Source organism: Mustela erminea, chromosome 1, assembly GCF_009829155.1.
Source record: "Mustela erminea isolate mMusErm1 chromosome 1, mMusErm1.Pri, whole genome shotgun sequence".
NCBI classification, from domain to species: Eukaryota; Metazoa; Chordata; class Mammalia; order Carnivora; family Mustelidae; genus Mustela; species Mustela erminea.
Window position 1 is genome coordinate 165,322,508 of NC_045614.1, and position 576,716 is coordinate 165,899,223.

The following is a 576,716-nucleotide window of genomic DNA, read 5'->3' on the forward strand; positions in this document are numbered from 1 at the left end:
GACAGATCGCTGTAAATCCATTCCCATCCGTGCTCGCAGCGGGGTGGAGGGAGGTCGCAGCTATTTACAGCAACAATTGCCTGAGCAAGGACTGAGTAATGCAGGCCCTCTAGGCAGCGGGGCTGGAAACCTTTTTCAAGGGGCCCGTCAAACCCTGTAAGGCTGTAAGGTGTAAGCGGCCGGTGTGCGCTCTGCGTCGACAGGAGAGCCCCTGATGATTGTTTGCGTTTGGGGCCGCCTGTGTTTAAACACCAAGGAGCCCATAGAGGTAAAGACCGGGCGGGAGCGAGCCTTTGGGGGGCAGGCCGGGGAAGGAGTCCTGGAGAGAGCGGGGGGCGGGGGGAGCCCCGAGTCGGGAGGTGTCCTCCCGCTCCCCACCTCGTGCGGATCGCAGGCTGGATGACGCCGCCGCCAGCCCGCGGGGCTGAGATGTGGCCGGCGGCCGCTCCCGGCAGCATCCGCTCCCCCGCCGCGCGCAGTAATGGATCTGTGCGTCCTAAAAGAGGAAGATAATGCCGGGTTTAGCTTATAAATAGCTGGTTGTACGCTCGCCCTGCGAAGCATTGATTGAGAGAGCCGTGCTGACTATTGATCTAATTTTAACTTACATTTTAGCACGCACCCTCTCCGCCTCCCCGCCGCGGTTCCGGGAGGTGGAGCTCGGGCCGCCACTGCCCCCGGCCACCGCCAGGGGGCGGGCCACTCACGTCCCCCGCCGCCCTGTCCGTCTGGCCTCTGTTTACGCAGACACACAATGCCGGCCTTTATTGGGTCTGAAAAATAGGAGTTTGATTTTCCTGCGCCGGGATGACCTCACCACTTATGAAAGTCGGAGGAAAACGGGGAATTGGAGGACAGGCAGTCAGGAAGAGAAAGGTTGCATTTCACCCCCGCCCACGTCACCACCTACACAGAGCAGGGTTTCAAAAACCACTTTGAGGAAGTCGAGGCGCGGGGGAGGGAAGCAGGGAGGCAGGGGGCCGCGGAGTGTTCAGTCCCTCTGGGTGCCCTGGCACGGGCCTGTGCTGCGCCTTCTGTTCCGAAGGTTAATATCGCCTGCTCCCTGCCTCCAAGGGCTCTGTACCGAACTGTCCCCAAATGCCGGGGCTCCAACCCTCTCTAGGAAAGAGTGATTGACTTTCAAATATTCTTAGTTATTCCGAAACGTGATTCCTCTTGCCAAGGTGTGAATAGTGGTCATCGGCGATTTTATACTGCTAGCTGGGACATGCGTTTGGCTTCACATGATTAGTGTGGGAAGGGGAAGCTTGTCACATTTTTGTTGTCACCTTTACGGGACCACGAAGTATAGTAGGGTCAACTGTATGGGAAAACAGAAGACCAAGAAAGATGCCCCCCCCACCCCACTTCAGTTTTTTCCCCCCGAGACCTAGAACTCAGCGTTTGGACTTTTCCTTCCGGGCTTATGTGAAACATACTGATAGAAGCTAATGTTTATCAAGTACTTGTTATGTGTCCGGCATCCTACTGGTCATATTACATGTGTTGCCTCATTAAATCCTTAAGGGAACCTATCATTTATGTTCTATTGTTATCCCCATTCTATACTTGAAGACATTGAGGGGAAGTTACTCGCCCAAAGGCAGGTAGCAAGAGCAAAGGCTGCTGTCCACCCAGATGGGAAGGAGACTTCAAAAGGAACTTTGGTTGGTTTGTCATTTTCTCATGGCACTGACCTTTTTGCTGATACCTCCACAGTCAAAAAGGTAAGCATTAGTACTGTTGTGAGTAAAATGGAACGAGAAAACAAGGAGACAGCAACATATTTTTTTCTTGTTATAAAACAGGGAGTGTGTGAGCTCCAAGCAGCAATAGCTTTTGGCTGAAATAGGGTTCGCAGGGTTACCCAGCAGCCCTGTGGTTTCCAGCCCCACATAGGAAGAGAATCACAGAGCTTCAGAGTTGGAAAGGATCGCATTACACCTGTTAGGAAACTAAAGATCCAGAGAGATGAAGTGAATTGTCCAAGATCACACACAGCGAATCTGCAAAGGAACAGGGAAAAAAATAGATCTTCTGGTTCTTTCCTGTGCTATGCTTCCTCCTGGAGGTTAAGGCATTCTCTCAGACACAAGCTTTTCATAAGGAGCAATTACTGGACTACCGTTACACTTTCCTCTAAATTCCATGAGAGGTGCACACCTCTAGAGTCTTCCTACCATTCTGGAATTCTCCAGATCAAGAGCTACAAGATCCCACCTCATAGTCTGGCGTCTGGCCAGGCAGCACTGTCCTAAATACCAGCTCTTGGCAACAGATCATTCTTTCCTGAGTCAGAGGTGGGGGATGGATTATTTATTTCCTTCCAGGGCCCCTGTAGGATGCAGTCTTGCCTTTGTGGGAGGCTCCCTATTATAAAGGAGGAATGGATCACGGGCTATGCCCAGACCCTTTCCCTACAGAGATCTGCTAAGTTAATGAAGTAGACACTAGCTGCTGCTCTCCTTCCTCATTCTATTTTCTTGTCTTCTTTTCTTGGAAAATTTTAAAATAAGACTGGAACTGAAAATCATTATGTTATGCCAAAGAAGCACTTCTGCTTTAGAGTCATGGAAGTGTGGTGTTTTCCCTAATGTATGTGGAAATGGGAGATGCAACCGACTGACCAACCACTTTCACTTATCAAGAGTAGAACTATGACTCAAGTTTGCTACTACCAAAGCAAAGCAAGAAAGGTGAAAATGGTTGGAATTCATTTCTCTATCACACCATTTTGAAATCAAGTTTCTCACAGTTATGATTAGCAGGGATATTGAATAATTAGGACTCTAGGTTTTAGGTATAAACAGTCCTAAGTGCTGAGATTCACTAATCCCTTTTTTTTTTCTTTACTATATTTTTATTATGGTGAAATTCACATAACATAAAATTAACCATTTTCAAGTATACAATCCAGTGATACTGAGTTCCACTACCTCGTCTATCTATATCCCAAACATTTTCACCACCCTCAAAGGAAACCGTGTTCACTACTCATGAACTACCAAAGCAGAGAGCCCTGAAGTCTCATCTGAGGGCTATAGTTAATTCACTCAGATTTGACCCTGGACATGTCACCAATCATTTCTGGACCTCAGTTCCACCATTTAGAAAATAGAAGAGTTGGATTAAGATAACCAATTCCTTTTAATCTCTTCACGTGGTAAATATTTATGTATGTAGAAATCTTTTTCCCCCAGTTTTATTGAGATAAAATGACACACAACACTGTGTAAGTCTAAGGTGTATAGCATAATGATTTCGAGTGGTAACTATTATTGGTTTTATTTACACAACATTCTTCTGAAATATTTGTTTTATTATTTATTTATTTATTTTAGAGAAAGGGAGAGAATGGGGCAGGGTAGTGGCAAGCGGCAGAGGCAGAGGAAGAGAGAGGATCTCAAGCAGGCTCCACGCACATTGCAGAGCCCAACATGGGGCTCCATCTCATGACCCTGAGATCACGACCTGAGCTGAAACCAAGAGTCAGATGCTCAACTGACTGAGCCACCCAGGTGCCCTGAAATGTTGCATTTCCAGAATTATCACAGTCTCTTTCTGTTACAAGGCCAGTAATATTTAATGTTGATAATTTTTTTAAATTTCTTTACAGTGTTCCAGAATTCCTTGTTTATACACCACACGCAGTGCTCCATGCAATATGTGCCCTCCATTATCCCACCACCGGGCTCACCCAACCCCCTACCCTCCTCCCCTCTAAAACCCTCAGTTTGTTTCTTTGAGTCCACAGTCTCTCATGGTTCATCTCTCCCTCCAGTTTCCCCCATCTCACTTCTCCTCTCCATCTCCCAATGTCCTCGGTGTTATTCCTTATGCTTCACAAATAAGTGAAACCATATGATAATTGTATCAGAGTCTCTGCTTGACTTATTTCACTCAGCATAATCTCCTCCAGTCCCATACATGTTGATACAAAAGTTGGGTATTCATCCTTTCTGATGGACACATAATACTCCATAATCTATATGGACCATATCTTCTTTATCCATTCATCCGTTGAAGGGCATATTGGTTCTTTCACAGTTTGGTGACTGTGACTATTGCTGCTATGAACTGGTACATACGGCCCTTGTTTTCACTACATCTGTATCTTTGTGGTAAATACCCAATAGTGCAATTGCAGGGTCATAGGATAGCTCTATTTTTAATTTCTTGAGGAGTCTCCACACTGTTTTCCAAAGTGGCTGCACCAACTTTCATTCCCACCAACAGTGTAAGAGGGTTCCCCTTTCTCCACATCCTCCCCAACACTTGTTGTTTACTGTCTTGTTAATTTTGAACATTCTAACTGGTGTAAGGTGGTATATCAATATGGTTTTGATTTGAATCTCCCTGATGGCTAGTGATGATGAACATTGTTAAAATGTCTATACTGCCTAGAGCAATCTATACTTTTAGTGCCATCCCAACCAAAATTTCACCAGAATTTTTCAAAGAGCTGAAGCAAACAATCCTAAAATTTGTATGGAATCAGAAGAGACCTCACATTGCTAAGGAAATGTTGAGAAAGAAAAACAAAACTGCCTTATTTCAAGCTTTACTACAAGGCTGTGATTACCAGGACAGGATGGTACTGGCACAAAAACAGACACATTGACCAGTGGAACAGAGTAGAGAGCCCAGATATGGATCCTCAACTCTATGATCAAATAATCTTCAACAAAGCAGGAAAACATATCCAGTGGAAAAAAGACAGTCTCTTCAATCAATGGTGCTGGGAAAATTAGACAGCTATGTGTAGAAGAATGAAACTCGACCATTCTCTTACACCATATGCAAAGATAAACTTGAAATGGATAAAAGACCTCAATGTAAGGCAGGAATCCATCAGAATCCTAGAGGAGAACACAGGCAGTAACCTCTTTGACATCAGCCACAGCAACTTCTTTCAAGATATGGCTCCAAAGACAAGGGAAACAAAAGCAAAAGCGAAAATTTGGGACTTCATCAAGATCAAAAGCTTCTGCACAACAAAGGAAACAGTCAACAAAACAAAGAAGCAACCCATGAAATGAGAGAAGATATTTGCAAATGACAGTACAGACAAAGGGCTGATATCCAAGATCTATAAAGAACTCCTCAAACTCAACACACACAAAACAGATAATCACGTCAAAAAATGGGCAGAAGACATGAACAGACACTTATCCAAAGAAGACATATGAATGGCTAACAGACACATGAAAAAATGTTCATCATCACTAGCCATCAGGGAGATTCAAATTAATGTCGGTAATTTTCTAAAGAAGAATACACTCCAAACTATGATTTGCAGAAAAGCATCTGATGGCATTTCTCAGCAGAGATTGACATTTATGCAAGAGAAAACAGCCATCATGATTTTTCAAATAAACAGCTAGGTGAAAACAATGGCATGAGGAGATGGTTATGAACCATTCCTACGATATAATGTTTAATCAGAGGACTACCCATAATTTAATCAAATCACTTAAATGCTAAAAACTGCTTTGGTATTCAGTGATAGTTCCTTTAAACAGTTCTTCCCACGTTGACTCAAGGAGGTTTAATTTTAAAATTTACACTTTTCTTCATTTTTTATTATTTCTACAGTGCATATATGTGACTTTCATTAAAAGAGGGGGGAGCAAAAGCACTAAAGAAAATTCATTCCGCATAAAAAACACTGCCTGGAAACCAGAGGATTGTTGTATCACGGGTGGACGCTCTTTTGATATTAATCTCCAACAAAAGCCATCTGGGGGCAAGATGCATGTAAGAACGGGGAGGGCCAGCCATGTAAACAATAAGAGAAGCTTGAGAGTTAGGAATGCTTTAATCAGGCTGCCCTTAAATAGGAAAAAAAGGATTTTTTTTCTTTGAAAAATAACAGTGATTTGGGATTTGTCCATCAAGATATACACTGAAATGACACTGCCTCGAGTTGTTTTCTCCAGCAGAAGCTGGGCTTTTGCTGAACATAAGCATTACACTGAGAGATGTTTAGCACGGAGAAGGCATCCAGTTTGTAACTAAGAAATAACGATGACTTAACCGTCTAATTAGGTGTATAGTCCATGGCCTTGACCTCGTTAAGAAACAGTGACTGTAACTGCTCACCAGAAAGCAAGAATACTGATAACCCAGTCTGTGAGAGCAGACCTCTCCCACCAGACAGGGGCCAGGGATGGTAATTTCCTTTGGGAAGTTATAAGCAAATGAATTATTAAGAACAACTCTCTCAATAAACAAATAGAAGCCTTCTTCCCCTCCCCCCTCCCCTTTCATGCTGCTTATCTGGCCTTGGCAAGCTGTTCATTGATGAGAAAATGTGTCTTGAACAACAAGGTTTTCAGGAGGTCCTATTCTTTTCATGGCCATCTTGATGGCCTCTGACGTGCTCAAGCATAAACATGGTACTTTCACCATCTCTGCCTGCTGTCTTGTCTCTTTTTGGTAGGGAATTGAATTTGGCTTCTTGATACTAATTAAGGAAAGAATACTGGACCTGAAAATGCTTGAAAGCTTTTTTCTATTGTATTCAGAAAAAAAAAAAAAAAAAACACCTTTCCCACCCTTCTGTCATCTGATTTCCCATTCCATTTTATTCCTTTGGTTTGGAGCTGTGGTTCCTGATGCTTTTCCTCTAGAAAGCTGCTTAGGCATGGACCACCCACTCCCCGGATCCAGAGGTAAGACAAGCTGCAGATGGCTTGTCTTCCTCCTCCTCTCCTGCTTCTGCCCCTCTTTGAAAGCACACTAGAATGGTTGGGAGCGAGGGTGACCTCCACACCAGGATAATCTTAGATCCACTCCAGTTGACCTGAGACGTACCCCATGTGCAAACCATAGAATTTTCTTGCTGTGGCAAACTTCACAACTGACTGGGACAGTGTGTCACAACACTGTGCTTGGGAATTAGAGCTGTAATCTCTTCCCATTTTAAAGGTGAAGTGAGGGACCATCAACAGAATGTTGCTGCAGTGGGCTCGGAGACCACAAGCACAATATTTCACATTCAGAGCAGAGAGTGGGATGAAGAAGAGAGACTTAGTGGCTTACCCAGGGCTACAACCCAAATCTTCATTCCTGTGGGGATCCGAGACCCAGACCCTCATACCTTCCTCAACCAGGCTGCGGCATGTGCCCATTCACCATTAAGGGAGAAGAAGCCCCTGTGGTCACCTGTGCCCTCCAAACACCCCTTGCCCCCTCCCCACTGTGTAACAGCAGCCCCACCAAGAAGGGCTCCTTCTGGGCTGGCTGAGCACCAGGAGCCCACTGGCCCAGCAGCAGCCTGACATAACAGTTCAGTGGGTCCCATGAGTCAGTGTTTAATCTGTCGTAGGGAAAATAAACTCAGTAAGATGTCATGCAAATTAACAGAAATACAACATGCAGAGATACTAAGACAGTCCAGGCTATGCTGACACATATTAATACAAAGAAAATGCATTCATCAAGGCACTTACCCTTCTGATGACAGAATTTCCTCTTTTTTGAAATGGAAAGAATAGGGGCACCTGGGTGGCTCAGTAGGTTGAACTCTTGGATAGTTCAATGTCAAACTCTTGGCTTCAGCTCAGGGTCATGCTCTAAGGGTCGTGAGATGGAGCCCCGAGTAGAACCCTGTTGAAGGGCTCTATGCTCAGGGCAGAGTCAGCTCGGGATTCTCTTCCATCTCCCTCTGCCTCTGGCCTTCCCAGAGTTCACATGCGGGTGCTCTCTATAACAAATAAACAAACATACAAATAAATAAATAAAATCTTTAAAAAATAAAATAAAATGGAAAGAATAATAGTACTTATTATCTCATAGGACTGTAAATACCAGTAAAATACTGTACATGCTGCCTGTGGCATAATAACGTCACAGTAAAGTTAATGTCATTGCTGTTACTATTATGTGGACATGGCCATTTTTGTGTTAAACTAAGGATAAACTCCGACACTACTAATGTTACTTGTTCTACTAGTGCAGAATTCACCCTATGCCGTAATAATGAAATGGAAATAGGTTTATGACCATTTCTTTTCTCTTCTCTTAAGTAGGCTCCACATTTGGTACGGAACCCCACACAGGGCCTGAATTCACCACCCTGAGATCAAGACCTGAGCTGAAATCAAGAATCAGATGTTTCACCGACTAAGCCACCGAGGCGCCCCTTATGACCTTTTCTTTTAGCCCTTCTGAATCATAACTGAACAAGAATAGAGGTACAGATAGATAGAAAAATAGCTTTTAAAGATGGTTGATTTCTAATAGAAGTGTAAATTGGTATGAACTTTCTAAAGGCTGTTAAAAGCCTTAAAATGTGAATATCCTATGTCCAAGCAATTCCTTAACTGTGAATTTATCTCATAGAAATAATTAAAGACGTGTGAAAAGATACATGTGCAAGACTGTTCATCAAATTTATTTATAACACCCAAAAATTGGAAGAGCCTTCATGTCCAACAATAAGCTACTAGTTAGGTAAATTATGTACATTTATATGAAGGAACACTACATCGACATTAGAAAGTATGTAGTAGAAGACTATATATTGACAGGGACAAATGTCCCTGTGAAAATAGCAGGTTACAAAACAGTATATTATAAAAATACTATTCGTCTGTAAATATAACATTTGGACCGAAGTGTACCAATGCAAATATTTTTAAAATGAAGCTTACTGTGTTCTCAGAACTCTGAATGTTCCCATCTACCCAGAGCATGCATCTTACTTTTCTCCTATTCTTGTTTAAACCTTAGTCTAGTCTGCTGATTGGTCTAATCTACTCTGGTGGTTAAAGCCTTAGACCTTCTCAGTTGACTCCTCTGTCAAAATTCAGTATTATTAGCTATCATTGTTCGTAGTTCCAAGATTCCTGTCTATGAACACTGTCTGCCCTACCATCTCCAACTTTGAACATAGCAGGGGAGAAAGAGAAATCCTGGGGTGCCTGGGTTGCTCAGTGGGTTAAAGCCTCTGTCTTTGGCTCAGGTCATGATCCCAGGGTCCTGGGATCAAGACCTGCATTGGGCTTTCTGCTCAGCAGGGAGACTGCTTCCCTTCCTCTCTCTCTGCCTGCCTCTCTGCCTACTTGTGATCCCTATCTATCAAATAAAGAAAAAAAAATTAAAAAAAAAAATAAAAAGAAAGAGAAATCCTCTTTTTGTGCCTGCCTGAGAGTTTCCATTGTGGGTGCATGACTGGGTCCTGATCTGATGCCACTTTATTTTTGTGGCATCTGCTGCTCTAGAGTCTCCGTGGAAACTATATGTGTGGTTTCCTGAGGACACGTTTGTGTCTCACTCATCTCCTCATGGAGCACTCCTTTACCACAGAGGGGCGGCTTCGTGTCCCTGTGGCCCCCACCCAGGAGACTCTACCCCTCCCGTCTGCTAGTGTATGCTCCCATCAGGCACTGGGGTCTTTCTTTGCGCCTTCTGAAAGTCATGGAAGCTGAGAAATGTGTGCCTCCTTCCTCCTCTGTCTTCCATGAACACTACAAAATCTCTTTAAGCCCTACTGGCAAAGGTGACTCCATAGAGCTTCTGCCTTCCAAAATCACCTGAGGAGGAACCCTCAGTCTTAAAGGAGGACATATGAAGCAGCTCCCTTGCTCCCTGGGGTGCTGGTGAGTGTGCTGGAATGGGATGGGCTGGGGGGAGGGTCATGGAGTAGAACAAGTTGACCTGTCATCCCTAAAGGGCCTCAGAAGACCATTCTCAGAATTCCTGCCGCGACTCCCTCTAATTAAAAAAAAAATCATTGAAGTCTATGTAAATAAGACAATTGCTTCATTGTAAATACAAGGTTCAATGCATCCCCTCATGGGATCACCACATGCAAGATATAGAACATTTTCATCTGTCCCAAGTCTCCTCTTGCCTCTTCGAAGTCAATTCCTGCTCCCCATTTCAGCAACTGCTGATTTGCTCTTTATTCCTTGAGATTTGTTAGAATGTCGTATTCGTGGCATAAGGCAGCACGTACTTTCTCGTGTCTGGCTAAGCCCGCTGTGTCTGAGATTCATCCCTGGTGTCACGGTGGCTTGTTTCTTTTCACCGGTGAATAGCATTCTGTTACATGGATATCTCACTACTTCCTCGTCCATTCACTTGGGTTATTTCCATTTTTGACTTATTACAAATATCATGGCTACAAACACCCATGTACAAGTCTTTATGTGGATCTATATCCTAATTTCTCTGTGGAAAATACCCGAGAGTGAAGTGACTGGATCATATGATAGTGTACCTGTAATGGTAAACTACACCCAAACTCTTTTCCAAAGTCATTACACAATTGTTTATTCCCGCCAGAAGTGTATAAAAATTCCGATTCCTTCACTGCTGCCAGTCTTTATCATTTTAACCTCTCTAGGGAAAGCATAGTGATATCCCACTGTGGTTTTAATTTGCATTTGCTGAGAAATGATGATGCCGGGGATCTTTTGTGTGCTTATTAGCCACGTGTATGTCTTCTTTGACAAAGTATCTCTTCAAATCTATTTCTCATTTTTAAAAAATAAACATTTTATTTTATAAATTTTTTTTAATTTGCAGAAATACTGCCAACATAGTACACAGAATTCCTATACTCCACACACCCAGTTTCCTCTACTTAACACCTTACTTAGCATCATACATTTGTCACAACCAATAGTGATATGTAATTATTAGCTAAAGTTCGCGCCGTATTCCGATTTCCTTTCTTTTTCCCTAACGTCCTCCCCACTCCGCCCCCTCTCCCACCCAGGTACCCCATTAAACGTAGTCTTCATGTCTCCTTAGGCTTATCTAGACTGGGTCTGTTTTGATGATCTTGACAGTTTGTTTAGCTATTTTATGGAATGTCTCTCAATTTGAGTTTGGTGTCTTTCACTTGATGAGACCTGAGTTGTGGGTTTTGGGGGGGAAAAGACCACAAAAGTAAAGCATCATTCTCATCACATCGTATCAAGGGTACATGTTACCAACATGACTGATAACCGTTTGTGTTAACCTTGATCACATGGCTAAGGTTGTGTTTGCCGGCCTTCTCCACTGGACAAGTTACTCTTTTTTCCTTCTTCCTATAATGTCTTCTTTGGGAGGAAGTCCCATGCACAGCTCACACTTAAAAGATGGGGGGATAAGATGGGGGGAGGGGTGGGGGGTACTCACCTCCCTGAAGTAAAACATCTGAATAAATAACTTAGAATACTTCTATATGAGAAATTTGCCTATCTGCCTTATTTATTTATTTATTTACTTCTTCAATCATTTACTTTTACCAATATGGACTCATTAGTATTTATTTGATAATTTGGATTATAACCTGATACTACATGATACATTTTGGTGCTCAGATCGATCCAGCTTTGTCCCCTGGGAGTTCTTCCAGTCAGCCCCTGGGTTCCTCTGACATTTCCCCATCATTGTGGTTTTATTTCAAGCACTTCCTTTCCAGAGCTGTAAGATGGTATCTAGGAGAAAGGATCCGACAGGTTAAATAAATTTGCATTTTCTCCTACCTCATGCTTGCAAGGCTCCCATCCTCCCGCACTCCATGGTTGCCTTGTCCTTCACACTTGACCCTCCCACAGATGCTGGTCTTTGTTTAGAGGACGGAGGGCAGGATATGTGGAGCAAAGAAGCTGACCGAAACTGGGAGCCCTGTGATAGCGCTCAGTGTAAGATCATTTGAGTCGAGGCACCAATGGGTCCTATAAGAACTATGTCAAGGGCACGGTGTGCACGGTTCCCTAAAGCAAAGTGTAAGCGGTGGTTTACCAAATGGAGGAATTAACACATAAAAGTCAACCCAAACAAGAGCCTGCCTACTGTGTTTTTAAAAACCTCCTGAGAGGGAACACCTCAGCCAACTCTTCCATTGTCTAGATAACTTTTCTGTCTGGTGGCTCTGTGTCACTGGTCAGAGGACTAGAGCCCCCAGGCTGAACCCCGCCCACCGATTGTTTTTGTCAGTACCATTTTAATGGACACAGCCACTCATTCATTTGGGTATGATTTATGGCTACTTTCACGCTCAAATGGCAGACTTGAGAACATGTAGTTGCAAAGGCTAAGAAATATTTCAGACTCTTTAGAGAGAAAGTTTCCTGACCACTGCTCTATTTCATGACTAGCTGGAATTGTACACAACCACAGAGGGCCATTTTCCTGAGTTATCACCTCTGGGGAGACAGAGAGCCACCCGTCAGAGCCATCTCTCCTAGTAAAGTTCATATGAGAAGTCTTAACTACCCACTGTAAAATTAAATAACACTGTTTATCTAATCCCCTTGATTTAACCTTCTCTCTGTTATCTGGAACCAAAATTTACAATTCTTGCACATGCTTAATTGCTAAGCAGGCTCACAAGTTACGAATACATATGCAAAAGCCTAAAGTGTTGATCAAATATTTTTTTAGAAATTCAGAAGCAAGACAAACTTTCTCCTTCGCCAGATGCCCTCACAGATGGAGAGAAGTGAGATGCACCTGGATGCCTCAGGGGGCTCAGGTCATCTCCACCTTTCTGCTCCCCTAAATTTACAACACTGTGTTGATCTGTGAAAATGATTTGGGCCGTCTATATGGACACCAGGGGCTTCCAAAATAAAATGTAATTGGGTTTTGATGAAATACAACTATCACAAAATCATGAAGGGATCGGGGAAATTTTCTGGTGTTTTTGCTTGACCTGGGAGAGCTTTAACTCATTTGCTTTATTTTTTGTTTAAGTACATATTTCTAAAGAAGAAAAGGAAGGAAGGAAGGATTTAAGGAAGGAGGGAAGCAACAAATTAAGAAAGGAAGGAAGGGAAATAAAAGAAAAAAGAAAAAAAGACAAGACTACTAAAAATGGCTACAAGCACTTTAAAGAAAGGGCTAAGCCTCCAGGTAGCTCTCCTAACTCGAGGACAAAGTGATTGCCAGAGAATTCTGAAGGTGTGAAGGTGTGCTTGTCTTTGTGGACAGGTGGTGCCTTCTAGTGGAAAGACGGTCTCTCCTGGCCTTGATTACTGGCTCAGAACTGGAGCAAATTCTGTAGTCTCTCTGAGCCTAACCTGTAAAACAGGGGTTGCGTCTGCCTTGCAGAGTTACCGTAAGGATATAAAATCATAGGTGTACAATGTGTGGCAATTGATAAATGGTGGTTTTCGTGAACTATTATTCTTTCCAAGACATTGTACAGCTACCGACTTCAAGAGTCAGAGTGTCAGAGAGTGAAGTGAGATGAGACAGACCACAGGCGTTCTGGAATAATCACTGTGATCCTCTTCTCCAAGAACCCTTTTAATGTTTATCGCTTGCTTGGACCTGGAGAAGGTTAGAGAGAGCCCTGCCGCCATCTCGCCCCTCTCCCCTTCCTTTTCTGCCTCCGCACGGAAAGCCAGTGACCTCTGTGACAAATTGCACACATCTCAGAGGAAATGCAGACCTCACTGTAATGAAGGCTCAGACCACAGAGAATTCTCGGGCATGGGACACCCCGGCAGGGCTCTGCTGGAGGCAAAAAGTCCATTTTCTCTAGCTACAAAGAAACAGACGATTGAGGATGAAAGTCAGACCTTCGCTTGGTTTCTTTTCTGATTTCCTTCCCAGCCAGTGGACGTTTGGTTTAATCCTAAAAGTACCCAAGGAGGTCCACATTCTATTCATCTCCCTCTGCAAGGTCAGGAAGGAGCCCAAGGTCATGGATTCCAGGCTGTGCCAGAGGCCAGTTCAGGGAATGAGGCAGCCAGCAAGATAGATCACCAGGCTGACTACCCCGCCAGGCTGTCATCAGGCAGGCATGGAAGAGGTGATGGGAGAGGGGAGAGTGGGCTTGGGGAGAGTGCATTCGTTTCCCAGGGCAGCTGTGACCAAGAAACCACAAACTGGGTGGCTTAAAACAATAGAAATGTATTGTCTCGCAGTTCTGGAGGCTCGAAGTCTCAAATCAAGTTGTGGGCAGGACCACCCTCTCTCTGAAAACCCACCTTCCTTGTAGAGGAGAATCCCACCCTGCCCCCGTGCCTTCTAGCTCCGGGTGTCTGTGGGCCGTCTGGGACATTCTGGGCTTGTAGACACATCACTCCCATCTCTGCCTCTGCCTCCCGGGGCGCTCTGCGCTCTGCCTGAGCTTCTTCTTAGTATCCCTCTGTACAATCTCTGCCAGCTTCTCCTCTTTCTAGACCCACCGGTCATGTTGGGCAGGGCTTACCCTACTCCATTATGATCTACTGTTAACTGGGTTACATCTGCAGAGATGCAATTCCCCAATAGTCAGATCTGCCACCCCAGAATCTGCCCCCTTGAGCCAGCCTGAGCGTTGCAGCCTTCAGTAAAAAAAATAAAATAAATAAATAAAAATTTTTTAAAAAAGAACAAAAACAAAAAGCAAGAGCTTTGCCCTATTACCAGCCACTTTCACTAGATGGTGAATGTAGATTCTAGATGTTTTTTGGAGTTCAGGTATGGATAAAGTAAAGGGAAAAGAGAAGGCTTGAGGGACTTGATGTGGGAAAAGAGAAAAGGGGCTTGGAAGAGGATGCTGGGAATCTCAGGTTGGAAAGCCTTCCCTCTACTCTGGCCAACAACTGGCCCCACACACAAGCCTTCATATGTAGAAGCCAAGAGAAACCTCAGTCCACTGTGTAATTTGAAGTCAGACTGTAGCGTTGCCTCTGTCCTCACACCTGTCAGGAAGTTTGGGTGGTGGGTCCTGCGGGCCGGGCTCGGACCCTCCATTCCTCCAAGACTTGCAGGGCACAAAGAGGTCCCCTGAGTTAGACCACCATCCCCTGCATTAGTCCTGACGATTGCTCACTGATGTGGAAATGTGAAAGGGGCTCCCCACAAGTAAGATGGTCTGACCTGCCCTAGTGTTTATCAAGGAGAGTTAGCAGCAGATGCTCCGGGCATCAAACTAAGAATGCGCCTTGCTTAGATACCACTCCGGGGAGGGAATGCTACAGCTCAAGCTCCCTGCACACCCTAGGCCCCAGGATTTAATTGTCAGAGGGGGGCAGCAGTGGGGGAAAGGGTAGTCAATCCAGCTCAGATACCTCACCTTTGTAATATCTGAAGACACTCTCTTCCCTGGCACTCTGAAAACAATAAAAAGGAAAACTAAGAGTTATTGAACCAGAGCAAAGAAATGAAATTATCCATGCTCCTCTAAATGCACAACAAGCTACCAATAACACAGAGTTGTACCCTTGATGTATCTCTGATGCTTCCTGATAGAAAGGTCCTGGCCTTCCATATATTTGAAGGAGCCCCTAGGCCCCTCTTCATCAGCCTCTTGTCAACATCGCTTAAGGATTTAACTTCCTGGATGGCTACTGGCCCTTTTATAGAGAAATATATAGGAATGTATTCAAGAGATGAGTCACTAGTTTCGAGCAAAGCAGAGACCAGAGGCTTTCCCAGGAGGAGGTAATGAAAGGACTAAAGAGATTTTGCATTCCCAGGAGCAATAGCAACATTAAAGTTTTATGTAAATGGACAAAGGAAATGGGACAAGGAGGAAATACGTGACCACTCACAGGAGGGGCTGGGCGGGTGTGTAGATGTCTGTGTCCCTCCAGCAAAGAGACTTCTAGGGAGGAGGGAAGGGAGTGTGTAATCAGTCCTCTATTTCTTTGTTTTGGGCTTAGGACACTGGGGTACGGTTTCGTTTTCCACAGCTGCTAAATTGATGTATGGAATATGAGTTGAACTTGGACAAGCAGGATTATAAAATTTTGGATTGGCTTTGCTTCCAAGCTGGCCCACAGCGGTGGGACGTCTCCAATCGGAAGTGCATTAACATCACACGGCCGTGAAGCCCCAGCCCTGGACCTCAGACTCCCTGGGTTTGAATCCTCGCTCTGCCACTGGCTAGCCACATAAAACCAGTCCAATTTAAGGATCTTATCTATTCCTTAGTCACAAAAGATTTCCCTCTAAAATGGGGATAAGAATAATACCGACCTCAAAGCGTCATCAAATGGAATTAATTACTTAAACAGCATAGTGCCTGGAACTTAGTGAAGACTTGGGAAGTACCACTAAAAAGAAAAAGCAATTAGCAAAAATTGCCTTCCGGTTCTGACTCCATTCTGGCTTCAGCCGGAGGTCTCATCTCCTCATCCTTTTCTAAATGCTGTACTGGTCCATATGCTCCAATGTTCCATCACAACTGCTGAACGAGTCAGGTCTCTATAAAAGGGATGAGTTAAATTTCAAAGAATGTACCTGCATTTGTTCACAGTTCAGAATTTTCAAGTTTGGTTTGTATATTTTTCAGCTGTGTTCCCCTGTGTCCAGCTATTTCTGTCTCTTTGTGCTACTGCATCGATCTTGGCAAGTTTTATGTCTTCAGGAGAAAGGTCTTTTCTTAAGTTATTCAAAATGTCTGCTTATAGCTTTCTGGAAATGCCTTTTCCCACTTTCCCTGTTTCGGCAGAATGGGTTTTTGGTGGGGAAAGAAAAACTTTCAGGGTGAATTCAAATGCCCCTCCCCCCCCCACTACTTAAAGATCATTTCCTCCCTGTGTACTTCTGGTCTTGTACTATTTTTGTTAATATTCTTTTCCTCTCTTTCTTTTCCCACTCTACCTTATCCTTTCCCACTCTGCCTTATCCATCTCCCAGCTCTTTCACTGTAAAAAAAAATGTCCATAGACAGCAGTGCCAAAAGTGTTACAGTTTAAAGAGTTGGTGTCCCCTTTTCTGTGCTCAGTGTGGTTTGATGCGTGCATGAGACTGCGTCAAACATCACCTCTTTTAGCCTTTCCCAGAGTCAGAAATTTCCATGATTAAAACCCTTCCTCTAGTTTAAGGTATCTGCTCCCCAAGGCTCCTATAAAAATGCAAATATATTCCTGGGAAAGGTAACTCAGTGGCAACTTCCCCATGGTTTGTCAGATTCCCACTTGATATAGTGGGACAGCAGGGTCCCTGGAGCACCAAATTAGTCTCTGAAGGAAGGAGAGGTATGAAGCTATAAGAAGAAAAATCCTTCCTCCCGCCAGTCTCCATCCCGCTGAGGGAGTGGGCTACAGACGGGCTGGCCGCAGATAGTCCTACAAGTCTGGGACAGTGGCAGTATTCTGCCGTCAGACGGGAAAATGGGGCAGACGGCCCCAAAGGGCAAACTGGAAAACACCAAAGATACACTTCAGTTTTTTGGCAGAGAGCCCTCTATGAGAAATACTGTTTGGTTTTAGTTGTAATTTCTAAAAGGCATGCTTTATGTTTTAGGGCCTTTCTAATTTTTTACAACTTGGAAGAACATGTTTTCATTAAGTAACACTATGCCAAAGATGACATTACTCAGGATGTTCAAGTTGATGTGCAGACATTTCTTTGAAACGGATACACTTTATTCCTTTCCTTTGCTTGCTTGTTCAAGCCCTGAGTCAGGCACAGCCCTGGAATTCCAATGTTTCCTTTCTTGCTGGGGTTTATAATTCGCTTCTTATTCTTATTCTTATTCTTATTCTTATTCTTATTCTTATTCTTATTCTTAGATACTCTCCCTGGTCCTTCTGCAGAGAACATGGTTGGTTCTCTGTATCCTTCCAAAGAAAACCTTTTAACCCCAAATTGCATTATTGAACATTGTGACTTCCACTTTGATTAGAATGAAGCCGGTGACAAATGAGCAAGTTGATAGGGCTGATGTGAAATTCACCTGGGACACAAAATAATTAAGCAAATACAGCCCAATCCCTTTTGAAATCCTCCGTAAGATTTTGCATATCTCCACTTCAGGGTAAGTTGAGAGGTCCTTTTCCCTCTTTTCTTTTAAAAAGAAAGCAGTAGGGTCAGAGTGGGAAAACCCTGAACTTTGGACTTGGACAGACTTGAGTTGGAACCAGCTCTGCCTCTTCCTTGGAGTGTGGCGGGACAACTTTTATCAACTCTCTCAGGGGCCCCCAGTCAGCATGGGTAGAAATTGCTATGTTTCAGAGTCGTAGGGATCAGAAGTAATTACAAAATTCTAAGGCTTTTTTGAGGACTAAATAAATTAACACACATCAAATAATTAGCGAAGTGCCTAAAAAAAGCAAAAGCTTTATGAATGCCATGTATTCTTACTAATATTTTTTAAAGGTGTTTGTTTATTTACTTATTTATTTGAGAGAGAGAATGAGAAAGAGAGCGTGAGAGGGGGAGAATCAGAGGGAGACACAGACTCCCTGCTGAGCAGGGAGCCCAACTTGGGACTTGATCCTGACTCCAGGATCATGACCTGTGCAGAAGGCAGTCGCTTAACCAACTGAGCCACCTAAGTGCCCCTCTTATTAATATTATTTACTAAAAATTGTAAGATATAAGAAAGAAAACCAGAGATGACAAAAAATTAAGCTAAACAATGGAGTATTATTCAGCACTAAGAAGGAAGTTTTTGGTGAAAAGACATGAAGGAAACTTGAATGCAAGAAGCCAATAGGAAAAGGCTATATTCTGTATGATGCCAACTCCATGACAGGCCAGGAAAGACAAAACTGTGGAAGCAGTGAAAAGACCAGTGGTTGCTAGAGGTTGAGGACGGTGGGGGGCAGGGAGTGGTGTGGGCAGAGGGATGAAAAGGAAAAGCACAAAAGATTTTTAGGGCAGTGAAAATACGCTCAATGGTACTGCAGTGACCATGTTTGGAAAGGGAAGATCTTAGGCTACTCTTTAAGATTCTTTTAACAGATTTAAGAATTAAATTGACATAGGGCAGATTAACAGGAGAAAATAAAATTTAATTACGTACCTACCAGGACCCCTAAGAATATTGAGGCCCACAAATTGTCAGGCAATTGAGGCTTATGTGTTGTTCAGGCCTAAGGAGAAGGGGGTGGGGTCTGGGACTTCGAAGGAAAAGAAGATAACTCACAGGAAGATGGAAGGGTTAATGTCTGGTAAACGCATGTTGGCTGGGTCAGACAGAAAATATGGGACCCAGAGAGGACGGGTTCATGTTATACTGTACATATCTATGGTGATAGCTCCCTTCCTGGAGAAGTTCCTCTACCTAAATTCTTTTAGGCACTTAGGGGAAGGTCAGAATTTCTTCGTGAGCATTCTCTTTCTTGAAAATAGCCTACAATCATTTACATGCCAAAGAAAAACATTTTGGGGTAGAAAATTTTGTTCCTGTTTAAAAAAAATAATCCAACTGAGTTAATTTGAAGACCTAATTAGCTTTATTAAGCCATGCATGAATCAGACAACATCCCATCTAACATGTAGAGAAGTGCTTCAAAGGGCTATAGAAAAAGGAAAATTTTTACAGGAAGAAGAAGGAAGCCATAAACAAGAAAATAAAAAGAATTAATTCAGAGAAGGTCACCTTTCTCTGGGGACAAAAGGGACTTATGAGGTGGATTACCTCATCTTCTTCTGAGAGATAGAGAAGACCCATGTGACCAATGTTGGGAAGGAAGGATTCCTGTCCCTTCCAGATCCTTCTAATCAGACTAACAATCATATTGACACAAGAAAGATTAACAGGGTAAAATCCAATTAATTTTGTACATAAGAGGAATGCACACAGACATGGAAATTCCAAAAAGTCAGAACACATGTTGGCTGAGCCAGTCAGAAACAATGGGGCCCGAAGGACTTGGATGAAACAGACTTTTTGCCAGGTTCCTCCCCATCTACCACCCCTAGTTCACATCATAATGTTGACCTCTGTGGTGATCGCTCTCTTCCCGGAGCAGCTCCCCTATCTAAATTCTTTTAGGCAGTTGTGAGGAGAGGTAAAGTGCTTTTCCTGAATCTGCTGGGTTTTCATTGCTGTTGACATCAAAATAATCTTCATGCCGAAGTGGCCCATCATGGAGCAACCTGCCCTTGTTCCTTACACAGATTACTTTATTAGTGTTGACCAGAAAGTTCCTGACTGATTAGTTTAGACTACATTTTTGAGAGAGGTTGGAACTATAATTAGGTTAGGTATTAAGCCCTGGTTTGGTCACTTCACCTAAATGATGCCATCTTGGGGCTGGGCTTTTCTTTTTAATATTTCTCTATATTGTTCCTGTTAAAAAAACAAAATCCAACTGAGTTAATTTGAAGATCTAATTGGCTTTATTAAGCCATGCATGAATCAGACAACATATATATGTGTAGTATATATATGTATAGTGGATACATGCCATTAGGCTTTCTAACAAGTTTACAGAATAGACAACACCAAGAGTGAACCCTAAGACTAACCATGGACTTTGGGTGGTGATGACGTATACTGTCAATGAGGTTCATCAGTTGTAATGAATGTACCACGCAGATGGGGGATGTCGATCATGGGGAGTCTGTGTGCATGGGGCAGGAGGGGTATGGGTAGTCTCTATACCTCCCTCTCAATCTTACTATGAACCTAAAATTACTCTAAAAAACAAACAAACAAACATAGAATCTTAAAAAAGAAAAAAGCCAGAAAAGAAACAAAAAACAGTAAGCAGGGAGAAGTTGGGTTGCATCCTGTCCCACTTTGAGCAAAGGTCTTAACTCTCATGACTCTGGACAGTTAGCAGCGGAAGAAAGATGGGGGCTGCCCAAGGCAGGGAAGACACAACTTGAAGGAAAATGACAGGTAGCAAGGAGAAAGCACAGGCTTCCAGGCAGCTGCAGTGTACAGCACTGGGGAATAGCTTGAAAGTGGGAGACGCTATTATCATAAAAGCGTATAAACAGGAAGTGGTGAAGGATTCATTGTTTTAAAGTCACTTAGTCAATAACATGTATCTTCTTGTCTGATTAAGAAAGTAATATACGTTCATGTTGAAAAATTAGAATACACAGGAAAGCATAAAGACTAAAATGAAAATCTATAACAGAGAGGCCATTCATCATTTAGGGTAAAAGCTTGAAGTTTAAGGACATATATATACATATTTTTAAACTTTTTTTCTTCTACAAATGTAGGCTTACTTTACATAAGTAGCAAACCTAACTTTTCACTTAGCTATATAATGTGAACATTGTCCCATGTCTTTAAATATAAGTGTATCTTTTTTGAAGTATTATTAAAAATTTCAAACATAGATAAAAATGTACAGGGAGTAGAATAATGAATGTCCAGGTACCCATCACTCAGATTCAACACCTAACAACTCATGGTGTTGTTTTCTCTGTCATGGCCAGTTTTCTCTCATCTACTCTTCCCACCCAACACTTGGACTCTTCTGAAGCAAATTCCAGATACCATGGAATTTTACCTATAAAGATTTCTGAATGTATGCCTCCTTAGAAGACATGGGATTTTTTAGAAATATAATTATAATAATATTATCTCATCTAAATAACAAGTAATAATTCCTTAATAACCATCAAATTATATTCAGTGTTTACTTTTCTTTGTCATATTATATTTTAACTCTTTTAATCAGATTTAAGATATGTAAGAGATTAGGTACAAACCCTGAGTTTAATTTGAAGGACTGAAGTGAATTCATGATATATTTTTATCTAAAACCATTGAGATATCTAAATTTCTATAAACTCTGTACACTGAAAGGATTCAAAAACAATGACTGACCCAGAAACAAAGAACACTTCTAATGCCAGGATTCAGATAGTCCTGAATCCTGAATACCACTTTCCACTAAAAGAAACTAGAGTTTCTTGGAGAAATGTCAGATTTCAGGTCCAGGGAAGAAAGTAAACAAGATGAGCCTGAAACTTCATACACGAGAAAGCAAAAATGTGTGCAAATACAGCAGGGCCATGTCTGAAGGCTCAGGAACTGGGACAGGCTCCCATCAACAGCGTGATCATTTAACAAGGATAACATTCATAAGGACAATTTTACTACATTGTAATGCATCAAATATGTGTAAATCCATGAGTTCAAAGTGACACCGCTCCAATGGCAGAGTAGTTATAGGTTACTTTGAAAGATACTAGGAAACAAACTTTATTTGGGTGATAAGCATTTTAAAAGAAAGTATCAAGTATTCATCTGGTCTTTCCCTCAAAAATTATATTCTAAGATAAATAGTTCATGAGGGGAAGTTTCTCACAAAGAAGCTCATAAAAGTAGAAAAATGGTAGATTTAGAATAGCACCATTTTGTAGCCCTAATGATTTAATGACTCTAAAATCTTCAAAGAACGAAGGAAATCAAACAAAACAAACTATATATAACATTTATTTGTATGTAATTATTCATTTTTCCTCCAAGCTTGCTGTGATTTCCTGGCATACCACACAGACTTTGAACTTGGCCATGAGACTGCCTTTGAATAGTAGAATGTGAGCAAACCTGACATATGCTATCTCCAAACAGAAGCCGTGGCATCTGCATGGTTTGGCTCCGCCCTTCTCGAGCTTCTGTCCTTAACCATGGAAACAGTGAGCATCAGGTAGCAGCTGCTTCCTCACCCTGAATGCCAGGGTGAGAAGACATGACAGGAAAACCTGGACTAGCCCACCGCCTGGAGGAGAGAAAAGCTGATCTACAAACCCAGGCAGCAAGAAATAGTATTAATATTAATATTAATATTAATATTAATATTTATTAATAGCATTAGTCATAGTAAACCACTAAGATTTGGGGAGTTTGGTAGAGAAAGTACTTTTGCCAAAAATATCAAACCTGACTCAGAGCAAGTCTCCATACTCAGGAATGACAGGAAATACACGGGACACAACAACATGGTAAATGACATCATGGGGTTCACTCAGCTACATCCTAACTATGAGAAACCCTATGTGACAAAAATCCTATGAGATATATAGATAGATATAGATATCTATATCTATATATATATAGATAGATATCACTGAAAAAAAGAGAGAGAGAGAGAGAGAGAGAGATGGAAGAGGAAATTACGGATGAAAGGGACTTAAAAGACATTCAGCCAACTGCACTGTATATGGCAATTTAATCAATGGCATTTGATGGACACCCCTAGATCCAAGAGTGACCAAGAGGTGACTCCTTGCTGGTGGAGGATGGAGGGTTATGGACAGAATTTGATCGCAGGCTGGGTGCCCACACCCACGCCTCCTCGGCCCCTTGTGGTGGCATCGGGGCTGAGGGTAAGCCAGAGATCTCGTCTGTACACTTATTCCAGTCCTACAATATTGGGGGTTTGCCAGATTGATGTGAAGTGTTTTCAGGGTGGTCTTCTACAGGCAATGGGAGTCAGGGGAGAGCTTCTGAGCATGCGCGCGCCATGACGCGGTTGAGGAAGATGACGTCAGCAGCGCAGAAGAGCCTGGATCGATGTGGCGGGAGGGGACGCGAGCAGCTGGGCTCGGAGGCCCTCGCGACGTGAGCCGTCCGCAGTGGTGAGACAGCGGCGCTGGAGATGGAAACGGAAAGACAGGAAAACCCAAACCCCCTTGAATTACAGGGTGACAGAACCTTCACTTGTGAAAAAGTGCAGTATTGCTCACACAGGTCCAGGTCACGAAATGATGACGGTAGCTGGAGTCAAGGATCAACTTAAAAATGTTGGATTTCGTACCCACCTCTGCCTTCCAGGAGAAAAGTCGGGGCAGGAGTGGAAGGGTGGCCTCAGGAGAGCGGCCCCAGCGAGGTGGCGCTGTCCCGGGGCGCTTTCAGAGCTGGACGGGCAGCCTGGCAAGAGAGGGCTAACTGTGCAATTACGGTCATGGAGACAAAGAAGGTTCCAGCGAAGGAGCTGGAAGGCAAACGGGGGTGCGGCGGAATGAAGGAAGGAAGCAGCTCTTCGTAGCTATTCTCCTGTTACAGCTCCGAAATATGAGTGCTTGAAGACTGAATAGAAGGTCACTGATCTGAAATAGAAAAACATTATAGCTCAGAAATATGGAAACATGAGAAATGACCCTGAATTAGGTGTGTTTAAAATGGTTTTTAGGGCTTTCTTTGGTCCATATAAGTCACCTTAACAAAACATTTCAATAAAACATTGTGGGAAAGTAGCCATTGGACTTTTGGGAGGGAAATAGTCCTACAGATTCAAGGCAAACCGTATGACTGAAAATTGTTGCAGAACTCCAAAAAGCAACCCTTACCTCAGTGTGGGAGCTGAATTCTGACCGTTGGAGGGTAATGAGGAGCTCCCTACCTGTCCCAAGTCAGCTTTGCAGGATGCAGACCCTGAGGTGACTAAAGGCAGTTCTCTGGAGAAGTGGACAGCCAGCAGGGGTCCTTAGCCCACACTGCAGCATCCAGGGGACAGGTGTGCCAGCCGCTAGGGCAGGCATGAAATGGGCATGGAAGGATCCTCTATACCACCTAATCTCTTTCCAGCTAGAGACACAGCACACAGCAGCAAATGAGGTGCTTCCAGCGAAACCAAATTGGAAACCAGTGAAGCAGCTAGTATGGAGAAGAGAAGCCCTGAGGGGGAGGTAGCATACCAGACAAAGGTTTCTCTCCCACCAGAGCCGGGAGATCTGTAGCAAGTGACTGGCACACACACACACACACACACACACACCCGCCTTTTTAAAGATTTTATTTATTTGAGAGAGAGGAAGCATTAGCAGGGTGAGTGAGAAGGGTGAGGCAGGCAGGGAGAGGGAGAAGCAAGTTCCCCACTGAGCAAGGAGCCTGATGTGGGGCTGGATCCCAAGACCCTGGGATCATGACCTGAGCCGAAAGCATCCACTTATCCAACTGAGCCACCCAGGCACCCCATGACTCAGCCCCTTCAAGCTTGTTTTCTCAATTCATAAGATTGGAAAAAATAAAAATGCCCATTTTGAGTCCCATTAGAAAATAAATATGATATACATAGAAGATATATTTAAATATGATATACTAGTAAATCATACATTTTTTATATTAATAGAAAGAGGTCTGGGATACTGTCCACCAAGGTTAACTATAAGTTATCCACAAGGGAAGGGTATTGTGGGTAGTTACAGAGGCGGGTACAAAGGGTGGCAAAGAGCAGAGACTTTGGAGGCAGATTGTTTTTGGACACAGAGAAAGTTGCTTAACCTCTTTGTGCCTCAGTTTCCTGTAGAATGGGAGAAGTAAAAACAGACCTGAGAGGGTTGCTTGGGATATTAAAGGAGCTAACGTGGGAAATGATTTATAACAGTGCTTAGCGCACGGTTATGACAGTGTAAGTATTAGTTATTTATATTGTTTTATCTCGCTTGTTCCTACTTTATAATTTTTCTACAATGATTACATATTGATTTTACAATAAGAAAAATGTATAAAACCTAAAAAAAAAAAAAACCCAACAGGTTCTTTGGAACATATGAACTGTTAATAACTGTCAGGCATTTTAATTAATTTCCATTCTAAGTGGAATTAAAAGAATGAAAACTGTTAAAACAACACATCAAACAGAGAACGAGGGCCATGAGCTGTCTACTGCTCCACTTTAAAAAGGGGGGGGGGTCTTAGGGGTGAGGTTTGTGTGTTTGCTTGCATTTCTGAGCTACTGCCTTTCTCCAGCCTCTGCACAGCGGCGGTCACCTGAGGTCCCGTGTCTGCTTTGTTCACAGCCCAATCTCTGTAGAGGCAACATCAATACTTCAGCCGTCAGTGGTGGGGGTAACATTGCTTTGTTGTCCAAGCTGGGCAGGACTTCTTTTTTTCTTTTTTAAGAGTGCAAAAAGGTAACAGCTGCTACCTCATTCACTGTGGACCAATGAATACCAGATGGGTGACTCAGCGGCAGCTTCTGACAGAGGCTGAGCTCCGTGAACAACAAAGCCCCCCTGATCCCAGACACCCCCGTGCCGGCTTCTCCTGCCACGGCCGCGGGCAAGCTCAGTGCCTTCCCCACCTACTGGGTGGATCCCACATGGGGTGGGGCGGGGGGTGGGGGGAGTGGGTTCAGGATTACCCATGGCTGCTTCACCAGGAATATTCAGGGGACTGAGAAAGGCCAATATTGAAGAAATGTATTATCTGAATTGTTCAGTTTCCTGGGAAGTTTCCTCTTACTGCTTAGGAAGAACGAGGAAATGGCTGTGCACCACACACAAACACACACACACGCACATGCACATGCACGCGCGCGTGTTGAAGGTCAAATTACCATCAAGGAGCCAGCAGGACACCTTTTAAAATGGGCTGCTGCAATCACGCTTTCCATCCAGTCCCTACACTTTGCAGGTAATTGCAAGCCAGGGGCAAGCCCCAAATACCATTAAACACAGGCATTATCGCTCCTGACGCCCACAAGCGCCATTATAATAATGAACTACCAGTATACTCAGATTCCTTGATCACACGGACTATATACATTTCACAAGAACTTTTAAAGTCCACTCGTTGAGGAATTCTCCACACCGTGAGATTTCTTTGGAGACTAGAGGAATTCAGAGGAATGAAGTTAATTGAGGTAAAACAAAAAATAGTAATGGATTTACTCTAAATTTAGAGAGCAGGAAGCTTTTTTCCTTTTTGGTTCAGCTATCTTCCTCCTCCTTTCTGTTTCTTTCCAATGAGTCTGTTCGCCTGACTCCCTTAGACCTAATTGGCAAATGGAAAAAAAAAAAAAAAATTGTAGGCACCCACCCAAGCATTTTGAGATAATTTATAGCTGGAATGTGTACATATTGATCAAAAAGGGCATCCTGCCATTGTTGATGAGGGTCCTAGCAGAGGGACTTTGGAAAACGGAGCAAAAATATACCATAAACTGTAGGATAGCCAAACATTTCAGTGCGTATCACAAATAAAGCAATACAGTTTCTATCAGAGGAGATCGTTCCTGGCAAAGCCGCCAAACTGCTGTAAGGTATTAGGCATGAAAATGTGAGATGATAGAAAATTTGCTTTATTTCCATATTTTAAAAAACTTCAACAAGACTTTATATGAAAGGTCATTTAAAACAATACAGCCTGGGGCACCTGGGTGGCTCAGTGGGTTGAGCCTCTGCCTTCAGCTCGGGTCATGATCCTAGGGTCCTGGGATCGAGCCCCGCGTCGGGCTCTCTGCTCAGCAGGGCGTCTGCTTCCTCCTCTCTCTCTGCCTGCCTCTCTGCCTACTTGTGATCGCTCTCTCTATCAAATAAATAAATTAAAAAATCTTAAAAACAATACAGCCTGAGTTGGAGTGGGGACCCATTAGGGCAAATGTTTTGCTAAGAAATAGATTTTGAGACAGAAATCGAGGTAGGGGGACAAACCATGTTTCTCTGAATAAAGCATATGTGGCAGAGTCTCCAGGAAAAAGTGCTACTTATCATATTTTATAAATGCTCAGCAAGAGAGAGTGCAGCAGAAAGAATTCCTTCAAGGATATGAAGACAAAGGCAGGTAGTTTAATGGTACAGTAAAGCAAACAACTGAGTCGGTAGGGGACATAATGTGACATTTCAGCTTCAGGATAGGTAACTCAAGAGGAAAGACCTTTAAGGAAAAAGAAGAATAAAAATTTTTTACACAATTACAGACTCTCACATGATCTGTCCAAATAATGAATATTCAGCATCTTTTATGTGCAGAGTACATGCACGTGTGTTCTGGAAGGGAAGGAAGTTGCATTATAAAGTAACCCAAGGATGTGGGTCCATATTGTTGTTGAAATCAGAAAGGAAAATAAGTCCTAGCTGTCCCTAGAGTGAGAATTAGAAACAAAACGGAAAATATTCTTCAACCTTTGCACAAAATCAAGTTGTATACACATCTGACAAACTGCTTCAGTTTTGGACACGCGAGAATGTAGAGAAGCACCTGAAGAGGGAGAATCCAGTGGGAAGAAGAGGGCATCTTCACACCTGTGGTTATACCTGCACTTAAACATCCAGCTTAGAGGGAGGGACACTCATTCAACGAAATCCCAAGGCATATGAAAGAGTTCACATGGACTTCATCTCTAGCCTTCCTTTCTTGTCAAACTTCTTATAACGTCTATATTTCACATGTCCAATTTTGATTTTTCCCCCATTTCATTCTTCAATCATTTAATCAAGCATCAGCACTCATTGCTCCAGAAAATTAACCTTTTGAAAGGAATCAACAATTTCCTACTTCCAAATCAAAGAGAAATTTTTTTTCTTTTCGTTTACTTGATCTCTTCTCCCTTGGCCCTTGCCTTCTTGAAATTCTCTCCTCCCACAGCTCCTGGGATACCCCTCTTCCTGGCTTTCTTTCTTTCTCTCTGATTACTTTTTATTCCACTAAGTCCTCTCCTCTATTTGCCCCTTCAGTTGAGTTAGCCTTACCTCCAGGATATCCTCAAGCTACATGGCTCCCCATGATCTGAACCATGCCAAGACTTTAAAGACGACCTATTCTGTGCTCACGTCCAAAACTCTGCCCTCCCCATCATCTCTACCCTGAGCTCTAGATCCATATTTTTGGTCTACACTAGGTCATCCCAGTTGTTTGTCCCTTACAAATAAAGACAACTCACCTAAAATCAAACTCAAGGTTCTTCCTGCACCCCTAAGGTACTCTTCCTTGATCTCCGTCCCAATGAATGGAACCACTACCAGAGCTCTTACTGACACACACTGGGACTTGGGTGAATTGCAATAAGGCACCCTTCCCTGGACTGGTTCCGAACGATGCCAGACTGGGCCATAGTACTCAGGGAAGACTTTAACTCTCACTCACATATGTCTTTGTGGAGTGTGCACATTGCATGCCAGTCAGTAGTCCTAACATCATCTCCTGACTGTTCAAATTTGGACTCTCAGAGTCATCATCTCTGTAAATGCTCGCACATAGAGTTCTGTTTATTTTATTTCAGAAATAACCATACTGTATGAAAAAAAAGCTTTTGCCTAACAGACCAGTGTCTCCATTTATACAGTATATATTAAGAATGCTTAATTTCTTTCTCCTTTGTTGAAATAAATAATCATCAATAGAAGTTTTAATATTTTTGTCTTTGTCTGCTTTGAATGCTATAATAAATTATCAGAAACTGGAGGCCTTAACTAACAAATAATAATTTCTTATAGCTCTAGAGTCAAGATCGGGGTCAGTATGTTCAAGTTCATGGGGAGGCCCCTCTTCCAGGTTGCTAACTGCTGCTTTCCTGTTGTATCCTCACATGGCACACAGAGAGCAGAAGAAAGCTCTCCCATTACTCTTGTAAAGGCACTAATGCCCTTCATGAAGGCTTTACCCTGATCTAATGACCTCATCTCATCCTTCTTACCTCCCAAAGCCCCCACCTCCTGATATAATCACACTATGGTTAAGGTTTCAACATGTGGACTTTAGGGCAACACAAACATTCAGTCCACAACATTTTTCTTCCCTTCATACAGTAGATCACTCACCAGGGTAGACTTATACCACTTTGAAGACTACTGATAATAGGATTCAAACTCTACAACATAATGTATAAGAAATTTAACAACTGGCTACAGAACACCTTCCTGGCCCCATGGTTCATTCCTCCATGGTTGCTCCCTCCACCCAGAGCACAGTACTTGGTGTGTCTTGGTTGACTCCATGTGGCTTTCTGCCTCTGTACATATGTCCATGTCATGGTTGTATCTGGAATCTCCTTACCCTTCCTCTCGCTAGTCCATTTTTCCCTGTCTTTCAAGACTTCACTGAAAGATTACTTACTTTGTCAACTTTTCTTCATCCTTCTCCCACTGTCTTCAACCCCAGCCACCACCCAGGAAAAAGTTACTACCTCCCTCTGCGATGACTCCCTTGTTCCTTTTACATGAGATATGTACAAAAAGCCTCCCATGCTAGTTGGTTAGTTATTTTTTTAAATGACTTTCTCTTCCATTAGATTTTATTCTCTCTGAAATAGATGTCTTATTCAGCTTTGTGTACTAAAGGCTTAGGATGGTTTGACACATTGTAGGTGTTTTGTGAAGACTGCATGAATGAATAAAATGAATGAATATGACTAATTAAATTTCTCTTCAAATATACTGGGCTTCCCCAGGAAGCAGAATGTTTTCTTTCCCTGGTCCAGGCAGAGGCTCATAGAATGAATTCAGACAGAGACTAGATGTGTGGTCTAGATATGCTTTAACACACTTGAGCGAAGTGTGTGCACCAACAAGTTGCTTCCACCTTCAAAATATCATGTCATCCTCCCTCACCCCAGTAGGACACCTTCAGTGTCTGCAGGAACTATTGAGGTCTTATACATTTGCAGCTTAATTTTGCCAAACACTAAATATGCTAAAAGCACCTCTGTCCCTTAATTCTATTGTTCACTGCAGTGGTTTTGAAATATGTCCACAGATTCTGCAAAGACAGAGCCTAATTCTCCTCTCCCTGAATATGGGCTGGACTTTTTGACTCACTTCTAAGAAATGAAAACAGGTAGAGGGGGATGGGGTAAGACTTCAGAATCTGGAATTTTAGATTACAAAAGGCATTATGGCTTTTTCCTCATTGGCTTGCACTCTCTTGGATTATTTGCTCTGGGGAAGTTAGCTGCCATGTCAGAACATTCCAGTGCCTTACAGAGATGTAGTGTGAAACTTCAGAATCCTGCCAACAGCCATGCGAAGAACTATCTTGGAAACAGATCCTCCAGCCACGGTCAAGCCTTCAGATGACTGCAGCCCTAGAATGTCTTGACTGAAACTTGATGAGAAACCCTGAGCTAAAGCTGTACCTCAGAAACTCTGTGAGATAAGTGTTTGTTTGCTGCTTTAAGCCGATAAACTTGGGAGGCAACTTTTTTTTACAACAATATATAACAAATACATGCATCGAGATTTTTTGAACAACTCCCAGAACATTATAAGTAGGCTCTCCTTCCTCTCTACAATCCTCTGGAAAACATACTATTAAGCAGGGGAAAGAAAAGAATATTTTCCAAGACAGAAAGTAAATTTATGGAACTCATTAACCCATGAGGTGTAATAGTGTGAACGTATTCCTGCATTCAAGAAGGGCTTAACTCTATTTATGAATGATATTCTTGTATTTGTTTACTCCTGAGTTACTTGAGAGCCCCTATTCTGTGTCAGTCATTGTGCCTGATGATGCTAGAATCCTCCTTGGTTATTAAGGAAAATGATTTTTGCTCGGAGGAGGCCATCTGTAGTCCTCTGAACTTGATGTGATGGCAGACATCCACACCCTCCTTCAAACCCCACCAGAATGGCCCTCTGGGGGAGGAACTGGGATGTGAAGTACGGAACTCGGAGAGGATTAATTATGCCCTCCTAGTTAAGGTTTTTGAGCTGATCACTCACTGATTTCTTTTTTTTTTTTTCCTAATGATAAACCCATCATTTTTATCTCTGCAGCATCAAGTGGGGTTCTTTTCATTTTCAGAGATGAAGTGTGCCCTCTCCACAGAGAGCTACAGACATGAAAAGGAAAGGTGCATATCATAGAAAATCAGTAGAGTTGAAAACCTAGAGTCTCATCATGTTTTCCCAGCCAGAAATTTTCAGACACTTTAACAGGAAACTTGTGGCACAGATGGAAAATGAATTTCGTCTAAGTTAAGCAAAGTAAATGAGAAAAAAAAAAAAAACCTTCAAAGATCAAAAAGCTGTGTAAGAGATACTCAAAGGACCCAGATTATATAAATGCTTATAAGCTCTGGGTGTTTTCATACAGTGCTATTAAGGAACCTGTAATTAAGGTGTTGGAGGTTTTCTTAAACACACACACACACACACACACACACGCAGAAAAATCAATCCCCTCTTATAAAAACCAGTTAGGTATGTGGAGCAGTTTCCTTGCCCCAGGAAGGAACCGTGCTTCACATGGAAATGCAACCCCCCTCAAATGAAGTCAGTGCAACCTGTGGAAAGATATAATTTGCTGTACCACCAAGAGCTCAAAGGCAGCAACAACTCCCTGGGAGCCCGCCACCTCTCCTACAAACTTCATCCAAAGATGTATGAGAAACCCTGCCACTGAGCTGAGGAAATGTGTTTTTTTATCCAGAGCTGTGGAGGATATCTGTGTGACGCTTCTGTCACCATTCAAGGGGGTACGTGTGCATGCGGCCTTCCTGCAACCTTTCTGGAGTGAAGCTGCCATGCCTCACCTGGGCAGGGTCTCACGCAGGGCACTAATGCAAACTTGATGTTTTTTAGCACAGCCAGGGCCAAACTGCCAGAGCTCTTTTCCCAGTGCTGACTCATGATTAAAGTGTGTGGCTAATTTAGACCTGCTGTCTTCAGAAAAAGCAGTTCAGACCATGATAAACGTTTATAACTCAGACTCAAACAAAATCGTGTCATATGGGGAGACCCAGAATTCCCTATCATTTCTTTAGGAAATGACTCTCAGAGTGTGGCCCCTGACCCCTAGCAGCATCTGGAACTCGATACAAATGAAAATTCTAGACCTCTTGAAGCAAAACTCTGGGAATGGGCCCAGCATTCTGTGTTTTCACCAGCCTTCCAGGATTCTCATGTACGTTGAAGTGTGAGAACCGCTGCCTTAGAAGTATGAGTCATGATCCCGTTCTGTGGCTATTTACAGAATAATACAAGGAGGAGAACCTACTCAGTTGTTTCCTAAGGTTATAAAGTAATTTGATTTTCACACTTTCAGGGGAGAACTTATGGCTTCTTGTCTTCCCTAACTAGCTTCAGGAGCCATGGTGAAAAGCTGAGGGTATTGCTCCTGACTTGTTAGGCTGACAGCTCCTGTGATGTTTGTGAGACCTGGGTCAGTTCATTGCAAACCTTCTACAGACGCCTTATGAGTCTAGTGGATCACATTTCACATTGGAGTAATGCTTACCTAGAGGTGAGGGACAATCAGGCAGAGCTGCTGGCATGTGGAAATTGTGTCACTGTGTTTTGATGTGAAAGTCACTCCCTAATATGGCAAAGGGAACCACACAAAGGAAAATTCTGTCCGGCAACGAGCAGTCCCTTCCAGGCATCACAGAACGACACTGATTTTGGGGTAGAGACAGGAAGAGGATCACGATATCACAACATCATTCCTTCCTGTCACTCAAATGTCATTTAGAAAATGTGACCTTCCTTCAGAATTAAAAAGGAGGAGGACCCACACCTTCCACTTATAAAAATAGCCTCTCAGTTCAAGGCTCTCACAGCTATGAAGCTAATGCTAGTACAGGCTTCTTGACTTACAACTTCTAAGAGCTAAATAACAGCCTGTGTACAATCGTGATAAGCAACAGGAAGTAAAAATGCCAGCACACACAAAAACTGCAAATCAAATATGTCATTGTTATCTTTGACATGTTTACTCTGTTCCACAGAGGTCATAGGCCCAGGAAACTGACCTGTAATTTCTTGAATCATAACCATCCAGTGACACAGCTCTGAAGGTGAGACTGTTTTTTTCCTCCCAATGTTTAGGAAAAGGGATTTCTACAATCATGTTTCTTCTATAATGGTAATCAGAAATGACTAAAAACATGGTTTGGAGATCTTTTGAGATTCCATAGAATGTAATACATAACTATCATTCTGGTTTTTAATGGGTTATTTTTCTAAAAGAAGATTCCAGAATGTCTTATAGTGGTACTTCCTAGGAAAACATGGGAAGATTTGTTCCTCCCTAAAGGTAAGGAAGCAGTAGAGAACTCCAGACTAGAAGAGAAATGCCCAGGGACACTCTCCAGCCCTGGTTCTACAAAAAGGTTCTCAATCAAAGAGATCATCATCTTATGATTCCTAGAACAGACCTGAAGAAAAAATAATATTTAAAACTCCTGGCTTGACTTTTCTCAATAACATTATGATTTTGATAAATGCTGTCACCATGATGCCCCAAACTGCATCAGGAAATCCTCTATTTCAGCCCCCATGTCTACACGGATAGATGTCAAGCAGTTTCAAAAAGCATCTCAATTTCTGTCCTGTTTTCATACAGTGGGTAACATTACTATTTGATTAATGCAATAGTAATTCTCAGCAACCTCCCCATCCCTTATAGTCATCCACCTTCCATCATAGGAGGTGAAAAAGTGAGATGATTTGCCTTTCTAGATTCCCTTTCTGCCAAGAGTGAGTAATCACGTGACCAGATCCAGCTAGTGAGCCAAAAAGAGGCTTTTGGAAAAGCTTGTGGAATAAAGATAAAAAGCCTTTGGTTCTGCCCATTCCTTCTGGCTTACAATGCTGGTGTCAGAACATTATGTCCCAGCTCTGGTGGCAATCATATGGCCATGAGGAGGCAACACGAGAATAAAAGCAATTTCAGTGAGAATAGTCAAGGAACAGGATGGAAAAGGACCTGAATCTCTAGAGATGTCACTGAGTCACAGGATTGCCCCTGGAACTACCTACCTTGAGCTCACTGAGACGTAAAATAATCAGATGCATCCACTGATTAAGATGTCATCAAGTGGGTTAGCTATTCTTGGCAACCCAAGTCATTGCTATTTCAAAAAATACACCATGGATCAAAAATTGTGTTTTAGTTTTAGAAATATATCTATGGGTTTAGAAAGATAGTTGTGTACATGGCTAATCAATAAGTTATATCAAATATTTAACCTCATTTTTTATATACATATAGGTATTTTTTTTAATTTGGGGATACAATTTCTTCTAATAGATCAAAATACACCCTTAATCTAGTGCATGGCTTTGTTCTAGTCTCCAGCCTGATCACATTCTCTCTTCTTTTTTTTTTCTTTTTCCAACCAACTCCTTATCTATTTCTTTTTAAGAATCTTTTTAATTTTCATCTTTACAGTCATATTACATCCCTTCATCATGTTTATCCTTACTTTTATATATGTATAAGTTTTCTTTCTTTAAAATTTGGGGAGGTAGTTTCTTCTAAGAGACCAGAATACACCCAAAATCAAGTGGTGGCTGTGTTCTCAACAGTCTAATATATATATTTTATTTTTTATTTTTTATCTTTTTATTTTCCCCCCTTTCTTCTCCCACTGGTTTTGGATCTCCTCTGATTTGTTTAGTGTATATTTTTCTGGGGTCTTTGCCACCCTTTTAGTATTTTGTTCGCTCATTCATCTGTTCTTATCTGGATAAAATGAAAAGGCAGAAAAACTCACCACCAAAAAAAAAAAGAACAAGAGGCAGTACTGATGGTTAGGGACCTAATCAATATAGACATTAGTAATACCTCAAAATGAGTTCAGAATGACAATTATCAAGGTGCTTGCTGGGCTCAAAAAAGCATGGAAGACATTGGAGAATCCTTTTCTGAAGAAATAAAATCCCTTTCTGGAGAAATAAAAGAACTAAAATCTAACCAAGTTGAAATAAAAAAAGTGATTAATGAGGTACAATCCAAAAGGGAGGTTCTTACTGCTAGGATGAATGAGGCAGAAGAGAGAATTAGTGATATAGAAGACCAAATGACAGAGAATAAAGAAGCTGAGCAAAAGAGAGACAAAGAACTACTGCATGACGAGGGGAGAATTCCAGAGATAAGTAATACCATAAGATGAAACAATATTAGAATAATTGGGATCCCAGAAGAAGAAGAAAGAGAAAGAAGGGCAGAAGGCATATTGGAGCAAATTATAGTAGAGAATTTCCCTAATATGGCAAAGGGAACAAGCATCAAAACCCAGGAGACACAGAGAACCCCCCTCAAAATCAATAAAAATAGGTCCATACCCTGTTATCTAATAGTAAAACTTACAAGTCTTAATGACAAAGAGAAAATTCTGAAAGCAGCTCAGGAAAACAGGTCTGTAACATACAATGGTAAAAATATTAGATTGGCAACAGACCTATCCACAAAAGCCCTGGCAGGCCAGAAAGGAATGGCATTATATATTCAGACTACTAAACAAGAAAAATATGCCGCCAAGAATACTATATCTAGCTAGGCTGTCATTGAAAATAGAAGGAGAGATAAGAAGCTTCCAGGACAAACAAAAATTAAAAGAATTTGCAAATATCAAACCAGCCCTACAGGAAACATTGAAAGGGGTCCTCTAAGCAAAGAGAGAGCCTAAAAGTAACAGACCAGAAAGGAACAGAGACAATATATATAATAACAGTCACCTTACAGGCAATACAATGGCACTAAATTAATACCTTTCAATAGTTACTGTGAATGTAAATGGGCTAAATGCCCCAATCAAAAGACACAGGGTATCAGAATGGATAAAAAAAACAAGACCCATCGATATGCTATCTACAAGAAACTCATTTTAGACCCAAAGACACCTCCAGATTTAAAGTAAGGGGGTGGAAAACAATTTACCATGCCAATGGACATCAAAAGAAAGCTGGGGTGGCAATCCCTATATCAGATAAATTAGATTTTAAGCCAAAGACTATAATAAGAGATGAGGAAGGACACTATATTATACTTAAATGGTCTGTTCAACAAGAAGATCTAACAATTTTAAATATCTATGCCCTTAACATGGGAGCCTCCCATTCTATAAACAAATTAATAACAAAATTAAAGAAACACATTGACAATAATGCAATAATAGTAGGGGACCTTAACACCCCTTCACTGAAATGGAGAGATCACCTAAGCAAAAGATCAACAAGGAAATAAAGCCTTTAAGTGACACGATGGACCAGATGGATATCACAGATATATTCAGAACATTCCATCCCAAAGCAACAGAATACACATTCTTCACTAGTGCACATGGAACATTCTCCAGAATAAATCACATCCTGGGTCACAAATCAGGTCTCAACTGGTACCAAAAGATGGGGATCATTTCGAGTATCTTCAGACCACATTCCCTGTGTATTTTCAGACCACAGTGCTCTGAAACTAGAACTCAATCATAAGAGGAAAGTTGGGAAGAACTGAAATATGTAGAGACTAAAGAGCATCCTACTAAAGAATGCATGAATCAACCAGGAAATTAAAGAAGAATGTTAGGGGCACCTGGGTCGCCCAGTTGGTTAATTGACTGCCTTCAGCTCAGGTCATGGTCCCGGAGTCCTGGGATTGAGTCCCACATGGGGCTCTCAGCTCTGTGGGGAGTCCAATTCTCCCTCTGACCTTCTCCCCTTTCGTGCTGTCTCTCTCAATTTCTCTCTCTCAAATAAATAAATTTTAAAAATCTTTAAAAAAATAAAGAAGAATTTTAAAAATTCATGGAAACAAATGAAAATGAAAACACAACTGTTCAAAATCTTTAGGACATAACAAAGGTGGTCCTGAGAGGAAAGTATATAGCCACACAAGCCTTTCTCAAGAAACAAGAAAGGTCTCAAGTACACAACCTAAACCTACACCTAAAGGAGCTGGAGAAAGAACAGCAAGGAAAGCCTAAACACAGCAGAAGAGAAATAATAAAGATTATAGAAGAAATCAATGAAATAGAAACCAAAAGAACAGTAGAACAAACAAATGAAACTAGGAGCTAGTTCTTTGAAGGAATTCATAAAATTGATAAACCCCTGGCCAGACTTATCAAAAAGAAAAGAGAAAGAAACCAAACTAATAAAATCATGAATGAAGGAAGAGAGATCCCAACCAACACCACAGAAATACAAACAATGATAGGAACATATTATGAGCAACTATATGCCAGAAAATTCAGCCATCTGGAAGAAATGGATGCATTCCTTGAGACATATAAACTACCAAAACTGTACCAGGAAGAAATAGAAAATTTGAACAGACCCATAACAAGTAAGGAGATTGAAAGAGTCATCAAAAATCTCCCAACAAACAAGAGCCCAGGGCCAAATGGCTTCCCAGGGGAATTCTAACAAACATTTAAAGAAAAATTAATATGTGTTCTCCTGAAACTGTTCCAAAAATAGAAATGGAAGGAAAGCTTCCGAACTCATTTTATGAGGCCAGCATTACCTTGATCCCAAAACCAGGCAAAGACCCTATCAAAAAGGAGAATTACAGACCAATATCCTTGATGAACAGAGACACAAAAATTCTCACCAAAATATTAGCCAATAGGATCCACCAGTACATCGAATGGATTATTCACCATAACTAAGTGGGATTTATTCCTGGGCTGCAAGATTGGTTCAACATCCACAAATCAATCAATGTGATACAATACATTAATGATATGTATGTATCATATGATACTCTCAATAGATGCTGAAAAAGCATTTGACAAAGTACAGCATCCTTTCTTGATCAAAACTCTTCAAATGTAGGGATAGAGGGTACATACCTCAATATCATCAAAGCCATCTACGAAAATCCCACAGTGAATATCATTCTCTGGGGGAAAACTGAGAACTTTTCCCCTAAGATCAGGAAGAGGACAAAGCTGTCCACTATCACCACTGCTATTCAACATAATACTAGAAGTTCTACCCTCAGCAGTCAGACAACAAAATGAAACAAAAACATCTGAATCAGCAAAGGTGTTTTCTAACTCTCACTCTTTGCAGATGATACGATACTTTATATGGAAAACCCAAAAGACTCCACTCCAAATCTGCTAGAACTCATAGAGGAATTCAGCAAAGTGTCAGGATATAAAATCAATGCACAGAAATCAGTTGCATTTCTATACACCAACAGCAAGACAGAAGAAAGAAAGATTGAGTCAATTCCATTTACAATTGTACCCAAATTCATAAGATATCTAGGAATAAACCTAACCAAAGAGGTAAAGAATCTGTACTCAGAAAACTATGAAGTTCTCATGAAAAAATCGAGGAATACACAAAGAAAAGAGAAATCATTCCATGCTCATGGATTGGAAGAACAAATATTGTGAAAATGTTTATGCTCCTAAAGCAATCTAGACATTTAATGCAATCCCTATCAAAATCCCATCCACTTTTTTAAAGAAATGGAAAAAATAATTCTAAAATTTATATGGAACCAGAAAAGACCCTGAATAAGCAGAGAAATGTTGAAAAGGAAAACCAAAGTTGGCAGCATCACAATTCCAGACTTCAAATCTCTATTACAAAGCTGTAATAATCAAGAGAGTATGGTACCGGCACAAAAACAGACACATATATCAATGGAACAGAATAGAGGGCCCAGAAATGGACCCTCAACTCTATGGTCAACTAATCTTCAACAAAGCAAGAAAGAATGTCCAATGGAAAATTCTCTTCAACAAATGATTTTGGGAAAATTGGACAGCTACATGCAGAAGAATGAAACTGGACCACTTCCTTACACCACACACAAAAATAGATGAAGGACCTCAATGTGAGAAAGGAATCCATCAAAATCCTTGAGGAGAACACAGACAGCAACCTTTTGGACCTCAGCCACAACTTCTTCCTAGAAACATCACCAAAGGCAAGGGAAGCAAAGGCAAAAATGAACTATTAGAACTTCATCAAGATCAAAAGCTTTTGCACAACAAAAGAAACAGTCAATTAAATCAAAAGACAACTGACAGAATGGGAGAAGATATTTGCAAATGATGTATCAGATAAAGGGCTAGTATCCAATATCTATAAAGAACTTATCAAACTCAACACCCAGAGAACAAATAATCCAATCAAGAAATGGGCAGAGGACATGAACAGACATTTCTGCAAAGAAGACATCCAGATGGCCAACAGACACATGAAAAAATGCTCAATATCACTCAGCATCAGAGAAATGCAAATCAAAACCATAGTGAGATACCACTTCATGCCAGTCAGAATGGCTAAAATCAACTGTTCAAGAAATGACAGATGTTGGCAAGGATGCAGAGAAAGGGGAACACTCCTACACTGTTGGTGGGAATACAAGTTTGTGCAGCCACTCTGGAAAACAGCATGGAGGTTCCTCAAAAAGTTGAAAATAGAGCTAACTTGTGACTCAGCAATCACACTACTGGGTAGTTACCCAAAAGATACAAATGGAGTGATCCGAAGGGGCACATGCACCCAATGTTTATATCAGCAATGTCCACAATAACCAAACTATGGAAGGCATCTAGATGTCCATCAACAGATGAATGGATAAAGAAGATGTGGTGTATATATACAATGGAATACTATGCAGTCATCAAAAGAAACAGAATCTTGCCATTTGCAACCACGTGTATGGAACTAGAGGGTACTATGCTGAGCAAAATAAGTCAATCAGAGAAAGAAAATTATCATATGATCTCTCTGATATGAGGAATTTGAGAGGCAGGGCATTGGGTTGTCAGGGGTAGGGAAGGAAAAAATGAAATAAGATGGGATCAGGATGGAGACAAGCCATAAGAGATTCTTAATCTCATGAAACAAACTGAGGGTTGCTGGGGCATGGTGGGGTAGGGATAGGGTGGCTAGGCTATGGACATTGGGGAGGGTATGTGCTATGGTGAGTGCTGTGAAATGTGTAAGCCTGTTGATTCACAGACCTGTACCCCTGGGGCAAATAATTGATTATATGTTAATTTAAAAAATAAGTTATATCAAAATTTCTCCTGGAAGAGCTTCCATATGCATTCCTTTTTTTCCATTCATCCTGCCACCTTACTTGATATGGGGATCAAAACTTGTCATTAGGGATTGATTGTTTATGTACCCTCAAGATTTATATGCTGAATCCCCAGCCCTAAATATGATAGGTGGGGCCTTTGGGAGGGAATCAGTGTTAGAAGAGCTAATAAGGGTGGGGCCTCTGTCCCAAGGGATTAGTGCCCCTATCAGACAGACACCAGAGAGCTTGCTCTTTCCACCATGTGAAGACACAGCAAGCAGGCATACATCTACAAGCCAGGAAGGGACACTTCATCAGACATCAGCCATGCTGACACCCTGATCTCTGACTTCTAGCTTCCAGTACTGTGAGAAAATAAATGTTTATTGTTCAAGCCTCCCCATCCATGATAGTTTGTTTTGGCAGTCTGAGCAGAGCCATACACATGCTTTGGCCTATGAATCTTTATATAAGTAAGTTTAGTATTAATTTTTCTTTCAGAGACATTACAGACAATAAATTATGAAAAAAATAAAATAATATTTTTTATCAGTTTGTATACATCAGGAGCCTTAATTCTTAACTCCCTTATACATAATAACAATTATTGTTGCTGACACTGCTGTTATAGATGAGGAAACCAAAATCTGGAAAAGTTAAGTAATAATATGTCCAAGGTCTCTCTGATAAGGGTCAGAGGGGGCTCAACCCCACCATCTGTCTTATGGCAATGACTATTTTTTAATGCGGAAAGGATGCCGTATTTTGTCAGATGCTATTTCTGCATCAGTTGAGAGGATCATGTGTTTCTTGTCTTTTCCTTTATTAATGTACCCTATCACATTATTAATTTCTGAGTTTTGATCCACCCTTGCATTCCAGGAATAAATCCCACCTGGTTGTGGTGGATAAATCTCCTAATGTACTGTTGGACTCTATTGGTTAGGATCTTGTTGAATATTTTGGCATCCATGTTCATCAGGGAAATTGGTCTATGATTCTCCTTTCAGATGGGTCTTTGTCTGGTTTGGGGGTCAGAGTAATGCTGGCCTCATAAAATGAGTTTGTAAGTTTTCATTCTATTTCTATTTTTTGAAACAGCTTCAGTAGTATAGGTATTGTTTTTTCTTTAAATGTTTGGTAGAATTCTGCTGAAAAGCTGTCTGGCCCTGGGGTCTTGTTTGTTGGGAGGTTTTTGATGACTGCTTCAATTTCCTTGCTGGTTATGGGTCTGTTCAGGTTTTCTATTTCTTTCTGTTTCAGTTTTGGTAGTTTATATGTCTCTAGGAATCCATCCATTTCTTCCAGATCACTGAATTTGTTGGCATATGGTTGCTGGTAATAATTTCTAATTATTGTTTCTATTTTCCTCCTCATGTAAAATATTTTTCTCCTACATTCTTTGAGAACTTGGCTTGTTCCACTCATGAAACTCTTTAAATGATCATTTAGTATCAGTATTTGTATATAAGAAAGGTGTGTACATAATCATTGGCAACGTAATGAATACAGAGTCAAAAGTTCACTGCTTTACATTCCTTGTTCCTTTTCACAATTGGAGCCCCCGAGGCCAAGGACTCTGAACCTGAGATATGAGGTCTGAACACTGAGGTGCCAACAGCTGAAGTACCCAGTGCTTGATGAGGAACTTACGCTCCTGTTATAAAAAGGGTACATTTGTAATCATTACTCTGTAAGGGTTTTTATTTTTTTATTATTTTTTAAAGATTTTATTTATTTATTTGATGGAGAGGGAGATCGAGTGAGGGAAGCAGGCTCCCCACTCATCAGTGAGCCCACAGGGCTCGATCCCAGGACCCCAAGATCATGACCTGAGCTGAAGGCTGAGGCTTAACCCAATGAGCCATCCAGGTGCCCCTGTTAGGGTTTTTATAACAAAAACTATATTTAAGTAAAGAGTGATGAAACATTTAATTAAAATTACAAAATAACACATTAGTGGGCAACTAAGGTAAAAAGTTGGGAATGAAATATTTTATAATATTGAGTCATTTTCTCACCATTTAAAATGATAGGGTATAGAATAAGTCCTTGAATAAGATTATGAGTAGAAATTTGCCATGTCAGAAATTCTGTAAAACTCTTAGTGCACTAAGGACATTTCACAGATGTTAATTGTTATTATCACTTATAAAAACACGAGTGATGAGATTATTAGACATACTGTCCAATCTAAATCCTAGTTAAAAAAAAATAACGAATGTAAAAACAATCTATTGGGAAAGTACCTTAAAATTATATTATCTGCTAAGCTAGTCTAGAAGGCTTAATTAATGCTTAACTATATACTTATTTATATTTATCATTTAATAATAATTGGACTTAAATAAGATAAAGCTCAAAATATCTTTTGTCTCGTTTCTTTATAAACCATTGGTGTGATTTTAGGTAGGGAAACCTAAGAAAGGAATTAAAAAAAAACAACACCTTCAACTCAAACACTCTGGTACTTTTTAAAAACCACCTCTCCCTTGTTCTGACTGCCTAAAAATAAAAATGATTTAGAAGCAAGAAGGTTTGAAACAATCTTTAAGTCAAGTAGTATATAAAAGAAATTATAGGGGGTAACATGTTCTATGCTATGTGGGAACAAGTGTATAAAAATGTCAAAATAATAGCAATAAAAAGACTATAAACTTCATCCTCATGTCCAGTCAGGAAATGAAAGATCTTTGTACAGCCTGTGCTTTGAAAAAGTTAAAGTGCCTTCTGTGTTAAAGACATTGTAGGAGCTGGTCATTATTACATCTCAGAAAGGATAAGGGGAGAAATACAGATGACATTAAAGTGGTTGTTTTAGAACTTTCTTTCTTTTCCTTTGTACTTGGGCTTTCATGGGGAAAATAAAAGGCAGACGGGTTTTTGCTCTTGTGTATTTGGGTGTGGGAAAGCTCTGGGCAAAAGGCCAGTGGACTTACACATCCTCCTTCGTTATGTTTCTTGTACCTTTCCTTCTCTTTGCCGCTGTGCCCCTCCCTCTGCATGATTCCAAGGCAGAGGGCCGCTCCGTGTACACCCCACCTGTACCACCCCCCAGCCAGAAGCATCCCTATGTCCTCATCTTCTCTCTCCCTGTCCTTCCCTTCCAGCATTTACCTTCCCTGAACTCCATTCTCAAGAGTCTTGCTAGATAACTTGCTGACTGGATAACAATATACATGAAAATGTTTCTCACTGATAAATGCCCGACCTAGAAGACATCTCTTTTGAATGCTTCATGCCATCAAGAAAACAGCATAGACATTTCTGGCAAAGGTGCTGAGAGAGGAAAACTCTGTGTGCCTTTGGGATTTTTCCTGTTGAACATTTTTATCCATATTCCTAAACTCTCTCTAAATCAAGCAAGACTTCATGTTCCTAGGCTTAGTTTCACTTCCTGATTCCAACAGGAAAGCCCACAAAACCTAGGTTTTATATTCGAAGATCTCCCTACCTTAAAGACACCTTCATTTATAGTCCATGTATATATACATACCTATACATATATGTCATTTATACATAAATAATATATGCATTAACTACAAGTTTAATAAATTGAGTCTTTGGGCTTCGGTAGAAATTTTATCCATGTGATGGTATTTATTTTCTACTGCAGCACAGCAGAGTGACTTTAAAGCAATAGCCACTTACTAGCCCCTAGTCCTATAGGTTAGAAGTCTGGGCAGGCTTAGCTGAGCTCTCTGCTTAGGTTCTCACAGGGCTGAAATCAAGGTGTCAGTCCAGTCTTGGCTTTTTTTTTTTTTTTTTTTTTTTTGGAGCCTCTGGGGATGAATCGCTTCTAAAGTCATTGAGACAGTTGTCTGAATTTAGTTTCTTCTGGTTATAGGATTGGGCTTTCTACTTCCTTGGTGGCTGTCACACAGGAGAGTGTCACACACTCTCAACTTCTTAGAGGTCACTCTCAGGTCCTTGTGATGAGGATCCTTCCTTCTTGACAACAGCTTCCTTCACGTTCATTTCCTAGCTTCTAAGATCCCTGATTACTTCTGTCAGCCACCAGAGAAAACTCCCTTCTTTCATGGGGCTAATGTGATTAGGTTGGCTCATTTGGATAACCTTCTTATCTTAAGGTCAACTGATTAGTTACCGTAGTTACATCTGGAATATCCTTCTTGCTACAGAAGTTAACATAACAACACAAGTAATACGGAGGCAAAGTTCATTGGGACCATCTTAGAATTCTGCCAACCACAGTGATCTACTAGAAATGTGTAATGTAATGCTTTAACAGTCATCTTTGTTTTGGCCCCTTTTTATAGGTGATTTAGGTACATGTCTTAGCTCTCTCCAATAAAAGGGTAACTCCTTAGGGCAGAGAAGTTCGTTTTTTCTCAGTAAATTACACTGGAAGAGAGGTAGCTGAAACAAACAAAGAGTAAAATGTAAGGAGGGTGCTGAATTTTTTTATACCTAGTCAGACAGCAAAGAGGTAAGTTGCAATTGAGGAAGGAGATTTAGAATTTTGTCCATGGAAATTAAATAATAAAAAGTTGAAAATGTGGGTGAGGATGAAACTTGAAAGACAAACCAAAGACCACATAAGATAGGTTGGGTATTAAACTACATTTTATCCTGGCTGAAAACTGTAAGCTTGAAGTCTGCCGGGGATAAAGCCACTCAAGTCGGATTGTAAGAAGGGACACAGATGGCATGACCCTGAGGCTCAGGTAGCACTCTCCTTGAAGCAATGTCTGGGTGCTGATCCCCAGCCATGTTCCCTATCCTGTCCTGAACCAGCAACCTCCATGGGCCTAAGTTTTTAATATGCAAGCACAGCAGACTCTCTCTCTCTCTCAATCTCTCTCTCTCTCTCTCTCCCTCCCCCCCACCTTCTTTTATTCCAGTTTTACTGACTAAAATTGAGAAATAAAACTTTATATATTTAAAGTATGCAATATGAAGATTTGAAATACGTAGGTCTGCCTGGATGGTTCAGTGGGCTAAGTGTGTCTGCCTTGGGCTTAGGTCATGATCCCAGGGTCCTGGGATCGAGCCCCGCATCAGGCTCTCTGCTCGGCTGGGAGCCTGCTTCCCTTCCTCTCTCTCTGCCTGCCTCTCTGTCTACTTGTGATCTCTATCTGTCAAATAAATTAATTTAAAAATCTTAAAAAAAAAAAAAAAGAAAACCTAGCTAATAAAGTTTCTCAGTAGTGCTAATATTTGAGGGATTCAAGGCATCGAATCTACAATGCTTTAATTGAGCATTCGTTAAATAACAAAGTGTTTAAAATTGTAACACAGTATTAGATTTGCCAAGATAGTAACAAGATTTGTGAGTTCAAAGGAAAGTCTTATAAAACTAGGGAACACAATTTATACATTTTATGAACTGAATACTAACACAAACATAAGAAACTATAAATATTTTTATGCAAAAAACACCTTTTGAGACTAAAAACTCAGTTACCGTTATTAAACACTGCAGAGCGATAAAACTGTAATGAAGATCTGTCATAGCAGCTACTATCTATTAGGCACCAGCTGCATGTCAGTTCTGTGATATACGCGGAGTCTGTTCATTTATTTGTTTTTGAAGATGAGAGATAATATAAATAAGGTACCTCGCTCCTTAAGAGCATGTTGAACTGAGCGGGAAATGTTTTTAAATGTAAAAATATTACCTTACATACTAGTTGGAATTCCATTGATCACAAGTGACAGAAAACTGAAGTCAAAGTGTTTTTAATAGTAATAAAAATAATAATACCAACAAGAAGAAGAAGAAAGGGATTCAGTGGTTCAAGTCATTTAAGGAATCCAAAGATGAAAGAAGTACACCACTCAGGTCTCCCTTCCAAAAAGAATAAGCTGCCTACCTATGAGGCATGCAGGCAACTGATAGCCACGGGCGTGCAGGGTCCTGCACGGTCTTGAGCTGAGACCATACTCTTTCTGGACAGCCCCAGGAATAAGCACAGCAGGGGAGTCAGGGCCTGGGCATTTCTGTCCAATGTGGGAAGCTCCCACAAGCAATCTTTATTCCAAAGCTCCCTGTTGTACTGACCAAGACTTGGTAAAATCTGCACCCTGGCATAGGTTCATCTGCCCAATCCCAGCCCCCTCACCCCTGCTTTCATAGGCGGCAGACCTAAATCAAAGGGCTAAAGGCTTTCACGGCCCAGTATAATTCCTCCCCCTTTACCTTCCCCCAGGATTACCCCCAATGCCCCCAATAAGTCTTAGGTGCTGGTAATCGTCCCATCTGCTTCCTGGAGGACCTAAATGGTCCGCAATTTAATGATACCATGGGGCTGCTTTCTTTCTGTCTCTCTGCCCTGCCTCCCTCACTGGCAGATCAGCCCTAAGGCTGCCACTGTTCACGAGAGCACCGTGGTCACAAGCATCACCTACGTCTAACTGCTTCCTCGTTCACGAACAGTGGAAGAAGGGAGCATCTTTCTTTGTAACGTTCAGGAAAGAGAGAATCATTTTCTTCTCCAGATGCCCCCCAATTAACATCTCCTTTCTGTCCCTTTGAAGCCCTTTTAATGGTAATCTTATCCCCACACCATGACTAGAGCCCATCCCTAGAGCTGCTGTGAGATCAATTCCAGCCAACCTGCAAGGCTGGAGAGCCCTGGGTCCCATCGGAAAGGGGACACAGAGAAAAAAATGCCAGAGAGGCAACCACAATATTTTCCTGTGATGCTTATTTTAATGTTGTTTCTCCTAGGAAGAAGAAATAATTCATATTACCCAAACCAGTAAACTTTGGAAATTTACTCTTACCTAGTCCACCAGTTCATGCAACTGACTTAACGTGAGAACAAAACGGAGGTTGGCTGCACAAAATACTTCCACAACCACCACTTATGCGGGGTCCTTATCTTTTTTTTTTTTAATTAAATTTATTTATTTTCAGCATAACAGTATTCATTATTTTTTCCACCACATCCAGTGCTCCATGCAATCCGTGCCCTCTATAATACCCACCACCTGGTACCCCCAACCTCCCACATCCCCGCCACTTCAAACCCCTCATATTGTTTTTCAGAGTCCATAGTCTCTCATGATTCACCTCCCCTTCCAAATTCCCCCAACTCCCTTCTCCTCTCTAACTCCCCATGTCCTCCATGCTATTTGTTATGCCCCACAAATAAGTGAAACCATATGATAATTGACTCTCTCTGCTTGACTTATTTCACTCAGCATAATCTCTTCCAGTCCCATTCATGTTGCTACAAAAGTTGGGTATTCATCCTTTCTGATGGAGGCATAATACTCCATAGTGTATATGGACCACATCTTCCTTATCCATTTGTCCATTGAAGGGCATCTTGGTTCTTTCCACAATTTGGTGACCGTAGCCATTGATGCTATAAACATTGGGGTTCAGATGGCCCTTCTTTTCACTACATTTGTATCCTTGGGGTAAATACCCAGGAGTGCAATTGCAGGGTCATAGGGAAGTTCTATTTTTAATTTCTTGAGGAATCTCCACACTGTTTTCCAAAGAGGCTGCACCAACCTGCATTCCCACCAACAGTGTAAGAGGGTTCCCCTTTCTCCACATCCCCTCCAACACATGTTGTTTCCTGTCTTGTTAATTTTGGCCATTCTAACTGGTGTAAGGTGATATCTCAATGTGGTTTTAATTTGAATCTCCCTGAGGGCTAGTGATGATGAACATTTTTTCATGTGTCTGAGAGCCATTTGTATGTCTTCATTGGAGAAGTCTCTGTGCATATCTTCTGCTCATTTTTTTATATGATTGCCTGTTTTGTGTGTGTTGAGATTGAGGATTTCATTATAGATCCTGGATATCAACCTTTGTCTGTACTGTCATTTGCAAATATCTTCTTCCATTCCGTGGGTTGTCTCTTTGTTTTTTTGACTGTTTCCTTTGCTGTGCAAAAGCTTTTGATTTTGATGAAGTCCCAAAAGTTTATTTTCGCTTTTGTTTCCTTTGCCTTTGGAGACATATCTTGAAAGAAGTTGCTGTAGCTGATATCGAAGAGATTACTGCCTATGTTCTCCTCTAGGATTCTGATGGGTTCCTGTCTCATGTTGAGGTCTTTTATCCATTTTGAGTTTATCTTTGTGTATGGTGTAAGAGAATGGTTGAGTTTCATTCTTCTACATATAGCTGTCCAGTTTTCCCAGCACCATTTATTGAAGAGACTGTCACAGTTACCAGGGAAGCGACCCTTTTGCACTATTAACAAACTCTATTTTTTTTCACTATTTTGAGCCCCATTTCTGTTTTCCTCTGGAGTAAATAATATGCCCCCATTTAATTTACTCCTCAAAAATACTTTACGTGTTTCAGTTATTTGCAGCTGTTTTATAAAAACAGTTACATACCAGTTAGGTTCTTAGTTCCAGATTAAAAGGAAAGGATCCTTGAATACTACCTAATATCCCACCACAGAGTTAGTCACATGAGGACACTGCTGTGACAACTGACTGACAGTGGTCAGAGATACTGGAGCATAAATGTCATACCACACAGTAATAAAAAAGGGAATGGATTCTGTAGGGTTCTTTCTTCTTCGTGTCATTGGGTCCCCACTCAAATGGGGGCCAGTGTATCTGATTAGCAGAGCTCTGGCTGCACGGAAGTGGTAGGTGGAGAGCTCCTGTCAATTTCAGCTTCTAGAACGGGAGGTAGGCTCTGCCTCACAAGGTAGGAGATTCCAGATACAGGATTCTTTGTGTTTGTTTGTGTCTCATGTATGATCCTCAGAAGGATTTTGTAAGAGTTTTCCTTAGTATCTACCTTCTTTGAGAAGAGAACACACTAGTGCTCAAATGTCTCAGGCAAGCCAAGTGTCAGTCACAACTGTCAGCAATCTTGCTCAGTTTGGACGTCTTTGGGGAAGCTGGATGCCATATTAATGATAACTTCTGTATTTCCTTTTTGTACATTGGTAAGACAAAAACATATTGCCTTTATTAATGCTGAACCCATAGACTTTGACAGGGCACTTCCCATCATTTCTATAAACATTCATCTCAGAAAGATTAAATTCAACTCAGCAAATGTTTATTCAGCCCATAATAAATGTAAGCTCTTGTGCTAGGCACTGGGGAAGACAAATTTGTCTTAAATTGTCACTGTGGTGACTACTTAGTTGTTATTTTAATACCATCGTCATAGAAGAATTGGATATTAACTATTCATGATCTACTTTTATATTTCACTGTCAATTTCCCATTATTTCCAATTCTACAGAAGCGCTCCAGAATCTCCACAATACATTTTAAGAGGTTAATCTTCACTACAGTTTCTCTCTGATTCATATTATGAATATCATTTTGGAATCCAAACAATACATATGTATTTGAGTATAAGATGCAACTGTTAAAGATGTTAATTGTTTATATACCAAATTTATTATGTTATTATGTTGACACGAGAACATTAGAAATTCACAAATGTAAGTGTGTGTTGTGGGGATATACTGTTTATGCTTGCCTTCGCGCTAACGTGATATTGAGTAGGCGTGAACAGCGGAGGAGCCTTATGAGAAAACATTGATCAGAACTCTAGTCGATGCCGGAGCCCGCTACCATCCTGTACTATTTGAACTGGATAAAAAAGTAAAGATCATGACTCATCTTTAAATTGGGTTTTGAATTGACTCTCATTGTCATTTTCATGTATTTGTCACCGCGTGATTCATTCCCATTTCCCCCAAATCAATTCTAAGAATACTTCTCATGTCATGCCCTCCCATTGTTCTACCTGAAATCAAGTCTTTGTCGCACTTCATCACAGGGGTGATGAGGTCACCCTTTCTACTTTAATTTCCAGACCGGTTAGCTGTTAGCTGGAAATAAGTTAGTAGTCACTACAGAAGTAGTAGTTAAGACCTTGGTCTCTGCAGTCAAACAAACCTGAGTTTCTTCCTACTGACCATGTAATTTTAGGCAATTCTGTAACCCCCGTAAGCCTTAGCGTTCATGTCTATGGAGGAGCTAACAATAACACTTTCCATGAACGACAGCCGGTGAGGATGACGTGATATTTAAGACGCATGGCATACCACCTAGGAATCCCAATCCTAGATATTTACTCAAGAGTAATAAAGACATATGCTATCCCAAAAACCTGTACACAAATGGGTTTTTTTAAGCAGGTTTATTCATGAATATGATTGCCCAAACTGGAAAACACACTAATGTCTATCACCTGATGAACGGCTAAACAAAATAGGGTATATCTCTACTGCAGAATGCTATTCAGCAAAGAAAAGAGATGGACGGCAGAAACGACACGAGTGACACTCAAAAGTATCATGCTAAGTGGGCTCCTGGGTGGCTCAGTCATTAAGCGTCTGCCTTTGGCTCAGGTCATGATCCCAGGGTCCGGGGATCGAGCCCTGCATCAGGCTCCCTGCTCAGCACGAAGCCTGCTTCTCCCTCTCCCGCTCCCCCTGTTTGAGTTCCCTCTCTCACTGTGTCTCTCTCCATCAAAAGTATTATGCTAAGTGAAAGAAGACAAGATAAAAAATTATATACTGAAACTACTGCACAAATGTGCTATTCCTGGAATGGCAAAACTGTAAGGACCACAAACACTTCAATGGTTGCCAGAGTCTAGAGGTGGGGATAGGATCTGAACAAAAAGGGCATAAGTGAGCTTCTTGAAGTGATAAAAATGTTCTGTATTTTGATTGATTGGGTGGTGGTGGCACAATTGTATACATTTGTCAGAATTCAAAGAACTGTATACTTAAAAGGGTGAATTTTACTCTATGTAACTTATACCTCAATAACCTGATTTTTTATATCACTAACGATACCACTAAACATTGATTAAACTATTTTTTATACTCCTTCAACAATGAGCCTGGCACTAAGTAAGCCCTTAAGTTATTGTTGTCGTTACTACAATTATTAGTACTGTGGTCATTATTAGTGGCAATGGTAGGGGAAAACTAATAAAATGAGGGACAGTTTGATTTATTGTAGAAAAGAGATTAGGATTTGGTGTAGTTAAGAGCCCAGAATCTGTGCTGTTTCTATTGTGTCAATATTTTATGTCACTAAAGCAGAAGATCTTAGGTGCCACGTTTCCCAACATCATTGACCATCACAAACAGCAGTCTTGTTGGTCAGATATGAGCTGGACACTTCGAGTGTTCTGTCTAATGCCAACTCTGAGGAAGGCCAGAGAGAAAAGTCTTGGGGGAGTCACCAGGCCCCTTTCTGCCTGTCAGGTCCTCCCGTCTAGGGACTAATTCTTTCTCAGTTCACTCAGAGTTGACAAAGTTATAGGAGACTGATTTACATTAACTAATCTCCTCAAGCATTGGTGTATAAAGGCGACATCTTTCACCAACAGAGAATCATTACTGCCCCTTGTCCAGTCATCAGAGTTTCTCCCTATGGGGAGATCTGGAGGGAAGCCTGATACAAATCAGCTTCCTGTGTGGGCAGCGGGGTCCGCACAGGGTGAGCAGTTAGTCCTACAGGACATAGAATCCAGGGCATTTGTAAAAGCCTCATCAACCATTTCCATTGCCATAATTCACCAGACCCAATGTCTTTGATTTTTTGAATAGTCCAGGGGGTAGGGGGGACAAGAAAAATCTTGTCGGCAGCTCTCCTTTCCACAGATTCCACGATCCCTGCTTTTCAGTCTTCCTTCAGCTCTGGAGCATTACCCCCGACGGAAAGGAGCTTTCTTGATTACCATCACACCTGTTTCTTCCCCCTGAGATTTTTGCCTTCACTGACTTTGGTGTTCCCAGGTCACCTCGGCTCCAGAGAGGTATTACCTAATGTTACATGTAGCTGATCTCACCCTTTCTTGAATTGCTTTGACTAGTTTCACAATCAAAGAATGTTTGGGTTATCTACTGCCCCATAACAAACCACCCAAAAGCTTAGTGGTGTAAAATAACAGCATCTTGTTATTAGTTTGACTGGTTTGGGAAGTTGGCTGGGCTCAGTCAGGTGGTTTTGACACAGGATGTCTCCTGCAGTTGTAGAAACATGATGGCTGGTGCTGGAATATTCTGAATGCTCGCTCCTCACATGTCAGACTGGGGAAACTCAGACAGCTGGAGTCTGGAACTTCTAGAGGCCCCTAGATTGTTTCTATATCTCTCTGTGTCTCTCCACATGTGTCTTCTCCAGCAGCTTTGGGAAGCTGGACATTTCATGACATGGTTCAGGGCTCTGAAGGCTCATGTCCTAGGTGAGAGAGAGAGAGCCAGGAAGAAGCCGGAGACTGCCATTTATAGCCCTGACTCAGAGGTCGCGCAGGGTCACTTCCACTCCACCCCATTTGTCAAGACAATCACAAAAACAACCCCCCTTCCAAGTTCAAGGGGAGAGGACACAGACTCCCCGACTCTTGGTGAGGAGTGTAGCAAGATTCTGGAGGTGCATGTGGGATTTGAAAATACGATCACAGAGAGTTTTAGAAGATGCGATCTATCACAAAAGATAACTTTCATTTCTAGCTATCAGAGAACTGAGGATATTGTATTAGATCAACCAAATGCCTACCTTCAGAAGCACTGAATGCCAGACATAGGACCCCCATTCTGCAGCTTCTCTCCACAGCCTTGTGAGGTGGGCACTGCAAGGTATAGAGGACACCAAGACAGTACAAAAATTGATAAATTTCTCCCAAAATATAATACAGAAATATTTTGGGATCTTCCACTCTAACCTAAATTGTTGAAAGAAATCGGTGATTAAAAGAGAAGAGTACACTACAAATATTTCTTTTAAACAACCACTAGAGTCAGAGGTATGTCTCACATATGTGCCAGAAAGGGAATACACCTGTTTCTGCATCCTTAGGGCCTTCTTAGCAAATGTCGCTGGGAACTGGTTAAAGGACAGGCCACAGAAGTTATATGATAACTGGATAGACAGTAAGAAATTTATCTCCCAGGATTATGTGGTTACATGTCGGCGGTGGGCGTGGGTGCATGACCCAAAGCCTTGGAGACATTCCAGAGCTTATACATTCAGAGATGACTGCCTTCTCTCTTTCCCCTGTTGACATTTGTTTATATATCAATGGCTAGCAATTCAGGATCTTCTCCTTCTCTTCCCAAGGGAACTTTGCTTTCATTAGGGAGATTAACTTCATTTCTGGCCCATAGGAGGGAATATATTCTATAAGCTCCCAGATTTATATTTGGGGGGGATTGGAGTTTCCTCACCACAATATGATGGTTCCTCATCGTCATATGTGTAGAATGATGGTCTGCTCTCATCATATCCCTCCAAGGGGGAAAACTGACAGAGGGGAATCAATGAATAAGGAGTAATGATCTATCCCAGCCCAGGAAATCTCATGTCTGCATGAATATAGAAATTAAAAACCTATCAATGTAAAAAAAAAAAAAAGTACAAAATAATTAAATATATCAATTTAGGTACATTATTTCTGAATTTTCTTTGTTAATATATTAGCTATATATATATATATATATATATATATATATATATATATATATATATTTAGTGTTGCGTTCATTTTGGCCACAGAAAGAGTTAGAATTCACTGGGCTTTTTAAGTGATCTGTAGGGAAGGAAATATTCTCCTCTACCTTCTTTGGGCCTAAAGATTACATTGATATAAGACAGAGTAGCAGGAGAAAAATTTTATTGAATTTTTAAATGTCCATGGGGCCTTCATGAGGGGCTGACGTTTCAAAGAAGTGACCAGAGCAGGAAGCTTTTATACCCTTTAGAAAAAGAAACAACAAAATAAGTAAAAACAAAGAATAGGCAAGGCAAAGGTGTTTGGATCAGAAGCAGTAATTGGTACAGAAGTAACTAAAAAGATAAGAATTAGTTTTACAGGTTTATTTGTACAGATGATTGGCCCCCAATTTCCTGTCTCTTGATAGGAATGTCGTCCTTCTTCCTTGTACAGGGAGAACACCTTCCATATGGGAGGTTTATTTCAGTGTAGCATGTCCTGAACCCCATCGTTCTGGAAGTCTTAATCCATGGGTCTATGACTACAGGTGCCTAAGTCTTCTCAACTGGTCCTCCCATGAGGTGGAAAAGCCTTAAGTCCCAGAGAAAACAGGGGCAGACACAATAGGGATCCTAGGCAGCTCTTCTGTGTCAATATAGCATGAGATTAAAAGTTTGATAGAGGCAGGAATTTATTTTGTATTTGTCTCTTCCACAATGCCTCTTTTAATAAGTATGTGTCGAACTGAATGCTATTAATCCACAAAGATCCAATTTAAAGACAGTGAAATTTTCTAGCCTGTTTAATTCAGTTGGCACATTACCATTGATAGGAGCTATCTGTCCTAGAGACCACAGCTCAGAAATGGAAGATTTAACAGTATTGATGTCAATGGCCAAGAGCCGAGCGCTTGCTCCCCAACCCCCGGCTCCCATCCCCCCACATGCTCTAAGTGTAGACTTACAGCATGGCAGAAATCCCAAAGGTTTAAAATTTTTGCACATGGCCACTACATTTTCTCTAATCATTAAAACGAAGCCACTGAGATTGTGCCAATCCCACTTTTCCCGGGTTTTCACACACAGTGTGGACAGGCGCTGCAGACGTGCGGTGGCTTGAGTTCAGGCTGAACCGGGTTTGCATCATCGAGATAACGCATGAGGGCCACTTCGTTCAGTCCTGACACAGGGCCTCCTCCTGACACACACCCCAGACGAGAGACTGTCGGATCAACTGAAACTTGGCTACACTGGGAAGGCCGATGCTCTGCAAATTCTAAGCTAAAATGGAAGCTGCCCTCCAGCAAACAAGCAATTCTCAGAATGGCACTGATTCCCCAATCAATTACGGCGCCTCTTATGGGCACTTAGTTTTTTTCCCACTTAACTCAATTCCCACCTGCAGAGCTCTGCCTGGGGACGCTGCTGGGACGAGCTCCTGTAACGTGCCCGCCAACGTGCCAGCCGGACTCGGAGCAGAGTCCTCTGGCCATGGCCGAGGGGCAGGTGGTGCTGGTGGGAGAGCCAATGGGAACTGCACCATAACTGATCTCTAGTGTTTACCTTTACCATTACCTTTGATTAGGATATGTGCACAGCAAGAAGAGAGTCTGAAAGTCATCCCCCAAAGGAAGATATATATTATTCACACGTGTCTGAGAAGTTAAATATACTCGCAGAATTATTCACAACCCCATGTTCCAGCCAAGCTAGTTGTTCCCAGGATGGTAATCAGCAGTTATAATCTAAAGATGGCAAAGGAAACATCCACATTATAGCCCTATTTCAATGACCTCGGGATTTTCTCAAAGGTAGCATTTATCTACATTCCCATTTAGCCCTCGCCTAAGCCACTCATTAACAAATACAAGAAGAAAATTAAAAAGGAAGGAACAGAAGCCTTTTTATTTTTTCAGGGCAGCTGGAGACACTGTGCCCCCCTTAGGAGCCATGCTTAGTGAGGAAGCATTCTTAGCTCCTTTTTTCTCGTATTAATCTATTCAAAACTCATTTGTTGAACTCCCCTGTCTGTTGCTGCTGGAAATGGAAATTGGTACAACCACTTTGGAAAACTGTTTGATGTGTTCTATGAAAGGTCAAAAATGGGCAAAACCTATGATCCATCATTTTTTTTCTTATGTTAAAAAACAAAATTCAACCAAGTAGATCTGAAGATCTAATTAGCTTTAAATAATTCATGAGTGGAGCAGCTTCCCACCCAGCAAGTACCAGGAACTTTGCTGAGCTGCAGAAAAGGAAGTTTTTGATGGCAGAGAGAGGGCTCTTAGAAAAGGGAGAGATTTGTTAGCAAGGATTGTATTGTTTTTTTGGTCCTTTGGTTTTTTGGCCTGTTTTGTTTTACAAGGAATGCACTGTTTTTGGTGAGGACACCTTCCCAGGGAGGGAAGGGGTGTCTCAGGGATTACCTCAGGAAATTTTAGTGTAGCTGGGCAGAGGGTACCTTCCCAAGGAGTTTGAAAATGCAGTTAAGTTAGGTACCAAATCTCGGTGACGTGGGGCCTTAACATAAATGTCTCCATTTGTGGCTTGTAGTTTTCTTTTTAACTCTTAGAAATACAAGTACATATGCAACAAAACTCATATGTAAGAATGTTCGTATCAATTGTACTCATAATAGCCCCGAATTGGAGATCAACATTCCCAACAATGGTGGATTAGATAAATAATGATTTATTTACACAATGGAATACTATCAAGACAGGAGAACAAACCAACAACAGACATACACATGAAAATACTTGAATGGATCTACCAAACATAACGTTTTATGAAAGAAGCAATGCAAACGAATACAAATGGCACTGCTGCATTTAGATAAAGTTTAAAAATAGGCAAAACTAATGTGTGGTGTGAGAAGTCAGCCTAGCTGTCAGCTTTGGAGGAAGGGCAGCAACGGAGGAGCGCAGAAGGAGCTCAGCTGGGGTCCTGAAAAGCTTCTGTTCTCTGATCTGGGTGCTGGTTCTTGGATGGGTTCTGTTCACTCTCAGAAAATTAGCTGAGGGCTCTAGGTGAGATTCATGTCATTTTCTGCATTGTGTAATGCTTCATGAAAACGTTTATATTTAAAAAAAAAATGTGTTGTGGGACATCTGGTGACTCAGTCGTTCAAGCCTCTGCCATCAGCTCCGGTGGTTATCCCAGAGTCCTGGGATGCCACATCAGGCTCCCTGCTCAGCAGGGAGTACACTGCTCCCTCTCCCTCTACCCTGTCCCCCTGTTTATTCTCCCTCTCTCTCTCAATTAAATAAATAAAATCTCTTTTTTAAATTGTGTTGTGTTATGTTGTGTGTCAGATGCTGAGTAGCAGAAAAGAATACTACTCTAAGACAATTTTCACCTTCCAGAAGCTCACGAGCTTGAGGGAGGAGACAGACATTCAAGGAGATGATGCTCAGTGACAGCTAGCATGGGAATCCTCAGGGCAGGGGCCTCAAAGTGGACGATAGTAGTAGAAAAGAAATCGGGAGAGCTTCCTAAAGAAGGTGAATGTCACCTGATGCCAAAAGATTACTCAGAATCAGCCCATCATTAAAGAAGGCAAGGAGGCTTCACAGAGGAAAGGGAAGCAGGCACAGGCCCCAGGATGCCAGTGAAAAGCAAGCATACAAAAGAGCCTCTCCGGTTTCTTTTCTTTTCTTTTCTTTTCCTTTTTTCCCGATGCGGGGCTCGATCTCAGGACCCTGGGGTCGTGACCTGAGCCGAAGGCAGAGGCTTTAACCCACTGAGCCACCCACTCGCCCTGAGCCTATCTGGTTTCTTAAAAGAGGGGTAAAAAGTCCTACAAGTTCTCTGACTCACTGCAGCTTATAATGGAAGAAAATCCACCGGTTTCTGCCTGAGAAATGAGACCACATACATTAACACTACCGGTTTGTTTCATGAAATTCCTTTGCCCAGGAAGGTAAGACAGTCACTGGTCAGAAAATACAGTCTCCCTATCCTCTTGAGCACCTGGTTATAGTCAGTCTGTCTGGAAAGGTACAAAGAAGTGAGAGGCATCAGCAAGATGTTTGACTTGCAGCAGACACGAGAAAGGAGGACTGGAAACTTCCTGCTGTCAAAGGTCTAAAGGAGTGTTGATCTCTCAAGGCTTTAGTCAGTTTGAAAGGTTGACACTGTGAGCCTAAAACAGAGGAAAAACCATTCTCCTCTATCCTGCTAGCCTGAAACCACCTGTAGTAAGAGATAAATTAACAAGAGAAAAACAAATGTATTAATACAAATACCTCCTGTATACATGGGAGATGCCAGGGGAAAGTGAGCAACTCTCCAAGATGGCTGATGCCACCGCCTTGAATAACATCTTTAGCTAAAAGGCCAAAAGAAAGATGTTGGGGGAAGGGAAAGCCAGTTACGGGAAGTTACCAGGCAAAACACATAAACAAGGGTAAGATCATTGCGCAGATTTAAGGCCGTGCCTTCTCCGCTGACGAGAGTTTCTGGTGACTAGGTCATGTACCCCTTCCTGGTACAGAAGGAGACACCCTTACAAATGGAGGTTTCCTTTATTTTTTTTTTTTTAATTTTTAAAAGATTTTATTTATTTATTTGAGAGAGAGAGAGAGAGAGCATGAGAGGAGAGAGGTTAGCAGGAGAAGGAGACTCCCTGCCGAGCAGAGAGCCGGATGTGGGACTTGATCCTGCGACTCCAGGATCATGACCTGAGCTGAAGGCAGTCACTCAACCAAATGAGCCACCCAGGTGCCCTGGAGATTTCCTTTAAGTAGAAATTTTCCTTACAGTAGTGTGACTTCTACTCTATTTTCAAAGCTTCTCTGTGCCTATTTCTTAGAATAATCCTTATACCAAAGAGGCATATTTTGGATGGCATATTTTTCTCCCTTTCAAGCCTCTAAGGGATATAACACCATATCTAAAAGTTCTTCCCCTTTCCTTATTGTTAAAGTAACCAGTGAGACTCAAAATGGAGGCACACATGCTAAGCCCCATAGCAGCAAACCAAAACTTGACTGAGTTCCTGTTAGGCTCTCCCAGAAAAGGAAGGCCTATGTCAACCAATCAGCACTTGCCTGCTCGGCATAAGTTACCTGACCTGGTTCCAAGATTTCCCTTGGCTCCGTGGAGGAAAAGTAAGCTTGCTTTAACTAAACATCAAATGCCCAGTATAACTTCCTTGTTCCTACTCACTTTGATTACAGACATCTCTTGCCCTCTACAGCTTTGTAGAGCTTCTCTCTATCCTCTAGATTGGATGTTACCTGATTCATGAATGACTGGATGAAAGCCTCCTAGATCGGTAAGTTGGCTGCGGGAAATTTTCTTTTAACATGACTAAGAAATTGCCTTTCTTCTTATCGCTAACTGATCCCCCATGTTTACCCAGAAATAGGCACCTAAGGACTTGAGGTTTGCAGGATTTCTTTAAAGTCAACCAGCTTAAGCCTTTCTAAAAAGAAAAGGCATTCTTCATTAGGAACATCTTGGGCCCTTGCAGCAAATTGCTGTCTCTTTGCTGTTTGATTTATACTTGAATTAACCAACCTTTTGCATGGGTGACCCTGGCTTGTTCTCTAGAGCCAGCGCTTGCTGATTCTGTTTCAGAAGACTGTTGGATGAGCAGCTCGTTGTGAGGGACCCAGAACCTCCTACCCACTGTGCTTGTTAAAGGACTTTAACTCAAAGCCTGGAAATTGAGGTTTTAACGTTCTTCACTCAAGAAAAAGGAAGTATTTTAAAATAATTTATAACAAAGTGCTCTGTTAAAATACTCACATACAGGCTCTGTACTTCAACGTAATCAGGTTTCTTTCTTGCAAGCTGCAGAGTCATGCCCCTCAACTCCTTCTTTCAGTGACTTAACTCAAGAAACTAGCATATTTGACAAAATCCTTTAATTCTTTGCACGTGTCTCCTCCCACCATAAGCCTTGAGGCACTGAGGCAAATTAAGTCCCAGGATCGATGGCTTGGGTATCCCATAGTTCTCCAAAGTAGTTGTGCCATATGTTCCTGGGTCAGAGCCAAATATTAAAAGGAACTAACACCCAGAAGGAGACAAGAGTTGCAGAATCCTTTCTCTAGAAGAGAGGTCATAAATTGGAATCCTGGGATATGGCAGAGGGAGGGGTGACAGATGGAAAAAACAAATTTGGGTCAGGTGCTAAAATCCAGCCCACTAGGACCTAAGATGGAGCAAGCTCAGAAGAAACTCAGAAGTGAAAAGTTATGGTGCTCGAGAACAAAAGCATACCAGCGCCACAAGCAGGAGACACTGAGAGACCTACTGAGTCCGGGAAAATTCACCGGAAGTACTCCGCCACGGTTGTCTTCCCCCTGGGCCCGTACCTTGAGTGGTGCTGAGAGACATCTCACATTCATCACGACATGGTCGTTGAGGGCAGAAGAACATGCAGGGTCTGGTCATTGGGACTCCCTGCCCGGACCTTTTCCCGATCAGTGAGGTGTTTGGTGTCCTAGGGGCCCACCAGCTGCACAAATATTTGATTAGAAAAACTGGTTAGGGGGCACCTGGGTGGCTCAGTTGGTTAAACAACTGCCTTCGGCTCAGGTCATGGTCCCGGAGTCCTGGGATCAAGTCCCACATTGGGCTCCCAGCTCCATGGGGAGTCTGCTTCACCCTCTGACCTCCCCTCTCATGCTCTCTCTCACTTTGTCTCTCTCTCTCTCAAAATAAATAAATAAAAATCTTAAAAAAAAAAAAAAAGAAAAGAAAAACTGGTTAGATGCTCGTTTCAGCAACATTATAGACTGAATAAAATGAATCCTCCATCTACTAAACACCTTCAAACACTAGATAAAATAAATAAACATCCTTATAAATTTTTTATCTGAGAATACTAAAAGTAAAGGAAATTCCCTATGGCCACAAACAAGGAGAAACAACTGGAAACCAGGGTAGTAAGTACATGAGTTGGTGCTGGCCACTGTGGAGAGGAACCGACACCTGTTTGCATTACCTAAGGGCTTGGGTACGAAGGGGAGGAAAAGTGATTTTCCCTCTACACTTCTGAGTTCTTAGCTGAGATCCCCACAATAAAAGACAAATTAACAAGGGAAAAAAACCCACAGAAGTTTATAAAAATGTACTCATGAAGACACCCAGGGGAAAATGGGTAAGTCAAAGAAGTGGCTTTGATTTCAGGATTAACACCTTCTTGGTAGAAAAAAGTGAAGGGGCATACGTTCAGGAGAACAAACGATCTTGAGGAAAGATGGATGGGCCCTTGCAAGAAGAGATGAGAAAGAGGAGAGTTTGTGACAAAGTTCTTCTGGATATGACATCAACCTTTCCTCTCCCGTGATGAGTCCGTCCTCTCTGTCCGAGTGAGCTCCCGCGGAAGAAATCTGGGACTACTGGGCTCTTTTCAGAAGATCTGTCTTTAGGCAGATAAGGAGAGTTCAGAGAAAGCCTCTCCTTGCATTTAGCGTTTTTCAAAAGCCTGCAGGAGAAAGGGAGGGAGCGATGGAGAGAAGAAGGCAGGCAGGCAGGCAGGCAGGCAGGCAGGCAGGGAGAAAGAGAGGAAGGAATGGGATTCTATTCTGAGTCACACATTCCAATGTTGTATATCTCCTGTCCAGAACAGAATATCGTACGAGGTTATCGTGTTCACCTGGTGCTTATTTACCAAATTTGTAGCGACTTAACTAGAAAGTGGTAAGAAAAAGGCCCTGGCATACTGACCTTGTTAACTTGATCTTGGTGATGGCAGAGACCCAGCTCAGAGCACATGGCATCTAGTAGTAGTATGGATGTTTACACACATTGTAACAGTTAAGCAGAAGAATGCCTGGGTTGCTATTGTGGTAGTAGTCACTCCGTGTGAACCTAACGTGCACAAGGCTCAATAATAGGTTCAATTTCCCTATAAAAAATTACACCTGTGGGGCACCTGGGTGGCTCAGTGGGTTAAAGCCTCTGCCATCGGCTCAGGTCATGATCCCAGGGTGCTAGGATCGAGCCCCACATCGGGCTTTCTGCTCCACAGGGAGCCTGCTTCCTCTTCTCTCTCTCTCTGCCTGCCTCTCTGCCTACTTGTGATCTCTGTCTGTCAAATAAATAAATAAAATCTTAAAAAAAAAAAAATTACACCTGTAAGGCAAAATACACTCTAACAACTGTTTTAGCCATCTCGACACTAACATTTATATATGGGCACTTACAGATATACAAAAATAGAGCATCGTAATGGAATGAAACGCACCTCTTCCTGATAACGATATAAATCAGTAGAGTTAACTGGTGAAGGGGAATGGTTCGAGAGTCCCAGCACTTCTTCTTGCTAGGTGTGAAGGTGGGAATGTTGATTTACGTTAAGAATATGGGAAGAAAGAATAAAGTAGTTTCCATAAACATTAATTATCCTGGGCAGAACTCTATTCTCTGGCAGAAAAAAAAAAAAAAAAAGACATAGTTCCTACTCACTTCTACTGAAAAAGAGATCAGTGCAATTGAACTAAAAAGTAGTTCTCAGCCCTGGCTGCAAGTTAAAATCGTCTGGGGCAATTTTTTTTAAATGTCAGGGTCCCCAGCAAATTCATTAAATCAGAATACGTGGGGGTAGAATCTGGCATTGAGAGTCGAGAACTACAGGACTTAAGTGAACAGAAAATTCAGAATTACCTAATTAAGTGATTTTCAAAATAATTATTTTTAAGTTGTTGGAGACTTTTCTTCAAAGCCAATTAAAGAAAACTAATTAAGTACATAAATTTCAGCTGTGCTTGCTCAATCACGATTGGAAAGACAGTGTTGGAGTTGGGAAGAGGGTGTCCCAACTCATGTCTGCTGATACATTCTATCCTTCTTCTGGTCCTCCAAGACCCTTAGTGGTTCTTACCTCCCTGGAGTGAAGTTTAAAAACTTCTCAGATGAAAGATTAAAATGTTTCCCATGACACATTAGGAAGATGCTGCTTTTTGGTACCTGGGGACAGAGTAATAGTCTTCTTAGATATCTATAAAGAAAAATACCACAATGAGTACAGGCCTATAAAAGATTATAAAATGTCTTTAAAAAGACATTGGTTTCAGTACAAAGTCAGTAGAATGGATGAGATGAATTCACATGATTCTATTTTCACATCGCAATTTCTACCCATCAGCTTGTCTTTTAGCCAACTTTTCCAGCAGAGGAACACTTGAGGCTACCACTGAAAAAGATTTAAAAAAAAATATATAGTAGCTAAGCTGTTAATTATGTTGCTGCGTAATGATTCATTTATGATAATTAATGTACTAATGCTTTGAACTTGTGCCCTCAAACAATTCTGTGAATGGCGCAATTTTAAAAAATTCAACAAATATAAATAACAGGCAGTAACTGTCCAACCAGTACCATTTTAGTGTTATTTCATGAATTACAGTATTTCAGTTCCATTCACTTAAAAGGATTAGCCTCCAAGGTATGCTTCTATTCTGATCCTGTTTCGTATTAATTACTCTTGCAATACCAATAGCATCTGAGTTAGTACAGTGTCTCACAGGATCTTTCTTTGTAGTGAAAACAAGAGTGTGAAAAAGAGAGATAGGGAGTGCTCTGGTTCTTTGGCTTTTTTTGTTTTGTTTTGTTTTTGTTTTTTTAAGAGAGGGAGACTGGGGGGGAGGGGCAGAGGGAGGAAGAGAGAGAATCTTAAGCAGGCTCCGCACCCAGTGTGAGCTCAACGGGGGCTTGACCCACAACTCTGAGATCATGACCTGAGCCAACATCCACAGTCAACGCTTAACCAACTAAGGCAGGCAAGTGCCCCTGAAGTACTCCCCTTCAATTAAACTCAGGAACTATTTATGGAATGACCACCTGTGTGCTGGAATGTAACAGCTCCAATTTGTCAAGTACATATGGCGGACCAGATTCACGTATCTTACCTTGAATTTTCCTGATGGTGGTGCAGGGTAGGAATTATCATTTCTATTTTACAGATAAGGAAAGATTAAGAAGTACCCATAGCTACCCCACTAGTATTTAGCAGAGCTAGAATTTGAACCCAGGAGTGAGTTGCTAGAAAATTCTGCTTTTCCCTCATAGAATACATAATCAAGAGACTCCCAGCAAAATTGCAAAGTAGGCAATGTTTGCCTTTTGTTTCCTTGCCACACCTGTGTTTTATGATCTCCTTTCTCCATTGGAGTCTTTCCCCCTCCCCTACCTGTTTCCCAGTACTTTCTTCATCGTTTTTGGGATTCTAAGCACAACATAGACACAGTCCATTTAGACATGCCCTCTCCACTAAGTCTCTTCTACCCCAGACCAGAGTTGTCTAATAAAACGTTCTGTAATAGAAAAATGATTTTTTAAAAAATTCCGTAATAACAGAAATGTTCTATATCTGCACTGTCCAATATGGTAGCCACATGCAGCTACTTAGTCCTTGAAATATGGCTGATGTGACTGGAAACTGAATTGTTGATTTTATTTTAATTAATTTAAGTTTGAATTTAAGTTTAAGCAGCCACACATAGCCAGTGTCTATCACAGCTGACAACACAGCTCGAAAACCTCCTAGGCTCTCTCTGTGAGAGAGACACATTCCTTATCTGTGTTTGCCTTTTTTCAGAGCCTGTTCATCTAGGACACGGTGTCACTCACCACGTCTCACACATTAATGGTGACTCATTTGTGTGAGTACTTCCCCCCCAAATGGTTGCATTTGAACAAAGTCCTTCTGGATATGAAAATGTGAATTTTCAGATGCAATGACAAGACTCGAAGGATGTGTTGTTTTGTTTTGTTTTGTTTTGTTTTGTTTTGTTTTTATCAAAAGGACCTTTAAGTTTCATTAATAGCCAGATATTAATAGCCACATATTTCTGGTCACATTCAGCCTTAATGATAATCAAGCAATTTTTATCACATACATTGACCCAGAACTCAGATGATTTCAACTATTTTTCCGAAGGACTTCAATTGGTGTACATTTTGTTCTGTTTTCTGCTTCCTTCCCATACTGGAACCTGAAAAGTTAACAGCACCTGGGGTCCCCAGTTTTATGAAAAATACTGCTGCCAGGAGCCCAAAAGCAAAAGTCGCAACCCGTCCCACCCCCATAGCAGGTGTCTGGGAGGTGCTCGAAAGGCTACAATAGGCTCTCCACCCCAGTTATTGCATTTTTCCCCAGAGTTACAAAATTGAAGGTTTTCAGAGTAGAAAATTGAGAAGGAGCCAAGAGTGTAGCTGAGACACAAAAGCAGAGAATAAGGGCTGACCTTATCTAATCAAGGGACTTTGGGAAAAGAGAAAAATGCATAGAGCTGGGGGAAGGTGGATCACAAATCAGAGCAGAAGCTAAAACCCAAGCACCAAATAGGACAACCCCAGATCACACTCCAGGTGGGAGGGGGCCAGCTCAATGGGGCTTAGAAAATAATACAAGCTCTGGAAGTTGAGTCTGAGGGTCCTTTGCTTTCTGGAAGGTTTTCCCATGTGACATCCACATGGTCACCCAGCCTTACCTAATCTTGGAGCAAAATGGCAGGAGGATATGTGAGGATATATGTGAGGATTTGCCTCGCCCTAATACACCCCTTCTTTCATGTGTATGAATTTAGTGCCAAACTCTGAATAGACCATATGCTCTTGGCCTTTATCTTCGGGAAACTGACATGGCAGATGTGAAACAATAAGAAATGTATGTATTTGTTTCTCCCCCAATTCCTGCTCATCTTCGGTCTTTGTTCCCAGTTCCTGATGCAGAACTCTTAACTGTCTTGGAATTCTTTTGTTCCAATAAGGTGACTCTTGGTGGGCCCCTGGATGGGGTTGGGGGTGGTCACCAGAAAGACTAAATCATGGTCGAAGCTTGAAACTTTCAACTCCACCCCTAATTCTCCAGAAAGGGGAGGAAGCTAGAGATTGAGTTAAGATTGATTATGCTTAGGTGATGAAGCCGCCACAAAATCCTGAAAGTATGGGGTTCTGAGAGCTTCTGGGTTGCTGATATATTCACACACTGGCAGGGTGGTCCACCCCAACTCCACCGGGACAGAAGCTCTTGCACTTAAGGGATGCTTGGGTAGCTCAGTTAGTTAGGCATCTGCCTTCTTCTCGGGTCATGATCCCAAGGTCCGGGACTGAGTCTCACATCAGGCTCCTTGCTCAGCAGGGAGCCTGCTTCTTCTTCTGCCTGCTTCTCCCTCTACTCAAGTTTGCTCTCTTTCTCTGACAGATAAATAAATAAAATCCCTTTTAAAAAAAGAATGAAAAGAGATTCTTGCATGTGGGACCCTTCCACACCTCAACTTATGTATCTCTTTATCTGGCTGTTCAACTGTATCCTTTATTGGACTCTGTGTAATAAACAGGTAAGTATAAGGACATGTTTTCCTGAATTCTCCAAGGAGAAGCTTGTGGGAACCTCTATTTGTGGCCAGTTGGTCAGAAATACAGGTGATTATCTCAGGCTTGCGGTGGGTGTCGCAGGGGCCACCCTGTGAGCCTGAGCTCTTCATGCATGGGAGCCCGACGACCTGCTGGTAGATAGTGTCAGAACTGACTTGGACTGTAGGACACTCAGCTGGTCTCAGAGAATCATGGGTGTGGGGAAATAACCCACACATCTGTGACGTGAGAGGAAAGGAAAGCATAGGAATATCGGCCAGACAGCGAGTCAAGCAAGGCGGGCACCCACAGAAAACAGCCCAACAGATTCTCGAAACAAATACTTCTGAATTTTTACTGAAAGCAACCTAGGGAACAACCACACTTGGAGGTCTCATCAGTGTTCACTCTCAGAAAGGTGCCAACTCTCCGATTCATGACCCGCGCACCTGCTCTCTGGGTTACTCACAGAAAGAACACGCTGTCTCTCGATTCTTCCTGAACTTAGAGGACTGCCCTCCGAGAAGAGCGCGGGAATCTGTGTGTCCATCAGCGATGGCTCTTCTCCTCGGGAGCCCAGAGCCTCTCCCTCTGGCATCGCAGCTTCCAGTCTGCAGGGGTGAGGGAGCATCATTTCATGACGGAAACGACGCTCATTTCCGTCAAGGTAAGTCAAGGAAAGGTAAGTCAAGGAAAATCTCTTTTTAGTGGGTTTGCAACCATTCGTGTTTTCGGAAGATGACTCTCTTCCGTGCTCGGGCGGGCAACCCAGGCTTTGGCGTCAGGACCAGGGACGAGAGGGGACTGGACATTTCCTCCGCGGAGGCCGTTTCTTGCCAGGGGCCCTCAGGCAGCCTCTGGAGAGGGTGATTCTGTCGGGCTGGGCTCACTGCTCTAACCCCTCCGGTTTCTTTCTGCATACATATGAAAGGGAGCTTATTCTCCCTGACAGAGCCTTTCTGATTTGACAGAAGGATGTAAGATATATTCACTCAAGTGAAAAAAAAAAGGAAATTGAGGTCTGTTTGTATTTCCTTTAGGCCATAAGCTTCTGAAGCGGAGACCATCACGTTTTTACTCCTTAGTGGACTGTAACCATAGCATAATATTCTGCAACTAATTAGTCCTTTCATTAACTTTATTGGAGCCATGATGGTGACCACTGGCCTAATTCGAGGAAATCGCCCCAAGCACGTAGGCTTAGAGATAAGCCTGGGTAGTCTGGAGGGGGCAACACAGTTCCCCAAAGATGACTGTCCTATTCTCAGCTCCGCACTGATGTCCCTGCTTTGCATTTCTCATTTCCTCCAACAACCAGGCCCCTCCGAGGCCCCAGAGGCCCCTGCATGGGACCATCAGCATGACGGGTGCCACGAGCAGAGGGAGGGGGTTGGTGAAGTTTCCACCCTGCTCATTTATTGCTTCAGGATATGGGGGGATGGGCAGCTTTATCAATGGATCACTATTTTTTAAATTAGGACATAATTTGAATACACATATACAAATATGTCTGTGTGCATGTGTGTGTGCATTTTTGCTCAAAAGACATCATTCTTGGAAAGGTCACAATTGTTTAAGAATCCTCCCCAGATTTATAATCTACTTAACAGTGAATCTTCAAACTAACTTCCCCGGCTTTTAACTAATTTTCCAAGCTCTTTCAAGGGGGCTCATGATAAGCTTCTGTCAACACCTGGGGGAGTGCTCCTGCTGGCTAGGCCCACCCCAACTGCAAGGCCCAAAGCGGCAGGAGATGTAATTGTCACACCTCAGAGAGTTTATTTCCTGTTTTCAGAAACCAGGCTCCTGCCCCCGGTTTTCTCAGAACAGCTCATTATATAAAAAGTGACTTCAGGAACAAATGGTTAAGCAGGAAGATTAGTTGTCCTCATGTTTACACGGTTTTATGGCCACCGCTTAATTTTTCTGGTACAAAGTACAACGAACATTTGAATTTGTCTCACCATGAAGAAATAGAGATTACTGTTATTACTGAAAATAATTCACTGTGGTGTCTTTCCATAGCCAGGTGGTCTCATCCATCCAAGCTCATCTAAGGACCCGCCCCCCACCCCACCATGACAACCCTGCCAAGGTGGCTTTCTCCCTGCCCTGGTGTTTTATTACATATAAGTGAAGACTCATTTGCATGATGCTTGATATATTTTTGCCAAGAGGAGGAAAAAAAAAAATACAGACATGTTGAGGACAGAGACTGAATTGTATACAGTATTCCTTTAGTTCACTCACCATCTAAAACAGCGAGAGGTGTGAGGGGGGGACCTCCATAAATACTTGCTAAGAGGAAACTAGAAGCAAATGTTTAGTCATGAATCCCATGAATCACTGTGGGTATTGATCATCTTTTACAAAGAATTCAAAGAATTTCACAACTATCGCCTTCCGTCACTGAGACTTGCCATTTTTCCGATTTTTGCCCCTTCCATTCACCCACTATTTCTCAAAGAGGCTTTTCACCAGTAAGTCTGGGCTTGGAAGGAAATCATACAGTATACTTCTAGATCAGTTCAGCGGTAGATTTTTTCAAGGACAATGTCCAAATTTTTCCCACTTAGAAACAATGAGGTACTTCTCCAGTGTACAAATCTGCTTGTGACCATAAAGAGTGAAAAGAGTGGCTGCTCGCTGATCATTTTGGAAGAGACAACTGTCATTTTTCTGTGTTATGTTTAGTGGCAGTTTCCGGTCAACTCAATAGCCTTCTCCTGGTACCATCTTGTGCCTTCTGCACTGTGACCAAGAAGAAGGACATTCCTGGGTTTACCTCCTCATTAAATCCAAACATACTGAGCTACATGACCCTCCTGAGGGCAAGGACTGGGTCTCTCATCCTGTGTTTGAGGGTCTTATTATTAACATGCTTTATCTCAGTTCTCGCCACAATCTAATGAGTAGTTGTATTTCCGTCACTTTTGACTCAAAGTTCTAAAGATATGTACACATGAAGATGAACAATTTTTCTTCCCTTGCTCCTGATCTACTCAATTCCTCTCTCCCAGCCCCCAGACCACTTGGTGTTGGTTTCTGTGTGTCCTTCCAGAGTTCATTCATGCATAAAAAGCAAAGTGTGAATGAAGAGCTTTACCCCCCTTGTTTATAAAAAGAGAAAGAAAGAATGAAAGAATGAAAGAAAGGAAGAAAGAAAGGAAGAAAGGAAGGAAAAGAAAGAAAAACGAACGTCAGGACGCCTGGGTAGCTCAGTCTGTTAAGTGTCCAACTCTTGATTTTGGCTCAGGTCATGATCTCAGGGTCATGAGATCGAGTCCTGCATTGGGCTCTGCACTGGATGTGCGGCCTGCTTAAGATTCTCTCTCTCCCTCTGTCCTTCCGCCACTTCCAAAAAATAAAAAATGAATAAAAAGTGAAAAACAAGAAAGAAAAGTGTCATTATGCTACCATGCAGTTTGTGCCTTCGTAGGAGGAATTTGAACCCAGTTCTATCAGACTTCAAAGCTCAAGATTTCTTCACACTGCAAGACCACTTTCTTAAGGGAGGACAGCAAGAAAAACATCTTGGATTCCTCCCCAGCTCTACTAAGTCCTCAGGCTCTAGGGCTGATGATAAGTGCTGAGGCGGTCCTGTGAAATTTTTTAAACTCTTAGCTTGTCAGCTTCAAGGTTTACATTAGGTAGGATAAAGGCAGGAGAAGAAAAAGAAAAGATCTATAAACCAGAATATTTTCTGACCGTGAGATCTTCTAGCCAGCTTGCATTCCAGTTCAAAATATTTCTTTATATCACGGATAGCATATTTTACGGGTGGTAGAATGTCTAGGGTGAGTATGACAGGCCTGGCCCAGGATTCCACTGGGAGTTGGGTTTAGGGGATAGGAGAGAAAGAGATTCAATTCTTACCAAGCCCCTAGAAGACAGGGAGCCCAAAGGAGTTTAAAATCCCATTTAAAATGCAAATGGGATCATATCACTCTGTTTCTTCCAATCACTCACTGGCTCCCTTCACCTTTACAAGATAAAGCCAAACTGCTCCTTATGGTAGCACCCAAAGCTCATCCGATTTTCTTCTTGATTTCTTTCAGGCTTCCTGTCTCGTGGCTAGCGCACACACCACAGCCCAGGCACAGTATTAAATTTGCCCTCTTGGCTGGCATTGCCCTTCAAGATTTATTCTTCAAGACCCAGATCAGGCCTCAACTTCTCCAGAAAACCTTTTTAGACACCCCTATTCCAGACTTGTTGTCCATGCTGGGTGTGCCTACCGAAACTTTGCTAAGTATGTCAGCTGTTTCCGCTACCAGCCCGGGAGTTAAGTCCTAGCATTTACTGGGTGGTTTTGATAAAGTTGTAGAATGAGCCCCGCAGTGAGATTGCCTGGGGTAGTGTTTCATCCGTCACTCCTAGGCTGAGAGAGCTTGGGAAGAGTTATTTATGCCTTCTGTCCTTCATTTTGCTCATTTGTAACATTAAATGAATAGTAGTACCCACATGGCTTGTTCTGATAATTAAATGATATGGTACAATTAAGTGCTTAGCACAGCATAGAAAGAAAGTCATTAGCTTGTTCATTTATTTGCTTGCATTTTTTTTGTCTTCCTCATCCCCCACCACACTGGAATGTAAGCTCTAGCAATGTAAGGAGTCTGTCTGCTCTGTTCACTGCTCTATCCCCAGCACCTAGAACAACAGCTGAAAACCCAGTGCTTCCTTGTAGACTATATGTTGAATGGCCGTATCAGTGAATGACACGGGAGTTAGTCGTGGAGTGTTCAAGCCACAGCAGGCCAGCCAGTGTCCTGCAGAAGTGGAAAATATCAATCCCCCAGCATGGTCTTTAAATATATTAGATACTCAACAAATATTGGTGCCTTGTCCTTTCCATTGTCAGCCACAGCCTTTTGCATGAGAATGAGACCCTTTGGCAATATCCGCTGTGGAGCCAGGTGACAGTGACAAATCTGAGTACAAATATCAGTAACGGCAATCTCTCTCTCAGCCGTGCACATATACAGCCTTGCTGTAAACAATGACAGTCATAACAACGCTTTCAAAACAACCCACGCAAAGCGACTTCCTAGTTATCACTCTTATCTCTGCAGATATTGGAATCCAAGTCTTTGTAGAGTTTATATCCAACCAGAAATTCATATTTTGTAGTCCCTGACATCATCGTTTAACAAACAGGAACTTGACATTTTCAATATGAGAAATTTATTGTGACTTCTTTTTTCTCTGTGGAAGAAATGTTTAATGCTTCTCAAGTAAGGAGAACACTGCGTACTAAAAAATTCCAGAGGGAGGTGGTTTGAGGGCTTTTTTAAATATATAAATGGAGTTTAGGGGGTATTGCTAAATTCATCAAGATTTGAATTTATTTTTGCTCAAGTGAGCTGTCAGTGCAGTGTAGAGAGAATAAGGAAACCAGGCATTTTTACTACTTGTTGTGCCCCTATCTGGCTAGGTGACCTTGAACATTCACTACATTTCTCACCACACATGCAAGGGGTTGTTGAGTGGGTGATCCCAAAATCTTCCCAGCTCTAGCCTTCTGGGTATTTTCAGCTGATGTCCTCCTAAAAAATCTGTAAGAGCTGAACCAATCAGGGGATGACTTCCTGATCCGACTCCATGCAAAACACACAAAGGTTAATAAGAAGGGGTCTTTTCCCTCAAAAACTGGAACACACTCCAGTTTGATGATATTTAAGAATGATGGGGTTAGATGGGACAGATTTGAAAACAAAGCAAGTTCCTTCCCCATTGCCTTGATTTTCTTTTAAATACACAATTTAATTTGCTTTAAAAGATTGTAAAAAAAAAAAATCATGCTAAAGAAGACTTGAAACTTTTTATGGTAATTATAGGGAAGGGGAACAGTAGTGGTGGTGGAAAAGCATGGTGGTTGGAGGGGTTGAAAAGATTGATGGGGGACCCCTGGGTGGCTCCATCGGTTTAGCGTTTGCCTTCGTCTCAGGTCATGATCCCAGGGTCCTGGAATCGAGTCTTGTGTCAGGCTCCTTGCTCATCAGGGAGTCTGTTTCTCCCTCCACCTGCCGTATCCCTGCTTGTGCGTGCTCTCGCGCGCGCTCTCTCTCTGACAAATAAGTAAATAAAATCTCTAGAGAAAGAAAAGGCTTGGTGGTCAGCTCTGTGATGCCGAGTGCCTTCCTTACTTTCACTCACCCTGTTTTCCAGAGTCTTCCTCAGTGATATGAGCATCATTCCCTTCCTGACACCTCAATACACTTTGGAGGAAGATCACATCTTAAACAAGTTCATAGAAATGCTTTGAAATGGTAAAATCTACAACCATACGTTTAGTCACTCTAACATCTATGCAACAGACTAAGGATGAATAACACCATAGGCGACATGAACCTTGTTCGTAATTCAGATGTACTAAAACATGGTTTATTTCCTACCACGAAATTTAATGTCTATTTCAAGCCTAGAAACCCTGTCTCAGTCACTCCTGCGCTTTCTTCCTCCAGAGATGAGTGTAAATTCTGGGGGTTCACAGAGAACCAAGGTGTGAGTTTCATAAGGGTGGATGGCACCTGGCTTCAAGAGTCTCCACACAGATGTCTGCTGGGGTGTGCCCTTGTCCTCAGTTGCTGACCCCCACAAGTTACCGGTGACATATCCTTTCTGTCCAACTGGCACCTTTAGACCCCATGACAATCCCCGCTGTCTCTGCACCTACTTGGAGGTGTGGGAATTTTTCTGTGAGGCTGTGTAAAGACCCTCTTCCTTTCACTGAAGTCCCTCTCTGCGGTCCTCTTGTCCCTAGGCTCAATCCGCTATTTGTATCCGTCACCCAGTTCTAAGATTGCTTCTCAGTCTCCTAGTTATTAACAAGAAGGAAACATCTGTCTTCTTCTTTCTGGTCTCTTTACAGGGGCTGAGGAAACCCCTCCCAGTTCCCAGAGAAGCCTTCTTCCCTTAGCACCCTTTATAATATTCTCCTTCCTAAGGATTTTGTTTTTCCTCGAAGTGCTCATCATACCCCAAGGGCTTAGGTGTGACCTGCTGACCCTCCCTCCCCTGCTCTCCACGGAGTCACATTGTCCTTTGAAATAATGAGCAGAATTTCCTGGATACCCGAAGGGTTGGAGACAGCAGCGGAAGATATACTGACAGAGTGGTGGAAATGCCAGTTAATATGAAACTTAAAATATTTTGTAAAGGTTAATATCCCACTAGTGCTACCAACAATAATAATGGAGGTGTAGAAATACATCTGGATTAGTGTGAGTGCGAGACAGGCCACAGAAAACAAAAAGAAGAAAGGAAGGGAGGGAGCAGAGATAGGGAAGATTTCAGGTAGTAAGGACAGGAAAAACAACACACGGTGTACAGCGAGGCTGATTCTGAGCCGTATTACATTGTCCGGGAGCAGCGTCGTTTTGTCACGTGACTTTCCTGCCTCTCTTCCGGGACTGAGGCTTCCTCTGGGACTGGTCAGTAGCAGGAAGGAAGCACCTGCCTCACTCTCCACTCTCCCCTTTAGGTCATCGCAGGCCAGTGCCCTGGGCTGATGAGCCAGTGGTTCACCTCCTCTGCTCCACCCCTGCCTCCCAGGTTGCCCTCCGGTCCCACCCCTCCTGCTGACCTGCCAGGCTGCGTTTTAAATGACCGTCTTTGACAAACGTCTACAGGGCTCTATAAAATCAACAAACGTGATGAGCTAAGCACAAGGCAATGGCAATTCTATGGCCTCCCTTGGGATAATTGGTGACACCATGCGGTGGTGGGAATCTAAGCCTGAAAATCATTGCTTTGGAGGGAGGGAGGACAACTGAACCATTTCTTCCATTAAAGTATATAAAATTTAAATAATGTCCCTTTTCTCCGTGCCCTTTTTTATGTGCTGAAAAGTCTAAATATTTATTAACTTCTATTTACAGAATTCATTATAACTGCATTCAGCCAGGGCTCTCATATATTTTAAAAACATGTGGCACTTTATAAATAGCATCATATAAAAATAATTAGGAAATAATTGTGTTTTCATTTTCAAGAAACAAGGTACTAGCAAGCTTAGTAAAATAACCAAAAAAGGAGTGGCTGGGTGACTCAGTTGGTTAAGCATCTGCCTTTGGCTCAGGTCATGATCCCAGGGTCCTGGGATGGAGCCCCACATCAGGGTCTCAGCTCATTGGGGAGCCTGCTTCTCCTTCTCCTTCTGCAGCTCCCCCTGCCTGTGTTCTCTTTGTCTCTTTTCTCTCTCTTCTTCTGTCAAATAAATAAATAAAATCTTTAAAAAAGAAAAAAAAAATAGCTGGTTCTTGCATGAGGGCCCATGATCAACAGGTTTACATTAGTTAGACAAGCAAGCTACAGCTGGCATTATGTCACATGGGAAAACAAGAGTTCTTCACAATTGGGCTGTCACTAGCTAGATCACCTTAACTGGCCAGTGTTGTTGGAGGCTGGCAGAGAAAGGCTCCTCAAAAGTCTGCTTCTAACCATGTTCCAGCCTTTTCCGTGAAGTCAGTCATGGAGATAGGTGAGATCCCCATCTAGACTCTCGTGACCAGGAGAGTCAGCTTCTAAGGTGCCTCAAAGAGTTTTCAAGGACTGGTAGAAGTGGGGGAGGGGAAACTGGCCAGACTCTCTAGAAGTTACTCTCCTTCATTTTTGCCATAGGGACAGCTGGAAGTGATACTGTCTCTGTCTTATCTAGAGTGCTATGAAACACAGCTTCAGCCTCTTCCTCCCAACGCATTCCTACAGAGATGCTCTGGAACCACCCCTCCCTCTGTGTGTTTATTCATGGCCATTTCCCACAAAAACCTAAAGTGACGGACAAGATGCTCTATCTTTCCTCCCCACCCCTTCATCATCATGCTCTGCTTCTCATCGAACACAATTCTTGAGGATGTGTGAGAAAAAAGCCAACGAAGGACTCTAATTTGAGATTCCACCATGCAGAGAAAACCGTTTTTCCTAGGGAATGTGGGTCTCTACTAATGTATGCAATCATTTAGTTTTCCAAGGTCTTGAGGAAATCACATTTTGCATACATTGAAATGTTTTAGATTTGCTTCTGCTGCTTTTGCATTAGCACTAACAGTCTTACCAGTCCCTTTTAATATGATTTTAAAAAAGAAAAAAGATGAGATCTTTAAAACGAACCACCCGTGACTAGCCACACGCTTTGTACTATGGATGTTGTATTTTCCCTTTCATGCCTTCGAATAGACTGCTAGCCCCTCCCTGCCTTATCACCACTTTGCAGAAGCCGTTCAAGGACAGGGAAGGGGTAGGAGGCCAGCAACGTGGAACCACATAGCTGACGCCCAGAGATCCCACCGCGAAACAGAAGGAGCCAGGGTGAGCAGGTGGGGAGGCTGCTGTGGCTGTCACCTGCCCTTCCCCCCACCCCCACCCCATCCCCCCCTACCAACCTTACCCTTGCGCTGGTTACTTTGTGTTGCAGACGGAATGTGAAAACGTCCACGTCTCTAAAATTAAATTACAGACTTTATGGAGCGATCGGCATACCTTTGTGTCCATTCTGTGTCCTAGAACGTGGGAAACATCTGTATGTTTATCGTTTGTTTGTTTGTTTGTTTGTTTTTTAATAAAAGTAAATGATTAGTTTATATGCCACGTTGTAACTTGCTTTTTTGGTTGTTGGTGAATGCCTCTTCAGGTCGGTAAATAGACATCATAATGATTGGTGACTGCAAAATATTTCACTGGATGGATCTATAACGTTGTACTGAAGGAGTCTCCAACTCGTGAAAGCTTGGGATGTTTGCGCGCTGGGCTGTAGGGATGCCTCTCGTTCCCAGGCTCAGGTTCCTTGGCCCACCTCTGGTTTCAGTCACAACTACAACAGAGAGGGTCAGAAAATCTCAGACTCACCTGCTGCTCACGACCCGGGGTCAAGTCAGCATAGGAGTTTTTCCAACACTAAAGGAGCCGGAAGTGAGAGAGAAAGAGAAGAGAGAGAGAGAGAGTGTGTGTGTGTGTGTGTGTGTGTGTGTGTATTGTCACCCTGCCCCCAGGCAACATTCAACCAACTGCAGACGGAATGGACTAATAAACACTCCAGCCTCCTGCCCTGCTAAGTGATGCCCCTGAGGGCATAGGAGGGTTGAGCCCCTGTAGCCGGGATGTCCACCCCCCTCTATTTGTTTATTCCTTCTTCCCTAGCTCTCTCACTCCTGCTTCTCGGGGTTAACTTGTAAATCAACTTTCTGGATCCATGCAAGTCCTGCTTTCAGACTCCAAACCCAAACAGGGACTGTGATAAACGGCAACACACAGGATGTCTTTGAATGCACGTCTCTGCCATCGGTCTAATTATTTCCATAGGATAAACTCCTAGAACGTACACTGCTGACTCAAAGGGCATGGACATTCTAAAACAAGCTCAAGGTAGGGCTCTGTCTAACAGAGTTCCTAACTGTAAGGGGATTGATTTTATTTTATTTGCCTGTGCCTGTTAATCCCAGAGCTATCATGAAGCTGACTCTTCCATCAAGAAGTGAGGGGCTGATTCTAACTTCCTATAGTCTTTTAAGCCACCCTCTCCAGAGGCTCTGGAAATTCCTTTAGGATAGCCTTTTGCTATCCTAAAATCATGATGAATGGAATAATTGGAAAGCACACCCACTGTTTTCCAAATACATATCTCACCTTATTGCTTCGTAGTTATTAAGAATGAGTAGTAATTTCTCTGCTGAAAAGACAATGTATGGGGAGAGTAAGAAACAAGAAAAACATTCACTCATCATTTAAGCCACAAGGAAATAAAACCAACCACCAGATAAAATGTCTGTTTCTCAAACAACTCAATCTTGATATCACTAGCAGCAATGAAACTCTTAATTATAGGTAATAAAGTCTCCGGATTTTATTTTTCACCCAGCATGGATGGTAAAATGTTGTGAGAAATGCTTACAGGAGGACAAAAGGAACCCTTTTGTGGGGCGGGGGGCACTGTGGTGGGACAGCAGTGTGCTCTCGCTAGAGAGGGGACCGAGGAAAGACTGTCAGCACCAAATTTGGTCGAGCCACAGCCTTTCCACGAGGGGGACTGGTGAGCATATGCTTGCATGTATAATCTATATAAACACATATGTGATTATTTTTAAAAATAAGTGAACTATTCATAAATCATTTAAAGAGGCAAGATACCTTTGTGTCATCCTTTGGGCCGTCCATTTTGTGTATTTTTCCTTTTTTTGAACAGAAGAAAGCTTGATTTGACTTTTGAAGGCAAGTAGGACATCCCACGGCAGATTCTAACGTCTACTCTGCTCATCCTTTCTTCTCCATCTGCACTTCAAAACCCCCAGCTCTTCAGGAAGTCTATTTTTAAACGGCATATAGAATCTTTCTCTTGGCAAACACTTGCAGGTTCTGCCCTCTTGGATGGCTTCCCTAAAAAGAAAAAGGGGTGGGGGGAACCCTTCCTTGGCTGTGTTTGCACCAACATCAACAACGGCAGCAAGGCGTCCTGACTGCTATTTATTTTGTCATAATTACTATCACCAAACTTACATGATTACAGCGTTAGTAATTCTGTTGATTATAAATAGCGCTAATGCTCTAATCCATCAGCAAAGACTGGCAGCGTTATGGAGACATGGTCCATACACACACGGAGAGTTGGACCTCTGAGGATTATAATTTAAACATTTCCCAGAAAGCGTTATCCCCCATGGCCTCTCTTTCCAATCTGCCCGATAAAGGCTTCTTTGAAACACTCCTACCTTTCTCCCTGCTCGATGTCTCTGTGGCCTTCTCGAATGTCCTTCATGCCGTCTAGGCTGCGTTTTGTATTCCAACGATAATCCCTTGAAAGTGTATGGACCTGGTAATGTCCTGGTTTCTTGAATTTGCTAAAAGCAGGGGCACTGGATTGTGAAAGCCCACTAGAGCCGATTCTATTACTATTTTCACAGTGATATATCTTCCTTTCGGCAAAGAGGCCTATTGAGTGAATTCCTATAGCGTTGGGTCCTTCTCTGTTGTTTGGCTTCCTTCTTCTTATTTTTTTAGGGAGGAGGGCAAAAGGTACAATAAAGTCGTTCCTCAAGGCACCCCAATACCATAGAGGCAATCTGCATTTACTGAGCCATTTTCGTTTCCCAAATGTATTGTGAAGGGTCACCTGTGTAAAGAGAATTTCCCTGCAGAACAGGGGGCCTCCACCCCTACCCAGAGCTCACTCCTCTCTGAGGAACAATCCTTTCGTGTAAAACGGTGTGTATTGAATAACTTGGACATATTTGCTGTTTTCAGCCGTCTGCCTGATTCTTGGGAACACTTTTTTTAAAAAAAAAACACAAGCCTTTATCGATTCAGAACTAGAAAAATGTTTAATGTGGTGGTAACATTTAGTAACAAAGCAGAGTGTGTTTTTAGCAATTCTTTGGTTCACAGCATGATATGTATGAGTCTGTCTGTATGTATAAAAACTTAATTGATTCATCCTAAGGTGGGCTTAAAAAGACCAAAAATAGGAGTATCTGGGTGGCTCAGTGGGTTAAGCCTCTGCCTTTGGCTCAGGTCATGATCTCAGGGTCCTGGGATTGAGCCCCGCATAGGGCTCTCTGCTCAGCGGGGAGCCTGCTTCCCCCTCTCTCTCTGCCTGTCTCTCTGCCTACTTGTGATCTCTCTCTCTCTCTCTATCAAATAAATAAATAAAATCTTTTTTAAAAAATTAATAAGTTAAAAAAATTTTTAAAAGACCAAAAATATATAAATTAGTACCCTGATCATTGAGACTACAGTGTGATATCTTATGAATTCATTTTCTACTCCCATTCAGATATGGTGGTCCCGCATCTTGAAGTTTTCAAGGATAATCAAAATTTCAAATATTCTGTTCAGTTGTTAGATCACTCATTCAGATTTGAGGGCACAGAACAGATGTCACCTGAGGTAAGGACTGAAGAGTGGAAACTCGTAAAATGTGATAAAAATACACGAAATGTAGGAAAGCCTTATTCCAACCTTCACTTCAAAATATGTATTTGTTATACCAGGAAGAGTCTTGAAGCAACTAAACCTTTCAGTTGGCTCCTAAATTTATTGCAAATTAAACTTGTGCTCTGCTTTATCTTCGTATCCCACTGCTGTCATAGGTAGACACCAAATGGATGCAAATAATGAAGCCCATTGGTATCTAGCTATCTTGCATAGTCCCAACCTAAAAGAAACAAAAAGTGATGGATAATCAGTATTGTAATTTTATTTTAAAGGATAAAGAAAAGTTAGCGTTATGTGGAGCTTATTTGTATGTGAATTAATCTTCAAAACAAATAAAAGCAATCTTCCTCTTTGTCTTGATTTTGCCCCAAACAGAATGGAGACCCTCCAAGGTTACTGCCCATTTCAGAATAGCAACAGACTTCAGATTCTTGAGCTAATTGTTACAAATCTCAAGTAGGAAGGTTCTGATTGCACTTTCTGGTAATTTCTATAACTATGAAAAGACTTTTCCTGGGGTTCAGAAATTTGGGTGCAAAGTAGAACACATCCGGTGGCTCAAATGGCAGCTTGGTTCTCCTGGAGACCAGGTCATGGCAGTAAGCTGGCTTTTGTTCCATGTTCACTCCACTTGAAGGTCTCATGATTTGAAAGAAGGATGAATTCAATGGATTCTAGAATGCTTGTGAGTCCCTGGACAGAAGAGGAAGGCTGTGGTCAAAAAGCCTTTGGTGAGAGTCGCGTTACTTACTTCTTTTTATAATTTGAGGTCTTATCTGTGTGTGGGCTTATCTTCAAATCTGAACGGCCATGAGGAGATTTTATTATAAATGTAAACACCCCAGAAGGCACAGCTCGCCCAGAAGGCAGGCAGGTCAGGCTGTTTTTCGTCACTGATTTGATTCAATCCTCTGGCGGCTCAGATATAACTTAAGCATGATTAAACTTTAGAACAAGCTGCCAGGAGGACTGTGAAATCTTCATCCCTAAAATTAGGAGAGACAACCGCTTGGCTCAGATGGTTTACCCAGGCAAAGGTTTGGGCTGGATTAGTAATTTCTAAATGCCGGTCCCCAGGCCAGAGCATCATGCTAACAACACTCCTAAGCAAAATGAGAAAAATATAAGTGATGTATCATGTTTTTTCTTAAGTCAAATTTATTCCATTTTAATTATAGGTTTTATCTATAATATGATCCCCTTTGTTTTCAATGCCATATTTTTGCTAGTAGCTGGAAATTAATTTTCTCATGCCTTAGCTTAGAAAAATAAGTAAGCAGCCCTCTATCCATCCCCATTTCTTTTTTAAAGTTTTAATGGGCCTTGAAATTCAAAATTCTGGGAACCACTGGTCTAGATAATCTTCATTCAACAAATGTTCATTCATCTGCCTGTTCTTATGTCATACAAAAAAAAAAAAAATAACAACTTTGTCCCACAGGAGCATGAAAAATAATAAAATCAACTAACACTCATTGCACATGACACCATGCTAAGTGCTTTGTTTTATGTACACTATTTTATTTAATTCTTGCAATACCCCTCCAACAAAGATACCCAACTAACAGCAGCGGGGGTTTGCCCCCTGGCCATCCCAGGCATAGGATTTCATAACTGACCTGCTTTTTCACCCTCCCTAGAAAAAAGACTATTCCTGGTAGTCCCAGGAAGGTGGCGTGATGCCAAAGAAACACTTTAAGCTTTGTTTTTTTATTGTTATTTTTTTGAAACACTTTCAGCTTTAAATGTACTGTTTTTTCATGAAACTGAAGCTTGAGGGGTGGGGTGGATAAGGGCGCGGCAACAAAAACAAACGAGAAACACAAGGCCACACAAGGTCGATGCTGGAAGCACCGGTGGAGCTTCTGATGTAGAGAACGTGTCCAATCAGTCAGTTTTGAGGTAATCAGAGACCATTTGTCCAAAGGGCCCAATCTTCCCATCCCACCGTCCAGTCACATCTCCCTCCGTCTGGGGCTCTGCGATTCGCGAGCACTTCTGCATATGTGCAAGCACTAAACACGGTGTGCATAGGCATTGGCATCTAGTTAATGATGACGGCTAATTACAGAATGGAAGAAATAATACTTGCTTTTGATTGAGCCACTTTAATCTTAATTCTGAATTCAAAAATCAAGTGTGGGAACATGGGTCTAAGCCAAGGCCACTTGGAACCAGAGTCCAATCCTTGAGTCACTGAGTCTTAAACTGGTAACTTAAGTCATCATTTTGATGCAGTTTTCACAGGTAGAGAGTTAAGAGATTTGGATTTTTTTTCTTTTTCCGCAGAAAGAGGGGAGTGTTTAGGAAGTCACCGTGACTGGGGCACAATCCGTGAGTAAATCACCTTTAGGTTCCCCGACTTCATTGTTCCCTATGGGAGGGGGTGGGATACAAGTTCCTTAGAAAAGAATCAGCCTTTGTCATTGCATTGAATTGGGACCACCCGCCCCTTAAATTCATATGTTGAAGCCTTAATCTCCAATGTGAGAATGTTTGGAGATGGACCCTTAGGGAGGGAATAAGGTTTAAATGAGGTTACGGGGGGCAGGGGGTGCCTCATAGTGGGATTAGTGCTTTGATAAGAAGAGGAGGAGACACCAGAACTCTCTCTTCACCCTGTGAGGACACAGTGAGAAGGCAGCTGTCTGCAAGCTGGGAAGGGAGCCCTCACCAGCACACAACCATCCATCTCGGACCTCCAGAACTGGGAGGAAGTAAATGTCTGCGTTGAAGCCCCGCCTCCGGTATCTTATTGTGGTAATGGAGCTAAGACCACTGTCCTTAGGACTGTGCACGGATAACTCCAGTGTGGTGGAAGAGCGTTGTAATCAGCACTTTTTTTTTCTTTTTTTTCTTTTTTTTTTTTTTTGAGGAAAAGCAACCTGACCCCGAGATATATGAGTCTTTATGGAGGCAAAGGGAGAAAGGTTTGTATGCACAGGGGCAGATGCCTGACACGATTCTGACCCAGTGGAAAGAGAGCTGTGACTCCAGGAAGTCAAAAAAGGAGTGTCATCTCTGGTTATCCCTGCCACTGAGAGCGTCTGGTCCATCTCAGAAAGTGAAGGGCAGGCCAGTGATGGCTCAGCCACTCCGATAGGTCAGCCTGTAAGGCCAGCTCTCATTGGAGCCAATGCGCAATAGCACAAAGCAATGGCAGTAATGGTGGCAGAGGACTTCCAGAATGCTCTCCCATAACCGTGCTGAGTCCTCCTGTGTCCTGTGTAGCTTGCCGCCTGGGACAAGAAAGTGAGGGGGGAATACTCAAAAGGGAGGGAACAGATTTGCTGACCATCTGGCATAGGGTGTCCTAAGCTGATATATATATATATTTTTTTTTTTTTTTAATTAGAGAAATAGAAAAAATATCCACCTATATTTGTACCCTTAGTTTGTGCTGTTAAGATAAAAATAAAGAAAAAAATGGCTTCTTTTCGTAGGAGAATCATGAATTCTGCACTTTGGAAGGGTTCTGAGTGAAGTAGTATCACATGGAGATTAGCTCATCACCTGTGTTGGAACCCCAATCCCACCAATTTACCAGCTGCTTAACCGTAAGGAAACTGCTTTATGTCCTTGGGTCTCCTCTATTAAATGGATGAAATGATAATGTCTTCCTTCAGGAGTTATGGTGAGAATTAAGCATAAAACATTTAGGACTGTACCTTGTACAAAATAATTTCTTATTATTCTCAATTCCAAACTTAACATTTTGTAGAATGGCTTCCCAAGACTCAGAAGTAAATTCCCCAAGGTCACAAAGCATATTCAGATCATTAGTATTTGATAGCGTATGTTAGGGTGACCAACCAGCCCAGTTTTCCCAGATCTATCCCAATTTTAGCCTGGAAAGTCCTCCATTCACGGCAAACTGGGATGATGGGTCGCTCACTCTTCAGTGAGGAGGATAAAATCACATGAAGAGGAATCAGCTGAATGAGGTCATAATCATGGAAGAGATTTTCTTCTGGAAGGAGCAACGTTACTACTGCAGCTGTAACTCCAAATGCGAGTGCCTGGTGTGAGACTCTGATAACTATTAAGAGAGAATCCGTTGAGTTGTACATGACTACATAAGGCAGAGGTTGTCTAGTGATGTGTTAGTTTGGTGGACAGGAATTTTCCAGACAGGCTTTCTATGCTCTGGGGAAATTCCAGCAGTGCAGATGTGGTCTGGTCTCATAAGTGGAAGTTCTGTCCTGATATTTACAGAATGGAGTTCTGAATAATAATCTAAGATTGCATTTGTAGAGCATTTATCTCAAAGGAGTTCAGTGTTCTTGGCAGTCATTATTTAATTAATCCTCAAACCGTCTCTGTGAGACACAGAGCAGGCAGGTGTAATTATCTCTGTTTTTCAGATTACATGACTTGGAGTTATGCCTGGTTATAAGGTGCGTTGGAAAGAGATGTTCCACTCTGATAACAGATTTGATTTGGTTCCCATTTTTTCCAGTGAGCTTTAGGCTTGATGGAACTCTAGGGAACCCTAAATGAACATCATAAGCAATGCAACGCTCTTTGTATGTCACATGCTGCATTTGGTCAACACATCAGACAACCAACAGGCAGGAAGCTCAGCCATTACACAATCAGCTGGCCAAGCCTCCAGAAGTTGGTCAACCCTCCATCCACTCCCTGCAGGAAAAATTTTCATGCTATGTCTTTGTGTAAATGGTAAGACCTTTAATGATTGGTTAAATGATGGGTTAAAAATCAGGAATTGCCGTACGACTCTGCCCACACCCTCACCTTGGAGCAGTTAAGTCCAAACAGGAAAGAAATAAAGGAGGAATGGAACTGATGTCCCCTTTGGAAGAAGTGGGCGGACAAATAATGACTAGCCACGGGCGCTGAATCGTTCAGGCATGCCCAGCTGCGCTCCGTGCAACAATGCTAGACTCAGGGCTGGTGACCTCCTCCAGGTCACACAATGCAGCCCAACCCCAGTGCGATAGTATCAAGAGGTGGTTGGGATGAGGGCCCGTACGAGTGGCCCCAAAGAGCTTTCTCGCCCCTTCCGCCATGTGAGGTCACAACAGGAACACACTCATCTGTGAACCAGGAAGAGGACCGTTCGGCTTCCAGAGCTGTGAGAGAGAAATGCTTGCTGTTTAGGCCACCCACAGTCTGTGGTATTTCGGTTGTAACGGCCGGAACTGACCAAGATGACCAATGCATTTGACCCTCACCAATGAGGCAGGAGTCAATTTCTCAGTTAGGGAAACTGAGGCCAGAGAAGTTAAAGGATTTGCTGAAGGTTACAGAACAATTGTCAGAGCTGGGATTCGAACCCAGGCAGGCAGCCTTCAGAGACTTTGGACTTAACCGTTTTGCTATAGGGAAGGCAGAGACGAAACATGAAAATAATCTCCTCAGGGAGGAAAACTTGCACCCTGTCTAAATGATAAACCTGGTGGCTGCTTGACCTTTGACCCATTGTCACCTCCTCTAATTGGGGGTGTGAGGAGCAGGGAAAAAGTTGTGACTATTGAACCTGAGACCAGGAGAAGTGACAATCATGGCCACAGCCGCGGGTCTGCCAGGAGGGAAGGCCTTTCTTGGCTTAACTACTTCCCCAAATCTGTCATTCTGGCTAATCAGAACTCAACATGACTCTTCAATGCCCAATGCCTCCACATTTACTAGGTTTGTCCAAAGGGGTGCAAGCCTATTACTGAGATCACGGCTGCCGCTTCAAGTCTGTCCATTGCGCATGTCATGGGGAGGCACAGGAGTGGTGGAAATCCAGAGATGGGGAAAGACTGGAGACGCTCAGATCAGAAGGCAAAAGGCCGGTGGAACATTTTGCAATAGTTCCAAGGGACTAGAGCTGTCCGCGTGGGTCCAAGGGGACACTCCAGAGTCATGCAGCCCCTGAAAGCATTTGGGGCCATGGGTACAGGGCCTCATTTGCAGACAATGAGAAGCACATTGACAAAAACTAATTTCCAGACGATCCTAAATCATTACAGGAGGACGTCATCGGCAGGTTCTCAAATCAAGCCCCATCAGCAAGTCCGATCAGTAATTTCTTCCGTGAAACTTTGGAAGTTGCCATCAATTTTCTGGGGTGAGAATAATTCAGGGAAGCTGGTTTCTGTGTCTGTTTTACTTCTAAAACACAAGCATATCACCTGCCAACTGGGAAATCACTGTTAGGCAGCCACAAAAATTCGAGTGTCAGCAACCTTCAATCTTACTTAAGCTGCCTTGTTAAAAAAAAAAAATTACTAAGTTTTGGGGTGCCTGGGTTGCTCAATTGGTTAAGCGTCTGACTCTTGATTTCCTGATTTCAGCTCAGGTCTTGATCTCAGGGTAGTAAGTTCAAGCCCCGCATTGGGCTCCACACTGGGAATGGAGCCTACTTAAAATAATAATTATTATAATAATTATAATAGTTATTATTGTAATTATAATTATAATAATGAAGATTACCAAGTTTGAAGACCATGAGAACAAAGCATTAAGCCAAGCTCAGGGCCCTGGACATCTGCACAGGCTGTTGGCCAATGAAGCCAGCCCCATCATAGCTTTATGCCTTTGGAGGGCCTGCCTTGTTTCCTGGTGAGCTCACCTCACCCATCAGGATGCCCTTCTGCTGCTGTTTCTTTTTTTTAAAAGATTTTATTTATTTATGACAGGCAGAGATAGCGAGAGAAGGAACACAAGCATCGGGGAGTGGGAGAGGAAGAAGCAGGCCTCCTGCTGAGGAGAGAGCTGGATGTGGGGTTCAATCCCAGACCCTGGGATCATGACCTGAGCCAAAGGCAGACGCTTACCGACTGAGCCACCCAGGCGTCCCTGCCCTTCTCCTTCTACTGCAATCCGAGGCCCTCCCTGTTTGCCGCTATATAACTAGGGTGTGCTTGGCCCCTGGAACCCCCACCCGGGGCCCCAGCTGCCCTCCCCTACTTCCCCAGCCTGCAAGAACTTCAACTGGCCACCAGGCCCTCTCCCAAAACTTGCTCTGTGGTAGAGGCAGGTCCGTTTCAGGTTCTCAGTGTTGTTAGCAGCAACAGAGTTAGATCCATGTACAAAATGGGTGTCGATGTCTGCCCTTGCTTTCAGAACCTCTGGGCACATTCCTCTAGGCACCATGTAAGGGGGCGCTCCAAGGATTCCCCACAAGGGGAACACGGCCGCAAGGAAGGAGCCAGCCTTGCCCATTCTCGAAGCAAGGGCTACTCCATTACCAAGATGGAGCCGTCACAAAGCTGCTGGTACGGGAATACCTAGTGGGCTCTTTAACCTCATGCAAAGGCATTTCAGTGCTCCGGTGTAAATGCCGCGTTCATCTGTCTCCGCTCCCGCGACTGCATGACACGAAGGGGAAGGTATAACTGAATATGTGTTTGTTGAATCAGCTTCTGTGAAAAGAGAGATAAAAATGTGAGTCAGAAAGTGAAAGGAATAGGTCTTGCAAATAGGAAGCAGCATCATCCTTTTTTCCGGGGACGGAGCAGGGAGCCGAGTCACATGGACAGGCTGGAGCTGGGTAAGCTGCTTTCGAGCAGAGGAATGAGGGCGATAAGGACTCACGCCTGGGACTCATTATTGTGTGTGTGTAAAAAGAAGGGAATTGATACCCTTTCCAGTTTGGTAATGAAGAGGATTAAGAACATGCTTTTGGAACTCTCTGAGCTCTCTCTTATTTTCTATGGCAATAGGAAAGGCTATAGATGAACCTGGCTCCATCTTCCTACCACACAGAGACGATGAGAAACAATAAGATTTCTTAATTTTATCAGATGTTATGACTTCAGCATATTCAGATAATCTGAGATGGGGGTCTATCATTTTGAGACAACACATGAAAGCATGTAATCGATTTCTACTAAAAAGAAACTGTTACCCACAGCACGGGGTTCACACATAAAATGGAGACAAGAGCCCATGGGAGAGTTACAGCCCAGCAGGGGGCGTGCATCCCAGCACACTGAGGAAGCTGCTGAGCAGGGTGTCAGCCATGGGAGTGCGGGGAGGAGCAGCACTGCCCCCTGCCCTGACTCGGAGCTCTCATCTCCGTCCTGGTTCCTTTTGCTTTGTTTGGATTTGGGGTTTTTTGGGGGGTGGGGCAGTTGGTGTTTTTGGGGGTGGGGCAGTTGTGGGTTTTTTTGGTTGTGGGTTTTTTTTTTTTTAGTTTTTGTTGTTGTTTGGGGTTTTGTTTGTTTGTTTGTTTGTTGTTTTTTGCATCTTGACCCACCTGGGGTTACATTGTCCTTGATCTTGAAACTCTTTCAAGTGTCTACTTTCATCCCTCCATCTCTAGACTCCTTTCGGGTGGATGACAGTGTCCTAATCCAGCCCTGGTTCTGCACTCACTTGGGTGGGGTCATCTGCAGCCTCCAGGTCCCACCAGCTCCGGACTTGAATGTCCTTGGACAACCTCACCCGGGACAGTGGGTTTCCACCTAAACCTTGTCTCCCATCAGCCCTCTCCCTTACCCACCCGCCATCCCACCCCCCACTAATCACTGCCAAGCTTTCCCTCCCCCTCCGGTTCAGCTGGTATCAAACACAGAGATCGTGGATAAATTACCATTGAACAAAAGCAGGAAAATTATTTTCTACTTCGCCTTCTTGGGATAGTTTTTCTCAAAAGTAATATTAATTTTTATGAATCCTGGATCCTATGAGCACTACACGGAGAAGTGCTTTGAACACTGTAAAGTGCTGTCCAAACATTAGCCATCATGTTCCATCTGAATGGCAAGTAGCTTTCACAAGGGACCTATTTGCTCGCTCTAGGTTTTTGGTTTTCAAAAACATTCTTAAAATTCAAACACCACTTTAATATTTGAAAGTTCCCTTTATCCTTATTTTAAATCATATTGATCTTAAAGAATTCCACACAGAGGACATCCCTACTGTATGAAATTACAAAGTAGTCACTCCAGAGTCCCAGTGATCCCTGACAGGCAACACTATATGCCAAATACACTGTTATAACTCTCTGGTAAAAGCCTCCCTAGGATGACTTCTAGCGGAGATCTTTGTGATACACAAAGCCAGCCCTGATGTGGGGTTCCCAGGACGTGTATGTGGAGAAACACACCCAAGGGCCCTTAAAGGTATCTATCCAATACTCTATTTCAGTGGCTTATCAATAAAAAGGCAACTTTTTTTCTCAAATCGTTTTTGCGTATGGTGTCCTTACTGATCCAGGGTGCTACACGATAACAGCAAAAGATCTCATTCTAAATCAAGATTTTAAAAGCTCTTTAGTGGGGCACCTGGGTGGCTCAGTGGGTTAAGCCGCTGCCTTCGGCTCAGGTCATGATCTCAGGGTCCTGGGATCGAGTCCCGCATCGGGCTCCCTGCTCAGCAGGGAGCCTGCTTCCCTCTCTCTCTCTCTGCCTGCCTCTCTGTCTACTGTGATCTCTCTCTGTCAAATAAATAAATAAAATCTTTAAAAAAAAAAAAAGCTCTTTAGTGATGGCACTGATTTCAAATGAGCCTGTTTCATCTGCAGTGTTTTATCATGCGCCCATGTTATAGGCAACAACACATTTGTTTGGGTAGCTCCCCGATGTTTGTTCAACACTATGTTAGCTTCTTACAAGGACCTTGGTGACGTCTGAGTAGAACAAATTGGAAAATATTTGGGAACGCCATTTCATGAGCTTGTTGTCTTTTTTAAGTACACTGTAAGAATTCTTTTACGAAGTTGCTCACAGCCTTACAAGTACTGTATGTGCTAACAACTAGAGCTGTCGCTGGCGTAATAGTTAAGTAAGAGCATTTTTAAATCTTTTTTCAAGTTTTTCCTTATTTATTTACTTTAGAGAGAATGAAAGAGAGAGAGAGAATTGAAGTGAAGGGAAGGGCAGAGGGGGAAGAAGAGGGAAAGAATCCCCAGCAGACTCCACACTGAGCGAAGAGTCCAACACAGGGCTTGGTCTCCAACTCCCTGATCACGACCTGAGCCAAAGCCATGAGTCAGAGGTTCTACCGCACGCCACCCAGGCGCCCCCAGTAAGAGCATTTAAAATAAGGTCACTCTAAACATCTGGCCATTGGCGTTACGCTACCTTTGTCTTTAGCATAAGATTTTCCACATCACACCTATCCTTGATATGAACATTTAAACGTACATGCTTCTAAGAAAGAGGTCTACCGGAATGAATAATTCTCAACCCTAATCGCATATTAGAATCACCTGGGGAGCTTTCAAAACTGTAAGTGCCCAGGCCCCATCAAAGACTGATTAACTCTTTATCTTTAGATCACAGTTCTTGAAGTGTGGTCTCTGAACCAAGAACTTGAGCATCACCTGGACACTTGTTAGAAAAGCACGTTCTCAGGCCTACAGCAAACCTACCAAATCAGAGCTCTGGAAATGAGCCATCTGGGTTTAACAAGCTCTCCCAGTGATTCCTATGCTGATGTTCAAGAACCACTATTTCAGGTACAAACATCTGTATTTTTCAAAAGCTTCCCGAGATAAAAATACATATGCAGGGTTGAGACTCAGGGGGATAGTAGTGTTATAGGACTTCATAGGCATTAAAATAAAAAGTTAAAAAAAAAAGGGGAGTGGGGGGCGCCTGGGTAGCTCAATGGGTTAAGGCCTCTGCCTTCGGCTCGGTTCATGGTCTGAGGGTTCTGGGATCGAGCTCCCCTCTGCCTTCAGTTCAGGTCATGGTCTCGGGGTCCTGGGATCGAGCCCCGAGTCGGGCTCTCTGCTCAGAGGGGAGCCTGCTTCCCCCTCCCTCTATGCCTACTTGTGATCTCTGTCGGATGAATAAATAAAATCTTAAAAAAAAAAAAAAAAAGGAAGGAGTGGGGAGGGGGGAAGAAGTGGCTTGTACAGAAAAACCCATAAGACTTCTATGTTTAGGGGAGCTGCCCTCTCCACTCCATTTCTCTGTGGAGAAATCTGGTCAGTGTAGCTTGCTGAGGTCATGCTTAGTGACTGGAATCAACATGGCCGTTTCCCTGGAGGGGACATCAGCCATGGCCCTGGCACACAGCCCTGCTGGTCAGGATGACGGTGACAGTGATAGAAGGACCGAGCAGGGATTCAGGACCCGACTGCAAGATCAGATAGAGTAAAGCCTTGCCTGGACACAGTATTTTAGAGCAGATGGCTGAATTTGGGATTCCAGGTGCAAAATATTTTATATGAACTTTTACCTAATAAATTTCATTGAAACGAGTATTTTAAGTGATGGTCTCAAAGGACATTTAGGTAAATACATAATTAAGACAAAGCAATAAATGCTTCCACTTCATCAGGCATTCAGATAGGACACAATACATCATTTTCAATAATCATTTCAAAACTCTCCTCAGGAATGGCTCTTTAAGAGGCTGATAATAGGCATGTGGAAAAATACTGATTTGAGTCAATTTGATAGCTTACGTGGCCTACAATTAATTCCCCCTACTAAATTAAATTCTTGGTAATTAGATGTCTCAAAAAGGAAGAGACATATTTAATTTTCCCTCTGGTTCAGTTAAACATATATATTCTCAAGAGCATGGATGGTTGAATACACCGTCGGCAGGCACGTTAGGGTTAAATAACTTCACTGAAATCACTTCCTTCAGAAAGAGAGGAAGCCTCCTATCTGCACCAAGTACAATATATTTTAAGAATTATTTAAAATAGATTTATCTCAGAAAAGAGTAAGAAAAAAAAGGTATTAGATTTAAAGTCAGTTCATTGCAGTAAAAACCTCCTAAATTGAAACCTTCTCATTAGTCTTCAACCAGAAGGCCGCCTCCTGCCTCGTACTCTCCTTGCATGTTGATGAGACTCATTTAGTGCCATTTTTAATTCTACATCGTGTCTGGAAAAGAGATCCTCCGATGCTTGAATCATTTCTGCTATGTCCCTCTCTAAACACCACTGGGGACACGAAACCCAGCCCTCCCGACGCCGAGAGTGCTTCCTATTTTTGTCGTGAAGGTAAGAAAGTGTCTTTCTCAGGCTGGCCCTTTTTCAACCTTTCTATTGCCTACATCTGTCTTGCTTCCGGCCCGGGGCACACAGACCATGTCTAATCCTTCCACAAATATACTGACCCTTCACATCTTTTGAAAATTGCTGCCAAGGTGAAATTCTACTAAGATAAATGAGAAGTTTTCTACCGGGACTTAAGGAATGAGCTGCATACGTACAAGATTGGAACAACAGGAGGCAACAGCCCAGACACTTCAGCTCCGACAAACAGAAGAGGAAGTTGAGGCTGACCACCAGGAATGAGCCCAGAGCTCACAATGCCAGTCACTGGTGGGACCAAGGCTCGACCCCGATCATTTTACACCAAGTTCTACTCCTTTTCCAACTTCTCCATGATGCCACCCTTGAGTCAGTTGCCATCTTTTGGAACTTCCAATATAATGGGCGCTTTTGTTGTCTTCACATCTGGAAATGTTCACCTGCCTTCCCTTGTCTCTCCTATTAGGCCATGGGTTTTTGGTTTTTTTTTTCTAAAAACAGGATAATATCTTTAATTTAGTCTAATACGTCCCATGGTATCACACACACTGAGATGCATAAAAAGTATTTCTTGATGTGAAATGAAAAGTCAAATATATTTTAACATTTGTCCATAGAAGCGACATTAGAAAGAAGAAATTATCTCAATGCAGCAATGTAAATCTTTTTTTTTTAAAAAAAAAAGTGTGGTCTTACATTCCATACAGTTGCCGGTGCCAAAGATATGTCTTAGTTATAAACTTGGATCACTTGTATTTCTTTTTCCTGAAGAGACGAATGCTTCAAGCACAATACTAACAAATGCCTAAATATTTTGCATTTTTCTACTCCCTTGATTAAACATGTGCCTGATCAGCTTCTCTGCCTCGGATTTTTTCCCTCTCTAGATCTGTCTATAAACTCCTTCCCCGCTACTCTTTCTACATAATAAAACGAGTCTCCTGGCCTCCAGAGTTAATTGCATACTGCCTGGCACGGTTTAGGGAGGCAAGATTCTGCTCATTTATGTCACTCGGCTCCCACACAGCGCTTGGCGCCTTCTCCAGCCCCTCCCAGTTCTCCTGCCCAGTGCTTGCCACACTCTCCCTGCAAAACTATGGTATTAGCGGTTAGTTATGTGACAAGATTTAAAGATAAAGTTTGGTTCAGCCAGGACTGTGATGACCTGAAAAACACGTTTTTTTAACTGAAGGCTCTATTTCTATTTGTTTTTGCAGTTCACTCTTTTGAGTAGGTTGGCTTTGTTTATTTTTGGTTCTCTTCCAACTGTTAAAAAATTTCCAAAAGACAATCTTCCAACAATAGATGAATCTGGCTCTTAATATGACTAGAAACCCTGAAAAGAACACATATTAATTTCTGGTTATTCTGTACACGGGACGGTATTGGCAGAAGAACTGTCATGGAGTCATTTCCGGTCGAGCAGATGGCTCCTGGGTGGGCGTGAGCATGGCTAGGCGCGATGCTTGATTTTATGTGTCAAGTTGACTAAGCAAAGGGTTGCCCAGGGAGCTGGGAAAACACATTTCAGGGTGTCTGTGAGAGTGTCTGCAGGAGAGTTCAGCATTCGAATCAGTAGACTGAGTGAAGGAGAGCCTCAACACCAAAACCATGAAGTCTCGATAAAACCAGAAGGCGGAAGAAGGGCAAGTTTGTTCTCTTTGCTCGAGCTGGCACATCCATATTCTCTTGCCCTCAGAAATGGGTGCTCCTGGTTCTCAGGCCTTCAGATTTGGGCTGATTTATTCCATCAGCTTTTCTGGTTCTCCAGTTTGCAGATGACAGACTGTGGGAATTCTCGGCTTCCACAATCATATCAGCCAATTCCTGTAATAAAGCTCTCCCTCTTTCCATACATACACATACACATCCTATTGGTTCTCTCTCTCGAGAATCCTGAAAATACACGAGGAGAAGTCTACTGCCGGGCTTCTTATGCACATTGTGTTCTAGCCTTGAACCCAATGGTAATGTTAAGGAGAATAATGAGGAAAAGAATGATAGCTATTTTTCAAAAGAAGATTTATGTGTTTATTTGAGAGAGAGAGAGAGTACGTGAGCAGGAGGGGCCGAGGGAGAGGGAGAGAGAATCTCAAGCGGAATCTGTGCTGAGTGTCAAGCTCGATCTCACAACCCTGAGATCATGACCCGAGGCAAAACCAAGAGTCAGATGCTCAACAACTGAGCCCCCTAGATGCCCTGAATGATAACTAATTTTTACTGAGCTTACTATACACCAGACACTACTCTCAGCCCTTTTCTTGTATCATCTTACCTCCCTCCCTCTACAGTTGTATGAAATTGGTGCAATCCGTATCAGAAGACTGAGGCTCAGAGTGAGTAAGTTGCTTTTCCAGGGTCACAGAGCTGGGAAATGGTAAAACAGCACTTAGATCCATACAGGTTGAGCCAAAGCCCTGGCTTTTAGCCACTGTGAAGCATTGCTGCCCCGGCTTCAAGGGTTTGTGAAAATCCACTTGGATAGATCACACATGACTTCCCATTCTTAGCAATCTGTCATCAGGACCGAAGGCTCTGGGCTGATTCTCTATACTTGACATGCACAGAAGCAAAACCAGATTCTGCTGTGGTTCTCTCCCTCGCTGTACCTGGGAAGCACGGGGCATGCTCTGCCAGGTGATTTCGCAAAACAAAGATGGTGGAGCACGGAGATTCTGATTAAGGTGGTCCACGGTAAAGTGCCAACGTCCGTAGTTTTTAAAGCTAGTGATTTTAATGAGAACTACTGTGGGTCCAGGATGCTACCAGTAAAGGCACAGACCAAGACTTGAATTTCACTGAGCAGTCTCTAGTCCCACTCCCAGGGTGCAGACTGCACTCTAGAAGCCAGAGCCCCAGGGCACCCTGCCCCCACTCCACTCTCCAGCCTCCATTTCACCACCAGGCCTTAACTCCTTTTTAGAGCCTGCGTTGCTGGCCAGAGGAGCAAAGAGAAGCGTGCAGGGTGCATCGAGCTTTCGGTCAGTGTCCCAGTCCCAGATGCACCCAAAGCTCTGGCAAGGGCCCAGTAGGCAGGTGTAATCAGAATGTCCCAGGGGATATTCAGAGCAGAGCCCTCAGCAAGCACCGCTTCTAAATTTGTCTTCGAGAATGATTAATCTGTTTAAGCAAATTCCTAGAGCATAATTAAGATGCTCTAATCAAGGAAGGAGATTGCTGTGCAGCAGCCTCGGGCACTGATTTGGTGGAAGGCACTCCTGACCGGAAGGCCTCAATAACCTAGTGGAAGCCGTGAAGGTGACGGCACAGGCTTCGCCGGCCAGGTGGTTTGAAAAGCAAGCGGCTAGGGGGCTGCCACTGCTGAAGGAGAGAAGTCTGGGAAGGCAGAGGGGTCAACCGATGGAATGCTGCTGAAGGTCAAGGGCAATGAGCTGTGAGGTCCCACCTCCAGATGTGGGGGTTCCGGTTATTAATGGCCTTGGGGGCAGCAGCTGTGTTTGTAGAAGTGGATGCTCTTCCAGAAGGAATAGCTCAAGGGAGGTGAGAATTGGCTACTGGGTCCCTGAGGGATCCAGGGCGGGGAATTCACGTGTTGGGGTCTCTTGTGGGGTGTTAAAGAAAGGGGGCCGCCTCTCCGGCATGCGTATGTCTCTGTGGGGAGTAGAGTTAGACGATGAGGGCCCCGATCATGTCTCTAGGTCCTGATGAGTGACAGAAGCATATCATCTCCCGAGTAGCCCCAGGTCCAGCCCCGCCCCGTGACATCTGCCTCATCCCTGCTTGGCCTGGGCATGGAGCTAGTGCTGCCTCACACGTGTTCTCAAAGGGACATGCCAACTCCCCACCAGTCCCAGGTCCCAAACTGCAGTGACAGGGGATTCTTCCCTCTCCTCTCCCCAAAGTAGAGAATAACATGGCCTGGAGAACGTGGACCCCATCCTTAGGCCCAGGCTTGGGTGGGGGAGGCACAGAAAAAGAGGACGGAAAGAAGCCTAGGAAAAGGCGGGGTGAGCAGAGTGAACTGTCAGCTCATCTCTGGACTGGCTTTGCCCGTCACAGCACCGGATCCCTCTTCCTTCCCATCCCCAGGGCTGTCACTCTGTCCCTCTGCACGGCACAGATGCCATCTTGCTAGCATCCTCCTTCAAGCCAGCTGCCCCAGCCGGCCCCAGGTCACTGAGGAAAACTTAGAGCTCTCAGTCGGTGCTCTAATTTCCTTCTTAACCCATGTGAGGCCCATTAAATTAAGCACTCTTGACATCAGGCTCTTAAAACAGCACCGGCTCAGAGGGCTACATGGTCCGAATAGAAAAGATCGTGAGGAGTTCCTCCAGTCCCCTTCCATGGCCCTCTCAGCCGTGGGCTGCAGCTGGCATGGAGGGTCCCTGGGGGGCAAGCAAGAGGTCAGGGGAGTGAAACGGGGATGCTCCTGATACAAAGGGCAGTATCACACAGGCACCTCGGTCACCTTGGCCACCGGCTCAATGGCTCAACTCGCCTCTGGTAGAATTACTCCCCCTGCCCCCTAACCACACCCTAGACATTAAGACATCGCTGCTGAAGTTAGAGACCTGGCTATGCAGAGGGAAGTGGAGTCAAGAGTGGAGGCCAGCATCAGCAGGCTAGAGATGAGTTTTCTAGGAATTCAAAGTGGATGCTGGCCTGGAAGGCACCAGGGGAGCTTCACTCCGGAGAGGAGGCCATCTTGCTTAGGAGGCTGGAGGCTGGAGGCTCCACACAGGACGCAGCTTGCCCTCCCGGGTGAGATCAGCAGGAGCAAGAATGGCGGCCAGCTCTGTAGGTCTCTAAGATTCCCAGCCTCCCTACCCTCCCCACGGCGGGCGGGAGTCAACTCTCTTCCCCATGCAAGGGCCCCTCTGAGTAACTGACACAGCCCTGATTCCTATTCAAATGTTTTCTAAGGTTTGTTGACTAATACTGAAGACGGATTCCAACTCCCTAAAGACTGCCACTGTGGAACAATGTCAACAGCATTAATGCTTGACAAACACAAGATATGTTTAACTCAAATATTTAAATACAAATGCTGTTTTGGTACCGAGTACAGAGGAAAGTGCTTTTATCCGCCGAGAGCTAGTGAGAGGTATCAACATTTTTAAATAATCATAACCATTTTCCCCCGGAAAAATCCATCGGGTGCCCTGTGCTGACCCCAATTTTTTTCTAAATTGGGTGTATGTTGACTCTGTGTTTTTCCCCCTCCAGTGGGACAGCTTGCTTCCTGAAGGATGCATCTCCCCATGACCGACAGGCCCCGGTGTGCCATCGTCACCAGACAGACGCCGAGTGCAGAGAGACAGGGTGTGTGTGTGGCCTGCCTGGTTCCAGCTCTGCCCTGCCCTTCAGGCTGACAGCCCAGCTTCTCACAAGGTCAGAGCCCAGTGCACTCAGCTGAGCAAAACATATGGTCACTCCTGGGGAGCCTTTGATTTTCTGGGCTGGAGCTGACTAAAAAGTACCACATTAGAACACCCTTCCTCTTCAGGCCAGACACACCAAATGGGGAGGCCCAAATGAGACTTTCAGAGGCCTAGAACATGGAAAAAAAAGTGAGGGTTTTTCCCCCACCCTATGTTTCAAAATAATATGCTATAATGTAAAATGCGTCAAGACTCCTTTGGTGCCATCAGTGAATCCATGATATCCCATGCCGGGTATCTTCTGTCAGCTGGCCTAGTCCACTCCCCCTCTCTCCACCCCGCTCTGTGTCCTGGGAGGCTACAGGAACTGACTTGCCCCCCAGGCCTTCTTGCTCTGGGCTCCAGATGGGTTTGGCTCATGGAAAACAGAGCAGGGGACTAGAGGGAGGAGGGAGAGTGAAGCCATTACCTCCATATCTGACAGCGGCTCTCTCTCACCTGCCCTCCCCACTTGTCTGGAAAGGTAACTTTCTGGGACCTGGACCCTTCAGGCCTGGGGGAACAGGGGGAGAAGAGTGACAGGGCCCACTGCTACCAGCCCAAGGACCCTTCTTCTGTGGTTTCCCTACACCTTGGTGAAGCGTCTCCTTCCTAAACTCAAATTTGCCCCATTTCCTGCTGGGACTTAACAAATACAATAGCAGGTGTCAACTTAGCATTTTACTAATTTTTTTTTAAATGTTACTTTTGGTACCCCAAATTTGTTGATGCCTTAAGAATAGGCCAAGTTTGTTTTTTGTTTTGTTTTGTTTTTAAGATTGTATTTATTTATTTATTATTTGAGAGAGAGAGAGCACCACCAGGGGGAGAGGCAGAGGGAGAAGGAGAGAGAGAAGCAGGCTCCCCACAGAGCAGAGTCTTGGGATTTGATCCCTGGGATCAAGACTTGAGCCGAAGACAGCCACTTAGCGGGCTGAGCCACCCAGGTGCACCAGAAGAGAACGAGCGGTTCAAGCGAGGGTCAGTCTGCCTTGCAAACAGGGCTCGAATCTCGCCGGCAAGAGCACCCGCCCCTCCCTCATCGCTGCACGGCCGACGCACCCAAGTCTGGGCAGCCCCGATGGCGGTGGCCGATCTGGAAGAACAGGATGGGAATGGTAAAAGGCAACAGTTCATACCTTTCCTACAACAACTCAAAAAGTGATTACGATTTCTAATTTAGTACTGCTGAAGGTCATAATTTTATTATGTAAACCCAATTAAATAAAAGTAATGGGGACTTTAGCATTGCCCACTGAACCATTATAAAGAGCCCAAAATGTAGTAAAGAAGTAGGATTAAATTACAGATTTTCTAACGGTTCTGCTCACTTAGAAATGCTTCTCTCTCCTCATGCCATGGTCTTCCTGCTTCCTACAGAAACAAAACAGAGGGTATTTATTCCTGGGTCTGCAATATGGCTTCTGATTGCAGCTATCCAACACAGGTCAGAAGGCTCTCCTCAGATTACAGGCTTCCTCAGTCCCCTCCTCCAGGAAGCTTTCCTAGCTCCCTCCAGGGTGCGCCTCAGGCATTAAAAGGATTATTTTAGGGGCGCCTGGGTGGCTCAGTGGATTAAGCCGCTGCCTTCGGCTCAGGTCATGATCTCAGTGTCCTGGGATCGAGCCCCGCATCGGGCTCTTTGCTCAGCGGGAGCCTGCTTCTCTCTCTCTCTCTCTGCCTGACTCTCCGCCAACTTGTGATCTCTCTGTCAAATAAATAAATAAAATCTTTAAAAAAAAAAAAAAATAAAAATAAAAAAAAAAAATAAAAGGATTATTTTATACTCTAATTCTCAGGTTTCTTGTCTCCGTCTCCGGAAACTCCCAACAGATTATGATTTTTGTTGAGGCAGAGAGGAGCCTTTTTCTCCCATTGTCCACACGCAGCTCAAGCCCCCAGTTTCAGGAGCCTTAGTAAATACTTGCTGAGTGGATGGGTAAATAAATTCATGAGAGAGTAAAGGTCTATCACTTCTCAAAATAGATTCATGCTTCTTAGACTTTTTTTCCCCAGGCCCTAATAAATGTTATATTACTTCCAAACCTGATGTGGAATGGAAGTCACAATAGTGGCAAAGCTGGTGAGTCATTTCTCCACATCAAAAGTATGAGAGTGGGTTAGACAAACAGGGCAAGGTGCTACCCTCCCTCGGAGAGGCATCAGGATTTTTTGATGATTATGCTTGTAAAATTATTCTTTTATACATGGAGCCATGCTGGGACACCTGTGTCAAATGGGGGAGCTGTCCTTCAGAGGAGAACTTTCTATTTTCATTTAGATGCAGAATTTCCCAGGTTTTTTTTTTTCTTCTTGTAGATGGGCCAATTCAGGAAAAGTTTATTAATGATTTATTTTTTCTATCCAAGATAGGGGAAAAAAAGAAACCCTCACTTTATTGAGTCCCAAAGGAAAAAAATTATAGGAAAAAAAAAAACCTTATTTTCCCCAGACAGTTTACCTACTTCATTAAACAGAAGAATGTTGATGAGGAAATTAATGTTTATTTTCAGCGACTAAACTGCTCCTCTTTGGTGATATTTGTGAAATAGACACATGGAGGAAACTTCCGATTTTTTTATTTAATAAATAGACTTTATTGTTTATACTAGTTTAAGGTTTGTAGAAAAACTGAGCAGGGGCTCCTGAGTGGCTCAGTTGGTTAAAATGTCTGCCTGGGTGGCTCCTGTTGGTTGGGCATCTACCTTCCGCTGGGGTCATGATCCCGGGGTCCTAGGATCGAGTCCCACATCGTTTCCATCCTCCGTGGGGAGCCTGGTTCTCCCTCTGCCTGCCCCTCCCCCTGCTACTTCTCGCTCTCTCTCTCCCTCCCTGACAAATGAAATTTTTGAAAAAAAATTTTTTTTAAAGATAAAAAATTAAAAAAAAAAAAGCATCTATCTTCTGCTCAGGTCATGATCTCTGGGTCCTGGGATTGAGTCCCATTCGATTTAGGTTCCCAGCTCAGTGGGGAGTCTGCTTCTCCCTCCCCTTCTGCCTGTCTCCCTGCTTGCGCTCTCTCTTTCTCAAATAAATGAACAAAACCTTAAAACAATAAAAGTGAGCAGAAGGCATAGAGAATACCCACATAACCTATTGCTTTCTCCCTCCTCCCCCCTCAGGTCCCTCTGTCATTCACTTTTGGCGGCAGAGTGGGGCACCTGCTACAGCGGTGGGCCAGTACTGACATAGCCTCATTCACCGAAGTTCATCCTTTGATTCAAAGCTCACTTTTTGTGGTATACGTTCAATAGGTTTTGACAAATGCGTGATGTCACATATCAGCCATTACAGCATCACACGGAATGGTTTCACCTTCACCACCTGAAATGCCCCCCGTTTCAACTCCTCGCCCCTCCCCCAACCACACATCCTTTCAGTCTGCACAGGTTTGCCTTTTCCAGAACGTCATTAGTGGGAATCCTACAGTATGTAGCCTCTTCCAACAGGCTTCTTTCCCTGAGCAATATGCATTTAAGCTTCCTCCAACGTCTTTTTCAGTCTTGAAAATTCTCTTTTTTTAAGCATGGAATAACACATTTCATCGCATGGTTATGCCACAGTTTGTTTATCCCTAGGCCTGTTGAGGGGCATCTTGGACGCTTCCAGTTCTGGGCGTTTACTTATTTATTTCTACGAACATTCACATGCAGCTCTTCATATGGACGTAAGTTCTCCACTCCTCTGGGTACATTTACCCAGGGAGACAACTGTAGGATTCTATGGTAAGCCTCTGTTTAGTTTCGTAAGGAACCGTCAAACTGTTCCAAAGCAGCGGTACCTTTTTGTATTCCCGCCAGCAATGAATGAGAGTTCTGGTTGCCCCACATCCCTGCCAGCATTTGGGATTGTTGGGATTTGGGATTTGGGCCACTCTAGTAGGCAGATAGCAGTACTTCGTGTTAATTTGCAAGTCCCTAAGGACATAGTATGGCAATCATCTTACCATATGCTTATTTGCCATCTGTATATCTTCTTTGGTGAGATGTCTGTTCAGGTCTTTTGCCTTCTTAATTGGATTATTTTCTCCTTAAGTTGTTCTTTTTTTTTTTTTTAAGGTTTTATTTATTTATTTGACAGGCAGAGATCACAAGCACGCAGAGAGGCAGGCAGAGAGAGAGAGAGGAGGAAGCAGGCTTCCCGCCAAGCAGAGAGCCCGATGCGGGGCTCGATCCTAGGACTCTGGGATCATGACCTGAGCCAAAGGCAGAGGCTTTAATCCACTGAGCCACCCAGGCACCCCTTTCTTCTTAAGTTTTAAGAGTTTTTTGTGTAAAAAAAAAAAAAAAGTTTTTTGTGTAGTTTGGATATGTATCCTTTATCAATATGTATTTGCAAATATTTTCTCCCAGTCTATGGCTTGCCTTAGTCCCGTAAAGCATTCTAATTTTTTAACCATTACATTTGTAAATTGCACTTTAAAGTTCATGACATTTGTTCAAATGTAGTATCTCATTGCATCCACAAAATGCCCACTGGGAAGTAGATGCTGTAATGCCCACATCAGAGATACGGAAATGAAGAGGTGAGGTAGTTTGATTCTGGTCATAGAGAGGTCCAGGGGTGTAGGGGATAAGGCCTGCCCCATCAGTGGGGATTTCTGGTTGTTTGTTGTGTATTGGCACTGAGCTAGCTAGGTGTCACAGAGCTGTGCAGAATGGCCCCCCTCCTCCCACCTTGGCTGTGATGGGAATGGCTGTTTTCTGGTTGTGCTGGGCTGAAGAGTTCTGTTAGAGAGGACCCGCATCTGGCAGTCCTCACCCCACATTCTTCACGTGGCGGTCCCCCTCTACGAGTTCTCAGCCCTCATCTTGGGGCACTTGTAGTCCAGGTTCCCTTGGGGAGCGCCTCCCTTGAGACAGGAAATTCCATTTTTTTTCTTTTTTTTTGTAGTCTAAGGTGATTGTCCTAGAGACTCGTTCTTGACTTCACTCACATGCCTTGACACAAAACAAGCAAACAGCAACAAATAATACCTGGACAAAAGCATGAAGGGAACTGACATGCTACATGTTGGCTCAGGGTTGCACACATTTGCTAGGGCCACTGACTGCCATCTTGCTCTACACCTCTCAGCTTCCTGGGAGGAGGGTAGCGCCCTTGGGGACACAAGGGCACAGTAGGCAGCCGTATACACTCTTACAATGAACTGCTGGTGTCATAAAGGAATCTTGATGATAACTCTGCGTCGTGATCATCCCCATGACGTCATCCCAGAACAGAGACTCACCTGCAAACTTCTACCCACCTGGAGGTCCAGGTCAAGCCTAAGGCCATATTGGGGCCTCTGAGCTTCTCACCTTCTGTGAGCCTCGCTATTTAAAGTCCCCCTTTCTTCCAGTTCTTGCTAAATCGGTTTGAATAGAGACAGCATTAACAATACAGAGAATTTAATGGCGTGGGTAATGGTGTGGGTGATGTCAACGGGAATTTGGCAGTATCTGTGAGGATAATCTGAGAGGAATAATCAAGAGTTGACAACCCTTCTTTCAGAAAGCAAAATTGCCTGGTTCTAGTTGTACCAGTTGTTAACGGCTTCCCTGCCTGCAAAAAAAAAAAAAAAAAAAAAAAAAAGTCACTGTAATTTCAATGGAGTTGTTTACACAAGTGGAAAAATCTGACTCCTTGATAACATGTTGCACTTGTAAACCCCCTTAGTGACACTCAACAGCCTTCCAGTAAGAGAGAAATTTCCCTGAAACTAAAGAGAAGTTATCTAGAAACAGGTGCCCTTCCTCCGTAAGGTTATTTATGTTCATTGGGCTAATGGTTTTTGTCCAGTAATACATTTAAATTGCTTTTCATTTTATAGTCATGCTTCACTATCACACTGAAGAAAGTCACTTCCCTTCCTCTCTGTACAGCCGGCAATTTCCTCAAGTAGGCGATGACAGCATTGTCCTTTCGAAGTCATTTGAAATAGACCCGATCTCATCCATCTCAGGAGAATATTCTCCGGCTGATAATCATAGCCAAGTGGAAAGTGCAAATGAACTCAGGCCGTCTGGTGGCTCTGTCCTCTCTCAGGTTCCCCGGAGGCCTCGTTGCTGGGCGGTGGTGCGCCTATCGATCTGGGAAGGAGCCAGACATTCTGTCTCCGACAGTACATGAGAAGTAGGTCCCCAACTTGGGTTTAGGAAGTGCAGGGAGGTTAGAGGAGATGATTTATAAACTGATGATTTATATACCGCGTTCCACTCACCTGGCATGGATGTCAGGGAAAAAATGGCTCCATAGAAATGAACATAATTAGGTTTAGATAACATTTGTTGCAGATTGCTCCATGAGACCGGCAGCTCCAGGGCAACTGGGAAAATTTGTACTTTCAAAACTAGAGAATGTGGATCAGGCTGTGCCGTGAATGTGAAGCACATATAAGCACTTTGGGCACAAGTGCCTCATAAGTGCCATAGAAATACTAGCTTTATTTTTACACACAGGTAAAGAGAGGAGAGGAGACCAGTTGGCTTTTATTTTGTGTTGCAGGGCCAGCCACAAGAAGGTCTTGTTTACATGTGCTGGGGGGCAAGGGCAGGCCATCCTGAAACTGAGCCATTGCGGCATGAGATTATTTTGAGATAGAAAGCAATCAACAGGGGGCAGCTGGGTGGCTGAGTGGGTTAAAGCCTCTGCCTTTGGCTCAGGTCATGATCTCAGGGTCCTGGGATCGAGCCCCACATCGGGCTCTCTGCTCCACGGCGAGCCTCCTTCCTCCTCTCTCTCTGCCTGTCTCTCTGCCTACTTGTGATCTCTGTCTGTCAAATAAATAAATAAAATCTTAAAAAAAAAAAAAAGAAGGCAATCAACAGGATGCCTGGGGGGCTCAGTTGGTTAAGTGTCTGCCTCCTGATTTTGGCTCAGGTTGTGATCTCAGGGTCATGAGATGGAGCCCCGAGTGGGGCTCCGCGCTCACCTGGGAGTCAGCCTGAGATTCTCTCCCTCCCTTTCCTTCTGCCCCTCCCTCACCCCACTCATGCTTGAATGCACGCATTCTCTTTCTCCAATAAATAAATAAATAAATAATAAATAAATCTACTTTTAAAAAGGCAATCAAAACCCAGGAGATCTAGGAAAAGCTCTTTACTCAATAATACCTAAAAAGAATTTCGATGGAGGACCTGCTCCAGGAAGAGAGCTATCACCATAGATACCTATGTTATGATACCAACTAGGTGTGGTAAATCAGGAGGAACCTGGCAAGGCCCGTTCCATCAAGTCCTCCTGGTCCCATTGTTTCTGAGTGGCCCAGCAAATATGTGTTTACCAAAACTTTGCTCTTTTTCAGCTTCCCTTGAATTGCTTTCCTCTCCTCTGAAGTCCCAGGCGCCTCCCCCGCTTCTCCCTAGTTCAGGATGACATCTAGACTGTACTTTGCCTGTCTTCGGATATTTCCAACTCTGTGTGGATTCCCCATATGTATGCTGTTGGTTCGGTGGCTCCGGGAATGCAGGAGAAACAACAGAAATGAACGCCGGGCCGCCATCTTCCAGCACCCCCCCCCGCCCCCGACCCTTGACTCTCCCGCCATAAGGATGTATGCCCAGGTCATGTCTCCACAAGTAACCCGATACCTATGCAAGAAACCGGAACATCAAGACTCCCCCAACCCTCCAATACCCAAATACCATACCTTATATGGCTGTGAACCTATTCCCTGTCTTAACCCAGATAAAAGACCCACTCGACCCCCTCCCAGTGCAACTTCCCCGACTTCCCTTTCCAGAGTCGTGGAACCTCGCCCGAGGGTGCCCACCTCCTCCCCGCGTAACTTTCCTGGCTCCCCTTCTCCTGAGCCCTGAAACTTCGCCAGAGAGCGCCTTTAATAAATCTTGCTTTGTGCCTACCTGGCCTGGTGTCGTGTTTATCTCGCCTGTAAAACCTCACATTTGGTGCCGAAACCCGGGAGGAGATTGAGCCCCCACCCTGGTGGGGAGGCTCTCTCCTCTCCCTATCTGGACCTGGACCTGCCTTTCCGAATGCCACTTCTGAAGCCGTGGTGAGTTTCCCCTGATTCTGCGCCTCCCTCTGGAAAGCCCTGCCTAACGGTGGCCGCGTCAGGGTGGACCCCTCTGGTCACCAGGTGACTGCCATGACTCCGAGAGGCTGGGAGACGTCCTAACCTCTACAGCAGTAGACACAGTTTTTCCGCAACCCAGTGGTGGATGAGGGGACGCCTTCCTCCAGCCCTCAGGTTGCCCGACAATGAATCATGGGGACCTCCCAATCCAAATTCGACCCTAAAACATCCCTGGGGTGTTTTAGGCCTGTTGGCCAATCTTAAAACCCTGGAACTGGACCAGGACCTTCAAGAGCAACGTTACTGTACTGTCGCTTGGCCACAATACCGATTAGACAATCAGTCCGAATGGCCTCTGGAAGGCACGTTTAATTATCAGATTCTCATGGACCTAAATAACCTCAGCAGACACCAAGGCAGATGGGCCAAGGTCCCTTATGTTCAGGCTTCCTGAACCGGCGCCCTCGTCTATCCCTCCCCCTCCCCACTCCTATCCCAACTCCTGACAAAGTTACCAGCAGTTGTGAAACTCCAAAGTTTACTGAAGGTCAAAGTGATGAGGGAGCAGAAGCCTGGCTGAAAACAAAGCAAAAGCTGGCACCTCACACCCCCCCCCATCTTGGTAACATGTGTGGCATTCCTCAGGCACCCCTGGCTGCCCTAAAAGAAAAACAAATGGTCAACTTGCAGAAATCACAATCCTGCAACACAGGAGTCTCCCTCAGTTTTCAAAGGTCCTACTGATTTACAACAAAAAAACTATCTTATTAATAGCCCAACTTCCAGAGACAAGTAACTCAGTTCCTCAAGCCCTAACATTGCCCTCCCCTCCATAAAACTGAAGGAGGCTGAGGGAAAGGAAGTGGAAATAAAGTTAAATTTCTTCTAAACCTAAAACTCACTGACAAGGATGTTTGATAGGAGGAATGTGACATTCCACCAGGAAACTCCCAACTGTCTTCATGTTAGTACCTCATTAGAGGGAAAGATGGCCTTGGCTTCAGAATAACCAGGCTTCCAATATCCTGACAGTCTTCTTTACCGTGACAGCCCTTCTTAACATCCCCTTTGTCCTCACCTACCCAACTCCTATGTATATAATCAGCCACTCCTCAGGATATCAGGGCAGCATCTCCTTCTACCCACATGTCCTGTCCCTGTGCTTTAAAGTTGTAGAAGGTTTGTGAAGGGAAATCATTCAGGAACTCAGTGAAAACTGGGCCATGTTGCTTAACTGACTTACTGAGGTGCGGAGTCAATACACTCACCTAGACCCGGCCTCTCTGGCAGGGGTGACTGTTTTAGCTACCCACTTTATTTCTCAGTCAGCCACCAATTCGGAAAAAATTTTAAAAAGCAGAGGAGGACCCTCAAACTCCCATTTCTGATCTGGTGAAAATGGCATTTGAAGTCTTTAACTCCCTAGAGGAGGCAGCAGAACTTAAGCACCAAGCCAGACTCCAACAGAAGGTCCAACAGCAGACCCGAGCCCTGGTAGCAGCCCTGAGGCCGGCAGGTTCTGGGGGCCAACAGAAGGGAGCACCTAAGCGCATCCCTCCGGGGGCCTGTTTCAAGTGCGGAGCTGAGGGACACTGGGTCCGTCAATGCCCCAATCCAAAAGCACCTAGTAGGCTGTGCCCTCAATGCCGCATGATGGGCCACTGGAAATCAGACTGCCCCAGCCTCGGGGGATTCCCAGCGCCTCCACGTGGGGGAGACCCTGAGACAGTAAGTCCTGCCTTCCAACTAACTTCTCAGATTGGAGGATGACTGACAGAGCCCAGACTCGGACACCCCTCTCACCCATGCCAAGCCCAGGGTCACACTCCAGGTAACGGGTAAGTCCATTTCCTTTCTGCTGGACACGGGGGCTACCTATTCCATCCTGCCTTCCTACTCGGATCCTACTCGTCCCTCACCAGTTGCAGTTATGGGAATTGATGGTACTTCCTCCACTCCAAAGGCCACCCCACCCCTTATGTGCAACCTGTTTGGTTTCCCCTTCTCACATTCCTTCCTCATCATCCCTTTCTGCTCTGTTCCCCTACTAGGCAGGGACATCCTCCACAAACTTCAGGTCACCGTTCCGCTCTCTCCCTCTCTCTCGACTTCTGCTCACCTCATCCTCCCTCTACTCCCCTTTGACTCGTCCTTTATCCCTGGACTGTCTCCCCTCCATAGACCCGCAGGTATGGGACATTTCCAGACCTATAGTAGCAACCCACCGGCAAGGACTTAAGCCTGTCATTGACCGCTTCCAGCAACAGGATCTTCTTATCCCCATTAACTCTCCAAGCAACTAGACATCACCGCCCAGGGATGGCAGCCGTACCTCAGGGCCCTAGCGGCAGCCGCTTCTCTTACAAAGGAGGCCCTCAAACTTACCTTAGGACAGCCCCTCATGGTCTTCTCCCCCCATTGACTGATGGACTTCGTCAGCCACAAATCCTTGGCACAACTCACTCCTTCCTGTCTCCAACTCTACCACCTGCTGTTCATAGAAACCCCCAGGTCACACTCTCTGTCTCCCCTCGCCTAAATCCCGCCACTCTCTTGCCAACACCTTCGTCTACCCCCACTCCTCTCCACTCCTGCTCTCAACTCCTGGAAGAACTTTCTCCCTCCCATCCAGGACTTTTCGGACCGGCCACTGCCTGACCCTGATCGCACTCTGTTCGTGGATGGGAGCTCCCTCATAGCGCCTGATGGACGGCGACACGCGGCCTATGCAGTGGTCACCCTGGATGCTGTCATAAAAGTGGCCCGCTTCCCATTGGGACTACTTCTCAAAAGGCAAAACTCGTGGCTTTCACCAGGACCCTTCACTTATCTGAGGGCCAACGGGTCACTATACTGACTCCAAATATGCTTTCCTTATTACCCACACTCACTCTGTTCTCTGGCGAGAAAGGGGATTTCTCACGACCAAGGGAACCCCCATAGTCAATGGGCCTCTCATTGCCAAACTCCTCGAGGCTCTCAATTACCTTAATGAGGTGGCTATTGTCCACTGCCATGGCCATCGGGCCTCCAAGGACCCCATCTCTTTGGGGAACAACAAGGCAACTACATTGCCCGACAGATGGCCTTAAACTCTTCCCCAGCCCCTCTCCATTTCTCAACACTCCCCACAGTCCCTCGTACACTGACGAGGAGACTTGGGCCCTCAAAACATTAGGTGGCAGTTTGGGTGACAAGGGATGGTATTATGTCCAGGATAAGATTGACCTCCTGAACAGCCTAATGCAAACCCTCACTACTGACATCCACCAGTCCCTCCACATTGGTCTAAAGGCCCTATACCAATTTCTCCAACGTCTCTTTCACCACCCCCTCCTCAAAAAAAAAAAAAAAAAAAAAAAAACCATTAAGGAGGTACACCAGGCCTGCAGAATCTGTTCTGTGGTCAACGCCCAGGGTGGCCTCCGCAGCTGGGGATCCACCCACCAGCTCTGTGGGCATCAGCCAGGCGAAGACTGGCAACTTGACTTCACTCACATGCCTTGACACAAAACCTTCAGATACCTGCTAACTCTCGTGGACACCTTCACAGGCTGGATCAAGGCATTCCCCACCGCTAGGGAAGCAGCAGACATGGTCGCCATGGTTCCCACTGACCACATCATCCTGAGATTTGGACTTCCTTGAACTCTACAATTGGACAACAGACCAGCCTTCATCTCCAGCATCACACAACAAACCTCCGAGAGCCTCAACATCACCTGGAAACTCCATATCCTCTACCACCCCCAATCCTCGGGTAAGGTCGTGAGGGCCAACGGCCTCCTGAAGGAACAACTCACCAAACACATTCTTGAATCCCGCCTCTCTTGGGCAACCCTTCTCCCACAAACACTCACCCACCTTAGGGCCTCTCCTCATGGCCCGTCAGGACTCAGTCCCTTTGAACTCCTGTATGGCAGGCCCTTCCTACTCAATCACAACCTGCCTACCTCTTCTCCACCCCTCCTACCTTATCTGCCCTATCTGAACCTCTTACAAGCCCTCCTAAGGGCTTATGCAGATGCAACCATCACCAACCCCGACAGCCCAGACTGAGACTTCCCCCAGGCCCTAAATCCCAGGGACCAAGTTGTCCTACGAGAACTTCACCCAAAGTCCTTACAGTCCAGGTGGACCGGCCCCAATACTGTTATTCTCACAACTCCCACAGCAGCAAAACTCCTAGGACACCACCCATGGGTACACATCTCCGATCTAAAACCAGCCCCACCATAGGATGGCTGGACTTCCCAAACCCTGGGGATTACATGGCTGTGGATTTCCCACACTTCCCCTCACTCTCTGCTTCCTCCTAACCCTCCCTAGCTCACTCATCCATTACACCGGGGCTCAGGTGGTGCTTCTTCCTAGTGGAAACTTGGACCCATGGGGACACCACATGGTCTAGTCATCTGGTCACCACAGATTACCAGCCTGGATGGTGCCAGCCCTAGCGGAAATGGCCGTCCTCTCCACCCCCTTCCCGTGACAGAAAAGAGCTATGTTTCTTCCTCTGGTTATTGGGGTCTCATTGGCTTCTTCCCTAGTGGCAATCGGGCTGGGCACGGGGCCCCTAGCTCACTCCATAGACGCTACCCGAGATTTATCCGAACAGCTCTGAACAGCCGTGGAGGCCTCAGCCACGTCCTTGACATCCCCACAATGACAGATTACCTCAGTGGCCCAGGTAGCCCTACAGAACCAATGAGCCCTGGACCTGCTCACCGCAGACAAGGGAGAAACCCATGTATTCCTCAATGAAGAATGCTGCTATTATATCAACAAATCCAGTATAGTCAAAACCAATATCGATGCCCTGGCAAAAATCCATGACTCCCTCCATGGCCAGCACTGCCCTGAAACAATCCCCTCTCAATGGTGGCTCTCCCCCTTAACGACCCGGCTCTTCCTGATCCTAAGTCCTCTCATTCTCCTTTGCCTCTCATTACTAACCGCCCCTTGTGTTCTTCACTTTATTCAGGATAGCATCCATGAGGTTTCCAGGGTCACTGTCAACCAACTCCTGCATCCCTATACCTGCCTACCCACATCCGAAGGACCCTCTAACGACACCCCTTCGCCAGCAGGAAGTAGCCAGATCTGAATCACTGCCCCTATTACACCAAAAAGGTCGGAATGTTGGGTCGGTGGCTCTGAGAATGCATGAGAAACAATAGAAATGACCGCCATTTCTTCCATCTTCTAGCCCCCCCTCCCCCTCCTAACCCTTGACTTTCCCGCCATAAGGATGTATGCCCAGGTCACATCTCCACAAGTAACCCTAACCCTATGCAAGAAACTGGAACATCAAGACTCCCCCAACCCTCCAATCCCCGAATACCATACCTTATATGGCTGTGAACCTATTCCATGTCTTAACCCAGATAAAAGACCCACTCAACCCCCTCCCAGTGCGACTTCTCCCACTCCCCTTTCCGGAGTCGTGGAACCTCGCCCGAGGGTGCCCACCTCCTCCTGGTGTAACTTTCCTGGCTCCCCTTCTCCTGAGCCCTGAAACTTCACCCGAGAGTGCCTTTAATAAATCTTGCTTTGTGCCTACCTCGCCCTGTCATGTTTATCTCGCCTGTAAAACCGTACATAGCTATCGTTCTTCTCCTGTTAATCTGTCTCGTGTCAGTTTGATTCTCAATCTGGCCAGGAAGGGGACAGGACGGTCTTGCTCCCCAACACATGAAATGGATCACTCTTCTGCATGATTTTCAAACTAAGAACCATGCACATGTATGGTCAGTTCTGAAGGGAAACGGCTCAAGCTAATAGGAGGGTAGGGTTCAAGTTCAAAAGTTTTAACCTTAATGTAAAATGGACTGGGAAGTAAAGGGACCAGGAAATGTGAATCGTGTTGCTAATCTGCAGCAGGTGAGTCTCAGAAACCTCATCTCCATTTCGAGACTTGGAGGATTGTCCCAGCAGCCAGCACTCCTCAGCAGGGTAAGGAGATCCATGGTGGGGGCGAAAATGGTTCCCTGCTCCACAACTGGGGCATCCTCCAGGGTCCCGCCCGCTGTGCCATCTTGCCACTTGGTTGGCTCTGCCTTGTTTTTGCTAGCGAAAGCCTGCTCTTTCCCCATGAAATAGTACTCATCGGCTAATTTATGATTCCGTTCACTTGCGCTACCAATTACTGATGCCGCTCTCTACAGTAGGCTAACGCTGGGACAGATTCTATCTAAAATAGATCTTGGGCTGAGGAGCAGGTGGCGGTGGCGGCGGGCTAGAATGTCACCCAAAGGCAACTCGGAAGAGAAAAGTGCACACCCGGACCAGAAAACCATTTGTTTCTTAAAAGAAGGCATATGGAATATTGGATGTGTGGGTAGGAGTGAAAGAGGAACCCAAAAAAAGTAATTCGCATGGATAAATGTTCACATATAAAAGAAAAGATGTTGGTCTCATTCGAGTTTGCACGGTGTCCTAGGGAGGATGGCGGCATGCCTCATAGGGGGCCTTCTGCAGCCCACTCTGGATTGCAGGTGCCCTATTGGGTGGGCTTGCGCAGGTGAAGACGGTCACCGTCCCTGCGCGTCAGCCAGGTCTTCCGCACAACTAGGTCCCTAAGAAATGTTGCTCCACAGTAACTCACTCATGGAAAGTCAAATCTTGGGGAAGTGGAGAGACAAGACCAGGAAAACCTTTTGGCAACACAGATCTCATTGACAGTCTTCAGGGGGCCATAGACAGATGCCTGATGAACTCCAAATTAAACTCTCGAAATTTCTAAAACTTTTCTGAATTCATGCATAAATTACAGTGCAGTTTGCAGACCTAAGAGAGATCATCTTGCTTTTTAAAGCAGACACTTTCGGGGTGGAAAGAATTCTTTTAACTATCAATCCCTAAAAAGGGGACGGGGGTTGATTTGGCCATACTGAGATGAATATTTAGTATAAAAAGTAGATCCACCGCCTTCAGCGAAGTACTCCCAAAGGGGAAGTAATCCTGAAGTCCTAGATAAGAATAGGTACTTCCTGTAGTAAAGTCCTTTTTATATTATATTTTATTTTAAGATTTATATGAGGGAGACACAGAGAGCATGAGCTGGGGGTGGGGGAGGTGGCAGAGGGAGAGAGAAGCCGACTCCCCACTGAGAAGGGAGGCTGCCTCAGGGCTCAATGACCCCAGGATCATGACCTGAGTCAAAGGAGAACACTTCACCGACAGCCACACAGGAGCCCCAGTAAAGTCCTTTTTAATGACCGAGGATTAGCAAATGAAGTCTCACATGCACAATTCAGACCCTTATTGAAATAGTGGCAACACATCAAAAACTAGAATCTTTCACAACAGTTCTTTCTTGCTTTAGGAATCCTCTTGGAGCAAAGGGGTTTGAGTCATTCACCCAGTCATGAAATCCTTAAATATGCTTCGTGGAGAAGAAAGAAAAGGGACACCTAGTACAGCTTTTGAGTGTGAAATGTGCAAAAGCAGGGCGGTGTGCCATTGCTGAAGAAAAATGCAACGACGGGAAATTTTTCATCTCAGCAATACGCAAGACCTGGGACTAAGGTTGAAGAAAGTCTATAGCCGAGGGAGAAGGAAGAGTCAGAGAATCACACACTCTGGTTATCAGAATTAACCTCCAGCTCCTCAGGCCACAAGCTGAAACCGTGCTGCTTGACCTTACCATTTCAAATATTCCTGGGCTGTGCCAAGGCTGAGCTGACGTGCTGTCTAATTGCTCAGGGGTCCTGGAGTCAACACAGCTGGGATGTTCATGCCCCAGCACACACCTAAAGGAAACACACTGCATCAGGGGTCTTCCCCGAAGACTGTTGTCTCATTCTTGTCACTCTCTGAGATCTGTGGCCTTGTCTTAGCAGCGATTTTTGTGCCAAGATCTCTTCTGTGTGAGAAAAGGCTTTCGGAAAATAAAAAATTTAAAGTAGAACAGTAACACATTCCCATTTTTTCGCTGAAAGTCTTCGAAATGCAGATTATCAAGTTTCCCATGAGTTTCTATGTCGCTTCCTCCTGACAGCCTTTGATTTTCATGCCCAACCTCGTCTGCACTGCATTTCAATTAAAGAATGATGCAGATCTCCAACCCCCACTAGGCTATCCACACCCCTGCTAGAATATACACCATGGAAGACTGCCTTGTTGGGACTTAGCCCGCATCCAAAAGCAGCCATCCACTGCAGTTCTGCTGAACGATTAGATTGTTATAGAAGCAGGACGTAATTGAATGGACATGAGGTGTGGGTCACAGAGAACTCTTCTGGAGTCAAAGCAAGCAAGCTGAAATAACGTTCAGGGGTTCTAAACAGGGAAGTGGAACAGAGCACTGTTTTTCAGCAATTTTATTCTAACAATACAGTTTTGATTTTGAGTGATACAAAGTAACAATGTTAATGCATCTGTGTGCTAAATACATCATATTCTATTTACAAGGGTTTAGATTTTCGAGGACTTAAGCAGCATATTGCTTTTGTATTTCTACCTAAGCTAAGATACAGTATGGGAGAAGTGACAATTAAAAATTCTAAAATGCCATCTGAATTTCTCCACTATTTATCTCAAGGATTATTTATCTTGGAGGAAGAATAATTTTAAATTGTTATCAATACTGCTTTCCTATTAAGGATAGTTCAAATACATGCTTCAAATTAGATGGCAAATTACCTACTTTTGCATCTACTGAGTATATTTCTATTGTTTGTATGTATCTTCTCAATACTTTCCTGCTTGTTTCTGGGATATATGAGTTGTAGTATCTATTCAATTTGCCTTTCCTAAGCACCACAGGTATGAATAGTAGAATAGTAGAAAAGGTCAGGAAAATGTAATCATTATACTGGAGCGTGTTTCTTGGAATCTTCTCATGCTGGGTTTAAAGCCATTTTGACTTTTAGACATCGAACTTGAAACATCTGTTCTTATGAACTTTCCCTCGTCCCTTTCATTCTCCATCACGCTCAAGAAAGTTTCAATCCTCGCATCTTTCTTTCCCGACTCTTCAATACACAACCTTGAGAAAAAAATGACCTTTTGTAAAGCTCCCTAGGGTGAGGGATCTCCAAGTGGGGTGAGGCTTCAAGTAGGAATTACCATTTTCTCTCTTCCAGGAGGGGTTTCCTTTTACGCTTTTAATTTCTGGCCTATTGACCTGGGATTTCGCATTTCTTTAATCTTTGGCCACCTGCCTTCCAGAGCTCATCTAAAAATTTTTCCTCTACTGCTTCCCTACAACTGACATCACTCTTGCGAGTCTGGGAGAGGAAAGCCTACATGGGACCAGGATTGGAGGGAAAAGTGTAGAGGACAGTTCTGAAAATTTTACATAAAATTATAAAAGTTTTAGCCCTCGGGCCTTTTTAAACATCGTCTGGGGGGAGAAAAATATCATAGGAAGCAAGACCAAAAATAAATTTAGACATGCCAAGAAAAGGGTCTCTCTGATGACCTCTTTGGAAAACTGTGGATCAAGAAAGGTAGTATACAGATATCCAACGTGAACAGCGTAACCTAATTCCAAATAATCTTCACTCCAGCACGACTCGTCTCGTGGCTCACAGACTTCTTTTGCTTTGGGCAGGAAACAAACATATTTTTGGAATAGTGAGGGGGCGATACATTAAAAAAAGCAAATTTGCGCATATCAAAATATTTGTTTTTAAAGGCTGTATCTGAAGTACTTATACACGAAATCACACTTCTGGGATATGCAGAGCTAGGGTTGGGAGGTGAAATGAAGGAAAATGGATGAAATACAAATGAAACTGGAACTGAGAACATGTTGGTATTTGTTGGAGCTGGTCCAGGGAGTTCAACATGCTGCTAGCCTCTTTTGCATATATTTGAAAATTTCCATCCTTTCACAGAAGATGAAAAGGTTTCTGAAAAATGATTAATAATTTTATTTTCAGTATGTACGGGAATGGATGGAGTCGGTGCTTTCCCTGTTAGCTCACTTATTGATAACCACTTTACTTTTCCTTGCAAGAGACTTTATGTTCTACCCCAAAGGACCGATGTACTGTAGAATCTATGTAGACCCATCAAACCACACACATGTAGAACCTGTCATCTTCTATCCTAGTAGAATTTACATTCTTTGGTATGGAACTCCCATCCCCAGATTTTATTCTCAGTAATTCAAAAAAGTGTGCTCAGAATTCAAAATGTAAATAATTCACCAGGCAGACTAATTTTATTGGAAAATCCTATAGCGCTACATATACAAGCGTGAGTTACCTACACGAAGTACTGTGTTCCGAGTTCTCCACAGCATCGTTATCTCCTGACAAGAGCTTCCTTCTAATGACCAGGCCCTTACAAGTTTATTTGAAAGAGGGAACTAGCTATACCTAGGGGTCTCTTTTGAATATACTTAAACATATCAACCTTTTGAATAAAAATAAGAAAATCAACAGTTATCATTGAATGGACATTTCCATTACAGGCCCTAGGCCAGCCTTCTCATATGGATTTCCTTTCCATCCTAGTAGAAGTGTGAGGAGGTATCGTCACCATCATTTGTAAGTGAAGAGGAGTTCCGGGAGGTTGAAAAAACCAGTAATACGTGGGTGGAACCAGTCTTTGAACCAAGTCTGTCTGAATGCAAACCCTGTGGTATCACACCTTGTATTTATTATGTGTGTGTGTGTGTGTGTGTGTGTTGTGTGTTGTGTGGGGCTCGATCCCAGGACCCTGAGATCATGACCTGAGCTGAAGGCAGAGGCTTAACTCACTGAGCCACCCAGGGGCTCCTCCATAGTTTTTGATTACAGTTCCGGCATATTTGGTATGTTCAGAATGGTCACACTTGTGCCAGGAGGCTCTCCTCCTAAGTCGCGGAATGAAACCTATCTTCTTTCTTCTAATCAGGCTGATTTCTACTCCACCCATTAGGCAAAAGCAACCCAGGCTGCTCAAATGTGGGGAGTATCAGGCAAAGAGTTTGGAGGAGACCAGCATTTGACATTCTGAATTCGCTGAAGTTAAAGCATTTCCCCTACTGTTTTTAGTAGACAGGGTCTACTGAAGGCACAGACTCTCTGAACAGGAGTATGGAGGTAAAGAAATGTATTTGAATAATCTCTTTAAAATATTTCAAATTTTTATTAAATATTTTTATTCAGTTTTAAGATCACAGTTAAAGTACTTTAGCATGTTATACACATGACTTACATGTGCAATTTTTAGAAATATCAAATTAAGTATAAGATTTTGAAGAAAGAAATTATATAAATGTGTATATTGACTTTTACTACACATACATCTAAGAAAGCAATAATTCTGTTGTACCATTAAGTGGAAATCATTTATTACATGGCATGTTTACACCAACTCTAAAGAGAACCAAGCCAATTTCTGAAAGCAAAAAAAAAAAAAAAAATGAGCGATTCAGTCATGCTGAAACTGTCAACAGACTTAAGACCCGGTGGTCAAATGAAGCTATGGTTAATTTACGACATGTAAGTAAGCAATTCAAACCTATGAGAAAAGTTCATAATCCGGTACATGGAATCTCAGGTGGTTTTTATTCTTTTTTTGGACAAATTCCTGAGAGCAAGAGACTGGTTTAGTGCGAAGGAAAGGAGAAGAACGTTGCTGAGCATGTGCTGAGCTCCAGGCCACAAACCCGCCCCACCCCGAGTTCTGCTGCTCTCACAGCCGAGGCACTAACGTGAGGCGTCAGGGGACATGAGCCAGCCCCTAGGGGCTGCGAAGGGACAGCAGTGTTAGTTTGAGAAACCCACGTGCCTCTGTGATTCAGGTTAGAGCCTGTGAGGTATGATTTGCCGTGCGAGTGGGAGGGTTTGGAGGCATCAAATTAGGTCCTTGTTACTTCAGTAACTGGTTCTGGCCCAAGGTGTCGGGCGATCTTTGGAAGGAGTAGTAATTCTCACGATAACTAGTTCTGTGCACGAAAATCGAGTTGAGGGTAGGATCAATTTTGACCACGGACTGCAACAAGGAAATAGTGGTCACAGATCTTAATACAAGGTTTCCTCTTTTAATTTATTAGCATAAATCCTACCACCACAAATAAAATTTGGCTAGGAGACAAGTTCTCTTTCGGGTGTGAAGAAAATGCATACTTCCATTTTTTAAGGAAAGCATAGCACAAACAGATGGAGGTGTATCAGGGAATCAAACAGATTTGTCTTGTTATTCACTACTTTGTCACTACTTTCATCTGAGATGTGAAGAAAATAATGTCCCCAGTGAAAAGGACAAGGTGATTTAATATGGACTATAATAAACTTAGCTATCACTTCCACACTAAAGCAAAGCAGTCCATCAAACCCTGAATACTTCACCAGACATATCTGGCAAGATAAACTGAACAACTGTTTCTTATTATAAGTGCGATGTTAGTCAACCTAAATAAGATAATTATAAAAAAAAATCCCAAAACTCAAATAAAAACAAAATCCGAATCTAGTTCTTTGGGAATGCTTGTATAAATAAAAGCAAAAGCTAATTAACAATTAGTACTCTCTTTGTAAGGTGCAAAACAAGGTCCTATGTGGGGAAAGCTAAAATTTAATTTCCGCCTAGCAGTCCCGTCACTCTGAATACTTTATAGGTCAGATATAGGAACGACATTTGCTTCTACTGCCCATTTTCAGCAATACATTATTCTCTCTGGAGAAGGCGGTCTGGGGAGTCACAACACTGCAGTGGGAAACAGTGGCACTGAAGGGAGGAGCAAGAAAGGACAAAGCTCGCTAACAGGCCTTACTGAAACGAACTTGTAAAGCCGAGGTAGCCCGTTAGGGTTGGCCTCATGTGAGGGCTCTAGGGAGCAGTGCAACAAAGGTGAGTCTTCCTCAACAGCATCGCGGACACCCCGACTCTCCCTTTACAGAGGGGCGGTTCCAGGCCTTGCAGGACTTCCTTCCTTCTCCCCAGCGAGGCGGTGGTGCTTCCTCTCCGCCATGCGGATGCCGGCCACCGGACTCCAGAACGCTTGGGATGCATACAGTAGTTCAGCAGGCAGCACGATCCCATTGCTTCACATTAATGCCAACGCCAAACGTGGGACAGAGTTACCGGATACCCTCCTTCCCTCCCGCCCCACCCCTACACTGTAGGAGCCAAACATGTCATTCCGTTTCCGGCTTACTCCTGGTTCTGTATCAATTTATAATTTGCTGGAGATTTTACAGAGGTGCAAACTTTTCCATACGATGAGCCCAAGACTGCGGAGTGCAAACAAAATTTTCTAGGACTGAGGCAGATTAGCATCTGACTGGATAAGAAAGTGATGGGGAATACACATGTCAGAATATAAATAACCAGACCAGTTCAGATGCTCCTTTTTGTTCAGAGTGTTCCACCGCTTCCCCCCACCCTCCGACCCCAGCAGTTTAATGGCCGGAACTAGAATCAGGGATAATGTGGGAATGATTTCAGCACATTGGTAGAAAGCTCATCTGACAGAATTCAGTGAACGCAGTTCTGGTATTTTGGGGGGGGGGGGGGGGGGAGGACTGTCAGAATTACAACAGTATGATTTATCCTTACAAAAGGGCTTTGATGAATTACATTTTGATCTAAAATCTGGGAACTAACCTAATTTGGGGATAAGAACTTGTATCAGCAATGTGGCTGTGGGACATTTTTCCTTTTCCTGATCTCATTACAGTTATCCAAACAAGTAAAAACTTCAGAAGGATGTCTTACAGTATTTTTTTCTTTCAGCTTCGTAGAGCTGCAGCTTCAGTTACTATAATATACTCTACACACTTCAAAATTACATAGGAAAATACCCAGAACAACTAAATAAATAAAAGGCTAAAGAAACTGGAACAGTACTGTGTCTCCATCTGAGACGAAATCATCCACTTCGGCATCACAGAGAAGGGCTAGGACGATTTTTTTCAAAAGATTTATATACAGGTTTGAATCCAGAAATTAAGGTTAAAAGCATAAATATCGATAATTTCAACTAGATTCAGAATGGTTTTTCAGAAAGATATGATACAACAATTTAGAATAAAACAAAGCAGAAAAGCATCATATTTTGGTTTGCTTGAGATATACATAAGGTGCAACAACTTTTTCTCTTGAGGATGCTTGTGGGACAAATGTTAGTGTCGATGGTGTTTGCTGGCAGATTAAGGTACACACCATAGCAATATGATTTTCCAAAATATAAAAGAGTGACAGAAATGAAATGAAAATGATAGATGGGTGGGGGGCACTACAGGTTGGTCTGAAATATTTGTGCTAACAAATGTTGTTACCTGAAAATACCAACACCCTTCTCCAGCGGATTCAGGGCATGAGAAAAGCACTATTATTGAAATCAAGACTTCACTCAGAGAACAACAAGGCGAGTGTCTAAAGGACTATAAAGCTTTGCAGGATTTCTGCTACTCTCAGTGCCTAACCGCTTAAAAATTAAGCATCTCTACAAAAAGGTTTTTTTTTTTTTTTTTTAAAGTATCTGAAAACAGTCATATCCAGTAGATTGCCCTCCCACCCCACCCCTGCCTAAGGGAAAAGCCACTGAGGTTTAGGAAAAGCAGATCAAGTAAGATATTAATCACATAGAAAAAAGTAATCTTTTGTTTTGCTTCTTTTTAAAAAAGGTCCCATGAATATACAGCAATCTCTTAAGGAAATCTAGTGAAATGTCATTGGAGGACTGAAGGAGGGTGCTCTGGCAAAAATAGATCTATTCTAACGTGTTCTATAGAATAACAAGTTAGTACCATTGTCAAGGTGCATGTTCTGCACCAAACAATTTTTGTTGTTGGTTTCTTTTACCTTTTTTTTTTTTTTGGATTTTTAGCTAATTATAATTTTTAAATCACTGCTAGCAAGTGGTCCAAAAACTCCAACAGCCACCAACACTGGGACCCAGCAATTTTCAAACATTCACTTTGTGTTTTGAAGTTTAGAAAATATTAATAAAACAGCATCATAGTAAAAATATTACACTAAAACCTGGGGCTGCTTACCTGATTTATTTCTATGTGAATGGGGTTAAGTTTTAACCTCTGACTAACCTAGATTACTAATTCCTTCTTCCTCCATTCCCACAATGATTATGCATTTTTGAGGACACCGTTCCAATGCTCTGCTGCCCTCTTTACCTGCTTTGAAGAAAAAAACCCAAAAAAACAACAAACCAAACAAATCCCTATATTCTTTTTCAATTCTGTTAGTATGTTGTACATATTTTCCAGCACCGAAACTGAAGTAATATCTACAACTATGAAAAGCTAAACCTAGTTGGTACTAATAGAGTCATTTTTTTGTATGGCTATTAGGTCAAATTACGATTAGGAAAAAAAAAGTCATCATTACAATTGAGTCAAGTATAAATAAGAAAGCTAGATAAAACCTTGTAAACTGTCACCATGTAGAGATCTAATTCAAAAGCTTCAAACTCGAACTAACGCTATCAAAATTCCGCCAGTTTGAAAACCAATAAAAATTATTGCTGGAATCCAATCATTAAAATTTGGTAGTTTGTGCTGCGATGCAAGAGTGGGGATACACTTTGTGCTATGGAACAAATACCCTGTAAAATCGGTAGCCTCCGACTAATTCTGATTTATCACTTTGCATGTGTTGCTAGGAAACAAGACACTGTGAATGTCAGGTGGTTAAGTCAATATGTCGAATGTTCTAATAAGCCAGGTAATCCGCTTGGCACTGGCATACACAAGGTTGGTTTTATGTTCAAAAGCAACAGAACACAAAAAGAAAACAAACTTGCAGGTGGCTCCATGACTAAGACTCCCACCCTGGTCAGGCATACCTCCCTCATCATTTACTCCATACCTCCTTCACACCACACAACTCAAAATGGCTCTAGAACCCCGCAGCGGCAATCAGGCTGTGCATAGCAGTTGCTACCCGTCCAGTCTGTCTGGGATGGATGGAAAAGGTCTGTAGCTCAAAGTCCACATGAAGTGAGTGTCTTCAATGTGTTCAGAATAGTGAAGTAATACTAAGGTCACTTCTGAATAATATTTTTCTTTTGTTTGTCTGAACGATCCGTTGGTCACTTAGACCCCTGTGTAAAAATAAAAGAATCCTCAAGGCATGAAAACATCGGTAATCTGTAATCTGCAGGACTCTTCCCCTGCCTGGGAAAATATTTGCCACAATGTGCCCCAAGCAAATGCTTCTTGGTCACTCAAGGCTAAGGAAAAAAATTCAGCTTGTAAGAATTCTAATTTTTTTTTCTCTCTCTCTTTCTTTTTTCTTGTTTTGCCAGCAAACTACCACTCTGGTGGCAAATATAAAAGTGCAGAATATATATGGACCACGAGGCCGAGCATACACCGCTAACAATGGTACATCCACCTGCCCGCGCTGCTTGGGGGTCTCTGGAGCAGGCTTTTTAATATTATTCTACAATATAAATGTAGGTATAACCTATTATATAAACCATCTTAGAACTTAAATCTCCATGTACAAAAAAGACTAAGAATATCTAATAATAACTAGTGCAGTGCGTCAGTTTTTGTTGTTTTTTTTTTTTGTTTTGTTTTGTTTTTTGTTTTTGTTTTGAAAGAATAACTAGATAAGATACGAAACTAGTTTCACACTCTCTGGTTGGTAAAAGAGATGCTGGATGAGCTACAGTAAAGGCAGCCTTTTACCAAGTTACCACCTATTACCGTCAAAAGCCTTCAATAGAAAGCAAAGCTCCAGGATCATCCCGTTTCTGCTCCTGACAAGACAGAGAACATCACCCTCAAAGACTCTGGGTTCCAAAAGAACACACAGCGGCCCAGGATGCTAACTTCCGCTTCAAGTGAATCTGGGCCGTGCAGGGCAACGCGCACTTGTTTGCAGTCTGTATTTCCCACCACACGGACTCACTGGCATCCCTCGGTACAGACAGGGCTAGGGTAGTAGGTAAAGCACAATGTTTTACAATTAAAGGCGCTTCACTGGTCAGCGCAGGAAATAAGTACAGGGGCCTGTGGCATTTCTTTTGGCTGTCCATCATGGGTGAGCGGAGTGGACCTCTGACCCCTGCAAAACAAGGAGAAGGACAAAAGAAGTCACCCACTGAGTACCTTATCAGAAAGAGAAGAGGATGATGAGTAAGCAGTAAGAGCTTTCCAGTATCTTTTACTCCCTAAGGCCGACTTGTTACTTATGCTATTCAATTAAAACCGTTTTTGTTCTCAGAGCTGCTTCGTTTTTGACATTTTCTTATATCGGTTCCCCTCGCATGACTTAACCATCTACTCTGCCCCCAAACAACCACCTCCATTTTGCAAAGGCAGGACCTCAAGTGCCACCAGATTTGGGGGCGACTCCCTAAGAAGTGGGGAACTTTTAATCAAGGGCCGTGGCTCTAAGATAAGTCGTCTTCTTGATCCACTGATATTAAAATATGAACCATGCCTTTCCTCGAGATGCCCAAGGGGAAAACTCTCCTGTACTAATTGATCACCTCCAGGCTCATTTCCCAAGATATATAATAATAAACCCAATTTAAAACGTAAGGCCAATTAAAGCAATGGCCCCTGACACCAGAGGCCTGTGACTCCAACACAAATGAATGAAAAGACGAAAGGTAAGTCTCACAGGCACATGGGCAGCACATGCACAGGGGAAGGCGGCAAGGGGGAACTGAGTTTAGAGTATGAGAACATCCAGGTGACTTGGGCCAAATAAACATATGCGGAGAGAGAACTCCAGAGAGGACTAGACAATTCACAGAAATACCCACTGTTTGGACTGGAACTACCACCAGACGGAGCTGATTTCTCATTCAGCTTTTGGTAAATGAGTAGGAAAAATTTACTTGATGGTTGTAAGGAAACCCTTCAATTTCTTGGTAATTTGAGCTTCTCACTCTAAAAAGATGGGATGGGGCACCTCTCTGACATTTCCCAACAGGCCCACCAAAGACCAGAAAGTGTCCACCCCCAGCTCTGGCCGCCAGTGGTCTGCACAGCATGAGGCTGGAAATTGCTGATGGAGCAGCCAGGCCTCTGGTGGCCTGACCTTTTCGACACAGTATCTTCACTTCAGATTACACAGAACAAAAGGAGCTGTTTAAAAATTCAAATTGTACTATTTGAAAATTCAAATTTTCATCACTATACCCAAATTTCTTTCTCTTGATGCACACACACAAAAACAGTGTAGATAAATTACAACGTTTGGGGATTTGAGAATCCAATAATCTCTTAGCCGAAGATATTAGGATTTTAGAAAAACAAAACATGTGTTATAATCAAACCTCTGGATTAATCTGTTCATTCATGTGGGGATGCTGCAAGCACCAACTGTTCAATACGCTCAACTCTTTGTTCAGGAAGATGACATTAAAATGCTGGTTTTCTTTAAGTTGGAATCTGTGACAGTATTACAACACTAAAAGAATTGTAGAAAGTAGTGAAAAAGGAAACACAAGAAGAAAGAGAAGTGAAAGATGGAGAAGTACAGTATCCAAAAAAGAGCAACAGGGACAGAAAGAAAATGGGGTGGAAGCCCAGCTGAGTCAAAGAAACGAGCAAAGGAGGGGGAACCTGAGATAGCTCCAGCTAATGGATGGGGCAGGTCCTGGGGGAAGGGGCAGCAAGATGTGTCATGACATCCTCAGACGTGACAGAAGCTTGCTCAAGCAGCAAGCTCGGTGGAGCAAAGGCAAAGACCCCGGAGTTCAAAGACCTTACTGCAAAGCTTAACTCAGCCTGGCTGTGTTTTCTTGGCAAGTTAACCGTCTGCAACATCGTTAAAAAGGAATCAAAAAGACCCACCTGGTAGGGCTGATTTTAGGACTAAATTTAATGAGCTTTCCCTTATGAAACCCCTAGTAAATAAACACGCTCTCAACGAAAGTTTATTCCAACTTCCCATTTCCTGCATCTTGCAAAATGGACTCTCTATGTTGGGTTTCTGAGCTTAATGTCAAAATTTCTCATGACAAGAATGCAGGTGATACATTTCTACTCCTAATTCTGATGATCACCCTCTAACATATAAACCTGGGTGATGCCTAAGCAGTCATCAGTTGCCCAGGTAAAGGGCAGTCTGGTAGCTCTGCTTTAACAGGGAAGGGCTGGAGGTGCCCTTTGACAGCTGTATGGATACTGAACATGTGGTCCACATACACAATGGCATATTGCTCAGCCATCAGAAAGGATGAACACCCACCATCTGCACCAACATGGATGGGGTTGGAGGAGACTGTTCAGTGAAATAAGTCAAGGAGAGAAAGACAATTATCGTACAGTTTCACGTACTCGTGGAATGTAAGGAATAGCATGGAGGACATTAAGAAGGGGAAAATGAAGTGGGTAGAAAGCAGAGTGGGAGACGAACCGTGAGATGTCGACGGACTCCGGGAAACAAAGTGAGGGAAGGGAGGGGTGTCAGGGGATGAGTGAGCCCAGTGATGGGTATGCAGGAGGGCCCCGACTGCGCGGAGCACTGGGTGCTATACGGGCCCGGACTGCGCGGAGCACTGGGTGCTATACGGGCCCGGACTGCGCAGAGCACTGGGTGCTATACGGGCCCGGACTGCGCGGAGCACTGGGTGCTATAAGGGCCCGGACTGCGCGGAGCACTGGGTGCTATAAGGGCCCGGACTGCGCGGAGCACTGGGTGCTATACGGGCCCGGACTGCGTATGGGTGCTATACGCAAACCATGATCATGGAACACTACACCAAAAACTCAGGATGTACAGTATGGTGTCCTAACATAATAAAAATGAAAAAAATCAAAATACTAAGAAAAAGAAACAGGTAAGGGCTAAAATTACAACCAAGATTCTTCAGGGGATCTGTTTTTCTAGAAATTAAGAACACTAACCATTTGTGTGACTGATAGTAAGATTTTAGTATGCAATAGTGTTCTTTCTAATGGGTGGTTTTAAAGACAAGAACCTTTGCTCACACCGTTTTCTCTATGCCTGCTGGTGAGCTTAGGCAGGCACACTTCAAGAACACATCATTTACTCATCTACCCAACCATTTTTCATTCATCCACTGTTATACCACGAGCTAAGGAAGCTGGGGACAGGAGGATTAAAACCAGTGCTGTGCTTTCAAAATATACCAGGAAGAGACAGATGTGTCCATGAATAATTACAACCCGGTGTGGCAGCTGGGCTGGGAGCGTATGCACAGAGAGGCCAGAGACTTCGGGAGGAAGACGGAGATCAGACAGCAGGACTAGAGATGGAAGGAGGGGCAGCAGTTTGCCCAAGAGGGGACTGTGTGAAGCCCAGAACCTGGCTGGGCTAGGCAGCAGCAAGTGATGCCACGTGATGGCAGGGTAGTGAGGACGGAGTGGTGGAGATAAGAGGCGAGGTCTGCGGAGGCTTCCTGCCATCACAAGCCGCCAGTCCTGGGAGGCTGCTGAGCGGAGCCAGGGTGGACCGCAGTTGTGTTCAGAGGGGATGCTGGCAGCAGCAAAGGGGGCTGTGTGATAGACTTTTCCAAGCCCTGAATTATGATCCCCTCTGACTTCTTACATTGCCTCTTATTTCCAAAATTTATGGGGGCACTTAGGAACAAGCAGGCATATAGTTCATCTTCTTGCATGCGGAGGAGTCTGTCCTCTGTACTCGACTGTAAAACCCCGTAAGTGGAGAACTGTGTGTTCCCTCCTTCGGAGACGTGAGCAGATTTTAACAGTGTCTGTCAGCATTCACTTGCTATTAGGCACTTGCAGTATACATGTGAAAAGGAATTTGACTTCTCTCATCTAGAGGTGATTTGTGAAAAAGCTCTAGAACTATATGACAAGGGAAAGAAGCAAACAAAGCTTATGTCAGGGCCTCCTAAACATGGATGTGGAAGAGGAGAGTGAAACCCAATGGGTGGGTGTGGAGGTTGTGTTAGATCTAACACTCTTGTGGTGAAGACTCGAAGTCTGGGAAATACCTGAATTTACAAATGGCTTTTCTGCCTTCCCAAAGGGTCCGTTTAAATAGCAGAATACCCAATTATATGCTCAGAACTTAATATACTTTCTGTGAGACTTGATTCAGATCTATGATCCCATGTGATCTTCACAATTCTGGGATTCTTGGGGGATACGGTCATGCTCACTGGAAGATGAGAAGATGAGAAAACTGAGGCCGAGAGAAATAAATGGCTTTTCAGTAAACAGACAAGGACAAATGCAAGCCCCCTGTCCTCTATGACACGAGTGACAAGACCTTCTTCCTGAGCATGGTTCCTTCCAGTAGCATGACCACTGCCACCAGCACCGTGCCCAAGGGTGCGTCTCCTGTGTGCCTGCCCTGGTGCACGGGCTCATCCCACGGAACATCCTCTGTGCAATGAGTGCCACCCACACCCATTTCACAGAAGAGAAACCGGAGGGTAGAGAGGGGAGTGATCCATCTTGCTCACGACCTTGCACTCTGCCGATGGTGGATGCAGGGCTCCAACCCAGGTCTGAGGCCTGACCTTGAAGCTCACACCTAACGACTAGATGATGTGGCTTCTTTGTTCTCCCACGCCTCTTATGGAAATGAAGTGCAGCCACAGAACAAGAGAGTCAAAATGCGATACTTGGCTGACTATTTTCCGGTATCTTCCCACACTGCTAATTAGGACGTGACTTACTCGTGAACCACAGCACATTGCGAAAAATACCACACATCCCGTCGGGAAGTAAGCCTCAGCTTCCATGTCGTTCTCCCTAACCCTGTTCCGCATGAGGGGGTAAGGCTGGCCAGGATCCCCAACATCCTGGTGACACACACCACTCACCTGTGCACATTTTCCATGGCGGCCACTTCGGCCAGCGCGGCGAGACTGAAGAATGCAGACACGGCTGGCATCTCTGGAGTGCTGCTCCGCGTCTCTGCGGCCTCAGGGTTCTGGGGGCCTTCGTCATGGCAGCCTGTCTCAGTCACTTTCGGGAGACTCCTCTGCAGTTGTTCCTTTGGTTTGTCATCTGTAACAAAAGGGAAATTTATCGCAGGAGGATCACCACGTCCTCTCCAGAGAAGCGACACAGAGAAAACTCTTCGCCAGACGATGTGAAATGAGCTAATATTCTTTGTTCACTTTTGTCATCCATGGAATACCAAGGCTTTATAGAGTCTCTTCTCCCATGGTAATAAAACTCTTTTATCAAGCTCAATTCCAACTATGGACAGTGTTATGCCCTGAAACTAAGTGGAAGAGAAGCTGTGTTTTATCCAAGGACAAAGAATAGGTCTGTCTCAGAGTAAGAGGGGAAAAAATAGGCTTTGACCAAAATAAAACTGATGGGACTTCGGCAAAGGGGCCTGTAGATGCTCTAGAAGGCCCCTAAAAACCCGACCAAGCAGACATTTCTGATGAAGCCGTGGATGCCCAGCTATGGTAACTTGGACATTGGGTCTGCTCTGACACCAACATTCAGGATGGCCTAAACTAATCCCAATGAGATTGATCAATCCCAGCGAGATTCCCAGCTGTTATTCTTGTTCTGAGGATTTACTAGAAGGAAGATGAAGGGACCTCTGGTATTCACAAAAACGTGCTAAACCTCTATGAAAATATACTGTTGGAAATGAGTACATTTTCTTTACTATGTAGCTGTTATAAGGGAGGAGGAATCTTTATCATGATTTTTAAAACATTTTGAATATAGAAAGCAATTGATAAAGGCTGTAAATGCCATATATCAGAACATGAGAGCGCTATGTGCTTTTCTAAATGAAGGGAATATTTCTAAGATCTTTCACTCTTTCTGTAACTGAAAATGAAGCTCTAATAATTTATGAAATCAAAATCACAGAACAGAACCCAGAGTGAAAATGGAAGGAGTGAGGGGTCTGCTGGACTACATATCAGGGAAACTAGATCTAGTTCTCTCCCTACTTCTACCTAGTAGGTCAATGTATTAAAAAATGAAATCCTACCAATTTGAGCTTGATCTCTTATATAACAGGGTAAAATGGAATATTTAATATGCTTTATTGTTCTAACAATGTACACATGCTAAACACAAACTGTGTCCACTAACTGTCTTCCTATTCTATCTCAGCAATGAATCTTTATTTGCAATGAGATTAACCTAAATCGGGTATTTATAAATACTACACTCAAAACACACTCATTTAAACATTGTTTTTATTTTATTAATTTATTTTTTCATTATGATAAGCGTATTAATACCCATCGGCTCTGTTAAGTCGTCCCCCAACTCAGCTCCCCTCTGGTAACTATCAGTTTGTTAGTTTACAGTTAAGAGTCTGTTTCTCAGTTTGTCTTTCACTCTTTTTGCCCCCTATGCTCTAAATGCTTTTTCTATTTATAGAAGCCACTGTGGACCTCTAACCTTTTTCTGGAAACTGGAATAGGGCAGAGGGAGGGACACTTCAGAGCTGAGGGACTGAGATGCCAGGGGTGCCGAAAGGTAGGAGGACAACCACAGCTAAGGCCCCTAATGCTTGGTTGATGGAACACCCCAAGATCTGAGGGGGGTGTGCTCAGAGTCACTCTCTGTCCCCACTCCTTAACTTGGGCCCCTCAGGTAATTCTGCCACAATGGAGGTCTCCAGGAACAGCCAACATACCACACGCCATGACTGAAAAATGGAGAAATTCAGTGTAAGTTAAGATTTGGTTAAAGATCAGCCCAGAGAACTCAAGAAATCCAGAAGCATTCTCAGGGTCTCTCATTGGTGAGAATCAACTTATTAGAAAGTGCTGGATGCTATCTAAGGTTCCTTAATCCACTGGTTTTAAATACTTGATAATATGGTTTGTAGTGACTTGAACAGTGAACCGTGAAGAAACACTGATTCATCTAGTATTTTTAAAAAAGTCTAGGATCTCTGGGAATTTACTTAATGAAGACCGCTTTTGTGCATGCTGAGAAAGAGAAGGAGAAACACGCAGTCCTAAAAATTACCTTTCCTTTCTAAGAATGCTCTCGGAAAAAGAGCTATGATTTTAACACGTATACATTTTGTACATTTGGGAGCTTGGGGAAAACTAGTTCTCAAGGAGATGCAGAGAAAGAATGTTCCTGCGGCCAAACCCACAGAACAGACCTAGTTTTCAATGAGGACCCACAGCTGGCTTAGAGCCATTTGCTGTCCAATGTGGCCCTGACAGTGACCACCTAGCTCTGGTTTCTCTCATCTAAAGCTCCCTCTTCTTACCCAAAGTACCTCCTGCTGGTGATACCCGGCCATCTGCTGTCCTGACAAGGTGGGTGATCTTGGTTTTCCTTGCTTTTCTCTTTTGGCTGCCCACCAAGGGTTCTTGCGTTGTTGTTGGCTCTGGAGTGTTGGGAATGGATAGGGCATTTTTAACCTTATGAGCAGGCTCTGTGGTGTTTTTGTCTTCTGAAAATATGGCTGAAATAGGACAGATCATATATAGTTACACACAAAAACATAAGAAATCAACATTACTTTTAGAAACATTTCTCAATGCCTAATCCATCCGAATGGAGAACTGAGATTTAGTTTGCAAAGTACTGATGGGAAAAAGAAAATGCTGCCCATGATTTTAACCAAATATACTTATTTATATTTGCTTTGATAAATTATGTACAGAGGATTCAGATGCCCTCTCTCTTTTCATAGCCTACTGAACCAAAAGGCCATCAGAGTAGCATTTTATTTTCTAAGTGTTTGGATCTTGCAGATTTGGAGGGAAATACAGTGTAAGTAAATCTGAGTGAACTGTGCTCCAACAGAACATAATTTCTACATGGGAGTCAGGGTTCCTATCCGAGATCCTCTTGGCCAACCTGGTCTGGGGAAGATGACAAGGGAAGTTTCTCTTCTTCTGAGGACACTGAGATTAAATATGTATGTGCTTCTAAATTTATAGTCATCACTGGGACACTTGCTTTCAGGCACCAGGTCAGAGTGGTCAGAAAAGAAATTATGAAGCCTGACCTCCTCCTTCTGTGCATACTGACTACTCAGCAAAGACCTAACTCACACTGGTGAAGCCTGCACATAAGGAAACACTCTCCCATTCACTGAACTCTAGGACCTGGTCAATGTGCTTATCAGTAAGAGAATTTAAAGAAGTACCACAGGCCATGACTGAAAATGGAGAAAGGTATTAGGTACCCTCATTCTAACTGAACACCAGTGAATCATTTCGCAGCACACACTTCTTTCTGAGGAGTCACTGTGTTGAGAGTAAGGAGTACGCATGTCATCCAAGTCCTTGCGTCCAGTTCAAACAGGCTGAGGATGCCTGTATCTTTTCATATATACTTATTTCCTCAGGAGTTCGTTCTCCCCACCCCACCCCCAATTTAAAAGTAAGACAAGTATATGTATATAGGAGTGTAGTACGCTTTTAAGAGTATATTCATGTAGTCAAGCTTAGTAACTGAGACTTTTTTTAAACTTTTTTTAAAATTTTATTCTAGTGGCCTAAGGTTTTTTTTTTTTTTTTTTTTTTTTTTAAAGATTTTTAAATTTATTTATTTGAGGGAGAATGAGTGAGAGAGAGCATGAGAAAGGACAAAGTCAGAGGGAGAAGCAGACTCCCAGCTGGGAGCCCGATGCGGGACTCGATCCTGAAAGTCCAGGATCACGACCTGAGCCGAAGGCAGTCGCTCAACCAACTGAGCCACCCAGGCGCCCCGGCCTAAGGGCTTTTAAGCAGGGAAAAGAGGCAAGGCATCTTTCCATTTTTAAATCACCCAATCCTTAAGAGAGGTGCAGAAACAGTTTCTGACAAAGAGGGGAGTGTGGCTCAGGAAATCAAGGTCTGAGTGGCCTATTCCATGCACAGAGCCAGGAGGTAACTGAAGGTGCTGATTGGAAGACAGAACTGAAGGGAGACGCTGGAAATGCAACAATGCGAATTGCACAGGAGGAAAGAAGGCTAAAATAAGAGGAAGAGAACAGAGCAAGAATAACTCAGGGTGTGAAAAAATGCACATGCTGGTATAAAACCCTGTATGGCCTTCACTTAAACATTTTAATCTGGGTTTTTAACGAGGTTAGGTACATCCTTGGGAAAGCAAGGCTATGAATTTGTTAAGATCTTTGCCCTTAAGAGACTGATTCCAGGATTCCCATTCCAAAACAAGTGAGAAATCATTTCAGTTACATCAAAAGAAAGGATGTAAAGCAGAAATCATACTGTGACTTGTGGCTTGGCCTTACCTCAACAGCATAAGAGAGGGCCGCGTGGGACAGGCTTAAGATAATAGTTATTTAAAAGAAACTACTTGGCAACACTCCCAAGTATCTTTTCAAACAAGTAATCAAAAATTAGGAAAAAAGGCTCCTTTTAAATTGTAGATCTGTACCCAGGAAACAGTCTTGGTGTATTTATACTTTGATATTTAGCCTAACATAGAGCAGTGCTGGTATGTATTTTAAGATTTTTTTTTTAGTTTAAACTTCAATAAAAGCTGCCAGTAAAATAAAGGATAATTTGGTTAAGAAACCCTCCAAAGAAGTTTCATGACTCTGCATTAGCCTTGAAATTCAAAGCTTCTGATAGCCATAAAGAAGTCAGAATATGAGTTTACACTGAGGATAAGAAACCTCTATTAGATATTCACAAGCTTCAGAATTTCTACTTTCTTAATTCAGATCCTTCAGTTATCCCTTCTGATTATAGGGGGTGAATCTTAATCACTTCTCCAATATGTATACAACTTTACAGATGGCTCTTCCAGAAAAAGCACTAACCTATTCTCTCTTCTCCTTCCATTTCCTAGAAAAATCTAGAACTTACAGAAATAAGGGTACAGCAGGGTTCCAAAGATGAAGGGTGAACAACATCAGAAGAATTGCTTAGAGAAAGAAAGAACCCAGGAGGTCAAAGAAAAGGCCACGTGGGTTAGGAAAAGATGACCTGATTTCTATACAAAGACCGTGAGATAACAGAAATGACAGTCACAGAGAGACCTAGATTCTACTCCTGACTTTTTAATTTATTAACTGCAGGACCACAGGTGTCTAGTTTCTTCATATAAAGATGGAGGCTGGACTAGATTGGCTCTAAAGGAGCCATGAGCCCCCAAATTCTTGTCATTTGTCACATAGCCCAAAATCAGGTTCCCAGCCAGCCTCCAGCCAGCTCCAGAGTCTCAGGGCAAGGGAAGAGTACTCCCTTGACAAGGACTGTTAGTTCTTCTGCCTTTGGTAAGCCTTCGAATGGTTTCATTTCAGTGGTTGCTCTGTTTCCTGTGTGTTCCAGATGCATTAGTAAAAACACAGTAAGAAGCCAAGGGGATGGCTGCAAAGGGGTTGCAAAAGGGAGGTAGAGTTAAGGCCTAAAAGCAGAGTGGGACTCAGAGAAGCTCAGAAGCCAGGAGACACGGAGCTGGGGTGGAAGGTAGGCTGGCCAACAGACACCAACCATCAGGTCCCAGAGTCTGGTGTACTGGGAGACAAAAAAGGAGCAAGTTAGGTTGCAGACCAAGTGGAAGAGGCATAATGTGAGAACACACTGAAGGTTCTCATAAATCACTGAAAAGGAGGCCATTCCACCTCTGTTGATGTCTCCTCCTCTAAACTTACTGCCAGATCACAAAGTATTCATGGGGCCTGGAGACTGTCCACATTTGAAAGAGGGATATAATGAGATCTTGCCAGAATTTGGAAAGTGGAGGTAAGCCTGAATCTGCCCCATGCTTTGACCCCGGAGCTATCCCCAGACCATCCTATGCTGTCTGGAGGCCAAGACCAATGACAGTCTTCAGGGTCAGCACTCAGAGAGAACCCTATCCTAAGACAGAAGAACTAGGAAAAACAGGTAAGGCCAAGAAGTGGTCATCTGGGATGCAACAGCAGATCTGAGTCCAGCAACGTAAGCAAAGCAAAGGAAGGCCTGGTGGTGAGAGACAGGAAATGGAAGAAGCTCAGAGAGAAAAAGTCTGAAGCTGAGCACCAAGAGAGCAAGCCAGTTCCTTTTTTCTTTTTTCCCTCCGTGCCAAACTAATGGAAATGTGAGAAAAGAAAGGCTTTTGTCCTCTAAAAACAAATTAGTCATTTCTCTTTCGGCTTGTAATTGAACACACAAACCTACCCAAGCACTGCGAAACAAGTCCACAGGGCTAGTTTTTATACTCCATGATAATCATAACACACTTGGAGCGTATCATCTGAGAGAGATAATGTGAGCTCACTCCTGGAGCAACATTAGGAATGTGGCAATAAGAGACTGTCTTGTTTTCCAAACCCTGCTCCCCAAATGTGGGGTGAATCTTTTGAAATAGCAGCACTGTGGTTGTACCAAACCCCGGGAGGCCACTAGAGTGCTCCAGAGTTACGAATTCACATTCCAACTAGGGGAATCAAACCTACACAGAAATTACTATAGCCAAATCTGGAATCTCACAGCCTTTGGTTGGTCTCTCTTGAGCTGAAAATGCAGTCAGATGCTGAATGGAACACAGGAAACAGAATCAAATGAATGAGCCTTATCTAAGATCCCAGGAGACCCTGCTGAAGTTACACAGCAGCTATTTTGAACTTGAGAAAAGAGATCAAGGTTAGTCTGAGCATTGTGGATCATGTTTGAAAATCCAACTATAAACCAGATTTTTCTCCCCATAATTAGATTTATATACTGCAAAGGAGTTAATCTTCTGGAGATTTTAAGTCTCAGGTTTGGGTTTTTTTTTTTTTTTTTTTTCTCTTAAGATACCATGTAAATTGCAACATCTGAGCCAAATAAGGGCTCAGATATGCCCGAAAAATTGAAACTGTAAGCAGCCCATGTGTTTCAGTGGAAAGAGTGCCGATTTCTTCTCCTCCTGCTTATGTTGGTCAGGCTTCAATTTCTTATGATGTACTTAGGGCTAAGAAGCCCTCCTGAATTCCCTGGGGCTCCTGCCAAGAGTCGTTTAAAAAAAAAATGTGAAAGCCCTCTAGAAACTATAAAGCAATATTAAGTATTAATTATCTTCATCGTTATTATTACAATTAGAAACCTCCAATTTAAGTGTGAACACAGGACACCAGAACTTGGTACACAGATAAACACAATGGCAGATATAAGTCATCTTGGTTTATCTGAAAATTTAACCTTTAATTCTAGGGTGATAAGCAATCCTTTTTTTTATGATCTGCAAAAGTGTCAAGAAATGGTTTAGCAATTTTAAATTTTAAAAGCATGGGGGAAAATGCTTAAATAGACTATAAGCTTAGCATTTAAGCTGCAGATGTGATTACTAAGCACCTAAAGATTTCTGATATTTGGGGGTGGGAGAATGAACTGCAAGCCAATTATACTCAGGATGGTACAAAAAAGAATAGTGAACTTGAAGTCATCCCCTTTAGCCCAAGTCAGGAAGAGCAAACTGAGCTGAACACCTCAGTGGAACCAACATTTCTCGTACAGACATCAGCTATAAACAACCCCTGTCTAACCTTTGCCCAAGATGGCTAACACATGTTAACATTATCCTGATTACGGTTTCATCTTCTATCCTTAGGTATGTATGCTCTCCAAGGTAGAGTTTAAATAAGCGATGGGGAAAGAGGGCCTAAATAATTCACCAAGTGCACCATCACCACCTGAACAAGGAAATATAGGGGAAGGTATGACAATCAATAGCCAAAAAGGTCACTTTAAATTATTGGTAATTCCTGATGCACAGATTCCTTTTACCCTGACCACATGACGTGAATATACACTCCACTCCACACCAGAAGACATGCAGTTTTCAGTGCATACTCTTTAAAATTTGTAATGCAGTCATAAATATTAGTAATAAATATAATTAATATCAGCGATAATAACTCTATTCCACTAAACCCTTGGTACTGCCTGAAATACTTGAAATGGATTTACTCTTCTGCCCCCTAAAGGGCAGAATTAGGGCTGCAGACTAAGGCCACCCCGAGCACCACACTACCCACTCAAGAAAACCAGGTAGTAACAGCAAGTATGAGAGGGAAAATGACATTTGAGGCTGACATGTTACCCCCTTCAGCAGTCACCCCACCCCTAAACGCACGCATCATACACATACTTAGTACACAAGTGGAGAGTGAACCTGGAGAGATTAAACACAATTCATGCCACTGAAAACTGCTCCTTAGCGGTAGATCGGAGACTGACACCCACGCTTCCTAATTCCAACCTTATTCATTCTTTCTGCCTCTCTGCCCATGCTATGAAACCACGCTCTGCACGATACGGGGTTACTGTTCAAAAAACAAAACATTTAGAACAGTATCATTTCAAGTAAGGAGTAAAGATGGTCTAAGAGCCTCTTCGATTCCTCTGATTGTTCATCACTGCCTTGCACGTATCAAGTCTGTGCAGAATATATCTTTAAAATTCACAAGAGCTAATACATATATACCGTATTTTGGATGTTGGCATTTAATGCTGAGAGCAGCACGACATTCCTATTTGGCTTTGCAGCTAAGAGCAGAAACAGTCCTCTGGAGAGGTTGTGCATGTGAAGTAGCAGGCCAGATAACAGATAAACTCTGGCATTTTTTTTTAATAAAAGTGCAGTGACATAAAGGCAGACATCTGGCTCGTGCGGACTGTGACTACCAAATAAAAACAATTCCATGTTTGCTATAAACTCAAGTTTGAATATTTTTTTGAGAAATACCTTTAACACATGAGGATTTCTGATAAATGGCTGAGGCCAAATGTGCATCTGAAATTTTTTTCTCCCTTTCAGGAAAGGAACGAGAGGTTATCTGGGAGTCATAAGACATGGTCTTCTTAAGTTCCCCTTTCTGGTTGTAAATAAATCAAAGGGCCTGGACCCAATGATCTTTAAGATTGCTTCCAGTTTTCAAATGAAGCGACTCCTAATTAAGGACTATAAAAAATGTTCAGCTTGGGGCGCCTGGGTGGCTCAGTCGGTTAAGCGTCTGACTCTTGGTTTTGGCTCCAGTCATGATCTCCCAGTTGTGGGATCAAGCCCCATGTGGGGCCCCAAGCTCAGTGCAGAGTCGGCTTCAGGTTCTCTCTCCCTCTCCCTCTGTCCCTAACCAGCTCACATGCGCAGGTGGGCATTCTCTAAAATAGATACATAAAATCTCTAAAAAACAAATAGTTGAGCTCCTTAAAAATAGCAACAATGGAAAAAAAAAGAATCAACTGTAAGAAGAGGACAGCCTGTTAACTGCCACAGAAATGAGTACTCACTGGAGGGTTCAATATTTAACAAAAATTAGGTAGACATCACAACTAAATAGGGCTGTGGGAAATTTTGAAGTAAAATCTGCACGTAGGAAGTTGTAATGTTATGCTAGTCAACATGGAACTTCTCCCTGGTTATCCATAAGCCTCTGGAACATTCCATCTGAACATATTTAGAGGTACTGGGAGGTGTGCTAGGGTGAAGTTCAGGATGGGAACACTGCTGGCGTGCCCAAGCCCGGCCGACTAGGAAAGCCCCACGCTGGCTCCACTCTACCCATAGACATCTGCCTGCAACATGAGTATTTTTAGTTACAGAAAACTTTAATTTCTGGTGAATGGGTTTCAAAGGTTTAAAGTGCCCCTTAGACAAATTAAGCTCCATCTGACACACTGCCTGACCCCCAGCAGGGTCAAAAAAACTGACAGTTTTGATTTGAAAATTAAAAACAACCCAATTACGAGCCCTCAGGTATTGGGCTCTCGGGTGAGCCTATATATATTATGCCTTTTAAAACCTTTCCAACACAGACTACCTAGAATGACAGAGAATACTGCCGTGTTTACCTTCTGTAGGGTGAATGGCATCCAAGAAGAGCTGCTTGTTGGACCATTTATCCCCACTTCCTAAAAACAATGACAGAGAAAGAAAGTGAAACTCCACTCCTAGGACAGACTCATAACACTGAAGAGAAGACAATACATAAAACAGCTTAAATAGGAACTTTATCACACAAAAGAAGCGGAGTTTTATTTTAACTAATTCTCAAAATGGCATTTGCCAACTAAAATAATCAGACGATACAGGAAATGGATTGAAAATAAATCTGCCTTCTATGAAATACACTGCTGGATAATTTCTTGGACTTCAATCAAGACAACTGAAGATCAGTTATAAGGAAATGATAAAAGCTGACATTTTACCTAAAGAGAGAGTTTTCTCTACTGGAAGCAGAGAAAAATATTAACATAAAAAACAAAACCAAGAGGCTGGAGTGGAGGTGAAAATAAAACCCAAATTAAGTAAAAGGTTACATACAGGAACACGTAGGTACATATGTCTACACATGGAAGACAGGTGCATTTAAAGCCTCATTCCAGAAACACAAAAGGCTTCACATCTGGCCATGCAAGGAGGATGCGAATGGGCCTCAGATGAGTAGGCTCACAGTAGTCACGACAGGAACATGCAGGGCGATGCTAAAGAAAGCCTCACTTCGGGACACGTGGCTGGACTGAACCAGATGGGGAGGTTTATCTTTTAGGTGGAGTAAGAATAGGAGTCCTGAACTATGAGAAGAAGGAAATCTTCAGATGAGCCCTGAAGAGGTTCAAGGGCCCATCAAAATCGTAACAATAAGACAGATGCTCAGAGTGAAGAGACGGTGGAGGGCAATGCATCTCTAGTGCCCTCTGGAAAGAAGCCATGTGACTGAAGGGGTTGGGAAGAGTTGGGCAAACGCAGTATTGTAGATTGGGGGGAAAAAAAGAGACGGGTTACAGCTGCGGAGTGGAATCCTCCCAGGCAAGAATCCTCAAGGGTCAGAGAAACTACAGAAATGGTGGCACTCTCATATGAATAGAAAACTCCTCAGGTTTCAGGAGGCAGGAAAACGTGGCCCTGGTCTGAAGGCTGCCGAACATGAGAGAAATGAGAACAGTCAAAGGAAATAAGTGAATAAGAGCTCAAGAAGACTAAGTTACAAAATGCACCAAATATGGATGAAAACAAAGCAATTTTAGGATTCATATGGAACGCTGAAAATAGAGACATTATGGGATTTGAGTAGGAATCCAAGTGAAGGAGATCTCTCTTTGCAATTAGCTGCGGAGTCTAGAAATCGTGAATACGCCTGCATTAGGAGCCAATGACACTGAAGCAAGCCAAGGGGAGGAAAAGGCAAAGGCGGTGCGCAGAAGCGTTACTCAAAGATGGATTCACAATGGAGGTGGCCAAGAAACCTTGATGGAGGATGGAAGGCACCAATACCTTTTTCCGGAACATTAGGCTTCTCCTTTTTGTGCTTATATTTGCTGACAATTTTGTGGAATAAGTTCTTTTTCTGAGACTGGAAAGGACCTACAGACAATATTAATATAAATATATTTTAAATTGACAATGTTTCATAAAACAATACTGTGTGTTCCTAAACAATTACACCCTCCTCCCCCCTGTGGTACAAGCAAACGGAGTCACAAGAAATGTCATCTTGCATATCTTTACTCCTCTTTAACTAGCGCTCAGCACCCTTCCTTGGGATTATTTAAAAGACAGTGATATTTTCCTTTGGAATGTATTGGGCAGAAGCCCCCACTGGGGCTGGGACTTCCTAAGCAGAAACTGCAGATTTAGTGACCAGAGACAGACCACAGACCCATCACTGCAGAGTAGTTACAGTTTTTAACAGACACAATTTTACTTTATTTTAGATACCTCAGTACGGTGAAGGAAAGGATGGTGGGGCATTTATTCTCTTCCAAGAAAATGGTTTTCCTAACAAGAACAGCACTTTCAGGACAATAATTGGCCTGGTAGAATCGGATAGCTTTCTGGCCTTTTCTGAGGTTATTCTGGGAAGAAAACATGCTTTAAAAATAGAAAAATATTTGCCCCAAAAATAGGGGTGGGAGGGGAGAGAAGTCTCAGATTGTATCTTTGTGTCCTCAGATAAAGGAAACAGAACTAAGATTTGTCAATTACCCAGTCAGAAATGCCAACAGCAGCACTGACCTCCCCAAAGCTGTTTCTTTCTATACTGTGCTGATACATTCCTGTGGGAAACGGACTCAAATCATTTTATGTTAACTTCTGTTCGTTCATCTGTTAATGGGGATAATGAAAGTGCCTAACTCGAAGAGTTGATGTGAGGATTTAAGGACTTAGAGACTCTATAAGCTGCCCCTGCCCACGGAGCAGCATCCACACCCACATGCCCTGCCCTCTTGCCAAAGGCAAACAACTTCTCCTGCCTGAAACAGACAACTCACTGGCTCTTAGGTACACCTATATCTGCAACTGTCACCAGTTTTAGAATATTTCCATCATCTTAAGAAATAAATCCCACATCCTTTAGCTATCACCCTTCCCTATCATTCCCTCTATCCCTGAGCAATCACTAATCTACTTTGTCTCTACACATCTGCCCATTCTGGAAATCTCATATAAATGCATCACGTAATACAGTCTTCGCTTTCTGGATTCTTTGATGTGCTATGATGTTTGCAAGGCTCATTCTTGTTGTAGCATGTATCAGCATATCACTCCTTTTTAAAGGCTGAATATTTTTCCACTATATAGTCACACATTTTATTTATTCACTCACCGGCTCATAGAAATGTTGCTGGTTTTCCACCTTCCAGCTATTATGAATAATCCTGCTATGATTACTCATATATAAGCTTTTTGTGGGAACATGCATGCTCATTTTTTGGGACACATACCGAGCAGTGGAACTTGCTAGGTCATACGGTAACTCCCTATTTATAAACCTTTGGCGGAATCGCCAGACTATTTAACATCCTCATCAACACTATCACCTGTCTTTGATTATGACCTTCAGAAGGATGTATTTCTCTCATTGTAATTTTGATTTGCATTTTCCTAGTGACTAATGATGCTAAGCATCTTTTCATGGATCCACTGGCCATTTGTATACTTCCTTTAGAGAAACATCGATTTTGATAATTTGTCCATTTTTTAAACTAAGCTTTCTTCTTACTGAGTTTTAAGAGTTCTTTATATATTCTAGTTAGAAGTCCTTTACCAGATATGTAGTTTGCAAATATTTCCTCCCATTCTGTGGATTGTCTCTTCACTTTATTAGTGTCATATGAAGCACAAAGTTTTAAATTTTGTTTAACAGTCCAATTTATTTACTTTGTATTCTGGTGTCACATCAAAGGATCCATTGCCAAATCGGAAGTCACTAAGATCTGACCCCTATGTTTTCTTTGAGAAGTTTTACAGCTTTAGCTTTTACACTGAGGTCTGTGTTCCATTTCAAGTTATTTCTGGTATATTTCCTGAGGCACGTAAGAGTCCAAAGTCATTCTTTTGCATGTTGTTATCCAATTGTCTCAGCACCATTCTGAAAAGACTAATCTTTTCCCCACTGAACAGTCTTACCTTCCTTGTTGAAAATCCATTAGCCAATGATGATATATATAGGTCTACTTCTGCGCCTCAATTCTATTCTATTAACCTATATAACTACATTAGTACCATACTGCCTTGCCTCCTGGTTTTTGTAGCTAGTTTTAAAACTGAAAAAATTATTTTGGCTGTTCCGAATCTCTCACATTTCCAAATTTTAGAATCTCTTAGTATTGGGGCACCTGGGTGGCTCAGTCGTTTAGCGTCTGCCTTCGGCTCAGGTCATGGTCCCAGGGTCCTGGAACTGAGCCCCACACTGGGTTCCCTGCTCGAGGGGAAGCCTGCTTCTCCCTTCCCACCTCTCCTGTTTGTGTTACTTCTCTTACAATGTCTCACTGCCAAATAAAATCTTAACAAAAAATAGACTCTCTTAGGATCTATAATAGAAACTGGAATTCTAATAGGGATTGGGTTCAATCTAAAGGAGTGTTTCCATCTTAACAATATTAAGTCCTCCAATCCACGAACAGGGATGTTTTCCCATTTATTTTGATTGTCTTTCTTTCAACAATACTTTGTAGTTTTCAATGTGTTGCACATCTTTTGTTAAATTTATTCCTATGTTTTATTCTTTTTGATGTTAAAAATGGAATTGTTTTCCTGATTTCATGTTCAGATTGTTCATCGAAACTATACAGAAACACAACTGATTTTTTTAAAAATTAAATTCTAGTTAGTTGACATACTGTTCAATATTGGTTTCAGGAGTAGAATTCAGTGATTCTCATTTACATATAACACCCAGTGCTAATCATAACAAATGCCCTCCTTAATACCCACCATTCATCTATCTCAACCCCCCATTCCTCCATGCCACCCTGTTTCTTCTCTATAATTAAGAATCTCTCATGACTTGTTTCCCTCTCTTTTTTCCCCCCAGCCCTAAATGTTCATCTATTTTGTTTCTTAAATTCCACATGAGTGGAATCATATGGTATTTGTCTTTCTCTGATTGATTTATTTCACAAAGCATAATACACTCCAGTTCCATCCACATTATTCTCAATAGCAAGATTTCATTCTTTTTGATGAATATCTTCTTTATCCATTCATCAGTTGATGGGCATCTGGGCTCTTTCCATGGTTTGGCTATTGCTGATAATGCTGCTATAAACATTGAGGTGCACGTATTCCTCTGAATGTGCAATTTTTTTTATCCTTTGGTTAAATAGTAGTTCAACTGCTGGATCGTAGGGTATTTCTATTTTTAGCTTTTTGAGGAATGACCACACTGTCCTCCAGAGTGGATGCACCAGTTTGCATTCCCACCAACAGCACAAGAGGGTTCCTCTTTCTTTGCATTACAACTGATTTCTGTGTCCTTCAAACCTGCTGAACTCATTCATTTATTAGCTAGAGTAGTTTTCTGGGGGCATTGCAGGTTTTCTATATAAAATGTCATTTGTGAATAGGAACAGTTTTACTTCTTCTTTTCCACAATACACATGTCTCTTGTTTCTTTTTCTTGCCTAATTGCCCTGGGTAGAACCTCAAATACACTGTTGAACAGAAGTGCTCAGAGTGGGCTTATCTTTTTCCCCAACTTAGGCGGAAGCATTGTCTGTCACTATTAAATAGGATGTTACGGGATTTTTGTAGATGCTCTTTATCAGGCTGAGAAAGTTTTCTTCCACTGAGTTCGTTGAGTATTCTCATGAAATATGTTGGATTTTGTCAAATGCTTTTTTTCTACAGCTATTAAGATGATCACATGGGTTTTCTGTTGTTGTTTTACTGATATAGTGTATTACACTGATTTTTGGATGTTAAACCAACCTTGTATTCTGGGAGTAAAATCGTGCTTGGTAACAGTATACAATTCTTATTATATATTGTTGGCCTTGGTTTGCTACTATTTTGATAAGGAATTTTATGTTCCTATTTTTAAGAGCTATAATCTGTAGTTTTTCTAGTGGTATCTTTGTCTAGTTTTGACATTTGGGTCATAATTGGCCTTACAGAATGAATTAGGAAATATTCCTTCTTCTAATTTTTGAATGAGTTTGTGAAAAATTGATTTTAACTCTTCTTTAAATGTTTGATAGAGTTTAGTAGTGAAGCCTGGGCCTGGTTCCCTCCCCCCTACCCCCCACACCTTGGTACTTTTGTGATTATTAAATTCAATCTCTGTAGTAGTTATTGTTCTATTTGGACTGTCTATTTCTTCTAATTATCAGTTATCTGGTAGTTTGTGCTTTTCAGGAATTGTCCATTTCATGTAGGTTATCTAATTAACTGATATATAACTGTTCGTGGTATTCCTGTATTAATCTGTTTCATTTCTGTAAGTCAGCAGTAATGTCCCCTATTAGACTTTTTATTGAAGTAACTTTAGTCTTTTCTCCTTTTTAATTGGTCTAGTTAAACACTTCTCCAATTTGTTGTTCTTTTCAAAGAACCAGCTTTTGGTTTTACTGACTCTTTATTGATTTTTTATTCTTTATTTAGTTTTATTAATTTCCTCTCTAATCTATCATTTCCTTTGTGTTTCATTTGCTCTTTTTCTTACCATGTTTAATGTAGGTCAGATTATTGATTTGAGATCTTTTTTCTTTCTTGACATATACATTTATAGCTATAAACTCTGTTCTAAGTACTGTCTTAGTTGTATCCCATAAATTTTGGCATGTTGTATTTTCATTTTTATTCATCTCAAATGTAATTTCTGATTTCCTTATTAATTTCTTCTTTCTTTTTATTAGTTTTTCTTCTTTGACTTATTGGTTATTGAGTATATGTGCTGCCAAAGTGACTTATTAGCTATTTGGAGTGTATTGCTTAATCGTCACATATTTGAGAGTTTCCCAAACATTTTCCTGTTGTTGATTTTTAATTTCATTCCACTGTAATCAGAAAATACCGTATGAATTACTTCAATCCTTTCGAATATATTGGTTTGTTTTATGGCCTAGTGGATAGTATATTCTAGAGACTATTCCAATGTGCACTTGAGAAGAACGCATATTCTACTATTGATGGAGGTTCTATATATAGGCAAAGCTTGGAGATACTGCAGGTTTGGTTCCAGACCATCACAATAAAGCAAATGTCGCAATAAAATGAATCAGATGAATGTTCTGGTGTCCCACTGCATATAAAAGTTATGTTTACAATATACCATAGTCTACTAAGTGTTCAACAGCATTAGGCCTACAAAAAAATGTACATACTTTAATGAAAAGAGACTTTATTGCTAAAAAGGCTAACCATGGGACACCTGGGTGGTTCAGTTGGTTAAGCACCCAACTCTTCATTTCGGCTCAGGTCATGATCTCAGGACCAAGCCCTACATCGGGTTCCACACTCAGTATAGAATCTGCTGGAGATTCTCTCTCTCCCTCTGGCCCTCCCCCCTTGCTCTCCCTCTGTCTCTCTAAATAATAAAAATAAAATCTTTAAAAAATGCTAACCATTACCTGAATTGTAATCTCTGATCACAGATCACCAAAGTATGACACAGAGACACCAAGTGAGTAAATGTTGGAATGCCCATAGACTTGCCTGACACAGCGCTGGCACAGACCTTCAATTTGTAAAACAACACTGTATCTAATAAAATGAAGTATACATGTATGTTTGTCAGGTCTATTTAATACAGAGTGTTTAAATCTTCTCTTTACTTGCTGATTTTTTGCCTAGTTGTTCCATCAAACCTATTCTTTTTTCCACAGTACTTCTCACCTAACACATTATATGCTTTGCGCACTGTGTAGGTTGGCTCCCCCGCCATAATGTAACCACCATGGCAGCAGAGTTCTTTGTTTTCATACACAAATATATTTTACACGCTGGAATGGTGTTTAGCAGATGACTAGTTCTGAATAGTATTTGCTGCATGAACAAACAAAGTTCTTAAACCACTGGTTGGCATAAAGTAAGAACTCAAGAAATTACCTCTGTCGCTATTATTACCAATAACAGTGAGTTGTGCAAGTGTTTTCTGATGACCACACCAAGTCACTCTTCTAAATAACCAAAAGCAAATACTTCTGGATTAGCTGATGGTGGTTTGAAACAGAGATACAAAATGGTTTGTTGACTTTTTTGGGGGGTGAGGGGGAGTGAGCAACAAGGGAAAGAAAATAAACAAATACAAAAATATACAGTATGTGTACATGCTACATTAATATTACTAGTATTACTAGTATTAATAGTATTCTCTATAATCCATTTGCAATCACTACCTCCTATGCATTTTATACAACCCAGGAAATCCAGGGCAGGTGCACCTGAATGATACACAGGCAATCACAGGAAAGAAAAGTGGGAGAATGCAGAAAAACAATTCTGAGACCTCTTAGGACCATAAGGATGGATGAAATGGGTTAGAAAGAAGCAAAGGATACATATTTTCAGACCCAACCACACTCAGCGAAATCTGAAAAGTACAATTTAAGGACAAAGCTAAAGATAGAGGTTGTCAATTTTAACATGAGAAAAGAACATCCAGAGTGATTTAGTACATAGAGAATCTTCTGTAGACTTTTATTTTTAAACTTCCTTGCTCCTAGTCATCCCCTAAACTATAGCTATAAAACAAAACTTCAGATAAAAAAGAAAGTGACAAACTTGAAGGAGTAATAGACAAGATATAATTACAGTCACTGAGAAGCAGCAATTTCAGAGTCAAGAAATGAATGATCTGACTTCTGCTCACCACTGTGGTACATATGTGTGATATTTTGTCTAAAGGAAAATAAAGTCAAAATTTATAACAGCACATACAAGGAAATTCGCTACCATTTTTTCCTTAATTATTTAACACAGAAACGTACATGGAGGGAAAAGAAAGTATGAAGTGAAAAGCAGAAAAGAGTTTTAGAAGGAATGGTTCAGGAAGCAAAAAATTGCAATGGAGGGTGCCTGGCTGGCTCAGTCAGTAGGGCACGCCACTCCTGATCCTGGGGTTGTGAGTTCCAGCCCCATGTCGTGGGTAGAGATTATCTTTAAAAATATGTAATAGTCTTTCACTAAACTACTAGGCCAAGTTCTGATCCTATCTCTTTCCCTCATCTCCCTACTAAATTTCTTGAAAGAGTGTTTGAATCAGCTTCTACTTCTTTATGACAAAAATCACTTGTTGCTGGCATGGAAACTAGCTTAGGAGTGGCTTTATTTTGGGGCTGGATGGCCTGTATTGTGATGCTATCCATCTTCTTTGCACCTAACTTCACAGCGGGGGAGGAAATTGAAAATCCCAATCTGAGCAGATAAGAGGACTGCCAGAGAGACATTAACAGTAACCTTTCTAAAACATTGATATTATTATTCACAGTTTGCTAAAAAAATGGACATTTTAGGGTAAGGAGCTGTAGTGACACAGGAGCCACTTCAGTATTAGCCTGGTGTGGTAATTTTTCAAGGTCTGCAGTTAAGGTGAATTAAGTGAACCTCGTTCTTTAGAACTGTTGTAGGGAATGAAGGTTATGTGTGACTCGAATAGTGGTGGCTTACACCCAGGTTCCACGGTTTCATCTTTCTAAGCTATAAAAAGAGCAAAAGTTTCATTCTAAAACTAGGCTGTCATTTTTGTAATAGACACATAAATAATAAATAACCAATGAAGCAATAAATTCCTTTGTCATAATTTATGGCAAAGTACTCCAAGCTGCTGGGCATGTGGATCTGCTGAGTTAAATAAGTCTGAGTAAACTCAGTCACAATCAAGTTGGGATTCAGTGAGGGGCAGGAACTATCTCACTGGGCTGGACAAGAATGACTACTTCAGGAGCTCAGGATTATATTTGGTGGTCTGCCTTTTACATCCACAAATGTGCTGTCACCACGTTCCTGAAAATGTTTGGTGGTGATGAAGATGCTCAAACAGTTTAAAAGGGCAAAACAGAGAGTTCTTCCTAAAATGGAAGCTATACCTTCCTGATACAAAGAGCCGGTTGGGCTGACATCAGCTCTCAGTCCTCAGTTTGGCTCAACCCCAAACAGGGGATTCTGTCCTCAACCTTTAATTTTGTAAACCTGGTTATTACCACTGTGATTTTTTTTTTTTTAATCTCAAATCCATAATCATTGGAAATTCCAGTCTTAAAATATAAGCATGGACTGGAAGAAAAATGAGGACCAACAGCATGTTTGATAATGGACTAAGGAACAATGTGAGAAGACTGAAGAGATACAGAAGGAGAAGTGAAGTCAAAGGTCAAGCTGGGACAAAATTTAAACACTCTAAATTAAACTCAATTAACTTTTTCTCCATGACCCTACTTTGTCTGCAAATTACTATTCTACAGAGCACTCTGACTTCTGATACTTTTGTAACAAGTGCTTCATACATTAATATACTTAAAATAATGTGTCAAAACCTATCTCTTAAGTTACAATGAAATTTAGACTTAGATTTTAAAGCCTTCATTTGAACATACACAAATAACTATGAGAGATAAACCGGAAAACATGGCAGGCTTGGGTTGCCTCAGCTGAACGGCACCAGAAGTTAGATGGATTACAATTTAGTAGGTCATTTGTTCTTAAAGGCAAAGGGAAATTCTCTTCCTAGGTCGTCGAATCTGCCCCCTATACAATAGCCTGAGCCCAGTCAGAGGAAGGTGGCATTTAGTGATTTTCATCCATTTTTATTGCAGAGCTTCTGACAAGACCCTTTACACAGACATAAGGGGCAGGGCAAAGATGGTGGAGGAACAATGGACAGGAGGAGACTCCCTGGAAACAGATATAAACAAAGAGGCCACTGGGAAAGCAGAAGTGTAAACCTCAGCAGATACTATGTTGTTGAGATCTAGAACTATATAAATGCATACATAACCATTTCCTCTCAACACCATTTCAGAAAAACTCTATACATTTTATATAACCTGGAGCAGCTAAAAGGAAGTTTATAGTACAAGGCAGGGGAAAAAAAAACAAATAATTGTTGAGTGACAAACACTAGAGAAACTATACACAAAATACCAAATTGTTGGAGAAGAAGTGAAATTTCCTATGGACACATGCTCTTTTGTTAATAAACTAATGATCTCATATACACAGCTTTTGCTTTGAACAATTCATTATGCAAAGGTGCAAAGAGTCTAGAATCTAAGGAAACAATTTTCCCTATCCTCTAAAGATCAGACAATTACAGCACAGCTGGTATGATAATTTCATTAATAACCTGTAGGATAGTACACTGGTGCTGCTACTGCCAAATTACAATTAGTTACAAATACTATTTCTTTAGTTTGCTAAACAGAGAATATATTAGTTTCTGCTTTATTGTAACTGCATTTTTCTCCATGAGTCAGAATGCAGAGCAAAATCTGGTCTTAAAACACTCTTACCTACGTGATTACTGATAGACTGTTAAGGACCCAGTGCCTTGGTGGTTTGAGAGGCGTTAGCAGAAGAGTTAAGATGATACTCTATGAGGTATAATCCAAAGCTCCAAAAAGCTATTTCACATCGAAAGAAATACTGTTAATCTCAGCTGGGAGAGGAAAAACATATAACAGATAACTAAGACCCAAGAGAAGGTCTCATGAAAATAGATCCTAACTCAGGGTTTTATAGCTTTACAAAAATAAATCTATTGTTACATTCCCTGATAGATAATTTGACCAACTTCAGGGCTCGAAAATTAATGTCTCAAACTACCAGGAGTGGAGGAAGAAAATATATCCTGTACATCAATCAATTAAGTTCCATTTTATTGGCGTGTCAGGTATTTATCAGCAACTTTAAATCCAAGAATTACAGGAGCTCAAGGCACCTGGCATCTTTGGGTTCGTGGACTCCTTTGCCTATTCCTAGATGTCTCCAGGACACAAAGACTGTCACTCCATTTGCTAATCCATTACAGTGCTCAGCTTCCTACCTGTCAACAAGGCTCCTTTATTTCTTTCCTACTTATCTTGGAAGATCTCGATACAACCATATTTTATTTTCCCAGATGAGCAAACTTGGTGATGCAACATTTCTTTTTTAGTTCTTTATTCACTAGACTTGTTTTTATTGACCACAGAGAAAAAACCAAGCTAATTCTGAAATCACTTTTACGTTCCTCTCTGCCTTAATCACAAAGGGGGAATCTTCTTTAGCCATACAGATCTACTTTGAGACACAGAACTCAAAGCGACCCTCCTCAGTTGTCAACTGCAGTGTGCAAAGGAAAGTTTTAGGTCTTGAGGGAGAAAGGTTTAAGTTTCTTCAAAGAAACCGTAATTTTTCCTAGACCTTATATGGTCCCTCTAAATCCATAAAATTGTGTCTGCTTATTAATATTCATCTCTGATCATTATCCACGAATGTTAGAATTTAGTAAGATTTATGCAAAGATATGTATCATATTATATCTATCGATCCATCCATCTATCTAAAATATACCAAAAGAGGGTCTGATTTGACATGAAACAGGCAACTGGCAGCCACTTTTGTAGGGTAAGTAAAAAAGTCTTCCATCAAATCCTGCACGCCAACAGAAACTTGGCCACATTGAGTTCATCATCTCTCTATTCACTGTCCTTATAAGAGATGAAGAGAATGAAGTCTTTCACACCTGTATGGAAAACTAGAGGTCCATTTCCCCACCAATCTTGAGACCTAAGTAAAATGAGAAGACAAGTTTCTCAATGAGAGCAGTGCCACCATTTTGGGCAGGACAGCCCTTTATCATGCTTGAAAGTTCTGAGCAGGCTACCGTGCTGAGAAGCCCAGTTCCTATCCCCCATATAATGGTGGTCTCACACTCTCCAAAACACCCCTCTGAGCTACAGCGTTGCCCTTGGTATTGCTTGATACCCACCCAAGTCATGCTGATCATTTTGAAAGCTTCCCTATCTCCACAGGGAAGAATCTGGTATTTTTCAAAATGAATATGCTTAAATAATATTTTTCTAAACTTAACAAAACCACTTTTAATGTACTGCTGGAGGAGGATTATTTGCTTTTGGCTTCATTTTCATTTGGTTCAGACTGTCAGTAAAGAATGGAGTGTTCTGATTAGGCACATGAAACCGTTTCACAGTCCCAGAATCGAACCTGTTACAGATACAGCCAATAGAGGAACTAGGCTCAGCCAGCAGTTTCTGCTCAAGAAAAGCTCTACATCTCCAAGTCAGAATTCTGGAGAGCAGGAAGTCGACGACCATATGTAACACTTTCAAAACAGCTACACCTTTCAGGGCAAATGTGAAGGCCGAGATGGCAGAGAACAGAGGCTGAGAAGATTAGGAGGGAAAGAAGAGAGCGAGAAGTGAGGCAGGAACCATACTAAGAATCCCGGAAAGCAAGCTTCAATTCCAACTGGTTACTACATCACTGCCTCAATCTAGATCCAATTACGTATCTAGAGGGAGCTGCAGAAGCACAGAAGAGCAGAGAGATGCCAGCCTCTCAGCAGGAGGCATAGCACACATCTAACCTTTGCTGGTTTTAGTCGGTTCTGAGGACATGTTTCCAGTCTTCTTCTTTTTCCTTGGGACAGGTACGCATTTCCGGTCAAATGTAACAGGACTATATTGAGGGAGGCTGTTGAATTTTTTTTCAAATTCTTCATCCAGCTTTGCTGAGCTAGTAAGAGAAGGGGGATTGCATCGATCAGCACACGACATAAGTATTTAAGCAGAAACTGATGTAAGATAGATTTTAAGATATTCCATTTTAAAACAGGGTCCCTGAGAATTAGGGCACTGTTGATAAATTCTGTGCAAGGACAAAAACATCTGTTCAGAAATGCCGGAGAAGAGTTATCAGCACAGCTTTCTCAGTCAATTCCCATGAAAGGTTATCTTATTGCCTTAGAAAAGCAGAAATGTAATTTAAAATATAAGAATATTTTTGAAATTCTCTCCATTGGCACGGACATTTTTCATTAAGTTCAGTACAATACATATTCCATCCAGACAAGTTTCTCATTCTAAAGGTTCGTATATATGTATCTACATTGGCAAGCTTATTGGTAATAGGGTATAGATCGCTACTTCTCTTTTTAAGAAAATATTATTGACTAGTACTTGATTAAAACATATCCAACACACAAAGAAAACAAACAAAAATTGTGAATATCAGAAACATTCCTGAGAGTGGACCAGAATGATGATGAAGCACTCAACAAGGAAAGCCAGTTTTCAATGAACACATTGGCAGAGAGGCAGCTGCACTTTAATGCAAACCAGGATGACTTCAGAAATGGCACCAGCAAAGTTGGGAAATCCCTGGGCTGCTTTTGACTCTCTAAGGCCCGCACCCAACCATGGCAGCATGCCTGCTGGATCCTTGCTGAGACTTATTAACTAAGATGAAACCTAAACAGACGGGAGAAGCTACAGCAGAACGGCTGTGCGTCCTGGATGCAAAATGGAAGGCATTCTGGGAAGAGAGCAGCCTTGAGTTAACTTACAAGAAGCTAACAGCTCATGTGTTAGGCTGCTACACAGGGGTTGTATTTGAGTTGTGAGGCCTAAAACTGTTCTGTCTGGAGGACTATACAAGAGTTGGGCTGCAGAGACAAGATAGTCCAAAGACCATCAGAACGGTCAATGGACAAGGCTGTTAACTCAGTTCTATCAAAGCAGGGAAGATGGTAGGTGGGAGTGACACTCGGTCTTCAAACAAAATTCTTTTCATCCAGTTCAAAGACATTTATGCTAATGGAGAATCAGACAGTAATGGAAAATTGGACAGTAACCGGATACTATCAGAAAGGGATCTATAATTTTGTGAATTTCTCAGATAATCTGAAAAACCAGAAGAATATTAGAAAAATGCAAGCTAGGACTCATTATGATCCCTTGGGGCTTTCTTTCCTTTTCTTTTTTCACCTAGAATACTCACCTATGTTTTACTTGGGTAGGTCTATAAGTTAGAACTGCCAATACTCAGTGAATTTTTCTTGGCTACAAACAGCACCTTTTCTGTGATAAAAGGGGTTAACATGCTCATTTAGGAATCTCAGAGAAGACTGATAAGAACTAGATTTTTCACTGTTCATCCACTATGTTGGTGTGTTCTAAACAAAGCAGACCCAGTCTAATTCTGACAGGCATATATAAAGGGGAAGAAACAGCAAAGACCAGAGATTTACTGTTGATGAAAGCCTGCAGAAAAACCAGTCTCAGTTACATACATGCGCCTTCCTTAGAAATTAATAAAATAAAAACAACCCCAAACCAATCTCTTTTCAAAGACAGATTTTCAAAAGTTTCAATTTCTTGTTCCCAAAGAAGACTGGCAGAAACACCTCTCTCACAGAGTCAGCTACGTCTAATAGAGGCATCAGAACCCTTCTACTGGAGAGTCTTAAAGCTTGCTTTATTCCCCCAAGACTTCATAATATCTGCAGTGAGACCTGCTCCTCTCTGCGACTAGACCCACAGGGCACTGGTAGTTCTGGAAGGTAAAGAGCACCAGTCCTGAACTCAGTGGTCCCATTTTTAGGAAATTCTGCATTTGAAAATACCATTTGACAATAATAAATATAAGAATTTTCAAGTAACTGTTTAAACACAGTGTAGGCAAAACTAACGAACTATTTTGGACATTTAAAATATTAGAAAGGAAATACATAATTATAAAAATATCACCTTAAAATAAATAATCCTGAGAATTTCACAACATGAGAAATAATTTCCACTCTCCTACTTTGTTAAGAGCCTTAGCATTAACCAGATTCTAAAGCACTGTAACTTCCAAGGGGGGAAATATTATTCCACTAACAGAAACGCAAATATTTATGAATAAACCAAATACAATACTCCCAATGCATGGAATTTGCATAACTTTAAACACACTTATGAAAAAATATGGAAAATATAAAGATGTACTTATTTCTATTCAATGTATTCTTTTTCAAATGGGGCTAATAAGAAGTCTCGAAGGATTTTTAAAATAGTACTACTGAATATGCAGATGCTTTCCACACCAATATAAAGCACTGAATCTCCTAACAAAATGTTTTATATTAAGAATCTGTGGAGTAACAATAAAACTGAAATAATTCTTAATGATTTTATCTTGATGTATGTTATTTGCTTGAGACTGCATTTCAACACATAATTAGTTACTGAATAGTCTCTGTAGCAGAATAGTCAACTTCACATTTTTATCTTACAGCAATAAAACATGGTTTAAACAAAAAAGGTTAGATAGAGGTAGAAACATAATTTTATTTACCTTACATTTTTGAGCTGTCATTTTATAAACACGGGTACATAACCTTTAGAAATATTAAATAAAATAAGTCCAGTAAGCAAAATGGACAAAATATAAACATGCTTATAGAATATCCACTGTAAACCTCAGATGGAAAAAGTGTGTCCTGGCAAAATTAAAGGATTTACAATATCACACCATTAAAACATGGTGGGCCTCAATTCAAACTCAGGCTTACATCCAAAATCGACACACTTCATACTAGACCTAAAATGAGAATGAGTGTCAGTCACAGAACCACGTTACCAGCAGGAACATGTGATCCGCTAGATTTCTGTTCTCTTACTGTGTTCCAAGACTAGAGGTGCTGAATGAATATGCAAGGATAAGCAGTTAGTGATTTATGTTTACACCTGGGGTCCAAGCAGTGTGCGGACTGTGCTCACAGGCACTTACCCAAGGAGAGAATCTTCCTTTGGCTTTGTCTTCTTGAACTTCTTGCTCCCACTGGTCCCACTCTGGTTAAACGTCCAGCTTTCTTCATTCCAACACCCTTCATGGTCAGAAGAGTTTCCTTTTCCTGAGCTACGTTTCCCTAAGGAAATTTAAGGGAAAGAATTCAGTTTGTATGTTGGGATGAGGTTGCCTCGCTGACCCCTCAGTATCATTTGCAGATACTATTGGTAACTGTTTCAATTTCAGAGTCCTCTAAGTGGTTCATGACTGAATATAACAGGCAAAAAAGTGTCCAGTCTCTGAGATCAGCTGGGCTGTCATAACTCAACAGACAGTGTGTGTACTGTGTGACTCCAGAGAGACTGCCACCAGTTTTTCCATTAGAGAATCAGACTAAGGTGCAGAAGCCCTTTGCTGGTAGGCATTATTAATTCTAATTTCCCCAAGACTTTATGGGAATGATATCCCTGGAGAACTCTGTACTCCCAGGGATCTTCATTCAGGCCTTGTTAGACCCATTACTCACAGATCTCTGAGCTAGAATTGAGCTTGGCAAGAGGTAATTCCCTAGCCAGATGCTGTATTTTAAAACAGATGAATTTATTTAAAAAACACTCTGTGAAATAAAGGTGTACACATGAAATGGTTTAGTGTTTTAAAGAGCCCTTCATGTCAATTTAAGTTTTGAGTGCCTAATGGAGAGGGTTAGATAAGTTACTTGCTTTGGGAGCCTATAGGTCAACATTCTGACAAATACACTTGCTTGATTCAGGAAATTCTTTCCATTGGTTTTAAAAACCAGACTAAGAGCTCCAAACATGCACTGCTGATCCTTCAAAACAAAAAGCCAACCCATACCAGTTAAAAAAAAAAAAAAAAAAAAAAGGCTTGAATTACTTTGAATACATATCCTAAGAACTACCCACAAAAAGAGTATAAAATCTCCACAATGGTGTAGGTAAAATGACAGATGTATGTGAACTACAAGCTGCAAAGAACTGTACAAACGTAAAATATTGTTTTGCTACCATACTGGTCTTCATGGTGGTGCTGCTCAATGAGTCTGAAGCAGAAATCGGCTAGGTTTTCATAGTCTTTTCATTTTTGCAGAAGTCACTTACCTCTGTCAACATTAGCTCGCAGAGAGGTGAGCATGCCTTCAGACACCAGGGTTTTATAAAGAGCACCTTTGCAAGACCGCTCAGATTTCCGGGAGCCACAAGTCTCTATTTTTCTGTGACAGTCACTGTCCTCAGGCTTGGCCTGTCCCGACAGGCTGGGTGGTAACACCTCCTCTGTGGGGGTCAACGGTTCTGCTTTTATACCCTCTGGCACCTCACCAGAAATGTTCTTGCTGGCAGAAATACTAATAAAATCTGGAGGTCTTGACTCTTTGGTGATGTCTGAGGATTTCTCCTTTGACATTTTCTTCTCTCTTGATTTCACTTTTTTCTTTGGTGGCTTGGCATCCAAAATGCTTCCCTTGCCACTTGAGGACGTGCGGACCTTCTTGCGAGGGGTTGCTCCAAGTTTCTCAATGCCCCAGTCTCCCTTTGCAACAGCTTCAATGGTATAGATGACACTCTCGATGTCAGACTCTGAAGACTGCCTCTTTTTGCAGGTCTTCTTGGGTGTGGATTTATCATTTCCATGGCGATCCATTTTGCTTTTCTTCTTTTTCTTTTTTAGCTTCTCTGGTTTGTTTAATGCTGTGGGATCTTCAATGATCATAATTCCATGTGGATGGCACATGTGATCCTTTCTACTGGGAACGTCGCTTATTATGATCTTGCTACTGGCAGAATAAGAAAAATCAGGGAAGTGACTACATTGTTGATCTTCCTCTAGTTCTTCCTTTTTAATTTCTTTGGGATCTTCCATTTTTATATCCATTATATCCTCCATCCGTAGCTCTTCAAAATTTCTTAGTTCCTTCGAATCTCTCATGTTTTCTTTAGCTGATTTTTCAAATTCTGCTTCCTTCTGTACCCTGGCTTCATCTGTTTTCTCCATTTTTATTTCTCTTTGTTCCTTTCCCTTCTCCAATTCTTTAATTCTTCCACCATCTGATTCTTTCGCCTTTATTAGTTTTGAGTCCTCCATTTTAACCCCCTCTGATGCCAGACACATCTAAACGGTTCAAACAAAAATGAGAGAATAGCAAAAAAATAGCCTTATTATGCTATATTTGAAACTAGATTGAACTTTTTAAGTCCATCCCTCTTAAAAAATAATCAAAACAAACTTTACAATGATCAGTCCACTTCTGCCAAACTAATTTAAATGACTCAAATTAATAAAAGGCTTTAGGCATTATGACATATTCATTAAACTCTAGACAAGCATATACCCAAATGCTCATTTTCCAGTTTCATCAAAGCTTTTTCTGTGAAAACACGATTTGGGAGAAGGAAGATGGGCTCCAGACTTGGATGGAAGACTGGAGGTTGAGTCTTAGTTTTGCTACTTGCTTAGTTTGTGGTCTAGAATGTTGTTGTCTTTGTTTTAAAAAAAAAGGATGGTAAGAATAGTTGTCTCAGAGGAGCCTATGAGGCTGGAGAAGACAATATACTGATGGCAATTCTGACTAAACAATCCCCAGACTGTTCAGATGTTTGCCTTTTCGTTTTCCTTGGGGAAATGAGAAAAACAGCAACATTTTTTTACCTACCCACTTGAAATAAAAAATGAAGAGATGACTCATTAAAAGACTACAGAAAGTTTTGGCTAATGAAAAAGACATGACAGTCCTCAGATGCTGACAGATACAAACCTGAGGATTGCAAAAGTGCTTAGAACTAAGTGGTGGTGTTTGTTGTTGTTGTTTTTTTTTGAAGAGTCATTGACTGGCCGACTTGACCTGCAACTTCTGACCAGAACTAATGTGAAATTGCTTAATGTCTTAATTCCTCACACGTAATGGGACTCTTCATATGCTTTGCTATCAGAATCTTCACGCATTTGCATTATGCCCCGAGGGAATTAACTGCATAGTGTAAAATGCAGATACTATATCATTTTCCTAAAATCTGAAAAATTCTGAATACCAAAACACATCTGGCAGCAATTTGGTTATGTTTTTAAACTCCCCAAATTTTACACATAGGACCTTAAAGAAAACTCTTGCCATCTTCCTAATCCAACTCCTAGGTACCTCAAAACTTTAATCTAAAGCTATTTGCTGAAATGGGAAACTGTAGCTTACTGTAAAATTTATTTTCAATACCCAGGTTTTCATTCATAAGCATTCCCTACAGGGCTCCCGAGTGCCCAGCACCATGCAGGACCCTAAAGATACAAAGATCACCCTCAGGGCTCAGACGTCCTTTGTGGGAATATGGTTAAATACACTGAGAAGCTTGGAATGATGGTAAATATGGGACCCGTTATTGTTGCCTCCCTTGGGAAAATAGTAAACAAAACTGAAATAAGCCAGCATGAACAGTACCCTTGCTCTTTCTGCAGCAAAATCAAGACGAAAAGATGAGAGGTGGCACCATGGTTCATGCATGCACCTGGTAGCTGATGTGCCTTGACCTACACAACCACTTCTGCCGTCAAAGTAACATCCGCCATCATTAGTCTGAAGGAACTGAAAGGCCAGCAGCAGAAGGTCCATCATGTCAAACACTGCTAGTCTTTAACAATGGGTTAATTTATGTAACAACAACAACAAAAATAATAATAATTCAAGTATCAGTAAGTTCCTCTCTCTGCCTTTGAGGACTCATCATGAGGCTGACGACGATGACTGGGCCAAGGGCAGCAAATATACTCTTAGCCATCACTAATTTTACCTATTTTGAATTAGAAACTTAGAAGAAAAAGAGTATTGGGATTTCTGAGCCCCCAAATCAAGCACATGAGTAAGAAACTGATACTTTTTTTTTTTTTTAAGATTTATTTGTTTACTTGACAGACAGAGATCACAAGTAGACAGAGAGGCAGGCAGAGAGAGAGAGAGAGAGAGGAAAGCAGGATCTCCGCTGAGCAGAGAGCCCGATGCAGGACTCGATCCCAGGACCCTGAGATCATGACCTGAGCTGAAGGCAGTGGCTTAACGCACTGAGCCACCCAGGCGCCCTAGAAATTGATACTTTTTAAGAAAAAAAATCACCAGTTTATCAAATGGCAAATTATCAGAAATGTTAAACCTATAAAACTCATTTTTGAAACAGGTTAGACATTCAATTAAATGTCCGATCCTCTTTTGCCTCATTTCCCCCCTTAGTACTTTCAATGCATCTCAAATCTTTCTGTGAGAATGACTGGTTAAGTCTGAAAAGAAAGTGGGGAAGGGGAAAAGGAGGCAGATCATGCAAGTTTAAAAAAAAAAAATGAACATTAAGAAGAGCACCCAGCCCTTCCTACAGGGAAGGAACCCACAGGGAAGATCCAAAATACTGTGGATTCATGACAGAGCTATCTTTTTTGGGAAATCAAACTTTTAGACCTTAGCAAATAACTATGAATACGGGGAACTTCCCTTTAGTAAACCTTACCAGACATAAGATCAAAGCAAAAATATTATTTTCATTATGAAACACTGGTACATTTAATTTTCCCTGCATGTTTTATTCTCACCAGAGAAATTTGCTATTTTGCATCAATTTTGAAATAATTTTTATTTCCCTTTCTCGATTATTTCTAGCCCTTCATGAATAACTATCCCACATGTAGACAGAGACTATGCTAGCTCTGGAAAGAAGACCTGAAAGGCGTCCTCAATGTGGATTTTATGGTTTTGCAGCCACTATCACTCTGGTGACCTTTAATAAGTCATTCCAAGAGCTGTGTCCCACACGGGCACTGGTTTTTATAGTGGTATGCCAACAGTTTGTATTTGCATAGGTTCATCTTAGCAAACCTAATAATACTTCGCAAACTCCATTCTCTGCTTCAATATATTTCAAAATGATTCTCCTCATCACCCATGATAGGATTCCACAGCTAGGAATGAAATGGAACAAATGCAGACATTCACTCTGGGGACATATTCCAGGAAATAGCATAGTATTTCTTGTGGAAGTAATTACACCAGGCACTAGTCATGCCTTACCTACCTTGTTTCGGGCTCTTAAAAGTACACCCCCCCATAGAGTATGTTAATCCTAAATTGTAAGAAAAACAATTATATTGCTGGAAGTAAAACTATTAAAATAAAACAAAAAACTGAGTCAAAAACTACAAGTCATAAATCTCACCAACCAAAAACCGAAACAAACACAAATCAGACTCTCAGAGTTGGGTGTCAGTCTAGGTTACCTAATTTAACATCCTTCCCCATGTAGAAATTCATTTTACTACAATATTTCCAAGACTTAATTTTCCAACTTTTTGCACAAAGACAGTGACCATGTTAGAGGGTAGTTCTCTTTGAAATCTAAAATTTTGAGGAAAAAACTATCATTCTGTCAGTACTCGTTGTTCCCCGAAGTCACATAAAGTAATCCACTCTTTCTCTCATGTGACAGACTTCCAAAACCTGGAAGACAGGTGTTATGTTCCCATAATAAGTCTTTTCTCCTGGCATAATGTCCCAGTTCCCTTAACTGTTCATCACACATAAAGGCTTCCTGACTTTCAAAAGTTGAGACCCTCTTATCTACACGCAGTCGTGGGGTCCTGAAGTGAGAACTGGACTTTATATAAGCTGGGTTCAGGACCAAGTACCACAGTGCTTGCCCAAGGCCCCACTTTGACTTGAATCCATATGAGGCAACAAAGGCTGAGAAATGGGCAACGGTATTTATTCCACTGAGTTGTGATGCCAAAAGTGTAAACATAAAACTTAACATAAAAAACTTCCTAAGGGCTGGGGAACATGGATCTTTCTCAGAGTAAGCTGCTAGTCTTCTGTAAGCCTTCAGATGAGAAGTGGAACGGCCAACTTGTCTACGGATAGAGACATACTTATGTTCTAATCGGGACCAAAGATGAATCTCTCCCCTTCCATTTAAAGAAAGAAAGAAAGAAAGGAAGGAAGGAAGGAAGGAAGGAAGAAAGGAAGAAAGAAATTAGGTCAGGGCTTCTAGGTGGCACAGTCGGTTCAGCGTTCAACTCTTGTTTTGGCTCAGGTCATGACGTCAGGGTTCTGAGATTGAGGCCCAAGCTGGGCTCTATGCTCAGCAGCGAGTCTGCTTCTTTCCCTCCCTGTGCCTCCCACCCCCGCATACACATACATGTGCTGGAGCACGAGCACGTTCTCTTATTAAAATAAATAAACCTTAAAAAAAAAAGGTCATACTTCTGGCTTGTACTAGGGTTGTAGTCAATGAAAAGCTTGGATTTCTTTACCCACATAATGTGCTGGGAAGCTTGGTTTCTCCTCTATTTTTTCCACACAGAAGTGAGATTTTCCATTTTTCCTTAGTTTATCATTTTGAATGCTGAATTACATTACTTTCCATCTCTGTGTTATGGACACATTTGATAAAGCTGCTTTTTATGTCTTCACCCAAATCTTTGGTCATGTTGAACAGGAAATGGCCAAGGACAGAGATTTCTGGCAGACTCTGAGAGCCCTTTCATCAGGTTTATTTGAACATTAATGAACTTCAGCAATCAAAGAATGTTTTATAATCCAGTCTTAAATTCCCCCCCTTTTGTTCACAAGGACATTGTAAGATTATGTGTCAAAAGTCTTGCTGAAATTGATATAGTATGCCAACAGCATTCTCAGCCGGTTTTATAACCATACCAAATGGAAAATAAAAATGGCTTGTTTACCAGGCAGGGTCTAATTAGGAAAACAAACAGCTGAAAGCGTATCTAGCAGAAGGAATTTAATGCAGGGAATAGGTTGGTTACACAGGTCACCTAGAACTGAGATGCACAAACAGGAGGTTGGTGAGGCAACCCAGGAAATAGCAACAGTAAGAAAAAATGGGGGAGGGAGGTCCCCAAAGGAAGAAGGAACCACAGTGGGCCTAAGTGGAGGAAGCTGAGCATGTGGAAGAGATATGACCTTTGCTCTACTCCCAGTCCTCCTCACACCCCCTTCTCTGCACATCCTGGCCTCACTCTTCCCCCCCAGCCCTGATTCTCCCACCGGTTGAACCCAGCTGGAAATCAAGGGGACACAGGCACCCAGGAAAGGCAGTCTGCAGCCACCAGGGACATGAACCACCAGAAGAGACTCTGGAATAGCACATTTGAGAAGGACCTTTTGGGGGAGACTTTAATTCCCAGTTTTTATATTCTCTTCTAGGAGTTCAAATATTTTATTATCAGAAATAATTTTCAAAAGTCTCTAGGAATTAACAGCCTGTGCTTCCACATAAAACAAACAACTTGGGAATAGCCATGGATGTAGTAACTCTTAGAAGATGCCATCACTCTTAGTTAGGAACAAATTCTATCTTGAGAAGCCTTTTCAAAAGCCACGGATTCTGGAGCCAGACTGCCTGGAGCTGCACGCGGACTCTGCCCGATTTGCTCATTTTCTAAAAACCTTTCCGTGCCTCGGTTTCCCCATTTATAAAACGTGGACGGTAATAGTATTTCTCTTAGGAACACTGTGAGGTTCAGTGAGCTGCACATGTACAGCACCTAAAATAGTGCCTGGTAGGGAGCAAGAAAAAATGTATTCTGACAACCATCCCTCTGCAGCTTATGCCATGCAGAATGAGTATGAGCTATGGGCAGTAACAGGACCAGTCCTACGGATATCATTAGTAGCACATCATGGCCTTGGTACACTAAGTACTGTGCTCCAATTTCCTCATTCTAGGGTTGAATGATTCTGTAATTGGGAAAAAAACATATACAACAAAATTAGATGCAAGATCTTAAATCAGTTATCTTTCACGAAGCATACCCTCATTAAACAGAGTGAAGCTCAGTTCTACTACTGGGTACAAACATCTACTTTTAGTGCATTTATCAATTAACTTCAGTGAGACTTATGAAAGTGCATATGAACTACATTCTGTTCACATGCATGGACACGCATACAGATTAGCACCCAGTGGACACAGAGGGACATAAATCAGTGTGAACTCAAGTGAATAAAACTGCATTGTGGGAAGCACAGAATTAATGTCTGTTATTAATTAGTCAAGTTGCCCTTAATAGAGGGTGGGTTGTTAATCAAGCCTTGAAATAGAATATGCCTTAGAAAATGACAATTTATTCTTCTATTATTATTTTAAATTGAACAATAACCTTCTTTAAAAGTGACACTGTAACATGTCTACAGGACACCTTCTGGATGGAATTCCCATGGCTGTATTCAAAGAAGTCAGAACGTTAACGTTTTAAATCAAATGTCTGGCATAAATATTTGATATCTATTGTCTATTCCCTCAGGCACTATGTATTTTTTTTATAACTGTAACTCAGGGGGCACAAAATCGATCCTGTTCACCTCTGTATTGTCCTCCAAGGATCTATCCTAGTACCTTTCAAAGAGAAGGCATTCCACAGATAACTGCATTGAACTGAATGGTTCACTAGTTTGGAGGTACATGAGAAGTCTAAAATGCATTCTGATTCACACCAGAAAGAGTGACAAGTCTGTAAAAAAAATGCTAATTAGGACCCACACTTACACTGTCCTTACTTAAGCTTCCCAAGAGCAACAGTGAAAACTAATCACCAATATTTTAGTTTTACTTCTGGTAACTGAAACCTTCCTGAAGTTTCTCACTGTTCTGTGTAGTCAGAATGGCCTGACAGTGATGAGCTGGAAGAAATGGCAACTCACCCCCAAAAGAAAAATGAGAACTAGTATGCTGGAACTGAGACTCTAACAGGACACACATACTGGACCGATGTATAAAAAATTATCCTCTTCAAACCTATTACAAAGAAAAACTTTCAGGAGGATTATCGAAGGGGTGACATAAAATGTGCATTGGAGGGATTATTTTTTATGTGCCTGGGTTCAGGGAGATTGCCATTTTCAGTTCAGGAAAGATCATGACATAGGCTCAGGGTTTGCTACTGGGGACTACAGAGACATAATAAATCTGTGCTGAGCAAGCTTTTATCTCTTGGAATCAAAGACATTCTAAAATGTATTCCTTTCTACAAATGTAAGGTATCGATTTGTTTCTTTAATGTGTTCTGCTATAAAAGACTTAGTGAAATGACCAGAGAAAAAATAATTCATCATGTGTACTAGGTAAGAATGATACCACAGAAGGAGATGCCCTTTAACTGGTACAAAGAAATGGGTGAGTTGTTCCCAAAATGTACCGTAGCTATCATTTCACTCTTAATTATCTTTCGTCTTTCATTGTCTATTATAAAGGATCCAGAAAGATTAAAAACACAAGGCAGTGTGAAAACAGACCCACTGACACTTATCAGGAAGTTTCAATTTCAAAATCTCTGCCTTTTAGTACAAAATAAATGTTTTACAGCCAAGGTATGTTTACAGTCATTTTGTACTGGCTTATTATCTGCCAAAACATTGTAGATATAACCCTGGGATGGCACTTCGCAGTGCTTTCCAAGATGTGCCCTTCTCCCATAATTAAATAAAACCAGAATGTTTTTGCCATAAACATACACTGGCTGATGGCTGCAGAGAATAAGGAATAGCACTGATGCTAAGAAAATTCAATTTTCTTTATTATAAAAGATAACTGGTCACAGAACAGTGGTCTAAGCATCTCTCAACACGGATAACTGAGCATATTAAGTAGTTTCCTACTTGGTTTACAGAAACACGGCCAGGTGAAAAGGTGGCTTCAGTGTGTCTCTTCACTATTTCTTCAGAAATTATGCTATTTCTGAAGACTCCAGATGGGTGGGGTGACCTTTGTTCCACAGGGCACTTATTCAAGTCTCCCCTAGACACATTAAAGGAACTCATTAGGAGAATTCCTATGTTGTAGCTCTTCCAAAAATAAGTTGATGCATTTAAAAATGAGATGAAAAGTTTTAGGACAGACGTTTCATAAAAATGACTCACAACAGTGTGTAAAAAGCTAAAGAAAGAAATACACCACTTTCAAAGAAAAGAGCCCCTCACATATATTATAAGTATTTGGGATTCGGTCATGTGACAACTGTGTAGGAAGGGCGAGGTTGAGAGGTGTGCAGGAGACTCTGGGCTTCAAGGGCTTCCAGCAGGACGGAGGGAACACTGCGCATCAGCCGTCAGTGAGGACACAGGGGAAACCGTAAAGAAGTTACTTCCATCAAACATCCCCTCTAGCTGGTAGCGGGAAGGAATGCAAATGTGACCGGAGGGATGGCGTCTCATCTCTATGATCTTATCAGAATTTCAACTTTTCTTAAAATGAACCAACATTTTCCTTAAGATTTAATTTTTACAGGCACTGGAATATATTCACCTTTACCTATCTCTTTGGTTTTAATTAGAAGTGGTTTCTGAAAGTTAGAATGTAGGAAAACTAGGGAGTCAAGGCCTCTGAAAATGTCATCATTCTTTTTTAATAAATAGGGTTCAAGATAGTTTTTTCAGTACCCCTGATCTACAACCTTGATCTTTTTATACTTGATGAGTAGATCTGGAGACACCTGGCACCCTTTCTTCAACTTTACCCTAACACATTACCAGTTTCATACACTGAGATAAAGCAAAGTAAAACACAGACCACAGACCAAATGCAGCAAGCCTGTGCAACTATTTTCTACCTTTCTTTCTTCTGTGCCCAGAGAACATGAGCCTCTGCTTTCCAAAACCGACCATTTGCCCTGACAAATACCTTCTCCTGTTGACTTTCAGTAGTGGATCTCCTCAGCTGTTCCTACCCCTCAGCACCTTTCATCTCTTTTCTGCTAGCAGGGCTTTCCTCTTTGTTCACAAACATCCAGGCTTCCTGAAGAAGGGTTCCGAGGATTCAGGTTCAGAGATGGGGTCACCTCTGGCTCCCCTTTCGCTCTGCCTCCCACATTAACCCAGTCATCAAATCCAACAAAATCCCCTGTAAGCTCCCTGCTTGCTGTCTCTTTCTACCTCCTGTTCCACTGCCAGCCAGCCCCTCCACAATCCTGGCTCTTCTTCTCACGTGGGTGTCACCGGAAGGTTTCCCCTCCGTTCTACGTACAGCTGCCACTGGAGTCTTCTTTCTCACTGCACGCCCCTGCCCTCAGTCTTCGTTTGCTTTTCCTTATCCTTCAAGCACAACTTTTCCTGCTTCACACTAACTACTCTCCCAGTTCGAACCGCGGCCACACTCCACCTTCCATAAGGTTCCCAGCACAATCCTCGACGCCTGCCCATCTGACTGAGCTGTTGTCACCCACCTACCTCACGTCTGCCTGCTTTTTAACCCCTTAATCCCTCTGCTATCTCTCTCCCATCTCTCTGTTTAATTATGCAGCTCCCAATCGGCACTGTCCGGGTGCTCAGGTACAAAAGAGGGAGGTGCACAGGGTTAAGTAGGGGCTGGCATTGACTGCTGGCCTCAGACTCAGGACTCAGTAGGCAAAGGAGAGGATGGTGGGCAGGCCACTACCGGCCCTGACCAACTGTTCTCATGTAGGAAGGCTGGATCACAGTCTCCAGATTCTCTTCAATTTTCATGAGAAGTCAGACATAGATATTCACTTGAAATCTCTATTTTTAAAATATTGAACACTAGTTCAAATGTCAATACAGGTCAACAAATTATGGTCTGAAAAAAGCATCTATGCAAGTTAAATGTGGCCCAAAGGCTGCTGGTTGCAACCCCTGTTCCTCCACAACTCCTTCAACAACCATCTCCGTGCTGTCTCTGCGCTCGGTCCCCACAACACTCCTGTCAATATTAACTCCTCCCTTTCTTGTCTTCACATGTTCACTTGGTGTATCATTCGTCACTCGAGGAGAGCTTTGCCATTTCACTGCATGGTTCTCGGTGAAGCCATTTGCACACTTACTTCTTATCCCTTAACTTTTTATATCTTCTCTCTCCGCAGCTGGAGAATGAGTTCTTGGAGGACAGGAGTCGTACCCCATAATTTCCTCACAGTATCTTCCAAAGTATATTCAATAACAGGCACTTACTTATTTAAGGGTGTAAGATGTATCTTGGCAGTTTTGAAAGTACAGACACTTTTTAAAAAGGAAATATCAGCTCCGTTTCTTTGACAGCAGTCTTGAAAAATCTGTCATCTTATTCAGCCATACACATATGTGTAGGAGTGAGCTGTCTTCCATAGAGCCTTCCATAATACGCAAAGTCCTATAACAAGCAACTTACAGAGTCTTTTACATTCATCTGAATCAAGGCGACATAACAGCCCAGTGTGGAAGAGCCTGGGCTGTGGAGACAGACTGCCTGGGTTTCCTACAGAGGCTCTAATCTCCTGTCCGCATGACCTTAGGCAAGTCATAAAACCTCTCTGCCCTTTTGTTTCCTAATGTGTCAAAGAAGAATGATGATAGTACCTATCTCCAAGGATGTGTGTGAAAATTCAATGAGTACATATAAAGTACTTATAAAGTGCCTACCACACAGCAGATAGTAAAATAGTCGTCAGGATCTTGGGTTAGATAGCACAACTTACTTCCTGCTATTAAAATTTATAACCTGTTTTAAAGAAGACATAGAACTATCTCAGAAAAAGAGAAGTAAAACAAAGAGCAACTGATATTTTCAGGCATGCATTCCAGTCTCTAGGGGTCCTCTACAACACCAAACCTACACCTGGAAGTAAAGTGTGCTTACACCGCTGATCTTAGAAGGAGGTTTGCAGCTTATCCCATCGTAATAGACACTACTTGTATACCCATATGCAGGTAACTTCAGCAGCCTCACTGTTACTGGCATGGAATAGTCCTCAGTAATTACTGTTTGTTGGAATAAATGAATCAACTGTACATCTTATTATATTAGGCAATTCTGATACCAGAGATCTTCAAGTGTAGAATTTTCTTCACTAAAATGCACAGGTACAGATGTCTCTGTGTGCCCTCCAACTATACAGCAACTATAACATGAAACAACTATAACTATGGTCTCCAGGGGGATGCTCTGCTATTCCTTATAGGATCTGACCTAATTAATTTCAAAACGAAAAGAAACACATTAAGTACCTGCACCAATTAAGCAACTGATTAACTGAACAGTATGAATCTCATGGAGGTTCAAATATCAAGGACTGTATTTTCTTCTCAATTCCCTGACCTCAGCAGCACTATGCCAACTCCCTTTCTAGCTGGAGTAGATTCCTGAAAAATACCTGGAACAGATCCCAGAATTTTCAGGTCACTTTCAGCTATTAAAAATCCACCCAGTTTAAAATGCCAATCAAATGCCTGAAACAGGGCCTTCCCCGGGGCATCTCCTGGCTACAGGGTCTTGGGAAATAGAAGGGGTCCTTCCAGTGCCAAAACCCAGAGTGCAGGCCAATTCAAGTCTCTTTGTGTCTGCTGCCAACTTCCTCCAATTTTCTTTTTGCCTGCACAAGTGGGTGCACGGCACAGTGTTAAGTACGTGCCTATAGCTTTGGGAGGTCTCCTTATTCAGTCCTCCTCCCATGTCAGCCCATAGGAAGGGAGGTGGGATAAGGGGAGACGTGAGTTCCGAGGCTGGTTCCTGGCCCTTCCCTTCACAAGGCTATTTTCTTTTTATAATTTATTCGTTTATTTATTTTTTATTATGTTATGTTAGTCACCATACAGTACATCATTAGTTTCTGAAGTAGTGTTCCATGATCCATTATTTGTGTATAACACTCAGTGCTCCATGCAATACGTGCCCTCCCTAATACCCATCACCAGGCTCAACCATCCCCCCACACCCCTCCCCTCTAAAACTCTCAGTTTGTTTCCCAGAGTCCACAAGGCTATTTTTAAATAGTTCTGCTGTAGAGGATAGGAGAAGCTATGGTGGAGGTAAAGCAAACTGCCCATGGTTATGTCTGTTTTTTTTATCTGTTCCTGCTAACATATGTAAGACTGAATGACCTTGTCAGGGGATGCCAAGGGCAGGGATGGTATACAAAATATTTAAGAGGCAGGGGTGCTAAATGATCAGAAGGGATGTGGTCCAGGGGCCACATCTTGCAGGCCCCTTGCTGCATCCTTCAGTTGCTGAAGGATCAGGGGAACCCGGGGATGCTGGGAAAGTTGCAGCAAGGGTATACAGGGGGTTTGGGTCACAGTTTTTTACTAACAATGGGAAGTATTTGGTATTTTAGTAGCAGGACTGCTGTACTGGTGGAAACTGGCTGAGCATCACTGCTGCTTGTGGGAGCTCATCAGTGTCCTCAGTAAAGCTGTCTCTGTTGCATATTTCCTGATGTAAGAGACTGTCCTGGGCCTGCTCTCTGCCAACCCCGCACCCTATGACTATCTTGCCTGATCACACTCAACTGCTTTCTCTTTGTCGACTTGACCTGTGGAAACTCATGCATCTTTACATTGCCAAAACGGAGAGTACAGCAGGCTATTACAAGCCTCTCCCGCAGCCAAATTCCTCCAGTTCTTTTCTCACTGGTCAAACAGGTGCAAGGCATAGCACTAAGTCTATGTCTACAACATTTCCTGCTTCTAATCAAAGAATGAGAAGATACCTCTTGCAGATACCCTCTGATCTTTAACAAAGTTTTTCTTAGAGCTGCCTTCACTTTGCTTGATATGGGGCAGGGATAAAGAGTGGAAAGCACTTCTTTCCTTTCCTCCTCAGGACAGGGAGAAAGGCCAAAATATTCTGGGTGACTGGAAAGTCTTTGATAGCCATCCCCCCCACCACTGATGACTTGGGGGTTAGGATGGGAATGAAAGGAGAAACCCCTGGAATGGCATATGGGGCAGTAGTTGGATCAGACCATCTCTTTATAAATCCCAAGAGTATCTGGCCCAAATTAAAGGTGGCTTCCTGGTGGATTTCCCTTTGGTATGTGTGACTTTAAAGCTGTATTTCCATATTTCAGAAAACAGCACCAATTCTGGGCAAGAGGAAAAATCCTCCTCCATATCCTGTTATACTTATTTCAAGAGATACCCCAAATAATTAAATATTATATTCAGTTCAAGAAAAATGAATGCTGGAACACTGAAAAGAAATAAAAGAAAAGAAAAGAAAAAGAAAAATGAGTATCAAATACACATGGAATAAAAAAAATTAAGGAAGCATATTTCTACTGGTGATTATTTGGAGATGCTGATTAATCCATTGTGCACATATTTATGTTTAATTAGAAACTGGGAAGGATTTAGAATGTTATTCTAAAACAGTCTACTGGCATTATGGTATGATATTCATGTGGTGCAAATAATAATGTGAGATTTTCTTGGTAAATTATTTTTTAGCGACCCTGTTTTATCAAAAGCATATATTTTTACTCAGATGTTACAAGAAACCAAGTCTGAGTATAAGCTGATTTGCTATAATTGGAATAGGCTTATTGCAGTCATTTTACCCCTTTAAAATTATGATACCAGCATTCAAACATCTGTTAAACCATAGCATCTGTTTCATATTTGGGATGCATCCCTACAAATTAGAAGAATGTTCTTTTTAATGAGCTCTGATTTAATAGGGAATCCTTTTTTTTCTTATAACGGTTATGCCAAAGAAAGAAAATGAGAAGACAAAATCATCTCTCTAGCACCCTCCATAGCAAAGTACCTAAAAGAATCATGTATTTCTAGTATAAAATGATTCATTACAGATACATTAATATGAGAGTTAACTTGTTTTACAATTTAGTGTTGTTATGTATATATTATGTTTGTATGTAAATGTGCATGTGTGTGCACACACAGACAAACAGGGAAATGCAGAGAGCACCATACATTCATTTTATTTAAGAAAAGGTGTCACTTCTTTCAAATACATTGTCTTGACAATCTATAGGGTCTTAAAAATACTAAATTCATCACCTTGTAGTCTCTCTTTACAAAGAGTTGTTTGCTCCAACTCCAAAGGAGCACTTGTTGCCAGATCTTTACTGTTTCAGTTTTACCTGAAGTAGTACTTGGCCACTGACTCACTCAGTTCTTTTTTAAATGATTCCTAAGATCTTTGGAAGTTTTCTAGTCATCTGTAGACCTCTATTTGGGTCTGATTTTTGTCTAACAAGAACCATGTCAGCTTAATGTCAGACAACAAAGGGTTCATTTGTTCCACTGTTTATATACTTTATTGTTTAAGGCCTCTGTATTTTTCTATTTCTAATGTGGGCCTGGCTAGACTTTAAAAGCTTCATTTAAACACATTTAAAACTCCTAGATTTTTATGATATAAGCTACCATAAAATTTAGAAAATGATAGGTTGTCCCATTAAATTTAATAAACTACAAAGGCTTTATAAAAAGAACCGTATCTCTCTCTCTCTCTCTCTCTCACACACACACACACACACACACACACACACACACACACACAACCTCAGAAGGAACTAACTGGAAGGAAGCCAGAAAAATGAAAGAAAAGAAAAAGTTCAATATAAGAGATATCTGGTCACCCATCTTGTGCCTCCTAATTTGTCTCACGGAAAAAGTAAACTGTTATTATCGTGTCCTAGTGCTACAGATATTTCTTTCACAGAAAAAAGGCAGAGCAGCAGCAGGGAGGCAGAGAAAACCATGGTCCCTGCCTACACTCTACCACCAACTGCTGCTAGCACCTTTCACACCAACCCCATCCCCCACCAAGCGAGGGCTCTCTGTTCCTCACAGATTTATAAAAGCACATTTTCTACTTTACCAAAGGAACAGCAGCATTTTATACCCATATCATATCAAGCATACAACTGACAGGTGTTACAAAATCAGATTTTAAAATATGTCATATGAGTTCTTCACTTAAAAAACAAGCCACCAAAAAAACCCACCCCACAACAAAAACAACAACAAAGAAAAACAACCCCAAATTAAAACATCAACCACCTGGTTTAAAAGTAGTGTCTTCTAGGAATTTAAGGATGTTATAGGAGAATCTGAGGAGAGAAACATGACTCAGGCCATTCTCCTGGGTCCAGGCTGGACTGACTTCACAGTGTGGGACAAAAACTGACCTTATTTTACAATACTACCTGTGAAAAAAGATTCTGCAATTTCCCTGCGTCCCCTTTTTCTGTGCTTACTGATTTTTCATAACAAAACTCCTTTTTTTTTTCCTATGAAAAAGCTAACCCTCTCATGGCTGAAAATTAGACCAAACACCACAGTCTGGTCACTGGTGAAATGGCACAGTTTAAAGAATGCTGCAATGATGAACTTTTTTTGTGGCTTCCACCTCTGCAGATCTTATCTCTAAATATTGTTAGAAACTTGCCTCTGCCAGTTGAAAGAGTGCCGACTTCCCACAGCGCTTCACAGGCTCGGCGGCACCACCCAATTGTGAAGTGTTCGAAGAAATCTATATTGAAAAAACAATTCACATAAAGAATGTTAATTGTGTTATCAGAATCTTTGTTTCCTCTTCACACACACCCAGGAACTTTCTTTTGTTTATGAGAACATCACCATTCCCAAGTATCAAGTAATTTTAAATGTGTCGTACTTGGGACAATTTTTGAAACCAACTGTAATCAACAACCTCAAAAACAGCAACAAAAACCAGGTGTGGCTGGGATAGCGGTTAAATGATAGGAGTATTATCTTCTATACTGCAGGCTTTAAACTTACAAGATATGCATTTCCATTTCTATACAAACACCAACTCATCAGCTGGCCAAATACAAGGGATTTAGAGTCATTTCGTCTGTACCAAAGCAACAAGTTTTGTCCCATTTTGTTCTTTAAGGAATGCATTTGGCAAAGACAGCCTTGTTAGTCAACAAATATTTTTTTGAGAATCCAATATAAATGAACTAGGGAATTACGGCAGGAGCTGGGGATGCTAAGAGTTTTACATAAACACTGGCCCTAGCTCTGAGAGAACGATAAAGATGGACAGTCGAGACCACACTTCTAAGTCACAGAGTTAAGGCCTATGCTGGGGCATACGAACACATACACCGTTACACTTCCCACAAGCTCTCCTGCAAATGTGACCAAAGAGCAGCTGTTCCATAACATGTAACTGCACTGTCCTTCATTCTTATACGAACACTTCATTCTCTATTTCTAGCCTAACTTAGTAAGAAGCTGAGGACATACATTCTTAAGGATCTTTATAAAGTATTCTCCTGGAGAAGTTCTGTCATCATTAGAGGAGCTAGCTCTGGTGTAAAGCTTTTCATATTCTTGGCGATTCTGAATTCTTTCTCAATTTAAGACAGAGGTATCTCTTAGTTCAGTTTAGGAAGCAGTCCTGCCTGGTGTCTGTATCCTTACAGGTGACCCCCAGCTCCCACAGGGAGTTCTGGGGAGCTGTCAGCTCGGGGAGAGACTGGGAGCTTGCTGCTAGAGAGAATTTTCTCTTTGTAGAGGCAAATACTTAATAAGCTACCCGGAACATTTAGAAGGGTCTAGTTTATGGAATAAGAACTTTTTTCTTCCTAGGTACTATCAATTTTAACAGTTCTTTGCTATTTATCTCAACCACTTCTTCTTAGAAAATTAACTAAGTGGGAGGGGCACCTGGGTAGCTCAGTCGGTTAAGCATCTGACTTTGGTTCAGGTCATGGCTCCAGGGTGCTGGGATCAAGCCCCACATTGGTCTCCCCACTTAGCAGGGTGTCTGCTTCTCCTTCTCCCTCTGCTCCCCTGCCCCCTCCACTCCTGCTCTCTCTCTCTCTCAAGTAAATAAATAAAATCCTTAAAAAAAAAAAAAAAAAACCTATTTGAAAATTAACTAAATGGGGCTCAATCTTTCTGAAGTCTGGAATATTTTCTTCTAGCTAAATTTTCTCTGATATGTGCCACTTCTATTTTTTTCTAGACAAGCTGAATTTAATTACTCACCTTATCACTGAACTAAGAGAAAAAACATCACCTATCAATGACTTGAGGGAATGAAGTACTGAATATAGATGTCAGTGTTTTGAACCAAGGTTGTATAAATGAAAGAACATGATCTTTGTGTCAGGCAGACACGTCTTCATTATTTTATGCTGTGTTGACTTAACAAAATAATCAAGACTCTGAGTCTCCTCTACCTCATCTTCAAAACAGAATCAGTAATACCTGCCCCATATTACTGTTGTGAAGTTTAGATTTTATGTTAATGAAGAGTCTGGCAAAGTGCTGGGTTCATATTATGCTCTCAATAAATGGTGCAATTATTAACAAGAATTTATCATTAGTAACATGAATAAAAATACTTTCTTAGTATAGTTTTAAAAATTTGTTACATACTGAAGTAGGAATGGAATTAGAAACTGCAATGTTAGAGGATAATTTCTAATAATCTGTAGAATTTTAATCTATCACATAGTCACATGACACTCTCCAGCATCACTAGCGGGCGGGCGAGTGTGGCATTGCTGCACTAAGCCAGGATGGGGTGCACTTCTAGATCTCCCAATGGCGCCCTCTGCTATCACCTGTGTTGCTGGAGGTTTATGCTCCTCACTCAGTACCACACATTGTGTGTGGCCAACTGTGGGCTTGATGAAGAAAGTCCGACTGCACTGTCTGCCACCCGACTTCATGCACAGTTGTCTGAGTTGAGGCTTGAGAATGGTTCTTCACCTTTCAAAAGGAACCACCATCTGTGTCTCGTAAGGCCTAGTTCCCTCATTACCCATGGGAGGATTTTTTCCCATGTGGAGGTCTAAGGAACATTTCCAAAGGAGCTCCTGTGGGGTAGGTTCAATGTATTTTGGTAGCCCAACACTTCCTGAATCAGCAACCAATACAATATTCATAGAGTAACGCTGGTGAGATAGGCTTTCTAAAAGCGTCTTTGGCTTCTTAATTTTTTTTGGTGTAGGGGGTGTGAAGAAAAACTGGACATTGTTAATGCTATGCTTGGTCCTTATCTTGATTTCTTGGCCACATTTGATGTGGCTGACCCTTCCTTTGAGAAACTCTTCTCTGGGCTTCCATTGCTGAAGAATCCTGGTTTTCTTCCTACCCATCCTCCCCACCCCCATTCCTTATTGTTCTCCTTTCTCTGGTGATCCCATAAATGCTTTTCCTCAAGATTTTGTCTTTTTATTTACACATCTTCTCTTACTAATCTGATCCATTCTCATGGCTTCATTAGAATTTGTACAATGCTGAGTTGTGATTCTACTGCACATGCCCACCATTTTTTTTTTCCTATTTAAGAGACTTACACATCCTTTCAAGTAAGAACAATACCATTAATATTTTTTTTTTCAATGTCTGGTCACCTGGTAGAGGGAAGTACACGCTATGTTTTACTTCTGGGTAGGGGACACTAGTGGACCATATTGAATAGTACATTCTTGGCTTTTTTATTGTCCTCAAACTGGATGGCACTTGCCAATCGGTTAACTCCACCACAGTCTCTCTTCTGGCTAGTATATACTGTTTGGATAAACAAGGGTGTAATAGTACGTCAAGTACAGCGAAAGTGCTAAGAAAAATGATCATCCTGGATGTTAAACTGCTCATTTTATAGCTGCCTGAGGTAGGGGAACCACACCAAGGAAACAGGTAGTAAAGATCAAAAGCAAATTAGGTAATAGTAGATGTTTTTTGCAATTATGAGGGATATCATAAAACACTGCAGCCTGGTAAGGAATGACTGATAATTACTGAATGAATAAAAAAATATTTTTAAAAAACCCCAAATGAACAGTATGGGATGACTGGTCTTTCTTACCTTAAAAGAAATATTAATGCTTCTAATAAAACACATAATACTTTCATACTGATTAGCTGCAGTGTGAGTATATGGTTTTTGTCGAGTGTAATATTCTGTAACATATTGAACAGTCCATCATCAAAATGAATGCATTAAATTTGCACCTATTGTTTATATCCAACTGTGGCAATGTCTTAAATTTGGTGAGATGATGGTTGTATTTATATTGGCAAAGTAAATACTTTCTAAGGGAAGTTTTAATGTCTAAACTTATTGTTACAAATCATCCAGATTAGTTTTCTGTCTTCAAAGAAAATATGTAATATTTCAATGCAAAGATCTATTTTAGGTGTAAGAGTCAGCCACACAACAGAAAGAACATGTGAACTGGTCATGGCTTTCAGACTCGTTAAATAATAGAAGACAATAGCTCCCTTCTGGCATTACATGTGGTTATTAGTCTACAGTAAATAAGATCTAAAATGCTATGGATGTGTCACTCTACCTGTAAACAACAAAAGATGCAGATAGGAAACTCATTTTGACCAATGTAATGGATCAGAGCCTGGAAACACGACAGCTCTTCAAAGTGGGCCCAGCTGAATGTAGGTGAGGTATGAGTATCAGCAAGGATTGGAGACAGGCTGAAATGGGGGACAGGCTCTGCACTCTTTCTTTCTAGATCTTGTAAAGTAGATGTATTTTCCTCCCTTTAGACATAAACTTTCATGAGGAATATATAAACAAAATGTTCTTTATTCAGGTTCATGATTCCAAGTTTGTTAACTTCAATGAGTTTTGAAACTATCAAATTTGGTTAAGAAAGAAAAAAAACACTTCAACTTAAAGAAATGCCCAGGGCTGACTGTTTCTTAAAAAGGGTGTCTCTAGGATAACTATTTTCCACAATAAATGGCCCCGTGCCAGGAGAAGATCTAGCTAACCTCTTCCTAGAGTTATATATGTTTGTAAATCAAATTAGCAGGAATGGACTCTAGGAATTTTGCATGCCTAACCTTAATATAATATTACAAAGCTAAACATTTTTAAAGACTAAATCGTTTCCTAATCATAGAAACACTCACTTTTCTCTAAGTGTACTGAAATCCCTCTGAAAAGAGAGGGGGTCCAAGTGGGTTCCTGAGTAGAGTTCTTTTATGTGTCCGTCCTTTTTTCTCTTCATCCCTTCCCTATAAGGCCCAGAGATACTAGGAAGTACCTTAACAAGGATGAGCTAATAACTCAGAGTAAAAATTATACTACAGAGCAGTGGTCTCAAATTGTGGTTTCCAACAGGACAACTTGTTAGAAATGCAAATTCTGAGGCCCCACACCAGACTCAATAAATGAGAAACCCTGGGAGTGAGGCCCCGCAATCTGTTTGAAGAAGCCTTTGAGGGGACTCCGATGCATTTTTAAAGTTTGAGAACCTCTGCTATAAACTAATTAAAACAAGAATTTCAAGAATCTTTCTGTTTTCTCAAAGGTGATGGGTGTTACATGAAATAATTATAAAGGCTTTAGGGATATGATTATAGTTAGTAATTACAGCCTGTTCTATTTCTACTGAAATATATGTGCTTATAGCAGATTTTAGTAGATAATTTTATTAGTTCATCTTGTTAGCTCTTGTTTGGCCTTGAATTAACCAACCCCCAAATGAGGCTAACGATGTGGTCAGATCTTACAATGACAGAGACTGAAACTTAGGGTTCTCTTGGGCCAGTTGAGACAAGTGACTAGAGAAGTTATATATCCTCAGAGAACCGTGTACTCAATTTATATAATCATATGTAACAGTTACAAGTAGTAACTGTAGAGGCCACTTTTAGGCAAAAAGGCTTGAGTGATGGACTGTAGAAAAGGCCTATCACGACCCCCTGGATGGATACAGACGGGCCCACTGGACCCACCTCACAATATCCAGAGGCCCTCACTGGCCCATGGGCTATTTATCCTCACCTTTCCTCCAAACAGCCCCCACCCCCTGCCTCTGCAGACAGCCTCTCCTCCCCGAATTTGCCTGCTGTTCCCTTCCAGTATGTTCCATAAGCTTCTATCTCCTTTGTTCTGCCAAACAATCTGTGGATTCTTGTCACCACCTGTGTCACCGGCTTTCACCAGATTGTTGTTTCACATTGGGGGCCCCTATCACAACAATAACCGAGAATATAATAATTTAATTGGCTTAGGAATGAAAACGGCTCATATTATCAATCTATGCAAAATATAACCAGGAAAAACAATATACTGAGTTGACAGGGGGAATTACATTTGATTCTCGGGCAAAACATTTCATTTTGGTTTTCCCGACTGCACATGCCTTCCTCTGTTATGAGGTCTTGAAACAGCACTAATAATTTTCAGGTTAACAATTTTTTAATCGTCTCTCAAATCTTATATATGTCTCATGATCAAAACCCAAAACCCTCAGAAGACCAGTGCTACTGAGTAGAGGAGTGAAATCTGTACACATCTCCCTGCAAAGGTCTCAAGTGAGAAAAGGTTCTTCTCTTTCCTAGGGAAGAAAAAACTGTTCTCATGCTTTAAGGAGTGAGCATACTTAGCAGCAAGGAAGCATTAATCGGTTTAGGAGAGGCTCAGATCTCATTCCGCAGAATCAAGTGGTAGTCGCTATTACATCATCAAACTAGTCCCTCAGAGCTGCCCAGGGCTTCAGGAACTCCTCATAAATATGGTAATAGTATCACTTAAATAACAATCACGCTCTGAGTGGAGATAACTGTTGGAAACACCAGCTGTGATATCCCATACTGACATTTTAAATGAAGCTGAATACTCTTGGTAGTTAATGTATATCAGGTGTGTCAAAGATGAGACATTACCTTTCTAATCCAACTACAGAGTGTAGAATTTAATCAAACAGAATGTATGGCAAATACCTTCTGTTTTGAGGAAAATATTTCTAAAAAGTTGCATGGGGCTGGCTTAAGTATTAAGATTAAAACCAAATTTAGTCACCAAACCAAAATTCCTTTTTAACTCTTAAAAAAAATTACTAGTGGGGCGCCTGGGTGGCTCAGTGGGTTAAGCCACTGCCTTCGGCTCAGGTCATGATCTCAGGGTCCTGGGATCGAGCCCCGCATTGGGCTCTCTGCTCAGCGGGGAGCCTGCTTCCTCCTCTCTCTCTGTCTGCCTCTCTGCCTGCTTGTGATCTCTCTGTCAAATAAATAAAATCTTTAAAAAAAAAATTACTAGTATCAAATAAATGGATCTTACCAACTGCAAGAAATATTAAAACAATTTCCTCAGACTGGAAATAACAGTCTGCTTATCATAATGACAGATTATAATAAAATCTTAATTTATTCAGATTCATCAAGCAAATTGTTCTTCGTAAGTGGTAGTATTATATGACATTTTTGTTACCAGTTTTATAGAATAGCCCTCAACAACTAAAGCAAATACTGTGGCAGAGAAGCCCAACTGATAACCAAGCTAACTGGTGGCATAAAGTCACAGTGGCTGACCCTAATGTCCCAAGAAGCAGCAGTATTTCTTTTTTTTAATATAAAAGCTGAAAGTAATTTTTCCTCATTTTCAAAGTAGCATGCTGGGTTTTCTCCTGCCAAAAGGATATCATTTTACATTTCATTTATGCAGCATTCTTTATTCAAATGAATCAAAATGATTCAATACATCAATATTAAACAGAACGGTGCTGCTTGTCATTTTCGCTCAACCCTTCAAAAAACTGCTTAGTTTATGATATATATTTTTGGTTGGAATTACTAAAGAAGGGGAAAGACCTAGGGCAGACACCATCTTATTTTCATGACCTGTATACACTTTATTACTTGTCATAGAGTGCTCATCAGAAATGAGCAGCCTATGGCTGAGGCCAGGGATTTTGTGGCAAGCATGTCAGATGTGCTTCTCCACACCAACTAAATAAGCGAGCACTCTCTGGTGTATGCTCTCTCTCTGGCTGATAAACCAAAGAAATCTGAGATCCTGCGAGAGCTGACCTGCTCTAAACCTGGGATTAAACGCTACTAAAGATGCTGGCTGAAGCTACATCACATCGAAAGCTAAGGGCTGATGATTTAACAGGTTGTATTCACCACTGCATCCACTGTGAGTCTTTCATAAATCACAGCATCTAATTTCACTACTGGAAACATTTAATAAATTGGAATCCTATGGATGTGGACAGCAGTTTTTTCCAAAGCTTTTAAAATAAATTAAGAACAAGGTAAAATGAAACAAATGAATTACTGGAAAGTGTCTATTCTAAATGAACTCCGTAATGAATGCTTATAAAATGAATGCAAAATATGGAGCTGATCTATGATTACAGCAAAGGCAGCAAAAAGCATTAAGTATTCCCTTATGTGCATTATATTTGTAATGGCAAGAGGCATGCCTAAAGTTCATTGTATGTTATTAAAACTCCATTCTAGTATTTCCTGAGCTCAGTAAGTTTCTCAGCCCAATAATCATTTAAAAAAAAGAGGCAATACCTCTGCAAACTGAAACAAGGCTGATGCTTGACACTGTTTTGAAGGAGTATCAGGGTGGGATGAACTTGAAGATATCTGAAAGGAAACAAGTAGTTTTTAATGCACAAGGACATTTTCTCATATCAGACTAATAGATTCTGCCATATATTTCCACTGTAGACACTGATAAAGATTAAGACATGAATCATCACCCTTAATGCCTTTTAGAAGAACAGTATTTATAAATGATAAAGGAAGACAAAGGCCATGTTTCTAAAAACAGATGACTGGAAGAACAAAAGACCAAGTTTGGCTCCTTTGCCATGTCTCTTGTAGGGTATCAGGTATGCTGCAGCCAGCCGTGGAGGAGACGTGAGATGAACTGCTTTATTTCAATATATTTTTTAAAATATTATTAAAAGCTGGAAGCTGCAAGAAAAGCCAGTTGCTCTCTCTTCCCTACACCACTCCCCCCAAGCTGTTCTCTGTTTAGAGGCAGCTGGGAAACAGTGTTGGAGAAGCATATGGATGTGGCTCGGGGTATCTGGGATTGAATCTTAGCTGACTCCTCACCAGCTACATGACCTTGGGCAGCTCAGCTTATCTTTCTAAAGCTTATTTTTTCCCAACTATAAATTGATGATAATGATGAAGAGAATAATCCCCATTTTACAGGATTACGGGGAAAAGAAAAGCTACAGAAGACACTGGCATTGCACCAGCATTCAATAAATTATTCACTGAAGAGGAATAGCATTTCTTTTGCAACACCATGCATGCCTACATACACACACTCTCTCGCATCCTCACTCTTCAGGCATCTGACAGTGGATAGAGGATTCTGCCGTACCACAGCTGGTTCTACTAGGAGGCCTTTCGTTTCCACTTGGTAATTATGGTAGCCTCTTTAAAAGTTTGCTCTGATGGCCCCATGGAAATACTTTTCAAAGATCTTTTGAGAACAAGGTCAGTTATTAATTTTGCTTCCAAAGTGAAAAAGACTTCTATCCAGCTACAAAATGGGGAGAAAGTGAGTTACAAGAGCAAAAGGCCTGGGCGTTACGAATTCAGTCCATTCCTGGTCCCATAAAAGTATTTTCCTTCAATTAACTGTGCTCACCAACTCCATCAAAGGGTCCTTACTAAGTAACAAATGCACCTTAATTAATCAGAATTCTTCGATCAGAGAAGTAGTTTTTTTTCCTCTTAATTAAGTTAAGCTGGTTGGAAAAACCATGGAGGCTGTCAGTGAAATAGTATCAAAGTAATGTTTAGGGATGAGAAAGAATAAGAAAAGAGACTGATGGAACTACTGACTTTATTCACTGCTGAAGCCATTAAGAAAATTTTAATGCCACTATAATGAGACATATAAGCATCTTTAGAATAAGTATCAGTAAAAAAAAAAAAAAAATCCAGATCTATTTAACAAACTATATATAAACAGACCCATTGTGGATAAATAAAATTTAACCAAGTATTTTATAGACATGTTAAGGTAAAATTACACTCTTCTTGGTTAGACCATGAAACCTATCATTTCAAATGAGCTCCATGTGCAAGTGTGACAGACTGCAAATATGAATCCACAAGGATTTTCCTGAAGTCCTGGGTAGGTCTTACTTCAGAGAGCATTTTTCATTCCCATGCACCCTCAATAAAAGTTAGGAAAATAATTAGTTTATGCCTAGGTTAATTGCCTAACCTACAGTTCTTTGAGGGTTAAGACAATGAATGAAATGAAGAGAAACACCATCATCAACCATCTAGATTTTTGAAAAACATTTCACAAGTTTCTAAACAAAAGGATTTACTTGTAAATTAATATTGGGTTAAAGAGATACTCAGTTAATCACATGAATAGAGAGCTCCTGAAGAAGTATCAGATTTGGGATAGGGACTCTTTATATAAAAGCAAAAGAGTTAGGGATCTCTTTGGACTCCTAGGTGTGCTATAGAATCCACAAAAATGCACGTATGCCAACACACCTAAATGTTCACAGGAAATTTTAGGGTTTTCATTAGATCTTTTGAGGTTCAGGGGCCCCTGGTCAAGCATCTCTGCTTTCAAAGTTGGGACCAAGATCATTTAACATCTCTACAACTACTGTTTAAAAACTGAGTGCACAGCGAATCCTCTCTGACATTAAATTCTTAAGGAAACAATATACAAAACATTTGTAATTCACAGCATATCTCACACGGTCAGAAAGAAAAGTGATAGATAAGGAATATGTGAGCAAATATGTATTCTAACATTCTGGTGATACCAGCAAGGCATTTACACATATTACAAACAATGTCTGAAAAGGAATGGCCTCTGCCTTTGTGAACAGTAGTTTTGCCAATAAAATGTTGAGAACCACCAGAAAAGGGCACTGGAGAGGGAAAAAAAAAATCTGAAACTAAAAATATGTTCTCTTTGTCCAAAACCTAACACAATGGCAAATGTTAGGAAGGGTTATGTCAGGACAGTGTGAGAGAAGGTCTAGTAAAAAAGACAATTCAAATGATCACGGGAAGATCAGTTGGGTTAAGGTTTAAGAAAATTAATAATGATGGCTCCATATTAAGTTCTATGATAAACGAAGATATTTTGGGAAGCAGTCTTAACCTTACAGACTTCCTATTAAGGATAATATGCTTTCCTGCACATCTCTGAAGCAATGTTAGAAACATATTGAGTCAAACAGGTTTGATAAAAGACACAGGACTTTGAAAAATGCCAAATGCATGCTAATGTCTCAATTAAGAGCAAAGGGTACTTAAAAAAAAGAAAGGAATGCATAGCCAATAACCATGAGTGGATTACATCTTCTGATTTGGCACCTGATAAATTAACAGCTAATAAATGACAGAGTTCTAACAATAATTCAATTGTATCCTGAATTTTACTATATTCATAAACAAAAATTAATGGTACAGTTTAAATATATTTACTGTGACTTAATAACAAGCTCCTATAGACATAAAGTACATAAAGTTATTCCTTAATTAGGAGACTCTGGAGTTCCAAAATACCTTTTCCAAAATTTGACTCTCTTTTCCCATCTACGTTAAGTAAGCTAAGGAGAATTCTTCAGTACTTTAAGTTACTGTCATCAGTCTAAATTTAAGCTCACATTATAATCTCATTAAGTATGAACTGTAATACATTACCTCAGCAAACTGAAATAATGGGGACTTCTGACGTAATTCAGGGGATTCTGAAACATCCTGTCTACAAGTGCCAGAGGATATCTGAAACGAAGAAAGATGGTATGAGACATCATAGAGATAGTTTCTGGAAGACAACAGATGACAAATGCCACTTCAAACATTCCTGTTGGAGAAGAGAATAGTTTTCATTCACCCAACTGAGGCAAACTATGACAAAACAGCAGTTACAGTCCACCAAGTTTCATACAAAGCACCATCCAACAGTTCAATAATGCAATGAAAAGCAGGAGATGGACAAGACAATGCATTTTAGAAAAGTTAATATCCACTGAGGAGAAACTTCTATGATGTCCCTCTGATCTTTTGGCTTTCTGTCACCAATTCCAAAAAATACCTACTTCTTTTGTGTTCTACGTTTCCTCAATATTTTGTATCATTGAACTGCATGAAAACACAAATGGGATTTGATAATATAAAACATTTGCAAAAACAAAACTAAACTCAAATTCTGGTTTTCTAGGTGTTCATGTGTTTATGCACAAACCCTAATCATAGAATAGTATTTACCTAAGAATATTTTCTTTTATTATACATATTTTCTTTGCACTAGTCACTGCATTGGGTAAACATTTAGGGCTCTATAATATTTATTTGCGATCTTTATTACTAACATTTATAGAAATACCACTGGATTTAAAAAAAAATTCTTGTTATTAATCAAGTATTCTTGTCAGGACACACACTTCCTTCTTTTATCTCACTGCTAAAACTGACCTATCTCTGCTATTTGGGTGACATAATCACACAGACAGCCAACTGTAATTCAAATGTCTTGAGAGTCAAGAAATGTTGAGAGAACAGTATGATTATTCCTCTCAACTGACCCTTTTTACAAATGAAGGAACTAAGGACCAGAGAAGTAAACAATATCTCCTCTCCCCCAACATTCAATAATCCCCTTATTCTTATCACCACAAGGCATAAATATTTGTTTATTGTTCATCTTCTTCCTAGGGCTTTGTTTAATAAAGAATGTTCAACTTTGCCTGCTCACAAGGTCAACAAGCATTTTAAATAAACTAAAAAAAAGTTTGACATGTCTTCTAAATCCTAAATCAGTGTGTCCTCTTAGTTCCCTGCCTATGTGACAAGGTTAGGAAGTCTTAGGGAAAAAGTTATCTTTTATTACAGAGAAAAAACAAGTTAAAAATAGTTTTAAATAAACATATTTCTGACAATAAAATAATCTAAGTTCACTGCTGCAAATCTGAAAAAAACCCAAAAACTGAAGTACAGAAGAAAAATCGACAGTGCTATCTCCAAAAGATAAGCACTGTTAATACTTATATATATTCTCCCAGCTGTATAAGATAACTTCATCAAAATTGAGACGCTGTACTACAGTTAAAGAACGCTTGTTTAATTTAACAATATATGATTTTTCCTGTGTTGTTAAAGCTTTTCCAATGTAATTTTAAGAGCTGCAAATGATTATATTATGTGGTTGAATCTTATGGAAACAGATGACAATCACCCAGGTTATGTTCCTAAAAATGGAGTTTCTCACTAAACCTCTTCATTAGACACTTAAGATATGTTCCTCTAACATTATCATAGGTCACTGGGCAGGAACCAGCATCTGAAATTTCAATTGCCATCTCTGTATTTGAAAGAGTAATGGCCATCTTTTTCCAGTGATGAACTCCAGAGAAGGTGCAGAAGCTTTCTTTCATTTGCCACCTGTGGTCTGGCTGCCAAAGACCAGCTCCCTATCACTTGACTAACTGACAAATTATACACCAAATGGCCCAGTCAATGGTATTATTTACTTCCCAAGAATTTGAAGCCAAGGAGACACAAAATGCACTAAAAAGGCCAACGAACTCTGAAATTACTAGCCACAAAGGATTCCTTCACTGAAAGGAATACTTGAATAAAATATAGCTTTATCTAGGAATGATGAAGACAAATCAACACTATCTTGGTTTATAAAGAAATCATTTATATGTAGCTCCAGATATCTTGGTAAATAATCAATAATTTTTTAAAAAATAAAGCCTAGGATTAAATTAAAATTATGAAGGGTCTTAAAACTTAGTAATATAGATTGCACATGTGACAATCTACAAAAGATAGTTGGAATCAAATATATTTAGGATAGCTAACCTGCATAAAGTCTATATTATATAAATTCTTACTTCAGATAGCTATTTCACCACACATGATGAAGTTACCAGTTATGAGAAGATAAGTTACCCTATGGCTTAGAGTTCATATGAACTATAAGAAGAAAAGTCAACTCTCTCTTCAAGTGCTGTTTATAGATTATTTGGCTATAATTATACAAGTCACAAAATTTTAAAGTTAAATGAGACCCTCTGCAAATCATTAAAATGGATGGTCATCAATACAACTTTCTATCTGAATAGAGAATTCAAACGTAAGTAATTATCAAGGCAACTGTAATCCTCCACACATTATATTAATTGGGCTATGAAATCAAGGAAGTCTACATATGCATGTTTGTGCTCACCACATACCAGATACACAGCAGATGTACAGTGAGTATCTGTTAACTGCCTTGGTTCTGTTTGTGTGTGGAAACAAAGAAATCTCAATGACCTGGCCAGGAATCACACAACAAAGACTGACCAATGGTTAAAATAGCAGAACAGAATCACTAAGCTATGAACCTCAAAGATGTCTCTCAAAATCCAGTAACCTTTAACTTTACCCATAAGTTTAAGGCACTGTGAATTTAGCATATATATTTGGTGTAAACAGCACAAATTCAGGAGCCAAGAGAACTGGGACCCTACTAGATGTGTGGTTACCTCTAGTCCACAGCAGAAATTGAAGCCAAAATGATAAGGGGCCTTGAGTGGGGATAATAGGAAGAGCGTGGCAAAAACAAAAACAAGAAACAAACAACAACAAAAAACCCAATGCCAGCAGCAAAGGCAGGGAGAGGACAGAAAAAACTGTAAACAGACACAAATGTTTTGTAAAGCACTGTGGTCTATCTAAAAGAAATTAAAGTAGAGCAAAGAGTCTCAAAGTTTCTACTGAAGGCTTCAGTTGACTCAAGTAATTAATATTTATAACTATGGTTCTAAGTTGTCAAGATAAGGATAATTATAAAATACAGGCTTTATTAAAAGGCAGAAATGCATGTGATACATGCTAGGCATATTTCCATCAGAAATCTCAAAATGTAAATATGGCTCAATGACACAGAAAATGTATGTATGTAGAAATTCATTCTTGTGTGCTTGACAAATAAGGCATCCAAGGCAGAGGTGTATATTTGTGCATATACTGATAAATATACACATTTGTTAAAGAAATCTGGGATTATATCCACATAAAAGTAAGAGAGTATTTTGCACACAAGGCTCCTATTTAAGTACTAGTCAGAGGGTCCCAGACCTTATCACCTTGCTATTTGTATTAATGGTACTCCAAATTACTTATTATATGGGGATTTGCATTTTATGGATAAATATCAATTCCTCAATCTCCATTCCTATGCTGGGGCCAGCGTACTTTCTAAATATAAGAGAATATATGAGTCAAAGATACTGCTTCATTAATTAAGAGGAAAGAAAAGACACCAAATAAGCAGAGGTTAAATAAAGGGAGGGAAAAAACCCCAAAAGCTTTTCCTAGAGTCTCTGAAATAATCCATAAAGCCACTAGGTGTAGCTATCTGCCCAAGTAAGAAACAGCTAAGGGGATTCTTAAAAGCAAAATTTTGTTAATGTCCCTTAAATCCAAACTTCCCTTTGATTTAGCCATAATTCTCAATAACCAAGAAAGAGTTATTATTAGCCTAATTAAGATTACAACAAAGTAGTATCTTTTCCCACAAGTACACTTGACATCATGCAAACAGAAGATACAGAAATGTGATCCCACCTCCTGATATAAAACAAGATAACACTAGTGAGATGCAGGAGAAGTGCTTTGGAAAGATAGGTATTAGCACCAGCCTTTTCCTCCCTCACAAGGTGAAGACTGCAGCCCCACACAGTTGGATTTGGATAAACACAGTCAACAAAAAGGGTTAAGTGCATTGGTTTCATTTGAACCATACAGTTCTGCCCTTGCTATTTCAAACATTTGTTGATACTCAACTCCTTCAACAAATACTCAATAAAAACCCACTATGTGCCAGTCACAAAACTGCATACTGCTTTTAAGAAGCTTACATTCCACCTGTATGCATTATGTGCTGGGGAATGAAATGATAACTAAGGCAAAGTGTCTGGCCCTTAAGTGGCTTATAATCCAAGTGTTGGGGACAGCTACACAGTTATAAGTGCACGGTGGCAGAACACAGTGGCAGGGTAAGGCCTCTGAGGACAGAGTACGGTAGCCTTCACTCCTTCTGGAATAAGCATAAGTTATTAAGACAGTAACATCTAAGATATGCCTAGGAGAAGACACCAGAATTGTGCAAATGATGTGGTAGCAGCAGGAGGAAATGTATGGAAGCAGGTGCCCTGTGTGCTGAGAAACAATAACTTTCTCAGTGCGGACGAAGAGTAGAAGCCTGGAGTGTAGTGGGAGATGAATCAAACTGAGAGAAATCTGAATTCTCTGTTACAAAGTTTGAAAATTAGGCTGAAGGCAATGGGGAGCCAGCCAAGGTTTTCACTCAGTGGAGCAGCATGATGAGAGATAGGTAGTTAGATAATTCTGTCAGTGGAGTGCAGGATGACCTTGGCTAAGAAGTGACTGGAGGCAGGAGACCAATTAGAAGGTTAAAAAAATAAACCAACTGAGATGTGGGGCCCCAATTAAATCAGAGATGGTATTTGCCAGGCCCCAGTAATTGCCTGGAAGGACGTCAGGGCTGAGGGAAAGGGTCTGGACAGGGCCAGGATTTCTAAGGTCAGTGAAAGCCTTTCACTGAAAGGGTTTCAGGATGGGGGAAGGGAAGGTACGCATGCACAGGGCAGTTGTCTTAGGTGGGAGGAGAGAGTTAGGGAGAAGAGGATTCTGTTTCAGAGTTCAAGGGTAAAGATCCCTCATGATGCCCAGGGCCAGTGAACTGATTCTCACTCTCGTTCAGCCTCCCCCAGCCTTTCCTACAATTGGCAGCTTTTGCCAAGTATTCTTCTCTAACAGAGTACCTGAGTGATCATTTAATTTGCATTTAATAGGAGATGTTAAATGAAGCTCTGAAATGGACTTGTGCTTAAACACAGGTGAATTAAATGTAAGCATATTACATCCAGGTTAGTCCTTCAAAATGTTTTTAAGGATTAAAATAAAGGCACCCTTAATTAAACTTAAATTAGGTCAGAGAGAATCGGAGTGTGGAAGCACAGCACTTGGCTAGCTGACACCAGGACCTAGCCACCACTAGGCAGAGTACTGAGCTACCCTGGGGAGCATCACCAAATAACCCCGCACAGAATCGCATGCTCCCAAACCAGGAGAGTACACGGCCTCCGGCTGAAAGGAACAGAAGTCCGGGGTTCGACTCAGGACCCCAGGGCTACCGGGGTGACACCTCCTGCGCCTGAGTGAAGTTCTCCCATCATTCTAAGCCACGCAGTAGAGCACTAGTAGGAGTCCAGAAGGGGCTCCTGGCCGCGTCTACAAGTACCTGCCACGGTAGCTGAGACAAATCACAACACGCTCCTGCTTCCGGTTCCTCATGTGACAAAGTAGCTAACACCGGCACTCTGCCTTCTTCAGGAGGCAATGCGGAGACAGAACGCAACGGCGTACAGAACAAGCTCTCAGCCACACAGCACAGCAGCAACCACCCACTTCTCGTCTGTCCCCTAGTTCTCCACCCTCCTCTTTCTGTGTCCCAGCTCTTGTGCGGCCCACCTTCCCTGCCACCCCCTCCAACCATCTCGGAGAGACTGAAGAGCCCATGCAAGTTCAGCACTGTCTGGAGCACCATGGCCTGGACACTCAGCAAGGACAGATGCCTGTCAGTCAAGCTGGGCAAAAGGACTGGATTCCCTGAGCCCGGAGCCCCAGGCTGCTGATACGTGAACGAGGCGGGGCTAGCCAGCAGTTGTCAAAGTGGGCAGTGATTTCACCCAGAAAGCAAGTAATAGAAAATGTAAATCTAGGGTATTTCCTCATGAGATAGGTTTAGAAGTTAAAAAAAAAACGTGAGAAGGAAATGAAAGCTTTGATGGGACAGGGTAAGAGTTTGGGGGGGGGGGGTGGGCAGGGATAGAGAATTCAAGTGCATTTAAGCACAGTGGAATAGACAAATTAGTAATAGCCTAAGAAGGCACATATCAAACAGGCTCAAATGTACCAACCAGTGGAAAAATAATTTCCTCTGGTTCACTTATGTCAAAAATTATAATATAGACATGTGAATTTTAATTTTATCAGAATGTTTGTTTTAAACTTAAAACTCAGTGTGTAAAACATGGACATAATATTTCATTCATTTAACAAATACAATGGATCCTTGAACAACATGAGGGTTGGGAGAGCCAACGACAGTCAAAAATCCATCTGAGACTTTTGACTCCACAAAACCTTAATTGCTTATAACCTACTGTTGCCTGGAAACCTGACTGACTAGGTAAATCCTGACACTAGGACTTTATCACACTATGATCTTGGAGAGGCTATGCAATCTCTTTAGCCTAGACAGATTATCCCCCTTTATAAAAGGGGGATAATAATAAATAATAATACACCAACCTCAAAGGGCTTGCTGGAGGATGAAATGAAATAATCCATGGAAGTGCTTAGCACAGTGTCTGATCCAGAAAGCATTCACGAAACGACCCTATAAAGCTCCAGCATGGTGTGCCACGGAAGAAAGGAAAAGAAACCAGATTTGGGATCGGCTGGGTGGAGGATGAACCATAAAGGCCCCGGATACCGCATGGGGACTGAACCCAGTCCTCCGGGGTTCAAATCCCAGTTCTGCACTTCAAAATAACTTTGAGAAAGTTATTTCGCCCTTCTCTGCTTCCACTTCCTCACTTAATGGCTTAATGTTTACTTGTGAAGCAGGAAGACTTAACTCAGAGTTGTTGTGGAGATCGAGTTACTCTTCGGTAATGCATTTCAGAATGATACCAGGAATGAAGGAAGTACTCAATAAATGATAGTTTAGTGACTACTCCACAAGCAAGTAAGGAGCCCTGCAGTTAAATTTAATGTTCCTGACCTCAGGTTGCTTAACATCTTCTGGATGAATCAAGACTTACACCTTGTATACAATGAGAAAAAAAATTTAAAGACTTTTATTACAGAGTTTATAATAAAGAACAAAACTAAACATAATCAAGAGCTACAATGCATAACACTGACAGTAAAAGCAACGATCAGGAACAAGAGGAATCAAATTTGGCTCAACTAATTAGGAAGGGCTCCCTGGACGAAGTGAGAGATGGATGTTATGAACATGAAACAAAATATATTTAATTTTTAGTATTTAATTTTCAAGTTTCAATCATATGGAAATTTGGACATATGAACTGTTTTACTTTTGAACAGGCAGATGGTGATCAACAAAATCAGTGAAATCTCCTTTGAAGTCAGAAGTATGTGAAGAATTTGCTGTATATAAAACCCTGTACCTCATTACCCCATGAGCTCCATGACGGCCCAGATTCATGTCTGGATTTGTTCTCTGATGGGACTGGCACATAGTAAGCATTAGGTAAATACTTGCCATGTGACTGAATGTGTGAAAAGATGGCACACAGTTACTACACTGTTCACTCCTTACATACAAACTGTCTAGTCCCTTGATAATGGAAGTGTTACCATCATTTGCTAGCATCTTCTCCACTAACTTTTTATGCTAACTCAGCTACTCTGCTTAAGTCATACTTCCTACCCAGTAATTTACACCATGTATTAAAAAGTTGTCTCCTTCTCAAGCACCTCGTGATTGAGAATAAATTATAACTGCAATTTCCTACCAGTTATCGATGGACAAGGAGCCCTGCATGTGTGTGTGTGTGCATGTGTGCGTGTGCACATGGTGCCATGCCAGTAACGCACACGAAATCCTGTAGGACTGATGCCTTGTAGAATTTAAGCTTTTAAGTTATGTATGAAATGCCTAGAATAACATAGGTTAATAACACCAGGTACCTGCAAGAATGCTCTTCAGGAGAGGTGAAACTGCCTTACAGGTTTTACTTAATGAATCTTCACAGGTGTCTTGGGAGTTAGAGGCAAGTGGGTATTATTATTATTATTTTTTAAGATTTTATTTATTTGACAGACAGAGATCACAAGTAGGCAGAGAGGCAGGCAAAGAGAGAGAGAGAGGAAGGGAAGCAGACTTCCTGTTGAGCAGAGAGCCCAATGCGGGGCTCGATCCCAGGACCCTGGGATCAGGACTTGAGCAGAAGGCAGAGGCTTTAACCCACTGAGCCACCCAGGCACCCCCCCCCCCCAAGTGGGTATTATTATTACCTCCATTTTACAGGATGAAGGACTCTACTGTCTTATTTTTTGGTTCCAACAAAAGAACTAGGCATTGTAAAATCACAGACTTAATCTCCAATATACTTCCCACACATTTGAAAGTTTGCCTTCCATCACAACTAAATAGATACTGATGCCTCAAACCTTCTCAGCAGCTAGGATTACTCTCCCTAACTTACTACATTTTCTTTTAGTCCCCAAACCACCCTTCCTTCTGTCCTACTCAGGACTTTCTGGCCCTGACTCAGGCAGGATATGGAGTGTGGTCCTTTCCAATACGGATCCATGCTGTTCTCTGTATTACGTGTGGACTTCAGTCCCTACACACTCCTTGAAACGCAGCACTCCTGGCCTTTATTCCTTAAATTTTATTAAGCTTTGCATTTTTATTAAAGTAACACATATAATAGTATAGACTATTTTTAGTATTGGAGAGCACTTCTACAAACCCGAGATCGGATATTATAAACTTCATTCACTGCCTTTTCATCTTTAGATAATAACTCTCTGATATGAAATGTAAGGGCCTACCTCTCTTTATATAACGGCTTTCTCTTTTGCTCTTCCCAGAGTCTGACAGGAATGCTGAACAGATTGCCTCTCACGTCCTCTGTAGCCCTCTGCAGGCCTATTCTCAGCTGATCTGTATACTGTATTTTATTGATTAAACAACTTCCATTTGGCTTCTGATTTAACTATCTTTGCAAAAATCTGATGTTCATTGGTAACATTGTTTCTGTTTCCCTCACTATTAAGAGGTATTTGTTAGGGAGACTTCCACGCTTACATTTCACCAAGTTTCAACAGAGGCCAGCTTAGTGTGGCATGTTGAGCCTGTGGTGGGGAGGAGGGTCACTCCTTTACGTCTGTCCTGCTAGTTCATCTATTTTGCTTCCTCATCCATAAGTGAATGACAAGCAGTTTTTAAAAATCTTAATGCATTTCAACGTACCCTGGAAATAAAGGAAACACACGACTAATCATTTATGTGAAAAACAAAAGAACCAAACTGTAAATACAAATTTTAGCCTTTTTATTAATCAGAGAAAAAGATAGCACAACTGAAAACTAAGCCTGCCTCAACAATAGCAGTATGTACAAATATACACCTAATAATGCCACACACTTATTATGGCAAAATCAGAATTGATCAGAAGATTCAGGAAAGACAACTCAAACATTTTCTTTGTCATTACTTCCCCATTGATAGCTCAAGAACCTACGATTTCTCTCTAAAAACTCTTAAGAGCATGTTAGGGAGATCCAGGAACAATTACAGGCCAAACAAGCTTTCAATCTGGAATTTTATTACATTAGATATTAGAATATATTCAGATATATTAATCTGATAAGTTCTTATTTACAGCAAGCCTACATGCCTTCTAGAATTTTTTTTTAAACAACTATTACCTATATTAAAATTTCTACATTTAAAAATACAGACTTCTGAGGATTTTTTTCTATGTAGTTAGGTTTGAGGTTAATGAACAAAGGAAAATCTCCTCCCTTTAAGAATAGTATTTCAGAGTAAGAATTCTGCAATGGCATTTAAAAAAGCCGTTATGATTAGACTTTCTACGTGGCCCAATTTTTGTAAAATGTCACTTTATTTGACTGGTCCTACCTAATAGCATAAACACATATCACAGTAATTGTTCCAAATGTCAGCAGTATGAAACTTCTGTAACATTTTCTCCTTATCTCATTACCCTGATAATTTTCTTAGGAAACTCTAAGTACATATTTATTGTTCATCATCTGCCTATGTATCTGGGCCCCTACCATTCTACAACCATGTTTACATATTTGGAATGAGAAGATTTTGCAGGGAAAACAGATGCTAAATGAAGTCTACTGATGATATCTACAATATGAGCTCTCAAAATGTACCATATTTAGACACAGGTTAATTTTGTACAACACTCACTGCTTTATTGTTTCAGTATCTCAAGATCAGTGACCTAAATATACCTCTGAGATGAGAAGTAGGAAGCAAGAAGGAGCTATATTCTTAGAAGTGGTTCTTCAAGACCAAATGGCTGGCAACTTCTTCATTAGCAAAGATTCCCTTTTCCTATATGATGCACTTCTTTAATTTACCTTTATAAACTACTTTTGCTCCAGAATTCTCAAAATAGTCCCCCTTCCTCAGAAATAAAAAGTTGACCACTGTTTAAATTACTTGTGTAAAAAACCTGCTGTTCTTAAAAGGGAAATCTTCTCCCTGAAGAGAGCCCAGAAGTAGACTTTAAGCAAAGGCAGGGGTTGTAGGGCAGGGGGCAGTTTTTTCTTTGACTAACATTTTTTTCTCTCTAAGTTTTACAAATATTTATTTATTTAATTTGCATGTGTAACAGAAGCTGGGAAGAAAACACATTATAGTATAATCTGTTAGAAAAGATGATGCTGACTCTCACAACACAGTACATTCTTAGAAATCATGAGTCACGCTGTGTTGAAAAGGTCAAGTGTGCATTATTATTCCAACATTCACCTTTTGCAACATGCTTGTGATACTCTATACCTAAGTGAGATTGCTATCAGGCAGCCATGTGTTAGAAAGCGAAATGGTTTCCGAGAATTCTATTGTGTTAGGAAGTAAAAACATGCTGAATAGTAAGTATGCAAAGGTACAAAGTGACATGTTTATTATTCTTGGCTAAAGATTAGTACAATGTAAACAACTCCCAGTATACCAGTTTACACACATTCTTTTGCTACACCGAATCAAATGGAATCACAATAATTATGTTAAATATATGGTCAACTACTATGGATCCCAAATGTGAACTACAGATAATTAAAAGCCTCTGTGATAGAAATATCTTACACAGTATCGTGAAAATCCCTATTTAAATTAAGAGTCAACTGTACTCTGTAGGGCATGTTCATAACTTCAAAAAAAAGTAGAATTGAGCTGACTGCTATTTGGCCATAAACAGTGGCTCTGGTTGGGACTCAAAAGTCTCATTCTCAAGTACCTGAGCATGGTAAAATAGCATGACCTCAGGTTAATTTGTCTGGCTCTGTTAAATAGGTCTGGAAAAGAGAGAAATTCCACAAATGCAAAATATGCATGGTTAGCTGCTATGACCTGCCCATCAAACCATGCCAAAAATGTTTTGTAAAAGCAGCCCAATAACCACAAAGAAGAAGAGATCTCATAAAACCAACGTCATAAGGGCCTGGGTCATTTTCATTTTCCATTTTAAAGAATAAAACAATCTTGGAATGCCATGTTTCAAAAACAAGAGTTTGGATTTATTCAGGTACCAGAAAGACTTGACAGTTAAACTCTCATGTTTTCACTAGCAAAAGTCTGTAAGAGAACGTCACAAAAGCAGGATACATTATGAATAGAGGGAATGAATCAGAGGACCCAACCTACAGACCTATGACACAATTGTGGCAAATGCTAATTATCAGTACATTCCATTTCTCTCTCTGAGGTTCACAAAACCACAAAAATCTGCACCTGATCTCTTAATTTGCGTCCTCTTGGGTTTATTTCCACCACTTCTGCTCTACTCAAGGCACACTACAAAGCACATACAGATCTCGACCAAAACAAACAAAAAGAAAGATAAAGTTTGCTTATGAGCTGTAAACAGTAAAACTACAGAACTAAGAGCATGAAAATGCAAATGTCTGTGTTTTCAAGCCTTAGTGTGAGCAGAGTGGGCAGGAATGAGGACCAGCTTACCTCCGGTGTTCCAAGAGCATGTTCTCCAGCTAAAAGCAGCATGCTCAGGCCTCCCATTTGAGTAGGATCTGAAAGTCAAAAACAAATAAATCATCGATTTACAAGCATAAAGTACATATATCCACACAGAGTCAAAAAGGAATGCTAACAAAGACTCAAAATACAATAGAACCATATAGAACTTGTTATAGAAAACTTTCAAAACTCTTCATTATAGCAATCTTGCATATATGTGCTTAAGTACTCATACTTTGGTGAGCCTATTGTCTCACCATTTCAAATAACACTTTCTTCAATACCACAGCTATTTATAATACGAATTATCTCCTAATGTGATGCTTCTTGCTTTACTGAATTTGGGGGAGAGTGGTTTCAATGGATTTTTTTCTTTTTAAACAAAAGAGTACTTGTGCTTGATGTCTAAGAAGTTTGAGTTTGCTTTTCTCAAATTGTTATTTCTACCATGTAAAATGAGGGCTGATAAAAAGTACCAGGCTATATGAGAAACTTTATTTAAAAAAAAAAAATTTATAAAAGGAGTCTTCCAAAATCTTGGGGGCTTTGTTCAAATAATCTTTAAAACTTTCAAAAACAAATTTAAATTAGACAGTGATGTGTTTTTGATATTTTCAATCTCAGGGGTATAGTCAGGTGCTTCCCCAAAATACTTTTTCATTTGAAGTGAATCCTTTTCATATTATCGAAGGCCTTTGTTTTCATTCCTTCAATAATCAACAGAAACAAAGAGAGAAAATAAAAACAGCAAAGCGGTAAATCTACAACCCAGGGTTTATGATTAAACAAGTATTAGAGAAAGAAACCTATATTCCTTAAGGTTGTATTAAGCAAATTAAATTTCAGATCTGCACTGAAATAACATATATGGCAGTGCCTAACCTAACTCATTGACTGTCCTTGCGCATATAGATCATACATAAATGCATTTTTATTTTTAGGAATCTCTCAAAGTGAGAATCAGGAATACTGTTGCCTGAAGACACAGAGGGGTTTTCTCTTTTTTATTTAAAAATAGGACCTTAGGTATATGTTTGGACAAGATCTGTCTTAACTCACAAAGCCATTCTCTCTTTTTTTTTTTTTTTTTTAAGATTTTTATTTATTTATTTGACAGAGAAATCACAAGTAGACAGAGAGGCAGGCAGAGAGAGAGCGAGGGAAGCAGGCTCCCTGCTGAGCAGAGAGACTCAATCCCAGGACCCTGGGATCATGACCTGAGCCGAAGGTGGCAGCCTAACCCACTGAGCCACCAGGTGCCCCTCACAAAGCCATTCTGATCACATCTTACATACACTCAAAATTTTTTTTAAAAAATTGAAAAAAGAATCTGAAGTTGTTAAGAAAGAAGGAGAGGAAAGGAAAGAACAGAAAGGAAAGAAAAGGAAAGGAAGAAAGAAAGAGAAAGAAGAGGTTATTAGAGGGGAACACAGATCACCCAAAGATCAGGTGGTCAGGAAACAGCTTCATGTTGGAAAGTAGCCCCACAGAAAGATGCCATATATGGAATACACAGGAACTCTGCTGTGATGAATGGTTGTTGTAATGAAGTAAGCCTCTTTGTTGTTGTTTTTAAAATTCCATCTTTAATTAAATGTGAAGTTTAAGAACAACTGTGTTTTTTAAAATACACACAAATCTATTTAAAATTAAAATCAGGGGCAAATGAATTTAGTAGGAAGTAAAAATTTTAGTTTGGTTCTATGGGTAGCTAAATTTTACTGCGGTCATTCTAGAGATCAGGAAGACTGGGTGTTGGTTTCTAATAGAAATAAAAATGTGTTGGTTTAAATTTTAAAGTAAAATAGGAACATGCTTACATGACATTTATCAATGTGATTAGTTGTTATGTATCAATGTGATTTTGCAAGAAGTTTGCTGTACAGACAGTAAAACACAGACCAAAAAGTAACCATCATCCTTTGATTTAATTCATACTCACACAATGTTACCTAGAAACATTAAAAATATGCATATAGCATGCTTTGCTTTCTCTTTACCAAGACCTGTAATAAATTAAATTCTACACAACTTTCTCTTCTTGGAAATCATACATTTAATTTGGGATTATTCAAATCAGCATAATGTCATGTGACAAGGACTACTAGAAAAACAAAAGATTCCATGTTGAGGAAACACTTACACTGTCCTCTAAAGGCCCTAGGAGGACTCCCCTAGATTCAAACAGCTAAGCACCATGTTATTTGTTTTTTAATTGTTAGTCACCATACAGTACATCATTAGTATGTAAGTAATTAGTATGTAGTTAAGTACTACATTGATGTACTGTTCCATGCTTCATTGTTTGCATATAACACCCAGGGCTCTATGCAACAATTCCCTCTTTAATACCCGTCACCAGGCTAACCCATCCCTCCACACCCCTCTACTCTAAAACCTCAGTTCGGTTCCTGGAGTCCATAGTCTCTCATGGCTTATACCCTCCTGATTTCCACCCCCTTCATTTTTCCCTTCCTTTCCCTTACCTAATGTCCTCCATGCTATTCCTTATGTTCCACAAGTATGTGAAACCATATGATAATTGACTTTCTCTGCTTGACTTATTTCACTTAGCGTAATTTCCTCCAGTTCCATCCATGTGGATGCAAAAGTTGGGTATTCATGCCTCCTGATGGCTGAGTAATATTCCATTGTACACACAGACCACAACTTCTTTATTCATTCATCTGCTGAGCATCTCAACTCTTTCCACAGTTTGGCTATTGTGGATCCTGCTGCAGCTATGAACACTGCGGTGCACGTGGCCCTTCTTTTGTTACATCGGTATCTTTGGGGTAAATACCCAGTAGTGCAATTGCTGGGTTATAGGGTAGCTCTATTTTTAAATGTTTGAGGAACTTCCACACTGTTTCCCGAAGTGGCTATTATCAATTTGTATTCCTACAAACAGTATTAAGAGAGTTGCCCTTTCTCCAACATCCTTTCCAACATTTGTTTTTTTCCTGTCTTGTTAATCTTTGCCATTCTAATTGGTATAAGGTGGGATCTCAATGTGGTTTTGATTTTAATTCCCAGGATGGTTAATGATGATGAACATTTTTCCATGTCTCTATTAGCCATCTCTGTATGTCTTCTTTGATTCTCTTTTCTCATTGTTCGTCTTCTTTGGTGTCTGTTCATGTCTTCTGCCCATTTTATGATTTATTTGTTATTTGAATACTGAGTTTGAGAAGTTCTTTATAGATCTTGGATATCAGCCCTTTATCTGTAGTGTCATTTGCAAATATCTTCTCCCATTCTATGGACTGCCTTTTTGTTTTGTTGACTGTTTCCTTTGCAGTAAGCACCATGTTTTAATTAAAGGCAAGCCCATTTGCATTCATTGTTCCACAAGAGGCACAACTGGAAATTTCACAACAATGTTATTCACTATACACTAGCTTAATTAACAAAGACCTAACTGTGGGATTACCATGTCACAAAGGCTCACATAATGAGACAAACTCAAGGTGTTTTCCTTCTTTATTTTACTTTAAAGAACATTGTTTCTATAAAGCTGGCCTGTTAAGTATCTTGGTTGATGTCTAGTTCTTAAAATTTCAATTTGTAGGTACAAAAGGTAGATTAATAAACTGTCAAAAATCATGCTAAAAACAGATATCTTTCATAGCTGTCAAAGCTTTCATAGCTTTACCTACAATTATGATTGGTTTGTGAAGAGCTATTATATGAAAACACCTACTGATATTGATTTAGAACTGGGAGAAAAAGGCATGGAAGACAAATGGTAATCGAAGGAATTCGGTTGGCAGCCCATCCTCCATATACTCTTTTATGGTCCCAACGATAAAAATGTTTTATCATAAAACACTTCAAATTATATAATTTGGGAAGTCTAGAGAGTTCACCAAGGTGAAGTGAAAATTGTACAATGACAGCCAAACAAGGACAGAGCTCTGTTTTGATTCTTCTGGTGTATATAGAAGCATCATTTCGGGTGGGGTGGGGGGATGCTCAGGCCAGTGTGATCCAGGAACCATCTTACCAGGTCCCATATCTCTGCTTTACCTAGAACTCTACTATAGACACCTACAAAGGAGTCACCTAAAGACTGTTTCCTCAGGGGGCGCCTGGGTGGCTCAGTGGGTTAAGCCGCTGCCTTCGGCTCAGGTCATGATCTCAGAGTACTGGGATCGAGTCCCGCATCAGGCTCTCTGCTCAGCAGGGAGCCTGCTTCCTCCTCTCTCTCTCTCTCTCTGCCTGCCTCTCTGCCTACTTGTGATCTCTGTCTAATAAATAAATAAAATCTTTAAAAAAAAAAAAAAAAGACTGTTTCCTCAGAATGCTGCCATTATATCAGACTGCATTTCTTAGCGTTTATTTCTGACACCACCACGTACTTTGTTACATCATAAATCACACACTGATTTATTGAGTTCCATTTTTAACTTTGTGAGGATCCTTCATACTGTGTTCCCCTCATGGCTGTACCAATTTACAAGCAACAGCACACAAGGGTTCCCTTTTCTCCATATTCTCATCAGCACCTGCTATTGCTTGTCTTTCTGATGATGTTCGTTCTAATAGGTGAGTGGTAGTATCTCATAATGGTTTTAATTTGCATTTTCCTAATGACTAGTAATGTTGAACATCTTTTCATGTGCTTGGTTGGCCTTTTGTACATCTTTGGAGAAATGTCTATTCAGAGCCTCTGCCCACTTTTTACTTGGTTGTTTTTATTTTTGTTTTACCATTGAGTTGTAGGAGTTCCTTACAAATTTGGGGTATTAACTTCTTTCAGATATGTGGTTAGAAAATATTTTTTCCAATTCTGTAGGTTGTGTTTTCACTCCGTTGATGCTTGCTTTTGCCATATAGAAGCTCTGAAATGCAGTCTCTCACCTGTTCACCTTTTATTTTGTTGCTTGTGGTTTAGATGTCATATCAAAAAAAAAAAAAAAAACAACCTTTACCAAAATGTATGTCAAAGAGCTTTATTCCTATGTTTTCTTCTAAGACTTTCATGGTCTCAGGTGTCACATTTAAGTCTTTAATCCACTTCGTGTTATTATGGTTTCAGATACGGGTCCAGTTTTGTTTTGTTTTTTACATGTGCATATCCAATTACCACAGGACCATTTATTGAAAAGACAATCTTTTTTTCCAAGAATTTATTGAATTCTTGGACTGTGTATGTTTGGGGTTATTTACAGGTTCTTGATTCTGTTTCATTGGTCTATCTGTTCTGTATGCCAGTACCATACTGTATTAATGACCATAGCTTTATAGTATAGCTTAAAATCAGAAAGTATGAGGCAACCTGCTTTGTTCTTCTTTCTCAGATTTCCTTGGCTATTCAGGGTCTCCTGTGGTTCCATACAATTTCAGGAATGTTTTTTCTACTGTAAAAACCGTGACTAGAATCTTGATAGGGACTGCATTCAGTCTATAGACAGCTTTTGGTAGTATTAACAATTTTAATTCTTCCAGGAACACAGGATATCTTTCCACGTATTTGTGTCTTTTTAAATTTCCTTCTTCAGTGTCTTACAGTTTTCAAAGGTATTTTACCTCCTTAGTGAAATTTATTACTATCTTCATTGTTTTGATGCTATTGTAAATGGGAACGATTTAGTTTTTAGAAAATCTGTTGTTAGTGTATAGAAATGATACTGATTTTTCTGTGTTAATCTTGTACCCTGCAACTTTACGGAATTCACTGATTAGATCCAATAGTTTCTTGGTTAAGTCCATAGGATTTTCCAAATATAAAGTCATCTGATATACAAACATAATTTTATTTCTTCTTTTTCAGTTCTGATTTTTTTTCTTTTATTTATTTTTCTTGCCTATTGCTCTAGCTAGGACTTACAATATCATGCCTGAATAAGAATGGTGAGAGTGGACACCCTTGTCTTATTCCTGATATTAAGAGGAAAATCTTTCTGCCTTTCACCATTAGATATGATGTTAGCTGTTGGCTTGTTATATATGGCCTTTATTATATTGAGGTATGTTTCTTCTGTTCCTAATTTGTTAAGAATGTTTATCACAAATGGATATTGGATTTTGTCAAATGCTTTTTCTGCATCTACTCAGAGGACTGTATGATTCTTTTTATTCTATTAATGTGATATATTCACAATGATTTATTTATATGAGTTGAACCATCCCCGAATCCCCACCTGATCATGGTGAATGATCCTTTAAATGTGCTGCTGAATTTAATCTGCTAGTATTTCACTGAGAATTCCTCAATCTATATTCATCAGGGATATTGCCTTATACTTTTCTTTTCTAGTAGTGTCCCTTCCTGGTTTTTATTTTTTTTATTTTTTTACTTAAAGATTTTATTTATTTGACAGACACAGATTACAAGTAGGCAGAGAGGCAGGCAGAGAGGGAGAAGCAGGCTCCCTGCTGAGCAGAGAGCCCGATATGGAGCTCGATCCCAGGACTCTGGGATCATGACCTGAGCCAAAGGCAGAGGCTTTAACCCACTGAGCCACCCAGGCACCCCCTTCCCGGTTTTGATATCAGAATAATGCTGGCATGGAAAATGAGTTTGGGAGTGCTCCCTGTTCTTTGATACTTCTGTAAGAGTTTGAGAAAAACTACTGTTAATTCTTCTTTAAAAGTTTGGTAAAATTTACCAGTTAAGCCATCTGGTCCTGGGCTTGTCTTCACTGGGAAACTTTTGGTTACTAATTCAATTGCCTTACTTACCTTAATAACTGATTTAGGAAGATTTCTATTTCTTACTGATTTGATGTTATTAAGTTGCATGTTTCTAAAATTTCTTCTAGTTGTCCAGTTTGTTGGCATATAGTTGTTCATAGTAGCCTCTTATTATCCTATGTATTTTCCTGCTATCAGTTGTAATGTCTCCTTTTTCATTTATAGTATGACTGATTTGGGTCCTTCATCTATTTTCTGTGGTTAGTCTGGCTAAAGGTTTGTTGATTTTATTTATCTTTTCCAAGAACAAACTATCTTAGTTTGGTTAACATTTTCTCTTGTTTTTCTATTCTCTATTTCATTTATTTTCTAATGGAATCTTTACTATTTCCCTTCTGCTAACTGGAGCTCTGTTCTTTATTTAGTTTCTTAAGGCATAGAGTTAGGTTATTTCTTTGTGATATTTCTTGCTTCTTAATGTAGGACTTGTTGCTATGAACTGCCCTCTCAGAACTGCTTTTGCTGCATCCCACAAATTCTGATATATTAGGTTTCCACTTTCTTATCTCAAGAAACTTTTCACTTCTCCTTTCATTTCTTTTTGATCCATTGGTTGTTCTATAGAGTGCTGTTTAATTTTTATGGTTTTCGAATACTTCAGTTTTCCTCTTGTTTTTAATTTCTAGTTTCATGCCACTTTGGTCAGAAGATACTTGGTACTTTAGCCTTCTTGAGTTTGTTGCTCGTTTTGTGGCCTAAACATACGGTTTAACCTAGAAAATATTTCATGTATTTCATGTGTGTATGGAAACAACCAGTAAACACTGATGTATAAATGCATAAAAAATGGTAGCTTGGTGGCTCAGTTGGTTAAGCATCTGCCTTCGGCTCAGGTCATGATCCCAAAATCCTGAGATCAAGCCCTGCGTTGGGCTCGTTGCTCAGTGGGGAGCCTGCTTCTCCGCCCTCTCTGTTCCCCCTGCTTGTTCTCGCTCTCTCTGTATGTCAAATAAATAAAAATCTTTAAAAAAAATAAATGGATAAAAAAGACATGATCACACACGTGCGCGCGCACGCACACACACACACACACACACACACACAGTGAGGTATTATTCAGCCACAAAAAATGAGGCAATCCTACCACTGGTGACAAAAAGGATGTACTCTGAAGACATTATGCTAACTGAAATCAGAGAAAGACAAATGCTATATGATTTTACTTATATGTGGAATCTTTAAAAAAAAAAAAAGAAATATTAAAAAAAAAGAAATCAGACTTGTGATTATCAGAGGCAGAGAGAGGGTGGAAGGAGGAAAGGTGGTCACAAACGTCTACTTACAGGATAAGTAAGTACTAGGGATATAATGTACAACATACTGCCTATAGCTGACACTGCTGTACGACAAACAGGAAAGTTAAGAGAGTCAATTCTAAAAGTTCTCATCACAAGGAGAAATTTTTTTTCCTTTTTTCCTTTCTTTTTATTGTATATATATGAGACAGATGTTAGCTGAAGCTATTATAATCATTTCACAATATATATAAATCAAACCAACAATCTGTAAATCCTAAACTTATACAACAATGTAGGTCAATTATTTCCCATAAAATTGGATTAAAAAACAAAAAAAGTGTTATCACAATATTGCTCAATCTCCTTTCCCAGGCTCTACATACTGCAAATGGTTCAGTGCTGTCATTTTCAAGAAAATTTGTTTATAATAAATAATGAAATAGGAACCATTTAACTCATCCTGGAAATTTTATCCTGGAAAATTTCTCTCTTGATTACTGCACTGCAATAGCCAGGAATAGAGAGTCATTTGCAGAATGAATATAAGTACTTTATTTCATGGTAATAAACGCTTTAGCATTCCTTACCACCCAAAGAGTATTAAAGGTCCCATAACAAATGGGACCATCTGGAACTTTTAATATGCCTGGCTCATACAGGAATGGGGGTGGATGGGAATTCCTTCTACGAAACAGCTGTCAGATCCATCTCAGATTTGTGATGGAACTGTTCATATTCTTGCCCTAGATGCTTCAAATCCTCAGATGATCAACATAATTATGGCTTTTTAAGTACAATAACTTAGATACTTACTGGGATAGCTTAATAGTGTGTACATATGTATAAGCTAATTTCTTACGTTATAAAATTCCCTGAACAATTAATCTCTAGTCTGCCCTTTCATAATGTCAATTTCAGAAATTCATATATATGTATAATGACTCTACTACTTGGTCCATACTTCCTTTAATCATACATACACATTCTATGTGTGTTCTGTTCCAAAGCTTTCAGATATGCTATATCTTTGCACTGTTTCACACTAGCTATAAATTTTGCTTTTCTCTCACTATGTGTATATTACATATATATAATTTATTAAAAATAGTGCCTAAATGTATTGCCTTGTCCTTAAAACAGAATAAGTAAAATACTTTCTTAACTCACCAGCCATTCCAAAGTTTAGCTGAGGCATTTCTTCAGTCTTTGCTTTCTTGGGGCTTGGCAAATCTCTCGAAGAGTCAGATGGGAAGGCCCATAGTTTCTTTCGTGGATTGACAGTGGGTGTTGGGGATTTCACAGGCTTGTTTGTGGTAGGACACCATTTGTAGCCAGGATTTGCTTTCATAAATGCATCTTTATACTGTAAAGAACAGATAACAGATTTTAATTAGTATACAAATTGAAAAACCTCTAATAGTCTTCGTATCTCACCCCGCTAGCATTAAATAATTAATGAAAAAAATACTTCCAATAACTACCGTGGCTTTACTTATAGAAGAATGATAATCTCAGCCCAGGGTTTAGAGATAGGACATGGACTAACTACTAGAAAATTCATTTGTGGAAGATGGGTCCAGGGGCAACAAGGTTGTATCTTTTGCCCCATGTAGTTTTTTAAAAGTATACAAAAAGAGGCCTTACCATGGAAGAGAGGGAGTTATTTGTATGGGAAAGAGCAAGGGCTTTGAAGACAGAAAGAGCAGAATTCAAACTCTAATACCTCAACTTAGGGCTAGAGTGACCAAAGATGGAGAATATAACCTCTCTGGGCCTTAATCACAGCTTCCATGAACTGGGAAAAATACCACCAATGTGTAGGCTTATTGTAAACTACGATTCACCATTTGGCACTCAATTCAATGTGGGCATGAGGGGCACATCACAAACTGTGAGTCAATACCAGAACCAGTAACCAGATTCTGCTCACTGTTTAACCTGGTAAGGACACCAGAACCAGTAACCAGATTCTGCTCACTGGTAAGGATGCCAAAAAATACAATCTCTTCTTTGAAGTACCGGTGAGGTAAGTGCAGGCAAACTTAACAAAGCTGCTTAATCAGCTCTGGGGTCAACAAGCTAAGATGAGTGGTGAGAAGGAGAATAAGGCAGCGAAAACTGTTTTATGACTCTTCAGTTGGAGGAAAGAGCACACACACACACACACGCCTCAGAGATACTGTGGGTTTGCTTACAGACCACCGCAATAAAATGAGTGTCACAACAAAGCCAGTCAAACAGATTTCTTGGTTTCCCAGTGTATGTAAATGTTACGTTTACATTATACAGCAGCCTATTCAGAGTGCAATAGCACTCTATCTTAAAAAACAATAAAATATCTTAATTATAAATTCTTTATTGCTAAATAATGCTAACCACCAGTTGAGCTCTCAGCAAGCTGTAATCACTGAACACAGATCACCATAACAAATGTAATAATGGAAAAGTTGGAAATATTGTAAGAATTACCCAAAGGAAACCCAGAGACAAGAAGCGAGCAAATGCTGTTGGAAAAAATGTGCCAACAGACTCGCTTGACACAGCATTGCCATAAACCTTCAGTTTGTAAAAAACTAAGTATCTGGGAAGCACCAACATCCCAGGATTTTGTAATAACCAGGTGCAACTACAAATGTGAACACGCTCAGAGTTGTGACGTGTGATGTTCCAATTAATCCATCACAAACCTCATGTCTTTAACTTGGAGGTTTCAATCTTCACTGACAATAGCCTCCTTTTCCCCTTATTTTTGTGACTTTCTTCTTTATCTCTTTCTGCCAACTCTGTTTCCTCCTTCCCCTTTTATGGTAATAAAACTAAGTGAAATATATTTATTGCTATTCATTATACATTGCCAAAAACGATCTAATCTAATAAAAATGTATTTTCCATGTATTCAAATATTCCATATTGCTAACTGCTGAAAACTTTATTAAATCAATACAACTGTTTCAATCCCCTAAGCTTGCCCTTTAAAATGCTTGCTCTATGTGTAAACTAATTTAGTATACATTCCAAACAGCTTTTTATTTATGCAACAGGAAAAAAGATTCTTTTATCCTTGGTATAACAAAGTATATATAATCCAAATAAACTTTGCATTTTTCCCACTTTAAATCATTTAAATGAAAACTGTACAATAGGTAATATAATGCAAGTGTTAATAATCAATGGTTTAGAATTATCCCCCAATTATCTTAACTCAAGTTTTTTCTTTTTAAAGATTTATTTATTTATTTGACAGAGAGAGATATCACAAGTAGGAGAAAGGCGGGGGGCGGGGGGGGGGAGAAAGGAGGGGCAGAGGGGAGGGCGTGAGGCAGGCTCCCTGCTGAGCAGAGAGCCCACTGCCAAGCTCAATCCCAGGACCCTGAGATCATGATCTAACCCACTGAGCCACCCAGAAGCCCCTTAACCCAAGTTTTCTGAATAAGCTTTAAAAACCACAAAACAAAAATAGAAACACCTAAAAGCTGTACTTCTGCATTTTGCTACATAGGTACATGTATAAGGAAGGTAAGCACAAAATAATGAAAAACACAGTTCCACTTTTCTTCCAAAAATAATTAAATTAAGGATGCAAGGCCAGAGCCAAACTAGAATTTACCATCACATAGCAGAATAACTCTGGAGGCATCAAATATGATATAAGAGACTCCCTGCTCTGGTGCGTTCACCTGTATGGGGGATTTACACACTGAGCTGAAGCAGACAAATGGCCTCGCCTCCTGTCTGAAGGTGGAAAGTGACAAATGGTAGGGTGAGGTGAAAATGGAGGAACAGACACAGGCATCATTCTTGTGTCCCAAGAAAAGACACACGGGCTGGTTTGTCAGATGAACAGTCATCTGGACAAAGGTCACCGCTCCATAAAATGACGAAAGACTTTCAAACAAATTAACACACTTGTCATGAGAAATTTTTAAAAATTTGGAATTTTTAAAGAAGTCCCGGTTGTGAAAGATGCTGGATTAGATGACAGATACCAGTTAAGAGCATGAATTAAAGTCTGCCTTTAACTGTTTACAATCCACAATTTTTCACACAAACATTCTTTTTTTTAACGCATGGTTCATCAGCCTTCCCCTAGTTCAGGCACAAAAGATGGTCTTCCAAAGAATCTGTAAAAACAGGGAAGCTCACTATGGGCTGAAGAACAGAAGTTGAGAATATGGCCTGGAGGATGTGGGGTTTTATAGAAAATAGAGCTGAGAATTCACTAGGAAGGTCAATACTCTGAAACTGGATTACAGTATTAATCTCTCAGATCCAGATCCTTAAACTTAATGTAAATGAGCAGTAACAAGACAACATTCATTAGCTCAATCAGAAATATACTGAGCAAAAGCATTAAGAATGTGGGAGAGAGAGAAAAGAGTAACACACAGTTCTTGTCCTTTAGGAATTTAAAGCTTCCATGGCGATGTCATAAATTCACGTAAAGACACTCTTGGACACCAAGTGAAGGCAGAGGCAGAAAGAGCCTCAGGGTATGAGGATGTCTCTCTGTCCTTGGAACTGGACACCTCATCAATCACTTGCTCTGATTCAACTATAAGAAACAACAGAAAAGCTTAATCATTTGTTGTGATGAGGTTATTAGGAAAAGGATTACAGAGAAGGCTGAGTAAGGGAGAAACGGAGAAAGAGAAAGACTATATAGTAAGAAGCAAATAGCTGAGTAAAACCGTTAGCATTCTGTCAACTATGTGGACTAAAATCCATCATTACAGAATTTAAAGGGCCAAAGAGATGGCCCCATCCATCTGGATCTCTAGGGCAGGGCTCTTCACGCTGAGAGTGAGAGGGAAACTTGTTTTTATCCAGGAACATCAATCATGGGCTATTGGTCCAATCTTGTAGATAAATAACCTCTTGCTAAAAAATACTGATTTTCAAAAATCTTCCATTAAAATAAAAATTCACCTGATGGTTTCCATTTTTTTTCTTCAAAATTTCCAACTCCCAACTACCACAGTACTTAATTAGCAATACTAGTAAGTGTTATTCAGTAATGGTTTAAATACACACTCTGTCAAGGTATTTCATCTACCTCATATATGACAGTGAAATTATTATATACCAAAAAACAATACTCCATTTATGTTAATCTTTTAAAAACTGGGTCTCAACATTAAATACCATTCTGAATCCTTTGTAAGAATGAAAATCTGACCTTAAAAAGCACTTTAATGTAAATGAAAAGTATATTAACTGTTCTCCAATGACTTGTTTTTAAGGGGCGGGGGGCACATCTAAAATCCAGTAATATTGCTAGCTATTATTATGATCTAGATTTTCTCAACAAAGTGAAAAGAGAATGGCAAGCCTAGTGAGGTCCAGGAGTAAGGAACACTGGAAATGTCTATATAAATAAAGACAGCTGACTCTGGCACAGATATATGAAATGCCACCATGATTAAAAACAAACAAACAAAACACAACCTACCAGAACCACGAGGAGAGAATATAAAAAAAAGTATCTGATTTTTAAAAAACAGATACAGCACATTTTTTATGTTGTGACTCTGCAGGGGTGTAAGTGAACCCTTACATAATAAATTTTGAGACAGCTGTACCTCTTCACATGGGCAGCAGAAATCACATTATACAAGGGTGAGAAGAGGAAAGGGCGAGGCTTGACAAGTGTCACTAATCTGTACTTTCTTAGTTTGAGGAGCTTTAAGTCTAAAACCATTCATTTAGATAATAAAACTCGATAGCACTATCTGATCTGAATTATTTTTACTAGGTACTTCTAATAGGCAGAAAATTAGACTGTATTATGTGACAGAACATGGAATTCAGTTTATGGTTTTGACAACAAAAATATTTTAAGCTATTCATGAACCTGCATAACTTGCATGCTAAAAGCTAATCTAATAAAAATTATATATTTCAAAAAGTGACTTGAATAAGCAGCCAGGAAACTGTTTGGTTTCACTATGGAAAAGCTATAAAGAAAAAACTGAGTTGGCTGTAGATAAGATTACCTAAAATGGCTGTAAGGATTGCCATGGCAGCAATAGTTCATTCTCATGTATAAATTTTTTTAAAAGGACAATTTTACTCCCCAATTTAGGTAAACCAGGAGAAAAGTCAGTTTAATTAGCACTAATAAAAAAAAATCAAATTTCACAATTTCCTTTAAAACGTAATTTTGTTACCTCGGGGAAAAGCAGACAGGGATCTTGGGGGGGGAAAAAAAAGACCTATCTGTATTTCTGAGAATGTATTAATAAATTCACATGTTAACTAATTTGAATTGTAAAATGTGTAAGTTTTCTTTTTAAAAAAGTGTGTTCGCTAAGGTTTAGTGTTTTCCTTAAACATTTCATGCTTTCTCCTTACAAAATAATTTAGAGCATGAATTTATAATTTTTCAAACCGTGCAAAAGGTAATTTTTATCTATATCCCTTGAATGATAACCAATTCTAAACTAATCAAGATTTACTACAGTAGCAACCTACAGGATACTGGTATTAGGTCCCTCAATCAATCCAAAAAATTAATACCTGAAACGAACACCAAAATGAATTTTAAGAGACTCAGTTTAAATTCTCCATGTATCCCTGTGGGATCTACTTTTCATCAGAAGCTATGGCTTCCTTATAAAGTCCTTATAATCTTATTTGATTTGAACATTTAAATCTCAGTGTTTACTAGCTAACTGGACTGGTGTTTCTGTAATCAAGTAGTTCGCTCATTGGGCTGAACGTCTCTCATTAGAGGTTATCAATCACACTGGAGTATCTGCCAAGTTAGGCAAAGGATATAACTAGCTTTGTTGGTTCTGGGGTTTGGGTGTTGCATTTCAGCAGCCCTTCGCTGTGTTAACAGGTCCTAATAAAAATAACTAATCACTTTGTAGAGAAGGATCAAATACAAACAAACTTCAGTTTGCTCATCAAGAAAATGACAAAAACTGCCACTGGTAAAGCGTTTTAAGCTTGGTGGAATGCTTGCATATACCGCTGCCTTAACTGCATCTTACTCAACCCCTCAGAGGGCATGGCGGGCATCCTGACACTCTACAGAGGTGGGAACTCAGAAAGGTCTGAGAAGGGGGAAAGCCAAGCCCGAGAACTCAAGCTCTTCTACTATTAACTTTCTTCCTTGGATAAAGTCACTGCACTATTCTGGGCCTCAGTGTCCTCAGGGTCTTCATCTTTTGCTGTCGGGGGGAAGAAAAAAATCTACCTCCTGGGATTATTTTGAGGACTGAATGAACTAGAAATATTTATAGAAGAACCCTGGGCAGAATACAGCAATATTCAAAAACTAACTATTACCATCTCAAAAATAAACACTTAAGTATTTTTTTAAAATACAATAAGAAAGGGGCACCTGGATGGCTCAGTCAGTTAAGCATCAGCTCTCGATTTCAGCTCAGGTCATGATCTCAGAGTTCTGAAACTGAGCCTCAGGAAAGGTTGTAAGGTCAGCAAGAGCCTGCTTGAGGATTCTCTCTCACCTTTCTCCCTCTGCCCCTCCCCCTTTCAGGCTCACACACTCCCTCTCTCTCAAATAAACAAATATAATCTTTAAAAAATAAAATAAAGGCAGTAAGAAAGTCCTGATATCTGGAACATGGGGACTGGAAAAGGTCTCAAAAATAAGACCTCCCAATGAGCCATGGAGTCTTTGGTTTTACTGTCCACATCCCCTCAAAGTAGTGGGGCACCTAGTAAGTCATACTCAGAAAATCCCATATAGAGTAAGTCATGTCATTAGATGTAGCCAAGAGTGGCTGACAGAGGACGGCAATGTCAACTAACAGCTGAAGGTGGATCCGAAAGACTGACTCATGGAAAAGCAAAGAGGAAATCCAAAAGAAGATTTAAGAATCAATTATGGTACGAAGAAAAATGTGACTATATCTTAACTGTTCATAAAGATCTTGCCAAATCACAAATTATAAAATAATTATTGTTTGGAAACAATGGTTTGAAATCTTCAAAAACATTCAAAAGGCAATCCAAATGCTTAAAGTAAGGAAGTACATAAACAAAACTTTAAGTAAAGTTTCAGGATAAATATACAAAATAAAATGTTTAAGGAAACAGCCAAGTTTCATCTACCTGGAAATCACTTATATGTAACAGCAGTTCTTCAAGGATACTGGAAAAATGAGGTGCTACTCTAGTTTAGTGGTGTGCACGATGCCAAGGCATCGTCCTGTAAGAACACAGACGCTGGTTAAGTGTGGTATGTGTGATGGGAAACAAAAATTCCCTAGAGTTATAATATATGAGAAAACAAGAGTCTGCCTTCTTTGGAGAAGAATCCATTTCTAGTAAAGCTAAAGCAATGGAATAAATAGTTCAGTTTTATCTTTAAGAAATACAAAGAAGAATTAATCACTAAAACTCCATGGAGTTTTGTAGTGATGAGTATCTTTCCTAGGGTATTGATGGCAACAGATACAAAAGGCTATTACAGTTACCTTCAGGTTACTTTTATTGCATGTAATTCCATGCTGTTTTATTGCCATACAAATGAAACTTCCAACTTGTCAGCATGGTCTCATGATTTTTGTCTTACATCATCATTACCCATTAGTGTCCTACACATATCCTAGGCTCAGGGTAAAACAAACTTTCTCGTTCCTGAAACTTATCCTGCTCTTATCCCTGCTTCCACTCTGAATACTCTACTGACACCCAGGACAGGTTCTTTCAACTCCATAAAGCCTTTTCTGAAATATCTCCACTAATACACACCCCAGCACAAGCAGACTTTTCCCATTAGACCTGTGACATTTTATTGCTACCATTTTTACCATAATTACTTAAACCTCTTACCTTGCAGGCATCCAAGTGAGAATCACATAGTAAAAAAATGCTAGAATCAAACAGGCAACAGTATCCCAGCGCCACAATGTGTGACTGGTCAAGATACCGACTCCAAAGAGCCTTATTAAATCCCCGCTCTGAAGAATGGGGACAATCATAACTGACTTTATGTGTCTGTGCTTCTAAAAAACATCAAGCTTGGAATGAACTTATCAATCAATAAATGCATGTGTTCTGCCCTATGCCTCTCATCCTACAAAAAAGAAGGGAGGGAGTAATATAAAGTCATTCAAAATTGTTTTGACTTTCCAGATCTTCTCCTCTCCTTGGCACCTACTCTACTGTTCCAGAAAAACTAGGTAGGTGATCTTCTAAACTGACTTGTAAAATGATTAATTCTGATCAGTAGTTTAAATGATAGGCGGAAGGTTTCAGCAATATCCTAGGCAAAAACGAAGATTTCTGTTCCTGTATTTTTAAGAGTGAGAACGTAGTACATTAAAGGGAAAAAGTAAGGTTGCTCCTGCATCTCCTACCCTGCAGTCCCACAGTCAGAAGTCAGAGCCTGGGAACATCCACAACCCTGCACCATCACACGCATTGCTGAATTTAAAAAAATGACCCACATTATAGCCTTAAGATGGTATTTTTTACATTACTTATAACCAGTTATTGCTCTAATGAGATTCATCAGACAGCATGAAACCCTCATTCAACCTTCCCCTCCCCCCACAATGCAAATGAGTACTGGGCCAACAATTCAAGAAACTGAAAACAAATCCCAGAATGGCTGTTTGCGCTCACCAAATGCACTAAAAGATAATGAGGAGCAAGACAAGCATCACAGAAAGCTTTAACAGGTTAAAATAATAAACCCTTCCAGGCTGTATTACTGATTACTCACTTCTTTTAAGAAAATATCTCTTTTTAAGTATTCACATTCACACAAAAAACTATCCTGAAAGAAGACTATGTCTTATTCCTATAGAGAACATAATCAAAATCTGGTGTTTGAAATGAAAACGTTACAAAAGTTTTAAACAAAAAAAGACTGCCTGGGTGAGAGAACCTTGCGGAGCCAAGACCTCATTCATCATTAGCAACCACCAACAGACATGGTACACTGAAGCCCCTCAACTAAGCTTTTTTTTTTTTTTTTTAAAGATTTTATTTATTTATTTGACAGAGGGAGAGATCACAACTAGGCAGAGAGGGAGGGGGAAGCAGGCTTTCCACTGAGCAGAGAGCCCATGTGGGGCTCGATCCCAGGAACCTGAGACCATGACCTGAGCCAAAGGCAGAGGCTTGACCCACAGAGCCACCCAGGTGCCCCTCAACTAAGCTTTTTGTTGCTAAAACTGACGTTGCAATGAAGACAGCACTATTAATACAAAAAGCACCAGCACAATGGCCTGCACCTTAATTTCAAAACCATGTAGTAAACACATTGAATAAGTATCACTATGACTAGAAACCAATTATATCATGATTTTGTAAGTGGCTGAACCCTCCACACCTGACTAGAAATGAGACAGCATTTCCTAACAGCAACTGTAAACAAGGCAGGTTGCAGGGTGGAAGACCCCCCCCCCCCCATTTCTGGCAGATTGCAGAGGCCACCTGAACAGACTTCATTCCGGGTGCCCCATTGGCAAATACTGTGAGCCTGATTAAGTAATTAGTAAGAGATTTCCTGTATGAAAATAATACTTCCTCTTCTTAAAAGTGGCCACCTATTGGGTTTGTAAATTAGCAGTATTTAAGAAAAGGCAAACAATGTACTTGGGACAGGCTGCGTGTTATCAAAAAACAGCAATTCAAAACTGAACTCAAGTGTTTAATTATAGGAAGCTAATGTGGTTCCCTATGAGGTTTCAGGTAATTGTTTATTTTATCACATAAGCATAGGACTATAAGAAAAATCTAAGGCTATTTAATGGGAAAATGCTGTTAATTACTATGACGCTGAAACATTTAAAATCATGTAGGTTACTGGAATTGATTTTAAATTTTCCAGATACCCAGGGGACCTGGCTTGTTCAGTCCACTAAGTGTCTGCCTTCAGCTCTGATCATGATCTTTGGGGTTCTGGGATGGAGCCCCACATGGAGCCCCCAGCTCAACAGGAAGCCTTCTTTCTCTCTCCCTTTTCCCCTCCCCCACGCTTATGCTCTCTCCAGCTGGCTCTCTCAAATAAATAATATCTTTAACATTTTTTTTTAAATTTCCAGATACCATAACATAGTCAAAATCCTATCTTTATTAACAGCCAACTCACAAAGTCTTATGTGATCATTAATTACATAACAACTAGGCTAATCATATACTCTGGATTCAAATATCCTTTAACACTGAATAAGAAATTTTTATGTTCCATGTTAGCCTGTTAAACAACTCAATAAAACCACAGCAATTAAAAGAACTATTTTTTCACATACTGTGATGTCTAATAAAATGTGTCACTTGAAACTCTGTATTTCTGTCCCCTGCTGGTTCTTTTCATAAAACTTAACCAAACGTTTGGGTGGCAGGGGTTTTCATGAGTCAAGACTGTTTGCAAGTTATGATACTGAAGGAACAATGTGAGAATTACTTCTTTCAAGTTTAACCACAACACTATTGCTTTGCTTTTCCTTCACTTGCTAAATCCATTACACAATACATTTTAAAAGCATTATGAACTCCCATCAATTTCAGAGTAATTCAAAAACAGACTGGTGGACAATTTTTGAAGGAATTCAGCCCCTGCTGTCAGAACTGATCCAAGTCCCCACTCTGAAGAGCTTTCCTGCAGGGAGTGCTTCTGCCTTCTGCACATGCGTGCACATATCCTAACACATCATGTTTCACTGCCATTCATTCCTTCACTGGTTTTAAATTTTCATGCTCCACTACCTATAAAACAGAAATAAATCAAAGTGCATCTCTTAATAACTGTATTTATTACAAAATACAGAATGTTAGAACTGAAGAGATGTAACTTTTTGCCCAATTTCCTCATTCTAAGAATATTTTAAAAAACAACAAACAAACAAACAAAAAACAGGCTGAAGCCCAGTGATTGATGTAGATACTGTAACAAGGTTACTTAGTGTTAGAACTAGATGAAGTCACTTTCTTCCCATGACAGAACTAGAGTAACGTAAGATTGTTGTCTTTACCATGGACATTCTGACAGGAGAAGCTGGGTTCCTAGAAACCCCATTCATAATAAATAAATAACTATTCATAAAAATCAGCCCCTTATATCAATCTGTAGAGTATACACAATGAAAAAACCTGGCAAATGATTACTCTTGGCACCTCCACCAGCATCTGGAAGATGGACTTGGAATTCAGGAATAGGAACATAGCTCTTAGGTTTACAAGTTAACACTTGATTTATCCCAGGATTCACCTTTGCGCTGTTACACCTTTAGTAGGGACTCCGTATCTGAAGACTGGAAGTATGGGATTGCTTGCTCACAGCCAACATAAAACCTTGTCATTGTAACCTACCTCCTTGGCCATGTCTGTATATTTCTGCTTTTCCTTTGGATCTAGCACAGCCCACCAATCAGCCAGTATCTTGGTAGCACCTCGGTTATCAAGCCTGGGGTGTTCCTGACGTACAAGGGAGCGATGACGTTTGCAAAACAAGAGAAATGCATTCATTGGTCTCCGGGCTCGCTGTTCTGGTGATTCATCATCAGTCTCACCAACATCTTGCTCTAGGCCATCGGCCCCAAGAAGTTGCACCTATTACCAACCAAAGCAAAAGCCAGATGTTTAACAAATCCTGGACAGTTTTGCTTTAACAGTTAGTTTTGGTTTTCAAATTGTGTTTTTTTCTTAGCTCCATCTAAACAACTTCCAAATTGGAAAAGAAAATAATCAACAACCACTATTAGTAGTTGGTAACCAACTTACAATGTATTCTGCTTAGTTTCTATAGCAACCTGTGCATGTCTCTATTATAGCACATATTATCATCATGTTATGACTGCTTACATTTTTTTTCCTCTCACTAACCAGTGAGTTCTTTGAGGACAAAAGCTCTTTTACCTTTACAACCACAGCATCTAGCTCAATGTCTGGTATATATATAACATCAGTACTTCACTGCTCAATAAATATAGAAACCCATTCTGTGATATATGGGTCTCAAGAATAACAACAACATTCACAAAAAATACATGAATATTAGCTATTTGTCCTCATTAGAAAGTGCTTATCTATAGTTTGTAATATGAAAATGTTTAACATGAAATAGGTAATAAAAATTTAATACAGACTATTCCATGTTTTATGCACACAAGTGGAGCCTCCTACTATAAAAATCAAAACAGACATTTAACATTATTTGAAGGAGGAACTACATAGTTAATATTCACGCTTATAAATATCAACCTTTCTTGTTTACTGAAATACTATGATGAGAGGAATAAATTCACTCAGGTTTAAACCTTCAAAATCGATTCTGAATCCTCCCTTTTCCTAAGCATTTCATTCAACTCGAGGTCTTCAAGAACTTCTACAAAGTGCTAATCCTGCCCATTCCATCTGTGTAATCGTCATTTCCAGTGTCCTAGCCTATAGCCTAGGCTTTCTGCTTCTGATCTCCTACACTGCTTCCTGCACATGGCTGCAGATAACCCTGATCACCAAATCTCAGGATGTATTAGGACTGTTAAATATCTTCTAAAGTGAAAATATGATCCTGTGCTATTTCTTGGAAACAGTGCAACCGTGAACAGAAGTCCAGAAGGCTTATTAAAAGAATCTCTTTAATTTCTTGTTTCACAGTTAAAATCAAGGATTGGTTTTTAGTTGTTAGTAATTGTTAGTCGTTGTTAATCTGCATTATATAGTAGAGCCTAAGTTCTTCAACTTGAGTGGGCAGTGGAATCCCTGGAGGTCTTGTTAAAACAGAGATTGTTATGTCCCATTCCCAGAGTTTCCAATATGTAGGCCTGGAGTGGGCCTTGCTTGAGATTTTGTATTTCTAACAAGTTCCCAGGTGATACTGATGCTGCTGGTCTGAAGATCACACTCAGAACCACTACTCTAAGACAACCACATTCTTTTATACCATGTTTACTGGGCAACTGCTACAGAAACTTGAGGACAAATCACTAGCTTAATCCAACTGGGTATGTTTAAAAGGTCTCTTAAGTTTAAATTAAGTATGACAAATACACTTAATTAACCATTCATTATCTTCAAACAAAATAGTACAATGGAACAATCTTGAAGTCATAGCTATACGATTTGGAAATACATGAGAAATCATTATTGGGAGTGAAAGCTATAGATTCAACTTCCCCATTATGTATACAGTTATTAGCAATGATTTGCATTTGGGGGGATTATTTATTTAGCATTCTGAATCTAAGAAGCTATAGAAAACTCAAGGCATAAAAAGTATATTGTGTAGGTTGAAGAAGTAATTACAGTTTCCCTTCAGAAAAGAATAACTTTTGATTCCATTTCTAAATTATAAAACTCAAGCCAAGAACTGGAAAAAAAAGATAAATAAGACAAGATCCTGGACGAAGGAGCTTACTGTTTGGGGAGGAAAGAAAGATATAAAAGCGAATGAATTAGAAAGCAGTACCATGATGATTACAAGGAACCAGTGTGATAATGAAGCACCAGTGGATAAATGAGAGCACACTGAAGTCTCCCTAGAAAATGTGCTGTCTGAGCTAAATTCTGGAAGATGAATCAGAATGTGTCAGGCGGGCAACAGGGAGATACAGAAAACTAGAAAGGATTAAGGCTCTATGACTACTAACTGATAAACAGTTCAGCAGCACTGGTACATCTAACATTAGAACACAGATCCAGGACATGTGGCTGTAAAAGTAGGTATGGATGTACTTTATGAAGAATGTGCTCTGTCTTACTTTAAAAAAAAAAAAAAAAAAAATCATACTTTTAATCCTATGAGTAGCTATAGCCTGTTTAAAAAAAAAAAAAAAAAATCTAGGGACAACATAGGTTATCATATTTTACCACAGATAATTTTGCCAAATACGAATATATAAAAAAAAAAAATGTTTTCGGAGCATCTGAGTGACTCAGTGGGTTAAGCGTCTGACTTTGGCTCAGTTTCATGATCCTGGGGTCAGTCCTGGGATCCAGCTCCAAGTCAAGCCTCTGCTCAGCAGGGTCTCAGCTTCTCCCTCTTCCTCCGCCCCTCCCCCTGCTTGTGCTTGCTCTCTAAAATAAATAAAATCTTTTTATTAAAACAATATATTATTTATTTATTTGACAGAGAGAGAGAGAGAGAGAGAGATCACAAGTAGGAAGAGGTGGGCAGAGAGAGGGGGGTAAGCAGACTCCCCGCTGAGCAGTGAGCCCAATGTGGGGCTCGATCCCAGGACCCTGAGATCATGACCTGGGCTGAAGGCAGAGGCTTTAACCCACTGAGCCACGCAGGTGCCCCAAAAATAAATAAAATCTTTAAATAAATGTTTGTAACTACTACTTACTGTGAAAATTATTTCATTAAATTAACTAACCAAAAAGTAAATACGCAAATGAATAAATAAAATTAAATAAAAGTGAAAAACTGTTTAGACTTCAATTTTTCTTTCACCAGTGGCCAAATAATACCTTGTAACAAATCAACACAAATACCAGACCAGGGTATGGAAACCACAGCTAGATACAATGGAGAGCCATGGGTGGTTGTAAGCATAGGAAAGACATTTCTAGATCTGTATTTTAAGATAACTCCTGTCAACAGAATAGAACATGAATTACAATACCCAAAGTGTAAGCAAACAAAACCAGAGGAATCATTTAAGAGACTATTCCAGCTGTCCAAGTAAGAAAGGAGACAGGGCTCAATGAAGGCCATAATGCAGAGAAAGGGGAAATGAGAACAGAAAGAATACTTATTTATGACACAGAACCAAGAGAGTTGGTGTGCAACTGGACTTCATAGTTAAAAAAGGAGAGTGCTGGGGCGCCTGGGTGGGCCAGTCAGTTGAGCATCTGACACTTGTTTTCAGCTCAGGTCTTGATATTGAGGTCATGGGATGGAGCCTTGAGTCGGGGTCCTTGCTCAGAGTGGAGTCTGATTAAGACACTCTCTCTCCATCTCCTTCAGCCCATCCCCTTTACTCTAAAACAAATAAATAAATCTATATATTTAAAAAAAAAAAAAAAAAGTAAAGAGTGTTTCTAGCTTCAGTGGCAAGACTCCTTCATACACAACAGAGAATGCTTTTTCTCCAATGAGAGAGATGAGATCGAGTGGGGAGCAGAACAATTTGTACCAGAGAGCCTAAATTCAAGGTGGCTGTCATCAGAGAAGTCTTGGTTGGGATAATGAACTGAGGTATGAATACAAGGAGGCAAGACTAGGAAAGTGGATGAGATCACCATGTGTGGACTGAGAAAGAAGGGAATTCAATCACTTCATTCTTTCTCTTATTAACTGTTTATTGGGCCACTGACAGGGATGAGGCACTCTTCTAGGTGGTGCAGGTAGAGCCATGAAGCAGAAGAGTGGCACAGACAGCCTTCCATTTGGCAAGGATTCCTCTGGCTGCTCTGCTGGGAAAAGACTGTTGGAAGGGCAAGAGCAGAAGCAGGCAGAGGCAGAACACACTGAGCTGCACCAGAAACGGTGGTGGCGTGGACCAATGAGGCCATGGCGGCCTTGCTAAGGAGAAGTCAAGCTGAGAACACACGTAGGAGGCACGGCTGAGAATCTTCTGATGGCTGGATAGGAGACCTGAGGCTGAGAATCTTCTGATGGCTGGATAGGAGACCTGAGGCTGAGAATCTTCTGATGGCTGGATAGGAGACCTGAGCAAAAGGAGAGAGACCAGGCTTCTAGACTGACCAACATGAAAGCTGGGGGTCCCCACTTACTGAGGAAGGGAAGACGCAGGAAGGTGCACTTCAAAGCTTCATTCTGAACACATACAAACTGAGGCTCTGACCTAAGATCTAAGTGGAGATATCAAGTACTAGTTGAAACCACAAGTGCAGGGTTTAAGACAAAGGCTCAGACGGTGCGAGAAAGTAAGAAGCCCAGGGAACACCAATACCTGAGGGCAGAATCATGGAGGGGCATCAGCTGAAAGAAGCTAGGAAGCTGTGGCTGGGAGAGAAAACAGAGATCCTGGGACAGACAGAGGAGTGCCTGCTACGGGAGGAGTGAAGCAGGAGACCGCCTCAAGGACCACGGGACAGACACTGTGTCAGAATGATCAGATCGGGATAAACTTGGCAGTTTCCTCACACAGAATTAATAACACTGGTTTCTCTAGAAAAGGAGAGGAGGAGGAAAAGATGGGCAAAAAGTGAAGCAAGTGTGCGGGTGAGCAGAGGAAGCTGAAGGAGTCACTTCCGGCAGCCTCCATTTTCTATGTAAAAGAGTAGGAAAAGCTCAGTGAGAGAGACCGTAAAGGGTATCCAGGTAAGACATCTGAGAAACAGGAAAAGCAGAAAACATGGTTTCTTGGAAGCTGACCCAAGCCTAGAACAAAAGACTGAATGGATGTCAAAGGCCTGAAGAACACTAAATCGTGTTTATATTAGTTATAGTGACACAAAATATGTACTCACTGATTCTTCTAATGGCCATACATCTATTCAAAACCTGCTCTGTGCTAGGCACCAGGTCAAACAGGAGGACATTTGGGGCAAGACTTTGCTCTTAACCCAGCTTACATTCTAGTCTGGCAAGAAAGACATACACAAGTACACAGCTAAATACAAGGTAAATGGTAAATGCCAGGAAGGAAACCCCCGAACTTGGAATGCACTGGGTGGGAGAGACACCTGCCACGAGGAGGTCCCATCTCTTGGGGCGGTAGTCGTTGTCCTGAAGGCTGAATGGGGCGGAGGCCAAGACTTAGGAGGAATGTGTAGCTTTCTAAAGTCACCTGCCTAGTTGTGTGACTTTCTAAGAACTGGCTCAAGCATGAGAAGAGAAGGGGGGATGGGGAAGACCGAATGACCAAGGAGGCTTGGTAGGGGTGAGGAATGCCAGATGCCATGAAGGCTGAGGCAGAGGTGAGGGCCTGGGCAGCTCTAAGGCTGCCTTCAAGGTTAGACCGAAGTCGAGGGAGAAACAGGAAAAGCAGAAAACATGGTTTCTGAGGAGCCACGGGGTGGGTGCCAGGGGAGCATAACAAATTTTATGAATTTCCCCCATTTCCTCTGCATTTGAGTATTACTATTATCACCAGAAAATCATTAGCTAATTGACAGAAAGACTATCGAAGACGGCTCTGTTTCTGTCTCAACTACTAGGAAGTACAGATACCTCAGGAGTCATCGGTATCTGCGGTAAAAAAAAGTAAGCCGAGTAGTTCAAGAGGATTCAAGTTACACAGACTTTTAGAAATGCATCATTCTCACCACCCCTGATCACTGTCGTTTCTGGAATGAACAGTCAAAACTTCTCTATTAAACAGAAGAATTACCTTATCAATATCCTCCTCTTCGTCTTCCTCCTCCTCCTCTTCTGAAAAGTCCAGCAGTTTCTTTGCTAGCAGTGGGTGCCACTGAAGACACTTGCGTTTTGGTCGTTTTCCAGCCCTTTCTCCTTCTGCTGAATGATCTTTATTTCTATTACTGCCTTTCATTACTGTGACCTGTGGTAAGGGAAAAAAGGGAGAAACAGAGAGAAATCAAAGTAAATTTGATTAAAATTTGTTTATTTAGCTTCCTTAGCTTTAATTGGATTACAGTTTTAATGACTAAAGTATCTACCAGCTCAGGCATTTACTGGATTCAGTACGAATTCTAAGTACATAATCAAACATTCATTTCACTTGGCTAAATGGAGCTAATAAAATTTGCCTTTTATGAAATCTACTTCCTTCCACTCCATAACTTCAGAACTCAAAACCCAAATAAAGCAGCAGGAGGATTACAAGTTACTGTCACCTGTTCACACTGACTCGGGGTAGGGTTGCTCAAAGTGGTGCATCAGAAGAACGCGAAGAGACGGTACCCAGAGAGGAGGTACTCCCAGAGGTGCCCTCCATACATTCTCCAATGGCTCCTCTTTTGTTACAGTAATTTACGTGAATTTCGCATTCTACACTATGATAAATCTGAGCTTGGAGCATTATTAAATAAAATGAATACTTTGTAAGAGTCCAATGTTTTGGATTTTTAAAAAACCATTTCACAAGATGACACACGATTTTTAAAAACCAGGAGCCTGCAGCCTCCAAGGACCCAGCGCATGAGGTCACGTAGGTCACCTAGCAAGATGAGCATCCTCTGCACCCATCCGTGATACAACAAATCGCAGGCATTCCTGCACCTCTCCATCCCATGGGCACCAGAATCTGGTAACACAGTTTTGCTGCCAGGCTTTTTGCTGTTGCTCTTCCCATGAGAGGTGGCTGGCTCAAAGAGCTAAGCAGTCGCCAGCCTATGGACGTGAGAAAATCTTCAGAAGCCCCAAATTCTATGTCACTTTTAGGTGACTTTAAAAACAAAACGAAACAAAACAAAAAAAGCTTTTTCTCAATGATAAAAACAATACACATTCATAGTTTATAAAGGTGAACATAGCACAAATTAAGGTTCGTATTCTCCATCATACTAGCCCCACAGCCTAGAGGTAAACTACACGTCAGTTTCGTATATGCATTCCCTCAGGTTTTTTCCTAGCTTAATAGTTCTCATTCATTCATTTTAAGTAATAATGTACAAATCATTGTTTATACATACTCATGCCATTCAAATAATGTTATAGATTTACTGAATGGCTCATACGGACAGTTATAAAGACAAACACAGTTGCTGAAATCACACAAGAGTAGACTTTTGGGTCAGTGTAATTGTGCATTGCTCCAAATGCTTGCAAAGTAGTATCAATAAATTTGTTATGTCATGTTGCTAAAACTAGGATTTCATAAAGTTTCTAGATTCATCCAGTTCAGAAGACTTTAAAACAGTAAAGCATAGGCAAATTTATCCTCTGTCCTTCACTGTTTATGGATTTAGGGTCATGCTTAGGTCTTCCTCATTTCTAAATTTTAAAAAATCTCAAACAACTCCTTCCAGAACCTGCATGACTTCATTATAAAAAATAATTTTAATATTTGATCAATCTGTAACTCAGGAGATAGGGATTCTGATAACGGAGATAAGGGTCTGCCTTATACATTTTCCCCCAAATAACTAGCCAAATTCTGCCAGTGTTATTTATTAAATAATCCAGCTTTCTCCCACTCCTTTGAAATGACACTTTTATCCTACATTAAATTACTAGATCTGTATACATCTATTTCTGAATTCTCTTCTGTTAATAATCATGCCCTTCTAACCTGTTTGCCTTTCCTTTGACTAATTTTAAAATATCCTTAGGGACTGTAAAACTGTGTCTTTTTTTATATACAAATATACCAGTAAACATAGCCATTTAGAAATTTTAACTTGCATAAATCATGCTCATCTAAATCAATCCACCTTGACTGTTGCCATTTTGTAATAACCATGGTATATTCCAAAATAAAAATGTATAATGCAATATACTCAATCATTTCATTATTGATAAACATCCAGATTATGTCTTGTGCTGAGTAAAATCTTCATTTTAATAAGAAAATTTTTAAGTCTTCATTTTGATAAAAATCCTCATCAATTTATCAAATGCTATGTCCAGTCAAAGGAAGGAGGAAGAGCAAAGAAAAACATGTTCCTATGGTCTTTTTAGCAAGAAACTTCTGAGTATCTGAAATAAGTGTATGCTGCCTTAAAAGTATAATAAGTTACTGAAAACTCTATAGGGAATTAGTTATCCGGTATGCTCTTAATAAAGGAACAAAGATTTCTTGTGAACTGATAGATCATTTAACAGTTTTCATTCTATCTACAAATAAAACTTGGCACAGGCAACCCAATTTCCAAAAATACCAATGCTATATAGATAGAAGAGAAAATGGTTATTTTTGTGGCTTATAAATCACTTCAGAATGAGTTGCAAGAGTGGCAATTAAACCCATATGGGGGTCCCAATATTTTATGAGATAAAACATTTTTTATGGCCTTTTCTTTTCCATTAAAAAAAGTTCCTTTGACATTTCTTATTAAGGCTGGTTGAGTGCTTATGAACTCCTTTAATTTCTGGCTGGGAAACTTTACCTTTCCTTCAATTCTGAATAATCTTGCTAGGTAGGTCATTCTTCATTGTAGTTTCTTCCTTTCAACCCTTTGAATCTATCATGTCACTCCCTTTCTGGCCTGCAAATTATTCTACTGAAAAATCAGCTGATGGTCTTACAGGAGCACCCTCCTATGTAACTAGCTGCTTTTCTTTTGCTGCTTTTAAGATTCTCTTTATCTTTGATTTCTGACATTTTAATTATGATGTGTCTTGCTATGGACCTCTTTGATTGCATCTGGTGGGGGCTTTCTATGATTCCTAGACAGAAGTGTCTGTTTCCTTCTCCAGGCTGGTGAGGTTTTCAGCTCTTATTTCTGCCTCTTTCTCTCTTTTCCTCTGGGACCCCTATAATGGGAATGTTAGTATACCTGATATTGTTCCAAAGGTCCCTTAAACCACCCTCATTTAAAACTTTTTTTTTTTTGGGATGCCTGGGTGGCTCAGTTGGTTAAGCAGCTGCCTTCGGCTCAGGTCATGATCCCAGCGTCCTGGGATCAAGTCCCACATCGGGCTCCTTGCTCAGCGGGGAGCCTGCTTCTCCCTCTGCCTCTGCCTGCCACTCTGTCTGCGTGTGCTCGGTCTCTCCCCCTCTCTCTCTGATAAATTTAAAAAAAAAAAAAAAAAATCTTAAAAAAAAGGAAAAAAAAACTTTTTTTTTCTTTTTGCTGTTCAGCTGGCGTGATTTCAACTAACCTGTCTTTCAGATCACTGATCTGTTCTTCTGCATCATCTAATCTGCTATTGATTCCCTCCAGTGTATTTTTCAATCCAGTTACTATATTCAGCTCTGATTGGTTCGTTTTTATATATTTTTTCTCTTTGTTGAAGTTTTTACTGGGTTCAATCATTTTTCTCCTAAGTCTGTTGAACATATTTATGACCATTATTAAGAACTATTATTTACCAGGCACACTGCTTATCTCTGTTTCATTTAGTTCTCTTTCTGAGGTTCTGTCTTTCATTTGGAGCATATACCTTTGCTTGACTTTCTGTGTTTGTTTGTATGTATTATCCATAGGCCACTTCAGTCCCCTGGTCTTAAAGGAGTGACCTTATACTGAAAGTTTCCTGTGAGACCCAGAAGCGCGATACCCCCTGGTCACCAGGCCCAAGTATTCCAGGGGTGTTCTCTGAGTGGGCTAGGCTGTGATAGCTGTCAGAAGGGGCTGGTCCCCAGCCTGGCTGGCTGCAATGCCCTGCTATGACTACTATGATCACACTAGTGGGTCGGCCCTGACCCCAGTACAGATGACTGACAAGCCTGACCACAGCTATGCCAGTGGGTAGGGCTAGCACCTGCTGTGGCTGGCTGTGAGACCTGGCCACAACTGCTGCAGCATGCTGGTTTGGGGGGAATGCCTGTCTCCCTGAGTGGCAGCTGCTTGGTGGGGGTTTTGATCCATGTTGAGGCTGTATGTTGGGTACAGCAGGGCAGGGGATGGGACAAAGACAGAGGTCTCTGCCAAGGCCTTTTGCTGAATGCAGTGAGGTAGGATCCACTGGACGGAGATACCAGTCCTGGACAAGGTTTCTTGCTGGGACAGGAGCTGCCTGTGGGGGGCAGAATGGGTGCCACTTTGCAGGACTGCCAGTCCCAGCCAAGGCTGCTCATCAGGACAGGAGCTGCTTTGGAAGGATGCCTGCTAGAGTGAATCTGCAGAGGAATGTGGGATGGGGGTTGGGGGTTGAATAATGCTTGCCAAGGTAGATGGAGAATATTAGAAATGGCTGCACAAGAGACAGACCTGCTAGGTAGAAAGGAAGAAAAATGGGGCCCACCAAGGCTTCCATTCCCAGAGAAATTTCCTCCAATCCTTGTCGCTTTGGCATACACTCTAAAAGTAGTCAACAAATCTATCCTTCATGGATGGCCCTGGTATTTTCCAAACCCTTGTCTCCCTCTGGGTCTTGGAGCAAGTGAGTTTGTGCATGAGCTCTTAACAGCAGAGTCCAAGTTTTCTATAGCCCTCCACTTACCTACTGTTAAGCCCTGCTGACTTTTAAAGCCAGATGTTAGAGCTTGTCCTCCCAGGGCAGGTTCCCAAGATGGGCGGTTGCCCAGTGTAGGGCTGGACCTCTCTGCTCCTCAGGAAGAATCTCTGTGTTGGGAATATCCCTACTGTGTCTCTACCCTGCCTATCCTTCTCAGAGTGGATTTTTTCTTCTTAGAATAGCAGAGCTGTTCTGCTAGTCTTCAGGAAAAGTCTTCAGAGAGAGTCATTCCATATACAGTTGTAGTATGGGTGTGTCCATGGGAGGAGGTCAGCTCAGAATCCACCTACTCCAACCTTGTGATCCTATCTTGGTTTAGGTTACATGTTTTTAAAATATTAAAAGAAACCAACTGAAAACTATAAGCCAAGCAGCTATACCAACTGGAGAGGTCAAAGTGATTGCCAGTGCCTGGAGAAAAATATATCTTTTAGTCTCAAGGATTCTAACTATGCTATTTAATTCTGTATGAATGTGTTTAAGTATATGTGCCTTTATGTGTGTGTGTAAAATTTTAATATTCAAAGAGAAAACAGAATATCAAGAATAAAATTAATGAATGGTGTATATATATGTGGCTTTGGGGTTCAGAATAATTACATTCAACATATGATTTCCTTCCCATGTAGGTGACATGTAGCCACTACAAATACTGTGTGTCTTAAGTGACAACCCCCCAAACTAATCTCTCCCTCCCAGAAATCCACTAGACTTGCTAATGACACCACATTTTCCCTTGAATTACAATTATTTGGGTATATCCTACCTCCATCACTAGGCCTTTTTTATTTCCCCTTTATAATCCCTCATTATTTACCTTTATATGAAACATCCTGGCTCACCAGAACATCAAGATCAGTTAGTCGTGAGGGATGCTACAAGCAATCATATGAACTCTTGCACTAAATAATAGTGATGTTTTTAAACACTCGAACGGCTTCAAAATGAATCCCCATCTCTCTCATTCCCCTGAATTTAGACATTCTTTCCTGAGTAGGAAACAAAGGTGGGGAGTGGTTTGAACTACATGTAACTATGACACACAGGCCAAGGTGGCATGTGATGCGTGAGAACCACTGGGCCCCCTGAGCTGTGAAAGAAATAAGACCAACAGCCCCACGGCTGCACCTAGAACAAAGTAAAAGTGAAAGAAATCTTTTTAGCATAAACTAAAGATGAAAAAGTGCACAAGTGAATTGGACATAATGTACTTCGGAGAGGAAAAGTATAACCGATGTGGAGAGGAAAAGTATAACCGATGTATCGAGCATGAAATACCTCAAACTATAAACTAGATACTTTAATAATTTATAGTTACCTAATTACTTTTTAATTCCTTACAGGTCAGTTTTCACACTGTTGAGAGAAAGTAAGAGCTGGGGGGAAATGGTCCTCCTGATTATCACTCAGAAGTAATTAGAAACTAAGAAAGAAGAATGAAAGAAAAGAAAATGAAGAGCAAAGAAGGCAGAATTTTTGAGACTTAAACCCATCACTCCTCTTATTTCAACAATAAGGAGGAGGGTAGATGGCTTATTTTTGATAGTCACAGGGGCTTACATTTTTTATTATTTTGCTCCTAAAAGCCCCACATATTATATAGTTTGGCTTCTCGTCCTTGACCAAGGTTAAATTAAGCTAATAATATATATGCAATAAATGAAGAACAGGCTGACGTATTCAAAAGGGGTCATCCATTCTGCACTGCAACTCCAGAATCCCTGAAATCAGGTTATTTACCTATCAGAGGACTCTGTCTGAAAGACTCAATATCTTCAAGTTATGCTGCTAACATTATCAAGTGATAGAAGCTAAAGGTCCCTATCCAAAATACTTAATATTTATTTATCTTGTAACAACAAACCAATCCATGTGGGTCTTTCCTCTGCCAATTATCTAATTAGATAATCATTGTTCTGAACTAAATACACGTCAACTTGGTGATAAATTAGAAAAAAATTTCATGTAACTGTATTCTTCGAAAGCAAGCCCATTCATGAAGACTTTTTGAGGTCAAACATCATGAGAAGTTTAAAGAAAAAAAATACCACAGAAGAAACAGTACAAACCAAACACCACATTTAACAAAAGAAAATTATGGAACATGGCAGACCTCATTTAGAATCCCGCGTTTACTGTTAACTACTTGTTGTGAAGTTATTAATCTTGATGGTATTTCCTCCTATGTTAAAACAGTAACAGCTCTACTGTGATAACACTCTATATACATTAATACCCAGCACAGAACCTGGTGCCCAGAAAGTTCTCGTTCTGTGTTAGTAAATCCTTCCTCTTCCCACAAGCTTTTTAGAGGGAGTATGGGATTTTAACTGGCAGCATCCGCTTGCTGAAATTCAGCTGAAGATGCTGTTCAAAAGAGAACACATGTCTCCCCATTTAACCATGGTCCATGTGCTTCCCAGATGATAGAATTCCCCAGGCTCAGAAACTGAAAAAGAAAGATAGAAAGTTTCCTTTCCTTTGTCTGAGTGATATACAGTCAGAAACAGTTCTTCAGCACCGTCATAAATTTTGTGAGTAAGATCCTCTCAGTCTTTCTATCATCTTGTCTTACAACGTTGGCAGTCAGTACACTTCAGCCTTTAAAACACTGTATGAATTTAATGCTGCCACAGGGGTATTTTAAGCTGTTTCCTAAATGTCCAATAAAATCCCATCCAAATCATATTAAGGAAAACTCAGACCCAGTGAGACAGGGGAAGGTAAGAGAGGCCCATGAAATCCACTGTTAGACACCACACATTTGAACCACAAGTAAGGCCTCTCCTGGGTCCCATTAAGACTGCAACACTTCATTTTCTCAAGTCTGCAGAGAAGAGGAAAAACCACCCCCAAGAAACAGTGACAAAGAGGTAGCTCTAGAGTTCGACACGAATTAGACTGACCTGCTTAAAATCTTCCTGCCAGGGAGTCCTGCTGCTTTAAAGACACACCTTGCTTCTATCTTTCCGCGGGGGTCCTGCTGACAGAGCAGCTGGCCAACACCCTGGCTTTGAAGCCTGGCTAACCCTAACATTCTCCCATTTTCAATCAAAGTTCTTCTCATCCTGCAAGGCCCAGGTCACATACTCCTTCCTCTCTACAGCTTTCTATAAAACCTAAATAAAAATTCATCACCTTGTGCTCTTTGACCATACTTGATCGTATTAGGTCAAACACTACCAGTGTTTTACAGTTAGTTTTATCTATGCCAAGCTCCCCCAAACTGCGAACTTCTGGAAGGGAGATGCCATGGTTTCTTCCTTTTCTGTCCCAGGGTGCAGCAGTGAGCCTGGGACACAGCCCATCACTTCCTCACCTAACACTTTACCACACGAAACAGCTTCCTGGAATGATGGGTTCCTATGGATGATCTTTAAAACAATACTAATACGCAGCTAATGTTTATTAAATAGTATTTGCTATGCCTTGATATTCATCATCTGATCGGATCCTCACCAGAACCCTCTGAGGCAGGTACTACTATGAATCCCAGTTGAAGAAGCTGAGGGTTAAGTAGCTTGCCTAGGATCACATGGTGAGCACCTGAGTAGCTCACAGTAGAATGGGGAGGCCTAACTCAAGAGCTCAAACACTTAAGGAGGAAAGGGGGCTCTAAGGTAAAGCCTTTTTGGGCGTGCCCATTAGCCATGGGCTAATGTTCTATGGGCCATGGATATACCAAAAGGGCTGGAAAGTGAACACTATCAGGTTCACAGTAGAAAAGCAAAGGGCATGCATATGCTGATGACTCCGGTAACGAATTAGATTAACTCTAAAATTTTTTGAAGATAAAAGCCTTACATGTGCTAATCTTTATTATTTATTGTAATTCTAATGACAATTCTAAACTATAGACAGATTAAATGAAAAACATCTCACTCAATAAAGTAATGCTCTCCCTTTTAGAAGCAATTCAGTCACTATTCATGCAAAGAGTGTCTTTAAATGTGCTCTTTATTGAAAAGCAGTAGCTCTTCAGCTTGAAACTTTAACTCTGTCAAGATGTTATCTATACGCTCTTCATGAATACTAATAAGGCAACCACTATTCAAAGAAGGGCTTAGCTGTACTGGTAGTGATGGTCCCTGTGCCCTTACTTCATGAAGGCATATGTATTTTAAGATCTCTAATACTTATGCTCCCTGACATTTAGTCTTAGGAGACCTTAATTTAACATGGTTCTCAGAATGCATGCTGCTCTAAGCTACAGAGAGAGACAATAGCTATCTTGAAAGAGATGAAGCACCAAGATGGGTGGCTTAGGAAGAAAAAACTGTTTACATACAGAATTCGGTAACAGGCTGACAAGTTCTCCCCTATATCCTTCAAACAGCCCACCTCTCTGTTTTCCTGTAATTTTATGCTGATGTTTCAGTTTATTTAGAAAGTCACCAAATTCCTATTTTTCAACAGACCTAGCACGATGCATTCACCTTCTTTTAGTTTCTAAATTGATCATTTTTTACTATGTACTTATTACATAGTTAGGACATAATTATCCCATTGACAAAAACCTAAAGTGCAAGAGGACAAGCTCATGGGAGTCTCTCCCCACTGATTCTCAGAGCAGCCGAACACGTATTTACCGACCACCTGGTGAGCTATACGTTTTAAGTTAAGTGTTCAGCCCTACTTCCCGTTCAGCTCACCACCCACCTCTGCTCTCTGGCTAGCAGGCATCTGTCCTGCTCAGCACATCTGCCCTGTGCTTCTGTTCTCCCAGGCCTGCACCTGTACTCTATACTGCACCCCCTTCTCCACAAGTCTCTCTGAATTCCCATTCCTGAAAACCTTTCTTTACTTCATCCAGCTCGTCTCTTTCCTTCTGAAGCACCTTTTTGATCACCCACACTTAATGGTTGTGCCATATTTTTTGACACTCGACTGGATAACAATTAACATTTCTCTGTACAATATACATATAATGATTTCATGTGAATTCCTCCCACAAAGACCCTTAAGCGTAATGAACATGCCAGATGCTTTTTTCCAGATCCATCACAGCAAATGTCCCCATGCTAGATGGGAATAGATGCTCAGAGAATATGTAAAAAAGCAAACACAGAAACAATACTTTCATGTTTCCTAACTACGCTGTCTTTATGTTGTTTTGCTAAAAGGCAGAAGAGATATAAGACTGGAAAAGGAAATAGAGAAGGAAAAATAAGAACCTAGGAAAGGCTGTTCAAGGACAGAAACAGGTAAATTGACAAGGAGATGTAATAAATACAATGAAATCGAAGTCACCACCAAACAGCCATTCATACTGGTCTGAACACATGTTCTAGGAGCTTTATTTCCATCATTGGTTAGTTGTCAATGACTCTCATTACTCTCTCAAAACAGCAGGTCCTAGTACCTTCAGCCCACCAGCTCTCCTTCCTTTCATAATCCATCTGCTAATAAACCTCAACTCTGAACTTGTCCAGCCACATCTATTCTCTACATCTGCCCCAGAGTGCTGGCTGCTCCCCGGGTCTGATGCTACCACACAGTTTCCAATCCCAGGTGGACCTGCAGGCTCATCAGCAACCCTTTCTCACTTGTTTTATCCAGTCTTACCCAACCTACAACTCCCATTACAAATTCAGGTTCTCCTCAACCCCTACTGATGATGAATGAAGATAAGAGTAATAATGAGATAGGGCTGCCTGGGTGGCTCAGTGGGTTAAGCCTCTGCCTTCAGCTCGGGTCATGATCTCAGGGTCCTGGGATGGAGGCCCACATCGGGCTCTCTGCTCAGCGGGGAGCCTGCTTCCCTCCCTCTCTCTGCCTGCCTCTCTGCCTACTTGTGATCTCTCTCTCCGTCAAATAAATAAAATCATTAAAAGGGGCACCTGGGTGGCTCAGTGGGTTAAAGCCTCTGCTTTCGGCTCGGATCGTGATCCCAGGGTCCTGGGATCAAGCCCCGCATTGGGCTCTCTGCTCAGCAGGGAGCCTGCTTTCCTTCCTCTCTCTCTGCCTGCCTCTCTGCCTACTTGTGATCTCTGTCAAATAAATTAAAAAATAAAATAAAATAATTTAAAAAAAAGAGTAATGATGAGATATATATGCATTGTGTAAAATGCTTCCATAGATATAATGCTTCTGTAAACACTGCTTTCTTTGGGCCAGAAACTAAGACCTTCATACTTACTGTCTTAATTCACAACGAATCTAAAACGTAGGTACTATTATTATCTCCTCTTCACACATGAGAAAACTGAAGCACATATAACATACAGTTTGCCTCTTCAAGTTTACAAATTAACAAAGGTTTTTTAATCCCACACATTTGTTACATGGGTAGGACATAGTTACCACACTGGCAAAAAGCTGAATCACAAGAGGACAAACGAAGAGTCTCCTCCTTTACTGTCAATGCAGTGGAACACATATTTACTGGTCACCTAATGAGCTATGCATTATCTTTATAAATTATATGATGTCCAAGATCACACTGCTAGCACCCAACCGGTAGAGCCAGTATCTGAACTCGGGAGGTCTGGCTTCAGAGTCTTATTCCTGACCATTATACAATATTGCCTTCTAAGAATGTTTACTACCTGCTAAACACGTTACATGAATTAACTTCTTTAATCCTTGATAAAACATGAAGCAATTAAGAATGACAAACCTTCAGCAACATGCCTGAGCCACTGCTGGGATTGGAGGGGGAACCTGGATTCAAACCTGGGACTTCGGCCCCCAAGAACTTTCTATCACTTCTCCATACTGTCCTTCCCACTATAATTCTATCCATTCTAAGAAAATGACTCTGCCTACTGGTTAACAGGAGGGTCTTCTTCCTTTGTGTAAATTCTCCCAAAGCTCCATACTCTCCCAATTGTCTACCAATGACAAAAGTTGTTTCTTTCTTCTTCTATCTTCTCTCCAAGGCAGAGATTCAAGGTCAACTCCTTTCACTCTCATTATGTACTTTTTAATCTCCTATCCCACTGTGACCTTGGGCTACCCATGTCTTCAGTTTCTTTCTTTGATGAACTACTGATAAGCTGTTCCTTCTAGTTAATACCTTCTCCTTCAGTCTATATACCATCTCAAGGCTAAAGCCCTCTTAGAATCCCCCTCCCTCCCTTTAGGTAGTCCTCTTTCATTTGGTACAAACTGGCCTCCAGCCACCAAACCAGAAGACTGTCTAACCCTGCGCAATGCCCCTAGCAGCCAAGATCTGGCCTGCCTGTACTAACATGGACTCTACATTGCACTTTACTTCTGACTGGGTTTCTAATTTTCTTGGTTCCAAACCCCAGAATTAATTTGTGAGAAAGCTCTCCAACTCATTTCAACTATGCCACAGGCTCTGCCTTCTCAACCTCACTCTTATTCATACTCATATCTTTGATTTTGAGCCTGGCACACAGAACTGGACATTCCTTCCCCTTCACACAAATTCCCAGAAAACGTACACATATCTCTTTTTCTTTACCATAAGTACAAATCTTTGCAATGGCTTCTTGCCCAGGTATCTCACCTCTCACCCAGTTCTGCTCCTTCTGCCTCGTATATGCGGTGCACACCTCTCCATCCCCACCACACTGATTCAGCAGTCCTGTCTTCTTGACTATAGTTACGCTGACCTCCACTGTCAACACCACAAAGGTCTGCTCAGGTTCCCTTCCTGCATGAATCTCTTTAAACAGTCCCTTAATGTCGTCAGGAAAAGTCCAATCTTCTTCCTTCATTTAACACACAAGACTCTTGGGGCACCTGGGTGGCTCAGTGGGTTAAAGCCTCTGCCTTCCGCTTAGGTCATGATCCCAGGGTCCTGCTCAGCAGGGAGCCTGCTTCCCTTCCTCTCTCTCTCTGCCTGCCTCTCTGCCTACTGGTGATCTCTGTCAAATAAATAAATAAAATCTTTGAAGGAAAAAAAAAAAAACCACAAGACTATTCCGTCTTGGTCTCTGCTTGCTTTTATGGCTTGGGTGTCCTTGCTCTGTTATCACCTTAAAAGTTCTGCCCACAAGGAGCCACATGTCATCACCTAGAATTTACCATGGACTTTCACCTCTCAGCATATGCTCTACTGTCTCCTCAAGGAGGGCCTCAATCCTGCTCCAGAGCTTAGCTTGGATCTCACCTCAGGCTTTTATAGGTCCTTTCTAGTCTGAGAGAGGTGCTCCCTAGGGGTCCCTACTGCACTCTGTACTTGATAAACCACAAGGAAGTGGCCCGACTCTAACAGAAAACAAAGGCGGCATAAAGTTCATCATGGCATCTCAGGACCTGACACTGAGCCGGGCACGTTCTGAGCAAATACTTGCTCAATGAGTGAGCCCCGGTCTATTCCCCGAAGTCTATTCCTACCACTCTGCACCCTCACCTCATGGCCACAGCTTCTTTTCTACATCCTCACTGTGTCCTGTCCCTTCTTCCTGCTCTGCGACCCTTTATCCCAGAAATTCCTAGCACCCACTCAACTAGCCTATGCAAACTGCCAAACGGCAACACCTGGGAATTTCACTTGTTCAGAAACAGTCAAAATGACTCAGTGAATAAACTGTGACCTCGTGAGAGAAATAATTATCCATTCCCTGTTCTCTGGTCTCCATCACCCAATAGTGAGTAATCTCTGGTGCACCAGTTTATATACATCCCCTTAGATTTTAAGAATGATCACATGTATTCTTAAAAAGTAAATGTATTATACTTCATCAAAACGATCCAAGTTCAAGAAATTCATTTTTTTGTTTGTATGACTTAGTTTTTATTTTAAAATAATAAAAGGTCTAGAGGCCTTCCATCATCCTGATCTCTAATTGTAACTCAAAAGAAAAAAAAGGACAAAACCCAGAAACAGTCTTCAGTTAAAAAAAAAAAAAAATCAATAATCTGTGATTATCTCTACTTGAAATCTTTTTCCTAAGGTACTGTTCTTTACTCTGAAAAGATGGCTAATAACTTAACAGTTAAATTTATTTTACTTAATAAAACAAAACCTGTTTTGATGGGTTATTAAAACAAAAATCTTAATTTTTCCCAAAGCAAAAAAGAATCGATATCCTAGTAGTCAGAGTATTTATTGAAATACCTTATCTCAGCTTCTGCAATGTCTACCTGCTTTACACTTTGACACACTAGAACTAAGTTAACTCATTATTTTCTAGGCTACACATTACAAGCATGTAGGATGTTGCTTATCTTTAAATTCCCAAATACTCAGAATAGTGCCTTGAATATAACACATATTTAATAAACTACTTAAAATGAGTGAATTTAATGATGTTGTACCAAACTGCACATTTGCTGAGAAGTTAATGAGAATGCATACGAAGCTTTGATACATTTGTATTTTCTGCTTAGAGTTAAAAAGAAAACCGTATGTTACATACTTGCTTCACCAGTAGGTGAAATTTCTTCTTAAATACATTCCGATTTTCTGACTTAATATATATGACACAAAATTCTTATTTGCTAATTCAAAGTCCTAACAGTGTCCTGTTCAGAACATTTACCAGTCCCTTTCTATTCCTCTCAGGTGGTATATTCCTTTAAAGTGTTTGGGCTGAATGTACTCTAACCTCAGTGACAAGTACAGAAACTTGTTTTTATTTTTAAAATGTATTAAGTTTATGGCACTTGTTTTTAAAAGTTCTTCATACCATAAAATTAATACACACACAGAAAGTTCCTATTTGATTATCATTTTTCCCCCTTTTTAAAAACCAAAGTAAGAATATAAATAGCTAGAAATTTTGGTATCAATTTTCGTATGAGACAGTTTTTGTAACCTCCTTCCTTCTGTTTTTCTCTCTTTCACAGTGTGAGAATGGGATTACTGACAAGATACACATTTACTGAGTCATCTTCGAGGGTTTTTTTTTTACTGCCCAATTTATGTAAATCTCCCTCTGCTGGTCAAATTTTTATCTTCTAGCATCCTATTTAAATACAAATCTTATGCTTTATAGTGTAAATAAAAGTTCCTCTATAAATAATAAAAAACTATATAAACCTGGAAAATGATTTTTAAATCTCTTCTGTATCATTAAGCTATGGTGTTAGCTGATTTTAGAAGTGATCATCCAAATATTGAGTTAACCCAACAATTCTTTAATTTGGTATCTTTTTTCCCCTGAGCAAGATTCTTAATTCTACTAAGATCATTTCTCATTCATTCAGTTCCTTTCTTTTTTGTTTTTTAATTTAGTTTTGTTTGTTTGTTTATTTAAAGTAAACTCTACCTCCAGTGTGGGTCTTGAACTCACTACCCCAAGACTAGTCATATGCTCCACTGACTGAGCTAGCCAGGGGCTATCATGCCCACACTTTTTATTTTTATTTTTGTTTCAGAGATGGCAATTATTTTACTGACACACCTAACACATTCTGTTTTGATTTTTTTTTTTAAGATTTTATTTATTTATTTGACAGACAGAGATCACAAGCAGGCAGAGAGGCAGGCAGAAAGGGTGGGGGGAGGGAGCAGGCTCCCTGCCAAGTGATCCCCGGGATCACTAACCGAGCTGAAGGCAGAGGCTTAACCCACTGAGCCAACCAGGCGCCCCTGTTTTGATTTTTATAATAAAGGACTTTCAAACATGGACTTTGAGTACACTTCATTAATAAATTCTGAACATTCTCCAGTAATTAAAACTGGTAGTTACTAAAACCTCCTGGGCTAATAACTTAAATGCTACCTCCTGTTTTGTATCACTTTGTAACTCACAAAGCCTTTACTGTACACATTAATTTATTTAATATGCTGTAATACTAAGAAATGAGTATAATTATGCCCATTTTATAGCTTAAATGAGAGAAGCCTCAGAGATATTTACACAGTCTTCTCAGTGCCATTAAGGGGTAAACCAAGGATAAGCCTAAAGGTTCTGAACTTTAATCCCCAAATACAGGTGTTTTTCCCCCATCTAACTGTATTGCAGATTTTAGTGTTTCGTGTTTTTTTTTTTTTTAAGATTTTTTAATTTATTTATTTGACAGAGAGAGAGACAGCAAGAGAGGGAACACGAGCAAGGGGAGAGGGAGAGGGAGAAGCAGGCTCTCAGCCTCTCAGGGAACCTGACGTGGGGCTCAATCCCAGAATGCTGGGATCATGACCTGAGCTGAAGGCAGACGCCTAACAACTGAGCCAGCCACCTAGGCACCCCCGATTTTAGTTTTTCATCAATACATTTATATGGAAGGAAAGGTAATTCCACTTACAAGTCTTTTTAGCATTCAATTAGCTTCTCAATATTTATTTTAGCTAGAGAATTTTCAAATTTCCATTCATATTTCAAAACAGTCCTTCAAATGGATTTAGCCAACTAAAGACACTATGGGAAGGGGAGAATCAGGGAACAAGAAAGCAAGTGTACCTGTGACTCAGTATACTTTTCTTCACTTTACATTTTGTAAATATTGATGTTACAGCTCCTAAAGTGCTCTCAGAAGTCGTTAAGACTGACAGCCCTTGAATGCTGTGTCTTTCAAAACAAATATGCTTATTGATGGAGAGCACATGCATCTCCATCAAATTATTCTGAAAGACAGGGTGGAACAAACAACATGATTTCTCAACTAACCAGCACTGAACAGAATAGGCAGGGTATAGTTTCATGGACATTAGGAAAGCTTGTTATTTCCATAAGGAACTCATGTGAGGGAAGGGCACTACAAATCGACCATATAATCCCAGAGCAGCACACAACTTGCCACGTTTGTTGTACAGATTTTTAAGCACAAGCAGTAATTTGGAACATACTTACAACAAAAAAAAGTCCTCTGGATTTTTAAAAACAAGTAATAATATTCCATTTGAGAATAAAAGTTTGGGCAAGAATCAACTGGAATAAATAAAATATGCTTTAACCCTGGTTTTAGGAAAGAGATAAAAGCCCTCATTGTCTGATGCGCATTAAAAATCACAATCTAAGAGGCGCCTGGGTGGCTCAGCCATTAAGCATCGTTCTTCGGCCCAGGTCATGATCCCAGGGTCCTGGGATCAAGCCCCACATTGGGCTCCCTGCTCAGCGGGAAGCCTGCTTCTCCCTCTCCCTCTGCAGCTCCCTCTGCTTGTGTTCCCTCTCTCCAGATGTCTGTCAAATAAATAAATAAAATCTTTGAAAAATAAAAATAAATAAAAATCACAATCTAACAGCAAATGTCAGACTACTATTTATATCCCATTATAAGCATTTCTCAAACTGGAAGGTAAGGCTCATTGAGGAGTCAAAAAAATTCTGTTTGCTGAGCTGTCCCAGCTGTCAAGATTTGACAACCAGCAAATTGGTACTTGAGAGGTGGGCAGATTCCTCCTACAGCTCTTATATGGCTAGTCCCTCCTGATCCCAAGTCAACCTTTTAAGGACCTACTAATGGACTAGTATAAAGAGAGAGGACACTTATTATGAAAGATGAGTTTGGACAATAAAGGACTTAGTGGTGAGATAAGATCTCTATTATAATGAAACAATTTGGGAACTAGACAGCATGTAATAGAGTGCGACAAATGTGGTCCAAACCATTAGCGAATAGACAGTATATAATAATAAGACATTCTCAGCACCCGGATTCTCAACAATTACAAAAGCCACTGGATAATTCAAGCAATTCTCTTATTTCACTTTGATGACCCCAATTTGTCTCACTGTTCACTTTAAACTAATGGCTGGACACAGCCGCAGTGAACTCCAGGTTCTGGGAGCCTCCTGTCACTGCGCACTTGGTCAGCTCTGACCTGGCCTCTCTTACTCTGGGCATCAGCAAAAATGGCCTGTTGAAGCCTCCTGAATAGAACTAGTCAGATCCTTGCAATGCTGTTATTTAAGACTAGGGTAGGGTCTCCACTGTCTAAAGGATGACACAGATGGAAGAAGTCAGGTAGCTGGCTGTTCCTGAAACCTCAGGCTTGACTTCAGAAGAACTGGTGAGACTCTATGAGAAAGTGATGCCTATGGGAGAAGAGAAGTGGAATTGGCACTGGTATTGATAAAGAAACTAATCAAGGATAATCTGAGACACGTGGGGTGTAAAATGTTCAGGCTTCTCAGACTGGCTTTTTTTTTTTTTTTTCCCCTTGCTTGTAGAGTTTTCTCATGGAGAAAAGGAAGGAACTCTGAGACCAATAATAATAACAGATTGGGAGTCAAGAGGCCCAATCATCTAGTCCTGGTTTTCACCTTGCAAAAAGAGAACCATCTCCCACCAGGCCTGTTTAAGGACAAAATTAGCAACTGATGAAGTAGAAAAACTGTGGAAAGCCTTTAGCATCAGAAGGTTGGTCTGGGTGACCTTGAAGGCCCAACTCTGCCACCATCTGCTCCAGTTTCACCTTGATATCTCCAGCTGGGAGATATCTCCAGCCTGCATTGCACAGCCCTCTTCCCCTCTCCCGTACATAGGTCTCCACTCCCCCTTCTCGCCTCCTACCAGGAAGATAAAGACATAATCAATCAGCTTTCATAGCTCTCACACAGGCTGTACCCTGGTGACAGTTTCTTACCAGTATGGTGGGTCTTTAAAAACTTGCAACAACTGTGTAGGAGGATTCCCCTTTCTCCACATCCTCGCCAGCATCTGTCATTTCCTGACTTGTTGATTTTAGCCATTCTGACTGGTGTGAGGTGATATCTCATTATGGTTCTGATTTGTATTTCCCTGATGCCGAGTGATATGTAGCACTTTTTCATGTGTCTGTTGGCCATCTGGATGTCTTCTTTGCAGAAATGTCTGTTCATGTCCTCTGCCCACCATAAGTAACTCTTAATCTCACAAAACAAACTGAGGGTTGCTGGGGGGAGGGGGTTTGGGAGAAGGGGGTGGGATTATGGACACTGGGGAGGGTATGTGCTCTGGTGAGTGCTGTTAAGTGTGTAAACCTGGTGATTCACAGACCTGTACCCCTGGGGATAAAAGGTATGTTTATAAAAAATTAAAAATTTAAAAAAAAAAAGAAATTAAACATAGAGCTACCCTAGGATGCTGCAATTGCACTACTGGGTATTTATCCCAAAGATACAGATGTAGTGAAAAGAAGGGCCATGTGTACCTCAATGTTCATAGCAGCAATGTCCACAATTGCCAAACTGTGGAAAGAAAAAAGATGCCCTTCAACAGTTGAATGGATAAAGAAGATGTGGTCCATACATAAAATGAAATATTATGCCTCCATCAGAAAGGATGAATACCCAACTGTTGTATCAACAAGGATGGGACTGGAGGAGATCATGCTGAGTGAAATAAGCCAAGCAGAGAAATTCATTTATCATATGGTTTCACTTACTTGTGGAGCATAAGGAATAACATGGAGGACATCAGGAAAAGGAAAGGAAAAGTGAATTGGGGGAAATTGGAGGGGGAGACAAACCATGAGAGGCGATGGACCCTGAGAAACAAACTGAGGGTTTTTGGAGCCCTCGTGCTTCCCAGTCCACAAGGATGGGTGAGCCTCTTGGTGGGTACTGAGGAGGGCACATATCGCATGGAGCACTGGGTGTTACATGTAAACAATTAATCTTGGAACATTGAAAAAATAAAATGAAATTTTATTAAAAAAAAAAAAAAAAAAAACTTGCAACAACTGTTTCATGTCTTGCTCCAGCATCGGGTTTCTCACAGGTTATGCCAATCCCTTCCACCATTCTTTAGCACTGGACTCTATACTTTAGAAACTGGATACAATTTGAATTTTGTATATCTTCACTATGTTCTTTTTAATCACTAATATTTTAAATACTTTTTTATATGCCGTCTTAAAATCCTATAGTAAGAAAAACTAACTTTTCCCAACATCTTTTTAGAAAGTGTACGAGAAAGCATTTCCTTTTCCTTACAAGAAAAAGTCCATTTCTCATAGCTTCAAATCAAGGCCACCAAGGGCCTCCAGTCATTTTTCTACTTTATAAATAATTCAGTGTGTTTTATATTACGGAGGAGTTGAACCTTCAGAGAGTAGGAGATTCAGATCACTAACGGGTTGGTTAAGATCAAACCACCTTAGCCCTACTTGTGCATATATTAGAACCACACACATCACATCAGGAGGAAAACTCTGCCTATGACACCGAAAAACTTGAACCCTACAATATGCAGCTCAGACAGGTAATAAACGGGGCCGAGGCTGGGCCTTTAAATCCTGACCACTTTACATCAATCCAAACCATTCATGTGCCAAGAGGGGAACGGGCCGGAACACTGAAGAGCTCCTTCATGATGGAAAGATGAATGGGGAATTACTAGTGCCTCGTACCTGAAAAGCAGACAAAGGGGTCTGTCCTTGGCAAATGAAAAGTCCTATTCACTGTGCCAAGTTCAGGCAACTACTATCACTATTCTTTCAACACCTACCTTCCAGAACAGTTCAAAAAACTTTCAACCTTAAAATTATCACAGGTTTATAGTATCAGAAATCATCATCATAACATGTTATGCTTAATACTTGGGATTTACAAAGTCAGAAAGAATGCTATTTAAAGAAACAATAATAAACACTTCCTTTCCAGAAAATTACTTTCAATTCTGTAAAGTACATTTTTATTATAAATAAGAGAAGACATGTAGTTTAAAAATGAAAATAGCATTTTCATGTAGAAAAGAGCACGGAGAACAGTGGGGCTAGGTATGTTTTTTATGTTTTAATTTCTGGACCTAAGGCCATCTTCTAATACAATTCATTCATTTTTTAAAAACATTTTATTTATTTGAGAGAGAGAGAGCACACAAGCTGGGGGGGGTGGGGCTACGGGAAAGGGGAAGCAGACTCGTCTCCCTTCCCCTTCTCCCCCAACCACCCCCCCACCCCCGCCGACACTGAGCAGAGAGCCTACTGTAGGACTAGATCCCGGGAAGGACCATGACCTGAGTCGAAGGCTTAACTGACTGAGCCACCCAGGATCTCCTACAATCATTAATTCATTTAATCCTCAAAATGACACTGTGAAGTAGGAACCATAATGACCCACATTTCAGAGGTAAGGCAACTGAAGCTCAGAAGGGAAAACTTGTCAGCAGTAACACATCTAAGAAAGTAGCACGCTGGACACCAGGACTCAAGAGGCCCAGCTGCTATGCTCCCCTGCCGTTCAAGGCTTCCAGTCTATATGTAGGTGACTCTAGAAGCACAGGGCAAACAGCAAACTCTGCAATTGCTGCAATATTTTTTAAAAAATGGGATTAAACTAAAAAGGTTCCTGTGAAGTCCTCTGAAGACCAAAGGACTCAGAGGTAAAATACATGATGACCACCTCTGTCAGCTTGAACCTGTGATTTTCTTTTTCAAGTGTCATGCACCATGCATTGCTAAAGTGATTCAATAGGGTTTCACTTCTTTTAATTAGCATTATGAGCCTGAACTACAATTAAATCATTGTGCTGCAGTTTATAAGGGTCACCATATTACATATTCTTGAGTTCACTTAATGACCTCTACAGAACAAGTAAATATTAACAAATGGAATCCAGATCCGTATTTCGTTGGGTGACTTTTTTCCTGCTCTGTGGCTGATTAGTTAAGTATTTTGTAACTAAGATTTACTTTATTTAGTATTCCCCAAATAATTATCCTGGAGTCCACGTTATTCCAACCTTCAAAACTTCTGAAATTCATTTAAGAGGTATCACTGCTACCAAACAGCTCCACAGAACCCTAAATCCTAATTTCTCCTGTTACTTCAAATCCTCCCTATGGGGGCGGGATAAAGCAAAGTGTGTTGCGGATGGGGAGGAATGTGCAGCAGCTTTAACTACTTCCTTCATAAACATAACAGGATCTGAACCGCTATCACAAGTTAGCTTTTGGAATTCTGTAACTATATTACCTGTGAGGAATGCTCCGAAAACATCATATGGTCAGAAACTACCAGCCTAGTACGAATCACCAAAAAGGTGAAATTTTTCAGAATGTGTTAAAAACGAGGGTTGGAGGGTAAGCATGACCAATTATTCTTATATTAAAATTGACTCTACTACTATAACAGAGGGAAGCAAACCAGAAGGCTTCTCATGGTTATTTCTAGATGAGATAGAAATCCGGGCTCACTAATGAAACTGCACAGTGTTAGACCAGAAAGGGACCTTAGAAATCAGAGTCCAACCCCATCAATTTAAAGATCTATAAAATTAAGTCCCATAAGAGGCTAAATTTAAAACTAAATGTTCTTACTCTCTGATAAAGTTTGAGTCCCTTTTGAGCAAATAATTGTTGTTTTTGGTTTTGGGGTTTTTTTGTTGTTGTTGTTCTAAATTACAAACGAGATTCCGTTTAAGTTGTATTATCAGTAAGACAAATGGATCAAGTGACATCTTAAAAATTCAAAATTGCTATGTTTATTTATAATAAGATAAGAGAATAAATTCTTGGTTTCTTTCTTTCTCTCCACTTTCAGTCTCTGAAATAAACTGGATTAATATAGGAAAAGCTTCTGAAGGGCAATTTTATTTTATTATCTATCCTAATGAAAGAAACCCCTGAAGAATGCAGAAGGCAAGAAATTATCTATTTTGAGGACAATTTACAATTCTCCAGGTTCCTTGCTATTTTAAATAAAGTACCTCAAGGAAAAAAAAAATGTGTGCCAATAAGAAGCTTTGTGGGCACAAAATATACGAGAGCAAAATCCTATATTGAGAGTTTTAACTGAAAATCAATAAAAATAAAAATCAGGAAGTTGAATGAAGGATTCTGTGGTAACTGGAACTTTTGCTCAAATACAACATTAGTCAGAGTGCTCCAGACACAGAAAATTTCTGTACGGCATTACTTAGAGCAGATAGTAAGCAATCAGAGAAGCAGAAATCGAGGTCCATTACTCATGGCAGATAACTTGCATTACCCTCTTCAGATGCAGCACGGGTGAAGAGTTGATGAAGAAAAATGAAGGCTGAGGAAGAAAGCGAATGGTGTGTCCTTTACATGTAATACTCAGCAAACTCAGGTTAACTTTCAATCCTGGATCAGTTTTTCCCCATTTCCTTTCTTTCTTCACTTTCATTTAGAAAAATCATCTTGCTTAATGACTTCTGCAACTAGCCTAACGGTTGCCACTAGGTGGCGCCCTCAGCACTCCTTACCACAAGCACCAGATTAAATACCCTCTAGTTACCAGGGTCACAGTAGCTGTATGCGGATTCCAAGAACAAGCTGACAAATCGTTGTCTTTTCTCCGTCAGATATTGTCTCCTGTTAGAAGGGTTTCCTATTTCTTGAAACTTGCTCTCCATTCTGGCAGCCTCTAGTCAGTTGACAAAAGGTCCTGGCTCTGAAGGCTTAAAAATTCTTATTTTCCATCCCCCAGTTTCTGTAGAGATTATACCGCTGACCTCGCCTACTCATCTGGCAGGAAGTTACCATTTGCAGCGACCTCACCCTAGAATCAGAACCGCATTTTCACAAGGAGCCAACGTTACGTTTTAAAATAGCTAATTCAGTTGCCTGTGTTTTAAAACAACTCATAAAAAAGGACTGTCATTACTACAGAGCTACTTCCCCCCCCCTTTGTCCACAGGCAGAAAAAAAGATGAAAGGCAGGAAGTGGCCTATCAACAAGCAGTTCTCCTTTGAAGACAGATAACAAAATTCTGCAGTTAAAAGTATATTTGTAATTGCGAAGTTACTCTTCTTGAACAAATTCCAAATACAGTATCTGTCTTTGATCTTAGAAAGGCATTTTTCTCACTGTTCACAGCAGACACTACTAGTTCAGTTAGGCATCCCACTCCCAACAATGGGGAAAAAAAAATGTTCCCTAAAATTTAATAGTGAATTAATACCTTTATTTGTCAGCCTAGAAGTAGCAGCTTATGCTCTGCCACTGATGCGGCCTGGGATACTTCTGCCTGCTATTATGACGTAAGAACTTCTCACCCTAACAGTGCCCATCTAATCGCACTCAGCAGAGCCTCTCAATTCCACCTGTGTGATGTCAGGATGGTCCTGAAGAATCACTCTGTATCTCCTGCAACAGAACTAGTCTATTATCTCAGTAATAATATACGATAACTGTAACGAAAATTTCTGAGGACCTTAAACCTAAATAGAGTTTAAGTTTCATATTTTAAAATAGCACCTATTCTTGGCCTTTCAAATTTTCTTTTTTCTTTCTTTTTTTTAAAGATTTCATTGATTTATTTGACAAAGAGAGAGAGCACAACCAAGGGTAGTGGCAGGCAGAGGGGGAAGCAAGCTCCTGCGGAGCTTGATCCCAGAACCCTAGGATCACTTCCTGAGCCGAAGGCAGAGCTTAACTGACTGAGCCACCCAGGCACCCCATCCTTTCAGATTTTCTATTACAACAAAAATTTTAGTACTAATATGTAGCTTCAATAATGAATCAAGCCTATTTTAAAATAAAACATCCTAGTATTTCTCCATGCTCCACTTTAAACAATTAGAGAAGATAAACATCACAGCATTGTATCATTTACTGAAAATTATTTTCCTTAACTTCAACAGCTATTGCTTGTGGGTCTTTCAATACTAAAACAAAACAAAACAAAACAAAAACAAACAAACAAAAAACAAGAAACAAAGACACTGTAAAATTATGGGGGGAAGCTCTTGTCTTCAATAACTAATAGTTCTTAGAGCTCAGTAAATGAAGAGAAACAGAAGTTTCTAACTGAACCCAAAGGAAGATTTTTAATCCAAGGTAAAAAGCCCCCCTTACAACATTAGAATTTTCCCAGGCAATCAGGAAAAGAAAACCTTCCGTGGAAAAGAGCTATGCTTTTGAAGTTAACACGTGTACGCACCTGCACACACATGCGCACACTCTCTCAGTTCAGAGCACACAGAATGATAGGTCTTAGAGAACTGGATCTGTACTTGGACAGTAAAGTATTCCATGTGCTCCTAAAGTATGGTTTTGCTTGAACATGTCCCCAAAAGCCAAATCTAACTTTTGAACTCATCCATAAAGCCAGCACGTAGTTCGTTTTTGACTGAAGAGTCTGATAGTTCTGTGTCAAAAAGCAGCATTAACCCACTAAGCATGTGAATGTGTGGGGACTCACAGCATCTGTAGGAAAATCCGAGGAAGCAGAATGAGAGAATGACAACCCAAAGTGTCACTCTGGCCAGCATCCGGCAAATGCTGACATAAGTAAATCCTTGTAAATAAATATTCTGAAGATTTTCTTCTCTACCAAAATAGCTATTTTCTTTTCCCTAAAAAAGAAAACTTTGCCTCCCAACCTCATCCAATGGCAGTGATCCTACAGATGTATAGGGAAGTGTACATTTACAACATGTACAACTGCACAGGTTATCAATCCCTGAATCCCACGATCCTTTTGAGATACATCTACAACGCTAAGTAGAGGAAACTCTAACAAGGACGGACACAGGGAATCAGTAAAACTGAGTGAAAAAAATTTTCCTTAAATGCATTTTCAGTAACATTTATACCCCATACTACTCATTTAGAAGAAAACTGTACAACTGTACCCATGTCTATAAAAAATACCGGAAGAACAAAGACCAGTATGTTCACAGTGGTTATGGAGCTGTAATGCATTGAAGGGGGATTTCAACTTTTGCCCTCAGGCTTTTCAGTGTTTTTGACCTGTAAAATTTTATAAGCAAAAAAGAAAGCCAATAAGTTATTTTAAAATCAAATATGTTAAGTGTAATTTAATAGAGAACCAAGTGGCAGGCTTCTGAGGTACCAAATCAATACACTGCAGTGAAAAGTCATTTTCTATTCCTCCTCCTGTCTATGACCATGTGACATCTTTTCACACTTGCTGTAAATTAACTGCTTCACTACATAATGACTGTGACTACAGCAAATGGGCCCTTTTGGTCTGTAATTCACTTACTGGGGAGGGTTTTATGGATTTGAGTATTAAGAAATGAAGCAAGCATAGAGGCGCCTGGGTGGCTCTAAGCCTCTGCCTTCAGCTCAGGTCATGATCCCAGGGTCCTGGGATCAGGTCCCACATTGGGCTCTCTGCTCAGCAGGGAGCCTGCTTCCCCCAGCCCCCTCCTGCCTCTCTGCCTACTTGTGATCTCTCTCTGTCAAATAAATAAAAATCCTTTAAAAAAAAATAAGTGAAGCATATATTTGACTACTACATTGAAATAAAGCAGACTCTCAACATATCATATCCTAATTAAAAGTGAATTTAGAAATTCCACTCTGTTTATACCAGTTACCCTATTAGCCAATGTTCTGGGTCTAGTGGGACAGCAGAAACATGGTTCTGTCTCAATTCCAGGTAACTTCTGTGATTTTTGTATTATGATCAAAGGCCAGCATTTGATTTGCTGGAGTAAATTCCTTGGGCCCCACAGTATTTTATTCACACAGCTACTCTGACATTATTACCTTGGATTGAAATTTTTATGTTTGCAGGTTTGTCTTTCACATTTGACTGAAGCATACTTACTACAAAGAATGCATTCAATAAGTGATAAACACATGAATGACCTGTCCTAGAAAGAACTGAACTTGGAGACAAATGTCTGAGAAATCACACTGAATCATCTGCAATCTCTCAGTAATGCAAAACAGGAAAAGAAAACCAGTAAATGTTCCTTCCTTTAAAAAAAAAAAAAAAAAAAAAGGCTGCTAACACTGTAAGTCTTCTTTCCTTCTTTCAACCCCACTACTCTGTGCCATCCCTGTTCCTAACATCTTCATCCATGTATTCAACATCTGCCTTTAAAAAAAAAATGAGTTTTATCTGTAGTACATTTATAAAACCTGATTTGTCCTCCCTAACTACGAATTATCCTTTGGATTTCATGACACTGCGCTGTTATATAGAATGCTAAATGAGTGTCATTTTGTGGTTTGATTACATTATCAGTAGCTGCTGCGAATGTGCCTTAGGTGTAGCTACAGGTGGAGCCTACGACCTAGACTGGCTTTTATAGCCAGCAAGCATTAGACTCCGGAAATTTCTATCTATAGCCACCCTGTTGCTAGTTTTACTCTGAGACTGGGAAATGAAATTTAGCCTCAGTTAAGCAACTGAGTAAAACTATCCACAAGATGATCTGCTTAATAAAATAGTAAGTGCAGAAGTCTCCAGAATTTCCACAGGATTGCAGCACCATCTACCTTATTCTTGATGTATATGTCATGTATCCTCAGAGTCCAAAGAGCAGAAACTTCCCATTACTTACTGGTTCTGTTCAACCTGCAGGAATATCCCATACTCTAAATCAGCATTTCTTAGTGAGGAAGCTTTTCAGACTCAGTGAGACAATTCATCACTAAGCAAGACTGTTTCACTCACTGCGGAGTCGACCTATATCTCAAGATCCTACTCCCCTTCCTGTCCTGCAGTAGCAGCCCCAAGTCTTGAGATAAATAATGTCTCTGGAGTAAAACACATGTAAAGATGCACATGACAAAACTGTGCAAGAAATGGTTTTCCAAGTTTAGGGCCTCTGGTCAGCCAAGCAACGCAGAGCTGACAGCATTTATAAAACAGGACATGCAAATCTAAACCTTCCACAAGAGCAACCCAAGAGCCAGCCTGTTCGATCAATGCAAGATTATCGGGAATTATAAATCTGTACTTTTTAAAAATAGAACTGAATAACTGCTGAGGGAGAAAGTAGAAACTGGAGTGTCTCCCTTATCTACACGTGCGGCAGGTTTTGTAGGACCCGTGCACACCTGATGGGGTCTTTGAAAAACTTCAACAGCAAGACCAAGTAATTCAACAGTCACAAATGTCTTGTATAAATATTACCTAAATCATGGTTTTAGTGGTCAGGTGAAACACAGCCTAACGCTTACATCCTTTGCCACTGGAACCAAAATCGACATTCTCATTTTAACTAGAAATCACTTTCCCCTTGCTTTTTCTTTTTCCTTTTTTTTTTAAGATTTTATTTATTTATTTGACAGAGATCACAGGCAGGCAGAGAGGCAGGCAAAGAGAGGAAGCAGGCTCCCTGCTGAGCAGAGAGCCCGATGCGATGCGTGGCTTGATCCCAGGACCCTGGGATCATGACCTGAGCTGAAGGCAGAGGCTTTAACCCACTGAGCCGCCCAGGCGCCCCACCCCTTGCTTTTTCCAGGTCCACTTCCACTCACATTCTGTGTCCTCTTTTTAGAAAGCCTGGGCTTCTGAAAAATTTGCCTTGGGAAGAGACACTCCTTGAGATGGTAAATGAGTCTGCTCAGAGGTAGATCCAGTTAAAACAGGGAAGTTGGTGGTGTTCATTTAGGCTACCTTTCAAATCTGCTCTGGGAACTTTTCCAGACCTTTCTACAAACCAAACGGCCCATGCGGCCAGTGGGCAAGGTCTGGCCTCTTCAGGCTCCATCATCCCGAAATAGGACTTATGTGTCAGTGCCTGACTGCCTTCTGACCACAGTTATACCTCTAACCGGAGCAGGAAGCATCTGAAATCCTGAATTACGCTGTGGTACCCACTTGTTCATTCCAGCCTTCCTTGACCCCTGGGACGCAGGCCTGACTCTCTTCCTGGAGCGGTTCATTGCTACCAGACATTCTCCTTTAAAATGCCAGTTTCGGGCGCCTGGGTGGCTCAGTGGGTTAAGCCGCTGCCTTCGGCTCAGGTCATGATCTCAGAGTCCTGGGATCGAGTCCTGCATTGGGCTCTCTGCTCAGCGGGGAGCCTGCTTCCTCCTCTCCCTCTGCCTGCCTCTCTGCCTGCTTGTGATCTCTCTCTGTCAAATAAATAAATAAAACACTTAAAAAAAAAAAAATTAAAATAAATAAATAAATAAAATGCCAGTTTCAACTTCCTCCCAGGCTGTCAGAGACCAGGCTGTTGCCATGAGACAAGGGGATCAAGTAACATAAATTAACACTCATTTTTTTAAAAAAATGGTTTTGGGAAAGAGTAATTTTTTTTCAAGATTTTTATTTATTTATTTGACAGACAGAGATCACAAGTAGGCAGAGGCAGGCAGAGAGACAGAGAGGGGGAAACAGGCTCCCCACCAAGCAGAGAGTCTGATGTGGGGCTCCATCCCAGGACCCTGGGACCATGACCTGAGCCAAAGGCAGAGGCTTTAACCCATTGAGCCACCCGGGCGCCCCGGAAATAGTAATTTTTAATGGCCACCTGTTCGCGGAAGAATTTGAAGCACACGACATCGACATCAGAGAGGCTTTTACACACTCCCCGCAGGACAAGTTCAGAGGAAAGAGAAAGCCTGGACTGTTCTAACATCTCCTTGTTTTTGTTTGCTCACTTATTTGATTTGTGTAGTTTCTCCATTTCATAAAGACGCAATCCAAAAGCTAGTAATCAAGCACAATCAGAGAAGTCTGTTGCTCTTGGGATATTGTCAACGCTGCTGGCCATGTTTCAGGGACTTCTGAAAGAGGCGACATTTTATTTATCTTTGTATGCCCACTGCCATTATTGTGCCTGGCACATAGTAGGTACTTAACAAACGTTCATTAAGTAAGTGCATCTGCAGCTAAGGGGCCATGTAGATTCATTTTCACAGAGGCCCACTCAGAATCAAACCCCAGAAAACTCCTTGAGCCCGAATTTCAAGTACTATTATTACCATGGAATCTAAGTGCCATTCAAATTAAAAAATATGTACCTCTCATGTTATCCTTACAAAGTAAGACACGTGCTGCATAGCAAGGCTGTAATTTCTATAGACTTTAAAACTTGCCGTGGTGCATTCCGTTCAGAAATTCTGATAACACGGATTTAAAGAGAACTATGTAAATCTATAGTCCTTTCTGTTTTTAACCTTAAAAAATTAAAAAAAAAAAAATCCAGCTTCCAAAGAAATCCCAGACTATCCTGCTCAGCTCTAATTTGTTTCTATCTAGTGTTTCATGTGGTTTGGCATAAAGGTTAACAGTGTGGGCTCTCTTGTTTTTTCCTGGATTCATAAACCTGCATCAACAGATTATTAACTGTGTTCCCTGGGGCAAGTAACCTAGCCTTGCTGGGCCTTGGCATCCTCATCTTTTGAAAGGGGAATAATAACAGTATCTACCATACTGTGAGGATTATATATATATATAAACTGCCTAGAGTACTGTCTTGCATACAGGAAGTGTGTATGTACCTTGAGGGTGTGCTATTCTTCTCATCAAAATAATTAATCACAGAATTCAAACATTCAAATAAACTTGAAATAAACTATAATTAACAACTATTAATCATTAACCTCATATGGCCAAAAAGTAACAAACTGATCCAGCATTACTGAGAACTTACTATAAACAAATGCTTTGCTAGGCTGATCTATGCCACTATAATCCAGTGCTCTTAAGTAAAGGTTATCTCTGCATTTCAAAATTCTACTGGGGAAAAAAAAAATGGGGAAAAGCCTAAATATAAACACTGGGAAAATGGTTTAAAAGACAAAATTTGGGGCACTGGCGTGGCTCAGTCGGTTAAGCATCTGCTTTCGGCTCAGGTCATGATCCCAGAGTCCCAGGGTCAAGTCCCATATCAGGCTCCCTGCCCAGAGGAGAGTCCGCTTCTCCCTCTAACCCTCCAGCTTCTCAAGCGCTCTCTCTTTCTTTCTCAAATTAAAAAGTAAATCTTAAAAAAGAATATAATTAAGAGTGACTAAGAATTCTGTGTAAGTAACTTTTACTGACATGAAAAAATGTTTGAGATAAATTGTTAAGTGAAAAGAGGGGACAGGATACATGGGATATAAAAATACTGTAGTTTCTTTTTTTATAAAAATACCTTATAAATATGTGCTAATATACGCATGGCCGTTAAAAAAAACCTGAAAGAATGAACGCTACATTATTCACAACATTAACTGTACGTGCAAGATTATCGATGAGTTTTCTTCTTTTTGGTAACTTCACACTATATAAATTTAACTTAAAATACAAATTATTCAAAAACCCGAAAGTAAGAAAACATTAGGATATATTGTAAGCTTTCGTAAACAATCAGCTTTTTAAAACACTAACTGGAAAAACACAGATTAACCAAACCATTCACAAGCTTATATGCACTATTAAGAATGAGATTATCAGCATATTAATTAACTAATTGGAAAATGAACTCAAATGCTAAAAATGTTCCACAGGATCAAGCCAGGGAAACTTAGAACCTTAACATTTTTTTTTTTTAAAGATTTTATTTATTTGACAGACAGATCACAAGTAGGCAGAGAGAGAGGGAGAAAACAGGCTCCCTGCTGAGCAGAAAGCCAGATTTTTGGGGGGGGGGGGGCGGAGAATGGATATGCGATGATGCAGGGCTCCATCCAAGGGCCCTGAGATCATGACCTGAGGAAAAGGCAGAGGCTTTAACCCACTGAGCAACCCAGGGGCCCCAGTTAGAACCTTAACTTTAAAGGAACTTTGGGACCATACCAAATATAAAAATCTGTATCAATGCCCTATACACCTAGTAGAAAACATGCATTATCTTCTAATTGATGGCTATTGAGGACCAGTTTGTTTGTTTGTTTCTTATATACTTGCCTTATTAATTTTAAGTGGTTAGGAAAGCAGGCTTCCCAGTGTTACTGATCCAGGTTCCCAAGGCCATGTGGTATTTAGGAACATGTCAGGGATGTTGCAGAAATATTCTTTACAGTAAGTGAGAGATACAACAAAATTACTGATTAAAAACTTTTCACTTGAAGATTTTTATGAGTCCAGATAGTCACCAACTATCTGGACAACCTTCAGAGAAAGATACACTGTTTCAATTATACTCTCAAGAAGGCTGTACAGTCGAATCTAAACATAATTAGAAAGTGCCATCTAGTGGATGTTTTTATAATGTTTCTCTGCTTACACTTAAATGATATTAAGTAGTTGTTAGAAACCTACCCTGGGTGGATAAAATGCATAAACTTCTGGGTATAAAATAAATAAGTCCTGGAATTTAATGTACGGCATGATGGCTATAGTTAACACTACTGTGTTGTATATTTGTAAGTCGCTAAAAGAATTGTTCTTAAGGAGTCTCAACACACACAAAAAAATTTGTGCGGTGACGGATGTTTTAAGTATGGGGATTGCTTCCCGATATTGACAAATAACAAATCCTGAACCAAATGCCATTAGTCAGCCATATATCAATAAAAATACATTAACAGATAGTTACTCTGTCTGAGGAAACAGCTATCCTTTACAGCATTCCCTTACTAATTTCTGATCCGAACTGGTGGGCATCACATCATTTTTAGAAGACCACACCTGTTTGGTGTTGAGAAAACAAGACAGCTACATGCAAAAGAATGAAACTAGGCCACTTTCTTATGCCATACAGGAAAATAAACTCATAATGGATTAAAGACCTAAACCTAAGACCTGAAACCACAGAACTCCAGAAAGAAAAAAAAAGGCAGTAAACTCTTGGAGATCAGTCTTAGAAAGATTTGGCTGACCTCTCAGGCAAGAAAAACATAAGCAAAAATAAAGAGCTGAGACTACATTAAACTAAAAAATATCTGCAAACAATATATCTGGTAAGTGGTGAGTAGCCAAAATGTATAAAGAACTCATACAACATTTAAAAAAATCAATCCAGGGGGCGCCTGGGTGGCTCAGTGCGTTACGCCTCTGCCTTCGGCTCAGGTCATGATCTCAGGGTCCTGGGATCGAGTCCCGCATCGGGCTCTCTGCTCAGCAGGAAGCCGTCTCCCTCTCTCTCTCTGCCTGCTTCTCTGTCTACTTGTGATTTCTGTCTGTCAAATAAATAAATAAAATCTTTTTTAAAAAAAAAATCAATCCAATTTAAAAACAGGCAGAGGACCTGAACAGATGTTTTTCCAAGGAAGATATACAAATGGCCAAGAAACACATGAAAAGATGCTTGACATCACTAATCATTAGGGAAATGCAAATCAAAATCACAATGAGGTATCTGCATATACCGGTCAGAATGGCTAGTATCAAAAAGACAAGAAATAACAATTGTTGGCAAGAATGTGGAGGAAAGGGAACCCTCATGCACTGTTGGTGGGAATGTAAACTGGTGTACCCGCCATGACTGCAAAGAAAAAAAAATTAAAAATAGAAAAACCATACAATCTAGTAATTCCACTTCTGGACATTTGCTTGAAGAAAACAAAAACACTAATTTGAAAAGATACACATGTGCACCCCACTGTTTATTGCAGCATCATTTACATTAGCCAAGATATGCAAGCAGCCCAAGCGTCCACTGATGATGAAGATGTGGTGTATGTGTACAGTGTGTGTGTGTAATGGAGTATCACTCAGTCATAGAAAAAAAGGAAATCTTGCCCTTTGTGACAACATGGATGGACCCAGAAGGTTTTACACTAAGTAAAATAAGTCAGACAGAGAAAGACAAATTCTACATGGCTTCACCTAGATGTGGAATCTAAAAAACAAAACGAACAAACAAACCAACAAACCAAATAGAAATAGACTCATAAATATAGAGAACAAACTAGTGAGTGTCAGAGGGGAGGTGAGCAAAATGGGTGAAGGGGATTGTGAGGCACAAACTTTCAGTTAAAAAATAAGTCAGTCATGGGGATGAAAAAGTACAACACAGAGAATAGTCAGTTATACTGTAATAACTGTAATAACTTTGTATAGTGATGGTAACGATCATGGTGAGCATCTCATACTGTATATGTTAAATAACTATGTTGTGTAACTGAACCTAGTATTTTATGTCGACTATACTTCATTTGAAATTTTTTTAATTTTTTAAAAGATTTTAATTATTTACTTATTTGAGAGAGAAAGGGGAAGAGCACGAGCAGGCTCGAGGGGTAGGGGAAAAGGGAGAGAGACAAGCAGAGTGGGGAGTCTGATGGGGCTCAATCTAGGAACCTGAGATCACGACCTGATCCAAAGTTGGATGCTTAACCAGCTGAGTCACCCAGGTGTCCCCATTTGAAATTATTAAAAAAATAAATAAATAAACAACAACAACAACAAAACCAACTCTAACTGACAGCATGATTTTAAATCTCAAGTTGAACCTCTGCCACTACCACAGACAGCAAGAAAGAGCTCAATTACATCCTAAGTGCTCCAGGACCTACAAGGACAGCCTACACAGGTTAGAAAGAAAATCCAATTTAATAAATGTGCTTTGATCATCCACTTCAGTTGATAATGAAAGGTAAGCACCATCATATTAGGACAGTAATTACTACTAACACTGATCTATGCTATGTGAAAACGAATTCACTGGCCTTATTACTGATTTACTGGAAATCAGCGGGCTTCCAGCAAAACCCTTAAAGTAGTACCATGGACAAGCTGCAAAGGCCCTCTTTTGCCATTAGGGGTGGCAGTAACACAAGTTAGGACCAATTAAAATTAAATTAACGAAAAGAGTTAATGTGGAATAAATACATAACCAAGGCAAAGTAGAAGAGTGAGTTATCCAATCAGATTATTTATAGTTTTAGTTTTTGATAGTTCAGACCAAAGTGTAAGACTAGACTTACTCAGATGAAATTTGTATCTATCTAAAGTTTCCTAGATATACACCCAATATTCTGTCTTCAGAAGCAGAGTCTGCATTTTTAAAAGCTTCTAAGTATCTAGATACTTTCAGATTCCCACATTGCAGAAAGAAATGATCAATTTATTTCTAGAGCATGTTACCCACTGATGAAATGAAAAGTTTTGACTTTGAAAAGAGTTATCTGAAACCTGTTATAATTAACTTTCTTAGGAGGCTATGCATGTTTTCCTGGGTGTCATATTTAATTTATAGGATAATATCTGTTTAGGGAGCTATCCTCCTAAAGTGAAATGCTTCATTCTATAGAATTGATAGGGACTGGAAATCCAGTCTTTGTACTGTGTCCTCCAATTTATAGATGAGGAAGCCAAGACCCATAGGGATCAAAGGTCAACTCAAATTCACCAAATGAATTAGTGGCAGTTAAGATCCAGGTTTCTTGGCCACAAAATTAGAACCCTTTCCACTATATCACACTGCTTTTTCCTTCTTCTCTAAGCAGAAATGGCATATTTCCATTAAATTCTTCTTAGATACTACAGTTGCATTTTTAATTTAAAAGGTCTGTGTGAGGAGCACCTGGGTGGTCATTAAGCCTCTGCCTTTGGCTCAGGTTATGATCCCACGGTCCTGGGATGGAGCCCAGATTTGAGCTTCCTGCTCAGTGGGGACACTGCTTCCTCTACAGCTCCGCCTGCCTGTATTCCCTCTCTCACCATCTCTCTCTCTGTCAAATAAATAAATGAAATCTTAAAAAAAAAAAAGATAAAAATAAAAGGCCTATGTAGGTAACTGCTGCCCACACATGCCTGAAAGACAAAGGTGATAAACTGTGAGTTAAATCTTTAAGATCATCAAAGAAAACTTAGTGGAATGTGGGCTACACAGCTTCTCTGGAGTAATATGCATCAGTGATTCAGATGAGGGGACCAAGAGACCAGAGAACAGACCCAGAAGTTACTAAAGTGGAAACCGATACCATTTCTGGAGAGGGCAGGAGTCCTCATTTCTGCTTCCCACTAATATTGTCCTTAAGTTTGAATTACCTGAGGGTACACCATTTCCTCAATAGGTGTTCAAAAAGTGACAATCAGTAAGAAGCTCACAGGTCAACCTTTAGTACTTGAGAGGAAAAGCTCTCATTTCCCTCAAGTGTCATTTTTTTTATATCTCATCATCTCACAGGGTAAGTACAGACCACCACACATTCGGCTCTGAATCACCTCCAATTTCCAGAGTCTGAAACTTCTATCTGTGTCTTCCTGTCACATTTGGTACAATGACACTTCTACTTAAAACTTAAGCTGTGGCTAAAAATACCCTTTTTATTATTGTTTAGTTATTTATTTCTTCCTCTCATAGGAATATATGTCTGACATGGTAAAAACACTCGTAAGAGTCTGAAAGCTTGGATTCAAATGCAGACTCTAACCAGGAGCATGGCCTGGCTAAATCCCCTAACCTCTGAGTGGTTCCCTCCATCTGGCCCCAGAGAGGCCCTTCTAGCTCTAAATTATTCTAAAGCTGTATTTCTTAAAAACAGTTCACAACAGATTTCAACACAGCAAAATTTATCAGGCCTGTTCCCAACACGACTTCTCTAGCAAAGGCTTTACTAGAAGTCTGCGGCGCGTAGTGATAGGACCAAATCTAAAAGGAGTTCTTTGTAGGTTATGAGTGAATTGCTTTTGAGAAAGTCTCTGTAGACATCTTACTTTGGCTCCTCCTCTATACAAACCGCTGTTGAAGCCTAAGAAAAGCAGCTTTCAAACATGCAAGGGTACGGATTTGGTACTGCTGCCGCCAGGCTACAAGCGCTGCCAGGGGACGAGAGTGAGTCAAAGCGATTCTACGCATCGTGTGCCTCAATGTCTTCCCTTTACTTGGCAGCTATACACTGGGATCAGTCATCCAGCTAAATGTCAAGAGTCCTGAAGTCATTACTAGTGCAAAGGTTTCCAGTCCGAAACTTTCAAAATGATTTAACTTTAAAATTGTACAAAGGAGATCTTTTTATCTTATTATTATAAGCTTGGAATACTAAAGGGTAGTGAAATCATGACTTGGGAATTACACAATGTATGTGTTTGAAAGAACATTGAGATACACCTTCTGGGATCAAAGGCATTACTGGCAATTATTAAAAGAATCAAGTAAAAGCAACAAGCAGTTTTTAATACAACTTACACAGTCTGAGAATTCTCAAAGATATTTACATAAGAGCGCCTTGTTTTCAGGTTCCTCTAACACTTATTTCCAATTTTTAAGGCATTATAGAGGATTTACTTACAGGCTCTTTTCCCTTGAGAAATGTATCATCATGAGTATTATTAATGGTTTTGGTCAAATTACATCATGTACGTTTGAATGCATTTTTTCCCCCACAAAAGAAAGAATGATCAACTTTATATACTGTGATGAATTCTTCAGGACTCATTGAAGACCGCTCCTCTTTTACATAGAATGTTCTAGGAATCTTTCGGAGGGCAAGAAACCACCAATAAAGAAAAGGTACATGTTTAGAGGAAATGTACTTGTAACAAATAGGTTCCTTGATTCTTAAGTTGTTCTGCATGAAACATGTTATACTAGTTTCTGAAAGTTTACTGTAGATAAACATTATTTGGAATAAGAGATATTTCTAAGAAAAACAAATGGGTCTTACTAACAATCTACTCTTATCAAGAGCAATCTGCAAAAAGGAAAATACAAAGGAGACACATTTTAACCTCTATCAGTATTACTTTCCTTCTCCAACAGACTGATACGTTTTTCACTTTTGGCTATATTTTGATTTTGTGAGGAAACTACACAAATCAGTTAAAGAGTAAATAAATAATATGGTTCCTGTGGTTTAGAGGGGCAGGGGGTAAGGGGACTAAATGGGTACTGGAGCAAAAATGTTGGGGTTTTAAAAGATGAAGAATAAAACTTCATTAAAAACAGATTTTAGAGGCACCTGGGGGGTTCAGTTGGTTAAGCATCTGGCTTCAGCTCAGGTCATGATCTTGGAGCCCTGGGATCAAACCCTATGTGGGGCTCCCCACTTGGTGGGCAACTGGCTTGTTCCTTTCCCCATTCCCTGTTAATGCTCTCTCTCTCCCAAGTGAATAAGCTCTTTAAAAAACAAACAAACAAAAAGCAAAGAAATTCAGATTTTAAATGGCCATTTTATCAGAAATTGAGCTTCTAGACAAGAATATGAAAACTATCTTAGCCCAAGAAAAACTCTTTGATCTAACCCATACCAGGTTTTGCTACTGTGCAACTCTTTGCAGCATTTCTACTGTGAGGATTGTTTTCTCTATCAACTTTTCTCTTTTCTTCCTCATCGAAATTCTCCTAAAAAACTTAGTGAATGTGCCTCCTTCTCCTATTAAACTCATCTAACTTGATTTAGAAACACTCGTACTTATTTTGAACTCCCACTTTGTTCTTCATTCAAAATCACAGATTTATAGAGTTAGAACAAACTTTAAAGATTATCCAATATAACTCTCTCATTGAAAGAAGAGGAAACTGAAGTCCCAATTTGGAAATCTGCTCAAGGTCGCAGAATTTGTTCAAGATAAAAGAGCTGAAATCAGTACAAAGTCATCCCTGTGTTAATTTTTCATTTTCACTCCTCACTGAGAAAGTTTAAAAGATAACATTTCTGAAGGAACTGGAGTTTATTTATTTAACATTTTTAAAACACAAAGCAAATCATTGACGCTCTTCACAGAATACAAAAATTCCATTAAAATTCACGTCATTAAATTCATTTCACTAAAATGACCAACAGTCATTCCACATCCACAATATATATACTGAGCACCCACTGCCTTGACAGGGACCTTGAAAAAAAAAAAAAAGGCTAAACAATATATGAGAACTAAGAAGGCATTCAGATGTACAAGAGAATTGGTCACAAGACCATAACATTCTCCTGGTAAGGTTTAACTCACCACACCACATTCCAGCAGACTATAGTGCTTAATAAAAAGAATACCGTAGCCTATCTTCCTCCTCTGTTCCAGTTGCCCTTTCATACCAACCCGAGGTAAACCTCCAAGTAATTTACACCTTATTCTTAGGGGATGCAAGCTTGAGAAATGGGTGACAGTAGAGCACAACACAGATTCTAAACCACCGCAAACTGTCCATGAAGTTTCTATACCTGGACTATAAGACATTTTCAACCTAGGTTATTTCAATAAAATGCCACATTCAGCTGTGCTTGAAAACTGCAGCCGTATTATCTCAGATCCCCTTTAACTCAAAACAGCACTTTTTATCCTATGTCTATCAAGTAGCCAGGACCTTTCTAATAGGTCAAGTTCTCCCAGTACTTACTTTTCAGATTGTGACTTCAGAGTAAGAATAATCTTTCTCAAAAACATTAACTAAGAGTTACATAAGAGTATGTAAAATAATTACTATATTTATTTTATACTTGGGGAGCTAAGACACAGAGATCCTTAAGGTCTCACACAAGTAACCCCAAGACATCTACTCTCATTCTCAACTCAACATTCCAGACAAGAGACAAAATCTCATCTGAAAGTCATCAAACAGGAGGTAGCATTTCCAACCCACCAAATTTTAATAATCAGTTTTATCAATGGTCATAATTTGGTGTTTAGGACTTTCCCCCAACCATATTATTCTTCTATACCTATCAAGGATTAATTGTCACAAGTAGAAACTTTGAAGATTTCTTTTTTTTTTTTTTAAGATTTTATTTATTTGTTTTTAAGTAGACAGAGAGAGAGAGAGAGACAGAATGAGCGAGTGCGTGTGCACAAGCAGGGGGAACGAGAAGAAGAGCCGGCAGAGAGAGAAGCAGGTTCCCCCTGAGCAAGAAGCCCTATGCGGGACTTGATCCCAGAACCCTGGGATCATGACCTGAGCCAAAGGCAGATGCTTAACCAACTGAGCCACCCATCCCTGACAATACATGATTTTCAAGAAAAGGATCTCAGAAAACAGAATAATAAAGTAAACCTGAATATGTAAGTGCAAAAAATTTATTATTTTAATACACTCTTCCTTGTGAATATTTAGTTAATGCCAGAGACTTATCAACACACTTTTTCTCCCTAAATATTTACAGCAACAGTATCTCAATGAGACAATCAGTTTGCAGTCCTTTAAGGATTTAATAAAAAGTGCGAACAGTTTTACATCACTGCACTCAATTTTACAGTTCCTAAAAGTCTTTTGGGACAGCATTCTTAATATGCTTCTGGCTTTGTCCAATTCATTCTCTAGATTGATTTTCTTTGAGGAACTAAAAGCATTCAGCGCTTTTCGCCAAACACCACACACACATAAAATTACAATTTTTTTTCCATCTTGTGAAAATCTAATATATTGAACTATATCCCTTATCAGGCCAATCTTGAGATGAACACTCAATGTCTTCCTCTAAAGATCAAAGGAATAATTTAAAATAAATAGGCATATTATCATTTAAGCTCTCTTATTAGCAGTCTCAGTACTGTTTAAAGATTCAAATCTCTCCAAATTTCAATGTAAGATTATACTAGGTGTAGATTTTAAGACTTCAAGTTACAGACAGACGTTCTTATTACAGAAGCCAAAATTGAATCTGAATGCTTATTTCTATTTCTTTACACTACCCAAATCAAATAACTTTTGTTGGGCAACTGCAGACACTCAGCTGATTCAACGAACATATTTCAGACAGCTGCTTCTTATTTGAGAACCTAAAACTATTTTTGCTTTAAGAAATGCAGGTTATACAAAGAGAAATAAAAATCAGAATCCGAACGAAAAGTTCCCACAAGAAAGGTCCCCACGTAGCACAGTTTGATGATGAACAGCAATCTGAAATATGTAAATCTCATTTAACCAGATCACAGCTAACAGACTCTCCTCAACTAACCACATTTTGGGAGAAACTGTTTTTAGGATAAAGTGACAAATTATAAAAACTGGTGAAGATCAATTTAAAAAAAAAAAAAAAACAAAAAAAACCTCTCAGGGCATGCCTGGGTGGCTCAGTGGGTTAGCCATCTGTGTCTGGGTTAGTTCATGACCACAGGGTCCTGAGATCGAGTCCCAAATTGGGCTCCCTGTTCAGTGGAGATTCTGCTTGTCTTCCTCTCATTCTGCTGTTTGCTCCCCCTGCTTGTGCTCTCTCGCGCCCTCCCTGTCACATTAAAAAAAAAAAAAAAAAAAAAAAAAAAAACTTAATAAATAAATAAATATATAAATAAAATCCTGTAAAAAACCGCTCAGAAAGCCTTAGACAGGAGGCAGAAAGGTTGTTGGTGTTGACACTGAGCAATTCACTGGATGTCAGTACCTGTACTTCTTTGGATCTCCACCCTCTTCCACATGGTAGGAGTGTGTGTGTGTGTGTGTGTGTGTGTTTTTAAAACTGTAAAATAGTTTTTAATCATTAGAGTGATGACACTAAGATCATCCTTTCATTAAAGAATAAACTTCACTCTATTAACAAGAAATTCAGTGTACTAACATTTCTTCAATGATCTACAAATACCGAAAGCTTTCTAGCCAAATTTCACTTAACAAAAAAATTAAACAAAATTCTTCTTTTCTAAACATTCCAGTTTATCCTATTATTTTTATTCTAGGAAAGGCAGACAGTGACATCATTTCTTGTATAGTAAAACTACTATTTGGTGGGAAATATAATCTCTTCCTACTTGCTCTTCATTGATATAAAACACATTAATGACCCAAATTTTGTCATCTTACATTTTCTTATAAATTATCAGAAAAGAGCATTTTCTTTTAGGCCGTGATGAAGACACAGTTGTCTAATATATAATAACATCTGTATCAAACTCAAATTTAGGTGTACTGACAGAAATACAATTATGTACATAAGAATATGCACAAATACAGGTCTAATTTGGATCCATTCAATAATTCTAAAGAAAGGATAAAAATCAAATAAGGGATAAAACATTCATCTGTTCCCCATTTCCACGCTTCATAAGCCAGAGCTAGGAGTATAAAGACTTGGACTTCACAGTCAGATAATCTTGAGTATGGCTAGCTATCTAATTCATAGTTCATATTTCATCTATAAATATTTTTATAGTTCATTCATCTATAAAAATAGGCTAGTACTTTCTACTTTATAGGATGGTAAGAATGGACACAGATAATATAGAAAATCCCTTCAGAGTGCCTCTCACATATTCTACAAATAAATAGTAAATATTTTACACATATATTTTATAAGACACATAAATATATTTTCTTCCTTCTTCAAGTCCTTTGGTACCTCCTTACCCCAAGAGATGATTACAGTAGCTTCTAAGTGATAATCTCCATTCCACACTAATGTCTATCCATACACTTATTCAGAAGCATGCTTTGAGCCTTTCACTCTCCGAATCCAAATTCTTCAATGGCACTCCACAGTTTACTCTCAGAATGTAATTCTTTAGGTTGGCATTAACCTCCCTGTCTCTCCTCACCTTCTCTCCCCAACACAGACAGACATACACACACACAGACAGACACACACACACACACACACACACACACACACACACCCCACCATCTGGCTCCAAACTTCTTTGCCTTTCTCTGTATCCTAGAAGACGCATTCATGGCCCAGCTCCCAGCAGTTGAGTACTTCCTTGCCTCTCGTGCTTGCCCAGAGACCCCTTATTTTAAAATGCTCCTCCTCTCTTCCTCTCCATGCAGGTCAAATATGATCCTGGGCAGAATAGTATCTCTCCTCCAAATCTCTTAATTCCCTACAGCATGAACCATAAACTTCCTCGTTACCCTCTTCTTTTAGTGTCTCAGATGATTATACTAAATCATGACCCTTGGCCTCATTATTTTAACCTCTACTCCATGCACTTCCACATCATCATCAATCATTAGTAGCCTGTTAATTATAGACAAGTGAGCCTGCACTATAAAGTCTCCTACTGAAAATCACAGATTTAAATCCTGTAACTTGTTCACAGTTCATCCTCACCATAACTATGAAGTCTAACTGGAAAGGAGCAGGTGAGGAAGGGTGGGGATCCCTCTTGGGTCTGTGAAGTGCCCAGAAAAATGTAGAGGAGTAAATAGGAGAATACAATCCCATCATGATTTCACCATCTTTACTAAGTACAAAGAGTAAAAGAGCCAGAACCTTTCAATGAAAACAGTATTTGAGATCATTTAAACGCAAATAATTTCCAACAGATCACAGAAAATCTCTGGCACAGCTTTAAGTGAAGCAAAAAGAAACATACTCAAATCGATCCTTGAGTAAACTCCGTTAAGAGCATCAGAATGGCTGTCTTGATAGGCTTTAAACCCGACAGAACTGCTGACTGGACACTGGACAACTCCACTGAGAGAAAATCAGACCCTCTGCTCCACATCATGGACTCAAGAGCTCCACAGTGCCACCTACCCTAGGTTCAGAATGGTTCTTAGCAAGGGCAGGTTATTAATTGATGAACACATGATACAGGTGGCAGTTAAAAGAGCAGCTTAAGACTTACAGAAAAGTAATGCTGCCATCTAACCAATGTAAGGGTTAAGTAACAGCAAATAACTATAAATGGATGAAAACAGCAGCCAAGATAACTCTAAGCTCAAAACAAACCTTAACCTAAGGGCAATGACGCCATCATTCAAAAGAGAGATGGTGCTTGGCTAACATAGGGAAAGGGGGTAAAGAGTCCACTGGCTAAGCAGAAAAGAAACCTACAGATTCTGGGTAAGATTCGGTGGGAGAAATATACACAGAAGAAAATGGTATTTGTTATCTTTAACGGCACTATGTTAACTGAGCTTCCTTGAGGAGTCCTGATTCCTCAAGGCATGAAGGAACAAAAAAAAGTGTGGGTGCTCTACTTTCTGCTCTACTGTCTATATATATCTATATCTATATCTATATATATATATAGATATATAGATAGATAGATAGATAGATAGATAGATAAAATTCAGTGACTTATTTCTCAGATTTAATTAAATCTAGTTAGCCCTTTAGAAATGTGGATTTGCAGCTAACATAATGAATGGTAATATACTGAGCAATTAACTGCAGGAAAAAGGGCAACACTAATCATTTCTTCCTCAAAATGATAGACCCATCTGAGTATTTCACTGTTTTTGTAAGCCAGATATAAACTACCAGACAAAATGAATATTGTCATTCCAGCAACACCTACATTTGAATAAAACTATTCAGAACTATTTTAAGAAGATGCTTTGCAGTAATATAAATGCATAAATGCAGATATTGTATAATCACATGATTAATAACATGAAGCCCAACTCTGAATTTATTTTATATGTATTACTGACTTTGCTGTATAACAAATAACACAGCAGTAAAAATTAGTATCTAGTTGAAACTTAATTCTTAATTTAGCATTCAAAAATGCCCCTTTCAATGAAAGTTAAGCCCATTCAAAGCACAATCTGTAATATATGCGCTTCCTAGATTCTGAAAGAAATTTTACACCAAATGATTATATATATTCATACACTTTGTACTATATTTAAGGATAATCCAACTTATTAACATGACAGTGTATTTTTAACATTTGCTGCAACTTAGTCATTAGAGAATATACACTTTTCTTTAAAAAAAAAAAAAACTTTAATTAAAACAAGAATACTAAAAGAGTACTGTAGGTTTTCTAAAGTACTTTAAGCCTGTCTAAATTAATAAAATACTAAGTGAATTAGTACTACAAAAGAGACTTTTATAACTGGTAATTTAAAATATTAATGTGAATACCGAACAGGTCCAAGCTTTTACGTTAATCAGAGACACAATTTAAGACTGGTTTGAGTGAGTAAAGTTTTCATGTCAGGTAATTTCTCCATTTTCCCCTTCTAAGCATAAAAGATGTTTCCCTGCATTCCTCAAGAACAAAACATAATCTGTTCCTCTAGAGATAAGATGGTATTAACTGCTTCTTTTGAGAGAACATCTGGCATAATGTGTTTTTGTGGAGTTTGTCCAGTAAGCAGTTAGGAGGGGTGAATAATCACAGATAGTGTGGCTTCTTGTTCTTCATGGCTGGACAGCCCAGTAAATCTTGAGTCTTTTATGTGCATGGAAGCTGGAGGTGGGTGGTTAACAATTGGGCTTTCAGTAGTAAATAATTTAACATTTTAAAAAAAAAACATTTTTTTAAAATTCCAAATTTGATTCAGAATTATTATTACAAATAGATCCTTCATTGAAGAAGTTATCTTCCTTTTTCTTGTTACAAAATTCTTCTCTTACCTTATTCTCTTCTTAACCTAAATTTGTCAGACTTACACAGGATTTTTCACAAAGCAGATTCGTAACATTGTGACAAGATTACATTTTTTGGTGTTCATGCATAAAAGTCAGAAAGAACCTACTTGATCTTGGTACAGACTCAAACCCACAGGTCTATGGCCAGGACCCTCAGGAGTGATTGGGCAGTACTTACAACTTATGGAAAGTTAAGAAGGACTTTGTGCCCCCTGCTCCATGTAGTCTGCTCTCTGGTACCCTTTGCTTTTGGTCCACAGAGTTCAGAGGAAGTCATAAAATGAAGTCTAGGGGTGGCTGGGTGGCTCAGTTGGTTAAAGTGTCTGCCTTTGGCTCAGGTCATAATCTCGGGGTCCTGGGATTGAACCAGATGTCGGGTTTCCCTGCTGAGTGGGGAGCCTGCTTCTCCCTCTGCCCCCTCCCCCACTCATGCTCTCTCTCTAATAAATAAATAAATAAATTTGTTAAAAAAGAAAAAGAAATCTGGACAAGTAACATGGTTACAGTCCCTGCAACAGCTATGGGAAGACGAAGTGAAAGGAGCTGAGGGTTCCGGGCAGGGAAACCAGAGGAGAAAGAAAGGGGCAACTTGCTTCTTCTAGCACCAGATGACTACAGACCCACCTGACCCCAGGGAAAGGCCCAACAGTAAAAATCAACACTGACTCAAAGATGGTAACTAGACTATGAGAAAAGACATCCGGTTAGGTCATACAGCAAATAACAAAGGGCTGGACATAGTTGTGGGACTGGAGGAGGAAGAAGAGGAGGAACGAGGGGGCAGAACTTAAGGTTTTTACACTGAACAATGCCAGGGCAACCTGGTGAATAAAACTGGGAAGCCAAAGGTATTCAACAGACTTTTACAAAGAATGATATAAATGTGTTCTTACTCTAGAACAAATCAACCCTAAATAACAAATGGAGGAAGGGAAAGTTCAGTGTAGGCCCCACCTGCTGTGGTTACAGGAGACAATGACTGACAGGTTGCTGTGATACAGTCATGGGCCTCGAGCCCAGTGAAGTGGATGGATTCGGATTTTGGTAGTGGCAACTAGACATCCAGAGAGAAACAAATCTTCATTTCAACTGAAGACAGAATACAAAATGCTGGAGTCAAAAGGAGCCTTACAGATCACTGGCCTACTGCTCTCATTTTTAAAAAACAAAACAAAACAGAGTGAAGCAAGAAAAAATAATTGCTTATGGTTTAGAAAGCTATCCATGGGCTTAAGTGTTTTCAGTACACATGACTTTTGCCCATTGTGTTTGGGGAAATTACTGCTGAACAAGGAAAAGACATCAGTGCTTTTCAGACATTTCTATCACTCCTTTCCTCATTCAATAAACATCTAATGAATGGGGCACCTGGGTAGCTCAGTGGGTTAAAGCCTCTGCCTTCGGCTCAGGTCATGATCCTAGGGTCCTGGGATCAAGCCCCGCATCGGGCTCTCTGCTCAGTGGGGAGCCTGCTTCCTCCTCTCTCTCTGCCTGCCTCTCTGCCTACTTGTGATCTCTGTCAAATAAATAAAATCTTTAAAAAAAAATAAATCTAATGAATAGTAAATCCTAGGCACTTGGCTAGATCCTGGTACACTACTGGAAAGCCTCCGAAAATTAATGTGATAGGTAATGGCAACTATTCTGCCAGAATACTGAGACTGACCAACTAACATTATGCACCAGCGGGTACAGAGTTATCATAAAGCTGGAAGAACTGGAATACGGAGACGAGAAAGGAGTGGAGAAATACAATCACAATCAAAAGCAGCACTGGCTGAGAAAAACAGAAGTGGGTGAAGGTCAGAAAAGGGGAGAGAGTGGAAATACAAATGGAGTGATTTACCTGAGCTTTGGGGATTTTCACAGTGCAGAACAAAACACAGGTTAAGTCACTGCACCTTGCAAATGGCCCTCTCTGGGTCACTCTTTGTCTCTCTCAACTCAAATTAAGGAAAAAAGAAATCAGTAAAAGATGTGTACATTACTCTGCCCAAACTGTCTTTGGAAGTCAGGAACAGCTAACAATTTTCATTTAACATGAGAACATCACATTATTATGATGTGGTTTTCTTGGGAGGAAAAAGTTAGCTAGCAAACACACCCAGCTATTTCAGGATGTCTGACTTCAGTGGGTTTGAGAAAAGGTACAAGTGACAATTGGAAAACTGTGACAAAGAAAAGCAGCTGCTGCAAAGGATAAAACTAATTTTAAAAAAATAGCTCATCAGGGTTTATTGTTAAGTGGTGTTATTTGGAAACTTACGAAATTCTTTCAACAAAAATCTTGGCATTTTAAGGACTATAGAAAGACACATCGGGCTAGAGAGAGTAAAAAATGTAACAAGCTCTATGGAAATCCATTTGCCATTCTCGTGTAGAGTTCTGGGGCTGGGCATACCCTGTGAAACAGCAGCTACACTCTTGAACGTGTATCCTAGAGACAGAACACGCACATTAGGGGCATGAACAGGATTCCCAGGAATTTTCCCTCTCCAGTTTTATCTCTAATAACACAGTATCTGGAAATAATCTAAAATGGCCAACAAAAGAAAGGAGATAAATTGTATTATTTTCAGAAAATGATGATAAGTGAATTACAAGTATAGGGAAGGATGACTCTGAAACATGATACTAGGCTGAAAAAAGAGAGGCTGCATAAGAAAACAGTATTTTATTACTTATATAAAATTCAAAGACAAGCAAAAAGTATGTAGGGGATACATAAATATGTGAAAAATATGATAAGGAAAAACAAAGAAGTAATAAACTCAACATCTAGCATTGGGCAGGCAGCAGGGTGGGCAAGGTTAAAGAGAGGCAAGGGACTGGGGCCAGGGACAGCTCTGTCTCCGAAGTCAGTAGTAGGTACTCAGGTATTCATGTTGATATCATTCTTTGCATCTTACCCCACATTATAAATATTCCCTGTATATACAGCATTTTCTGAATACAATGGGGTTGCTTCTATTTTTAAAAAAAACTCTTGGAAATTATACTGTATTTTACTAACTACTTTAAAAATGCTTTTTAAGTGTCTGTAACAAGCAGTAGCTATCATGCACTCAAGAATTCAAAATATCACTGAATTAACATGAACAATTCTGAGGTCAGTATTTTCATCCTTAGCTTCTATCTGAGGAAACAGAGATTCAATGTTCTGTGGGTGACCCAATGTGACAGCAAGCCAAGGTTCCCCACTCTGGAAACCACAGTGGGTCTGTAGGGTAGAACTATCTAAAATATAAGGACAAAAATAGATTTCTAACACAAAACAACAAATTTGTTATACTGATTTACTATTCTAGCTCATCCTCTTGTCCGCAATGCATCCCTAGATCATATTCTAATGGCATACCCCAATTTTATGGCGTATGGACTTTATTATTTTATAGTCACAATTTACCCTTCAACTCTACAAATTCTAAAACTGGCAAGAGCTACCACTTATTTATGCAAAGTCTCAACTTGGCTGTACTTCCTTTAATAACTTGAATTTCTCTAAGACTGGGAGCTGAAGCAAAGTTCGCTATTGGTAGGCTGCAACTTCATGCTCTTATCTCATTACCCTCAGGGATTCCTTTACAGGCAAGCCAACAGGCTGGCCAGGCCCCACAGAAATTACTCACTTCCACCCTCTCTTTCCTCATCTTTCTTCCAGCCATACTTCAAACCTAATTTTAAACTTATGCAGGAAACCTGACTGATACCACCTGGTTTTCTCTACTCCCTTAACTCTGGGCCACTGCAGCACACAGAACAACACGACTCATCTACATAATTATTTGTCAACTTTTTCTTTTGTTGTTGTTTTCATCTGCACGTGTCTCTAGCCTACAAGACACTGAGAAGAGTTTACAAATTTCTTTCTTCTGAGCTATGCCCTGACTCATTCTTCTTTGCCCAAAGCCTCGCCAGCTGTGCTCTGTTAACAGTAGTCACTTAGTAAATGCTGATGGACTTACTACAGGAGAACAATGCGCCTCTGGTATTTCTCAATATCCCAGGGAATCCTCCACATCTATATACATGTTGGAGATGATACCAGGTACCGCTAGAGGCTTGGGGTCTTCCTGAGGGTGCCTGGGACAAGAAAAACACAGAGAGAGACCAAAGACAGTCAGGAGAAACACAGAGAGAGGAAACATGGAAATAAACGGGGAGTAAAGTGTGAGAGGAAGGAAACAGTCAGGAGTTACAGAGAGATTAAGCAGCCAGAGACACTCAAGAGACAGGGAAGAGGATGGACCTCTCACTTTGGCCTGGAAACGACATTTATCATGTAACAGGTGTCGTCATTTTACTATGTTTATGAGATAATATCCATTTCAGAGTTATTTCTAAGATTTTTCTGACCTTATTTTATCACCTACTAAAATTTGTCTTTATAGTCTTATCTTTGGAGATATATATATACACATACACAGACACAATCCTCAAAACAACACAGCTGTAAATTAGAAAAAAAAAATACTTTTCCCAATTCTCCAACTTACAAAATGGTTACTTCAGAGGAGTAATGTGATTTGTTCAAGGTTGTAAAGCAAAAACATGAGAACTGGGGCCCTGAATCTCTGAATTCCAAAATCCAGTGCTTTTTCTGACATCCCATGTTCTCTATTAGAAATCAATCCTATATAAATCATAGAAATCCAAACTACACATTCAAAGTAAAATTTTCTCTTTTGGGATACTGAACTACTGAGGTTACTCACTAGGAAACTAACTCAGAGCTTCCTTTATTTTAAGAATCTATCAGAAAAAATAAGTTCTAATGAAAATATACTAGAATGATTTAAAAATTTCAAACAAATGAAATTAAGTGACTGTGACCTGACAGAATTTTAAGATTTTAGGAGCTCGAGTTAGTTCATTGCTTTAACAATTTGGTAATTTCAAAGTCTTAATGATTCAACACATTTCAGCTGAAAGGTTTAAAAACCTCCACATTTCAATGAATTCTTTAAATCTAAATCTAATACTAGTAAACTTGTCTCAAACTTAATCTGTCATAATGCCTCATCTAAAGTATATACTGCATGCAATCCGATTTCAAGGTACTATAGTAGAAATGATTTAATGCATCTCTCCTTCTAAGCATTAGTATTTTTCTCTTGAGGTATACTTAAACTTTTCTAAATAATCATGCCCTTTTGAAAGCAATGTAATTGCCAGAAAATCTCCTTTGATACAAGGGTAAGCATGTTATTGGATTTCACAGCAAGACAAGATAATAAGAATACAAAAAAAATTTCTATTTAGTTGTGCACTGGTATACTGTTGTATGTTCAGTAATTTTTAAGCCACAAATTTTCAAATAAAACCTGAAGTATAGTACTGCTCTGCCCTCTAGTGACTAGCTAGGTTTTGCTAACTACATGCTTTTATTTATTTAAACTGCTTTCTGAGCAATACTTAGAATTTTTTTTTTTAATATAATGGCTGCTCTGTCATCATCTGGAGAGTGATGAAGAATACCAGTCAAGTTTTCAGATACATCTTTTGATGTGAACACAACACAGGAAAGAGATACGATTTATTTACATAGGGATGGTATACCTAAGTCTCACAAAAGAAAAAAGAAAAAAACTATTCCAGTCCTTATTCATATTTTTATGCAATTTACTTTGAAAGGTCAAGGAATTCCATTCATGTTTTAAAAAAAACTTCATAAATTTCACAGCTATAAATCCTAAATTCGTTAATTCCATTATTTTGGAAACTGAGCTATCACGGTGAGTGGTACTATATATACACCACACATAGATGAACAATTCTCTACTAACAGAGCAAAACTATGCTTAACACAAAGCTATACTGTTCATCATTTACCCTTAATTATTCAAGTGGCACTTTAGGATTTTTCTGAACCTCAGTGTTGCCGCTAGGAAATTAACTGTAACTTTATATATGGAAAAATTAAACAAGGATCCAGTTAAAACCAGAGTTATTTATTATACAGAGATGCACCCTAGTATTTCAACGAAAGGAGTTCGTTTCCCTCTTAAACTGCCACAAACTTGCTGCAAAGAACTGATGCATTTCTAGAAGAGCATTTCTACTCTAGTCCCAAACACACTAGTTGTGTCTATACACACCAATGTAAAAAATAAACGTCACATCTGTAAAATGGTATGTAAAGGATACCTGAATATGTGAGGCTAATCCATGGACAGTATGGTGGTGTGGTTAGAACAAACCCTGCAGCCAGACTAGAAGTTTGAGTTCTTGCTCTGCAACTTACTGGCAGTTATGAGCTTAGGCAGATCATTAACCTCTCTGTGCTTCAGGCTCCTCACTTACAAATTGTGAATAAAAAAGACACCTACCAATAGTAGTGTTTTATATCTTGATAGGTATTGGGGGTTACATAGGTGTATGCATTTATCAAAATTCAGAGAATGTACATTTAAGATCTGTGCATTTAACCGAATGTTAATTTCAGATCAAAAAAGTTGTACATAGGGTGCTCGGGTGGCTCAGTGGGTTGAGCCTCTGTCTTCGACTCGGGTCATGATCCCAGGTCCTGGAATCGAGCCCCACATCTGGCTCTCTGCTCATCGAGGAACCTGTTTCCTCCCTCTCTCTGCCTAGTTCTGATGTCTGTCAGATGTCTCTGTTAAATAAATAAATAAAATCTTTTTTAAAAAAGTAGTACATAAATAGTGAACTACAGTCAATAATAGACATCCTGAAGTACTTATGATAGAGGTAGTAATGTTATTTAATTTACTTGCTAATGAGTCAAAAATAAATTGATGATGGACAAGTTATAGATCTGTAATAACATAATGAAATGTTAGTGGTAAATCTAGGTGGTGAGTATGTGAATGTACAATGATATTTAAAAGGTTCTTAACAAAATGTTGAGGGGAAATACATCCACCTCTCATAGAGCTGATGTGAAGGATTAACCAAGTATGTAACAGTATTAAAAGCACAGAAAGTACCTTACAAGCAACAATGGCAAATAGCAACATATTAAGCAAAGAAAAGTGATCTCTCTTCTTCCCTAGTTTGAGGGGAAAATGTAAGGAAATAATGAGGTATTGAGGTATTGAGCTCCCAAACCAGAGTGAGTAGTTGCTGCTAAAAGTGTTGAAGTTCAACTTTCAAATAATTCGTATAACTGCATGGGCCACATAGAGAACATAGTCTTATAAGAAAAAGCTGATTAGAATCCTGCTCTGTTTTTATTTAGTAAGCCAAAAAGTTCTGACAAATTAAATATTCTGAGTCTCAGTTCCTTCATATACAAAATGGGAATAATAAGACCTACGCATTTAAGAGTCACTATGAAGACTAGAAAAAATACACTCCTACACACGTACACAACAGAGAGAAAAATGCAAATGATGACAATTGCAGTTTTCATCATTATAATCATTACTGCTAACTTATGGTGAATCTTGTATCCCCTTAAAACTATTTTCTGCTGATGGAAACATAAGTGGCCACGTATCAGATTCTCTAGAAATTTCACATACAAGTGGCCTCCTACACCAAAGAGTTTTTGACAGGATCTTTAGTAAACCAGTGGGCCCTATAGAAAGCATCACTGTACTTCGTGTAAAAGAAGAGCTGGCAATGACAGGCAATTCATTATTTATCCTTCTGCAGTGTCAATTATAATATAAGTCTTATGGGAGAGGCATTTTCAAAGTAGCTTGCTGATGATATTTTAAACAAAGTCATTTCAGTGCATTTGAGAAAATGGTATTAGCACCTGGATAAGTTTTTATTTCAAACAGTCTGAGGTAAAATATCTAAAGAAAAGAATATTAAAACTACATTTATAGAAGATGAGTTCTATGCTCCCAGGGAGTGGCTCTCTAAGTCATTATACATTACTCCACAAAAACAGTGGCCTAACACAGTTTCAGCAAAAAAGAAAATCAAGAATGTGGCAATAAAACAGGGAATACTGCTAATGCTATACAAAGTGGCTTCTGACTTAATCACTGCACAAAAAATGCTTTCTCCAAAGGACCCTCAAATCGCCTAACCCAAACACTGTTTGGGGGCATTTAGAGTTCTCTATATTTTTCCACATTTTTGTTGAAAATTCTTCCCCATCTTCTTTGGTACTGTACTCTATTGCTCACCCCCTTGCCCCCTCCCCCTGCCCAAAGATCTGATTATTTTTCCTTCCTTTAGACTTCTCTTAAAAAAGAATAGGTAGGTGTTTTCCAAAGTTCTGTCTCTGCCATATTTTCCACTTTCACCAATATTCGAACATTAAACTCTACTTCTCTTTCCTGAGTTCTACTTATCTTTAGCCTGAATCTCTGCCAAACCCTTATCAATCTGTAACTATAGCCTATACATAATCACGTGGATGTCCTCTTTGCATTACAAATCTAATCCATCCTAAACTCTATCTCCCCCAAAATCAGTTTCTACTACTCTCTACTTCTGGTAGCTGTACTATCTGAACACCCATGCTTAAACTTAAAACCTAGTCTTGACTTCCTTTTCAACACCCTCACTTCTTCCTTTCCTCTTATGATCCCTCCACAGTCCCAGTACTAGGTCAGTCTGTTGCCAAAGCCTACAGATTAGTAATCTGGTTCAAGTGACAGGGCAGAATGTGTATTCTTTGAGAAACACAGTGAAAGCTAAATTTACAATCACTAAAGACATGCAGACACACATACAGAAGCCGAACAGTAGCAGGCATCGAGTGTTTGTGAAAATCTTCATTGAAGGAATCCTTAAAACTGAGTATCAATTTTTGCCCTGCAAATTGGAAAAAAGACTTACTTGATTTTATGAGTTGAATATCTGAATCTAAAATATTCTAAACTACATCCAGACACGGTATAACCTTCATCATGTCTCTCATGGTGGTCTCATGGTGGTTCCATCCAGAAGAACAATTTCTTCTTAACTAGGATTTGCCAAAGTCCCTTAAATCGATCCAATACCTACCTCCTCTTTTCCCCTCCAATCCATCCCTCTAATTGCATCTGCTCAAAATTTTCCAGTGGCTCATTTGCCTTTAAGGAGGAAATAAATAAACTCACTCTGATATTCAAGACCCTCTTACATCTGGCTTTTTCTAGGTTTCCCATTCTACCTTTATATACACATGCCATCCAACTGGCAAAAGGGATCTAATTCAGTTTTTCCAGACTTCTGTATTTTTCCCTCTGGGTAGTCTTCCTTGATATTCTTACCTGAGATTTAAAACCTTCCTCAATTGTTAATGAAGCTTGTACCTCTTTCCTGCTTAGAGTTCCCCTTCTATTATCATAGTGTGACTATGACACTAACACACTGACTTGCACGCTGTAGTTACAGTAAATATTTACTAAACAAACAGAGGAACAGAAAATACATTACTTTACCTTTAAACAAAACATTTTTCCAGTAAAATTACTGAAGGCAGTTCAGGTTCTAAAAAGAAATAAAACAGAGCTGAAGAAAGAGCGCAAACACTCTCATAGGTGGGCCAGAAAGGTTTAGAATTTCAATATACACTAATAATTTTAAAAGTATATAAGCACTCTATAAGATCCATGGTTGTTATGGTTAGAATGTACACATATTAAACTAGGGAAAGAAAAATTGCTATAAAAAGACCACAAACACCTAAGATATATATGCTGACAGAGCAGATTTTAGAAAGAATCAAGGTATTTTCACAGATGATTATCCTCAAAACAAGTTTAGATATATTAACTAGAGATATTCAAAGTTAATATATATGTTAATTATAGTCATATTCAAAATCAATATACCTGATATTAGATAAAAGACCAAGTTGTATTAGTTCATGCTCATGAGCATGAAAATTATCAAGATGTAGAAAAATATTTTCTTCTCTTAGATCAATTATGAAATGCTAAGCCAGTGATCTAAAAATGAAGAGAAAGTTTGCTTTTCTAACTTATGAATAAACTAGCAGAGTCAGCTCATGACGGAATTAACCATTTATCTAAAAATTTTAAATTTTTTATCAGGTTAAGATAATCAATTTATGAAAAAGGCTCTCATACTTTAAAAGTCATTAAGAATTCACAATACATTTCCTTGCTTTGTTAAGATAATTACAGTCTAGGAAGAAAATTATGTAAATTATAAAAATTTACTATTATGCTTACATAATTTATTTGTTTGAGGTAGTAATTTTGTTAATACCGAGAGTGTAAAGTGATAATAGTCCTAAAATAACTATAATCCTCCAAATGACAGATAACTTATCTCTTATTATTTTCGTAAGTTTCAACTTTGATTAGGCTTTAATAAAACTGCAAAATTAATTGGGGGAAGTATAAAAATCAAACTTTTATCACATATGATTGTGTAGAAGATATTTTAAAGTATCTAACAATGTAAAGAGCAAACCTTATTCTTTCCTAATGATTTAAAGCAAGTCCATCCTATATTCAATAAAGACTTCTGATATAATAAAGACATGCATGTTGAAGCTGGGTATTTCTCTTGTTGTGAATGGAGACCAAAAAAATTCCCGAAATTCAATTTCAAGGAACAATTAAGAAGCAAAAAAGTCCAAGTCTGCTTTTGGCTTACTGTCCTTTCAGCAAACAAACACATTTTCTTCACAGTGCCTGCCAAGAGCCGGACTGGCAGTGCCCCCTTCATCACTTTTAATTCTCACTATAGCCTTCCATGATCAGTGTTCACCCCATTTCACAGATGCATCTAGGTTAACTTTCCAACATTGCAATCACAATAGAAGCCATCACAATTAAAAGCCGAGTCAGATTTAGCCTTGAGTCCAGCTCACTCCACAGACCACGCTTCTAAAACATCAAGCTACAGCTCAAACAAAAGTGACACATTTAAATCCGTCGTCTATAAGCAAACCTTTAAGTGTTTGCCTATTCATATTAATCTCCAGGAAGCAACAGTCATCTAGAGGCAAGAATAAGAATGTTTATAAGCAATATGAAGTAAAACTTCTAGAATACTTTTCCCTAGACAAATCATAAACTCAAATGTGTGAAATATGTTATTATAATAGAAATAATCCGTAAAAAATTCTATGACTGTGATGATTAAAACTCATAAAGAGAGAAAAACTGGGACACCTTTCCCATCAACAAGATATATTAGAAGAGCCTTATTAGAGAGATTTATCTTATGTTCTCTAAAAAAGTGACACCTCTCCGTGAATAATAAAGAACAGCAAAACCCACCACTTTAACAGATACAACAAAACTTGCAAACCTGAAAACTATCATTCCTTTAAGTGTTCACGTTACCGAATGAAAGACGGGCCATCTGCTTCATCAAACAGAACAAAAACCACTGGAGATTGTCTGCAGCTACTGATTTCAAACTTCCCTGTCATCTCTTTTATATTAGAATGGACTTAGTATCAAGAACTAGTAACTAACAATGCTGAAAACACAGCAGGTATTCAAACTATAGGAAGGGTGCGGTTCCGAGTGTCATTCTGTGTCCATCCAGGTGGTGCCGTGATATGGATGGACAGATACCAGGACACACGCTACCCTGCACGTGGCCACACCTCCCATTCTGCAGGTCTTGGTGCCTCTAACCTGCCAATTCACCGTCACTGGAATTAGTGTGGCAGAACTCAAAGTGTTTAGGACAGTGTTCATCAGATAAATGGTAGCTTTTTATTATTTAAGCCTTGTTCAGAAGCCAGTTCCTTCCCATGTGGCTGGCTCTCTCAAGAAACTTGTGTTCTGTAAGAGCCTAACAGTAATGCTCAGTGCCTCAAAACATCACCTGGAGTAGAACACTTTGTGTCATGGAGAGACCTTTGGTAATAAATGGTCTTAGAGTAAAGGTGAAGGAACACTGAAATAGTTACAGAATTCAACTGCTTTTTAAGAATAATAATATAACCAAGGAAGAGGCAGAGTAACTGCAAACTAAACTAACCGATTTGTGAAAGTCTAAATAAAATCAAACACAATATTCTTATCCACATCTTCATAAACTAATTCAAATAGAGAAATGCCCTAAAATTACCACCACCACCACCACCACCACCACCACCACCACTCCCCACCCCCGCAAGAATAAAACACCTAAATGTGGACTTCAGCCTACCTTTTTGGTATACATTAACTGAATCCAGGGACCAGGCAGCATCTCTTTAAGCCCAGCTAAACCAATCTGCCTACCCTAAATCTCAGGACATTCACATGCACTCCACTCACAGGGGCACTCACTGACTGTTAGAGAAGTCCCTGGCCAAGGTCTTAAGGAACTCTTGATGACTCAATGCACACTATAAATGAGTCAATAGGCACCCAGAAGTTTTTTGCTACTCATTTTAAGTTCTTCAGCCCTTTAACACTTATTGATTATGGGATTAACTACCAACCTAAAAGCATAGAGAGACTTTTATTTTTGAAGAACGGCTTCTCTCCCTCAATTCAGACTGGGAAAAATAATTATCTGCAGGTAGACCAGGAGATGCTTATTAATGGCAAGTTTAATGGCATACAAGATAACCGAAACAAGAACACTGGTACTACTAGATTACCAAGTGTTTCCTAAGCAACTTCCATGTGCCAGAGGCTGTTTCTAGGTTTTGGGGATGCAGCCATGAACAAAACAGACTCTCTAGTGTAAAATTAAGTCCTTTAGCTCTCTGAATAAACTACATGCATATACTCATACATACTTACTATTTATACTTACACGTGTATGTACAGAATATCCAGCAAATGCAATATGTATTTTATACTAAAATGTAAAGAAATTCTGAGAGCTATCTTTTGAGAAATTTGGCACCATTAGATCCACTTATTTTCCTGGAGAAATGCACTTCTCTATAACAGAGATCAAAGAGAATACCAATGTCAGTATAAAAATACTTAATTTATCCATTGTTTCAGGGAAATACTAATGCATGGGGTGAAGTCACGCCTGAATTTATTTACGCTGTCCTTAACTAGTAAACATCGTAATCAGGAAACTGATTCCACTGTGGAGAAGAAATACATTGCTGAAATTTATTATGTACAAAGCTTTTGAGTCTGTGTCATTCTTGTAAATAGTTTTACAGTGAAACTGAAATCAAGAGTAGCTAAGAGTTAAAATACCTTTCAGTTGATTAAACTAACAACCACAAAATTAGATTGCTACTTAAAAGCTTATCCTTTAATAACCTGTAAACACACAAGGTGAGGTGTAAGTTTTACAAATCTACTTAACATTATTTTTACACAAAGGTGTTTAAAGTCTCCAAAGTTTCTTTCTTTTTGATTCTATTTTCTGTTTTAGATAGGTATCATACCATCAGAAACTAAAAACATTCAACTGACAAAATAGGTACACTTACACAAAATTCAAAGATAAAACTAAGAAAGTTAAGTTGAGCCTATGTCAATATCCAATAAATAAATGTACTATTTACCTATCACTAATCCTCAACATCCACCAACTGACTTACTACTAGAAAAGTATGCTACTGTAAAGTAGAAAGAAGTACTACACAGATGGTCAGTGAGCTGTATTTGGACTATTATTTGAGTAATTCCAGCAACCATTACCTAATTTAGATGCTGGTATCAGAGGCAAGAATGGAAAGGAAGAGGAAGGAAAAAAGGGATAAAGAAGGCAGTGAGGGAGGCAGGACAATAAACAGGTACATATAACACATATGGGACTCTGTGACTTCTGTTGGCATTATTACAAACACAGAATCTTTTCTTACGGTTTACCAAAATTTTAAGTACAGCTGATCTTTGAACAATATGGATTTGAACTGTGCATGCCTACGTCATATACATGGATTTTTTTTTTGTATAAACACAATACAGTACTGTAATACAGTACTGTAAATGTTATTTTCTCTTCCTAATGATTTCAATAACTTTTTCCTCTCCCTTGCTTATTTTATATAAATACAGTATAGAATACATAGAACACACAAAATATGTGTTAACCAACTTTATGTTACAGGTAAAGCTTCTGGTCAACACTGGTCTGTCACTAATCAAGCTTTTGTGGAGTCAAAAGTTACACACAGATTTTCAACTGTGCAAGAAGTGTTGCTCCTAACACTGGCCTTGTTCAAGAGACAACTCCATATGCCATTTTCCTGTTTGAATTCACAACTGATTAATAAAGTAAAAGAAAGTCACCCTACAAAATGTGAATTGGCTTGATTATAGTAAACAGAAAGAGATATAATCTGAAAGAGTAACTGAATTATTCTTCAACCTAATTTTCAAATACATTATATTCCTAGAACCAACAAATACATATGGAAAGCAATTTTTTTTTATTTTAAAGATTTTATTTATTTATTTGGCAGACAGAGATCACAAGTAGGCAGAGAGGCAGGCAGAGAGAGAGAGAGAGAGAGGAGGAAGCAGGCTCCCCACTTAGCAGAGAGCCCGATGCAGGGCTCGATCCCAGGATCCTGGGATCATGACCTGAACCGAAGGCAGAGAGGCTTTAACCCACTGAGCCACCCAGGCGCCCCTGGAAAGCAATTTTCAATGATGTAATTCCTCCATTATACAAATCACTGATTATCAGTTCTTAGACTTCATTCTGTCACTTGTGAAATGAAACTCATTTCCATGCACAGTGACTTCAGAGTGGATGAAATATGAATTCAGTCATTTTAAATGCCTCCCACCTCAAAGATCCAATAATATTTTTAGAATTTTAGACTGTAATAAATGAGGTTTCCTTGTTTATAGAGTCACAGAAAGTATTTCTTTTCTGTAACTTTAACTTCACTCTTTGGTACAAAAACAAAACAAAACAAAACTACTTCCATTATGAACTGAATTAGTTGCCCTCATATTCATATGTTGAAGCCCTACACGGCAATGTACTCGGGAGACAGGCCCTAAAAGTAGATAGAGGTTAAGTGAGCTCATAGGTGGGACCATTCTCCAACAGAACTGGTGTCCTTTCCAGAAGAGAAGAGACACCAGAGCTCCCTCTCTCCACATACACACAGAGAAAAGGCTATATAGCAAACAGCAAGAAGGTGGCTGTCTACAAGCCAGGAAGGGAGACCTCACTAGAAACAGAATTTGCCTGCACCCTGATCATGGATTTTACTCCCAGAACGGTGAGAAAATAAATACGTGTTGTTGGAGCCGCCCCGTTTGTGGCATTTTGTTATTATGGTGGCTCCAGCAGACTATCTTGTCTCTAAAACTGAAGAGTTTAGATGTTTTAGGTAGTTTTACGCTACTGATAATCCAACTGTTGGTAACAAAGATAATCCATTTATAAAGAGAAAAATATGAAATAATTTGAAGAATAATTTACTCCCCCAAATTATTTTACGTTTTTCTAAATTAAACAAATCTAACCATCATTTTACAAACAGCATACAGCTTTGAATTGTAAGAGATACTATGTTATGCCTGATTCTGAGAGTATAAGGAACAAAAAGTCAACAGAGAAGGGCTTGAGGGAGTCTAAATAACTCAACCCTCATTACAAATCAGTAACTAAAAATTGTGAGATAGAAATGCTGATTCTTTTGAAACCAAGTAGCATTTGCTCTACATGGTAAAGAAAGCTTCAGTGGCATGGTCTCCAGTTCTTGTACCTTGCATCAAGCCTTTATCAAATTTGATTTGATACTGACCACATTAATATTCAGAGTGAAGGGCACCCATCTACTGGTTGTCACACTGTCCTTAAACATCTATATTTTCAGTGGCAAGAAGCGAATTATTAAATCATAGGGTGGCTAATATTTCTGCTGGATCGACCCTTTCTCTCAGTGTTAAGAATGAAGACACTCTATATTTTCAGAAGAAATGTAGAAGAATACACAGATTCTTATGTATTCAGGGCAGTATTTTAAAACCCTTAGAGGTGTGTGTCTGTGTTTACATATAAATACACAAACTCATCTTACACATACATGTAGTCTGAGGTAAAGGGATGGTATTTTATGCTGTGTTCAAGATTCCTGACCTCTGACCACAGCTTTGTTTTTTTAGTACAATTTCTTGACTGCTCCCTATGTGCCAGGTCTGCATCGGGCACTCAACATACTTCATTTAATTCTTAGTCCTATGAGGTAGAGATCATTACCCTGTACTAAGATGAGAAAACAAAGTTTCAGAGGTTAAATAATCGCCTAAATTCTTTCAATTAAAAAGCTCTAGAAATAGGATTTATGCCAAAGTTTCTCTGAAGTCCCCCAGTCTTAAGGAACTACAAACTATCAAACATAGCATCATTTAGCTACTCCTACATTTTTAAATCATCTTACTACACAGGTCTGGTAGCAGTATGTTATATAATACCTGTGGGATTACTCAAACCAATATTGGCTGAGGAGTTGTGTGTGCCTACTCATTTGCCAGAAGACTACAGAGACAGTGATGCACTGCTCCTATATAATGGTTATGATCTCAGCTGGAGCACCTTAGAAAACTCCTAGAATACAAATGTTAACCTTTCTACATGTCTGCTTTCTTTCTCTCTAGGATGGTTCTTAAAACTGATCATAAGTAAAGGCATTTGGCTACTACTGCCTGGTAAATTTATTGTATTACCACTGGAAACAGAAAGGAACCAATTTTCTCGTCCTTCTCTTACGTCAAATTAGATAATAATTATCAAAGTTCTGTAACGTCCTACACACTGATAGGTAATTAACTTAAGGATCAGTATTTCCCTTCTCTAACTCTGCAAACTGCAAAGGATCCAGGCTACAGATATTTTCATTCATTTTAAAACTATTTATAACACAATGGGACACGTGGGTGGCTCAGATGGTTAAGCCACCAACTGTTGATTTGGGCTCTGGTCATGATCTCAGAGTCATGACATGAAGCCCTATGTTGCACTGGGGATGGGAACCTGCTTAAGATTTTCTCTCTCTCCCTCTGCCCTCCTACCCCTCTCTCAAAAACAAAAACAAACAAAAAAAACACAGCTCTTTATAACACAATAATGTAGGTCTATTATATATACTAGAACCCTTTACTCCGTGACAGGAAAAGTTCTAACATTTGAATCATCAAGAAACTCTTGAATTGTATGAATTCCTCAGTCCTTAAAATTGGTCACAGATAGGGCCTCATAGCTCACTAAGTTCTATGTAACAAAAATGAAAGGATTCATAGCCAAATAATTTAAATGTTGAAGAGATTCAGTGGAAAGAATGAATGGACTTCTTGGAAGGTTAATATACCACATGTAACTGTCTCTCTAGAAGAGCCATAGATAGAATTCAGATATTATCGCTAAAACATGCACTACGCCTCCCAATCAGACTTTCCCTACCCTATTGCCTCTTAAAAGGCCACTCCTCCCCCGTGACACAGGGGCTGACCATATGACATGGTTCGGCTAGTGAAATGAGAGGTAGTTACATGTGCTACTTCCAACCAACAATTTTAGAAGTCACATTTCTACCATCATTCCTTTTTTCCTTCTGCCTTAATAAGAGTATGCACCCCAGAGAGGGTGCTGCTTTAGCTTTGGTCCAGGAACAAAGAGGACGCTGAGGGCAATGGCAGTAGATTTACCAAGATGAACGAGTGTGAGGAATAATTTTTACTGTTACAAACCACTAAGATTTGGGGACTCTTTGGATAATGAAACATAACTCTGCCTAAGCTGAGTGATACACCATATTTCCTAGATTTATTGGGCCCTGGCATCCTTTTTCATGTAACATTTGCTTCCTAATTACTCCTGGTTTCACATGGCATCTTTTCTATTTCTTAGTTAATACTGTTTTTATGATGACCGTAAATGTGAGCTAGAAGTATATAGTATCATCCTAAGCTTCTTAAATTTTATCAGAAATATGAATGTGTCGATTTCTTATAGTCAATAAAAATATTTTATTGAAATAATTTGATTAACATTCAGAAATCATAGATCAGATGGCTACTTAAGGAAAGACTGCCGCACTAATGCTGATTAACAATTCAGTTTTCTGAGCAGATCAAGTGACCAGTTTTACTTTCTATAGATGTATTCTTATTCAACGAATTGAAAATACTGCCACAAATTTAATTTTCTTTAAACTTCACTACATTTGACTCCCTTCTGGATAAACAATTAAGAACCTATTTAAAATCTCAGTATCAGTATTCAAATATTCTACAGTCTAGTCTGCTGACCCAGTAAAACCAAAATCAACTGTATGTTAACTGGCACTCTTAAATTCAGAATTCGTATTTGAAACTTAATTGTGCCTTAAAGGATAGCAGAGAAAGGAGAAAAAATGATAACTAAATACCAATCTTTTCACTGGCATTAAGATTTTTTCGTGTTTAAATATCCTAGTAAATATACATCAAGCTAAATCAGACATATTTTATAATATATGCATAATCTTAGACAATGACTTTTAAAAGAATGGTTCAGAGCCCTTATATTTATACTCGCACGATAAAGCAACATTCATTCAGTCATCTACTTACTAAAACATGAAGGTAGCCACACGTACTCTAGAGAGATCTGAAAAGCTAACAAATCGAAATACTTAAAAACAGGAAAGGTTTAAGATTAATTTTCAATTACTCAGAGAGTAAGTTCATGTCCTGAAAATTGCAACTAAAAAATATTTACTGTATTTGTTCATTTTCATCTACATCAAATTCCTGTCTTTAAATCATAAATTCACCACCAAGTGTTCAGATATCAGTAAAGCAATCACACATTTTATTCCCAGACTGAGACAACTCTCCATTTAAGTAACCATTATTAAAATTAATCTGAAAATACTATTGCCATATCTTAAAACCATGAAGAACTTTTCTCCTAAAGAAATAGCTTTAAAAACAACTTATGTAGATGAGGACAGAGTTACAGCATTTGTGAGTTTCAGAGTCTGATATAATTTGACACGTATATACTTTACAACTTCAACTTTTTCTTCACTGTGTGGTTTTCAAACAGTTTTACAATACTGTTATACCTGCCTCTATTATTTTTAGTAGATTAAAACCATAAAAACACTCCATAATGCTTTGATACCGGTTCATTTTTCAGTCAAAGCCAAAGGCGTACAAGCAACAATAGCTTATGGGGGATAGACTGATTTAGTATTTACTTAGGTATGAAACCTCTACGTATTCAAGACTTGAATAAATTGACTTTTCCCCAACAGCACATTACTGTAGAGAAACAAATGCGAGTTTTGAAATTGTTAATTTTTTTAAATTCAGGATTTTAAAGGAAAGTTTAACTTACTTGATGATGGAGAATGAAACGTCACTTTAAAAAAAAAAAAAAGAGTAATTCACAAACAAAACAAAACAAAAACCACCACACAAAATTATCACACTTTCCTAATCAACATGGAAGGTGAATGCATCGGATGGGGAAAAGTTGAGAGCAGCTCTAGATAACACAGGGTTCCCACATGGTTGACTTGCTTCCCTGCCTCTAGGTAAGGAAAATGCACCTGCAGTGCTGCTCTTACCGGTCAAGTCAAGACTTTCCATTGTGATTTTAATGGAACATCAGAATTTCCAGCTTCTGTGATGCAGCAGGATTCTGTGAAAGACCCATAGCAAAGTGGTTAAGTGGTGAGCCATGAAGGACTTTCCAACAAAAACAAACTTTTGTCCTTTTGCAAAACTACCCCCCCACACAATGAGTAAGAGGCAAACAATCAAAATCGGGCAAATTATTAAAAATCCCTATGCTAAATTCTTTAGAGAAAGCAGCCTGCAGTGTTGTCAACTTTAATTTTACAAAAAGTCACTAAAATTATTCAATGGGAATTCTGGGATTAAAGTTACAGATACCAAGATTTACAGGAAATCATTTCTTCAGGTTTTTAGCAAAAATCAAGTACAGAATTACAGGCAAATTCTGTGGAAAATCAGGATGTTAAACTGACATCCTAACTAGATTCAAGTTATTTTACATGACTGGACCAACACAACCAGATAAGCTATGGTTAGGATACTAATATCTCAACATTAATTTTTTATATGTTTTACAAATAATGTGTGAAGCAATATAGTTGTGTTTTTTTTTGTTTGTTTTGTTTTTTAAAGTGAGGAGTAGCAGGAGACATCCTCAGGGACAAATGTTACCCAAAAAATTACATTCTAGCTGAAAGTGATGAAATAAGTATAGGAAAGAGCATCCAAATCAGCAAAAGTTTGTCCACAAAAATTAAATGGAACATTTTACATTAATAATACCGCAGATACGGACATACACCTAAATTGCATCACTTTTAAGAATTAAGTTATTTCAGTTGCTATGAGAAATGCAACTGTTTAGTTTCTAGGATGCTTCAATGGTTAATACTAACTTCACACTTAACCAAGAGAGACAATTTCCCACCCCACTGCAAATTATGGCATTTCTTTACGATCAGCAGGATATAACACACTCTAGACACTGGATAGCACTTACTGACTTACGGCTCTATCAATATTATTAGTCATCTTATGGCATAACTGAAGTTTTTTCCCTAATCAGCCACTATGATATGGAAGAACTTACATTAAATATCAAAAATGTGTACTGACTCCTCTTAGTAATCCTATCTATACTTGGATGATTCAATTGCCACCCAATGCTACTGAAGAAAACAATAGTTAGAAACAATGAATAAAATATTAAATGGTCTCATGTGGCTTCATACAAGATACTACTCATTCATCCATATTTTTTAAATAAGAGCATCACTGAAAAAATAAATCCAGATCTTTGAAGCAAACTACAAAAGACACATATGAGTACTTTAAAATTAAATGACTATGTTCATTTATTTATTTATTTATTTATTTATTTATTTATTTATTTGACAGACAAGAGATCACAAGTAGGCAGAGCAGCAGGCAGAGAAAGAAGGGAAAGCTGGGTCTCTGCTGAACAGGGAGCCAAATGAGAGTCTCGATCCCAGGACCCTGAGATCATGACCTGAGCCTAAGGCAGAGGCTCAACCCACTGAGCCACCCAGGAGCCCAGGAGCCCCTAAATGACCATGTTCTTAACTAAGGAAGGGTACAATTCTGAAATCCAAGTAGTGGTATAAAAGTCTATTCTTAATTATCACAAAATAGGCAACTAACATGATTAAAAATACTGTTTCAAAAAATATACTATCTCATATATTTAAATCACATAATCTTCTTCATATAAACCTATGAAAGCCAGTATAGAAAAAAGAAAACCATTAAAATAAACACTGTAAAGGAAAAAAGGAAAAGAAACACTATAAAATAAATGAGTAAAAATCACGAATAAATAACTATAAAAAACTGTCAGGAAGTAAATTGGTATAAATGAAAAAAAAAAATTATAGTACCAAAACTGGGAAAGGAGGGTCCACCATTAATTGACAGTATGGATTTAATTCTTATTCTGGTTTCAAGATTCCTTTACTTTTTAGCTTAAAAAGTAAGCACATGCTATCTGAGAAATGAAGTATGCTAATATATCCTATATGCAGAACTTCTTTTAGGAGCTCAAAAAAGTTCTCACTAATCTTTGGGTACCCTTATTGATTAGTTGTTTCTATAATCAGTATATCATATATATACATATGTCATTATATAATATATAATCTATCTAAAAATGGACCATAACTATACCTTATTTTGATTATAATTCAGAAATGAACAGCTGAATGAAATGAATTTCAGAAATGAAATAGCTGTGACACAGCTATCTCTGGATAAGTCAGGAGAGAAAGGATGGAGGCTGACTAACGCTGTGTATGCTGTAGCCAAGAGAGGTTTTAAAACTCAGGGTAACAAAGAAATCTTGTTGGACTTCACTGACTATGAGAGAGAAGCCAGGGACTCCGCCACAGAGTAAAGGTCAATTTCAAGGCTGAAGATACTGCCTGAGACAGACTCCCTTTGAGTTCCCTGAGCGCCAACCTCAGAGACTCCAGATTGTATCTGGCTCTTATAAATGCCCACATGAGTAGCTTCAGAAAAGCAGTTTCAGCATAAGCTGCTCTGCATTTAAGTTACAAATAATTCACAAGGTGTTGCAGTGTGCTGTAAATGGGCGGCTGTGGGAGTGTCAGACAGTCGTGGGGATGGGGCGAGGAGGGGAAAATGCCTCAAGCATGAACACAACCCTGCAGACTGGGGGCTGGGGTGTGCACTCCCACCAGCGCCTGGCCAGATTTTCACCTCAGCCCACAGAGGCCTGTGTTCCCTGGGTCCCACTCTGGCTTCCTCTCAACCCTCACTCTCATCCTTAGCTCTCAGGACACTGCCTCCCCCAGAGGACGCATACCTAGCAGGACTGATCAGGCACAGCTCAGGATTCCCTCTGAGAAACTTCACCTCTTACCCCAAATTGGGCATCTGACTTGGCATGTGAAAAACTTGTCTTAAAGATCAAGCCTAAACAATCCCAGAAAGATCCCAAAGCAACTGGGATTCTGGCACAGCTTACACAGTGCCCCTTGGGGTGTTCTGTTTCGAAAAGCCTATTATACTAAAAAAGGTGAGGTGCCACTTCTTACAATGAGACAGACTCCCAATTAGTGTTAATGTACAGTATAACATTCAAAGGCACATCATGGAAAACTCCCCTTCTAGGCCAACGCTGTGTGCTTTGCACCCTGATGTCATTACTATCCGGTCAGTGCAGAAGGGACTCCAAGGCAACCACGCTGCCCACTTACATGGAAAGATACTTAATCCCCAAGAATGACTGCTTTTCTGATGTTTTCATCAATTCTCTGGGTAATAGATTAAGCTTTAACTAACTCATTTTCATACATAACCTTAATTCAATAAAGCTCAATAAAAGTCATTCTGGACTGCAATTATTTGCTAAGGAACAATTACGTTCAAATGAAAAAAAAATTGTTAGGCATGATACAATGCCTGGTACAGATGCCTCTCCATTTATGGCACCAGAAACAATAACAAAAATAGCCAAACAGCTAGAAAAGGAAATGGATTTTTCCTCATCCTCCGGAAAACAGAATACTCATGGTCTGACACCCCAAGAAAACAAAATGGAGAACCCAAGAAAGCACATTTGAAAATTATTTTTTCCATGTTTGTGCTTTGAAAGAGACTGCATTTCTAATCTCAGAGTCAGCACAACCTCCAAAAGCCAAAACAAGTCCAGGTCACAAAAAACAGTCTTAATACCCACTCATGTGCTATATATTTCACTGGTTTCCTCCATTTTCCCAGCAACACATACTCCAATCCCCTTACTTGATGCAGCTTTCTTAAAAGATTTTTCCTGCCTTAAAACTACCTTTTTACATGAGTACTATTTTTATATTTTCCTCAACTCATGCTTTTATATACTACACGCTTACAAATAAAACTTAAATGCAAACTCTTCTACGGGATAAAGCATACATGTAGTCTAAAAAATTCTCATGGATGTAACGAAAGCCTTCCCTGTCCTGTGTGTGCCCAAGGTCTTCCACCCACCCACTACACTGCCTACCCCTTTGATCTCCCCAAAAGTGGCAGCAGGCAAATTATTCAATAGTACAGTACTGAAAAGGCGTACCAGCTGTTTTGTAATTTGGGACAATGAATTCCACACCTCAGGTCACTGTGTCCCATACCACAGGCCAAAGGATGCTCTTCCTAGAAATAAGAAACTGATAGTCTGACTTCCAGTTAAATTACTTCCTGAAGTATAATTTCTTCATATGAACAAAGACAACTGCAGAGAGATACATACTTACACAGATACACACGTATACAGACACACACACGCATATATATGCTTTTTAACAAGTGCTGTCTTTACTCATACATTATATTGCCAACACCTTTGTTAAAATCTTTATACTTGAGGCTTAAACCACAGCTATTTCACAGGCATTCTGGACAGGCACCAATCTTTAACAGATATTACAAGTGTCAGTTACACTGAAAATGGAAATCTCTTAAAAGAAAATACAAATTGAAAGTACCTCTTTGTCTCCTTCCCACCCCCACTCTTGCATCTCCTTAGGACCCAGAGCCTTTCTGTTAAGATATCTTAAACACAATAATAAAGGCAAAGTAAGAGTTCTCTAGATATCTAACAGTAAACCAAACTACTAAGTCTTTACAGATTTGTCCATCTGTTTGGACTTCATAGTAAGCTGTTAGAAAACACCAGGGGCAGAAACCAAAAATTCTAGCAATCATTATTTAACACGGGCCTCCTATAATAAGATGAAAGATTCAGCACTCAATATTGACCAATTTAAAAAATGCTGCTTTAAAAACTATCTATCACCTGCCTATGTGACAACAGCACAGACATGCAAATGACAGAACCCTTTACAGCCTGAGAAATTATGAATGGCCACCATGTATTAACACTGCAAAAGGGAAGTATAAGAGTTGCTGTTTTTTAAAAGCTGATGATCTACTTGGGTGATCACACTCACTCCCTCTGTCTCACACACACACATTAAATAATAAGAGAAATGTATGTTGAAATGGTAAACCAAGAACTGGAAAAAGGATGAACAAGGTCATCTTTATGCAGAAGATGAATCAAGCTGGAACCTACAGCACCCGTGGAGAGAGGAGATTGGGGGGGGGGGGGGGTACAGGCACATGGGGAAAAGCACACCAGAAGGGAGAGGAAGAAGATCTGGCTGGAGGGCTGTGACTTCACATCAGAAAGTGGAACATGAAATATAGGCAAATGAAAAAGTCATGCAATTTGCTCCTTTTTTTCTCTCCATAGTCTCAGAGAACAGGGTACAGTTAGCAGCATAGTGTTCTGCAAAGCACACGAACCTCAGGGCCAAACCCTGCATCCACCGTTTACTACCATGTAATTGTGGGGCAATTCCTGGGCCTCTGTCTCCATTCCTCACCTGCAAAATGAAGATAATCCCTCCACCTCTAAACTTAGGTTGCCTTCAATTATGATTAAAATATAAATACTAAGGGCTTGACATATAGTACATGCTCAATAAATGTTAGTAATCTCACTGGAGTTAAAACTAAATGGTAGAAAGTCATGTAATAGAGTTACATTGTGAAAGCACTGAAATTTGCCTTGAATATTCTCAGCGTTTGGATGTTAAGTGAATTGCTAGTTTTTCCAGTGGGGTTTCACTGTAGATTTTGTTTTAATTTAGGTGGTTTGAACATATGTTTAACTCTGACAGTCTGAGCAGCCACTTTTTAGTCCTACCAATTTCGAGGTACATTAGCTGATTTGATAATATGGATATTTTATTATAATGCTCATTTGCCGTACGATTGTTGTTTCAGGGACCACAGTGGAAACATGAATTTCTGCAGTTCCCTTAAGTAGAGGTGGAAAATGAGTAGGCATTAGTCCCATCAACTGGCTTGGCAGGTAAGCACTGAATGCCTCTTTTATACTCTTGTGAACTATATAAACGTGCCTTTGACCTTCTCAGGCAGAGGAAATTGCACATTTAAGGCAGAAGGAGTTTCACTTCCAGGAAGAGTTTAAAAACATGCTTGCCAGCAGCTACATCAGGAATACCAACAGGGAACTCCCAGGTACTTTGGGAAGATTCATTAGCTCTATCAAGCCACTGAGCACTGAGCTGGAAAATATTAGGTTAGGGTAATCCCGGCCCTGCGGGATATCGTGCCTATGCTTTACGTGGGTTAGACCAAATAAACTCTGGCCTACACACTTTAGGAATTAGCCTGAACCTTCAGGCAGGAGTTCTGTGAATAAAACCCACTGGACAAACCTCAGGACCACCTTGTCCCTTTGAAGTAAGAAAGGGTTCATTTAACCTGCTTTCACTCCAGCAAAAATTGACAATATATAGAAAATCACATTTACTTAAACAATTTAGTCCGAAGTCAATCGATTAAAAAAAAGGAAGTCAGTCATTTGCAATTATACATTAACTTTAAATGGAAAATATCCTGTTTGAAGTAAAAGTCACTGGTCTTTCCCTTTTTTTCCTGAATTAATTAATTAAATTGCACAATTCAATGAAGTAAAAAAATATAACAAAACTGTGTGTATGTTATTAAAATGCACACTTCTAGGATGCCTGGGTGCTCAGTCAGTTAAACATCTGTCTTTGGCTCAGGTTATAATCCAAGGGTCCTGGGATCCAGTTCCACATTGGGCTCCTTGCTCAGAGGAGAGCCTGCTTCTCTGTCTGCCTGCCACTCCCCGGGCTTGTGCTCTCTCTCTTCTCTCTCTCTGACAAATAAATTAATTAAATCTAAAAAATTTTAAAAATAAAAATAAAATGCACATTTCTTTTGAAATTTACATTATCTTTTTTTCTTTAAGCTCTACTATTCAAGAAAGAGTCCCTGTCCCTTTCAAGAGCCTTAATGTATATCTAGCAAATAGCTTAATTACAGAAAGATGCTGGTCCAGACATGTTAATTGCAAGAATATTCCTGATATGAAGACACAAAAGAATCTGCCCAAAAGTGATCCACAGTGTCAATACACTCTACTTTATCAACAAAGTTATTTAGAAGTTATTATTAGAAGTTATTTGTCAACAAAGCAGTTGCTCCTGGGACACATACTACACAGTAGTTACTTTAAGTCAGAAAGATTCAAGAAACTTTCCTTGGAGGGAAACTGTGAAGGTGAATCACAACATTTTCATTGCTGAAACCAAGACAAACCCAAAAAAGTTAAGTGACTGGACAAAAGGCATTCAGCTATTTTGTGACCAGTAAGTACCCCAGGTCTCCACAGTGCTTTTCCCATTCCTCGCCTCTGCTAACCCCACAGGATGTGAGGTCATTCCCCAGTAGAGATTCCAGTAATTCATGGAATCACAGAACGCTGGAGGTGTACAAGAGCTGGAGTCCACTTAATTCACCCTTTGGAGCACAGCAAGCTAGAGTCAGAGGTAGGCCAGAATGAGGGCTCTGGTTTGCCATCAATAGACCAGGAGAATGCTCCAGAGCAGGTTACATTAGATCCTCATTCTTCCTGCAGTTCTCAGAGCAGCAATGTCTACCTAGAAAAGGATCATAAAATAGGGCCTAACTTTCCAATCAGGGTTAGAGGGTCAGAGAAGGTTTCTTGGCTCTGGAACACTTTCCCCCTTCCTAGTCTGAAGGCAGAGAATGACATTTTTTAGTTATAGAAATGAGCATGCAAAATATCGCTTTGCATTTCTAAATATTCTCATAAAATACCTTGGAGTGAAAAAGTTGGTTTACATGTATGTGTGGAGGAAGGCAGTCTATAGGAACTCCGTATTTCCCACTTATTTTTGTGGCGAACCTAAAACTGCCCTAAAAAAATACTTTATTAAACTTTAAAAACCGTGAATGTCCGTATACTTCATTCTAACAATATTAAAATTAAGTACTGTGGGGGTGCCTGGGTGGCTCAGTTGGTTAAGCATCTGACTCTTGGTTTTAGCTCAGGTCACAATCTCAGGATGCTGAGATGGAGCCCCACCTCAGGCTCTGTGCTCAGTGGGGAATCTGCCTCTCTCCTTCTCCCTCTGCCCTTCTCTGGCTCTCCCTTTCTCTCTAATAAATAAATATAATCTTTAAAAAAATTAAATCCTGACTAAAAATAATAAGACAACAGTTGAAAATATATAAACACTAATTCCCCTTTAAATATGCTCACTCACACAAGAAACACCTAGTACCAATTAAAATTATGCCCTACATTAAAACTAAGCACATGCCTACCACAATGATCTCTGTACAGTACAAATGCTCCACCAGTCACTAAGCCCCAGTAAATGCCTCTGTATTAGTTCTGCTCCTTTGGCAGTCAGTATTTAAAGTAATATGAAATATTTGGTTCAAGTTATGCCAATTCAAAAAAAAAAAAATGAAAGAAAATGACTCTCCAGGTATTCCCACTGGTAGACGCAAAGGACTCCTTTGTCACGAATTCCAGTATAGCAACCCTTCAGAGCTCAGCAGTCTACAACCCCAGGGGATGTGTTACAAGGTGAAGAGTGAGCAGTGTAACCTGCAGTGCCCTAGACACATCGGTAGTAGCCAAGGTTCACAAAACTCATAAATATTTTGAAATTTTAACTTTTTAATAAATTTTTTTGAAGATTTCATTTATTTATTTGAGAGAGAGCAAGAGTGAGAGAGACTGTAGAGAGAGAGAAAGAAGCAGGCTCCCCACTGAGTAGAGAGCCCTTGGGACTCGATCCCAGGACCCTCTGATCATGAGCCGAGCAGAAGGCAGACATTTAAATGACTGAACCACCCAGGAGCCCGTAACTTTTTTATAATTAACAAAATCGTAACTTTACAAGCTAAAATGGAAACTAATTGTCAAAGCCTTTTTAAGATGAGAAAATAATCAGCTACAAAAGTGCATTTTTCTATACTGGCTTTTCTTAAGTAGATTATAATAGACATAAATGTATTCCCCCACCCAGTATACATGTAGCTCCTATTTTCCGGTAAAAGCACTCTGATTTGGGGGAAAATATTTCTCTTTGCTCACATAGTCTGTGAGCAAATCCCCTGTGTGGGACTGATCTATTTTGCATCCAAGTTTCAGGAATAGAAAGATCACCCAGGCCTGCCAGTCAGCTTCTTCTACCTACTTGGACACTGTGATTGGGTGAGAAATGGGTACAAAACCTGACTCGGGGCATAATACACAAATGTGTTACGCTCTTACTAGCACTTGAAGTAAAAGGAGAAAAGAAAGTAGAATGGTTTACATTTGTTGCAGGAAGAGAAAAAGAACATAAAAGTACCGGACCACATATACATCTCCTGAAAAGAAATGAAAGGGAGCACTGATTTATCTTTATTTCAAATCTTAACTTCAACAAACTAATTCCAATTTTTTGGCACACTATGACATTCAAAATAGAGATGTTTAAATTTTCAGTCTGTACTCCTACAACACCAAGTTTTCTTTCAATTTAGATCTCCTGTAAAGAAAAGATCCCGGTTTCAACAAAAACACTGAAAAACTGGTGAATGTTAATGTGACTTTTTTTTTCTTAATTTTATTTATTTGACAGAGAGAGGTCACAGGTAGGCAGAGAGGCAGGCAAGGGGGTGGGGGGAAGCAGGCTCCACGCTGAGCAGAGAGCCCGATGTGGGGCTCGATTCCAGGACGCTGAGATCATGACCTGAGCTGAAGGCAAGGCCCAACCCACTGAGCCACCCAGGCACCCCGTTAACATGACTTCTAAAACCAATTCTGAGCGCATTCCCAACATCTTGAAATTTGTTGTGTGTGCTTTATACTTAAGTACATAGTGGCACACAATTCATTTTCCATGCCTAGAGTTATGTATTTTGATTTAGGAATAGGGGGTAAACATAACATGGAATAGTTGGGAATAGTATTTTCCTTTGTGATAGTTACCATTCATAGTTCTGAGGAAAAAAATAAACAATTTTTGAAGAATTAAAATATGACACCAAAACTCTGCTGAATACAATTTTCTAAAGCAAATCTTCTTCTTAACTTGACTTATTACTTCCATAGATGGTCAGTGTCAATAAAGAACCAAAGGATTAAAAAAAAAAAAAAAATCAAAGAGTTGGGTGTCATATAATATCCTGGAAATTATTTTTTTCACAAAATCTCTCATATCAGCTTATCTGACCCAGGCCTCTTTCATAAAAGTTGAACATAAATATATAATGTGTTCATCTATGAACATACACATACAACCAAAACTCTAAACTTCAAAGTACTGAGTTCTATGGTTACCTGGATCCCAGAGAGTTTGCTACAATTTCAAAAGCAACAACGTAAGTACTTGTTTCCTACTTTGAAGGTAAGACAGACACAAGGAAAGCAATATCATTTAAATATAAATTCAGACCTGGGATAAACTTCTAAACATTAGCTGTATCAAAAATGCTTTTATATTTTTCAGAAATGTCAAAAACCTGATTCAACAATGCAGTTAAAACTCAACTTCAATTTGAATTAAAAAACTCAACTCTACGGGTGAGCAGTAACAGGAAGAATAGTAATATATTGTGGATTCTGATCTGCCATTAAATTCATAATCTTCAATTAATCTAGTTGGCATGAAGAGTTTTGTATGATGAATTTGGGAAATCTTCAAGATACAGTCTAAGATACAGACTTGAATAGATTTGAAACTTCACAGATTATCATAAAACCCGCAACAAAGTTCAACACTGCTGCTACAAAGATAATTTTAATTAACTAGTTAGGTTCCTTTTATTCCATATTCCACTCCCACTCCTCTTCCTCCCTCCAAAGCAACCATTTTAATGTGCCTACGGAGACTGAATGTGTGCTATTTTTACACAGAACTGAGAAGGGCACATCAGATAAACTGAGGTAGAGTGAGAAGACAGACACTATTAAAAGGGAGCTCTCTTTTGAAGTTCCAATATGGGAATTCATATCGGAATTTTTCTGAGCTATGTTTCTTTTTCAGAGCAAAACGGAGTTGTGTCAACTCTTCGCCCATCACATCTTCACCACCACCCTGATCTGGGCTCACTTAACTCTTGGAAAAGAGTATGGTGGGAGTTAGGGCAGGAAGATTGATGGAAATGATAAGGCTAAGGTAAACTTGACAAAACCAACATACCTTATCACATGTTTCGGAAGACTACAAGGCAGCTGTAACCATCTAAATTTCACTGTAAAGTTTCAACAAACACCACAGTTTCTGTCCCATGAACATTCAACTACTAGGCAAAGAATCTAACACGCAGAACTGTTTGCTTACACGTGACATGAATGTTTAAAATTAGAAGAAAAGTACTACAGAATCCATCCTAAGCAAAATTAAAGCTGAGGTCTGGTGTCTTCCAACTTTCCTCACGGATCTCCTCTCCCCCAAAAGACTCTTCACCTTACCACAGGGACCAGAGAGTGTCACTCTATCAACCTCCACATCAAAACCCGCTCTTACATGAATGAGAATACTGACAATATTAACTGAGGAGTAAAATCTGAATGCTAACAGGCAGCACTATTAAATTTAAGTAAAAATATCTCTAAATGCAGAGTAATCAAAGTAGGCAGGTAACATGAAAGCCCGTCCACAGATTAGTAAGCACTGCCATCTTTGTTTACATCACAGAAAAATAACACCTGTAGTCTACACTTAGTAGCATCAATTGTAACAAATAAAAGTCTGAAAGTAGAGAATGGGGCATGTCTTAACTGAAAAGCATGTAAAATGACACTACAAAGTAAGTCACCAGTGTGAAGTACTCAAAAAGAACTACGCCGTTCAGCAAGAAAGGACGAGAGTCCACTCTACCCAGTATTGTCTGTATCAGATGAGGACAGAAAGAACCCAAAGTTCCCTCCGGCCAGATCACTCCCAGATTATGGACAGAGGCTGAGCAACCCTGCTGGGGTCAGAATGGCTGAAGGAAATGAAAACGTTACTCTGGAAAAAAAGTGCTGTTTTCACATCCTTTTGGGATCTCATAAGGAAGAGGCATCGAATATAATTTTATTGGGTGGTTTCAGAGTTTAAAACTGTAATCAATTAACAGATGTTTCTAGGAGGCAGTTCGGGGTGTTCAGTATGAGGAAACACTTTTTGTCAGATCTGTCAAAAAGCAAAGTGAGTTCCTCTTGGATATTTTTCCATCAATGGAGATGTTCAAGCAGAAACTTAAGTTCCTGCATGGGGATTCACACAGGGCAATGAAGGCTGCTCTCTATGCCTTAATCTAAGATCCAAGCATTCCAAAATTCTCTAGGTTTCTAAAATCAAAGAAATGATAGCTGGAAGCCATGAGGCTTGAAATTCATTACACCCAACAGTCATGGTGGCCAACAACCAGAGCTCTATCCCCTTGCTCCAACTGCCCAAAGTGCTAGTGCAATAATATCACAAAGGAAAGTTTAGTTATTCGCACTATAAATCACAATGAGTGCTAGTCAAACTGTTTAAAAAACTAAATACTGATCACATGTTTCTAATTAAAACACTTTTCATATAAAGATTTAATATTAATATAATTCAATTATAACCTGCTAAGTTATATGCTCATATTGTAACAAGGAACTAAAACTGATTATTTTAAGAAATTCAAAGTAAAAGTAATTATTATCTATATTTACAGAACTGTTCTTTGTAACCCAAAACACTTCATCGACATTCAATCTATAAAAAATTTACAGTAACTGGTAAAAATAAATTTTTCCCTTTTTTATATATTAAGAGCCACTAATAGCTACAGTTACACTCACCAACCTCTTAAGTAAGAAAAATACATTTTCAGAGTAAAAATTATCAGATGGGTAAATCATTTAACCACAAGGTTTCTCTATGTACATTTTTTAATCATTATTTTATTAATATCCCAAAAGACTAGGCTACTAATTTTAGAGAGCAAAGAATTTGTCAGATAGTCACGTTTGACTAGGGATCTTATTTTCTTTCTAATTTGTATCTTACAGATTTAGGTCCACATTTTTATTTCATTACCTTAGGAAATTTGCTTTTCAGCATATTTTTAGCTGAACTTGCAGGGTGGAGAAGGCACTCTGGGATTGAAGATCATGAGGTTAATATTTTGGTAGAATTAACAAACCTTGTAATTGACTTCTTGAGGGAGCTTGCCATTGTTCCCTGCCAGAGGACATTACCTTTCAGTTAAAATTCCACTGTACAGGTAACTACTCTGGTACCTGCCCGGTGAGCTCTTTTTGTAACCAAACATTTTTATTTGTTAAACCTTCTCTGAAGATTACCCCAAATATCTAACATAAGAGCAAAACACAAACTCCCTCAAACCTAAATTTTCAAATTTTATTTCCTCAGTAAAAATAAACATAATAGGTAGATATACCTAGGTACCTCCAAAAAGTGAAAGGGACTAAAAATAGGTAAAAAAGCATTTCTAAGACTCCATGATCAGTTCCTGCTAGGATCTGTAATAGGGGCAGGTTAGCCAGCTCTTGACTGCCAGTGCTAATGGAAGGCAACCAGATGAAGTAATCTGAAAACCATTCTCAATTCAGTTTGGAATTGAGCAAAGGAGGTCTTCCCATAAATCAATTTTTCTTAAAATGATAGGATATATGCAAGAATAACTTGAAAAGTTTTTAAATACATAAAATTTTAAATTACTATTGATATTTATTATGGTTAAAAGTAAATTTTATAATTTATAGGTACAGGTCAGATAGGTAGCTAACTGGCGAGGAGGAAAATGGTCTTTGGTAGCTAAGGAAAAATGATCTGGGATTGAAATGTTAGAGACTGCTATGGATAATGCACAAATATCAAGAAGAAATGCAAGCACTTGTAATATTTATATGCAAGAGACCCCTGCTTAAAAAGAAATAAAAAAATGTTTAAAAACAAAAGAGAATCCCTAAACTTGCCTTGTTATTAACTCTTCCTTTCTATTTGCTTGTTTGCTTGTTTGTTTGTTTTAAAGCTAAATCTAAGCAAGGAAAGTGGTTTTTAGCCCAAACATGGGAGAATAAAATTTATACTATGAATCAAACACAATACTTGCTTTAAGAACTAGATACCCTAAGCCAGGAGACTCATTTGAAACTAGTTTTTTTGCCGAAACACTTAACTTTCTCCCACTGCACAGTAATTCTATGGTGACTATCTCATTCTTTCTTTTAGTGAAGTATCGTCACTATTTTCATCCAAGTGGCTCACTATCAGCACTGCTTGCTGGGCCCTTTGTGAGGTAGATGTGATTAGGCAACAGTCTGCTGAGGCAACACTCAGCAGAGTGAAATGGGGGATGAGCCCAAAAATGAGCCCAAGGGCTCAGAGGCCCGAGCAGTGACAAGGTGGTAATACCCTACTATCATGCAAAAGCTGAGTGTCCAGGTGGTTATGAGTGAGAAGGTAGCTGAACACTTTGCTCTAGTTGGCAGAGATCCAGCTTATCCTCTTTTCTTTTACATGGAGTGTTCCATGGAATAAACGAAAAACAGCTGAGCAGACAGCAGGATTTGTGAATCATCCAGATACATACAGGTCAAACCTATGGTCTAGATGAGAGAGGTCATCTGAGAATAAGAACAGGGGCTGAAGACGGAAATCTCAGGGCACCCTCACAGCCTGATCTCTCAACAGTTCCTTCAGCTCAACACTATGGAAAGAGTAAAGAAAGAAAGCTCAGAGATCACTGCCCTGACCCAACTGCCACAGAGGAGTGTTTTCAGGAGCTGGTGTGACCTGCCCTCAGGACCTGCTAACGCTGAACTTTCCTACTCCCTACACAGCATGCTACAGCCTGCCTGTAGTGTATTCTGTTCTACAACTTTTCCTTACATTGAAAATCCCCCATATTTCAAAAGCTTACTATATACCGAAACATATTTCACTCACAGAATTATGTCCCCCCCCCCTTTTTTTGTTTTAAATAACCTCTACCCACAGCATGGGGTTCTAACTCACAACCCAGAGATCAAGAGTTGCATGCTCTACTGACCTGACCCAGCCAGCCAGATGCCCCTCTCCTATTTTCTATCCGAACTGGTTTAAAAGAGAAACATAAGCTGACTGCTTTGGTAGGTGACAGAAATGACAAACTCATCAGGACTGGGTCAACATCTGAAAATCCAACATCACTTTCCTGGCTCCTCACCCCAGAAATGTGTGATTCGGTTCAAAATAATTTAGGCAGTGCCAGCAACCAAAGAAACACCAGGTTTGCTGGTTTCTTCAGGGCTGGGTAGTGGGGAGAGAGTACATTCAAATATAAAATGTAGCTGTATTTACTCTAAGAAATTTGCTGAATCAGAACTTGTAGGGGCCTTAAAAAGTTCCCACAGTACAATTTCCTTTCAAATCAGTCACTTTCAACCCAGACAACAAAACACAAATAACTTTTAAAAATGCAGATGCACGGGGGCACCTGGGTGGCTCAGTGGGTTAAGGCTCAGGTTATGATCTCATCTGGCTCTCAGCTCAGAGGGGAGCCTGCTCCCCTCCCCCTTCTGCCTGCCTCTCTGCCTACTTGTGATCTCTCTCTCTCTCCCCCACTGTGTGTGTGTGTGTGTGTGTGTAATAAATAAATAAATAAATAAATAAATCTTTTTTGAAAACATGCATATACACAACCACTTTCTACCCTAAACCACTTAAGTGAAATACTGTGTAGTGTTGACGTCAGGCATCCATAATACTGAATGCTTCCTGGGTGATTGATTCAAAGCTACAGCCAGGTATGAGAACAACTATGTATGTACACTCACACACACACACACATACACACACACATACAGAGACTGAGTAATCTATATATACATTTTTTAAAATATTTTCATTTTTTAAGTAATCTTTACACCCATCATGGGGGTCAAACTCACAACTCCGATATCAAGAGTCCCATGCTCTACTGACTGAGCCAGCCAGGCACTCCTCTTTTTTAATTTTTAAGTTTTCTTATTTTCTTAGGACTGGATGATATAAATTAGGCATTAAAAACTGATAGCATTGCTGGGCTCAAGTAGTTAAAGCATCAGGCTAAAATGGTCACAGGTAACAATCAGACCAGTTAAACTTACTCTCTTTTATACCAAGACTGCATCTCTACCTTGATAGGCATCTTACCAGTTTATTCCTTATGTATGAATCGATCTGTGTGAAAAAAGCAGTGGAAGAAAGTTTCTCAACACAAGCAATGAAAGCTGTTTTCAAATTCATGAGGCAGAAACAAGGAGATGAGGAGATAATGTGGCCGGTGTCAGTCATTCTCTATCCCATGTTCTCTCCCATTATCTTTCAGCTTAAAACATGTTTTGCAACATAGCTATTATTAAGGATGCATTCTGTGGCTACAAGAGTAGAAGGGCAGAATTTCTCTACATGCCCAGTTGACTACAATCAGATACATGCTATGATTACTATTTAAATAGATAAAATACATTAGACGCTAAGCGGTATGTTTTTAGGGGAAAAAAAAAAAAAACTGGAGCTCATGCCTCAAAGTTAATAATACTATTTATTATCTTCAACATTCCAACGAGCAGTGGGAATGGGTGGTGGGCGGTACAGGCAAAGGTAGAGGGAGAGGTGTATTACCTGCTGTGAAACCACCTCATTTGATAGTTTGACCATTTGTCACTTGGCAATTAATAAATTAATTTTATTTTTTTAAACACCATCCATAATGATGCTCACTGTCATGTGCATAATAATTAGTACTAACCTGGGAACTAATAGCCTTCATGATTTTTTTGTATCTTTGTCCCTACATTTATAGTTGGTCCTTCTACATAGAAATCACTAAGGATTTATATATTCACAGATCCTGAACAGTTTTCAAACGAACAGGTATAAAAGTCATTTGTTTTTGTTTCATTTTGGTTTCAGTTTGTTTCCTCCGCATTAGCAATTAATTTGTACTACAGCTTCCTTTGTGAAGGGGAGGTGCTAAGGGACAAGACTACTGACTAACTGGGGAATTTAACTACTCAGATCATCCAAAACCCACAGCCTCAACTCTGCGAGCTCAGTACAAAGAGACCCACATCTTATCAGGGGAAAAAATGCTGAACTATTCTAGAAACTGAAAGCTTCCCTGAGCTCAGATCAAACATTTAAAAAGTAAACACTTCACAATTATAAAGAAATCAAAACACTGCTTTCAAGTGGGAAAGATCAAGGAAGTAAAATTGTTGTTTTTGAGGAACACAGTGGTTTTCTATCTAGAAGCTTTATATACAAAAAAAAAAAAAAAAAAAAAAAAAAAAAATCCTCAGGTACCAATACCTGTTATAAGTGTTTCTAATTCCTCAATTTTTTAAGTTTCCATTTTACTTTAATACTGGAAAACAAATCCTGATCCTAAGATTTCAGTGCAAAACAATGTAAATTACACATCTGGGCCAAAGAAATGCTAATATGAAGTATTTTTTAAAAAACCAGTGGGGTGCCCGGGTGGCTCAGTGGGTTAAAGCCTCTGCCTTCAGCTCAGGTCATGACCCCAGAGTCCTGGGATCAGACCCATATCCTGCTCTCTCCTTGGCAGGGAGACTGCTTCTCCCTCTCTCTGCCTGCCTCTCTGCCTACTTGTGATCTCTGTCTGTCAAATAAATAAATAAATAAAATCATTAAAAAAAAAAAAATCAGTGATTGACATCTTTTTTATGCCACATCTACTTTTGGTTTTGGCTCAATTTCAAAATCCCTCCTAAAGTTCTGTGAATTTTATTAATGATGTCACAGTATTCACTGAGATAACTGTAGAGCTTGTTTACCTAAATGGAAATAATCTCAATGAATCCTGAAACAAGAAGTTTCCTCATTTAGAATAGTACATACAGGAAAGAGATTAGAAAAGAAGTTTTTAATCTGTCTCACCTTCTTTTTTTAAGGGACCTTCAAATGACTAGTTTTTTATTTTGACATCAGAGTTGTAAGATATTTTATTTCTGAAGAACTTATGTAATATAATTTTTCTTCCAATGTAAAAAAAAAAAAAAAAGGAAGCAACACCAATGCTTTACTTGTACACGCATACAATTATTCATAATCAGTAACTATTTGATTTAACATCTTTGCTAAAAAATATGGAGCCCTTTTTATCTTTCTGTACTGTCTAAAATTGTTACAGCGAGCATCTCTATCTTCAATATAATCTTTTAAAATATGGAGCCCTCCAGTGGCCAAATATTTATATATTTCCATTTAAAGAAAAACATTTGAGTTCTCTTCATGCTTTTTTTTTCACAACATTTTTGTTACACATCATTTTCTACATAATTTAGTAAGTGTCATCTTGAACCTACTTAACCTTCGGGAAAGTAGAAGTTTAGTGATAATCACACATAAAAAAATGCATGTATCAGACTTGAAATCCAATATTTTCCTCGATTGTGTGTTAGGAAGTAATTACGTGAGTTTACTGTGGGTCAAAATTTTTGCTTATAGCATTTATCAATATTCTGCCCTCACACACAAATCACTACTATCACTTGATACTTAAGTGAAAACCAACATAGCTTCTAAACAAACGAACAAATAAATCCAAGAACAGCCAAGATTTTCCTTATCCGTGTACATCTCTTTTTCACAGAGACACAGACACCTTCCTCTGTATTGGGGAAACAACTAGAAACTGATTTCTACTGACCTACAGTAGAAAAACACAGTAATCAAACAGGGATTGCATGCAGCACATATGGGCTTCTAAAAGCTTCCCCTGAATAATCTCATTTAAGTGTTAAAGTAATCTTAGAAGATAAGGTGGTTGCCAGTCTCCATGATGGCCATCTCCTTCCACACTAAGCAGGGATGATCTGTGTGACCACTACGGTACTGCAAAAATGAAAGAGAATTCTGAGGCTAGGTCATAAAAGACACTGAATACTCCCTTCATCTCTCTTCACCTGCTTGCTCTCAAGTGATACCAGCTACAGGACCTCAAGGAGTCATATGCAAAAGTCTATATGGTTAGGAACCGCATGAAACACAATCTTGCCAGGCATGTAAGAGAACCACCCTGCCGTGATACTTCAGCCCTGGTCAAGGCTTCTCATGCATGCAGCCGAAGCCAACACCTTGACTGCAGCTAGAGTCCCAAAGCAAAGGCAGTCCCAAATTCCCGACCCATGGAAACTGTGAGGTAATAAATGTTTATTGTTTTAAATTTCATGATCATTACAACTCAATAACATAATACAGATTGATACTACTGTCTCCATTTTACAAAAGAGTCTGAGAGTGTAGAAGACATTATCTGTAGGAAAAGGTATATTCTTCTTTTTGTTGAACTATTCTACCTTTCTGCGTTATTTGGCCATTTCCCCAAAATATTTAACCTAAATCGTTCAGATCTTCCAGTCACTCATAGAAAACATTTCTTCTGGCTTTGCTTGTTAGATAGATTAACATTCCTAAGCTTAAAAACCAATGATTTCTTCTTGACAAAAAGTGAAAGTATTATCAATTTATAATATGTAACCTATTTCTCAACTGGTGTTCCAAACACCTAATAGGACTTATACGTTAAGTGAAAAAATCCCCTTACCTTCTAACTTTCCTAACTAAAGAAGGCTGCAAATATAGTAAATAAAATTTGATTTATGTGAATGCACAGTTATACATAGTGGATGAAAAGCAGTTACTATATGCCAGAAGCTATTCGAAATGCTTTACATTAACCATTTAATCCTCACAGCAACCTTAAGAAGTAAGTTCTACTACCCCCATTTTACAGACATATGGAAGAAGGTTAAGGAAGGTTAGGGAATGCTGCTGAGGTCATATATAATCAGTGGCAGAGCCAAAACTGAACCCCAGCAGTCTGACTTCTGAGCTTATGCTCTTAACCAAGAGCCTATATGGCTTTCCTAATCTCTAATCTATTTATTTCATAAAGTCCTACTGGTAGGAGAAACACCATATACTCTGGAATTAGAAAATCTGAGCTCTAATGTCCCTTATATCAGCACTATTTAACCTTTTAAATCTGTTGTTGTTGTTTTTTTTAATCTGTAAGACGGGGATAATAAAGGTTGTATTTTTATTTTTAGGAGAATTAAGAGAAAAACTGAGTAAAAATATCCCATAGTCAGGTTTTTATTAAAGCCACTGAAGCTGAAGCCTTAGGGCCCTTCACTTTCACAGCCCCATCCAAAACACTATGCCTAATTTGTATTCATAACTTGTATTCCTTTCCTTAAAGAGGACTTCCAAGTTGTATGACCTTCAGACTCCACAAAACCTAGATCTACCTCTTCTCTTCCCATTATTTCAAGCCCAAAAGATAAGCAAACCCAATGGATTCCAGTCTTGGTCAGAGGGAGCAAATATACTCCACCATGCCGGTCTCACTAAATGTAGCTATAAAACTTGGGACAGGATGTATGCTGCAGCTACTTAAGCAGCAGGGAAATAGAGGAAGAATAGTAAATTACAAAAGTACCATTTTCTCCATTTTCTCATGTGTTAGACCCCAAGCATTTCTGTGATTGAAGAGGGAGGCAGCAAACACAGAAGCCCACAGGAGCAAAAACTGAGCAAGAGGAACTTTTATTTCTCACCGGAGGAACAATGGTCCCAAGAATGGGACCTGTTGCTTGTGTTCTCACTTTATCCTCCCACCACTTATCCCCAGACATGGGCACAATCATGGGCATTGCACAGGAGAGCTCAGCAACTAAAGCCTCATCTTCCCAACCAGAGAACCAAAACAAAAGTGGGAGATGGCAGAGAGGAGTTCTTGAACTCTTGGTCTCCCCCTAAGCTACACACGCTTGGACCTGCCCCTAAACAGCACACATGGACATTCAGAACTGAACTAACTACTGGATAGAGCACTGCTCATTTCCCAGATTAGCCACTGGGTGGCAAATAAGTAGGAAGGATCCAAAGAACACAGAAAAGGCTCTGAAAACTAACCGACAGGAATCACTATTCACAGAGGGTTAGCTGCAATCTTACTCCTGAAGTTAACTGAATCAATTGCCTATTAAAACCAAAATATCAGGGCACCTGGGTGGCTCAGTGGGTTAAAACCTCTGCATTCAGCTCAAGTCATGATCTCAGGGTCCTGGGATCAAGCCCCATATGGGGCTCTCTGCTCCGCAGGGAGCCTGCTTCCCCCCTCTCTCTGCCTGCCTCTCTGTCTACTTGTGATCTCTGTCTGTCAAATAAGTAAATAAAACCTTTTTAAAAAAAAAAATATCAAGGTTTTCCAAAGAATTTTTAAAAGACCCAATGTCTCATAATAATCAAAATGTTTATGATAAAATCCAAACTTAGTCAGCATATGAAGAAATAGGAAAAAATCTCAACAGGCCATAGAAAAAGACAGCAGACAACAACACTGAAATGATACAGATATTGGAGTTACCTGACAAAAAAATTACAGAAGCTTTATAAAAATGCTCCAACAAGTAAAGGCAAACACTCTTGATAAGGATGGGAAGACAGGACTTGGAGGGGGGATATAAAATGGTACAGCTGCTCTAGGAAACAGTTTGGACATTTCTTATATAAATATACACTTATAATATAACCATGCAATTCCCACTCTAATCAAAACATACTCACACAAAGCTCTGTATATTAATGTTTACAGTGGCTTTATTTGTAACTGCTATAAATTGGAAAGAACCCAATGGGCAAATAAGTAAACTGTAATACACACACATATATAATGGGACACCACTCAGCAAATTTAAAAAAAAAAAAAAAAGAATAGGCTACTGCTATGATTTGTATGAATATCAGCAATTACAGGAAGCCAGTCTAGAAAGGTTACACAACATGTGATTCCATTTATACTAAATGCAGCCAATGACAAAACTATAGTAATGAATAAAGGAATAATGGTTGCCAGGGTTTAGGGTTGGGAGGATACGACTCCAAATAAACAGTGTAAGGGAGGTTTTTGAGGTGATGAAGCTTCTACATTTTAACACTGAACTGTATACAAAATCTATTCATGTTTTGAAATTCATGGGACAGTGCAAAAATCCAATTTTACTGCCAGTTCATCTAGAAAGTAAAAAAATTTTAAAACCCGAAGTTTAAAAAAAGAGAGAAAAATAAAATTGCTGGAGTATTTATGATTAAAAGCATTTATAAAAGATGAGTTTTATCAATTTACTGATATGAAAGGGCATTTGGCCCATTGGACTAAAGGCAAACAGAATCACCTAAACCACATCAGACTGAAAATTACTTACAAAGGTGTAATCTTACCCAATATGCTTCCTGCTCTACTGCATATACAAAACCAAGACTAAAATAGCACATGGAAGGAAAATCAAAGAACACTGTGTCACTGTCAGTCACCAGGCAGCAACTCAGGTCTTCAAGCTAAACGATAACTAAATTACCAGAGATAAGAATCGCTCTGTCTTTGGAAGACCCAATCCAACGTTAGTAATTCTCCCTGAGGGGCGCCTGGGTGGGGTGGTCGGTTAAGTGTCCACCTTCGGCTCAGGTCATGATCCCAGGATCCTGGGATGGAGCCCTGAATCACGCTCCCTGCTCAGCAGCAAGTCTGCTTCTCCCTCTCCCTCTGCCTGCTGCTCTCCCAGCTTGTGCTCTCACTCTCTCTCACTATCAAATAAATAAAATTTTTGAAAATATAATAATAATAATAATTATTATTATTATTCTCCTTGAAATTCTAGGGTATGTTCTCCATAACGTCATCTATAACACCATCTACAAAGTTTTTATTTTTATTTCTTGCCACAATGAAAAGCAGGTGAAGGAATTCTACTTCCAGATGGTACATACATACTTGCCCCTAATGCTCTCACTAAGTACAATTAAAAGCACTCGACATTATATATAAAACAATTGTAAAACTCTGAAAAACAGGAAAAAGGCAGGCTGGCTAGGGACTTACAACCCAAGAACAATGCTGTGGTGAATTCCTGGATTTTCATTTTGCCCCACATATCCTAGACTTGGCACTGAAGAAGCCAGCAACCGAAAAATGCCAACAGGACACAGACAAAAAAGTCCGCTCTCTCTAGCCAAAGCATCAGGAAAAGGGCAGCCAAGGAAGACAGAAAACTTTTAGACAATAATTGCCCTCCACCTGCCAAAAATGATATAAGAAACTGGCCTCATACACCACCATTGCCAGCTAAGGCTGAATGAAAAGCCTGAACTTCCACCCTCGCAAGGCTGTGAAGATGAACCATAGCCCCAACAAGGAAGGGGGATCAGAGAAGACACGTAGGGAGAGTTAGTGGACACCATATGCAGACAGAGAACTCCCATCCCTCACCTACCAGTAAAATATTTCCCTCCTCCCCTCATGCGGTGGTATCAGAGGAGTATTAGTGGAATATCAGGACTTGGCCACTGTAGCAAGGATACTCCACCACTCCAGCCCTTGGTTATCAGTGGAGGCCATGTGTAAAGCAGTAATGAGACACTCCTGTCCTTTCAAGCTAGGGTGATAAAGGCACAGGCCTATGGTGGGGGAGAGACATGTCACAAGTCCCACCTGTGCCTGAAATACCAAGGAGCCCCTTCCTCCCTCGGTTGTCAGTGGAGACCAAGTGGGGAACACCCCAGACTTCTGTTCCCATCTGCCAGCAATAAAATGGTCCCATCCCTTCCCCAGCTAGAGCACTCTCAGAGGAAGTCAGGTTAATAAGATCCAGCTTCACAACATAATGCCAAAAATATCCAGGTTTCAACCCAAAGTCACTCTCATATCAAAACCAGAGATATCTCAACTTGAATGAAAAAAGACAGTCAATAGATGAGATGGTAAATAAAAAATGAGCAGTTAGAATTATCTGACAAAGATTTTTAAAGCACCCTTATAAAAACGCTTCAGTGAACAGCTGCAAACATGCCTGAAACAAAGGAAAACAAAATTATCTCAGCAAAGAAATAGAAGATATAAGAGAGAAGAACCAAATGAAATTTTAGAGCTGAAAAACCCAATAACCAAAATAAAAACCTTAATGAATGAGCTCAACAGCTAGAACACAGGGTGAAAAGGAAGGAATAAATGAACTAGAAGAAAAAACTGAACATAAATCATCCAATCTGAACAAAAGAAATTTTCTGAAAAAATTAAACAGAGCTCAGGATCTACAGAATAATAACCGAAGATCTAAATATGTCACTGCAATTCAATAAAAAAGGGTAGGGCTGAAAAAGTATTCAAATAATAGTAAAAAAACTTTCTAAATGTGGCAAGAGATATATACCAAACAAGACACTTCATGGTCAAACTTCTGAAAAGTGACTATCTCCTTACCTCCATCCCAAATCCTGAACACACCGAGAGAGAGAAAAGAGAACCTACCTACATGTGGAAAAACGATTCAAATCACAGCAGATTTCTCATCAGAAACCATGAGAGCAGAACACAGTGGCACATTTCCAAGTGCTAAAAGAAAAGAACCATCAACCTAGAATCCTAAATCCAGTGACAATCCTTCAGGAAGAACAATGAAATAGAATAAAATAGAATACATTATTACATGAAGAAAAACTTGAATTTTCAACAACAGATCTAAACAAAATTAGTAACTAATAAAGAAGCTCAATAAACAAAAAGGAAAAAACAAGAACCTTGGAGTATCAGAAAGAAATAACATGATAAAGATAAGATACGGTAAATACGATAGGCTTTCCTTCATCTCAAGTTTTCTATATCATGTTTCATGGTGGAAACAAATATACCAGTGTCTGGTGTGTTTTTAAATGTATGTAAAGTATTTAAGACAATTTTATTGTAGATGGAGAAAGTAAAGGGACGTAAGAGGGAGGTAAGTGCACTAAATAAAAGGACAAATTGTTAGTGGATGGTTAAAAAACATGATCTAACTATATGTTGTCAGTAAGAAACCCACTTTAAAACTAAGGTAGGCTGAGTGTAAAAAAAAAAAAAAAGAAAGAAAATAGGGGGCACCTGGATGTTTAGTTGATTGGGCATCAGACTCTTGATTTCAGCTAAGGTCATGATCCCAGGATCACTGAGATTGAGTCTAGAGTCAGGCTCTGCACTCAATGTGGGGTTTGCTTGTCCCTCCCCCTCTGCTCCTCCCCCTGCTCATGCACACTCTTGCTCTCAAATAAATAAATGAATAAAAGCTTTTTTAAAAAATGAAAATGGTATGCCATTAAATAGTAATCAAAATAAAGCAAGAGTGCTGTATAAATTAGAAAAAGTAGACCTCAGAGCAAAGAAAACTACCAGACACAGAGACATTACATCGTAATAAAGGGGCCATACCACCAAGAAGATATAGAAATCCAAACGTGTATTTACTAATAGCATTAGTAAAATATGTAAAGTAAAAACTTTAAATGAAACGAGACATAGATAAATCCACAATGAGAGTGAAAGACATTACCAATCCTCTCAGCAACTGACGCAATGATTAGAGAAAAAAAATCAGAAAGGATATACAAGAACACACCATCACCATGGACAGGATCTAAACGACACTTACAGAACATGTGATGCACAACAGAAGAATGCATATTCTTTTTCAGGAGCCCATGTAATACATACCAAGAAAGACTACATGCTAGACTATAAAACAAGTTCATCAATAGAAAAATTTTATTAAAACTTAAATCTTAACGTGTTCTCTGATCACAATGGAGTAAAATTTAAAATCATTAACAGGCGATAACAGGAAAAATCCCTAACACTTAGAAACTAAACAATATATTCATAAATAATCCATGGATCAGAAGTCTCAAGGGAATTTCTTTTTTTTTTTTTTTTTTAAGATTTTATTTATTTATCTGACAGACAGAGATCACAAGTAGGTAGAGAGGCAGGCAGAGAGAGAGGAGGAAGCAGGCTCCGGGCTGAGCAGAGCGCGGATGCGGGGCTCAATCCCAGGACCCTGGGATCATGACCTGAGCCGAAGGCAGAGGCTTTAATCCACTGAGCCACCAGGCACCCCAGGTTATTTCTTTATTTTACACTGAACTGAGCAAAAATGAAAAACACAGCAGAAGTAGTACTTAGAGGGGAATCTGTAGCACTAAATTTTTTTCTTTTTGGAAAAGGAAATCTCACAAATAAGTAACTTAAACTCTCACCTCGTGAACAGAAATAAGGTCACAATAAACTCATATGAGCAGAAATTAAAGAAATCAATGAAACTGAAAAGAGAAAAATGATTTTGGAATTATTCTAACACCAAAACCAGGAAAGTATCAAAACAGAAAGCTACACACCAATATCTCTCATTAGTACAGATGCAAGAATTTCCAAAAAAAATTGGTGGAAAGACTCAGTAATGTAAAGAATTTTACAACATAACCAGGGACTTATTTCAGGAATGCAAGGAGAGTTTAATATTCAAAAATCAATGAAGGCAATCTACCATATTAACAGGTAACAGAAGAAAAATCAAATGATCATATCCACTGATTCAGAAAAAGTAACAAAATTCAACATCGATTTATGATTAAAACATTCAGTAAGAGGAACTGAGGGGAATTTCATCACCTTGATAGAGAGCATCTATAAATAACTTACAGTTTAAGTAGTACCAGTAAAGTACCGAATGCTTTTTTCCTAGCATCAGGAACAAGGCAGGGATGTCCACTCTCATTTACTCTTACTACTACTGCAATACTTCTAGACAGGAACTGAATGTTCTAGTGCTGGAAGTTTTATCAAGAGCAGTAAGTCAAGGAAGAAAAATAAAAAGCAAATAGATCTGAAAAGAAGAAATAAAATTATTCTTATTTGCAGATGCCATGGTTGTCTATGTAGAAAATCCAAAGGAATCTACTGCTAAAACAACTTTAAAATGAGTAAGTAAGTTTGTAAGGTCAAAAGATACAAGTTAAATGTACAAAATTCAATTATATCTTTATATGTAAATACTGAATATGTGGACATCAGAATTTGTATACACTAGAAATAAATGTGTAGATACCAAAATTAAGAATACAGTATCACTGGAATGCCTGGGTGACTCAGTCAGTAAGCATCCAACTCTTGGTTTCAGCTCAAGTCATAAACTCAGGATTGTGAGATCAAGCCCCACCTCGGCCTCCATGCTGGGTGTAGAGCCTGCTTAAGATTCTCTTTTTCCCTCTCTCCATTCTTCCCCACCCCTGCAAAAAGAATACAATATCACTTTCTATTTTTTTGAATGAAATAATTTGTAAAACTAATAAAACACGTCCAACACATGTATGCTGACTAAAATGTTGATGAAAAAATTCAAAGATGTAAATAAATAAGGAAACTTACTGTGTTCAAGAAATGAAACACTAGAGGCGCCTGCATGGCTCAGTGGGTTAAGCCGCTGCCTTCGGCTCAGGTCATGATCTCAGGGTCCTGGAATCGAGGCCCGCATCGGGCTCTCTGCTTAGCAGGGAGCCTGCTTCCCTCTCTCTCTGCCTGCCTCTCTGTCTACTTGTGATCTCTATCTGTCAAATAAATAAATAAAATCTTTAAAAAAAAAAATAAATGGAACACTAAACACAATAAAGGCATTAATTCTCCTCAAACTGATAACATAGATTTAACATGATTTCCAAAAATTCCCAACAAAATTTTTGTAGATATAATGGATATAAACAAATCTGTTCCATATTTTATATAAAAAGGCAAAGGAATTAGAACAGCTAAAATAATTTTGAAAAAGAATGAAGTATGAGGAATCAATCTACGTGATTTCAGATTTAACAGAGCAATAGCAGTTAATCAAGAATGTAGGATATTGGTGGAGAGGCAGGCACATAGATCAATGAAAGAGAAAGCAAATCCAGAAAGAAATCCATATACACATGCCATCTTATTTTGACCAAGACAAAAAAGCTACTGATCAAGAGATGGACATCCACAAAGAAAAAGAACTTCAACATAGGACATATCTTATAAAAATTAACTCAAAATGAATGATGAACTTAAATGTAAAAGACAGAACTCTAAAACTTTTAGAAAAAGGGTATGAGAAAATCTTACAATCTAAGGCTAGAAAAGAATTCATGGCTTGGACTTGACACCAAAAACACAATCCACAAAAGATAAAATTGTTAAATGAACTCTACCAAAATTCAGTTGCCCTGCCAAAGACCCTATGAAGATGAAATTTTAAAAAGGTACAGACTGAGAGAAAATACATGCCAACCACGTAACTGACAAAGAACTAGCATCTAGAATATATGAAGAACTCTCAAAATGCATCCGTTTAAAAAACAAAACAAAACAAAAAAAACGCAACACAACATCCAATTGGGAAATGGGCAATGACATGAAAAGTCATTTCACCAAAGAACACAGATACAAATGGTAAGTAAACGCATGAAAAGGTATTCAATATTATTAGTCACCAACAAAGTGCAAATTCAAATCATGTGAGAGTATCACTATACATCTATCGAAACAGCTTAATAAAAAAAAAAAAAAAGACAACACCAAATGCTGGTAAAGTTACAGAGAAACTACATCATTCATATGTTACTGATAGGAATGAAAATAAAGATACTCTGGGAAAACATTGGACTGTTTCTTTAAAAACTAAATACACAACTATCATATAGCCTGGCAATTGCATTCCTGGGCATTTATCCAGGAGAAACAAAAACTTATTCATATAAAAACATGTACATGAATGTTCACAGGAGCTTTATTCATAATAGCCCCAAACTGGAAACAACCCAGATATCTTTCAACAGGTGAGTGGTTAAATAAACTGTAGTATCTCCACAACACAGAGTATTATTTAGTAATAAAAAAGAAGTAATAATACAACTTGTATGAATCTCTGGAAAATCTTGTTGAGTGTAAAAAAAAACTAATCTCAAAAGACTACGAATTAAATGGCTTTATTTCTGTCACATTCTTAAAATGACAAAATTAGAGAAATGGAAAACAGATTTGTGATTCCAAGATGTTATAAAGGAGGTAGAACTCTAAAAACGGCAACATGAGGAATCCTTGAGGTGAAAAAAATGTTCTGCGTATGGCTGTATGTATGACAATACTCTGTGATATTTACCACAGTTTTCAAGATCACTGGCAGAACATGGATAAGGAGTCTGTATTATTTCTTATAACTGCATATAACTTCACAATCATCTCAAAATAAAAAGCTTAGCTACCAAATTAAGCAATGCTGATACAACAATAACAACAGTAATAGCTACAACAAAAAGCAGGTGAGTAATGTGTGCTTCCCCTTCTTATTCTCATTCCTTGGGTGGACTGTCTCCTCTGCAAGGCTTTGAGTTAGGGTTACCATGTCAGGTTATGCTCTCACTCTGTACTCCTGCTTAGCTGACCTCATTCATTCCAGAGGCTTCAATTACCATATGCCGTATTTCAAGCCAATTCCTCTCTTCTGAAGTCCAGACACATTGTACTGATAAATGAATATCTCAATCTAAGTATTTTAGAAGCACCTGAATCTCAACATGTGTTCATTTAAACACACTGTCTTTTCTCCACAGCCCCCTAAATCTACTTCTCTTGGGGCCTTCCCTGTTTTGGCAGTTGTCACTATATCATCCAAGGTACCCAGATGCTAACTAACACTTCAATGTTTCCTCTGTCTCACACAGACAACCAGTCAATCACAAAACACCATTAATTCAGGTTCCTACATACACGATCAATCGGTCCAGTTCTTCCCATCCCACTGCCACCACCTGGTTTAAGCTACCCCCATAATAATCTCTTGAATGATTTCTGCATCCCCAATTGTGCCTTCCTTAAAAGCATCCCTCCTGAGGTAACCAGACTGATCTTTACAAAATCCGAATCCAAACACCTTACTCCCTAGCTGACAATTTCCCAACGTTACCCACAATGCTTGCCATAATTTTATCAAAGCATAAAAAATTCCACATATTCTGATCTCCATCTGCATACCACCCTTTCGCCTCTTTACTAAACTCTAGCCATATTAGATTCTTCTCATTTCTCCTAGGCATCCAGCTCTTCCTCACCTCAGAGTCTCTGCATTTCCTCCTACCACTCCCAGCCCAATCCTCCTAATATCTACTCATCAACTCTTAATACCACTTTCTCCAAGATGGGTTTTGCTGAGCTCTGAGGAGGGAAAGTCCTCGTTAAATAATGAAAGGGACACCTACAAAACTTCAAATAAAACTAATTGAAGTGTTTTAATAAAAATAGTCAAATAATTCTAAGATTCTTAGGAAGATAGTATCAAAAACTATAAACCAATATATTTCAACACAGAAGTCCTACATATTTGGTTTGGTTATTTAGGTTAATCTGGCTCTACTCAAGAAGACACTTGACATTCATTTTCTTTGGAATTTTTTTTTCTTTTACAGTTTTTTTTTTTTTTTTTTTTTTTTTTTTTAAGATTTATTTATTTGACAGAGAGAGATCATGAGTAGACAGAGAGGCAGGCAGAGAGAGAGAGAGAGAGAGAGAAGCAGGCTCCCCGCTGAGCAGAGAGCCCGATGCGGGACTCGATCCCAGGACCCCGAGATCATGACCCGAGCCGAAGGCAGCGGCCCAACCCACTGAGCCACCCAGGCGCCCCTCTTTTACAGTTTTTTAAGTATGAAGTACAATAATAATAATTCTCCTAGTAAGAGGCTCCGTCATTCACAAACTACGACTGTGACCTTGAATTTGCAGTCTCCAGAACTGTGAGAAATGCATGTTTGCTGTTCATAAGCCCTGTGGTCTGTGATTTTTGTCACAGCAGCCTTAACTGACCAAGACAGAAAACTGGTACCAAAAGTGTGGTACTGTCACAACAAATACCTACAAATGTGAAGAGCTTTGGAACCGAGTAAGGGGCAGAGGCTGGAAGAATTCTGAAGTGCATGCTAGAAGAAAGCCTACCTTACTGGGAACAGAGCACTACAACCAACTTTGGTGAGGGCTCAGAAGGAGATGGGAAGAGACAGAGAGCGAGCTTCAAACTTCCTGGAGAATACCTAAATGGTCTTGAACAGAATGTTTGTGGAAATCAGGACACTCAAGGCCATTCTGATGAAGTCTTAGATGGCAATCGGGTACATGTTGTTAGAAACTGGAGGAAAGGCCATCCTTGCTACAAAGTAGTAAAGGATGCAGCTGATTATGTTCATGTCCTCATATTTTATAGAAGGCAGAACTTGTCACCAATGAAATTGGACATTTGGATGAACTTTTTCTAAGCAAAGTGTTGAAGGCACACACAGCTTGGATTCTCTTGAATGCTTACAGTAAAATGCAAGTAAGAAGAAATGCCTTGAACAGTATTTGTAATCAAAAGGGAAGCATACGTTCAAAATTTGGGAAAGAGGCGCGTCTGGGTGGCTCAGTGGGTTAAAGCCTCTGCCTTCGGCTCAGGTCATGATCCCAGGGTCCTGGGATCCAGCCCCGCATCGGGCTCTCTGCTCAGCGGTGAGCCTGCTTCCCCTTCTCTCTCTGCCTACCTCTCTGCCTACTTGTGATCTCTGTCTGTCAAATAAATAAATAAAATCTTTAAAAAATAATAAAAATAAATAAAATAAAATTTGGGAAAGTCTCAGTTTATCCGTATTACAAAAAATGAGCAAGCATATTTGGAAGAGACCATGAAAACTGTGTTCAAGAGAACTTCTGATAAGGATATCAGGAAACGTGTGAACCAGGGATTTTTATTAGCCATGCCTGAGAGGGAAAATAGCAATTTGAACTAAAGGAAAAGACAGTAATGAATGAAGGTTGGTTGTGAGACTTGAAATTTATTAAGAGTGGACCACAGAGCTACACTGCTTCAAATGTGCAACATTTTTTAAGACAAGGAAAAAACTCTAAAGGCGATTCAGAGACTATCAGGGCTTCTTCTTTGGATTCAAAAGGGGGAGTGTACCACCTGGGTTTCAACAAACCATTAGACTCCCACCCAAAGCGGGGTAGCTGACCTCACCCCTCACAGAGCCCTGGAGAAGTAGCTAACTCCTTGTATTTCAAAGGATAGAGCCATGCAGAGCAAGGTCAAATCTTCAACAGAGACCCCTACCAGGGCAAAGTTCAGCAGAGATGCGGGGGGTTGGGCCGCAGGTACCCCACAAATGCACACACTTGGAGAGCCACAGGTGTATCACTCCAGCTTGGGAGAGATGCTGTGCAGGCTGTGCCCAGAAAAGTCTTGGGGCAAGGATACTCTAGCGGGTCTGGAAGGTGGGACCCCTGCCCCAGTGTGCCTGGCAGGCAGAGCATCAAATTAAAAGATTATTCTTGAGTCTTGATTTGATGCTTTATTCTGTTGGGTTCTGAATTACCTGGGACTATCATCCCTTTCTTTCCTATTTCTCTGTGTTGGAATGGGAATGTTTAACTCTATGCCTATAAGATCATTACAGTCTGGAAGCACATAACCTGTTTGAATTCACATGTTCACAGCTGGAGAGGACTTTGTCTCAGGATGAATCGTTGCTTGAATCTCACCTATATCTGATATAGATGATATTTAGAGGAGACTTTGGGAGTTGATGCTAGAACTAGTAAGACTTTGGAGGCTATAAGAATGGTATGAGTGCATTTTGCCTTTGAGGACAAGAATTTTAAGGGGCCCAGGGGCAGAATGCTAAGGCCTGAATGTGCGTGTCCCCCCAAAATTCATGCTGAAATCCTAATGTCCCATATGGTATTAGAATATGGGACCTCTGGGAGACTGCCTAGGTCATAGGATGGAGCCCTCAGGGTTGTGATTAGCATCCTTTAAAAGAGAGTTCCCCTGGCCCCGGTCTTGCGGAGACACAAGAAGCCTGCAGTGTGGCCCTCACCTGGGCATGCTGGCCCTGATTTCACACTTCCAGCCTCCAGAACCAAGAGAAACACATTGTTATTTATAAGCAAAATCGGACGAGTACTACCCAGTCTTAGTAATTACAAAAAATAGTAACAAAGAAAAAAAAAAAAAACTACATAGAAAATGACTGTTGGGATGTGCTGCACAAAAAGTAATTTGTTCCAGGGCCACTTGGATGGCTCAGTCTGTTGAGCATCCCACTCTTGGTTTCGGCTCAGGTCATGATATCGGGATCAAGAGCACAAACCCCGCATGGGGCTCTGTGCTCAGTGCAGACTCTACTTGAGATTCTCTTTCTCCCTCTTCTTCCCTCCCTATCTCTAAAATAAATGAATAAAATCTTAAAAAAAAAAAAAAAGGGTAATTTGTTTGAGGGAGAAGTGCCTGGCTGGCTCAGGCCATAGAGCGTGCAACTCTTGATCCCAGGGTTGAGTTCAAGACCCACGATGGGTATAGAGATTACATAAAAAAAATTTTTTTTTCTAAAGTAATCTGTCTGAAGCTCTGGAAGACATGTTTATAAGTACTCTGTGAATAATAATTTAGAGAGGCTAGGGTGTTACATCTTTACCTTTTAATGAAAAGTAATCATAGGGGTATTTGAGTGGCTCAGTTGGTTAAGCGTCTGACTTTAGCTCAAATCAAGATCTCAGGACACAGGCCTGCATGGGGCTCCCTGCTCAGCAAGGAGTCTGCCAGTCCCGCTGCTCCTCCTCCCCCTGCCCCTGCGCTCCTGCTCTTTCTCTCTCTCAAATAAATAAACAAATAAATCTTTTAAAAAGAAGTAATTGTAATGAATCTATATTTCCTCATCTCACTTTTTCCCTGATATCCCATCTTCAATTTCAAAGTAAATACAGATACTTTATACTGAGTACGACTCAAGAATTAACTGATTCCACTAGGAATCATACCTTCATCTACTTGTCATACCAGTTTCCAGCTGTACGCTTCTGTATGGCCCATACGTACATGGTTCATGTTTCTGTGTACATTTAATCCTCATTCCCTGTTAAAAACCATCTGGTTAAAAGCATCATTATGAAGCATAAAAATCCTGAAGTATCCCTAAGAACGAACTGCAGGGTAAGAGATAAGAACAGCCAAGTAAAAGATACAACCATTATTAACTGAAGTAATGTAAAATATGCTTGCAGAACAGGAAGCAGACACTTGAGACTCTGTGGAAAGAAGCAAGGATGCTCTAAGAGTGCTTCTTCATAGACTATTACTGTTCGCATTTTGCCGGCCTCAAGTTATTAATAAAACCAGGCATTTCTAAACTGTGAAGGAGGACATACAATCAAACCTGTATTACCAAAAGGCTGAAGGAGCAGCCTAGTCTGACTGACTAAATTTACTTATAAAGCCGTTTTGTTTCAACTACTGCTACTGAAACCCTTTCTAAAATGTATTAGAGTATACTTTCTTGCTTTAGCAAGTACAGTACAGCAAACATAATTAAATCACTGGTGACTGCAGGTCTTACCATATACTAGGGTCAGCCTTGTTGAAAGCATCAGTTTTCACTGGACCCTAATGACGATGGTGACATTTGGGCTAAATGTATACAGACTGGCCCTAGGCTATTCATTCTTGGGAAATTCCTCTTTAAAAACAAAAACAAAAACAAAAACAAAAAACCTAAACTGTTTAGAATCAATTTTTTAAAGGGGAGGAAAGGAGCTCATTTTCCTGTAAGTCAAAAGCAGAAAAAATAAACCTGGTTATCTGAGCTTTTACTAATCATTGGAGCTTTTCTAAAGCAATATATATTCTTGAAAAATCTGTTCCATTTCAACACATTTAAGGAAATGAGTGCCTACGGGCAAAACTGGGGAAAAAGAAAGGTAAAATTTAAATCCTAAGTGAAGAAGAAAACAATACTCAAGAAAGCTGGACAGTATCCAGGTATTAACAACTAAAGTCATATGTACTAGGTATGCTTGTATATCATACCCTGCTAAGCACCACAGCTACAATAAACAAGTTTCCTATGCCTATGCCTCAGTTTCCTTATCTGCAAAATTCAAAGACTAGCCATATACTCCTCCATTAGTATACAAAAGCCTCCCATGCTGTGTCTCATCTTGAACAAAGGGATATTACTCTAGTATCAATTGAGTGGTGGGGGAGGGGAGGTCAGGAGGAATAACTTTCCAAGGGGAGGTAGAAAGCATAAACTCCTAAGAAGACTATTCTCTGAAGTTAATTTGGGAACACCAGTTGGTCATTTTACTCCTCTTTTTATTGCTTTTGGGCAAAACATTAAATGAATAACAAATTAGGAGCTGACTGAGTTACATGTTAAGGGATTAAATATTAAATACCCCAAAAGAGTGAAGCAACCATAGAGGTTTGAGTTCCTTTCGGTTTCCTTTCTAGTCTTATCCTAAATGAGAAATAATAGCAATATTTGTGGTCTGATCCACAGACATTGGAGTAGGCATCAGCAGAGCGGAGTAGGAGTTGAGTTCTAGTCTTAACAGAAGCAAACGGTATGATCTTAGACAAGTCACCTCCTCATCTGCAAAATATTTCCTTCTAGTTCTGTCATTAAACAGGAACACCATGGGGGCGCCTGGGTGGCTCAGTGGGTTAAGCCGCTGCCTTCGGGTCAGGTCATGATCTCAGGATCCTGGGATCGAGTCCCGCATCGGGCTCTCTGCTCAGCAGGGAGCCTGCTTCCTCCTCTCTCTCTCTCTCTCTCTCTCTGCCTGCCTCTCTGCCTACTTGTGATCTCTGTCAAATAAATAATAAAATCTTTAAAAAAAACAAAAAACAAAAAAAACAGGAACGCCATGACAGGGGTGCCTGGGTGGCTCAGTGGGTTATGCCTTTGCCTCTGGCTCAGGTCATGGTCTCAGGGCCCTGGGATCCAGCTCCACATTGGGCTCTCTGCTCAGTGGCGAGCCTGCCTCCCCGCACACTTGCCTCCCTCTCTGCCTACTTGTGATCTCTCTCTCAAATAAATAAAAAAAATCTTTTAAAAAAAAGAATGCCAAGACAGATTCAACACATTTCCTTTGAAAATAAAGACATCACAAATAGTTCAAAAGAGTGCCATCCACAGAATATATTTTGACTTTGAAAAGGCATTTGACCAAGTATTGAATGCAAACATTAAAACAGGCTGCATATTCAAATGGGTTCTTAACTCTGAACAGCAAGCACTGAGTAATGAATCAGAAAGAATGCTAGAAAGATGGATTCAATTAACAAGATTAAATTTAACCATGGATCCAAATGAATGGTCTAGATCACTCTTGAAAATTGCTGCTATATGCACAGAATAAACTTCTGGCGTTCCCTCTGAATACATCACTCCCCGTGTGTGGAACAACTGATTCAGTGGATTTTCCTCTTATGTTTCATAAGTATAAATGTAAACCCTGGCAATACAGTGGGGGAAAAAAAACAAAACAAACACAAAACAAAAACCCACCACCCTACAAGAATGGAGTAGGAGAGGCCTGATTGACGTACAGTTCATGTGAAAAAGAACCAAGAACTCCAGCAGACTTCGAGCTCAACATGAGTCAACAGAGTGACATGACTGCCAAAAAAGCTAACGTAATCTTCACCAACGATCACAGAAGTACAGTGTCCAGAGCAAGGGAGTCCCAGCTTAGCTTCCCGGTATTCTTAGTGTCCTGCGCTGGGCCCCGCACATCTAGAGCCATGGGCCTGGGTTTAAGGGTGATCCTGACACATGAGAGCAATTCCATGACAGAAAGTGACCGGGAAGCGGAAGGACAGGGAAAACAAGTCCTGCGGACTAGACAGTCTGTAAAGAGATGTCTGCATCTCAAGAGAGGCTAGTGACGAAGTTCAGACCTGAGAAGACACATACCAAAGCAGATCCGGCAGACTGACAGGATTCGAACCCAAAACACATCAGCTACATCAGCTGCATCAGCATTGGGGATGTTCAGGGAGTGCAACTGCTGTCACCTCAGGCTGCACCTCAGAAACACCTGGGAATGGTCTGAAATCTATCAAAGCCCAGGCCCCACCCCCAAGCAATTAAATTAGAATCTCTAGGGGGAGGGCCTGGGTATGGTAGGTATTAAAAGCTCTCCAGGGGTTTCTAATGTGCAGCTACACTTGACAATGACCAAGGTAAATACAATCAGGGCACACAAGGGCGCGTGCATGCATGCGTGTTTGTTTATGTGTGTCATAGAGGGGCTTCCTTCTCAGAAGCCTTTTATTTCCCAGATCTTTTCTGTTCTAGAACGTTTTATACTTTTAACTTGTTAACAATATCCTCTGTGATCATGAAGATTAGTGCTCTCTGCAAATATCTGAGAAGAAACCGAGTTTAAATGGCACAATCTCTTAATGGGAAGAATTCAGGTTGAGCTGTAGTAGCTAGCCTATTCTTTTCATGAGTAAGAGCTTTCAATAATTTAAGCACTACTATCTTTGTAGAAAAGGACAACAGTATGGGCACATTTATATGCTGATAAACTTAAAAAGTTTAACTCCAAAGTTTTGTAAGATAAATCTAAAGCATGGTAACATTCAAGACTTCTAAAGTTTTTTCCATGATAAAATAATTCTTAAAACCAAGCAGAAACTCCTCTGTAGTTTGAATGGTCTCTGCCACTAGAAGCTTAGCCAATGTATGTGAGAAAATGTTTTATTTTCCTACTTTAAATATTCCCCAAAACTTTTTAGTAACAGAATAGCCTGGATTACAAATACATAGTTCTCTGTATCTCCTTCAGTGATGGTTATATTCTTAATCCTATTCTTCTGACCACTGAATAGAAATGTGCATACATATTTTACTAATCTCCTTTGAAAAGATATATCTGTATGTGTTCCAAAACCTTCTGGCCTCAATACAGGTCAAGCATCCACTGTAGTGAGTGGGGCTGTGCTTCTAAATTTCAGCGACCCTTTCACATTTTTCCACTTAAATGTAACGCACCTTCTCAACTTTCAAACTTTCACTTTAGGTTACGGTGAATCATCAAGCATTTCCTTTTGCTTTTTTTTAATCTGCCATGTAAACGGCTCCTAAGGCATCTGAAGCTTCTTGGAGGCTGCTGGAGGTGTCTTTCGTCAATCTTTGTCATGTGGTTCATAAATAATGAGAGCGGTATTAAAGATCATCATCTTGTTTACAGACAATCACCAGCGAAAGAGCCTGGAAGAACGCTGTGGATCTGACTGGATGCATGGAGCCTGAACAAGGTGCTTCAGAAGTCCTGATGTGGGGACAGACGAAGCACATTATTCAACATTTTACCAAAAGCTGCTAACTGTACTGTGTCTCAAGGAACGACTGCCCTTTCTGTATCAAAACACAATAACGGCCTTACAAACATCTGAGCAGCTGCGGGTAGACAGTGTGCACCACGGCCAACAGTCACCTTTCCGTTTTTCAAGCACATACCTCTCACAGAAATGTTTTCAGTGCAGCAGTCTACAGAGCTGGTTATAACACCGGCACGATGTAACAACAAAATTCATGATGATTTTGCTTTTCAGTCTGCCCCCCCTTTTTTCTATATCCTTCCCTTTCTCTCCGTCCTCCAAAGAAAACTGAAGCAACAATACTGCCACAAAACCTGACTCAGACTTATGAATATAATGCTTTCAGCGAAAGCAGACCAGCTTTGTAGGAGAACAGCTTTCATGAGAAGCAGGAAGCTGATCTGAGCAGCAGAGAAAGCAGGGATGGGGCGGAGCAGAAAGGAACTGAGCTGGGGGAGAGCGAAGCACAGACCGTCCTGGCTGCTTCCAGTCACTTATTGACAGTTTCATCTCAGAGCACAGATTTATGTACAGGGTGAGCATCCGTCCCGCCGTACCTTTTCTTTCTTTTACGAATCTCTGTCAATCTGGCAAACTATCACACAGGGGAAAGTGAGGCCTTACAGCCTCGCCAGAGCCCAGTTGCAGGGAAATGATGTAAGCTTCCCACCTCCCACCAGCCCCCGCTCTGCCAATCCACCTCTACTCTGACCTGTTAACATCCCCTCCCTCCCCCAGTGCCACTGCCAGGGGGCTGCAGGGCCCCAGGCTTGCCTCACTGCATCCTACTGTGAGGCACAAAGTATCTGCCAGAGGATAAGGAGTATTTTTGTTTTTAGGAAAGTCTTCAATGAAAAAGCAAATGCCTCCCTATTTAAAAAATAATGCTGAGTCGACAAAAAGCTAGTCAGTCTCCAGGAGAAATAATATTAAATAGGACTGAGGTGAGAAATGCAATCTAGCAAAAGGTACAGAAGGTGTGATGTAGCAAAGGGTGTAATAATGGGAGTTAGGAGACAGGTTTTGCTATTCTAATACCACCTCTGTGACCTTGGACAATTGGCTTCATCTCTCTGGTTTCATTTTCTGTAAAAGGAAAGAGTTAACATAAATTATATCTGAGGTCTCTTGTACTGTTGTAATTTTATGAACTGATACCAGAAAGAAATAAGCCAGGAGCAAAAAAGCAATGTAATGGGGCCAACTCTTTGTTGTTTACTCAGAATTGCAAGTAATTCCTCTCTGGAGCTATTTAAGGTATGCTTGACCAAAGTACTAGTAAATGTGAACACGACCAGCAAAAAAGATTCGTAGGCAAGAAAGTTACAGGCACTTCAAATGTGAATCCTGATCTAGAGAATTTATGGTGAATAAGGATTGTGTAAATTCAAGCTCAGGACAACTGATAAACTCATGCATGGAAGCAAATAATACCTATGATAAGACCCTAAACAGCAGAAATGATTTACCTTGGTCAGCAGTTCTGAAGGACACACACTTGTGCACATGCATGCCCATGCACACACATACACACACAAGAGGGAGAAAAATTTCTGCTTTAATTATGAACCCACAAAACTGGTTACTAACACAACAAATCCGGGTGGGCACACTCCTCCAAGTACATGAAAGTTGCCAAAGGATATAAAGAGCACACAGGCACAAAGACGGTAAATCAATTTCCAGACCAACATTCCTAAGCACGCTTTCCTAGAACTGATGTGCTGAGAATGTCCTAGAGAGTAGGTTCCTCTTTCCCACCTTCCCTTTCCCAATCTCCCTACTCCAGCTCCACAAAATCAAGGCACATGACTCATCCACGACAAATCTCATGCTGGGGTAGGAAAAACCTCCAGGCAGGACACAAGGGGACAACGAAGAATGCTGGACCTAGCCACTGTCCTCTGACAACTAGGGTGGCTTTGCCAATCATTTGCTTGGGATAAACTTGGAGCAGGACCAATTTGGTTTCAGCTGAGAAATCATTAAACATAATTTTAAATAATAGAGGTCTCTGAGATTTTGAGTAAGAACCAGTAAGTTCAAAGAGTTAAGTGACACTGCTACACACGTTCTCATCTTCTTCAACTTATTTATGGAAACAAAATTTCACAGCATATACATTAAAAAAAAATGAAAAACATACTCACCTCTTTCTGCAATGAATACTCTCACCCACTGATATATGAATAGAAAAGCACCAATAATGCATTTAGAGATAAATTCCCAATTATTTTTCCATTACTATTTATCAAAATTTATCATTCACACACGTTATTTTGATCAACTGTGTACTAGAAATCACTGTAATGTTAACTTTTTTTAAAAATCACTTAGAGGCTTATGGTAACAGTAAATTAAGTTTTGTTACTGGAAGTATGGTAAGGTGGTCAAAAATAGATTTTTAAGCATAATAATACATAAGGATAAGAATTTAATGAGAAAAAAAATTTGGTGAGTAAAATGTAATAATAAAGACCTCAAGGAGAAAAGTTAACACTCTAAAATTTCAGACTGTTAAAGAGTAGTTTGTAAATAGTGGTAGTCTTACATAGCTATGGAGTTTGGTTCAAATAAAAATGTTGAAGAAGGATAGAACAATTTTATTAAGAAATTTCAATAGTCGGATGCCTGGGGGCACAGATGGTTAAGTCCCACTCTTGGTCTTGGCTTAGCCATGATGTCAGGGTTGTAAGATACTGGCCCGCACAGGGCTTGTGCTGAGTCGGGAGTCTGTTTAAGACTCTCTCTCCTTCAATCTACCACTCTACCCTAAACCCCCTCACTCTCTCTCAAAATAAATAAATCTTAAAAAAAAAAAAAAAGAAAAGAAAAGAAAAAAAGAAATTTCAATAGTTACAATCAACAATTTTAGCATTAGCAAATGATTTAAACTTAGGACAAAAAATTTAAATGTCAATGAAGCAATACATGAAGGAAACCACAGTTTTCAAAATTCTTACTGGAGCAAAAATGTTCAAAGACCATTACACTGGTCACCCTTCTTTCATCCCCAAGCACCTTTCAAGGGTCACTACAGAGTTAAAAAAGAAGAGAAGGAGGAGGAGAGGGAAGAGGAGGTAGAGGAGGGGAAATCTAGAACCTCAGGAAATGAGCCACTTTGAGCAACTAGGCTTCCCAGTTACCCATGGATCTTCTTTTAGTACCACAACACTTTTGCCTAATTTTCAACTACTAGAAATGAAAATCTTCTCAAAATGGGGAACTTGGGGCGCTCAGTGGCTCAGTGGGTTGAAGCCTCTGCCTTCGGTTCAGGTCATGGTCTTAGGGTCCTGGGATCGAGCACTGGATCGGGCTCTCTGCTCAGCGGGAAGCCTGCTTCCCCCTCTCACTCTGTCTGCCTCTCTGCCTACTTGTGATCTCTCTCTGTCAAAATAAATAAATAAAATTTAAAAAAAAAAAATGGGTAACTCATTCTGATCTTCTTAGACCACATCAAAATGATTTCACCTCTTATTAGTGTTTCTCACACAATTTTCATTAACCCTAACCCTGAATGTTCACTAATGCCCCAAGACCCACAATGTTGCCCCTGTGTGGCTCCCTCAGCTCCTGACAGCGGACTTGGGGCTGTGGGTTAAGTTCCTGACCCACAGATCACTAACTGCCAGACCATGAGCTTGAGGGACTAAAACTCCCTGAGCTCCAAATTTCTTCCCTAGAAAACCAGGTTAATCTCCCCTTCCTAAACTACCTCACAAAACTGACGTAGTTCACAGAAGTGAAGATGCTTTACTTAAACAAAAGGGATGTTTTCCCCTTTTGGCCAGGTTCCTCCTATCACTTCTCACCACTGAGTGTCTCCATGAAGCTCCCCTTTCCATCCTAATTGTTATAAGGTGTGGAAATCAGCAAAAAGCTAACTAGATCAGTTTAATTTTGATAAAAACTGTTTTAGCCAAGAATACATGTCCTTTATAAAATACATCAAGTTTGTGACTATGAGAGGTCATTAAGTTCTGGATCATTAACAGGGCTGGATGGCCGAATAATGTACACCGCAATTAAACTCTGTATATGCCCTAAAACCTCAGTCTGCACTGGTATAACATCAGTGTCACTGAACAGTGAGGTCTGGCATTCTTAGATGTGACCTCCCCTCCATTCAGTTTGTTATCAAATCCATCCCACTCCCAATTACCTACATACAGGTGCATGTTACTTTTACTAATTATGTACTCACTAAATGTTTTTGCTTGTTATGGTACTTGGTAATCTAAAGCTTCAGTCTCCAAGGTACTACTCCATCTAGTGCCCTAGAACCTTAGGTTCATCTCCAGAAGCACAAAGTCAACTTCTCATTTTCAAAAGTAGCAAACAAAATTCAAATAACATCAAAGGGAAGGTAAGGTTTCAAAAAGTTAACTGATACTACCTGTTCTATTTAAAGTGTCCATATGGTAGGCTAGGCACCTTATTCCATGAATTATTATGTGCTTACTATTATTAGTGTTGCTTGACCCTGAATCTGAGCCTCAAAAATATTTAAGTGATTTGCTCAAGGTCACAAAAGCAGGCAAGAAAGCCAGAACTAGAACTCAATCCTGCAGGTGGATGGTCCAGTAAAATTCCTTGGGATATGTACCTGCCCCACGGAAAATGCTGGTATAATCAACAGAAAGTGTAGCAAGAATCGGTGGCAGGATCCCCACCCTATCCTGTAATTCCCACAGAGCATCAGGTTTTAGTCTACAGAGCAGATCTGAGTTTGGATCCAGACCATGTGACCTTGGAAAAGTTATTTAACTTTTCTTCCTCATCTACAACAGACAGTAACAGCACCTGTAAGATGGCTGGGGTATTAAAAGAGATAGTGTCCTGGGGCACCTGGTGGCTCAGCTGATTAAGTGGCAGACTCTTGATTTCAGTTCAGTCATGATTCCAGGGATCAAGCCCCGTGTCAAGCTCCCTGCTTAGCAGGGAGTCTGCTTCAGGATTCTCTCTCTCCTTCTGCCCCTCCCCACCTCTGTCTCTGTCTCTCTCTGAAATAAATAAAAATCTTTAAATAAGACAGTGTCCTTAAGCATGGTACCAATTATAACCTTGCATTTACTAAATAATAACAAACATTTTTAAGCTCTTATGGTATGACATGTCTTGATTCATCTAATTTTCAGCAATAATCTTATGGCATAATAGCTACTACGTTTTACTGATGAGCAAAGACTGTCCAAGAGAGTCTAGGGTTCCAGAGCCAACACTGAGGTTAAGCAGTATGACTCCACAACACACAATCCCAACTACTGTGCCCTGTCTCTAAGGGAATGATCAGAATGAAGGCAAGACACCTTTATTCTCACCATCACCTTTACCATCTTCAACTCCATCATCAACCTTCTCTGCAGTTAGCCTGGAGGGCCACCCTGGCAATGAGACAATGAGCTGGAAATTTGACTAAGTGAGAATGACAGGAGTAAGGGCTGCAGGGAAGAAGCCAAAAAAGGAAGACAGTACCTGGAAGAGAATAATAAACAGAATGGAGAAACTACAGGGACACTGGAAACTGGGAACATGAAAAACTATGGGCTACTAGATTGAGGCTCTCAGCCTAAGAAAAACAAATTTACATTTATAAAATGGTATCAGGTGCCTAAAGGAATACTAAGAAGAAAAAAATGGCAAAAACCTGGCCTGTGATAGAATTTGGGGTCTACTCCCTATCTATTTATTAATTGTTATCTGTCCCTGGGGGAAATGTGATGATTTTAATGAGCTCTCAATCATGACCTGATACAGGCACAATGAAAAAGCATTTACCTCTGAAAGTATCAGAGCCAACATTTGTCCCTCTCAACTACTAAACTGCAACTCTATTCCTTTGGCAAATCTTAAATCACATGCTCATGCAATGTCACTTCTGAGTTCATTTGGATAACCGTGTTTTGGTCTTTGAATACACATTATTCTTCTCTATGGCTACTGTCCAAATCCAAAGGCTGTTTTTTGCTTTGTTTTATTTTTTCACTTAAAAGGACTGGGGAAAAAAAAAAAAATCATTCTATTTCCTTCATGCAGTTAAGACTGCATCCTATGTGTTTCTGAAGGCTCCGCACATGTCACCGATAGAGTCCTGATGGCTCTCATTTTGAATACAGACCTGGTTTCCCCAATACCCTGTAAGATCCCACAGAAGAGAATCCTTGTTTTTGTTCATCTTTACATGCCCAGCCAGCATCTAGTACATTATGTTGCACCCAGTAAAAGATCAGCTGAAAGTTTTCAAGATTGTTTTCCAACTCCTTCAAGATTTCTCTTGCCACTGAGCTTACTCCAAAAACCCATCTCTTTTAGATAGTGGTAATCTTAGATCACGGAAATGGATTAGGATTTAGTGGATTCGTGATGACTTCTCCGCAATTGGTACAGGAAATAAGGGAACACCCTTGAGTTGATGTTTCAAGATCCCTTTTGCTGAACCTAAGCTCAGCATTCATTTTCAGACAAAAGACAGACTTCAGGGTCATAATCACTTAAAATTTATTGACCAGCTCAAGGGGCTGTGTTAACCCCATACTATCTAGCACAAGGTCAGTGTCAGATAAACACTTTTATAACGGCTGACTGATTGACTGCTGCTATTAGAACTGCCACAGGCCAAATGCAGGCTACCTTGAAGTACCACCGACCAACAGGAATGTTGAAAGATCTAACAGAATACCAGTTAGTCTCTAAGATAATTAGCCGTAGAGAAATGTAAACTTCCAAGACAGAAAATTTAAAAATCCCCCAAATATCATACTTTTACTTTTTCCATATAAAGAGGGTCTCTGAAAAACGTAAGGTTAAAAGAACCTTTAGCTTAATCTAGAAACTGAAACATTCTTCCATTAACTAAATGGTACAATCTAATAGAAATTGTTGGCCCTTAAGGTATGTGTATGGGGGAGAGAAATTCAGGATCAATGGTCATCCAGTATTCCTGAAATCTGCCAAATCTGACTACTGTTTTAATAAATCTAAACATACATATTTGAAGAAGTTACCTGAAGTCTCCCGAAAATTGCACATGCCCCTTTTTTAATAAAACCTGAGATCATGCATAGTGGTAAACACAGCAAAATAAAAAAGAAATAAACTTTAAAACTTTAGGTGTTGCACAGATCTAGTTTTAAATGTTTCAAATTTCCCTAAGATTGCTTAGCATTATAGACTCCAAAAGACATTAATAGTGAGCATTCTGTCCAATGTTAAGGCTGCTATTATACTGAAAATCAGTTTAAGATATTTTTAAAAATTACCAATGTCAAAAAGAACTCCTGGTTATCTTAGTATTTTTTTAAACCCAAAACACCTTAAGGAAAAAAAAAATAAGGAATTGTAAATAGATAACATTTTGCAAGCTGACAGGCTTACTTATAAATTTTCCCAAATATCAGTCATACTAAACTGGGAAACTACTTACTAATTTCTTGATCAGGTTCATCTCTTCAATATAAAGCCACAATAATAGCTACCTACAAGTTTAAATATAATGTAAAAAAAAATTTTTTGAAGTTCCACAATGATTATAAAGGTTAAAACAGCATAAATTAACTAGCAAGTTACAGTTTCTCCTCACCATATACATCCAAGTATTTCCTTTTTACTTTCGTGAAAGACATTTCAATTACCTACAGTTAAGTACTCTGTCTCAAGGAAACATTTCTATTAGTATTAAGACCCTTTAAAATAAATAGAATTTTATCAAGTATAAAATTTCAGTATTTCTTTTAACTGTGCACCATTACTGAGAGTTGTAACATTTGTTGATTTTTATAGTTCTGTACAAGTAAATAAATCATATTTGATAGAAATATATCCTCTCAAATCAGATTACATATCACTTACCTGTGTGTTCTTTTTAATCTGACAACTTTCCCACAAAAAAGGTTCACTTCTCCTATACTCTAACACCTCTCCAGCTCTAAGGTTTCCTATTTGAAAGTCATCACTTGTCAATGCTTCAGCAAACCACGTCTAAGAGGCACAGACATCTAAGATGGGTCTATAATACACTAACATTTTTTACTAATGAGTTTAGCAAACATATTTTACAATACATTTTCACTTCAGAGAAAACTACTGAGATAAATGTTAGTTCCATTTCATGGAGAAAGACCCTAAGATCCAGAGATGTCAAGCATCTCACCTACTCAATGAGCTAAAAAAAAATCAAGCCTTGAACTAGGTTTTCTTATTTGAAATCAGGTGCTTTTAATATACACTATAAAGTTCAGAAATATATTTGTTCATTAATACAGTGTAACATTTATTATGGGAGGAGGCGCCTGGGTGGCTCAGTCAGTGAAGCATCTGCCTTCAGCTCAGATCATGATCCCAGGGTCCTGGAATTGAGCCCTGCATCAGGCTCCCCATTCTCCCTCTGCTTCCCTCTCCCTCTTCTCCACGTTCATACTCTTTCTCTCTCTCTCAAATACAATCTTTAAAAAATTTATGGGAGAGGAGGAATTTTACATGCTTCTAAAAGGTCTCCTCCCCCTCCTACCCACCTTGAGCACCTGATTGTTTCTGCATCTTTTTCCTTTTCTTTTTCTTTTGTTTCTGTACCTTGAACCAAATCTTTTTAAGCCGTTTATTGGACTAGAAAAGCTCCCTGAATTCTCTAACCACTGTTTTGATCGCTTTTACTCTTTCATTGTTTTTAAAACTTTCTTCACTGTCCTATTAAGAAGACCATCAAGAGGCTCGTTAGAAAATTATCTAAGTTCACTTTTTTCTTTAGATGAGTACTGTAGTTTAAAAAAACAAGAAAGCTTCTTTTAGAATCTACAAACACCAGAGAAGAAGGAATATATACCTTAAAAGCTAATGATATGATTCTATCCTTAATCTGTATTTCTGTCTTTAAGACTATGCGGGGGGGGGGGGGGGGGGGGGGGGTTCTCTCCAGAAAGGCATTAACCTTTAGGAAATTGGCCAATTCCCAAGAGTGGATAATGCCTGGAAGCTGGAGGCATTAAGGGTTGTGTTAAGGAGGCAAGGTCATGAAAGGTCAGGAATGCAGTTTCCGGTAATAGTGGGACAGGCAAAGCCGTGACTTCTGTTGGGACCACACACAAGCCATGCTGTTACTGAGAAGTGGACCCCCTGACCTCATACCATCTTCCAAACCCAAGTGCTGGTCACAGGCCCAGTGGAGGAGCTTTTGATGATGGAGTAAGTAATAAGTAAACAAGCTCTCAGAAGTGAGAGGGAGAAACAAGCAGTCTGGCAAGAGAGGGAGGCACCTGTGTAGGCAGGAGGGGCTCTGGATGGAGCTTACACTCTGAAGTCACTTAAAGAAAATAAAAGAGAAACCAGCAAAGTAAGAGGGGTGAGCATTTAGAAAACTGAAGTAAAACAGACAGATGCATTATATATAAACATTGTACAAATAATTCTCTGCTTAACCAGATTACAAAGCATATAATTAATTAATTGATTTATAAAATCTTCATACTTAAAGCTGCTACAACACACTGGTCTCACAGAACGGTTACTTATGAAAATATGTTCAAAAGTGTTTATAGAGGTCCACTTTAAGGAAATACTTCATATCTGAAACTGTAAAACTCCAGATTGTACTCGATATATCTATAAACTCTATATTCTACATGAAGCTATACAGTCCTGGGAAAATGGTGGAAAGCACTGAAACAAAGACATGAAAGAACGAATCAAAATTCACAGAAAGTGATGCAAAATCTCTAGCCAAACTGTGGCAATAACCCGTTTTAAACAAATTTTGTTTTGCCAGATCCTGCCCTTTTCCTAAATACATCTGAGTGTCTTTTCTGTAATTATGAAGGCCAAGATTCTCGAAATAAGCACAGAGAAACACGGAAATATTTCTGTACTTGAGCAATCATCAGATTCAACTGCCTTCTTAGATATCTTCTGAGAGAAAAAGAAGAACACAACTCCACTCCTGAAACTTTGAAGAAGAACTGCTATGTAGCACTGCTCAAAAACCAAATCTACACACGTTTTCCTACTTCCTCTGGTGGAACTTCCTGAAACAGTGCCAAGAATCATTCGATTGCTTTAACCAGTGCTGATGAGTTGGAAACAGCTGGAATACATGAATCAGTGGTCATTTCTCTGTTGTGTTTCTGTTTTCAGATAAGTGTCTGGAGAACCAAGAAACAGGATAAAGAAAGCTCTCTGGAAGCAAGGGAAAGGCCACTGGATTAGGAGGTGGAAAACCTGGAGAACAGTTTTGAATTAGGATTAAACAGCTTTGACTTCAAATGTTCTCTAATTATTTTCTTCTATCTAATAGTTTTATCGGTTCTTTGTATAAGCTTTTGGAGGGTAAGAAGCCAAGTGCATTTCTTTATCTACTGAGAGTACAAGATAACTTGTCAAATAGTAGATGTAAAAGATATTTACTCATTGAGTATAATTAATAAGCTCAAACAATACAATGTTTTCCTCTGTAAATTTTAAAAATAGAGAAAGAGGATAAAATGGTATCTAAAGGCTCTAAGTGGATATGTCAAAAAGGCCAAATGGAAGTTTCAAGAGGCAGGGAAAATGGGTGTTAACACATAATCACTAACTCAGACAACACAGATGTTCTTTGTAAACATCATTCATTTCTTACCTAATACCTTTAACTTCTCACATTCATGAACACTCAGGAGCAGCTTACATATGTGATTTTTAAATTAAAATAAATATCACCCATAATCACACTACTACCGACATGTCTGACACCCAGTTTTTTGGTTTTTTGGGGGGGGTAACTCCAAAGCCTGGACATAAATAGGTACTCTGCCTTTAGATCATGCTTTATGTTCAATTCTCACCCCATTCTTTGATACTCACATATATTAGTTCTAGGAAAAATAACCTAAGCACCTCCTCATATTCTTAAAAATACTGAAGAAGAACAGCAAAAAAATACTGACGAACATAATATTAATGGATTTTTGTTTGTTGTGTGTTTCTTACTGGGAACAAGAAACTCAGAACAGAGAAATTAAGCATCTTGCAAGTGGCAAACTAGGATTTTGAACCTGAAATGTGTGATTCCATGTTAGTAACCAAACTGCTTCTTGAGTGCGTATGCCTTCCACCTCTCATTCAACCACATTAGCTCCTGGCTTCCCTCCAACGTGAAGGGCTGCTCAATCCAGGCTGGCTTCTTTACTAATCCTACACTCTACCCTTCTATCCCCTGCCCCTGTGGCTCCAGGCCCCTCTTCTTACTTTGTGACTACACTGTTAATACAGCTCCCTCTGTCGGTTACTGGCTTCTTTCTGCACCTATTCAAAATCTGACAATCTTTTAGGATCTGGCTCATATCCCCTCCCCTCCATAAGTCTTTCTAAACAATCAAAACATTCATTCATTCATTCTATTTATTTATTCAATAGTTACTTAATACCTACTGTATACCTGGCACTGCTTTGAGCAATGGGATAAAAAGAACAAAATTTTTAAGGCTTCCGCTCCCCTAGGAAGAAGAGATGATAAGCAAAAAGATAATAATAATTTGGCAGTGAGACATATTATTAAAACAAGATATATGTCCTATTTCTGGTTGGCTTTCTGCCAACTTGGTGTAAAACTCTGAATTACTAAAGGCAAGGATTCTGTTTTCTGTCTAACGCCAGGCATATAATAGGTACCTCAGTGATGAGTAAATTAATGTGTATAAATGAAGAGGATGGAAGAATGGATGAAATGATAAATGGACAGAAGGATGGATGGATGGACAAACGAACAACTGCATCAAACTGAGACAGAACCATTTTTTCTCTAGGTTTTGCTTTCCCGAACTAGGTTGTTCCCCCCACCCCCCCAGTTTGAGGCTCAACAGCCTACAGCCTGCAAATCTGTGTGGGTCTGGCCTGCCCCGTGAAGATGAAAATAAATCTGAGTGATTTTAGAGCAGGAATCTCTGGGTAAGGCAAGATCCCCATTACCTCCTATCTATTTACTCAGTGCCTAGTTCCCACAGTCATGCTCTCTGCCTGGCTCCTGCAAGCACCTGCCTCCAAACAATGTCTTCCTTAGGACAAGATCCCAACACTTAATAACTAACAGCAGGCAGTAACCTGAAAAACTCTATATCGTATTCTTTTCTACTTCTTTAGGAATTTTGACAACAGCAATTTCTAGTCAAGAACCAAATCATTCCAATTAATGTGCCTAAATTTTCAAAAGCTTACCAAGACTAAGTTCATTTATCTCTAAAATAATTATCTCTAAAATTTTCAAAACATGCAGAAGCGGTGGAAGTTATTTTTAAATAGAACAAGATAAAATGGCAAAGCCCTCAACAGTGTGAAATCACCTTCTTATATCACTGGACACAATAATCATAAGCTATAATCAAGGACACGGTCTCTCAAACTTACTTCACCTTAACAACAAAAATCCACAAACACCACTGTGGACTATAGTCTAAGGAATATGTTCTTAATAGCTAAAAAATTCACTTTAGTGCACATTTAATTATCAACAGTATCATAAATACAAATGCAAACTTTTTGTCAAAAATCCAATAGTAATTTCAGCTATAAGTTAATTAATCAGACCACCTAGAAAATACACTCTTTCACATTTATCATCTAAGTAAAACATAAAAAAATTTTAATTCTCATTAAGAATACCTGAGGCTATCTCTATTACTTGATTCAATTTAAGAACCAGATCTAAAAAAATACAAAAACAAAAACAAAAAACCCACAATGAAGAGTTATTTCTTGAGAAATGAATTCATGTATATTTGTGGACAGAGAATATATGTATGTACAACAGACTGAATTTTTTTTTAAGATTTTATTTATTTGACAGACAGAGATCACAAGTAGGCAGAGGCAGGCAGAGAGAGAGAAGGAGGAAGCAGGCTCCCTGCTGGGCAGAGAGCCCAATGCCAGGCTCATTCCCAGGACCCTGAGATCATGACCTGAGCTGAAGGTAGAGGCTTACCCCACTGAGCCACCCAGGCGCCCCCAGACAGAATATTTTTAATCAAAGTTCATTTCTCATTAATATTCAGATGCTAGTGATTCTTAAAACTTAAAAATTTTACATGTCTCTGCCTATCAGCTAGCATTCTCTGATGGATAAATAGTTAATAACATATAAATAACTCTTTAAAATAGACTACTGATACTTAAGAGAACCATGTGGATGAATTATCTTGGCCAAATAACTAGACACCCTCTATTTATTTATTATTAACATTTATGATTCTATATTGGGCTTTTTTAAAAAGGAGAACATTTATTTAACATTAAAGGTATAAGAAAGAGCATCAGAAAATATACCTACTATGTGATCTTTTACTGTTCTTTCATAAAAATGTCCAAAAATTATAAACGAAGTGTGAACCTGACCAAGAAAAATAGTAATTATAGATTGAAATCTGAAGATTCTGCAATTTCTTAGTTTAGGGGTTACTGACCGTCTCCTTGCAATAAATATAGTATAACCAAACAGCTTGTTTTCTTGCATCCTCCTACTGTGTTTTAGTAACATAATTAAAATAAATTTACTTTTTAGTTTTCCAGAGTTTCTCATATAAAATACAGGTTTCCAATTGGGAAATATTTCCCTTATTATTTCAAGTGGCTCATGCCAATTTAGCAACACTAAAATGATAAATTTTGCTAAAACATTTCCAATGAAAAAAAAAATCAAAGGAAAAGAAAGAATCATATTTTTGCAGTAGTGAGTTAACTAAAAGCACCATAATTAGAAAGGTTTCTTACAAACATCAGAATTACCAAAAGTATAACAATTTAAAGACTTTTTAATTGTATTTTCTGTCACATATACAGTATGGACCTTTTGAGAAGCTTGTTTTTTTCCACTTTGAAATACAGATACTTCCTTTTTATCTTAGCATATATAATCAGCTCCCAATTCCATCTCCAGGTACTATGCTCTCATTTCCTCCTTTCCAACTAAACTTCTCAAAAAGATTGGTCAACAGCAACTATCACCTTCTTCCCCTTCTTACTTGCCCTTAATCCACTGCTGGATGGCAGCTCTCACCCCCTCCATTTTTCAAAAATCACTCCCTGTAAAACCACCAATGGCCATGGATTCCTATATGCAGTGGTGGGTTCACATCCATACATTACTGTTTCCTCTCCTTGGGTTAGTGACTTGACATTCTCTTGGTTTCCCTCCTACCTCCTGACCTGTCCTCACTTAGCTTCTGCAAGAGTTCATGCCACTCCATCTGCCCTCTTCCAGGCCTTGTTCCTATACTCTCTCCTGTATTTTTGTCTGCTGAAAGCCTACTAATTCAGATTTCAGTTGAAACATCACTTTCTCAAAGAAGCCTGCGCTGCTCCTAATGATCTGGTCAGCTCCTCACTTACAGTAATTGTCTTACTATCCAACCCATTCTTCCTCTTTTAAACATTTATTAAAATCTGAATTAAATTAATTTGTAAGTAATTACTGGACACCAACTATCTTTAATAAACTGTAAGGTTAAGGGGCTGTGCTCTCTAATGTTCACTACATAGCATTCTATACATGAACATTTGAAGGAAGAAATAAACAGAGAAAGGATGGCAGGGAGGAGGGGAAAATGTGTTTTGATAGTTAACAAATGGAGAACTATGAACTTAGATTCTATGAGGTTTGTAAAACTAAAGAAAAAAATACTATCACTTCAGTAACTTGATTCAGATATTAAAAACAAACCCAACTGCAAAAATAGTTGAAGTTCAGAACTAATAATATTTGAGACAGTATATGTAAGTTAAAAGTACAATTTGTCCCCAAAATTGAAATGACTAGCATGTTTGTAAAGGAAAAAACAGCCTCGTTTTAAAGAAAAAAAAAAAGGTTCCAGAAATCAAAACTGAAGACTGTTTTGCAGAATCATTAATCTACTCAGGCTCAGCAGAAATCAGGTTATAATGAAGAAAAGCATAAACATATCAGAATATTTTTTAAACATAAATTAACGTTTTAAAACTATTCTCAGTGACTCAGTTTGACCTTAAAAGGAACAAATAAAGCACTAATTACTCCAAAAATCTAGTATCCTATACTGTTGGTGAAAATCATTCATTTATGTTATTTCCTTGTTCATAAAATAAGCAGTTGAGTAGCTATTACGTATCTGTGAGGTTCATTCCTCTAAGAGTTCTACCAAGAAACCTAACACAGTAACATCCAAGTCAATCAGAGACTCTGCTTCTGAGATTAATTATTCAAAATACAAAAGATTATAGGCCTAAGGAAGCAGAGAAAGGCCCTCTGAACAACCAAGAGTTGTTTTATTAATACCCAACACATCCCATATTTAAACGCAGGCCTTTAAACTTCACCACATGTTGATTTTTATTTTGATCATTGTTGTGATACAGCTCATTATCTTAGTAGCAAATCATTTAACTGGGCTGCCAACAGCCTTGAGCAAAGTCAAAAGGGAAGGAAAACGGATAAGAATGAGGGAATAGGGGAAAAAAAAAAAGATTAAAGCACAGATTACTCTCTAAAGAACGTCAACACAGAGCATGTATAGTGTGGCAAAGAGCACAACGTATCTCCGTAACACACACCTACATCATTCCATTAATACTAACAGCAGAACAGTGGTTTTGAAATACCAAAGAAAGTAAAATGATGTTTATTAAATTCTGTTTAGAAAGGCAGGAAAATATATGATGATCAAAAGTTTAACATTTAAACTTCAACTTTCAAAGAGTTAAAAACTATTAAAAACAAAAGATTCTAGCACTTAAACTTGCACTCATTATACTTTAACTGGCATTGCAGGGCCAGAGACAAAACGTTAGCACAGGAAGTACTACCTTATTAGTTATATGCCAATGGCTTTAAAGTAAAAAATTTGGTAAGACAGTAATACTTACAGTAATAATACTCGTAAGATATTAGTAAACAATGAACCGTTCACTCAAAATTAAAAACAGAAAACAGAGAAAGTCCTCTCTTTTTTTGAAATTCATGTCGGGAAGCTGTCTTAAAATTATTATTAATTGTTTGGCAGCTGGGTGGCTGTGGGTTTAAGATGCCTACTTAACTGACAAGCTAAAACAACTTTTTAATCACAAAGACAAACTTCAATTATTTTGTTAAAAAATCAGTATGTGGGGCTCCTGGGTGGCTCAGTTCATGATCCCAGGGTCCTGAGATCAAGCTCTGCATGGGGCTCCCTGCTCAGCAGAAGCCTGCTTCTCCCTCTCCCATTCCCCCTGCCTGTGTTCCCTCTCTCACTGTGTGTCTCTTAGTCAAATAAATAAACAGAATCTTTTAAAAAATAAAAATAAGTAAAAATAAAAAATCGATACTTAAAAAAAAACCCCAAAAATGTTAGTTTTATCAAGATTGTCTGGACACCTGGATGAAACTAAATATGATGTGACTTAGAAACACGAAGAGATGGGTAAAGGTGGTCCAAAGATACAAACTTCCCAGGGTACAGAAAAATGTGTTTAAAAAGTCCCTAGGAGCGCTCAGTGGGTGGCTTAACTGACTAGTTTAGTGGCTGCCTTTGGCGGGGGTCATGATCCCAGCGTACTGGATTTGAGCCCCACATCTGCCTCTCTGGCTCAGGGTAGAGCCTGCTTCTCCCTCTCCCTCTGCTAACATGAGGTGCAGGCTCTCACTCTGATAAATAAATAAAATCTTTGGGGCGCCTGGGTAGCTCAGTGGGTTAAAGCCTCTGCCTTCGGCTCCGGTCGTAATCCCAAGGTCCTGGGATCGAGCCCCACATCGGGCTCTGCTCAGCAGGGGGCCTGCTTCCCTCTCTCTCTCTCTGCCTGCCTCTCTGCCTACTTGTGATCTCTGTCTGTCAAATAAATAAATAAAATATTTTTAAAATAAATAAATAAATAAGATCTTTAAAAAAAAAAAAGAGTTTCTATACAGGGGCACCAGAGTGGCTCAGTGGTTAAGCAACTGCCTTAGCTCAAGTCGTGATCCCAGGATCCTGGGATCGAGCCCCCATCAGGCTCCCTGCTCAACAAGGAGTCTGCTTCTCCCTCTGCCTCTAACCCAGCTTGTGTTCTCTCTCTTTCTCTCTCTCTCACGCTCTTTCTCAAATAACTAAATAAACCCTTAAACCTTAAAAAAAAAAAAAAGTTTCTATATATGCCATATATATACTGAAAATTCTTTAGGTAAAAACTGCACAAATTTTTGTCAAATGTTTCCAAAAGCATATGATTTTGCAAAACACTCGCTATCTATAGGAAGTACTTTAAAAATACTTCTACCAGGTTAAAATGAATACTTTATTAAAGAGAAAGTTGGCTGAAATAGCTGATGTCCTTACAAGCTAAGAAAAAATTATTGCTTCTGCCTAATCTTTGAAATAAAAATTTTTTTTAGTTCAATTCTTTTTTTTTTTTTTTTTTTAAATAAGGGGGGTGGGAGGTTGGGGTAACCAGGTGGTGGGTATTAGGGAGGGCACATATTGCATGGAGCACTGGGTGTGGTGCAAAACCAATGAATACTGTTACGCTGAAAAGAAATTAAAAAAAAAATAAATAAGTATTTGGCCACACACACACACACACATATTGTCCTAAAATCAACATGTGCAATAAATAAAATCTTTTAAAAAATAAAAACATGTATTGCTATAGATGGAATAATACTATATACAAACTGAGACTCTAAACTCTACTTTAAAACGTGTAATAGTAATAATAATGATATAGCAAATAGTAATAATAATGATATAGCAAAATTTTTAAAAAAACATCAGACAACTACTCTTAGAGAATATGGTATAGGATTAAGCATTAGATTTAATAGACTCTATCAATTCTGTCTAACTGCTGATAACCTGCATTCCTTATGTAGAACTCAAGCAAATTTTATTATCTTTAAGTTCTGTTTGCAAACAGGCAACACAAGGATATTAAGTACCAAGGATGTATGCAATGTTATAAAAACTGAACAACATCATTTCATGCCCACAGCAGAGGAGTCCAATTAGCAAACTACTAATTATAATTTGGCATGCAATTCCATTCTTAAAGCTACTTTTTAAAAATCTCTGCGTAATTCCACAATTATTATCTCTCTAGCATGTACAAAGCACTGTTAGGCCCTGCAAGACCGAAGACTGAAGAAAATAAAGTCTTTCACTTCATACTTGGTAGGAACAAGGCACTTACAAAGGATCACAGAAGGGAAAATCCCCAAATTTTGGAATCCTGAAAAGAGACTGGCCTGTATCACCAAAAAAGATAGTGCAGAAATGGAGAAAAGGTTATTCCTTTCCTAGGATGCAGAGAAAGTGTCTTAGATTTCTCTTTTATCTATCCTACACTTCAGAACTTAAGTGTGATTACTCTACAAAAGCTCAGTAAGTTAAAGTATGATTAAAGATATTTTAAGACAAAACTAGCAGCTTCCATGAAAAATTAAAAGCTTGGTTTAAATTTGCTCCTAGTTAAATATAGATTATTCTTTAAGCAAAATTCATTCAGGAATTCACTTATGAATAAAAATTAAAAAGGTCAGCCTGAGATCAGATATAAGGAAGACTTTAGTTCTTTCATATTTTAAACATGTATTTGCATAATTACAGAAGGCTAAACCATGAAATTTAGCATGTCTTATTAAAAATATTGACCGTTTAATATTTTAAAACCATGGGGTATTTTTTCCTGATAGCATACCTCTATCATTTCTATTTTTGGTAAACAAACTACTAGGAATTCAACTAAAGTTTAGTGTAACAAACATCAAAAGATAACATACCCTTACTAAAATGAATCCCCTGTGGAAACTGTATTTTTGATTCTTTAAAAAAATAAAACATGGGGTGCCTGGGTGGCTCAGTAGGTTAAAGCCTCTGCCTTCAGTCAAGTCATGATCCCAGGGTCCTGGGATTGAGCCCCACATGGGGAGCCTACTTCCCCCTTCTCTGTCTCTGCCTGCCTCTCTGCCTACTTGTGATCTCTGTCTGTTAAATAAATAAATTAAACCTTTTTTTTTTAATATATAAAACAAATTAATATGTATTTTTTTATTTTTTTTAATATGTATTAATCACATGAATGTGCTATAACAATTTTGAACATTCAAAGAAAAAGCAAGGACGGTATTATTGCAGGAGAGTAGTGAGAATAATAACAATGGGAAAAATTAACAACAAAAAACCTTTGGATGTGAGACTTTATTTTTTCTAAAGGTTTTACTTATGTATTTGTCAGAGAGAGAGAGAGAGCACAAGCAGGGGACACAGCAGAGGGAGAGGGAGAAGCAAACTCCCTGCTGAGCATGGAGCCCAGTGCAGAATTTGATCCCAGGACCCTGGGATCAAGACCTGAGCCAAAGGCAGATAGAATCTTAACGGGCTGAGCCACCCAGGTGTCCCAGATGTGAGATATCTTCTGCTAAAATACAAGCACAACAGAAGCGAGGTCTTTGAAAATCAGATAAAAAGGCAACATAAACTCCTAGTAAACTGAACTCTTTATTTTTTCATTTTTAAAAAAGAATGATGCATCAGTAGTCTATTTTTATTACATTAACCTTTCATAATTTCCTGTATCTGAACTTGAACTCTGTAAATGATGCAAAGCAGTTAAAATGAACGAGACCCAATTAATTGCCTACATAATGCCATAAGTAACTCAAATTTTACCTAAAAGATTACTGGCTTTTTAAAATTTGCTGCACTGATTAAAAATGACCTTCTCAAATATAATGCAAAGTTACATGGGGGGAAATTCACTGCCATAAATACATAATTATATAAGTAACAAAAATACCCTAAAACTTGCCAACTCATATTCTTAAAACTAGATTTAAAAATTAATTCTGAAGCAAATGATAGTTAAAACTTAAGATACTCAACCCACTACAGGTACCTAAGGTCCCCGAAGGATACAGAGAACTCCAGTACAGAATGAAGATGGGGCTACAAAGAGCAATAGGGCTCAACACCGGACTAAAAGCTGGCTGCATTACTGGGGAAGAACACACTATCTAAACCGTGAGATTAAACTCCTTTAACTTCTTCTCTCTGGTCATAAAAGAGGCACCCTCAACACAGGTTAAGTGTCTTCTGCAGAAAGAAGCATAAAGAAGTCTGTTGAGATGGGAGGGACTGCAGAGTATCCATCAACATTTGTTTGAAAAGATCTGCCAGGCCTTGAGGAGTTACACTTAAATAATGTGACCCTTCCAGACAGGACAATAAGGAGACAGATTAGACCCTTCAAGAGATGATTCATCTTCCGACTCATGGCGAGAGGGGGATCCAATATAAAGCTTGGATTCTGCATGTTTGCTTAAGTGTCTGGGCAGCTCTTGGCGTAGCCTGTAACTAAACCAGTGAACAGACTGCACCTAGGGTCGCAGGGTAAGTTACTCAAGAAGGCTCCAGACTGGGCCACAAAACCAGCAACTCTTCCAGGCCGAGCCTCACACAAGAACACCTGCTCTTCACCTCGTGTGGGAGCAGAGGACAGCTCCCAGCCCAAGATGGGCCGGGATGCTTTCTCACCCCTTTACAAGACCTGTCGCCCACTCAGAAGTTGAAGAATACTCTTAATAAATAGAAGCAGTATAGTGAAATAATAAAAAGCTGATTTTAAAAGCAAAGTAGCTTACTTCCACAACTCTAGGGGGCACACAGTGTGAAAGTGAGAAAAGACACAGGCAATTCTTCCCCAGCCTGTGTGACCCTTCCCCAGTTTCTCAGGGCTCCATAAACTCGGTGACTACGCCTGTGCTTGAGGGCTGGAGTATAAAATGAGATGGTCCTTCAAGGCTCACAGAGTCACTGTAACAGTTACAAAATCTTCGAGGGACCAATATTTAAACAACTGCCTTTCCTATTACCTCGAATGCTTCAAGATTAATTCACCCTGATCAGGTAGCTACCGCCTGCAAATGCCTTCTTCCACTTTTCCTAATCCACCGCCCTCCTACATTTCAAGGGACAGGGAAAATGTCAGCAGTCGGGGACCAGCCCACATTCCCCATGGCCCAGGAAACCGAAGGGATTCTCCTTCCCATCTGCTCCCCGTGAAACCATGGGGCTGGCCTCGCCTCCCAGTGAGCTGCCCATGCTGTGCTTCTCCCTCCTTCCTATAGACAGAGGCCAGCAGGGAAACAGCCTGCTCTAAGGCCAAGAGCCCCTCTGCTGTGTAAGCAGACAGACAGGAAAATGAGGACACAGGAAGCCCATGGTTCTGGAAAAGGAGAAAGGAGTTAAACACGCAGGTGCCACTGTTCTCAAAATACGTAAAATCCTAACCTGGCCACTAGTACTGGATTATTTTTTGTACATACAAAACCTCATGAGAATTAGGGTTCCAGTAACTTTACTCATAGACAAATGAAGTTTAAACTCCACCCTATCTTCCAGAATCAAGTCTGTGTCCCCACCAGCTAGAAGGCAGTGTGGTAAAATGTCCTCTCCTGAATGAATTTATATTCAAGTTGCTTTCTCTCTGGAGCTCCTCGCTGTTGCCTGGAAACAGGAAACCCTTCCCACCTACATGCTTCCTGACAAACCCCCCCCCCCCCACAACAGTCTCCCTCTTACAGTGCAATGAATGTACCTGGCCACACTTCTACATACTATTTTTCTTAAAGAAGAACTGATTCTTTTAAAGAGAAATTTTGCCATTTGACTGCTTAGGGAGAACATTCACTAGCCAAACAAATTAGTCCTGAAAACTTGAATTACTTAGGTAGCAGAACACCAACCCCTTTCCCCCCACACCCATCCCTGCAAAATGCACTTTAATTAAAAGCATTTAAAAATGGTTAATTTAAACACAAACTAACTAAAACAAATGTGTCAAATAAAAACAAAAGTTATCTTGGTGTTTTCAAGCTACTGCTTTGCCTCACTAACACTTCTCTGAAAACCCAATCTTCTTGAGGTTAGGAAGAACACCATCTCTTTAACAGTCTCCATACCTGAACCACCACATGCACCTTGGTACCCCCTTACCTCAACGCACATCACCAGTTGTTAAGTCCATATGGAGCTCATTATATACCCTTCACTCACTCAATCTTTCCTGTCCACTCCTTTTGCTACCACTGAACTTTAGGTACCCAATTAATTTTCATTTAAGATTACTGGATACATGGATATTGGATGTAACAGGAGCTACTTCTGTTATTATCAGGGACTTAGAGAATACCATATGCCCAAGAGGCAGAGAAGCCATTTATATATTTTAGCTCACTATTTTTTCCGGTAGTCAATGGGGCAGGTATTTAAGTTATTATCCCGCTTTAAAGATGAGGAAAGAAAGACTTGGAGTTTAAGTAGCTTGCGTGATCATACACTTAAAAGAAGCCTCAAATTCCCCTCCTTGCAAGACAGAAGCAGAACACCTTTATCTGCCAATCCTTCCTCCTATTCCTACTGATTTTTCTCTTTGGAAATGTTGTTTTGATAAATTTAAAACCACAAATGTGCATTTACTTCCTTGCTAGGTGAATCACATTCTGCTTCACACTCACCAATATTACCACACACTGGTCCACCCCCTCCCTTTAGAGAGGAACAGGTGTTTCAAGGATCCTTTTTAGTATTTTAATTAATAGGATGTATGGTAACAAATTCTATGTGCCTTTTAGAGAGGCAGTAAAAAATAAATTTCTTCTTGTGATTTAATGTTTATGAAGAGCTTTGGGAGAAAAAAAGTCGTAAGAAAAGTTTTGGTCAGTCCCTTCTAGCCAAAGACACAAGACCCTAATACTAAAACAAAATTCATAAGGTAAAAATTAACCAGAGAGATCAATCCTTGGAATGTTGACCTGCACCTAAAGAATACTGAATGTCAAAAAGTAAATCTGTGCCACAAATTTATTCAGCTTATAATTTTGTCCTATTATATTCCACAGATCAATGAACAAGGTCCTATAGAACTATGAACAACAGTAAGTTCATAGTTCTATAAATCCTCTTAAATTTTGGCCTTCATTTGCATGAAATATACAAATAACCTTAACTATACCTTAGATCAAACAAAAAAAGATCTCTAATGCAAAACTGAAAACTAGAAAAATGACCCAAAGCTAGTGAGTTAGTGAGGATAAGAAATTGAAGTTACATGTTGTTACTGAAGAATTTCCAGATAACATATTCTCTGGTACAAAATACACACAGGGTTCTGATTCTTAAACATACTGGAAAAAATCATTTATGTCTGTGCCAACAAAATCATAAAACAGCCATTTACTTCTATCCAGGGGGAGGGTCATCATTTACGAGCCACCCCAATGTCAACCTAACCCTCATACTGCTTGAGCCCATTTCCCCCACCTGCAAAGGTAACAATGGCAACCTTGACTCTATGAACAGATTGTTGTGAAAATCAAATGAGAACATTCATGGGATAGAAAGATATAAAATTCATTCTTCCCAACTGTCTATTCCTTGGTGCTTATCACACCGAGAGTCAACATACAAGAAAGTCTTGAATTCAGCACTCCTACCATTTCTGGAATACATGCTTCATTTGTCTTCATTTAGAAACCTTAGGTTTTCATTTTTATTAGAGCTTGGGACATGTTATGTTTCTCAAGGACTACATGCCTATCAAAATTATTTAAAACAGACATAACCACCCACTGATAACAGGCCAGTGACCAGTACTGTACCAGAATTATCAAAGATAGGATTTTTATTTAGGGAATTTTCAGTGCTGGAAATCATATTTATCTTTTTTTTTTTTTTTTAAGATTTTATTTATTTATTTAGCAGAGAGAAAAAGACAGCGAGAGAGGAAACACAAGCAGGGAAGAGGGAGAAGCAAGCTTCCCACCAAGGAGGGAGCCCTACATGGGGCTCGATCCCAGGACCCTGGAATCATGACCTGAGCCGAAGGCAGATGCTTAATGGCTGAGCCACTCAAGCACCCCAGAAATTATATTTCTCTTAAACCAAAAGCAAAAACCTAAAAGAAGTAGATAGATGATGTGGTAGGTAATGAAGCATAACGAACATAACCCTGTACATCACGTCTTTAGACCATAGGTATCCACTCCTATCAGATGGGTCAGTGTGAGCAACACTGGAGGCAACTTTGCCAGAACCAAAATATTTGTGAGCTGGTTAGTTTTAGTTGTGGGGTTTTTTTTTTTTCCACTGTAAATGAAAGGCTACACCATTCAACTGCAAAATTTAGACCAAAAACATCTTATTCACTAGGAAAGTGATATAATCTTGCAAATCCTAGATAATCAAACTGTGAACACTGACAACAGAATGAGAGAATGTCAAAGACACCTAAAGTGACATTATTAAATGTGTTCTAAATTTAGTATGGCTTATAATGTGATACACAACTAAATAGTCTATGCTTTCATAGTGGTGAGGGAAGGGAGAGGAAAAGGGAAAGACAACTGAGGGTTTTACTGGTTTTAATTAAAATTATACGATTAGACAACTAGAGAGGAGAGAAAATTCTTTACAAGAAACTTTGCCATCAAGTTCACTGAGACAAAAATGTTTTTAGGCCTAGATCATCCAGATAATGGTACTAGTTTTGCACCAGAATCTAAAAGAGCAGAAACAGTGCGTGTTTAACTGCCAGTTTCATTTGTGAGTTTGCATAACTCTTCAGTTCTATGACACCTTTCCACTTATCCTTCTCTTACGTTTAAATCTGAGAACAATTCTACCAGTCAGTGGTTAGCTACCTGGGGTGTTAAGTTAAAACCTAACTGCACATTCTGGCAACAGCAACTGTATGACAGCACGTCACCAGCCCAGAAAGTCCACTTGAGCTGGCTTACACTGCCCTCTACAGCCTTGAGTCATCCCTCTAAAAAATAATCTGTATTTTTGTAATGCAGAAGGACAACACCAAAGGGTCAAGAGATCTTTGGCATTTGGCTTTATCTCTGAATCATATTAACAGTGGTGACTTGAAAGCTAGATTTTTAAATATTGTAACAAACCCTTTCGCCTATTTTCATTCATTAACCTCCTAATGAGGAACTTCCTTTATGTCATCTCAACAATTATTATCATACATGACACTGTGAGGTGTTAGGAGTACCAAAGTATGTACGACACAATCCTTATTCCTCATAATTTCCAAAGAATAGCCTAAACTTTAACAGATAATAATAAAAAAATTTTACTTGAAATTACATTTCTTGAAAGAACAATCTAAAGCTTCTATATTACAAAATAGAGTGACATAACCTATACCTATATATAATTTAACACAACGCTGTATCTTAAGTAAGAGAATGCTGGGTTTGGGGGTGCCTGGGTGGCTCAGCCATTAAGCACCTACCTTTGGCTCAGTTCATGATCCCAGGGTCCTGGGATGGAGCCCCACATTGGGCTCCCTGCTCAGCAGGAAGCCTGCTTCTCCCTCTCACACTCCCCTTGCTTGTGTTCCCTCTCTCACTATCTCTTGCTGTCAAATAAATAAATTAAAATCTTTAAAAATTTAAAGAAAAAAAAAAAGAATGCTGGATTTGAATCTGGAGTTCTCTGTTAGTGTGATCATGGAGTTTACAGTCTTTCTGGATCTCAATTTTCTCATTTATAAAATGGGGATGTTTGTAATTCTTACCACTAGTTTTGGGGAAGAATAAATAATAAAATCCTTGAAGCCATATTGCCTTATCACAGTGAGGGGTTCAATAAAAAAAAATTATGAAATTATTTTTATTGACCATGTATAAACGGGAGATACATGGTGTGAAAAAATGTTAGTGTACTTACAAAGACAACAAGAGAGATTTTAAATGAGAACTGTCCTGAAAAACCAAAACTGTGTATTTCCTCTAAAATTAACTGAAAATAGTCAACAAAGATATAACTACATCTAATCTATGGTTTCATTTTCAAAGCCTACCTATTTTCATAAACATTTTATTATTTGTACCTAAAGAAATTTAGAGTTTAGACATGTATACCAGATGGTTTTACTAAATCTAAAAGAATACTTTTTACTTCTCTTCATTAAACATAACTTACTTGATTCTTTGTGTTGTTCAGATTTAATCTATATACATATTTAAGGATCATAACTATAAAACACTGAAAAATTGGGCACCTAGGTGGCTCAGTCAGTTAAGCATCTGCCTTCAGCTCAAGTCATTATCCCAGGGTCCTGGGATCGAGTCCTGCCTTGGGCTCCCTGCTCAGCAGGGAGTCTGCTTTTCCCTCTCCCTCTTCTTCCTATCCCTTCTGCTCATGCCACCCCCAAGTAAATAAATAAATAAATTTTTTTTAAAAAGGCAGAAACTTCCAGTGTAAGATAAATAAGATGCAGATGTCATATATATATAACATGACGACGATGCTAACACTGCTGTGTGGTATATATGAAAGCTGCTAAGAGCGTATATCCTAAAAGTTCTCATCACAAGGAAAAAAAAATACATGCTTTTGTATCTATATGAGGTGATGGATGGTAACTACACATATTGTGGTAATCATTTCATATCATATGTAAGTCAAACCACTGTGCTGTACAACTTGCAATGCTGTATGTCAATCATGCCTCAATAAAACTCAAAGAAGGATCAAAAGATAATAACCACAAAATAGGAAAGAAATGTATGCTATTCAAACCAGCAGAGCAAATAAAGCATAAAACAGAGAAAATCATTTCAACAAAAGTCTGAAAAGTAGAAATGAAGAGAGGATCATTTAAAAAAAAAAAATCAGAGATATGTTCAGGCTAAATTAAAAAAATAAAAAGTAAAATCTAGTTATGTTCATAACCATAAAAGGCACACCTCAAGCAAAACAACATACAGAAGTTTCAAAATTCAGGGATGTGAAACTATGCAGTAGGCAAATGGAAAGGTAGAGTACATATAGCAATAGTAACAACAGACAAAGAAGAAATCAAGGAGGAAATTATTAAAAGGGATAAAAAAATATTTACTTTGGCCAAAAGAATACTATTTCAAGAGTGAGTAACCAGTCACTGATTCTTATACATTTAACAAAATAGCTGGGACATATGTAAAATATAAAATATAAAATAAGTCAGTAACAGAAAACGAGAAATCACAATCACATGGGTGGATTCTAAAATAACTTCTCAGAAAATGGGTAAATTAAAAGCAAAATAAATAATGCCATGAAGGATACAAATAACACACTGAAATTAACTAACAGTTATAATACTAACCTAGCAGACACAGATATGCAACACTCTGGATTCTAGATATGAAGAAATGACATTCTTTTCAAATACATGTGAAATATTCAGAGAATGATCATAGTAACAGATTCTGAAATATTGCTATCTTGTATGCCATCCACTAACGAATGAGAATAGGAAACCAGTGAGAAATCAATGAAAAATGTAAAACATTAAACGGAAATTTTGAACCATATTTCTAAGTAATGTAATAGTAAAAGAATAAATCAGAGGGCAATTTTTAAATATTTTAAACTGACAATGACCACACAATATAAGAAAAACCTGTGAAATGTCATCAAAAGGGTACTCATAGGAAACTGTGCAACAAATGGCATTTTAGGGAATAAAAGACAAATTATTCCAAAAGCAATAGAAAAAAGAACAAGGGGGGAAAAGGGACCAAAAAAAGGATAATTAATTAGGATGAAAATTAATAAACACATGAGAAAAACCAGAGGCAGAGAAAAGAGGAAAGCTTTAGAAGACTAAGAACAATTTTATACCACAAACTTTAAAGCCTATGTGAAATAAATAGCTTCCTAACATAACATGAATTACCGAAATTTACCAAAACAAACAGAAAGCCAACAATGCAAACAAAAGTAAAAATAATAATAATAATAATAAAATAAAAATTAACATTTCCAAAGATCTACATCCTCATAAAAGGAACTAGCCTGAGACAGATTAGGAGTTCTAATAAACATTCAGAATAATTTTCACCTGAAGCAAACTGTTTCCTAGCATAGAAAGGTATAAGAAACTATGCAAGCTAAGGCTCTAAGTGAGCCTTATCCTAGAACCAGGTAAAAATAGCAAAGAGAAGAAAAAGTGTCTAATCATACTTCAACATGGATGTAGAATTCTTATGTAAAATTTTAAAAATATTAAAACAAAGTATAAAAAGAGTGACATTTATCTCAGAAATACAGGATGATCATCATCAGAAAATTTATCAATGCGACTCACTACATTAATAGTATAAAAGAAGAAAATGACATGATCAGGTCAACAAACTATTTTACCACGCATTCATGATAAAACTTCTCAGCTAAGAATAGGAGAGGTTTTCCTTAAGCTGAAAAAGAAGATCTAGGAGAAGCATGTAGAAAACCTTATTCGTAGTACTGAATAAATATTGGATGCATTAAAACACATAAAAGAGGGGCGCCTGGGTGGCTCAGTGGGTTAAGCCGCTGCCTTCGGCTCAGGTCATGATCTCAGGGTCCTGGGATCAAGTCCCGCATCGGGCTCTCTGCCTGCCTCTCCATCTACTTGTGATTTCTCTCTGTCAAATAAATAAATAAAATCTTTAAAAAAAAAAAACACATAAAAGATATACACAAGAAGGGATCAACATTATCACCATCACTAGCAGTAATCAACATTATACTAGAGGCACTAGCCAATGCATTAACCAAAAGTATAAACATAAATAAAGAAAAACAGAAAAAGTAAAAGATTGAACAAGAAGACAAACCATCATTAGTAACACAGGATTTGATTTTCTGTAAGAAAATACATGATTTGATTTTCTGTAACAGCATTAACTGACAAATTAGTGAAACTAGTAAGAGGGAGAGTATGAAGCTTCATAAGTCAATCTACTATTTTCAAAGAAATGGAAAAATACATCAATAGAATACAATCTGTAAGTTCAAATATCAACCCCAAAACATTGGCACATTATTAAAACACTTCAAATTAGTTAGAGAAGGCACACGCTACATATAGGGCTGGAACATCTGGCTGCCCCTTGTGTAGGGGGCGAGGGATGGGAGGAGTATAAAGATTCACCTCCACCTCGTAACATTAACAGTAAATTGTAAATAGATTTTTTAAATGGTTTAAACATGAGAATCAAAGAGATATATGTATAAGAGAATAGACAAAGGAGTATGGGTATCGATGACACTGGGAGTAGGAGAGGCCTTCTGAACAAAGTACAGAGGGTAAAGACTGATAAAGTTGGCTACAAAGAAAATGTCAACATCCTCATGAGACATGGCAACATAAACAAAGTTGAAAGAAAAAATAAACTATGAGAAATATTTGCCATTTATATTAAATTACTTAGACAAATAAAAAAATACATATTTATGTGTTCAATATATTAACATACAGGCTACATATGTAAAGCTCATTGAAAAACAAATGATATATAAGGAGGTAATTTCAGGAAAAGAAAAAGTGAGTTAACAAATAGATTAACAGTATGCTTGATTTCATGGAAAGTTATCACGGAAAATTCAAAGTAAAAGAAAGTAACATTTTCACATATCAGACTTGAAAAAATTTCAAAGTTTAACAATACCAGGTTTTGTCAAGGTACAGGAAAACAGTAACTATACCCTGCTTTCTTCTATGAAAATATGCACATAAGTGAATACACTAAAGGGTTCTAAAGGATACATACCTAACTGATGAAATAGCCAGCTAGGGCAGCTGGTGGGGTAAGTGGCAAAACATTAACACTGAGAATTAAAGCTGAAAGCTACCTGTTCTTCATTCAGCATTGATTCAGAAACATTTATTGAGTGGTTGATATATGCCAGACCCTATTCTAAGCACTGGATGTACAGAGCAAACAAAACAGTCAAAGGCCCTGTTTTCATGAAGTTTCCTTTCTACAGGAAAAGGAAAGACAGGCTCTAAACATTAAAGAGCTCAGTCAGTTAAGTGTCCAATTTTGGCTCAGTCATGATCTCAGGGTTGTGAAATGGGAGTCCCAGGTCAGGCTCTATGCTGGGCGTGGAGCCTGGTTAAGATTCTCTCTCTCCCTCTGACCCCCACCCCACTCTCTCTCTAAAACACACACACACAACTACAACAGATGTTGGTTTGTCTACTTCCTAAATACTTGCAAAATATCACATAAAAATTTCCCCGTATTTTGGAAGGGAGAAAAAAAAAGCAACAACAAAGAATCTTTGGCCACTTTAGTCTTGTGGTTCATGGTTTAAAAAAAGATAACTTCAAATACTGGTACTTTTTACATTATATTCTGTTTGACTAAAATATTTTGTAGAAGGCTAAAGCATGCTAACTCCTTTCTTTTCAGATTACCAACAGTCAGTTCAGCATAATTACAAATGTGAATACTACTCTTCCTGGTTTGGAACTTTTCTTCATTTTCATTCTAAGATTTCAAAAATAAAAACACAGATTTACAAGTCTGGTTAAAAAAGTAGTTTCCAAAATTTAAAAAGCTCCTTCACTTTCTAATTTATCATTATTAATAGTTCTTAAAAATACACTCATAAGTATTTTTTATATATTAATTTATTAAAAATTCTGTTCTATTCGGCTAACCTGTCAAGAATAAAGTTGTATAAATTATAATTACATAATATAATTATATAAACTGTGATATTCAAAAACTATTTTTAATTACTTAAACAGGACAACTACCAATATGCTAAAAAAAAAAATTCCATTAAATGAACCCTGCATTTGTCTAAAGCAATGACAGACTCTGAAGAACTATTATTCTTTTAAGACACTCATTGTCTACATCTGCCTACTATAAAACACATGTTCAAGGCATGAACATTTGAGTAAAGCAAAACTTCCCTTAAAACAAGTGTGTTTATTTGAACACACAATTTCAGAACCAAATCAACAAGTGTTTTACGGGTTCACGCTCGTAAGGGATCACATGTGTGTTTATTTGAATGTAATCTCACTGAAATAAACACAGCTGCGTTTATTTCAACGTGTGAGAATCCAGATCTACACATGTTTGTGCAAGAATGAATCATGAAACTGTGGCTTAGTGCATGGAAATGTGATGAGGAAACAGCACATAGCACAATCACTTTCGTCAAACACATTGTGGAAAATTAAATCAATAGCTAATAGATATTTCAGGACAAGGAACAATTTAGTATATCCCCCTATGCACTTGAGAATATCAACTTACACCATCAAGTACTAAAGTGTTTCCTTTATATTTCATTTGAAAAGTTTAAAAATGCAAAGAATGGGGGCGCCTGGGTGGCTCAGTGGGTTAAAGCCTCTGCCTTTGGCTCAGGTCATGGTCCCAGGGTCCTGGGATCGAGCCCCGCATCGGGCTCCCTGCTCGGCGGGGAGCTTGCTTCCTCCTCTCTCTCTGCCTGCCTCTCTGCCTGCTTGTGATCTCTGTCTGTCAAATAAATAAATAAAATCTTTAAAAAAAAAAATGCAAAGAATGATAAATAACAAATATGCATGAACATATCACCAAAATTTAAACTTCCGCAGAATATACTTGACCTTTTTTAAAAAATAAATGAAACAATGTAAATAAAATTGACATCCTCCATTTTTCTCTCCCTAGTCTCATTCATCTTCATCTCTTCCTCCTCAGAAAGGGACACTGTCATGAATATGAGCTGAACAATGTATAGCGTTATTTGGGTGAGTTTTTTTTTTAATTAACATATCATGTATTATTTGTCCTGGGGTACAGGTCTGTGAATCATCAGGCTTACACATTTCACAGCACTCAACATAGCACCTACCCTCCCCAATGTCCATCACCCAGCCACCCTATCCCTACCCAAGCCCCAGCAAACCTTAGTTTGTTTTGTGAGATTAAGAGTCTCTGAGGGTTTGTCTCCCTCCTGATCCCATCTTGTTTCATTTCTTCCCTCCCTACCCACCACACCCCCCCCTTTCCAATTCCTCCTATCAGAGAGATCATATAATTGTCTTTCTCTGATTGACTTATTTTGCTCAGCATAATACCCTCTAATTCCAGCCACCTGGTTGCGAACAGCAAGATTTCATTTCTTTTGATGGCTGCATAGTATTCCATTGTAGCTATATACCATATCTTCTTTATCCATTCATCAGTTGATGGACATCTAGGTTCTTTCCATAGTTTGGCTATTGTGGACATTGCTGCTATAAACATTCGGGTGCACGTGCCCCTTGGGATCACTACATTTGTATCTTCAGGGTAAATTCCCAGTAGTGCGATTGCTGGGTCATAGGGTAGCTCTATTTTCAACTTTTTGAAGAACCTCCATACTGTTTTCCAGAGTGGCTGCACCAGTTGCATTCTGGGTGGGTTTCTTTAAAAGAGGTTTTTAATTTATTTGAGAGAGAGAGTCAAGCAAGGGGAGCAGCAGAGGGAGATGGAAAAGCAGGCTCCCCATTAAGCAGAGAGCCTGACGTGGGGCTCTATCCCAGGACCCTAGAATCATGATCCGAGCCCAAAGCAGACACTTAACCAACTGAGCCACCCAGGTGCCCCATATAGAGAAGATGCAAAGAAAAATTATTCTGCATTTGTCAACACTATTTTTGAGACTGGTCCATACAAATTCGCTTCATTCATTTTTACTGGTTCATGGTTATCCCATCATGTGAATGCACCATAATGTATATGTTTCAATGATGCTGTTTACAGTTTTCCTTATTATAAAACAATTCTGCCATGAATGTCCTTAAACATGTGTCCTTGGGCATATGCTTGAGAGGTAGAAGTAGGTGTAAAATTGCTCTATTTCTCAACTTTTGTTAGATGCTGACAAACTGCTCCTTCAAGTAGTTATATCAAATTGTACTGTGATTTGGAATGGGTTCTACATAACCGGGACAATCTCTCCCAGGCATAGCGTTCAAGGAATCCATTTCTGGAATGGCAAAAATCTATTTATTCTACACCTTGCTACACCTAAGATAGAGACTATATAGACTTTCACATTCCTGTTTGATCCACGTAGGTTAGTTAGCACAGTGGCTCCAACTACATGGGATTTTGATTGTCGTGACTAGGGGAATGGTACTGGCATCTAGTGGCTGGAGGCCAGAGATGTCTCATTTTCCCCAGTAATGTCCACCTAGTTTGTTCATTCTGTGGTCAAATATAAATTCCAGGAAGTTCTGGGCTACGAAATCATTCTCTAAATAACAATAAGCAATGGCCCAAGTGGACGGGTTTTCTGACCTCACCAACAGTTGGACTCAGAAAGAGGAGAATGAGCTACTACACAAAATGCCATTCCAAGCCCCATTAATCAGAGTATTTAAAACATCTCTTTCTGAAATAAATGACTATACATATCTAGACCGAAATAACTGGAAATACAACTAAATCTGAGTCTCATGGCTTATCAGAAAAAAATCTTACTCTCACTTCCTAGTTGACTTTACTTAGTATCTTGGCTGACATTGTTGCCTTTTATTTACAAATTTAAGCCCACAGCAAGAGCAGGGAGCAAGGAAGATCTTAGGCCAAACTATTTAAATGCCTCTTAAGAAAACAACAACAGAGGAGATAGAGGATCTAGTAAGAGAGGCAAAGAAATGTTTGCTTTTGCCTGGGAAGACTACCCCCTCCCCCCACACACACACCTTTTCTCCATTATATTCCCTACCTTGAGCTAGAAAGCAAAAGGGTTGGACTTTCTCTCAATTTAACATGCAAAACTGTTAACTTCATTATTCATTTGGAGGCCAAGTGAGTCGATGGATGAAAAAACTGAAGAAGAGTCCAAGAATCTTAATCCTAAATGACAATGACCCTCTCTTATCATTGCCATCCTTGGCAATTTTATTATCAGACCTTGTGGCTTTCAATAATTGCCACGACAATTAAGTCTTCTAAATCTGCATATTCACCCCTGAGTTTCAGTTGAGCCATCCAGCTGCTTGTCCGACATCTCCACATGGGCTACCCCGGACCAAATTGACACTCCTGAGCCATGCTCCTAAACCTAACCACCCATTCTCTGCACCGCTCTCAGACACCCTCCACTGCAGAAGCCCCATCCCTCCCTGAAAGGGCTGGAGTTCTCCCGGGCAGGGAGCTTCTTCAATGGCTCGCTCTGATTCATTCCTTCAGCTCCTGTTCTGCTTCCTCTGTAGCAGCCTTTCTATGTTTCTCTACCAGTTTAACTGCCACTGCCAAGAGCAGGTCCTAGTTTATCATGTACACTGATAGCTTCCAGATTTGTCTCCCTTCCGCTTCTCCTGCTAAAATTCATCCTACACATCTGTTGTCATATTAATCTTCCTAAAGGACAGTTCTGACTACACTGTTCCCCAGATTAAAAATCTTCACTTGCCTAGCATCTAAGGATATCCTCAACCTGGCCCCAAACTGATGTTGAATGACTTTTCTCTCCCAGAACTCTTAGTAAGCCAAACAGCAGCCAAAAAGAATAACTAGCTTTCTGTAACAAACCCACACTGGCATGCTTCTGTGCCTTTTCTCAGGCTGCTCCTTCCACCTAGGAAATCTCTCGCATCCACTTTTATATGTCCAGATCTTATCCTACCCTCAAGGCAAAATCAAATGGCACCTCTTTCATGAAGCCCTCTGTTTTCCCCAGTCAGAACCAACTTCCTCCTCTAAATTGTCTCTTGAGCACTTATCTTAATGTTGTTATTGGTAGTACTGTTCCAACCACAGGAGACAGTAGAACTAATGGTCAGAAGACAGACTCTGGAGCCAGACTGCGGGAGTTCAAAACCTGTCACCCGCAGTGGGACTTGGGAGCTAGTTATAGAACTCCGCTGCGCCTCAGTGAGTGGACACTGACTGGGATGCCCCACACAGATTCACCTTAAGCTGGCATACCCAGCTGCTGGGGGTGTTGGATGCTAACGACTCACTACACCAGGGCTACCTTTTCTAGAGACTGGGAAATTACACCTCTCCCTCACTATCCGTTCCCCAGAGGAGTCCCCCACAGCCAGTGACTGATCAAAATACCAAAGTGACTCTCTTCTGGATGGCAGCTCTACAGTGCCATTCATGTGCCAAACACCTCAAAGGATCCCCCTAAGGCTCTATTTCCAGCAAAACATAAATCTTTACCTGGCTTCTTCCTCTGCCTGAGGGGCTCTCAAATTTTACAATCAGTTGGAATCGCCTAGAAGACTATTTAAACCACACATTGCCTACCTCCCCTGAGTTTCTGACCCAGGGTTCCTGAGTGAGATCTGGGAATATGGATTTCTAACAGGTTTGCGGACATGCTGATCCAGGGACCTGCCCTCTGAATCCTGCTTCCCTTCCTTGCTCCGGTTCCTCCTGAGTCCTCCCCTCAATAAATCACTTGCACAAGAATCTGCATCTTAGGCTCTGCTCCTAGGAAAACAGTCCTAAGACACATAGCTGCTTAATGTGTAAAGTGGGTATATTATTACTCATCAAATGATTGTGCAGGTAACATCAGATAATACATGCAACAGGCTTAGGATAGTACCTAGCCCATAAAAACCTCTCGGTAAGTATCAGTTACCATCACCAGCTCCCCTAATATTACTAAACATTACTTGAGTTCTGGGTCTATCCCTATGTATTGCTATTAACCTAATAGCAGTACCTATGACTGAAATCAATCTGGTGGGCTTGATGTATTTTGCACTGCAGTGGATATAATAACTAAAATTTAGTCTCTACTAAAAGGGAGCTTTAACATCTCCTCTCTGAAAGACACTGAGTGAAAACAGAGTACAAGCACTCAGTTACAGTTGCAGGCAAGGTGTGAGAAAGAATTAAAAAATGCGAATAAAATGCAGAGAGTAGGTCATCAGTTGAATTCCCATAGGGTGGGCACCTGGGTGGCTCAGTGGGTTAAGCCTCTGCCTTCAGCTCAGGTCATGATCTCAGGGTCCTGTGATTGAGTCCCACATTGGGCTCTCTGCTCAGCGGAGAGCCTGCTTCCCCTCTCTCTCTGCCTGCCTCTCTGCCTACTTGAGATTTCTCTCTCTGTCAAATAAATAAATAAAATCTTAAAAAAAAAAAAATGAATTCCCATAGGGTGACTACTGCAAAGGAAAGTGTCAGCTGTTATCCTGAAAGGATGTTCAAGGAACAAAATGGGAGATCACATAATGTGAGTAAGTCTTCCTACAGAACAGACTACCAGCAAAACAATGCATGTGAAGGAATCTTTAACTTCCTGACCACAGATCCACTGCTTAACTTGATCAACTGTCTGCAATTAGAGCAGCAGGAATTTTTTGGTGTTTAGGTGAACAACAGGCATTAATCAACTTCTCTAGCTCATGGTAGACTTTAGCTAAAGAAAGTCCACTAAGATATATGGCTGTTTTGCTCAGCTATCTTGATGAAGCCCACACTTCTTAAATTGAATAACCATACCACGTCCACTGCCAACATTGCTGAGGGACTATAGAGAGTGGTATGACAAGTAGAAGCCACAAAATAAAAAGGTAAATATTCTTAGGGCATCGATCCTCTTGATGGAAAATAAGTTCAAACAGTACTTCTATGTTAAAATATGTGGGTATATTCGTAATAGGAATGTGGATTATACCAGTGTATGCTTTTGTCAATATTCTAACTTATGTAACAATATTCAAACTCTATACTTAAGATCTGTATTCTAACTTATATAACAATATTCAAACTCTATACTTAAGATCTGTGCATTTTACCATGTCAATTTTTCCTCCAAAAAAAAAAAAGGCATATATTTTAGAATACAACATAATATTCAAATGGATTTTTACCATAAAGCATTCTAGAAACTTCAAATCTGAGCTCTGGCCCCACAATTTGGCCTATTACCCGTAACTTCATACGAATATGAGTTTATTTTCTTCTGCTATTTAGTATATTGGTAGAAAACCTTGAGAAACCAAAGATCCCTCTGATTCTGGTTTCTAGATTTATTTCTGAAAGAGCTCCAGAATCTAGTCAAAGATGCCTGGCTCCTTAAAGTTTTCCAACATCATCACTTGTTGCTTTATACAAATTGAGCCTTTTCTGGAAATTCAAATGGGAGACATAGTGGGATTACCATGTAAGACTTTTCTACGCCTTACAACATATTTCCTGAGGCAATCTCTTCAAAAGAAATACCAGAAAATCACCACAATCACAGGAGTTCCAGTGGAACAGCCCTACTGGTTCTGTTCATTAAAGTCAGAACCACAGAGAATTACCAGATATCTATAAAGCTGTTTAACACCCAGCATTTACATGAAATACTTCCCTACAGAGAGAAGGGCTCTGAAAGTTTGCTCAGCAAAATGGTCTGGCTCAAGGCCCAAATCTAAACCCAAAAAAGTAAAATATTATATACATACACCTCAAAACTTTCAATCTAATATAAGCCATTTTATATATAAAGCAGCAGCAAATAAACCTGTTTAGTAAATCTCTATTGAGTCAAAGCAGTAATTTTTAAAACTGGAAAGCAAAATCCCAGTATCTCGAAGGAACTTGGCAGGATAGCAATCAAGAGTGATATAACATCAGAGCACGTGAACAGCAGAGCCACAGAGGCCCCGAGCCACCCAGGCCAGTCCTCGGTCTGAGTGGAGAGACAAGGGCTTGTTGTGGCATGACAGGGCTTTCTCCCCTGACATCAACCCCACAAGATTATGGATGAACTCCAAAACCTCCTACTTGCTATAATGCCCCATTATTTTTCTATCATAAACGTATTTAAATTATATTTTGTATTTTCTATTTTTAATCTTCTCTGGGACAACAGTGTTGTAACATTTCTGTGCTAATGTTTATGACAGTCATGCATGTGCAGGATGGTTATTTGTTCAGAAATTTTGATGGACTGGTAAGAAATTACTACTCATTCAAATTCACAAAAATGTGGGAGAACAGTTCTTTACTGGCTTTCTCCATGATTTCACAGGCTTTAACTAACCAAGGATGTTTTCAGCATCTGAAGAGAGCCTCCTTCAACAACAGCTTTCTATCCCAGCAGTGTCTCAGATGTCCTTCCTTGGGGCTTCTTTAACTCCCATCTTTCTAACCTAGAGATGCATACTGTATTTCTAGATGATGAGAATCACGTTCTTAAATATGAGCAGACAGTATTTTTCGTTCAGTTTCTGGTTTCTGAGGAATATTTTTGTTGTTGAACTTTTATGATCATAGCAATCAGTGTCTTCTTGAAAAAGTTAAGCATTCTTCAAGCTTTTTCCAGGGTCTATGTGGATTATTTTGACCTTTGTACATACATAGCCTTTCCTTTGCTAAAGTGCCCTTGGCAATCCACAAATTCCTTTGTGAGCAGGACACATCTAAAACTTTAAACAAAAGAAATATTCCAACGGTACTATACAGTCTGGATAAATTACCCTGTTTTCAACTCCTCCTACTCAAAACTTAATCTATATGCAAGTAGAAAGAGTAGGATAGGGGATGGGAAATTGAGCAACCAAACCTCAAACAGGCTTTGGTCTAGCATACATACTCTGAAAAAAAAGCAGAAACAAAGGTATTTTTTAAAAGAATGGATTTCCATGTTAAGATAAACCATTCTCAGTCATTTGTATGGATTTATTTCCTGCTAAAACTATTTTTTATGTGGTAGAGAGCCTTATACAATATGGAAAAGGCAAAAATGATGCTATAATCATTGCTGTGAATAAAAAGGCCTCAAGATAGCCCCATCAGTAGACTCAATATTACTTCTGGATTTCCTTCCCATAGATTCACTTCCATATCATTGTTTTTTTATGACTCAAGACTTCAGAGAGAAAAAAAAAAATTACTGTTAACAAGTTTAAGGTATTTACAAACTGTAAGAGAGAATCATACATCTACAGTCCCTCATACTAACTGCTTGTCTGGAGCACAGGGGGGGAAAAAAAACAAACAAACCTAAAATACTACCACCCTCCTGAAAAACAAGTCTACCATTGTTAGAAATCTAGAAAATAAGTGTTCCAGAATTAAAGATATAAGGAAAATAGAATAATTACAAAAATTAAGTAACACAATGGGTATATGTTGAGTAAGTAACCATGTCTTTTGCTTAAAATTAACATTGTGCCAAAAAAAGAGAAATGGTATCAGTCTATTTGCAACAAATCTCTTTGGGTACCAGGTCATTTAAGATAGACCAACTTTAAACACAGAAAAATGTGAGAGAAAAAGATCAATTTATTACCCATGAATAACATCCACTTAAATGTTTAAAAATTAAGAATAATACTTCAAATCTGTCATCAGTAGTCCCCCACCACTGTCTGTTTTGTTCCTTGATCTTTAGTGTCCATTCAGAAAAGGAACCGCCCTGTGCATAGCCAGCACTCCTGGGTCTGGATCCCACAGCCCCGAATTTCATCCACTTTACTCACGAGCATGCCTCTTTGGTACACCACCAGCATCTGCCCAGATCAGAGTCATCTGCAGGACTTTAAAAAATGTAAATTCTTAGATCCTACTCCGAAGACTCCCACTGTTCAAAAGTCAACCAAGGAGACATTAGTTGGGGCAGTAATTAAGCAACCTCTGAAGGCCTCATTTATTTACCTCTTCTTTTACCTTTGACTTTAGCATATGAGGAATATCTTTCTGTGGCTGTCTTGGGCTCTCCTGCTGGTGAATGTTTTCTGATCTCCATCTCAGTCTCTAAAATGAACCTCTCCTGTTGAAGCCCCAAGGGCTCTCCTTCCTCATGCTGCTCTCACAGGCAAAAAGTTCATCCAACCAATCTGTCCTTTAGCACATGCATTTAAAAGGTACAGGCCTAGGGGTGCCTGGTGGCTCAGCCAGTTGAGTACCCGACTCAGTTTTAGCTGGGGTCACAACATCAGGATTTTGGAATGGAGCCCCCCCACAACCTCCAGGGTTGGGCTCTGCACTCCACAGGGAGTCTGCTGGAGACTGTTTCTCTCTCTTCCTCTGCCTCTCCCCACCCTCCCACTACTCTCTCCCTTTCTCTAGTAAGTAAATAAATAAAATCTTTAAAAAAAAAAAAAAAGAGAGGGTGCCTGCATGGCTCAGTGGGTTAAAGCCTCTGCCTTTGGCTCAGGTAGGTCATGATCCCAGGGTCCTGGGATAGAGGCCCACATCAGGCTCTCTGCTCAGCCCCGCCCCCCACCCCCACCTGCCTCTTTGCCTACTTGTGATCTCCGTCTGTCAAATAAATAATCTTTAAAAAACAAAACAAAACAAAACAAACCCACAGTCCTAGACATTAGGCATTAACTGTAAATACGCAGGGCCAGATTGGACTGAGACTAGAGTCCAAATCCAGAATTCACATCCTGAAGCACAGAAACAGTTGAATGGGTAAGATATTCAACTACCTGGAGTCTTAGGTTCTTCACAGGTAAAATAGGAAATAATAATATCCATCTTATAGCATTCTTACAAGGATTAAATGACTTAAAATACCTGTCACATTGTCCAGTATATACTGCTCAATAAAACAGTAGAAGTTATTATTATAAATACAGAAGAAGTTACAAAAATGGTTAATCTATCGGTATTAATACATTGAGAATTTTCATCATCCATTTTAATGGGATGTCTAAATACCAAATAAGTCAAAATTCTCACTACCGACCAGTCCTTTCAAACTCTGCAAATTTAGCAGATCCTTACCAATCTGAGGTTACTCTGCCACTCAAAATAAAATTTTTGAAATAGTTTTCTTTATGAAGTCAAATGAAATACAGGGAATTTAAAGGGTGAGTAAAATGAAGTCTTTGCCACCTCAGCAAAAATGACTAAAAATGGCTTTGATCTATAAATCCCTAAATAATTGGGGCTGCGACATCCTTAGAGAATGCACATCTCCCTGCCTTCCGTCACAGTTGTTTCAGGCTAGCTGAAATGTCCCTGTTCTTCAGACTTGAACAAGAGAAACATAAAGAAACTCAGATGAGAATTCATTATCTTACTTCAAGATAAAGAATCTTTCCTTGGGGGAGGGGAAGCTAGAGACAGTCCTGTGATCTTTTAAATTTTTCAAGTACCTTTACAGATTGGACATTCTTTAAAAACACTGTTTTAACTATGGTTTAGAGGATAGTCACTCAGTTTCATAGTTTTCCATCTGTAATACTAGAGTAATACCTATTCATACTAAGTCCTTACTGCATGTTTTCTCTATTACCATGGAAGCTAGCCCTATAGGTACCTATTTTTGTTTCCTTTATATTCCTGGAGCTTAATACCATGCCAGCCAGGCAAAAGGCAGGATCTCAATAAATGTTTGGTGAATGAATGTAAAGGTTTCTGTGATCATCATTTAAGAGTTTACTTCTGAATATAGCAAGAGCTGTTTCAACTGCTTCTCTAACATTAGCAGAGGATCAGACCAAGTCCACGAGTAATCCCTAACACACTAGTATCTCTCGCAGCTGAAAGAAATGCAGCAATTATTTATTGGGGGCGTCTTACCATGTCTTGCACTCTACTCAGAAAAGGGCAATGTTTTCCCACAAAGGTAACCGTGGGCCTTTCAGCCTCCGACATGAAAAAAGATACAAGTCAAGAAAGCTTATGAAGAATACTGAATAACCTGAACTACAATTTGTCACTGTTTGTGGGAGTCTTTCCCTGTAGCTCTCAGAAGTCAGTCACAAGCCTTTACCCTGGGAAAGGCCTCCCTAATCATTCCAGCCCAGTCCCTATTTCTGAGATGGGAAAACTTAGGCAATCAGGTTTATCAATTTTCAGTACTTACACCCTAACACACAGCTGTATCAATGAGATCTGTGATGCTAGAAGGAAAGATCATACACAGTACATTTTTATATGGTCTCTTCTCACAGTCTCCTACATTTGTGCTAGATGGGAAGGCAAAAGCTGCTATGATTTCCTGAAGAATGTTTTCCTAAATGTATTACTAAATAAATTATTATTAATTAAAACATTATTATTATTATTATTATATTATTATTAAAACATTATTAATAATGTTTTACTAAATAAAACTTAAACCCCATTATTATTCTAAATGTTCCTTTAAAGGAAAAAGAAAGAAAGGAAGGAAGGAAGGAAGAAAACCTCCCCAAAATGCTTTCTTGGGAACTACTTTATAAAACTAATAATCATAAAGAATTTTCATATAAAAACCAAGTGTTATCACTGGGCTACATTACCGATTCAAGATGCATCATCAAATAAGTAACTGATACGTGGTTATTTCTGTATTTCCTCTCTCCTTCCCTGATGTGTGTGTGTATGTTTATAACACTGAATATACATAGGGCCCTAAAGAACTATAAAAATATATTTACAGTATATGAAAATTGAACTTTGCTGTAAATTATTACCTAAGCACTGACATAACTTTACTTAACATTGTCTTGTTTTCACAGCGTTTAGCACAGCATTTAGAAGGACTCTTGCAAGCATGACTTAGATAATGCTAAACTTTTAGAAAAGTTGTTCCAGTTAATATGATTGGATGCTTCCATTTTTAAAAAAGGAATTCCTACAGCAAAAGGAGGCATTCACCATCACTCCACAGAGCTACAGCTGAAGTACTTCAGTGTGCTGTCAATTCAGCCTGTAAATATCACTTGGCTCCGTCTGTACCTTTTCAGTCCCTGAGCCTACTCTAGACCAGTTCCTAATTACTTCCAGCCTCTGATGCTCTAAGAGTCTCCTCACCTGATGTTCTTAACACCCATCCAACCCCTGCTCCAGTGTTAACAATGCAAGCCAAGCAGCCTGCTTGCATGGCCTGAACTACCTGGCCGCCTGCAATTATGAACCCTTAGGATCTGACTCATAGGCTCCACCGTCAGCAGGAAGGCCAACGCAGGGGTTGAACTCACAACTCTGAGATCAAGACCTGAGCTGAGATCACAAGTCAAATATTTAATGGACTGAACTACTCGGGCGCCTGTATATTTTGAAGCAATTATTTCCCTTGCAATGAACCTTTCCTTAAGGCCCCTGCGCTTCCCAGTTGCTGGCCTGTCTTCATTCTTGGAGCTCCCTTCACCAGGACTGTCCTTTCCCCTTTATTAAGTAAATCTGACAAATATTTGACAGCCTATTCTGTACCACCTACTATAAATACAAAATCAAACAAAGTCATCGCCCCATGGTCAGGGGTCATGCCCACGTTTCACCCAATTTTCGAGGCCCATTTCAAGTTTCCATGAAGACCTCCCTAATAATAGTCCGACGGGACTGCTCCCTCATCTGACCTCCTATTAGCATATTATCTTCACCTCTCCTGAGTGACTGATCACGGTCTCATAAGGAGGTTATTTCTCTTATTTCTTCTTCCTTCTAACTGTATATATTCCTTGTGACTAGGGATATCACATTATCCACCTTATCTTCTCAACAACATAGTGCCTAGAACATAGTTCATGTTCAATAAATATTTTGAAAGAATAGATCTATGAAGAATGTGGAGTGAGAGAGAAGGGAGTATTTATTCTCTTAAGAGTTTCAGAAATGAGGGGCACCTGGGTGGCTCAGTGGGTTAAACCCTCTGCCTTCAGCTCAGGTCATGATCCCAGGGTCCTGGGATCAAGCCCTGTATCGGACTCTCTGCTCAGCACAGAGACTGCTTCCTCCTCTCTCTCTCTCTGCCTGCCTCTCAGCCTACTTGTGATCTCTGTCTGTCAAATGAATAAATAAAAAAATTAAAAATTAAAAAAGAAATTTTTTAAAAAAGAGTTTCAGAAATGAAAGTATTAGCTCAACACTACTTCTCCCTGGCTTGACTCTCCCTAGATTATTTTAAAATTTCAATGTACCCCTCCATTAAGTATTAAGTATATGTATTTTTTAAATAAGGCAGTTAAGGATGGCACCCTTGCTTAAGACACTCTACTCAGTACGGAAGACTACTCTCAGGGAATTTCAAAGACAAATCTTAAAACAAGTATGCCTGAGTACTTGAGCTGCAAGGCATGCACATGGTCTGCCCCTCAATCTGCCGATTACAGAGAGAGCCATCCGGAGTACCAGGCATCCTCTTCCAAGCAGAACAGCAGATTCCCCAAAAGCCTGCCACTAGGTACAGACTTCTGTACCACCTTTCATGCTGAAAAGGAACATCTCCAAGAGTGCCAGAAGCACTCTAAACTACGACAGAAGATGACCCCCGGGTCCTGGAAGAGAAACTCCTCAGAGGTCAACAGCACGCTCTCCATCTCTGTGTCAGGCCCTCCAGGACAAACACAACTCCCGACAGGGAATGACCCCTCCCTCATCCCAAACCACCGTGTTTAAAACTAGAACACACACTCTGTCCTCCCCTTCCTCAGCCTTCTTTTTTCTGCTACCATACTATTACCACTGAACATACAGCTTACTTATTTTACTGTCTTTTTCCCCACTAGAAGGTACCCAACCATTCAGGCAGCATTTTTAAAATATCTTATTATCAGTAATATAGTCTCAGAGACCAGAACGGAGCTTAGCCCATAGGAGGAGCTCAATAAATAGTTCTTAAATAAATGCTACAATTCTTTTATTATCTTTAAGTGTATACTACTATTATCAGGATTTCCTCCCAACCCCTGAAAAAACTACTTGTTTTCTGAACCTGGCCGGTTTTTTCCACATATAAAAGAGTATAAATATAACACTATGTGTTAGACTTAAAAATAGACAAATGAACATAGACATAAACACAGAGGGGCACCTGGATGGCTCAGTCATTAACCACCTGCCTTCGGCTTAGGTCATGATCCCAGGATGCTGGGATCAAGCCCTGCATTGGGCTCTGTGATCAGCGAGAAGCCTGTTTCTCCCTCTCCCATCCCCCTGCTTGTATTCCCTCTCTCACTCAATAAATAAATAAGATCTTAAAAAAAAAAAAAAAAAAAAAAAAAAACACAGATACACTGAATACATCTAACAGAAGCAGAAGTGTATTTTTTACAAAGGGGTCTGAATTTATAGCTAAGCCTATGTGCAAAGCACCTGATTGCTTTACATAGGTTATATATCTTTTGATTTTCAAAATAACTTTAAAAATTAACTATTATTTTTCTTGTTTATAGATGAGGAAACTAGAATTCCAAGAGGTTAACAGCTGGGCCCAAAGTCACACAGCTAAGGGCTAGCAGAGATGACATTCAAATGGGGCCTGTCTGACACAAAAATACTTTTACACCAGGCTGCCTCTCAGGTAGATATTAAAAGACCAACTAAATTAGGTTTCTAAGAGTCTGGCTAGGCCCAGAACTCAGCTCTAAATCACAAAAAAGAGAGCCCAGCAAATGGAAAACAAACAAACAAACAAACAAACAAAAAAACCTGTTTCAGAAATCAGAAATTAAGAGTCCAGGTATAAGATGCCCTGCATCAGTGAGGACATGTAAAACGAAACAGGCCTTGGACTTAGATGTTGGCACTTTGTGTATGTTCCTAGCTAAGTTACTCACCCTCTTAGAGCCTCAGTTCCAAAATCTGTGGAAGAAAAGAAAGAAAAAGAAAGAAGTAGGGGGAGAATGGATGAATAATTATCTACCAACAAGTTCTTTGTCATCTTTAACTAAAGTTAGATATTTGAAAGTGTGAGAAGAGTACCTGACATACAACAAGTAGTAAATACACATTATATTTAATATCATAACTTACTTATTTCGTGAAGGGTAGGACAAATAGAAAACAAAAAGAAAACCAACTGGGAATGGTTTCATAAGAATCTGGGGAAAATCTAATGAGATCTTAAAATTCTATGTCAGCTGGGAAGGGTATGTGCTTTGGTGAGTACTGTGAAGTGTGTAAACCTGGTGATTCACAGACCTGTACCCCTGGGGATAAAAATATATGTTTATAAAAAATAAAAAATTTAAAAAAAAAATCCTATGTCAGAAGAGGCAGCAAAAACACTACATTCTGCCTTACATTTCATTCATTCATAAGGTAACTCCCAAATCCCTCTTTATTTGATAGGTATTGCAGTAGGTACTATCAAGGCATGTAAGGAACAATTAGAATGATACAAATTTATGACAAAGTTCCATCATTTCATTCAGAGAATAGGTATCTAGTGAATGATCCCCATTAATTTACTGAAGATGTTTTAGAACCATCCGTAAATTCTGTTCAAACTTTAAGTTCTGGAGGATAAGTATAATTTATGCCATCATCCTAACTATAGCTAAGATTTAAAGGTATAAGTCTTAACAAAACATCCAAGAGAATGCTTCATGTTGTCAGAACAAATACTTTTCAGGTTATCATCTCATTATAATATAAAACTGTTTAAGTAATTGTTACTTAAATAGCATTTATACATTTTTAAAGCAAGGAAATAAGTATTGATTAATCTCACAAACTATCTTAAACATTACGAAGTTTATCTGAAATGCTCATTACCCACAAGTCAGAATAAATAAACCAGCAGAGAAGTTAGAACAGACCAATTCAGAAATTGGTTGGGTAAGATGTTACTCAGCAAATCAATATCACTACTTTTCTTTCTGAAAACATAGCAGGAGTTGTGGGGATATAGAGGAACCATAAGTTACTTTCAGTTTCTAAAACTGTATCACATTTGTAATGAAATAAAGATTGTTTTGCATGTTTGGTGAATGAAAGGCCAGGCAGGACAACCAGTTTGCAAATATCGTGATCAAATCTAATTTATACATTTTATTTTATCTTATGTATTTATCTGACACAGGGAGGGTTCCCAAACGGGAAGTGACAGGCAGAGGGAGAGAGAAAAGCAGGCTCCCCACTGAGTAGGACCCTGGCATCAGGACCTGAGCCTAAGGCAGACACTTAACCGACTGAGTCACCCTGGTGCCCCTAATTAATACACTTTAAATTAATAAGGCGTAGTTAACAAAAAAAGTTCCTTGCATTAACATTATGATTACTATGGATTTTTACGACAGTAAAATATGTTTTTGGTTACTTAAAAAAATTCCAATCCTTTTATAACTTAAAAAGGTTAAAAAAAAAAACCCAAGAGAGGATGTGAGGTTTTTTTTTTCCCCCAAAGATTTTATTTATTTATTTGACAGAGAGAGAGAGATCACAAGTGGGCAGAGAGGCAGGCAGAGGGGGAGAGGGAAGCAGGCTCCCTGCAGAGCAGAGAGCCCGATGCGGGTTGATCCCAGGACCCTGGGATCGTGACCTGAGCCAAAGGCAGAGGATTAACCCACTGAGCCACCCAGGAGCCCAGAGGATGTGAGTTTCTTGCAAAACTTCTCAGTTTCATGTGAGATAAAATGATTTGTCACTAAAGCTACTTGATAATACTGTAGTTAATGGGCCCCAGTATATCATAAAATCTAAGAAATCTAGATTTTAGGGCGCCTGGGTGGCGCAGTCAGTTGGGCATCTGCCTTCAGCTTGGGTCATGGTTCTGGGGTCCTGGGATCAAGCCCTATAGTAGGCTCCCTGCTTGGCAGGGAGTCTCTTTCTCCCTCAACCCCTCCCCACCATTTATGCTCTCTCTCTGCTCTGTCTTGCCCTCTCGAATAAAATCTTTAAGAAAGAAAGAAAGAAAGAAAGAAATCAATCTGGGTTTTATCTAGTCAATAAAGTAAGAAAATAACCAATGTTCTGACGAAGAGATTTAAAAGTCGTTAAGTTATTCACACTAACATTTCCTAAAATTATGACAATAATATAATTAAAATTTAAAAACTGTTAATTTATGGGCAGGGATGACTAGAGAACAAGTGTCATCTCAGCAAAGTCTAAAGAATTGAAAAATCAAAATATGGATGATCAGTGGCTCCCAGGTCTTAAATAGAACTGATTTTCAGAGGGCACAGAAAAAGGTGCCGATTCCAACAAACTTATTATTGAATCAATCTGTCAAGAATTCAGCAGGAAAGCTCCAAACAGGTGAGGTACTAAAGTGGGGGAAACCTAGTCACTGCCTAGCAGGACCCAAATAAAAGTAAAAGGTTAAGGATTACCTTGAGGTTTCAAATGAAATATCCCTACTAATAATAATTAACACCTTAAGATACTGCAAATAAGCACTCTTTACAGACCAGCGACACTGTACTGCCCCTTCTCCCAAACCACGAGGATTAGTAAGAGAGCACTGTTTCAAATTCTTTCTTTGGCCTCCACTATTTTACAGTCTTGACACCGAGCTGAATGAAAGGCCCAGCACAATCATGGTTTTAACTACTTAATGCATCATCACTACCTACTGGGCAAGACTCAAACTCAACCAGGGAAGCACCGGACTATAAGTAGGGTAATGGATTTCCTGCTGAATATCTCACCAACTGGCACTCCTTAAATAAGAATGAGAAAGGTAATTATTGCTCCTATTAAGCCAATAATTCCTCGGACCAGCACAAAGATAGTGAATGCATTATTATCTTTCCAAAAGGATTAGAGACTAAATAAACTTCTACAATCCCTCATCACCCAAACCTCCACCCAAAAGTCAGACAAGCTGCATTCTGAAACCTTCTTCCAACTAAACATAAGGTACTAATCTGCTATCACCATTCTCACCACCCCCCCAAAAAAAAGAAAGAAAAAAATTAAAAGCTTTCATTTCCATTTAGCTGCCACTTAAGATTTATAAAAGGTTCATTTTTCCTTTCGTTCTCAACTCAAGTCCTCACAGAGCATACTTTCCTCATCACAGGTTGCCAATTTTTGGTACGTTAAAAATCCCATCAAGTTGCACTTACATGATGTGACAATTAACTTTTAATGATGGATAAAAGAGGTGGATGCATAAAGTCATTCTGCATTCTATTACTGCACCTATCTAATAAAGGGAAGCTCCTTTATAAAGGTCAGAAAATTTTCTTCTTTAATCAGAACTCTAAAAGACAGACGAACTTTGAAAATATATTAAATTGGATGGACCAAGGAATGTGTAATACAGAGCCTTCTCTCAGAGAACTGCAGAAGTAAAGAAATGCCTCCACTATCTAGTCTCTTAATTTCATTTCTATTATGTTTATGAGTTTTAAAATAATGGTTTCATAAATAACTAGCATTTTATACTCAAGAACTGTACTTACGGATTTCTAGATTTGATGTGATGTCTTAATATCTGATGTCTGAAGACATGATCTTCTTAGATAAAACTGCTTACAGGGTCTCCATGTCTAGCTGGGCAGGTTGGGCTCTGTGCAACCCTAGGGGGTACCAATTACATCAGAGCACACAGATCTATGTATTTATTAGGACAATGCCCAGCCAGAAGGAGTAAAGTGTCTTGTCCTGAGAAAATCAATGTATTGTGACAATTTTCCAACACTAGAAACTACAGTATCTCAAGAAAAGGGTGTCTTTTTTTCCAACTTTCTAACACAAAGAAGCAAAGGAAGCTAGAAGCTTCTGGGACCACCTGACTCTGTTTCTGGAAGGTCAGAGTGAGAGGATGGCCACTCCCAGGGGTGAACTCCCAGAAGCAGAGCTCTGATAAGGCACACCAGGCTTCCCCCCTGAACTGCAGCGCAGAGGTTCATTTCTCCCAAATGAAACGTAAAAATACCAACCTTGAAAATATCATCTAGAGTCCTAATTCACTAACGTTTAGTGACATACATTTGAGTGAATTCAGTCAGTGACAGGGTGTGTGGTCACGATGTTTCACTACAGCAGTTTCTTAACAAGGCCACCAAGAGGCGTCCCAGCTCACAAATCAGCTCAATCACTCACAACTAAATCTGTTGTGGTTTTACAAACTTCCTTCTCCTCAGCTATGAGCAGTTGATAGTTTCGTGGACAGAACAAAATCAAACAGCCCTAGAGTAACTTGAAAGGTCCTTTTGCTTAAGATGAGGAAGAGCTGCTATTAAGGCTGAGATGGTTTTCCTAAGACCACACTGTAATAAACTTATGGCATTTGATAAACTGGCATGCCATTTAACAATGTGTTATTGTTTTGCAAATTCTTCCTCTGTTTTCAGGACACAGGGAGCTAGCCTCCGCCATGGTGCAGTTTACTATCTGTTAGCTAACAAAATTATGTTATACTACTAAATAAATTAGATGTCAACTAGCAAGATAATAAAATTATTTTGAAGTTAATATGTATAATGCATTGCATATAGCTTTATGCTAAACATAAATGACATTTAGTTCTTTGATTTTTTTTGCCAGGTATCAAGAACCAACACAAAGAAAAGTTACATATTCCTGATGTGAAAGTGGTGCCATCAATTGACAAAACATATTTTCTACCTCATTTTGGTGCTGAACAGATTTCTATATAGCAAAACACCAAACCCGAAGTCTTGCATTTTGGTTCCAGCTCTGCCACTCACATGGCCTGGGTCCTAGTCTTTTATCTGCGCCTTGCTTCCTTCCAATTTAAAATGATGGATTAGACTAGTCTAAGATCATTTACAGTATCCCTTTTGGAGCTAAAATTCTACTGTTCCCTTTGGATGTAAGTTACCTGAATTTCAAAACTATTTTCTTTTCTATGTGGTGGCACAACATTTATTTTTTTTAAATTACAGGTATTTCACCTTTTAGAGCACTGTTTAATAATACTAACTTTATAAGCTGTATAAGTTTGTGAGGAACACAAACTGGGAAAAGGTACTTTTATCCTGAGTCGGAGCGTCAGCACTCCAATGCAGCAGGAGTCAGGACAGGTACAGGGCGCTATCCAGTGGTATGGATGGCCTGTGGACATGCAGCAGGGCAGTGGACGGGAACAAGGAAGAGCGTGGCCTCCTTAGACAGAAAGAGCTAGAATGGAATGCCAGCTCCACCACTTACCGGAAGAATGACCTTGGGCGCGCTGCCTAGCCTCTGAGACTCAATTCCCTCATCTAAAATGGAGATGATATTTCTTTCCTCACAGGCTGTTTTGAGGTAGAGAAGGACCACTGGGTCAGCTGCTTAACAACAGAGGGTGGGGAGGAATTCTACCTAATTAACCTCATGACTTTTATTTTCAAACTCCATTCTGAACAAAAAGCCAAACTAAAGAAAGTTCAGTTTCTAAACCCTTACCCTCTTTATATGCCTTCAATAAACACATGCTCCAACTTTTCTTCAAAATGTAGTTCTTTAACAAACCTCTTCTTCAGCCATTAATACTACACCAAGGGGCAAAGTTAGTACAAATATTCAGATACAAACTATAAAAATTAAATGAAGGTTAAGGGAACCTACAGAAATAAATATTCTAAATAAACTGCTTTTGTGTCAAACCTTAAATCTTTTAAATAAAACTGTTCTGGATAGCCAATGCAATCATCTTTAATCATTTGCCCATAGTAAAATAATTAGTAAGCCTCCTTACTCTTGGGGAACTTTGAGATAAGCCCGAACAAATAAAACTTCCCTGCTATGTAAAATATTAATTGAATAATTGATCCTGTAGTAATTTTTGAATAGAAAGATCTTCTCTTTTATGGCTGGCAGCAGTGCTATATTGAATTCTCTAACTGGCCTGTGAACATTCCTTTTCTAGAGTGCCAAATTTAAATGCCTTTAAAGTGAAAAAGAAAAAAACCCTCAGCACTTACCTTCACTTCTTTGAAAACACCAGTTGATATCAAATTAGAATATGAATGTGTTCCAGAAATGGGTGTAGCTCCAATATCTAGATATCAATTCATATTTTCCAATTAATTTTCATTATAATTTCAGAAATACATCTCGAGGAAAAAAAAATGGCCCTGATACATAATCCAAATCTCACTTAAGAATCCTAATATACACTTCAAAGCAAATTCTTTGCCAGTGTGTGGTCCCTATGCATTTAATTTTCCATGTAAGCTGCTAGAAAAGTTATGTCAAATGGACAGTCATTCCACATGAACTGAGAACACTTATTTAAATACACAGATTTGAGTACACCAGAAATTTAAGGCCCATTTTCCTAATTAAACAACCATATTGTCTATGCCACTGCTGCTCCATTTATTTATAGTAATAATTTATCGGGTTGAAAACACGTAAAAGAAAAAAAAATAAATCTTAGTTCAAAGAAAATAAATTCTGCTCTGCACAGCAGGCTGGTCTCTGGAGGAGTGGCCAGAATGCCAGGTTCTGTTCTCCGGAGCCACTGCAAACTGAGTATCCTGGGTCAAGCACTTTGACCCAGGCTGTTTCCTCATCTGCAAAATGGGTATAAGGATGTCCTCCTCTCCACCTCAGAGCATAGTTATGAAAAGCAAAGAAGAGGCCAGTGAAATCACAGTAAACTCCGACTGCAATAACATGTGCAAGACACAGTTTGCGGTTACTATCCCTTTAAGGCTAACAGCCTTGCAGTAAAGAGATCTGATGACTTCATGAGGAAAAGGATGAGAGCAAAAAAAGTTTTAACTGTTGGAGCCTTTATTTGGAGACCTAGCTACAAAAGCAGGAGAGCTCTCTGAAGAAACTTTAATTCAGCTCTAAGGAGCTGGGGCAACTAAACTGTTTTTTGTAAGGGCAAAGGGGAACTTCCTTTGTTTACTGCAAGACATTAGAAGTGGAAATTAGAGCACAGTAATTTATTAATTGTGCAGATGTAAAACTGCTTTAAGTAAACATGTCCCAAATGAGATTAAACTCTAGAAGGACCATGGGGTACCTGCCTTGACTGGTGTGGCAGAGCCAAAGGATGCCTTCACCTGGTCAGCTTCTAAAGGAAAGAGTTAATGCCACAGCTTCTTCTCAAGGAGGAAATGTTTGCTCTCCCCGCTCTTTCAATGCTAAATAAAATGCATGACAGGTTCATTTTATGACCACAAAACTGGAATTCTACCACCTTTAAAGAGAACGTCTAGATAATAATATTCCAAAAATAAGAGAGAAAATGCAGGGCACCTAGGTGGCTCAGTCAGTTAAGCATCTGCCTTCAGCTCAGGTCATGATCCAAGGGTCCTGGGATCAAGAGCCTCGCATCAGGCTCCCTGCTTCTCCCTCTGCCTGCTGCTCCCCCTGCTTGTACACTGTCTCTCTCTCTCAAATAAATAAATAAAATATAAATAAATAAATAAAATATATATAAATAATAATAATTAATAAATAAATAAAGTAAAAAACACAAACTACCTTGTTTTATTTATTTGTACATCAGTACTAATTAGTATACATTGGGGTGATCCATGACAAATCCCAGCTTCAGTGATGAGGGAAGAAGGAGTATGATGATAGCATATTTGAAATAATTCAATCAAAACCTCCATTTTCTTCACTGATAATATGTCCATAGCATGTTTAAAATGACCTTTAACTAAATAACTACATGTGATCTGGTAGTTGTGGTCACTAGAGCACACCTCTGTGCAGCAACACTTCCAAGGCTTAAAAACTTATCTGTGTAGGAGGTAATCCCAGAATCGCTGGCTTTTCTTCAATCAGGGCAGGATTCATTTACAGGCCTCTGATCTTGATGCTGACCCATTCCCATTGGTGCAGAGCCTTCCACACCTGGCACATTGATGGTATACAACAGAGTAATTCAATAAAGATTCATCACTTGCCATATTGTGTCCTAGGTGCCATGGGTACAAATAAAAGTAAAATCCAGACTGTAATGCTTACGAAAGTCATCGTTTTTGCTTTAAGATGCGAGGTCACCAAGGTCATTCCTCAGAGTTGCTCTTATTAACACGGTGACCCCGTCATGGGCTGTATCATTCTGCCCTCCTATAGCTCAGTCCATCTTCATACTCTGTCCTGCTTTAAAGGACTCCTGGAACTTAACCTTTTCATGCCAATGGACCTAGAGCCTTTGCCGGATCCCTCATGCTGAGCCACTCAGCGTCCATACCTGTATTCAGTCAACTAATATTTATCTAGTCCCCACTACATGGCAAACACTTTCACAGGCACAGGAGATGCAACAATGAACAGAAATTGTCTATTTTTACCAGATCCCTCATGATGAGCTAGACTGTCCTCATCCCTACCAACCAGCCTAACTCGGCCTACTCATCTAACAGTATTTTTATTAGGCTCTACCATCTAGGAACTGAGGATACAGAAGGGAGCAAAATCAAGAAGAACTTGATCTCACAGAACATAACCTAAATTTGGAGTGACACTGCCCAATTTTAACCCAGAGTCTCCAAAGTGAGGTTCCTGAACTCCAAAAGATGAGCAAGACAAAGCCCACTGGAGTACGTTAAGAAAACACTAGAATTTTTTATGTTCAGTTTGTCTTGTTTTTTATTTCTAAGCTATTTATATTTTTAAGTACATAATATATGAATAGCCCAGTAGATACATAATTTAAAGATAAATGTCCACAGATCAAGAATATATGCTTAAATTCTTTTACTGCGGGGAATAACATTTTAAAAGTCCACAGGCCACTGGCTTGTTTGATGACACATTTGGAGTGAACTGTTTGGCCCAAGGATTATCCTGGGTTGTCCACTAGACTCATTTTCTGATAGATTCAAAAAAGCATTTTGCAAGGATGTCTAAACATTAAGCTACACAACCAAAATTCAGGTCCATCTCAATTTCCCCTCCCTGATCATCGCCTATTGCCCTGTACTCCCCCATCCCTGTGCACCATGAATAGTGTAACACCCTTATTGTCATTCCAGATTTAGCATACATCGTATGCCATTATTATACTAGAAAAAACCTGGGGCCAGAGCCATTATCTTTTTATTCTACAAACCCCAGAATTCCTACATATAATGGGTACTCAATACATGTTCCATAAAGTAATGACAACTGAATATATGGAACCCAGAACTGCCACACAGATAAGGCAGAGAACGAGTATTTCCTTTACCAAAGACCGTTTTTCTTCATAAAATGATTAGTACCATACTCCTTTTTAAGCACCTCTATGCGTACATCACAGATCACTGATTACTTAACAAAGGGATCTGGGAACAGTAAAACTTATTCAATACATAAAATCAGTAGCCACTGCTAATTGAAGATCAATTAGAAATATACAAGAAGCGTTCTAAGATTACAATTCATCAATAAAAATATCTAGTTTTGAAAAACTGACTAAGCCAAAACTTTTCAGGGAAAACACCTTTAACGAAGTTCCAGTTATCCAAATTCTTAAGACCTATATATATTAGACTTTAAGGCCATCTGGTTGTATTTGAAATAGATGTCAGGAATGACATTTACGGTCACATTTTAAAAATTAAAAGAAAAGGAAATTCGCTTCCTAACAACTGATTCATGATCACAATTTCTAATGTAGTAAACTCATCACTGTATGTGAGATCAGGTCCTCGCACATGCAACTCTGTCCCCACCTATGATCCCATTCCTTAAGACATTTCAAGCTATAATAAACTTCTAAATTGATTTGCATGATTTATGAAAAGACCATACGTGAAAAATTATTAAAACAAAACCCTGGGCTGACAACAAATCTGAACATTTCTCTGGACTACAGCTGACCCCCGAACATAGGTTTGACTTGCACAGGTCCAACTTATACACAGATTTTTATAGGACAGGACCATATATATTTTCCTTATGATTTTCTTAAAATTTTCTTTTCTCTAGTTTACTTTATTGTAAGAATATGGTATACAATACATATACATAATGTATTAATGGTGTATGTTATTGGTAAGCCTTCTAGTCAACAAAAGCTATTAGTAGGTTAAATTTTGGGGGAGTCGAAAGTTACACTTGGATTTTTGTCTGCATAGGCATCAGTGCCACTAACCCCCATGTTGTTCAAGGGTCAACTATACTAAAATACAGCACCAAATGAGATGAGAACGCAGATCCATATAACAAAACTTACAAAGAAGTTCATTATTACCACAAGGACTGGCAAATATTAAGATCCAAATAGCTGTACTTCTGTGATGCCAAATAAATAGCCCAAAGATAGAAAGACTCACAAGTTACTATTCTGTGTGTCTCTGTTCCTCTTTGCTGCTTTAATGTAAACATTAGCCTCATTATCAATGTTGTGAGCCGATGAAGAAATATTTCCCCAGATCAGCTTCTTCTTTATGATTTGGCTTATTTTGTTTGTTATGAAAGCAGCCAAGGGTGGCATCTGGGAATACTGTATAGAATATTTCAGAAACTAAGCTTTAATTGAAACTGGGTTGATACTCTGAAATGACAAAGAGAGCCACAAATAAAAATGGATGAAAATGGGGACACCTGGGTGGCTCAGTCGGTTAAGCCACTGCCTTAGGCTTAGTTCATGATCCCAGGGTCCTGGGATCGAGTCCTGCATCAGGCTCCTTATTCAGCAGGGAGCATGCTTCTCTCTCTCTCTCTCTCTGACAAAATAAATAAAATCTTTTAAAAAAAAAAAGGGGGGGGTGAAAATGCACACAATTCTGACTTGTAATAAACACAAAACTCATGATTAAGAAGTTATCCTGAAGGCTTGATCAAGTCCAAAGACCAGACCCAGACCACTAAGCATAAAAGAAACCCAAAAGAGCCAACTCACGCATACCCTCCAGGCCATGGCTTACCATGAGAGAAACTGCAGTTGTAAACACAGGGTAAAAACACACTGGAAAATCTGAAAACTGCCTGACAGAAAAACTGGGCATCATTTTTAATCTGTAATCTTTCATGGATAGAGAAGCACATTTTTATCTCTTTATAGAGTCTCACTTTGTGTTTAATACCTGGGCTATGGGTCTTACTAGTATATTCCTAACGAGTAAAGTAAGTCTCAGCTATAGTAGTTTATAGTATTTTTATTGGCATGTATTTGGACTCCTAGTTTAAATGTCTAGTTCAAACTTAACTCCATTTAAGGTGCTTTTAACATGATTTGGTATATGTGGAATCCTCTACCATTTCCTTTTACTTCAAAACTGTTGTCACCACAGCCTGTGACGTTAATAGCAATAAATAAAAAAGGAAAAATAAATTAAAAGGAAGTCCAAACACTCAACTGGAACTTAAATTTCTAATAGAAACGGAAAGCTTTAACAAAAAAACAAAACAAAACAAAAAAAATCTTGGCCCTTTTAAAACAGACCAAAAGACAAAATGATGCACTAATAGTTAAATAAAAGCCAAATGAAGCTTACAAGCTTGAACCAAATTAGTTTCACAAGCTCTAAGACAATTAGGACAAACACTGTAACAGCAAGAAACTCCACCTGTATTTCAATGTCCCACTCGTATGTTGGAATTTGCCAGTTTTTCCGAGTATTTACTCCAGTACTTCTGTATGCCATGCTGTTAGTACAATTAGCACAGAATAACTTCTATGATATTTATATCTACTGCAGACCACATCTGCTTTAAGGACCAGGGCTATTCCACATTCAACTCTTTAGCCTCGAAATTTAAGTCAGCATCAACACCCCACAGGAACTCAGTCCGTGAACACTGAATTAAATGGATACTCAGTCTGGCTACCTGAATCTCACCAACACTTAAACCAAATTATTTAATATGTAAAAATAGTAACTTTTGCCTAATCCTGTATCTAATTCATGTTTTGGTCATCAGATACTCTGAAATGAAGTTCATGAATGTGCTTAATTTTTCTTCTCATATGGGACTTATTTTCTTTTTATTTATTTATTTATTTATTTATTTATTTGACAGAGAGAAATCACAGGTAGTTATTTATTTATTTATTTATTTATTTATTTGACAGAGAGAAATCACAGGTAGATGGAGAGGCAGGCAGAGAGAGAGAGGGAAGCAGGCTCCCTGCTGAGCAGAGAGCCCGATGTGGGACTCGATCCCAGGACCCTGAGATCATGACCTGAGCTGAAGGCAGCGGCTTAACCCACTGAGCCACCCAGGCGCCCATCATATGGGACTTATTTTCAAAGCAATTGTCAGAAAACTATTTTATAACTCTATCCATGTTGTATCGGTAAATTCCTTCAGTAAAATATATTCACCCATTAAGTATCAAAAAGTTTGGGAGTGTTACACCAGTCAGGATGGCTATTATCAAAAAGATATAAAATAACAAGTATTGGTGAGGTTGTGAAGAAAAAGGAACCCTTCTACACTGTTGGTGGGAGTGTAAACTGGTGCAGCCACTGTGGAAAACAGTATGAAGGTTTCTCAAAAAAATTAAAAATATTAATACCGTATGATCCAGTAATTCCACTATTGGGTATTTACCTAGAAAATGAAAACACTAATTCAAAAAGATATATGCACCCCTAAGTTCACTGCAGCATTATTTACAATAGTCAAGATATGGAAGCAGCCCAAATATCCATTGTTCGATGAAGGGATAAAGAAAATGTCACACACATCCTCACCCCCAATCCCCACCACTGCGGCCGCCACTGAATAATGACCATGAAAAAGAGTAAGATCTTGCCATTTGCAACAGTATGAATGGACCTAAAAGGTATTATGCTAAGTGAAATAAGTCAGATAGATAAAGAGAAATACCATATGATTTTACTTGTATGTGGAATTTTTAAAACAAAACAAAACAAATGAATAAATGAAAAGCCAGACTCTTCAGGCACCTGGGTGGCTTAGTTGGTCAAGTGGCTGCCTTTGGCTGAGGTCGTGATCTCAGTGTCCTGTGACTGAGTCCCGCATTGGGCTCCCCGCTGAGCGGAAGCCTGCTTCTCCCTCCCCCTCTGCCTACTTGTGCTCTCTATCTCTCTGTCAAATAAATAAATAAAATCATAAAAAAAGAAAAGTAAGGTAAAGAAAAACCAGACTCTTAAATACAGAGAACAACCTGGTGTTGCCAGATTAGAGGGGAATGGGAAAACAGACTATATAGGTAAAGGAGCTTAACAGGTAAAAACTTCCAGTTATAAAGTAAGTCACCAAAATGAAAAGTATAGCATAGGAAATATAGTCAATAATACTATAACAACATTGTACAGTGACATATGGTGACTACACTTAACTGTGGTGAGCACTGAGTAATGCACAGAATTGTCAAATCATGATGTTGTACATCTGAAACTAATACAGTATCATATGTCAACTATGCTTCAAAACAAAAAAAGTATGTAAGATTGATATATATATATATATATAGCTATATACAGTCTATAAATTTGCTTTAAAAAAAGAAAGTACCAGATTAAAAAGTTAGAGAATATTCAGCCTGAAAAACTCAACTTCCTATGCCACCTGGGTGACTCAGTCAGGTAAGCATCTGCCTTTGGCTCAGGACATGATCCCAGAGTCCTGGGATGAAGCCTCTCACTGGGCTCCCCACTCAGCAGGGAGTCTGTGTCTCCCTCTGCCCTTCAGCCTGCTCATGCTCTCTCTCTCTAATAAATAAAATCTTTAATTTTTTTTAAGGTTTTGTTTATTTTTTATTTACTTGATGGAGACACAGCCAGAGAGGGAACACAAGCAGGGGGAATGGCAGAGGGAGAAGCAGGCTTCCCGCCAAGCAGGGAGCCTGATGCCAGGCTTGATCCAAGGACCCAGGATCATGACCTGAGCCGAAAGCAGACACTTAAGGGGTGAGCCATCCAGGCGTCCCAAATAAAATCTTTAAAAGATGAGAAAGAGGGCATCTGCGTGGCTCAGTGGGTTAAGCCTCTGCCTTCAGCTCAGGTCATGATCTCGGGGTCCTGGGATCGAGTCCCGCATCGGGTTCTTTGCTCGGCGGAGAGCCTGCCTCCCCTTCTCTCTCTGCCTACTTGTGATTTCTCTCTCTGTGTGTCAGATAAATAAATAAAACCTTTAAAAGAAGAGAAAGAAAGAGAGAGAGAGAAAGGAAGGAAAGAAGGATGGAAGGGTGGGTGGGTAGGTAGAAAGAAAGGCTCAGCTCCTCATGAAAGAACAAATGATTTCTACTGATATACCAGAGGAAATAAGAAACAGTAAAAACAACTTGTTATTAGACATTTCTATAGCAGATACACCAACTAGAAAGAAAGTTCACTAAATGTCAATTTAAAAATTAAGTTTCGGGCCAGTTTAAGTCTTCGAATGTAACTTTGCTGATGAAAACTGACAACAGACCCCAGTTCAGAGTTTCTCGTCTACCCCCCTTAAATGACAGAAAGTAGCGTTCCAACCCTATCACTTCAAAATGAAGATTTCTCTTTGGGGAGAAAGAAAAATTGGGAGGAATTCTTGGCCGAAAGCTGCCCCACACTTTCCAGTTCTAACCTCTTGGAATGTGGCCCTGAAGGCAAGGAAATACAGAAAAAGCCCAGGAGACTGGAGTACTGCAGACAGGCCTCCTGAGCCTGGCAGGATCTCTTGCTACCTGTGTGAACTCAGACAAGTTACTTAACTTGACACTTAGTTTCTCTGTCACTAAAATAGAGTTACCTCTCATCAAAAAGTTGTTGTGAAAAATAAAGTAGTAAAAGTCAAACTTAAGCTTCCTATGGATGCCCTCAGTACAAATTATCTTCTCTCCTTCCCAACAACGTAAAACAGTATGTGGGAAACTCTTAAAATCTGCTTTCAACTTTCCCTTAAATATAAATGAACCTGTGTAGCCACCCTATCACCCTATCACCCTAAAACACAAAAATGACTGGAGTTTACTTTGCTTCACATAGCCTTGTTAAAGGTTCCTCATAATCCCTCCCGAAATGACTGACACTTACATGTAGGGAACCGTGTAAGTCTCAAACTTGTATGTTAACAACTTTATTATATAGCCAGTGATAATTACTAAAATGACTCAAAACTATAAAAGTAATCTTTTAAAATCAAATAATGGTAAAAAAGAAAAAAAATCAATTCCATACTTATTCTCAAATATTTATAGGCTGTATCACAGATCACAAGTAAGCCAATACAATAAAAGGTGAGAGAAAAAAAATAGACAACTAGACCTCAGAGAGGAGAGAAAAGTCCACTATCTTGAAAGCTAAGCAGGGCTGAGGCCTGGTTAGTACTTGGAGGGGAGAAAGGAAGAGAAGGGAGGGAAGAAAAGAAAGAATAGGAAAGAGAAGGAAGAGGGGACCAGAAAGAAAAAATACATAACTTCAGTAATTCAAAAGACAATCAGAATTTGACAGCTGGATGTAGAGAATTAATTTCTCATTTTGTTCCATGTTCTCCCACATTCCCTTTGCAGTCAATGAGAATTCTACACTTGGCTGAGTTTTGAGAGGTGCACCAAAAGCTGAAAAACAACTCAGCACTTTTTAAGATTAAAAGAATCAGCATTGTTAACAAGACTCCCTCTAAATTACTCAATCTGTGGCTTTCCTACACCAAACTATATAGTTGTATCAGTAAGTAACTAAAGAAAAACTCTTTAGCTATTAACCATTTCCATCTATAGGAAGACACATTTAAGTCTTACCATAACAATAGAACAGATATAGCTATTAAGTTTACTCCTAGTGTGCCATTATGTACTCTTCTTCACATCATACGTTATGTTTTTTCTACAGTGATTTTTTTTAGTATTTTTTTTCATTTATTTATTTTCAGCATAACAGTATCATTATTTTTTCACCACACCCAGTGCTCCATGCAATCCGTGCCCTCTATAATACCCACCACCTGGTACCCCGACCTCCCACCCCCCCGCCACTTCAAACCCCTCAGATTGTTTTTCAGAGTCCATAGTCTCTCATGATTCACCTCCCCTTCCAATTTACCCCAACCCCCTTCTCTCTAACTCCCCATGTCCTCCATGCTTTTTGTTATGCTCCACAAATAAGTGTTTCTACAGTGACTTTATAGGAAATTAAAAGTATGGCTCCTGGCTGGCTCAGTTGGTAGATCATGTGACTCTTGATCTTGGGGTTGTGAGTTCAAGCCCGATGATGGGCATACAAATGACTTACAAAAAATCACTTCATAATCATTGACAATAAAGGTATCTAGAACCTCTCCTACAGCAATACAACCAAAACATTTTCACCTTAGAGTAAATGAAATTTGCAGAAAACACTTTCTATTTTTACTTTTCTGACAGAAATATGCAAGTGGCAATATAACAAAGGAAACATAACCTTCTCGAAACTCAGTCCTAACAGTAAACCATAATGAAAGTACCCTAAATTCTGTTCACTATTATTTAAGAAACAGGGTAGAAGTTTCACGTACAGATTTCAATATATGTGTTTGCTTAATAAATGAACCACAGGGGAGCCTGGGTGGCTTGGTTAGTTAAGCATCTGCCTTTGGCTCAGGTCATGGTCTCAGGGTCCTGTAAAGGATTCCAGCTCCATGGGGAATCTGCTCCTCCCTCTCCCTCTACCCCTCACGCACACTTTTTTGTAGGCGCATGCTCTCTCTTTTTCTCTCTCTCTGTTGCTCTTGCTCACTCCCTCTCTCAAATAAATAAATAAAATCTTTTTAAAAATTTAAAAAACTAACAACTACATCAAAACCTAAAAAGGAATCAACAACGTCAAAACGGTATAGGAGTTTCAAGGAACTTGGGCAGGGTGGGATGGAGTGTGTGCGTGTTGTGTTAATCTTTCCTTACCTAGGAACCTTTCACTGCTCAACTCAGGAGACACAAATGTTAGCTACCATTTTGCTTACCTCACTTTATTAACCCCTGATGCATTCTACCCTCATAACTGAAGGCACGGGGTTTCAAAAGACAGCTTGAGTTAATACATAACAAGATACCTTGTTAGGATACCTTACGTGATTCACCAGCTTGAAAGGAACTCAACATATTCAGATGATCAGTGATCAAAATCAGCAAAATGATACTCACCGAGTTAAATGGGTAGAAATACCAGACAATTTCACTGTGTGGACTAAGAAAGTTAATACAACAGGATCACAGACCCTTATCTGAAACCCTTAGGTCCAGGTATGCTTCAGATTTTTGTGAGTCTTAGAGGTCAGAGGGAGCATACAGCATATATTACGTAACATTCCTAACTAGATCTAGGATAGTACCTCACAGCCTCATATATTACTATCTCTACAGCAAAATAAGTGAATATTCTCTCTAAGCGGGCTTTAAAACTACTTTAAACAAGCTCATGACAGTTTGGGTCAGGTTCTGCCACCAAATGAACTTTGATGCCAGACTTCTGGAGGAAAATAACAACAAAACTTGGTTTTTCAGAGATTTTTAAGATAAAGGGTTAGGAATGTAAATCCAATACCACTACTCATCAAAGCATAAAGACATTTTCAAAATATACAGAGCTTATTAATTTACTGGAGATGAAAAAGGTAAATTAAAATTTAGCCAAGTAAAAAAAGATATTCCTGGCAAATATAACCTTAAAAATTGTGGGGCGCCTGGGTGGCTCAGTTGGTTAAGCGTTTGCCTTGGGCTCAGGTCACAAACTCAAGGTCCTGGGAGAGCACCACGTGGAGTCCCAGGTCTGGCTCCCTGCTCAGCAGGAAGTCTGGTTCTCCCTCTCCCTCTGCCCCTCCCAAGGCCCCCCCATCCCAGCTCCAGCTGGCTCTATTGCCGTGTGCACGCTCCCTCTAATAAATAAACAAAATCTTTCAAAAAAAGAAAAAAGAGGAAACACAAGTTATCTGACTTTAGTTTATTCAAATGAACTAAATAAATGTTGAGACTACTTAAAAATAAATGTCTGTGTTAGAAGGAAGGAGTATTTGAGTAAAACAAGAATGTCTGAGAACACTGATACGTAGTCTTTTGTACTTCCTTTGCATTTGAACACATGTTGCATTTTCCCTAGCTTTTGGTTTTCACATTGTTTGAGATTTCAGAGATTTGCTGTATTTCCCATTCATCTCCTCCTCAGCTTGTCCCTCCTTTTTATTTTTTATTTTTTTTTTAAAGATTTTATTTATTTATTTGACAGAGAGAAATCACAAGTAGATGGAGAGGCAGGCAGAGAGAGAGAGGGAAGCAGGCTCCCTGCTGAGCAGAGAGCCCGATGCGGGACTCGATCCCAGGACCCTGAGATCATGACCTGAGCCGAAGGCAGCGGCTTAACCCACTGAGCCACCCAGGCGTCCCCCTCCTTTTTATTTAAGTGGCTATTCTGTGCCATGTAATTTGTTACGAACTCCGGATGTAACGCTTCTCAATCTTCATGCCTTGACACAAGGGTAAATTTTAATGGTTATGAGGTATTCCCAAGTAATTAGTTACCAACAAAGTACCACAGTTTATGAAGAATTTTACATGTTTATATATGGGTGTATTCAAAATTTTCATTATGATAGCATCACTCTCACTTATACACTGATATATTTTCTTGATAGGGAAAGAAGTGGCTTTATCACACTGTGAACTACCTATAAACTCACCACATAATTCATCTATGTCTATAATCAGGGAAATTATAATGCCCTCTGTGTAAACATCAGTTCTGTGTGTGTCTTAGCAGAACAAAGTCTGAGAACAGATGCTCTAAGACATTCCAAGATGGACCAAAGTCACCAGAGAGAATGCCCAGTGCCAACAACTAACCACTCTGAAATATGAAAACAGCTATTCTCCTGTCCTATACTGTCTGTATAAGAAGTACAGAAATCATTCCCCAAATCTGAAGGGGCACCATACTTAACTATGACATGCCTCAGTTATTTATCACTTTTATCCTTTCATTGCTTATCCCGCTTATTCTTCCTATTTCCTTTGTCACCAATAAAGTGCTTACCTAACACCTCATATTCAGTTAAAAATGCACCAATGTTTCATGATACCAGGGTTTAGAATTAGTTAGTCGGCCCATGAACAACATGGAACTGTGCCAGTCCCCTTACACATGGATATTTACAGTACTACACTAAAATGTATTTTCTCTTTCTTATGATTTTTCCAGTAACATTTTCTTTTCTCTACCTTACTTTATTTTAAAGCAGTTTACAATACATATAACACACAAAATATGTGGCTGTTTACATTATCAGTAAGACTTTCAGTCAACAGTAGGTTATTAGTAGTTGAGTTCTTGGGGAGTCAGAAGGTCTACGAAGATTTTTGACTGCATGGGTGGGGTTGGCACCCCAACCCCTGTGTTGTTCAAGGGCCAACTGCACTGTAGAGGAAACAAAAATTAAAAGGCACAGGGCTAGCAGAACATGCAATTCTTGATCTTGGGATCATGAGTTTGAGCCCCACGATGGGGATGGGGGTAGAGTATTAAAAAAAAAAAAAAAGATATTTTTAAAAAATTAAAAGGCACAGCTTCAAAAAACTTCAAACTTACTGGGACTTAGAATGAGAAGAGACAGAACTATAAGAACACAGATATGGTTAAGGGTCATTATAGACAGCACTGTCTTGTTAATTCTCGTTCTGTGGCACAGTAAATATTATATACCTTTTTGCACATAACAAAGTAAGTTTATTTTGAAGTGACATGCTTAAAGTCCCTCTGTCAGTAAGCAAGAGGGGCAATGGTACTGGAATCCAGGGATCTTTGGCTTCTAAGCCTCTGTTCCTTGTACTACACCTGCTACTCTCAACAGAGGGTGACAAGAGCTCTTGTCATACTGAGGTAATAGCCAACATGCTGACTGAAATACAGCCACAGAATGCTGAAGCTGGAAGAGACCTTGTCAAAGAACGTGAACCCCACATCCAGTGCAGGACTCCTGTTCACTCTTTCACTATCTGTCCCCTACAGCAGAGTTTCTCAAAGTGTGTCACAGTACCTTGCACCTGCTTCAGAACCACTGAAGCACCAGGTAAAATACAGATTCCTGGGTCCCACCTTAGTCTCACTGAATCAGCTTATCTGGATGTGGGACCTGGAGAGCTTCACTTTTTTAAATTTTATTTTTAAGTAATCTCTACACCCAACGTGGGGCTCAAACCTACCACCCTGAGATCAAGAGTCACACACTGCACCAGCTGAGCCAGCCAGGCATCCCTGGGGGGCTCCACTTTTAACAAGTCCTCCAGGTTGGTGTTTTTCAAACTCTAAGTCCTAAGATCAATTTAGTGAGTAACACTGTGTTTTTTAAATAAAAGAGTTTGGAATATATTAGATTTATAAAGATAGATAGGAACAGAAAAATACCAGAGGGCATTACTCTCAGTACTGTTTCAGCCAAACTTTTGTTTCAGTTTTTATATATGGATTCGGATACAAAAGACATTACCATACATCTCAGTCAGAAACATTTAATAGAGCTGCTTTAAACAATTTTTATCCTCATTCTTATCTCTCCTTTATAATAAATAAGTTATCCATGTTTCAGGTAATTATTCCCTTTACCAAAAAAAACCAACATTTAATGTCCATTTTTGGATCTCAGCATTCCATTCCAAGAACTTCTGTTTTATCCCCTGATCTTTTCCCCTGAGTGCCATGTTTAACTAATGGTTCAATTACTCAATCAACAGTTTACAGTATTTATTTTCCTAAGATTTCAGAAACTCCAACTCATTCTTATTTTTGACTTTTTACTCTACACAACCTCCTCATGAGCTATAGTTATTTCACTATCTAGATCTTTGAACTGACATACATCTCTTAACTTACTAAGTTTATATATTGGTAGGTGTGTTCAATGCTTCCTGGTCTATATTCAAGGCTCTAAGTCTTTCAATCCCTTCGTCTTTCATCTTCTTTGTACTTAAATACACTTTTATTTATTTATTTTTTAAAGATCTGCAGAGCAGGGAGCCCAATGTGGGGCTCGATCCCAGGACCCTGGGATGATGACCAGAGCAGAAGGCAGACACTTAACGACTGAGCCAACCCAGGCACCCCTCTCTCTATATACTTTTAGATAGAATTCACTATTGGCTTGTCTGCTTTTGCATTTCCATTTTGCAACTGGTACTTATTCCAGTTCTCATCTCATCTTTTTCTTTGAAAGAAAAAAAAATGAAAACAATCTCCATTTAATACATGAGGATTTTCTGCATGTATCTTTACAGTTTTAAAATGATGTACTAGCATTTCAAGAAACTGTAATTGCCTTCTAAGGGATAATATGAACAAAGATGAATGCTGAGAGAAGACGTACTCAGAAAGTGCTTTCCTCAGGTATAACTCAATATATAGAAATCTCTATAATTCGACACAGTCTGTGATAACTGCCCTTGAGGTAGTACAAACCCACTGACTGAATTATAGTCACCAAGTCTTCTAGCTGGAAGACCCTCAATCTTTAGCCTTAGTCCTTACTACCTTCAGAGCAGTGTTTCTCAAAGGATAGCCTGAGGACCACCTGTATCCAATTTACCTGAGGCATGTGATAAAAACCAAGCAGTGAAATTACAATGTTTTTGTAATTCGGGTCTGTTTTCATTTCATAGTGAGAGGAAGGAAGTTGACTAAAAATATAAAGAAGATATCACTCAGGCCTATTTTAAAAGGTGCTCTCAGTGGTGAAATGTTAAAAGACGAGGTGGACTTCGAACTACAAGCTCAAGAAAAGTGTCTTCTCCTTCTTAAGTTAAGCACTGTTTAAGATTAAGTCTCAAAATACAGGTATCCCACACTGGTGGTGATGCAATATGCCACAAGTAATTGCCTAAATTTAGTAACCTAGAACATTTAAATATCACAATTTTAAACATTTCTGCACTTTTATAAGACACCAATAATTTCAAGGATTTCCTTTAGTACAGCATGAACAGCCAGGCTATTTTCAAAGTCTTTTTTAGTCGGGTCAAACTGTGAAGTCTTTATTACTTCTATAAAAGATTCCTAATATAAAAGTAGTTGATATTCCTGGTAAGATATAATTAAAAATATGGCCCTTGCTTTACCCATGCTCTGTGAAATGTAGGAAAATGTAAACTTTTAATATTTTGACTGATGATGATTAATTAGAAATTGTGTTTGTCATTTTACTGAAAAATGACTTTACACTTTCTTTTTTAAACTACATACAAAAAGCCTTATCAATTACATAGTTACTTACAGCATAAGCAAACCATAACTACTTCACCCTAGCTTCTCCTCAAAGCTGTGTTCTCAATTCAATATCTAAACAAATCTCCTGTTTCAATGGATTAAGATTAAAGATAGATCTGTAAGGTCAAAAGTGGCATATACTTTTCATGTTGTAAGCAGACCTATATGTATGTTTAAGACAGAGCTATCTCACAAACTCCTAAATCCAGAAATTTTTTTTTTAAAGTTAGATAAGAAGATCAAGATGATTTTTTTAAAAAGGCGGGAAGGTGTCAAAATTGCAAATTTTTGTAAATATTTACGTCTCTAGCAGAAGATTCTCTAAACCAGCCACAGTAGCTCCAAAAAATGTAGCACTGAGTAGGAAACACATTTATGAAGCTCCTCTTTTCAACAGCTAGCATTAAATGTGAAATGCAAATTAAGACTTCAGTTTCAGAACTTAATAGAGATATGCAGAATAATAAAATGGGAAGTTTGGAAACTCTTGGCAAGATAGAAGCAAAACCTCTATCTAAATTCTTATTTTGATAATTAAGCTTCAAATCAAATAAATATGTTTTAGATGCAAATAACTGGTAATTCACTGTCAGGGTGACTTCTTTTAGATCACTACTACAAGTTTTACACTACAAAAACTACTCTAACTTCAAAGACCAAGACTGTTCTTGAAAATATTGTTTTAATGAACCAGTTGTTTGATATCTCAAAGAAATGCAAGAGCTCATCAGATCGCTTTTATTCTGGAAATTACTGATTCCCATTTTAAATTGTGAATTGGTCAAATATATTTCCACGGGGAAAGAACTAATATTAAAAGTTTGCTCTAGTGAACAAAATAGTATGCCTCACATGTATAAATGTGGTGTTCTTTAGTAAATCAGGAATGCATTTTGAATACTCTCGCCATATGTTCAAAAATGAAAAACTTCTCTTGCAAACAAGCCTAAAAAAAAAAAACTAAAGACACTGAAATCCACATATTTTGGTGTGCACTAAATTCGTCTTATATCTCATTCTGACTGTTGTAATCAGACTATTATGTATGTGACATATTAAAAAGTTCTCCTAACTATCTAAAATAATGTGGTATTTACTTTCCATGAAAGATGTTGGACACAGAACTTAAAATCACCTAAGGTTCTCGGCAATGTCAAAGTAAGCTTTGCCACTATAAGGAAACTACCAGAAAAAGGCCTGGTCCTCAGTTGCTCTCAATACTAAGAAAACCTTTTAGTAACATGTATAATATATAATATCCCAGCAAGTCAGGCAACAAAACAGATTAAAATCTCTTTCCTTTTTCTTTTATGGAAAACGGAGTTCAAGTCTATTTTCATTCACAAAATACAAACTCCATCTTCACTATGGTAATATTTTCAAGTACCACAACTGATTTACACATTTAGTACAAGTAGTTTTCTTAACTTAGCACCCTGGAATATGTGAGGTGTTCCTTACAATGGAGGGGGGCAAATTGTAAGCTGTTTTTCTGCAATTTGGCTCACCCTGCTGCTTTCAAAAGTTCTATCAACTCTCACCTAGACCATTACTTCTCAAAAACTAACTTTTCAGGCACTTGCTGTCCCACATATTATTTCACCAATTTTTCCATATGGGGACATACATGTGAAAAAAGCACTTAAGTGATTTCAGAATCACTGTTTATTGCAGATAATGGCTATTAAAATATACCCAATTTCTCCAAACATAAATCTTGAAGGAAATTACGATTAACTTGGAAATAGTTAGTTGCTTTTTATATCAAGCTGATCCACTAAATACTAGATTTACAACACTGTCCAGTCTACCCTTCTCCACCACAAAAATAACTGTCACAAAGAGCACAAGTTACCCAAGACAGAGCACCTAAGAAAGAGTAAGCAAATGTCAGTCACTATAATTAGAGAGGCATTCTGCACAATGCTTCCTTGGGTTTTTAATAATTCTCTCCACTCATAGGCTACAATCGTTCCACAATATTATCTGGTATTAAATTTCCTAGGCATTGACTCTGTAAAATTTCATTATCAATTAAAATGACTATTTGAAAGTGACACTTGGCAGATATACGTGAAATAAACATTTAAACTACCTTAAAATAATAATAACAGCAACTGAATTCTAAATACTCAGAATCATAAACTGACTTCTGTAGGAAACTCAGTAGGACAAGATTTCCGGGGTGCTGTAACCCCAATAAAGCGTCTTTTCCTGTGAACAGTAAGGACCCTTAGGCCATTACTAATAGCCATCTAGCTTCCCTGTAGAAAGAGTTTGCATACTTACCCAGGAAGGCAAATGGAAAGTACAGGGGGAGGAAGATGAACTGCGGCAAAGCCTTTTGTCATATGATAGTGACCTATAAAGTATCAAATAAAGGTACATCATCAGTATGGTAGAGCTTTACAGTAGAGCCCCCACTCCTGCAACACCTATGAAGGAAGATCCTCAAAACCCAGGAGTCCAGCTCCCATCCAATCCCTCCCCTCTCTCTACTTCCCACCCCCACGCGCAAACTGTGAAGCAATAAAAGCAAAGAAGCTCTCTGTATTCAGAGAGCAGAGGCTGAGGGTTGCCCAGTTGGCATTCCAGGGTGTCCCCAGCACCCTCACTCCCTACTCCCCGTATGTACAAAGCTGAAAGTTGATCCTTTTCTGCAAACCCAAAACCCACACCGCGATCATTCATCAACTTGCACCAAGTGATCGCCACCCCCAGGACAAATAAACTAGTAGCCAAATCATAGCAATCGATAGGCAGCCCGAGCCTTCACGGTGCTCTGGAGCCGGCCGGAGGTAGCACAGTGACGGCAGCCGGTCCAGGTAGCGCAGCCCTCAGCCCTGCAGACCCGGGGCGGCCAGAGCCGTCGCCCAAACACCCGGCCCCAGTCACAATCCCCAGATTGGAGATCGGAACCGAGCCGGGAAACACATTCGCCAGAGCCCCCCGCGGCAAGTGCAGGGCCACCAGGTCTCCGAGGTCGGGGTGGGGGGAGCTAGGAAACCGAGAGGGAGGAAGGGAACGAGGGATCCCACCCCGCCTTTGTTGCTGGTCACCATCAAGTTTGCATCTTAGTACAAAATGTCGATCTTAAAGGCTGACAAGACAGAGGCAGAGGCACAGGGAGAAAGAGAAAGGGAATAGAGTCCATCTTGCTTTGGGGAAGAGGGGGGAGAGAAAAATGAAGTACAAATCCCACACTCCGGGCGTAAAAGTCTGCTAAACACCTTTCCATAACGGAGGAGCAACGAGTGGGGTGTCCCCGTCCCCGTGCCCGCTCGAACTGGCGGCGGTCTGGGCAGAAAACGCCTCCCTCTCCTCCTCTTCCTCCTCCTTCCCCTCCTCCTCCTCCCTCTCCTCCTCCTCCTCCCGCGGGCCCCGGCGAAGATCCCGCCGCCACCGCCGCTGCCTCCGCTGCCCCCCGGGGAGGCACCGCCGCCCGGCCCGGCGCTGCCATTCCGAGCCTGGACCGCTCGGCGCGGCGCGGCGCGCGTGGGGCCCGGCGCAGGGTGGCCGCGCGGGGACGTCCGCGCCGGGGACCCCCCGCGCCCCCTCGCCGCGGGCTGGCTACAAAAGTCGCGCGAGCAGAGGTGGCGGCGGCGCGCAGGAGAGGGGGCGCGCGTGGGGCCCCCACGCCGCGAGTGGGCAACCCCAGGGGATGGCGAAGAAGGCCCCTCCCCGCGTGGGTAAAGTACCCCAGTCTCCGGCAGCCCGGCGTCGGCGGCCTGGAGAGGAGAACTGGACGTGTCATTAGCAGGACAGGCAATGGTTTCAAAGCCCCAGGCCAATGACCATTAGCAGTGGCAGAGCTCGCTCCGTCCCCATCCCCCACAACCTCCACCCACCTTCCCCTTCGTACCGCCCCCACCTCCACCCCACCTCGCGAAAACTTTTCAACAAGATCCACCTGGACTAATTTGTCCTCAGACAGTTAAAATATTGACTAGACCCTACACACCGGGAGGGAAGGGGAATGCACGCTTTATTTTCCTTTCTACAGAAAGGAAAGCAAAAAATAGCTTCTCTCTCCGTCTCTCCCTCTCCCCCCCCCTCTGTCGTACATGTTGTGTCTTAGCTTTTTGCATCGTTTCGTTTTACCTTCCTCATTTAGCAGAAATGATCGCGGATATTTCACACGTAAACGTGTTCCAGATTCTTAGATTTAGGGTCCTTGTGAATTACAGGACTCGGGTTTGGTCTCAGTTACGTTAAGTTTCATACAATACCAAGAAATTTTAAAAAATAATAATAAATTTCTGAGGGTGAGCGAGCGAGACGAGGTGGAGGAGGAAAAGAAACCTCGAGTCTGATTTCTGTAATTTACTAGCGACCCGGATCGCAGCAAATAACAGTGTAACACGAGTGTGGCTTAAGAGGGCTGGGGAGCTCTTTCTAGAGGCATCGACCCCATCCCCGGATAAAGGATCTGCAAGTTTTCTGTCATCGCGACCATGCAATGCCATAACTTACCTTCAGAAATAAGACTTTAAACAGCCAAGGCCTTCCTCCTCCCCTCCACCACCACCCCCAGCCTCGCTCTCTCCACCTTAAACTTATTGACACAACATAATCCCACATTCAAGCAAAATCCTGACACAGCCTCCCTCCTCCTCTTCCCCCTCCTCTCTTCCCTCCCGTTCTCCCGTTCTCTCCTCTCTCTCTCTCTCTCTCTCTCTCTCTCTCTTCCCCCCCCCCCCCCGCTTTCCCTCCCTCTTCTCTCTCCCCTTCTCCCTCGCCCTCTTCCCCCTCTCCCCCTATTCTTCCTCCCGGCTACTCTGGCACTAAAACAGCACTTTCTCTACTCGCCGCGCATTTGGTTAGGGGTGGGGGGTGAGAGGGCACCGATCTGCGGGGCCGGAACACCCAAATCCCAACTCTCCAGATGAACGAGCAACTGGGCTGCTGTTCCCGGTCACCGACGCACACGAAACGTTCAATAAATCCACCGAGGGCTGCCTCCCCGTACCTTCCTCCCCTGCCCCGGTTCCCCAGGCCCCACCTCCCCGGCAGCCGAGACCAGGCTGGGATCCACGTACTTTCGCCGAGATGAAGTTTGGGGCTCCCCGGGCGGCCACGAGCCGCCCGCCGGCGTGAGGGCTGGCTCTGTTGTTTTCCTCGGGCTGCTCCTGCCCGCGCCCCGGCTCCCGTGCCCCTCTCGGGCGGCGCAGCCTGTGTGCCGAGAGGTGCTGGTTGCAAACGCAGCCTGGCACCGGCTGGCCTACTACTCCCCAGCCCGGCCCCCAGCCTCCCGCCCGCAGGGCACTGCCTCCGCGCCCCCCGCCCCCCGCCGGCGCGGCCGCCGCGACCCTCGCCCCCGACCTCTCCCGACCCAAAGTTTTGGCGGAGGGGGAAAGTGCTCGGGGAGCGGAGCGGCCAGCGGCGGCTCCGGACGCGCGGGGTTCCCTCCGTCTTCCTCAAGTCCACCCTACCGGCTGCCGCCGCCGCCGCCGCCGCCGCTGCTCCTGCCGCGGAGTCCTTGGGGCTGCAGCCCGGCGGCTCGCAAGTGAGTAGGAAAACAGAAAGTGCGGGGAGAGCGCCCAGGAAGGGCTGGGGATGGGGGGCGCTTACCTCGCGGGCTCGCCGGGCGCGAGGGCGTGTGTGTGGCTCGCCCTCAGCGGCCAGTCAGGGTTCCTCTATGGGAAAGTCGAGAGGAGCTCGCGGTGCCGCTCTGCCTCCGCTTCACTGTACACTGCTCCACATACAGTACATGCAACCCGGAGAGACTGAAAACACTCATTTTATATAAGGCAGCCTGCCATTGGCCCGCGGCCTGACGGACAGGCGGCGCGGCCAAACAGAAGGCCCGTTACACCCAAACACACGCACACATACACACATTTTACAGAGACACACAAAGATCATCACATTTTCTATTTTCTAATGTTCGGGACCTGTAGACAGTAGGAGAGGACAGGTAGGGAGGCCCAGCAGAGTGGGGTACGGAGAAAAAACCCTGTCTGCACCAAGTTGCCTGGCTTGAAACTGGTGTCCTTTTGACTTGGGAGGGTTATAGTAATAAACTACAACTCCACTGGATATGGAAGTGAGGGTTTTTTTTCTTTTTTTTTTAATCGCTGCCGTGTGGTGCCCCATGGAAGAGGCGTGCATTGTGTTATGATTTTACAGCCTGACCTGGCTAACAAGTGACCAAGAAAGGATTTTTGGCAGCTGGGATTTCTTTTGTCAATGGGTTAGCTATCACATAGGCCAAAATAGTGCAAGATAAGTTTATTAGGGCTGTAATGCATTGAGGTTGTTAACGCCTCGTTCCTAGGTAAATTCAGGAAAATCAATACAACAATACACAGAAACAAAGATAAATGTTTTGCTGAAATAACCTATCTACTTTCAGTTGGTCAGAGGACCTCGAATCACCTGCGTGGGCATACAAATCGTGCTATAAGGTAGAATAAGGCGTGGAAGCTTGGCTACGGACACTTTTCCTTAAAAATAGACCTTTTGAGTCAATATATATGAGATTTATATTTTGCATATTATGTATGGTATTTACTTTACATATTTCACAACATATGTGAACATCACATGTTGAGTGACTTGGAGATGGTGAACGCGAAGGCTGTACTTTCTGATTTTTTTTTTTTCTATGATGCATCTTTGGCAGATTATATTTGGCAGTCCTATATAAACAAGTCAACAGACTGCTGGGGGAAGAAACCAAAGCTAGAAGTTAAGAGGAATAAATTCTAGACCCCATGTTTAAACTAGCTAAACAATCTTGAGGAACTAACCTACCCTCTTTAATGCTCAGAGTTGGTTTGCGGTTATTTTTTCCTTTTTTTTTTTTTTTTAGATTAAAATAAGAAACTTTCCCCAGTTTTTGTTCATTAAATGTTTATTCAACATCTACTATGTGCCAGACATTATCATAGAGCCTAGATGTATTCTTAAGGTTTCATCTGAATTTAAAAGTCTATGAATTACTCTTAAACACAAACATTTTGAAGATTAAATAAACACTATGATTTTATGGCCTAGATGCATAGCTTTAAAACTTAAAGGAAAACTGAAGATAATTTATTTCAAATCCCTCTTATTTCCTTGATGCAATCTTAAGGTTTTTCTCTCACATCCATAAAGTTATCGAGTGAGTGTGCATATATGTGTGCGTGTAAGAGTGGCAAAGAAAAACAGATATAGAGAAAACTAAAGCTTATGAAATTTGGAAAACAAATAGTGGTATTTAGAAATGTGATATTTCATTTATTTTTTAAGAGAAAATAACTTTTAAAAAAGTATATAAAATCACAGCATTTTAAACTGACAATATTAAAAGTTACATTAATAATACTTTGCATGTATTTAAAAGATGGAACAAGGTGTTCTTTGTCCATATCACACCATAATGAGGGAGGCCCTAAGTATTATTATCTCTATTTTACCCATCAGAGAAATGAGACGGGACAAATTATATAACTTCCTTGCTATTATATAGAATTGCAATGTAGAAGGACCTTAAACTTGGAACTCTTAACACCCAGCATGGGTTTTGAGTAATTTGGCAGTCCTTCCTTCCAAATGACAAACCTCAGGGATAAGAGGCAATTGGAGGAAAGATCAGAAAAACTTTCTCAGGTTTTCACTGTGCATTTTTTCTGAAGAGGAGAAAAAAAAATCAACACAAGTTGCTATACTTAATTGCTGATTTAAGTGTTATGATTATTTGTTAGTTTATTTATGCCATGAAAAATGTAAAAAACTGACATACTCCTAATCCCCAACCTCAGCCATAGGAAAACATCCTTTATTTCTTTATGGTAGCAGAGTTTTTTGGTTTTTGTTTTGGTTTTTGCTGAATTATGCTTAGCTTAGCAGAACTATTTAGAAATACACTTTTCAAACTTTTAGATCACACATTGTTATCAGTAAAATGTTCAAGCATATATACTCAGCATATATATATGTATGTATATGCATACATATGTGTATATATATATACATATGTATGTTTATGTTTGTGAGATTTTTAAAATTGTTTATTTTAGAGAGAGCATGTGCAGTGGCTGGGAGAAGGAGGAGAGAGGGGGGGAGCAAGAATCTTAAGCAGACTCCCTTCTGGGCATGGAGCCCAACATGGGGCTTGATCCCAGGACACTGAGATCATGACCTGAGCCCAAAGCAAGAGCTGGTGGTTTAACCATTTGCACTACCCAGGGCACCCTATATGTGTTTTTAAAGTACACCACTACACAGATACAACATTTATTATTACAAAGCCTACCCTCACAGAAACAAAATGAAAAAGCATGAAGTAAAAATAAAATTAAGTAAGAGTTTTGATATTTTCTTCCCACACTCCTGTGATACAGTCTTAGCACATGCCCAGCGTTTTACATTCAAGTTTGGAGACCTCTGAAAGGGCAGATTGCTGACCAGGAGTGATGCAAGAGAGCATAAAGAAGTGCCCAGAAATGTCTCACTACAACACATTACTGATACTGGAAAATGGGTAAGTCCACAGAGCCTTTATTTTGGGAGAATGACACATTTTTTAAAATGTATTTTATGTATTGGTGATGTATTAGGCATCATGTGGTAGTAAATGTCATCATTCAATATTCTTTTGCAAATCCTTTATTAGGGATTTATGTGCTAGACCCTGGTGCATGCCAGATTCTGGAAAAGGAAACTTGCCTACTCCTAGGAGAAGCAATAGAATGGAATGCCAGTCTCCTGTATGGTAAATAAGGCCTCACCCCTAAGTAAAAGAGGCATAGAACTAAAAATAATGTAACATTTTACCATTTAGGAAGTACTTTTTAGATTTTTATCATCTCATTTAAGAATAAATATCAAGAAATTTTAAGACAATGATGCTCAAAAATTCAAAATGTGATCAAGAAAAACCATAGCTTTCATAGTGTTTATTTAACCTTCATAATGTAGGGTTATGAAAATAAAACAACTGTTTGCTGTATAGGTAAAATGGCATTTAAAAGAGTTTAGGAAAATTTTTAAAAATAGGGGCGCCTGGGTGGCTCAGTGGGTTAAGCCGCTGCCTTCGGCTCAGGTCATGATCCCAGGGTCCTGGGATCGAGTCCCGCATTGGGCTCTCTGCTCAGCAGGGAGCCTGCTTCCTCCTCTCTCTCTCTCTGCCTGCCTCTCTGCCTACTTGTGATCTCTCTGTCAAATAAATAAATAAAATCTTTAAAAAAAAAAAAATTTTTTTTTAAATAAAGGCTCTTCGTTTTTCCTTTCCTGTTTTCACAATTGATGATCAAAGTTCACAGGTTAGCACATTCTTCCTTCTCATGGCCTTGACTTGTCCATTTTCTTAATTTTATTTTATATGAGTTCTTTATTACAAAATAATTTGGGGGGGGGGCACCTGGGTGGCTTAAGTGGGTTAAGTCTCTGCCTTAGGCTCACGTCCTGATCTCAGAGTCCTGGGATGGAGCCCCGCCTTGGGCTCTCTGCTCAGCAGGGAGCCTGCTTCCCCCTCTCCCTCCGCCTGCCTCTCTGCCTACTTGTGATCTCCCTCTCTGTCAAATAAATAAAATAAAAATCTTTAAATTAAAAAAAATAGTTTGGGGGGCACCTGGGTGGCTCAGTGGATTAAAGCCTCTGCCTTCGGCTCAGGTCATGATCCCAGGGTCCTGGGATCGAGCCCCACATCGGGCTCTCTACTCCGCGGAGAGCCTGCTTCCTCCTCTCTCTCTCTTTGCCTGCCTCTCTGCCTACTTGTGATCTGTCGGTCAAATAAATAAATTTAAAAATCTTTAAAAAAAAAAAAAGTTTGGGGACAATAAATTTAAATGTGTGTGTAAACATATACCCATAACTTTATATTTTATTTCAATATCTATAAATAACATTTATTTTCTTATCTATTTACTACTTCTTTATACAATCCTAATTCAAATCCTGATTTCACGACTTCCTAGCTGTGTAACCTTGGAAAAATTCCTTAGTCATTCTAAAACTCTGCTTTCTTTTTTGTAAAATAGGAATAATATGACTAACCATAAATGAAATCATCTATATAGAGTACTGAAGCCTGGAACCTATTGAACACTCAATAAATATTAATTTTTTTTAAAGATTTTATTTATTTATTTGACAGATAGATCACAAGTAGGCAGAGAGGCAGGCAGAGAGAGGAAGGGAAGCAGGCTCCCTGCTGAGCAGAGAGCCCGAAGTGGGGCTCGATTCCAGGACCCTGGGACCATGACCTGAGCCGAAAGCAGAGGCTTTAACCCACTGAGCCACCCAGGTTCCCCAATAAATATTAATTTTATTTATTTTCCTTACACATAAGCCAATGACACCTACTTTGCAGAAAGTTTTCTAAGACTTAACCAGCATATCAAATGGAATTCATGGAACTTGTTGCAACTAACTCACCCAGGGTTTGTGATTTCCCTTTAACCTATATCCAGCATCTCTGCACGTAAAAGGGTGTCAGAGAGATCCCAGGCTAAAGCAAACATCCTATTGAGTGGCCATTATTAAGCACCTAAAAAAGGCAAACTTTTAATAAATCCTTATTTGAAACAAGCCTTGTTTTGCCCATGGAAACTCTAGATAGTTACGTTGATGAGGGTCGGCCTTACATAACAATTTTTGCCTTGTATTATGACCTTGCTGAGCTTCCCTTTTCCCCCCACTCAATTAAAAAAAAAAAAAATAGAGCAAATCATACCTCTTTCCTCAAGGCCAAATCCAAGTAACCAAAAATTGGAACTTGGACAGTCAAATCACCTTTTTAGCACCAATGCAAGTATTCATAATTCTGAAGAGAACCAGCTTCCACTAGATCCCAGCAGAACTGGAAATAAGAAAGAAAGAATAGGGGCTCCTGAGTGGCTCAGTTGGTTGGGCCTCAAGACTCTTGTCTTGGCTTAGATAATGATCTCAAGGGTGGTAGGACCGAAACCGAGCTGGGCTCCAAGCTCTGCCTGGAGTCAGCTTGAGATTCTTTCTGCCCTTCGCCTCTCTCTTCTTCTCTCTGCTCTTCGCCTCTCTCTGCTTCTCTCTGCTCCCCACAACCCCATGCTCTGTCTATCTCTCCCAAGCAAATAAATAATATCTTAAAAAAGAAAGAAAGAAAGAAAGATTATCCAGCTTTCCTAGAGTGACTTTTGGCAAAGCATCTTGGAATTCCCCACTCTTGTGATCTATAGCATTTTATCTATATTACTCTTAAGGCATTCAAATCCCTTGCCTTTATCACATTATTTGTGTGTACAGCAAAGAAACACCTGAAGAAATGTTATCTCCTTCATTTTATTTTCCAACAGTGGCTAGCTTAAGAACTTGTACATTGCCTAACATGTAACAGTAACTCAATGAAGATTTGCAAAACAGAGGAACAAAAGAAAGGAAAAACAAACTAAAAGCCTATAAATTCTAGGAAGGATCAGAGGGAATGTAGAGATGAGAGAGGTGCAAGGAAATGCTGGGTATCCCAGGTATCTGGTGAACAGAACTTATATGATAGTCCTCATAGGTTGTACCTGTGTATCATTTTAATTTTCTTTTTTTTTTTGTAATTCAAAAAAGTTTTTTTTTAATTTATTTTTTTAATAAACATATAATATATTTTTATCCCCAGGGGTATAGGTCTGTGAATCGCCAGGTTTACACACTTCACAGCACTCACCAAAGTACATATCCTCCCCAATGTCCATAACCCCACCCCCCTTCTCCCAACCTCCCTCGCCCCAGCAACCCTCAGTTTGTTTTGTGAGATTAAGAGTCACTTATGGTTTGTCTCCCTCCCAATCCCATCTTGTTTCATTTATTCTTCTCCTACCCCCTTAAGCCCCCATGTTGCATCACCACTTCCTCATATCAGGGAGATCATATATGATAGTTGTCTTTCTCCGCTTGACTTATTTCACAAAGCATGATACGCTCTAGTTCCATCCACGTTGTCACAAATGGCAAGATTTCATTTCTTTTGATGGCTGCATAGTATTCCATTGTGTATATATACCACATCTTCTTTATCCATTCATCTGTTGATGGACATCTAGGTTCATTTTAATTTTCTAAAGCATGTCTGAGATAGCCCAGCATACTTACTAGTATCCACATGAGCTAGGTGAAACAAAGAAAGGGACTTTGTTTTTGAGGATGAAAAAAATTGAAACAGGGAAAGGCTAAATGATTCCTTCAATGTTATACAACTCGTAGCAGAGCTGGGCTTAGTTATACTAAGGTCCTGGACAGCTAGTTCTGCAAGCTTTGTGTCTTAGGAGAGAGAAAGAGGGGGAGTCACCAAGGAGTCACTTAAGGATCATACCATAAAATTAGGTCTCTAAGTGGACGATGGTTTTACACTAATGGATTTGATAATAAAACCAGGGAGCACTAGTGTAAGCATTAGATGGTCTTTCTAGCCACCATCTCATTAGAAGCTCCAACAACATCCCCAATGAGGACTGTCTACTAGGATACATCCAGCTCCTGGGAACTCCTTTCTTCCCAAGACAGTCTGTGCGTCTTCTAACAGTTTGGACCACTACACAGTTCTGCCTGATAGTCAACATAATTTCTCTCCTCTTAAGTATTGTCCATTGTTCCATTTCTTATTCCCCTGTTACCACATAGAACAGTCTAATCCTTCTTCCACCGAACACTTGAAATACGTGAAGACAGCTATCATGATGGCCTCCTGCCTTGAGTTGTGCCTTTTTCAGACAAAATGTCTTAGTTCCTTAAACATTTTTGCTAGGTCACCAATTTCAGTTCGTGGTCTCCTCTCAAACCCTGCCTATTGTCTTTGTTGGTGTGTTCCTTCAAGTGGGCTATCTAGAGCCCGTGGGGGCTGAGGCAGTGTGCAGTACAGCATGACCAAGGCTCCCCCATCCTTGATACAAAATGTCTATTACTGCAGCCTAAGATGGAACTTGCTGTTTTGGCAGCCACATCACTCTGCTGACTGAAACTGTGCTTATTCACAAAAAAAAATAATAATAATTTTTTTTGAAATGTGGGCTATTAAGTCATGCCTCCTCCATTCTTATGTATTATATAGTTTATTTGTGGGAAACTGAGGCATAAGTTTTTATAAACCTGGTATGATGTAGTGGTTAGGAGCTAAGCCTCTGGAGTTATTAAAACATGGGATAATGGTTTGGCTTCAGCACTTACTACCTTTGTGAATTTGAACAAACTGCATAACCTCTTTTTGCTACAGTTCCTCATGTATAAAAGGGATGGTAATGTGTACCTCATAAAGTTATTATAGGGATTAAATAAAATAATATATGTAAAATTCTTAAAACAGTACTCGTCATATGATAAGTACTCAATAAATGGTAGAATAATTTTTCTTTAGATGATGAGATTCAGCCCAGAATTACATTTTGCTAACTCTTTTTTATATGTTGATTATTTAATTCAACATGATCTCAGCATCTTTGGTTCATTCACAAATGTGATGCCTTTACATTTTTCCAAGTCATTTTTTAAAAGCATCGTCTAAGGCAGAACCCTGAGCATATCCCTCCCCATAGGTTAACATGGATCATTTATCAGCACTCCCATGGCCGCAGTCATTGAAGCCACTTAATTTCACCTGAATTTAAAAATGTAAGTTAAGGAAAAGTATAAGGAATAAAATGGTGATCGTGTAGACACTTTATTACTTAACATGTTTTTAATTGCCTCAGATTTCTTTATAGGAAATAAAACATTTTATATACTATTGAGGCCCCTTTCCCTGGTCCAGTTCCTCTCCAGTTCTCTCTCCCCAGAGGTGACCATTATTTTGTAATTTTACTCTCATCTTACCCAATGTTTTGCAGCCCACTCATGAAAATACCTGGTATGACTTTAATCACACAAAGGCTTTATGAAATTTTCATTCACTAATGTTACCGGAGAAGAATTCTTTGGTGAGTGGCTTATACTAACCAATTAATTACAGTGCAAGCAGGAAATTTGGGAAGGATATAGGATGGCTTTTAGGGGGAAAAAAAGGCTAAGGAACTAGATCTCTGAAAGCCTAGGACACTCCCAATTCTAGGAGATCAGTTTCAGGGAGACTTTCTCTGTTCTCATTATGAAAAATTTGCTCAGACTCTGTGCTTTCTTTTTGCCAACTGAAGAGACTGAAATGGAAGAGTCCAATTGCCTTTACCCAAGTTTTAAGTTCACCCTTTGGCCAGTTACAAGAGGACACTTTGCTTGACTCTCCCAGCAAGACTGCAGGCTTACTTGGTGTGGAGAGCACAGGCCAGTGGTGGAAGCCTCAGGGAGTTGAGTTAGGACAGAAATATTTAGGTGGGGGCAGTGCATTGGTAACAATCTTGTTCTTGGTAGCTTCATAGGTGTCGGTTTTATAACTTACACAGATGTTACATTATTCTTCTGCATGGGAGCAAATATATTTTGAAAATAAAAGTAAACTTTAAGACAACAGTAAGGAAAAAAAGGTTGCATACAAAGAAGGCTTTTAGTTTCGCAAAGTAAATTTGTGATACTGCTAAGAGAAGGCAAATAGATACTGGGCTGAAGAAAACAGACTGTAACATCTCCAACAGCCACAGCGCAACTGAGCTATCTAATATACTTAGCCCTGTTACAAAAGAAAAAAAAGTTTAGGCTAGTCTCAGTGACCTTATGCTGGCTATCCTTTTTCTAAGTAAGCACAGATCTTTCCTTCACTTGCCTGTCTCAGTCAGATTTCATTTCATTTCAAGGTTCATAAAGCCACTCAGATAAGCTTAAGGAAAAAGGGAAATTAATTGTGCAAATATTGGGGTCTCTAGCAGAACTTAAGGAGAGTAAGAATAACCAGGCACGGAAACAAAGCATACTGCTGTCACGGTCACCAGGGGAGGGTCAAGGATTCACCTGTTCTGGAGGGCTGCTCTTTGGGTATCTGGGGACAGAAACAGTTTTCTAAAGTAAACACCTGAATGGGAGGAACAGCGGGGTAGTATACTCTGTAGCACCTTCTAGAATCTTACATAAACTTGATGTCTCATTTACCACCTAGAATTTGCAGAATCCACCTTTTCCCTCCCAATCCTTAGACATTTAATGGCAATTATTCAGAATGCTTATGGCCTGGTTTTTATAACCACATATGCTCAGAAATAAATTATTTCTTAAGGTATTTATTTGTTATATTCCTTGATTCACTCCAGAAAGGATTTCATTTGGTCTTCAACAGTTCAAACTTAATTGCTTGTTTTCCCCAGACTCTCAGGTATTATTCAATAGATCTTGGATATCTCAACTGATCTAGAGTGCCTGGGTGGTCTCTTAAATTTTTTTTAACTTATTTTTTACTTTCTATTACATTCAACAGCAATCTACTCAAACTAGCTGAAGAAAAGGAAGATTTATTAGAATCACTGCACAGGTCAGGTTACAGCAAGGAACCACCACAGAAAGCGATCGTTTAAAGCCCCAGTGAAGTGGCGTTATCAGGGCTGGGAGGCAGGCGTTAGGCCAGAGACATTGTCTGAAGGTACAGTTGTGATGCCGGAAGTGCAGCTGGCAGAAAGGTTGCTTTTTCCTGAAGTGGAATGGGACAGACAGGAGAGGCATACAATGAGAAGTTGACTACAACAATGATGTTTTGTGGTAAAGCAGATAAAACGAAGGGAAGGGGGAGGGTTGTGTCAAATGATGGTTTTTGTATAAATTTCCTAGGCTCACCTCACCATCTGTGAGCTACTGAAAACAAAACAAAACAAATAGATTGAAGTTGGCCTACCAGAAAGGCTAGCTTTATTTATTTATTTATTTTAAGATTTTATTTATTTATCTGACAGAGGGAGAAAGAGAGACCACAAGCAGGGGGAGTGGCAGGTAGAGGGAGAGGGAGAAGCAAGCTCCTTGCAGAGCAGAGGAAGCCCAATGTGGGACTGGATCCCCAGACTCTGGGATTGACCTGAGCCAAAGGCAGGGACTTAACCAACTGAGCCACCCAAGCAGGCGCCCGAAAGGACAGCTTTAAAAAGAACAGTGTGAGAGTGCTCGAAGAGGAGGCATTAAATACACTTCGTGGAAAAAATAATAATAATAACAATAATAACAACAATGCCTGAAATTAGGCTGAAGTCTTTTTACCGTGAAGAATGGAGTCCAGGTCTTAGGAGTACTTAGCTATGTGGAAAGGGGAGGTTTCCTTTTCTGTCACTTGCCACTTTTTCTTACAATGCCATCTTCTTCCTCATTTAAAAACAAACTTTCTAATCTGTTGAATTGCTGGAGTCCTCTTTCCAAATTTCAAATGGGCTGTTAGAAGTTTGTTGAAGTGCTAACCTTTAGGCCACTGCCTGGTTGGCTCAGTCAGTTAAGCGTCTGCCTTCGGGCTCAGGTCATGATCCTGGGGTCCTGGGATAGAGCCCCACATCAGATTCTCTGCTCAGTGGGAGCCTCAGCTCCTCTCTGCCCTGCTAGTGCTCTCTTTCTCAGATAAATAAATAAAATCTTAAATAATAATAATAATAATAAAGTACTGACTTTTGGCCAGCACCATTTAAGACGAGAAAAACTGAAATGAGTAACTGCTTGTCACCATAAAGAAGGAGGGAGGGAGGGACGAAAGGAAAGACGGAAAGAAATGGAAAGGGAAAGAAGAAAGGCTTAATTCTAAGAGAAGTCGTGTTGGGATGACTTCAAAAGCCACCAACACTTGGCTCTGACTTTACATCCAGATGTGACCTGAGTAGGGGATGGAGAAGGAGGGGAAATAAATACCAAGAAACCCTTTCCCTGTGTAGATAATTCTGGATTAGAGGAAGAAAGCCTCTTTAGCAACACTTGGGTCCCTAGCATCAGTCAGAGGGGTACAGGTACAAAGGTAAGGGTCTCTCTGCCTTCTAAGGGCCCAGCCACTGTAGACATCACCAAGGCCATGCCTGCTGCAAGAACAAGGCCTCCTTTGGTCCTCCTGACTTAGACAATGTGTGTCCTCTCTGTTAAACCTTCATCTCCGAGGAGAGTCCCAGAGTTTCTTCTCGCCGGGCACACTTTTTCTATTCAGAGGAGAAAAGCAGGCTGCAAAAACTCCTCACTTTTTCATTCTCCAGCACTCCATTAAGGCTTCCATTCCTAAGTTGGGGCCTGCATCTGTTCTTCTAGTCTTCACAAACTGGAGTGATGTCTAGCGCTGCCAAAGAAGGAGAGGTACCATTAGGAAAACCATCTCAGAGTGATGAATGGAGAAGAGTTGGTCCAAGGTCTTGGTGGTCATTTGAGAAATCATGGCTTTTGAATCCTGAGCAGGGTAAAGAAGAAGGGGCAAACAGTTAAGCTCAGCTATTATCCTGGTGAGGTTGGAAAAAAGAACCAAGCTCTAGGAGCCACTGGTTTCATGGAGCACATCATTCATTCATTCATTCATTCATTCAACATTTTTGAAGTGCCTTCTCTGTGCCAGGTACTGTGCTTATTGCAAGAGACACCAAACAGATATGGTTCCCGTGCTAATGGAGCTTACAGTCTAGCAGTGGAGACAGATGTGATATACAACATAATACAAAATGTTCCTCGGATTCAGGAATAGAGGCAGAACAACCTAGTTGCAATGCTGGAGGACTCTAAACGTGGAGGAGAAATTGCAGGACCTGAGGCATCCCAGGTTTAGCTGTTTTAAAGAGTAAAGACGTTCTCTTTACTTGACTAAGGAAAAAGGCTGGCTTCTGAGATTTTTAGATTCTTAAATTAACTTTATATTCTAAGTAAAATGCCAGATTTGGGACATGTCCTTTTTATGATTTTTGTGGCCAGTCTGATTCTTTTTAAACTCTAGGGTTTGTGTGTCATCACGAGTGGTTGGGAGGGATTATTGTGTTTGGTTCAGAAATTTCAGTAAAAGGCTAAAGGTATTAGAATATTCAGGAAAAAAAAAAGTTTAGTATTAGTAATTATAAGAAGATATGTCAGGAAATACTACACACAGGAGATTTCAGGGGGCAACTACACTGAACAAAAAGAAAGTTTATGTGCTGCCGACAAGAATGACCATTTCCATAGTTAAATCATGACAAACACAGAATATTGATATAGATTTTAGTTTTTATTTATATTTTAGAGAGGCATAATTACATTTTGATTTTATGTCATTTCTTATGGAATAGACCTGTTACTCCACCGGGATTGTGTTTCCTCAGTAAGCTTTGCAATTTGTATTGATATTTGCTTTATCTGTGCATGTTCATAGGGTGTGTGTGAACTAAGGCTCCCAGTGGAGGCAGAATTGCTTAGAGCTTAAGAGCTGGTGCTTCTGGAGTCAGAAAGATCTGAATTCAAACACTAGCTCTATTTACTAGTTGCATGACCTTGGACAAACTTCTTAAACCTGCCAAGCGTAAAGCCTCAGTTTCCTAAACTGTAAGATGGGGGATTAGCATGGTTCCTACCTCTAAGGCTTGCAGTGGAAATTAAACAAGATGCTATGTGTAGAAACAGTCCCTGATAGTAAACAGTAGCTCTTACTTTAAGTAAGGCCTGTTAGATAATGTTTTGCGCCCTGTGACATAGAGCCCTGGAAGATTAATCGAAATTTTATTTTCCAGGGATGATAACTGAGATCCTTGAGAAATTTGGGTGCGTTCTTCTTTGAAGATCGCTAAAATTTTAAATACGTTGGCACAGTAATTGCAATAGATGGAAAGAACCAAATATTTCCTTTTTTTTTTTTTTTAAACACAAAAGATAGCAGTGTTCACAATTATTTAGGTAACACAGGAGAATTTCAGAGTATTTATGTACTCCTGACTTGACTTCTTGAGGTTTCTTAATATGTGTCAGTAGAGAACAAGAGAACAAGAGCTCATTTTTAGCTCTAAGTCACCGCTGTGCAGTTCGCACTAGGCAGTCTGATGATACCCTTTTTCAAAATGTGGTTCATCAGAATCTCACATGTGACTTGTTTAAAATTCAGATTCCTGGCCCTGACCTGTGAAGAAGTCTCTGAATTTCAAAGAAATATGCCCACCCAGCTGATTTGTATCAATACCCGAGCTTAAGAAGGACTAGACCACACATGTATGAGCTATGCCCTGGGTGCTCCTTCTGTCAAGTTGTGCTTATTATTTATTATATATTATATACTAATATATACTACTAATAATATAATATATACTAATATTATAAGCACAGGTTATATATGTGCTTATTATGGTAACTTGGGTGAGACATTTATGGGACACACCCTAACATCCTCACAAGACCTAAAATTTTTTGTTCTCTATGCCTTAATGGCCGTTCCAAATCACTTAATTAATAATGATTTGTGGTCTGCGGAAACAATTGTCTTCCCCTGCTTGTGCTGGTAACAGCTAAACTATTACCTTATCCTTGTTATATGTATGACTGGGGTCCACAGAGAACCCCTGGTTTACATAAACTTCTCCATGGTTCAGCTTATTAAATCTGCCCTTTCTTTTTTTTTTTTTTTTTTTTTAAAGATTTTATTTATTCATTTGACAGACAGAGATCACAAGTAGGCAGAGAGGCAGGCAGAGAGAGAGGAGGAAGCAGGCTCCCTGCAGAGCAGAGAGTCCCATGCGGGGCTCGATCCCAGGACCCTGAGATCATGACCTGAGCCGAAGACAGAGGCTTTAACCCACTGAGCCACCCAGGCGCCCCAAATCTGCCCTTTCTATCCTTAGTCCTTAGTGTCTCATATATTCCTGGCGTATATTCTCATGATATCCCCAACCTCCCTATGCCAGAGCCTTCTGTCCCGATCACTACTCCAGGTTCATTTTGATTACTTCAGGCCAGATACCTGTGATTGCTATCTCACTCTGATTCTAGAAGAAATTTGTTAGCCATGAAGGTGGTAAAAATTATATTTTCATGTTCCAGTTTGTAAATAGAAAAAGAAAGGCTGTGTACAGGTAGAAGTGTCAAAGCAAGTTACAGGGTAGGGAGAAGAAGGAAAAGATACCTATGAAGCCAGGGAAGAGATCTCCGCTTTTATATTGCCTGAGCTTCGTGGTTACAGGCAAAGTAACACATGAGCCATGCCGGCAGATGTGATGCTTGCTGCCCCCAGTATGCTGAATCTGGGAGTACTGAGCTTGCTATGCCATTTTCTACTGCCTAGACAACATGACAAATTTCGATATTTGAAGTTCTGTGGTTTCAGTGAAACAATGGTTATTTACTCTGGATTGGAAATATTTTTAGGCGGTCCTCCTAGCTTTATTATAAATAGACTTTTTTTTTTTTTTAAAGATTTTACTTTTAAGCAATGTCTATACCCAATGTGGGGCTTGAACTTACAAACCTGAGATCAAGATTCCCAGGCTCCACCTAATGAGCCAGTCAGGCGCCCCTGAAGTAGACATTTTTAATGTGGTACATTTGGAGATTACAACTCAGAAAAGCAAAATCTCTTCAACTTGAATCAGCTGGTGTCTCACAAAAGAAACCTGTCCATGTAGCCATTTTATTTTTTTATTTGTATTTTTTTTAAAGATTTTATTTATTTATTTGACAGAGAGAGAGACACAGCGAGAGGGAACACAAGCAGGGGGAGTGAGAGAGGGAGAAGCAGACTTCCCACTGAGCTGAAAGCCCGGCAATGGGCTCAAGCCCAGGACCCCTTGATCATGGTCTAAGCCCAAGGCAGATACCTAATGACTGAGCCACCTAGGCGCCCCTATCTAGGCACTTGAATAAAATCAGGCCTGTGTACTGAGATGGTCCCACCCACACTCTAGGGCACACCAATGGAATTACACAGTCTATACAAAGCAATGGTTACACCCATGGGCTTTGGAGTCAGATGTGGGTTTTTGAGGCCTGGCTACACCCCTTACCAGATGTATGAACCCAGAGAAGTTTTCTAGCCTCAGTCTCATCAACTCTTTAAGGTAGGATGATAGTAGCTGTGGTGAGAAGGGTAAGATGATGGATAGAAAGCTCTATGTTATGCCTGGCATTCAGTAGTTCTCACTCGGTGTTCTTTCCTCTTTTTATTCTGTTGCACCCATTTTTGCTTTGTACCTTGTCCAAACCCTTTTTACACATAACCGTGTGATATGTCAAGATGTGCTTAAGTCCCTATTCTTCATTTTCTCAATTTCATTTTTCAACAAATATTTTCTGAGTGTGCACTATGTGCAAGGGATTATTCTAGATGTTATTTAAATCAGAACACAACAGATAAAAATCCTTGTCATCATGGAGCTTACATTCTAATGAGGGGGGAGCAATACAATAGACATTAAATAGAGTAAGTAAACCAACAGGATATGTGTTATAGAAAAAGAGAGAACTGGAATGGAGACTGTGGGGGGGTGGTTAAGGTGTTCCAATTTGAAACGAGTTGATCAAGATAGGCCTCATTCTACTGTTTTAACACAGAGAGAGTGGGAAATGCCTTTCTTCCAAGTTGTACAGCGCTCACTGTCCTTGGGCAACTTTAAGCAAAAGTGAGAAGCTGGAATGCCTAAGGGAACTGGAAGCTCATTCTTTATTTTATTTATGTTTCTTTTAAAGATTTTACCATTTATCCAACAGAGAGAGTAAGCAGAGAGGCAAGCAGAGAGAGGGGAAAAGCAGGCTCCCTGCTGAGTGGAGAACCCAATGTGGGTCTTGATCCCAGGACCCTGAGATAATGACCTGAGCCAAAGGCAGAGGCTCAACCCATTGAGGCACCCAGGCACCCCGAGCCTCGTTCTTTAATTTTTCAAATGCAACAGAAAAGCAGCAGAAGGAACTCAATGATACTTGCCCATTCAGTGGCAAGAGCTGCCTTTTTTTTTTAATATTTTATCTATTTATTTGACAGAGAGAGAGAGAGAGAGAGAGAGTGATCACAAGTAGGCAGAGAGGCAGGCAGAGAGAGAAGAGGAAGCAGGCTCCCTGCTGGGCAGAGAGCCCGATGTGGGGCTCGATCCCAGGACCCTCGGATCATGACCTGAGCTGAAGGCAGAGGCTTAACCCACTGAGCCACCCAGGCGTCCCGCAAGAGCTGTTTTTATGTGTTTTCTTTTTGACCTGACTCAGCTGTTGTGTCTAAGGTCATCCCATCTTCATCCCTTGCTCCCATTGGATTCTTGTCTCAGGACCTTGGAGATGGGAAATAATATCTATAAATGATGAGAAATTAAGGCTTCTTGTGCTATATCTCTGTGTTTTATATAACAGAAATCCTTTGCAACTCAGGGAAACATGTGACTTAATTATAAATCCATAGTTGGGTTTAACTTTAGACTATTTCTGTGAAAACAAAACAGCACAATTTTCCTGAAGCCTGATACAGTAGGAGCAGCCCTACAGTGGGATTCAGAGTCCGGGGTCTGCCCCAGCCCTGCCACTAGCCATCATTCCACAGTTCTGTGTCCAAGACTTTCTCACATGTGAACTGCGGGTGAGAGGAGGTATCTCTTCTACCTCTTTAACTCTGTGAGTCTTTGAAAAGCTCCAAGAAAATTTCTCTCCTAGAGACTAAAGCAGGTATAATGTGTGGGCCTCTAATCTCTTGATATCTGCTTTATTGAAAACTGCAATTAAGGTGATTTGTCCATTTTGGGATGGGAACGAAAATGGAATGGTAATCTTCCTCATATTATTTGTGCCTCTTTACCTTTCATGGTATAAATGAAGGGGAGAATGCTTTCTTATTCTATACTGCTCATCAGCATTTTTTAAAAGAGATCTTACATTTATTTGATTTATGTATTTCTTTAAGTAACTTCTACCCCCACTGTGGGGCTTGGACTCATGACCCAGAGACCAAGAGTTGCATGCTCTACCAGGCATTTTTTCCCATATTCACAGAATTTCAAGGCCTTACTATCAGATTTTATCTATCAAACACTTAAGATACTTCACTATTTATAAATCTAAAGAGACCTATAGTTGGCAAAGTCCTGTCTTCAAGATCTCCAAACATTTATTTTTTTACTTTACTATTATTATTTTTATATCAGAGTCAATTATATTAGTAATATATTATAGCATAAGTAATATATTCTAGCCTCCATTTGACATGGAAAGAAATTGAAATGCCCACAAAAGCCTGCAAAAAATAATCAAAGTCAATCCACTCTATAAACCGGGACCTTTCCTTAATCTTTTAAACTAGGGATTTGCAAACTCCTACCTGTAGGCCAAAGCTGCTTTCCCTTCCCCTCTTTACCCCACAACCAGTTTTTATATGGTTTTTACACATTTTTAATGGTTGAGAAAAATCAAAAGAGTAGTGTTTTGTGCCATGTGAAAATTGTATTAAATTCCCAGCTCAATGTTGATAGATAAAGGTTGAGTGGAATACAACCACTCCCATTATTTATGTATTATCTGCTTATATACATGGCTACTTTCTCTCAAAAATAGCTGAGTTGAGTAATTGTGACAGAAATCATATGGCCCATAAAGCCTAAAATATTTACTGTCTGTCCCTTTGCGGAAAAAGTTGCCAATCCCTCGTTCAGACCATATGGGTGTCTGTGTTAGGGGTCTAAGGAAAACATATGTAGACTCATGGCATTTCAGCTCTGCCTTATTTTACATATACTTGCACATGGTACCAAGAAAACTACACCAGTCTTCTCCCATCAGGCTGCGTTTCCTCCTTTATGGATTGGTTACTTGTTTTTACTTGTTATTCATGGACATCCCTATTTGTTCATTCATTCACTCCTCAAGTCCTTATGGTGCACCTGCCTGGGAACGAGTGACTAACAAAAAGTAGCTTGATTAGTCAACTTTGAGAGACAAGTAGTGGGCAAATATAACCATTATTATACAATAGTGAGAAGTGCCACCCTAAGGTTATGCCTCGGGCAAAAAGCAAAGGTGTTTGACTCAACTGAAGAAGCTGAACAAGTTTGGGGGGGGGCATACATTTCATGTTAGACAAGAAGAGGGCAAAATTGGGGGGGCAATACAGTAGTCCCCCACCTTATCTGCAGCTTTGCTTTCTGTGGTTTCTGTTACCCCCATCAACTGTGGTCCAGACGTTTCATCAGAAGTTCAGTGTAGCCTCATGCTACGTCACAATGCCTGTGTCAGTCACTTCACTTCCTCTCATCAGGTAGGAATTTCATCATCCGACATCACCAAAAGAAAAAGGGTAAGTATAGTATAATATATTTTGAGAGACAAAGACCACATGCATATAATTTTTACTAAGGTATATTATTATAATCATTCTATTTTATTATTTCTGTTCATCTCTTACTGTGCCTAATTTCCACATTGAACTTTATCATAGGTGGGCATGTGTAGGAACTAGGTAGTTTGGTACTATCTGCTGGGGGTGTTGGAATATATCCCCCGTGGGTAAGTGGGGGGACTACTGTATTTTCCAAGACCTGTATAAGTCTGAGTTCCGTGCAAGAAAGAGAAAGCAAGGTGGTCACATTAAGAAGGAAAGGACTTAGGATTCCTAGGTAATTAGGACAAAATCATGGAAGGGCCAGAAAAATGGGCTGGAGGCTGGCCCCCCAGGAATGATTCCCAAAAGACTCCAGTATGTCCCACAGAGGCCAGGACTGGAAGTATTCAGTACCAGAACACATTGCCGTCCGATGATGCAGAATCAGAAAGGCAATCTGATGCTGCTGCCTCTGGAAACTCGGCTAGAGAAAAGAATCTACAAAATTGCTAGCCAGTCGTAACATAGTCAGGAGAGCAGGAACATGGCCTCAGCTCTGTTTTAAATTTCTAAATCTCACAGGAGTACATCAATTTTATGTATTTAGAACTCTCACTGCAGGGACACTTGGGTGGTTCTGTGGGTTAAACAGCTGAATCTTGATTTCGGCTCGGGTCATGATCTCAGGGTCCTGAGATCAAGCTCCTATCAGCCTCTGTGCCAAGTGTGGTGCCTGCTTGAGATTCTTTCTCTCTCTCTTCCCCCCTTTGCCCCTCCCCCTACTCGTTTTCACTCTCTCTCTCAATACATAGATAGATAGATAGATAGATTTAAAAAATTTAAAAAGAACTCTTGCTGCAAGCAAAGTCAAGGGACACTTGGCTAACTCAAGTCAGTAGAGCATGTGACTCTTGATCTTCGGGTAATGAGTTTGAGCCCCATGTTGGATGTAGAAATTACATAAAAATAAGTGAATAATAAAAAAAAATGAATAAAAATATTTTAAATTTTTTTGAAGATTTTATTTATTTGTTTGAAACAGAGAGATATGTGTAGAGAGAGAGCGTGTTCCAGAGCTCTTCCATAATGTCTGGGATCCTAGGTATTTTAGATTCACACTTGGGAACAATTGAACTATAATATTTAGAGTGTGTGATGAGGGAGAAGCAAGCAAAAAGGCTCAAAAAGAAGGCTCGTTTCTTTAGATACGAATCAGAAGGCAATGAGGACTTACCGAATTTTTAGCAGAGGAATGACAATCAGATTTTCATGTCAGACCACTCTGGCAAGAACTAGAAGATGAAGTGAAGGAATGGGAGACTTAGGGCAAGCAGGAAATATAGGGGGCTATTTTAGTGCTCCAGGTGAGAAAATCAAAGGTCTAATAAACAGGGCACAAGTAGTGGGGAGGAAAAGCAATGGGTATTTAGGGGGAAAATTGATTGTTTATTGATTGATTTGGTGGGATATGGGTTACTAGAAGGACAGAAGAAAAAGGCCATGCTTGAGTAACCATGTGAATATACAAGACAAAATTGAACCTTTTAAGGTCTCAGGATGTATATATATATATTTAAAATAAAATCAGTAGGGTGACATGAATACAGTTCTAAATTACTCAGGACAGGCTAACTGCCATAAAAAATAAGCCCCAGATCTCAGTGCCTTAAGAGTATAAAAATACATTTTTCATTCACATACAATCCAATGAAGGTAGATAGATGTGTCTTTGATGGTGAGGAGCAAGGAAGCCTCTGCTCTGTGTAGTTTTTCTGGAACCCAGGCCTTTTTCTTCCACTGACTCCACCATCTTCTAGGGCCACTGGATTCTCTACATTCATCTGAACAAAGGAAGATAGAGAGCTGAATTGCAAATAGGAAACTGTAAGGGCCAGGCTTGGAAGAAATGTTAATCAGTTGTGCACACATTCCATTGGTTAGAACTCAGTAATGTAGCCACACCTAACTGAGTTGTTCATATGTAATGGAGCTGTATGCCAGAACAAAGAAAACCTGAGTTTTAGGAGCATCTAGCCTGTCTCTATCATGAGCATATGTTAGATTATAAGGCAGAATTTGCAGAATTTGGAAATATGATTGCCGTGAATGACAAAGTGATTTGAGTTTAATTAGACAATGTCTAAACGTGATTGATGTAACAGGGAAATCTGTGAATCATTTGATTATATTACTGAAGAAATTCTGTGTTCATATAGTGGGGGGATTGGAGAGAAATGGAAGTGAGCAATACCTCTATTGAGTTCAGAAATAGGTGAACCAAAGATAAAGGAAACTATCACTATGTCCTGCCCTGTTGGAGTAGGGGTACTCTAATAATTCATTAACTATTTATTAGCTGTCATTTGCCAAACAATGTTCTAGGCACTGGAATAGAAACAACTTAAGCTGTTTGCCAGATGGGTAAATCCCTCCAGAGTGGAGATGGATCTACCAGATCCTCATAGCTGGAAAGTTCAGGCTTTTATAATATTCTATTTAATTCACTGTGCTCTGATTCTCTTCTAAATAAGTGCCTTCTAATTCTCTCTTGACTGTCTTTGAACTCAAGAAGAAAATATGCTGATCAGCCAGCAGTCTTCTAATCCTGTGATCCCTACAGCCTCCTGCTCCTTCTTTCCCTCCTCCTCCTCCCTCTCTCCTCAAATTACCACCATTACCATCTTCGTGCTCATCCTAATAATCGCCAAGCACTGGGCACTGGGCATTGTGCTAGGTACTTTATGTATTGCTTGTAATCCTCATGATGTTGCATTTTATGGGCGCAAATATTGAGTCTCAGAGAAATTCAGTAACTTGCCCTCACACTTAGTAGTGGTGAGCCTCATATCACCTGAGCCTCTATCACCACACTTAGCAGTGGTGAACTCAGTTCTGCTGACTTCATAACACAAGTTCTTCTTACCACTGTAAAGGAGTAAATCTGGGTTTGTAGGTTGGTCTTATTTTTATTACATTTTTTACATTTCTTAAATGTGAATTGCTTACTTGAATTGATCAAATCCAAGTATGTTGACAAAATCAAGTTTCTGGGCTTCGAATACTCAGGACCCAATACTGATCTGGAAAACTTCTCTAAGGTTTTTGACCCCTTAAGTTCTTGCCAGAGCCATCGGGTTCCCCACATGACATCCCCGTTTCTGAACTTGAACGTCAACATTGGTGACCTGGTAATATGACAAAGTGATCTGTTTACCAGAGAGAACTGTTAGCATATTTGCATAATGTGAAAAACCATTCTCATAAATAAAACCTGACCCTTAGGTACAAAATGTAGTTAGGTTGCCAGGTAAAAATGATCTGTCGATTCCTTCAACAATAACCATACTGTGTGGTTGCAATTATCAAACAAAGGTAGAATCAAAAAAATATATTTTTGAATTAAAATGTATTGATGGGAATAAATCAAAGTAAATGTGTTTTCTTCTAATGGCGGTTTTATTTTCTCAGAGTGGGAATTGAAAATTGCTTAAATTGCTTCTAAGTTAGTGAGTAGGGAAAGTGCTCGAATGGTGATAAAATGTGTAACACATGTTCAGCCAGCGTGCAGAGGATGACAGGGAAGAGAGGAAGCACTGCACTTACGGGTCTGGCTTGCGCATAGCACATGAGAGCATCTACTTCATTGTCCTCTTTCATGCAGTTTGCATACCTTTAGCTAGGATTACCCCTTGCTCAGTGTGCCATTTCTTTTGCTTCACAGTATTTCTGACCTTTTACGTCTGATGCTGTCCCCTCTGCTGCTTCTTTACCTCTGAATGACTTCATTGTCACATTGTAGAAGTAATAAAAATGTAGGTCGAAGTGTGTCTTTTGGAAATCACCGTAGGAACCCTCAAAGAGACAAATGAGGGAGTAATGTGCTTTTCTTAGACAACATACAATAAAGATGACAGTCGCTTGCCACTGTTCCAGGGAGAAGAGCCATGGCAAATGTGTAACTTAGGTGGCCCTGGTGTTCTTCTGGTGAGCTCTGCAGACTTGAACGCCCACTGTGCTCAAGTGAGTCTCACAAAAGCCAAGGCCTATAAGTAAATGTGTGATGATTACCCAACTCAACATCTCTGTCCATAGAGTAAGGGTTGACAAGCTGCCTGCCAGGAGTTGGTAACGCATCAGTGTACTCATGGCGTCTTCAGGAGATAGTAGGTCTTACTCTGAGAAAGTGGGGAATTTGTGCTCAGGAGTGAGGATACGTAATTCTCACTCAGGTTCATGATGCTGTGATTCTGGGGAATTCATCTAACCTGCAGGCTCAGGTTTTTAATCTGTAAAATGACAAGGATGGACTAGAACTACAAGATCCCTTTCAGGTTTAAAATAGAGCAGTAACTACTCCATTGTGGGAGAAATAAAGCCTTCCTTTAAAAAACCAATTAGTAACATCATACATGAAGTGAGAGTTACAAAATAATTGCAGTCTATACACTTGCAGAATGTTCTTAGTGAAAATGATTGCATTTCTGTTTATCCGGTAGATCAGTTTAAACCTGAGCCTATATCATTGGCCTCCAGGCTGGTGAAGGATTCAGTCTGTGATTGCAGGGAACTCACTATCCCTGAAAGGTTTTATCCAAAATGGCCAGATTCTCTTGAATTGTCTCACAAAGCTTCTGGGGAATGGTTCTGATTAGCTTAGGGTCAACCCTAGTGTCCACTGGAACCTGTGCCGATCCATGAGGACCTTTTGCCTCAGGAATTCTTTTTTTTTTTTTAATTTTTAATTTTTTATTAACATATAATGTATTACTAGCTCCAGATGTACAGGTCTGGGAATCACCAGGTTTACACACTTCACAGCACTCACCATAGCACATACCCTCCCCAATGTCCATAACCCTGCCACCCTTTCCCGACCCCCCTCCCCCCAGCAACCCTCAGTGTGTTTTGTGTCCATAACCACCCTCTCCCTACCCCCCTTCCCCCGGCAACCCTCAGTTTGTTTTGTGAGATTAAGCGTCTCTTACGGTTTGTCTCCCTCCTAATCCCATCTTGTTTCATTTTTTCCTTCCCAACCCCCCAAACCCCCCGACGTTGCCTCTCAAATTCTTCATATCAGGGAGATCATATGATAATTATCTTTCTCTGATTGACTTATTTCACTCATCATAATACCCCCTAGTTCCATCCACATCATTGCATGCCTCAGGAATTCTGAAGTTTTGCTGACTCTGCTAGGGCCAGGCATGTTCTGGTGAGGCTGGTTATGTTGGTGCCTGGGACCTTGCCCTGTCAGGTATCCCAGTCCAGGGCCACCTACCCCAGAATTCTGTTCCCTGTCTACCCTTGATTTCTCCAAAGGTTGGAAATTTCCAAAGATTTCTCCAAAAGCCTTCTTTTTTCCTCTTGCCATTTTCAAATGATCTTCCCATTCTCACTTCCCTCTCTTGGAAACCTTGCCGAAACTCTTCAGTGAATTCGGATTTTTATGCAAGTTGGGAGGAGAATTTGCTTCATGTAGCTTCTACCTCTGAAGGAAGGACATACAAACCCTAGGCTAATATGTGGGATTGAGGGCAGAGGAAAATGCAGAGGCCAAAACATAAATTTAGTATTTTAATAAATCATTCTGCTATGCTATCAAGTAATTAAAAATGTAATCACATATAGGAAGAAATGGATTGGTATTTATTTTTTATTGTAATGTTTTCAAAAGAATAGCTTTATTGAGATGTAATTTATATACCATACAATTAACCTATTTAATGTACATGTATTTATTTTTAATAGTGAGTTTGAGTAAGTTTAATTAGAGGGGATAGCTGGAAAAATTTATGGATGTTTTAAAGGGAACTTCTGAATACTTTCAAAGGTTTAAGAGGTTAATGGTGCTGGCATTTTTGTGTGTAAAATTTCAATAAAAAATGTCATTTTATAGGATGTTATGGGATATATAATAACATTAAAAGTTTTTCTACTGTAATGTTAATGGACAAGGCCAAGCTCCAAAATTGTAAACATAATATGACAACACCTGTAAGAAAATATGCATAGACAAAAAGGAAGGAAAAATGGTGAATTGGGGGTGGTCAGACTTAGGGTACATATTTATCTTCCATTTTTGTACAATATTGCATTCTTCAATTAGTATGTATACTTTCGGAATGAGAAAGAAACATGTGCTTTGGTGTGTGGGTTTTTATACATATTTCTATGCCTTTCTATAGTATTATTAACTTAGATCAGATCAACGCTTGTCTGTGGAAAGGGTTCACAGGAGGAGAAAGATGAGTGACTTAGTGAGAGAAAAGGAGGAAAGCAGACAACCAATCATCCTTATGCCAGCGCCATTTGTAAATCAGTCACCTGTAAGTCTGAAAACACTTGGCTTTGAAATAATTGAGGAGTATGCAAGACAGGTTGAGGTAAAGTCAATACCATACAAATTGGTGTGTTTTTTTTTTTTTAATGAAATATTCTATTTATTGGGGCACCTGGGTACCCTTGTCAGTTAAGCTAAGGTCATGATCCCAGGGTTCTGGGATCTGGCCCCACATTGGACTCTTTGCTCCACGGGGAGCCTGCTGCCTCTCTTTCCCTCTGTCTGCAGCTCCCCCACCTCGTGCATGCTCTCTCTCTGTCCAATAAATAAATAAAATATTTAAAAAAATGATTTCATGTATTTATTTGAGAAAAAGGGAGGGAGAGAGGAAGAGAGAGAGAGAGAAAGAGAATGAGTGGGGGAAGGGCAGAAGGACTAGCAGAAGGACTAGCAGACTCCCCCTTGAGCGAAGAGTCCAGTGATGAGGTGCTCCTTCCCAGGACCCTAAGATCATGACCTGAGTGGAAGTCAGATGCTTAACCAACTGAGCCACCCAGGTGCCCCTATACCATACATATTGTAAGAGAACTAAAGTTTTATGTCTTCCAATACAATGAGTAGATCATATTGACAGCAATAAGATGAGGTGAACAATGAGAACATATAATTCTTGATAGACCCATATTTTACACTTAGATTATAAATGCTTTTTGGATATATATACTTTGATATTAATTGCTGGCTCCTAAATATAACAAAAGTTCTTTATTTTTATTGTTCATTTTACAGATGCCTTATAAGCAAGGTCACGGAAACTCAAAGAGAAAAAATATGTTACCTATTTTACTCAGTAGTAATAGCTTACTTTATCAGAACCGTCATGAAGTTAAATTATCATAGCCTATATTTTCTATACATAAAGACTCTTAAAACAACCCCTATTAACTTTATCAGAATTTCTAGTACTGTAAAATTACTTGAAATAGAGGAAATACATTTTTGGTGTCAAAGCCTGGACAAGCATTTGAGAGATGCCTAAACACTAGAACCCTAGCATCATGTTATTGCAAATAGAACATAGACCGGGGTGTGGAGGCACGGCGCACCGGAATGTGTAAGTGCTGCCTTCAGCCCGGCCAGACTTTGGAAAACTCCAGATCCTGATGTGCTGTGAAATTTTGGGCCAGAGTAATTCTCTCAGTTCAGGCTCAACTGGGGTCCCGCCTCCCTAAGGAATCCTCCCCAAACACTGCGGCCTACAATGACCTTGTCCTCCTTTGAATGTATCACCCCTCTTTAGTGTTTCTGGAGGTTGACAGTTGTAGCCGTCATCCCTGGGACCCTGGTCATGTCCCTTTGATCCGCCTCTGACTTCAGCTGCTGCTCTGGTGAAAGAGCATTGTGTAAAGGGAAACCGGTGCTGTGGACCAGCCCAGTCCATAAGTAGGGGGGAAGTTGTTGTTCCCGGGGAAAACCCTCTATCTGTGGGGTGTGGGAACCAGCAAATAAATACTCTCACCTGTTGTTCTTAGGTGGCCATTTCTATTCCATATCTTTCTTAAAGATCCAGGCAGAACCGAGCCCCCATTGTCTACAACAATGACCTTTGTTTTATTTCATTTTATTTTTTTAAAGATTTTATTTATTTATTTGACAGACAGAGATCACAAGTAGGCAGAGAGTCAGGCAGAGAGAGAGGAGGAAGCAGGCTCCCCACTGAGCAGGGAGCCCGACTTGGGGCTCGATCCCAGGACCCCGGGACCATGACCTGAGCTGAAAGCAGAGGCTTTAACCCACTGAGCCACCTAGTCGCCCCCAACAATGACCTTTAAATGGCACTATTATATTGGTTTTTCCGTTTTTTTCATGCACTTGCGGTACTTTCTTACTCCTGCTTCCTGGGACCAAGTCCAAAACAGACTGCCTGACCCAAGTTCTTGCCTCTGGTTCTGCTTTGGGAGAAGCCCAAAGGAAGGCCACAGTCATGCATTACTTCCCATTGCCCTTGTTTTAATTAAGCAAGCCTTTTAAAATCTTATTGCTACAAGTCTTGCTTCCACAACTAGTTTATAGTCTTTGGAGGGCGGCAAGGATTTTTTATGTATTATATCATATCTTGCATATAGAAGATTTCTATTAGTAAATATTTATTAAGTAACAAGCTCAAGACAGTATATGGAGATGCCTTGAGAAATTCTAGTCACACAGTGTCCAGATTCTTGTAAAAATACTGAGTGTTCATCTACATCAGTCTAGGAAATGGACTTCTGACATTCTTGATATCTACCCAGCATCTGAATTCCTTTCCCATAAATGGACAGCCCTCACGTTAGGTACTGAAACTACCAGCAACTGACTTTCCAAGCCTCCCTTGCAGCTCCATCATTAAGTCCACTGATCAAATTCACCCTTGCTGGTGTCTGAGTCAAAGTCAGGATTTGAAGAAGCAGGACCTATTCAGAACCCATCCTGGTGATGGACAGTGGCAGTGGCAGTGACAGTCACATGGGAATGCTGGTTCTGCAGCATATTGTGGGGCACTCTGCCTGGCAGAATGGCCTCTTGTCTGGATCCCCAGGCCTTTTGCAGATTCCATGAGTAATAAACATTCTTTAATTTAAGGTCTTTTTTTTCTGGATAAATTAGCCAGAATGGCAGTTTGTTGTTTTCAGTAAGACCTTTGATTGATCCATTCTGTATTTTCAAGGAGACTTGAGGATAATTATTTTTGGTTGCTGGCGGGAAATGTATAGCAAACTCCAATGGTTGAGTTGGGGGACCCAGAACTACCTGGGAAATTCTAATACATTCCATGAAACTCTGTTTCATACCTAAATAGAACACCCTAGAAACCTCCTTTGTCCTCATACAAACTAACCCAAGGATTCTGATGTCTGAGATGCTGGTTGAGAGGGAAAAAATGCAAGAGGGTCATCAGTTGTGCCAAACAAGCAAAGCAGAATGCATTGGAAGCCAGAAGAATGGGGTGGGGAGAAGCACTTTGTAAAGCTGTCATTTATTTCTTTCAGCTCTGCTGGAATTGCTGTCAGATATTTCACAAACATAAGATGTGTGTATGCACAGGAGCACACACAAACTTCTTCAGTAAAGACAGTATTTCAAATTCTAGAGACAATTGACTATTAACATGCCCACCCTCTGTAAGCTAGGAAAATTCACTTTAGCAAACAGGATTCACTTACATATTGAGAAGAATGATCCCTTTAATGAAAATCATAAATAATAAAAGACCTGTAAAGACTAGGCCATTATGGACACTATATACTTTATCAGACGATCATAAAACAAATAAAGCAAAACCATATTTATTACTGTCTTAGCTTCTTTTAAAGCACATAGCTCAGTTCTTCCAAATCTCTACCACTACAAAATGCAAAATGGAATTGTCTATAGATTTTGAAAATATATTAAGTTTGGGGCATCTAGGTGGTTCGGTTGTTAATCGTCTGCCTTCAGCTCAGGTCATGATGCCAGGGTTCCCGGATCGAGCCCCACATCAGGCTCCCTGCTCTGTGGGAATCCTGTTCTTCCTCTCTTACTCCCCCTGCTTGTGTTCCCTCTCTGCTGTGTCTCTCTCTGTCAAAAAAATAAATAAAATCTTAAGAAAAGAGAGAAAGAAAATATATTAAGGTTAACTTTTCAGATTATCAAATAATGAGTATATTATTATACTTTTAGAAAAAAAAAGTCATGTTCTGCTTAATATGATACACTAAAATTGAAATAATAAGAGCTAGAACTGGATAGAAAAGGGTAGGATATAAAAAAATAAAATTAAAAAAATTTAAAAAATTAAAAAAAAAAAGAAAAGGGTAGGATAGAGGTGACACTCTCACATCAGGATGGGGACGAATCCTCTTAACGTAAAATCAATGCAAGAAACACTTGGAGAAGGACTGATTACATATTCAATATATAATCAAGATACTGACTGTAAAATTAAAATTTCACAAACCTATCATAACTAAAATGAAAAAAAAAACCACTTTCAAAATACATGAAAAACTAATTAACAGCTATAAAGAACTTTTAAAAGCTAAAAGTAAAAATATGCTGAGCTCAATTTTTAAAAAAACAAGGTACAGAGGGCCCGGCTGGCTCAGTCAGTGGAGCTTGTGACTCTGGATCTCAGGGTCCTGAGCTTAAGCCCCACATTGGGTGTAGAGTTTACTTAAAAAAACCAACCATCCAACCAACCAACCAAGGTGTATATAGATAGTTAACATCAAAAGGAACAAATATTAAAACATGTACAACCATACTAAAAATAAAAGAAATACAAATGTAAGTAAGTAATATTTTCAACCACTAAATTGGCATTTTCAGACCACTTTGCTGCTGAGGATGCGTCGAAATGCTATTCTCATGTTGGAGCGCAAATTAGTACATAATTTTTGAAAGGAAATTTGGCAATAGACTAAAACAGTCATGGAAATATTTGTATGTTTGATCCAGTATATCCTCCCACTAGTTTATTTTAAGGAAACAATGAGAGATGTGCATAAACATTTGCATACTTAACTCAAATTGAGTACTATTTTAATTGCAAAACATTAAAATATAGTAAATGTCCAAATCACTTGATAAATTATTGATGATTTATTCATATAATATATTATTCAGCAAATAAATACATGTTTTTAAAACATCAATGACCTAGGAGAATGCTCACAATGTTACATTGAATGGAAAAAACAATAAAAAACTACACATGCAGTATCTTCTTAATTTTGGTTTTTATTTTTATTTTTATTTATTTATTTTTTAAAGATTTTATTTATTTATTTGACAGAGATCACAGGTAGGCAGAGGGGCAGGCAGAGAGAGAGGAAGGGAAGCAGGCTCCTCACTGAGCAGAGAGCCCACTGCTGGGCTCCATCCCAGGACCCTGAGATCATGACCTGAGCCCAACGCAGAGGCTTTAGCCCACTGAGCCACCCAGGCGCCCCTTAATTTTGGTTTTTAAAATGTTCATAGAAAAGGTACTAGAAATAATACATGAAAATATTAACCGTTCTGTCTCTGATTAGTAGGACTTAGAAAAACGTAGAGTAGTTCTTCAGTGATTTCTCCCACATGAAATAACACAGTTGGTAGCACAGTCTACCCTCACTTGTACTAAGGAGGTAGGAACAAATATTCATTTAGTTCATTGAATTTAAGAACTTCTGAATTTAACAGAGTGTTAAATTTTTGAATTTAACAGAGTGTTAATTATTCTAGTTAGAACAGGGAGAAATTGAAGACTATAGAGATTACATGATTTGCCAATATTCAGTTAGTTCCACAAGCCCCTCTCCCCTGTTTTTTTAGCATATAAGTAATTACTGAGTTGGATTAAGCATTTAGGTGTTATGAATAACAAACTAAAAACTATTCCTAAGAGTATGTATTCTTATAGTAGGTGACATTACGTTAAAAAGTTGCTATTCTCACTTAATAGGATAAGTGCTGGCAGAGGTATACAGTGGGAACTATAGAGAAAATATTAGTTTGAATCACTTGGAATGGCCAATACTATTTTTGATCTACAAAAATGGGAACTTCACATGATTCATTCTAATACAACTGAACGAGAATGGTGATCGTAGCTGAGCTGAATCTCAATGAGGAGGGAAATTAGAAAACACATTTTAAAAAGTTGTGTTTATCAGTTAAGGTTGAACTGGGAGACCAACACTATACAGTGAACTGAAAGAGGAAAGTATGATATAAAGAAACTGGGTATCTGATTAAGGAGGAAGTAACTAGTAAGAAGTAAGGAGAACTCTAAATAATATAGAAAGAGAAGTAAATGTAATGGGCACCTGGGTGGCTCAAGTGGGTTAAGCATCTCTTGATTCTGGCTCAGGTCATGTTCTCAGGGTCATGGGATTGAGCCCCACATTGGACTCTGCACTCAGCAGGGAGTCTACTTGTCCCTCTTCCTCTGCTTCTCCTCCTCTGTCTTTCACATGTAAGTAAATAAAAATCTTTAGAAAAAAAGGAAAAAGAAATAGCAAATGTAAGAATCAGTCACTACCCAACCCTGGCACTGAGATGGAATAGCCATGGAAGAACTCCTTCCCTCCACCCCAGGTCTGAGATCCAGAAAATATTCCTCCCATGGCTTGCTGAATGACAAGAGAAGTTGCTGTGGTAGAAGCCCTAGAAACACACCCTTAGGGTGCCGGAGGAAAGCCGATCACAATGAGGGCTGTCTGTTGGGAAGCAGCCCAAAAAGGTGCAAGGGAAGGTCATCGGCTGCACTGGAGGCTGCCTGAGCTTCAGGAGCCTGCTGTTGGCAAAGCTGCACACACTGTGGGAAGTGGGTGTCCAGGAAGCTATGTGCACACAGGAGCCAGGCACTGGGGAAGTCGTGAGAGCTACAGGAGCTAGGTGCTGGAGAAGCTGCCAATGATGCAGACGCCTCCAGAAGAAGCATACCAGGAACAGGAAGGAAATCCCTTTATCCTACGATGTCTCTCCCTCTCCATCTCTTGATGAAGTTTACCATGGTATCAGCTGGCAAATATAAACCATTTAAAAGGCCCACCCACATTTTTCCCCCTGCATTTTTTAAACGATTATTTATTTGAGAGAGTCAGTGAGTGGGAGGAGGGGAAGAGGGAGAGGAAGAAAGAATCCTCAAGCGGACTTCCCGCTGAGCACAGAGCCCAACATGGGACTCAGTCTCATTACCCTGAGATCATGATGCGAGCTGAAAACAAGAGTGGGATGCTTAACCTAACTGAGCCACCCAGGTGTCCCAAGGCCCACCTGCATTTTTGCATGGCAGGCAATGAAGAATGAACTGGCATAGTGTGGAAAGAAAGTCCTCTACCTAACAGAACAGCATGAGAGGAGACATAGAGAGAACTCAGATAGCTGGCAGCACAGTGGGCTAGATACCCAGACACTCCCTCTATAAAACAAACAAATTAAAACTCATAAATAGACTAGATTTAAAAATAAGAAACTTGTGTTTAAATATACCAGTGAGATGGCAAGTAATGGAATATGGAGGTAGGTACCAAAATAAAGTGAAAAGATGAACCCTGAAGATGTCTTTCACTTTGGTGGTAATTGCTGAATCTTTTGAACTTGAAGTTCACTTTTGGGGTGTTGAGTACAAGGGACAAAAGATGAATTCCGAAGTCCTCTCAAAACGGGGAATCTAATTTTGACATTTACATTTCCCTAGGATTCAGAATATTCAGTGTAAAATTAAATTGGACACTGGTGTGAATCCGTACCCTTATTCAGCATGACAGTGAAATAAACCCATCCTAGTCCCCATGTCCCAAGGGGACTGCAAGGAAAATTGCAGTGTTCAAACTCTGGCACAGTTTGAAGGATGAAAATTGTCTCCTCAGAATTCATGACCACAACCCAACAACCCCAAAGGATTACAACATAAATTCATACCACTCACATGGTCTGAAAAAATTCAAGGTGAAAATTAAGGGTAAAGTGATGCCCCGTTAGTGTTATTAGTATTCTTCTAGGGTTTGGAAAAAGTAAGCACAAATCCTCACAGAAGGAAGGTGCTTTCAATCCAGGCATCACAAAAGTTCTAGAGATAAATCTCAAGAAATCCTAGCTCACCATGAAAAATCACAATTACGTCAGGATACATGGCCACAATGCGCAAGAACCAGCAGAATCAATAAATCCACAAAAGCTGTTTGAATTAGCAAAACACTTGGTATGTTTAATATGTTTAAAGAAATAAAAGACTAAAGAATGGCCAAAATAATTTGAGAAGGAACCACACAGAAACTCTAGAAGTGAAAAGTTTAATACCTGGAAAAAATGAAATAGGTTGTTTTAAAAGCAGATTAGATACTGCTGAAGTCAGAATTAGTGAACTGGAAGATAGTACCGAAAATTATGCAGAATATAGTATGGAGATCTAAAGAGGCAGAAAATATGAAGAGACATTGAGACATAAATGATAGAGTGTCAAGATTTCACATACATCAAACTGGAATTCCAGAAAGTGATGAGAAGTCGAATGGGGCAGGGAAAATATTAGAAGAGTTAATGGTAGAGAACTTTATAAAACTATGTATCCAAATACTCAAAATGCACATCAATTCCTAAATTGGAAAGCTTTTAAAATAACAGCAACAGAACACCCAGCCACCTTGTAGATAAATGTAGACCACCAGTGGCAAGGAAGCTCTTAAAAGAAAAAAAGCAGTTTACCAAGAAAAGATCATTAAACTGAGAACAGCCATAGAAGGCAAAAAAAGAATAATTTTTAATGTGATCAAAGAAAATAACTCACACCCTGGAATTGCATGCCTATAAAATATATTTCAGGGCTGCCTCGCTGCCTCAGTTGGTAGACTATGTGACTCTTGATCTCTGGATTGTAAGTTCTAGCCCTGCTTTGGATGTGGAGATTAAAAATAGAATCTTAAAAATAAAAATAATAAATAAATAAATGTTTAAAAATATGTTTCAAAACAAGCGCAAAATGAAGACATTTCTGACAAAAAAAAAAAAGAAAGAAAGAAAGAAAGAAAAAAAAACAACCCTGAATTTGTAATCACCAGTCCCTAACCTAAGGAAATTCTACAACATGGAGGAAAGTGATTCCAAATTGATGGTCTGTGAGTCAAGAGATGATAAAGCAAAATGTAAAATAGTGGGTAAATCTAAGCAAACAGTATCAAAAAGTTATTTTGAGGGGCTAGAGAAAGACATGCTTAACATACACAGCTATAAATTGTAAGGGATTGGCAGAGCTAAAGTATTCTAGAGACCTTGTATTGTTCAGAAGGATGATACAAATACAACTTAGTTTTAGATTTTGTAAGTTAAGTATTATGGTGTAATTTCTTTTTTTGTTTTTTTTAAAGATTTTATTTATTTATCAGAGAGAGAGAGGGGGAGAGAGCGAGCACAGGCAGGCAGAATGGCGGGCAGAGGCAGAGGGAGAAGCAGGCTCCCCGCTGAGCAAGGAGCCCGATGTGGGACTCGATCCCAGGACGTTGGGATCATGACCTGAGCCGAAGGCAGCTGCTTAACCAACTGAGCCACCCAGGCATCCCTTATGGTGTAATTTCTATGGTAAATGCAAAAGTCAAGAAAATAGAGTGGGCTCATCTGTATTTTCAGATTCTTTTTCTATAGTTACTTATTATTTTAGTTAATAAATGATAGTCCAACCAACTACGATTGGGATTAATTGACTTCTATAAATAAGTTCAGATGTATAAAGTGCTTTGACCTGGGCTTTATCTCTATATTTTCTTTTTAGGTTTCTCTCACTGGCCTTCTTCAACAAAATGGTTGCAGCAACTCTAGAGAATAACAGGTATGACTCAGATTCCAGAAGAAGAGAAGACTTCTCTTTGCTCAGCTGACACATGGAAGGAAGTTAGCTTTATATATCTGAACCTATTTATAGAAGTCAGTTAATCCCAATCATAATTGGCTGGATTATATTTTATTAACTAAGGTAATAAATAACTAGAGAAAAAAAATCTGAAAATACAGATGAGCCCATTCTATTAGACTACTCTGATTGGGCCCACATATAAACCAAACATGTGGACAGGGCAGTGTCATGCATAGACTCTTAGCCCCCTCTGTGCATCTGACTGGGTCCAGGTGCATTAAGCTAAAACAAAATAAGACCTTAGTTTTGTGGGTTCGTATCCCTTTATCAGTCATTTACCCTAGGCATGCTTACTGAAGCTTCATGTTAGTTCAAAATCTCAGCTTTCAAACTTTTAAAATAATTTGAATATTAAACCAGGCTCCTATTTCCGGGATAAACCACAATTTGCCATGATATAATATTGTGTTCTTGGGTGCATTCAACTTCCTAATACAAGTTTTTAAAGATTTTTTCCTAAGATATTTATTTATTTATTTATTTATTTAAGAGAGCATGGGGGCGGGGGCCAGCTGGAAAGGGAGCCTGACATGGGGCTCCCAGGACCTTGAGATCATGACCTGAGCTGGAGGAAGACACTTAACCGACTGGGCCACCCAGGCACCCCCCCTGCAAGGCTTTTTATACCCTGATCCCATCTCTTTATCCAGCCTTATATACTGCCTCTTTCCCCAAAATATGGAAGCCATCCTAGGCGCAATCCTTTTACTAATTTTACCTTACCTCACCATACTTTCTCATATTGTGCCTGAATTTTTCTTTTTCTTTTAAAGCCAAACTCAAAGTTCATGTCACATGAATTTTTTCCTTGTCCCACTCCCAGATTCACAGAGTCTTTTTCTTTTCTCCAAAGGCATTTGTTCCTATCGCAAGCCTCTTACAGCACGTGCTACAGTTATTCAGGCTTCAATGATTTAGTGACTGCTCTCTAACAAATGGAAGGTCTTTGAGGACAGTAACTATTTTATTCATTTTTTTAAAAGATTTTATTTATTTATTTGACAGAGAGAGATGACAAGCAGGCAGAGAGGCAGGCAGAGAGAGAGGAGGAAGCAGGCTCCCTGCTGAGCAGAGAGCCCGATGTGGGGCTCAATCCCAGGACACTGAGATCATGACCTGAGCCGAAGGCAGCGGCTTAACCCACTGAGCCACCCAGGTGCCCCTTTTATTCATTTTTGTACTTCAAACTTCCAGCACAACACTTTGAATATGATAGATGCCCAGTAAATGTTAGGTGAGGGAAAGACACATGATAATTCATAGTCCAAAATCACATGCATAGAATAAACTAGAATTTTATAGAGGAAGACACCGTAACTTGGGCTGTGAAAACACCACCAATCTGGATCAACTAATTTACAAATTGGAATATTTTCTTCACAAGGGAGAACAATCCCAAGTGTAAGTTCAGCTGGGAAAGGGTTGTCATTTTCATGAACAAAAGAAACTATGCTCATCAAAACAATTATAAAATAATTGGAGGTTATACTTAGCTGCTGGATGAACACTAGTATACTGGTAATTTTATAGGTCAACATTATGACCTAAGACCTGAATGTGCAGATGGATTAATACTGTATTATAAATGCAGTCTTATGAATGGGTTGGAAAATTTCTACAAGGTGTACTGGGACAGACACATGGTAATATCATTGATGTCTACCAATAGACTCGACATTCTGCTGTTTAATAGTCCTATGAAATTGTGGTACTTTCCGGTTTTCCTATTTTCTAAGTATAAATATTACAAGAAATACACAGAAGGTGAGCAAATATGTAGGTCAGATTAAGAAGCAAAAAAAGTGACATTTACAAGCATATCGAAGTAATGCAAATCATTATCTCAGTGATTTCATTTAATTATATAAGTTATTTAATAATATATACCAAGTTAAATATTTTAAGGAATGACATTTATCATCTGTTTCCATTAGTTCTAAATATAATATTTTTGTAAATAACAAAGCTTTTTCTTTTTAACATAATACATTATTTTTTAAAGATTTATTTATTTATTTAAGAGAGGGAGAGAGAAAGTCGGGGGGAGGGACAGAGGAGAGGGAGAGAGAAAATCTCAAGCAGACTCCCCACTGAGCATGGAACCCAACACAGGGCACGATTTCATGACCCGGACATCATGACCTGAGCCAAAATCAAGAGTTGGCCACTTAACTGACTAAGCCATCCAGGCCGCTCTTTAACGTGGTACATTATTATAAATCATACTAGAGCATGGTTTTCACCTTTTATCCAGACAAGTAAAACTTAAGTACCTGATATACTCCAGTGAGTCACAGTGGTTGATTACGGTGTTACAGTGCAATCTGAAGTATAGCCACCTACCCCATCACATTGTGAATCATTTTTATAGAGCGTGTTAGTGATGACAATCATTTATTCTCTTCCATACAGTCTTCTTGGAGAATTTGACCCTCTATAACATGGGAAGAGACAAATCTTTATATCACATATCCCCCCAGCAGTAATGCATTAGATGCTTGAACAGTATGATACAGAGACCCTGTCAATGGCCACATATAGCATCTGAGGCTCTATGAGTGAGGGACACTCATTGTGGGACATGTGTGTTTGAGAAAATAGTCAAGGAGCATTGAGATGAGAGATCATGTGGTTTTTGGAAAGAGGGAAAGTTGGAGAAGTAAGTGATCATGAGCTCTGAAGGGTTCTAGTTCTTAGTGCATTACAGCTGTGAGAGTCCATCATCCTTCCTGTCCTTGGATTCTATAATTTCCTTGGATTCAGTCTTCACTTATGCTTTCTCCAGTGTGCTGCTATTTCTTATAATCAAATGATCCTTGAACATTAGAACAGAGAGTTAAAAAATAAATTAGTAAATGTCTATATGTTTTGATGCTTTAAGATCTGCTTAAGATTCATCTGACAAATATAAACAAATATAAAAAACTTCCAACAAGATTGCCAAATATTTTCAGCATATATATATATATATATTTTTTTTTTTTTAATATTTTGTTTATTTATCTGGGAGAGAGAGTGAGAAAGAGCATGAGACAGGGGAGGGCTAGAGGGAAAAGCAGACTCCCCACTGAGCAGAAAGCTAGACATGGGGCTTGAGCCCAGGACTCTGGGATCATGACCCTAGCTGAAGGCAGACACCCAACCAACTGAACCACCCAGGCACCCCAGCATGCATATTCTTTTCTGAGGTTTGGGAAATAAGAAGTTAGAATTCATAATATTCCTTATTTCAGATCAATTTTCAGAAATGAATGAGCTGCAGTCCAATAAAACAGGCAGTGGGCCCAATTTGGCCTTTGGTCATAATTTGCTGACCCCTGGGCTAAATAATTATAAAACCCTGGGACTAACACCTTCAAGTTTGGATGTTGGTTTTTCCAGTGATTCTCTGAAATCTTAGAAATTCATTCAATGTGTTTCAGACTCATGTTTTTTAGTTTATAAAATGAGGTTTTGATAATAATTCTAATTGGCCTCATAGAATTTAATGAGAAATACTTAATTCATCAGCGATTAACTATAGTAAAGTAGTAAATACAGTGCCTGGCTCGATTTATTTGACAAATACTGTCTGTGTCAGACTTTGTTATAAGCATTGGAGAGGAGCAGGGGGAAAAACACCAAAGTAGTAATAAGTGCTATTGTTATTTATGGGAGGTCAATGGAACACTAGAGAAGTCCATAAACTCTCTATACATTTCACTGACCAATCTATCTATTAAATAGGAAGCTTTTAAAAATTTAAAACACTGATAAATTAACTGCCAAGAGCCATAAATAGCCCTATAACAAGAGGGGGAGAATAAATCACACTGCAATTGCTGAATGTAATTTAGCATCATGTTATATTTAAAAGATGTGTTCAATATGTTAGCAAAATATGCTATTTTGCTTCTTTATTAACAACAACAACAAAAAAAACTACCCCAACCTGTCAGTTTGAGTTCATTCAGTCCCAAATGAAGACTCTTACCACCTGTTTGCTAGAAAGCGAGTCTAGGTGGCTTTAGTTAAGTTTCTAATAGAGTCTTGAGGGTGAGAGGAAAGATATAAAAGGATCTGGAAGCCAGAGGCCTCCCTCCTGTGTTTCTTCCAGAAAAAGGTCAAAGGTCAAATGACAGAGAGAGGCTTGTATCATTGTTCTCTTAACCCAGTCTGAAGCTGTCTTCCAGATTGCAGAGAAAATTATTGCTGATAAGATAAAGACTTTATCCCATATGCTGCGGCACAGCAAGCCTCCTGAGTCCAAGAAATCCTTACCCAGTGTGCTCCAGAGTTAATGGGGTTCTTGAAACATTAGTGTGTTTCTTTGGCACCTTTGTAAGAGTTCAAGCCTCTCTGTGAATCATGGTGTTCCTTTAGTCTTTGCAGCGTCCTGGGGGGAGAAAAACGGGAGGTGGGGAAGAAAGAGGCGATGAATATTTCCCTTTCTCAAAAGCGGAAAATTCAGTCACACAATGTTCTTTCTGATGGGAACCATAAACAGCTCAGTCCTGGTGGTGAATCTTTAGTTAGGCAGCCGGCTTCCCTAAGCCAGCCACCTGAGCGCTGGCCTGGCAGCTGTTGGGAAATGCTCTGAAAGGCTTCACCGCTTCCTTCTTTCTCTTCCATTTGGAAACAAATTGCTCTCACAAGATGTGTCTGGTAAGCTAGACTCTAGGCTAATGTACCTAATCAGCAGCAGCTTAATCACCTGGCAGGGTGATTTAAAATGCAGATTCCCAGGCCCCCCCCAAATCCACTGAATTAGAAGTTCTGGGGGGAGGAGTGTGCATGGGGGAGAGGGTGGTGAACGGCAGGGGGAAGGGTTTAGAAAGAGGGATATGGAAGTGTCCAAGAATGTCTTTTTTTCTAGATCCCCCAGTTGATTGTTAAGCAAAGATAAAGCCAGCTTTCCACATACGTGTTTCTAACTAATCCTTCCTCACCCCACTGCTCAATTCTTGTCATTGTAAGGGTCACTGTGTCAAAACTGCTCCTGTGTCCTGAACTTCTGGAGAAACTTTCATGGGCCAAAAGCTTTCGTCAGTGATGGATCTGGTCTATGGCTTGTCCTTAAATGAAGACAGGCCGAGTTGGACAGGGTTAAGCAACTAAGATGAGGCTACTGGAGTTCTATAGCAGGGATCTTAAAATGGGATCCACAGGTCATCCCTCAGGGGTCTATGGATGGGAAGACATTTGCATATTTATTTTCACTGAAAATTATCATATCTTTCTACTATGAATTTAGCAACAAAGTGCATTAGAGTTAGAAGTACCTGTGACTCTTGGTCACCAATAGAAATCCCCTGGTCCTGTATTGCATTTTAGTTGTTACGGATCTTGAAATATTATTTACACTCCTCATGACGTCAAATTGCAGCTGTTTTTAGACTCGTCTTTAGATCTTTTTAAAAAAATGTCTTATTTATTTATTTGAGAGCGTACACAAGTGGAGGGGAGGGGCAGCAGGAAAGGGAGAAGCAGACTTTGTGCTGAGCAATGAGCCTGACGAGGGGCTCCATCCCAGGAACCCAAAATCACGACCTAAGCTGAAGGCAGATGCTTATCCCACTGAGCCACCCAGGCGCCCCACTAGATCTTTTTTTAATGTTAATAAGGAAATACAGGTATTACCCTATCATACTTTTTTCCAAAGATTTTATTTGTTTATTTGACAGAGAGAGAGATCACAAGTAGGCAGAGAGGCAGGCAGAGAGAGAGGGGAAAGCAGGTTCCCCACTGATCAGAGAGTCCGATGCCGGGCTTAATCGTAGGACCCTGGGATCATGACCTGGGCCGAAGACAGAAGCTTAAGCCGCTGAGCCACTCAGGCGCCCCCATCACACATTTTTTAAAAATATTTTTATAAATGTAATTCAATATAGTTGGTTGCCTTTGTAATCTCATAACTTTATTTTACACATTAGAAATGGTATTCTGAGAAGGGATCTATAGGCCTTTCTCTAAATAATTTTCTAAATATATGTTATGTGATTTCACATACGATTGCCAAAGAAGTCCATGAAATTTACAAAATGTTAGGAACCCTTCCTTGATCTAAAGGAATCTGAAACCATCAAGGGGCTTTGAAACAATGAGCAATGAACATTTTGAGAGTTATGTTGGTTTAACTGCTAATCATCATAATATACTGGAGATTTCCCAATTCCCATAATATAGTGGAGGTTTCCTGTAGCCTCTCAGGCTAAGAACAAAGCCTTCTTCATCTGTTAGCATGTAATCAGTGTCAGGCTAACTAACCCCATCAGCGAGTGGAATCGAATCCCTTGTGGTCCTGACGATGCTCTTGATCCAGGAACCACATAACCCAACCATGGTCTCACTGGCCGTTCTTTGGTTCAACAAGTGCTCTTTGGCCTCTTCTATGTCTGAAGCACTCTGTTCCTTGTGGAAGGAAATAGAGAACTATGAGGGCATGTTTCCTATCTTCTAGCATAGTAATTCTCAAACTCTGGAATCTGAGGCCATACGAATACCTGGGTTCAGATCTTTTCTCTGTCACTTACTAGCTAAGTGACTTTGGATACATTGCTCTCTGTGCTTCTGTTTCCTCATCTGTAAAGTGAAATGGTGCATGGGTACACTCAGGAGAGAACTTGGTATATGGTAAGCACATCATGCATGTTACTTGTTATTCAATATTTAGAATTCTGGGCCACAGCCTGAACTCCTGAATCAGAATCTCTGGGGGCTTGGACACATACAGTTTATCAAGGTTCACAGGTGATTTTAATATATTTTAGAGCAGTACTTCCCAATAGTTTTAATTATTGCTCCTCTAAGAAGCCATTTTAGGCATTTTCCCCTAATCAACCTCTTCTTATGAAATTTTAATACCATGGGTATATATACTATGTATCTGTTTATATACTTTGGCCCTTTAAAGGATGACAAACCATTGTAATACTTAAGATTTTGGTACCCCCACGCCACAAACCAATTTTAGCCCTCTCTACTGAGAGCGCATGCTTTAAAACAGTGGGTTCTCAGTCTTGGCTGCACATTAGAATGAAATAAGGAAGCTTTAAAAAAAAAATACCCATGCCAGGGGCACACCCCCAGACTAGTTGAAATAGAACCTTTGAGAGTGGGACACAAATAAGACTATCTTTTTAAATATCCCCAGATGATTCCAATATGCAGCCAGAGCTGAGACCCACTGCTTTAGAGTTTGAGATCCTCTTACAGGAGATTAAAATCTAGTTGGCAAACAGGACCTACAATCGATGAACATAAACAGTGAAGAAATGAAGGGAACAGTGATGGCCATAGAAGTTCAGAAAAAGGAGAAACCAATCAAGTGTTCTGATTAGGAGAAGCTTTGTGAGCTAGACTCAGACTCTGAGCAGAATCTGGAATAGAGAATAGAAGAGAAATTTCAAATGTGGAAATAACATGGGCAAAGATATAAACAGGCCTAGGATGTAGTGGATTGAATGGTGGCACCCCAAAGTATATGTCCACCCGGAACCTGTGAGTATGATCATATTTGAATAAAGGGTCTTTGCAGGCATAGAGTTGAGGTCTCGAGATGAGATCATCCTGGATTAGGGTGGGCCTAATGACAAGTGGCCTTAGAAGGAAAGAGAGCGAAAGAACACAAGAAGAAGTCCATTGAAAAGCAGAGGCAGAGATTGGACTGATGTGTATAGAATCCAAAGAATACCAAGGATTGCCAGCAATACCAGAAGCTGGAAGAAGAATGAAGGGTTCTCTGTTGGACTCCTAGGAGGGAACATGGCCCTGCTGATGATTCAATTTCAGACTTCTGGACTCCAGAACTATAGAACACATTTCTGTTCTTGTAAACCACCTAGTTTGTAGCAATTCATTATGGCAGCCCTAGGAAACTAATACAGGGGACAATGAAGAAACCAATCTGATAGAGGAAAGGGATTGCAGTAAGAGTGATAAATAAAACTGGAAATATAGGATGGGTCAAAACAGGAAAGCCATCATTGCACAGTGTACTCCCTGCAATGAAAACAGTTAGAGGTCTGGGGATTGAAAGTGCAACCTGATAAAAACCAATGTTACTGGAGAGTTAATCTAGCAATTAATGCTGTTTAGCCTACAGGGAGTAAATAGACTTAGGGAAACCACCTACAATTATAACAAAATTAAGTTAGAAAGTAAGGGAAATCTGGATTGGTAGGATGGCTTCAGAAAGAAAAATAAGGGGCATCTTGGTGGCTCAGTCAGTTGAGCATCTGACTCTCGATTTCAACTCAGGTCATGGTCTCAGAGTAGAGGGATGGAAGTTGGAATCTTGGCTGGGTGGGGCCTCTGCGTGAGGATTCTCTCCCTCTGGCCCACCCCCACTCATTCTCTCTCTCTCTCTGAAAGAAAGAAATAAATATATGTATTTTTTTAAAAGGAAGACGTTCGTGCAGTAAAGATCATAAAAACAAGGAAGGCCTTGACACCTGACCTTTATGACCTTGAAAAAGAAGAATGTTTCCATAATGACTTTAAGATTTGAGCTTAAGTAAATGATGGGTATTCCATCTAGAATCAAATGATACATTAGCTTTAACTAACTTATTTTTAAATTTAGGGTCTTTTTTAAAATTTAACAACTTCTTCGAGGTATAGTTTGCATACAAAATTTATCTATTTGAAGTATACAGTTCAGTGACTTTTAGTAACTATGAGGTGGCATAACTATCAACATAAATAGGTTTTAGAACATTTTCGTCCCCCTAATAAAATCCTTCATGCCCATTTACAGTTAACCCCGGCTCAGACCCCCAGCTCCAGGCAACCACTAGCCTACTTCTTTTTTTCTACAATTTTGCTCTTTTTTGGAAATGTTATATAGATGGAATCATACGCTATGTGGTCTCTTGTATCTAGCATAATTGTCTTCACATGTTTTTGAAGTTTGTCCATCACATAGTTCCTTTGTATTGAATAGTATTCATTGAATAGATGGATCCCATTGTATGTATTCATTCACCAGTTGATGGACATTGGGGTTGTTTCCAGTATTTTTTGGTAAGAATATTCCAGTTCAAGTCTTTCTGTGGACATGTTTTCATTTCTCTAGGGTAGAAGTAGATATCTAGGAGTAGAGTTGTTGGGTTGTATGGGAATTTTATGTTCAACTCCTTAAGAAACTGCCAAATTGTTTTCCAAAGGGGCCCTACCAATGCTTGCTTATGAGGCTGTACCATTTATATTCTCACTAGCGGTAGATGAGGTTTCTCATTTCTCCACATCCTTGCCATCATTTGTTATTATGTCTTCTGGCTTCATTCTAGTTTTGTAATATGGTATCTCTGTGGTTTTAATTTGCATTCCCCTAATGAATACTGTTATTAAGTATTTTTTCATATGGCCATTATCCATTCCTATATCTTCTTTGATGAACTCTCCCTGTTCATGTCTTTGCCCATTTTTTGATTCAGTTGTCTTCTTATTACAGAGTTTTGTTTTGTTTTTTTAAAGATTTTATTTATTTGACAGAGAAAGATCACAAGTAGACAGAGAGGCAGGCAGAGAGAGAGCAGGCACCCTGCTGAGCAGAAAGCCCAATGCAGGGCACCATCCTAGGACCCCAGGGTCATGACCTGAGCCCAAGGCAGAGGCTTAACCCACTGAGCCACCCAGGTGCCCCCTTATTACAGAGTTTTAAGAGTTCTTTGCATAACCTGAATATAAGTCCTTAATCTGACATGAATTTTGCGAGTATTTCTCCTCAATCTGTTGCTTATCTTTTCATTTTCTTAATGATATACTTTGAGTTCAAAAGATTTGAATTTTGGTGAAGTCCAATTTCTATATATTTCTTTCTTGTATGTTCTTTGGGTATCATGTCTAAGAAATCTTACCTAACCCAAGATCTCAAACATTTTCTCCTATATTTTCTTCTAAAAGCTTTATTGTTTTACCTCCTACATTGAAATCTATGATTTTTTTTTAAGATTTTATTTTATTTATTTGACAGAGATAGATCACAGGTAGGTAGAGAGGCTAGCAGAGAGAGAGAGAGAGAGGGAAGCAGGCTCCCTGCCGAGCAGAGAGCCCTATGCGGGACTTGATCCCAGGACCCTGAGATCATGACCTGAGCCGAAGGCAGCGGCTTAACCCACTGAGCCACCCAGGCACCCAAATCTATGATATTTTTTGAGTTAGTTTTTGTGTATGGTGGGAGATGAAGATCTAAGTTAAGCATCATTTGTTGAACAGAATTCTTTCCCCAATTAATTGCCTTGGTACCTTTGTCAAAACTCAGTTGACTATAATGTAAGGATCTATTTCTGGACTCTCAATTATGTTCCACTGATCTGTATCTATCTTCATGCCACTATACCCTGTCTTGATAACTGTAGCTTTATGTTTTGTTTTTCAATTGGAAAGTGAAAGTCCTGCAACTTGTTTTTTGTTTGTTTGTTTGTTTTCAAAACTGTTTTGGCTATTCTAGATGCTTTGTATTTCCATATAAATTTCTGGATCTGCTTGTGAATTTCTGTGAAAAATCCTGCTGGAACTTTGATAAGAATTGCATTGAATTTATAGATCAATTTGAGGAGAATTGTCATTTTGGCAATATTGAGTATTTCTTTCCATGAACGTGGAATATGTCTTCATTTATTGATCTCTTCTTTAGAAAAAGTTTAAAATTTTTAGTGCATAGTCTTACATTTCTTTTTTTTTTTTTTTAAGATTTTATTTATTTAGGGGCACACCCACCCAGGTTTTTGTTAAATTTATTCCTAAGTGTGATGCTGTTTTGGGATAGAATTATATTCTCAATTTTACTACTGAATTGTTAATTTCTTGTATTTACTAAATTATTATTGCACTTGTTGTTTAATACCTTTTAAATTAGTGAACCAACATGTGAATGAGAAAAGGAAAATTTATAGCCCAAGGAGAGAAAAGGAGGTAAACTTAAAGATAGATTTATACACGGGTGCCTGGGTGGCACAGCTGGTTGGGCTTTGGGATCTTCTTTCCAGCTCAGGTCTTGATCTCAGGGTTGTGAGATCAAGCCCCATATCAGGTTCCATGCTCAGTGCAGAGTCTGCTTGGGATTCTTGCTCCCTTGGGATTCTCTTTGCCTATTTCCCCCCCACGCTCTCTCTCTCTCTCTCTCTAATAAATAAACAAATCTTTTTTAAAAAATAGAGTTAAGTGTGTCTGGGTGATTCACTCAGTTAAACGTCTTCTTTCAGCTCAGGTCATGATCTCAGGGTCCTGGAATGGAGTCCCACATTGAATTCTTTTCTCAGCAGGGAGTCTGCTTCTTTCTCCCTCTCTCTCCCCCTGACCACCACCCAGCCCTGCTATGTGCTCTCTCTTTCTTTCAAATCAAAAAATAAAATCTTTTTTTTTTTTTTAAAGGTAGATTTATACAACATAAGCTTGGTATTTCAATTTAACATTTGTGAGGGTCTATGACATGTGTAGTTTGTGACAGTTTATAATGTCTAATTCATGGAGTGTTTGTAAGGTTGAAATAGAATAGCATATGTAAAGTTCCTGGCACAAATATAAACTTCAAATGCTCTAGGGCTGGTATTGAGAAAAGAAGCATTTGCTCAGGAGTAACGTTGGTTTAGTGCTTACTGTTTTCTTATTAATCTTGGGAATCAGGGTTGTCAGGACTGTCCCTCATACAGATGAGGCTCTCCTGACAATGTTTTCTTAGTTGGATTTTCTCCTGTTGTTTCTTTACTCTTGGTTTTCTTTTCCATTTTTCTCCACTTGGGTCAATATGAATGATGATTATTAATAATATTTGAGTTCATTTCAGAAAAAAACTTTTAGAAAATAAATTGATGCATTTCCCTATTGAGGTTTTTATTGCTCATGGAACAGCATTGGTATTTTTTAATCTTAAAATCCTTTTGGGGGCGCCTGGGTGGCTCAGTGGTTTGGGCTGCTGCCTTCGGCTCGGGTCATGATCTCAAGGTCCTGGGATCGAGCCCCGCATCGGGCTCTCTGCTCCGCAGGAAGCCTGCTTCCCTCTCTCTCTCTCTCTCTCTCGCTCTGCCTGCCTCTCTGCCTACTTGTGATCTCTGTCTGTGAAATAAATAAATAAAATCTTTAAAAAAAAAAAAAATCATTTATAAAAAAAAAAATCCTTTTGAAGGAGGGGGAAACTTTATTCATTCACTTGTTCATTTATTCATTCATTCATCATTTCCCATTTATTGAGTGCCTGCTATCTGCTAGGCCCTGTGCAAATTGGGAGGTGATTCCACAGAAACTAATAGCTAGAATTGGCCTTTTGTTATTTTCTAAGTAGAAAAAACTGTCTTTCAAGAGTGAAGAAGGAATACAGCTAGTGGCCTCAGAAAATATTGCTTGGATCAGGATAAATAAGGCCCATGTAATCATCTGCTGCTTCATTAAGTTTCCTCTCTGGGTTAGAGATTCTTTGAAAAAGTTAACACCATCTGGTTCAGATTTCGAACTCAAAGGCACCTTTGAGTGGTACACAAAGTTATAAAATCAAGTAGTATTGTATTTTTCCAGCTCTCTTCTTTAAACTTAAGGATACTAGCCTAAGATCTCTCCCTAACTAACTGTGACCTTGGGCAAGTCACTTCATTTACCTGCACTGACACATAAGTGAAGTGATTTCAGAGGACATTACTAACTCTAGATTCTATCTTCCGATTCTTCTTGAGTTTTTGGACTACAGGTCTGTGGGTGGTAGAGAAGGGAGGGATGTGACCAAGAAAAGAGGAATCTCTTTGGGGGCCTTCATGTTTTCAGGATATGGGACATCCAAGTACATTAGTGACTAAAGAATAAATGACTCTGGGGCACCTGGGTGGCTCAGTGGGTTGGGCTTTTGCCTTTAGGCCAGGTCATGATCTCAGAGTCCTGGAATCAGGCCGCATTGGGCTCTCTGGTCAGTAGGGCGACTTCTTCTCCCTCTCTATCTGCCTGCCTCTCTGCCTACTTGTGATCTCTTTCTCTCTGTCAAATAAATAAATAAAAACTTAAAAAAAAAAAAAAAGAAGGTCATTAAGATGGTGGTAATGATGATCATGATTATAATAAAGATAATATGTTGTTCTGCATTGCCCTGATATCTTTTGATTCAAAAGGCAAGTGAAGCAGACAGTAGGGTTATTTATCAGAACTCCACAAATTTTAACACATGTCTTCATCACTAATTGTCTACTGGACTTTAGTAAGGAAAACAGCAGAAAGTTGGCCTAAAGTTGCCAAGAAATATTCTGTAGAGCCTTTGGAGGTGCAGATCACCAGTCATACAGCCTTTGGAAAAGGAAGTCCAGTGGCCAGTTTAGAATATTTGAAGAGTTTGGCAAATTTAAATTGGGTGACTGCTTTATTTTTTACTTTAAAATTAGTAGCTCCATGGGATACCTGGGTGACTCAATTGGTTAAGCATCTCCCTTCCACGTAGGTCATGATTCCAGGGTCCTGGGGATCAATCAAGTCCTGGATTGGGCTCCTTGCTCAAGGGAGAGCCTGCTTCTCCCCCTGCCTGCTGCTCCCCCTATTTGTGCTCTCTCTCACACAAATAAATAAGTAAGATCTTTAAAAAAAATAATAAAATAAAATTAGTAGCTCCCCTTCTGGAATGCAATTAGAATATTTCTAAAATCAGCCACTGCTGTCAGGATGTAGTGGTTCAAGTATTTCCAGCCATTACCCAAAGATCTGAAAAGTGCATTCATAGTTTACCCTCAATTTACACTTGTAAATCCTATATTTTGATTCATAGAAGAAAAAAAAAGGATCTAGTAAGAGAAGGAAATTTTTATCTTTTATGGCTTCATAGCTTTTTACTTTCATATTTAAAACAAAAATTAGAAAAGGAAATTCTATATCCTAATTAGTATCCTGAAATGATTGTCCCGAATAATCTTTATAAAGCATCACTAATTCTGAGTCTGAGGGAGATATCAACTTGGGAGTTGTCTTACTTTATCCTCTTCATTGGTAAATTCTATTGGATGAATGCAAAATATGTATCTCTGGCTCCAGCTCTTTCTTGAGGCTCTGGATGCATCTTTCTAACTGTCTGCTAGACCTCTCCAGAGTAACACCCTACTGTGAACTCAACAGATCCAAATTCCAACCACAAAACCTCCTCTTCCTACTACAATGTATTACCTTGCTTAAAGACATCAATCCCATGAGTCACCGGGCTTCATTTGTGAGATACTCCTTGGTTCCTCCATCATCCTCTCTGGGACTCAGCCCTGGAAGCTTCTCTCAGAGTGGCTTCTGCCTATTCCCCATCTCTTTTCTTACTGTCAGTCTTCTTGTACCATTGCTGATTATGTCTCACCCTGGCTATAACAGTAGCCTCCTGTACACCTCCTCCACGCCATTCGGAACATTATGACAAAGTTTTTGGAGCAATCTTGCTAAAATGAGAATTTTATCATTTCACTCCAGTAATCAAACATTCAGTCTTCTTGAAACCTGTAGGAGACAGTTGAAACTTGCTGGACAAGACAATTAAAGAGGACTTCTTGTTCTGATTATCGTTGTGTTTTCAGCCACATTTCCCTTTAATCTCTCCTTCCTTGTGATCGCTAAACTCAGTTTACCCAGAGCTGTTTATCTTTAGTGGCTGTTACATGCTCCTCTCCATCTTCGTGCCTTTAGTCTTATATCTGCCTTTGGACTGCTGGTGTTGCCATTCCTCCATCACTACCCTCATGTTGTGTGGCCTTAACTAAAATACCCCTTTTCTCATAATCATATCTAGAGTCATATTTTCCTCCTGTAGAACAGCTACTATTAGCACCCTGGCCTTTAACCCTGGGAACATTGTTTCTATACATACCAAGCAAATGGGTTTCCAGCTGTGAACAGCTGCCTGAAGACCTCCCTCTTGTTCCTAGAACCAGGGCAGACCATGACAGCCGGTATGTTTTATTCCCTAAGAGTAGTTCTCAACCAATGAATGAAGCAAGCTGGAGGATAAAAACCCAGGTGTCCTTGCCCCTCACTGAGGATAAGTGCGGCATCTTCTGTTCTGGATCCAGAAGTCCCCAGCAGGACTGAGCCCAGGTGCTCAGGGCAGGAATCTGTTGAGAAATCACTTTTTACTATTGCTACTTTGCTTCCTTGCCTAACTTCCCCACTTCCTTGCTGGTGCTTTCTGTCACCTCCCAAACAGACCATTTGCACACACTGTCTTGTCTTTTGGGGGGTTGACTTTTGGGGGGGACCCCACAGTAACACACTGTGTTCATGCTCTCATGGAAGGCTTCTTGGGCGGTTTACCTTGGGAAATATTCATTTGGAAACCCTCAAAATTTAAGGAGCAGCATCTTCCTTGTATGTTCCTTTGAACATCTAGTATCACCTCTTGCTTGAACTAGGTGCTCAACAATGAAAGGTTGAGTGGAAGTATTTCAATAAAGAAGGAAATCCGCATTACAGAGCTAAAGTTAAAATTTCCAAGTACTTTAGAGTAACTCCATAACAGAGCAATGACCACACATGCCTTAGGAGCTTTGCTCTAACAAGCAAATAAATTATTCGTCACCTTTATTCCATATTTTTTCAGGTTACCTGGCATTGAGAATCAAATTTCCTTGTACCTGTCCTGTTTCACCCTTTGGCCTCTAAGCTTGCTGAACACAGGCCTTTGATTTATGCTTCTTTATAGTACCTGCCCTACCTAGCACGATGTCTTACACACAGTAAGTACTCAGCTCCAAAAAAAAATTTTTTTAAGTTTTTGTTTTTGTTTTTATTGTTTTTAGTAATCTCACCCAGTATGGAGCCGGAACTCAGAACCCTGAGATCAAGAGTCATATGCTCTCCCTGACTGAGACAGCCAGATGCCCCCTCCAAAAATATTTTTCAACAAAACTATCTGTTACGAAGCACCAAAGAGTGTTTAGAAATGGTGTATTTTTAATAGAGTTTCTTTTTCTTTTTTTTTTTTTTTTAAGATTTTATTTATTTATATAACAGACAGAGATCACAAGTAGGCAGAGAGGCAGGCAGAAAGAGAGGGAGAAGAGAGCCTGATGCCAGGGGTCGATTCCAGGACCCTGAGATCATGACCTGAGCCGAAGGCAAAGGCTTAACCCACTGAACCACCCAGGCGCCCCTAGAGTTTATTTTTCAATAATCATCTTCATACTAGTCATTTTTATGCCCACTATAGAAAAGTAAACCAGCAGAGTTCTATCACATTGCTTAAACAAATTTTTAAGTCGAAAGCCTCCAAATTAATGGGATTTTACTGAACTTACAAAATTATGTGAACAATTATTGAAATGAGGGTATTGTTGGAAGAGTGTGTGATACGAATGAATGGTCTCTGAAGATCCTAATTTCCTAGGCTTGTCCTTCAGCTTCTTTTTTGGCTGTCACCTCTAATGCTGCATTCATTCACATTTAGCTCTCTCTCTACTCCAAAGAGGCAGTCTACAGATCTTGCTACAGATCTTGCAACTTTTCCTACAGCCAGAAAATCTAATTCACCATAACAGACACAGCTGTGTGTGTTCCCTAGGCTGCTGTAGACTTATCCCTCTAAAAGTTAGGTTTGTTAAAAGAACTAAAGAACACAAAACAGTTGCGGGGTGGGGGCAGAATCAGTGTTATATGGCCCGGACCCAGTCATATCTTTCTTCTAAAGCAACTCTATGTGTTTGCTATCTCAGCTTTCTTTAACATAGGCAAGTCCTGAGAGGTCATAATTACACATGGGCCTCATCCCTTAGGAAAGAGTGTTAGAGGTTTTATTTGCAGCCAAGAGGAGACAAATTAGGGGTCAGTTGGTACTCACTTCATGTCCCTGGATGATCCACAAATTTGCATGATTTTACATAAAGTGATAAAAGTCAGACACTTTTGAATGTTTTGTGCATGTGGATATGGGCAGAAGGTTTGTGGATTTGGTTAGTCTGTGAGAAGGAACACAGAGACGATGCAGATGTACATAAGAAAAAACATTCTGCATGAAACTATAGTCACAGGATTACCCTTCCAGCATTCTTGTTTAATGGAAAATAAATTTTGCATTAAATAAATTTGAACTCTGAAAGAGTTACAAATCATTGTTAAAGAACAATAGAACACACAGTTTGTTAGGGAGTAGCAGTCCTTTGACTGACCATCTCTTCTGAAAAATGAGTGGGGCGCCAGGCGGAAGAGATTTGCCAACAGGAAGGGATCTGCGATCTAGGTTTTACATTGTTACGCTTAGGACGGCCTACATAATCTGATGCCTTTTGCAAAAATGGAAATGCAGAGCACTTGTTCAAAACTCACTAAGAATTTCAGGACAGTGGGAGCAGCAGATCTTTAAGCCAGGTTGTGGGAGAAGAGCCCATGTGTCTGCACGCGTCCCATGCCCATACGGCTGGTCCTGGTTTCTCTCCATTTATTGAGACCCTGCTCCACAGCCCTTTATTCACAGTGGTTCTTGACCAAATAAAATGTTCCTGGACACACGTTTGAAATCTGAAGTATACCTGAACCTAGACAAGGGCCGTGTAAGCATGATTCTGTAATTTCTACATCTCCACACCATAGTGAGAACCATCAGAGATTTGTTGGTTAGGGCTGCTTCTTACTAGAACCTCAGTCATCCTAGGAGGATATTCTCTCCTTTCGTCCCACCTGGTCATCACCTGTTAAAGCCAAGACCTTAGTCTTGGAATCCTGAAGTTTTAGGTAGTCATCTGCTCCCACAGTGCTTGGGAATAAGGGTTAAACGGCAAATGCACCCATGTTGTTGTTTTGCTGTGGTCTTTTCTGCAAATCCCTCCCTGATCTCCCTTGCTGGAACGGAATCCTTCCACCTTTTTTTTTTTTTTTTTTTTTTTTAGGGCCACCCACCAGGCAGATCTGAGCAGTCTCTTTTAGACCTTCTGTTTCTCCCCACTTCAGGGAGTGAAGTGGGGAAAAGGGATGAGAATAGCTTCATGAGTTAGAGAATTTGGTCTTCTTTACTCCTCCTGCCCCCAAACGCCACCCCTCTCCTTATCTTGGAGGCCCAATTGTATCCTTGAGTTTATCCTTGACTTGTGTTCTTTACTTTCTCTGGGAATAGAGTGAGGGAATTGAACAAGTTAACATCTTCTCTTAAAATCAGAATAAAGATGTAGTGGGTACATGATCCACTTCTGCTGTGCATTCAGTTTTGTGTTCTTGAGCCAAGCAGGTTTCATGTATCTACTAAGCCACAGATCCTTTGAGAGCATCATGTATTAGTAATCCTGAAAAATTCCAAGAATAGTTCTATAGGTGTGTGTCCAAATTTGATTAGAAATCTTTGCCCACTGTCATCATATTTCTTCCAAGTCTTAAAAACACATGTGTTGTGTGAATGAATTTTATTGGAATTTCCCTCATTAGTATCTTTAAAAAAGCATGGGCTGTTATGCTTACTGGTGAGCGCCTCTGACAAACCAGGACATTTGAGTGAATTTCAGACCAAGTTCTGATGCTGAGCAAAGTAAGCCTCCAATGCGCTGTGATTCATGTTATTGAGAGCTCTTATGAGAGGCACCTGGCAGGCTCAGTTGGTAGTGCAGTTCTCGATCTCTTGATGGTGACTGTGAGCCCCATGTCGGGCAGAGAGATTACTTTAAAAAAATGTACAAGATAAAATAAGTTCTAAACTACTAAAAAAGTGGTCAAGAAAAAAATTATGGAAAGGCATTTTGTGGGCAACTTAACTAGTAACATCTATTAAATAGGAATAATCCTATCTGTCATTTTATTTATTTCAGAAGGAAAATGATTTTTTTTAAATGGGAAATTTAATAAGAAGGCATTGTAATGCCTATTACATTATATGTAATGTAATGCATTGTATGTATATGTATGTACATACATATATGTATGTAATGTAATATAATGTATAATGTAATGTAATGCCTATTACATTATAATTACAATGCCTATTGTAATTATATTTTAAGTATTATTTTAATTTTTAGAATCCATGACCTCTTAAGACCGAACTGTTTTTGTTGTTGTTGTTGTTGTTGTTGTTTTAATTTATTTGACAGACAGAGATCACAAGTAGGCAGAGAGGCAGGCAGAGAGAGAGAGGAGGAAGCAGGCTCCCTGGTGAGCAGAGAGCCCGATGTGGGGCTCGATTCCAGGACCCTGGGATCATGACCTGAGCCGAAGGCAGAGGCTTTAACCCACTGAGCCACCCAGGCGCCCCAAGACCAAACTGTTTTTTAATGAACTAGAATTTAGTAATAGATTTTTCTATCGAGTTAGATTTTCAGAGAACCTAAATTATTATTTGATTGATATTTCTACTTTATACATTGGTAAGATATACTGAGTATACATTAGAAATGCTAAGGGGATCAGTTTATCCAGATTACTGGTTTTATAGGTATGAATCTATACCAAACACAATTTTCCATCAGTTATAAGAAGAATAATACTGGTCTACTTCCAAATCTAAATGCTGGATTTGTGGATTTTACTTAATCCTTCTTTTTTTTTAAAGATTTTATTTATTTATTTGAGAGAGAGAGAGATGGGGGCAGCGGGAGAACACACCAGGGGGGGAATAGCAGAGGGAGAGGGAGAAGTAGACTCTCCCCTGAGCAGGGAGCCAGATGTGGGGCTCCATCCTAGGACCCTGAGATCCTGACCTGAGCTGAAGGCAGACCCTTAACTGACTGAACCACCCGGGCTCCTCTGCTTAATGCATTTAAACCTGAATTTTTTTTATAGCTTTATTGCACTATAATCAACATATAAGAAACTGTGCCTATTTGAAGTGTACAGCTTGATACATTTTAACACAGACACCCTTGAAAAGCATCACCACTATCAAGATAGTGAGCATATCACCCCCGAAAGTTTCCTTGTGCCCATTTGTAATCCTTCCCTCCCACATCTTCTCAAGGTCCCCTTCCAGCCATCTCTAGGCAACCACTGATCTGCTGTCACTATAGATTAGTCAGCAGTTTCTAATTTTTTTTTTTTTAAATTAGGCTTCTTTGACTCATCATAATTATCCTAAAATTCCTTCGTGCTGCATGTAGTTTTCATTCATTTTTTTTTTATTGCTGAGTTGTATTCTATTGTGCAGATATACCATATTCTGTTCATTCATTCACCATCAAATGTTTTTTCTCTCTTATTCTTCTCTTTTTTAGGCTAAAGTCAACCTCTCTTCAATCATGCCTCCAGGGAGGCCACGTGGTACCACGGGAGTTTTGTTGTCAGCACGTTGAAATCTAAATCTCAGCCATGTTTTTTGTGAACTCTTTCCTCATCTGAAAATTGAGTCTAGTATTACGTGCCTCACAGGACTGTTGCAAGGGTTAATTATCTAAGACACTCAGGACAAAACTTGACACATAGAAGTGCTATTTGTGTGTTGGTTAGTATAAAGATTCCTATTATTATTATTACTGGTATTAATTCCATGTGGCATGTTTGGTAGAACTTCCGGCCTACACGAGGCCCTCGGTAAATTTAAACTACTGCTGTTGATTGTACTAATAGGAGGACCACAGCTATTCGTTCTCTTTCTTTTCTTCCCCCTTTTAACGTTTTCAGTTTTTTCACCTTCCTTGTTGCTAGCCCTGCCGGGATGACCTGACCAGGCAGAGCAGAGGAAGGCAGTCATTCCTTAAGCGGGAAACCAGGACCTGCAGCAGGGGTAGCAATCCCGGGGCTTGTCCGACGTGCAGATTCTGCAGTCTCACCCTAGACCTGCTGAATCAGAAAGTCGGGGGGATGGAGCCACTATCTGGGTTTTCCCGAGCCTTCCCCGAGATTCTGCCAAAGCTAAAGAGCTAGAGCAGTAGGGTAATCACCACGTTTGGGCAGGAGTTAATGCAAGCTCTGTTCGCATCAGCTTCCCTGTTAGCAAAGGCACACTGTTGACTAATTGAGCTTAATATCAACTAAAACCCCTAAGTCTTTTTCACACATGTTGCTACTAATCCCCATATTCCCTATCTAGTACGTGTACAGGATTCTTTTTGGACTGAAGTATAAATCTTTACATTTATCCCTATTAAACTTAATCTTGTTAGATTCGGCCCGTTGCTCCAGTCATGTTTGGGGAAATCTTAGTTCAGCTGGAATGAGCCATGACAAAAAACCAGGGCCTAGAAACGGAGGAGGGATGCTGAAAGGACAGCGTCCTTTTTTATACATGGGCCGAGTCCTGGCGCTGAGCTTCGGTCTATGGCGGGCATCTAATTACACACTTGGGACCCGTGGGGGTGGGGGATTGCTGGTAATTTGAGTTCAGTGAAATTCAGCTAACATTTACTGGGCATCTACCAAGTTCCTGGCTGTGAACAAGTACAGGAGAGGTACTAAACAGCCAGATATAAGTAGAGATGAAAGGGTTTTTTATTTCTGCTTTTCCAGGTTTGTTCCTTTGGTTTGTTTTTAGACTTGCAAAGCCCAATATACCAACACTTGCAAGTCTCTCAAGAGAAATATTTTTTGAGTGCGAGATCCTTTGCTATTTTGTTTATTTACACTTTCATATTTAATTTTCAAGCCAATTCAATGATATAGGAGTGATTACCCTATTTACAGTTGAGGAAACTGAGAGTCAGAGGTTAATGCATTTCCTCAAGGTCACATAGGTAGTTAGCTGTAGAACTATGGGAAATTCTAGATCTGCATTGGTTTAAAGAATGTGCGGCATACAGGCTTTCTCCCTGAGATCAAGGAAATAAGCTCTTTAAATATTGTTAACTACCAGCAGCTCAACCATAAACTATTGCTAGCTTGGGCTAATTTATGTGTGAGTTTACATTCCAAAAAACATTCAAATATCAACGGATGGCCCAATCCTATGTACACAAAGAAGTGCGTCAAACTGTGCTCATGGGCCTAAATTTTAAAATAATCTTTCATTGAGGGGTTCGCTGGCTGGCTCAGTCAGTAGAGCATGCAAATCTTGATCTTGGGGTCATGAGTTCAAGACCCACATTGGGCGTAGAGCTTACTTAATAGAATAAATAAGTAAAAATAAAAATAATCTTACATTTGTGGTTTTTATTTGCCTCTTTTAAATTATTAGCCACATATTTTAATCAACATCTATCACAGTATTAATATTGTAATTGCAAGTTGTTACCTCTGCAACCAAATCTTTGGAAAGGATATAATTACCACCTCTAGGGGGGAATCTAGCCAATTCTACTCTGTTTAGCAGGTAGTATCTACCTTACTTTACTGTGAGATGTTGTTCATTTGAGGGGTGCCTGGATGGCTCAGATGGTTTAGTGACTCTTGATTTCATCTCAGGTCATGCTCTCAGGGTTGCGGAGCGTTCAAGCCCTGGCATCAGGCTCTGTACTGGACTTGGAGCCTGTTCAAGATTCTCTCTCCCTCTGCCCTCCTCCCCTGCCCTAAAAAAGCGTTCATTTTAATAAAGTAGATTGTACTGTAGCAGAAAGTGTACCAGGCTTGAAGTCTTAAAATTTGGTTCCACTTGCTAGTTACATCAAACTGGACAGTTTATCTCTTATAAACCTGTTTTGTGATCTCTAAAATGGGGGTGATAATATTCATGGAGTTGCAAGAATACCCAGAGATAGTATCTGTGAAAGAAGGTCCTCTGCAGTCTGGTAAATGTTTTACAAATGTAAGATGTTATTATTTGTTAGCTTTGATACCTATTTTACAAGTTTACAGGTCAAGAAGAGAACATGCGAAGTATTTCTGCCACCGCTGATTGATAGAACAGCATTCAAAGTTTTTTAGTTTCTCTGGAAATGCTTTCATTCTTTCATAGTTTCGCCCTAACTGTTGAGCTTCCTGTAGAATTATGTAACAATGGTCGGGTAGAATGGATAATAAAATACTAGATTTGGTTGGTTAACTTGCATTTCAAAGACAAATTCTCTTTAGCCAGCAAGGACGTTGTCACTACTCCTACCATCATCATCATAAAAGGACGCTCACTAGGTGCCTGTCTGCCTGAAGGCAGGAGCTGTGGTTATACAAAGTGAGTTAAGCTGATAACAATTCTAGTTCTTTAGGGCTTTATAATGTAATGCAGACAGATTTTGTATGAATAGGGGAAAATAAAGACAAGCACTTAAATGACTGCATTTGAATCCCTCTTCTGTCCCTTCGACTGAGTGACTCTAGGCAATCTCTTAAGCTTTGATTTCCCCAACTTTAAAATAGTGATAACAATTTACCTACCTGATAGAGATTTGGGAATGAAATGCTACTTTATGGGTAAGTCCTGAGTACAGTATCAGTACTTCATGCATAGCTTATATTAGCCATGTTAAGATAAACTGAGGCATATTTTAAATTTATCTGACCAAAGATCGATTCAAATCTGGCAGAGTCAAACCGGAAGTGAATAAGAGAGCTCTGTTGACAGATACTCAGGGAGACTTTTAGAGAAAAGAGGAGCAAAGTAAGGAAATTATTGATTGCTTTAAAGTCTGCTTCAGGGGGAACTGGTTGTCCTTAGGTTTCAGTTTTGTATCCTTGAGGTATTTCTGGGGTTTAGATTTTGGTTTTCTTTTGTAGGTTGTCTAGGCATTGCAAGCAGTTAGTGTGATGTCTCACTTGCTTAGTTAATTTAACAGGTATTTTTTGAGTTAAGCACTCTATACTCTAATATCAAACTCCATGACCTTTCACCTCTCTTTGTTGGTCCCCATACCCTGCAGATAACGAGCTTTCTCTGGTCACAATGAATAATATATGTAGCCTGGAAATCATTGGCAGTCACCCACCCACATTGCTGCATTAACTCCATGGAATCACAACGTTAGAGTAGGAACCCCAGACTTTGGAAGTCATTTGGAAGGCAAAATAAGTCAAGCCAGTGACCTTATTTTGCAAATGAGGGAACTGAGGCCCAAGAAGTTTAAGTATCCTACACAAGCTACAGGTCCAGTTAGTGACAAAAATGAACTAAAATCTGGACACCCCCCTCAAAGTTTTTCACTCTCTCTCCTCCACACTGTCACTCCAGATCCCTTGGTCACCTCAGTCCCCTCTTACACTTGCCCTACCATGTAGGACCATGCTGAGCTGGTCTGCTGCCAATTTAGGTGGTCCTGCTTTAGCTAAGTCTTCATAGTTAATCTTGTTATTCATTTCCTCTTTCTTTCTTATTTAGCATGTAAATTTCTCAATTTATTTAATAGGGGGGAAAAAAACAAACAAATAAACAAACAAGACCAAATGTGTCTTTATTCATTTTTCCACAGAAAGCCTTTCTTGTGCCAATGAATGAGACCAGTGACAGCTTGCCTGGCTGGAATAGGGATAGGGTTGTGAGCCCATAGACCTTTCTGCTTAGTTCTGACCCTTCTCTCCCATCCCTTCTAAAGTGGCTCCTGAGGGAGTTCCACTTGAACTCTTAGGGCATCTCTTAGCAACACAATTTAAAAGTGACTACCTAGCACATGCACTTAACACTGGTTATTCCCGAGGATTCTCAAATGTCAGGAGGCACTTAACCGGCCACTTCCATATAAAAAATACAGAAATGCCAAACAGGGTTGTGCAAATTATGATATATTTTAAAGGTTTATACTTAACAGTTCAACACTTTAAACTCGGATATGGAGTTAATAACAGTGTGTGTGACCTCATTTTGGCATAAACACAAGTTTAACCATGAGATGCTTCACTCCCACCCCAAATTTCAATTACTCCTGACTTTTTTTCTCCCCAAGTAATTTCCATGCCCAACGTGGGGCTCAAACTCATAACCCAAAGGTCAAGAGTTGCATGCTCCACCAACTGAGCCAGCTAGGCACCTTGTCCCCTGACTTTTCTTAACCTGGTGTGGTCCTCAGTATTCTATTTCCTCCTCTACTCTCCCATTCAACCATCAGTCAATGAATGCCCACTATGTGTTAAGTCCTATGCTAGGGACTGAGGCCACAAAGATGAAAATGACTTAATCTTTGCCCTTCAGGCAAATGACAGATTAATAATGGAAATAGCCCCAAAGTTGGCCCCCACAGAACTACTCCTTCTAGTATTCACACCTTTGAGTAGCCCTTGGACAGTGACATGTGTTAATAACTGTGGAGGTGACACAGTGTGGGATTAGCACTTACAAGAACCCATAGCTCTTGATTCCTTCCACTGGAATGCTCTTCTTTGGGAGTCATGAACTGGTGTGTAAGAAGTTTGGTTACCTTGGTGAAGAGACATGTGGAAAGACCATATGGAGAGAACTCATAGAAATATAGAAGCCCAGTTTTCTCAGCATCCCAGGTTGAGCCCAGTCTTCCAGGCATGTCAGTCAGTGCATCAGACATATGGGTGAATGGTCTTGAAACTTCAGCTTAGTTGATCCTGCAAGTGACTGTAACCCCAGGTGACATCGCTTGGAATAGAAGAATTGAGCAGCTGATCCTAGTCAACCCACAGAATTTATAGAGATAACAAACTAGCTGTTGTTTCAACTATTATGATTGAGAGTGGATGTTTGCATAGCAATAGAAAATGAAACAGATGGGTAGAAAAAAAAAAATATGCACGTGTTAAGTACTATCAGTGATCCAGTGAAGTGGTAGCATTGAGGAAGAACTGACTGAGTACGTGGTATTTGCCTACAATCTAGGGGTCTACAAGGGATCCCAGAGAAAATGGCATTATGAGCTGGATCTTGACGAGTGAGTAGAGTTTTGTTAGAGAAAGTAGCTTGTAGAAATATTTAGAAGACTGAAAGAGCATATTTCATGGAGAATAGTTTATAGTTCAGTGTGGATTGAGAGATGAGGCACCACAAAGATATATTAGAGCCAATGTAGAGCCTTTTCCTGTCAAGCTAGTAGTAGGTGTGTAGGTGATGGAGAGTCAATCATGGCTCTTAGGCACTGCCATGAAATGAGCAGTTATATCTATTATCTCTGGGCTCACTTTCCTTGGCCATCTAACACCAATGATCACTTCCTTCCTTCCCTTTCTCTTCCTCTTGTGTAGTCCTACCCAGGTTCTCCTCCTGCATCTCTAATAGACACTTTCTTTTTGGCTTCATTATCTCTGCAATGGTATTTCCCAAGTTTCCGTCCTTGGTTTTCATCTCATCTTTCCCAATATTCTCTTTTGGCTGCAACTGAGATTTCTTGGCAGAAGATTTCAAATCTCTGTCTCTAGTCTGGCCTTTCTTTCTAAATGTCACGTTATCTCAGATGAGTCTAAGAACCCAATTCAATCCTCTTCCCTTCTCCACTTTCACCCCGAGAAAATTCAGTGCCTTCTCTTCATTTCCCCGTTTCTGTAATTTTTGTCTATTACCCAGGCTTCCAACCTCAGAATTACATCTTCAGTTCCCAGCTTTCTTACATACTTAACCTATCAGTCAAGTTCAAATTTTCCTCCTTTACACGGTCTTTCATATTTTTCTCTGCTTTATAATTTCCTTGAAATCTGGTGTTGATCTTGTTAATCGCCTGTTGAATTATTTTTTTCAAGACCATTGGCTTTGTAGCTGAAAGACTAGTCCCTCCATAGTCTGGTCCATATCTCTCTTATTTGTCTTTTTCTGTTCTTCCTTTCTTCCTTTCCTCCTTCCTTCCTCCATCTCTCTCTCTCTCTCTTTTCTTTCTTTTTCTTTCTTTCTTTCTTAAGTGAGCTCTACACCTAAAGTGGCCCTCCAAATCATGACTCTGAGATTAAGTCACATGAGCCACTGAGCCAGCCAGGTGGTCCTATCTTATTTTTCGATCCTCTATCTTCTGAACTCATTGCTTCATAATATAGCTACTGAACAGTCTTGATGTCAAGTTGAATGTGTAACCCCATTCCTATGTTGTATATTCTATGTATAACACTCCCTTTTAATCTTGCCAAATTTGGGAATTAAGTTTAGCAAATAAGATCATTGGTAGGGAAGAGAAGAGAAAAAAAAAATGACGTTTGTTTTTCTTAGAGGGTTAGAGACAGCTAACTGAGGAACAGAAGATAGATATTTCAACACTGAAAATCAAATGTTTCCTATAGGTTGGCTAGAAAGAATCACTTGGGAAGCCTACTAAAAGCACAATTACCCAGGCTCTAATGCCTAAGGCAGTGAGTCTCCAACTTGGCTATACCTTGGAATCACCTGAGACCTTAAGAAACATATTAATGCCTGTCTTCTGCTACCAATGTCTGACATCATTGGTCTTGACTATAGTCTGGGCATCAAAATTTTCTCAAAGCTCTCTAGGTGATTATATTATTCAGTCAAGGTTGAGAACACTGTCCTAGGGGTTCTCTTTGACTATATCTAAGATGGGGACACTGAATAAAGCTCCCCTCATGTGATTCTGGGAGCCACTGCCATAAATAGCAGCATCTGTTTCTCTGAATATTTCTGGAAAAGGATTCAATACATGCATAAGGCAGCCACAGGATGGAACATTAGGTCACCAGCAGGTTGTTCTTGTACACAGGGCAGTAGACTGACTTCTAAGTTGAGGCTAATGGATATGCCCAACTCATTCTCACACCCTCCCCTCACCAGGAGATTATCCCTCACTCTTTGTCAATTCTCTCTTCCCAGAAACCAAACTGACATAGTTTTCTTACCTCTTCTGCCCCAGCCAAACTGGCCTGTTTGGTGTTCTCTATGATTTTCACTTTCATACCCTTTTACTTAGCCTGTTCCTTAGCTACTTACATCAAAACCTTATCCAATCTTAATACTCAGCATAAAAATCACACCACGTTAATGAAAACCTCTCTTATATCTCATGTAGAATTGATCTGAAAATCTGAATGCCCATCCAGTATATAACATTATCATTGTATGTGTCACTTTAACTTGCATGCACTTATTTGTGCATTAATAATGAGTGCCTAATGATTAATGCCTCTGTTCAAAACATAATAGATATATCCCTGTGATTAATATGTAGTCATTTTTTTTAAATTGAGGGCAATGGCTTTTCAATATCCAAATATTAAAGATAGTTATGTTACGGGGTGCTTGGGTGGCTCAGTGGGTTAAAGCCTCTGCCTTCGGCTCAGATCATGGTTCCAGGGTCCTGGGATCGAGCCTTGCATCGGGTTCCCTGCTCAGCGGGGCAGTTCCCTCTCTGCCTGCCTCTCTGCCTACTTGTGATCTCTGTCAAATAAATAAATAAAATCTTAAAAAAAAAAAAAGATAATATGTTACTAACCTGTACAAGCACATAAGTTTTAGGTGTTATATTAGTTTGCTAGGGCTATAACAAAGTACCACAGACTGGTGGTAAAAAAACGGGAATTTATTTTCTCACAGTTCTAGAGGCTAGAAGTCCGGGATCAGAGTGTCCATAGGATTGCTTTCTTCTGGGCCTCTCTTCTTGGCTTTTTAGATGGCTGTCTTCTCCCTCTATCATCACAGGGTCCTCCCTCTTTGTGTCAGTCTCCAACATTTCCTCTTATGAGGACACGGGTCAGACTAGATTAAGGACTGCCTAACGATGACCTTATGTTAACTTATTTACCTCTTTTTAAAGACCCCATGTTCAAATACAGTTGCATTTTTAGGTCCTTGGGGATTAGGATTTCAACATATGAGTTTTGGGGTATTAGAATTCAGCCTACAACAACTATCTTGCTACATTATCAAGATACTCTATATATCAGGGCTGTTTGTAAATTTTAGAACACTGAAAAGAAATAAGAGCAGAGATATCTAATTAGGACTACACATGTGTTTTATGGTCATGCTCATAATTTTGCTTTGAAAGACAATTCTATGAAAAAAGCTGTAAGTGAGAAATGATACGCAATTATGAACTTCCTAATTTTTATTTATTTATTTGACACACAGAGAGAGAAATCACAAGTAGGCAGAGAGGCAGGCAGAGAGAGAGGGAAGCAGATTCCCCGCTGAGCAGAGAGCCCGATTTGGGACTCGATCCCAGGACCCTGGGATCATGACCTGAGCTGAAGGCAGAGACTTAACCCATTGAGCCACCCAGGCACCCCTTAACTTCCTAATTTTAATTAATGTTATTAATATTACTGCTAAAGTTTTTGATTCATAATTGCCCACATCACAGTTTACTTTTCAAGCAATAGAAATACCTGAAGTTAAAATGGCAGAACCTAAAAGGCTTTAGGATATAGTTGAAAGGGGCTAGGATTTGGAGGATGATTTTAAGTAAATCACTACTTTTTTGAGTCTTTGTCTCAATTGTCAACTGCTTCATCACTGAAGGTGGGATGAAAAACTGAATGTTAAAATCCTTTGCAAATTGTAAAGCACCACTCAAATATTATTCATTATTATTGTGACAAGCCAGGGAGAAATTTAGAGAGAAACCTCTAGAACTGTATCATTCCCCCCAAATAAGCAGTTAACAGAGGTTCAGAGAAACTGAGAGTAAAATGCTCCAGGTAAAATCTAGCAGTCTTCTGTGGCTTCTGTGTATATGTTTATTCTGAATGAGTTACATAGAGAATCTTTATCATTAACAATTCCTGCTATTACTAGAAATTAACTCAGTGTTGAGGAAGTGCTTCATTGCATACATAACATTTGGGCACCTGGGTGACTCAGTTGGTTAAGCAACTGCCTTCCACTCAGGTTGTGATCCTGGAGTCCTGGGATCGAGTTCTGTATCAGGCTCCCTGCTCAGCAGGGAGTCTGCTTCTCTTGCTGACCTCTCTCCTCTCATGCTCTCTCTCTGTCTCTCAAATAAATAAATAAAACCTTAAAAAAAAAAAAAAGATACATAACACTTAGGGGCCATCTTCAAAGCATTCAAGGTAAAAAACGTCAGAATCTACCTACTATGTGTGACAACATAGATGAACCTAGACATTGTGCTGAGTGAAATAGGCCAGTCCCAGGTCAAGTGCTTTGTGATTCCACTAGAGTCTGACTATCTCAAATAGTCAAACTCATAGAAAAAGAGAGTAGAATGGTGGTTGCCAGCTGCTGGGGGAGGGGAAACGGGTAGTTGCTGTTCATTGAGTATAAAGTTTCAGTCATACAAGATGAATACATTCTAGAGATTTGCTATACAACATTGTGATTATAGTCAACAGTACTTTATTGTACACTTAAAAATGTGTGCCCTACACTCACGCTACCTGTTTTTAGCACACACATGCACATACATACATTTCAGAACCCAAAGCTAAAGTGGATAACCAGGCCTTTTCCCAAGGCACTGATATTGAAAGGCCCCTCTATATTTAAATAATACTTTTAAAGGATATGCAAAATTTTAAGCCACTCCTACTTGGCTTCCCCTGAATCTCTAGTCAAGGTAGCAAATTAGTCTTGGGCCCTGGGCCAGCACCCTTGGCAGCAAGCTGAGATGATGGGGCAAGAGACCAAAGATCAAGATTGGGAATCCTATTAGTGCCTTCAAGATGCCTCCCCCCGGCACCCCTTTCTCTTTTCTTCCCCACACTACTGATTTGAGGATACTGTTGTACTCCTTGTACTTGGGTCAAATTTCCTACTTAGGGCTGTGAAAGGCATATAAAAGGGCAGTAGCTATGAGATCAGTGGTTGCCTGATCATAACTCCTCAATTGTTCAATGTGTATCCAAATTACTGTTAAAGGAAATCAATGTGGTAAGAATTTTTAATACCCAGTGGGTCTATAACATAGTAAATAAACACCTTATGTATTTTTTAAAGATATTATTTATTTATTCAACAGAGAGAGACACAGTGAGAGAGGGAACACAAGCAGGGGGAGTGAGAAAGGGAGAAGCAGGCTTCCCACTGAACAGGGAGCCCAATGCAGGGTTTGATCCCAGGACCCTGGGATCATGGTCTGAGCCGAAGGCAGATGCTCAACAACTGAGACACCCAGACGTCCCCATCTTATGTATGTTCAATCCTTTCTTCTGGTCTTATTCACCAGTCACCAACAACTCACTCTCTTCTTCACCTTTGTCTCTTGTTCATAACTGTATATTGGGTACCAATCATAACACCTGCCACTTGGTGACTATCTCAAAGGCAAGGATAATAAGTAGGATTGGTAAGGTCCATATGGCTCAAGTAAATCATATTAAATAAGAACAGGACCCATTGGAAATTATCTCTAAGTTGGCTGTTCCACTTTTGACAGTCACCAAACTTGTCCATGGTCCCAGAGTGAGAGAGAATGGATGAAGAATCTAAGCAGCACCTGGAAGGTGGGGAAGTAATGTGTAGCCTGTTTTGGTATTGCATAATTCATTCCTTTGTTTTAAGGGTTGAAAGGCAAATGTAAAGAGCTAGAATTTCAACCCAGGAAACTAGGCCAGACCATAGCTCCTCCATGTCCCAGGCTGGCTAGCTGAGAGCTGAGACAAAATGACACAAAGTTTGAGAAAGTGACTTCTTTAACTATTGCCAAGGCTCATTAAGTTGAAGCTAGCTTCAAAAATAGCTGGGATCTTCTTTAGGATTGAGGACCAGTGTTGTGGCCTTGCTTTTCCAAGAGAATATGGAAATGAAGAGCCCTTCTGACACAGATGAGTATGTCATAGTGGTGATGGCAGCCAGAGAGACAATCCTCATGACCTCTGTTGAGCAGAGAAAACAGCTGGACAGCTGATATTTTCATCAGCTATGTCTTTGCCCAGCTGCACAGATGGGCACTTAAATTATATAATAAATCACTAGCATTCCAATGTACCCATCAAACCCATCAGTTATAGTGCTTAAAACGTTGAAAATTACAAGATCCTTGAGTATGTTAGTTACAATTGGGCTTGTTTTTGAATATAATATTTTGCCTATCGTAAAGGAAAAGAATCTATTGGACAAGGAGAGAGAACACTTGCATTAAACTCCATATGATATATCGATCCTTTCTCTTTGCTGAAGATCTTGCTTGGCTTTTTAGAGAACAAGCTTGCTCATCTATGAATGAGATTTGATGCTCTCTAGCCCCAGTGTCTTATCTAGGGTAAAACTGAAACTGAGCTTTGTGAAATAAAGTAGTAGTATTTTTATTTCTTACAGATTATAAAAAGTTTAACTTTATCAGTATTCAAGTGGTCTTGTATCATTCATGATGACTCAATAGCAACGTGTCGACAAATTAGTCAAACCCTTCCCATGACTCATGCCGTGTATTATGGCAAAGTAAAATTTTCCCTCTCTCCTGGAAAAAAAAAAAAGGTCTTTTTTTCTTATGAGAAAGGTTAGACATTTGGAAACTTTGAAGAAAAAGATCTTGCTAATAATATAAATGGTTATTAACATTTTTAAAATGAATTAAGAGCTTGTCACTAAGATACAACTATGATCCTAGAAACCAAAGCTCTCTGTTTGATGGAACATGAGCATGGATATTATAAGGATTTTACAGGGATTCTTCAAGAAGTGCTGGCTCAGACATACACAGATGTACCCAGGTAAAGAGAGGCTGGTCTATGGTCTATGCAGGTTTGGAACCAGTTTGACATGAATATATCTAGAGAACTTATTGTCACTGAGAGGGAAGCTAATGCTTTTGAAGCTTTCTACACCCACCCTCTCTTCTCCTTTCTTCTGGCCAATTTCCCAAGACTGTCAGAGACAAACTTTAGTACAGAGGATGGATTGGTTGGAAGGGCCATTCCTGCTTCTAATGCTAGGTATAAAGAGGTCTGGAAAGACTGATTAGTTCAGGACAGCCACTGCCTCTGACTGGTGTCTAGTGTAATTGTGAAGACTGTGCCCAAAGTCTAACAGTTGCTTATCTTCTCTGTGTAGTGTCCTTCCTGGTCTGGATGCCTGTCAGCCTCACAATGGGGATCTGAACTTAGGCATTGAACTTATGGCTCTCTAAGTTTGCACTTAGGTATTTTGCCATTGTTCATCACAACAAAACTTTGTATATGTCACTATGTCATTATAGCAAGCCTTAGTCACACACTGTGAAGACCACGCCACAAGTATAGCCTGGGATACGATCCTCAACTTGTAATTTCCTCGAGGTTATTTCAGGGGCTTTCTGGACAGTTTCAGCTACTGAGCCTTGGGTAGGACCACCCTGTCCACACTTATAAGTCTACTTAACATTGAATCTCGAGAACCAGAGTTCAGCAGGTTGGGTCCAGAAGGTCTGGTTTCCATTTGCAAAGCAATCCATCACCTTCCAAGGGCAAGTTTTCTTTATGGAGTAATGAGATAGATGTCATTAAAACATTTTTTGTAAGTTGTTATCATTCCCTTCTTTTAAATCCATAGCTACTTAGTTATTTACATAACTAAGAATTTCCTTTCAAATAAGTCTTTCCTAGAGTATTTTTTTAATTAACATATATGTATATTTGCCCCAGGGGTACAGGTTTCAGTCTTACACAATTCACAGCACTCAACCATAGCACATACTCTCCCCAACATCCATCACCCAGCCACCCTATCACTACCTCCCCACTCCCCAGCAACCCTCAGTTTATTTCGTGAGATTAAGAGTCTCTTATGGCTTGTCTCCCTCCTGATCCCATCCAGTTTCATTTTTTCCCTCCCTCTCCCCCACGAACCCTTGCCCTGCCTCTCAAATTCCTCATATCAGAGAGATCATATGATGATTGTCTTTCTCTAATTGACTTATTTATTGCTTAGGAAAATATTCTCTAGTTCTATCTACATCATTGCAAATGGCAAGATTTCGTGTGTTTTGATGGTTGCATAGTATTCCATTGTATCTATATACCACATCTTTATCCATTCATCTGTTGATGGACATCTAGGTTCTTTCCATAGTTTGGCTATTGTGGACATTGCTGCTATAAACATTCGGGTGCACGTGCCCCTTCAGTTCACTACATTTGAATCTTTAGGGTAAATACCCAGTAGTGCAATTGCTAGCTCATAGGATAGCTCTGTTTTCAACTTTTTTAGGTACCTCCATACTGTTTTCCAGAATGGCTACACCAGCTTGCATTCCCACCAACAGTGCAGGGGGTTCCCCTTTCTCTAATTCCTTGCAAACATCTGTTGTATCCTGACTTGTTAATTTTAGCCATTCTTACTGGTTGTGAGGTGGTATCTCACTGTGGTTTTGATTTGTATTTCCCTGATGCCGAGTGATGTGGAGCACTTTTTCGTGTGTCTGTTGGCCATCTGGATGTCTTCTTTGTAGAAATGTCTGTTCATGTCCCCTGCCCATTTCTTGATTGGATTATTTGTTCTTTGGGTGTTGAGTTTGATAAGTTCTTTATAGATACTGGATACTAGCCCTTTATCTGATACATCATTTGCGAATATCTTCTCCCATTCTGTCAGTTGTCTTTTGATTTTTTACTGTTTCTTTTGCTGTGCAAAAGCTTTTGATCTTGATGAAGTCCTAATAGTTCATTTTTGCCTTTGCTTCCCTTGCCTTTGGCGATGTTTCTAGGAAGAAGTTGCTGTGGCTGAGGTTGAAGAGGTTGCTGCCTGTGTCCTCCTGAAGTATTTTGATGGATTCTTGTCTCACATTGAGGTCTTTCATCCATTTTTGAGTCTATTTTTGTGTGTGGTGTAAGGACATGGTCCAGTTTCTTTCTTCTACATGTAGCTGTCCAGTTTTCCCAACACAATTTGTTGAAGAGACTATGTTTTTTCCACTGGACATTCTGTCCTGCTTTGTCAAAGATTAGTTGACCATAGAGTTGAGGGTCCATTTCTGGGCTATCTATTCTGTTCCACTGATCTATGTGTCTGCTTTTGTGCCAGTACCATACTGTCTTGTTGATTACAGCTTTGTAACAAAGGTTGAAGTCTGGAATTATGATGCCGCCAACTTTGGTTTTCTTTTTCAACATTCCTCTAGCTATTCAGGATCTTTTCTGGTTCCATATAAATTTTAGGATTACTTGTTCCATTTCTTTGAAAAAAAATGATGGATTTTGATAAGAATTGCATTAAACGTGTAGATTGCTGTAGGTAGCATAGACATTTTCACAGTATTTGTTCTTCCAATCCATGAGCGTGAAACGTTTTTCCATTTCCTTGTGTCTTCCTCAATTTCTTTCATGAGTACTTTATAGTTTTCTGAGTACAGATTCTTTGCCATTTGGTTAGGTTTATTCCTATGTATCTTATGGTTTTGGGTGCAATGGTAAATGAGATCAACTCCCTAATTTCTTACTCTTCTGTCTTGCTGTTGATGTACAGAAGTGCATCTTATTTCTGTGCATTGATTTTATGTCCTGACACTTTACTGAATTCCTGTATGAGTTCTAGCAGTTTTGGAGTGGAGTCTTTTGCATGTTTCACATGGAGTATCATATCATCTGCAAAGAGTGAGAGTTTGACTTCTTTGTTGCTTCAGATGCTTTTTACTTCTTTTTATTGTCTGATTGCTGAGGCTAGGATTTCTAGAACTGTGTTGGATAGCAGTGGTCATAGTGGACTGACTTGCTGTGTTCCTGACCTTAGGGGAAAAGTTCTCAGTTTTTCCCCATTGATAATGATATTTGCTGTGGGTTTTTCATAGATGGCTTTGATGATATCGAGGAATGTACCCTCTATCCCTAAACTTGGAAGAGTTTTGATCAAGAAAAGGTGCTGTACTTTCTCAAATGATTTTTCAACATCTATTGAGAGTATCCTATGGTTCTTGTTCTTTCTTTTATTAATGTATTGTATCACATTGATTGATTTGCAGGTGTTGAACCAACCTTGCAGCCCAGGAATAAATCCTACTTGGTCATGGTGAGTAATCCTTTCAATGTACTATGGGATCCTATTGGCTAGAATTTTGGTGAGAAATTTTGCATCCATGTTCATCAGGAATATTGGTCTGCAGTTCTCCTTTTTGATGGAGGTCTTTGGTTTTGGGATCAAGGTGATGCTGGCCTCATAAAATGAGTTTGGAAATTTTCCTTCCATTTCTGTTTCTTGGAACAGTTTCAGGAGAATAGGTAATAATTCTTCTTTAAATGTTTGGTAGAATTCCCCTGGTAAGCTGTCTGGCCCTGGGCTCTCATTTGTTGGGAGATTTTTGATGACTGCTTCAAGTCTTCTTACTGTTTATGAGTCTGTTCAGGTTTTCTATTTCTTCCTGGTTCAGTTTTGGTAGTTTATATAGGAATGCATCCATTTCATCCAGATTATCAAATTTGCTGGTGTATAGTTGCTCATAATATGTTTTTACAATTGTTTGTTTTGTTTTGTTTGGTATTGGTTGTGATCTCTCCTCTTTCATTCATGATTGTATTAATTTGGGTCCTTTCTCTTTTCTTTTTGATAAGTCTGGCCAGGTGTTTATCAATCGTATTACTTCTTTCAAAGAACCAGCTCCTAGTTTTGTTGATTTGGTCTACTGTTCTTCTGGTTTCTATTTTATTGATTTCTCCTCTGATTATTATTTGTTCTCCTGCTGGATTTAGGCTTTCTTTCTGTTCTTTCTGTTCTTTCTGCAGCCCCATTAGGTGTAGGGTTAGATTGTGTACTTGAGGCCTTTCTTGTTTCTTGAGAAAGGCTTGCATTTCTATGTATTTTCCTCTCAGGACCGCCTTTGCTGTGTCCCAAAGATTTTGAACAGTTGTGTTTTCATTTTCATTTGTTTCCATGATTTTTAAAAATTCTTCTTTAATTTCCTGATTGACCCATTCATTCTTTAATAGCATGCTCTTTAGCTTCCATGTATTTGAGTTCTTTCCAATTTTCCTCTTGTGATTGAGTTCTAGTTTCACAGCATTGTGGTCTGAAAATATACAGGGAATGGTCCCAATCTTTTGGTACCAGTTGAGACCTGATTTGTGACCCAGGATGTGATCTATTCTGGTAAATGTTCCATGTGCACTAGAGAAGAATGTGTATTCTGTTGCTTTGGGATGGAATGTTCTGAATATATCTGTGATGTCCATCTGGTTCAGTGTGTCATTTAAAGGCTTTATTTCCTTGTTGATCTTTTGCTTAGATGATCTGTCCATTTCAGTGAGTGGGGTGTTAAAGTCCCCTGCTATTATTGTATTATTGTTTATGTGTTTCTTTGATTTTATTATTAATTGTCCCTGCTCCCATGCTAGGGACATAGATATTTAAAATTGTTAGATCTTCTTGTTGGATAGACCCTTTAAGTATAATATAGTGTCCTTCCTCATCTCTTATTATGGTTTTTGGCTTAAATTCTAATTTATCTGATAGAAGGACTGCCACCCCAGCTTCCTTTTGGATGTCCATTAGCATGGTAAATTGTTTTCCACACCCTCACTTTATTTATTTATTTATTTATTTATTTATTTGACAGATAGAGATCACGAATAGGCAGAGAAACCAGTAGAGAGGGAGAGGAAGGGAAGCAGGCTCCCCACTGAGCAGAGAGCCCGATGCGGGCTCGATCCTAGGACCCTAGGATCATGACCTGAGCCGAAGGCAGAGGCTTAACCCACTGAGCCACCCAGGCGCCCCCACCCCCTCACTTTAAATCTGGAGGTATCTTTGAGTCTAAAATGTGTTTCTTATGGATAGCATATTGATGGGTCTTGTTTTGGTTTTGATTTTTTTGTTTTTTTGTTTTTTTTTTTTTAATGTGTTCTGATACCCTGTGTCTTTTGATTGGGGGCATTTAGCTCATTTACAGTCAGGGTAACTATTTAAGATATGAATTTAGTGCCATTGTATTGCCTGTAAGGTGACTATTACTGTATATTGTCTGTGTTTCTTTCTGGTCTTTTAGTTTTAGGCTCTCTCTTTGCTTGGAGGACCCCTTTCAGTATTTCCTGTAGGGCTGGTTTGGTGTTTGAAAATTTCATTTAAATGAAAATTTTAAAAGATTTTGTAAAAAGGTATTAATAAGTTAAAATAGTTTAAAAAGGTTAAAATAGGAAAGAGGAAAAATTTATTTAAATAGAATAAGAAAAAAAATAAATTTAAAAAATATTAACAGTGAAAGACTAAGGAATCACTAGAAAAGAGCCATGAATTCTATGTGTTGCATTCTCCGTAGCTCTGAAGTTTTTCAGTTCTCATTGATTGGTGAACTTGGTCTTGGCTGGATGTTCTTGCTGATCTTCTGGGGAGGGGCCTGTTGCTGTGATTCTCAAATGTCTTTGCCTGAGGTGGAATTGTACCATCCTAGTCAGAGTCCAGGCTATGTCCACTCAGTTTTGCTCTCGGTAGCTTTTGTTCTGTGGATACTTTCCATATAGCTTTGGAGGACAAGAATGAAAATGGTGGCCTCCCAATCTCCAGCCCTGTAGGAGCTGAGAGCTCAGGGCCCCACTCCTCACTGAACCCTCAGAGAAAAGCAGTCAATCCTTTCCCGTCTCCCTGGTCTCCAGCTGCACTGCATGCTCACCCAGCCTGTGACTGAGCATTTCTATCCATGGCACATGGCCCCGTTTGGAGTCTCCAAACCCAGCAGATTCCTGCAATGCTCTCCAGCGCCACTCCTGCAAGAGGAGGAAGGAGGGGATCTCCCCAGATCTGCCACTTGTGGTGTCCCTGCTCAAAGAGCAGTGGCCTGACTGTGCTTCAGATCATGGTTTAAGGCAACCCTGAGGTGAGAGCTAACTTATCAGCTCAATCTCTGCAGCCCGCTTCCCCGCTCTGATACCTAGGAGCTCTGCCACACTTAGGAACCCCTGGTCTTTTTGTGACCCCGTGGGTCCCAAGACCACACTGTCCCCATGAGGATTCCACCCCCCTGCTTAGCCTCTGGAGTGATGTCCTTCAGTGAAGCAGACTTCTAAAAGTTCTGATGTTATGCCACACTCTCTCTCACTTGCAGGGAGCTGGCTCCTGCCCCCATGGTCTATTTTCCTGAATGTTGCCTCCGATTCACCTCTCTGCATGTCCTACCTTCTGGAAAGTGGTTGATTTTCATTTCCTAGAATTGCTGCTCTTCTCTCTCCTGTTGAGTTTGTAGCAGTTCAGAATGGTTTGATAACTATCTAGCTGAACTCCTGGGACCCGATGATATTTAGGTTTCTTACTCTTCCGTTGTCTTGCCCCTCCCTCTTAAACTAGAGGATTTTTTTTTTTAAGATTTTATTTATTTATCGACAAACAGAGATCACAAGTAGGCAGAGAGGCAGGCAGGGTGTGGGGAAGCAGGCTCCACACCAAGCAGGGAGCCCAATGCCGGGCTCAATCCCAGGAACCTGGGATCATGACCTGAGCCGAAGGCAGAAGCTTTAACCCACTGAGCCACCCAGGTGCCCCTAAACTAGAGGATTTTTGCAAGTAATTTGTAGTCTACCCATGTAGACATAAGAGTGAGTGATATAATTCTCAAGTACCTCTTCTTCCCCATCAAGCGGCCCTCACTTATGCTCAGTCCATCATAATGGTTATCTTGAATATACAAATATCATCCCAGTAAATGGCACAAGCAAAAGACAGTAAAGACACTTCATTTTTTTACTTCAATATCTAATTCCAGGCCTTATTGTCCAAGTAGGATATACCATCAAAATACATCTAAATATAGCAGAAAATATCTCAATTTCATAAAAATATACCACCAAGAAGTGCCTAGGTGACTCAGTTGGTTGAGCTGTCAACTCTTAATTTTGGCTCAAGTCATGATATCAGGGTCCTCGGACTGGGCCTGCATTGGGCTCCATGCAGAGGGCATCTGCTTCAGGATTCTTTCTTTCCCTCTGCTCCTCTCCCCACTTTCTCTCTCTCTCTAAAATAAACAAACAAACAAACAAATAAATAAATATCTTTAAAAAAATACACATATTACGAAAACCTGCCTCAAGTTTCTTCATCTCAATAGCCATCCCTAATGCAAACTGTATCATATCTCACTTGGACAACACGATGGCTTTCTTATTGCCCAACTGCCATCATTCTTGCCATGCTCCACTGGATATCCCCACCACAGTAAGACAGAAAGACATACATCTGCTCATGTCACTCCCCATATTAAAATCTAACAAAGGCTTCTCCTAGTTTTTACTTCTCAAAAATGAAGAAACCCTTTCCCCAACCCTGGGCCTTTGCACTTGTTTCCTAGTTCTGGCATGCTTCTATTCAGTTCTTCACACAAGGCACTCATTCTCATCCTTTTAATCACAGATCTTGTCTTGTTGTCTTGAAGTGATCTTCCCTGACCTCATGGCTTACGTTGCCACCTGCAGTTACTCTCTGATCATCCTGGTTCTTTCCTTCATGGAATTGTCATTTTAGTGTGGTTTCAAGAAGGAATAAAGTTAAATGTTGTTTAGTCTGTAATATTTACCTTGCTATTGTGGTCAGATATTTTTTTGGAACAAAAGTTGTCACTGTGTTCTGTGTACTTTCAAAACTGTATAATATTAAATCATTTCTTAGATTATTAAATATTCATGTAGAATATGATTTTTAATACCCATCGTATTGTTGTATCATAATTTGCGTAACCAAACTCTATTATTAGAGATTTAAGTTGTTCCTAGTCTTTTACATAAGAGTTGGAGAAGATCAAGGTGATTATTAAAGCTCTCAAAAAAAGGTAAAGGGCTTTTTGAAAATTAAGATTTGAGTATGAAAGGAGAAATGATGGATTGGTTAAAGGGTAAACAAAAACGTATTCACAAAATCAGAGGGAATTAGAATTTGGGTTATTCTCAAAGCTCAGAAAAACTAAATTTAGGACAAGTAAAGGAAATACAATGCTAAACAGTATGAAGCTCATTACACTGAGAGGTTTCTCACTTAAGCAACATGGTGGATAGTAACAGAAGAGCAGATCTGGTGGTGAAAGCAATTGGTTGGATTTTGGAGATGTTTAATTCGAGATATTTGTGGAATATCAAAGGGGAGCTATCTAGTACGCAGTTGAATTTAATGGGGTGTAGCCAAGGCAGAAGTTCTGGTTTAGAGTTAAAGATTGACGATAAACAAGCATATAATGCATGATAATTGGAACTGGATGTAAAAATCGAGGGAGGGTATGTCAGATCCTGGGAGAAGACAAAGAGGGCCCAGGACAAAATGGTGAAGAATGTCAACATTTGCAAAATGGATAGAGGAAGGTGGGTATTTACTTATTTATTTATTTTAAAGATTTTATTTATTTATATTTTAGAGAGAGAGAGACTGAGGGAGAGAGGGGGAGCATAAGGAGGAGGGAGGGGCAAAGGGACTTACCACTGAGCAGGGAGCCTGATGTGGGGCTTGATCCCAGGATCCCAGGATAATGACATGAGCCAAAGGCAGATGGTTAATCGACCAAACCACCCATGTGCCCAGAAGATGGGCATTTAAATAAGGTAAAAAACCAAGAGGCCAGAGTGCTAGGAGAAAAGGCAGGAGAGAACGTGTTGTGAGATTCTCGAGTGTTGGTGAACTTAATGGTACTTGACTGGTTATATGACTAGTGGGTTTTCCTCTTCTTCACTCTGTTTATATCTCCCCAAACTGTGCTCACGCAGAGGGCAAATTTGATAGAAGAGTGAGCATGTTCTTCTCCAATAGAAGATAAAAATGTTGTTGTATTCACCAGGTAGAATATCCAGTAAGGTCTTTGAGCTCATTGAACAAGTAGGTGGAGATCTTGAGGGTGTGATTTGAATCATTCAAGGAAAGCTGTTTGTGTATCCCAAAATGGTTCTCAGACTGACCTGTAGCAATGTCTGACATAGCATGCACTTGATAAACCCTTGTGAGTAAATGGATCCATGAATATTGAATGACTGAGTATCCTATTAAGATGCAAATATTCTGAGAGGGATGATGAATACATTGCCAACCCCTATTTTACAAGTTGGTAGGCTGGGGATTTATTATGAAAATTCTTTCCATGTTGGTCAGTCTGTGCAGTCGCCGCACAGGGCTAGTTATCGTGGTAGGTTGATAGACCTAGAGTGCAGACTTACCTGGGAAGGGTGTGTTGGAGCATATTAGTTCTGTTTTATGACTATCTGTACAAACCATCTGTTTTTATTTCCTAGGCTGCTGTAAGAAATTACCAAAAACCAGGTGGCTTAGAATAACAGAAATTTATTGTCTCACAGTTCTAGAAGCTAGGTACCTAAGGTGAACGTGTCAGTAGAACTATGTCCTCACTGAAAACCCTAGGGAATCCTTCCTTGCCTCTTCCTAGCTTCTGGTGGTTGCCAGGAACCCTCGGCTTTCCATGTCATGTCGATGTAGCACTCCAGTCTCTACCCTCATTTTCACATGCTATTCTTTCCTCTGTGTCTGTGTCTCTATTTTCTCTTTTTACCAGGACACTTGTCATTGGATTAGGGCACACCTTAATCCAGTATGACCTTATTTAAACTTAACTAGTTATATCTGCAAATACCCTATTTTCAAAGAAGGTTGCATTCTGAGGGCCGAATTTCTGGGGAACACTATTCAACCAGCACACTATCTAATAAGGTTAGACACTCAGCTAACCTCTAGAGAAAATCCAGTTGTGGAGACAACTAATCATCATATGGTAGAGGACACTGACACTGGTGTCTCTGTGTGTGTGTTGTGTTTTATTTCCACTGGGTAGCATAAAGGCACTTGGTGCCTACGGAATATGAGAAGTAACCCAGGATTACCATGCAGTAGAAAAGAAAGAGTGACAAGGACATTACTTTACTTTAAAAAATATTGTGAGTACATATTACGGACCAGTCTTTGGGCAGGGCACTGGAAGGAGAGGGGTAAGAGGATGAGGCATTTTTCATGTCCTTGGGGAACATGTGGGTCTGGTAGGACAAGATGAGCAATGAAGACGTATAGAATAAATATATTTGAAACTTAAAAACGGAAAGGTTAGGAGATTTATAAAGTGCTTTGTGATGGAGACTGAGAAGGATCTTTTCAGATAGGATGGTCAGGAAGAAACATTTACACTGTAACCAGAAGATTTAGGGGGATTAGGTAATTGAAAGAGACGAGAACAGGTGTTTCACTTCCCTCAATGGTTTTTCAGAGCTGTCTCTGAGCAGAGACCCTGAAATTCAGCAGTCCAGATAACAGCCTTCATATTCTCTGCTCTAGCTTAATGTTGAACTGTACCTCCACATACAGGCCTTGATATTTTCTCCTCACCTTTGCCCTATACTCCTCCTCATGCTTTCCCTATGCACACATGCAAATACCCACTTTTGTCTGAATCATTTGAGAATTACAGGTATGTGGCATTTTAGCCTGATACAGCATGTATCACCTAAGCAAAATGACATTTCCCTATGTAACCACACTATAATTCTTGTAATTGGACAATTTAACAATAATATAATACTGTTATCTAATATACAGTCTGTAGCTGAAATTCCTCAGATTGTTTCTGTAATGTCCTTTACAGCTATTTTCTTTTTTCTGATCCAAAATCCAATGAGGAATCATGTATTGCATTTAACCAACATGAGTTTTTGGTCTCCTTTTCATCTACAACAATTCCTTAAGCTTATTGTCTTTCAGGACATTGACTTTTTTTTTAAAGAAGCCAAGCTTTGTAAAATGTCCCACAGAGTCCCAAAGATATGCTAGACTTGTAGCATAGTTTTTGGTATTTGGTCTAAATGCTTGCTTGGAAATATACAACTAACTGAAATGGCTGTTGGAGTTCCTAGTATTCCAAACCAGTTCTGCGGGTATGAAAAATATTTTAAAAAATATTTTATTTATTAACAAGATGGGATCGGGAGGGAGACAAACCATAAGAGACTCTTTTTTTTTTTTTTTAAGATTTTATTTATTTATTTGACAGAGAGAAATCCCAAGTAGATGGAGAGGCAGGCAGAGAGAGAGAGGGGGGAAGCAGGCTCCCTGCTAAGCAGAGAGCCCGATGCGGGACTCGATCCCAGGACCCTGAGACCATGACCCGAGTGGAAGGCAGCAGCTTAACCCACTGAGCCACCCAGGTGCCCCCCATAAGAGACTCTTAATCTCACAAAACAAACTGAGGGTTGCCGGGGGTAGGGAGGTAGGGAGAGGGTGGTTGGGTTATGGACATTGGGGAAGGTGTGTGCTATGGTGAGTGCTGTGAAGTGCAAACCTGGCGATTCACAGACCTGAACCCCTGAGGTTAATAATACATTATATGTTAATAAAAAAATTTAAAAATTAAAAAGAAATTTTTATTTATTTATTTATCTGACAGAGAGAGAGAGCACACACAAGCAGAGGGAAGTAGCAGAGAGAGAGGGGGAAACAGTCTCCTCCTGAGCAGGGAGCTTGATGTGGGGCTCGATCCCAGAACCCTGGGATCATGACCTGAGCCAAAGGCAGACACTTCACCAACTGAGCCACCCACATGCCCTTGAAAGGTATATCGCTAAAGGGGAATTAAAATTATATTATAAAGAAGCAAAACATGTTTCTTTTTTTTTGTTTTTTAAGATTTTATTTATTGGGAGCCTGGGTGGCTCAGTGGGTTAAGCCTCTGTCTTCCGCTCAGGTCATGATCTCAGGGTCCTGGGATCGAGCCCTGCATTGGGCTCTCTGCTCAGCGGGGAGCCTTCTCCCCCCACCCACCTGCCTGCCCCTCTGCCTACTTGTGAACTCTCTCAGATAAGTAAATTTTAAAAAAGGATTTTATTTATTTATTTGACACAAAGAGAGAAATCACAAGTAGGCAGAGCAGCAGGCAGAGAGAGAGAGGGAGAAGCAGGCTCCCTGCTGAGCAGAGAGCCCTATCCAGGGCTTGATCCTAGGACCCTGAGATCATGATCTGAGCCCAAGGCAGAAGCTTAACCTACTGAGCCACCCAGGTGCCCCTAAAAACAGGTTTCTTTGGCATAGTACTTTCTAAGAACCTTTGTATACTAATAGACATGAATGTTTAAGAGGGTTTTAGAGGGTTTCCCAAACTTAAGTGATCCTAGAAGACTTTATTAGAGGTCTGTATTAGTTATTTGTTGCTGAATAACAAATTACCCAAAACACGGTCTTGAAGCCACAAGCATTTATTATCTTATACAGTTCTGGGATCAGGAATCAGGTAGTGGCTTAGCTATGTGGTTCCAGGTCAGAGTCTCTCCTCAGGTTGCAGCACAGATGTTGGCTGGGGCTGCGGCCTTGCGAAGGCTTTAACAGGCCAGGAAGACCTGCTTTCTCAATGGCTGACTCACATGGCTGTTGGTGAGAGGTCTTAGTTCTCCTACCCTCCCTCCCCTTTCCTCCCCCCACCCCCAGACCTTAGTTCTTAACCGCCTTTGGCCTCTCTTAGGCGGCTCAAATGCCCTAAAGACACGGCAGCTGGCTGCCCCCAGACTGAGGGATCTATGAAAGTGTACAGAGAAAGGTGTAACATCTTCTATGAACTTGTCTCAGAAATCACACACCGTCACACCTACCAGTGAATTACCAAATTTACCCTATACTTGAGAGTTAGATGGATTAGGTTCTACTCTTTTTTTAGGCTCCAATTTTTAAAAAAAGATTTATGTATGTATGTATGTGTTTATTTATTTAAGCGAGAGTGAGCACGAGTGGAGGGGAGGGGGAAAGGGAGAGGGAGACTCAGACTCCCCGCTGGGCATGGAGCCCTAGTGGGGTTTGATCCTAGGACACTGAGATCATGACCTGAGCCAAAGGGAGATGCTTAACCAACTGAGCCACCCACGAGCCCCTAGGCTCCAATTTTTGAAGAAAGCAATGTCAAAGAATTTGTGGGCATATTTTCAAATCACTACAAAAACTATTTGGCGCTCTAAACTTCCCATAATACATTATAGACTTCAGTAATTATAATGTTGAAAGAACTTGGAGTGAGAAGTTACAAGAGGTGGGTCTGAGGCCTGCCTTATTTATTGATTACACCAACTTGGGCTTATCTCTTTTAACTTTTTTGAGCTTGATTTTTTACATAAGTAAAATGAAAATGATAACACTGTCTATTTTCACAATATCTTAGGGTTGTTGTGAAGATAAAATGAGCCAACATATATAAAAATGCTTAAATAATTATAATGTACCACTACTCAGATGTTCACTGTTACTAAAATCATTGGCCAGCATCTGATCTGTCAAATCACTGAACACTAGCTGTCTGACTTTTCATATTCAAAAAGCTCCTCTTCCTATCTTCCAGGAGAATGTCACATGCATGGATGTGCTTAAAAATGCTTTTGATGAGCCTTATAACAACTGTGGAGGAATTTTAACCTGACATTCATCTTCTTATGCAATTGCTTCTTCACTAGACATACACAACTTTGTCTATGTGGGCTACTGAGTTACCCACTACATGAATTGTTGTTGCTTTTAAAGAAGTTTCTGTATTTCCACAATTGCCCTGAACCATGAGGAGGCTGTTTTTCTCTTCTGTCTTATAAGCTGGCTCCAAAGTGTTTCCTAAAGAGCAGTTCAGAAAATGTTTGAAGCAGTGTCAACCTCATCAAAATAAGTAGTCTCCCATGGTGAGCACATGACAGGACAGAGCAGGTTTGGATGCATGAGTCTTGATGGGGTATGCTTGTCCAAGATTAGGCTCCTTACTTTAAAGTCATATCTCATTACCAAACCAACCAGACTAGACATAAAGAAAATGCTGCTGCCAGCCAACTGCAGTTTTTAAATCCAAAGAGCTTAGAATACTTATAGGCATAATCTTGTTAATCTTCATAATACTGTGAGGTAAGTCAAAGTATCATCACTCTTAGAGGAAAGGGTGGCCAAACTCGGAGTTATTCTGAGTCTCTGTATTTCTCTAATACCTCGTCCTGTGCAATTATTATTTGAAAACCGAATATAGTTTAGTTGTAGTGCATTAAAAAAAAAAAAAGCAAAGAAGGACAGAAGGAAAAGAACATAGCTATTATGGCTGAATTAGGACCCGGGTTCTTAACCTAGAAAGAGCTATGGGTCAATACATTAATTAAGGCATCAGGTTTACACCCTGTTGTCAAGTGTAATTGTTTATTGCCTAACTTAATCCTTCCTAATTTATTATAGTCATTAGTGTCTGCTAGCTAGCAAGGGAGAATGTGCTTGAGGTTTATAAGGATGTGTGGCCAAGAGTTTTCTGTCTCTGAGCTGGGAACCTGCCTCCTTGATCTTAGCACCTCCCACTTAACCCAGGGCCTGGCCTTACTTAAGAAACAATTTGCCTTCCCTGTAGAATTATAAACACTCCTAGGCCCTTCTCTTCAGCACCTTGGCTCTCAAAGCTGTAAAATGAGAGGACAGAATCAGATGATCTTGAAGGGATCTTATATATAAAAATTCTCAATTAATGATTATCTGCTTTGATACAGAGATGAAGGCTACAGTGACAGAAATAAAGACCCCAAAATTACAGCATTCAAGACAATCAGTTACTTGTGTATTTTCTTTTTTTTTAAGAATTTTATTTATTTATTTGACAGACAGAGATCACAAGTAGTCAGAGAGAGAGAGAGAGAGAGAGAAGCAGGCTCCTCGCTGAGCAGAAAGCTTGATGCGGGGCTCCATCCCAGGACCCTGAGATCATGACCTGAGTCGAAGGCAAAGGCTTTAACCCACTGAGCCACCCAGGTACCCCTCCTTGTGTATTTTCATAATTTCCTTAAATTGGTTCGAGGGTCAATAACTTGATCCAGGGAAGGGAGAGCCCCCTGGTCCCTCAGGATTGGCTTCCAGAGAGGGGAAGGCAGTTGAGGAGGGAGGGAGAGAACTTTTGCTCTGTTGGTCAGCAGCGTATGTGTGTGTTAGCGGGAAATAGCCAAGAATCTAGGAGGAAATAGGCTATATAGGAGAACCGCTAACCTTGTAGGGCCAGAGCCAGGCGGGGTAGGGCCTGAAGCATATGCAACTGGAAAGGCACTCTTTAAGAAGAATTCAAAATTAGTTATGAGAACATAGTTATATCCCTATGTGAATTCATTTGGAAGTGAATATTTATTTTAATGCTCAGAGACTCTCCAACACCATCTAAAAACAGGAACATGCCAAGGAGGAAATCTGGACAGAGACTATGGCCTTAAGGAATCCCATTTTCGAATCTTACAAAAATCTGTGGCCCTATGAATGTGTTGCTAACCTCTGCTCAAGGTCTTGGAGAGAGTCTGTGAAAGTGAATCTAGAAGTCTGAGCCTCATTACTTTCACATTCCATCAACCACTGTAAACATGAAACAGATCTAGACTATTCCATTAACAATGGGAAAAAAAGAAGCCATTAAAAAATGAGATAGATCTATGTAAACGATGATGAAAATTCCAGAATATATTATTAAGTGAAAAAATAAGGAACGGGATAATATAGCATGATCCCATTTATGTAAAGAAAAAAAAAAAAAAAAAAAAAAAAAAAACCCAAATAGGGGTGCCTGGCTGGCTCAGTTGGTAGAATGTGTGACTCTTGATCTTGGGGTTGTGAGCTTGAGCCCTGTGTTGGATGTGGAGATTACTTACAAATAAAATCTTTAAAAAAACCAACAACATGGGCACCTGGGTTGCTCAGTTGGTTAAGCAACTGCCTTCAGCTCAGGTCATGATCCCAGGGTCCTGAGATCAAGCCCTGTGTTGGTCTCCTTACTCAGCAGGGAGCCTGCTTCTCCCTCTCCCTCTGCTTGCTACTCTGCCTGCTTGTGCTTGCTCTCTGTCAAATTAAAAACAACAACAAAAACAAAAACCTAAAAAAAACAAAAACAAAAACAAATAAACCAGCACCGAAGCACATGTTTGTTGTATGTGTATATGTCATAAATGTCATGCACATTTGTTACATACCAAATTGCTAACAGTGGTGACATCTGGAGAATGTGTGGGGTTGTGGGATACTTGAATTTTGCATAACAAATACTCATTTTTCATTCAATACTCCTCAATAATAACTGCACATCTCTTCATAATCTCAATTTTGGGCATCCCCTTATCATACCATTGGCCATCTTTCCAGTTCACTTCCTCTGGAGCTTAACTCTGTTTTTGACCCACCAGCAGCTACAGTCAAGACTCCCGTCATGCAATGTCCTCAGTCCCTTCTTGTCCCCACCTCCGCCCTTGCCCAGTTGAAATTCCATGGTGCGCTATTATAATCACTCTCTTGCATACACCGTAACTGCCCTGCTACCTCTCACGTTTTTGTACTTACTCGGTAAACTCCATCCCTGCTTGAATCCAACTTTCCTCCTACTCCGCCCCTGCATTTGGCAGCCAAATGTGGCTGGAGGAAAACCACGCCGTCTCCTGAGGCCTGGTCTCACTTTCAGTTCCTCACCTAACCTGAGGGGGCGCGCAGCACTCCCCTGGAACTCCACTATGTTTTCCCCCATCTGGCCTCTCCCACACTCCTTGGTGGCTGTTTCATTCTTTTCCCCATCTCTTCTAACATCCAGGCCTCCTCCACCATTCTCACTCCTAGCTTATGATGAGGCTTCCTTCTTCGTTGAGAAAAGGAAACAATCCGAGCAAAAAATCCCACGGTAATCAAAATACCCACCTTGCACGAAGGTCCAGCGCTGTATCTTCCCACTTCCTGCACCCCTGTTCTCTGCCTTCCCTCTTGTTCCCGCGGATGAGCCCTATGAGTCTCCAGGACTTCCTTCCCAGACCAGCGCACTAGCGGGCACTAACTCTGTCCCTTGCTTACCTACTTGGTTTAGCACCCAGACCCAGGGAACTGCAGGCACCGTGGGGACGGCGCCTAGGACCCACTTTACTTTTAGGGGCCCACGAAAATGTTTAATTCCCTTTAAGATCAGAAGATAAATAGGAACTGTTACGTCAAAGAAAGGGTTTTAATATATAATGTTGATACATTCATTTTTATACAGTGAGGCTCTTGCTTTCTGGGGCCTTTTCTAAGCGCAGGAATCGCATCACCAGAGTTCTGCTCTTAGGACCTAATGACCTCCCAGAGGCCCCAGCTCCTAATGCCATCATCACCTTGGGGATTCCGCTCTAACCTGTGAATCTGGGAAGACATGAACATTCGGTCCATAATGTTACCCAAGCCCCGTCTTGACTCACCTTCCCTTCTAACCACCCCCTCCCCATCAATTTTCTGCTGCCTTTTTAAACAGCAAAACTTTTTTTAGGAGCTTTGTCTCTGTTTACTACCTTCAGTCGCTCTGCTTCTGCTCTCCTCTGACTTCCAGTTTCCACAGGTGCTGCACCATTGGAACTGCTTTCTTGTCGAGGTCCCAGTGGCCTCCATGAGCCTAAATGCAGAAGCCTGTTCTCTGTCCCCTGATGTCACTAGGCAGTATTTTATTTTATTTTATTTTATTTTTAAAGATTTCATTTATTTACCTGATAGAGTGTATGTAAGCAGAGGGAGCAGCAGAGGGAGAGGAAGAAGCAGGCTCTCCGCTGAGCAGAGAGCCCGATGCGGAGCTCAATCCCAGGACTCTGGGATCATGATCTGAGCCGGAGGCAGACTCTTAATTGACTGAGCCACCCAGGTGCCCCCATCTCTAGTTATTTTCAACTCAGAAGACAGAGTGCTCCTTGTAAAAGGTAAGACAGCTCCTGCTGTGTCTACAACCAGAACCCTCCTAGGGTACTTGGAATGAAGCCAAGCCCTTAAAAACAATGAATGGCCTCAAGGTCCTGTAGGTCTGGTCCACACCGCCCACTCATTACGTCTGACCCCATCTTCTTCTCTCCTTATCCTCCATCCACTCCAGCTACACTTATCCCGTGGTCTTTCCTGCCAGGCACACCCTTCTACAGAGCCTGGGCACTTGCCCCCTTCCTGGCCTGCCTTTTCCCCATGGTGCACACAGCTGGCTTTTTACCTCTTTCAGGTCATTAATTAAAGGTCACCCTCTCAGTGAAGTCTTCTTTAACAAATTATAAATCCTGCCCCATTACCTTTTCTAGCTTATTTTTGTCCACAGCACTTAAAACCACATTACAGATTTTACTTCTATGTTATTTGTCAGTTTTGTTCCTGACTGTCTTAGTCTGCTCGGGCTGCCACAACAAAATACTACAGGCTAGCTGGCTTAAACAACATAAATTTATTTCTCAGAGTTGTGGAGGCTGGAAGTCTGAGATCAGGTGCTGGCAAGTTTCATCCTGATGCCTCTTCTCTTGGCTTAAAGATGGCTGCCATCTTGCTCTGTGCTCATGCGGGGAGGGAAGGAAAGAGAGCAAGCTGTCTGGTGTCTCTTCGTATAAAGGCACTAATCCCTTCCTTCATCATGACCTTATCTAACCCTAATTATTTTCCAAATGCCACATCTCCAAATACCATCACATGGGGGTTAGGGCTTCAACATATGAATTTGGTGGGGGAGGGGCACAATTTTATGTTTAACACTTCCTATAACCTGAGGGCCTAGAAGAGTGCTGCATAATGGTTACCCAGGAATTAATTTTTAGGGGAATTCATAATTAGGAAAAAAATGTCAAATATTATTTACTAATTTTTAAATTTCTCAAAAAGTTTTACCACCATTCCATTTTCCTCACAATTAATAAACATAGGGAAAGTCTCTAAAAACAGAGCAGCTGGTTTTTCACAGCACTGTTCTAGAATTTTTGGAGAGAGTTAGTAACATATATATATATTTTAAAAGATTTTATTTATTCATTTGACAGACAGAGATCACAAGTAGGCAGAGGAGGCAGACAGAGAGAGGGGGGAGCAGGCTCCCCGCTGAGCAGAGAGCCCGATGTGGAGCTCGATCCCAGGACCCTGAGATCATGACCTGAGCTAAAGGCAGAGGCTTTAACCCACTGAGCCACCCAGGCGCCCCTAACATATACATTTTGTATATTCTTTGGAAGTTTGTGCACTAACTGATGCATCGCGCATGCTTCCACACCTAGAGTCACAAGTCCAAAGCATTGAGGCCAGGGACAATGTTTCAAGCCGGTCACATAGTTGAGTCTGTCTACACCAGAATCTGGTCCCACTGCTGAATTCCATATAAACATGGTGACCAGAGGGGCACCTGGGTGGCTCAGTGGGTTAAAGCCTCTGCCTTCGGCTTGGGTCATAATCCCAGGGTCCTGGGATCAAGCCCCACATCGGGCTCTCTGCTCAGTGGGGAGCCTGCTTCCTCCTCTCTCTGCTTGCCTCTCTGTCTGTCAAATAAAATCTTAAAAAACAAAACAAACATGTTGGCTAGAGAGCTCTTGCTGGCAAACCCATCTCTCTCAAATAACACTGAAAACTGAACTAAAGAAAAGCAAGAAATCGGGCTGTTTTTCAAGGAAGATTGGAATAGAAGAAAGTTAAAAATGGCCTGGAGCCCTGGACATGTTGTGAGGGTTTTCCTATTCATCCCTTCCTTTTCTTGGGATACTTAGACTAATTCTCCCCAGGAAGCGTCCTCATTGGCATGGGATCATGAAACCCCTTCAACGCAACTCTTGTGTTGACATGGACCTATCTTTTATTCTGCACACTTAAGAATAGTCTCATTTACCAAGTTAATCAGGAAAATACAGTCATAAAACTGAAGAGGCAGTAATAATTCTAGTGGGTGTTTTCTAGTGTTTTTGAACATTGGCCTCTGAGGAGTTTCTTCTCCATCCCACACATATAGATACTCATTTTTTAATTTAATTTATTTATTTGATAGGCAGAGATCACAAGTAGGCAGAGAGAGAGAGAGAGAAAGAGAGAAAGAGAGAGAGAGTAGTGGAAGCAGGCTCCCTGCCAAGCAGAGAGCCCAATGCGGGACTTGATCCCAGGACCCTGGGATCATGACCTGAGCCTAAGGCAGAGGCTTAACCCACTGAGCCACCCAGGTGCCCCCAGATATTCATATTATAAGCCCCTGGACACCTCAGCAACCATGGATCTGATCTTTACTCACTTCTTGACCTTTCCAGGGAAATCTCCAGAGAACATCACTTCTTATTTGTGAAGAGATGGGAGTTGCCAATCGTTGTGCTCCCCACCGCACAGATATCCAAAATCATGTCAAACCTGGTTTCTTGGGCGCCTGGGTGGCTCAGCGGGTTAAGCCACTGCCTTTGGCTCAGGTCATTATCTCAGGGTCCTGGGATCGAGTCCCGCATCTTGCTCTCTGCTCAGTGGGGAGCCTGCTTCCTCCTCTCTCTCTCTGCCTGCCTCTCTGCCTACTTGTGATCTCTCTCTGTCAAATAAATAAATAAAATCTTTAAAAAAACAGAACAAAACAAAACCTGGTTTCTTTACCTGTTAGACAGGAGCTCTATTCAGTAAGTCATTTCTTTAAATCAGTAAGATTTAAAGGTGTAAGGAACTTAATATACAATCCTTATGTAATTTATTTAGGACAGTGATACTCAAATTTTCTCTTTCCTTACCCAAGATACACAACAAAAAAAATGTTTTGGGTTAAGCTTTTTTTGTATTTTTATTCTGCAATGATTTTTCCTCCATTTCCCCCCCACCCCCTGCAGGTAGGATGAAGGGGGAAGGCATATTACTGCAATTATTATGAAAAGGATATGTATTTTGGGGCAGCTGGGTGGCTCAGTTGTTAAGTATCTGCCTTTGGCTCAGGTCATGATCCTAGGATCTTGGGATCAAGCTGCACATCAGACTCCTGCTTGGCAGGAGGTCAGCTTCTGTCTTCCACTCCCCCTGCTTGTGCTCCCTCTCTTGCTATTTCTCTGTTAAATAAATAAAATCTTTAAAAAAAAAAGCATATATATTTTAATCAATAATCACCAAACTTATGGGGGAAGATAGAGGTGAAAAATGAAGCACACAAGTCTTATTTAAGAAAATTTAACTGAAAGAAATGGGTATTGTTTTGTTATGATGTCCCTTGTTGCTTAATTCTTATACAGCTATTTGTATTAATACATTTTCCTCTTAGTTCCAATTTGAACAGCACTGTTAGAATTTATGAATTTGTAGCTTTTTTTTTTTTTTTTTTTTTTTTTTGCTTAGGAAAAAAATGGTCTCATAATCAAATGTGAAGATCTATAATAGGAAAGAACTTTTCCCCCCTCGATTTACTCTCTGCCTTGGATATAAACTTAGACATGTTTGAAAAAATGGTTACAGATTTGTAAAGTGTTCTGTTCAAGGCTATTGGCATAGATGCTAATAATGAATGAATCCAGTGAACTCGTAGTAGAATAAATTCTGTAAAATGACAAGAGAAGTAAGCGATACTTTTTGTCAGTGCCTTGATGCTTTCTTCATTGGTTTAGGAGTCAAAGTAGAAATTGTTAGGTAGCTACATTAGTATCAGAACTCATTTACTGATCAAATGCAAAATGAAACAAAATGGACAAATATTTGAGAAAGAATCCTATTCTGTGAGTGATTCCAAGAATCAGTTTGGATATTTCTTAATTCATTTCAAGGAATTTTCCCCTTAACTGAAAATAGTATGACCTACATCAGAAACCGAAAACTGCTCTCCTCTCCAAAGCGCAGCTTCCACATCTGGTACCTTACTTGGTTCTCACAATACCTCCCCAACGACAGGCAGGGAATGTGAGATACACTGTTTCACAGAGGAGTTAACCAAAAGAGGAAAGAAGCTAAAAGCAAGGCCAAGGTCACAGAGCTGATAAATAGGCTAATCAGGATTTGAATCCAAATCATTTGGTTCCAGATACTTCCAATACCTCGCCTTGCCTTTCCTGCTTGAAGCTAACATGATTGTAATGGAGATAACCACGGAGGTAATTCAAAGATGGTTTATCTGGAGCCTAAATTACGCAGATAACGGACTGGAGATTTTAGGCTGCTTTGCAAATTGAGACATTTCACGTTTTGCATGATTTGCAATCACGACCTGAGTGTCACTGAGGAAAAGAACAATATTTCTAAAAATGTCCCTGAATCTGGGTGGCAGCCTTTGGCTCCTGTTTCTCGAATCTGTAATCTAAGAAATGTTTTTTTGAGCCAAGAGTTCCCCCAAATGTTTTCTGTTAAGGAATGTAATCATTCCTCTGAAACCTAGACTTCCTTAATTCTTCCTATGTTGTTATATTTCATATTATTTTCAGCAGGACTAAAGAATCCAAAGTCCTTGGTTCTCCTCCCTAGTGGTGCATTCGGTGTTTTAAGGATGTCAGAAGTGTATTCAGCTACACCTACTCTATCACAGGCTTTCTTTCTTCTTAGTCATCTGAGGTCAGTATGTGAACATTCCTAATATACCTAAACACGCAAATATATAAGACATCATGGTATCATTAATGTTTTAAAAAGATTTATTTATTTGAAGGGGCAGAAGAAGAGGGAGAGAGACACTTAAGCAGACTCCACGCTGAGTGCAGAGCCCAACACAGGGCTTGATCTCAGGACCCTGAGATCACAACCTGAGTCAAAACCAAGAATTGGATGTTCAACGGACTGCGCCACCCTAGAGCCCCATTATTATTAAATTAAAGTGAAACTTCTAGAGGGGTATATTTCTTATCATATGAGATCAGTTTGTTCATGTGAGACCACTTTTCAGGGATGGATCTGTGGGTGTATATATTTTTGTGCTCCAGGGGGGCTATTAAATATCTACTAGGCATTTCTTAAATTTTGCATAAATATGCATGAAGTGTCTTATTCATTAAAGGGTTAACCTGACATAGAAAATTTATCCATGCAAAGCCCTTCCTTTAAGTGGCTTGTTCTGGCATGCTCTCATGGTCTCAGAAGGTAGAGAAAGTTCTTGTCTACTTGTAAGTTCCTGGTAATAGGAAATTCTGTGCAAATGTAAGTGGAGATGTCATATAGAACATGGCTCTTCCCTAGGTCTGGGGAACCACTGCCTGACCCAAAGGCTGACATGTAGAAGGTTCTGGGGAAAAAAAAAAATTGTTGACTAAATGAATGAATGATCCACTAGCTGATCTGGAGGCTTTATCTGCTCTTTCGCTTTTATTAATGGTCTCTACCCCTCAATAATTTGTACTGTTATCAGTGGGGACAAGTTTGAGGACTCCCTTCCCTAATACATGTCAAAAGCATCTAAGTAGTTATAATTTATGCAAAAACATTAATTCAAACAGAAAGAGAGAGCAATTACAGGAGTGAGATTGACAGAGACTGAAGCTGATTGGAGCTCACCTAAAGGACAGAGAGAGGCTAAACCATGATGAGCTAGGACTGGAAGTCCCTGGACCAGTTGATATTCTGGACCAGTGGTTACTCTGTTCAGTTTAGAACAATTCAACAGATACTTATTATGTGTCAGGCACCAGATATTAAGTGCTGGGACTGCTAGGGGTCTGGAATTGAGGAAACAGGGTATACTTATATTTGAACAGTATTTTAGTTACATTTTCAGAAAATATGCTCAATACACAATTCTTCAACTTCCAGAAAACTTTAGTTTAAGTATCTGTAAATTTAAAGTAATGGGGTAAATCTTAAAAAAGTACAATAAATACACAATGTTTCCTCTCTTTCCAGATTTTTTTGACATTCTGTACTATATAATAAATGGGCCTATTGCTTTAAACATACTGAGAATACTGGTTCAAAATTTAAGTAATAATTTAAAAAAAATATGTTAATCCTGTGTCCCCTAATTTTTCTAGTAATACTAAACAAAACTTACATAGATTCCCAAGGAGCTCCAGTCTAACAGAAAAGAAGGACATGGGGAAAAAAATGATTACACAGATTAAGAACCATAATAGAAGATACATAAGCAACAGAAGTGGCCTCCTCTATGAGCAAGAGATAACAGTTTTCGGGTGGCAGTGGGGGGTACAAGGGGGGAAATGTTAACTGAGGATCAGGAAAGAATTCACAGATGTGTGCTTTCGGAACAGGGTTTGGGGCAATAAACAGGCATTTAACCAAAAGCACAAGAGGGGAAGGGATTCCAAGGAAAGGATGGGCATAATGCAAGAACACAAAGGCAGCAGACAGAGTTCTATGTGCAGAGGACTATAGCTGGTTTAGTTTGCTCAAAGTTCCAATGAGAGGCAGTGCATTATGTGAGCAGCAGCTCTTTTTGTAGACAGGGTAGCAGACCGACTTCCGAGCATAATGGCTATGCCCAGCGCATCCTCACACCTTCCCCTCACCAGGACATTATCCCTTGTTTTTTTTTGTTTTTTGTTTTTTTTTCCACTTCTTTCTTCCCAGAAACCAAATTGACTTAGTTTCCTCACTTCTTCTGCACCAGCCAAACTAATCAGGGAAAATCATGTGATATTTTGTTTGCCTTGTTAAGGAGTCAAATCGTATTGCAGAGAACTGATGGGGAAGGGGCGCCTGGGTGGCTCAGTGGCTTAAGCCTCTGCTTTGGCTCAGGTCATGATCTCAGGGTCCTGGGATCGAGCCCCGCATCAGGCTGTCTGCTCAGCGGGGAGCCTGCTTCCCCCTCTCTCTCTGCCTGCTTCTCTGCCTACTTGTGGTCTCTCTCTCTGTCAAATAAATAAAATCTTAAAAAAAAAAAAAAAGAATTGATGGGGAACCAGCAAGTGCTTTTTTAGTAAGGAAATAATTTGGCCACAGTTGTTTAGAAAAAGCAGCAATCCCCATGGTCTTTGCACAGCCTCTCAACATCCCTATGATTCAAGAGATTACAAAGAAAATGATTTTTAAAAAGACTTTATTTATTTTAGAGAGAGAAAGATCACACACGAGAAAGGGGAGAAGGGAGAAAGAATCTCAAGCAGACAGCGCTGAACACAGAGCCTGATGCGGGGCTGTATCTCACAACCCTGAGATCATGACCTGAACCGAAATCAAGAGTCTGATGCTTAACTGATTGTGCCACCCAGGCACCCCAGCCATTTTTTGAAAAAGAAGTAGAAGCTGGAGCACCTGGATGGCTCAGTCATTAAGCATCTGCCTTTGGCTCAGGCCATGATCCCAGGGTTCTGGGATTGAGCCCCACATAGGGCTCCCTGCTCGTCAGGGAGCCTGTTTCTCCGTCTGCTGCTCCCCCCACCCCCTGCTCGTCCTCACTTTCTCTCTCACTCACATCTCTATCTCCCTAATAAATTTAAAAAATAATCTAAAAAGAAAGAAAGAAAGAAGTTGTGGTGTTCTAAGCAAGCTTTGTTAAATGACAATGTAGGACCATATATGCTCAGTGCTTGACACCGAGGAACAACAAGCAACCTAGTTATTTCTTCTTAGCCCTCGCCTCTTAGCACTCGCCGAAACAAAGAAATTGCTCTAGACTAATTGAGTTCACCATACTTTCTTCATTGACTTCCTTCTCCTTCCACTTCTTGAATGTCAACATTGGGCTAGATACGGGTCTGCAAGAAAAGTAGAGGAATGGTAGCGTCTTTCCCTCTTTAGGCCTCCGTGACAGCAAGCGGAGTTACCGGTAGTATGGAAAACCAAAATCCAGGGATCATCTGTCCGTCTTATTTAGGAACTTGTTTTAGCCTTTTCTGTCACCAAACTTCTCTGGCTTTCCCCCTTCTTATTTTGAATATTAGAGTTGTCTTATCAGTTAACATAAGCAGAAATGAAATAATTGAGTTTCACCTGGTTTCTCTCTCCCTCTGGGAGAGGAACTACAGCAGTCAAATTTCCAGAAGGCAAGCAATTAGAAGAGGAAGCTAAGGATAATCAAGATTTTACTGTACATTTATTGTAACTATTAAATTATTTACATTCCTTGACTCCTCCTGGACTGAGCCAGTGTGGTTTGGATGGTAGAAAGGACTCAGGGCAAGGAACCAGGAGGTAGCTCTCTGGATTTCATTCTGGAATTAATTAATTCTGTGTCTTCAGACAAATCATTTCTTTGGGTCTGTCTCCTGATCAGGAAAATGAGGGAGTGTGATTATATCAATGCTTCTCAAGTTGTACTTTGCATCAGATTCACTAGAGGTGGTTCAAAAACACACAGCTTCTCAGACCTGCCTGGAGGATAGAGCGTAGCAGCTGAGCCTGTGGACTCCGCATCAGATTGGCTGGGTTCCCCCTCCTGCCATACCACTTACTTACCTGGGTGACCTTGAGAAAGTTATTCCAATCCTGCAATATCTCATTTTTCTCATTTTTAAGGCAGGGATAACAATAAAACTACCTACTTTATACTGTCCCTGGAAGGGTAAAATGATATAATGCTTTTAAAACAAGTATATTAACTATATCATACTAAGCATTCCACAGATGTTAAAAATTATCATTTGTACAGCCCACAGTATGTTTGTATGATGTGTGTGTGGGGGGTGGAGGGGTTGGTGTTGGGTAGGTGCTCATAAATACCCATCAAATAAATAAGGAAAGCATAACCTAAGTTCGTTTTTTCAATGTAACTTTTTCGTGTGTCCTCAAATCTGAAATTCTTTATCAGCCCCGGAATTACTTTCCCAAGAAGGATAAAGGTAGTTTGAGGGAACTGTTTAAGTGTTATGCTCAATCTTTGCCCTATGCTGACTCTTAGACTGAGAGCCTCATGCTAATTAAAAAAATAATTAAATGATAAAAGTCCCACTAGAGGGGGTGAGCTGAGAGAGGTAGGGAATGCGGCTCTAGGACTGCTGGCAGAACCAGCCTTCCACTATGTAATAATACAATGACTCTCACCTAGGTGTGCATCTCCATTTTATCTCACAAGATGCCGTGGAATTCTCAAAGTCACTGTCATTATTAATGATTTCGAATCACACAAAAAAGCAGTATCTCATTTTTCGTGTTGTTGCCCGAGCAGAAAACAGGACAACGTAACTTTAAAAAAAACCTAGAAAATGTGGGCTATGAAAAATAAAGAGCTAACTTCTATCCCCCATTAACCCACTGATCAAAACATTACACGCACATTGAACTGTGTTTTTACGGTGGTGGTGGTCCCTCGCTAAATATTCAGCTTGTGATTCCCCCTGGTGTTTTTAGTGAGAGGAGTTACCAGTTTAGTAACGGCGGGGAGGAAATCGCCTCGGAATCTCTGGAGGTGGCCTCCTAGAAAGATCGCCGGGAGGGGAGGAGCCCTGATTGTCCTAGAAGAAAAGCATGGCCCCATCCGGGAAGTCAAGGCTTGCCGGGAGGCTGGGTTGGCGGCTCTGGGTCCGGGAGGTGGCAGACGCGGGAGTGGCCAACCGCAGAGCAGGGGCCTGTGTGGGTGGAGGGGGCTCAATGTGTGCAAGTGAAAGGCGCGCCGACAGACGGACACGCGTGGGCTCCGACCTCTCCCCACCTCGCGTGGGTTCGGGGCTCAAACTGCCCAGGGGCCATCCTTGCTTGGCAGGCGCAGCGACCGCCTGAGATCTGCACCACCAACGACCCGCGCCGCTGCTAGCCGGGAGCTCTGGGCCTCGCCGGGCGCGGCAGCCCCTCCCCTCCCGAGCCCGCGCTTCCGCCCGAGACCCGGCGGCGGCCGTGACCGTGGCCGAGCCGCGCCTTCCGCCTGCGCCTGGGAGCTGCCGCCACCCGCCCGCGCCCCTGCGCGCCGCGCCCACAGGCCGCGCCAAGGGGTTGCTCCCGGGCCCAAGGGCCTCGGCCACGCACCAAGAGACCCCCTCGGAGCTGGACACTGGGAGGGGTCGGCCAGTTCCGCGTCGCTCCCGTTCGGGATGGGCCACTCGGCACCTGCGGCCGCTCGGGAACCCGGACTTGGCGGGGCCATGGCCGGCGTCCGGCGCCGCGGCGAGCTGGGAGGGAGAACCGAGTCAGCGGAGGCTCCTTCCTCTCCCAGAGTCGCAGCGACAGAGGAGGGCCCGACCCCCTAGCGCAGACCGGCGGGATCCTCGCGGGGGACCAACTACATCCCAGACCTCCTGCAGCCACCAGCAGGTTGGGGGCGCCAGTACTAGCGCTGTGAGCTCGTAGTGGGACTTTGCCGTTGTCGTCCTAAAGACCATCCGCCGAAGGTGTCTTCCCGCTTAAACAAAGTCTGGCGTGGAAGACGGTTCTCCTTCTTCCCCTTCCTCCCTTCCCCCACTCACTTTAGTTCATCTGTTTCTTGCCATCTTCCCAACAGGGCCAGTGAGCAAAATGAGTGAACCCAAAATGAGTGAACAAGTTAAGATCCTGCAAAGTGTGTGTGTGTGTGTGTGTGTGTGTGAAAATAATGAAAATAAAATCAGAAATACCTGGGTATTTAACAATGACACACACGTTCCCAGCCTGCTAGCAGTCTCGGCTATATCCAAGTAGGGACACATTTTGCACAGTTATAGGAAAAAACTTCACATATACAGGCATCAGTGGCAGCTTGGGGGGTATCCAGGAGCTTTCTTCTCCGCATTTATTTTACTTTTCTGGAGCATATTCATATTCTCATCGAAGCGACTGAAGAAGTAATGCGCTGTTGGGAGACCAGTCCTGAACACAACTGTGGCAGCTTCCCGGGGAGGATGGCCTTTGTCACTTATGTATAGGTCACTCGACTCTCTGCCCAAGATGTGACACGAGGGGACAGGTGCTTGAGGGACTTGGCTGTACGCTACCCTGTGCTCTAATGAATATCCTCACCCCGAGGGAGGACGAATGCTTTTCTTAAGGGTGAGGTGGGCTGCTGAATAGGAAGGTGAAAAACAAACTGAACCTTTAGTGTTTCCTAGACCCCGCCCCAACTCCCACCCATCCCCAGCCTTCACCAAAGTAGCGTCAGATTCCTCTTCACGGTAAAACATCCTCTCCTTCACCTGCGAACCCCTGCATTAAAACGCGGCGGTCAGAGCTGAGTGCAGAAAACAGGCTCTGTGAGAGTCCTTTCGCTACTGCGTAGTCATGGAATATTCTTTTATTCAGGCCTCTTCTAGTTGATTCTAACCGGATTCGGGCTATTGTTCTCCCGACCACCGATAGGGGGCAGCAGATACCCTGCGAAGCCCCGGCAACGATTACGAAGAACGTCCTGCTGTCCCTGGGAATCCGGTGTAATTGAACGTTTGGGGTAGGGGGCACGACCTACCGCCTCTGCGGCCACCGCAGCGGCTCCCGGGGCTCTGGCCTCGGACCCTGGATCCTCCTGGGGACCTTGGGGGCTTCCCTAGGCAAGGAGTGAGCGAAGCTGTCTGTGCAGCCAGCGGTACCTTGTAAACTTAGCGCACAGCATAAATAAATTCTTACCGATGCAAATGTGATTGATAAAATATACAGGTATTTTGAAAGTGTTAGAGAAACTACGGAAGGTTTTGACCGATTTTAAAGTTTTCTCAGAGAATTTAAAATTACGACGACCATAATCTCTTTGGATGGTGGAAGGGGTGGTGGTATTTGTAAATCGCGTTTGAATTTTATAAAGGCTTCTCTCATTTGAAGAAGCTGGGAACTGCTACTGACCCACAGAGTGATCCGTTCACTGTGGTAAAGATTCCGAGGCCATCTAGGAAGGAAAACTGGGAGGTCGCGGCAGTTGGGCCAGGGAGTCTGCGGGCGCGGCCAGACGTCTGCAGCGCAGAGCCATTCCGAGCCATTCCGAGAGCTGCGGGCTGGGGTGGCTGGGATTGGTCCAGACCCGGGGTGATTGGACAGGGGCCGGGTTTTCATGAAAACCTACCGCCCGTGGTAGCCTTGCGTTTGAGTTTTCAGAATCGTCAGAGACTTTAAAGATCTTGTCCGAAGACATGTTTTCTCAGAAATGAACTTTTGTTTTTTTTACACTAAATTAAAAATACATTTGTGGAGCATTGATTTTTTTTCAAGAAAAGAAAAACGCAATGTAAAAATTTAGAGGCTATTATAGTTATCTCTAAATATTTTTTAAATAAAGAAGCAAATGTGAAAAGTCTTCTGAATGAGAAAGCGTATAAGTCTTATGCACAATTAAAAACCCTAATTAATCCTTGAACTATTTACAAAGTAGGGAGGAATTAGTTTTTAATTATAGAATTTATTGTAACACAACGCTAAGATGTTTTCATTGTATTATTAGGAACAAAACCTATTGATAACTACTTTTAATGTATTTTTCCCCCAACACTATAACACTTTCTAGAAATGCAGCTGTGATTACTAAAGAAAGGAAGAATTTCAGTAGCAACTGTCAGAAATTTCATTAGCTTGGAAAGCCCATATCATGATGTAAGAATATAGACTCTCTCCAAGATAATGATAAGTATTAATTACTATAAAATTGGTTGGAAAATATCAAATTTGTAAATTAAGAGGGCTGAAGAAGACTCAAGCGGAGAAGGAAAAGACTAATTTTGGTCCTGGATGGGGACAGAAAGTAGGTAAATCCAGGTAGGAGATTTCCAAACCCGTTTCAAAATCCTATCTTGAGAGAGACCAGAGACCCAGCTGCTTCTTTGGATGGTCAGTCCTAAGATGTCCACCCGGAGGATTGGTTCACCATGGGATCTGGAACACAGGTAGTTCTTTGTGCCTGAAGGTAAACTTGAACAATTTTAAATTTGCCTAATACCAATACTATTTACCTTTAAATGTGTGTATTAAGCAGTTTCACACTGAACATGAAAACAGATTTTGAAGGTGGCAAAAAATGGACCAAGGACCAGCCACAAGAAGTTTCTTTTTAAAAAACTGCCGCAAATTGGCAATAACAAGAAATATCGATAACCTCAACTTTTGAAGCAGTATATTTGTATATTTGTAACACAACTTGGCTTATGTGCATAATGATGATGGCTGTCATTTTGTGTGCCCAAAACAGCTCTATAAGGCAGATACCATTAGTTCCATTTCACGTATAAGAAAACTGAGGTACAAAGAGCTTAAACTACTTGCCTCAGTTGACACAGGTAGTAACTGGAAAGCCGCTTTCTGATTCTAGAACCCAGAGAATTTATGTGCTCTTGCCACAAACCCTGAGGCCAAAATGTATCTGGGCTCTGGAGTGAGCACAAACAGACAAACTCATTTCTATTGCGATTTGAGTGACCAAAACCTAAACTAATAAAACAAAAGGAAAAAAAAAAAACCAACCCTACATCCACAGAGAATCTCAGTCTGGAGTCTCTCTATGCCATAAGATGTATGGAGGTAGTAATGGGAGAGGGAGGAGTTTACAACCTATTGTTAAAAATTTAAAAATCTGGGGCACCTGGGTGTCTCAGCTGTTAAGTGACTGCCTTTGGCTTGGGTCATGATCCCAGGGTCCTGGGATTGAGCCCCACATTAGGCTCCCTGCTACATGGGAAGCCTGCTTCTCCCTTTCCCACTCCCCCTGCTGTGTTCCCTCTTTCACTGTGTATCTGTCAAATAAATAAATAAAATCTTTTAAAGAAAGTAAAAATCTAAACAAATTACTACTGCAGGTTGATGGACTAAAATTCTGCTGGTTTTGCTTTGCCTGGTATTACATGAATACAGAGCTGCGTGGGCAATGTAAAGCAGGAAAATGAATTAACTGTTAATAAATGTAGTTTATCTGCTAGATGATATCTTTACATTATTAGACCGTGGAGGGTTGTAAAAATGATAATAAATATTAAAAAGGAGACTTTGAACATGAAAAAGAACCACTGATACATGGTAAAATCCCATATAATACAGTTAGTTATTCTCTGTCTTAGTTATTAGTCCTGCTACTTAATAGTAGGTCTCTGATAATAAAAATTTTGCTGCATTGGAGGATTTAATACTGCATTTCCAGAAAAGACAAAATGTTGTTATGTGAAGAACGCTAATGTAAATTGGTCATATTTAAATAATCAGCACCATTTATTTAGGCCCTCAAAGGATTGTGGGAAAGGGGTATATTTGGGGATTACAGGTAGCTGGTTTTCCAACATGGTTTCCCGCGATCCTCCTGATTGCTCCCTTTCCTGTATTCCAGCCATGCTCAAATAGTTTAGTCTCAGGACCCCCAAAAGCTTTTGTTTATAAATATTGCATCTATCAATACTCATTGTATTAGGAATCGAAATTGGAGAAATGTTTAAACTATTTATTTGTTACTGACTTATAATAATGATCAGCCCATTACATATTAATACAAATGACTTTTTTTTTAAAGATTTATTTATTTATTTGACAGAGATCTCAAGTAGGCAGAGAGGCACGCAGAGAGAGAGGGAAGCAGGCTCCCTGCTGAGCAGAGAGCCCGATGTGGGGCTCGATCCCAGGACCCTGAGATCATGACCTGAGCTGAAGGCAGAGGCTTAATCCACTGAGCCACCCAGGTGCCCCACAAATGACATATTTTAATGAGAAATAATGATATTCCCTAAAACAAAAAAAATTGAGAAAAAAAGAAAAATGTCTTACATTTTCTAAACACCTTTAATATCTAGCTGGACTTAATATCTAGCTGACTCTAAGCTGCTGGATTTTCACATTTGCTTCCACATTCCATCTCTTGTGATTTGGTGTGTAGTTTGAAGTGTATGAAAATATCTGTCCTCAAAGAAACATATAGTAGGAAAAGGGAGGAGTATTTTAGTAGCTCTTTTCAGACTATTGTGGACATTCTTTGATATTACTCCAAAATTCTTCAAGTGGTAATTTTTTAAAAGTTAGTTGCAATATAGAGTTTAAATCTATATCAATATACTTCTCATATTCTCTTACCTTAATACCCATTGGTCTATTGAATGGACCTTTACCCGTGCAGAATTTGTAACCTCATGCACTGATTCACTGACTTATGCAGATCTTTCAAATGTTGACTGATTTCATCATACAGTATCAAAAACATCATATTCATTTACTTCATCACGGACCTTATTAGAAAAAATTTTACATAACTTTTCCAAAATTCCAATTTTTGCTTGAAACTTCAAATTTTATCATTGGCAAGAAATACTGTTGGTTGTTTTCCTTGAAGTGACAGGCTTGCTTTGTTTATTTCCGAGAAAATGTTTGCCAAATACTCAAGTCTGAATAACCATAGTCTGTCAGTTGTTCTTTCAAATAAAAATGCTACTCTATGACAAAAGTTCAACTTGAACTAGTTCAACTTGAAACTGAATTGTACCAATGCTTTTACTCAAGACAACCATTGTACTGCTGTGTGTAGTGGAAACACTTTATGTATCCCTCCCATTTTGTCTCAGGGAATATTGAGAAGACAAGGCCGAAAGGGTCAGCATTTAATGCAATTAATAATCTTCACTGATTTATCAAAGATGTTCTTGGGGCGCTTGGGTAGCTCAGTCAGTTAAGCGTCTGTCTTCCTCTTGGGTCATGATCCCCAGGGTCCTGGGATGGAGCCCTGGGGTAAGCTCCTTGCTCAGCAGGGAGCCAGCTTCTCCTCCCTCTGCCTACTGCTCCCCCTGCCTGTGCCCGCTCTCTCTCTCTCTCTCTCTCAAATAAATAAATAAATAAAATCTTTAAAAAAGAAGGCATTTTTAAGTGAAAATGACTCTTTTCTTGTCCCCCTCCCCCCTCTTTCATCCCCACCCCCCCTCCTTTTCTCCTCCCCCTTCCCCTTCCTGTCCTTTTGCTCCTCTTCCTCCTTTTTTGCTGCAAGTGTGTGGCAGTGCAGAATGCAGTGACCGCTACCTCAGTTTGGTGCCACTGCCTTGCTCTGTACTGAGCCTACCACAGTTTTACCCACTACCAGTGAAAACATCCACACAGTGAAAAAGGCAAATAACTTTATCAAGAAAATAGGTTTATCTTTACGGAACTCCTGAAATGGTCCCAGGGACCTTCAGGGGTCTGCAGATCCTACTTTGAGAACCACTGCTCCGGAACAGTTGTTTTTCAGATCACTCACTTTTGTCTTCTTTCTATGCTGCCTTATGCTGTTGGTTGTCTTCTGTCTACAAATCTCATCTCCCTGATTAGGAGCCATATCATTGATGTCGTTGTATTCTGACCACTGTCGAAGTGCCTGGTACTTAATACAGTAAAGCTTTATTGATGGTTGGGGCTCCTGCGTGGCTCAGTTGGTTAAGTGACTGCCTTCGGCTCAGGTCATGATCCCAGGGTCCTGGGATCAAGTCCCACATTGTGGTCCCTGCTCGGCAGGGAGTTTGCTTCTCCCTCTGCATGCCCCTCCCCCCCGCCCCTCTGTCTCTCACGCTCATGTGTTCTTTCTCTCAAATAAATAAATAAAAAATATATATTTTTTTCTTTTTTTCTTTTTTTTTAAAGATTTTATTTATTTATTCGACAGAGAGAGAGATCACAAGTAGGCAGAGAGAGAGAGGAGGGAGCAGGCTCCCCGCTGAGCAGAGAGCCCGACGTGGGACTCGATCCCAGGACCCCAAGATCATGACCTGAGCCGAAGGCAGTGGCTTAAACCACTGAGCCACCCAGGCACCCAATAAAATATATTTTTTAAAAAAGATTTTTATTTATTTGACAGACAGAGATCACAAGTAGGCAGAGAGACAGGCAGAGAGAGAGGAAGGGAAGCAGGCTCCCCACTGAGCAGAGAACCCAATGCAGGGCTTGATCCTAGGACCCTGGGATCATGACCTGAGCCGAAGGCAGAGCCTTTAGCCCACTGAGCCACCCAGGTGCCCCAATAAATAAAATCTTTTGAAAAAAGTTTATTGATGATTGATTGACACACTGACAATAGTGGTTCATGCACACGCTTGTGTTATCACAGACCGCATTCTAGTTGGTTTTGATTTTTGCTTATGGTTCTAAGTGAGGACGATGGTTTTGGGGGCATACACTTATTCAGAGGAAGGAAAGGAGCATTTTTCATGAATGTTATAAATTTTTCAAACAGTCCCTGTCACCGGCGGCCATGTTGATTTGTATGCTCTCTCTTAGCCATTCCACCGCTAGTACTCAGGACATGACTTCACAAAACCAGTGAGTAAGAATTCCAGTCCGGTCCGTGATGCGTTTAAAATACTGCAGTCAGGGGCGCCTGGGTGGCTCAGTGGGTTAAAGCCTCTGCCTTCGGCTCGGGTCATGATCCCGGGGTCCTGGGATCGAGCCCCGCATCGGGCTCTCTGCTCAGCGGGGAGCCTGCTTCCTCCTGTCTCTCTGCCTGCCTCTCTGCCTACTTGTGATCTCTGTCTGTCAAATAAATAAATAAAATCTTTAAAAAAAAAATACTGCAATCACTAGCACCACCAGAGGAATGGCTTCTAACAGTAAAGGGCTTGTCCAATTTGTTGGACAAGCTGAAAAGCACAGCTGAGTTTTGGACAGTTCATTAGTTCCACTCCTTTGGGTCATGTGAGACTTTTTAAATATGTGAGGAAATTCTGTTGCCTGCAGTCACAGATCATCTCCTATAAATAGCACAATGCCTGTATTTGGCACCCTTCACACCCTTACTCTTTATTGTTAGAAATTGTGTAGTGGTGGAATCACCCCAAAGCCAGCAAGGGGAAGTGAAATTGTGCAGAAAATTGATTGCTGAGAGTGATACCTCGTTTTCAGTATGGGATCCTACTTCTCTTTTTGTAGATACATTTGCTGAGAATAACTCATCACATGTGTGATGCTGTGGTAATAAAGACAGGCCAAGAAGGTAGGTAAGGATCTACAATATACATTGTTTTAACATGGTTAAGATTGAGATTTGAACTTGCTGAGTAGTAGGTATGTTCAGGCCTCTTCCCCATCAAATAGCCTATCCAGTGTGACTATGTCACTAGTAGTCCTTTCTGGGAGGGGAGATGTCTGATTAAGGGAGCCTCTAGCCACACAGAGAATGTGGCTAATGCCACTGAGGAACTTGATTTTTAATCTTATTTAATTTTAATTTACTTAAATTTAAATTTGAAAACAGAGTCTCAATTTAGTTATAGGAAGGTTTAATTATGTTTGGGAAAACCTGGGTATGTTAACCTACTTTCAACAGCAAATTTCATGAAATCTAAATACCAATCAAGTATTTCCAGTGAAGATTTAGTGACTCAGTTGAGATGTATTGCAAATGTAAAATTCTTATCAAATTTCAGTGATTTCATGTGATAAAAAAAGTAAAATATCTCAATAAATTTTTATACTGATGACATGTTGAAATGGTAATACTTGAATATATTGGGTTATTACAATTTATTTTAACTATTTCCTTTATTTATTCATTTGTTTATTTATTTATGTTATGTAATCTATATGCACAGTGTGGGTCTTGAACTCATGACCCCAAGATCAAGAGTCACATGCTCCACTGACTGAGCTAGCTGGGCGCCCCTATGTTAGATGTTTGCTTTTACTATTTTTATTGTTGTTGCAGTTCAACAAATAATTTGAAGTTACATATGTGCCTCTTATGTTTCCACTGGACCACACTACCCTAGGTCACTTAGGAGACATTACTCACATAGGTAAAATAAGAAGGCAGATAAAAAATTATTATTTTTTTAAAAGACTTTATTTATTCACTTGACACACAGAGATCACAAGTAGGCAGAGAGGCAGGCAGAGAGAGGAGGAAGCAGGCTCCCTGCTGAGTAGAGAGCCGGATGCAGGGCTTGATCCCAGGACCCTGAGATCATGACCTGAGCCGAAGGCAGAGGCTTTAACCCACTGAGCCACCCAAGCACCCCAAAAAGTATTTTTAAAAAAGAAGAAAAGCAGGGGTGGTTGGATGGCTTAGTTAGTTAAGCCTCTTGCCTTTGGCTCAGGTCATGATCTCAGGGTCTGAGGATTGAGTCCCACATTGGACTCCTTGCTTGGCTGGGAGACTACTTCTCTCTCTCCTTCTGCCCCTCCTCCACCTCCCCACTTCTTACTCTCTCTTGCTGTCTCTCTCTTAAATTAAAAACAAAACAAAACAAAAACTCAAAAAAAATTAAGAAAGAAAAGAAATTAATCATGGTCTTCAAACTTAGAAAAAAAATCAATTCACAATTTATAGTCAGCTTTTTTCTCGGTGTATATAAGTGTATGTTATGATTATTCTATAACAGAGTTTAATAACTCTCTTTAATCACTTTATGAATATTTGAGCATTTTCTAATGTATTTTAGAAACTGAATAAATAACTGAATTATTATCCCATTAAGTATTGCCATTATTTATTTTATCAACCCATATTGTGATTGTTCTGACACATAAATTTCTTTTACATTTTTATTATTTGCCTTGGACATTATAAGACTGTGTCCTAAGGAATTGCTGGGTCAAAGGGTAAGAGCATTAAAACTTTGGATATTGAATTGTCAAATTATCAACCAAAAAGATTATATATGAGAGTGCCATTTTTGCAACAAACTTTCCAAAACTGAGTATTATAATTTTAAAAATATCAATTTGAGAGGCAAAAACTTGCTGTTTTATTTCTTTTTTATAATTTATTTATTTTTAATGTAATCTCTGTGCCCAACATGGGGCTTGAACTCATGACCCCGAGAACAAGAGTTGCATGCTCCACTGAGGAAGCCAGCCAGGTATCCCCAAAACTTGCTGTTTTATTTTACATTTTCAATGACTAATGATATTGAATGTTAAAAAATATGTACTAAACAAAAATGTTTCTTTTGACGGCATGTGGCTGGTCGCATGCAACTGTTGATCTCTCGCTTTTGAGGTCGAGCCCCACATTGGGTAGTAGAGATTACTTAAAAAATAAAGAAAAATTAAAATTAAGTAAAAAAGAATCTTTTTTGAATGGTCTATCCATGACCTTTACTTATTTTTTTGGTGCGTAGGCATTTACCTTTTCTTATTATTTGTTCTTATGTTCTTATGGTCAGATATAAGGATATTAAACCATTACCTGCCATTAATCATGAAAGTTATTTTTCTATCTTTACCATTGGCTTTATTGTATTTATAGCAGATGTGCTTTTAATCTTTTTTCTTTGTTGTTTCTTCCTTCTCTACATTATAATCTGATAAATATTTACTTGTATTTTAAAATAGATTTTTATTTACTCACTCTATTTTATATGGGATTGATTTTGGTGTATTTATACCAAAGGTAGAAGATCTAATTTTTTTTTAAAGATTTTATTTATTTGACAGAGATCACAAGTAGGCAGAGAGGCAGGCAGAAAGAGGAGGAAGCAGGCTCCCTACTGAGCAGAGAGCCCAATGAGGGGCTCCATCCCAGGACCCTGAGATCATGACCTGAGCCAAAGGCAGACGCTTAACCCACTGAGCCACCCAGGCCCCCTCTAATTTTTTTTTTTTTTTTCAAATAGTTAATCATTGTTCTACCATCATTTTTAAAAAAATGTTTTTAAAGATTTCATTTATGTAATTGACAGAGAGAGAGACAGTGAGAGAGGGAACACAAGCAGGGACAGTGAGAGAGGGAGAAGCAGGCTTCCCGCTGAACAGGGAGCCCAGTGCAGAGCTAGATCCCAGAACCCTGGGATCAGGGCCTGAGCCCAAGGCAGACGCCTAATGACTGAGCCACGTAGGCACCCCTCTACCATCATTTATTAAATAAGCAATCTTCCCTATTTTTAAATAGTGATAGCTTTCACACATGCTGAATTCTTACCTGTTTTATATAATGGTTATTTCTCTCCCATTCATCTGTTCTTGTTTTCACATGGAGATCTTTTTTTTTTTTTTAAAGATTTTATTTATTTATTTGACAGAGAACACAAGTAGGCAGAGAGGCAGGCAGAGAGAGAGGGAGAGAGAGAAGCAGGCTCTGCACTGAGCAGAGAGCCCGATGCGGGGCTCGATCCCAGGGTCCTGGGATCATGACCTGGGCCGAAGGCAGAGGCTCTAACCTGCTGAGCCACCCAGGCACCCCTCACATGGAGATCTTAATTTATGCAATTTGTAAATTAATCTGGCACGGGGGGGGGGGGGAGACTGACATCTTTGTAACTATCCAATTACTTTAGAGGATAAAAATAAGAGAAGGTTTTATGTATGTGTCCTTTCCAATTGAACTATATAATTTGTTTTGTAGAATATTTGTGACACTTCATAGTTATTTTACTTAAAAAAACCAATAGCTATGTTTTTGAGAAGTACTTGTTGTCATTGTCTAATATTAGGGAATGGATTTTGAATAAAGAGAAGGCAGAAAGAGGGCACTGTGTACATTCCAGATAGGACATCAAGGAAATTAACAACTTACAATGGACTTTCTGAATAAAGAAAAACTAATGAAAGAAGGAAAATGAGAAATAAACTAGGGAACGAATAAGTAAAAACAAAAGTAAAAAAGTAGATTAAGAGCAGATTATGAAAAAGAAAGCCGAATTTGTAAAAGAAAAAGCAAAGGAAGAGAGTAAATGTTTGATGTAAGGTGAACTCATTTATTCATATATTTATTTACTCATTTATTCATTTAAGACAGGCCCAATATGGGGTTTGTACTGGACCCTGAGATCAAGACCTGAGCTGAGATTAAGAGCCAGATACTTGGGGCCTGGGTGGCTCAGTGGGTTAAAGCCTCTGCCTTCAGCTCAGGTCATGATCCTGGGGTTTTGGGATCAGGCCCCGCATTGGTGGGAAGCCTGTTTCCTCCTCTCTCTCTCTCTCTCTCTCTGCGCCTGCCTCTCTGCCTACCTCTCTGCCTACCTCTCTGCCTGTGATCTGTCTGTCAAATAAATAAATAAATAATCTTAAAAAAATAAAAGTCGGATACTTAACTGACTGAGCTACCCAGGCACCCCTAAGCTAAAATAATTTAAACACAAGAAAGTTGGCACAGAGGTATTTTTAATGTTTATGTTAACCCATAAATGAAAAAGAAACTAAAATATAAAGGGGAAAAAGCTTCTGTTTTAGATGCTTCAATTTAATACATTTAAAGAAATAGTTTTCTTGGAAAATGCACACTTTGTTTTTGGAATTTTTTTTTAAACCATGTACCTAGATTTCTATATGTAGTTCATCATTTTGGAGCTTGTTCGTCATACTTTATAATTTAATACCTGAAAATCCCTGGTCTTATTGAAGTAGCTTTTATTTGATAATAGTGAATTGTATTCATTATTTCTGGGCAGCTTTTTACCGTAAGATCTATTCATTTGCAAAAATACCTTATATGGTTAAAAAAGTATACAGACAGAAATTACTAATATTTAAATATATAGGGAAAAATAACAGGATACTCCAAGGCTATGTTTAAAGAAAGGGCAGTGTAGAGTCTGAAATTAGGTGTCCCCACGGAGAATGCAAGAGCAGATTCCCACATTTCTTCCTGAAGGTGGCAGTATTTCAGTGACTAAAACAGTGAGGACAAGAGCTCTCCGAGATCATTGAAGGTGTCATTTTGTGACATGAAAGTCCCTCTAGCAAGACTTTTCTCAGTTTGATTCATATGTCTGTAAGGACACATGCTGCCTGTTGGCTGACCAATGGCTCCCTAGGACGAGGACTTTGGAGAGTAAGGTAGCATCTTATTTGCTCAGATATTGGGGAAAACAAATGTTGGCATTGGAGAGAAATAAAGGAATACATTATTAAATTAGAATATAGAGCAAAGTAGAAAATGTAAAGAGATGAGAAGTAGAATGATGTGTTCTGTGATTGTCAGGTACCCTCTTTACTGAGTGAGTGGCTGTTTAATCCATCTTGTTATTTTTCTTAAGAGACAAGCAAAAATTTCCAAGTGTTTGGTAGTTACAGTGACTATATAAACACAACTTTATTTTTGTCAGTAATTAACACATTGCCAAAAAAAAGTAAGAACATTAACAAATTTTGGAACAAATATATTAACAGTCAAAAGAAAATTACTTTTATGGCCAACAGACACATGAAAAATGCTCAACATCACTGATCATTAGGGAAATGCAAATCAAAACCACAAGGAGATATCACCTCACATCAGTCAGAATGGCTAATCCCGAAAGACAAGAAATGGCAGGTGTTGGAGAGGATGTGGAGTAAAGGGAACCCTTGTGCACTGTTCGCAGGAATGTAAATTGGTGCAGACACTGTGGAAATCAGTATGGAGTTTCTTCAAAAACTTAAAAATAAAATTACCAAATGATTCAGTAATTCCATTGCTGGCTATTACCAACCCACCTCCAAAAAAAAGCCTCCACTAATTTGAAAAGATATGTGTACCCCTATGTTTATTGCAACATCATTTACAGTAGCCAAGATATGGAAGCAATCCAAGTGTCCTTTGATAGATGAACAGAGAAAGAAGAGGTGGTGTATATATACATATATCCCCCACCTCTTCTTCTGGGTAATATTCCATGGAATATTACCCAGCCATAAAAAAGAATGAGATCGCACCATCTGTGACAACATGGATAGACCTCAGGGGTATTTTGCTAAATGAAATAAGTTAAGCAGAGAAAGAGAAATACCATATGATTTCACTTATATGTGGAAAAAAAAACAAAGCAAATAAGCAAATAGAAAAAACTAAATAGACTCTTAAATACAGAGAACAAACTAATAGTTGCCAGAGGGGAACATGGGGGGGGAGCCAAAATAATAAGAGGGGATTAATAATAATAAATAATAAGGAAGATTACAATGTACCAACTTCCAGTTATAGAATAAGTAAGTCACATACATGAAAAGAACAGCACAGGGAAGAGTGGATAATATTGTAATAATGTTGTATGGTTACAGATAGTGACTACACTTATGGTGAGTATTGAGTAATATATAGAGTTGATGAATCAATATGCTGTACACCTGAAACTAATGTAACAAGGTATGTCAATTATACTTCAAAAATAAATAAGTAAATAAATAAATAAATAGATTAATTAATTAAAAAAATCAAATTTACATTTTAAACAGCAAACTTGAAGAGGAGAATGTGTATATGTATTAATTAACATATGGAGAAGTAAACACATAAATAACAGAAGTAAATGTGATAAGCAAAACTGATCTAAAAAAGGAAACACTATTTAATTTTATTGTGGTATTTTAAATAACCAATAAACATTAACAGTATTGTTGTTTAGGGGTTAATTCATTATTCATTCTTATTGGTCAAGACCACATTAAAGTGAATATGGAGTGGCTGACTGATACTTAGTATATCTGGATTATAGTTTGTTTTTTTTTAAAGATTTTATTTATTTATTTGACAGAGAGAGATCCCAAGTAGCAGACAGAGAGAGAGAGGGTGAAGCAGGCTCCCCGCTGAGCAGAGAGCCTGATGCGGGGCTCGATGTGTGGGCTCAATCCCAGAACCCGGAGATCATGACCTGAGCTGAAGGCACAGGCTTATCCACCGAGCCACCCAGACACCACTGGATTATAGTTTTTACAAAGGAATTTGAAGCTGTAAAGCCACAAGGGATGCTGGGAATTGTAGTCCTCTGAAAGTTGTCATCAAGAATGGAAACTGATTTCTTGTAGTTGTAGCAACATGATATTTTATTCAGTTTACATATTTTAAAATTCTCTTGAAAATAAAATATTTCTATTTCAGACTTTTCATCAATTCAGTGTCACCTCAGTAGAATTTTAAGTGCTTTTATGTTTAATTAAACCAGTTTTAGCTTTCCTCTCCTTTCTGCCTCACTAAATAAATTGGGGCAATTTATGTAGATATTCCATTTATGAATACAGTTTCACAAAGTTTTTGCTATTTGTTTCAAGGTCCCAATCTCTGCATTTATAGACACTTTAGGTATATTTTCTCATACATGCTGATCCCTGGTGAATTAATACTGTCTTTTCTTGAATCACAGATGCTACCTTTTTAGTCTATATAATCAATACCTATTAGATTGATGCACACTCTTTTCAGAAGAAACTGCTGTATTAAATTGTTCATCCTTTTTAAACAGCAGTTTTAAGTTCACAGCAAAATTAGGAAGAAAGTACACAGGGTTCCCATATTAACCCCACCTCTGCTCATACCCAGCCTCTGTCTCTATCCCATGAGGCACTTGAGGGGTACATTTGTTACAGTCAATAAAACTATATTAATATAGCATTATCACCCACAGACTATTGTTTATATTAGGGCTCACTCTCGGTACTGAACATTTTATGGGTTTTGACAATGTGTGACCCTCCCTCCTGTTCCTTGTATAATTGTTGTCATTCATTTCACTTATACATAAGCATATATATGTCTATGCATAAATATATACACATACATAAAGTATACAAAATCAAGTGCATTGTAGCTGCTATTATTTTGAGCCAATTGTTTTTTTTTTTTAAGATTTTATTTATTTATTTGACAGACAGAGATCACAAGTAGGCAGAGAAGCAGGCAGAGAGAGAGGAGGAAGCAGGCTCCCTGCTGAGCGGAGATCCTGACGCGGGGCAGATCCCAGGACCCCGGGATCAGGACCTGAGCCAAAGGCAAAGGCCCTAACCCACTGAGCCACCCAGGTGCCACTATTTTGAGCCAATTGTTATTGGTTAGGTCAGTTTTGAGTAAGGAAAATAAATTTTTATGTTACCTTCACTTATTCATTCTCTGATGTATTTCCTTTCTTTATGAAGATCCATGTTTCTGACCTATAAATTTTTCCTTTTGTCAGGAAAACTTCCTTTAACATTTCTTGCAAGGCAGGTCTACTGGGAACAAATCCCCTTCATTTTTGTCTGAGAAAGTCTGTATTTCTCTTTTATTGTTGAAGGATAATTTCACAGGGTACAGAGTTCTGTGTTGGTGGTATTTTCTCTCAACACTTTAAATATTTTTCTCTACTCTTCTTGCCTGTCTGGTTTCTGAGGCAAGTAGGATATAATTTTTATCTTTGCTTCTCTATAAGTAAGGTATATTTCTCCCCTCTGGCTTCTTCCAAGATTTTTTTTCTTTATTTGTGATTTTCTGTAGTTTGGAAATGATATGCCTAGGTATGTTTTTTGGCATTTGTTGTGCTTGGTGTTCTCTAAGCTTCCAAGATTTTTTTTTTTTGTATTTCATATTGTGTTTTATTACATATGTACTACACATTATATATACAGAATGCTATATTGTCTATTTGTATACTGTAATATATACATAAATTTCTCCCAATGAATCTCAGAAATATCAATGCATTTTTAGCAAGTAACTTACAATTATAAATTGGTATAACACTGACAACTACTCACCATTAGATACTATTATATTCATTCTCCTGACAATTGTGGTCTGGTCTCAACATTAAGTCGGGGGAAATTCTCAATCCTTATTGTTTCAGTCTCTTTCTTTCTTTTTCACCTGATATTTCCCTTATATGTATGGTACAACCTTTGTAGTTGTCCCACAGTTCTTAGATGTTCTGTTCCATATTTTCCTGTCTTTTTCTCTTGCTTCTTCCACTATTATCATATCCTTAGGCTTAGGGATTCTTTCCTTAACCATGTCCAGTCTACTTATGAGCCCATCAAAGACCTTTTTTATTTCTGTCATACTGGTTTTGAACTTTAGCATTTCATTTCTTTCTTAGAATTTCTATTTCTCTGCTTACATTATCCATTTGTTCTTGTATGTTGTCTACTTTTTCCATTACAGCTTTGACATATTAATCATAGTTGTTTTAAATCTCCAGCCTGATAATTCCAACATATCTGCCATATCTGACTTTGGTTCTGATCCTTGCTCAGTCTCCTCAAACTCTATCATTTGCCTTTTAGTATGCCTTGTAGTTTTTTGTTGAAATCCAGACATGATGTACTGAGTAAAAGGAGAATAGTAAATAGGACTTTCGTGGTATGGTGGAATGTGTGGGAAGAGGGAGGGGAATCCTTCTGCAGTCCTACAACTAGGTCTTAGATGAGCCTGAACCCCTGGGTTGTGACCCTTACCAGTGTTTTTCAATTTTTTCCCTTCTTAGCTGGGACAGAATAGCTACAGGGAGTGGAATTCTGTATTTCCCTTCCCTCACCTGGAAGGCTAGAATGGAACTGAAATTTAGTATTTACCTCCTCCGGTTAGGTTTGGTTTTGATAAAACCCCAGCAGGTTAGACTCTGGTAAAATGGTTTCCTTTGAGAACAGGCCTTAAGGAAAACATTAATGTCTTGGTCTATTTTTATTTTTTATTTATTTATTTTTTAAAGATTTTATTTATTTACTTGACACACAGAGAGAGATCACAGTAGGCAGAGAGACAGACAGAGAGAGGGGGGGAAACAGGCTCCCCACCGAGCAGAGAGCCTGATGCGGGGCTTGATCCCGGGACCCTGGGATCATGACCTGAGCTGAAGGCAGAGGCTTTAACCCACTGAGCCACCCAGGCACCCCTGTCTTGGTCTATTTTTAAATGGTTATTTTCCCCTCCCCAAGCCAAGAGCATGAGCGGATACTGGGAGGACCTGGTAGATTTCCTGGAGGCAAAACTCATAAAAGTTTGTCACCGGGCTCTTCACCAAGACTGGATCTCTCCGGAATGTTAAACTCTCAGATGTATCCACCCTAAGCCTCCAGCAACCTGTCAATTATAGTTCAGGTTTCCCTACTCTGGCTCTGGTTCCCTTGCTGATTTCTGCTCTGGGATTTCTGTTCCTGTAAGTTGTGACTCTTTTCATTGCCTGTCTGTCTCTCCAGTTTAGGGGCAGCATTTTGTTCTGTGACGTCACTTCTCTTTTGGCTCTAAAAAGAGGTGTTGATTATTTTTCAGTTTGTTCATTTTTTTACTTTTTGTCAGAATGGAGTGATCCCAAGGTCCTTTCTTGGGAGACTTGGGAGTCTCCCAATTCTCTCCTCTTCTCTTCTCAATCTTTCTTTTCTTCCTTCCTTCCTTTCTTTCTTCCTTCCTTCCTTCCTTCCTTCCTTCCTTCCTTCCTTAATTCCTTCCTTCCTCCCTTTCTTTCTTCCTTTTTAATTTTATTCATTTATTTAACGGGGAGAGAGAGACACAGCAGAGGGAGTGGGAGAGGGAGAAGAAGCAGGCTTCTCGCTGAGCAGGGAGCCCGATATAGGACTCATCCCAGGACCCTGAGACCACAACCTGAGTTGATGGCTGGTGCTCAATGACTGAGCCATCCAGGCGCCCCTCTTTCCTTTTTTAATCACAGATATGAGTCTGCTATGCAGGGAAATTGATGTACTATCAATATGTTCACTTAGTTTTTATAGCTAATGTTTTGTATTGGAGAAAAACATTAATGTGTATATACATATACACATCATATATATATATATATATATATATACACACACACACACATTATATACTATATAATGTGGTATAATCTTTACCTTTTCCTGAGCTGTAACAGAAGAGCAAAAGAAGCACAGAGTAATTTTATATGCATGTCAATAGGTAAAACCTGAGGTATGCAATATTCCAATTTTGTGAAACGCTCACTATTTAGGTGTGGTTTTGAAGGCATTGTGAAATATTGATGTAAATACCACCTCAAACATAAAGAAAATGCACCTTTGTCCCAACTATACCCTGACTCCTTCCTAGCACTCTCACTGTTAGCAGTGTAGAACCCAGCTTCATGGTAGAAGGGACATGAAAAGCACATGTTGCCAACATTTCTTTTTTGAGTTCCTTCTTTGAAGTGTCAAAAAGAATTTTTTAAAGTTCTTACAACAAAAAATGCTCCTAATTGCATTGTAGGTAAACACTCTCAGGCCAGCCATATGTAGCAACAGCCTTAAACATCTTCATGCCATTTTGTCTAGTTATTCCAGTTACGAAGTTATTCATCATATCATTTATGGAAGCAAGATAACTAACATTACGGGAATAGGAACCCCCCCAATTTTTCTCTGTGTGGTGGAAAGTGAAGCAGCCATTGGGATAACCTTGAAAATGTTTGTCTTCCGTGCTGTTAGCTTTGTTATCTCTTCTTTGTTCCCTTGACCAAGGCTAATTTCACTCACCTGTGAATTTTTACATTATTTTTGAACATTATATCCATTGGATTACAGAAAGTATAAAATTATCTTGTTGGTGTCCGTTAAATTATAAACTTGTTGAAGTGAGGGACTTTGCCTTTCTCATCTCTGTTTTTCTTGAATGTGGTGCATAATACTAGGTTCTTAAAAAAAAAAAAAGAAAAACAGATTAAAAAATAAACAAAGAGGCAAACAGAAAAATCAAAATCCCTTGAAGGAATTTCAGTTATCATGGTGCAGTTAAATAACACCTGTCCCCCCAAAACATGATTCAAGTTTCATTTAATATAATATGTTAAGTGTGACTAATTACGTAAGTACAAACTATGCTGCTTGTTCTTTGTACATCACTTCCTAAATAGGAGAGGCACATGATGATCAGTGACAAGTCACATCACTGCTTTCAAAGATAGTCACTTGATATGTGTTATTCTGTTTATGCATGGACAGCAAAGCATGTAGTTGTGTTGTCTCTTTGTCTTCCAGTGATAAATCCACATGACTTTTATTTATTTTTAACAAAAAGAGGGAATTGGCCCAAAAAATAAACATGCAGAAAAACAATGAAAGATCACATCTAGACAGGGGTATGAAAGAAAGAACTGTCCACAGAATGTCTATACTTCTGCTGTTCAAGAGATTCTAGCTGTGCAGCCAGAGTAAAATAATGACTGTGAACTTGTAGACACATATCAGGCTCTTGGTTGTGATGACAAAAATGGAGATGTCCCAGAAGAAGTGATGCTGGCAAAAAGCTTCACTAAATGAGCTTTGGAAATACTTACGACATTATAAGTACAAAGGATCAAATGTTGGAAACTGATTCAAACTCAGAAAGGAGCACCAGATTCACCAAGTCATAACAAAAATGTTGGCTTCGTACCATCAGTCAACATGATGAGAAGGCAAGCACCATTCAAGCTCATCCTGATAAGCTTTTTTTTTTTTTTTACAAAGAAACAGAACACTTCATTTTTCAGTGTTTCAGACCATCATGTATTAAGTAAATGCTAGTTTTACCATTTCTCCATATGTTTATAACTGATAATAAGAGTTGTTAATGTTTTGACAAAATCAGGAAACTTTTTCACTAGGCTTTTAACTTTAAGCAGTGTTCATGCTAACTTAGATTCTGTCACCCAAACTAAGTTAAATGACTTGCATTATTCTGCATATAATGTTGAGTATAAAGCAAAATATATAATAGTGTGCTCATTACAATTATACTGAATTTAAAAACATCACCAACAAAAACATGCTAGTATTCTCATAATAATAATTTATTTAAAAAATTACCCATCAACTTTATGAAACTACAGTCCTTTTCTAGTTACAAAATAAATGGATAAAATAGAAAAGACAAGAAGCTGAGACGGAAAACATTCAGAGTGAAAATTTTTAAATTTTTTATTCATTGCCTATACGTGTAGGTTTCCCTACCATTTTAATATCCCTTTTAAAGGCCTGGCGCATGTCTTTCCTCCTTTGAACCTTAATAAAGCACATTCAAAAGTGGTTTTTAAGCAGAGGTTTTACTATGCGGGGGTAGAAAATTTAGTGTCTCTAATTTCCACTTACATGATCTGGCCAAGTGGACAAGACATACTTAGTTTGGGTTTCCCCCAAGATCAGTGCCATTGTATTACAAAGCTGAAGCTGGTGTTTCAAACTAGTTGCATGAATGAAATTTCGGCAATGTACTTGGGGCTGAGGGACAGAGATGTGTATTTTTAAATAGCCATATCTGGCTTTACAGGTGTCATGAGACTTTCAAATATATACCAACCATAGTTACTTTCCTATGAGATGCACTATAGATAGGAGAAGGCTGTTTTCTTTAATAAGCTGCTATTTTGTTTTCTAAGATTTTTCTATCCGTAGCAAAGTCATCTAATAGAAGAATTCATAATAAAAACCCACTTACATTACAAAGTTATATAAATGTATCTTTTAGACCTTTATCTTTGAGAAAATATGTAATACAAGGATAAAGAAGAGATTTCAGTAATAGTGTGCCCTTAGAATCTACCAGGAGAAGCAGTTTTGGAACTCCAGGAATAGGAAGGATATGTATTTTTTAATTTTTACCCATGATTAAAATAACAAAGTGCACTTCAAATGTTATTGATTATATTGAATATTCTCTTAGACTTTTTAATTGGAAATTTTTTGCTGTTGTCTTTGTTGTTGTTTTTAATTTTACTAGCAATGCTATTTTAGAACAGTTGGCTCTATTGGTACTCCACTCAGATTTTTCTAAAGCACTATCTTTGAATTTCATTATATAACAAAATAAATAACCTCCATCTTCTGCTTTCTAACACACTTAGAGCCTGAAGCAATATAAATAATATTTAACCACATTTTCTGGGAATAAATAGCTCATTTTGTGAAAGTATTATAAAGATTTGGAAATACTAAACTTTTGGTGAGAAGGAAGCATAGTGCAGTGCTGTGTTCTCTAACCTTTTTTTTGACCGCATACTCCCCAATACCACTGTTTTTAAGTGCAGCCGCAATATATATTTATTTATATATTTATTAATGACATAAATAAATTAGTTATTATGTGTTGTAAGGAAGTAGACTTGGGAAACACATTAAATAATATTTAAGTATAATTTGATTTTATTTTACTTTTGATGATATATTAGTACGTTAACTAGAGCACTATTATTAAATATACTTTGTTTTGAAAAAAATTAAGCACATTCTTAAATAGCATTTCAAATTCTGGTTCTATATTTAGTTTTATTACTATCTTTCTGGAAAAAAAATCTCACAAGGTATGTAGATTAAAATGAAAGAAATGTATCATTGCCTAAAAAAAATTAGTTGTGACAATTTTTCAGTACTTTCTATTAGTTATGTCTTTATGCAATGTTTTAGTTGAAATTTATATAGTAAATTTCCATCTTCCTTCATGACAACCAAATCTTTTTAAAAATTAATATGAAAGTTTTATATATATATATTTTTAAAGATTTTATTTATTTGACAGAGAGATCACAAGAGGCAGAGAGGCAGACAGAGAGAGAGGGGGAAGCAGGCTCCCCGCCAAGCAGAGAGCCTGTTGTGGGGCTCGATCCCAGGACCCTGAGATCACGACCTGAGCCGAAGGCAGCGGCTTGACCCACTGAGCCACCCAGGTGCCCCGAAGGTTTTTTATTTTTAATGTTGGGCCCCCAATTCACCCAAACTCTTTTTAAATAGGATAGAAAACATTGTTTTCAAGTTTGTGGTTTTTTTTTTTTCTAAGATTTTATTTATTTATTTGACAGACAGAGATCACAAGTAGGCAGAGACAGGCAGAGAGTGAGAGGAGAAAGCAGACTCCCTGCTGAGCAGAGAGCCCGATGCGGGACTCAATCCCAGAGCCCTGGGATCATGACCTGAGCCGAAGGCACAGGCCTTAACCCACTGAGCCACCCAGGTGCCCCTGTTTTCAAGTTTTTTATTGTACACTTATGATGACAGCGTTTTTTTCAGCAACAAAACAATGGAAAATCTCCAAACACACATTTTCAAATTTCTTTTGAAAAGTAGTGATTATTTCGCTTGTTCCCAAAATGTACTTTTTCCTCAAAAGGAAGTAAAGTTCATGCATTTTCAAAAATTCTGCTAGGTAGAATACTATTCACAGCAATTTTTCATTAAGGTAGAGGTCAATAAATTAGGAACCCCCGTCACTTGTAAAAGAACAATGTGTAACATGTCCTCAAGTTTGAGAACTCTTAAGTACTTCATCAGGATAGCTTTATCTCTGGGGAACCCTTATTTTTTAAAAAATCTTTTATTTTTTTAATAAGCATATAATGTATTATTAGCCCTAGGAGTACAGGTCTGTGAATTGCCAGGTTTACACACTTCACAGCACTCACCATAGCACATACCCTCCCCAATGTCCATAACCCTGCCACCCTTTCCCGACCCCCCTCCCCTCAGCAACCCTCAGTTTGTTTTGTGAGCTTAAGAGTCTCTCCTGGTTTGTCTCCCTCCTGATCCCATCTTGTTTCATTTATTCTTTTCCTACCCCTCAAACCCCTCACATTGCATCTCCACTTCCTCATATCAGGGAGATCATATGATAGTTGTCTTTCTCTGATTGACTTATTTTGGCATAACACCCTCTAGTTCCATCCACATCGTAGCAAATGGCAAGATTTCATTTCTTTTGATGGCTGCATAGTATTCCAATATATATATATATATATATACCACATCTTCTTGATCCATTCATCTGTTGATGGACATCTAGGTTCTTTCCATAGTTTGGCTATTGTGGACATTGCTGCTATAAACATTTGGGTGCACGTGCCCCTTCAGTTCACTACATTTGTATATTTAGGGTAAATACCCAGTAGTGCAATTGCTTGGTCATAGAGTAGCTCTGTTTTCAACTTTTTGAGGAACCTCTATGCAGTTTTCCAGATTGGTTCCACCGGCTTGCATTCCTACCAACAGTGTAAGAGGGTTGGGGAACCCTCCCCCTTTTTTTTTTTTTTTTAATTTCTTTTCAGCATAACAGTATTCATTGTTTTTAGGGTCGGGGAACCCTTATTCTTGACAGCTCTCCACTGTTGGCAATATATTTGAAGCATTTGGAACATTAAAAAACAAAGAAAAACCCAAACAAACAAAAACCCAGAAACCAGAAAAACTGTTTCTAGACTTCATCCCTGGAGATTCTGATTTAACAGACATGGGGTGGGCCTCAAGTGGTGGTGTTTTTTAAAAAATATCCCAGGTCATTCTCACAGCTAGTCAGAATTGAGAACCACTGGTATGTGTAGAAGAAAGATTTTTTAGGATACTTTCTATGTCATTACTAAGTATGATATGTTTTCTGTTTTAGCTAGTACAATCCATAAATTCATTTAAATGGACATAGGTCAACAGCAGTATGTCCCAGTATTCGGGAGGAGAACAGCTATTGTTGTCTTGTCAAGTCATCTGTTTGGTAAAATCCCCACTCTTCCCTCTGTTTTTTAAAATTGAAAATTTAGTTGTTTAAATAAAAAATTTTAAGCTTAAAAATATTTTAGTTAAAAAACTTTTGACAAATTTAAAAGCATGAAACATGATTTACTGTCTCAGTAATTTTTAAGTATACAGTTCAGTGGTGTGGACTACATTTTGTATAACAGATCTCTAGAACTTTTTCATCTTGCAAAACTGAAATTCTAAATCCATGAAGCAACTCCCCACTTCCCCCTTCCTCACTGCCTGGCAACCACCATTCTACTTTATATTTCCATAATTTTGACTCCTCTGGATATCTTATATAAGAGGAATCCACACAGTATTTGTCCTTTTATGACCTTTTAGTTACCTTATTGTTACCCTCTTGAATACCTTATTCATCTTGCAGGCATCTCACAGAAGGAGGGATTGGAGAAGGAAGAAAGCCATGTCTATATACTAAACATAAAGATTGCTTGGTGTTAATTTTTTTATTCTTTTAAAGAAAAATTTATAAGTGAAAGTTCTAATATTTTCTTTCTCCAGCCTCATGGATGGTCTTGTACAACCCACCAGAGACCTCCACCGTAGACCACTAGGAACATACTTGTAGTCGAACAAGTCAAGTTTATGACATTGCAGCAAGGGACACATTCCTTAGGAACAGAGGTGCATTTCAGAAAAAAGAAGTTAAGAAAGACATATTATAGGATTTGGGTGATTTTGAGGAGGGCCTAAGGAGGCAGAGAATCCCTCTAGATGGGTGCTAGAAGTGGGGGCAAGTCTATCATTGGGGGATAGTAATAATACTTAGGATACTTAGGTATAGAGAAGACAGGGGTAAAGCTGTGATTGGTTAAAAAGCAGCAGACATCATATCAGCCAGAAGAGGGGTATGTTTGGCATTTTGTGAGTTTTTCAGGGTGACCATTTTTTTAGACAAATTACGAAGTGGAATTGTGTTTTCTCACTTTACCATGGGCTCAGCGTGGCCTTGTCTGATTTTGATGCTCTGTGAGATGGTGTATTGGGATGGGAGGAAGGCATGGTCTAGCTGCTGAGGGCAGTCCAGTTTGTGGTGATGCTGAACCGAGCTGTGAGTGTCAGCCCAGTTCCTGGACTTCAGGAGTCACTGTTTTCTTCTTCATCACTTTTGGAGATACATAGATTTGGAATCAGGAAACCCACGATTGAGCCTCAGGTTCACCACTATCTGGCAGTGTGATCCCGGGCCTGACCTACTCTCTGTCATTTCAGTTTCTTACCTGGTACCTTCTTCAAAGCAACATGGCAAGCATTAAATGAGATAAAGCAAATAGAATGCTGAGCAGGTTAATTCTTATAGAGTGGGAACTCCTGTAGCAATAAGACCTCTTTTTTAGCTTTCTCTCATGGGAAATTCTCTTACTCATCTCAGAAACACTTATTGGGAGACTGCCACTTGCCTGTCATTGAGCTGAGTGAACAAGGCACGGGAAGCCTCTGGCCTCGGAACCATAGTCTAGTATGGATGTCAGACAATCAATTAAATAGGAGATTTAGTAGAAGGTGAAAGGTTCTCTGCGGGGTGACTGCAGGAGTCCCTAAAATAGCCTAGCAGGGCCAGGGAACCGTCTGTGGGAGAAAAATGTTTGATGTTTGAGCTGATATCTAACAGATGGACAAGAGTTATCTGGGGAAGAATGCTACCAGCAGAAGGAGCAACATAATACTCAGAGTAGCGAGAGAAAACATGGCACAACCTTCTAGTAGAAAACAAACTAAAAAAACTCAGCAAGAACAGAAAGGAAAAAAAAACCAACCCTCTCATTTTTTAAGTGCACCCCATATAAAACAATTTCTTTTCAAAACTTGCATACAATTTCATGTGCCACTGCCATAGTAATTATCACTCATTAATTAATTAATGATGGTACAATGCTTTGAAAATACAAATGCAGCGCATTTGCTAACAAATCGATGATTATTAGCATGATTACTGCTTCAGTATAGCCTGTTTACTCTCTGCGCTTGGACTTCCAACTGTCTGCTTGCCTTCGTGTACCAAAGACAGCTGCTTCACAATAAGCTTGGCTTAATGGCTATTTTTGGCTTTTCTTTTCCCGGGTTGTGAATGAACCTAGGGATGACTAATAATGGACAGAGAAAAAAGTGGTCTGAATGACTTCCAAAGTACCTTCCCAATAAATCACTCTGCTATGTTTATTACTCTCCCGGAGTCTGATATACTAAAACCTGGCTAAAAGTATGGGGAGTCTGTGCCATGGGGGCATCTGGTGAAGCAAATGTACCAAGGGCTATTTTTGGTTATTTCAAGATATAAATTTCCTTCTTTGGGGTCACTAAAGGAACATGACTTCTTGTGGATTCCACTTACTACCTCTACTATTTCACATAGTTTGCAGAGAAATAATGACTAAATGGAATTCAGGCACCTTGTATCATTTCCCCTAATAAAAAGAAGACTTTATTTATTTATTTTTTTAAAGTAATCTTTACCCCCAATGTGGCACTTGAATTCATGACCCCAAGATCAAGAGTCGAAGGTTTGCCTGATGGAGGCGGCCAGACACCCCATTGAAAAACATTTTAATGTTATCATTGTCTGCCATTACAAAAACAAAACAAAACACCAAAAATCAGTTCTAAGGATTTTTTATTGTTGGTGAACATCTGAAAGCATTTAGTTCATAATTAAACACAAAGTGGGGTTTTTGTTTGTTTCTACAATAAATAGCCAGAATGATCCGATATGGGTGGCAGCATCCTATGGATAAAAATCGCATTGACCAGTAGATATATTTCCATCAAAATAATGGCTTTAACCTAGTGTGAAGGAAGTTTCTGGTGAAATGTTCTTCTCCACAGCATGTAGAAAGCACACCTCTGTTGTCTGGTGTGTCAAGAATGCTTGGTTGGTTGCCTAGATAGGCTGACAGGAATATGACTTCGGGAGGCTGCACTAACAGATCTTGACATAGAGATGGCTGAGGACACGTTTCTTTGGCATGTGTTGCATACATGTGGTTGTCTTTTGGCCCAAAGTATGATCGTCCCCATCAAGATCTTACTTCTTGTAGGGGAGAAAAGACACGTTCACAAATATATATATACTAAATTGGGTGGGTAGTAGCAAGTATGGTAGGAAATGGCATAAAAGTAAGCAGAGAGGGGAGAGATTACTCTGACCTGGGTAGTTTTCATGGCAGAGGTGGCTTTCAAACAGGCCTTAACCGATAGGAATCATTTCAAGCAGCAGAGATGGGACAGTGGGTGGGAAAAGAGACAGCGTACCGGCACCTGGCAATGGCGATCTCAAGAGCACAGAGGGAAGATGGCAATAGACATTCAGTCCTGTGTGTCTCAGACCTCTCACTGGGAAGGGGGACTCAGTGTCCCAGTTTTGTTAGAATAGTCCCAACTTAGACTTTCAGACCTCTGATAACAATGGTAGGCTGAATAATGTCCCCCAAAGATGTCTTTATCCCCAGACCCATAAGTGGAGTCACTTATGTCAAGGGTTTTTTTAAAATGGAGGTGGGGGTCCATAAAGAAATGGGCCTTATGCATGTCCTCACTGGAAAAAACCATGAACTTTGAACTGGGTTAGACTGGAAATATTCCAAGGACTCTGACTGAACACCTGCAAGCTGCTACATTAAGAGACATTGCTTAGTGATAGCCACGGCAACCAATTATATTCAGGTAAGATAGTTTTCTGCTGCCAACACTAATCAAAATTCTTTGTAAACAGTGCATACAAAGTATTTTCTTATGCCTTTTAAAACCCTTGACTTTTGTTCCCAGGGAAACATAATTTGGGCCTCTGCCCAAACATGTGCTCCCCAAGTTACAGTTCTGAGACACCCAAATAAATGATTTTGTTTTATTTCAGCTTTGCCTCTTTTCTTGGTGAACATTAACTTACACAGGAAAAGAGACTTTAAAGATGTGATTACTTTAAGGATCTTGAGATGGGGAGATTATCTTGGATTATCTGGGTGAGCCCACTGTAATCACAAGAGTGCTTTCGGAAGGGAAGCAGGAGGATCAGAGTTAGTGGCAGGAGATGTGATGACAAAGCGGGAGGTTGGAGTGATGTAAGAAGGGGCCATGAGCCAAGAAATGGGCTTCAGCTTCTGGAAGCTGAAAAAAGTGACACAACAGATTTTGCCCTCAGAGCATCTACAAAGAGCCAGGCTTGCCAATCAATGCCTTGAATTTAGCCCAGTGAGATCCATTTTGGACTTTTTGGCCTCTGGAACCATTAAATAAACATTTTGGTTTGTTTGCTTTAAGTCACTAAGTTTGTAGCAATTTACTATAGCAGCAGTAGGTAACTACACTGAGCCCCTTTATCTCCTCCCACATAACCTTGGCTGGTGATGAATTGTATAATATATATGCATATATTTACCTTATATAGGTATATCGATATATAGCTTTTGTAAGCTGCTGTCAAAAATAACTTTAGGAATTAAATTTAGGTCCATCTACTTTGATTATCAGAGATTAGACCTTGAAGATCTGTAAGAGGACCATTGCCTGGAGGGTGAGGGATGTGGTAAATTACATGTATACATACATAGGGGGAATACCAGCTATCCAGATTAATAGGAGTGAGGATCCAGAGGATTCGAATGGGAAGATGGGGCGCTACACTGAATCCTTTACTTCAACAGCCTTGCATGCTCAAATTTCTCTGGGATCTTAATCATAGGCTTACTTTGGCTTCAGTCATGTTGTATTCTTTTGCTAGACTCTGACATAGACAAGAAATTATGGTGAAAACGTTTTCAGAACCATATTTGCAGAAGAGTTGGGAGTACTTATTTGCCTTTTAAATTTGTATAAATTCTTTTTTTAAGTTTTTTATTTTTTTTAAAGTTATTATTATTTTTTAAATTTACAGACAGAGATCACAAGTAGGCAAAAGGCAGGCAGAGAGAGAGAGGGGGAAGCAGGCTCCCCGCTGAGCAGAAGCCCGATATGGGGCTCTATCCCAAGACTCTGAGATCATGACCTGAGCCGAAGGCAGAGACTTTAACCCACTCAGCCACCAAGGAGCCTCTAAATTTGTATAAATTCTTAAGAAGTTCATTTGCCCAGCAGCATCTCAGTTCATTTTCCAGAAATATATAGGAAGATATTTTCTTCTAAACAAGTACCTCTATTATATCTATAATCTATTTTAAAATAAACACTGTAACTTCTAATACCATGATTTCTTCAATCAAAACATCTCTTGAAATATTTTAGTCGGAAAAATACCTCCTACAGCCAATTTCTGTAACTTCTATCTTGCTGGAGGGCTTAAATCTCTAGTCAATTGTTTTTTATTTATAAAATGTTTTGATTCTTCAAGGATTTCCACAAATTTCTGAGGCATTCTTTGTAGGAGAATTAATTTAAGATGGCAACTCATTCATATATGTATCATAAATGGTGTCTTGGCCCAGTTTATGATATAATAGAGAAATTCATTTCAGCAGTAAAATAATTCTATCTTTGTAACACTATAAAAGCCATCTATTTCTGTCTCATTATTTCTTGGGAAATAGATTTGTTCAAATGCCTATATAAATGAATGATTAAATTATATACTAATTTTAGTTTGCAGAAAGATATTAAAAGATTTATTTTTACACTTCAACCCTTATAAGTCCCAGGAAAATTATCATTTGAACTTATAAACTATTTTTATCCATCATGTTGACAGAATATTACTTTATACTATAATTTTTCTACTAAAGAAGGCTATCCGGCTTTTTAACTTTCTATAGCAGAGTATATATGGCCCTGATCTTGCTTTCATAGTTTTATTCTGTTCTAAATTTTAAAAATTATTTATTAATTAGAGAAAGTACAGGAAAAAGTCAATAGAAGAAACAAAAACAGCCATATAGAAGCAAAGTAAAAAGTAGGTTATGGAACAACAATTAACACAAAATAAGGTGGAATGACAGTAATTCATAAGCAAGCTCTTAGATAAAGTAAATAATTAAAAAATTATAATTTAAAAAAGAAAAATGTCAACACAGATTAGTGTACTATTTTTATTAAAAAGCTTTCCTTATAAATACGCAAATCTTCAGAAATAAAGATATTGGATCTAAGAATCTGTGCAAATAACAGTAAAATAATGCTTGGTCATTGTTGGAAAACAGCAAATCAAATGAAGGAAAAAGTTGATTAAACAAATGTATGGGGGTGCCTAGCTGTCTCTGTTGGTGGAGTGTTTGACTACTGATCTTAGGGTTATAAATTCTAGCCCCACATGGATGTAGAGGTTACTTGAAAATAAAATCTTAAAAAAAGAATACCCACAAATATTGTACATAAAGACTATTAAAGCATATGAAAATGCAATGACATATAATTCAGTATGAGAAGTACAACCTCACATATCAAGTAATTAGACGAATCGTCCATTTTACTTCCTGGGTAAACAGGAACCGAGTCCCACATATAGGTAAGACCATCCTCTTACTTTAAACCGTATTAAGTAATTTGTTAAGATGAACAAACTTTCATCTAAAAGTGCAACAGATAAATAAAAAACAACCTAGTGTGTCCTAATCCATGTTTTCGGCAATATTTAGCGATCTCTTCCAAGGCGAAGGTTTCACAACTGCCAAATAAGATAGTCTGTCACGGAAGAAGAGATCCAGTCAAATGCTTCCCAGTGGACACCTGCTTCTTGATGAAGACAAATGGTCTAGTCTGTATATAGAGCTGAATTACTTTAGAATCTTAAATACTTCACATAACTGAGGTCACTTATTAGTCTCCATTTATAGATTTGTTAAAACAGCAAGCTGGATCTTTTGGGTAGTAGGCATATTTCTAAAGCTTGTGGGCTGTATTTGTAACATACCAGAGAAAAGAATTTAGGACAGTCAGAGCCATTCCATAGCCTAGGCAAAGGAATAAATGGGGATGACTCAAAGGTCACATAGATACTGCACAAAAACTCTGTGGGTGTATGCAAAAGAAAGCTGTAAACTGTAAAGTCACGTGAAGCAAGTGTTTTATATTTCAAATATATATGTGTGTAAAATTGTAATTATGAAGAGTAATTACATTTATGACACAACGGGATTATGAATGCAAATCTAGATATGCTTTAATAAATTACCTTAAACTCTGTCTCACAGTTTGTATCAGTGTTAGTGAGTGATAGATTACAAAAATAGAGTCATCTAAGTTAAATTTCAATTGACTAGTGCTAGAAAACTGTCAATTAAGTAAGTGCTTCCTTACATACCTATGAGAAGATTCGAAGGAAGGAAAAAAATTATGAATTTAAAAAATATTAAAAAAATCAAATATCCTGTAGTGAACATCACTTGCAACCCTTTGGATGTAATCAGTATAGAAAATATGTTGTGTGAACACAGACACACACACTCCCCTCTAAAGCTTTCTAGATGGTGAAGGCTTCTAGATGGTGCATCAATTACTGGAGAAAAACTTGTCAGATTTTATACCTGGAAGGAATCCTTAAAAATATTTATGCCAAATTCTTTATTACACAATTGGAACCTGGGTCCCCAAAGTAGCTTAACATCCTTATATCTCGAAAACTACTAGATGATAGCAAATATCATGTCACAAGTAAACAATGCTAATCCCAGAATGCTCCTTTTCTTTTTTTTTTTTTTTTTTTAGGATTTTATTTATTTGTCAGAGAGAGAGAGAGAGCGGGCGTGCACGAGCACAAGCAGAGGGAGCGGCAGGTAGAGGGAGAGGGAGAAGCAGGCTCCTCACTGAGCAAGGAGGCCAACCTTGGGCTCGATCCCAGAACCCTGGGATCATGACCTGAGCCGAAAGCAGAGGCTTAGCCGACTGAGCTACCCAGATATCCCTCAGAATGTTACTGTAATTCACATTTACTGAGTATTCAGAGGGTATGTGACTCTATCTACATGTTAAGTTTGGAGAGGTTTTATGGAATTATGTGATGGGAATTATTGTGCACATCCAGATACCTGTTTCTGTCCTGGCTCTGATGCCTCCTGGCAAGAAGTCTTTTATAATATTGCTTACAGCTTCAGTTTTCACATCTGGAAAATAAATGATACCAGTACAAAGTGAGATAATGTATGATAAAGTTTTATCAAGTATGAAACACATGTTAGATCTCATCATCATCTTCTGAATTAATCTCTTTGGCTGTATTTAAACCAATATTGATTAGGTTCACTAGAACTTTTGGTTTTATCAGAACTGTGGGGGCAGGGAAAACTAATGAGCTCATTTCTCCCTAGGCTGGTGAATAAGTGAGCGAATATACTCTAAACCTGCAGGGAAAAGCCTTCAGGGGTTCCCATGTGAGAGAAGATATGCCTCCTCGTGTGCTGGTGGCCAAGTTAGTTTTCACAGGCCATAAGTGGAATGTGTACAATAGCATTTTCTCTTGTACTCGAAGTATCTTTCTTCCCAGAACGTTTTCCAGAGTTCTTCTGCACTAGTGATTTTTCTCCCTTCTCTCCAAATAGCCACTTTCCCCTACTACTTGACAGTGGCTTGACTATCCCAAGTCTCGCCCTTGTTCCACTGCAGCAATTTTCCTGCCTTACTGTCCTCATGTTTGTTCTCTCAGTAGCTGGATTCTCTGATCCCCACCTGTAGATTCAGCTCCACCCAAGGCTCTGAGATCAACAAATAAAACCTGTTTTTATTTTTTTTAAAGATTTTATTTATTTATTTGACAGACAGAGATCACAAGTAGGCAGACAGGCAGGCAGAGACAGAGAGAGGAGGAAGCAGGCCCCCCGCTGAGCAGAGAGCCTGATGCGGGGCTCGATCCCAGGACCCTGGAATCATGACCCGAGCCGAAGGCAGAGGCTTTAACCCTCTGAGCCACCCAGGTGCCCCTCAAACCTGTTTTTAGACAAAAGAACTTGACCAAGGATCTATTCCATCTTGCCATTTGTGCCTGAGCTTTGTCAACTCCATGTTGGAGTCTAAGCTGCCAGCATATGCCCAGGTTCCAGCCTCTGAGAAGCTGGATTTGCAACAATGGAAACAGTTTTTTTTCCATAAGAATATTCTCCAAAAATTATAAAGTGTAGATATGTTTTTTGAAGATTTTATTTATTTTTTTTAAGGTTTTATTTATTTATTTGAGAGAGAGAGAAAGCATGAGAAGGGGAAGGGTCAGAGGGAGAAGCAGAGAGAGCCCCATGCAGGACTCCATCCTGGGAGTCCAGGATCATGACCTGAGCCAAAAGCAGTCACCTAATCAACTGAGCCACCCAGTCATACTGATTTTATTTATTTTAGAGAGAGAGAGAGAGTGCGAATTGGGGGAACAGAAATGGGAGAGAATCTTCAGGCAGATTCTACTGAGCATGGTGCCCAATGTGGGGCATGATCCCACCATCCCTGAGATCAGGACCTGAGCCGAAATTAAGAGTCAGATGCTTTTTAAAGGTGTTTTATTAAAGGTGTTTTTATTTTTTACTTTTTTATATTATTTTTTAAAGATCTTATTTGTTTATTTGACAGAGAGAGATTACAAGTAGTTAGAGAGGCAGGCAGAGAGAGACAGAGGGAAGCAGGCTCCCTGCTGAGCAGAGCGCCTGATGCGGGACTTGATCCCAGGACCCTGAGATCATGACCTGAGCCGAAAGCAGAGGCTTAACCCACTGAGCCACCCAGGCGCCCTTATTAAAGATGTTTTTAAAGGTGATTATTACTGAAATGAAAATATGGTGAGGGAATGGTGGAAAACCGAGATATTAGGTCCTTTTTAGACACTTATTCTTCCACTAAACATAAGCCCAGGCCTTTCCCATGTGCACCATATTGGAACCTTAATTCTGAACCTCAGTTCCATAACTGTGTTGCTTCTGGATCTCTTTGATGTCAACTGCCTTCCTACTTTGACCTCTAAGTTGTGGAGGCTCAATGGTTGACATGTCCTGATTACATCTTGCTGGATTTTTCTGTCACCCATTGCTTATCTCAAGTACCACATACTGTCTATTACTGTATTGGAAAGATATACTGTTTTGTCCTCTCCACTCTCCTTTCTTATGTTATCTGCCTGGGCTTGATTTAAACCCTTCTAATCTCAAAGGATCACCGAACGCCAACACTGCTGTCTTTGAAAGGTAATAGTGGTAGTAAAGAGGTGGTTGGAAGAGTGCTGGACACAAATGGATTGAAAGTCTTTTTTTTTTTTTTTAATGATTTAAACAATTGTCTGGAAATCTGCACTAAGATAGAACATGCAAGATATCAAGCTAGCAAAATAATAAACCACAATCTTAGTTCCTTGTGGTTCTCTATCAACAGTCTGGCTAAATTCAAGAATTCATCCCCCCTCCATCTCCCTCCAACATTAATAGATCAGTAAACCCAACATTTGCTAAAATTGATATTAATAATAAATGCTGGATTTCTTACTTTGGGTTCCCCAGGAAACAGACACTGAGGCGGAGACACTGAGACACTGTGTTCGGGGAGTTTATTGGGACGTGCTTTCCAGAGCAGCCCCTGTGAAGAAGAAAGGGAAGCCGTGTAGGCGCAACAAAGGCTTCAGGGGAAAGTACAGGAAGCACCAGAGCTGGGGTAGTCCTTTAGAGTTGTTTGGAGCAAAGCGGCAAAGCCTTTGCACACCCACACTGATTAGTCACTGGATGTGGACCAGCCCCCGGAAGGGGGTGTAAACTCCACTGAGTCATCTCCCTTTCCGTGAGGGCAATTGCTAGAGAGACCCGGGCTGTGAGCTCTCTGCAGCCCGTCTCCCTCGCAGCTGACAAAATGTTGTGAAGGGTGGATCTGGGCGGCTCCCCACAGTGTGTGCACACACACACACATTTATATATACTTACACAGACACAGTACATATATATATGCACACACACACGTGTACATACCTATGCACATGCAGTTAAATTACCGCTTATCATAGGACCTTCACCTCACCCAACAATTACCTTGATCTTTATTTAAATACAGAATTCCTCAAGAGAGAAGTTACTTCCATTTCAAAAAGAAGTCCTGGAAATCCCAAGTTCAAATGGGGTTATTTTATACTCCGTATCAAGATGTCATTTTAGAGTCTTTAAAAACAGCATCTTTCCTACCTCCACCTTCTTACCAACCCTACAGCCTCACTGGAAAGCTTTTATAATAAATTATTTGAAATTTTTCTAAAGGCCTTTCTTTCACAGAGAGAACAATACCCTCATGTACCAAAATCTATATTTCAGCTAATGGCTAAGGATTACACTGACTAAGGCATAATGAGGTCACCATGTTAGGTTAATATCAAGGATATTTCTCTTTAGCCTTTTGGGCCCAAGTGTCAGGGTGGTTATTCCTCTGTGTTAAAAATCCTATATTCTTTTTCATTTTTAATAAAAAATTCCATTAAAGTAGCCCCCTGACCTTAATCTCTAGCCTTGGACTCAATTGTTAAGTCCATTTTTACTCCTAGCTGACACTGTCAAAAACTAAAAAAAAACAAAAACAAAAAAACCAAAAAGAAAACAAAAAAAACCCCCAAAGATTTTGATGATACCAGACTAATATTAGTGCCTTTTTTGTTATTGTAATAAATTTTGTTACTGAATTAGTTGGATTAATTGTCGTATCTTAGTATGAATTTACTTACCTTCATATGAAAAGGCATTAACATGATATGTTTTCTATTACGATGAATTATCTTGCTGCAGTTGCTATAGAATGAATGTTTTGGGGGCAAACTATGAATACAATAATGTGTGAACTTATTACATTGTGAATCAAATCAGTTAGTGAGGGCTGGTGTTTTTCTTTCTTTTTTTTTAAATTGATTTATTTGAGAGCAGAGAGCTTGCGCATAAACATGCACATGCATGTGCACGAGTAGGGGGAGGGGTAAGAGAGGGGGAGAAAGAATCCCAAATGGACGGATTCTGCAGTGAGCACAGAGCCAGACCTGGGGCTCCATCTCTTGACCCTGAGATCATGATTTGAGTGGCAACTAAGAGTCGGTTGCTTAACTGCCTAAGCCACCCAGGCACCCCAAGGGCTGGTGTCTTCTTCACAAATGTTGGTATTTATTCACTTATTTATTTGGGTAACTTGTCAGGTCAGGGTGAAGATCAGATTCTCCAGTATTTTCCCAAGGTGTCCAAGCCACTCTTGAACCAAAAACCTGAGTTCTTCTTTGTGACCTCTTGTGACCGTATTCTCAACATGTACATTATCATCATTACCAAGGACCAATTTTTACCTTTGGCATAGTGATGCGCATTAAAGAAAATGATAAGATAAAAAGTTAGCAAGTTGAAAATGAGTTTGTAAATGAAGAGGGTAAACCAACCATAAGCAGATAATAGTTACTGAGTTCTTTATATCTGGCAAGCAGTGTTTAGTATTTTCACAACAATAGGCAGGGATTATTTCTAAATGTTTCATATGAGGAAATCAAGGGCCAAAGAGGATATGCTTAAAGTCACATAGGTGACCTGGTGATTTTAGCCCAGGCAACCTGGTTCCAGAGTAAATATTTTTAGTTGTTAAACTACTCTATAATTAAGGGAATTATATTAGGAAGATTATATCTACCTCCCATTTCTGTACTTTTGGATATTTTCACTGTGATATAAATTATTATTTCTGATTTTTGTTTTGATTTTCTTTTTCTTGAAATAGAAAGGAGTGCTATGGAACACTGGCCAAATACCTCTGATTAAAGTAGAAAGGCAAGAATTTAAAGATATGTAAGTCATGATATAGAAGGAGCTGTATCACTCCCCAGTCTCTAGTAGGAAGAATTTTAGCACTTTGGGGCATGGTAAAGAAGTCTAGCACTTTGGGGCATGAGGTCAGAGCTAGAGATGGTAGTATTAGGTGCCACTTCTGTTTTTGTTTGTTTGTTTATTTGTTTTGTTTTGCTTTTTTGTTTTTGTTTTTAATTGTGGGCATATGGCCTGGCTAATGGTTCTACGTGAACCTGAGGTTGGGAAAAATATACAGTGGACTAACCAATGGCTGCATGTGTTGAAACTAATGATATGAAACTGGTCAATACTGACTGATAAAACATTTTACATCTACAACGTGACTCTTGACTATCTTACAAATCTCTTGCATTCTAAATGTTACCCTGATTCTCAGAAAGAGCCCATGTCTAGTCCACAGTAACACATTTGTTCTTTGAGTAGAAGAGAGATTAGGACCCTGGAAAAGTTGACCTCTGTAATAATATAATACTTATCTTCCGTGTCGATTTCTCTTGACTGCTTCTTCAGAAGGAAGAGAAGGTTATGTTTTATACTTCCATTGGCCATTGATGCTTTATCTTTTTAGACAATAGTTCTTAGTACCTTATGTCCAAAAGTCATCCTTTTAACACCAACCAACTTTCTTGGTCTCTTTGGGCTGCTATAACAGAATAATGTAGACGGTGACTTACAAATAGCAAAAATAAATTGCTCACAGTTCTGGAGGCTGGTAGTCCAAGATCAGGGTGCCAGCATGGTTGGGCGAGGGCTCTCTTCCCTGTCACAGACGTCTTGTTGTGTCTTCACATGGTGAGAGGGCTAGGGAGCTCCTTGTGATTCATGAGCACTCCATCTACATGACCTAAACACCTTCCAAAAGCCCCACCTTCTTCCAGCATGTGAATTTTGGGGGGAACAAACATTCAGACTCTAGGCCCAGATTTTTTTCCCTTGGTGTCAGCCCAGTATTTTATATAGTAAAATATGTTTTCTCACTGATAGAACACTTTCCTTCCCTTCCTTCTCCTTTGGCATCCCCTTTGTCTCTAGGGCTCATCGCCTCATTGGAAGGATGGTGACAAAGTGGAACAGGTAAACTCAAAGTCTCTTCCTGACATAGGTCTAAAAACCCCATGGAGTCCTGGAGAGACCTCACAAGTGGAAGCCTTCCTTCCTATGACTTCCCAAAGGAGGGCCATCCCCCCAAACTGACTGAAGATGGAGAGAGACTGAGGAAATGACCAGAGCGGTTATGGGGATGGGCAGCAGATTGCTGACTTCTTGCAGAGAAAAGTTTTTTTCTGCAGCTTCCGTGGGCATCTTTGGATGTCTCAGAAACTGCATCAGTGCTACAGCAATTTTATGTAAAACGGACTATTTTCAAAGTGTTAATATGCTTTAATCTTTTGCAATTTGGTGTACCTGGAAATATCCCTTTGCCTCGAAGGATGCTCATTGTGAGGATTACATGTATTATATCAGCAGTGCAAAGAAAAAGGGTTACTCTCAGCTTCTAAAATTCAAAATAAGACTTCAAGCAAGACAATATATTAGAAGATCAGGCTTTGTAGAAAAGGATTTTAAAAATTCCTTCAGAATATTAAAAAACTAGGGTGTCTGGGTGCCTCAGTCAGTTAAGTGTCTGCCTTCGGTTCAAGTCCTGATGCCGGGATCCTGGGATGGAGCCTAGAAGGCAGGCTCCCTGCTCAGTGGGGAGTCTGCTTCTCTCTCTCCCTCTGACTCTCTCCCATCTTTGCCTACCCCTCCCCAATCTCTGTCTGCCCCTCCCCCCTACTCGTGCTTACACTTGTGTGCTCTCTCAAATAAATAATAAAAAAAATCTTAAAAAAAATATATAAAAAAACTTAGTTTAGAGGACTCAGAATTTAGTGTTTTTTCCATAGTGTAAAAAAGATTTCCCTTTGCCTATGACCTATACTGTGAAGCTTGTTCTTTTCTTCATAAACACACATATAGGTTATAGTTCTCACTCTCCCTGGCATTTTGGAATGACTGTGTTACTGAGTTCTAGCCAATGAACACAAATGGAAGTGATTTGCGTCATTGCCACACCCTTATATGTAGGATCCCTTCAGGACCAAGAGAAGATCAGAACTGTGTGATGGTAGAAACTTTGCCTTGTGTATGACCACATAGAAAGGCATCTGACCAGGAACACATGCAAAGAACTGCGAGAATATGGGTGAAATACAAACTTCTGATGGATTAAGTCATAATATTACAAGGTATATATTTTTTACAACAGCTAGTGTTCTCCTAACTACTAGGAACGTACTATGTGAGCCATACATGTCCTCATTCTGTAATCTAGGTATCACTTCAGAGGATGCAAAAGCCCTTACCAGATCCAAGAGATTGTGAAAAGGAGGAAGGGAGGGAGGTTGGAAAAGAAGAGTGAGACCGGAAAGAGTGAATTCTCATCAAATCCTCTCCAGGCTTTGGCTTTGACAATAGAGGTGTGGTGTGTTAGAGAAATCCCAGAATTATCAACCAGCTAGGAGATTTTGCTTTCCCTCACCTGTTGAACTCAGGAAGGAGATGCTTCCCAGACTGTCCCACATCAAGCTGGGATTGACTACCTCAAAATACTTTCAAAAGTTCAGCAGATTTGGAGAGGGGGTGTTGAAGCCGCCAACATTTAACTCTCCCAAGTCACTCTCAGTTCCCCAGTTATGGCTGGGATCTGGATATTTTCCCATCCCTTTGAAGGGGAACCCCCCAATTCCCTGAGAGACTGGCTGGAGAGCTTGCCAGTGTGTAGGAGTGCTGCTGTGAGGACAGGGTGAAGTGGGTTGAGACGAGTGCTGCAGGGGGTGCTGAGCCAGACCTGCGTGCATGTGCGTGAGTGGTCTGTGACGTGAGAGCAGGCAGTGCCGGAACTGAGTCAGGCAGGGATCCCTCCCACCACGCAGATCAGTCCATGAGCTCCATCAGTGTCCTGATGTCAGCTTCAGGTGTCAGGAGGGCACATGCTCAAGTGGTGGTTGAAGGATCTTGCTGTGGAGACGGAGACAGAGAGTAGAACAAGGGTCAGGACATTTCTGCCCCTGCCATCTGGAGATTACACAAGCCACATACCTTCCTATATTCTGTATTCTAGATGTCACTTTGAGGATGAGAAGGGGGAATGGCGGAAATCTTCAACACATAACACGGAGTTATCCGAAGGAGATTTTTAAACCAGTTGGAGAGGGAAATGAACTCCTGGTAGATTGGACACTTAAAATAAATGGAGATGGCGTAAGCCAGAAAAATAAAAATATCATAAATGAACAATTTTAAAATGCTGCCACTAGTTAGCAATTGGCAATTCAAAAAGAAGATTAAGTGGATTTTGAGATTAACGGAACCATGTCTTATTTGCCTATCTGTGAGTGTCCCTCAGGTATGATGGTGAGTCATCTGCCTTCTGGCTTTTGTTTTATGCTTTGGGGCTTTTTTTTTTTTTTTTTTAAATAAAGTCATCTCTTCTACCAAAGCAAAGACCTCTTTTTGTTTTCTTTTCCTCTTTCTCCATTCTCACTTCTCACCTCAAATCATCTTTGCTCAGCCTTACCCAACCCTGTATCTCCTAATGTAAAGGTTTTTCTATTGTATGCAAAGGGCCCACATTGGGCTTTGTTCCAGGCCCCAATTTGCCATATATATCTATATAATTTTTTTCCTTTCCTTTTACCTTTTCTGAAGACAAGAAAACTCTTACTGTCAAAATGTCTTACAAGTTTCTGAGTAGAGGAGAGAGTTATGGAATTGTGACAGTTGTCATTTCTCGAGCTTGTGTGAACCAAGCCATGCATGATGATATCTCTTCATTCTATTGTTCTTCAAGTTCAGATTTTTTTTGCATTGATAATAAGTGGTTGAATTTAAACTTAAATTTGGATCCTTAATTCTTTGCTTAGGATGTCTGCAAAAAGAAATTTTTATGATGCAGCGCTGAAGTGAAAGTAAATTCTATATAGAGAAGATTGCCTATTATTCAGTAAGTAATGGAATCAGAGTGCCAAACTTGCCAGATCTCTTGCAACAGATCATAGGCTTTGCAAAGCAGGAAGAAGTTAGCATGGTTAATATGTTTTCACATAAGACCTTGATTTAGTTATGAAATCTTGACCTGCTAAAAGTTTCTGACTAACTTTGAAGAGAAGCTATTTAACTTCTAATACTATATAATTTAATAATGTAAAAAAACAAAACCCTGAGTCTAACCAAATAGGAAATGCAGAGGAGGAACTCTTAATATAATTTGATATGGCTTGAAATTTACTGTCAATCTTAAAAAAAGTCAAGACCACAGGCACCGGTGAAAGGCTAAATATAACCAACCACCAAATGACAGAAAGTGATTTAGAGGGATAAACTAGACCCTCTAGACTCTTATGGGGAAATTTTGTCAAGAAGATTTAGATGTAAATTCTGATTTAGGTGTTGAAAAGAGGGAATTTAGATTGATAAGTGAATGATATTTTTAGTTGGTTTTTAAAAGAAATGAATACATTTACTGTAGGGTTTCCATTTATCCCTTCAAAGCTCTTACAAAGTAGATGTGATCTCTTAGACTCAAAAGAAAAAGAAAGAAGTGGACTAATATTGTTCCCCCTACTTCACAGTCTTGTCTCTGCATTCCGGTGGCTCACTCCCTACCTGTCGTGGTACATTCTAGCTACCCTGAACAATTGCTAGGGCTATAAATATACTGTGTTTTCTCAATTGTTCATATCTTATGTGCATTCTCTGCTTGGCTTGCTTTGTCCTTCGCCCTGCCCTCGAGTGCAATTTCCCTCGCACGCTCTTGCTTCTACTTGAACACTCAGTTCAGACATCACTGCTCTAGAAAATTTTCCTGACTGTGTACCATTTCCATACTGCATCCTGTGCTTATCTCTGGCACTGCATTTATAGTGCAATCTTATATTTTTACTTGTATCAATTCAACAACATACAAACAAAAGCAAACATATTTTTCATGCAGCATGGCCCTTAAATGGAAGCCAAATTCTTCATCTGGTGCTTAACTGAAGAATCTATGATCTGTTTCCATACTGGGGGTGTGTGATCGCGCTGGGTGTGATAGATTCACTGAGCTATTACAGCTTGTTGTGTAGAGTGGCAGGCCTCAGTTTTCAAAAAACAAAACAAAACAAACAAACAAAAAAACACCAGAATTCATTCTAGATATTTTAAGTAGGATGAACTATAATTCAAGGAATCAGGGCCATACATATTCATTAGCACGCTAGAGACTTATGGCTGAATCTTTCAACAAAAGTTCCAGAATAGTACTGCTACCTGGCCTTCCAGGAATGCTGCTGCCTCTTTCAGAGCAGGAAAGTGGAGTTTGGAGTCCACTGCCAACGTTTTGAATTCAAGAACAGACTGTCATAGCTGCCATTTGAGGCGCTGAAGCCCCACTATCCCCGCTGCACCCACCTCTGGATCCCTCCCGAGCTTGAGATGGACTCTGGAATGCTGCTGGGGAAAACCCGGTTTCCAGGATTGTGCCTCTGAGCAGTGAGCAGCAGGAAGATGGGCACTTGTGGATTTAGTATCATGTAAAGGACTAAAGGACTAAGCCATTCTGCAGCTGGAAACCTGACAGCCAGGGATCCTGGGCTCTCCAAATGGTGCAGGTCAGAAGGGTACTCTGCAAAGCTGAATTGGATATGGAATGCTAATTTCCTCTATCCACCATAACCACGTGTACCATGCATTTCAAGCAAGGTTGGGACCTTTCTTGGGTAATTTTGTTCATGCATTAAAACCTACATCTCACATAACTGCAAATACACCGTACATTCTAAACAATGGCCTCTTTGTCTTTTAGTAGACTTTCAGCTCTTAACAAACTGTGCTCTACTCATTTTTGGAATGCAGTATCTAGTAATTTGTCTTGTCCAGTGAATGAATGAATGTATGAATCAATAAGCTGGTGAATGATAGAAAACTTGTGTCCTTTTGTACTTTTTTTGAATTGACAAATCCCTTTGATTTTATCTGATTCAGTGATTCTTTATTTATTTATTTATTTATTTTTATTTTTTATAAACATATATTTTTATCCCCAGGGGTACAGGTCTGTGAATCACCAGGTTTACACACTTCACAGCACTCACCAAAACACATACCCTCCCCAATGTCCATGATTCAGTGATTCTTAATCAGGGGCAATCTTTCCTCTCCTGAGGACATTTGGCAATGTCTAGGGAGATTTTCAAGTGTAACTGTTGGGGGTGGGGAGTGTGTTTGACATCCACTGGGTAGACTTCAGGGATGCTGCTAAATATCCTCAGTGCCCCGGAGAGCGCCCTGCAACATAGAATTACCCAGTGCAAAATGTCAGCAAAGCCAAGGGTGAGAAATCTGCCTCCGTTACTTCTTTACTTCCCTTCTGTTTGCCTCTTTTTTTTTTTTTTTAATTTTATTTATTTATTTGACAGAGATCACAAGAAGACAGAGAGGCAGGCAGGGAGAGAGAGTGGAGGAAACAGGCTCCCCACTGAGCAGAGAGCCCGATGCTTGGCTCAATCCCAGGACCCTGAGATCATGACCTGAGCCGAAGGCAGAGGCTTTAACCCACTGAACCACCCAGGCTCCCCCCTTCCGTTTGCCTCTTATGTCAACAGATGAGAATGCTTGAGGACTTGGACTTCCTCAGAATTCATATCTTCAACAGTCTCTTTCCTCTTCAGCAGGGGTTTCCTCCTTTCGTCTCTCATTCCATGTTAATTATTCTATTCCACGCTTATTAATCAATGGACTGCAGGGACACAGACTGGCAGTCAAGTCCTTATATTAGCATGTTGCTGGAGGAAATTTTTGGAGTGTCACTCTTCAGCTTCTTTTCTTATCTCACAGCTCTAGGTTTGGAATTAAAATTTCATTCTACTTGGAAAATGTCTCAAGAAAGTGAGATGTCATGCTAACATATTTTGAAATTTGTTGGGCAATATATGAATTTTACTGTATTGGTTGATTTTTTGCTTTGTTAAGACTCTTTTAAAAAATACATGACAATTGTCTGGCCAATAATCTTCAAGAACAATAAGACCTTATTCCTAAAATAAGCTACCAAGAAATATCCAGAATTTCTTTAAGTTTGCAGAAATATATCCCTTCTCATAATTACATACTTCTGGGTGTATAAGTATATCACAATTAAATAATTGTCATTATTAAACACTTGTCATAATTAAAACATAAGTATTTAGCCATAATTAAAATCATTTGTGTCTGTGAATAGACTAGGAAGTCGATATAGGTCTTAAAGCCAGAACTATATAAACCTCAGTTTATGCATCCAACAAATCTTATTGAGCACCCACTATTCCCCTGCACATGACATTGAGAAAATATCAGTGAACAAATTATACCTGGTCTCTACCCTCATGGGACTTATCTTACTTCTTAGTGTCTCCTGACTAGCTAATCACAGAAGCAGGATTTAATTCCAAGTCCTATTTTTTTTTTCTTTCATCTGATAGCTTCCTCCATGTCTCAAAATACATATTTACTGATGTTTTTGATTTACCAAGTTTAATTTGTTACGGTAGAAGAAATCTTGCTTTTTTAAAAATTAAGTTTTTAATTTTAATTGCAGTAGAGTTATCATACAGTGTTATACTAATTTCAGGTGTATAATACAGTGATTCAACAATTCTATACATTATTCCGTGCTCATTATGGTAAGTGTGCTCTTTATACAAGTCCTACTTTTGAAAATCAGAAGATGGTATGAAGGTAAATAGGGAATCTGACAGTACTTCTCAATCAGGAGAGAATTCCTTTAGAAAATAGTAATTAAGATACTAGCCAGCTGTGCCTAGTTTGGAGGAAACTGCATTTCTGGCAGAGGCATATATAATGTCTTGAGGCAAAAGAGAGCTTGTTTGTTCAGGAAATACAAAGAAGGATTTTGGATTTGATACTCAGTACTGGGATGCCACGAAATGATTTTAGTAGAGGAACGATTTGATCAGAATTACATTTTAAATGATTACTGTCTGACTATATGAAAACTGGGGTCAGGGCAAGGAAAAATGGGCTAGAAGAAACTAGTCGGAGGTTAATTTGAGTAGGCCAGGTGAGAGATGATGGTGACTTAATTTGGAAAGCAGATGGATTATGAGGCAAGGTCAACTGGATTTGTGACTGATTTTGGGGGCGGTAGTGGCAGAGAATCATTGAAGGAGAAGGATGTGTTAAGGATGGCTTATGGGCTCTGGCTGGAGCATCTAGGAGGATGTTGGTACCATTCACCATGATGGGGAACGCTAGAGGAGAAACGTTGTTTTGGGCAAAGTGGTTATAGATAACAAGTTTATCTGGGGGCATGTTGTATTTGAGATTCTTTTTTTTTTTTTTTAAGATTTTATTTATTTGACAGAGATCACAAGTAGGCAGAGAGGCAGGCAGATAGAGAGTGAGAGAAGGAAGCAGCCTCCCTGCTCAGCAGAGAGCCCGATGCGGGACTCGATCCCAGGACCCTGAGATCATGACCTGAGCCGAAGGCAGCGGCTTAACCCACTGAGCCACCCAGGTGCCCCGTATTTGAGATTCTTATAATATGTTCTTATAATATAATAATATGAGAATGAGATATTCTAAACATTTGAATGGATGAGTCTGTAACTCGGAAGAGCAGTCTGGGCTGCAGACATGATATTGAAACCACTGCTTATAGATGGTGTTTGAAGATAAGAGAGTAGATGAGATCACTTTGGCAGGAAATTGAAGAGGTCCCAAGGCTGAGCCCTGAGGAAGGTCTACACAAAAAGGTTGGGGAGAGGAGGAAAAGTTAGCACAGCAGCCTGACAATAGAGAAGAAAAATGAGTCACGTGTAAGGACATGGAAGGATGGAAGGCAAGGGAAGAGACAGTTGCTCAACGGAGCAGTAGAAACTTGTGCACAAAGGAAGCAGGGGCTTCAAATAAGATAGATACGAACTTTTTAAAAAAAATTTATTTATTTATTTCACAGAGATCACAAGTAGGCAGAGAGGCAGGCAGAGAGAGAGAGGAAGGGAAGCAGGCTCCCTGCTGAGCAGAGAGCCTGATGCGAGGCTCAATCCCAGGACCCTGAGACCATGACCTGGGCCGAAGGCAGAGGCTTGAGCCACCCAGGCACCCCAGATATGAACATTTTCATTGACTTGGCAACATGCTGGTCAATGGTGACTTAATGCTAGGATTTAGGTGATAACAACAGAAGGCAGATTGAGAAGCCAATTGGAAGAGGATGTTGAAATTTAAACTATAGCTATTTATTTTGTAAGTGGAAGAATAGATATGATCATAGTTGGAGATTTGTAACCTAGTAAAATTAGTTTTTATTTTCTAAGATAAGAGAGACAATAGTAGGTTTAAACGATTATGGAAGAGACCCAGTAAAGAAGGCAGTTACGCAAGAACACTTGGAGTTACGCAAGAAACAATGGATATAATCCAGAGGGGGATGTTCCTGAGAAAGTGGGAGGACATGGGATTCACAGCACAGATCAAGAGATTTTCTATGATAGAAAAGGCTTTCTATTTAGTAACAGGAGGGGAGAAAGAGATAATGAGTGTGAAGTTTGGAATATTTGCATTATGACTCCCTTTTAGAATGAACTATGACTTAAATCCTCTAGACTGATCAATCATAGTGTTCTGAGGTCATTGGCATATCTACTTCCAGAGCTTGAAATTAGTATCAATGTTATTGGGAGATCAAGATGTAGGAGGGCATTTGTGGATGCCTTCCTACTAGGGGAGTGTTTAAGAGATAAGGTGCCAAAATCTTGTTTGAAGTGAGTTGGCATCTACATCTTTCCACTGGCATGGAGATTTGAGCACATACCCATACTGCAGGTTGCACTTTTCACACCCACTCCCACAACCCCAGACAAACAACCAAAATGAAAGTTGATGGGCACCAAACAATCATAAGAATCCTGATGTGCTGGTAGCCTTCATCAGGACTGGAACACTTGGGGGAAGTTTTTCACTCCTGTTCTAGACAGTACAGGCGTAGAAAAGGTTCACTAAGCCCCAAAGATGCAGAGGTACTTTTGGCTGGGATTGTGGCGATGGCAATATGTCAGTAAGAATTGCAGCTGCAAGTAACCAAAAAACTCAACTATAGTGGCTTCAACAATAGGGGAATATTCCCCATACTAAGTGGAGAGGTATAGGTTGCTGGTGGTGTTTCAGTGGTTCACCAAGGCCAGGGCCGGCATCTTCCTGATTCTCTCCATTCTTCCTCCGTTCATGTAAGTGCTGGAGTTCTAGTCATTATTTTTGCTTTGAAAGCAGGAAGGAGGAGAAACTTGGACGTGCTTACCAGTCGCATGTGTCTTTTTTTTATCAAGTTAGAAAGCTTCCCCAGAATCCCCTCCAGCATATCTCTGCTTCATCTGGGGCCAGGGGATAAAAAGAAGATGAGAAAGTTTATGTTTGTATATATAAATACAGAAATGTAGTTCGAGGCATCATGATAGAAGAAAGGACTTGGTTTTGAGGTATCCTGATCAACAGGGGCTGCTGCTTAACAAGGGGCAGCCAAGAAGGAGATAGCAATTCTCAAGACATGGGGACACTGAAGTCTTTGGTAGTAGTAGTGGCAGGTGGTGGCCAGGGCCCAAATGCGAGGCAAGAGTCATCACATATCAATGGCTCCGAAGAGATTGAAAGCAGGTTGATATCTGCAAAAGTAAGGAGAATCACCTGAAATATAAAAGCTATTTGGGCTTTGAAACCATTCCCTGGAAGCCTTGGATAATATCATATCTGTTTACCTACCAATATATGACCAAGTACTTAGCATGGTACCTGGTATATAGTAGGCTGTCGATGATTGTTAAATTAATTTATGAATAAACAAGTCATTTATAACCATGATGAGATAAACCCAAGATAACAGTAGTAGGAATCCGGCACTGCCTTGCTCAATTTGGTAGTCATTTGGATGCAGTTGGGGCTGACTTGACAATTAAAAATGGTGTATTTTCACAGACTGGGAGGAAGACATAGCTTCTTAATTTTCTTTTTCCATGTATGTCCTGGAAAGGGGCCTATTTAAGGAAAGACAGAAGTGAGGAGCTTGGGATGGAGATTTGTTTCAGGGCTTTGCTAAACTGGTACTCTTACTCACTATGGAGACTGCAGAAGAACATACTAGGGAGAGGGATCTGGTGGAGCTCAGGCCCATCATGTCTGTAAGTGGCTTTCTTGTCCTTAAAGGATATTCTGCACATTTGGTTAACAAGAGATTAGAAAAACTGACTTGGGAAATCTCACTCGTGATTGAAAATGCCATTTATCTATGAGCTGAGCTTGTTTCAACAAAGTAAAAGAGAAATGAATCTGAGAATGCCTAGCTCTTTGGTCCATTTAGATGGGTCACAGTGAATTGAATCTTTCCAGGTTTTTTAGTCTTCTTTAAGTCTTTCAGTTATATAGTATTCCCAAAGTTATAAATATATTAAAATCTATTTCACAATTTGAAAGTTCAAAATGTTTGAATTTAAAAGACAGAGAAAAGAGGAAGCTACATAAGCTGTCTTGTCTTGGATTCAGTAATTTTTAAAATTTATAAATTTTTGTATAATTATTTTGTCATGTCATTCTTGACTTTATTTTTATTGTTGCAGATGAGAGAATTATGATCAGTGTTTGTGTGAAAGATGCTTATTCTAAAAACCATTTTAAGGGAACTGAACAAAAAAAAGCAAAATACCTTCTAGCTCTCCTTAGAAATTAAAAAATAAATTTAATATGTTGGAAGCCATAAAGCAACCAGACCATTAGAGCAAATAAAGAGAAGAGAATCATATTAAGACCTTTTTCATATATTTTCTCAGGGTGGAGAGTTCTTTTCTCAATTGAGAGAATATAGGAAAATAATAAGTAAAAACAACCACAGTTAATATTACTTTCCTAGCTAAATTAATAACTTATTCCACTCACCTGTATTTAAATTCAGACTAAGGAACATCCAATTGTCTTCATTATCCAAAATAAATTCTATAATAAAATTTTATTCTATATCATGATTAGTTCTGTGGGGAAAAAATGAAGGTTGGAGTAAAAAAAAAAAAGGTACGTGAGGAGAGTAACATAGGGAGATTGACCAAAAATGGAAGAAGTAGTGAGTATTTGTGAAAGTGTGTTAGGGACCTACCCGAAGGAATTAATCAGAGTAGAGATACAGTCTGGGATCAGAAATGTACATTTAAGCAGCCCGACAAAGGGGACAGTCAGAAGGTGAAATAAGTTTGCTGGCGTGAGTTCAATAGAGAAGTTGGGACCTGGGGAGGGAAGTCTGGGGAATGGATGCAGAAGCAGACAACCATGAGAGGAAGTTGGAGTAGGAAACTGGGAGTGGTCATTAATTTTATTGTTGGCTTGATGGGGCCACAAGATGCTCAGATGGTTAAATTATTTCTGGGTGTGGCTGTGAGGGTATTTTTGGAAGAGAGAAAAATTTGAATTGAACTAAGTAAAGCAGATCGCCTTCTCCATGTGGGCGAGCATCATCTAACCGGTTGAGGACCCAAACTGAACAAAAATGTGAAGGAAGCTTGAACTCACCCTCTTCCTAACTAAGTGAGCTGGGACATTGATCTTCTGCCCTTGGTGATCCTGGTTCTCAGCCTTCAGACTTGTACTGTCATCTATTCCAATGGCTCTCTGCCTCTCAGGCTTTCAAAGTACACCATTGGCTTCCTTGGGCCTCCAGTTTGCAGATAGCAGATTGTGGGATTTCTCAGCTTCTGTTATCATGTGAGCCAATACCTTATAATAAATCTCTTTATATATATTTGTATATTATAAATATTTTATTATATATCATATATGATATATAATTATATATTTACATATAAAATATAGTTTATATGTATTATAATCGCATTTATGATATATATTATGCATGTGATACATATATAATATGTGATATTTAGATATATAACACATGTATTTAAATAAATATATAAACATAATTGTACATGTAATTTATATTATATACTACATATTTACATTATATACATATTAATGATATTAATTAATCAATTAATTAATTGGCTGTGTTGCTGAAGAACCTGGCTAATATGCCAAGGATACTTAGACGTGGAATTGGGGAGAATGGGGAAGGGTCACTAGTAAGGTGCACTGGGTGAAGCAAGGAGGAGAAAAAAGAGGAAAGACACGTAAGTCCACATGACCTTGGCTGGCAAGTGAATTATGTGTGACACATTTATGTGTGCCACATCAACCTGAGAAAAACTGAGATGGAGGGAAAAAAGAGGGAGAGACACAGAGACAGAGGGAAAAAGGAGGGAGAAACCCACGGGTGGAGAAACTAACCCTTTATGAAAAATACAGAAAGAGAGATAAGGAAAGAGAAACACTGTTATGTTCTAAAGATGATGGTGAGCAGGAAGACCAGCTAAGAGCGGTTCACTGTTTTATGTTAAGTGTATTAATGTATGTTTCCTGTCAAACTCTTACATATGACAAGCTTTAACATATAAGCTACTTAAAACTTATTCACAGATCTTCAACTTTTTTTAAAAAATATTTTATCTATTTATTTGACAGAGAGAGAGATCACAAGTAGGCAGAGAGTCAGGCAGAGAGAGAGAGAATCAGGCTCCCCGCTGAGCAAAGAGCCCGACACAGGGCTCGATCCCAGGACACTGAGATCATGACAGCGGCTTAATCCACTGAGCCACCCAGGTGCCTCATAGCTCTTCAACTTTTGAAGATACTTTAACATTTAGAGGTACCATCTGAGGCTTTTCCTGGAAGTGTTCGTGTGTGTGTGAGTGTGAGTGCATACACACACACTTTCTTATTATTGTTACAACTTTTTTTAGTTATGACTTTAGTAACCAGAACAATATCACGACAGCAGGCAAGGAAATTAATCCTAAGGTTTATCTATACGTATATATCTGATGTAGATAAATATACCTGATATATATGCATATACATATTTGAGACTATATATATACATATATACATAGGTATATATATACATATATACATAAGTATGTATATATGTATATATGCATGTACATATTGCCATATAATATTTGCATATACATATATATGTATATATGCATATACATATTTGAGACTATATATATACATATATACATAGGTATATATATACATATATACATAAGTATGTATATATGTATATATGCATGTACATATTGCCATATAATATTTGCACCTGATACCTGATGAAATGTTCAAATAATAGAAGACCACCATGGCAAACTCTACTGTGAGAAAGGTCAAAGTTTCAAAGATAATGGAACATGAACTATATGATCTTGAGAAGGAGATTTTGGTTGGATAGCAGTAATGGCAGATTTCTTATCTTTGATCAGTGCATTGCCCTGGTTTAAGGAACATTACAGATCCCACACAGATGGTGAAAGGCACAGTTAAATGTGTATTTGACCACTAGGCCTGTGCATTTTCTGCTACAGCTTGCTCTCTCTTTAGCTAAAGAGAATGCAATAGTTCAGTTGGCCTAAAGAGTACCAGGCCCAACATTTGGAACCTTGGGATCTGTTCCAGATTGGGTATAACCTGGGGAACTTTGGGCAAATCACTTCCACCCCTGGATCCCAGGTTCCCCCTCAATGAGTTGAACTAACTTTCTGGTCCTTGATCTTTTTCGTCAACTCCTGGCTAGCTGCTTCCCAGCTACTCAACTGTGATAATAATAGAGTTTTGTATTAGTGAGCATTCTGCAGAGAAACTGAACCAATAGGGTACATATAGGTATATATAGAGAGATTTATTATGAGGAACTGACTCATTCAGTTATGGAGGCTGAGGAGTCCCATGATTGCCATCTTCAAGGTGGATGTCCAGGAAAGCTGGAGGTATAGTTCTAGTCCAAACCTAAAGCCCTGAGAACCAAGGTAGCTAATGGTGTAAGATCCAGTCTGAGTCTGAAGGCCCAAGAACAGGGAGGCTGATGATGTAAGTCCTGGTCCAAGACTGAAGGCCGTGAAACTAGGAGTGTTAATGTCTAAGGGCAGGACAAGATGGGTGCCCTAGCTCAAGCAAAGAATAAATTCACTCTTCATCCACATTTTTGTCCTATTCAGGCCCCAATAGATTGGATGACGCCCATGAAATTGGGGAGAGTGAGCTTTTTTTCTTAGTCTACTGATTCAAATGCTAATCTATTCTGGAAACATCTTCACAGACACACCCAGCAAGCAATAATATTTGACCAGCTATCTGAGCATGCCTTAGCCCAATCAGGTTGACATAAAAGGAGCCATCACAAGGTATACGGAACATTTATTGATACTTACTATTTGTCAGTTGCTGAGCTAAGTGCTTTTCCTCATTTCATCCTCAGCACATTATTTTGCATTATAATCTATTATTATAATAATAATAATTTAGGGAAACTCAGCAAGGTCACACACCTAGCAGGTGACCTCCTTAATTCAAGCCTATCTAATATCGAGGTGTTTGTTTTTGGTTCCTGCATTATGCTGCTCCTTATAGTTATGATTCTCAAATGGAGTAGGGATAAGGTTATGTCCCCCAAACCAGAGACATACGATATTCGGGAGGGACTAATTTGCAAAAATCTACCAGGAGATTAAAAAAAAAATTTTTTTAAAGATTTTATTTATTTGTCAGAGAGAGAGGGAGAGCAAGCAAGCACAGGCAGACAGAATGGCAGGCAGAGGCAGAGGGAGATGCAGGCTCCCTGCCAAGCAAGGAGCCCGATGTGGGACTCGATCCCAGGACGCTAGGATCATGACCTGAGCCAAAGGCAGCGGCTTAACCAACTGAGCCACCCAGGCGTCCCTACCAGGAGATTTTAAATGGTTCCTTAGAGCTACCCCCACCTGAATATCACTGAACTAGGTAATTTTCAGGCTTCTTTTCATAGCTAATCTTTTTTTTTTTAATTCAAGTATAATTAAAATGCAATGTTATATTAGTTTCAATTGTACAATATGATTCAACAACTTTAAATGTTACACAGTGCTTTCTAGCTAGACTTTTATGACTTTAGGATCCTACTGCTGAGAAGGAAGGAAACTTTTATTGTTATTGGCTGCCATGAGACTGAATCTAGTAAATTCCATTGCTCTTTGTTGTCCTCTAATGGCCTGCTTGAATCCAGCAGTCACTGGTTCCGCGTGGCCTCCTTCAATAACTTGCTGTCTTTAGACCAGCCTCTGATCAGAAACTTTATTAAGTCAGCCCTGATTTGTCTTCTGATCATACCTCTTAGATAACATATTGAAAATGCCAGCTGGGTCACCTATGGTGTTCCTCTAATTAGACTGCCATAGGCATAATTTTGTTAATATTGCTATAACAACAAATAACCATGTCACCGATGGCCATGATCCAATTATAAACTGTACATCAAGCAATTACTATCTTTATAGGTGGCAAATATAAGTTGACCAAGGGTCACTATAACTGAGAGTGGCACCCACAATTCTATTTTCTGATATCCAAAAGGTGTGTGACACCTTCCATCAGGACATTGTCTCGTGACAACTCCCCTTCTAAAGAGACTGGTGGAAAGAAGGTAACATCAGAATCAGGCTATTGCCCAGGTGCATTTTCATGCATTTCTTTTCCTATCCTCACTGAGAGCTGGGGAGAGGGGGAGTGTTTCAACATAGGTTGGACTTTGACTAATGAAAAAATTGAAAAAGTCCTATTGAGAGCTGTTCCTGGAAGCTTGTGCAGATTCCTTAGCACTAAAATGTAACCGAGAGTAGAAAAAGGATGACCGTTCCATTTGATGAATCAGCCCAAGGAGGCACTGTCTTTTTTAGTAGTTTCAAGCACATGGCCTGTGCCTTACCTCTGCCTGATAGGGATTGCCTATTCTGCTGCCGCAGAAACTCAGCTACTTCTCACTTCTTCTCCTTCTTCTCCTTCTTCTCCTTCTTCTTCTTCTTCTTCTTTTTTTAAGATTTTATTTATTTATGAGAGAGAGAGAGCACAAGCAAGCAGGGGGTGAAAAGAGGGAGAGGGGATCTTAAGCAGACCCCGCGCTTATTACAGAGCCCATCCCTTGGCTGGATCTGCCCACTCTGAGATTATGACCTGAGCAGAAATCACGAGCGTGATGCCAAACCGACTGAGCCACCCAAGGGCCCCTATTTCTCATTTCTCCTGGGAGTTTTCATTCTCCTTCTCCTTGTCCTTCCCCCTCCCTAACTCTGCCTCTGGCTCAGATGCATCTTCCACAAGCCTACACCCTGGTGCTTCAAGCGTTGGCTGAGAAGATGGGGTGGGAAAGGCGGAAGGTGCGGGGGTATGCAAACCTACCCTCTCTTTGTCTCAGGAGCCTGCGAGAGCGGTGCTCCTCACTGCAGGCCCCGCCGCCCCGCCAGCCGTTGTCCTGCTCCATGAACTGCAGCTGCCCCTAATATTCCATAGCTCAGAAAGGCTTCGAGTTCCACGTTCCTTGCAAATAGTTCTTTCCTAAGGGGATTATATTCCAGAAGACAAATGAGGGAGTGAAGCCTGCAATTTTTGCCTCTAGCTCAGTGGACCAACATCTCTGTCATTATTTACAGAACATTGCTATATGCCAGAAATTATGCTAAGTCCTCTGCACATATAAATTGTATCCCTTTTAGCTCAGCTTTCAGTCCCTCATCCCTGTGAAAGGTGACCCTGGTCCCACTTTGGCTCTTTTCCCTGGACTAGATTTCTGAGGAGCCGCATGGAACCGCTGCCTCCTTCCTCAGCCAAGAACACCCCCTTCCCAGCTTCTCATCCCTAGAGTTGCTGCCTTGGCTCCCATTTAGATCCTGTCCTTTGTTTCTCTGTTCCCCCACGGTCTTCTCCTAGTGCCATCAATCTGTGACATTTTCTCTGCCATCAGACAGTAGGGAGAGCAAGGACAGTGGGGGCCCCTGATCCTGCATTTGTAGTTCTTCTCCTGAATACACTTTGCGTGGCAGGATACAAAGGCCTGGCTCTATGGTGCCATCAGTACCACTATTCCAGGTATGTCGTACTTCAATCGGCTTTTACAGGTCAGCCAAAATCCACCCCAGCTCTAATACTGTTTCTTTATAATATGTGTTCTAAGTTGCAAACAGTGGATTTGCAAATGCAGTTATGGAGCATAATCTGTTGATATGTTAGGAACTGTCTAATTTGGGGGGAATATAAAACAACACAGAAAAAGTTGCATTGTTGTGGCTTGAAGGAGTAACCTTAAAACATAGCTTTTAGAAAGAGCAGTCTTTTTTTTTTTTTTTAAATAAAGATTTGTTTATTTATTTGACAGAGAGAGAGATCGTGAGTAGGCAGAGAGTCAGGCAGAGAGAGAGGGGGAAGCAGACTCCCCACTGAGCAGAGAGCCCAATGCGGAGCTGGATCCCAGGACCCTGAGATCATGACCTGAGCTGAAGGCAGAGGCTTAACCCACTGAGCCACCCACGCACCCCAAGCAGTCTATTTCTACATGGGACTTCAGTTTTGTCCCATGAAAAAACTAAATTAAGTTTTAAATGAAGTGTGTAGTTTTCTACTTCAAATCTAAGCAACAAGCCATAATAATTGGCAGCTGGAGAGAACACCATTGGAAGGTTTGTTCCTTCAGAGTAACACTGGTGTCTTTTCCATCTCTGTTCTTTACATCTGGCTCAGCTAGTTCATGGCATTGAGTCTGATTTCAGTAAATGTTGGTGAATGCTGTTTTTGAACAGATAGAATACTAGTGTCTATGCAAGCAAGTATTCCAAACTGAACTAAATTATTTATCTTAAACTGAGTCTCTCCCTTTCCCCTCAAATACTTTTCTCTGATGCTTATTTTTATAGTGTGCAATTAAAGGTTGGCGGGTGGCTGTTACAGATGATGGAATATTGGTTGAATGCCCAGACAGGAGGAGAGCTTCACACCCTGTCTTATTCTTATCACTCTATCTTTGGATAAGGGAGTCAAGAGTTGGTTTGGAGCTTTTGTATTTAGCCCATCACTTGGTTCATTATTTGTCTGAAGTCTTTTATGCCTAATAAAAGTTTTGAGTGTGAGCTCCTTGAGGCAGGAACTATGACCCTAGAGAAGGGTCTAGCCTAGAGAAGGAAGGAAATGACTCTCATTTGTTAAGTATCCACGGAGTCAAGCATTGTTCTGAGTGGGTTATACTCATGGTCTCATTTAATTAACACAATAGTCTTAAGATATAAGTTGTTCTCAATATAGAGTTGAGAAAACTGAAGAATAGAAGTCTTAAGGAATTCACCAAAATCACAGTTAATAAAGTTCACCATTATACTCGTGCTCCTAGCACAGTGCCTTATACATAATGTTCAGTAAACAGCTGTTCTAAGATCTGTTATGCTTTGAATGGTCTCGTTGCTTTACTCTTTGGCACCACCTTTACATTAAATGTGTTTAATTTAATAATAATGATAGTTTGAGACATTTTGGTGAATGCACAATGATTTCATGTTTGACATACATCATTTAATTAGATTTATACTCACTTTTTTGGTAGAGCAGAATGATGTGTTCTTCTCTTTCCTCTCCCCCTCCACTCTCTCCTCCTCCTCCTCCTCCTCCTTCTTCTTCTTCTTGATAAACAGATAAGTTTCTATCTCTATCATAAACAATTCAAAGTTTTGTGATATACATATATATATATAACTATATATAGATAGATAGATATACCTATCTATCTATCTATATATACATACACATATATATGAAATCAATGGCAACATTGGTGGGATTGTTGAGGGAGTCTCCAATCTGCCTCAAGAGACTGAGGTACAGGATAAAGATTAGGAAAGGTATCTTAGAGAAAAAAGTATTTGAATTGAGACAAGTGACAAATTCTTTCTTTTCTTTTCTTAAGCTTTTATTTATTTGAGAGAGGGAGAGTATGAGCTGGAGGGAGGGAGAGAGAGAGAATCTAAAGCAGACTCTGTGCTGTGCAAAGAGCCTGATAGGCTGATCCCACCACCTCGAGATCATGACCCAAGGTAAAACCAAGAACCAGCCGCCCAACTGACTGAGCTACCCAGGTGCTGCACGAATTATTTCTTCTTAGCCAGATGAAAGGAGGACATCCAAGGCAGTAGGGGGAGCAAGTACAAAGATACAAGGTTTGAAAAAGTCTGCACGACATTTAACGTAGCGGCATGGTTGTTTGCATGTGAAGTTATCACAGGAAGATGGGGATGAAGAAGTAATCATAAAAAATACCATTAATTTCACACTTACTCTACATCAGTTAGATTGCTAAGAGCTTCAACAACCCATGACTGTTATTCTTATTTTAGGAATAGGTCTTGATGAAATCCCAATAGTTCACACTAGGGTTTTGGGAATATCAACTTTAGCTTAATTCCAAAGTCATAGAGCTTGTAAGTGATCAAGCCAACTCTTTAATCAGGTCAGTCTGATACTAAAGCAATTGCACTTTTCCACCATGGAAGAGTACTTTCCAAAGTTAAAAATGCAGGATAGAAAAAGTTGTGTAGGCTCTGCTAAGGAATCTGGACTTTATTCTTGCTACTATGAAGAGCAGTGAAAAGGCTTTAGAACTGTTTAAAAAAAAATCACACTTTTAAAATTGGATTTTGGACATTCTGGAGGCTGGAATACCAAGAAGGAACATACTTCATTTATAAAGAGATATTAAAGCTCGAACCAAAACAGTAGAACTGGGGACAGAGACAGAGGATAGATCCCATGAATAGTTGAAAGAACAATAAAAATATTTGGTGATTGATACACTAAATGAGGGAGGAAAAGAGGAGAGTACTTCCCGGTTTTAGAATATGGGTATCATGTGCTGTGATGCCATTAACAACATGGATACCGGCAGAGACATGAGTTTGCATCAGAAGAAGTGTTATTAAGGTGAATTTTAAGAGGAAGGAGTTGGTGGGGTGTGTGGGTGGCAAAGTCAGTTGAGCATCTGACTCTTGGTTTCAGTTCAGGTCCTGATCTCAGGGTCATGAGATGTCTCTCCTTCTCCCTCTGTACCCACCTCCCCGGAGTGCTTGCTTTCCCTCTCTCTCTCTCTGTCATAAATAAATAAATCTTTAAGAAAGGAAAAAAGAGAGTAAGGAGTTTGTGACTGCTGTAGACATTCAAGGGGAGAAGATTAGTCACTTGAAATGAAAGCTCAGAAGGTCTCAAGAGAGGCTAGATTAGGAATCCTTTGATTTGAGGGCCATTAAGGTGAATCATCAGAATTTTAATGGAATGATCAGTGGCAGAGGGATCTTCCAGAGTGATGGGGAGAGGACCAGAAGAGAGCATTGGTATGGAAGACCTGATCATATGAGCTGTGGAGACAATGGGAGAGTAGAAGATTGGGATAGGGAAGGTGGGCCTTTCCTCCCAAGAGGAAGGTGAGAGATCAGCAAGGCAGGAGGGGAACACAGGACAAGACCAAGACGTATTTTTGTAAGTCGAGTACGAAGAACTGATAGGTAGTGATTAAGATGGAGGAAAGAAAGGGCACATGGGTGGCTCAGTGGGTTAAAGCCTCTGCCTTCGGCTCAGGTCATGATCCCAGGGTCCTGGGATTGAGCCCCACATCGGGCTCTCTGCTCAGAGGGAAGCCTGCTTCCCTATCTCTCTCTCTGCCTGCCTCTCTGCCTACTTGTGATCTCTGTCAAATAAATAAATAAAATCTTTAAAAACTTTAAAAATAAAAAAAAAAGATGGAGGAAAGAAGAGGGCGAATGATGGAGGCCTGCAGACCACTGGAAGGGGAATGTGGACGAGAGAGACACCACTTCTTCTGGGTCAAGTTGGCTGATCAGTGGGTTAATTTGGAAGCAAGGACTGGGGCAAAATTATGTGCTCATGTGTAGTTGCAAGTTGAGTTGTAGTTTTAAGGCATCAAGTGCGACCTCATCTAGGTGATGATAATAACTGACTCAAAAGCATAATTTTCCCTTTCCTTACTGGGAAGTTCTGTGAGTTATCGGGTCAAATAGTCATCTTCAGGGAAAGTCTGAGACCCTGAGAAAGTCACGTAGTGTCCCTCTCAGTTTCTCCTCTAATGTTCTTCTGTAGGTAAAACAACAACAACAACAACAACAAACAGGTTAAAATGAGTATGGTAGGGAATCCCTGAAGAGAAAAATGAGATCCATTAGAAGGTAGAAGTAGGCTGTCTGTGTTTTACATGTATGAAATGCTTGGTGGCTTTTACTACCCATGTTCCCTGCTGGCCCCACTCCTATGCTCTTCCAGGTATGCTGCCCTCCCCACCCCCTCCTGACCTAAGCTCCTGACAGCAAGGCTGCTCAACCCCCTTTCCTCTCTGATATCAGGAACACTTTTGCTTTTTTCCATCTCCATCTATTGTACATGAATTGTGTGTGTACCCAATTTCTTTCTCCCATTTGATGTTATGTGTCTGCGGTACTGGGAATGTCTTCTTTTTCTTTTATCCTCCACCATCCCTTCACATTAGCAAACACTGAAGATTTATTTACTAAATTAATATGATTTTCTTTTAATGCACGACCAAACAAAGCTAGCTGAGATGAAATAACAGAGGTTGTAAGTGTAGAATTTGACTGTTCGAAACTAAGGTCTTCCAATTTTCAGCCCTCTGCTGTTTCCCTAATTCTTTATCTCTCTAGAGCCATTAAGCAAGTGCTAGGGGCCAGGTAAGGAGAGAATGAGTGAAAGCATGCATTAAGACAGAAGCCTGGATAGCCCAGGAAAATATCTGTTGAGTCACTTTTTACTCTCCCTGAAACCTGTTGTTAGGTCATTTATCTTTGTCACAGCCTACCTTCCCCTGTCACTCTCTGAGGTAAGGGTCACATCCAGTGTGCTGAACTAGAACTCTGGTGCTTCTTGCGGATATCTCTGATGGCAAAGACATACATAGAGATCGCTAGTGCCCTTACCAGAATGCTACTTTACCTTATGAACACAGTTATCCCATTTAAAACAAACCCTCTTCAGGACACCTGGGTGGCTCCGGCGGTTACGTGTCTGCCTTTGGCTCAGGTTGTGATCCTGGGATTGAGTCCCACATCAGGCTCCTTGCTTGGGAGGAGCCTCCTTCTCCCTCTGCCTGCCACTCCCTCTGCTTGTGCTTTCTCTCTCTGACAAATAATAAAATCTTAAAAGCAAAATAAAATAAAGAAAACAAACCCTCTTTATCTACAGTCTTGCTTTAAGTAGGTATAGGACAGCCGTCCATGCTACACCTATGGCGCATGGACAGATTTTAAAAGTTATTTTGTGTACACATCTTATCAGGAAATGAGTAAAGAAAGACCAGATACAATGTATATGCAAGTGAAAATTTATAACATATAATTATGACCAGGCCGGCATAATTCCTTTCTTCTGTACCCACCTTAGCTCCTTTTCCTCACTTGAAATTGGGTTTTTCATAGTTACCTGCCAAAACCCTCCTTTCAAGTTATTAACTGAGAATAATTTAAAGTAGTACACTTAACCAAGTATACTTGTAGTGTAATAGCACAGGATTCTCTGGTAGCCATAGATTTCATTTCTTGAGTTAAGTGGTGAGGGAAACATGGTTTTGTAGCTATTCCGCATGGTATTGAGAAAAATTACATCGTGATGGCAATAACCCATTGTATCTAAAAGTGAAGCCCACCCTGGATATGTAGTATAGGGCTCAGGTCAAAAAAAGACTTTGTCATATAAGTACTCATGGTAGTACTTAGGTAGGGTTGAGATCTAACTTGGTTCGCTCATACATGCCTTTTTAGATTTAATCTTTTCCTCCGTATCAAACCTACAAGACATGGTATTTGTTTCATCTCATGAAAATGTAAAAAACATCCAGTAATATCCCCCTTTATTTTTTGTTTATTAAGTTAAATTAGCCAACATATAGTATATCATTAGTCTCTGATGTAGTGTTCAGGGATTCATTAGTTGCGTATAACACCCAGTGCTCATCCCATCACATGCCCTCCATAATACCCCGCACCCAGTTACCCCTACCTTCGTCCCCCCTTCTCTGAAACCCTGAGTTTGTTTCCTGGAGTCCTAAGTGTCTCATGGTTTTTCTCCCTAATTTCTTCCCATTCAGTTTTCACCTCCCTTCCCCTATGGTTCTCTGCGCTATTCCTTATGTTCCACATATGAGTGAAACTATAGGATAATTGCCTTTCTCTGCTTGACTTATTTCACTTAGCAGAAGTGGGATCCCCATTTGTTTGATGGAGTTGAAGCTAAAGTTGAAAGAAAAAAAATCCAGGTTTTGCAGTTTTCCTGGCAGTAACTTGTCCTTTCAATGACCTTTATTTTTATAACTCTAACTTCAGTAGCTCTAATAGTGGGTATCTTTTTCACTGTACGTTGTTTAAAATTTTGTTAGTAGAGTCTGTTTCTGGTATCACAGATATTATCTACAAAGGCCACTAAGACAAGAGGTAGGGGATGCCTGGGTGGCTCAGTCAATTAAGTGTCTGCTTTCCTTCTGCCTGCTGCTCCCCCTGCTTGTGCTCTCTCCCCCCTGACAAATAAATAAAAATCTTAAAAGAAAAAAAAAATGACCAGAGGACATAGAGAACTGATGTGGGGACTACCAAATGTGTTCTTCATTCCCTTGATTCCTAATTCTTTCCTTCCAATTATCTATGACATGGGCACTGGGTGAATCCTCATGAATTGCCTTTAAGAAAACAAGGACACTGACATAAAATGCATCACATTGTCCAACGGGATGATCTATCTTAACTTACCTGAGACGTACAAAAACTTCATAGACAGTGAGCCCACAGCGAGCAGACTACCAAGAACTTCACAACCACCACAGAGATGTGTAGATGCTTGGAACAACCAGTTCACATTTATTTTGTGTCAAACCAAGCAGAAAGTAACTCTATAGTTGAGTTACTTCCTCTTTTGAAAAACCAAAAAGATAGTAAACATAGTTGAAAACAGACAGACAGAATGTGGTCAAACTTGCAATAGGCCCAGTGAATGGATTGTATCTCTGGGTTACAAGTTGTGGTTCCTCAAGAGGGGTGGTTGGCCTAGAAAGAAGCCACTGGATGAATTCCTCTAACTCCGTAGCACTGAGGAAAAATCTCCACTTTCCTCCATGGACAAAAGTTAGCTTGATCCATGTACCAAAGTCTGGGTAAATATAAATATTTGACTTTGCTTTTTTAAAGCTTCTTAAGATATTTTGATGGTTACTTTTTTCCAGAGTTTTAATTTTGGGAGAAATTATTTTGTCCTTAGGATCATCCGTGGCCTCTCGATAACTGGGCATTTTTTCTCGTTCTGCTGAAGAGAGTCTCTGGTCTGTAGAAGCCATTGTATGTTTCAGAGTTTCTGGTTGTAGGAGTTTGTGAAGTTGTTCTATGATCTCTTTACCCTTTTCTCCTTCCAGAACTTCTAAACAGTGAATGCTGGAGCAAGAATTCTGGTTTTCCAGTTCTGTCACCTTCTTCTTTAAAGTATCAATATCTTTTTTCAAAGAGAAGATATCTTTAGTTATTGTGGATTGTTTGGTTTCATTAACATTCATTCTGGTTTCCAGTACCTCCAACTGCTTCTGATAAAAATCAATCTTTCCCTGGATTTTGGATACTACACCAACAATGTCAGTCATCTGGCTGAGGAGTTCAATTTGGGTGGTTTTAATATCCCGGAGCATTGCTGTAAGATTCATTTCTTCATCAGTACTGAGAACATCTTTATCACAATCATGGGAAGGCATAGTTGGATGTCTAGTTGAATCTGGGTGCTGGTTCTTACATGTATGGTAAACATTTTTAAGAGATTGTCTGATTTTGGAGATGTTGGAAGTGCACATCTGCCCAGCAGCAGCTTTTACCCTTTGGGTTTGAAGTTTGTGCATCTTAATAAAACAAGAGGTAGAGTGATGGGAAACCTGACCAAAATCAAAGAAAGAAGCAGTATCAGAATGAAATGGTCTTTTTCTTACTATTTGTTGGATGTCTTTCCTGATAACATGATAGAATGTCCTATGGAGAACATCAAGGGTAATAGTGGGCACTCTTGGGTGGTAAGCTGCTTATGGGGTGGTCCAGCTGGAGAGATCTGTGAAATAATGGTCAACTACAAGGAATCTTTTATATGGTAATCAGTGACCTAGTGCTGATGTCACAATGGTTGCTGGTTTGAAATACATTTAACCAGAGGTGCCTCAGTGGCTCAGCTGATTAAATGTCTATAACTCTTAATCTCAGCTCAGATCTTGATCTCAGGGTTGTGAGTTCAAGCCCCACATTGGGTTCCACATGGTGTGGAGCCTACTTTAAAAAAATAAAAAGAGTACATTTAACCATAAGGCAACAACTTTCAAAAGTTTTGCTCACAGGACACTTTCCACTCGTAAAAATTGAGGAACACAGACCTTTTTTTCATATAGGTTATGTTAATTGATATTCTTTATTAGAAATTAAATCTAAGAAAGTCTTAAGATATTAATTTATTAAATTAAAAAGAAGTTAAACTCATTACATCTTAAAGTAAAAGATACCTTTTTAGGAAAAATAATTACATTTTCTGAAAGAAAAATAATGTTTACATATTTGCAAATGTTTTAAATACCTGGATTAATAGGAAATGCCTAAATTCTCATATCTGCTTCTGCATTATTTCTGTTGTGATATGTTGTTTCAGTTGAGGATATGAACAAAATATGGCCTCATAGAAATATGTAAGTGGAAAGGAAGAAGTATTTTAATAGCCTTTTCAAATAATTGAAGATCTTATTCTTTGCTACTCTGCCAAAATTTGACAAATGATAGTTATTTAGAAGTTAGTTGTCATGTGTAATCTTAGACCAGGTCAATACTGTTATATTAAAATTCATTGGTCTATCTCCCATTATAAATGTATGTGTAATAACACATACATTTGGAAAATAATGATTCACTGAAATATGCAGATCTTCCAAATGGTAACTCATTTTGTTATATAATACCAAAAATATGATATTCAGTAATATTACCACAAATCTCACCAGAAAAATCTTCGAGTGTTGGGAAGAGGCCAAGCTCATCGTGGCAGATAAAACTTCCCAAGATTGTAATACTAGCTTGAAAAGCTTGAAATTTATTAAGCTTGTTGATTGTTTTTCATGAAGTCACAAGCTCCCTAAATTTCCTTTTTTTTTTTTTTTTTGCGAAAATACCAAATACCCAAACATGAATATTATAGTTTACCATCAGTTTTTGTTTCAAATAAAAATTATGTTCCATGAAGAAAGCAGCTAGTTCAGTTTGTAACTCAAATAAGTGCCCTCTTTGGAGACAACCGTCATCTTTGGTAAGCAGCAGAAGAGCCTTATGCATACTTCCATTACAACACACATAAAATTTTTAAAAAGTACGGAAGCCTTGAGATTTTATAAAATTATCATTTTTACTGCTTTATCAAGGCATTCTGAAGTTAAATTGGTTTTTTCTTGTATTCTTTTCTTTGATTGAGTGGAGGTGAAAAATGCAGTAACTATTGACACAATTTAGAACTGCTGCTTTGGTTTGTGTTAAGGTAACGACAGTTTTATACACCATTGCTGTTGCAATGCAGTTTGCAAAATGTAAATGTCAACACAATGAAAAAGGCAAATGGTGCCTTAATATTATTTTTGAAATATTTTTGCCCTCATGGTCCATTGCCTGCTGTACTTTGAGAACAACTGTCTTAGAATTTTAAAATGATATTATACATTTCTTATGTTTCTCTTTATAGATTTTTTTAAAAAAGATCTTATTTATTTGAGAGAGAAAGAGAGGAAGAGAACAGAGCTAGGGAGAGAGAGAGAGAGTGCGCATGAGGAAGGGGAAGGGGCGGAGAGAGAGAGGGAAGCAGACTCCCCACTGAGCAGGGAGCCCAACACAGGGCTCCATCCCAGGACCCTGGGATCATGACCAGATCTGAAGGTAGACACTTAACCGAGTGAGCCACCCAGGCACCCCTTTATAGATTTTTCTAAATAACAGAACTTGAAAGCCAAACCCTTTGAAGTTGTAAATATTTTGTCCATTTTATATATTGAGGTAAAAACTTCATTACATTCTTTGGTCACATCAGAATAAATGTTTTGAAATTAAATGACATTGATAATCATGTCTCTTACAGTAGAGCCCCAGTGTACTAAAGACGATATTCCTTCTTGGATCAGTTTTAACGTCCTACTGAATCACTCTTTCTCCTATTTATGCTTAATTGCAAGACCAGCTTTGACCTAGGTTTTGGCATAAATCTGAATTTAGGCAAAAATAATTTAAGAATTTTGGCTCATGAGTAATATCTGGGATTTTGCTTTACTGTCTTATCTTTGAATCCCTGTTTAGTAAACTTACTAAAACTTCTAGAAATCTTTCCAAACTCTTGCTGAGGAAAAATATTCTCCCAGAAATAGGCTATCACAGAATTGGTATTTGGAGCCAGTAAAGGTAGAATTCAAAGCTGTCCTATTTACCTTGGCCAAGGACATTCTATCCATCAAGCACTACAGACACAGTGCTTGGTGCTTATAAGTTTTCTAAGGCCAATGAAAATATTTGAGACTGGAAAGAAAAAAAAAAAAAAGGTCTTAGAACACTAAAAGAAAGCTGCAAGGTTAAAACAAAGAAAGTTTAATTAAAGATCTCCAGAGTGTACTGTTATATCATCTTCATTGTTAAACTTAGTATTAAAATTTCATTACAGTTGGAGGAAATTTGTAGATTAGGTATTCTTACTTTACAAGAATTCCCAATTAAATTTAGAAGGATTCCTTGTAGCAAATACTCCCTTTGGGTTAATAACAGCTAAGTTTTATTGGGTGCATACCAGACACTGTTTTAAATATTGGTTTATTTAACTGAAGTTCAGAGAAATCAAGTAATTTTCCTTTCTGCTAGAAAATGGGCAAAGTCAAATTTTAAATCCTTACATTCTGGTTCTAGAGTCCAGAACTTCTACTGCCACATAATCATGATAAAAATATGTATTTGCCAACTTAGAAAGAGATGGGCATTTCCTTTTTGTTTGTTTGTTGTTTGTTTTTAGAGAGGGAAAGAGTGGGGGAGCGGCAAAGGGCGAGGGAGAGAGAGAATCTCAGACAGGCTGCCTGCCCAGAATGGAGCCCAGTGCCGAGTTCAATCTCACAACCTGAGCCAAAATCAAGAGTTGGACACTTAAACGACTGAACCACCCAGGCGTCCCAGACGTTTTCTTTTTTAGAAAAATTACATTATATAGTTACAGAAGACATTTTGATTAAATATTTGTTTAGCAGTATGAAAACACTAAAGATTCCGTTGGTTACTTTATTTAGCAAATCTACTTGAAACAGAAATTTGTAGGCTTTAGAAATTGAGGGGAGCTTGGGTGGCTCAGTGGGTTAAGTCTCTGCCTTCGGCTCGGGTCATGATTCTAGGGTCCTGGGATCGAGGCCCGCATCGGGCTCTCTGCTCAGCTGGGAGCCTGCTTGCCCTCCTCTCTCTCTGCCTACTTGTGATCTCTGTCTGTCAAATAAATAAATAAAATCTTTAAAAAAAAAAAAAAGAAATTGAGCTATCTCTAATTCAAATAAGTAAAACTTAACATTTACAGGTTTTTCTTGACCTATTGTAGTCATAGTATACTAGCTATAACAAAGAGCAACAATAGAATAAAATTTTCAACTAAAAATATTCATGTATACTGATTATTCTTATAAAACAAATTAGTAGATTGGACACAAACATAAACCTATTTGGGTTTCTAATTACTTATTATTATTATTATTATTATTATTTTAAATTTTAGAGAGAGAATATGTGTGAGTGCAAGTCAGGGAAGGGGCAAAAGGAGAACAAGAGAGAGAATCTCAAGCACACTCTGAACTGAGCTTGGAGTGAGATCTTGGGCTCAATCCCATCAGCCTAATATGATGACCTGAGCTGAAATCAAGAATTGGCTACTTAACCAACTGAGCCACCCGGGCGCGCCTTTGCTTATTAATGTTGATGAAAGGAGCCTAGCCTACTGCAGACTTGTTAAACAGTGGAGAGCTATAGTGGGAAGGTATAAGCCTATTGATTTGGATGAAGTTGTGAGAGCAGTCAAAATGTGAATGAGAAGCACCTGGGTGGCTCAGTGGATTGAGTGTCTGACTTTTGGTTTTGGCTTAGGTCATGATCTCATGGGTTGTAGGATTGAGCCCTACATAGGGCTGCTGCTCAGTGGGAAGTCTGCTTAGGGATTCTCACCCTCTGTCCCTTCCCCTACTCATGCATGCGTGGACTCATGCTCTCTCTCTCTCTTTCTGGATAAATAAATAAATCTTAAAAAAAAAAAATGGGAGATGAGCTGACTCCCTCTCTTTGGATTCCTGCCAGAAATACAGAGACATTTAGGAATAAAATAACTTGGCACACTGAAGCCTAATTGTGGAGTCCTAAAGAGGAAAAAAAAATGTCCTCTAGGAGAGAGACAAGAATGGTATTTGGGGCTAGAAAGGTTAAAAGTGAAAACCGTTCTGTTTGCTAGCCCTGTACTCTTAGTCAAATTACCAGCATTTTATAAACATGTAATATGGGATAATAACAGCACCTATTTCATGGAGCGGTTTTGAGGATTGAGCCCTTTAGGCTCAATATTGGGGTGCCGGGGTGGCTTAGTCATTAGGCGTCTGCCTTCAGCTCAGGTCACGAGCCCAGAGTCCTCGGATCGAGCCCTGCATTGGGGTCCTTGCTCAGTGGGAAGCCTGCTTCACCTTCTCCCACTCCCCCTGCTTGTATTCCCTCTCTTGCTATGTCTCTCTGTGTCAAATAAATAAATAAAATCTTTTTTTTAAAAAGGGCTCAATATTTGTAAGTCCTTTTTCTCCATCTCTTGGACCACCTCCTTCTCCCTCTTCTTTCAAATGATACCAAGAAATGGTTAAGAGTTTTAAGCTTTAGCTGTGTACTTTCTCTCAATCTCTTACTCTACCTTTCCTTTACTCATTCAACCAAGAGGCCACTCCATCATCTGTACGACCAAGGTATAAAGCATGAGCTGCCCACCATTCAGTATACTATGCAGTTAAAGCATTTGGATTAGAAGGACACCAGAATGTAGCAAATAAAGCCAAATAAACCAGCACTTTGTTTCCTAGTACCGGTAGTACAACCAGCTATAGTGTCAGGTACACTGGCATTGAATAACTGTTGGAGAGATGACCTTAATAATAGATAATATTATTAGTATTTTTTAAATGTTGGTGTTTTTAAATAATCCAGTTAGGAATTGGACAGAAGACATAAATAGACATATTTCCAAAGAAGACATACAGATGGCTAATAGGCATATCAAAAGATGCTCAACATCACTGATCATTAAGGAAGTACAAATCAAAGTCATGGTGAGATTCTACCTTACATCTGTCAGAATGGCTAAAACTGGCAACATGAAACAACAGATGTTGGTGAGGATGTGGAGAAAGGGGAACACTCTTGTGCTGTTGGTAGAAATGCAAACTGGTGCAGCCACTCTGGAAAACAGTATGGAGGTTCCTCAAAATGCTAAAAATAGAACTACCCTATGATCTAGCAATCCCACTACTAGGTATTTATGCAAAGGACACAAAAATACAGATTTGAAGAGGCACCTGCAACCCAGTGTTTTAGCAATATTATCAACAATAGCCAAACTATGGAAAGAGCCCAAATGTCCGTCGACTGACGAATGGATAAAGAAGAGGTGGAATATATACAATGGAATAATAATACTCAACCACCAAAAAGAATGGAATCTTGCCATTTTCAATGACAAGGATAGAGCTAGAGTGTATTATGCTAAGCGAATTCAGTCAGAGAAAGACAAATACCAAGAGATTTTATTCATACGTGGAATTTAAGAAACAAAACAGATGAACATATGGAAAGGAAAAGAGAGAAAGGGAAGCAAACCATTGGAGAGTCTTAATGACAGAGAACAGAGTTGATGGAGGGATGTGGGTGGGGAAAGGGCTAAATGGGTGATGGGGATAAAGGAGGGCACTTGTTCTGACGAGCCCTGGATGTTATATGTAAGTGATGAATCACTAAATAAAAAATAAAATAAAGTGTTGGTGTTTTTGAATATGAAAGCTATAAGTTATTTATGGTAGAGTCAATATTATCTAAAATTACTTTAATCGGCCTCCTTTTTTTTTTTTAATAATCGGCCTCCTTTTTAATATGCTTTCTTGAGTAGGAGAGAATGTGGTAGAATTCTAGCTATCTTGCTAACCATTGGACATGATTTGTAACCTTTATGTGACATCTATAGTCACGTATTATGGCTCGTGTATCCTTAGGGATTGTGATCATAAAAAAAATATTGAAGGTCTTTTATTTCCCCCACAAAATGTGAGGGCCAGGCTTACAAGAATCTGAGCTCTCTCACCTGCATATCACCTGTCATGCCCTGAGTGAAATGACGGATTGAGGGGACAGAAATCACAAAGTTTTTGCTTTGTTTTGTTTTAGAGATTCTATTTATTCGTCCGAGAGAGAGACAGAGAGGGAGAGAATAAGCAGGGGAAGTGGCAAGCAGAGGGAGAAGCAGAGTCCCCACTGAGCAAGGAGCCCAATGCAGGGATCGATCCCAAGACCCTGGAATCATGACCTGAGCCAAATGCAGATGCTTAACCAGCTGAGCCACCCAGGCATCCACAGGAAGTCTTTCCTATTTGATCAGGGGGCTGACACAAGGGGATAAGAAGGTGTTCATCGGAGAGCTCAAATCTGTATTACACAAGTTGGTATGAACACCCCACAATGACACTTTAAACATATGAAAGTAGAAGCCAAAAAATTAAGATGAAGAAATGATGGAATGATAATTTTCTCTTACAGAATGTTTGGTAATAATAATTTACTTTTTCACTACAATTAAAATTATATGGTTTCTTTCTACAGTGGCCTCCATCTATTTATCACCCAAACTTATACTCATCCTTTAGGGGACATCCAGGTAATATTTTCCTTGTCCTGCCTGTTCTGATTCTCCCTGTAATTCTTGCCAGTACCTTCTGCCAACCTCCTTCCCCTCCCCCAACCCCACCCCTACCCCCCGCCCCTGCCACCTGCTGTAGACATGTTCTGGGTCCCCACCTAGCAGTGACTGACATATTGTATTGTTAAGTTCAGTGTGTGCCTCTCTCTCCTCCGGATTGTGAGCTCTGAGGAGAGACTCACTTTCCAACTCTGTATCCCCAGCGTCACAAAGCCTAGCATATGGTTGGTGCTCAGTAGATCTTTATTTGGTAAATGAGTCAATGTACTTGTGGATGATTGTCAAGGTACGTTGGGTTTCTCCTGAGCCTATTTCCATCAGGGGCTGCAGAACACATTGCTTGTCCTATAAAGAGAATCTATGATAACTTTTCCCAGTTCCTGAGGGATCACTTAACAATTTGGGGATAGGAATTTAATAATTGCTTCCCCAAAGACCTGAAGCAGTTAAATGGCAGGAGAGGTAAATTGAGATCAGGTAGATGGAGATAATTATGAGCCTGGAAGCAGCTACGCATGGAGAAGAGAGAGATTCCTATAATGACCCTAACAGGACAGGTGTTAATGGCACTGATGCTCCAGGTGACTAAGGTACAGGGTATACTCCCTCCCCCAACCCCTCTGCCCCCTTACTACATATTATTTCCTTCAGGCCCCTGGGGAGCCACAGATAATCAGCATATTCTCCAAGCCCCTGCAGGAGTGCTTACAACTGCATTTGTCATCCACTTGGGTACTCAGGCACTTATTTCTACATTCGTGTCATCTTATACTCTGAACTCCAAATTTACAGTGAACTCTCTCTAGCTTATCAAGACATACCCTTCACCATTTAGTTCCAGAACCCTGGGGGCACATTAGTATTTTATGTAATCTCTCCTCCCTGTCATCTTCCTCCAGTTCTTTCTGTTATGCTTGGCTCTCCCTGATAATATATTATATAAGGTTGCTCGGTTTCTGTAATTCTCAACTTCACTTCTTGGTTTCTCTTCTCCTATATTACCTGCTCCCTTTAGCTGATGACTGACACTCCTTTTTACGGTGCTTTGTAAGTTCTGATGTGCACAATTGATGTAGCCATAAAAATAAATGGCCAGGAAAAGGAAGAGAAAGCGAAAGAGAAGTGTTTTTGCTTAACCATTCACCTCCTTTCTTTAATGGAATTGCAGAATAAATTCGCTGGGTGAGTCTATTTAAACACCTCTGTTTCACTGAACTGATATCATTTAGCGATCTGTTTGGAAAACATGGAGCCGTGGGAGCAGTTCAGGATTAACCCGCTGTCTTATTCCTGAAATGCTCTGTATTTCATCTAGGAAACGGGGCAAACTTAAAAATATGGACTACCGGGGCGCCTGGGTGGCTCAGTGGGTTAAGCCTCTGCCTTCAGCTCAGGTCATGATCTCAGGGTTCTGGGATCGAGCCCCGCATCGGGCTCTCTGCTCAGCAGGGAGCCTGCTTCCTCCTCTCTCCCTCTTTGCCTGCCTCTCTGCCTACTTGTGATCTCTCTCTCTCTTTGTCAAATAAATAAATAAAATCTTAAAAAAAAAAAAAGGACTACCTAGCGATCACACAGGACATGAGGATTTAAAATGTAAACAAATCCAGAAGTCATAAAGTGCAAAAATCGAAGAACGTTCATTTTCCCATTTCTAATTATGAATGCTGTGTAGTTGGCTGCGTTGTCATATTTGGGTATGTTCATATGTTAGTAAGGCCTTGATTTGAAGAAAAACGATTTTAGTACTTGGGTTTTCAATTGTAATGATGTTTTATAGGACTTCAGACTACAAAATACAAGGAGCTATCTTCTTTCTCAGTTTTAAGTTTCCAAGATTGAAAAATTGCACTGGCTTTCCTTAATAATTCTCACCTTGCAAGACATCTATTATTATGGACTTTTGTGTTTCTGAGGGAATTTGCACCAATGTTTGTGTGAAGTAAATATGTATTTACCCTTGGCTCTACTTTTCCTTGTCTGCTTTCTGTCTATCTGGGACATATTCCCTCCCATCCTCTTTCATCTGTTCAAGGAGGACAGTGATAGTCACGTGCTGATATTGAAGGAATGCCATAAGGGTTAACATGCAAATGTTTGTGATGTCTGAGTTCTTAATTTATGTAACATCTCTTAAGAACTGTAAACTATTATTATTTTGATGCACCGTTTCTGCCCAGGTTTTTCTTCAGAAGTTTGATTTTTGAATCATTTCCTCTCTCTCTTAGAGCTGTATGCATCCTTTCTCTTGGAAGGGTTTGGATTACAAAGATCTTATTTAACTTCCAAATATATTATCTCTCCCTACACATTCTGATTACACACAAAATAGAAAATGCCCAAAAGGCAATCATAAAACTGAAGGGGTTTTTCTCCCTCTTCCTTCTCTACCTAGGTTTTTACAGCTATGATCAAAGAGGACAAGTTTTCATTCATTATTTTAAATATTTATTGAGCACCCCTCCCCCATGTGTATAGCTGCTGCAGCTGTTTCTGTTACACCAAAGCTAACTAGAGTATAAAAGATAATAGGAATGGTTAGCTATAAGACTGAGAATTTGGGGGCGCCTGGGTGGCTCGGTGGGTTAGGCCGCTGCCTTCGGCTCAGGTCATGGTCTCAGGGTCCTGGGATCGAGTCCCGCATCGGGCTCTCTGCTCAGCGGGGAGCCTGCTTCCTCCTCTCTCTCTCTCTGCCTGCCTCTCTGCCTACTTGTGATGTTTCTCTGTCAAATAAAAACAAAAACAAAAACAAAAACTTTAAAAGACTGAGAATTTGACTTTTTTTTGTTCCATCTTTTTCTGGAAATTTGAAGTCTTTTCCTGATGATCTTCATGTAAGGTTAAGGCTCAAATGAGAGAAATGGATAGTAATAAGGCAGTTCTATTAAACACACATTTCAATAATTTTCAGCTTCATTTTTAGGCTAACGGTTATGATTCTCATTGTAACCTGTGAGAATTAATTACCACTCATTCTATTTAGGTGCACAAGTTTTCTTCTTCACCATCTAGTGTAAAATGATGGTGTGCTGCCTTAAGCCCTTGGGCAATGTATATGTTAAAATAGGTAAAAATTTTTATCATAACCTCCATTGGACTTTACATTTAAGTTTTTTAATAGCACTTTAAAAGAAAATAAAAAAGACAAACTAGGGGCACCTGGGTGGCTCAGTCATTGGGCATCTGCCTTGGGCTCAGGTCATGATCCCAGGGTCCTAGGATTGAGCCCCACATCGAGCCCCACATCGGGCTCCCTGCTCAGCGGGAAGCCTGCTTCTCCCTCTCCCTCTCCCACTGCTCCTGCTTGTATTTCCTCTCTCTCTCTCTCTCTGTCAAATAAATAAAATCCTTTAAAAAAGGAAGGGGGTTGGGTGGATAGGGAAAGGGCGGTTGGGTTATGGACAGTGGGGAGGGTATGTGCTATGATGAGTGCTGTGAAATGTGTAAGCCTGATGATTCACAGACCTGCCCACCGGGGCAAATAATACATTATATGTTAATAAAAATAATTTTAAAAAAAGAAAGAAAAAAAACACATTTCTGGAAATGGCTTTTTTGTTGTTGTTAGAAACTAGAGCTAAAGTAGAATGGATGCCCAGTCTCATTACAATGATTGAAAAAGTGGCATAATTACTAAAAACCTAGCAAAACAGAGGAGCCTAACCTTTTTGGCTTTAGTATCCCTTTTAGAATTCTATGAAAGCTTTGCATGCTTCCTCCAGAAACAGCACACACTTAAGATTTTGCATATAATTTTAGGCGATTCTTAAATCTCTCTTCTCTCTCCCCATCTCCAAAGGCACTGATAGACACTAAATGAGATGTTAATTATACCAGGTTAAAATCCCTGACAGTATGAGAAGGATAATTCAGGCTCCAATGTTTGTTTATGGATGTTTTGCTTCTAGGGGGCCTGGGGCCTTTCGGTTGTTTGGTGGAAGAACTTGGAAGAGGTGGGATGCAGAGAGTAAAGGCAGTTGATTTTTTGGGAATCGAAGAAAGGAGTGGTCTGTGGAATGCAGTGGCTTGGAGATGGTTCCAGTGAGGACGTTTAAGAATGAGTGAAGTCTGGGCACCCGGTTGGCTCAGTTGGTTACGGGAGTGACTCTTGATTTTGGCTGAGGTCATGATCTCAGAGCTGTGGGATCTGCTTAAGACTCTCTCCCTCTGCCCCTCCTCCCCATTCCCACTCACACATGTGCGCACTCTCTCTCCCTCTCTCTCCAAAGAATGAGTAAGATCTGGGTGGATGAACGTAAGAAGGGTCCTTTAGGCTGTACATATCATGACAACAGGGGCCCTACGTGTTTTGTTCTTCATTGTTCTTCAATGTATATATACATATACAGTGTGTATGTATAGTATAGATAGTATATATCTGTAGCACAGATAATGTATATCTATCTATCTATCTATAGGCTTGCTATCAATTTAAATATATCTGTATAAATATAGACAGAGTGCTTTGTGTCTCATTTCAGGTGAGGAGCTTGAGCCAAGAGCAATGCAATCAACCGAGGGCTGGAGTTCCACCTGTGCCTTTGACGCAAAGTGACCGAGGGGAACGATGGCCACTGGTCCACGTATCTCTAGTGAACAATGAGGAGCACGGCAAGTGTTTTTATGAGTTATTGGGAGGCTAAAGCTGCAAAATTAAATACTGAATTTGATTGCTCAGGAACTAAGAAAAAACAGAAGTTCTTTTTATCCAGTATTTTCTTTTCTTTTTTAAAGATTTTATTTATTTATTTGACAGACAACGATAACAAGTAGGCAGGGAGGTAGGCAGAGAGAGGAGGAAGCAGGCTCCCTGCCGAGCAGAGAGCCCTATGCGGGGCTCGATCCCAGGACCCCGGGATCATGACCTGAGATGCGGGGCTCGATCCCAGGACCCCGGGATCATGACCTGAGCCGAAGGCAGAGGCTTTAACCCACTGAGCCACCCAGGCGCCCCTATCCAGTCTTTCCTTATGCAATTCTGATGGGCCTTACCACCAGACTTCGGGAGGGGTGATTCCAAAGGGAGAACTGGGTCCGTCCACCCACCTCCCCTGCAGCAGAGGAGCTGCCCCGGGGTTCATTGTGCCTCCTCCAGATTACAGTTGTCCCCTGAATACTGCACCCAATTTCCCACAGTGGGAGGAGAGAAGGAAAGCCTTTGTGGGACAACTGAGTCATTTTAAACTTGGACTTTCCCCCTCTCCTCTTTGAGAACCAATTTGAAAGGAGCTGTTATCGTCCAACACCGAAGCTGCTTCCTCCCCACCCCCATCTCTCTCCTGGCCTCCTCCCTCTTCTTCCCACCTGCACGTGTGGGCTCCCCTACCTGCCGAGTCATTGCTGCAGTGAGGTGAGTCAGCTGTGGCTTTCCTTTGTTCGGAGATGTAATTTAACCAGTAGCTATCATTTAATTAAACCCCGAGTCACTGGTGAGCATTTTCTTATTTCTGTCTTTATCGACTACGTAGCTATACATGCATTTGTCTTTCTTATCCATCTAATGCAAGTGACAAGTGTTCCCCTCTTAAAACATGGACCTTACCCACAGCAGGACTCTGTCATTTCACCTTTAATTCCCTACTGATCGTAATGAATTAAATGATCATAAAGTGAAGTGCCTGAAGCCCAACGTGTTCAAAATGAGGAGAAGGGGCCATAGCACAGCCCGGTCACAGAGCATGTATCTACCTCTGTGTGTGTGTGTGTGTTCTCAGACTTGGTGCTTCCACCAGGAGGGCGATAATGAAATCATCAGCACGTTACTCCTGTCCTCCCTCCATCCCCTCAGAAGAGCCTTTACTCATCTTCCTCCTCTTTTCCCTTGTTTTTGGGGTTTGCCTGCTTACTGAGAGCTCTTCATTCTCTTCTCTGTGTCCTGACCCCAACAAGGGCCAACCCCGCTCCCCTGCGAGGGCCCCCCACCCTGCCCATATCAGGGAGTGGGGCGGGGCTGAAGTGGGGACAATCAATCTAATTCTGATACCGGGTCTTGGGAAGACTGTGGTCACCACACATTTCTGCCACATCCATCATAAGGGTAATATTTTCATCTTTGATTTGCTGTACTCCTCTGCCTGTTTGAATTGTGGAAACTGGGAGAGGAAAAAACAGCATAATTTATTCACCTTCTCCTACACCGAACAAAATAGGCTCATTTTTAGTCATTACAAATTTGGATGACATTACTGAGCTTACTGTTTTGGAGAAGCCCAGGGTAAAGCCTATTTAGAGTGGATTACTTTTGATGAGAAGCCTATGAATTTGAAATTTTGATTTCAGGTGCAGGGTCTGTAATTTCGATACAACTGGACTTTTTTTTTTGTTTTTTTCTTTTCACTGCAATGATAAAAAAAACATACTGAACTGATCTTTTTAAAAAGATTTATTTCTTTACTTGAGAGAGAGAGAGTGCACGTGAGTTGGAGGAGGGGCAGAGGGAGAGAATCTTTAAGCAAATCCCTTGCTGAGCCTGGAATACGAGGTAGGGCTCAATCCCACAACCAAGAGTCTGACACTCAACTGATTGAGCCACCCAGCGCATCAACCTGAATTTTTTAGTAGAGCATTATGAAGAGTGACCTGAAATTACCAGCTATGGGTGTGACAAATACTTTCTTAAAATTTTCTATGCCCCTGGGTGCCTGGGTGGCTCAGTTATTAAGCGTCTGCCTTCGGCTCAGGTCATGATCTGGGGGTCTTCGGATCCAGCCTTGCATCAGGCTCCTTGCTTAGCGGGGAGCCTGCTTCTCCCTCTACCCCTGCCTGTTGCTCCCTCTGCTTGTGCTCTCTCTCTGTCAAATAAATAAAAGCTTTAAGAATTTTTTTCTGTGCGCCTGTTTCCTTAGCTATGATATAGGAATGGTAGTACTTCACAGAGTTGTTGTGGGGATGAAATGAAATGAGAAAATGTATATGAGAAACAATTGAGTACCTGGCCTATCATAAGCATTTGTTAAATGTTTAATAATCATCTGTGGTGTACTAGTGCTGTGGCATTAAAAGGGTATTCTTGATGTATCAGTAAACTCAGTAACCCAGCATTTTGCTGTTTGAGATAGAGCAATTTAAAAAGAAGGAAAAAAAAAGTCAGTCTGTTACTTGTGACCTCATCTTTTCTATTTTCTAAATTTCTCTTTTCATTTTTAATTCAACCTATGCCATTTTGATCTTGTAAGATCTAGTTCTTGATGTTTCCTTGCAATGACATTTCTTTTTACAGTTGTTGATATTTGGGTTACTGCGTGGCTCAGTCAGTTAAGCATCTGACTCTTAATCTGAGGTCAGGTCTTGATCTCAGTGTTGTGAGTTCAAGCCCCACATTGAGCTCCATGCTGGGTGTGGAGCCTGCTTTAAAAATTAAAAAAATAAAAGAGTCAAATTGATGTGAATACATTAGGGGATCTTAACACGCCACACTCAGTGATGGACAGATCATCCAAGTAGAAAATCAATAAAGGAACAAGAACATTGAATGACACATTGGACCAGATGGACCTCATAAACATATACAGAACATTCCACCATAAAACAACGGAATACTCATTCTTCTTGAGTGCACATGGAACTTTCTCCAGAATAGACCACACACTGGTCACAAATCAGGGCTCAACAGATACCAAAAGAAGTGTCTTCATTTTCATTGGTTTCCATGAATTGTTTAAGTTCTTCTTTGACTTCCTGGTTAATCCAAACATTCTTGCCATTTCCTATAGGTTATGGACCAATGTGTCTTCATTCTCACTGGTTTCTATGAATTGTTTAGGTTCTTCTTTGATTTCCTGGTTGATCCAGACATTCTTAGCTCAAACAATACTTAGCTTCCAAGTATTTGAATTCCTTCCAAACTTTTTCTTGTGGTTGAGTTCCAGTTTCAAAGCATTGTGGTCTGAGAATATGCAAGGAATAATGTCAGTCTTTTGGTATAGGTGGGATTTATCCATAGGATGCAAGGGTGGTTCAACATTCACAAATCAATCAATGTGATAGAACAAGTCAATAAGAGAAATGACAAGAACCACATGGTCCTCTCAATTGATGCAGAAAAAGCATTTGAAAAGATACAGAATCCATTCCTGATTAAAATGCTTCAAAGTATAGGAATAGATGGAACATTCCTCAACTTCATGAAATCTATCTATGAAAAAACCACAGTGAATATCATCCTCAGTGGGGAAAAGCTGACAGACTTCCCTTTGAGATCAGAAACATGACAAGGATGTCCACTTTCGTCACTGTTGTCCAACATAGTACTAGAAGTCCTAGCAACAGCAATCAGACAACAAAAAGATATAAAAGGTATTCAGATTGGCAAAGAAGTCAAACTCTCTCTCTTTGCAGATGACATAATGCTTTATATGGAAAACCCCCAAAACTCCACCCCTAAATTACTAGAACACATACAGCAATTCAGTAATGTGGCAGAATACAAAATATAGAAAGGGAAATGAAAGAATCCATTCCATTTACTATAGCACCAAGAACCATAAGATACCCGGGAATAAACCTAACCAAAAAGGTAAAGATCTGTACTCGATGAACTACAGAACACTCATGAAAGAAACTGAAGAAGACACAAAACGATGGAAGACAATTCCATGCTCATGGATCAGAAGAATAAACATTGTTAAAATGTCTATACTGCCTAGAGCCATCTATGCTTTCAATATGATCCTGATAAAAATTCCACCAGTATTTTTCAAAGATCTGGGAACAGACAATCCTAAAATTTGTATGGAACCATAAGAGACCCTGAATTGCTAAGGAAATGTTGAAAAAGAAAAACAAACCTGGGGGCATCACATTTCCTGATTTCAAGCTTTACTACAAAACTGTGATGACTAAGACTGCATGGTACTGGCACAACAACAGACACATAGACCAGTGGAACAGAGTAGAGAGCCCAGATATGGGCCCCCAACTCTATGATCAAATAATCTTTGACAAAGCAGGAAAAAATATACAGTGGAAAAAAGACAGTCTCTTCAATAAACGGTGCTGGGAAAATTGGACAGCTATGTGTAGAAGAATGAAACCTGACTATTCTTTTACACCATACACAAAGTTAAACTTGAAATGGATAAAAGACCTCAGCGTGAGGCAGGAATCTATCAAAATCCTAGGGAAGAACATAGGCAGTAACCTCTTCGACATTGGCCACAGCAACTTCTTTCAAGGTATGTCCCCAAAGGCAAAGGAAAAAAAAGTGAAAATGAACTTTTGGGACTTCATCATGATCAAAAGTTTGTGCAAAGAGAAGGAAACAGTCAACAAAACAAAGAGACAACCCATGGAATGGGAGAAGATATTTGCAAATGATACTACAGACAAAGGGCTTATATCCAAGATCTATAAAGAACTCCTCAAACTCAACAGACAAAACAGATAATCATGTCAAAAAATGGGCAGAAGACATGAACAGACACTTCTCCAAAGGAGACATACAAATGGCTAACAGACACATGAAAAATGTTAATCTTCATTAGCTATCAGGGAGATTCAAATCAAAACCACATAGAGATACCACCTTACACCAGTTAGAATGGCCAAAATCAATAAGACAGTAAACAACGTGTGTTGGAGAGGATGTGGAGAAAGGGGAACCCTCTTACACTGTTGGTGGGAGTGCAAATTGGTGCAGCCACTTTGGAAAACAGTGTGGAGAGTCCTCAAAAATTTAAAAATAGAGCTACCCTATGACCCTGCAATTGCACTAGTGGGTATTTACCCCAAAGATACAGATGTAGTGAAAAGAAGGGCCATCTGTACCTCTTCTTTGGGTAGAAGGGCCATCTGTACCCCATATTTTAAATGTTCATAGCAGCCATGGCCATAATCACCAAACTGTGGAAAGAACCAAGGTGCCCTTCAGCAGATGAATGGATAAAGAAGATATGGTCCATATATACAATGGAGTATTATGCCTTCATCAGAAAGGATGAATACCCAACTTTTGTATCAACATGGACGGGACTGGAAGAGATTATGCTGAGTGAAATAAGTCAGAGAGTCAAGTATCATATGGTTTCACTTATTTGTGGAGCATAAGGAATAACACAGAGGACATTGGGAGATGGGGAACAGAAGTGAGTTGGGGGAAATCGGAGGGGGAGACAAACCATGAGAGACTGGCTCTGAGAAACAAACTGAGGGTTTTGGAGGGGAGGGGTGTGGGGGGTTAGGTGAGCCTGATGGTGGGTATTAAGGGGGGCACGTATTGCATGGAGCACTGGGTTTGGTGCATAAACAATGAATTTTGGAACACTGAAAAAAATTTTTTCTTAATTTTTAAATACGCCTGGGTGGCTCAGTTGGTTAAGCGGCTGCTTTGTCTCGGGTCATGATCCCAGCATCCAGGGACCGAGTCCCACGTCGGGCTCCTTGCTCGGCAGGGAGTCTGCTTCTCTCTCTGTCTGCCTGTGCTCGCTCTCGTGCTCTCTCTCTCTGACAAATAAATAAGTAAAATCTTTAAAAAAATTTTTTTTGAATAAAATAAATAAATAAAATTGTCAGTATCACTCTAAGAAAGACAGAAAACCAGAAATCTGCTAGCTTGTTCTCTTGATGGGGGCTTTTCCTTCTGTGAAATCAACTGACCCCAGGACAGAGGGGAGAGATGGTGGGAAGTCTGGCTCATGCTGCCAGAAGAGTCCGTGTTTGAGTCACAAAAGGAGAGAGGGAGAAACGTTTCCAGACAACCTCGATCTTTTCTTTCCTATCTTTCCAGAAGGTGAAATAAACTTCACCAAACTTCTTTTAGTTTCTTTGTGGTTCCTGTGGAATGGCCACATTTCCTCTCTGTAAGTGCTCATGAAGCAGAGATTTGGGAAGTAGAGGGTGGGAGTTGAAGCTCATCCCTTGACTCTTGTTCTGTCTCCTGCTTTAAAACTCTGCCAGCATTGGCTCTTCCTGGGGATATGCTGTGGGAAACAAAAGGCTGCTGCGGGACCTAAATCCACAGATTCACTGTCTGGAACAGTCACATCTCATCCCCTCCCCCCCTCAACTGGTGAGATCTTAATAATCTACTAGTAGGAAAAACAATGTAGGAGGAAGGAATTCTTTATCATATTTTAAGATCTGGGCCTACTGGATTTGTTTGCTTCTCCATTATTTATGGCAATAAAGAGACAGCCTTGTCCTTGTGCTGAGCAAGGGAGATCCTCTGTCTTTGAGTGGCCCTTAGAGGGCTTGTCCCTTGCAAGTCTGACTACCTGGAGTCTGCTGGGGTAAGGTGGTGGGAGCTTCTTAGCAGAAGGCTCTACTTCTGTGTTGTCAGTAATCGTTAAACTTATTTCTGTAAGGACACACACCTCGTTTCCTGGGCTTCATGGTGATCTTCAGGAAAATTAAGGGACTATCCTCACTGATACCTTAATTCCACCCCAATTCCAATATTAGAAAAGGTATACCTTAGGAGTCAGAATTAGGATTTAATTAACTTCCAGATTTCTGAATTTTTAAAAAAATGCACCCTGTTGTATTAAATGTTCAATATCCTATTATACACCACATTCATAATGTAATCCTACTTTTATATGCTTATTAAACTTGAGACTTTTAAAGAAATCACTTGATTGCTATCCACTCAATATTTACCTATTTAATTGAGAATGATCATATGTCACATAAAATATTTCAGGAGTTGAAAACTCTTCCTTTACATATTAGAAACACACAAATAATCTGAGACCAGGAATTCCAAAGTCACTACATTTGATTGGGTCAAAGATGCACATTTTTTCACATTTTGATGTCATCAGAATTAGAATTTGCCTTACAATAGCAAGCATCTTAGCATTGTGTTATAGATTCTTTGGTAATACTTTTCTTTTTTTAATGATACTTAAAATAATAACATGCTTACAATTAATGGCATATTAGAGTTATTGAAATATAGCAAACAACTTTCTAGTCTTACATAAATGTATCTATCATAAATGTTAATCCTTAAACTTAAATCAACACTCATGAACCTAATATATCCTAACATAACCATTTTAAGAACACATGGCTATGTTGAACATTTTTGATTCAGTGGAAATTTCCAACTCGAACCTAAGCTGGGACTTCACATGTCCGGACATGTTGTGTGATCCTGAGCATGCATATGAGATGTTAACATACATGAGCTAATTCATATGAAGTATTCTTCATTGTGTATTGGTTTGACAGGATTTCAAATCCACTTGTTTATGATTTAAGTGAAGTTCATTTTAATCTACTTGTTTATGACAAAGACAAAAGGAAAAAAATCTTGTTTTGGTATAAGAATGAAGTGTATTGTGTGAGGATGCCATCATCGCATCTGTTCTCTGAAGTCAGTAGCTCAGCTGCTGAGGGGCCCCTGTGGGGGCTTATTGATAAAAAACATATGAAGAAATAACTATGGCAAAGGAACATTTTGAGTATAAATACTGAGACTTCATGAGGGCTATCAGGGATTGTTCTGTCGAGGCAAGACGACATTTTGCTGATCTAAATAATTTTCTGAAGACCTTGGGGCAATTCGCTTTTGCCACGGTAAAGGCAACTCTTTTACCAGCAGTGGTGAAAGCCATGCAGTGGCCCCGCCGTGGCGGGGGGGGGGGGGCGGGGGGGTGTGGATCTGCCAGCCTGTCAACACCAGTGTAGGCGTTCCCTAGCAACGAGCTCTAGCAACAAGGGACTTCTACTTCTGCATCGGCAGCTGGCCCTCAGCTCTCAGTTGGCTAAATACTCCCCAGCCCCCAATAACCAACTTGTATAAAGGTGCATCTCAACTAAATTTGGGCTTTTTTTTCCTTTCATCTTCCCTTGCCTGGAACAATAGGGGGATTAATCTATCACGGATGTGGAACATGTTATTTCTGTATTATTTTCTTAAGAGGCATTATCCTAGATGCTGTTGGCTTGTGAAATTCCCACCGCAAACCTGTGTTAAATAAATTGTTGGCAAAGACAAACTCAGTCTCAGAGCCTAATTTGCCTCCTCAAACAAAACATACTTGGAGGAAGAAGAATGTTTCATTTCGGTGTCTGCGACCAGACACAGGCGTATCAGTTGGGTTTGCTGGGAAGCCGACACTGAGATGAAGTTGGGAGTATGGTTTCTTGGGGAAATATCCATGAAAGATCAAAACAAGAGGACCTGCATTGCGCATGGAAAGCCTACTGATCTGACAAAGTCTTGTCCAGCCCAGTGGGGAGTTCTGGAGCAGAGATTGTTGCTGAGACTGTCTCCTAACTGAGCAGAAATGTCCTGGTCTTAGTACCCCTCACTCGACGCTGACTTTTTCCCATGAAGAGCATGAGGTGAGCTCTTGAAAGTTGAGTTATTCTTGAGCAAGTTATGGCTGGTGGATATCAGTGAACTCTACTCCTGGCAAGTAAAAAATGGGTTCTTCCTTGATGGGAGATCTGAGAACTGCCCTGGGTAGTGTACTGTCCGTCTTAGGTAGCAGTTCTTATCCAAGGACTTGCATCTGAATCCTGGAGTGAGGGCTGTGACAATAGCTATGTCTGATCTAAGATTTTAGTCTGCTCACACACTGACAGGTTAGCCTGGCACAGTGCCATGGATGCTGACAACACGCGAGGCTCCCACCTCAGAGACAAAGGACTTTACAACTTACGACATAGTAGCTAGCGTGTTTGCTCGTTCCCACAGGGTGATGGAAATAGGGCTAGTTGATGTCTGCACATCCACTGGGGTATGTCACGGGAGAAGAATCTGAAGCGTGGGAAATCTAAATCTTTTACAAAAAAAGTATAATAGGCAGGGAGCCTGCGTGACTTTTGCTCCAGAGGACTGTAAGCAAATCTGCCCCTCACTCCAGAGGCAGACACTCTGCCAACATCCTTAAAGACAAGGCTTTTGGCTATGCAAACATCCTTAGAGACATAATCCAGAACAAAGGCAGCCAGTATATGTACTCACAAGCTGTGCAGAAATGCTAGAGACCCACAGAGAATTGTTTCCCAACAAGGTGTTCCAAACAGTCACTGAAGGGAATATTTTTATAAGTGACTTGGGAAAACATGGGCACGAAGCAAAAAGACAACTCTGCCTTGGTTCTAAAGTGACAACTTTGAGAGCTAGTAGGGAGGAGGACATTCTTCCTACTTCTTATAACACTGAAGGACTTTGGCTGAGAAAGAATCATGGGGAGGTCATGCCGTGTAGGCATCTCGAGTGTTCGAAGTTTGAGGAGCGCCAGGAAGTAATATTACTGGCATGAACATCAGCGCTCTCACTGGCTTCTCTTGTCCATGTGGGACTAACAGTTTGGGCCACAGCCTGAAAACCACGGGAAGATGATGAGAACCTTGGAGATATTCTTCCAGAGTCTCCAGAGAGGGCTGGGCAGGGGTGCAGGGGCTGACTTGTCATGGGACCGGTTTCTGTCTCCTAAGCAGGTGAGGATAAGAGGCAGAGAAATTTGAGATGTAACCATTAATATAGTCCTACCAGTTCCCAAATGCTGGGAGACCCGCCTCAAGAAAGTCAGGTCAGACCAGTGGTGCTTACTCAGTAGTGCTCACGAGTTCTTCGATGTATGAATGGCTATATTTAGTAACTCTTTTCAGCCTAATTATAGTTGGCAGTATGTCTATTTCCATTTTTGTCCCTTAACCTTCCTTTCTCCAGAATGCTGAAAGGAAAGACTGAGTAAGCAATTGAGTTCATCTGATTAAAAAAAAAAAAAAAAAAGAAAGAAATTTTTAAGATTACTGAAGAAATCTCTCAGGCATGTTAGGAAGCTCAGTTCAATATTTATCTCCTCTTAGAAGCTGGTTTATCCCAGATTCTTCTTCCTTTATCTGGTACAACTAAATCTAGGGATGGCAAAAAAGGTTTCACCACATATATGTAATGATTTGGGACAGATTAGCTGGAGTACTTTGTTGAGAATTTGTGAGACCATGTCCCAGCTCTTGGAGAAGGCAGCCATGAGCATTGTGGTCCATGAGGTTGAGGTTTATACGGAGCGTGCAACAGGCATATTACATATTTAATAATAACCCACGAGTTCTTTAAGAGATTTTTCACAGAAGACAGCTTTCTTTTTTTTCTTTCTTTCTTTTTTTTTTTTTTTCACAGAAGCAATGAAATCTCATGAAACAGTGTTCCTTTTCCAAACGAGTTGGGAAAACACTGCAAATTATGAAGCTCTTGGGAATGCACAGTGGACCTTACCATAGCAAAGTCTATGAGAAATTGCACATTATAGAAACTGCTCGAATATATATAATCTAGAATCTTCATTTTTTTTTTTTTAACTACAGAATCTATTTTCTCCATAATATCCTAACAAAGTAGTCATCACATAATACCCTGTGGCAAGCTTTGTTTTATTCTTTTGTGCATAATATAACTCTTAAATTATTTACCTTTTTATGTTTTTGTTTCTCTTTCGCTACAGCTGAACTATAAAACTTGTTGAGAACAGGAACTATGCCCTACACTTCTTGTATGTGTTTCAGAGTCTAAATCAATGCCATGTACATAGTTGGAGTTTAATATGTTGTTGTTGTTGTTGTTTTTAATGTCTTAAACTAAGTTTACAAAACTTCCCCCTTATATGTGGTCTTGCTTTCTGTGGCTTCAGTTTCCCTCGGTCAACCATGGCCCAGTAGCAAATAATTCTCGTTTGGACATATGTTCAGGAGGTCAATAGTAGCCTCTTGCCATGTCACCGTACCTGTGTCATTCACCTCACTTCTTCTGATCACATAGCCATTTTATCATCTCACCTCATCACAAGAAGAAGGACGAGTACAGTACAATAAGATATTTTGAGAGAGAGACCCCATTCATGTAACTTTTATTACTGTTTACTATTATAATTATTCTATTTTACTATTAGTTTTTGTATCTCTTACCATGCCTAATTTATAAATTAAACTTTATCACAGGTATGTGTGTACAGGAAAAAAACAGAGTAGACAGAGGGTCTGGTGTTATCTGCCCTGCAGGTCTTGGAACATAGCCACCATGGAAAAGGGGGGGGCTGCTGTACTATAGTAATAATAATGACTCTGGGTACTTCAAAGATTCACTGGTGCGTTCCCAGTGCTTAACATGTTGTTCGAATTGAATTAAAATTTGTTGCATGTTAGAATTATGGGTTAAGACAGATGAGGATACTAAGATAAAATGGTTCTTGAATCGAAGGAGCCCAGAGGCTTTTTTGAGGCCATTTAAAAATTTTGTTTTATTTTTACTTTTTTCTAGCTTTATTGAAGTATGACTGACATATAACATTGTGTGAGTTTAAGGAATACAAGATGATTTGATGCACATATATATTGTAAAATGTTTACCACAACCAGGTTAGATAAGACATCCTTCACCTTGTTGTAGTTGTTGTTATGGTGAAAGCATCACAGCTCTATCCTAATAGCAACTTTGAGTCTAGGATTCAGTAGTGTGAGCTATAGTCACCCTCCAGATCCCTCAGATCCCTGGAACTTATTTGTACCCTTTGTCCAGCATCTTCCACCATGGCCCCCCAAGCCTCTGCCCCTGGCAGTTACAGTTTTACTCTCTGTTCCATGAGGTTGCTGTTTTTAGATTCTACATGTAAGTGCGATCATACACTATTTGTCTCTCCATGTCTGACTTCTTTCACTTAGCATAATGTTGAGACAACATCTAAATAAAGACAATGGGCTCATGTTGCGGCAGCAGAGGCTGAAGTGAGAATATAGAGATGAACCCGTCTGAGCGTGCTGGCTTCCCTGGAATGGGTTATCTAAGATGCAGTCCCGTGGGGACTGAAGGTGCTGTCTGCTTGGATGCTTCGGAAGCAGTATATAGCAAGTGATGACGTCCTTTTTCCGGGCTAGACTGCCTACGTTCAAGGCTTTGGTCTGCTGCTTGCTATCTGTATGACTCGAGTCAATCTCAACTGCTTATCTAGACAAAGAAGTAAAAATAGTGCTTAGCTTGTCGGGCTCTTGTGGGCATTCAATAAGACATTTAAAGAGTTTGACACAATAACTTTTTCTTGTAGTATGCAGAAATCAATACCTATAATCTATTGTTTTTGCTAGAGTAGATTAGAAAGAATACAGAAGGGTCTTTCCACTAAACTTTTGAATAGCAATGTGGCAAAGGTTTTTCCCTTTGATGTTTTCAGATGTCTTTTTTTCTCCATTTTTACACACTTGAAATATGCCTTGTCTTGCATGGCAATATGACCATTCAAATTTGTACAATCAATTAGAATCATATTGTAATGTATGGCTTTATTTGATGGCAAAAAGCACATCCTACCCTTTTGTGTTTCACGTGCCAAGCCAGTATAATACTTCCTAGTAGTTCAATGTTCAGTAAATGCTTATTAAACATTACTTTAAAAACTTTTTAAAAATATACTAAACATTAAAAATAAATAACTACAAAAAAAGCAAAAAAAAAAAAAACCCACCAACAACAAACAAGTAACTTCCAAATGTGATTATGAATTAAGAGTTAATTGGTTCTTTTTTTGTTTTGTTTTTTTGTTCAAGGGTCAACTGTACTTTAAAAATATATTACTACAATACCATCATCAAGTATAAATCTAACTGGTTCTTTTAAGTATGGTGGGATATGTTAGCTGGCTAGATATCTGAATTGCTGCTTTGTATATTTTCTTTTAACATATGCATACTTAAACCTTCTGTTATTTTTGATATTAGCAATTTTAGTATAAATTTCTTGGGGTGTATTGTTATCGTTGGTTCTGCCTTCCTACTCCCAAGGATTTAGTTGCTCTTTAAAATAGCCATTTTTCTTTTTTCTTTTTAAAATTCATTATTTATTTCCTCCAACAGTACCAAAAATTCTTTCAAGTTTAACACTGTCAGGTTTAGAATTTTGCATTTTAATTAAAACAATTCCTCCATTGTATTACTAAAAATACCATAGATGACTGTACCAAAGATTCTTAAACATCCCATTTGTTTCTCATCATTTGTGCTAGCTATTTAGGATTTACTCAGTTTAGACAAAGCATGGATAGAACACCAGCTTATGTTTTTTTCATGCTCCCTTGTAAGCCACGAGATCTGTTTTGGACCCTGGTCGGAGGACTTTCTGTCCCTCAGAACCCTATTATTCTTCCTGGACAAGAAAAACATAGAGAGCAAGAAATAACTTAATAAGCCTGAATCTTTGCTGTGTTTTAAGAACTTGTGGTTATATCTGAATACCTTGTAGCAGTTTTTTTTTTTTTTTAAGATTTTATTTATTTGTTAGAGAGAAAGATTACAAGTAGGCAGAGAGGCAGTCAGAGAGAGAGGGTGGGAATCAGGCTCCCTGCTGAGCAGAGGGCCCTATGTGGGGCTTGATCGCAGGACCTTGAGATCATGACCTGAGCTGAAGGCAGAGGCTTAACCCACTGAGCCATCGAGGTGCCCCTCATAACAGTCTTATGAAGCAAGTGCTATCATTATTTTACCGAGGTACTAGAAGCCTAGGGAAGTTGAGAAACTCACCCAAAGTGAAATTGCGAGTAACTGATTGAACTGGGGTTTAAACCTAAAGGTCAGTCTGACCTGAGTCTATAGTTTTACCACTCCCCTATGTTACCCATAATTTTGGAAACAGTAGTACTATATTTATAGTTAAAATGAGTGACTAGGTAGGCAGAAGTAGGCCATTTTGGACTGCTCATGCTGCCAGAACATTGGAAAACATTTCATTTTTCCTCATGCATACTCCAAATCTTTGGATATATTTTTTTAATAAAAGAAACAAAAATGGTTCACTGTGAATTTATTTTTTATTTATTAAGTTAATGAACATATAATGCAATATTGGCTTCTGGAGTAAAATTTAATGATTCATCACTTACATACACCCAATGCTCATCACAAGTGCCCTCTTTAATACCCATCACACATCTAGCCCATCCCCCACTCACCTTCCTCACTGAAACTTAAAAAAAGCTGTAATTTGTTCTATAGACTTGAGTCTAGTTCTCCTGCTTTCACATTCACTCAACACCTACTGAAAACTCCCATTCATGTTGAGTCAGCTAGTAAGGTATATAGACAGTTCTAACGCTTATAAATAAGACTACTAAAATTGGGATGACTACTATTGTGTGAATCCTTCTTTTAAAGTCAGAATTTGAGGTTTAAATAAGTGACTGTCTTGATTACCTACTGATCCCCCGCGAGACTAGCTTCTCATATAATTGACTCATCTGAGATTTATTAGTCATCCATAAAGCCACTAGAATATAATGAAGTAGAGGAAGACTTAATTATTTATGTTATAATTTCAAAAACATGTATTTGTCATTAGCAGAAGTGTATGTTTTTGTTCACTATTAGCTTTTTCCCTTAAGAGGTCTAAGCCTAAAACTGGCTTCTATCTGATAAGTATTCTGAGAATACTTCCTCAAAAAAAGCTCACTAAGTGATAACTTGGAAAAAAAGAAGGCAGAAACTTTTCTTCTGAGCCTTCCACCATATGATAAGAGGATTCTGCATAGATCTTCCATTAGAAACTTTTTCCTACATCACTGAGCTTGCAGGGAGAAAGGAAAATCTCCATGAGCCCCAAACAGACAAACACATGAGGAAGAAAACACACAAAAAATTAAGATATAAAATTGGAGCAATGGGTAAGCATTTGTGAAAGACCAGGGCTCCGCTAGTTGTAATGTCAATGCCAGAGCTATGATAAGGAGACTGAGCTTTAGGTATGCAGATGATGGGTTCCTGGTAACAAGACTCCCAGATTAAGCTGGGGATCTTTGAATGGGCTAGCATGTTCTCAAATCAGGAGCACCAGCGGGGTCTCAGGAGAAACCAATTTAATATTTTCTCTAGATGATAGTATATTCAGTTAAGGCCCCTGTATTTTTCCAAAACATTAGAGAGCAGTGCCTATTAAGAAAGGTGAGAAGGGGGACACCTGAGTGGCTCAGCCGGTTAAGCGACTGCCTTCGGATCAGGTCGTGATCCCAGAGTCCTGGGATTGAGTCCCACATAGGA

The 576,716-nt window shown here is 40.0% G+C and overlaps 2 protein-coding genes and 2 long non-coding RNA genes across 14 annotated transcripts in view; 1 reads left to right on the top strand and 3 right to left on the bottom strand.

Annotated features, from left to right (window-relative positions):
• Positions 1 to 894, bottom strand: part of LOC116594495 — a 1,111-nt gene extending 217 nt beyond the window's left edge. The window contains exons 1-2 of the long non-coding RNA XR_004287253.1: positions 609 to 894; positions 1 to 496 (exon numbers count right to left, since the gene is read on the bottom strand). The exon at positions 1 to 496 is cut by the window's left edge and continues 217 nt beyond it. This is a non-coding gene — a long non-coding RNA (uncharacterized LOC116594495). The remainder of the gene's footprint in view (positions 497 to 608) is intronic.
• Positions 895 to 66,410: 65,516 nt separating this feature from the next.
• On the top strand, positions 66,411 to 75,397 carry LOC116594505. Its single transcript, XR_004287260.1, has 4 exons — positions 66,411 to 66,479; positions 71,984 to 72,084; positions 75,030 to 75,124; positions 75,231 to 75,397. It is a non-coding gene; the product is annotated as an uncharacterized LOC116594505 (long non-coding RNA).
• Positions 75,398 to 118,490: 43,093 nt separating this feature from the next.
• BBX (BBX high mobility group box domain containing) lies at positions 118,491 to 393,030 on the bottom strand. Of its 11 annotated transcripts, none has more exons than XM_032350053.1 (19): positions 392,874 to 393,030; positions 389,592 to 389,664; positions 282,010 to 282,083; positions 266,594 to 266,711; positions 218,339 to 218,509; positions 212,406 to 212,645; positions 201,279 to 201,474; positions 192,160 to 192,227; positions 180,018 to 180,098; positions 176,880 to 176,954; positions 169,009 to 169,092; positions 152,944 to 153,952; positions 151,823 to 151,961; positions 148,638 to 148,786; positions 137,102 to 137,191; positions 135,679 to 135,738; positions 128,169 to 128,366; positions 125,779 to 125,965; positions 118,491 to 121,067 (listed from the first exon to the last, which is right to left on the bottom strand). In XM_032350053.1, the coding sequence occupies exons 5-19, from the start codon at positions 218,498 to 218,500 to the stop codon at positions 120,980 to 120,982; spliced, it is 2,826 nt and encodes a 941-aa protein (XP_032205944.1). In that variant the 5' UTR covers positions 218,501 to 218,509; positions 266,594 to 266,711; positions 282,010 to 282,083; positions 389,592 to 389,664; positions 392,874 to 393,030; the 3' UTR covers positions 118,491 to 120,979. The 11 variants fall into 11 exon arrangements, with proteins under 11 accessions (XP_032205944.1, XP_032205937.1, XP_032205943.1 ...); XM_032350046.1 differs by lacking the exon at positions 266,594 to 266,711 and adding an exon at positions 271,979 to 272,027; XM_032350052.1 differs by lacking the exon at positions 266,594 to 266,711 and adding an exon at positions 281,006 to 281,050.
• Positions 393,031 to 548,574: 155,544 nt separating this feature from the next.
• CCDC54 (coiled-coil domain containing 54) lies at positions 548,575 to 549,842 on the bottom strand. The gene has a single exon (XM_032301774.1). It carries the CDS (start codon positions 549,622 to 549,624, stop codon positions 548,638 to 548,640), a length of 987 nt encoding a protein of 328 aa, XP_032157665.1. The 5' UTR covers positions 549,625 to 549,842; the 3' UTR covers positions 548,575 to 548,637.
• Positions 549,843 to 576,716: the final 26,874 nt, after the last annotated feature.

Excerpts from the sequence above, each read along its gene's own strand:
- BBX (XM_032350046.1), bottom strand. Across the intron at positions 151,962-152,943 it reads GCGAGCTAATGTTGACAGAG|GGAAACGTAGCTCAGGAAAA; the intron begins GTAAGTGACTTC and ends AAATTTCCTTAG. Across the intron at positions 148,787-151,822 it reads AAGGAAGATTCTCTCCTTGG|CTCAGCAAAGCTGGATGAAG; the intron begins GTAAGTGCCTGT and ends TTCTCTTACTAG.
- CCDC54 (XM_032301774.1), bottom strand. The coding sequence starts at position 549,624 with ATGCACAAACTTCAAACCCAAAGGGTAAAAGCTGCTGCTGGGCAGATG.